This window comes from Pituophis catenifer, unplaced genomic scaffold (genome assembly GCF_029215685.1).
Source record: "Pituophis catenifer annectens isolate HBS135680 unplaced genomic scaffold, rPitCat1.0.hap2 SCAF_12, whole genome shotgun sequence".
Lineage (NCBI taxonomy): Eukaryota > Metazoa > Chordata > Lepidosauria > Squamata > Colubridae > Pituophis > Pituophis catenifer.
In genome coordinates, this window is record NW_027256892.1 from 4,881,808 (window position 1) to 5,458,523 (window position 576,716).

Genomic DNA, 576,716 nt, shown 5'->3' on the forward strand with positions numbered 1-576,716 from the left:
TCTACATTAGCAAATATTTGCAGTGCAGTTTCTTTTTTTTTTTCCCCGCAGCCCTCCCTTGCCAGATGCAATATGTCTCTGTAGTTTGCTAAGACATTAAATTATATAGGCATTCTTATAAAAATGCACCATAAATTGGCTTTCTTTGCATGACATATTCAGAAAGAAGCTTTAGGCAGCAGAGTTCATATAGTACCATTTATTCCTCTCAAATGAACCACAATTTATCCAAGATATCAGATCCACTGTTTATATTTTCACAAAATACATAAACAGTAGTTAAAGACCATTGGCTGCATTTATACAACATGAAAAAACTGGTTAGCTTTGATCTTGGATAGTTCATTTTTTGTAGCTTACCATGCTTTGCTAAGTTGCAAGGGTTGCCCAGGAGGTTAGTTTATGGTCCAAAGGATTCTGCAAGACCCGAAAATAGTTAATGCAGCTTCCAGAATTTGCTATTATGCAACTATGTGATTCAAGAGCTGTGGTGGCTCAGTGGTTAGAATGCAATATTGCAGGCTACAGCTTGAAGTTTGATCTTGACTGTCTCAAGGTTGACTTAGCCTTCCATAGCCAATAAAATGAGGACCCAGATTGTTGGGGGAAATATCCTGATTCTGTAAACCATTTACAGCAGTGGTTCTCAACCTGTGGTCTTCAGAGAACCCTCAACTGGGGTCCTGCAATTCATTCATTAAGTCTAATGCTTTAAATTTTGAATTGTCTTGGGGGTCCACAGCTGTAGTTCATGGCCATAAAAGCTATTTAAAAGGGGTCCGGGGTGAAAAAATGGTTGAATACCACTGGCTGTAAATATTATAATTACCACTATTCAAATATTTGATTCAAGGCAATTTCATCTAATATCTGAATCAGATAGTTTTATTGAAGTATTGATAATCACTTCTCATTGTTGAAGGAATGAGAATAATCTATTATAATGAACAGCAAAGAACATAACTTCGTGGGAATTATCTGTATGAAGGTTTCCTTCAAAGTATTAATATTCCAAGTGTGGAATGAATCCCCAATGAAAGCTTAATTTTAAACTTCATGTCATTAAGGAATATAACTATTTTTTACTCATAGAGAATGTAATAGACACTTTATGGTACATTAGCCTCTTGCATACAATGCCCTTCTATATGATACCATCATCCCTAATGCACATATTATCCCATTAAAGAGATAGAAGTTAACAAAGTGAATAGCTTCAAGATTTGCACTCTTAACAGGAAAGTGCCAATTATCTGTAAGGTAGTTAAAAGAGGTCTTCTGAGGACTTTGTTTCTAACTGAGAGCAGCTATATACAACTACATCCAATTATTTCCTAGAAATAGGTATTTCAGTGTTTTTCTGATTGATAGATATAAGAGGATCCACAAATGAGTCCATGTGGTGTTATCATTTATCCAGCCTTAGAATTAATCAAAATTTATGCATCTGTATAGAGAGAGACAACTGTTTACTTCTCACTATATCAAGTCAAACTTTTATTTCAGCCATAAAGTTGTAAACATAACATGTAAGAAGATAAAACTTATAAGCATACCAGCAGTAACAGTCTAGGCTGTTGTAAAGCATAAGAACTAGCCTGAGTTAGCATCCCTACCACAAAACTATAAAGCATTTGTAAGATTAAAATCTATATAAAAGATTTGTAATTAGTATTAATACTAAAACTATAAAAGCTATTCCATAGCAGAACACAATATAAAATATAAAACAGAGTGATATAAGAGCTCCTAAAAGTAAAACTAAAACACTAAATGGCTTGAGCTGCTCAGTAAATCAAAACAATCTAGGCTATAAGATATAGGGAAAAAACTAAGAATTAGCATAACTAACACAACACTATAAAATATTATAACTCTGAACCCATAATACATCATGTAGACCTATTCAGTGATCAAAACTACAGTTTCTTTATTTAAAGTATGTCTAAAAAACAAAAGAAACTGAAGGCAGGGCCATAAATATGAATGACAATATTGCTGTTATCACAGAGACTAAAATTTCTTCTCCAAGACCCAACCACAATTTCAATCTGCATCTCTCCAAATGGTAGGGATGACACAGTAAGCAACTTCTATACTGAACAGTTACCTGGCCCTTCCTTTATTGTTTTTAGTTCATTGAGTAGAAAAAAAAAAAGAAACCTATTTTTATTTATTTTTTTATATGAAAGGAGAAGAGAATTTGAGTGAAGTTCTCATAGCTGTGTACTTTTTTTTTTTTTAATTTGATTTATATGCCGCCCTTCTCTGGAGACTCAGGGCAGCTTACAATGCATTAAGCAATAGCCTTCATACTTTTGTATATTTATACAAAGTCAGCTTATTGCCCCCACAAACAGGGTCCTCATTTCACCTACTTTAGAAAGGATGGAAGGCTGAGTCAACCTTGAGCCTGGTGAGATTCGAACTTACAGTAATTGCAGACAGCTGGTGTTAAATTACAGTGCTTCTGTCTGTTGAGCTAAACCAGGCCCTTATATCCTTGTATATAGGACCAAGAAGTATCCATTACTGCTGTCTTTCATTGGAGCTTGCCAGTACTCTGTAGCTACAGATGTGAACGAGGAGAAAAAGTGATCAAATTAAGAAAAAAATGTTTCCAGTTTTTCCCATGAGGATTCTTTGCAAAGGGAGGAGCCTTAATAATTATACATTATTACACTTGTCTGAAATGTTATAGGGAGGACTAAAAGACCACCAAGGTCCCTTCTAACTCTGTTATTCTGTTATTATATTTTTTTCTACTATGATTAATGACTTACTTAAAACATGATGTTAACATACTGAATCTCTTATTCTTCCCAAAATGTTCTGTTTGTGTAGTAGAAGACTTCTCAAGTCCAGATAGAATTAATTTTGACACTGGGGCATAGCATTACTTGGAAAACCAAGATGCATTTTTTTTTTTTGCCTCAGATGTGAGATTTTCTTCTGCATGTATAGTTGTGTGGGTATGCATTCTCTTGGAAGTGCTCAATTTATTGGAACTTATATTTCTTTATCTACAACCTACAAGATTTTGATGCTTCAGGTAAAGGGAATAAATCATAAGGAGTGCTTTTCTTTTGGGTATGGGGTTTTGGCAGCTTTAGAAGAGGTGGAAGCATAGGGAATAGAATGTAATAGGGTTATCAAATAGGAAGGAGCATGATAATGAAAAAGAGTTAGTGTTGTGGCTCCGTTGCCTGAGCCTGGGCTATCAACAGATGCAGACTCTGAGAGTGAGGAAGAGGATTTGGCAAGGCCTCCCTCTCCAGGACCCTCCTCTCTGGCAATGCCTCCGGAGGACACTGAAGACCAAAAGATAGGCTCAGAGCCAAGCACGTCCCCGCAGCCACAGGTGGACAGCGACGAAGGAGATAAGTGCTGGCTGGACCCTCGCCAGAGGCGCAGGGAGAAGCGTGCGCAGCAGAGGGGAAGGCGTGCCAGAGATTAGCTGAGTCACTGGACCACACCCCACAGGGTATAAATGTGGGTGTGGTGGCCGGTTCAGTTTGTGACAAGCAAAAACTAGAAATAATCCATGATCTCTGTGTTACTGGACTTTGCCTGCTTTATTGGACTGCATTTGGATTAATCCTTGTATTGTTGAAAACTCTGCCTGTTTTATCGGAATGCTGGCAGTCTAATCTTTGTTTTGTATGAGTAAAGTCTGAATTGGCAGTTAGCCACTGGGTTGCTGCCAGCTTTATTTTCAAAGAATTTTGTCGTGTGGCTTATTAACTCCGGGCCGTCTGTGGGGGTGCGTGAGTGGAACGGGGACAGAACAGTTTGTTGCTATCTAGTGGTCATCTGGAATTTGCGCTTTTAGGAATTTAGCTTGAATGAGACAGGAAAACAACAATCTTCTCTACTGCTTTCAACAATAAATTTCAACATCATCTAAAGAAATTACACAGATAATATAGGAGCAACATTCAAACTGAAGGCACTTTTTCAAATGGCAATTGGACTTTGTTTTTCCTTGAAGGCACTTCTCAGAACTGAAGAAGTTTCTTGGATGAGAAGTGAAACGTCTTCAAGGAAAACAAAGACCAATTGCCTTTTGAAAAAAAGAACCTTTGGGACAACCATGACCTGGAGGATTGAGAATCTCCATAGACATTTAGGAGCAACAGAGTTTTTCATATAAGAATATAAAATATAAAAAATACTCTAGAAACTAATTTCTTACATATTATAATAGTCTTCTAAGTGTCTTTGATGTACATCTCTATTTCAGATGGTTAATTTTAGGGCTGTGCAGTCCTTGGAAATGATTGGAAAAAAAATATGTTGATTCTTATACAAGTGTGAGCACAATTAAAGCAACCTGCCTTTATTCTGGCTTCTGGGAAAACATTAAAAATAAGATGCCACTGCTTGCAGGAGTTCATTAATTAAATTAATATGATTTCTAAAGGGCCTGAACTTTTCCTTTATTTTCATAAGGGTTGTGAAAGCACTCCAAAGAAATGGGACTACATTGCTGAAGAGCAGATATGTGTGATATATTGACACTTCTGAATCATGCATGGAGCATTCAAGAACTTTGTTTTTCAGTTGTCATAACTACCTTATTGCCACAAGGATTAAAACTGCACTTCGTTTATTCTTTTGTTGTTGTTGTTGTTTGCTTGTTTGTTTCCTGAACCAGGAAGCTACTAAATGAGAACTCTTTTAACTGTCTATCAGTTTCAACAGTCATCTCTGATTGACATAACTGTGAGTAAAGAAAGAGTCATTCGGCTGAGATGAACTGTTACAGAAATTGAATAAATAAAACAAAACAGCTAAAGCCTTCTTATTTCATTGTCAGCCAGATACCAACCTACCAACCGATCTCTGCTTCGTCTGGTTTAATCCATTAGGGAAAGCCTCACAGGAAGTAAATGAAAATGGGAAAGTGTTCTCAAGATGCTTGTAGAAGAAAATTATTCCTCTGGAGTCACTCACAAACCTATCAGTTTGACATTTTTTAGCTGGATAGAAGCTAAGCGGAAACCAACCTGTTTAATACAAAATTGCATCTTCCCTGTTCCCCCCACTTTGGAAACTGAAACTTGTAAAAAAGTCTGCAAGCGCTGTGGTGAACAAAAACATACTAGAACACACTGAGAATCCCTTATGAAATTAGACGTTATTAAATACACTTAGTTGCTCAATTTGTCAACCCTCAGTGTAGCTCTGTTTTAAATCTACTTAAAATGGCAAGAGCTTCTCAAGCTACAGTATGCCCATAATTATAATAAATAATCCTAATAGGCAAGGGATTTTGTCTCTGCATGTATGTGTTTAAGATTCCAGTAAGGAAGGTGTAATCCAGACCTAACTCAAGAACAACATAGAACAATCCAGCTAAAGTCCAGTTCTTTATTTGCTAACACAGAATAGACAGAATCTTGCTAGACTAAGCCTGTACCTCCCCCCTCTATCCCCCCACCTCTCCCTCTCTCTCTCTCTCTCTCTCTCTCTCCCTCTCTCTCTCTCTCTCCTTCTTTTTTTATCTCCAATCCAGCTCTGAGTTGTGTTGTCTGTTGTCTCATCCCGCTTTGAAATCTGCTCCTGCTTTCTGGAAAATTTCTACTTCACTGTAGTCCATCACTTCCCCTCCACAAACACAATCCATCATAGGGTAGTACAACTGCACTAAAACAGTACAAAAATAACATAATAAAGAAAAACAATGCTGCACAGACAAAGACAACACAGCACCTAACTTATATATACTCATAAGAGATTTGTTACCCACCCTAACTTGAAACCAAACAGAATAGCCATGTTTAAAAAGGACAGGATAATGCCCATATGAGTCAGTTTTGTTTAGGTTAGGAACTCGGAGACTGTGAGTTCTTGTCCCATCTTAGGCAAGAAGCCAGTTAGGTCAGCCATTCTTTCTCATCCCTAAGAAGGACACAATGGCAAACCACTTTTGAAATCTTGTCAAATCCTGACTTGAGGGCACAAAAAAGAAGTGGCATACAAACCTCTGGGGAGGTTCCACAGCATAGGAACTATGACAACAGCAGCTTGCTTCTGAGCCCCTTCAAATGGCATTATTTGACCAATGACACTGAATGGATGACAACTGTATATGATTATGGAGAAAGGGCAGAAGCTACAAGAGGTAGACGGTACCTTGGAAAACCAGAGCCTATGCCATGAAGGTGTTTATAGATGGCAACTAACTTTTTTAATTCAATCCACAAGCAAACCAATAACCAGTGCAGCTAACAAAGCAGTTGCATTCTGGACCAATTACAACTTCCAAGTCATCTTCAAGGACAGCCTCATGTATTGCTCATTGCAACAGCTCACACACAGGGTGACTGAGGCTTTTCCAGAAACAGCACAACTGTATACAAGATGAGTCTGTGCAATGGGTTTCTTGATCATAATTTCATTGTTATTTTTAATTGCTTTACTAAGAATGCTCAACAATTACAATAATTCAGGATCATTTATTATGTTATAGTTTACTATTGATAAGATACATAATCAAATCTCAAAATCATCTTTCAGAATTATATACATATCAACAGATGACATGTAAAGTTAGAAGCCTGGATAGCTCTGCAGACAAGGCACTGTAATTTAACACCAGCTGTCTGCAATTAAAGTAAGTTCGAATCTTGCCAGGCTCAAGGTTGACTCAGCCTTCCATCCTTTCTAAGGTAGGTAAATTGAGGACCCAGTTGTGGGGGCAATAAGCTGACTTTGTATAAAATATACAAAACTATGAAGGCTATTGCTTAACGCACTGTAAGCCGCCCTGAGTCTCCGGAGAAGGGCAGCATATAAATCAAATTATATATATATATATATATAAAAAAAGAAAGAAAAGTATTTAATACCATGCTGGGGAAAAAAAACCCTTGCATTTCAGATCTCATTCAGTTTGATGGAAGAGAATTGGCTGTTAGGGTTCCAAGTAACACTCCCAACCAAGTAAGACTCTGAGGCAATCAATTCCTGAACGATCCATTTTATTGGAGATGTCATATTGGCACATCTGAGAAAACCCGAATCTGAAAGCTCCTGGATTTTCCCCACCCAAAGGAAAGCCAAAGTCCCTTTCCCTGCACCCACATGTCCATCACATGGTCCAATCAATCCACTGTCCCAACTGGAGATGCCTCCCAGTTGCACCACTCCAGGTGCAGGCTGAACGTCCTTGACTCTCAGAGAAAAGAATGTTGTTATGGCTAAATATCTCTACCAACTCCATACAACTCCCCCCTCCCACTTTCCCACAGCACTAAGTGTGTCAGCCCTGAAGATCCAAAAGAAAAGATGGCCTCCAGGGCTGACATTTGCTTTACCATTTTTTTTCTCCAAAAGAAGAATTTCAAAGCTCGAGTGTGGTATTATTTGCCTATTTAATTAATTCATTTATTTTTCAAGCATACAAGCCATGGAATTCTAAACAATGTGTGACAGTTCACAACAAAATAAAACAAACAAAACCACTATGGCATTAGAAGATCAGATCAAAAGAACAAACTGTAATAAATAAAACACAATACTGATAAACCAGAAATACATTATTCAAAAAAAATAAGGAATGTTCTAATAAATATTTAAATATACTTGAATAAATAAATAAATTGAATGAATGAATAAATAAATTGTAAAAGGAGACATTATTGCATTATTTTAATATGTACAGATATTCTATCCTTCACAGAAGAATTTCTACAAAAATATGCAGTCTCTCTGATTTTGCATTGATCATGTTTTGGGTATGAATCCATTAGACAGTCTGTTCACTCTTAGTTCTCCATCTGTATGGTGAGGAATAACAGCAATATAACTTCCAGGCTTAGTGTCAAGATTTTTAATAAGGAAATGCTTTTGAAGCACTCCAAACCCTTGGCAGCATGAAGAACTGATAGATACTGTTAAATTATAAAGTGGTTGGGAGCAGTTCACCACCTCCTATCCTATTTAATTACCTGGGTCAAGAGGCATTTGTAACATTTCATTCATTTCAAAGGAGCAGAAGTTACTATGATAAGTCATTAGACTGAACTGAAGCCTAGGCCGAAGTTTAATTAATTTAAATATTCATGACAGAAAAACCATGTGGAAAAGCGTTGCTCTTAATCAGTACAGATGTTGATGTTCTCTCATGCAAAACCACTCCTTCTGACATTACAACAGAACGAACGTAGGGTAGAATTGAGATAAAGTGAATACAAGAACTGGGAGAAATACTTGCTGAGACACCCACATAAAATCCATGAGTAGGAGGGCACTGTTATTTCTAATATTTGGAAAGATGTTGCCTCTGAGCCTGCAAATAGCAGAGGTAAAAATGATTGACTGACAATTAAATCTCAAAAGACAATGAGAAGTAGATTGCCTCTCCTAATGAAAAATTGGGATACTGTGAGATAAATAGAATTGGAAACATAGCTTGCCTTAACACAACACTAAGGCAAGTTTCTTGTAAGGAAACTATGATAGTCAGTCAATTTTAAGCTGGAGGAAGCAAAGTTACACAGGCCAAGGAGGATGTGCGGGTTTTTTTTTGGGGGGGGGGGGATAGTTGAGAGAGGGAAACATCAAATGTCAGTTACTGAAATGCTTGGAAAAGCTGAGTGAGACTTTAACACTTTAGCACTTATTGGAGGGAGGACTGGTTTTATTAAATTACTATTTAAAAGATTACAAATAGTAATTCCTAAATATTGCAAGCCTATTCTAAACTTTAAATTTAAATTTAAATCTTTGGGGATGCTTTCTCCCTAAATATATATATATCATAGAAATTGAATCATCAGTTAATCACGTTTTGTATTTTCTACTGACCAGAATCTCCTTGATAAGTTGAGCAACAATATCAATTGAATAAAAATTAAAATAATAAGATACGTCATTCCTAGGATAATAGAAATGATACAGAAAGATGTAAAATAACAGAAGTCTTTTCTAAATATCCATTTTCAGCCTCTACTACTGGTGCTTCACTGATCACAAATTAACTTTGGATGGATTTGGAGTTATATTACATAGTGTGGAAAATATCAGGGATCTCTAGATTTATTTTATCATTTTCGTTATAATTTTCTAAAGTTTTATTTTATTGTACTGTTTTCTATTTTATTGTTTTTATTTGGATATGTGACATGTACTAAAATATCTGGGTTCTAATGCTTTCTAATGCTTTCAGTTCTTCAGAAGCTTCTTGGATGACAAGCATTTTTTTTTTCTATTCAAGAAAAAAAAAAGAAAGAAAGTCCAGTTGCCTTTTGGAAAATCACCTTTGGGACTGCCATGACCTGGATGATTGAGAATCTCCATAGCCATGCTTTCTGTATGTTTTATTTGATCAAGCCCAACTCAGCCCAACTCAAATACCTTTGTGGCTCAGTATGATCTGGAAATGAAATCAGTGAACTGAAAAATTGATATATCAAGGCAAAAGTAGACATGGGGCAAAGAGGATGGAAAAAATAGGTAAGAGGGACTGGGAGATAAGAAAAGCAAAGAGTCAAATTGACAGTGTCTGTAGTCTACAAGGAAAATATGTATAAAATGTTTTATAGATGGCACCTTCCACCGGCGAGACTGGCAAAAATGTTCCCCAATACTCCATCAACCTGCTGGAAATTTAAACAACGTCAGGGAACATACTACCACATGTGGTGGACGTGCCCCAAGGTAAAACAATATTGGAGTAAAATTAGAATATATTTAGAAGAGATAACCAGACAACGAATAGAGATGAAGCCAGAAATATTTTTGTTAGGAATACTTCCAGGAATATATGACAAAAAATATAATATTTAATTATACATATTACAACAGCGGAAAGAATAATATATGCACAGAATTGGAAAAATAATAATACACCAATGGAAGAAAATTTGATTAGAAAAGTTTTGGAGTGCACAAAGATGGAAAAGCTCACAAAAGAAATACAAGAAAAGGAGGAAACAGAATACTATATGGTATGGGAGAAATGGTATGAATGGTTAGAGGAGAGGTATAAAGGGCAAGGAAAGGGTAAATGAGGAAGAATTGAAAAGTAGTAACAAACAAGTGGAAATGGAACGGACGTAGAATGTATGATTGAAATTGAGTACATTGTTATTTTTATGTATATAAATCAATATTAGAATCATATGTATAAATGGTAAATTGAAGTAAGGAGAAAAATGTGTAAGAAATGTTTAGTGATGTGAAAATGTTGAAAAGAAGAAAATTGTAAAAATTTCTTTTTTTGTTTTTTAAAAAACTGTTTAATAAAATTTTATTTATATATATATAAGAAAAGAAAAGCAAACAGCTGTCCTTTGGGAGGAGTGTGTGTGCTATGAAACCCCAAACTCTCCAATTGTTGGGGTAGCACACTTTGCTCTTGTTTTGTTCTAAAGGGATGCAATTAGTGTTGGAAGAAATAAAATTGCTGCTGTTGATGTATCACCCTGTTTACTGGTAATGAAATGTTTATGGACCAATTTGGTATGCTACTAAAAAGTGAATGAATTTAGTTCAGGATGAAAGAACAGGAAGTGTGAAGTCTTCCTAAATCACTTTCAAGCAGTTATGCATGGCAAGACACTGTTCACTGCACGTACACACTCAGGTTGATTTAAAATTAGAGAAAGCAGACACTTTCTTTATGCATTCGTCTTGGTAAAAATAACATGACCAATTCTTCATGTTTCAGCTTGAAGACAGAAAACAACTTGAAATGTTGTGCTGCTATGTACCCGCTGTGCTCTCCAACATTGCATCTTAGATGTTAAATGGCACTGGCTGCCTTTTAAATGTATTACGGCTGGCAATTTTGCCCTGTTCCTTTTTATCCCCTGAGAACTTAACTGAAATTTCAGTTCCCTTCAGAAGGGGGTTCATTTCCAATGTGATTTTCGCTGACATGAAAGTATCACCTTGAAAGTCCTACGTGGCTTGGATCTGAATTGCCTGAGAGAAGACCTTCTAGAGTTGTGCAGTACTTTGGATCTGAGTCCCCCCCCCACAAAAAGTGCTTTGCATTGCATCAGGATTCAAACGTAGCTCCTGTCTGAATTTTTATTTCAAACAACCATCTGAGATCCAACCGAAAATGCAGAAGGTAGCCATGAAGCTCTGAAGCTTCAAATCTTTTTGAAGCTGAAGCTGAACACTGCACAACCTCAACTTATTTTTCATTAGAAGTATAGAAAGACCTCAACCCTATAACCCTTCTTTTAATATCACTTTCTAAAAATATATTTTTTACCCCAACTTCTTTTATAATAGCTATTTTTCAAGGGAAAGAAAGCTATAAATGTGATCCCAATAAGAAAAAAAAAACTAAAGTTCATGTTTGTTTGTTTTTAATTTGGTTTATATGCCGCCCTTCTCCGGAGACTCAGGGCGGCTTACAATGCGCTAAGCAATAGCCTTCATTCTTTTGTATATTTATACAAAGTCAGCTTATTGCCCCACAATCTGGGTCCTCAATTTACCTACTTTAGAAAAGATGGAAGGCTGAGTCAACCTTGAGCCTTGGCGAGATTTGAACCTGCAGTAATTGCAGGCATCTGGTCTTAATAACCAGCTTAATAACAGGGTGCCTCTGTTTAACTCTGATCCAGAATTATTTAGATCAGATGTGGCTTGCAGGCTGCAGAGGCCCTGAACAGCTAGTGGCCTCTGCAGCCTGCAATTATTATCTTGGCCCCACAAAGGTAAATCTAATAAAACAAAACAAGATAATAAAAAAATATTTTTAAAAAAGTAAAGGAAGTTTGTTATTTATATACAGTACATTAATTTACGTTTTATATGAGGCCCAAGACAATTCCTCTTCACTCAGAGGCCCAGGAAGAATCCATTATAGAGTGAAGGGTCCTTGGTGATCTCTGAGCTTGCTTGTTTTCTTCCAGACATGTCATTATCCAAACTAGATTACATCATCAGGGGTAGTCACTAGCACTGACGAAGTTACCTAGTTTGGGTAATGAAATATCCCAATCTCAGAGAGCACTAAGGACCCCTCATTTCAACCCCGAGCTACAAATATTCTCCTTTATTGGTATTATAGAGTGATGAAGTTCTCTTATAAGAAAAGGAAGAGATAAGGCTGTTGAAGATGTTCACAGCTCTTTTAACAGGACAGCTTGCTATTTATCAGCTCTCCAGCTTGGCCCAGCAAGAGCCCCATCAAGAAGCAGTAGAGGATTAAAAGGGAAATTAAGCAGAGCAGCTTGATGCAAATCTTACATCTTCCCCCACCCCACACATGTCTCCCTCCCACCCCTTTAATTTCTTTCTCAAAACTGCTAACATTAAGAAATTACAAAAGGTGTTTTAGCCTCTTCAATTCTTACTGGACTCTTGTTCCTGATTTGGTTATCAGCAGGGAGGTAGATATAAGGATATATAATTTCCTGCTTCCAAACTCTTGAGTCCTTTAAAAGTCCCAATTATGAGGGAGGGAAAGTTTTTAGAGTGTTTTGAGAAAAATCAGGACACATTGTTCAGTCTCGCATAGAGAGGAGGGGCAAACCACAATCAGTTGATTCTACATGGACAGAGATTGTCTCCTGTAATCAGGAAAATGGATCTGTTGTGGTCTGCCAGCAGCCTGCAGAGCTGGCAGCAGAGTTAGACAGTGAGGAGGCTGGAGAGGAACATGGGCCAGTCCTGGAGTCTGGGGAAGGCTCGGACGAGGGCTCTGTGTCAAAGGCAGAGAAAAGGCCATCTGGGAGGTACGTGCTGCCTCCGGAGCCTCCAGAGTCGGACCTCAGTGAGGCAGAGGAACAGGGCGAGCCTGTTCCCAGTGCGCGCATGTGCAGAGCTGCCAGAAGGCAAGAACAGTTAAAACAAAAGGGATGACTCGGTAGTAAGGCTTGGAGATGATTGGCCCTTCCCATAAGACTTAAAAGATGAGCAAAGGCACGTTGGCCTTTGCAGGAAGCAACATTGTTAATTCTGTGCAGTTTAAAGTCTGAAGCTCTGTTTGATTCTGGACTCCGTGTGGCTTTGCCAATTAGGTCTTTGGCAGCGTGGCAAGGGAGATAAAGGTTGTTGATTATCAGCTTTATCCCGAAGGACTTTTTACAGCTATTTGGGACTCATCTGTGAATGAACAGAATTCACAGCTGTTAAAATGAAACAGGTTTCTGGGACTACTCGTGTGTTTTACTGACTCAGGAAGCCTAGGTCAGAACAGGACCCAAATAGATTTGGTTTTCTCTTTGTTCCCTGCTGTAAATTATCACTTTAAAACAAAAGCTGACTTAGAGCTTTGAGAACTAGATCTGTGTAGATCACTTCCAATTTAGCTTCTTTCGAATCCCTAGCACAGGTCTCCTGTGTGAGCAGGGGGTTGGATTAGATGACCTCCGAGGTCCCTTCCAACTCTGTTACTATTACTAAGTGACAAGCATCTCATCACAAACTAGATCAATTAAGATCGACTCCAGGACTGAAACTGACTCAAACCCAACCATCTGCTGCAAGCTTTAGAAGGAGAATCACCTATAAGTGGCATTTACTGCATTGTTTTAAAAGGCCAGTTAAAGCTTCAGCTTTGATTAAAGCAACCACTTCTAAAATATCCCAAACAATTTACAAGCAATTTAAAAAGAAAATTTCTTTCTTTCTTTCTTTTTTTTTTGTTTTTGTCCATGAGAAAGAGAAAATCTCCAAGAGTTTCTCAAGGATAAGATTTTTTTTTTTTTAGAGGCAACACTAGAACTGCTATTAGAAGAAGAAAAGAATCCAAAAGCAAATCTTTTTCAAAATGATACATTTTCCCTCCTCCTCCTTCGTTCATTTCATTTAATTAATGTTAATATAAATATTTTAAGGAGCAATTTGTTAACATTTACTTTAATTCATTTAATTAATTAATTTGGGGAGGCTTCCGGCTGCTGGTGACAGGAGAGAAAATATTTTTATATCCCTTGGCTACCTCATAATTAGTTAAGTGCAAGTGCATCGGAACTCACATGTGAAATGTTTACCAACATTCTCTTCTCCCTCGAAAAATATTTCAAAACCTCTATGATTTTTCTATAAATTAAATGGAAATATATAGGGGAATAAGTACAGAAGAATTACCCTGACTCTTACTTTCTCCTAGATTGATAACTTCCGTTTCTCAAAGGAAAGTTTCAAAACAAGGGCATATACTTATATACACACCCACCCACCAACACACACACATACAAACATAGATTTTACACACACACACACACACACACACACACACACACACACACATATATGTGTGTGTGTGTGTGTGTGTGTATAGTTAATATTTCGGGTTTCTTCCCGTGTAATTGTGGATATATCCCTAAAAGGGTAGAAGCAACGTTTCGAGAGAATCCCATCTGCCATCATCAGGCTTATGTCAGCAGTCTTTTGCAGTAACTGCCATTGCTATTTCAAATCTGGTGCTGGTATTCTGGGATGGCTCCACCTTTTCATTCTGATTGGTTGGGAGTCCCAGTATGTGTTTATTGGCTTGGCTTCGGGTGTATGGTCGGTTTTTCTCCACTAGGTGGCAGGGCTTCATCTTTGTGGCTGGTTTGAATATGATTTGGTTGGGATTTGTTTTTTTGATTAATGTTTGGTCTATGTTTTATATTTGATGTTAAGATTCGTCTATCTATGAGAGCAGGTTTCCAAATAGTAGGCAGACGTGAAGTGTCATCCCGTTTATTCATGCAATATGGTCTTTTTTCTATTTCTATTGCTTCTCTGATTATCCTGCCATTGAGATGTTCTATTTTTGCAACTGTTTTTGTTTTATTAAAATTAATATTGTGTCCTGTTGTATTTATGTGTTGAACTAATGATGATGTGTCGCTTCTACCCTTTTAGGGATATATCCACAATTACACGGGAAGAAACCCGAAATATTAACTATACACACATACATACCCGTGAAAACTTACATATATATATATATATATATATATATATATATATATATATATATATATATATATATATATATATTCTTATTTCTTCATAGGATTTCTGTGTGTTTTTCCTCTAGCCAGGTTTTTCCTACGTAACCAAGGTTTTTCTGCAGCCCTAGCTCAGTAGAATCACATCCTAGAGTGGAGAAACACACACACACACACACACACACACACACACACACATATACTTATACACATGTGTATACACATACACATACATATATGAATATACATCTATTTCTTTACTGGAAGGGACCTTGGAGGTCTTCTAGTCCAACTCCCTGCTCAAACAGGAGACCCTATACCATTTCAGACAAGGGGCTGTCCAGTTTATTCTTAAAAGCCTCCAGTGATGGAGCACCCATAACTTCTGAAGGCAAGCTGTTTCACTGGTTAATTGTTCTCACTGTCAGAAAATGTCTCCTTAGTTCTAGATTGCTTCTCTCCTTGATTAGTTTCCATCCATTGCTTTCTGAATAGAATAGAACAGAACAGAACAGAACAGAACAGAATAAATAGAATAGAATTTTTATTAGTGTGATTGGACACACAAGGAATTTGCCTTGGTGCATGTGCTCTCAGTGTACATAAAATAAAAGATTCTGGTACTTTGGAAAAAATAAGTTGACCCCCTCTTCTTTGTGGCAGCCCCTCAAATGCTGGAATACAGCTATCATGTCACCCCTATTCCTTCTTTTCTCTATGCTAGCCATACCCAGTTCCTGCAACCATTCTTCATAGTGCTTATCCTTAGTCTGGAAAGACCCTTGTCTAACAGAAACAACAGTGAGCAAAATTCTGTTTTCTCTATTCTGTTTGTGTAGCCTTTCTTGATTGTTTGTGATGTAGTGACCCAAGTGTGCAATTGCCTGGTCACTTTAATCTGCATGTGTTGTACAAATCAATGTCATCAAGTCTTGCTACCCAGGCTCCTGGTCTTTTGAGTTTCAGGAGAAAGGCCAGGTTGAGAAAGTAGAGGGGCCTCATGATTTCAACCTTCTGCCATCCTCCATGTTCTCCTGCTAACCTTAAAATTGTTTTTTTTTTTTGTTTGCAAGCCAAAATAATAATAAAAAAAAAAAACTAAAAATGATTATCAGGTGTAGAAGCAAATGTCTTTTCATCTTCACTTTCTTCTGTGGAGAAGCAGCTGAAAGGTTTCTAAAACCTGGAATGTTGCAAGTTCTTAATATTGCTCTGCTCAAAATACATATTTGGCAAAGACATGTACAAAAGGTCATGGTGGTATAAAATGCGCTTCCATGTAATTTTTATCTGTACATTTTTTTAAAAAAGATGAAGATGTGTGTGGAAATGAACTGATTTAGAAATGAACGCCTGCAAAATTGGCATGGCCTATAAATATCACGCATACTTGGAAGTTCGTGCATTCAGGGTGTCGATTTGGCTGTCCTTGCGTTGCTAATTCATTTAAAAGGCATGCAATATTGATAGGCTGCAGCCATAATCTAATCTGTATTTATCACAGTATGTGATATGATTCAGGTATTTTGATCAATATGATTCAGACCTCATTTCTAAGGCAATGGCTTTTAGTCCTTAAAAATGATAATCCAAAGGCTATGCAAAATTTACTGATGATGTGAGATCTGGGGGTAGGGTGGGGAAGCAATTGCAAAGCTCAGAAATGAATCAATGAACCAACGAACGAACGAACGAACCAACCAACCAACCAACCAACCAACCAACCAACCAACCAACCACCAACCAACCAATCAGAAAAGACCAGTAAAAGGAACTCATAAATAACAATCTGTGTAAAAATAGTCAACATGTCCACGTCTTCATTATTCCCTGTTCCAGCAATTCCAGTTATATAGAATCTCGTTCAATCTCTCTTTGGAATAGCAATTCTTTGTGCTAGCTATGTTAGGACTATAACATGACAATCTCCAGTAAAAATGAATTGAAAATGTAATCTAAAGGTCAGATTGGCCTTTCTGCGAGTGCATCAAGGACATCAAAACAAATAAAACATGGGAACCTTTGCAACTGCCTATTGAAGCAGATAAAACAGATTTCCTATTAATGCAGGGCAGTTAGGAAGAGGCTGAATTGGGCTGTGGAATAGGAGGGGAATCAGAGTACAAATCTTTGCTTCTAGATAACTATATACTCAGAAGCAATAATGCCATCACCACCACCACCAAGTTCTTTAAATATTCATTGTTATTTATGAAATGACCAAAGTTCTAATCTCCTACTGAGAGGAGGTCCCAATCAATCCCTCCAAGGGCAGAAGCTTCGGAGTTTAAGGCACAACAACATTGAGTAGATAAGTTGTCCTCTATTATTTTTCCAAAAGTTTACATTCAGAAAATGAACTATGGAAATTTCTTTCAAAAAAGAAGATAAATTCAAGGAAATTCTCATGGGTGGAATATGGTACAATTGTTTGGGTACAAGATAGCCAAAGCTGTGTAGTGGTTAGGACTAGGACCTGACACTGGGTTCAAGTCCACTTATAGTTATAAATTCACTGAGTTGGTTAGAACTTTCAATCGAACCTAGTTTACTATTCACAGCCTATTCACAGGCTGTTATTGTGAAGATATAAGTTGGGAATTGTTGTTACTATTTTGGAGAAAATATGCCAATTTGGTGAGCTATAATTCTAATAAGTAAAATCATAAACATAGAGTAGCTATGTGAACCTTTTCTTTTCATAAAATCCAGGAAAGTTTTATTTTTACTACACAATCATTTCTTGATTGTGATTGATTTCTCCCTGGCTTCCCATGCTCTGTTTAATACAGAAAATAGGTAATATGAGAATATTTTCTGCTTTTTCCATATTTGGAAGCATGGATGGACAGGGAGGCTTCAGAATGATGGGAATATGTGGAACAGAAAATAATCTGTACAATGATTTATGTGAGATGTCCGTTTTTGTTGTCATTGTTGTTCTCTTTAAGCTCTACTATACTGCCAGTTTTGTAAATTCTTTAATCTTGTTCTATTTTCTGTTCTTTTAAACTGATTTGTACAGAACCTTTGCAACTGATTGTAACCTTGTTGCTGGTTTCCTTATGATTTATATTGACTGTTTCCTAATATGATTTGATTGCTTATTTGTTCCCTATGACTATCATTAAGTGTTGTACCTTATGATTCTTGATGAACGTATCTTTTCTTTTATGTACACTGAGAGCATATGCACCAAGACAAACTCCTTGTGTGTCCAATCACACTTGGCCAATAAAGAATTCTATTCTATTCTATTCTAACTGATTGCTGGGCTGGTTTGAAAGGTAATAAATCAGTCAGTAAGGACTACCATGAATAATTTCCTGTTTCACAATCTACTACCTTCTGTCTATGCTTGGCTATAACTCCTATCATCCTTGAGCCTGCCGGTACAGGAAGACAGAAATTATAGCCAGTTGAAAGAAAGCGAACAAGAAAGAGACAATAAGATTTCAAAGTAATGCCAGCTTCATATTCAACAACAGCAATAAGCACTGCATGTCTGCTACAATTCCCAATACAGCAAACAAGATCATGCTCAGATGTCCAATTTTCTTCTTGTAGCTCATTACTAGAGCCACAAATGCTCTCTTTTCTGCAGCCCTCATAATGACTACTTCAATTCAGGAGCAAGGCAGAAAGATTCTAGATGATCATGTGTATTACTCAAACATTATTCTCCCGTAGAAACTGCGAGTGTCCTTTCTCCCTACTATGTGACCCATCATATTACACTAATGGAACTAATCTTGACTGGCATTGTGCTCTTAAGATCCACAGAGGTCCTAAAGGTTTCATTTTTCAAATCTAACTACTTGGTTTAGTAAGTGGTATAACTGTGAAAATTAAATAAGATATGGCACATTATGAAAAAGTGTGAGAATATTTGCTCAAACAGATTTCCATAATTGGATGCCTCATTCTTATCTTTGTTCATCAACTTTTTAATTCCATCCATATCAGGGGTGAAATCCAGCAGGTTCTGACAGGTTCTGGAGAACCAGTAGTGGAAATGTTGAGCAGGTCAGCGAACCAGAAGTAGAAATTTTGAGTAGTTTGGAGAACCGGCAAATACTACCTCTGGCTGACCTCAGACTGGGGTGGGAATGGAAATTTTGCAATATCCTCCCCCCAGGAGTGGGGAGGGAATGGGGATTTTGCAGTATCCTTTCCCTGGAGTGGGGTGGGAATGGAGATTTTGCAGTATCCTTCCCCTTCCACGCCCACCAAGCCACGCCCACCAAGCCACACCATGCCCACCAAGCCACACACACAGAACCAGTAGTAAAAAAAAATTGATTTCACCACTGATCCATATCTTATCCATATTTTATTGTTGTGAGCCGCCCTGAGTCCATTGGAGATAGGGCGGCATATAAGCCTAATAAAATAAAATAAATAAAATAAATAAATATCTTGAATTCTGTTTATCTATTGTGGTGGAGTTCATAGGTAGAGTTGGGGGACACAGTTTTGGTTGCTGAGAAGCATGCTTTGGGTTGAGTAAGAGGATTATCTTACCTGTGTTAAGGTATCTCACAATCAAAAGAAGAAAAAACACTAAATCCAATTTCATTTTAAGTATAGTCTAATTGAATTTAACTATATTTTAAGAAGACATTGGACAGTCATTTGTTTTGAGTGGTGTAGGGTCTCCTGCTCGAGCAGGGGATTGAACTAGGAAACCTCCAACCACACTGTCATATGGTTGTACAACATTCAAGGAAGAAATAACTATGTCATTGTGAACCACATTTCACCTCATTTAAAAAATGGGTAATGTGTTTCTGGGAGGGTCATACTGAATTGTAAAATCAAGTCTTCAACTTCCTGCCTGCTCCCTATCTTCCCTTGTTTCCATTAATTTAAAAAAGGAACATGTTGCTTCTAACAAGACATCTTTTAAGGTTGGGCATCAAACACAAGGCCTGGAGACAAAACATATTGATTGTGACGGGGTGCTCCCATGTGACATGTCTCCTGCACGAGCTGCACTGGCTTCCTGTGGTCTTCCGGGTGCGCTTCAAGGTGTTGGTGACCACCTTTAAAGTGCTCCATGGCTTAAAAATGGAGGGCTGGGGTATCTACGAGACCGCCTTCTGTCGCCAATAGCCTCCCACCGGCCAGTTTGCTCGCACAGAGAAGGCCTCCTCAGGGTGCCGTCAGCCAGACAATGTCGGCTGGAGACCTCCAGGGGGAGAGCCTTCTCTGTGGCGGCACCTGCCCTCTGGAATGACCTACCCCCAGAGATACGCACGATACCAGACCTCCGGACTTTTCGTCAGGCCCTGAAAACACATCTATTTCATCTAGCCGGACTGGCTTGATCCCATCCTTGCGGTTTTAATTTGTAATTGGTTTTAACTGGGTTGTTTTAAATTGATGGCCAAAATCATTTAATGTCTTTTAAACTGCTTTTAAATTTTCTATGTTGTGTTTTACCATGGCTGTTCACCGCCCTGAGTCCTGTTGGAGAAAGGCGGTATACAAATAAAATAAAATAAATAAATAAATATGAAGAACGGCTGCAGATTTTGGGTCTGGCTAGTCTAGAGAAAAGGAGAACTAGGGGTGACATGATAGCCATATTCCAGTATTTGAGGGGCTGCCACAAAGAAGAGGGAGTCAATTTATTTTCCAAAGCACCAGAAGGCAAGATAACAAACAATGGATGGAAACTAATCCAGGAGAGAAGCAACTCAGAACTAAGGTGAAACTTCTTAATAAGTGAGAACAATTAAGCAGTGGAACAGCTTGCCTTCAGAAGTTGTAGATGCTCCATTACTGGAAGTTTTAAAGAAAAGACTGGGCAACCACTTGTCTGAAATGATATAGGGCCTCCTGTTTGAGCCGAGGGATGGACTAGAAAACCTCCAAGGTTCCTTCCAGCTCTATTCTGATTCTAAAATAAGGTGCAAATCGCTTTCACACTTATGCTCTTATGGAAAGTATATTCAATTTAGCAGCCTTCCTCCTGAAGGCATCCTCAGGGGATTATGCCCACAGAGAGCAAAATATTCTCCAAAGAAACAAATAATCCAAATAAGATTTTAGGGAAAAAAACAGTATTTTTAAATAATCCAAAGGTACAACTGGGAAAGCAAAATGCACACCTTTAGTGGAGCCACAAGTAGAACAAGAAATGGAGCTAATACTATTTAGAGCATGAAAAGAATCTGCCATGGCAGCTATTCCGTATTATGCAAGAATAGCAATTAGATTCGCAAGGCTATTTTATACCAGCAGGAGTCCAGTATATGTTTTGGCAAAAAGGACTTGAAAAACGATTCCAAGTCTGGAAATTTCTGTATCGTCTTAGGAAAAGGTCAGCAGCCTCTCTGCTACCCATAAAGCGCTCAGCTTTTTCTACAACCTTTTCCATCACCAGGCTGTAAAGAAGGAATGGCACATTTAAAGCCATGGGGAACCATTTTTGTCAGCGGGGGTGGGGGGAGAGGAAAAAGGAGAGTTGCTCTTTATGGAAAGATGTGTGAAGGCCAGAAAGGCAAAAAATCAAAAATCTTATGGAAGAAACCTGGATCTGAATGAGCAAAGGGCACTGGGGGAAACTCTTAGAATCCCCACAAAATATATGGGGGAAAAGTGAGTATAATTCTAGCACAGTCTGCAGTTATGATGTAAAGCAAAGGAACCTCTCATGTCATGCCACCAATTACAGATACTTGCAACCCCTTTGAAATGTATCTTTTAAGAAACTGCCTCACCTTTAAAGTGAAATAGCGAGAAGGCAGAGCAATTCTGAACCCTAACCCTTTATTTTAAACAATTTGATATACAGGTAGTCCCCGACTTATGTCCACAAATCAGCCCAAAAGTTCTGTTGCCGAGTGAGACATTTGTTAGTGAATTTTGCCCCATTTTATGACCTTTTGTCAGGGTAATGATGATTTAAAGCTGACCAGCCACTGTGAGGCTATGGACCAGGATGAGTCAGCAGGGTTATTGCCACTTTAAGACTGTGGATGAGTCAGCAGGGTTATTGCCGTTTTAAGAAGCTGTCTATATAAGGGAGGCCATGAGAGGGTGAATCTCTCTCTCCTCGTGTATCACTCTCCTCGTTGTGTTCTATCTGCATTGTAGTTCTCCGTGTGGAGTTGAAGATTGATTGCTTGCCTGGTATGTGCCTACCATGTGTATGTATGTATATAGAAGTCTTTTATATAAACCACTGTTTGTAAGAGAAACCTGTGTCCTGTATTTTGCTCCTGGGTTGTCTCAAAATAGTAGTCACGCTGTAAACACTCTGACACCTTTCCTGCCACAGTTGTTAAGTGAATCAGTGCAGTTGTTAAGTTAATAACATGGTTGCTAAGTGAATCTTACTTCCCCATTGATTTTGCTCGTCAGAAGGTCACAAAAGGTGACCATCTGATCCTGGGACACTGCAATTGTCATATATATGAGACAGTTGCCAACTGAATTTTGATCATGTGACAGTAGAGATGCTGCAGTGGTTCAAAGTGTGAAAAATGGTCATAAGTCACTTTTTTCAGTGCCGTTAGAACTTTGAGCAGTCACTAAATGAACTCTTCATATTCTTGTATTCTTCATAGAGGACCCACTAGAAACAGAATTAAAATCAACAGAAGAAATAGAGAGATTTGGTAAAGTGGCAGGTTTAAAAATCAATAAAGATAAGACCAAATATTAATTAAAAACCTAACAGCAAAACAAATAGAAGAGTTAGAAAAACAATCAGGATTACAAGCAGTTAAGAAGATAAAATATTTAGGTATCAATTTGACAGCTAGGAATGTGGCCATAAAAGATAATAATTACGGAGAGTTGGTACAACAAATTTAAAAAGACTTAGAAAGATGGGGGAAACTAAAGCTATCATTGCTAGGAAGAATTGGGAAGATAAAGATGAATATACTCCCGAGACTTCTCTACTTATTTCAAACTATTCCGGTTAAATTAGAGAAAAACTTCTTTACAAATCTGAATAAAATAACATTAAAATTCGTATGGGAGGGAAAAAAACCAAGAATAAATTTAAACATATTACAGGATGATAGAACTAGAGGGGGTTTTGGCCTACCAGCGTGGGAAAAATACTATAAAGCAGCGAGTCTAACATGGATTAAAGAATGGGTCAATCTGGATAATTATAGACTATTAAAAATGGAAGGCCACGATTTATTAAAGGGGTGGCATGACTTCTTGTGGAACGCCGGGAACAAAACATATAAACACTTTAAAAATCATATAATAAGAAATTCACTAATTGGCACTTGGTTTGAAATTAAAAATAAACATTATATGAAGGCTGGATATCCACATTGGAGGCGGCAATGCACCCCAAAGCACTAGGTACCCATAAATTAATAAAATATAAAGAATTACTGGATCCCCATGGAAGATTAAAAACACGGCAGGAACTTAGGGAACAAGGTATAGAAATGGATTGGTGGCCCTACCTACAAATACAAGCTAGATACAATAAAGATAGTGAGGAAGGAGGAATCGAAATAAATCCCAATTGGCTAGACAAATTATTAGGAGCTAAAGATGGAAACTTGATTTCAAAGATTTACAAATACTTATTAGAATTTGACCTGGCAGAAAATCTAGTTAAAGGACAAATGATAGCCTGGGCAAGGAATATTGGTAAAAATATACAATTGGAAGAACGGGAAAGGGTATGGGAAACCAACTATAGAATAACAAAATCGGTAGCATATAAGGAGAACCACTACAAGATGTGGTACAGATGGTATCTAGCCCCTGCAAGATTGGCGAGGATATATGCAAATCTTAACCCAACGTGTTGGAAATGTAAGCAAGCACAGGGAACCTTCTTTCATGTCTGGTGACTTTGCCCAAAAATTAAGAAATATTGGATAAAAATAAAAATTTGGATATCAGAAATAATTGCGGAAGATATTGAGCTAAAACCAGAATTTTTTTTGTTAGGAATGCTTAAACAAAACATTAGAAAAGAAAAAAAGTACCTCACATTACATATAATCACGTCGGCTAGGTTAGCCCTAGCACAAGTCTGGAAAACACATCAATTGGCAACGGAGCAGCAAATAATTCAAAAAATTTATACATGTGCAGAAATGGATAGACTAATGTTGAAATTGAAAGACAAGGAAGACTCACAGTATTTTAAGGTATGGGATAGTTGGTATGAGTGGATAAACCAATGGAAAAGAAGGTAAAGTTAAAATTTAGTAAGAAATTAAAAGTAATAATTATACACCGTCATTAAGATAAAAATGGAAATAAGTCACTGTGTATATTTGTACTTATATATATTATATATATTTAGTTTGTTTGTTGTGATTAGTATTGTTGATTGTATTTTAAGGTTGTGAATGTTTTATATAATTTTATCTTTTTAAATTTAATAAAATTTGTTTTTTTTTTTTAAAAAAAAGAACTTTGAGCAGTCACTAAATGAACTCTTGTAAGTTGAGGATTCCCTGTACTTTGGAACTTGGATTTTTTTTTTTATTATTTTTAATTATGGGGCTGCATGCTTAATAGCCAGGAAAGGGAAAGATAAAATACTTAGGTCTCATTATGGTTCATTCATTCTGGTAGTTCCTCTTTTCTTCCCTAGTCCAAAATAGAACTCCTTGGGGATTGACAAGATGACTTTTAAAGCCAATCTCCAAGGGTACCATTTGAGAAAGAGAATTGCCATGACTCCAGTAAGGCATCAGTAAGAAGCAGCACAAGGGACCTTAATACCATTTAGAGAATGAGGTATCTCAACCCACCCACATCCTTGGCCAGATTTCAGAAGATCAAATCAGCTGCTTGGGGAAATCCAAGCAGTTTCTGTCAATTTAAGTAGTCAAATACTAGGCTAGTTGAATAAACAGCATGTTCTGATGTAAGGCAGGTGGAAGGGAGACAGGAGCTCTTTTTCTTACATTTACACTCATCCAGAATGAATTCAAAAAATACAGACAGGTGCCTCCCAAGAGTTAGAGCACATAGCTCAAATTCACTTAGTGATGCTGTTAAATTTAGAGGAAATAATGCTAACTCTTTTACAGGGCAGCATGGCGATGGGTTGAAGTACAGTAGTAGAAGTGGAGAGACAGGAATCATGCAGAGCAGCTAATCTTGCTTGGCTGAGTGCTATACAATCCTCATATTCTTCAGATAGCACAGCAGGAAGCTGGTAAAACTTCCGTAGCTGTGGGATAAACAAAGTTGCAGACAGAAGGGCTTAATCTAGATGAGTTCTCAGGCTGAATGGCCACAGACAAGTTTTCTGATATGCTGATGCTTTGCCAGCAGCTGAGCCTTAATATTTGAAGAAAAGGAACAGATGGAATCAATATTGAAAGGAAGCCTGGAGCAGTGAATAGGAAGCTCTCTTGATCAAGGATGAGCTTGACTGTTGAGAAAGAACCTCAAATAGATGTCTATATGATGCTGCTCTCTGGGAATTATCTCCAATTTTGGGGAGTTTCAGTAGACAGGTTTATCTCTCTTTCCAGCACTTTGTCCAGCCAGGATGGTACTCCCTGCAGCTAACAAGGGGATAGGGGCAGCTTGGAGCTAAAAAGGATGCAGGGCCATTGGTTGGGAACTAATGCATGGAGAGGGGGGGGAGGGAGAAAGACAGAGAGAGAAAGAAAGAGAGAAAGAGAGAGACAGAGACACAAACAGAAAAAGAGAGGTTGGCAAGTTTCATTTCTGAACAAATTGTCCATTTGGATGATATCTAGTGGTTGAAGAAGGGGAGGAGAAGCAACTGGAAATACAGAAATGTGAATCAAGGAGCTAGAAAGAGTACAAAAAATTAAAATCTTCTACAAAGAAATGGCTATTCAAGTAAGTATCCTAATATGAGATGGGAGTTAAAATATGTATTCTGCTTTTCAAATGTTCTGCACAGTATCTTCTGTATGAACTGGTGGTCCTGAGCAACTGGTGGTTTCTGCTACAGTGGGAAAGATTCAAAACTCTTAGTTTCATAATTTATTGGTGTTGTTGTGATTCAGTTGACTCTTCACGGAGTGGATCATAACACACCAAGCTCCCTTGCCCTCCACTCTCTCCCAGAGTTTGCTGAAATTCACATTTGCTGTGTCAATGATACTATCTGACTATCTCATTGTCTCACCCCCCCTTCTGCCTTCAATCTTTCCCAACATCAGGGCCTCTTCCAATGAGTCCTCTCTTCTCTTTATCTTCTCTTTATTTGATTTATATACCACCCTACTCCCGAAGGACTCAGGGCGGTGAACAGCCAAACGATAAAATACATAAATACAAAATTTAAAAACAGAATAAAACCAAATTAAACAATTTGGCCCAGACAGATTTAAAACACCCCAATCATTTAAAAACAGATTAAAATTTTCATATTAAAAAGAAAAAGGGAAAAGATTAGGCCAGGCCCGCCTGGTGGAATAAAAAGGTCTTGAGAGCGCGGCGGAAGGTGCGCAGATCTGGGATCCGGGATTCTCATTTGGTGGTCATAGTGTTTGAGCTTCAACTTCAGTATCTATCCTTTCAAAGAAGGATAAGAGACTCCATTTCCTTAGGGTATTGCGTAAAAACAGGGTGGAACAACAACTGATGACCTCCTTTTACCGGTCCACAATAGAAAGTGTCCTCACTTATTGCATCATGGTATGGCATGCTGATCTGACAACCACGGATAGAAAAACACTACAGATGGTGGTGAGTACAGCACAAAAGATTGTGGGCTGTCCTCTGATACCACTAGATGAGATCGCTAGGGCTCGCTGCCTTAGAAAAGTGAGGAAAATTCTCAGGGACGACTCTCACCCTGATCACCACTTCTTTACCCTCCTATCAGGGGTGAAATGCTCCCGGTTCGGACCAGATTGCCTGATCCGGTAGCGATGGCAGCGGATGGTTCGGAGAACTGATAGCAAAAATCCCTGTCACCCCCCACCCCGCCCAGCTGAGGGGCGCGATCATCAGAGGCTTTTTTTTTAACTTTTAAAAGCATTTTTTCTACAACCTCTTCAGCTGGAAAAAAATGCTTTAAAAAGTAAAAAAAAAAAAGCCTCTGATGATCGCGCCGCTCACCTGGGATCGTCAGAGGCTTTTAAAAGCATTTTTTTTACAACCTCTTCGGCCGAAGAGGTTGTAGAAAAAATGCTTTTAAAAATAATAATAATAAAAGTTGGCCACGCCCACCCAGTCACATTACCCCCCCACCAAGCCATGCCCACAGAACTGGTAGTAACAAATCTTAACATTTCACCACTGCCTCCTACCATCAGGAAGAAGATATAGAAGTATAGCCAGCCGCAGAAACAGGCTGTCAGACTCCTGAATGAGAAATAACATCATAACTACGTAGTATGATGGACTGCAGGGCTGGCACAATGTGTAACATGTTCACACTGGTGCAATAGGACTGGGTGTTTTGTTAATATGATTTATTGGGTTAGGGATTTTTTTTTTTTTTTTTTGTCTTCACTGTGAGTTGTATTGTGTTGGGAGGGTGCACTGAGAGAGCTCAACCACTCTCATTGTACATACGATTTGAATTTGAATTTGAAGAAGAGTCAGGGTTGATTTCCTTTAGGATTGATTTGATCTCCTTGCAGTCCAAGAGACTCTCACAAGTCTTCTCCAACACCACATTCAAAAGCATGTTTATTTTTCTCTAATATGATTTGAGCTTGTTAACTTCACTATTTGCATTTGAAAAACAAGTTGTTCTTCTCTGTTCAGAGCTAGAGTGTGAATATTTTTTCTTATAGCCTGCCCCACGATGGAGGGGAAATCTGTTGTGGTCTACCAGCATCCTGTGGAGCTGGCAGTGGAATCGAACAGTAAGGAGGCTGGGGAGGAACATGGGCCAGTCCTGGAGTCTTGGGAAGGCCCAGACAAGGGCTCTGTATCGGAGGCAGAGATGGGGCCAGGGCCATCTGGGAGTGATGCACGGACTCCGGAGCCCCCAGAGTCAGACAGCAGAGAGGCAGAGGAACAGGAGGAGCCTGTTCCTAGTGCACACATGTGCAGAGCTGCCAGAAGGCAAGAGCAGTTAAAGCAAAAGGGACAACTCAGGAGTAAGGCCAGGAGATGATTGGCCCCTCCCATAAGGCTTAAAAGAGAAACAAAAGCACTTGGGCCTTTTTGCAGGAAAGCAACATTGCTAACTCTGTTTCCAGTCAGCATCTCTTGTTTGTTTCGGAACTTTGTGCGGCTTTGCCAAGTAAGGCCTTTGGCAGGGTGTCAAAGAAGATAAAGGTTGGTGATTATCCTGAAGGACTTGTTTTGCAACTAATTGGGATTCAGCTGGGAATGAGTGTAATTCTCAGCTGTTACAATAAAATAGGTTTGTTTGGGACTAATTGTTTCTTATAATGACTCAGTAAGCCTAGGTCACAACAAAATCATTCCTTAGAGACCTCCCCCCATCAGTTGGAAACTTGGTAGAAGATACAGTATGTTTAAAGCAATCTTGATAGGAACTGGAAAGATCCTACTTGGGCGATTTCTAAAGAAGCCAGTTCCTCAATCTCAGAATCAAATTTAAAAGGAGCTGCTTTTTATTGTTTCAGAACATTAAGAAATGCACAATTGTTAAGTTGAATGCATTTAAGACCATTTGCTTTCCATGGGTAGTCACTGATAGATCTTTAGAAACGGACCCTGCCAACAACATGATAAAGCTGAAATGAACCTTTCTGCAGTGATGCTTAAAACTGATCATAAAGAGCTCTGCTGCAAACTTCCTGGGATGAACAGAATTGCCCAAAAGCCCAAGAGTGGACTCTGCAGGAACAAAATTGGGGGAAATTATAAGGTTTGATAAAGACCCCATACTATTTTTAATTACAGAGGAGGATGGGCTTGAGGCAGTGTAAGAAATGACTGTCCACATGGATGAATGATGAATGCTTTTTCAGAGTTTGTTTTTTAAAAAAGATATTTGTAAGCAGTTGGATTGAGGGCAGTTCCAGGCAAAAAGGACAGAATAACAGAAGGGTCAAGATTAACGTTGCCAAAGTGAATAAAGAGAGGAAATGGCCAGCTGTCTTTCCTGATTTGTTAAGAGTGGATCAATGGGGTAATGTGACAACAACCTCTTAAAGGTTTTGTTTCTTTTCTCTTCCAACATGGGAGTGAAGCTCAACACTTGGAGGAAGGAATCTGGCTTCAGAGTGTTGAGGGTAAAACTGCCCTCTGCAAAGTAGTGCAACGGATCAGACAGCGAATAGATACGATGCTTAGCAAAACACACAGATAGTCACAGACTCTGAACATTTAAAAAAAAAATAAACAGTCTTTACTTGTAGTATAAAAACAAACTTGGCTTCTCAAAACAATGTCTTCAAACAATCACGGTTTAACACAAAACAATCATGGTTTAACACAAAACATAGTTTGCTTACAATTCCAGTTCTCTTCAAACACAGACACAGTTCCTTCAAGCAGTTCAACCTTCAATAGCAGGAGCAGGAGCAGGAGCAGGAGCAGGAGTGAGAGCAGGAGTGAATGAACTTCCTGCCTTCCTTATATGTCTGCTTAGCACAGCCAATTAGTCATCTTTGTAGCAGTTACAGTTACAGAACATAGTTTTCTATATATTATCTACCCAACTGTAGGATAAGCATCCAACACAGGTCTTCTTCTTCAGCTTCTAAAACTGGCTTTTTTCCAAATACAGGAATTCATGAAGTAATTTAGATCTGGGATGTTCTAAATTAGAGGTCTTCAAACTTGGCAGCTTTAAGACTTGTGGACTTCAACTGCCAGAATTTTCCAGCCAGCATAGCTGGCTGGAGAATTCTGGGGGTTGAAGTCCATAAGTCTTAAAGCTGCCAAGTTTGAAGACCTCTGTTCTAAATACTGGTTCTCATATTGAAAATATTATTAGGACAAATAGTGAAACATCCATACTAAAATCTGAAGTAGGGCAAAGTAATTGCAAAAATCTTTCTGACTTTGTTTTCTACCTCCCAAGTGGGAACCAGGAAGGTATTTATTAGCTGACTTTTCTAAGAATGAATTATTTACATAAAGTATAATGTAAGTTTGCCTAGTTGTTTCCCAAACCTTTATCTTAAATCAACTTTTTCTTAATTTAAATCTATTTCTCCCCCTGTCCTCTGAGTGCTTTTGTCCCCACTGCCCTTCTTCTTGACAAAAAGAAAAAAAAAACAATCTATACAGGTCTTCAAACAAGTATTCTATTTAAGTGGAAAATCACAAGACTTGAAACTAATACTATTGATATCTTCTGGAAAAGCAATGACCTTCTTTTGTTAGTTCCTCTTGGAAAGAAAATTGGTTTGCACCTGGTGCTGTCTTGGAAAGTTGGCTTCAAGTAAATCCTGTCTTTTTCTATTAGTAAAGGTGGAGAAAGTGATAGCTTCAAAACTGATGAGTTGGGAAAGGTAAAATTAGGGTGAGGGGGATTTCACAAAGAAGATGAGATATACTAATCTGCTCTGGTTTATCTGCCATTGTCCTTGGACAGTTTGTTTGTGGACTGGAGCTCTATTCCTGTTGATAGCTGAAACTTCAACTGGATGAAATGCAGCCAAGCCCTATGCATGTCTCAGCCATGAGGCCAACTGGCTCTCTATCCAGTAAGCTATCATGTGAACATATGTGATTCAATTATGATTAACTTATGAATGAATAAGAAGACTTGTTAAAGTTGGGGAGAAAATCATGTATTTTAAAAAAAAAAATGATGGAGAAGTTGCAATCTTAATTTGCCTGCTAGCAACAGCAATAGCACTTAGACACTTATATACAGCTTCACAGTGCTTTTACAGCCCTCTCTAAGTAGTTTACAGAGTCAGCCTATTGCCCCCAACAGTCTGGGTCCTCATTTTATCCACTTCGGAAGGACAGAAGGCTGAGTCAACCTTGAGCCTGGTGAGATTCGAACTGCCAAACTGCAGGCAGCCGGCAGGCAGCAGAAGTAGCCTGCAGTACTGCATTCTAACCACTGCGCCACCACAGGATCCAACTTCCCACTTTTATATATATATATATATATTTATTTTATTTATTTAATTTGATTTATATGTCGCTCTTCTCCGGAGACTCAGGGCGGCTTGCAATGCGCTAAGCAACAGCCTTCATTCTTTTTGTATATTTATACAAAGTCAGCTTATTGCCCCCACAACTGGGTCCTCAATTTACCTACCTTAGAAAGGATGGAAGGCTGAGTCAACCTCGAGCCTTGGCGAGATTCGAACCTGCAGTAATTGCAGGCAGCTGGTCTTAATAACCAGCTTAATAACAGGGTGCCTTAGACCACTGTACTACCAAGGCTCTTCCCCATATTTTTCTTCCATCTCATTTTTCCTGGGTAGGTTTCTGAATCTTCCTAAGTCAAAATATAGGTTGCTTGTTTATGGCTAGTTGTACTTTCCAAACCTGGTCTCTGTGTTTCTAAAACATGTTTTGGGTCTTAGCAGTATGCATATACATTCACACACATCAACATTCCACCATTGTTTATCCACAGTAGGATGAAGGCCTCTTCTGCATGTTTCCAACCAACAACTGATCCTGAGCTTTCAGTTGGACCCACAATACTTGTTGACATCATCAATCCATCTTGTTTTAGGTCTGTTTCGTGGACACTTTTTATCAAATGGGATCCATTCTATGACTACCTTGGTCCACCTGCCATCAGTTCTTCTTGCTATGTGACCAGCCCATTTCCATTTTAATTCTATTACTTTCTTGATGATATTGTACACTTTCGTTTGTTCTCTTATCCATTTGCAGGTTTTTCTTGTCTTGTGATGCCGAGCATGTACAGTATCTTTCCATGGCTCTTTGTGCTACTTGTAGCTTTTACACACACATAGAAACAAAGTGACAGCTAACCTTTTCGGCACCAGAACCCGGAAGAGAGCAGCTGGCCAGTGTGCATGTGTGCCGGACCAACTGTCTGGCGCACATGAGCACGATGGAACCCGGAAGAGCAGCTGGCAATGGTGCACATGCCCACAGAGAGGGCTCTGTATGCTACCTCTGGCACATATGCCATTGATTCACCATCACGGCTCAAGGATGATATAGACCTGGGATCAGGATTTATATCTAGCAGTATAAAAATGGTAGATTTTTGTCCCTGTTTGTCATATTTTACCATTTTAAGATTTCCCTTTCCCATTTATCTACTTTATCTGTTGTCTATTGAATACATACCTATAATGTACCCATAAAATATATCCTGGTAGGCTGGTGCTCTCTAAATTTGGGATTTATATCTAACAGTATAAAAATGGTAGATTTTTGTCCCTTTTTGTCATATTTTACAATTTTAAGATTTCCCTTTCCCATTTATCTACTTTATCTGTTGTCTATTGAATACATACCTATAATGCACCCATAAAATATATCCTGGTAGGCTGGTGCTCTCTAAATTTGGGATTGTTTATTTTACTAGTGCTATTTAAAACCCATTTCCTTGGAAAATATTTTTACAAACGAGATCATTTTGAAACTCTTTCATTTATAAACTATTGAAATCGTTATTTTATTTCCCTGAAAATATATGCGTGTTTAATGGATAAATTAATCAGTAAAAAAAACCCAGTCTCTTTATTTTAGAAGTAGTTCTGTTATAATAGTTTTCTTCTACTGCCTCTTAGGAAAACTAAATAATAAATTTCTAGAAAAAGTTTCAAATGTTTCATCTTATTACACCTAACTAGAAGATATTTGTGCCTTCCAGTCACTTTTTGACTCCTAATGATAACCTGCCAAGTCCCTGCAATTTTCTTGGCAATATTTCACAAGTGGTTTGCCATTGTCTTCTTCCTGGGGCCGAAAGACAGTGACTAGCCCAAGATCACCCAGTCTAAGGCAGAACTAGAATTCACAGTCTCCTGGTTTTTAGCCTGATGCCTTAACCGCTAAACCAATCTGGCTCTCACTGGATGATTTAAACCACCCTTTTCCTCTGCTTGCAATATTTTCTTATTTTCTTTACAGTATGTTAGCCCTGTGGAGGATATTTAGCAAAAGCTAACCTCTTCTCCGTTTAATTCAGAGCTACTCCAGCTCATATTCTGTGGAGTGGATATGCATTTTGTGAAAATCCTGTTTGTTTCAGATTTATATTCTGGCTGAGTGTTAATTTGTCTGCACTAGAAGCTGAAGGACTATTTACAGTGGTATAACTTATCTCCTTCCAGTGCACAAATTAACCCACTCCAGAGAATCTCAGATGCAGTCTATAGGCAGTGAACACGCTTCATTTAAAATCCCCTCATTTTTTTCCCCCTCACCTGGGGAAAAAAAAAAGATAATCAGCAGGTTGCAAAATAAATGAAACTTCATGATGCTCAAAGTATTTTGAGACTCCAAGGCAAATACCCAGTGCTGTTGAATGTAAGTTCTTACAGATTGTTGAAAATAGTTGGGGGGAAAACTTGGGAGGCAGGCAAATGAATGAATCATTCCTATTTGAACAACACATCATTAAGAAACTCCAGAAATCAATTCTGAGTACAATTTTGTTCCTTTTGCATATTTCATTAATCACACCATGAATGTGGTGGGAATGTGATCAATGGTTCTGTTATGAGTACATTTGCTAATGGCTAAGAAGGGGGTCAGAGATGCACTATGTATATATTGGGGGCTTGACAATAAAAGTGTGGAACTAATAAATGAAGAGAGTTGCAGGCAGTGTAAGAAAACTGGAAGTAAAATAGGATATACGGTTCCTAAATTACTCGCATGAGACAGATCATGCTAAGCACTCTCTTAGAAGAAGATGCAAGAGCCTCGATCGAAGCTTGCATAAATTATTTCAGAAGAAGCTCTTGACTGGAATTGTAGCAAAAGGGAACAATGAAACAAAACATAGGTGCCACAACCACAGTGTAAGACAGAAGCATTTGCATTTATGCTCTAAAATCCACAGTAGAAGATCCAGTAAAATGAGACATATTAAGTACATGCAAACTGAACCTAATGCATTTTTCTCAAGAATTCCTTTTCAAATTGCTACCATCATACATCAAAATATGATTTCTTTTTCTTAAAAAAATATGGTGAAAATTTCCAGGGGTTTTATGGAGTTGCTATGAAATGAGTAGCTTATAAATGTAATACATAAATAAATGGTCTTCTTGTCTACCTTAGTTTCAGTATAGCCAAATATATATGAGAGTATCTAATTACACAATTGTATGTTCATTGGCCTACAGCTTCCTTGACTTGACACACTACTTCCGATCCAAGGGAAATGTTTTAATTTAGTTATCAATAAATAAAACTGCTCAGTGACTCTGGGCAGTTTACATATATCTCAAAAATCTTGTGAGAACTTCTCACAGGGGGCTTTTCTGAAGGAAAATGTGTATCATCAGCTTTTACACATCTGCAATAATAGCAGAAGTTTTGAAGAACTGTGAGAATTAGGTAAGAAGACATGGCTAATATACTGGAAGATGATTATTCATAGCAGCTGAGTATGATATGATGCCTGACTGCCAGACTAAATCATATGTTAACGTTGTGAAGCTTTTCATACCCATGCTTTTATGTATATAGCGACTGGAACTGCCATGGAATTATAAAGCATACTTCTGTCTTTTCCATAACGGTTAAGATGTTATTTGCATTTCAAGGGAATTTCACTATGGCACCAGTGGAAACATTCTCAAAATGCAAATACTTCTCTTCCCCTAAAGTATCCTACATCACATGAAGCAATTGGAAAATCTGACCCCTTCACACTGCTCATACTTGACTTCTAAATATTTATCAACATGATAAATCTATTATGTTTTCATTTGGTGACTACAGTGGATCTTTACATTGGCTGTTCAGCCAAACCACCCAAGTGATAGATTGGTTATTTTAGATTTTTTTTAAAAAAAAAAGCCTTTATTTTTATAAACAATTCAAGGTGATTTACACACCCAATAGTGGTGAATATCTGTAGCTCAGGGATACTCCTATTTCCCCCACAACAATAGTTCTGTGAGGTGAGTTGGTTGAGAGAGAGTGACTGGCCCAAAGTTACCCAGAAGGCTTTCATATCTAAGGCGGAATTAGAATTCACAATCTTCTGGTCTCTAGCCTGGTGCCTTAACCACTTAAATGATCTGTATTATATGTGTCATCTGACTATTAGATGTCTCTATGAATCCAAAACTGATTATTAATTCCATGTTGGAGGTGGCTGCCGGATTGATGGCTGATTCCACCTCCCCACTCACTCTATGTTCTCCTCCCATCCATCTATCATATAAATATACTCTCATTTTATTTGTCATTGTTTGTTTTATTGTGTTATAATTTTACTTCTGTTTTGTTTATACTTTTCATTTCTTTTCTTTTTGTCATTGTAAGGTACATAGTGAGATAGGCAGCAAATAAATTTAATAAATAAATAAGTAAATATTTGAAACTTCCTACACATAGTAGACAGGAGAATCTTGGAACTAGTATGGCCACTTAGTCTAGAACAGGGGTGTCAAACTCAATTTCATGGAGGGTTTTGGGGGGCTGGGTTGGGCATGGCTAGCTTGACGTCAATCGTGTTGGGGTGCCTGTAGAGGCCTGAGTGTTCTGCCAGCAAAAGAGGGCTCCCGAGCTCCATTTTTGGCTACGACGGCCTCCTGCAACCTGGGAATATTAACGAAAGCAGGGACATTTTCTATGACTCTTATTCGTAGATTCCTAATTTGATATACAGTATATGTGGTTGATATGTTCATATGACAAACTTAACAAGATTAGTTTAAACATGCATGTAGTAAAAGCTATAATAACATCAGAAAAATGTCACATACTTTGCTTAACAGTAAAATCCATATGACATTTCTTAGTCTATCCTGCAGGGGCCCATGTCAGTTAAAGACCTAGCAAATGCATTTGTACAATGCGCTAAAATATTTAGAGTTTTGACAATTAAGCATATCATATGAATTGAGCCCATGGAAATAGTTGATGGTTAAAGTTTAAATATTAAAGACTTAGCACTGTAGACACTAAAGTTGGAATCAGCTTTCCTTCAGATATAATTTAGAGTAGAAGCAGAAGAATATTTTATATTATGGTTGGTCACACAATCAGCCAGATGTTTATATTGAATTTTGCATTTTTATTTATTTATTTATTATTTATTATTCAAATTTCTATACCGCCCTTCTCCTTTCGGACTCAGGGCGGTGAACAGCCAAAATAAAACATTTATACATAAAGTACAATTAAAAATAGATTTAAAATAATTAAATTTGGCCCATAGTTTAAAATTTATCAATTTAAAATCCATATCAAAATTTAAAATCAACCATAAAATCATAAAATCAAGAGAGACTGGCTAACTGAAAGAGATGAGTTTTTAGGGCCCGACGAAAAGTCCGGAGGTCGGAGATCACTCGTATCTCTGGGGGTAGATTGTTCCAAAGGGTAGGTGCCACCACAGAGAAGGCTCTCCTCCTGGGGGTCGCCAGCCGGCATTGTCTAGCCGACGGCACCCTGAGGAGGCCCTCTCTGTGGGAGCAAACTGGCCGGTGGGAGGCTATTGGTGGCAGAAGGCGGTCCCGTAAGTACCCTGGCCCTAAGCCATGGAGCGCTTTAAAGGTGATCACCAACACCTTGAAGCGCACCCGGAAGTCCACCGGAAGCCAATGCAGCTCGCGCAGGAGAGGAGTCACATGGGAGCGCCCCGTCGCTCCCATAATCCCCTGCGCAGCCGCATTCTGCACCAGCTGGAGCCTCCGGGTGTACCCCAAGGGGAGCCCCATGTAGAGAGCGTTACAATAGTCCAGACGAGAGGTGACGAGTGCTTGAGTGACTGTGTGTAGGGATTTTTGCCCATCAAGTCAATTTCAACTGCCTGGGATAGATTGATAGTTTGTGTCAAAGATATCTTTGCAGGATGTAAGGTGTTCCATCTTGTTATTATTATTATGGTTTGTTGCACAATCACCCAGATCTTTTGACTGGATTTGGCATTTTTGTCCATCGATCAAGTTTCACACAGCAATGCAAAATCACAGCTGCCAGTTCTTTAACTGCTGTTAGCCTTCACATGCATCGAGTTCTTCTCAAGCACCTATGGTGTCATAATATATTGGGGTGGTATATTTGTGAATCCAAGCAGTGTAACCTTTTCTAATTGACAAATAGAAATTTCGTCAATACATAGATTTTCTAAGTGGTGTCCAGGTTTTTTTGGTATGGTACCCAGTGGGTCAATAAGCACTGAGACTATCACTGCTAGTTTATGCTATAATCTTTTCTTGTTTATTATTTAATTTGTGGGAAAGTAGATTGCATCCAGAAAGGGTGTTATGTTGACTCAATGCTATCATGGATATCAGATTTGGGAGAGTTAAATAGAGTTATTTGATGTATGGAGTCTTAACAGGATTTTAATGCATACAGTACATTCAACATTTTCATTGGAAAAATGTCACTGTTCTTCAATATTTTTTTTCTGAATTTGAGTGTGAGAGTTATCAAAGGCCGTGAAGGTCAGGTTCAGGATTCTTGTACAGCCATTGAACTGTGATTTGTCCAGTTCTGCTGTAGAGAAAGGTGGAAATAAGAGTTGCATCTTGAAAATGCCATGTAATTTGGGTGAACCTATGAAAGAATTATCAAATGTGCACAGTTCAAAAGGGGAATGATTTATTTATTCCTCTTACAGTTTTTGGATAAATTAATTTCAGGCCTAATTTTGTGACTGGTCTGTAGCAAATGTATTGCAACTAGAACCAAGTCAGTGACAGTGCAAATGTCCAGAGGAAAACAAAATGTATTTCTTACCTTAGAAAAAAAGTGGTGCTTATATTGATATGAAGGGGCGCGATGGCTTAGTGGTTAAAGATACTGAGCTTGTCAGCTGGAGCTGACAGCCCAGGTTCAAGACCCAAGCGCCATGCAATGGGGTGAGTGTCCTTTCCTGCCCCAGCTCCTGCCCATCTAGCAGTTTGAAAACATGCAGATGTACGTAGATAAATAGGTAGCACTTCAGTGGGAAGTTAACAGCATTCTGTGTGGCTTTGGAGTTTAGCCATGCTGGTTATATGACCATGGAAAATATTTTCGGACAACTCTGGCTCCCTTGGCCAAGAAATAGAGATGAGCACCATGCCCTAGAATCAGACACAACTGGACAGGGAAACCTTTTTCTTTTATATTGGCATATTATATATTAAATTCTTGGAAATGAAAGCTGAATAGCTAAATTCTCAGCATGCTAAGTAAGCTTACTTAGCAATAGTACCAATGCTTGGAAATGCAAACATAGGCATTGGATTCCTGGCAAGATAGACCTGCAGAATTCCTGGAACAAGAAAAACAAAACTCTATAGCATTTTATACATATGCAATCATATCCATCTCATTCTGGACGTCACTGACATATGGTCCAAAGTTTCTGGACAGTGAATGCATAATGATTTTCTTCCAAAGGGATGTTACATGATCCTATTAGCACCTTATATAGTATAGAAGGTTTAGCTTTCTGGTAGGATTAGCTTGATGTGACTCACAAAGGAACAGACCATGTTGATTTTCTGCCAAGACAAATTACGGATGGTCACACCAAGGCAAATACACCAGATGGAGTCCTATGTGTATGTAGGGAAAATTCAACCTATCCATTCACCTCCCATTGTTTTGTTTGTTGTGGCAATGTGTCCACATTGATGAGAAGCCAGAGAGAGACTGTGTAAAAGGCCTTACTCCTGCAAAGGGCATTTCCACATTGGAGCAGGAATGAATCCAGTTCTCTGACATCTCAACTCCTTTCTCTGAACCCATCTGTCCAGTACAGAATATAGCAGTTTCCATTTAAATCAGGGCTATCATACTCCTTATTTGCAAGTAGTGAAATTGTGGTGGTTAAGCCTCATTCTTACTTTATACAGCAATGACTGTCTTGTCCATGGAGATTTTCAGACATCCAGGTCATGGTTGTCCCAAAAGTGCTTTTTCAAAAACTGGACTTTGTTTTTCCTTGAAGACATTTCACTTCTCATCCAAGAAGCTTCTTCATCTCTGACAGAACTGAACTTGTTGGATGAGAAGTGAAATGTCTTCAAGGAAAAACAAAGTCCAGTTGTTTTTTGAAAAAGCATCTTTGTGACAATGGCTCTCTTCTGATTTTACCTATGTACAATAAATAGAACTGTGGCCTCAATTCCAAGACCCAACAAATAAGTCTTGCATTTTTTTTTCTGAATGAGGTGTTTTTGACATCATTATCAACAGCTGTTCAGCAGCTGTAATGTGTAGAATAGCAAGCTCTTTGCTGCATTTTTCAAGACTATCCATTGATATGCACATGTTCTATCAATAATAATTAGCTACCACCTTCACTGCTATCTTATTTAAATTTGAGGCTAGGAAAAGGATTGAAACTTGAGAATTGGCACTTAGGCACTCCTATGTACATCACATTACTCTTGATCCTACTAAGCAATTTAATGCAAACAGCAAAAAAAAGTAAGTATATATTAAAGGCAGGAATAGGATTGTGCAAAATGTTTAGATGCAAAATGTTTAAATGTCCTCCAAGTACAAAACAAAATGTGTTTTGAGTTTAAAATGATTGGCACAGCCAGTGCCAAAAGTGGGGTTTTCTGATTTGGAATTTAATTGAGTTCAATCCTATTCAGATTTGAAACGATTTGCCCACCAGCAATAAAGAAATAGAACTACAACTAGTTATGCCAACAATAATCATATTCTGTCTTAGAAAAACATCCTTGCTTCCACCACTTATTTGGTTGAAAACTCAAATGGATTTGCAGCAAACATTAGATAGATTGTAGGATACTGTGAGGTATACGGATCTGAAATTAATGTTTAAAAAAGTAACACAGTTATATATGGCAGGTAAAGTGGAAAAAGCAATGACAATTTTTTAACAAGAAAGAAAATAGGAAGTGGCTGCATTTGCATATTTTAGGAGAAAGAATTTTTTAAAATAGGAACTACCTGAAGAAATGTTGATCTTTACTTCAGGATGTAGTCTGTTGTCAGGGATAAATATTGAAAGAAGCAAAACAAGATTAAAAGAAACCAAAAGAACAATAACATCCAAATTGCTCTTACCCAATTTATTATATGGAAATGAGAGACAAGTATGCTAAAAAAAAAATTAATGAAAAAAACTTGACTGCTGTAGACATGATGGCCAAGAGTGAATGGGTGCTGTTTGAATATGGGGAAAAAAAATGCAAAAGTCAGTGATCAGAAGGAAATAAATATGTTGAGATGATTTGATACAGACAGAATGGATTAGGACTAAATTGCAAAACAAGTTTAAGAGCAAATGGATTTAGGTGAAAAGACCAACACCTAAGATTGGATACAGGAAATGGGATCCTCCAAAAGGGAAGAGAAAAGTTCAAAAGTATGAATTATTTCATACAGGATTGGGAAACAAATTCTAGGTTATGCTGTAAAATCCTGAGGAATCAGAATAACAGAGTTGGAAGGGAGGTTGGAGATCTTCTAATTTCCTTGCTCAGACAGGAAACCCTATACCATTTCAGATAAAATGGTTGTCCAATCTCTTCTTAAATACCTCCAGTGTTGGAGCACCCACAACCTCTGGAGGCATGTTCATATCCAGAGACCATCTCCAATGTTTTAAACATGGGAGCAAAACAGAAACAGTGACTCATCTGGGTTATAGATCAGGAAATAGAGGCACAGTTAAATTAATGAAATTTGAATCAATAGCCCTATTCAGCAACAGCCTCTCTATAGCACCTGAAGAAAGGACAAGAAGCTATCGGTAGAAGCTCATCAGAAGGAAGTCCAACCTGGAACTAAGGAGAAATTTCCTGACAGTGAAAATAATTAGTCAATGGAACACATTGTGAGTGCCCTGTTATCTGGAGGTTTTGAAGAAAAAATTGGACAACCATTTATCCAGAATGCTATAAGGACTCTTGTCTTGGACAGGAAGTTGGGCTAGAAGATCTCCAAATTGCTCTCAGTCCTATAATTTTATAATCCTCCACACTATATGTAACTTCATGTTCCATAATGAATCATAAGACCATTGGCCTTGCCACTACAGGAATTTCTCCTTCACCGCTTTCTTGATGGAGGCAGAGGTGAATCTACAAAGCTTCCCCAATGCCCAAATTCAAGGAGAAAACCAATTGTATCTAATTTGGCAGTTTAGCTTTACCCTACTTTTCCTGCAAACTTCTTACTTATATAGCAGTTTTCCTTAGAAGTGTTTCTTTTCTGCATTTCCCTTTCACTACAGCCATTCTCTTGAATACAATGTAATCCACTCACCTTGTGGAATGAGCTAATTGACAGCTTTAACAATCCCACTTATTACACAATTGGAAAACAGTCACACCATAAACTGCAGCTTCTTTGTCCCCTGCTAGGCATTCTTGGAGGCCCCATTAACTCAATTAGCCTAGTATTTCTGCAGCAGGTGTCATTTCATTTTGTACAAAGCTCTTTCCAAACATTTCCACTGAGATTGAATGTGGGGGTAGGGGTGTAGTAAACAGTAGAAAAAAATGTGTGTTTTACCGGGAAATCAGGACACAATTCAGTAAATTTTAGGTTTAACTATTTTGGTAGGATAGTGAAGTACATGTGGAGTTTGCTTCTACAAATATGCTAACATCACCATTAAGTCATAATCAATATGTCTGTCTATCTAGCTATCATCGCTATCTATGCCATCCCAAAGATATAACTCATATCAATTCATTAAAAAAAAGACCTTGCAAGAGGTCACTAGGCGTTTTAGGAATTTCAGAGGCCATGCAATGCTAGAGCTCACAATAGCATGTGCTGCAACTCGTTCCCAGCCTTCAGCACGTTGTGGTTGTAAACACAATCAAACATGGATTGCATTTAAAGTGAATTACATGTGACTATTTTGTAGCAGTTGAACACTATTTCAAGAGTTCCTCTTGGGTAAAAGGTTTGAGAAAGGCTGGTTTAGAGAATGTAAGATGCATAGGAAAAGATGTCTTTGCTATTCACAAAAGGGATCCCTGTTTTAAGGTAGACATCCTAATCTGAGCTGCAAACATCCAGACAACTTCTAGATGACAGCAAAGAGTCATCTGGAGTTTTACAGCCCAGATCTGATATGTCTATTGTAAAGAAAACTGGAAACTGTCGTGGAGGTTTTGTAGACCGCAGACTTATCCGCTTACAAATGCACCAAACAGGCGAGCCAGAAGAGTTTAAAACAAACTAGTTTAATAAAAGCAAACAAAACAAAATCTACAAAAAGTATCAGTAGTCATCTCCATTTCAGCAATGTTCATTCAGCTCTTTTGGAGTTGCTCCATATGGATGGAGCCCAGAATCTTCCTTCCTCAGAAGGAGGCTAAGTGACTTCAGCTCTTGTGTGTGTGTGTGTGTTCTGCGAGCACGCATGTTTCCGGCTGAAGAGCAGTTCCTTATATACAGAGTGAGTGTCAGTTAGAAAGCCCGTGAAACTCAAGAGTCAAAGGCTGTGCGCTGATTGGCTCATTCAAACATTTGAACCAAAAGCCAATCAATAGGCACAGCAAACGCTGAGAGAAGTTTTCTCTCACAGAAACGGTATTCTATTTGCCCTCAGTATATCCCACTTCAGCTTATTTTTATATTTCTTTTCAAGATGGGACCCACAGCATGCCTTCTCGGCCAGCACAAGTGGGACAGACCAACCCCAATGGGATGAGATGGTCTCACTGGGTGCTCATCAACACCTTGAATTACATCTGGAAGCAGACTGGCAACCAATGCAGTTTATCCACTAATAGTTACAAAAATCACAGATGGTTGGAATTAAACAGCAAACTCTACTATGACTTAGTTAATGTACGAACCCAGTTATTATAACAGCAGTTAAACTTGTTCAAACATTTACCATGTTCAGTTCATCATCATTCATGGGCCAGGCAGCTGAAAGTAAACTATTAGGGACAGGACTAATTCCACACAACCAGTTCCCTCACTATGCCCCATACATGTCCATTCACCTTAGTTGCATTGCATAAATAGATTCCTGAAACTTTATCCCACAGAATATTTAACCCTCTTCTTTCTTTGTAAAGACATAGATTACAAACTTGAAGAAAATGGGTCTTTTCATTTACCTAGGAAGTAGAAGTGAACATTCCAAATATAGGCTGGTTTTTTTGAACAATTTTCTCAGATGTGAAAGAAGTACAAGCATTAACATGAATTTTTCTTTTTACATGGAAATAGCAGACTTTATTTATTGTTATAACAGAGTCTGCGTTAATGGAATGAGATAAACACTTTTGTTTGGAAGCTTTGCATGTTATTATTCCGTGCCCTGTTAATAAATGTTTTGCATTTTTCATGCACTTTGGAGATCAAGCATGTTACATTAATAATATGTCCAAACAGTATGCTTAGAAAGGGGTGAATTGTTTACCCATGACAACATCGCAAATGTTTTCTTCATTACTCTAGAGCACTAATGGGTTTTTCAACTTTGTTGCTAGCTAGAGGGAAAGATAGCCTGATCTGCATCTACAATATATTATAGGAGTGAACAGTTGAATTTAGCTTCCACTCCCTATAATTCTGTTGTTGCTTAATTGGGATATTTTAAGTTCTAATACTATTGTTTTTTATGTCTTTATACTTTGTCTTTTGCCTTCATTTATAAAACATCTATATCGATGCACATCAAATAAATTATTGCTTTTCTTGTAAAGCTGCTAAGAATGTTCATTAGTGACTGATAAATAATTGTTCAATCCCCTATTCAGACCATTATATTTTCTCTTTTTTTCAGGGCCAGGCATGAGCTTTTTTTATTAGTTCCTTTATTACATTTTATTTGAACATATAACTTGAGATTGCAAGGTTTGATTGTATTTATATATTGCCAGCTACTATCAAAACGATGGTTCAGAAAGATAGTAATTCTGGGTTCAGGTGTTGAAATAAGTCATATTCATTTATTAATCAAATTTATATAGCCACTTATCTCACAAAACATGATTCTAAATAGACAAGAATATAAAGGGGAGAAGAAAGAGGATCAGGGAATATAGTCTATGGCATAAACTATATTAGACTATATAGACTCTATGCTATTGATTTTGATGTGTGTAGGTGTGTTTGTTTCAAGGCGTTTCAGTTATCTGTATCTTCACTATGCTTCTCTCCAATCGTAAATATAGTTTAAAAAAGAAGTATAAGCAAAAGCAACTTGGAGGCAGTATAAAAATTACTTATATCCTTTAGTTTAGTTTAGTTTAATGTGATTTATATGCCGCCCTATCTCCAATGGACTCAGGGCGGCTCACAACAATAAAATGCAAAATTGCACATTAAAACAATATAAAATTAAAAGTCCAAATTAAAACAATTTAAAATCAATTTAAAATCTATTAAGAAACCCCCCCCCCCATCAGTCCAGGTCTTCAAATCAGGTCTTCAAATCACGGCGGAACGAGCGAAGGTCAGGGGCCATCCGGAGTTCCAAAGGAAGTTGGTTCCAAAGGGTGGGTGTGCCCTCTTTAGAGAGGATGCACTTAGGAAATATGAATTAACAGTCAGAATTCAGAATGAAAACACTTAATTGCAAAAAACATGGATAGACTTAAATATAGTTTTAACTGGGAAACTGTGATCATCCTAGATCAGGAGTGGGCAACTGTGGCCCTTTTACAACCTGTGGACTTCAGCCAAGCTGTCTCAGGAATTCTGGGAGTTAAAGTCCACAGGTTGTAAAAGGGCCACAGTTTCCCACCCTTGTCCTAGATCAAGCTAATTCTGAAAAATGCTAGGGAATTCCTGGAAGCCTGGCACTCAGACAAATTAGCCATTAACAGGCACATAGAGATAAACATTTATATACACACCAATCAAAAAGTAAAAAGAAACAAAAGCCCAAAACGAATCCTTCCAGCAATCAATACCCAGATAAAAGTAGAGATTCACACCAGGCCAACACTCAAGGCAATAAACAATATCCCAATCAAGGAACTACCAACTCAGACAAACAATCATATAGTAAACAACAGCCTAATCAAGCAACTACCAAGAAGGAAACAACATTCTGATCAACTCTGACAAGGTAAGACACTTAAATATAAACAGGGAGCAAGCTACCCTTCCTTCTAGCACTGAAGGTATTACTTAGTTGAGTAATGAAACAACTGCAAAGAACGAACCAAGCTCAAAGGACGCCAAGGACTCCACAATATTAATTTACAATTCACCAAGCTAATAGAGCTATTGGTTGGGGAAACCAGGACATGCAGAAATACTCGTTGCATCAGGGGTGAAATGCTACCGGTTCGCACCGGTTCGGGTGAACCAGTAGTGATTAAAACTACCAGTTCGCCTGAACCGGTAGTAAATAAAACCTACCAGTTCATCCGAACCGGTAGTTAAAAAGCTACCGGTTCATCCAAACTGGTATTTTTGATGATCAGCTGTGATGCACGGTTTATATTCTCTCGAAAGCAGGAAATCCTGCTTTTTAGCAAAGCTAAATCACGCGGCACAGCTGTTCCCCCCCCTCGCTGTTCTACTTACCTTCCCAAGCCTCCTTTTTCCACATGAAGTGCATATTTGGCGTGCACTGCACATGCATGCACACACATGCTTTTGGCGCGCACTGTGCATGCGCGGGCAGAGAACAGGTGGCAATCCATGGAGGATTTCACCACTGCCTTGCTTATGATGCCATTTGAAATTAGATTAAACCCTTTTTTGCCTCAAAGACTGTATGCACAAAGACTTCACGCACCCTTAAGCTAAGACAGGACCAACCCAATCATTAGGTACCATGAAACAGCTGTCTAAGGTGGCAAGTTTCAAATGACATGCCAGGACAATAAATTGCAATTTAATAATTAAAAAAAAAACTTTGTGTATTATACAGGATTGGAGAAGGCACTTATAGGATCTCATATTTCATGTAGCTAATAATTTTGCTAGCTAGGCATATTAAGCATGCTGATTTGGGTGGATGAGTGGTTCATTTACTGCTGTGCTTCCTGGCAACATACATCCCAGCTGAAGTTCAGTGAAGGTAACTGGCAGTGGGATTCTAGTCTGACTTATCTTGAATTCAATGACACCTGTTACTGAATGCATCAGGTGCCATTGTTAATAGAATAAATGTGCACACAGACATTTATGTATTTAGCAAACCCATCTCACTCAATGACCCTGGGTGATGTAGAACTAAAAACCATACAGCCCTATAAAAGAGACCTAGGTAAAAACAAAGTCAAAAACAGAAGCAGGGACAAATTAAACAGTTGAAAAAGGTGGAGGAAGATGGAAGGATTGCTGTGGTTACCAGCTATGTAGCATAAACAAGCATATCAAAAATCTTTATCCACTTTCGCACGACCTTGAAATAGCTCAGCAGCCAAGATAATGTGAGAATAGCAGAACAATAATGCAATGGTAATAAAAGAAGGCACTCATTGTAATTATATAAAAAAAAAAGTTTGGTCAATGAACAAAGCTCCCTTCCATCTATGATTTACAGGGTAGTCTCTATCGCATATGGAAATGAATATATGCTCTCTCTACCTTGACTACCATATTATCTTCAATGACATGAGGCTTTCTTGAGTATTGTTAATATTGCTGACTATCTATCATGCACTACAACAAAGGAAAATCTCAAGTTTTAAATTCACATTAGCTGAGCTCTCAAGATAATTTCCACTTAAGTATTAATTCTTTCTCTCACAAAGGTCCAAACTGACAAAGCAGGAGTTTTTGCTCAATAATAAAATATAGAAATTGTAATGAGGGATTTCATAGAGGAATAACCTGCTGAACCAGGAAGATCCTACCCATCGAACTCCATTTTGTGGAACATGCATTTTAAGACTCATAAGGAGGAGAAAGAGAAATATTGGATTCTAACCACTGTCGTGGCATAGTGGTTACAATGCAGTCTTGCAGGCTGACTCTGCTCACTGCCAGGAGTTCAATCCTGACCAGATCAAGGTTGACTCAGCCTTCCATTCTTCAGAGATCAGTAAAATGTGGACCCAGAGGCTGTTGTTTCCTTGTGTTGCCAAATCAAACAAGAAAACAACACATCAACACAAGGAAACAACAGCCAATCACCGGCCATCAACACACCAATCAATAATAGGAAGACATCACATAAATACGATGCATGGAATAGCCCAGGGGTGGGATTCTACTGGTTCAGACCTGTTCAGGTAAACCAGTAGCTCCGAAAATCAGCTGGGAGTAAACTGGTTTGCTTCAACACTCAGATGGGCCTGCCCACCTGCACTATTTTCTGGCCTTCATCTTCTCAGCTGATTTGCACGGTAGAGCAGATAGCTGTGCAAATCAGCACTCCTCTGAAGAAACCAGGAAGTGAAGATTTATTGAAACTGTGCACACATGCACAGTGTGCATCAGGCGCACACATGCGCAAAGCAGATACATGTGTGCAAATTGCACAATCACCGAACCGGTTGTTAAACCAGGAGGATCTCACCACTGGAATAGCCCAAAGCACTACATATTCCAGTAGAGAGAAGTTCCCTGAAGATGGGCTCCAGCAGGAATCCAAAAGCTTTGAAGAGTAAACCTCTGGTCCCAGTGACTGACCAAGATTGGATCCTGTAACACTATCTGGGAACATGTATATTTGCCTTCATTCATGAATGCATTTTTGTGATTGCTGGTGTAACACTTTGGGTCTTGTGGACCAAAATGATCTCTATCGGTAGGCTAGATATTGATCCTGTTACCAACTCTCTGATATGCTCTTACCAGTCTTTATAGAAGGGTATTTCTGTTTATATGTACTCTAATAAATATGAACCCTGAAGACAGAATATTGACCCACACTAAAGATTTCATTGTGTCACTTTGGTGCAGAAGACTGAATGCACAGGAATGAAAATATTAAAACAGGTGATAACCTTAATTGCTGAGCACTTGAGTCTGAGCATGAATCTTTGAACTGGAATAAAACATCAAGTCTGTGATATTATCTGTGACGTCATATAGCAGACAGCTTGCAGTTCTGATTTATGATTCCTCCCCCACAACCCTATCATTATTTAATGCAACTAAGTATTCTGAAAACTCATTTTCAGGAGATTTTGAGTTGTGGATGTATTTTGAGGAAACAACATAGGAAGGAAGGCATTGATCTTATCAATGTTCTTCTGAGATGAGTTTTACATGTCCTTTCTCTATAGACTCTAAAGGTAGTTCTTCTAAAAAAAACCTTCATTTTAACAAGCAACTCCCTCAATTTTTGCTGAATTCTTAGCAGAACTAAAAAAAAATATCACTAAGTATTAAATAAAATTTCTACTTACCTTTGGTATAGCCCATTGAAGTTATGATACATTGAACCAGTGGTGGGTTGCTCCCGGTTCGGTCCGGTTCTTGCGAACCAGTAGTAAAACCAGTGGGAGGCTCCGCCCACCCGCCCAGACATCATTATAGACGATCTGCGCATGCACAAATGTGTGCACTCCCATTGCGAACTGGTAGTAAAGGTAAGTAGAACCCACCCCTGCATTGAATGTCCTGAATGTAATAGGCTGAGGGCCAAAGATAGAATAGATCATTCTATTAGTGCCCACCAGGTTATAAGCCAATGATGATAGCATGTGGCAAAACAATTTACAGTATCATCTGTCTTTCGCAGAATACTCAGGCTCCCCTTCACTTTTCTTACCAAATTTGAAAAAGGCATCCTTCAAACCAGGAAAAGGAAAAAGGAATACAGAGTGCTAGATGAAATGGCAGTAAATATTTCAGCAAATTTATAGCAATAGCACTTAGACTTATATACCACTTTACAGTGCTTTACAGCCCTCTCTAAGCGGTTTACAGAGTCAGCCTATTGCCCCCAACACTTTGGGTCCTCATTTTACCCACCTCAGAAGGATGTAAGGTTGAGTCAAACCTTGAGCCTGGTGAGATTTGAACTGCCAAATTGCAGGCAGCCAGCTGGCAGTCAGCAAAAGTAGCCTGCAGTACTGCACTCTAACCACTGTGCCACCGTGGCTCTTATGAAGCCATTTTGTGAAAGGGGACTCCGGTAGAAGAGATTTTGCTCTTAATAGCAGTTTTTCCAGCAATAAGCAGCATTTCCTGGATGCTATATTTCACGTTCTAAAAAAACAGCACGAGAGGAATTCCTTCATTTTAGTTTCATTCTGCATTTAGTTGAAGCATGATTGGCCTGAAAAACTGCAATTAGTGAACAAATCACTGTTCAATGACTGATCACTCACTCATCCATCCCTCAAGCTTCTCATAACCAAAGTAAATGCAACCCTATTATTCTCCTTTGATAATTCTCCCCCCTTTATCCTCTGAAAGGGAATATTTTCTTATCCATGAAACTGAACAATAATGGTTATGACATTCCTGAAGAAAATATTGGGGTAGCACTAAAAATGTATCTCCAAACCATAAAATATCTTTATCAAACATTCATTTTCTTGCTTTTCCTACTATCTTTGCCAGATTTTTTTTTTTAAAAAACAATATTTTCATGTGAGCTGCTGATTAACTGTAATATTCTGAAGTTTCACAATATAAGAAAATTGCCTGCTTGGGAACCATAAAAAAAACAGTCTTTAAACAACAAGAATGAGAAAATAAGCTTTTTGGGTATGTTCTAATACACAGAGATTGAATTGCTACATAGCTGCCAAAAGAAAATCACAATCTTTCCAGGGAAAAGAAAACCAACTCATTCTAGTGCGATCTTGTATATCATCTTGAAAGTTTTGTTGAAGAACACAAAATAATATAGCTGGCAACAATGGTGGGTTTCAAATTTTTTTACCACCGGTTCTGTGGGTGTGGCTTGGTGGGCGTGGCATGGCTTGGTGGGCGTGGCAAGGGAAAGATACTGTAAAATCTCCATTCCCTCTCCAATCCAGGGGAAGATTACTGCAAACTCCTCATTTCCTCCTGATCAGCTGGGACTTGGGAGGCAGAGAATAGATGGGGGTGGGGCCAGTCAGAATTTTTACTATTGGTTCTCTGAACTACTCAAAATTTCCGCTACCGGTTCTCCAGAACTAGTCAGAACCTTCTAAAACCCACCTCTGGCTGGCATGCAATATTTCCATACCCCAGGTTTACTGATAACCAAACATACAAAACTAGCCAATATTTAGTTAGCCATTAGCCTAACTCACCGAATACTCAGAATTAGTGTAGAGCTATAATTGTACTCAACAATGAACTAAAGGGCCACCATCAGTGAGCTGTTGGACACCATTACTTGGTCTGTTATGTGGATGTTTGGATGGTTTAGGGGTTGGGAATTGTGGTGGGTGGGAGTGTATTTGGGGATTGTTATGTGTGTTGGACCTGGTCTTTGGGTGTTAAGTGAATTTCGTTGTATGGGTATACTGTGCATACATGTACAATGACAATAAAGTTATTATTATTAGTTCTTCAGGTGTTTAGGCTCAAAGTCTTAAATACAGGCATTACATTAGTGCAATATGGAGTCCATAAAAAACTTTCTGTCAGGTCCCATAGATCTCTATCCGGAGGCTGCCATTCTGGTGGGAGCGGGGGAGGCTTAGGGATGCTTTCGCATTGGGTTTTCCTTTATTCCTTTTTCTGCTTTGATGTACCTTTTGGGAAAATGAGAGGGGGAAAGAATGTGCCTTGGTCATCTGTTTTGTCTCACTACTGGAGGAGCAAGATCATGGTGTCTGGGAACTGTCTGTTATCACCTTCTCAACTTGAAGTTCTCACATCTTCACACCTTAGGATTGGCTCAAAGATGAACTGGACCTTGGGAGGTGCCTCGAAATGAGCAGTTTAAACTAATGCTCCAGCGCACAAAATTCAGATTCTGCCTACAGTGTCTCTGCTATCACTGTCTTCCAATAAAAGTTCCTTTTGAAATGCTGCTTGTTTCAAGAGTTCTGCTTTCTTGAGAAGGCTGGTGAGGCAGGACCTTACACATTCATTTAAGCAACCATTTGCTGTTACAATGGCACCAGTGGTGGAATTCATATCTTTTTACTACCAGTTCTGTGGGTGTGGCTTGGTGGGCATGGCAGGGGAAGAATACTGCAAAATCCCCATTCCCTCCCCAATCCAGGGGGAAGGATATTGCAAAATCTCCATTCCCATCCCACTCTTGGGCCAGCCAGAGATGGTATTTGCTGGTTCTCTGAACTGCTCAAAATTTCTGCTACCGGTTCTCCAGAACCTGTCAGAGCCTGCTGAATAGCACCCTCAAATGGCACTGAAAAAAATCAATTTAGAACCAGACACTACACTTATGACCATTGCAGCATCCCTACATTCATGTGATCAGAATTCAAACACTTGGCAAATAGCATGCATTTATGATAGTTGCAGCCTTCTGGGCTCATATGAGACCATTTGCAAGTTTCTCATCCAATTTCCAACCAGCAAAGTCAATGGTGGAAGCCTGATCTGCTTTACAGCTATGCAATTGGCTGGCAGTGATCCGCTTAACCGCCAGGGCAAAAGAGGTCATAATATTGGGCATGACTCATTTAACAACCACCTTGCTTAGCAATGAAAAATTCTGATGCCGATTGTGGTTGTACACCAAGGACTACCTTGTAGTAGCTTCAGCCATTTAATTACCTTTACAACTGACACCTTGATGGCAGGATCATCCATGAACATCCAGCCAAGGGAATTAGGGAATAATATCCAGCATTCACTACTTCCTCTTGATGAAAGTCAGAGAAGTAAAGATGTCTTCTCTGTATGAAAAACAGCTAATCAAAGGCTGTACAGTGAGCCTATCAATAATGGCAATACTGGGCACATTTTTATGCATCATTAAAATGCACTGCTATTTTGACCTATCCATCAAAATGTTGGTGTCAGTCTCATTTCTCTTTTATTTGGGCAGCTAATAGGATGTTATAGATGAATAGAAAGCCAGTAGAAAATGCCAATGACCTGTTTAATATTTCCAACTTGCAGGATACTTTCTTAGGGTTGGAATACCTGATATGTTTGCAACGTATCATCCGAGGCTTCTAGAAGCCACATTATTAATGGATTTTGCCAGCAGGATCAAAGATCTCACTCATACTACCTGTCAGCGTTCTGATGCTGCCATAAAAAGGAGGAGACGAGGCTTGACTTTTCACCTACTTATTTTCTCTGTAGATAATATCCCCTAGGAGATGGGATGGGAGGGGGAAACATTCCTGTGGGGTGAGGTCAGAAGCTGGGGAGACTGACTTGGAAGATGGCCAATGAGAAGATGAGAATTGGGGAATGGAAAGGGAAGGGTTTGGGGGTCAGAGGGTTAGTATCGGCTACGATGAAGTCGGGACCAAATCTGTCGTACTCAATAAATGGAATATTTCAGCAAAGATTAATTGTTTGGGAGTGCAATTTATTTGAGATGACATCGAAACCTGACACTACCATGATCAATCTCAATTTTATACCATTGCCTCTTGAAAGAACCCAATAAGGATATCCAAGGATGAATTCTCTGTATGAAAAAAAATAATTTAACCAAACAAAGCTTATTCACCTCTGTAGCTCTCAGGATGTAGTTTCAGTGTTCTATCAGTTAGACCATTTGTTCCAATTAGACCATGTCACTTAGTATTTTATAAAGTTTATTGTCATTGTACGTATATACACAGTATACCCATACAACGAAATTCACATAACACCCAGAGACCAAGCCCAAAACACATGACAATCCCCAGACACACCCCCACCCACCAAAAATTCTCCACCCCTAAACCACCTAAGCAGACCAAGTAATGCTATCCACATAGCAGACCAAGTAATGCTGTCCAACAGCTCACTGATGGTGGCCCTTTAGTTCCTTGTTGAGTACAATTATAGCTCCGGGATAAAAACTATTCAGAAGACTTGTGGTCCGAGTTTTAATTGTTCTGTATCTTCTGCCAGAAGGCAACTGTCCAAAAAGATTGTAAGCAGGATGGGAAGAGTCTCTGAGAATGTTGTGCAACTTCCTCAAACAGCAAGATTAGAAAATGTCATCCAGGGCTGGTAGCTTGAGCCTGATGATATTCTGAGCAGTTTTAATAATTCTCTGTAGAGCTTTTATGTCCGCTGCAGAGCTGCTCCCATACCATGCAAGAATGCCGTATGTCAGGACACTCTCAATGGTGCTGTGATAGTAGGACAGAAGTAGATGCTGAGATAGATTTATCTTCCTGAGCATTCTCAAGAAGTACAGCTTCTTCTGTGCCTTCTTCACAAGCATGTCAGCATTCATAGTCCATGAGAGGTCCTCTGAGATATAAATGCCCAGAAATTTAAAACTACCCACCCTCTCCACCTCCTCACCATTTATGTACAATGGTAAATGTACATCTCTCTTCCTCCTGAAGTCAATTATAAGTTCTTTAGTTTTTTTGGTGTTAAGTATAAGATTGTTTTCTTTACACAACAATGTCAGCCCTTGTACTTCCTTTCTATAAGCAGACTCATTGTTCTTATTAATGAGCCCCACCACTGTCATGTCATCTGCAAATTTAATAATTGCATTGGTGTTATACAATGGGGTGCAGTCATGTGTATACAAGGAATAAAGGAAGGGGCTTAGCACACAACTCTGGGGGGCTCCTGTGTTTAGTATCAGATAGAAGAATGGTGATATCCCATCCTTACTGACTGTGGCCTATCTGTCAGAAAATCCTTTATCCACAAACAAATCCTCTGATTTATACTCAAATTGGTCATTTTAAGAAACGATCTGTTGGGTAGAATGGTGTTAAAGGCACTATTGTCACTTAGCATTTCTCTCTTAGCTATCTTGAGGAACATACCTTACAGCATATAATGCCCATCCCATCTTTTGAAACCTTTCAGAGAAGTTCTGCTCAGAAATTTATCTTTTAATCATACTCAACTGGGATATTTTGATGAATTATAAGCATCTACAAATTGAGTTAGGGGCCATGAGAAATCCACATTTATTTGGACCTTGAATTCTTGCCAGACAAAAAGCTAAGGCAATTTTTTAAGTCTGGGATTTTACTAGGAGATGGAGAATAAAAGACCAACTGACTGTTTTTTAAGGAAATAACAAAGAGGGAAAACTCTACCAGCTGCATTCCAGTCATACCTGCCAGTAAATGTACATAAACTAAATGAAGAAAAACACTTTAGATTTAGGCAAAACATTCCTTCCCTGTACAACTGGCCAAGACTGTTGACAAGGTGCTCTGAAGGTATCTGATCTACTTATCTTTCTCAACAACTCAACAACAATCAACTTGCTTCTTGAAGATAAGTAAGCTTGACTACACTGACCTTCTGAAGCAGAAAACCTTGTTGGTACATTCTCCTTCCTCTATAGACATCAAAGACTTTTGTCGTGTGGAAGCAACACAATTATGGAACTGTTCCTTTCCTGCTGTTGATCCCAGCTAAAGCTTGAGGGAAAATATTTAATTACTCTGCAAGTACTGAGCAATTTCACATTTTCTTGATTGATGACTTGATGTTGTATCATTCATAGCAAAGGGCAGTGAGTTGCACCAACTAATACCCCTTTTGCACATACATACATCTTTTGGCAGATGTTTGGAGTCAGGAGGCATTCTTGGAAATCAGAATTATGCTGTAGCCAAACTTTTCATTTTGGAGTGTATGTTTTGACTTATATTCAAATCCCTTCCCATTTTGAAGGCAAGCTTAGTATATCTCAGCTAAAGTATACTTCACTCTCCATTTCTTATGTGAGGTAAAAACAGATTAGACAAGGGGGTACATGTCTTAAACTCTTTGAAGAAAGTTGATTTATAGGTGTAACAAGCTATTAACTAAATGAATATGATGCAGAGCTGATAAGAGCATTGTGAATTAAGTGACGTCTTCAACAATTATGTCCAACTCTATCAATTCTGGAATTATTTTCAGATGGAATGGAACACAAGACCAAACAAGGGTATAAAATGGTGGGAAATAGTTAAATTCAAACTGAAAGAGTTACCAGATATCCAAAATTCTGCTCCCCGAGACAAGCAAGATGACACTTCCTCCCATTTCAGGAACAATTTTTGTGGCAAAGTAATCAGACTTCAGGACTTGTTTGTGGACATATTCGCTTAGGGGTAACAAGTACAAAATTCTCTCTTTAATATACACTGCCTTAGTCTGCCTAATGGCCATAAAGCTGGCCCTAAGAAGCAAGCCCTAAACTGATACTCAGCCATTATAGTTTGGGAGTCATAACTATAGCTTATGAATTGTGGTACCAGACAATATAGTGAACTGAAGATTGTCCAGAAAGTCTAAGATGATGGAAATATATTTATCTGAGATAGGGTCTGGCATAAACAGAACAGAATAACAGAGTTGGAAGGGACTTTGGAGGTCTTCTAATTCAATTCCCTGCTCAGGCAGGAAACTCTATACCATTTCAGAGAAATGACTGTTCAATCTCTTCTTAAGACCTTCTAGTGTTGGAGAATTTCTTCTGGAAAGAACTTCTGGAACAACTTCTGGAGGCAAGCCGATCCACTTGTTCTAAGTGTCAGGAAATGTCTCCTTAATTCTAGGTTGCTTCTCTCCTTGATTAGTTTTCATCCATTGCTTCTTGTTCTCCCTTCAGGTGCTTTGAAAATTAGGTGGACTCCCTCTTCTTTGTGGCAGTTCCTTAGATATTGGAACACTGCTATCATGTCAACCCTATTCTTTCTTTGCATTAAACTAGACATAACCAAGTCTTAAGGTAAAACTTGCATCCCTTTAGGTTCAGAGTTTGGCATGCCTTTATGCAGAAAGTCTAAATACAGTACAAAATAAATATTAGAAATACTAATAAGGAATATGCATTAATTTGCATCATATTTCAGATCCTTGGGCCTTATCAACCATCCAATGTGCACTTATAGATACAGTTTACATTAATTAATATCAGCAATATTAATGTACAGAAAATATTTACCCACAGATTTATATGAAGAGCTGCCATCATTTTACAACCAAGCAGGTCTACTTTCTAAATCATTTAACCAATGTTTGCATGACACATAAATGCTTAATAAAAATGTACTGGCAGTTTATGTCTCATATAATGCTATAAACATTGGATGAATATACGTAAATAATATCAACACACATAGATAGGAACACTTAAGTAGCATATCCCCCCCTAACACAGTAAATATTTATAAATTTTGTTCACATAACATACTATGGCAGGTCAAGTAAATGTTTACTAGATGGGTTCACTCAACACGATTGTTTAACATGTTAAACTTGGTTAAATTAATTAAACTTGATTTTCTACAGATGTATGTCTTAATGTGATATGTATACTGAGATTGATTTTTGAGTTTACGATACAATGTATTGTGTGAACCCAGAATATAGATTACCATTAGCTCAAATGGCTGTTTGTATATAGTTGGAGCTTGCTAAAGGCATTTTGCTTCATATTTTGAATTTTACAAGGGTCTACAGGAGATATCCATGATAGCCCCCATTCTTTGTTACTTAACAAATGGAACTGAGATGACTATTGTTCTGTCTCTTGTTTGTTTTGGTTCTTGAAATACTGAATAGAGATATAAGACAAGCAGAGAGAATTGTGGGAGTAAAGATTTAAAAAGAAACTTGAAAGTTAAGGGCTTTTGCAGATGACTTGGATAATATTTATTTTTTATTGGCAGGTTTATTGACATGGTTTATTTATTGCCTGAAACCTATTGGATTCTACATGACTTATAAAAAGTACAATATAAAACAGAACAAATCGGTATTAAAGTCAAGTAAATAAAATCCATAATTAATTTCCAAATATAATTAGAAAATCCATACCTTCCAGGGCCCTTCACAGCTGTAGCTCCACAACTTTTTCAATAGCCTTTCCTCAGAAAGAAAGAAAGACTTGAGACCAGTGGGAAGTTGTCCAATTTTGTTAGATCGGGGCCTGGCTTTTTGAAGGGTGACTATCCCTTTAAGAGCCTCTGGTTCCCCCAAATCAGAAAATATGTATTGCAAGGTAAACACAGATCTAATATATAGTCAGTCTCATAAATCAGGATGAGCTGGAATAACAACCATGATTGTTATGGTAGCCATGAACGACTGACTTTTATTCAATCCCAGGAAGGGGAGAAATAGCCCCAGCATTACCAGAATGGCTGATTCCACAGCCATCCCTGAAACCAAGCAGCTCAGTAAAGAATGCTGCTGCCATGTAGCAATGAAGGATGGTCTAATAGCAAAATCCCCAGCTCACCTTTGGCTCAGGAGTAAGTCTTTAGATCTGGGTACATGTGGAACAGAGGTCCTTGCAATAGCTAGGGTGCCCTAGTATATCACAACCACATCACCAAAGATGGGCTTCAGCAGGTTCTGACCAGTTCTGGAGAACTGGTAGTGGAAATTTTGAGTAGTTCGGAGAACCGGTAGTAAAAATTCTGACTGGCCCCGCCCCCATCTATTCTCTGCCTCCCAAGTCCCAGCTGATCAGGAGGAAATGGGGATTTTGCAGTAACCTTCCCCTGGATTGGGGAGGGAATGGAGATTTTACAGTATCCTTTCCCTGCCATGCCCACCAAGCCACGCCCACCAAACCATGCCACACCCACCAAGCCACGCGCACAGAACCGGTAGTAAAAAAATTTGAAACCCACCACTGCACATCACCTTCTCTCCCCATGGATTGGGCTTGTATAAAGGAAAGGGGGGATGGCTTTGGGAGCACAAAGAAAAGCTACCAAAGGTTAGATGAAAGATGAGTCTGGAGCAAAATGCAAGGTGACGAAAAGGTCTCAGATAAATTCTCACAAAGGTGTGTGTGTGGGGGGAGGCACATTCAGACTTGCAAGATTCAGTTACTGTAACTTTATTATTTATTTATTTGTTTCAATTTGTATACCGCCCTTCTCCAGCAGGACTCAGGGCGGTGAACAGCCAGAATAAAAACAGAACATGCAAAATTTAAAAACAGTTTAAAATAATTAAATATTTTTGGTCGCAATTTAAAACAAACCCAATTAAAATCAATTAAATTTAACCAAAAACTGTGGGATCAAGCCAGCCCGGCTAGGTGAAATAAATAAGTTTTCAGGGCCCGACGAAAAGTCCGGAGGTCTGGTATTGTACGTATCTCTGGGGGAAAGGTTGTTTCAGAGGGCAGGCGCCGCCACAGAGAAGGCTCTCCCCCTGGGGGTCGCCAGCCGACACTGTCTGGTGGACGGCACCCTGAGGAGGCCTTCTCTGTGCGAGCGTACTGGCCAGTGGGAGGCTATTGGTGGCAGAAGGCGGTCTCGTAAATAATAAACCTACATTCCTAGGTTTCCGAGACTGATCTGCTTTGAAGGGCTGACAGCCTGATGCAAAATATGAAACCTGATGGAACAGTTCTCCATGATCCCCGCCACTTCTCATCCATCCAGTTTTCAGTGATGCATACCAGATCTGTCCTCATTCTCAGTTAAATCATGGAGGAGGCTGGTTTTATTACAAACGGAATTGGCAATCTGGTTTCCTGCTCCTGTGACTTGGGGGCTATCAACTACCATCCGTGGTCCAAATTAGCCCAATCTTCTAACACGAATTGTAGGTTTTCCACTCACCTTTTATAACTGTTTCCAGCATAGTTATTATTATCGGGGTGGGGGTGGGGGTGGTAGAGAGGGGGCATATAATGGAATGAGAACTTTTGTGGAACACGGATGTTTCAGTTGCCAATTCCATTGTTGTTGTAGATTCCACAACTTGAAACCTTGAAATAAATAATTCAATGGTCTCATCTTTCCTCAGTCTTCTGAATAAATGTGGCATGTAAATTTTCCTATTCACTTATTCACTCTGCTTCACAGAGAAGCGGCACATCCAAGCGATTCTCCCTCAGGAAATTGACCTCTTTCACACTTGAAAGCTGGAAGTTTGATATTTTGAAAAGCAAGAGGATGTTAACATTTCAACACTTATAACATCTGATCTCACTTGTAAAGAGGATGGGATTTTTTTATAGGAGGAGAACAGAAATAATGTACCAAGTGTAGGAAAGGTCTCGTGAGAATTTTTTCGCCAAAGCATCTTGCTGGTTCTTCATGTATCCCTGTATCCATGTGACAATCAAATGAACAATCTACAGTAACTCCATGCTTAATTGTGCTAATAAAGAGCTGAGAGTTGAAGTTAGTTTAGGGTCTCATAGGACACGGTGTTCATGTGAGAAGGAGGATTGGCAAATATGAATTTATTTTATTGAATATGATTGCCTTTCTCATTATCATGACTCTTGGCAGTTAAAAATATAATATTACAACTGAACTTCCATGCCTGATGTTAAAAAGTAAAGGTAAAGGTTTCCCTTGCACATATATGCTAGTCGTTCCCAACTCTAGGGGATGGTGCTCATCTCTGTTTCAAAGCCGAAGAGCCAGCGCTGTTCGAAGATGTCTCTGTGGTCATGTGGCTGGCATGACTCAACGCCAAAGGCCAGTAGTGAAATCCATTTTTTTTACTACAGGTTCTGTGGGTGTGGCTTGGTGGGAGTGGCTTGGTGAGGGTGGCAGGGGAAGGATACTGCAAAATCCCCATTCCCTCCCCACTCCTGGGGGAAGGATATTGCAAAATCTCCATTCCCACTCCATTCTGGGGCCGGCCAGAGATGGTATTTGCCGGTTCTCTGAACTACTCAAAATTTCCGCTACTGGTTCTCCAGAACCTGTCAGAACCTGCTGGATTTCACCTCTGCCAAAGGCACACGGAACTCTGTTACCTTCCCACCAAAGGTGGTCCCTATTTTTCTACTTGCATTTTTTTATGTGCTTTCGAACTGCTAGGTTGGCAGAAGCTGGGACAAGTAACAGGAGCTCACTCTGTTACGCGGCCCTAGGGATTCGAACTGCTGAACTGCCGACTTTTCAATCGACAAGCTCAGCATCTTGGCCACTGAGCCACCATCTCCCTTATGCCTGATGTTAGAGGTGTTAAAAAAGGCCAATACTTGCTAATAAGATGATGTTCCAAAGACCAGTTCCACAGCAGAAAATGGCCTCTTCCTGAGTTCCACAAGATAGCATTCTTTAATAGATGGAACCCAAAGCTTTCTTCTTTTATCAGATATGATGGTATCCAGGGACAGTAGATGCAATTGTGGAGAGGTAGTCTTTGAGATGCTCCAATATGAGGTTGACATAGAGGAAAGTCTTAAAGGAATAAGGAGGTTGATGTGAAGAAAAAGCTTGAAAATGGAAGTAATTATTTGCAGCTAAAATGGCAACATGGATTTTGACTGTTGAGGGGAAAAAAACCCTGTGGAAAAATGGCTAGTGATTAAAATGGATGGTACAGTTTTGTGTTCTGCTGAAGGTTTGTTAATTCTTGAGTGTTTAGAAGTCCACACAGCATTTGCAAATGCTGGGCCTGGAGAAAACTCACCAAAGAAGAAAAGTACCATTGACCAAATGACTAAACAACTCATACAATGTCTAGGGATGTATCAGAAGTTAGATGAAGGATTACTTGTAAGTAGGTCACCAGTTCGATCCAGATCAACTTCCAGTTCATTCAAGTAAGAGAAATTGTAAAAAACCACCACCACCACCACAACAAGAAAAACTAGTGAATCCTGCAAGATCTTTTCCTAACTCCAGTTAGGAATAGTTTCATTATTTCCCAATATGGAGCGATGCATATATTCTGAGCACTCACATATGCTAAGGTGTTCACATTTAGAAGCTTTGAGATAAAAGTTACAAGGCAGGGTGAACATACTTCTCTTCTGTACCTTTATAATGACCTGCTCTGCTGGTAGAGAACTGTTTCCTGCAGAATGTGAAGCTATTAAGGGGTTGCAAATCCCTTACATAGCTGGAAGCTGGAGAAGAAAGTGCTTTTCACTGTCTTTTAAATAAAACAAGGGGGAAAAAAACCTGGAATACTATGTGTCACTCTTTCAATTGAATCCTTTAACATATCCTTTGACAAACTGAACTCTGTAAACATCCCATGTGCTAACTGAAGAGTGTTTTTGTGCATGTGTGGATGTCTTTGTTATTCTGCTTCATTAATACCCCCTTGAGTTGTTTCAGTCACATTGCTTTCTTAATTTATTTTTTTCTGTCCTTTCCATTATTTCCCCTCTGACCTTTTATGGAAGAAGTATGGGGGTGGTGGTTTATGTAGGACATATATGACATAATTTCAGTAGTAGAACTAAATTAAATGTCTATTTTATTTTTTAAGAATACTATCTTTCAGCTTATTTTGGTAGTGAGAAGAATATTGTCCACCATTCTGATGATCTCCATTTTCTCCTAATCAAGAATACCCAGGAACATTCAAGGAAAATAAAAATGCATACACAGAATAGCAATAGCAATTAGACTTAAATACCATCCCATAGTATTTTACAACACTCTCTGGGCAGTTCTTTTTGGAGCATTATTTGCATATAACCCCCAACAATCAGGATTCTCCTTTTACTCAGAAGGATGGAAGGCCTGAGTCAACCTTGATTCCCCATCGGGATCAAACTCCAGGCTATGGGCAGAGTTTGCCTGCAATATTGCACTTTAACCACTGTGCCACCAGGGCTCTTATAAATTCTTAACTGGCACCATCATAGAAAGGCATCTCTAGACAGGGAGTCAAATAAATAATCACCATGTCCAGAAGAAGGCAATGGCAATCCATTTCCATACTGCTGTCAAAAAAAATTACATAGATAAGACATGTTCATTAAATCACCAGGAGTAGAACTGAACTCAAGATGGTTTTTAGCATCTTCATTAGGATTATGTAGTTTTTTGAAGGGATGCTTTGTCTAAATCTTTGTAGAACTGCTGTAGATGAGCAGGCTGAGCCTGAGGGAGAGGTCAAATGCATCATCAATTATGAGACCCTTTGCACCCACAAGAGATCGAAGTCCAGACCACCTTGAATTCCTTTCTGTTCCTAACACCCACTAATTTCCCTTGACTGTTAATAGTTCAGATTCTTGTAGGGTGTTTAAGCTTTATACTCATTGAACTGCCTGAATCTCCTGATTTCCCTGGCGCTTGACAAGTGGCTGCCCAAAGCAAGGCTGAGAAGTGACGTATCCCTTTGTTGTAGTAGAGTAGAACATCCTCATTCCTTCACAATCATTATAACAAAGAACAAGTTTGTGTAAGTGTAGCACATGAGAAATAGCTCAGGATGTTAAAGCACTGGCCCTATCTAAATCTTCATTTAAAAGTGCTTTACTATAACAAGATGAAATCACACCACCACAAGGCAAATATTGAGGTGGCTTCAGACTGTTTCTGCAATAAAACTTTAGGTCCTTAGGAAAAAAGAACATAACATCAACATCAATAAAAGAAACCAACTCTCCAATTTTTAACGATCGGTGGATGGTGCAAGTTACAATTAAGTAGAATATCCTCTTCCTTTTCCACCCCCTTTCTAGTCTGTTAATTATCCATTGTAAAAAGATCTACTTGTTCTTTCTACAGGTCTTAACTGACTGCTTGAGGGGAGGTTTTTATTCTGATTATACTCTAAAGTTACTTTGGCCATTGCTCAATACTGTGATGGATTTCAGTTGTTGTCTTCTGAAGATTCATTCTGGCTTCAAGAGTATCAATCATAGTTCTGCTGTCATTTTGTGAGATTTTTCAGTTAGAGAACCCAAGACACATTATGTGAAATGACACTTTTCAGATACTGATTGTCAAATGTCAAGAATCTATTTTCCATATGGGATTCCAGTGAGGAAGACTTGCTGAGAGATCACTTCTCATAGGTTGTTCTGTCTTGAACTGAACACAAGTCATTATTTAAGAACTTGTGCTCATGTTCAAGACCTCCTCTTCCCATCTATCTTATTTTTTTTTCTATTTATTGTCTTTTAGATTATAAATTGCAAAAAGGAAACATGTTTCTTTTTTTTATTCATTGCATGTGAATCTTAGAAATCCTTATGCTAAAAAGGCAGTGAATGACTGCCTTGAAATGACTATAATCCATTTTATAAAATACCGAAGTGCACTCATAAATCACTTGACCTTTAAACTGGTCCAAAATAAGTCTTTTTCTTGTCCATCTGTAACTAGACTTTATTCAATATTACCAGTTTTTCTAGACCCTTTTTAGTGAAAGAAATTCTTAAGGCTATACTAGCTGGAGCAACAAATGAATCACTTATCTCACTCCCCCTCCCCCGTTATTTCAGGTTGCTATACATTGGCCTGTGTGTAAACATAATGTCTGCATATGGAAAGAGAGTTTTCCATTAGTATTTTAGTTAGGTGTCAAAAAGTTGATTAGGGACAAGTGTACCTGTGAATTGTGATTTCAACTAATTTCTCCTTTGCCTAATTACAAATTCATTTTAGCCAATTTTGGAATCAATTTAAAAAAATTGACCTTTTACCCTTTTTTGGGTATGCACACTTTTTCTTACAATAATGCATTTTGTAAAAACTTTCTGCTCTTATGAATATTTCTATATCTAATATAGTTGGGGTTAATAATAAAAATGCATTACAAAATTTTAAAATGTAAGAATTTTGGTGAGGAAGCTCATTTCCATTGTATAAGAATTATCTCATCATCTCAAAGTTACATTCCCCTCTCTGTGTAAACTTTATTTATTTATTTATTTTTAAAAAATGATACTTCACCCAATGCAATTAGTCCTATATCTAGCTTTGCACTTATTTCAGAGTTGTCATAGAGAGATATAGGAAGAGATTGCTTAGAAATATAGGTCCAAAGATAATTACGTCCCTTTAGAACATAAGTGCTATAGACAGAAATTATTTCACTTCAATGCCTTCCTAGAATGAAAAGAATTCTAAGTTGTGAATAGAACTCCTTCTTTAGGTCAACTACAGGGACAATTTTAAATTAGTTTCTGCTATTTTAGCATTCCAATCTTTTGTAAGCCACCTTTCCGATTCCACTTCAATAACCAATGTGCAATTAAATACACACAGGGTGAGGACTTTCTACTATTATGAAGTTTGTGCATAAATAATAATAATAATAATAATAATAATAATAATAATAATAATAATAATAATAATGCATTCCATAATTTTGAAAAGAAAAAAAAAGTTGGTGAGGAAATGCATCTCAGTTCATGTATATGTTCTGAAGGTGCAACTTGGATAAAATCATTAAAAATTGGAGAATAGGAATTCACATTCTAGGTTACATTTCCCTTGCTATCTACCATTCTTATTTGTGTGGGTGCATGAGATTGTATGAAATCAGGCTAGTGTAAAATGGAAATGTATTCTTAACCCAAACCCACCCAGTGCAATTTTAATCCTATGGATTAAATGAACTGATTAACTATGGGATTTAGAAACTTATTCTGGCTAAGTGAGTCATTCCAGTATAAGAAAATATATAAGGTACTTGATTAAGTTACTCAGTTATGTCATTGTTTGCGTGATGAAGTTTTTTTAAAAGAATGTATATAGTAATAGTAATAAATAGTAACACACATACAAGCCCACAAATGTGCACACATACATACATATTGCATATTTAATTTAAACAAAAATAGAAAGGTGGTAGGTGGTTGGCTATAAATCTAGGCAGTGATCAGTCATTCCAGTGGAGTCAATATATAGTTAAGTTTAATACAGTTTTTACCTTATCTCCAACTTTTCCTTCTTTTTTTTTTTAAGGGATGATTGTTGAGAAGGTAGATGGACTACAGCTACAGGGACTCCTGGATGAAACAGATTTTCTGGATCTTTTCCCATCAGGATTCAGGGTGTGAGATCAAAACTTCATTGACCATCTTGAAGCTTCTGTAGGACCTGGATAAAGAGTCCTGACCTTGTTTGATTTATTGGCAGTTTCAGTGCCATGAACCATGGAATCCTAGTGGGTTGGTTGCATGTGCTGGAGTGAAAAATTATTATTTTACCCTTTCTTAGCAATTGGATTCAATCAGTGATGGTGGCAAGTGAAAGGTTGGGCCCTTGGGAGCGTCATAACAGGGTGCAACAGTATTCTTGCCCTTGCTGTTTAACATGGGAAATTTGGAGACACATCATCTGTAGTGATATTCAGTATATTTCCAAATGCAGTGGAGGACCTGAGTCAAATCCTGAAGGCTATTAAGAATTGAATCGGGAGAAGGAAGCTTGAAATCCCAGAGTAGCAGTGGATTCATAAGAACTTTTCCAGAGATAGTCCATCTTTGACCCATGATGGGCTTGTGCTTTCTGAGATTGAGTAGCCTTGAAATCTATAGTTCTCTTGAACTCAGAGCTCCTACTCAAATAGCAAGTAGAGAAGGTCATCAAACAGTTAGATCTTGTGAATCAGTTGCAGCCATTTTTGGAAGAGGAACTTCTTGGTCACTCATGCTCTTGTCACCTTTCTATTAGATTGCTGCAATTTGCACTACATGGGATTGCCCTTGAAGACCATTTGGATACTTATCATTGAATAGCTTGAGGACCAATAGGAGTGCCTCATTCTCCCATGTATTATCATTACACAACTGCCAGTCAGCTTCTGGATCTTATGTAGCGTTGGCTCTTAATGTCTTAGTTTGCTTTCTCTGCTTGCTGAGTGATGTCTAGTCAAAGGGGCTTGCTGAGTGTCCCAAATATCTGGAAATGCCAACTTCAGGGACTCCATGATGAAGCCTTCTTAAAGATAGTCTCCTGCTTCTGGAATTGCCTTCCACCAAATATTCAAGCACTTCCTTTTCTATTATATTATATTCTATTATATTATTTGAAGGCTCTTCTGCCTGGGATGGAGATGATTGAGAATTTTGTTGTCCAAATGAAAACATTCAATCATTAGTTTAGGTGTGGCATCTCAACCACAAAATAATATGTTTATTTTCCCCCATCATTTTTGTTCTTTTATTGATAAAAACTACACAAAAGCTAACTGATCAGAATAATTAATTAAAAATAAATCAAACAATGTTACACATCCTTCCATGATTTCTTTACTTTTCCCTTTTAAATCACATCTTCCTTCAAATTTCACCAAAGCATCCTTTTTGTCAGCCCATCTTAATAATTTTCAACAGGTAGGGTATGTAATGCATATCTCTATAACCAAAGTCCACCCTTTCCCTTACATTGAGAAGTTCCATATTCAAGTGTGAGCTCATATTGCATCATTAATCACCCCCCCTTTTTTTTAAAGAGCCCCAAACATAACAAAAGTGTCAACAATGAATCACAATGAAGATAAGAAAAAAAAATCAAGGAAAAGTCACCCCCCTCATCGAAAATGTACAGCATGTGTTTTAAATGTACATGCACCCCAAGTTTTGTCAGTTATGCATCTTGGTTCTTTTACAGAATTGTCCGTTTGGTTCGATAAATGCCTTTGACACCATATTTGGAATTGGAATTTATAAGACAGATCTTGCATTCTTAGGAAATAAAGAAGTGAGAAAAAATTGATTTGGTATGTTCCAATTTGAAAAGAGGGGAAATGTTAAAGGAAACCTCTAAGACTAATAAACAATTATAAAGAAATAATACTTCATTCTGTATTTGGCAGACCCTCCCTCCCAACTCCCCCTGCACCCCAAAGTGGCATCTGTGGTTCTTTTCCATCAGAACCGTGCAATGTAGAAAAATCAAATATACAAACACAACTTTTAATCCATCCCTTTATCTTGCTAGAGTGAAATCTAACTTCTTTTTTTTTTTCATATAAGAACTCAACAATCTTTTTGTTTGTTTATTTACACCGAGAAGTTTGTTCAACAGTTTAAAACCAAAGGACATTTTGGAATTCACCAATCTGTACGGCCAGGTCACCAGATTGAATTTTCACAATGTTCTGTGAGACATCTGCCATTTTGTTCTCTTTCTGTGGTTTTGGGTTGAGAACATTTTTTTCCACTGGAACGGTTCAAAATGTCTTCTTGCGCCTTTCAACTCTTGAATCGAAGGGCCGTTTTTCCCTGCAGAGGGGAAAATAAGAACCTTCCCACACATTCTTCTTCATTTTCATTCAGAAGGTGATCCATCAGTTTGGTATTCTCTCAATGTAAATAGCTGGTGCAGCAGAGCGGGCAATGGTAGCAATGAAGCTGTGATCTCGACTCAGCTCCAAATTGGTGGTTTCAGCCTGGTCTCGGGAGATAGTATCATATCCCTTATTTACATGGAGAGGCTTATGAGCCTGGCAGTATCCGATCACTGGTTGGTCATAGCCGTAATAGGGCAAAGTCTTCATATGATGAGGGACCTGGGAAGACACAGATTAGCACAATTTTAGAAGAAAGTACATATTAAATCTTAGCATCAAAAAGACAGTGTAGGTTGCGACAAGTGCTTCAAAGAGGGCTTTGAATTAATAAAGGAAAGTCCTTTATTTACCTTGGTGATAGTTCACTAAGCAATTGTTTTTATAGCTGTTAAAGTCAAACATTGGTTGAATTAGATGTATAGCTTATGAATTGCTCATCTACTCCTGCATCTTGGAATTTGAATATTGGTTTTACTCTGGAGAATCATATGGGTACTACAAGCACATTGCTACTAATAAAAACCTCCTGAAGAACAGTTCTAGGAACGAAAACTACTTAATCCACACAAGATTAAAAATAAAAACAAAATACAATAAAGGAAAATAGTGTGTTTCTCAGAGATATTGGAATATAGGATTCAAATGAAATGAAATTTTCATGGGCCTAGAGATTAAATGCCAAGCTATGCTAGATTTCTATTTAGCTATCCATCTATCCATTCATTTTATCTCCCCAGCCATTCTATCTCCTGGATTGATTTAAAAAAATGATAAGGCTTCCTGTGCAGTTGGCATTTAGTTCATCATTTTTAAATTTAGTAGTTGAAGCACATGGCTATAAGCAGCCAATCGTTTTCAGAGAAGGATAGAGAATTATCATTAAGTTGAGTTAATTTTAAATTGATTTTAAATTGGGTTATTTTAATTTACGGCCAATAATATTTAATTATTTTAAATTGTTTTTAAATTTTGTATGTATTATTTTTTACTCCGGCTGTTCACCGCCCTGAGTCCTATTTTGGAGAAGGGCGGTATAGAAATTTAAATAAATAAATAAAATAAATAAATAAATAAGTAAACTCTTTTAAGTTCCATACTATCCCTTATCCCCTTAGTGATAATGCCTTTCATCAACATTCCATTTGGCGATTGCAAGAATTAGTAAACCAGGGGTGTCAAGAGAGGTTAAATTTCAAGATGGCAGCCAAAACAATATGACTGAAGCTTCATTCTTTTAAAGAAAGGGGCACAGCTTTGATCGAATAGCTGTGGCTGACATGTTGGCTTTTTTGGTGTCTCCTGTGGATGTCCCTGCTCTAATTAATAGTATAAAGCAGTGGGTGTTGTGTTTAGTTTAGTTTTTTTTTTTAATTTGTCAAGAACGTATTAGGGAATATATATATAAGCATGAATTGAATACATAAAATAGATACGAATAGAGGAAACATTAGGACAGGGACGGTAGGCATGCTGGTGCTCTTATGCACGCCCCTTACAGACCTCTTAGGAATGGGGTGACATTAACAGTAGACAGTCTTAAGTTAAAATTTGGGGGGTTTTGGGATGAAACCACAGAGTCAGGTAGTGCATTCCAGGCATTGACCATTCTGTTGCTTAAGTCATATTTTCTGCAATCGAGTTTGGAGTGGTTCACTTTAAGTTTGTATCTGTTGTGTGCTTGTGTATTGTTGTGGTTGAAGCTGAAGTAGTCATTGACAGGTAGGATATTGTAGCAGATAATTTTATGAGCTATGCTTAGGTCATACTGAAGGCTAAGTTTTCTAAGCCCAGAATTTCAAGTATGGTGGCATAAGTATTTTATTTATTTTATTTTATTTTTCAATTTATATACCGCCCTTCTCCCTGAGGACTCAGGGCGGTGCACAGCCAGAATTAAAAACATGAAATACAAATATTAAAAACAATTAAAATCTATATAAATTTGGCCCAAAATTTAAAAAACCACAAACCAATTAAACATTTAAAAATTTTAAAAAATTTCTTCCTAAGCCAGCCCGGCTTGCTGGAAAAAGTGGGTTTTAAGGGCACGGCGGAAGGCACTGAGGTCTTGGATTCTCCTTATCTCTGGGGGCAGCTGATTCCAGATGGTAGGTGCCCCCACAGAGAAGGCTCTCCCCCTGGGGGTCACCAGCCTACATTGTTTGGCTGATGGCACCCTGAGGAGGCCCTCTCTGTGGGAGCGCACGGGTCGCTGGGAGGTCGTCGGTAGCAGCAGGCGGTCTCGAAGATAGCTAGGCCCTATGCCATGGAGCGCTTTAAAGGTGATAACCAACACCTTGAAGCGCACCCGGAAGACTACCGAGAGCCAGTGCAGCTCGCGCAGGAGCGGTGTTACATGGGAGCGGAGGACTCTTCTTATGAAATATTTCTGGACACGTTCAATTGTATTAATGTCCAATATGTAGTGTGGGTTCCAGACAGATGAGCTGTATTCGAGAATTGGTCTAGCAAATGTTTTGTATGCTCTGGTTAGCAGTGTGATATTACCGAAGAAAAAGCTATGCAAGATTAGGTTTACAACTCTTAATGTCTTTTTGGTGATGTTGTTACAGTGGACTTTGGCACTTAGATCATTGGATATGAGTATCTAATCCAAGGTCCTTGGCAGAGTGAGGGTCATCTACAAGGTCATGTCCACTCAGCTTATATTTTGTGTTCTGATTCTTTTTGCCAATGTATAAGACAGAGCCTTTATTGGTTGAGATTTGGAGTTGCCAATTGTTTGATCATTCCGACACAAAGTCAAGGTCTTTTTGAAGGGTATCAGCATTGTTGGTGGTGTTAAATATGTTTACATCATTGGCAAAGAGAACACAGTTTCTTATAACATGATCGCAAAGGTCATTTATGTAGAGTGTTGGCTCTAGAACACTGCCTTGGGGGACACCGCTATTAACAGCTGCAGGATTCAGAAACTGAGCCACCACCACCCCTTTCCACAACCCTGAAACAAAACTCAGCTGTATTGCAGACATTAACCAGATAGGCAGAGTATATTGTGGCTTTGTTTTTTCTTCCAAATTGGAGATAAAAGCTTCTGAATCATAACATTAAATCTAAATGTATTTTGAATTGCTGTTGCTCCATTAAATTGCATTTCCAGTATTTTTTTTTTCAACTTCTCTTCCAAAGTTTTTTTAATCCCTTCAAACCCTATTTGTTTTTCAATGAAAACAAACTGAAGACTTTCAAAACAGGGGAAACTGGTTTTAAGAAAGAAAGAAGAATGCTTGTCAGGGGGACGAACCTCAGGCTCCAAACAGTATTGTGAATGATGTCCATGAAAATTAGCAAAACACGTGGTGCAATCTGAAGTAGCACCAAATTTATTTTGTTTTTAGCACTTATATAGCCTGCCAGCCAGCCTTCCCAGGTAGGCCAGACAAAAATACGACCAATGAGCTATTTCTACTTGGTTGTAAGGCCGTATTATCAGAATCGTAATAGTCTGAGAATTAGAGAGGGGTCCTTTCTGAGCCTCTTTTTCATTTGTCTGACTATTCCTTAGGCAGCATTCTCTCCTACCCCCATCACCCAAGATAATTCCAACCTACCATTATACTACCCATCTCACACAAGCGACACAAGCGTCAAGTTTACAGGATGTGCTGCCCTGTCCCCCCCCTACACACACACAAATGACAAGTGTTCTACAGGTGTTTATTCACCCACCCACCCAAACAGGTTCTCACCCCTGTTGCACAGGTCCAGATCCCAAGCTCAGTACAGCAACAGTCTGTCACTGACTGTCACTGGGTAATGGAGTCCAAAGGGCACACAAAAAGTCCAGGAAAGCAGTCCAGGAGTCAAATAGGCCAGGATACATGGTACAAGCACACAAGGCACAGAACTGGGCATGTTGCTCCAGCAACACTCAAGTCCTCAGGGCAGGAAAGAGCCTTGATGGTACAGTGGTTAATGCACCCTGTTATTAACACAGCTGCCTGCAATTTCTGCTGGTTCGAATCTCTCCAAGGCTCAAGGTTGACTCAGCCTTCCATCCTTTCTAAGGTAGGTGAAATGAGGACCCAGTTTGTGGGGGCAATAAGCTGACTTTGTATAAAAAAAATATACAAAAGAATGAAGGCTATTGCTTAACACATTGTAAGCCGCCCTGAGTCTCCAGAGAAGGGCGGCATATAAATCAAATTAAAAAAAAAAAAAGAGTTAAGTAGGCAATGCCAGTGCAGCCCTTCAAGAGAGGCCAGATTGCCTCCTTATGAGTAGTCAGCTGACTGGCGTTGTTTGCCTGTCTTCTCTCTGCTCTACATGTCCATGGATCAGGAGGAGGTGTGGACTTCACCTTCTCCTCATTGCTAACAGGCATCAACTGCTTCCTGTCCTCACATGGAGCCTCCTGGCCAACTTGCTGCAGCTGTGGCTCACCTCCATCAGCCTCAACTGGTAGCTCATCGGATTGATCCAGTTGAGGCTGCTCCATCAGGCTAGCATTCTCCCCATCAGGCCAGCATTCCCAGTCCTGACCAATACTCAGCACCACACTTCGCTCTGCAGATTCAAACTCACCCTCCTCCCCTGAACTCGCATCTGGAGAGAGGTGGGAGTGGGGCAAGCCCATGATTAAAAACAAACAACTCTCCCAACATAACCCCTTAGATAAACGATTAACTACCCTTAGTAACTGCACCCTGATCCAAATGCCATCTCCAAATGCCAGATCTATTTCATTATTGACTAATCATGAGTTGTTTATGATTTTAGCTAAAAGACTGAAAATAATTCTGCAATAATTTGTTCATGATGATCAATGTGGGTTTTCACCTAAAAGGTAAAGAATAATGTTAGAACTGTGTTGGATATTTTGGAATATTTGGAACTACATAATGAAAAACAAGCCACATTGATCTTTTTAGATGCAGAGAAGGCTTTTGACAATTTGAATTAGACTTTTTTATTTGAGATTTGGATGATATGAATTTTGAGGAGAACTCTAAAAAATGAATAGGATTGATTGAAACTTCACAGAAAGCAGAAATAATGGTTAATGGAGATCTAACAAACTTTGTGAGATACAGAAAAGAACAAGTCAGGGATGCTCACTCTTTGTTTCTTTTAGTTCTTGAAATATTGAATAGAGGCATAAGCCAAGATGAGAAGATTGTGAGCATGAATATTAAAAAGAGACATGTAACAAGATATGTTATAGATGTCTTGGTGTTAGTTTTGGAAGATTTAAAGAGAACTGAGTTATTAATGGTAAATTTTAAAAAATGGTGCATTGGCAGGTTTTAAGATTAATAAACAGAAGACAAAGATGTTACCAAAAATATAACAGTTCAAGAACAAAGAGAATTGATGAATAAAATGGTTCTATCATTGAGAAGGTGGTTAAATATTTGGGTATTACTAAGGCATACATGAACTGTATGTTATTTGAAAACAATTATGTTAATACATGCAACTGATTCACCATTTAAACAATGGCAGAAGGCTAGATCTAAATTTATGTGGTAGGGGAAAAACAGAAATGAAATATAAAATATTATAAGATATAAAGGAAAGTGTGGAGGTTTAGATCTACTTGATTTGTAAGAGCAAGATTTTCTAAGAAACAGATCTTGCAATTTGCTACAAAATACTTAGAGATGCTTCCCCAATTAAAGGAGCTAATACAATGATTATATAAATAAATATTAGTAGCTTATAACGTCCTTTTCTTCTAGAAGCATATATTGTTCTATCTCTTTAATTTACCCTTTGACTATTAAGAATTTGGGGTTTCTCCACAAAATAGAGTGTCAAGTTTCTTCATGAGAACAATTCTTCATAGGTAGTCATTGTGCTGTTTTCCCAGATAGATATTAAATCTAATTTCAGGTGAAGCTCTTAACCTTACAGACTATTACTTAGAGAAGTAACAATCAATAAATCCATTAGTGTGGAATGAAGAGATATAATTACTGCAGCCTTCAGGGAACTTGTTGAATGCAGTAGTTATATCAAGAATGATGTTCTTGAAGGATGCTCTTAATCATAAAGATATCATCATCACTACTCTCTAAATTTTTATTCTTAAACAAATCATGTTTGGTAGCAAATTGATCATTCACTGAACCATTAATTGGTGCACCTTTATGGCTTAACCCTTGGACAGGAGGACTTCAGTGTTCCTAAACTTAGTTCCATAAAAACTTCTTCAATGAAAATTTTAACTTCTTTATTGGGCCTAATCACCCTTTTCTGTCCAACATACTATAACTCAAGTAGAATCTTAGTTCACTAAGGAGCCAAAATAATATTGTGGACTTGTAGACTTTTGGGAATTCAAATGGAGATACTCTTAGGACAAATGGTTTTAGCTAATAGTAGGGCACTTATGCAATAGGCAATCTAGTGCACAATACTGGAAGTGTAGAACAAGTCTTGCTTTCCTGCTTTCAGTGTGTTTGTACAGAATAGGATTGTACTGCTTCTATAACAACAACAACAACAACAACAACACGCCAGATATCACAGTTGTCAAAAACCAAAACGTACAATTTATTGACATTGCGGTACCAGGAGATGCCAGAGTCAAAGAAAAAGAACTGGAAAAAATCATGAAATATCGCGACCTGGCTATCGAAATTACACGGCTATAGATGAAACACGTAACAGTGATACCCATTGTCATTGGGGCACTTGGTACCATGTCCAAGAATTTTATAAGGTACATCAATAAATTGTAGCTTCCTGCAATAACACCAGTGGAACTGCAAAAAACTGTCCTACTCAGAACAACATATATTTTAAGAAGGTACTTGGTTGATACCTAGGACACTGGCAGTAACCCGTATCAACCATTAGTACCAGTCAATGGTATTTGTGACACATTTTTAAATGTCCAGTTGACTGAGTTTCATTTTTAATGAATAAAAGATAATAATAATAATAATAATAATAATAATAATAATAATAATAATAACAAAAACAACAACAACTTTATTGTCATTGTACGTGTATACACAGTATAACCATACAATGAAATTCACTTAACACCCAAAGACCAGGTCCAACACACATAACAATCCCCAAACACACTCCCACCCACCACAAATTCCCCGCCCCTAAACCACCCAAACATCCACACAACAGACCAAGTAATGCTGTCCCACAGCTCACTGATGGTGGCTCTTTAGTTCATTGTTGAGTGCAATTATAGCTCTGGAATAAAAACTATTCATAAGACATGTGGTCCGAGTTTTAATTCTTCTGTATCTTCTGCCGGAAGGCAACAGTCCAAAAAGATTGTAAGCAGGATGGGAAGAGTCTCTGAGAATGTTATGCAACTTCCTCAAACAGCAAGATTCGAAGATGTCATCCAGGGCTGGTAGCTGGAACCCGATGATATTCTGAGCAATTTTAATAATTCTCTGTAGAGCTTTTTTGTTAAAAGGAAAAAGTCTTTTTTCATAGAGCAGTATATCAAGAACAGTCAGTGGCTAGCTGTGACCAATTTTCATCATTCTTTGCAAACAACTAATTGCATTTGCCTTGATTTGGACTGCAGTATAGGAGTAGGTCGTAGAAAAGTGACCTTCAAAATAACTTGCTCTGTTCTTACAGATTCTTTTCAGGTTCTGAATCTTGAAGATATGCATAACACACGTGGAAAGGCAATGGTCCCCATTTCTTTGTTATAGCCTTGATGGTTGGTTATGGGAGATGACAATTGCTTTTTTGAGTGAGGAATATGCTCCCCTTTACTTAAAGGAGGCAGTTATATGACTCTTATTGAAAACATTTTCTCTCTAACAGGATCCAGAAGATCATAAGAAGTTAATCTCTAGCCCTCCATTCTTCAATAAAGTGATTGAGAAGATGGTGGACTTCCGGCGTGTTGAATGACCTATACCAGAAGCTAAATGGAAGACCACAAATTGGCTCTTGAAGCACTCTTTTGCAGGGGTTCTGATCCTTCTGGTCAGGATGCACCCCAGAAGGTGCTTTGAGGGATTAGTGTTTATAACCTAGATGATGTCACTTAGGGTTCCATCAGCCTTAATGCAATTTAACATCTACATGAAACACCTATGATCATCTGGAGCTTGGAATGGGTGTCATCAGTATACCAACCCAGCTCTACTGCTTATCATCTAATCCCAAAAAGCCTTGAATATCACTTAAATGTGAAATATGAAGAAGAATAAGGAAGAACATTAAATTAAATCAAGACAAGATGGAGATGCTGTTAATAAGGAGAATACTGGAGTCAGAGACTGAAGTAAAACTTATTTGGATGGTATTAAAGCCTTCTAATTCTAGTCCAACCTTTTAACTAATAAAAGACTGGACTAGAAAAGGTCCTATAATTTTGGAACTGGTACCTGTTTATCACTATTTACATGCATGTTGTGAAAATATCAGTGTTTCTGCTGAGGTGGGATAGAGGGAGAAGACGTGGATTGCTTACAAAAGAAGTCAAATTATATATTTCAGGGAAGGATGCCAAAGCTGAGAATCCTATGCTATATTTAAGTTTTCCTTTCTTAGTGAAAGGTTTTTTGTCTTTGAGTGTGTATGCGTGTGTATGGGTTTTCATTTGATCTAGCATTATTTGCCTAATGCAAAAATAAATCTCTGTTGAATAAGAGAGATGACATGCTATTTATCACCAGACTGTATTCTTATTCATACTATCTGCATTTAGTTTCTTCTAAACAAATTATATGCCCACAACTTGTATCACATCTAATAATATCCAGTTAAATATATGGTTCATTTATTTAATGTGGTGGAACAAATGTAAGACAATTTGAAAATATTTTCTCATGTCAGTGGTAAAGAAAAGCAAAAAAAAAAAAAAAGAATACACACATTTATCCAAACATCCAGAGCTAGCATTTCAACAGACACTATTATGGCAACAGGCATTATGTTTTCTTTTTGAATTCCTGTTTAATGTCAATTCTGAGGATGAAACGTTGTAAATCATACAATACTGCACTCATATGCATATTTACATAAGAGGAGGTCCCATTGATCTGAGCAACTTACTTCTAGGGAGCTCTTGTTTAAGGACTTAAGTGCAATACTATCTAATCTTTTGTACCAAGGTTAACTTTATTAACTGAGGAACTGAGTGGTTAGTTTACCACTTCCGGTATTTGTTAAGAATGGTTTGGATTAATTAGCTCATGTTAAGATCTGAAGTGGAAACTTCTGTAGAGCTTGCTACAAAATGGTAGAAGCCTTACAGTTTTGATACTGTATGTTACAAGAGAGAATGATTCAAATGGGGGGAAAGGTAAATTTATTTGGTAGAGTCGGCAACTTATTCTGGGGCAACTTGTTGGCAACCTGTAATCTAACTAACCTGTAAACACCTGTCCTATTGGCAACAGTAAACTAAATGTTCATAGAAAATAAGTAAAAAAAAAATTTGTGTTAAAGATTACATTTTCCGTAAATTTTCGGAAAAGCTGTGGTAGAAACACATTTTTTTTGGTAGAAAAAAATGGATTATTTCAAAAGTTTGTTATGTTCTTTAAAAAGTTGAATGGGTGTTCCTATAGGTCAGGGGTATCAAACTGACGGCCCACGGGCCAGATGCATCATGCGCAGGCCATGCCAACCCCAGTTCCGCGAAAGGTCACGTGACAGCAACATGACACCGTGAAGTTTGACACCCATGCTATAGATGAAGAGCAAAAATAAAGCTACAAGACAAGATGATACATACAGTTCATTTTTTTTCCTTCTCTACCTATGCACTATTTTTCTAAAAGAGAGAGAGAGAAAAAAAGAAAAGAACCTCCTGCTTTTTTTAGACATTATACAAAGATGGGACTTTATCAAAGATAAAGTCTTCTTGTCTTTTCCAGGTAATGTTTCCCTCTTGGAGCGACCTTAACTTCTATCTCATGTTCCACAAATATCCTGATCACAATAGGTTACCTGTTTATCGGGTATATAGTTGGTTGAGAGCTGTGTCAAAGTCTATCTTGTACCTTTCTCAACTCCCTTTGCTTAAACAATAACCCTTCAGGTTTACACTGAATGTAACAGTAACAGAGTTGGAAGGGACCTTGGAGGTCATCTAGTCCAACCCCCTGCTCACGCAGGAGACCTGTACTAGGGATTCGAACCGCTGAACTGCCGACTTTTCTGATCGATAAGCTCAGTGTCTTAGCCACCGAGCCACCTAGTCGTGGCTCGGTGGCTGTGAATACTTGGATATTTCTTTTGAATTTCTCTTGAACATGTTTCTGAGATGACTTTATAACTGGAGATGGTCTGCTTTACTCTTCCATGTCTTTCCATCATAGTGAAGGCTGCCTAACTGCCCATATTTTCTGAAAAAGCACCATGGGGAGGAGTTCTCTTCTGATAACAGAACTGAAACATATTAATCTGGGGATGTTGTAGATGACTGAAGAGATGCCACAAATTGAAAGGGAGAATATTCAAATACAGCATTCCCAGGGGCTGTCACATAATTAAAGAATTGCAAGAACACCACATCTCACCCATGAAAATTTCATCAATATTCACTTCCCTTTGAAAAATATTTGGAAAGGCAGGTCTCTTCTTTCATCAAATTGAATGTGAACTGACCAAAAAAAAATGCACGTGAATTTTTCTGCATGGAATTAAACGAGAACAGCCCCCAGTGCTTCTGTACAAAAAAAGGTCATTTCTTAGTAAAACACCTCTTTTAAATGTTTGAATAGAAGAACTATCAAAATCTGACACTGACATGCTCTTCCTACCAGCAGCTGTAATGAAAGACCGGAACGGTTACAAGTGAATTCTTCCCTAACAGAAAACTTTTCACCCCAAAGAAGGACAAAAGTGGTAACTGATTATAATGATGACATCAAAAAGAACTGCCCAGGCAATATGTACAAAGAACAGCTAATCATCATCAGCAGATTTGTGTTTGTGTTTTATTTTTATGGTTATAATGTACACGGAAGACGGCATTTAATTTCGTTGTATGAGGTGCAATGACAAGAAAGTAAACTAACTAAATGTAAAAAAAGAAGAAGGAAAAGGAGGAGGCAGTTACATGTGGCTGGGGACAGCTTCTCAAATCCAGCTTCTGATTTCTGTTGCAGAATTCTTTTGATGTTTCTTTCCTATTTTGTCACAATGACAAAAATTCTTTACTCAAATGGATTGATTAAAAATGCAATAAAAATAAGGTGGACAAAACGTTGGTATTTATTTATTTATATCCTGCCTTTATTATTTTTACAAATAACTCAAGGCAGTGAACATATCAAACACACCTTCCTCCTTCTGTTTTCCCCACCACAACCCTGTGAGGTAAGGTGGGCTGAAAGAGAATGACTGGTCTGGGGTCATCCAGCTGGCTTTCATGGCCAAGGTGGGACTTGAACTCATGGTCTCTTGCTTTCTAGCCTGGTGTCTTAACCACTGGATCAAACTCTCATTGCCTATATCCTTAAATATGTTGTATATTCTGCATACCTTGCACCTCCACTACTTCTCAAACCCTGAAGAGAACAGATCTTGGAATCAGACTAGACTAACATCTATACCAGTGATGGCTAACCTTTTTGCCATTGTGTGCCAAAAGTGGGGAAAGCGTGGGGGGGTCGCACGTGCACATGCCCACACCCATAATTTGATGCCCCCATGCCCGCCCCCCCACGCATGCATGTGCAACCCCCCCCCCGTGCTCCCCTCACTTTTGGCACGCAACAGCAAAAAGGTTACCGGTGGGCCTGGTAGGCCTGTTTTTCACCATCCTCAGGCTCCAGAGGCTTTCTTGGAGCCTGGGGAGGGCAAAAACAGCCTTCCCCACCCTGCCAGAGGATGGAAATGGCCCATTTCTTGACTTCCGGTGGGCCTGGAAGGCCCAAAAATCAGCCGGCTGATGGTCTGATGGAAAATGGCTGGCACGCACATCTCACTGGAGCTGAGCTAGGGCAATGCTCGTGTGCCTGCAGACATGGCTCCATGTGCCACCTGTGGCACGCGTGCCATAGATTCGCCATCATGGATCTATACCATAGCATCATTTGAACAGCCTTTATGTTGAGTCTTTATGTGTACACACACACACACACACACACACACACACACACACACACACACACACACACATGTTTTCCCCAAAACAAGACATCCCCTGATAATAAGCCCAATTGGGCTTTTGAGCGCATGGCAATAAGGCCAAGCACTTACTTCAGGGTTCAAAAAAATATAAGACAAGGTCTTATTTTTGGGAAAACACAGATGTGTGTGTGTGTGTGTGTGTTTTTTTTTTTTCCTGAGGTTTTCGCAGGTGTTTCGGGTTTTCTCCTGCATAGAATTGCCAAGAATTAGAAGAATCGCGTAGAATTGGAAGTGCCACTACACTTCCAATTCTACGTCGGAGAAAACCCGAATAACCTCAAATCATCACTTTCAGGCTTGTCAGACATTTTGTGTTGTTTGTTCTAAGTCTCAGAACAAACAACACAAAATGTCTGACAAGCCTGAAAGTGATGATTTGAGATATCATCCCACTATGGCCATTTAACAACTTGATCTACATAGGAAAAAAATCCTGACTACAAAAGTATTATATATATATATATATATATATATATATATATATATATGTTTTCTCAGGTTTTCGCGGGTGTTTGTATGTAGGTCTTTGGTTATTCGGGTCTTCTCCCATGTAAAATTGGAAGTGTCTTGGCGACGTTTCAACGAAGTCTCATTCGTCATCTTCAGGCTGGTGTTCTCGGCTTCGTGCTTCCAGGAGCAATGTGAGATCGCAGCTGTCTCTTCCTTTTAACTGCTAGTGGGGGTGTGAGCTGATTGGGTGGGAACTTGGCTATTTTCTGATTGGGTGGGGGTGTGTTCTGATTGGTTAGAGGCTTGGCTGTGCTCTGATTGGATGGGGGGTTGGTTGTGCTCTGATTGGCTGGGTGTGTGTTCTGTTTGGGTGGGGGCTTGGTTGTGCTCAGCTTAGTCTGAGTTGTAGGGGGATTTGAGCTGGTGAGCTGCATTGTTGTTGTTTGGCTTCGTGTTTGTGGCCGTGCGAGCTCTTCATGGTGGGTGTCAGTCTGCTTCATGTATGGATTGGAGGGGTTTAAAGTGGCTAATGATGCAGCTGCGGTCTGGCTTCTGGTCCTTGGTCGTGGCTCATTATCAGTGTGGGTTTGAGTCTGCTTTCTGCGTGGATGTGTGGTGGTGACATCCTGTGTGGCTCTCGTGAGTGTGGGTCTGATGTCAATCGTCGTGTTAGGGACTCGTTTGTCAATAAGGGCAGGTTTCCAAATGGCTGGTAGGCGGGAGGTATCGTCTCGTTTGTTCATGCTGTGTGGGCGTTTTTCTATCTCGATGGCTTCTCTGATTATTCTGTTGTTAAAGTGTTCAGTTTTGGCGATAGTTCTGGTCTTTTTAAAGTCAATATCATGTATGTATATATACATACATACATACATACATACATACACACACACATATATAAAATTTTCCATCTTCCGTTTCTTTCAGCCTTTTCCTCTAATGTAGTATCCACTGTTGAATAGGAACCACTAGGCTGGTTGAACATAAAATGATAGTAAGCACAGAGAAGTGCTTCTCTTAACTGAAATACTTTGGTGTGTCACTGTTCAGAAAGACTTATAGAAATAACAATGTCCAGCTAGCTCCTTGTAGTTAAAAAAAAAAAAAAAGAAAAGAACAGAAATATGCATGACTGGGCAAATGCATTCAAAATTTCATCCTGCTGAGTAGGTTCCCTTTTTATCTTGGGTGGATATTGGTCTCATTAGCTCTTGAGAGAGTTAGATTCTCATGCTGAGACAGTAACTAAACTGTTTCAGGCAAGTCAAACAATGACTCACAGACAAGGAAGAGAAGTTACATTCCTTCAAAAGCAAAGTGTGTGTGTGTGTATCATCTAATTTCACAAGTAGGAGCATCTCCTCACTCCTCTCTTTAGATAGTGCCGATAAGGCAGCATTTCTTAACCTAAACTGTGTGGACTTCAACTCCCAGAATTCCTCAGCCAGCCTGTAGTAGCATATCGATGAATGAAGTATTAACGTGTCATATAAAGTATCATGAACAGTAAACCATTTTCACAAACATTTGTAAATTCTTAACATAAAAAATGATGCATTGGTTTATAAGAATAAGTTACAACATCTGAAAAATTGGTGACAATGTCTATAATCCCTTGTTTTGCTTTTATAATTCCTCTAAACAGCTTTTAAACAGTTCTATTAAAATAGGTTGTGTAAAAATTAAAAGGAAGGGCACAACCAATATTAGAAAACAAATCATACATTTTTCTCTTGCCTTAATCATATTCCATAGGTGTTTTGTCTATCAGAGGTCAGGCAAGCAGAAAATTAATGAAGTTCCCCCAGACTTTCAGGCAAAGCATACTTTTAAACTATTATATTTATTTATTTTTATTTTCCTTGTTAATAATCTCTATTAAACAAATGTTTTTTTTTTCATTCCATCGGGCATGTCTCTGCTGTCCTATTTATCAAGAAAGGCATGCACAAACTCCAGGAGGAAATTAAAGTAAAACATAGTAAAAGAGCTATTTGCAAATTAATTCAGCATTTCAACAAAATCTCCTTTGAATTAAGCTTGACTCCTGGTAACTTCCTATCAAGAATACAAAGGCATTTGTATGTGTGTGTGTGTCAAAAAAAGTCAAGATGTAGGTTTTGTGACTGTGCAATCAAAGCCTATTTCTTTTTTCTTTTTAAATAATTCTTATTAAACAACACAAAAACAATCACACATATATAAAAACAAAGCATGTCAAGAGATAATGTATTGAACTTTACATAACATTAATGGAAATTTTACAGCATTTCGTATCGACTTATGTATTTTGCTTTTGTAGTTCTTTATTCTATCATTTCTGTTTACTGCTCAATAATACTCAAAGCTCTATATCTTAGTATTTATTTATTATTTATTATTTATTTATTAATTTTATTTCTATACCGCCCTTCTCCTGAAGGACTCAGGCGGTGTACAGCCTAATTAAAAACACAAAGACAGACAAAATTTAAAAATAATTAAAATTATTAAATAATAGGCCCAATTTATAAAACCCCAAATTTAAAATCCCATTTAAAACCAATTAAAATCTTTACATTGATAGTCCAGCCTGGCGGAACAACATGGTTTTGAGGGCACAGCGAAATACACGGAGATCAGAGATTTTACGAATTTCTGGGGGCAGTTCATTCCAAAGGGCAGGGGCTCCCACAGAGAAGGCCCTGCCCCTGGGTGTCACCAGCCGACATAATTTGGCCAATGGCACCCTGAGGAGACCCTCTCTGTGGGAGCGAACTGGCCGGTGGGAGGCTACTGGTGGCAGAAATCGGTCTCGAAGGTATCCAGGTCCAATGCCATGGAGCGCTTTAAAGGTGGTAACCAACACCTTGAATCGCACCCGGAAGACCACTGGGAGCCAGTGCAACTCGCGCAGGAGGGGTGTCACGTGGGCACAATGAGTTGCGCCCATAACCACCCACGCAGCCGCCTTCTGGACCAGTTGGAGCCTCCGGGTGCTTTTCAAGGGGAGCCCCATGTAGAGAGCATTGCAGTAGTCCAGTCGGGAGGTGACAAGGGCATGAGTGACTGTGTACAATGCATCGCGGTCCAGAAAGGGCCGCAACTGGTGGATCAGGCAAACCTGATAAAAAGCTCCCCTGGCCACGGCCGTCATATGTTCTTCTAAAGACAGCCGTGCGTCCAGGAGGACGCCCAGATTGCGGGCCCTCTCTGTGGGGGGTAAAGACTCACCCCCAATAGTCAGCGATGGCACCAGCTGACTATATCACGGCGCCGGGAACCACAGCCACTCAGTCTTGGAGGGAGCATGCAACACACACAAAATAGGGGCAGGGCTTTATGTCATTGGAGCCATTTTTATTTTTATTTTTTTTTATTTTTTGTCACATCTAAGATTATAGAATGGTTTTTCATTGTCTTCTGGTCTGTTTGTTATATTAGGGAGGAAGGAAAATTATGACGTAATTTTCCGCTGATCAAAACCAACAGATTGAGAAGCCATGGTTCTTCTCTGCAGAAAAATTATTATATAATATAATATAAAATAATGTTTTAATTTACGTAACATTGTGCTCCGACTATGACATTTGATTTAATTATTAAGACATAAGCCAGTTTCCTTTGTATGTCCATGTTATTCTTATAGCCTGTCATTGTTAAATCAATCTTGATCCTGTTCCTCTTCCAGAACATATTTTAAACACAGTCTATCTATCTATAGAAGCAGATACTCCTAAAATTAATTTCAAGGTCCATTGTTAAAAAAATATCCTTTGATACGTTAAATCTCCAAATTGTAGCTTTCATGCAGTTCTATTTTCTATCAATCCAACTTATCTTTGCCCGTTCCTTCCTTCCTCCATTTGTTTATTATTTTCCAAGGCAGAAGGGGACACTTCAAAACAAAATTCTGGATTATAGCTTCTCATCTTTTTCACTTTCTAATATGGCCTTTCAGAACTACATGGGACCCAGAAACATTCTTGCAAATCAAATTCATGGCCAAAGTTGAGACTGGATTTGCAGCATGCCAACTTGTTCAAATATATGAAAATATATGGAAGATCATGGTGAACAGTGCTTTAGGACTAATAAATTAGGACAATATAAACCTGCCAGGATCATCACAGTGCCTTAACCTTGCTTAGAATTAATAGTCCTAAAGCAAAATAGTCCTAAAGGAGAAGAATAAAGCTGGACAGACTTTCTCTGAGGAACTACGGAAAGACCTGAGCACATATAGCAGGAGGAAAATTAAAATAAATAAATAAATGTAAGTGAAAACATGCAAAGTGATCTTCAAATATCTATTCTGGCAGCACAGAAATTGAAACACCATTGTAAGTCACCTGGAATTAACAGGCTGACATCCCAAGCAGCTCCCTAATAAATAGGAACTTTCTATTAATGGAATCCATTGATTTTTGATCTCACAATTCCATCAGGTTCTAGTTCTGCAGCTTTTCTTTTTAACTCTCTAAATGTATAGTTAATGCAGGTTTTTTTTTTTTTTAAAATGTATCTAAATGCATATTTCAAAGCTTGTTAAGGATCGCAAATAGCCTATTTTATCCATTCTTTCTGCCAATATTGTGCTACGCATATGTTAAGAAAGGAAATTGCCATTATTTTTAAGTAGGGTGATAGATGCACATGCATGAAATGGGCGAGGTATAGGCTGGATAAGAAAGAAGTAAGATGCTATGCAAAAATTCACTAAGAAAAATAGGATTCACTTCAGAGGAATTATAAATATGATCAGGCTTCAGTTATTGCAATGAAGGAAAGCTAGAGCAGTCTGTGCAAGGAAAATAAGATGCCGTGTAGCTTTTTCGTAGCTAAACTCACACTCTTCCCTTAATCCACGGCCTTATTCATTTATTTTGCATGTTCATTTTCTAGTCCCTTGTGAAAACCAATTTCCTCAAACAACAAAATTCCTCAAATATTTTCCGCAAGAGAAGGGAGAAGAAGACAGATTGAAAGGTATTAGAAGAACACGATATGCTGTCCCTCTCAAAGCTGCCTAGTGATGAAGCAGAATATGACTATGCTATATTTTGGAAAATGAGGTGTGTGTGTGTGAGGGAGAGAAAGAATTAACAAGAAAACAAATACACTTTAATCTCATCTTTGATCTAACTGGATTCAATGATTCTAAATGCAAAACAATTTCCCGGTACTGCTGTTACCTTTTGCTTGTGATGAATTCCAAGTATAAGTAAAAAAAAGAAAAGAAAAGAATTCTACAGGGAAAGCTAACCTGCTGTCTTGCATGTGAAAAGCACAAAGAAAACAGCATCCTTGACCGAAGCCTAAACCAGTCAGCCATGATCTGAGTAGTCACAGGCTAGTCTAATAGTCTACAAACGTGCTGAGAAGGAAAAAAAGAAACTTTGAGTACCAAAAATCCCTCCCTCCCTCCCTCTCTTTTCCCCTCCCTCTCTCCTTCTCATGAACCCATCCATCTCATTAAATGTGGGATCCATGCATGCCCAATAGGGCAATTCTTGCCTTTTTTTGGGTTCCATTTACATTTAAGAGACCTCTAGTTGTCTTTTCACCATCAAAGCTTGCATCAGCCAGAGCATATAACAACTTAAAGAAGTCGTGCAAAATTGGATGATGTAGAGAGACCTGGCCAGTGGTGGGTTGCTCCCGGTTCGATCCGGTTCTATAGAACCGGTAGTAAAACTGGCGGGAGGCTCCACCCACCTGCCACGATGTCATCATGGGTGATCTGTGCATGCGCAGAAGCTTTGTGGGTCCCATTGCGAACCGGTAGTAAAGGTAAGTAGAACCCACCCCTGCACCTGACCCATAGAATGGCTAGGAGTCAGACACAACTGAATGGATCATCATCATCATCACCAACATCATCCTCTTATTTATTTACTTACTTAAGAGATACTATTTAATTACATTTGGAGTTTTAGCACAGAAGAGATAAAACATTAAAATACTTCCACATTGGTTGCAGCAGATGAACAGATGAACAACAACAACTGAGGTTTATTTTACATTTTGCCCTACATCAATCCCAAGAGGAGAATATTGTCATTGGTCTCCTGCTGGACAATATTCATTTTGCCCAAATAAATTCTGATCCTGAAATAAGCATCTCATATACTTATCTTTCCATTCAAGCTTTCACACACATTACACATATAAGAATCATATACGGTAGAGGTATCAGGATCGGGCTGAGATAGGCAGAAGGGACATGTGGGATTGTTGCTGATGGTCAGCAGATATTTGACAAATTGATGTCTATAGCCAATCTGGGTTGTGGATTTTGCACCTAGATGTAAGTGCATTAACATGCCTATTGTCCCTGTCACGTTTTAGTTTTTCTCATTTTGTTCATTTTAATTTGTAATTTTTGTTAGATAAACAAACAAACAAACAAACAAATAAAATATATAATTGACTGAATGTGAATCTGCAACCCCAGCTAATTGTGGCTTATACATCAGATCATGCTTAATCAAACCATGATTTAGCATAATATGTGAGCCAGACACTACATCTCTTTTTAATTTTGAGGACTTTCCCTATAGGAATTCTTCATTCATTCATTCATTCATTCATTCATTCATTCATTCATTCATCCATATAGCTGTCCACTGTCCATCTCACAAACATAGTCCTGTCTTATCATCATGCATTCTGCTGCTTGCTTTCATCCAGAGGTCAAGACCTCCTTTGAATGAGCATCTTCAGCAACCTATTCTTATTTTCTGTGATATGCATGTCGGGGTTGGACTTGGTTACAGTGTGCCTCATCTCCATATAAATAAGAATTTTGTGCCTTGGCCACCTGTATGATGGGTGAGAAGCCTAAACCTGCTTTAAAGATAATTTTACTGAACATTCATTGCACTGGATGCCTATCATCTCCTTTTCCAATAATTTAGTTTAAGTGCCAAAGAGCAAGAATGAGAGAGAGATCTTGTGGTATACACAGTAAACTAGTGAACAGTGTCAGTCTGAATTATCTGTGCTTGTCAAAATTGGCAAAAATGTTCATAAAACCATCCTCATACAGAGTTTTGCTTGATTATTTCAATATTGAGATGTATGATAATCCTGTGAAACAATTTAACCACTAATTGGAATGACCTAGTCTACATAATGTAGAAGGATGTGCAGAAATAGCTTGTGGCCTCCTGCATTCAACTTTGTACAAAGCTCAAATCATTAAGATAATTTGATTCCCTCAGATTTACTATTAGTTTTCATGAAGTCATCACTAGACCTATTTACTCAGCCAGTGTTTAAATTCCTCCTTTTTAAGTACCTAACACATGGATATGAAGAAAAAAATGAACACATTTTGTAAAAGGCAAAGGATTTTCATGATGCGAAGAGTGTAAAATTGACTCGCAATAGTCAACAGCCTGATGAATCCTTAATATTCCTCTCAAATAAAATTGTCATTAATTTTAAATATGAATATAATCTAAAATTGTCCTAGCCTGGAAACAGATGAAGTGGTCAATCAATACATTTTGTCACCAATCTTCACAAATCTTAAGGTCTTTATAGAAGCTGTGAAGTTCCTGCAGATCATATCTGTCTTCTAGATTCCCCCCTTTTTTTTTCTGGCTCCGAGACCCCAGAAATTGAGCTCCTAACTTGGCAGTCTATAGGAGAAAAGCAGGCAGAGCGGGGGGGGGGGGGCAGAGTTAAATTATCATCAGCTTAGAGTCCTCAAGAGAACCAAGTCCAGCACTCCTTGAATTCTGTTGATCTTTATCTAGCTCCAATTTATTGTTGAACTTTAGTTGACTAGATTCTCGCGTATAGGCTTGAATAACTCTGTCAGAGTGCATACAGTGTGACTATTTTGAGACAACCCAGGAACAAAATACAGTAAACAGAGGTTTGTCTTTCAAATAGTGGTTTATCTACAAGGAATATATACATACATGTATTAGGCAAAGTAAGGCAATCAATCATCAGCTACATCACAGAAGCACACACACACACACATAGAGAGAGAGAGATACCCCAGCAAGGCCTCTCTTATAATGCTGTCTCTTAAAGTGAGTCAAATAACCCTGCTGACTCATTCTCATTGCATCATCATTTCAGTATTACAGCCTTACAGCAGCTGTTCAGCTATTAAATCATTACCTTAACAAACTCTTCTATGCTGCACTCTTACAATTGGTCCTGCTTCTTTACACCTGACATTGATATGGCTGACTAAAATTCAACACTAAATTGGGATTAGATAAGGGCCAATAGAATTCAAGGGAAGCTGGACTTGGATCTCTTGTGGCAATGCAAGGACAAATGATGTGTTTACTCTGCCCCCTTTCCCCCCCCCCAGGTTGCCTGATCTTCTCCTACACAGTCAGCCACAATGGAGGTGACATTTCCTTTTGATTTTCATACAATTTTTCACACCTCTTCGAAATCCAGCTTCACCAGCTCACTATATGTCATTCCATTCCTGCTTTTGCAAAGTGCAGGTTCTGACTATCAAGATGGCAGAGTTCTCTGCCTACCATTCTAAAAGTAATAGAGTCTTTTTCAAAACTCTGATGGATTCTTTTCAGTCCTGGCTGAAAGCTTAAAACCTGGGATTGAAGAACATAAAATCACATTCTTCATCTCTCTAAACGTATCAATAGTGCTTCAAATTACCAAGTATAGATAATGATGTCAAAAAAGCTCTTCCTTTAAAGGAAAGATGATAGTGTCTGATAATAGTTATTTTTGCTCACTCAAAAATATGGAAGAGAGATACCCCATATATTTAATGTGCTTTCAGAATAACATAATTATGTGATGTTATTCAAAATGAAGATAAAAATCCTCAAAAAAAACCCTGAATGATGGCTAAGTGGTGTTTTTACTTTCTCCAGATAAATAGTTTCATTTCATACTAAAGATGGAGAAATCTAGATGGGGCAATCTAATTTCCAACTTTGCTCTCTTGACTCAATCTTCTACCCAATTTCAGTATGAGTTTTCAACTTTTATGGGTTTTGAGTAAACCCACAAAACATGTAATTATAGACAATTTTCCTACTTATTTTCCAAGCTAAATGCCACTTTGGCAAGCATGTTTGCATTCCAGTCGCTGCATTGGAAAAATCTGAAAAGTGCAACTGTCAAAGGATTTGTTTCAATTAACACATCGATCCAGAAACTCTTGTCTTCAAATGAGAACTCCCTTTGGAAGATGTTCTACAGATCTCTGAGGTACAAAATTATGTACAGTTACTAAGGAGTGAGTATTTATTTTGCTAAATGGGTCTTCCTCATATGCATTCATAGATGCAGAGTTCTTTCTCCATGGCAGTTTCTCCATGGAAGATGACATGGGGCAGAACTTCAAGTGAGGGCTAAACAAGAAATATCACTTAAGAAACTAAACCCCTAATGAAGAGTTACAGGTCTCATACGTAAGATTTTATCTATTGGTAGGACATTTCAAATATTGGCAGCTGAGTCTTGCATGAGTATTTTGAGAACTCAAGCTTACAAGCTTTCTGTTTCCGTCAATTTACCTATATGATTTTCTTTTGATATTGTTCAGGATGTTGTTGATATTTATGAATCCAGTTCAGGAATTACATATTTACTAACTTCTTATCAAGGGGTCAATTGAACAAATTTCACCCCTACCCTATTTTTATCCCAGAAAGCAGCACAATGACAAAAGCAATACCCTCCCTTTGTAATGCAAGCTTCTCCCCTTTTATCTGAATGTATACAACCCATGTAGAGAAGGGGAAGATGTTGCAATGTAATGGTGCAAGTCTGCTTTTGTCATTTGTCCTGCCCAATTCCAAATCAAGAGACTTGCTATTACATTAGAGTTCTGTAGCTATTCCAGCAGAAGAGAATGTCTGTAGCTCAGGGATGAACTGTGGAGTGTTTGATGCTCTCTTGTTTGCTTGCAGATGTTTCATTAGACCTACTCTAATCGCCAAGTTAAGGATCTTGAAAGCTGGAAATTCCTGTGTATTTTTAATAGACTGAAGTGTTAAAATCACTATTGTAGCCCAACTGGGATCAGAACAAGTTTGCAGGAAATTTTAATTTTTGTGCTTTGCAACCATGTATGCTGAGACCACACAATTAAGGAAACCATATTATGGTTTAAGAAAATGTGTGATGATCCATGTCCACCTTACAACACTGATGATTCAATAGTGGCACAATTGTCATAAACGAGGTTGTTATTGCTGTTTCTTCTTCTTGGCTAGCTACTTGTGGTGATCATTCTGACAAATAAATACAATAATAAGTCTGAAAGCATTGAAACTCTCTGCTATGTTATTTACATAAGCATCTCGGAGGACAAAAGGCAATTTTGAGATTCTCCCTTCAGATCAAAACAGCATATTCTTAACTTCGTAAGTGTATGTATGCCGTGAAAACATTATTTCAGGTACCACTTGATGGCACTGTTGAACATACTATTCCTTTCCTATTTTCTGGCCTGAATAAGTGGGTTGAACTGTCTTAAAATGCCATTTTGTTGCTTCTTCTGTTCCTAGCTTTTATTCTGCAAGCAGTACCTCTTTATTGTATAAATGACCTTTTATTCCAATGCATCCATGAGTTGTTTAAATAGAAGTTAAACAACTTTTGAAATATTTTCTACAGCATTATTTCCCAAAGAAATAAAGTTTACTACAGTGGTTTAGATTAAACCGTTATAGGTTAACGGCAGTGGTGAATAGAGCTGTTCTGTGCTATGAACAGTGCTCTATGCATATAGACTCAGCAAAATTCCCTTGACAATCTAGGTACTCATTTTACTGGAAGGCTGGAAGGGTAAGTCAATCTCGAACCAGTCAGGATCGAACTCTTGGCAGTGGACAAAGTTAGCCTGCAATACTGCATTCTAACCACTGTGCCACCGGGGCTCAATTCATTATTCTGACTGGGGAATGATAGAGATTGTTGACCAATTCTTGAAAGTACCCCTGATGAAGAGGGCTCTGTAGTCTGTCTCTAAAACGTTCATTTAGTGACCATTCAAAGTTATAATGGTACTGAAAAATGTGACTTATGACCATTTTTCCAGACTTATGACTCTTGCAGCATCCCCATGGCCACGTGATCAAAATTCAGATGCTTGGCAACTGACTCATACTTATGACAGTTGCAGTGTCCCAGAGTGATGTTATCACCTTTTGCAACCTTCTGATAAGCAAAGTCAGTAGGGAAGCTAGATTCATTTAACAACAGTGTTATAATAAATAATAAATAACTTTATTGTCATTGTATACCCATTGTATACCCATACAATGAAATTCACTTAACACCCAAAGACCAGGTCCAACACACATAGCAATCCCCAAACACACTCCCACCCACCACAAATTCCCCGCCCCTAAACCACCCAAACATCCACACAACAGACCAAGTAATGCTGTCCAACAGCTCACTGATGATGGCCCTTTAGTTCATTGTTGAGTGCAATTATAGCTCTGGGATAAAAAAGATTCAGAAAACGTGTGGTCCGAGTTTTGATTGTTATGTATCTTCTGCCAGAAGGCAACAGTCCAAAAAGATTGTAAGCAGGATGGGAAGAGTCTCTGAGAATGTTGTGCAACTTCCTGAAACAGCAAGATTTGAAGATGTCATCCAGGGCTGGTAGCTTGAGCTTGATGATATTCTGGGCAGTTTTAATGATTCTCTGTAGAGCTTTTTGTCTGCTACAGAGCTGCTTCCATACCATGCAAGAATGCCGTATGTCAGGACACTCTCAATGGTGCTGCGATAGTAGGACAGAAGTAGATGCCAAGATAGATTTATCTTCCTGAGCATTCTCAGGAAGTACAGCCTCTTCTGTGCCTTCTTCACAAGCATGTTAGCATTCATAGTTACTAAACTTAACAACTGCATTGATTCACTTAACAGCTGTGGCAAGAAAGGTTGTAAAATGGGGCAAAACTCACTTAACAACCATCTCACTTAGCAACAGAAATGTTGGGCTCAATTGTCATCGTATGTTGAGGACTACCTGTATTGCATAGGTATCGGCAATCAACATTTTTTAAAACTGTTATAATCAGAAGGGACCATGATTTCTGAAGTAGGTGTACCCCCTTTCTCTTTCTCTTTCTCTTTCTCTTTCTCTTTCTCTTTCTCTTTCTCTTTCTCTTTCTCTTTGCTCTGTGTTTGCTTGATTCTGATAATGCTTCTATTTTTAGCATGTTATGTTTTATTATTTAAGAAACATTGCCCTCTGGCTTAGTCCCCTTTTGTTTTGTTAAAACTTTGATGAAAAGTTCATTGATTCTAACTTGGCTTTTACTATTCCACTGTACAGGCCTATGTATTTATAAGAGATTATTCTTAATTTATTATTGTTCTCCTTGCATGAAACTTGACAAATTCATAACCCTCAGAATAAAATAGGGGGTAAATGTTATGAATCAATACAGAAATGTTAAACACATTTAATAGGGGGTTGTCCATTTCAAATTGAAAGTAAGATTGTATGATGAGAACAGGTGACGAGCAAAACTCTAAATCCAAACGCCAATACTATCAAAGGATCTTTTTGCTTCAGCTTTTAAGCTTCTGATTGCTCAGCCAGCTTACCTAGGGATTATGAATGTGTCCACAGATCTCGCCCCAAATTTTCCACAAATTGTTGACTTCTAAAGTATCTTTTCCTTCTCTAGTTGATCTGACACATTGAGGTTTTTATTTTCCATTCATTTCTTTTCCACCCAAGTTTTATGAGAAGATTTGTACACATGGACGGAACATTACAAAAAGTGATTATGATGAGGCCATCCCATTTAAAAAAAATGCTTTTATGCAATTTCTTTTCTCAGAGAAAGGCTCAAATTCTTTGCATAGCTTCAGGGGAAGACAGAGTTGTCGATAAGCTGAAGGTCAAGCAGGACAGATGTGACAATATGCAGATGTATGGAGCAGCGAAAAGGGCAGAATTTGAAAAGCTATAAAAATTAGTTCCAGCTGCTGCCAAAGAAAAGCAATGAGACAATTTAATATTTCTACATTTTAAGCAACTTGAGCTGACAAGTTCTATCATTACAATCTTATTAGGGCAATTCCCTTTTTTTAAAAAAAATAATAATACAAAGTGTAAAGTAAACCTATTGTAAAATCATTGCAACCCAATCAGATTAAAATACTATACCTTGGAAATCAATCAGCAAATGTTTCCCAGATATTAAGGGGAATCGTGTCCCCATTCTTAGAGGCACATAAGATTTCCATAGACTTTCCTCAAGAAATTGTTTGTAAGTACTTGCAGCTGGATAGCCACTTTTTCATTTAAACCTCAAACTTGTGCTGTTTAAGGAGATTGCAGAACTTTTTTTGTCCTGAACGTTTTTGTTCATTGGATGGAGAGGAATTTAGTTTTGACCTTGAAATGTGAGAAGTAAAATAATTTCTCAGCCCTGGAAAAGCAGAAAATGATGATTAGGACAACCCTACCTTGATGTTGTCCTTGAAATGAAGGTTTGGGATGGCTTTTAAGATTCTGTTAAGATTTCTTCCAGCAATAAAATGCCACTGAATCCTTTTCTGTGCCTGATTCCTGACTGTGCTTGATTTTTTTTTTTTTTAATTAGAAGCACTATCTTAAAAATGTACCTTTCTACAAAATGTTTGGTTCTGGAAAGTTGGATGGTAACACTTTTTTTTCATACATTTATTTTCTTTTTTTATTTTCTACTTTATTTCTCTCTGTAAAACTTAACAACCAAAAAACACAAATTAATAATGAAAGCCCCCTTTCTGGAATGAACCAATCAAAGATTTTTTGGGGGCGAAAGGGTTCCTTTAGCTGCTCTGGGTTAATTCTATTGCTTGTTTTTCCACAGTCCACGACTTTTGTTTACAACTGATATGGAGAAGCTATGCTCTCAGGGTTTTTTCCAGAGGAAGGGCTGCTTGGGGTTTGCAGGGGTTCGGGAGAATCTCTAGCTAAGATTCTGTGCAGCTCAGAGAACCCCCAAATCCCACTCGTGGCTGCCCCCCCCAGCCCCACCCCTCCCAGGAGTCCCCACGCGGCACGTTTTGGATGCAGGTAAGTGCAGGGCACGCGCAGAGGCTCAGAGAGGGCAAAAAACAGGCCTACTGGAAGTTTGGGAAGGCCTCCGGAGCCTGTGGAGGCTGTTTTCGCCCTCCTGGAGGCTCAAATCAAGCCTCCGGAGCCCGGGGAGGGCAAAAAACGCCCCCCACCCCGCAGTGGTGCAGGAGGCTGACTAGGCCAAGCCCACCCAGCAACCAGGCAGAGAACCCTTTGCTAAAATTTTTGAAGTCCACCCCTGTTTTTTCCCCCCAATAATCTAATTCTATCAACATAACTGAAGACTAAGGTGAGGTTAAAAAATACAATTTAATGAAGTTCTTAATGTCTACTTATAATTCAGAATACGGAATAATAGAGTTGGAAGGGATCTTGGAGTTCTTCTAACTTAACCTCCTGCCCCTGCTCAAGAAGGAGATCCCCATTCCAGACAAACTGTTGTCCAATCTCTTCTTAAAAACCTCCAGTGATGGAGCACCCACAACTTCTGGTGGCAGCTTGTTCCACTGATCAAGTGTTCTCACTGACAGGAAATTTTTCCTTAATTCTAGGTTGGATTTCTCTTTGATAAGCTTCCATCCATTACTCCTTGTCCTGCCTCCAGATACTTTCGGGAATAGGTCAAATACTTATTTATTTCCAAATAAATCTCTTCAGTGATCTATAGTACATGAATTTTCTGACAGTGAGTCTGTTCTGGATTTAGAAGCACTGCGTTTTTCATCAGTCTTCCAGTTTATTTAGAAGAAATGGCTAAATAGTTTGAAACAACAAACTTATCAACCATCTGAAAGTGCCCACCTTCAGCTACATCTATGAAAGGGATATAAACTATTTTTAGTTTACAACACTCTGGGAAGTCATTTCTACATACCAGCTAACATAGAATTTATGGAAAAAGTGAGATGATTGACATTTCTGTCTCCAGGAAGACTAATTTGAATTACTGTATTACTAGGTCAAACAACTAGAGAATACTGTAATTAGGTCCATACACCAAGGAAATCTGCAATGTGATTTTGTTCACTTGCCTCCTTCAACTAAACCTATGAGGTGAACGTAGTCCTTGTGATTTATAAATTGTGGCTAATGAATACAGGTTAAATAAGCCACCTAGTTGTTTAAGTGCAAAATATGAACTCAAGCTATAAATTAATTCCCTGAATAATTGTTCAGTGTTACCTTCCAGGTTTATCCATTAAAATATGCATTAATCTAATTTATCCATGTATTCATATCTTGCCCTATATTTATAATCTGAAAACATTTTTTAGGAACATTTCCATCTGTGCAAAAAAAAAACAACAACAACAAGGGGAGAAGCATAGATGAAAGTTGCATTTACTCCCATTTTGGAATGATGTAGAAACAATTGTAATAAAATCAGATTTCAAAAATGCAAAACAACACAAACTAGAATAACAAAAAGAGAAAAACAAGGAAAAGCCTTTAAGTCATTAGAAAGACTTTATAACAAAATGAGTAGTCTCCTTCAGCATCTTCCATTATATTTGAAGAACCAACAGTAGATAATGCATCTTAAATCTAGATCTTACTGTACAGAGTATATATATATTTTTTAAAAAATCATACGATTGTTATTTTAATATATTATTGATACTGTATACTTTGTTGTTTCTTTGATATAATGTATGGTATATGACAGGGGTCTGCAACCTTAAACAGTCAAAGAGCCACTTGGGCCCGTTTCCCACAAAAAATAAAACACCGGGAGCCACAAAACCTGGCTGGGCGTGGCCAACTCAACATCACTCACTCCCATCCAGTCACATGACACCCCCCAGCCACTCCTACCCAGGTTTTGTGGCTCCAGGTATTTTCTTTTAAACAGGTCTCTCTCTCCCTCCCCCCTCTCTCTCATCTTTCTCCCTCTCCCTCTTTGTCATCTCTCTTTCTCCCTCTCTCTTTCTTTCTCCCTCCCTCTCTCATCTTTCTCCTCTCTCATCTCTTTCTCCCCCCATCTCTTTCCCCCATCTCTTTCTCCTTCCCTCTCTCTCATCTTTCTCCCTCTCTCTCTCTTTCTCATCTTTCTCCCTTATCTCTCCTCACCAACGAGGAGGCTGGTGTGGGGTCGCGCCAGCAGCCTGCGCAGTCGGCGCTCGCGTCGGACAGCGAGGAGGGTGAAGAGGATGTGGTGCCAGAGGCAGAGACTCAGCCTGGGCCTTCAGAACCTCCAGAGGCTCCTTCAAGTGGAGAGAGTGAAGTGGAGGAGCCTCTCCTCAATGCTTGAACACGCAGGGCTGCCAAAAGGCAGGACTGGCTACTCAGGAGGAGGAGGAGGTCTCCTCGAGAGTAAGGATTGAGGATAATTGGCCACTCCCTTAGCCTATTTAAGTTGCATGCAGTTATTAATTTCTTGCTGGAAACAACTTGTAATTATCATCAGAGCATTTTTGGAAAACTCTTATCGTATCTTGTTTTCTGGGCTGGTTGCCAACCTTTGCCGGACTTTGGTTTATTCTTGCTACTTAATAAATTTGATAAGGACCGTTGGTGTGTGTCAATATCCTCGGGAATCCAGAGCTGGGGCAGAACACAAGGTCTAGAAAAAGAGGCAAGTAGAGGGGCACTTCGCTCCCGCTCTGGAATATGGAGCCAGTCTCCATCTGCCGCAGTCGCCCTTCTCTTCTCAGGGCAGGTGAGGAGTGAGGGGGAGGGACAGGGGCCACCCAGTGGTGGGATCATCTGACAGGAGCCACAAGAGAGGGCCCAAAGAGCCACATGTGGCTCTAGAGATGCACGTTGCTGACCTATATGATATAATTGAATATGATTATATAATGGCAAACTAAGTAATGCTTAAATTAATTATTTGAGTCTAATTTACCATATTTTTCGGAGTATAAGATGCACCAGACTATAAGACGCACCTACCTTTTTTGGTGAGGAAAACAAGAAAAAGAAATCTGCCTCTGCCTCCCAGCAATTTTGCCTTGCTGCAGCAAACAGCAAAGAGCCTGCTTTACTTTCATTTTCCTTTTCAGCATAGTTTGATTAGCACAAGAAAAAAAAAATCTGCTCCAGCAATTTACCTCCTTGCAGCAAGCAGCAGAAGCCCCCGCAAAACAGCTGAGAGCAAAATAGCTGAGAGTTGAGAGGCCGATCCAATCAACTTGTGCTAATTAGGCTCTGCTGAAGCTGAAACAAGCTGTTTCTTCTTGCTGCTTGCTGCTTGCTGCTTGCTGCAAGGAGGTAACTGCTGGGAGGCGGAGGCCAGTGGGTGGGCAGGGCTACATTCGGTGTATAAGATGCACCTAAATTTTCACCCCCTTTTAGGGGGGGAAAGGTGCATCTTATACTCCGAAAAATAAAGTAACTCTAGAGAGTTCCAATATTTTGGATGAAGAACTCACATTTGGAATTTGTAGGTCTTTAAAAACCAGCTTCTGCTTGGGACCCTGAATGTGTGGAAAGTCCTGTCTCCCACCTATGCTAAGAACTGCCCACTGTGACATTTTCCTCAGCTGTTGTATATTTTAATTTTTGTATTGATGATGGAACTTTGCTTCTAATTTAAGATAGTTTGCTGCCCAGAATCACTTCCTGAAGGAGGCAGCCATACAATTGAATAGATTAAATAGATAAATAAATTCTAAAGTATTCGGTTGTTACCATTTAAAAAAATGACTGCTATGGGAAATGTGGCCTTCACAAAATATTAATTTATTATTTATCTCCTTGGCTTGTACTTTGTTTTCACTTTAATATTGATAACGGGCACACTTCCAAACAAGTCCCTAGATTGTACACCCATATTTAAGAGTACTTCTAGGTTTTACATGCACCCCAAGCATTTTTAAAAAGAAAGATAATGCTTCATATGAGCACTTGCTAGTATTATAAATTAAAATTAATAAAAGTAAAATCAGGAGGAGGGAAACTGTGAAAATCCCAAGAGACACATTTCTTGGTACATTGGCATTCAGGCATGATATTTGGGACACAGTATTTACTCTAAGCATAATAAATTTGGGAATCAACTTTGTAACATCATTTTTGAATATTAAATTGATGGAAACATTTTTCCAAAATAAAATGATGCCAAATTCTGTCCTTAGCTTAGTTTTTTCAAACCTATTACTTTGAGAGGCAATAATAATTTCAAAATATGTGAGTTGTTGGCTAATTCTCCAATACTATCTTGAATTTATCAACTGTCTATTAACGTTTATTTTTTTCTCCATTTGTAAGTGATTTCCTAAGTTCCTTTGTTGGAAAAATAACATTAAAAATTGTTTGCATCATAGCAAGTTTTCTTCTCAGCCATAATAAAAGCAATAATTTACAATCATTTGTGATAATTGTAGTTTTCTGAGCTTTATAAAGAACCAAATGGAAAGTTTACAAGACAACAAATTACAAACATTGAAGGTGGACTGAAGACATATTCTACAAGGAGGATTGAGGAATCAACTCACATAGAGGACAGATCAGCTATTGAAACCAATTTTCCATTCTAGTGAAAAAATACTCTTATTTGAGTAGCCTACATGCCACAGTAATCTCTTTGACATTCAATTATATAATACATATGTAGAAGTTACAGAAGGACAGACAGATGGAATATTTCCCTGGTTGCTTAACTGGCTTCAAGCCATTGTTTTGCTATGAAGACCTTGTGTGAAATATGCACACAAGATCATTTTTATATATGTATTTATTTAAATGTATAAACTGCTCAATTGCAAAATAGGGGGAAAAAAACATGTACAACAGATTAAAACATTCCTAAACTGGGAGATCCTGCTCAGGATCTATGCTCCTGCTCTATGCCCCATAATCCCACTTAGATTACTGTAAAGTACTCTACATGGGGCTTCCCTAGAAGAGCATTTGGAAACTTCAGCTGGTGCAAAATGTGGCTGCTTGGGTGTTGGTTACAAGGTGCATGTAATACCATTACTTTTTGATCTGCATTGGTTTGCAGTGTGTTTATGGATGCAATTTATAGTGCTGGTTGTCACCTTTAAAGCATTACATGGCTTGGGACTGGGTTACTTGAGGGATTGTCTTTTTCCAAGAGTTTCAACCTGTCCAACAGATTAATTGTGCTGCAGATCCTGTCAGACAGAATCTCAACTGGCAGGAATTAAAAGATGGGCTTTTTCTGCTGTAGCCTCCACTTTATGGAATATTTTGCCCTCAGAGATTAAAATGGTCCCAAGTCCCAACCCTGTTGCTTTTTCACAAAGCTTTAAAAACCTGACTCTGTATTGGGTCTGGGGCTCAGAATGTGTCAAAGGCCCCATTACTTGGCTTTACTATTAAATGATTAATCACCAGAGCTGTTGAATGTATGTATTTATCTTGTGGATATTTTAATTATTTCAATGTCTTTTAAATTGTTTCAGAATTTTAGAATTGTAAGCCACCCAAAGTCACTTGGTTGATTTAGGCAGCTACAGGAATTGAATACATGAAAATAAATTAAATCAAGTGGTCAGCCCAGACTGAAATAATCTCACATACAACAAAAATAAAATAAGACTCTAGACCAGGAGTCTGCAACCTTAAACACTCAAAGAGCCATTTGGACCTGTTTCCCACAGAAAAGAAAACACCGGGAGCCACAAAACCCTACCCGTGCCTGACTATTTTTTGAGCGGCCACAAAACTAGCATATGTAGTTGAATTAAATGTTCTGTTTTCTTCAGAAACTTTTCTTTTCTTGGATTTATCCATGGTTGGCCTACCGGGGGTTAAAAAGCTCAATAAATCATGTGCCGGTAGGTATTGGCAATTGTGATGCATATTTTGACTGACAGAGAGCCACAGCAGAGGGGTGAAAGAGCCACATGCGGCTCCAGAGCTGCAGGCTGCTGATCCCTGCTCTAGACAAACAATAATACATCAACCCACTAAGAGCCCCTCACAGAATTGTATTTAAGGTAGGTGGCCATACAAATCTTTTTTACATTTTTTACCATAAGTCAGGGACCAAGACCAGCCTTGGTAAGTTTTCAAAGCTTTCTGGAACCCTAGGAGATTGAATCCTGTTCTTATCACTGATGAGATGTTGTTTCAGAGGATGACAGAGAGGGAATACTTCCTTAACTCCATAAGATGCCATAGGTGTTACCTACCTTAATGTAAACTAAAGGCAGGACAGAAGTTGTCGCTGAGGTGGATTTAGATTTCAGTGATACTTAGAGTAGAGTAGTGTAAAGAAAGGTTATCACAATTAACTAAAACCTGATTGATCTCAGTGGGCCTGTTCAAAAAATGGCTGCTATCACACTAAGCAATAATAGAATTTGATTTTAGTTTAATATATTGTAAGAACTCAGCCGCTGTTGCTCATAAATTATAGTTTATGATTCAGTATGATATGCAGCTGGACTAATGACTATGTTTGGACCAAATCTATTTATTACTTTAAATGTATGTTTAAATGAATATACAAATTTTGTGAGGAATGGTTTCAGATTTGATAGACGTAGCCCCATTCCAATGTAAAACAGTGTTTATGAATTAGAATATTTACAAGTTCTTGCTCAAATTGCAATTTTAACTTTTGGATCGAGTTCTTTGGGATTTTAAAACCTGCAGTTTTCTGAGGTTGATGTTTGTTCCTCAGTTTTGCTGGTTACGAACCACGCCTGAATTTCAAAAGAATTGGGACTTGATTCACTTTGATTTCAAAGGATCTGAAAGGCTATAATAAACATTTTAAACTCTCACAATGGGAAATGTGTTGGCATCATTTGTTTAGCTTCTTATATATTCAGTATGGTAGATTTTGGAGGGTTGCAGCATTGCAGTTTTTCAGCCAAACGTATTAGAACTGGCTGCTTATTCCTTTTACATCTTTTCAATCTGAACCCCAGGTGTTCTGACTTCTGGTATGGAATAGTCCACCAGTCTCTGAACTGAAAGGTTTTCTCACTTGGGGAAGATGAAAAGCATTTTTTCCACAAAACTCATAAAGCTCATCAGAGGCTGGAACTCTTTTGGAAGACCTCACAGGAACAAATCAGGAGAAAAACAGAATGGAGCACAAAACACACACAAAAATGTGGAATTAACAGCATTGGAGGAAGAGGTATCCATTCTGTAATGAGACAGTTCAGTACAATTCTTTCTGCAAAATCATATGGAACACTACTGGAACAGCTGAAAAATAAAATCTTTTGTTGAAACACACTTTCTGTGTGCAGATTTAGAAAATTTCCAAAGTCTCCAATTCTGAATAGCTGATGGCTCTTACTTGTTAGCTTCCACCTGTCCTTTTTCATCTTTTTGTATTGTAAACAAAAATAACAATAAATATGAACCAAATAATTTTGTTGCTCTTAATTACATTTCAGGATTTTAATATCTCCAAGGTGCTTTATCTAATCTGAATCTGGCTGTTCAATGAGATCTCATAGGAAGGGTTCGCTCTAGGTGAACTTATGGCACGTGTGCCAGAGCTGGCATGCAAAGCCCTCTCTGTGGGCACGCATGCCATTGCCCCAGCTCTGTTTCGGGTCTCTGCTGTGCATGCCTGCGTGCCTCCCACTGGCCAGCTGGTCTTTGGGTCTTTGCCGTGCATGTGTGGGGCGCAGGTATGCCTGTGCAGGGCATGGGTACACATGTGGGGGTCCACATGCATGTGCCCATGCCTTGCAGTTTGGGCGGGGTGCAGGTACATGTGTGGGGTATGCGCGCATACACGGGGCACGCAAGCACATGCACCCACACCTTACAGTTTGGGCACGTCCATCTTTTAAATAGCAACAGCAATAGCACTTAGACTTATATAATGCTTCACAAGGCTTTACAGCCCTCTATAAGCAGTTTACAGAGTCAGCATATTGCCCCCCAACAATCTGGGTCCTCATTTTTACCAGCCTCGGAAGGATGGAAGGCTGAGTCAGCCTTGAGCCAGTGAGAATCGAACTGCTGAACTGCTGGCAGCTGGCAATCAGGAGAAGTAGCTGCAGTACTGCATTCTAACCACTGCACCACAAATAGCCATCCTTTCTGATATTTGGACAATTCCCAGCTCCATTTGAAAGCTCTATTTTCAACAGTGTTTTGAAAACAAGGCTCTTCAGAGAAACAACTGGAGATAAATGAAGATTCTCCTTCCCAAATGGGCCATACCAGGCTCTTGTTACCAATGTTAGAGATTTTTTTGTAATTTTATTTTATTCATCATTGGTAAACAGCTTAGAATCTTTCAAAATGGAGCAGCGTATAAAATTAATCAACTAATCCTAAACTCTACTTTTATTCCGAGAGCATAGTGATGCTAACATGGCAGTGTCCTTATTATTATGATTATAATTATAGAAAGTGACTAGCCCCAAATCATCAATGTGCTCTGAATAGACTGAAACTGGACTTTCTTGGTGCAGTTTTATACCACTACAATTACACTACTCTTCAGTCAATTGAAAAAGGATATGAATGTGCAACAGCTTATATATATATATATATATATATATATATATATATATATATATATATATATATATAGGTCTTTGGTTATTCGGGTCTTCTCCCACGTAAAATTGGAAGTGTCTTGGTGACGTTTCGACGAAGTCTCATTCGTCATCTTCAGGCTGGTGTTCTCGGCTTCGTGCTTCCAGGAGGAAGCACGAAGCCGAGAACACCAGCCTGAAGATGACGAATGAGACTTCGTCGAAACGTCGCCAAGACACTTCCAATTTTACGTGGGAGAAGACCCGAATAACCAAAGACCTACATACAAACACCCGCGAAAACCTGAGAAAACATATATATATATATATATATATATATATATATATATATATATATATATATATATATATATATATAAGCTGTTGCACGTGTGTGTGTGTGTGTGTGTGTGTGTGCGCGCACGTGTATATGTAGGTCTCTTTGGTTATTCGGGTTTTCTCCCGCGTAAAATTGGAGGTGTCTTGGCAAGTTAAAAGGAAGAAACAGCTGCGATCACACACATTGCTCCTAGAAGCACGAAGCCGAGAGCATCAGCCTGAAGATGACGACTGAGACTTCGTCGAAACGTTGCAAGACACCTCCAATTTTACGCGGGAGAAAACCCGAATAACCAAAGACCTACATACAAACACCCGCGAAAACCTCAGAATATATATATATATATATGTATATATGTATATATGTATATATGTATATATGTATATATATATATATATATATATATATATATATATATATATATATATATATATATATATATATATATATGATTTTGTGGAAATATAGTTTAGCTAATGCTGCATTTCTGCTTATGCTCATAGCAAAGGATTGAGATTTCCTTATTGACATATACAGAAGAGGATGTATTGTACCAGGTGTTAATGCTGATCTCCTTTAATTTGTCCATTTTAATGGATTAAATGCCAATTTCATGCTGAATAAACGATAATCATAATCACTTGAAGTCTCTGTAGCATATTGAAGTGCGCCAATCATTTCGTATCTTATCTGTCCGTAATCTTCAATGCAACCTTATAATATAGGTCATCTGTAATTCTGATATGTTCATCTGGATAAAATCAGAATGTGATGAATTCTAAATAATCTAACTTCGTTTAGTACAAGATGAGACCCGTAGATTCTTTCTCAGCCTCCTGCCATCTAAGCACATTTGTTAGCAAATACTGGTGATTTGTTTATTGTCCATATTGATTTAGACAGTCAGGTATGGTATCTAGTCTAATATTTACTTGATTGTATTTTAAAAGACAGATATTTAACTTTAATTAATAGGCTGCTTTAACAGCAAATGGAAATCCATGCCACTTAAGTGTAACCCATATTCTAACTTACTTGGGAACTGTTAAAAAACCAAATTGAAAATCTTGTCCAGGGAAGTGCCTTTTGGTGAAGAAATCACCAAAATCACCTTATGGACAGAGCATAATCTTGATGAAATCAAAATGAAGAAAGGGAGGGAAGCTACAGATAAGCCACCTCCCTGTTTGAATCTCAAATATTAACATTATATTTTGATAGGCTTCTGCTACATCTTTAACAAGCTACCCATTTCTCTAAACAACACTTAGCTCAATATTACATAATATTTATAACCTAATTTTAAGACGTGGATTTTGGGAGTTGAAGTCCACACAGAGATTCCTCTCCCCCACCCCAATAGCTTTTTCATTTAAATCCAATGGTAGGTTTTTTCTCATATCCCTGATTCTTTTATTTTCATTGTTAACCTTTTCAACATGATTTGCACTTATTTTCGATATCAGGTTAGACTAACAATAGTGTAATGAGGTATGTAAGATTTTTTTAAAAAAAAATAATGTAGCTTAATAGTAGAGTACTTTTGTATGCTGAAGATTGAGCTTCTCCAATCTTTAGATGGTATCGGCAAAGCCTCTTTTCAAGATCCTGGAAAAGTATTAGCATTGATAGTATTGAAATAGTGGGCCACTTGCCCGATATGATATACGCAGCTTTCTATTTTCCTAAGTCACTGAGGTTTATTTTCTGAACTAGGACATTATAAAGCTTAGCTGCCTTTCTATATAGTGGTAAGGAAAAGTTGGACATATTAGGTGGCTGCATAATCTCTCATGAGACCTCACAAAGCTGAAATTGTAAACAGAAGCCATTGCTTTATGTTTAATAAGTATAAGTCATGCAGCTGAAATCTCACTGAAGAATAAATATACAGTGGTACCTTCATAACTGCTTTGAAACTCATCAAATTTGGTATTCAATGCATTTTGACATGAAAATTTTGTCCCGGTCCCATCATTTGTTTGGTACTCAATGCATAAGCTAAAACTTGTTGGTGTCAACTGCCTTGTGACACACTGCATTATTCCTTACAAGAAAAAAAAATGTTTGGTACTCATCATTTTCAATTCTCATCTTGCCTCCCAGAACCAAATGATGAGTACAAAGGTACCACTGTAATTTAATGTCTCATTTTTCAGTGATATCTTAAAATTACTTAAGAGTATCAGCACAGGATTTGATCAAGCTCTACAATGGAGACCATGCTTTCATGCAGAAGATTCAATCACAGCTCTTTCTGGGTAGGATTGGAGAAACCTTCTGCATGAACACTTGTGAAATGCTTCCAGTCAGTGATGGCAATATTGGAATACATGTGTCAACAGTTTAATTCAATGGAAGACACAGAAGACATTTTTGTGTCAAAACGCTTTTGGAAAAATCCTTCACTAACAGTCCTGAGTACTTTAACTATTCTGAGATAAAGACAATGGCATTGTTTTCTGATAGATTGTTAATTCAAGACTTTCATGATCTTAGGGCCATTCATTGAGTAGAAAAGAAGATAAGGCATGGAATGGGAGTTATGGATAGATTTTTCAATTGAGAGATTTGAGAAATGAGAAAGGAACTGTACTGGGACCGATCTTTTTAATGTGTTTGTATAAATGGCTGAATCCACTGCACTGAAGCTTTGAAAATCTGAACTCCATCACAGATCATTACCAAAGGGATCACATTTTAAGGGGAAAAAATGCCCATATTCTACTGTCCTTATGCAAACATTTCTAGCCACCATATCTCTCTTGATTTTGGTAATCTCTTTAACATACTCAGCTGGAATCGGCATAAATCAAAATACAAACCAGACATTCAAATATACTTAAAAAAGAAATCTGTCATCTGTAGCTGTGAAAACTTCCTTCACACATGAAAACCCAGAGATAAGAGCTGGCAGCTAAAATCTGCAAAGCTTACACGGTGTTTAAAGAAAGGATTTTGTCAGATACAATTCAGGTTTGCCAAAGAAAGATACTGATCTCATCCAGTTCTGGGTTGAATATTTCTATAATCCACTCAGCCAACAGCCTGCCTTCCTGTATCTTTATCAGAGACCATCTGGTCAAATATCATGTTGAGGAAAGCATCACACCGCAAAGAAAGTAAATGAGTGAGAAAGAAAATAATGGACCAATTCCAGCAAGATCCAATAACAAAATATACATTTATATCATTTACACTGCACTAATTTATTACCATTATTTCTTTCCCACATATTTCAGTGATTTTTATTATTTTGAATACATATTTGAAGTTCAGGCTGCATTATATTTGCATTACTGCAGTTATTTGTTTTGGAAATAAATCAAATTCAGTTCAAGATTGTTAAGTAAATGTACCTAACATTTGACTATGTCTACCTTCTCTGAACTGGGTTCTCCAGAAAATATATATATCTATGGCTGAAGATCAGTTTCCCCTTTCAAATTGAAATGCTTTCAGCTTTTATTATTTCCACTATAATTTATCTAACCAGATATGTGATGGGAATTTATAAAATATTAGCAAATGTAAGTCCATGGCTAGTAATGCATTGTGATAATTGTACAATCCTAGCTTGCATTAACAGAGGGATAGAATTAAGATCATGTGAAATATTAGTACTACATTATAAAGTGCTAGCAAGACCACACTTAGAATGCTGCATCTAATTTTGGTCACCATATTATAAAACAAATGAAGAGACTCTGAAAAGAGTGCAGAAAAGAGCAACAAAGATGTTTAGGGGATGGATGCTAAAACATATGAAAAACGGTTGCTGGAATTGGGTTTGTCTAGTCTAGTGAAAAGAAGGACTAGGGATGACATGACAGCAGTGTTCCAATATTTCAGGAGCTGTCACAAAGAAGAGGTGGTCAATCTATTCTCCAGAGCACCTGAAGGCAGAAAAAGAAGCAAAAGATGGAAACTAATTAAGGAGAGAAGAACCTAGAACTAAGGAGAAATTTCCTAACAGTGAGAACAATTAACCAGTGGAATGGTTTGCCTTCAGAAATTGTGGGGGCTCCATCACTGGAGGTTTTTAAGAAGAGGTTGGACAGTCATTTGTCCAGAATGGTATAGACACAGGTGGCATGCGTAGCCATATCAGTGGGCATGCCAGCTCAGCTCTGGCGTGCATGCGCGCGCCGGCCAGCTGATTTTTGGGTCTTCTGGATCCACCAGAAGTAGGGAAACAGGCTGTTTCCTGCCTCCAGAGGGCCTGTGGGTGGGTGGGGAAGGCCCGTTTTTCTTTCTTACCTGGCTCCAGATCCTCTCTATGCACCTAGAGAGGCTCTGAAGGCTGGGCAGCAAAAAATGTCACTTCCTGTCCCACTGGAAGCTGGGAAATGGGCCATTTCAGACCTCCGGAGGGCCTCCAAAGGAGTGGGAAAGGCTGTTTTAACCCTTCCCAGATGCAAAGAGAGGATCTGGAGCCAGGTAAGAAAGAAAAATGGGCTTACCAGGCCATCGCGTGCCAGGAGCAGGGGGGAGGGGTGTTGCACACACATGCGCAGGGGGGGGTGCATAGAATTATGGGTGTGGGCATGCGCGAACCTCCCCCACCCCACCCTCCTGGTACGCGATGGCAAAAAGGTTAGCCATCACTGATATAGAGTCTTCTGCTAGGGTTTGGACTAGAAGATCTCCAAGGTCCCTTCCAACTGTTTTATTCTGGTTGCACATTCTATTCCTTGTCAGCAAAGCAAATTTAGAAGAGCTTAACCCTAGGAGATCATTTTTATTCTATCCTGGTGCAATGCAAGGATTTTAAGAAAAAGCAGAATCTCTTTCAAGTCATGTCAGTTTGGGTTATTTCATGGAGTCTTGTCTAAATATAAAAATGGTTTTCCATTGCTTTCTTCAGAAATATATTTTTTTTTAAAAAAAAATCTCAATAAACATATCTTCTTCTCGGATTTTCTAATAATCTCTTATTCAAGCATTAAGCGGCTTAACTTTTCATGATCCAAAGTTGGCTACATCTCAGGGCTGAGTTGAGTGCAAGATTATCTATGTCACATCTAATGACCTTAATCCGTGTCTTACTTTTTCTTTTATCAGTGTTCCCCATTGATTTTCCAAAAATTTCTGCTTCAAAACATCACTCTTGGGACAAAAACATCCATGCAATTAAATTTGAGACAACATATGACTATTTAATTTTTGCTGTAAAGTTCTGAAGAGGATACTCATCTCAAAATGAGATTCTTTCTTATTCATGATCAACATCCTAAGTATTTTTGTCTCTACCTCCAGGACTTACCTCCCTGCTTTCCAATGCTTTTGCCGTTCTCACCATCCAAACTTCTAAGTAATTCCAACTCCTGTAATTATTTTTTATTTATTTATTTTCCTTATTCTCCTAACTCCAACAAGAACTGTAAATTCATAGATAACTCTTCTCATTTCACACCCATGAAGAAATGGATTGGGATTGGATATATAAAGATGCATTTGCAGTTTACTAAGTATATCATATTCATTTATTCTTTCCACATATTTTTTAAAATAAATGCTACATTACAGTATTCAATAAAAATCTAAAAAATAAAACAGATACATTTATTAGCTGATTGGAAATAATAAGCCAGGTAACACCTTACTAATACTTGGATAAGAGGGCACCAGATTGTAGTAAAATAAGGCCTTTTCCGATTATTGCCAAAACAACAATAACACGAGGCACCAGAAATTAAGTTCCACTTATGAGATTCTTTGTCTTTAAGTCACTATACAACACTTGCCTACCCTTTGCAGCATCACACTAGCTAACTTTCTTCGCATCCTGTTCTGAGTCAATGATCAATTGAGTTCCCAAACTTGCCTTCTGTCTTCAAGTCATTAGTTTCTTACCCAACAAAACAAAAGCAAAATCCTGCCTCAAAGGAGTTAGTTTCCTTAACAATAGCTAACAATAGTATTTCTCTTTTCTTGGTTATACAACATTCCTCTGTACAAGTTGCCTCCATGTAACTCCTAATAAAATGAAAAAAGTAAATAAATAAAAAGAAGAATAAAATACATCAGAAAAACCCATTAACTGGAGTTCCAGGACAAATTGCAATGCAAAGTTGATTAATTCTCAAGGCTAATTCTCAAAGTTGACAAGAAATATCTGGCTATCAATGATGCAATAGAGAAGAGACATTAGGGAGAGAGAGAGAGAAAACCTTATATGTAAACGGGGAAATAAATTCTATATGTACAATCTATATAGGAAATGAAAGAGGAACAAATGTTGTACTGTTTTATTTATTTATGTATTTATTTATGTATGTATGTATTTATTTATTTATTTATTTATTTATTTATTTATTTATTTATTTATTATTTATTAATGGAACTTGTATGCCACCCTATCTCCAATGGACTCAGGGCGGCTCACAACAATTAAAACAAAGCAAACAAACCATTAAAACAAAAATCCAAGTTAAAATTAACAAAATTCAATAAAACCCAGTTAAAATTCTATTAAAACCCCCATCAGTCCAGGGCGGCCAGGTGAAATAGCCACGTTTTCAGGCCATGGTGGAAAGAGTGAAGGTCGGAGCTCCAGAGGGAGTTGATTCCAAAGGGTGGGTGTGCCCACAGAGAAAGCTCTCTCCCTGGGGGTAGACAGCCGACACTGTCTGGCCGACGGCACCCTGAAAAGGCCCTCCCTGTGGGAACGCACAGGGTGATGGGAAGCTGTTGCTAGCTGCAGATGGTCTGCCAAATATTCCAGGCCTAAGCCATGAAGGGCTTTATAGGTAATCACCAGCACCTTGAATCTCACCCAGAGGGCAACCAATGCAAGTCACGCAGGAGTCACTGCCCTCGACGACCACTCGGAGGCTTCAGCTGGTGCAGAATGTGGCTGCACGGGTAGTGACGGGAGTGTCCCAACACTCCCACATTGCACCCAAGCTACCACAACATTAAAAAATTGAGCTAGGAAAGAACATGGGAGACACAGAAGTGAGGTGGGGGACATACAGTTGTAGGTTCTATTGACAAGGAACATTGAAACTCACATGTCAAGCCAGGAACTTACTTGGCAGTACCAATTAAAGCTGATTCATTTAAGTAGAAAAGGACCATTTTGGGTAAGCTTGTAATGCATCAAAGGGCTTCTTACTGATTACACAAATGTGAGCCTCAATTCTTATGGTTTGATCATCATGAAGCTTACACAAGGCATACTTTAGTGATGGAAACTGCTGGAGGACATTTGTAACTGATCTCAAAGCAAAACACCAAGCTTGTCTTTGTAGATAAAGCTTTAAATTCTCCTTCCAGATTTATTTTATTTTTAAAATGGCACAAAAGAGGAAGCATTTTTAACGACTGCTCTTGAAGAAAAGAAAAGATTTATATATTTCAGATCCAGAGCTGGTTTTTGTCAAAGTGGGAAAACAAACAAACAAAAAATGATTAACCTTCACTCTGAAGCAGTTGGCTGTTTGGTGGTGTGAATTCTAATGTAGCTCCTCTAGACATTGGTTGGATCTACTCCTGGTATTTGTCACCATGTAACTTCCTTTTGCTTTCTTTTTCTCTTGTTGGACTAATGTTGGGTGCTTCTAGGTATGATTTGTTTCTGGTAATTGTTTTTAAATACTGCAGTGCCTTGCCAAGATTACAATTGTGAGGTACACATCAAGGGTGCCAATTCCTAAGCTGCTTTCTGCTAGTCCAAATGTCCTAGCAGAAATCCCACAGTAGGGAAGAGTAAATGCTGTGCAGAACTAATCAGAGCATTCTACACCCCCAAGGAAAACAAGGGGACTTCTCCAACATGAATTCTTTTCTTTGGTTGCTTCTGTGTCTGTAGTCACTACTCCTTTTGAAGACCAGGATACAATACTTTTTTTTCATAGTTGAATGATATAACAACAGGAATGACTAAGTAGTATTGCGCTCAAAGGGATTATGGAAATAACTACCCATGAGAATACTTGAAGACAACTTTGAAAATGCATTTTATTTGAGCAGAGCATTTTAGACTCTTGCATGCCTAGTTTATATTAGTCTCTTCTATGTCAACTTCACTAGACATGTCATAGTCAATCAAGGTTTTCATATGTTTTTAAAAACCTTATAATGCCTAGAACCCTGGGACCTCAGAAATTACCTTCCTGCATATTGATCTGATGAGAAAATTCAGTCATCCTCTAAAATGCAACTACATTCTGAGAATGGGTAAAAGTGAACTGATACAAACAAGAATTTTTTGGTGACATTCAAGGTTCTGGAACAGCTTCCTTGGTCAGATGTGTTTTGATTCATCACCATTCTTTTGGCAGTTCAGACAATTGTGTTCAACAAGATCTTTTTCTACTTAAAACTTCCCATCAGTGTTGCTTTAGAATTTGTTCCTATCAGTGTTGTTGTTAGTTTACTATTTTGTTATTGTTTGCACTTTTTTCAATGCACTTTATACAATTTCATTATTCTTGGAAGCTTCTTGAATTGGCTTTTCCAAGAAATTCAAGATGTAGGTTTTATACACAAGCACATGTCATGAGTATTATTATTATTATTATTATTATTATTATTATTATTATTATTATTATTATCATCATCATCATCATCATTATTATTAAAAATTTTATACCGCCCTTCTCCTGAAGGACTCAGGGCGGTGCACAGCCAACACTAAAACACATATATACAAAAAAATTAAAAGCAATTTAAGAATATATTAAATAATTTGGCCCCAGTCTTATTAAAAACTAAAACAACCATTAAAATTCATGTTTAGGCCAGCCCAGCTTGTTGAAACAATAAGGTCTTAGGGCACGGCGAAAGGCGCGTAGGTCAGGGATCAATCGTATCTCCGGGGGCAATTCACTCCAGAGGGCAGGTGCCCCCACAGAAAGGCTCTCCCCCTTGCGGGTCGCCAGTCAACATTGTTTGACCGATGGCACCCTGAGGAGTCCCTCTCTGTGGGAATGTATTGGCCAGTGGGAGGCTATCGGTAGCAGAAGGCGATCTCGTAAGTACTCAGGTCCTAAGCCATGGAGAGCTTTAAAGATGGTAACCAACACCTTGAATTGCACCCGGAAGACCACCGGGAGCCAGTGCAGTTCGCACAGGAGAGGTGTTACATGGGTGTGCTGTGTCACTCCCATAATCACCCGCGCGGCCGCATTCTGGACCAGTTGGAGCCTCCGAATATTCTTCAAGGGGAGCCCCATGTACAGAGCATTACAGTAGTCCATACGGGAGGTGACGAGGGCATGAGTGACCATGCTCAAGGAGTCCCAGTCCAGAAAGGGATGCAACTGGTAAATCAGGCGAACCTGATAAAAAGCCCCCCTGGCCACAGCCATCACATGATCTTCTAGAGACAGCCATGTATCCAGGAGGACACCTAAGTTGCGAGCCCTCTCTGAGGGGGCCAAAATCTCACCCCCAATAGTCAGCGATGGAACCAGCTGGCTATACCAGGATGCCAGAAACCACAGCCACTCGGTCTTGGAGGGGTTGAGTCTGAGCTTGTTTCTCCCCATCCAGATTCGCATGGCCTCCAGGCATCATGTCAAGGGCCTCATTGGGGTGGTCCGGGGTGGAGATGTACAGCTGAGTATCATCAGCATACTGATGGAGCTTCACCCCAAAACCATGGATGATCTCACCCAGCGGCTTCACATAAATGTTGAACAGGAAGGGCGAAAGGACCGACCCTTGCGGCACCCCACAAACAAGGCACCTCGAGGTCAACCTCTGTCCCCCTGCCAACACAAACTCGTACAGTCAGAGAGGAAGGAGGAGAACCACCGCAACACGGTGCCCCCCACTCCTAACCCCTCCAATCGACGCAGCATGATACCATGGTCAATAGTATCAAAAGCCGCTGAGAGGTCTAATAGGACCAGGACAGAGGAACAACCCCTGTCCCGAGCCCTGCAGAGATCATCAACCAATGCGACCAATGCTGTTTCGGTGCTGTACCCTGGCCTGAAGCCCGACTGGTATGGGTCTAGATAGACAGCTTAATGCAGGTACTGGGGAAGTTGTTGCGCCACCACACTCTCAACAACCTTCACCACAAAGCGAAGGTTGGAGACTGGACGATAATTCACTAATACATCCGGGTCCAGGGAAGGCTTCTTGAGGAGGGGCCTCACCACTGCCTCTTTCAAGGCAGAGGAGAAGCAGCCCTCACTCAAAGAAGCATTAATAACCAGTCTCATGTGACCGCCCAGGAGGCCAGCCTCGTGTGACAGCCAGTACCAACCAGGAGGGACATGGGTCCAATAAACATGTGGCAGTGCTAAGCCTACGCAGAATCCTGTCCACGTCCTTGAGAGCCACAAGATCAAACTCCTCCCAGATAACACTCTCAAGACTCACCTCCCTCACCCCCCCTGAACCTACCCAATCGGAGTCCAGGCCTTCCCGAATCTGAGCGATTTTGTCATGCAGATATTGCACAAAATCCTCAGCCCTACCCTGCAAGGGGTCTTCCCGTGCTCCTAAAGTAAGGAGTGGGTCACCCTAAACAGGGCGGCTGGGCAGTTATCTGCAGATGCAATAAGAGCAGAAAAATAATTAGATTTTGCCGTTCTTATCACCACTAGGTAGATCTTAATATAAGACCTCACCAGTGTTCGGTCAGATTCGGAATGGCTGGCCCTCCAATTGCTCTCCAGGCATCTTTTCCGGCACTTCATCTCCCTCAGCTCCTCAGAAAACCAGGGAGCCAATTGGGATTGGCACCGGGTCAGAGGCCGCAAAGGCACGACGCGGTCCAAAGCTCCAGCGGCCACCCTATAGTAATCAAAATTGATTACTGTAACAATAAATAAATAATATAATTCTATGTCAAAAGTTCTTTTTAAGGGATTGGGGCATCAAGAGGGCACCTTTGTGGCCTTCTCCTACTCAACCTCCCAAGCGCCAGCAAATTCAGTTGACATTGGAGCCTGTGTTTGTCTAGAATTGTTGATATAAAGATGTTTGATTAGAGCCTGCTTTGTGGACCTTTCCTCTTTTAACTCCAGTGGCCTCAAATAAGCCTGCAATCATCCTGTTTATTCTCTTCTCTTGTGTCTTTCCTTTGCTTCCTTTGGAATTGCTATTTTCTGTTCATTACATACTTCTTGCTCTCCCTGAAATTATTAGAACTACCCTGAAGAATATTTGTCCAGCAATTTCCTTCCTAATTTTAATTCAGGTTGGTGAAAAACAACCTTAAAGGAGAAGATGAGTCCAGGGAATTCCACTAGGGACAAAGTGGTTGACAGGTGGATAGCAGTGTCTAACATTTATTATTTATTTATTTATTTATTTATTTATTTATTTATTTATTTATTTATTTATTTATTTATTTATTTTGTTGCATTTCTATGCCACCCAACTCTCAAGGGACTCTGGGCGGCTTACAACAGAGAATAAAACAATGCAACAATATCCCATACAAAAGTTAAAAGAAGACATTAAAAAGTTAAAACACATACACTCCAATTTGTGGCTGGGTCTCGCAAGATCACTATAATGAGATCAACAGCCCCAGGCCTGCTGGAAGAGCCAGGTCTTCACCGCTTTCCGGAAGGCCAATAGGGTGGGGGTGGTCTGGACTTCAGGAGATAATTGGTTCCAGAGAGCCAGGGCAGCCAGAGAGAGGGCCCTCCCCCATGGGCCCACCAGCCAACATTGTTTAGCTGACGGGACCTGGAGGAGCCGACTCTGTGGGATCTTACCGGTCGCTGGGAGCTATGTGGTAGAAGGCGGTCTCGAACATAGCCTGGTCCCATGTAGGGCTTTAAAGGTAATAACCAACACCTTGAATTGCGCCCAGAGACCGATAGGGAGCCAGTGCAGCTCGCGGAGAATTGGTGTAATGTGGGTGTATCTAGGTGCACCCACTATAACTCGCACGGCTGCATTCTGGACCAGCACAATAATGTCCCTCACAAATTTGCAACATCTATGGCTTCCCAGCCTTCCATTAAATGCTGTGGGAATTTATTAGGAGGGAGATATCTGTCCTTCAGTGTTCCTAACCCTTATTTGGAAGAGCCCAAGATTATAATCCAATTCACCTTGAATAATAGATTAATGCTAATGTTTCCTGCAATGCAGTTCAACTTCTCTAAGGATAAATGGATCAGTTGTCCATTTCAGCTCTTGCTATTGTCACAGAGAAATAGCAATAACACTTATATACCACTTCACAGCCCTCTCTAAGTGGTTTACACTGTCAGCATATTGCTCCCAACAATCTGAGTCCTCACTTTACCTACCTCAGAAGGATGGACAGCTGAGTCAACCTTGAGCCAGTCAGAATCGAACTCCTAGCAGTGAGTTAGCCTGCAATACTGCATTCTAACCACTATGCCACCATGACTCTGTGTCCACCACATGGATGCAACCGGGGTGAAATGCTACTGGTTAGGATCGGTTTGCCTTAACCAGTAGTAAATAATGCTACCGGTTCAGGCGAACTGGTATTTCTGATGATCAGCTGTGACACACAATTTATATTAATTAGAATCTTCAGATTTCCTGCTTTCTAGCTAATCTAAATTGTGTGGCACAGCGGATTCCACCCCCCCTCGCTGTTCTACTTACCTTTGCAGACTCAGAAGGCTTCAAAATGTTCCTTTTTTAGCGTTGTGGGGGTGTGCCATAGGTGTGCATGCACACAAAGCACGCATGCACGCAAAGCACACGCTCGGTAACAGACTCACAGAACCAGTAACAGACTTCAGAGGATTTCACCGCTGGATGCAACACATATAAAACATGATCAGATGAACTAATTCTGCTTTATTGTATGTCTACATTGACATGCTCTTGAAAGTCTGAAAATAAAAATTTCGGGTAGCAGCTTTTTAAACTACTTGAGTCTTTCCTAAATTCCTCCCTCTGATTGTTAAGTAAGTGCAGGATCCCCTCCTCCCTTCCCTGTTCATTCCCTAAGCAGCATCTCTTCTCTGCTTCCTCAAAATCATCCTCACATATCATTACAAATGTTCTGGATCCATTTCACTGTGGTTTAACAGACACTGAGCAAATGGCATGATTTATGCCTCTCATTGAAAGGATTTGCAGAAGTGCAGCTGCCTGCTTCTTGCAGGGACTTTACTTTGATATGGTGGCTTTTGCTCATCCTCCTTATGCATAAATCCCAGCCAAATGAAGCAGCCTTTCACCATGGAGTATCGGGCATTCCCTTTGCTTTGCAATTTTGCTTCAAAAGGATGCTGTCCCTGAGCCTTTGATGAAAGTGAAAATCAGCACAGCCCCAACATTCTTGCATACTCATGAAGGCTACCAGCTTTCTCCACTGCTAGCTAAGGCAGCTGATAAATGAATATTGATTTTCTTTCTCTGAGAGCCACAGCAAATTTGAGTTTGGGAAATTGTTCTTTTATCACCGTTGGCTTAGTGAAGTGTCAAATGAAAATAAATAAATAAAATAACAACCTGAAATGTAACTTATATCAACAGAAGCTTGGGCTGAAACCAATTGTCCAGATTAGAAGCTGGAGAGCCAGGGGAAAGAGAAAATTATTAGGCAGGCAATCATGAAGCCCAGCTGTTCCTTAGAACATGTTCCAGTCTAGCCTTAACTAAAAGGCATCTTGGCAAAATATGAGGGAGGTTTGTTACTTAAAATATGATTTAAAAAAATAAACTGTGCAAAAACACAATAGGTCGATGCTTGGAATGAAAACAATAACAATTTATTTCCTGGTGGAAGTGGGAAGGAGGAAAGTAGCCCAATATGTATATAGGGGAATAGGTGAGGAAGTTTGTACTATTTTTGGCACATATTTATCACATAGAAACCTCAAAAATAATTAGACAAAAGAGAGCTGTAATGATTCTTGGCAATGCTGTCTCATTTTGAGTTGTAAATATTGGAATGTCATGCCCTTGAACTTAGTCTGATTTAGCTTTCAATTTGGGGTTATGTTGACAGCAGTGGCATATGTTTAGATTGGAAGAAGGGAAGATGCTTGAATGATGTGGACTATCCCAGTTTATTAAAAATAAATATATTACACATGCAGTATGAGCTACTCCCATGGCTTCATCTGATCTCTCTCCTTATCATTTTCTCTCTCTCTCTCTCTCTCTCATTGTCTCAGGTTAGAGAAGATTGTGGTAGAATGGGGGTGAGGATTGTCAATCAAGTTCATCCCATATAAGATCCCATCCTGGGAATTATGAAATGTGAATGTTTTATTCTTTCTACACAGAGTTGCAGAGATTCAGAACTGGCCTAGCCTACATCTAGTCAAATATAGTTTGATCTGATTTATAATATGATTCAGAGAAACCAGACTTCATTTTCCTTCTCACTTGAGCGGGAGAGAGGGAGGGAGGGAGGAATTCAAAATTGTTTCTTTTTAGCAGAATCCACAAACTTTGCCAGAATGCTATAGGATTACAACACAATAAGTGGCCGCATGACCTTTCAACCTATTTATTTATTTATTGAATTTATACTGCCACCTATTCACACATGGCGACTCAGGGCAGTTTACAGAATATAAAACCTAATTTAAAACAATAAAACTAATAAAAAGAATCAAATCAATTAATATAATAAAATCACTGCCTGTTCTGTCCCTGTCCCACTCACGTACCCCCACAGACCGCCCGGAGTTAATAAGCCACACGACAAAATTCTTTGAAAATAAAGCTGGCAGCAACCCAGTGGCTAGCTGCCAATTCAGACTTTACTCACACAAAACAAAGATTAGACTGCCAGCATTCTGATAAAACAGGCAGAGTGTCAACAATACAAGGATTAATCCAAATGCAGTCCGATAAAGCAGGCAAAGTCCAGTAACACAGAGATCATGGAGTATTTCTAGTTTTTGCTCGTCACAAACTGAACCGGCCACCACACCCACATTTATACCCTGTGGGGTGTGGTCCAGTGACTGAGCTAATCTCTGGCACGCCTTCCCCTCTGCTGCGCACGCTTCTCCCTGCGCCTCTGGCGAGGGTCCAGCCAGCACTTATCTCCTTCATCTTTTGGCCTTCAGTGTCCTCCGGAGGCATTGCCAGAGAGGAGGGTCCTGGAGAGGAAGGCCTTGCCAACTCCTCTTCCTCACTCTCAGAGTCTGCATCTGTCGATAGCCCAGGCTCAGGCAATGGAGCCACAACACCGCCCACCCCTGTCCTGGCAACAACAGATCATACAAGCCATTTAATGGGCTCCATCCCTCTCTGGGTTCCCCAAGCCCGCTGGCAGAACCAGATCTTCACCGCCTTCTGGAAGAGTGTTAGAATGGGGGCCATTCTAATCTCTGGGGGAATGATATTCCAGAGAGAGGGAGCCACCATGGAGAAGGCCCTTCTTCTGGGTCCCACCTGGTATATCTCCCTAGGGCATGGGATCCACAACATTCCCTGCCTCCCAGGTCTGATAGATTGGTAGATGTGACTGGCAGGTGTTTCCTTTAAATGCATTGATTTTTCTAAATGTCCCTACCTATTGCTTCTATTCCAGCAGTTTCAACACCCTGATTTCCCCTCTATAAACAAGTGAATACCCACCTCTATAGAAACTCATTTCTATCTTATCTTTGCTCATTTTAACACTGTGCTTGTTGGAACGTGGTACCACTTCATTGGTAGAGAGTATGAAGTTCTCCTCAACCCAAAAGCAGGTGAACTCATCCTGCCTGGGAGATGTTAGCTATCAAAGTTAGCAAAACACACATGGGGGAAAAAAAAGTACTCAGTCCGAAGACTCATTCAAGTGAACAAATGCTTCTGTTCCAGATAGGAATAAGAGAAACATCTTCCTAAATGGAAGAATCACAGCACAGGAAAGAGTGCATGTTTTCTCCCCCCCTTTTTTTTCTATCTAATTAACACAGCATGTACTGGATTATGTGATTGTAGGATTAGAAAGATGTTCAGCTGCTAGGCTGCTGTCTGTTCCTGTTGCATTCTGAAATTCTCAGTGCAAACATCTCTCCCCTTTATTTGCCCTTGATGCTAACCCAAACAGATTCTTTCTGAAATTTGCAGTGGAACACAGCTTGGCTCACCAAGCACTATTGGGAACCCAATACACACTCACCAATCATACTGAAACATTTTTTTTTTTTTGTTGTTAATGCAATTCTAACCATCTGTTAAAATAGAACTTCAAATTAATGTTGCTCCGGTGGCTGACATTGCCAGATTCCTTGGTGCTTCCCTGTGAGAGTTTCTATTTTTCCAATTTGCACATCATTGTTTTGGCATGTTTGGTTTGACTTTTAGGAAGACAATCAGTCTCACAGCAGGATCTATCTGTTTGTGTAAAATGATGAGAAATTTCTCCAGCTCCTCCAACGAATGGGAGCCATTGACTAACCGGAAAGAATTATCATTTTAGAACACTAATGCCAGAATATTTAAAGAGGAAAAGAAATTAAAGCCACTATCCCTCCCTATCCCTTAGTGAAATTAGTGAAAAAAACATTCTTCCTGCTTTTAGTGCTTCGGATTACAATCAGTTTAACAAATAGAAGCAGAGCTTTTTATTGTACAATCAAACAACTGTTCAGGTGGAAGATGCTTAAAAAGTACTAATTCTCATGATAGAAAATAGTGTCAAGTGTAAGAAATCAGGAACCAGGGTTGTGCAAATGAGTACAAATTTATTCCTCTACATGGGGTTGCCCTTGGGGTGTACCCGGAGGCTCCAACTGGTTCAGAATGCGGCCGCACGAGTAGTTATGGGTGCGTCCCGCTACTCCCATATAACACCACTATTGCGTGAGCTGCACTGGTTGCCGGTGGTCCTCTGGGTCCGCTTCAAGGTGCTGGTACTCACCTATAAAGCCCTTCATGGCACGGGCACGGGGTATTTGCAGGATCACCTCTTACCGGCCTCCCACCACCTAGTGCGCTCACATAGGGCTGCCCTCCTCCGGGTCCCCTCAGCTAGAGAGTGTCGGCTGGCGGTCCCCAGGATGAGGGCATTCTCTGTGGCCGCACCGACCCTCTGGAATGGGTTGCCCACCGAGCTCCGGATGGCCCCCGACCTCCGCACCTTCCGCGCCGACCTAAAGACATGGCTCTTCCACCAACTTCCCTGATCTGCCACGGATTTTAATTTGGGGATTTGGGATTTTTAAATTGGTTTTAATATTATTTAATTTTCACTTATTGTCGGGTTGTTCTATTGCTGTGAGCCGCCCCGAGTCCTACGGGAGAAGGGCGGCATATAAATCTGACTAAAATAAAAAATAAAATAAATAAATATTCCATGCTATTTCTCTACAACAATCTGAACTACTAACGGTCAAGGCAAATTGCCAGTAGATAAGAGTCAACAGAATTCAAGGTGGGTTGGATTTAGATCTCTTGGGGGTGTGAAGGGACTTGAGACTGATGATAGGTTTGACTTCTTCCTTGGGCTTAGCCTGATCAGTTCCTACAACAGGCATGGTAGGTAGCTTATCCTATTCACGTAAATGATTCTGCCAGTCCATCACTACTCATTTCATGAAAGGTATACTGTTAACTACTTAAATTGGATCACCTTCTATACATGCAAGGGGGAGAAAGGCACAATTTTGTCTTTTATTTCAGTTAAGGTAGGTAAATAGCTTATTAATTGATTAGTCTTACAATCATGTTAAAAGAAAACCCTAAAAGAGTCCCTTGGGAGTTGGGCGGCATAGAAATGTGATAAATTAAATTAAATTAAAAATCTAATTCCAGAGTAAAACAGAGAAACAAAATTACAGTAATACAATACATCTGTGGTAAATATGAAGAATCAATGTTCAGATTGACAAATTTCCCCAATCTGTTTCATATAAAGGATTTTTACCTGAACTGCCTTAATTGTAAATTTAGCAGTTCTGCTCACAAGACCCCAGGAGGAAATAGGACAATCTGTGATTCAGATCCCAGTGGGCTGTTCTTTCAAGCAGGAATGTTAAATATCTAAGCCTAAGGGGAACATATAGTTGACAAACAAAATATGAGCGATATATTCATTGGCTGGGGCACCACACATACCCTTCCAGAGTTTTCTTGTGTCAATTCAGGAAGTTCAAACTGTCCCAGGATTTGATGATACAGTTTTACAGAGGAATTGAATTATTGAGTCTGTCATCTCTACTTCTATAACTGTCTCGTTTAGCACAGAGACCAAACAGGACAGGTTAGACTTAGAATAATTTTATTGTCACTTTGAATGTACACTAATCGGCATACATTAAAATGAAATTTTGTTGCATACAGCCCTCAAAAGGGTTACTAGCTCCAATATACACTACATAAACATGACAAAATAAAATAAATACAAAATTATGCATGTACCCACATATATTATATGACATGGGGAGACAACCCAGTCTAATTCAGATATATATATGTACATGGTGAGAAAAACTAATCTTACAAGTTTACCAGATGGGTGGCATAGGGAACAAAGCTGTTACAGAGTCTTGTAGTTCTGCTAGAAATACTTTGAAACCTCCTCCCAGAGGGGAGCAACAAAAACAGACCATAAAGCAGTAGTGAAATCCAATTTTTTTTTACCAGCAGTTCTGTTGGCATGGCTTGGTGGACGTGGTGTAGCTTGGTGGGCATGGCAGGGGAAGGATACTGCAAAATCCCCATTCCCTCCCCACTCCTGGGGAATCCCCATTCCCACCCCACTCTGGGGCCAGCCAGAGGTGGTATCTGCTGGTTCTCTGAACTACTCCAAACTGCTCAAAATTTCTGCTACCAGTTCTCCAGAACCTGTCAGAACCTGCTGGATTCCACCCCTCTCAAGTCTGTTGAGAGTCCAATGGATAGCTAAGACTGCAGAAAACACAATTGCAACCAGCCAGCCTTGCACAGAAGACCTGTATATTGTGCAGGTCAGAAGGAGGGATGAGGAAATACCTGCAGACCCCTTATATCCTGGAGACAAAGTATTTCAACTCCTTCACTCAGGATAGCATTATGGGGTATTATATGCCAAGACAACTAGACACAGGAACAGTTTTTTCCTCATCATTCTGCTGCACACCTAATTCTCACAGTTGACAACATATAGTGACTACTAAGTTTTGTCTAATGTGTATGTATATTAACCCAGTGTGGCTGTAGTATTATTTATCCTTTTTATATCTCTTATTTTCTCCTACTGGTTGCATACTTTCATTATTACGATTACTACTACTATTATTGTATAGTGTATTTCGCTGTGCCCTCAAAACCTTGTTGTTCCACCAGGCCGGGCTATCAATGTAAAGATTTTAATTGGTTTTAAATATGGGATTTTAAATTTGGAGATTTTATAATTGAGCCAATTATTTAATAATTTTAATTATTTTTAAATTTTGTCTGTCTTTGTGTTTTTAATCAGGCTGTACACCGCCCTGAGTCCTTCGGGAGAAGGGCGGTATAGAAATAAAATTAATAAATAAAAAAAATAAATATTATTATTGGTTAATCTTTAGTGAGATTCACAGCCTTTGAGGCTGGTTAAAAGCCAGCAGCTTGAGTCCTAACCAAGGACTTAGGAACTGTTAAGGTATCGTCGGAGGATGAAAGCTGTTCCGAGTAAAGTGGTTTTTTGTAAAATCAAAATGTTCAAGTTCGGTAAATTTAGAATTTCTAAATAGCGGGGTAGCCCTTTGGGTATTGCTCCAAGGGCTCCAATTACAATTGGGACAACAGACGATTTCTTTTTCCACAGTCACTCAACTTCAATTTGCAAATCCCGGTACTTTGTGATTTTTTCTTGCTGCTTATCTTCAATCCGTGCATCACCAGGTATTGCAATGTCAATGAACCATACTTTTTTCTTTTCAACTATTGTTATGTCAGGTGTGTTGTGGACCAAGTGCCTGTCAGTCTGAATCCTAAAGTCCCACAAGATCTTGAGTTTCTCATTCTCTAAAACTTTCTCAACCTGATGTTCCCAGTGGTTTTTGCTGTACTCAAATCCAAACTTCTGGCACAATTTCCAGTGAATGATTTTAGCAACACGGTCATGGCGTTGTAGGTAGTCAGTTTGTGAAATTTTGCTGCACCCACTGATCAGGTGGTCGACTGTCTCATCTTTCTCATTGCAGAGGCGGCATTTGCTGTTGGTGGTAACATGTTGAATTTTTGCCTTCATACAGTTTGTGGCTAGGGCTTGTTCTTGAGCTGCCAAAATAAAGCTTTCAGTTTCTTTTTTCAGTACTCCTGATCTTAACCAGTTCCAAGTTAGTTTCTGGTGAGCTTTGCCTTCAATACTTTTCAAGTATTGGCCATGCAGAGCTTTGTGTTTCCAATTTTCAGCTCGCTGCTCAATTACTTCTTTCTTATATTCTGCTTTTGTTTTAGTTGTCTTTAAAAGGCCTCCTTTATTTACTTCCTTAATCATTGGTTCTTCACTTTTCTGGATGTAATCATTCAAGCTGCATTTTTCTTCTTCCACAGTCTGCTTTACTTGTAGGAGTCCTCGACCACCCTCTGCTCTTGGTAAATATAATCGGTCAACATCACTTTTAGGGTGCAAGGCATGATTCATTGTCATAAGCTTCCTTGTTTTTCTTAACATTACTATATTATTATTATTATTATTATTATTATTATTATTATTATTATTATTATTATTATTATTATATTTATTATATTTATTTATTTATTTCTCTTGTTTTGCAAGTGCATTGAGTGTTTCTGTACCAAAGACAAATTCCTTGTGTGTCTACTTTATTGGTCAAATAAATCTGTCCTCTCCTCTCCTCTCCTCTCCTCTCCTCTCCTCTCCTCTCCTCTCCTCTCCTCTCCTTATGGCAGCTGGTGGAAGCGGGCCATGGTAAGAGCCTTTCTTGAGATGCTGCTGTTTGTTTCAAAGGCAGAAAGAATAGAAGGAAGACATCTGGAGTATTCAATGAAAAACATTTAGCAAAAATGGTACTGTGGGGAGCTAGGAAATTGCTGCTTTCCGAGTAAGATTATATGATTTGCAGTGATACTCCACAAGTTTAGGCTGGAGCTATTGTCTAGCTTCATTGGGAGATGCAAAAAAAAAAAAAAAAAAAAAAAAGGCTGGAATTCCACAATATTCAGAAGATAGCTGTATATTAATTATACATAACTTTATGAAATAAATCCTCAGGGACACTTTTCCATACACATGATACCATCCTAACTTGAGGGTGAAAAAAATAGGTCCTATGCTTCTTTGCTTTTATGATAAAAATCAGTAATTCCTTCCCCACTGGCAACTTCTTCAGCTTGCGCCATCAAAATTGGCTGTCCTCCTCTCTTGCTCTCTTCTGCAGGCCACAATTTCCCCCCCTCTCCTCCTCCCCCCCCCCCCCGGTTATGCCTGACTTTTACACTGCTGGATAAATCCATGTTTTGATTTTCCTAGCTGTATGTGTCATACCTGCTTCTATTTATTGTACAGATGCCATGGTTTTAATTGAAATTGCCTCTTGAATGCTAAGATGCCGTGAATAATGTAGAGACATCAGAAATGTGGAAATGGAGCTTTTTTTTATACAGCATCTGGAGGCTACCGCATTGGAAAAGTCTGGGGTACACAGATGTTACTAAGCACAAAACGTAGCCCATTATTTTTTCTTTGAATTCAGTTGCAATATTTTAAGAGTTCATGCTTTGTATTATATGTTTAAAGCATATAAATGCATCTATGAACAGGCACACACTGTATATGCATGAATACATACATGTTCTCTTACATATAGAAATACAGAGATTTTAGCAGAAATAAATGACAATTTCTATCCAATTTGATGATGAGGGGAAAGTGAGGAAGAAAGGGGATAAGAAGAAAAATTATGTAGAAAAAAAAGGGAGTGAAATATTTACAATAATAAAAGATAGAACTTGTGAGCAACTATATGTATGTTCAGCTGTATAAAAATATGAGCAGAAGTATTCTCAGCGATCCAACATGTAATGAGCCTAAAATCTAAGGTGGGAGTTTAATTTAGCTGTAAATAATCAAATCAACATGTTTCATAATTATATCAACTATAAATGTTTCTCCTCTTTGAGAAAATATAATTTAAAAATGCAAACCATAAACATTAATAAAGCATGTCAATTAAAAAAACCAGACACTCTTCGTGTGCTGATTAAAATATATAATGTAAATTAGGAGGATTATGTTTTCATGGAACTAATATTTGAGTAAGTGTAAGTATCCATACACGAGTAAGTGTCCACATTTCCCCACACTCTGTCTTTGACCATTGAAGATGTCAAGACCTTAGAAGTAAGTTAATACTATTAAAAATGGTGAGAACCTCTTTTCATTCTGAGCATCCATTTTAATGTATGTATCTATTTACTTTGAAGTGAGCACTGAAGTACAGGGAATCCTCGATTTACGACCACAATGGAACCTAAAATGTCTGTTGCTAAGTGAGACAATTGTTAAGTGACTTTTGTCCTATTTTGCAAACATTGTTGCCACAGCTGTTAAGTGAATAACTGCAATTGTTAAGTCAATAACATGGTTGTTAAGTGAATCTGCCTTCCCCGTTGACTTTGCTTATCAGATGGTCACAAAAGGTGACCCAGGACACTCCAGCCATTATAAATATGAGTCTGTTCCAAGAATCTGAATTTTGATTACGTGACCATGGGGATGCTGTAATGGTTGTAAATGTGAAAATGGACACTTTTCCAGTGCTGTTGTAACTTCAAACAGTCACTAAACAAACTGTTGTAAGCTGAGGAGTATCTGTAGGTGGAGAAACAGTCGGAATGCCCAAGTCCATCACACCAATTAAAAATCAGTCGAACAGGAGCTGATAAAAATGTGATTTGCATCCCGTAAAATCAGGAATCTCGAAGGATTCAGGAAGCTCAGATATTTCCAAGTGGAGAAGGAACTTGGGCAAAGAATGCTGCATAGTACAGGCAAAAAAAAGTATTTGTGAAAGGTAGGATGTTCACACATATCTCTCAGATTGCATGTGCTCTGCCCACAGAAATGTGTCACATCTTTCAAAGAGCACCATTCTGCATAAGGTCTGTCCAGCTGTCTCCAGGAAATGTCCTCAAAGTTTACTGTGGCCACCAAGTCGAAAGACCAGACCTAGTTATTTATTTATTTTCCTAAAACTTATGAAAGACAGACAGGTATTTGATCAAGGTTTTCCATAACTTTTAAAAGAGCAGTTGAATAAAATAGATTTAAAAAGCTGGTAGTTTCAGATTTCCCCACCCCCATATAATCCTTTAAAAAATAGTCATAAAGCAATATTTGAGGAAAGTAACTAATTTAGCAGAAATTAATTGCAGAAGGCAGGTGATTGTAATTCCTGCTTATAAAACAGGAAAATTAATAAGACCCTGAAAACTGCAGGCAGCTTCATTTGCTGAGTATTGTCAGCAAATTATATGTTGGGTGGTTTTATGCAAATTGGTTGACACAACAAAACTGCAGAGTGGATGTTTTGGTGGGCTTTGAAGCTAAAAGGGCAATTTTTGATATCTGATCTTAAAGCTTCCTACTCAGAAATAACACAAGCATATCCAAAGGAAGCCCTAAAGTTGTCTCTTTCAATTGTTGACTAAATACCATGAAATTACAGGATCCTCCATGGATAGACATTTACTTCTAGGTTTAATTTAACTTATATCAAAATTGTAAGACAATGCATTTTATGAGTTTTACCCAGAAAAGACAGCTTGCAGTTATATTCCAGAACTGGAAGATTTTAGACATACATTGACTTCTGCGATATATAATGGATATATCATCTTCCTTATTGTAATTCTTACAGGCTTGTTATTGTCTATTCCCCATCATCTATTTTGGCCAGTAGATCACTTTTTTTAATACAGATGACAACACAGTAAATGGAAAGACTTACAACATCTCACAACACATGGAGAAACTCAACCGTTGTTTCAATTGGGAAACCGTAAGCATCCTGGACCAAGCTAAATTCAGACATATTAGGGAATTCATGGAAGGCTGGAATTCAAACAAATCAGCCATCAACAGACACATAGAAATAAACCATATTTACACATACAAGAGACAATAAAAAAGCTAAGAAGAAAACAAAAAGACCAGAACACGTCCTCTCCAGCAGCCAACATTGGGATATACAGGGTTTAACACCAGACAAACATCAGGCAGAAAACAATGACCTAATCAACTACCAAGAAGAAACCCAAATCCCTATCAAAACTGGCAGGGAAAGCTACTGTATATGAACAGGAAACAAACCCCATACACATTGGTACTGATTATGTTACCTAGTTGGGTAATAAAACATCTGCAAATAAACAAACAAACTCAGAGTCCACCAAAGACTCCACAGTTATATAAATGAGTTGGCAATTCTTTTTCTAACTTCAGATGATCTAAGACAATATTACAATTCCTTGCACAAAACAAACCTGTCACAATTCATTATCCCACCTCCCACAATAAGCCAAGTTTTTGCAAGGCATGATGAAGTAATAAGTGATAGCTATACAACTTCATCTGTTAAAGAAGATTACTATCTGGGATGGGATTGTTTTTGATCCACAGGGACATAGAAAGCACACATAAAATATTTGGCTGAAAGTACCTCAAGAAGTGTAGCCTTTACTATTTATGAATACATGGTGGCCCATATGCTAAAAGATTTCAAGGCCATGTTTGCAGCACAATTTGTATACGACACTCAAATTTGGATCTCTAAGGGTTATAGTTGACTCAAGGCCATGAAGTCAAAATGTCTTTTGTCAATCCTAATTGTGTGCAGGTGTTGAAAATGTAGGGTTTTTTTTTTTTTGTTACAAATAAATTAGTGTCAATAGAAACCTGGAATGGAGTCTTCTCTTTAATTTTTAGCTAAAAAAATTCTCAACACTCTTCTTTTATTATAATACTTTAAATCATATTTATTGAAAGCTGTGTTGGAAAAAAATATATGTCTTTGTGGCTGTTTCTTTGAATGCATTGTTTCTCTTGCTTAAAAGGGGCAAAAAAGGCCATCAGAAAGTGAACCTCAACAACTTTAAGACGTTCAACTCCCAACTAGATACTTGCTGGAGAATTCTGGGAGTTGAAGTCCACAGAACTTAAAGTTGCTGAGGTTGAGAATCAGGGCCTTAAAGGATGCCAGGGGCTTTGCACAAGTTTAGTACACATTTAATGACTGTAATATAAACAGTACAGTCATTTATATGCTAGCTAGCTAATATCTGAAAATTCAGATCTTTGCCCTTGTGGTGGTAGAAACTGCAGTAGAGTAGCAGAACCTTATTGCATATCTTCTTTATAATTAATTTTTATTGTACTCATTAAGAAAGATTTATGAAGGTCTCAATCTATTGCTTGATATGTCCAGATTAATCTACTTCTAGATATCCCCATCAGGCAATCAATTTTTTCTTTACAGATTAGTGACTAATATTTTAACAAAAGATTGATAAAACAGCCTGCTTTATTTATGGTATTTATCAGCCACCAACTATGAGACTTTTAAGTTAGTGACGAAATAAATCGGACTATGAGTATATTAATAGTAGTAACAATTCTATAGAAGTAAGAGATAGCAGAACATACATACTGAGTATCTTCCTTCTCACTGAATGGAAATAGATTTATGGCTCAGAAAATGGAGAAATCGAAAGATATCACCAATAATAAGGGCAACAATATCCCCAATTTGACAACCTACAGAAAATCAAACTTCAAGATGAAAATTTTTCAGCCAGCGTTGTAAGGTTTGAAAAGCCATCTTGAAATGCATCCTCCCTCCCTCCCTCCCTCCCTCCCTCCCTTTCTTCCTTCTTTCCTTCTGTGCAATTGTGTTTGATTCTGGAAAACTGCCTAGACAAGTCACTATAGTTTTCATGCCATGGCTTTTCAGAAGTGGTTTGCCATTTTCTCCTTTCTAGGGCTGAGAGAGATGGCCCAAGGTCATGCAGCTGCCTCAGGTGGGACCAAACGGGCTCTCCAAGCCCAATAAATGGGAATAAAATAACAAATGTAGTTAATATGTGTGTGTGTGTGTGTGTGCATTTGTATTATTTATTTTATTTTATTTTATTTTATTTTATTTTATTTTATTATTTTATTTTATTTTATTTTATTTTATTTTATTATTTTATTTTATTTTATTTTATTTTATTATTTTATTATTTTCTCATATTCTGATTATATAAATAACAAAGAAATCTTGAATTGCTGTTCTTGTTTTTGTTCTGCCTGATGATCTTCATCACCAAATTTCAAGAAGTACAAATGGTAAGTTTCGGTTTGTGTATTGCAAAATGCAAAATTAGATACGTTCACATTCAAGCACAAACTAAATAATTATAATATAAATAAATTACAATATTTTATAATATTTCTTCCCAGGGGTGAAATCCAGCAGGTTCTGACAGGTTCTGGAGAACCGGTAGTGGAAATTTTGAGTAGTTCGGAGAACCGGCAAATACCACCTCTCTGGCTGGCCCCAGATTGGGGTGGGAATGGAGATTTTGCAATATCCTTCCCCCAGGAGTAGGGAGGGAATGGAGATTTTACAGTATCCTTCCCCTGCCACGCCCACCAAGCCACATCCATAGAACCGGTAGTAAAAAAAATTGGATTTCACCACTGTTTCTTCCCCATTCTTATATGTCACGTATATATCCCAGTGAGCTGCATAACAGTGTAATCTTTACTAGATTGCTCTTTTAAGTAATGGAAAAGAAATTATTGGAAAACTTTGTTAAGTGAGATGTAAACAATGAGATGTAAACATTGGGGCTATCTTTGTGTTTTTCATTATGGGTATATGTAATAGAAGGAGCACATTGTACAAAAATGAAACTTACTATGGATTTTCTCTTATGAACCTTAACTGAGGAATCATTCACATGAAAATTAAAAGAGAATGTAATCTAGGCTTAGATGAACATTCACTGAACCATGTCCCACTGTCCTTCAGGAAAGATCACAGGCTTCCTAAAAGTTTACTAATGGATTTTAAGATTCCAAACTGGCTTTGTCATGTCAAGTTTCTATATTATCTAAAAACAATTGTGCATTCAAAAGTCAGAAATCGGCATTTCTTTTCTGGAGAGCTGTTAAACATAACTACTTAAAAACAGGGCTGGCCAGATAATGCTCATCTGCATTATCTGCATCACCTGGCAATGCAGGTGATGCAGATAATGCATCATCTGCATCCGCCAGCAAAGCACTGGAATCCAGATTTTTATTTATAAGTGTGGCTCTGACCAATACAGAGGCTACAAAATAGACATAAACATGTTGTGAAGTGCAACTTACTTCTTTATTCGAAGGTGGCCTCGCCTTGTGGGGAAAAAAAGGCAAAGGTAAGTTAAGTGTTTTGTAACGGAGATGAGCACCAACCCTTAGAGTCGGGAATGACTAGCACATATGTGCGAGGAGAACCTTTACCTTTACTTAAGTGTAGAAAGCAAACCAAAATGCTAGACAGCGTAGAAGGCAACAACCTTACCCAATATATGCCATGCTTCAAATCCTACCCTTCCTGAATAGGAGTGCCCCCAAACCCATGACATAATGATCCACAGAGAATTGCCTAGCCCTGATTTAAAACATTTGAATTGCTCCTCTTAATAGGCACTGGGTTTAAGAGGATGTAGTCTAAGATGTTGAATAGTTCTGATAGTCAATTATTCTTGTGCATTCATAGATGTGTAGGAAGTTAGCACCTACCCTTCTCCTAGAAGAATGAAATATTCTAGGAAATATTAAAAAGGCAGAATATTATACTGCCCTGGATGAGAAAATGAGAAACAAGCTCTTGGAAAGCAGTCCCTCCCCCCTTTGCTAATAGCCCCAGAAAGACTGGTGCCAACCTATCTACAAGACAAAAGGCTGGGCCAGCTTATCTACAACACAAAAGACATGGCCCTCAGGACATGATAGGATTAGCCCTCACTCCAGATCCAAACCAGGACAAAGCCATTAAGCCATAATAGGAATTGCCCATCATTACATCATCATCCAGCAAGATTCAACCAGGCTTGGGACTCAAGACAAAGTTACCCTGCATAGCCCCATGGGAGTCTGACAACCAATCAGAGTACATTTCTTACAAGGAACAGGAAGCTCCAAGGTGGAGTCCAAGAGAGGATATAAATCTCTCTCCCTCTATCACCCATGTGCTCATTTTGCCCAGGACCTCAAACCATGTGGTCCTATCCACCATTAAACCATCTTTCCAAATAGCTTCCAAGTTTCCAGTGTCTTTCTCCCCAATTGGAACTTAACCCAGATGGACATTTCTTCCAACAGATGCAAACAATGTTCTTAAATGATTATATAAGTAATTTGGGAGACTGTGGGCAAACATATTTACCTAACTCAGATGATGTAACAAACATCAGTTAGGTGCCTCTGACTTTGAATTAAAACAAAGGAAAAATGAAGGAGGAGAAGGAAAAGGAGAGTCCTGTCTACATAAAGAAAGATAGTTATGGAGGAGGAAATTCTGCTATAATTTTCCTCCCACACAAACACATTTTAATTTGCTTTGGTGAGAGCTGTTTTCTATGCCAGCGATGCATTTTATCATTTTCTCTGTGGTTTGTGTGACCAAGCCTAAGTTGCCCTTGTTGGAGACAAGCTGGTTTTTCCTCAGTTCAGCCTGAAGAGAACCCAAACCTGCCAGACTGAGATGTTCTGACTTTTCAGAAGGACAGTGCTGAGCTACTCCTAAGAAGGAAAGCAACAGCCTGAGGGGAAATCGGGCACCTCAGAAATCTGGACAAGCTGTTCACTGGTGATCTGATTTTATTCCATTCTTGAGAAATTATACCGATGGAACAATGCTTCTTCTCTGCAAGACGTGTCTGGATGTCTCTGGAGACCCATAACTTTTTCCTACTCTGAGATATTGCAGGAATCAAAGATGCAGAAGGGAGATTGCAAAGAGAAGATCACCTTCTGGTATGACAGAGTGCTCTGTCTCTGCAACATCAGTTCAGCTAGCACGGTAATTAGTCACCTGCACGTTTTTTGGAAATGTTAAGAGTCAAACATCGTCTTGTTGTGGATTCTGGTGCAGCTGAACTTGAAAGCTTCAATACCAGAAGCCCTCTGGCAGGATAATTGCTACCCAGGACAAAGCACTGCGGAGTAGCGTCTGTCTCTTTTTGGGGGAGAAGAAACAAAATTGGACTTTTTTTTCCTAAAGATAGGCCCAAATGTTCCCCATTTCAACTTCCTCAGGTAGTCCTCAACTTACAACCACAATTGAACCCAAAATTTATGTTGCTAAGTGAGAGATTTGTTAAGCGAGTTTTGCCCCATTTTACGACTTTTCTTGCCACAGCTGTTAAGTGAATCACTGCAGTTGCTAAATTAGTTACATGGTTGTTAATTGAATCTTGCTTCCCCATTGACTTTGCTTGTCAGATAGTTGCAAAAAGTGGACACTGGACACTGGACACTGCAACCATCATAAATATGAATCAGTTGACCATCATCCAAATGTAAATCATGTGTCTATGGGGATGCTGCAAAGGTCATAAGTGTGAAAAATGGTCATAAGTCCCTTTTTCAGTGCTGTTGTATAACTTTGAATGGTCACTAAATGTACTGTTGTAAGTTGAGGACTACCTGTAGTTCTTTTGGCTACATTATAGAAGTTGTTTATTATCACCTTCTTTGAATTTTTTTTTTAAATTCCAGGTATTGCCAACAGTACCGAAACTCTTAAAAGTCAGATATAATTAAATATAATTGATAAACAGAATTTCATTTTCTCTGTACCTAAGGCATTTCTTTTTTTAAAAAACCAGATATTATTATTTTAAAACCATAAAAAAAATAACAAAGGAAAGAGCCAGTGTGGTCTAGTGGTTAAGGCACAAGTCTAGAAACCAGGAGATTGTGAGTTCTAGACCGACCTTAGGTATGAAACCAGTTGGGTGACTTTGGGCCAGTCACTTCCTCTCAGCCAAACCCACTCATCTCTTTAGCTCCCCAAATTATTTTCTATTAGTGGTATGTGGTGCTTTGGATTCAATTCAGAATGGGAATTTCAGAATATACAGGTCTCTGAACATAGTTCCTGTTGCTCATGATTTATCAAAACATCCACATCTGTTTCTAGGTTATCTCATCCTGGATAAAGATGTGGCTGTTTTAAAAAGTAGCATTGGCATACAGATACGTTCATAAACCCAATTTATGAATGGAATCCAAAGCATTGCACAATGTTTCCTTCCTTTTTATCCGAAAAGATTGAATGCATAAAAGATCAATCACTTCACAAAATATCCATGGAAGACCTTGGCTTAAAAATCCTGCCAGGTACCCAAGCAGCTCAGCTGTTATGAGCAACCACAAAAATCAATCAATCAATCTCAGATGTGTGTTGCTAATTAGGTGCCTTAGCTGGTTATAATCATATTTATAAATTACAGTTCAAATGCTATTTCTGCTCTCAAAGTTGCTATTCTAACAAACCAGTTTGAGAGGCACATTGATACTCATAGTTCATCCTCTAAAACCTGCCCTGACTCCTTCCGACACCCTGGAAGCTGTTAATTAAGTTGAATAAGAACAAAAATAAACACTTAAAATAGACCAAAGCTGAAATAGAAGCCACCGGGTCTCAATATTTTTTTTTTTCAAAGGGTCATCTTAATATCCAGCTTCATTTGCACTTATCCTGCAGTCTCCATATCTTGGATGACTGCAAATTACTATACAAATTAAGAAAGTAACACAGTCTTAGAAGTTGACTTTTCTTACACTGATTTATCTAGTCCCATCCTTGGATGTGGTCAGTAAGTTTTGCTTGGCTCTTACTAAAAAGTTGACGACAGCTTAGGACTCAGATATTAAGACTTACTCAAATTCTCTGCACAGCCAGCCAGGATGAAATCCTTATTAATAACCGATGCCAGCACCATTCTAATTAGAGCAAAGAAGGCAATGTGTCTGAAGTCATCTCTTTTGGGGCCTGTCAAGCTTTGTGGCCTACACGAATTTATTTCTTAAAATTATTTTAATTGAAATAAACTTAATCGGAACCTGGTGTGTTGAAAAGCAAAGCAACCCTATCCTTCCTTCCTTCCTTCCTTCCTTCCTTCCTTCCTTCCTTCCTTCCTTCCTTCCTTCCTTCCTTCCTCTTTCTTTCTTTCTTTCTTTCAAAGAAGATTTCCTGTATAAAGCAATGGTAGTTGAAACAAAATTTGCAATTCTTTTAGTAATATGAAGACTCTAGTTTGACACTAAAACAGAATGCAATAATTCCTAGAACAGCTGAAACATCTTTGAGGAAGCACATCAAGGAAAATAGGGCACAAATTGTTACTGAATGCACAAAGAGGGGAACATCTGGGTTAAAATATGAGGTTACCCCATGTCATAAGTTCAAGTCTGTTTTGCAAATGAGATAGCAAGTGAGGGAAGTGTTATACCTTCTCTTCAATATTGTGGAGGGCAAAACATTGAAGCAGGCCAAAGAAAGAGCTATATACTGTGTTGGGCAGCTAATATGGAATAGTCAATTAACAGATGTGAAAGGTTTCCTGCTTATATTCTATCGATATTGGTTACCTAGATCATCTTGATCAACTCAGAGAGCTACTTCTGAATTGCATCCTTAGTATTTGATAGCCCCACGTGTCCCGTTTAAATAAATATTTGAGTTATGCAATATTTTAAGCTTTGTATCAGATCCCTAAAAGTGATACTGCCATTCAATCGGAGAAGGGGGAGACTTGGATTCGATTTACTAGCATTGCCTGTGTCAACAGATATTTTACAACCTATATCCTGGTGCCAAAGAGCCCTGAGATTCTCTTAATGTGGAGGAATGTTTATGATAGCCATGTGGGTTGTTTCACTTTAAAGGATAATGGTGTGAATGCATGGTTGCTCGGGTTCTCAGGGAAACTAGTAAAGAAAGCATCTTCATACTTGTGCATTGGCTAAAATCTGCATTCTGACTTAAAGGGAGGGGTCTCTACTGCTTTAATCCTACTTGTCTTGCCTAAGGGTATTCAGATCTTGCTTTAACTTGGGTTGCTATCATTTCTGCTTAATAAAAGGTCTCTTTTGAACAGCCACGTTTCAAGAGTTTTTACTTTCTTAAGTTGGAAGGAGAGGCAATCCTTACATAAGGTCTCTTTCAACACTGTTAAATGGTGTAATCTTAGGTGCTAGAAGTAGGCTCATCAGATCACCTTCTGGTTGAGATGGAATTTTTGAAACAAGCCATACCCAATAAATTAGTCTTCCAGTGACAACCAATTTTGTCAAAGCAGCTATTATATGTAAAAGTATACATGAGGGTTACAGCACAGGTTATGAAAGGAAAGGATTCTGAATCTATGGGAATTGGGAGGGGTAGGCTTTATTAATTCATTTGTTTAGTCTATAAACTGTCTCCATGATCCAGGAGAATCTAAATTCTGAATCCTGTGGTCATTCTTTTTCTCCTTTTTATACCTCCTCCCTAATATATGATAAGAACCAAAGTGACAACACACTGAGAGAAGCCTAAAAGGTGACTGAGAATAACCTCTGGAAAAGAGACATATGTGCATAAGAGGAATCAAACCAATGACCACACCAACTGACAGCAAACAATGAATGATAAAATGAAAGTGACCGCCAAGCCACTAGCCTTCCTTAAATCAGCCACAGCAACAGCCAATAAACATGAAGAAAATAACAGCTGTGGTGATGTCTGATGGAGGGCTGCTGGCACAAGATAAGATGAAGGATTTATGAGAGAATTCCACTGTACAGGCAACCATCTATTGAGCATTATGCAATACCCCTAGCTTTATCTGACCAATATTGTAGGATTGTAGTTCATCCTCAATATTGGTGAGTATGAAGATGTAAGTATCTGCAGCTTTAAAAAATATAATCGATGTAGCTGAAATTAACGTCTCTATTACTGCAGAGATGACCCTACAGGCCAAATCTTTAATGCTTCTTCCCAGAGCAGTCATCGGGACACCGTCCCTCTGTTTGTGCATGGAAGAACCTATCAGTTCAGCTAACTCACCGGACTCCACTAACTTTTGTGGGAACTACCTTTTTTTCTTGAAGTGACCTGCTCAGCTAGTGATGGAGGGATCAGCCTCAATCATAGTGTGTAGCTCATTCTACGCTATGTGATATTTTGCAATCTTAGAGGAGGATCCTCTCAACCCTGCCACGGGCTTGTTTCTTCTGCCTGTATTAAGCACAGAGCACAAACAGAATTACACCCTCAATTACCAACCATTTGAGCTGCTCCAAAGAAGAGGAACAGCTGGGGTGAAGAGGTACCTGTTTATTAACTTATAGGGGTGCACCGTGGCGGTGAAGAGTTATTAAATTTGCTTAGCCTTGTGATGAAGATTGGAAGTCACAGCTTTATATATTTCTGTTCTTTTTCTTCTTTCTTTTTCTTTTTTTCTGCAAAAAATATTCTATTTTTCTGACCTTTTCTCTTTAACTTTAATTTGTATTGATTTTCACTATTGTAATTAAAATTCTTTTAAAAAGTATATTGAAAAGAGGGAAAAAAACACGCAACTTGGCCAAACAGTCAATGGCATTGCACCTGCAAGACAAGTCAAAACAGACGAGTTCTAGAAGCAGTGTAATGTTTTGTACATGTGTGTATATGCTGGTCTATGATTCAAGTAAAGATTTTATTGGCTGATTGCTTTTGATCCATGTGTGAACATCAACATACATATGTCAATGGCAGAGTTTTTATGATGGTGTGAGCCTTATGCTTCCCAGTCATTTCATTGCCTCCTTTTTGCTTCCTTTTTGGTTTTCAATTTTCAGAAATTCATGCACTTACTCTGCTGGTTAATTAAATCTTGAGGCGCTTGGGATGGAATTTAGATTTTAAATACCTCTCACAGGACAATGTGCTTAGGAAGTTAAAAGAAAGTGAGAAAAACTAGTAGGTAAAATAATATGTAAAGCTGGTCTTAGATGAGAATTCATAAGGAGCTTGGCTGAAAAGTTGCTTTTCCTTCACCATCTTTTCTCCATCCCCTGAGAATTACATTGCATGAATGCAGATTTGGCCAAGGCTTACATCAAAACAGTGCATTAACCATCTTCCCTGTGTTGAAACACATATACATGCACAAACCGGATTAAATGGACATGGCTATTCTCAAGAAAATTACTTAGGCAAATTGGATTTAAAATCCAATGTGCCAGATTTTCTATATTCTGAGGTTTTCCATATGCGAAGAATAATAAGATAGAAAATGCATGACATCCAAAAGTAGTTTTGAAGATTCCCAATCTGACATGAGAAATCACATGACTGACACATGAATCACTTATGGCATTCACTGATAATAAATTGACTGTTTTATTTTGAGAATGAGCTGGGCATTCTTTTAATAAAACAAAACAAAAAATATGTTTGGATTTTTTTCTTGTTATTATTTTGTTCTGTTTCTCAGACAAATACCATTGGAAAAACTACAGGTTCCACAAATCTGCAGCAAGGGTGAGCTAGACAACTGTCAGGTCAAATTCAAATCTTTATTGTCAGTGCACAACATATGTATAATGAGATTGGCTGAGCTCCCTCAGTGCACCCCCACCCAACAAAATACAACTCACAATGAAGACAGAAAATCCCTAACCCAATAAATCATATTAACAAAACACCCAGTCCTATTGCACCAGTGTGAACATGTTACACATTGCGCCGGCCCTGAAGTCCATCATACTACGTAGTTATGATGTTATTTCTCATTCAGGTGTCTGACAGACCATGGATAAAAACTGTTCTTCAGCCTGTTTGTGCAGCTGGCTATACTTCTATATCTAGGTGTCAGGTGGCAAGAGAACAGGTGAAGTTCTGTAATTAAAGTGATTTATTACTACTCATGCCTATGCACAGGAATCTCAACTGTTAGACTTTTTGGCACCAAATAAAGGTCAACAGAATTCAAGAGGAGTTCGATATAGTCCTTTTCAGTGGTGGGATTCAAATCTTTTTACTACCGGTTCTGTGGGCATGGCTTGGTAGGCATGGCATGGCTTGGTGGGCGTGGCTTGGTGGGCATGGCAGGGGAAGGTTACTGCAAAATTCCCATTTCCTCCCGATCAGCTGGGACTCGAAAGATGGGGAGAATAGATGGGGGTGGTTAGAGGTGGTATTTACCAGTTCTCCGAACTACTCAAAATTTCCTCTACCGGTTCTCCAGAACTGGTCAGAACCTGCTGAATACCACCTCTGGTCCATTTGTGGCTATGTAGAGATTCTAGGATGATTCCTCTTTTGACTCCAGTCCCAAGTCTGCCACTTTTTCTCCTCCAAAAGCCTAAACAACACTGTTCTGGCTGTTAATTAAAGAAACTGTGATCTCAACACATCTGAGGAACACCAGGGTGGGGAAGAACCATAAGATGATGGTTGAAAGTTTTACATTTATGTCATTGGTTATTGATTCCTGATATGAACTATTTGGGGAATATTTACTGACTCTCTGAAAATATTCCAATGATCTCAGTGATCAGCTTTTATCAAAATTTGAGGATGAACACTGGGAAAATAAGTCCCTTTGACTGAAAAAGATCAACCTAGATAGAGGGATAATCTATCTACTTAACAAAGCAGTAGCTGTCTGCAACTAGTATTCATATGGTGGCTATTTGATAAAGTAGAGACAATGGCTTTTCAATGAATAATTTACCAACAGTTACCACTTCCAGTATAATTAGGTAATTAATTATATTTTCTAATCTATTAAGCTTTGATTGCTTATCAGAGCATTCAAATGCAACATTTTCCTCTTGTCACTTCCAATTAATTTTGCACTTAAAAAGAGACAATGTGAGAGAAGAGGAAAAAAAGAAACAAGAAGCTTAATAATCATGCATTCTTCTCTCCCGTTGGGATGGTACATATATTTAAGGGTCTGTGTGATAATTGGAAAGCTGCTCAGAAAGGTGAATGGCTCCTTATGGTAGACTCAACAGAGGATGGACCCTGTGCGCTGGCGGAAGAACATTTGCTTTCTGCAATCCTCAGCCTCTCCAGTTAAAACTAGGATGGGTTACTCAAAGTCATTGCATTCCATATAGGCCTGCCATTTGCTTCATCCTATCGATGTTCAAGAAGTCCAAAATCATTAAGGCAGCATCAAACTTAGGCAGCATCCAAATATTATTTGTGATTTAGTTTTCTAAGGCTGCGGAATAGTGTTTCTGGGAGTCAGGTACTGAAAATTAAAAAAAGGAAACAAAACCACTATTTATCAAATGAAGCATAATGAAATGAGGGGACAGAAACAAACTCTATTGGCATAACCCAACGGAAGCAAAACCCAGGTCTTCAAAGCTCACTTAAAGGATAGCAGGCTATTAAATGTCCAGGGGGATACCAAGCTAGAGACAGGGGTCACAACAAGGAAGATCCACTCCCTAGGTCCTGCAAGATGGCATTGATTAAAAGTGAACTCACTTTACTGAATGGGCAGAAACAGTGGGAGAAAGGCAGTTCTGAAATAACCAGGGATATTCAATTTCCAGAATACTCCCATCAAAATGGGGAATGTTTAGATTTCTAGGATATGGACCACATATTTAGGGGGCACTAAAATGGAGAAGGTAGGATTAAGGATGTATAGTTCAGGTAAATTCATAATGGAGTTTTGAAGAATCCCTGTTTGGGGTTAATGTAATATAGAAAAGAAATAACCTTGAGGGGCAGAGGAAGAGCTGCAACCAAGACAACAGTGAGATAAAAGGAAATTATACTCAGAGCAGAAATGTAATTTAAGAAAGTGTTTCAAATTTGCCCTCCCTAGTTGTTGCAAGAATCTGTTATTTTTAACTCTAAAAGTAGTTTTAGCAGTTGTAACTTCAGTTTCTCGTCTGGTCTGCCTCAAAGAGCTGACATTTATTTTGTTAAGGCAGCAATTTTGACAGATCCTGAAATCCTTGCATGGGTTGAAAATTTGGATCATGTGAGTCCTATGACAATAAGAACTGAAGTAATTTCTTCCCATTTGGTAGCAGTAGTTGGGATCAGTTAGTGCTGATTTGGTGTGTTGAATGCATACATGGGTACATATATCTTCTAAATGCACCTTTCTGAATATTCCTTGGATTAATTTTAGAATGTATTCTCTGGAAGTCAGCACATGTATTGACAGTATTATTTCAACAGCAGAGAAATTAGAGTAGTAATTAAAGTGGTGTGAGCTTAGCAAGGTGGAGTTACATCAGTTTAATGGCAAACCTTGTCAAGATTTTACTTGCACTTTTCGGAGGGGAAAATTCCCCAACATGGGTAGCTAAAATAAAATTAATTCCATTAATAGCTAAAATATGGATTATGCATGAGACATTTGCAAAAAGATAGGGTCAGAGGGAGGTGGGGAAGTCTATTTACCTGATGTAAAATCAGGCATAATTACATTACAGGGATTTAAAAATAATTCCAAAAGATAGGTAATGGGGGTTTAGTTATTCATCTCTATATTTTATCTATTCTTTCAGATGATAAATTAATCAGAAGAAAAAGAAAAGGATTTCCCCCCATTATCTCAATGCCTATTTGAATGACCAAATAATATATAAAGGGATGATTTGCATCCAACCTTCCCCTACCTTAATTCTTATTTTAAAGACGAATGACAATCAATTCTGTTTCTTTCAATTCTTTTCCTACTCTGAAATGTAGAATGTGTTGACATCCTTCAGTGCTATGGTAACAGCAGCCAGAAGAATATCTTGGGAAGACATCTCTTCTAGCAGTTGCTAAGGGATATTTTAAAAAAATAAAATAAATCTAGCCAGCACTGACAAGGATCTCAACTTTTTGTATGGTTTCCTCCCAAAGACTATAATCAGTAAATTGCAAGAAACTCAACTTAGTTTATCTAACCCCTAGAGACTATACAGTTGTACTGCATCACTAAGTTCCTAGAATCCTTGCCTTGTGCCTTTGATGCAAAAGGTTATTCTGCCATTTCCTCTGGCCACACCAGTTATTCCATTGATTGACAGCCATCTTTTCTCCAGCTAACAATGTCTATCCTGGTAGAATTACCGAGGAGATAGAGTGAGATTAGTTTTCCGTCAAGTCTGCTTTTCCTTGCCGCAATTCATTTTCTTATGTTTGCTCTATCTAACGGCATTCTTTTATAAAATAAGATGTTAAAAAGAGAAAGGGAGCCAAAGATGGGCCTTGCTTAAGACCAAGTTTAATTCTAAACTCAACCAGCATTAATGGACAATATAATTTTTTTATGTCCTTAAAAACAAGAAAAATAAGGTATTTTGGTTCTTTCTTGGTTCCTTATTTTCATGCGTTCATTCAACTTTATTTCTTGAACTTGAGGATTTGAGTTGTGGCTGCTTTTAAGTTTGTAATAAAAGTTCCACATATTTTGCTGGAAACGTTTCCAAGAATTATCCTGGGTGGCTGCAATTTTAATGTTTATTTGGGATCTTTTTGCAAACAATTAATTTTAATATGAATTATTTTATGGGATTGTTCAGGGCTCTAAAATCAAAGAGGAAACTACTTTGGCATGCATTCCTATCAACCCATTGAGACCTCCCCAAGGATCTGGAATAGGCAGATGCTGTTGTTTGATAGTGTTAAAGGTATTGTTGCCAGATGTATTATGGTTAAATGTTATTAAAGATGCTGTACAAATGCCTGTGCATTAATTTAGAGCTATACTGAATATTACTCAATGAACAATGCCAAATAGTTGGTTTTCAGATTACTAAAGTCCAATTCATTCATACAATCTGTTCCAGATCTGAAGCTTTCTGAATGTTTCTGTTACATTTCCAAATATCTGGGATGCATACTCATGGAACATGCAACCATATGTCTCTTTTTCTGCCTGTTGTACATTTCTGCAGTTGGGTCCACATATCACACAAATCCATTCCTTGTTTCACTACAGTTTGGCAAATAAGACACAATTAGCTAGTTTGCTTATTAAACTAATTCATAGTTTATGAATGGTGCAGAATGCAGCCGCGCGGGTACTTATGGGGGCGACATGGCGCTCCCATGTAACACCTCTCCTGCGTGAGCTGCATTGGCTTCCGGTGGTCTTCCGGGTGTGCTTCAAGATACTGGTTCTCATCTTCAAAGCGCTCCATGGCTTAGGGCCCGGTTATTTACAAGACCACCTTCTGCCACCGATAATCTTCCACCAGCCAATATGCTCCCACAGAGAGGGTCTCCTCAGGGTGCCGTCGGTCAGGCAATGTCGACTGGCAACCTCCCAGGGAAGAGCCTTCTCCGTGGGGGCACCCGCCCTCTGGAATGAGCTACCCCCAAGGATACGGCTGATCCCAGACCTCCGAACCTTTCGCCGGTTTTCAGGACCCTTTAAAACATCAGTAGGATTTCCCCTTAGTAGGAACATTAGCAAATTGGAGGAGTTCCCTAATGATATCTTCCAAAATATTTTAACGAAAGCATGGGAAAATCAGGATAGGGTAGAGAACAATGAAACTGTTGGATATCAAAACAGACTCTTTGATCACCTGGCAAATAATAAGTGCAAGAATGCTATACTTTGCTCCTGAGAAAATGGTTTTCCTTTGGGCAGAAGAAAGCTGAAATTTGTCTTTCACTAGATTAAATGGGAATTTGTAGGGGAAAAAATGAAGAGAGGTGGTTTCTTTGATCCCCTGTTCATCTCACTAGAAAAAAAAAGTTATGAATGAACATACAGTATATGGAACTGAGATGTCAGATCAATATGTCCATCTTTCCCCCCAGTAAGCAAGGCTCATATACAATGTAGTTGTCAGTGGTACAGAGGGATTTCTGAATTCAATCTTTCTTCCACAAACTAATTTCCCAGGAGAGAGATATCCTGGATATTAAACTTGATTGCATTTGATTTCCACAACAGTTCCTTCAAATTTTCTCTCTCTGCACTCAGATATTTTCAAGCCAATTTGAATTCCTCTGGGGAATTGAACTTGCTTGCAAATGTTTCTTGGAAATATAATATATAACAATGCTCAGAGCAATATATCAATGCAAGAATGAAAAAAAAAAAAAGGGACAATGATGGATTATGACTGGATTCTTGCTCAGACTCTTGAAAGCAGGAGTACATAATATGATGCACCAGAGCTGTTGAGATGCCCCAGAAAATTTCTAAAATGATACAAAATCTTAATTTTTAATATGACAGATGGGAAAAATAATTAAATACATGACTGCAGAATAGCCATATGTAATAGTTTTGCTTTTAAATAATGTAAATGATCACTCCCAGAGTGAGCCCATTTTTCAGAAACCAGCATACCAATATGCTAATGCACTGAAACATACAGTACCTTTGTTTATAACTGGAGTTGTTCAAACTGGATTAGAAGGTAGAATGTTTAATGCAAATTAGATTCTTTGATAAACAACAGTTTTCATTATACTTGTCTCTGCTCTTAAATCTGCACATTTGTACATTTCCTTTAGGAAATGTAAACACCTTTCTACTTGGGAAGAGCTCGTGCATCTGAACTCTAATCCCCATCAAATCGGATTATTTGACTTCTCTGACAGTAAACATAGTCAAGGTATTCTAAAGAGCTGAGGATATAATGCTAATTTGAATCTCCTGTTACACCACCTTTCACCATGTCTTCTATCAATGTATTTTTCATTCAATTGTCCTTTGTCAGTTGAAGTCAGAAAGTGGGGGGCAAGGGGAGCAAACAAAATAATGAAAGCCTTGGGAGCGTATGATGTACCCTCAAAGTTTGGGACCTGAAACAATAGCTCCTGTTGCCCTCTTACAAAAAAAACAACAAAACAACAAAACAACAAGAATCCAGGTGGATGTGTGTACAACATACATTATAGTCCAGCTAAGTTTATAAAAACATAATCTATCTGCAATATATGAAAAATATATGTATCGAGTAAGGAATAATCCAGCAGCCTTGTAAATTATCTAAAATGAATTAAATATAACAACCTCTTTCTCTGTATCATCTACCTACCAACTGGCATTGGACCTATAGAATAATAAAGCTGATTTTAGAAGATGTGTGATAAGAGAGGGCTCAGTTGTCATAACAGCAGTGACAAAAAGAACATCTCATGTGAATTAAATATTCACATGATTGCAATGGAAAATTATAACTTGATAGGTAAAGTGACTAAATTCCATCTAGAACATTGTTTTAGCAGTGGGAAGATGCAGAAATCTATGGTTTGCAAATGAATGACTTCCAGTTAGGACAATGATGAGGTGTTGGCAAAGAACTTATTTTTTATTGTGAAAAGCAAAGTCTTTCCCCTTGCTATACGTTTGATTGTGATTTTGTGTGTGTGTGTGTGTGTGTGTGGAAGGTTTTAGCTGTGACTGTTAAGGACTCTGGGGTTCATCTCTGAAGAAACAATTTGAAGGAATTATATGTTGCATATTCCATTCTTCAGCATTAGCATGGCATGGTGCCAATCTCTGTATCTCTCCAAGAGGCCCAAGTATTGCTGCCACTTAAAGGGAAAAATATTGTGCCTATGTGAAAGATTTGAGGTTCCTAAGGGGAAAGCTATTTTATTAGAAAGACTGGGGGCCCAAATGGGATAATCTTTCTTGCAAGGTGGGAGTAGTCAACAGCAGTTTGCATTGTTTGTGACAACAAGCCATTTTCTTTGTCCTCATAGTTTCTTGACAATATGGAAAATCTCTCCATTGTTTTCTCAGAAACATGGACTTGCAAATACTTTTAAGGATTATAGATTTCTGTGAAAAACCCAGCATGGTCTTCCTGTGGGGTGGGAACACAGTGGAGAATTAGATTCAATTCCTTCCTAAGCCACGAAGCTCAAAAGATTATTATGATTCACTCGTTATCTCAAAATTTCACCTACTTTAAAGGGATAAAAATGGTCAGGACCAATCATTTATGTCATTCTAAGTCCTTTCCAAGGTACAAATTGGATAGAAATAATAATCAACAAACAAGCTAGCATTGTATGAAAACTGTAATAGGAACCTGACATATATCACAGATAGTTTTCTAACTTCCTTGCAGCTATATTCCTTGGACCCAGGACATCTTCTGAAGTTTCATTGGGAATAGTCCACGTATGGTAGATTATGACTCTTGATACCAATTAATTAGTTAATAGGGATGAGAAAAGGAGTGGAATTGCATTTTAATGAAATATTTCAATGAGGTACAGTGCTGAAACAGATTGACCCATCTCAGTTGGAAAGACAACCTCAATAGACAAGGTAACAGCAGCAGCATGTCAAATCAGGAGTCAAGATGGTTCAAATGAATACAGGCTAGCATTGAATGCTAACACTATGAGAATCTGAATTACTAACAATTAAGGCAAATTTGTGGTAGATAAGGGTCAACTGAATTCAAGGTGAACTGAAGTTAGATCTCTTGTGGGCACAAAGTGACTCAAGACCAACGACACACTTGACCTCTCCCTTGGGCTCAGCCTAGTCATCTCCTACATAGCATGAGTTATGTCCATATATATCCTACTTGAGTTGGTCACAATGAGGCAGAACAAGTGCCCATTTTCAGTGTAAGGAAAGAGATGTGTAACTTTTCTATTTTGGGGGGAAGCAATTTTAATTCTGAAAAAAAAAATGACTCAACCTGTTTCTTTTTTTCCTCTGTATCATAAATTTTATCATATTTTGTAGTGTTAGACAATATATTATTCCCCCCCCCCAGATAATGGGTCTTGCAGCGAGATAGGCAGCAAACAAATGTAGTACATAAATATGTAAGTAAGTAAGTAAATAAGTCAGTAAGAAAGTAAATAAATAAATAAATAAACAAATAAAGTAGACTTAGAAATTTGTTTGACATTTGATTAATAGGGGATATGTAATCAATAGAAAGGTAACACTACTTAGACCAAGGAACCTCAGCCTCAGGCAATGAATCATACATATCACAATAGCCTGAACTTCATAAGTTTTTAACCTGTAATTTTACAGGTTAAATAAAATCTCATACAGACACAGTCATTCTAGTATAATACCTTCCAGACTACTCTGCCCATCAAGTAATTTGAAAAGAACTCATCTTTGATGATATTACAAATGGCAGGGATTCAACAGAACCAAATAGAATGTTCTATTCTTGGGTAGATCCCAATGTAGATAGTGACAGAGGCTGTTTCCAATTCAAATTCAGGCCTTAAGTCAGTCTGAAATATATCTGCGCCATAGTGGCACAGTGGTTAGACTGCAGTATTGCAGGCTGACTCTGCTCATAGCCAGAAGTTCAATCCTGACTGGCTCAAGGTTGACTCAGCCTTCCATCTTTCCGAGGCCAGTAAAATGAGTAGCCACATTGTTGGGGGCAATATGCTGATTCTGTAAACCACCTAGAGAGGATTGTATAGCACTAAGAAGTGGTATATATAAATCTAAGTACTATTGATATTGCTAAGTGGTATAACAATTCTTTTCAAACCCTTTTCCCTTTAAAACAGCAATGAATTGATAAATCTAGGGTCCAGCATTGTAAGACCCATTATCCAGCAGAACCAGAATCATCAGGTAGAGTGAAGATGTAAAGGCCTTACTACAGCTATTCCTAAAAAAGATTCATTTATCATTTACCTCTCACCAGGACTCTAAGCACTGAAATTGGTCATTTTAATGACACAAGAAGAAAGATTTTCATCTCCTCTATCATAGTTAGTTGGAAGTTTTCCAATCCAGCTGAATAAGCAGATTCCAAATTTCTAATCCATCATTTATAATTATTATAGCATGCTGTCTAAATTTAAAAAGATAGGAAAGGCTTTATCCAGAATTTGTATATCAAAATTGTAGGCAACAAAGCCTTGGATATTTTTTTTTCTGTCCCTAATTATTTTTCTACTCAACATCCAAAATTTCGGGACAGCTATATAGTGGAAAACTGGGGTCAAATTCTCTGGGTTTGTGTGTTCATTCTAAACATTCAGAAAACCAAAAAGAGGACTGTTTATAACAGTTACGTCAATCACAGGTCAGTTGTCTATTCTGGAGGTCAACTAAGTTTTCAGCAGAATAATAGCTGAAGCCAAAGAAAATAATTTGAATCTGTCTTGCTTTGTGGGTGTCATATAGATCTTGTTAACTTTCATAGCTATAAAAATCAGATGCACATGTACTTTTAAAGCAAATAATTTCTCTTACAGCCAAGCAATTCTCTTGTCCCTATAAATCGTTAAACAAGTGATGCCTCTAATATTTAATAAAGTGTTACAGTTGATGTGGAATGAATGTCTGTCTGTCTGTCTGTCTGTCTGTCTGTCTGTCTGTCTATCTATCTATCTATCTATCTATCTATCTATCTATCTATCTATCTATCTATGTGCGTGAATGTGTGTGTGAGAGAGAAAGAGCATTCTTACTGCCATAATTTCGACATTAGAATAATAACAATTATGAAAGGAGTGTAGTTAGCATAATCATTTTAATCTCCAATCTTGTAGACCAAAAGTTCACCTTCAGCCAAAATTTCCATGGAAACTAGGAATGAACATTTATGAATAGATTTTTATTAGAAGTATCTCATGCTCATCCTTGAGTAATACATTTGCAAACCCAAGTAGACAATAATTAATGTTTGCTGACTTAAAAGAAAGCTACCATATTCTCAGGAAGTAAGCTCATTTGGAAAAGAAAGCTCAGTTAAGATTAAAACAAGGTTTTGATGATACCAGTTTCAATTTATCTTTGGATTCGAAGATGCTTGTGGAAAATTGTACCTTGAATTGAATTCCTAACCAATCAACAGATGGCAAGCAGATGGCCAAAAGATCCAGAGATGTGTATAAACCCAACTTAATTGAAATGAAATTCATAATTTATTGCAATGAATTCATTTTGTGTAGATCAAAGAACACTCGTCAATTAATGGGCAAAATGGCTTTAAATAAGTAAGGCTCTGATTCTATATTCATAAATGGGTTTTTAAGGAAAAAGTAACAAGTGTATTGCTTTCCTTTGAAAAATATGTATTTCCTCCTCTCTTTCTTTCTCTTTCTCTTTCTCATCCATCTACCATCTATCTATCTATCTATCTATCTATCTATCTATCTATCTATCTATCTATCTATCTATCATCTATCTATCTATCTCACTACATAGACAAATCCAGTTAATGAATGGCTAACAGTGGAAATGTACACATCCTTATCTTTTTCCACACCTGCATCCCTACCCCATGAAAATAAGCAAAATGGATATACAGTCACAAGTTAATTTACAATAAAAAAGACAGAAAGCAAGTCTTGATATATTGTTCAGTTTAGAAGAATGAGGGGGAATTACAAATACTTGTAACCTATTCTATGGACAACACATACTAAGGAAATAATATTCAGGGAATACATGTTTTTAATTTACTATGCATTTTCTCTTGACGCAAGAAACAATTGTGATTATTCTGAGCCAGGCATGTTACCAATGAGGGATTTTGTTCAGGAATTCCAGATAGCCATTTTTAAGAAGGAGAGGGGGAAAAAGAGAGAGGGAGGAGGGAGGGAGGGAGAGAGGAGGAGAGGGGGAGAGGCAGAGGCAGAGAACATAGGCAGAGAGAAGTGGCTTGCCACTGCTTCATCCCTGGGACTGAGAGAGGAAGATTGGCCCAAGGTCATTCAATTGAATAATGCCTAAGGTAGGACCAGAACTCAGGTCTAGCCTGGTGCCTTAATCAGTATAATATAATCCTATATTGTGTTTTGTAAAACAAGTGGTGACCAGTGCAGGTCCTTTAGCCCAGGAATGATATAAACTCTACACTTCATCACGGGGAAGTAGCTTTGCCAAGATGGGATATAAACCAACCAATTCAAAACTAGGCAAGGTTTGCACTAGTTCTAATTGTATAAAATGTGTTTTTCTCCATAGCTACCACTTGTAAAAGTAGTGACAGCTAAGGATGAAGGAGCCTTCCCAGCCCTTTGCAAAAGTGTGACTCCATCTTAAATAACCAGTCTTTCCATCTAGTTTTCCACTGGCAAATAGCATCTTGATCTTGTGTGCATTTAATTTTGTTCTCTTTTCCAGCAAAGTTGCTGCTGAGTTTCAGCAACAAGATTGGAGACCACTTCAAAAACCGAAAGGAGGTGAGGTTGAAAGTTTTCTTTTTCTTTTTTCTGGATCTTCTGGGTCACTAGAAGCCCAAAGTCACAAATATTAAGGCACAGATTTGCAAATAACAATGCAAATAGCTTGAGGATAGTACCCTATAAATAATATATGACAAGCAAAGATTTGCTAGAATACATTTTTATTTTAACAAAGTTTTTTTAAAAAAAAAAAATGAAAGAACTAAGACAGACAAAACTAATGTAATTACCTGAGCTGGAAGAGAGCCAATCCAATGTTCTTCAAGAAAGAAAATAAAGCTTTCTTCCCTCCGTCCCTCAAATCGTACAGCAGAAAAAGGTGGGTGGGTGGGTGGGTGGATGGAGGGAGGGAGAAATAGGGATAACATGATGTTCAGTTCTTGTTTCTTTGACATAGCACAAAGAATGCTAGTTGGCAGAATGCAACAAAAGTGAATTTTTCTTTGCCCCTTTTTCATTGCAGAAGTTTTAGAAACACCCGTAACATCGTAGAACATAGAATACTTTAATTGAGTTCGAAGGGACCTTGGAGGGCTTCTTGTCCGACCGCTTGCTCAAGCAGGAGACCCTATACTACTTCAGACAAATGGTTGTCCAGCCTCTTTTTGAAATCCTCCAGTGATGGAGCACCACAATTTCTGAAGGCAAGCTATTCCATTGGTTGATTGCTCTGACTGTTAGGAACTTTTTCCATAGTTTTAGGTTGCTTCTTTCCTTGGTTAGTTTCCATACATTGATTCTTGTCTTGCGATTTAGTGCTTTGGAAAATAGTTTGATCCATTCTTCTTTGTAGGAGCCCCTCCAATATTGGAATACTGCTGTCATGTCTCCCTTAGTCCTTCTTTTCATTAGACTAGACATGCTCAGTTCCTGTAATTATTCTTCATATGCTTTAGCCTCTAGCCCCCTAATCATTCTTGTTGCTCTTCTCTGCACTCTTTCCAGAATCTTAACATCTTTTTAAAAATTGTGGTGACTAGAACTGGAGGCAGTATTCCAAGTGTGGTCTTACTAAGGCTTTGTAAAATGGTACTAGAACTTCACATGAACTTTCCACCGAAGGAGAATTCTTCTTCCATTTTTTCATCTGTGATTCTGATCAGGTATACCAAACTGTCTAATTTTAATGATGAGCTGTGTAGATATTACAGTTTAACAGGATGAATTTTGTTGCTAAGGTAATAACCAAGCTACCTTAACAGGATGAATTTTGTTGCTAAGGTAATAACCAAGCTACCTTGGTGAGAAGTGAGAAGTCAAATCACTAAGAGATGGATGTAGTTGTAAGGGGATAATTCTACAAGAATATTAATTTGTGACCTTTTTTGTAGGTGAAAATCACTACTTGCTTCCACTACTAACATTCAAAATTTAGCCCAGACAGGTGAGGGATTATTCAAAACAGGTTTAAGAGACTGCAGAGGCCATTAGAGGAAGATGTGGAGGAAGCTAAAGTCTCTGTAGTAGAAACAAGGTTTAATTTGCCACCACTGAATTTCTTTCTTAAAGTTTACTGAACATTTACATATCTCTAATTCATAAATTCATATGCTAGAGAAGTTGTTGGAATACAGCAGATGTTAGTGCATATAATAAGCCTGCAAAGTTAGAAAATATTGTTGAATAAATGTAATTATGATTACAGAAGAGAAAATAACAGGTTATGGAGTACCTCTAAACCTGCTGGACTTATTGTCAGATAGGTCATATAAAATGGCAGTCAGAAAGAATGAAAGGATGGTTGCAAGCTGTCAATATAGTTTAGATATTAATATGGAAAAATGGGAGGAGGACTCTCCCTAGATGGAAAGAAATATAGCACCTTGAATAAATATTAATGCACAAGATTTGTATTTGCTTAGAAGAAATGCAGATGATAATTCATTGGAAGTGAATGGAAGAATGAATCAATAGAAGAACCAGACAAATTTTTATAATATTTTCCAAGGACATGAGAAACCTGTTAACCTGTTTCTAAATCAGGTTAAGTCTGTAGCACTGTTTCATATTTCAAATGGCAGAAAATTGTACATCTGATTTTCAATCCTCAGAGTCAAAGACAACTTCTAAGGACACTGCAAGAACTCTGTTTTTTTTTGTTATATGCCGCCCTTCTCCGGAGACTCAGGGCGGCTTACAGTGCGTTTTAATTTTTAATTCAGGCCTTTGACTGTAATAAAAGATTGACTGAACATCATATGTAGGAGAAGGAGTGACAGATGGGATAGAGTCAAAAGAGGAATCAGCCTAGAGTCTTCACATAGCCACAAATGAAGTCCAGCCCCTCTTGAATTCCATTGACCCTTATCTAATGCCAAGATAAGCCTTGGTTGAGAAGAATCCTGCACATAGGCATGAGCAATAAATTAGTTTAATTGGAATTTCACGTGATCTTTCGTGTTCGTGAAGCTATATGGTGTCTTGGGGGTCTTCTGTTCTTGAGGAGTCAAATTCCCCATCCATTCTCCATTCTCCATTCTCCATTGCAACAGATACCAAATGATGCAGATGGGCTTAAATCCTCCTACCTCCTACCAGCCTCCCACCGCCCAGTGCGTTCACATAGAGCTGCCCTCCTCCGGGTGCCGTCGGCCAGACAATGTTGGCTGGCGGTCCCCAGGTCAAGGCCGTTCTCTGTGGCCGCACCGACCCTCTGGAATGGGTTACCTACTGGGCTCTGGACAGCTCCCGACCTCTGCACTTTCTGCGTTGACCTGAAGACATGGCTCTTTCGGCAAATCCCCTGATTGGCTGTCTGATTTTAAATTGTAGGGATTTTAACTTGGATTTTGGTTTTAGTATTTTATTATGTTCTTTTATTGTGTAAGCCGCCCCGAGTCCTACGGGAGAAGGGCGGCATATAAATTTTGATAAATAAATAAAATAAATAAAATAAATTGGACTATCAGATCTGAGCTTCACATATCTGCATGACCACTAGACAGAAACAAAGAGATATAGAGAACTCTTTTTTTGGCCAACCATCCTCATGCAGATTTTTGCAGTTCAGATCTGATAGTCCTAGGAATAACTGAAAGCTACCTTGACTTGATTTAGGTTGGTAGGGAACATTATTGATGTATGATTCAAAGTTAGATTGTCAAAAGAGTTCATGAAAAATATCCAGAAGCCATGGGAAAGGGGGGATGTCCCATATTTATTCATTTGCCAATCTAAGTACATGTCTTGTTATAATCAATTGAACTGTATTCCTTTTACATCATGATTGCAATGGGGAAGGAAAGCAAACACACCCTTTTCCCCCTCAGCCTGCAAATAAATGGTTTTGAACAACTCGCTGCCGTGTCAGCTAATCTTACATGAAGCTTTGACAATCATTATCAGAGAAAAAAAATGTATGTCGCTCTATGTGTGTTTTGCAACGGGGAAAAGGAAGATACTTTACCAAAGAGTAATTACAACTTGTGTCAAATCAGCACAAGTATTTCAATTTCTGGGCAATATAATTAGATGTGGGTTGTTTCAATCACAACATGTCATGGAAAACAAATTCACGAGATAGTTTTCATGCACACAAGTCAACATGACATGCTATAATTAGAAAAGCACAACGTACCAAACTACCTCTGAACATGCAAGACACCAACAGGAATATTTTGTGCATCGATTTAACATGCATGTTCAAAGTTTTGATTTACTATCACCTGGGGCATAGATCAGCAATTTTCTTAGGACCGGGACATTCTTCCCATTGATTTTCCTCTATTCTTTGGATATGATCATGCTACAAAGGCAGAATTCCAAAAGGTAAGGACATTGATAGTATAGGGCACATAAATGCCTACAATGCGCCTACAATATCTATCAGAATGGTATATAGAGCTCATTTTCTCATAAAGTTTTACAGCAATAGCATTTAGACTTATATACCACTTCATAGTGCTTAACAGCTCTCTTTAAACAGTTTACAGAGTTAACCTATCCCCCCCACCCCCCGCAATCTGGATCCTCATTTTACTGATTTCAGAAGGATGGAAGGCAGGGTCAACCTTGAGCCAGTCAGGATCAAACTTCTGGCAGTGAGCAGAGTCAACCTGCAATACTTTATTCTAATAATGGCACCACCACAGTTCATAGCAGAGAGGTATGGATGTGCCATTAAGCCATGTCCCTTTAGAGGATTTTATATTATTTCAACCACCCATTGGGCAGATTTCTTTATTTTTAGAGAATGTATCATATTTTTTGCACTATAAGACTCTCCAGACCATAAGACACACCTATCTTTTGGGGAGGAAAACAAGAAAAAAAAGGTACCTCTACCTCCCAGCATCCATTGGTATTCATCTGGCTAGCATCCTTGCAGCCAACAGCCTTGTCAACTTCAGCATGTTATCGCAGCCTGATTTAGCATGAGCAGCTGATTGGCAGTTGGATCAGCTTCCAGGAATATTGCCAGTCAGCTGTTTCAGGCTTCGGGGACCACCATCACCTATTGCCGCCTCTGCATATCCCATTTTTGGTCTCCGCATATCCTGTTTTCAGCCTGTTCTGATCACTGCCAATCGCCGCCAATCGCTGCCTCTTGAATGTGGCAATTGGTGGCGATAGGCGGCAGCGATCAGCGGCGATCAGCGGCAATTGGTGGTGATTGGTGGCAGCAATAGGCGGTGGTGGCAATTGGTGGCAGTGATTCCTGCCACCTGGAACAGGCCAAAAACAGGTGCCCAGAAACCAAAAATGGGGTGCACAGAGGCCAAATATGGGGGGCACACGGAGTTCAAAACTGGGGAGCGCGGGAGAAAATGGCTCAAGGGTGGAGGCTGGCTGGTGGACAGGGCTTTGGCAACATTCACTCTATATTTCCACCCACTTTTTTTGGGGGGGGGAAGTGTGTCTTATAGACCGAAAAATACAGTATATTATATGTATTTTTGGTTACAATGAACACTAGGAGCCAGAATAACAGAGATGTCCATTACTGTCTCATTTAGAACATATCAGAAATTGGTAGCCAGTTGATATTCTATAGGGTTCACACACTGTAATAAGAAGTGAGCTAGCAGACCTTTGCACTCTAGATGATCAATAAAGTGTATTAGTTTTATGAGAGATTCAAGTCCGGAGCTCAGAAGTTGTAGAAGTTGATAGAATCAGGATGGTAGAAACTTATTAAGTAGTTATTAAGGTGCTGGCCTAGAAACCAGGAGACTATGAGTTCTAGTCCTGCCTTAGTCATGAAATTCAACTGGGTGGTTTTGGTCCAGTCTCTCTCAGCCCAACTCATCTCACAGGATTATTGTTGTGGAGAAAATAGGAGAGGAAGGAGTATTGGCTATGTTTACTGCCTTGAGTTATTTATAAAATAAATGGCATATCCACCTTCCCTTAAGTTCCCAAAGCAGAGAGATATGTCTGTTGGATCCCATATAGTATGCAACCAGTCACAGAATAACTGCCTCCTAAAAAGATCACAAAGGAATTATTTGGGTCCAGGTCTAATGTCCCAAACTGTTCAAAAAGTTTGGGTCTAATGTGGTACTTTTGAGATTACTTACAGGGCAGAAAGGGCAAAATTCCTTTAATACTTGGCTTAGGCCCGGGGTACTTGCAGGACCATCTTCTGCCTTCCTCCCACCATCCCGTACGTTCCCACAGAGCAGGCCTCCTCAGGGTGCCATCGGCCAAACAATGTCGACTGGCGGCCCCCAGGGGGAGAGCATTCTCTGTCGGAGCACCGACCCTCTGGAATGATTTGCCCACCGAGTTCAGGATAGCCCCGGACCTCCTCTCCTTTCGCCGCGAACTGAAGATGTGGCTCTTCTGTCAAATAACTTGATCTGCTAAGGATTGCACAAACTGTAATAATTTTAAATATGGTTTTTAAGGGGTTTTTTAACTTATTTTGTTATTTTGTGATTTGTATTATTGATTGTTGTTGTAAGCCGCCCTGAGTCCTTCAGGAGAATGGTGGCATATAAATCACAATAAATAAATAAAATAAAATAAAATAAAATAAAATAAAATAAAATAAAATAAAATAAATAAATAAATAAATAAATAAATAAATAAATAAATAAATAAATAATACGTTGCACCTTCTCATATCATTCAGAACCCTCTGACATGTGTTGTTTTACTATAATTTTTGGAATAATTTCTTATTACCCTTGTTATGCTATTTCCCTGGAAGGGCAGAAATATTGTTATGCCAATTTGTTCCTTTCCGATTCCAACCATTTTATCATTAGTACTGCAGACTGTTATTGTGCAATGCTGGTGAAAATATGGCAACAACTCATACCAAAGTGATCTATCTTTACTTTGCATGTGTTTTATTATTTGGGGTAGAGCCAATCTTTTATTGTAACAAAGACTTGCTGTAACATTCACTTGTTCATTTATTTGTTCATTCGTTCATTCATCCATCTGTCTGTCTGTCTATCCGTCCACCTATCCATTCATGTTATTTATGGGGGTGCAAATTGGGGGGTTGTTTTGAGGAAGGGATTAAAATCAGCACATTGGGGAAATTGTTTTGAGGTAGCTATGAAGGTATAAAAAATCATTTTCCTAAGTTTAAAGCATCAACTTTGCTTCAAAACATCTCCTCCCAGACTCTGGACTTAACATGCTATTAGTCATCCATGTCACTTCTGCCATTCAAAATCAAACAAACCACTATGTGCTTGAAAAAATCTAGATCCCGGCAGGAAGCTTAAGAGAAAGGCAGCTGCATTCAGTTCCACCAGTTATTCCCTCGTCTCTACAAAGCCAGGACTATTTATTTTTCAAGTGACGGGTTGGCAGTCACAGGTCCATAGGGAATCCATCCAGGTATTTCCTTAAAAATGCATCAAAATCCCTTAGATATTTTATTTTTCTCCAATAACTCACAAGATTGTGTGCAAAACCCAGAGTTATTTCCAATTGAATTTGGAGAGGAGGCCAAGCGTGTTCATTGCCATGGTTGACACTGCTGATATCTTTTACTGAGTTAATTAGTTATTATAATATAAATTACAGCCAGTTGGATCTTCCAAGAGATTAATACATCAACCAGATGAGATAACCCCTCAGGATAATCTTTTTAAGCTATATTACTTGTGCTAACAAAAACAAAGCATAAAAATAAGTGGGTTTCTTATGTATTTCAGTTTCAGACCCAAACCCAAATTACAACTGAAAAAAAGAATGCCAAGCTTGCATAGAGAACACACCCACATAGACACACACATGGGTTTAATTCCCTAGCTTACTGACCTCTCTGCTAGATCTGGTGAGATGGACAGATATAATCCTGGAAATCCTGGAAAAGAGGTTTTTCGGATAATTTGGATCCATGCCATGAAAAACTTTAAATATTAAAACCAACACCTTGAATTGGACCCAGAAGCAAACTGACAACCAGTGCAGTTTATGGAGCAGAGATGTAACATCTACTGCACTAGAGACACACATAACTCCCTGTACCACTGCTTCCTGTGCCAGCTAAAGCTTCCAGATTCTCTTCAAGGGCAGCTCCGTGTAGGGCATATTATAGTAGTCCAACTGATCCCATCCTCTCAGTTTTTTAATCGAATTTTGGTTTTAATTGGGTTCTTTTAAATTCGGGCCAAAATTATTTAATTGTTTTTTAAAATGTTTTTAAATTTTATATGCTATGTTTTATCCTGGCTGTACACCACCCTGAGTCCCGCAGGAGAAGGGTGGTATAGAAATATAATAAAATAAATAAATAAATAAATAAATTGAGAGGTGATCAGAGCATGAGTAAGTGTGAATAGAGCTCCCCAATCTAGGAATGGGCACACAACTAACACACAACATGAAGCTATATAAAGGACTCTTAGTCACAAGTGCCATTTACTCTTTGGGTTTGAAGCATGAGTCCAGGAGGACCCCCAGATTGTATCCCAGGTCTGTCTGGGGCAGTGCAACCCCATCTAGCACCAAAATGGCATAATCCTAGAATCGACAGGCCCCCAAACCCAGAACCACTGAGTCTTGCCAAAGTTCAGTTGAAGTCTATTGTTCCTTATCCAGACCCTCATGTCCTCCAGGGACCAAACAAGACATTCATGGCATGACAACATCACTTAAAGCTAGGTGACTTTTAATGTATTTTTATGATATATTGCAAAGTTTAGAAAAGGATAAAAACCAAAGAATAAATGCTTTCCTATCTGGGTAGCAGTCCAGAGAAAAAATGTGAATTAGGCTGAATTCCTTGAAAATGCATACGACACAAAAATTACCTATGCTGCTAAAAGAAATCCCACTAATGGCTACTTTCCTTGTTTATGTTACATGATTGCCGCATGTTCTTTTTCAATGTATTCAGCCTTCCTTTGACCCAATAAATATTTAACAGTGTCTGGTTCACAGTATTAAGAGGTTATCTCCAAGCTGTGTGCTTGATTATCAGTACTGAAATAACACTATCAGAAACCTTATTATAGCCCTGGGGATCACGGATGGAAGGGTAACCTTTCTGATTACCTGGTCCAGTCAATAAGATTTACCAGCTAGATTCACCAGCTTGATTTGAAAGGAAGGTTGCAATTTCCTTTGTCCTATAAATCATGTTAAGGATAATAATTTACATAAGAGGCATGATTATTTACAATGGAAATCTTCAATGTCAACATAGACATGGAACACATTTTATGTTAGCAGAAACTTGATAGCGAGGGAAACCTTCACATGTACTTCTGTACACATGCAAACTCCCCATGGAACACAATCTGCTATTCTCATGGAAATCAGATTCTCGATATGATATTTTGGAGAAGAAAGATTTTACTTATGGAAAATTGGTCATGTCTTTGTTGGCTTGAACAAGAGCAATGATGTGTGTTATCTTTACAAACCAGCACACAAGGAGTTAACTGTCAGTTAAATCTAACAAGAGCCCGTTCTTCCCAGCTGCCTCCAGTCTTGAACTTAAATGCCATAAATATTAAGCATGGAATTTATGATTTTCAGGTGTCTTGAGAGAAATGCTATCAACAACCAAGCGGCCTTAGATTTATATCATGCTATGATTTAATTATTTGGCAAGAAACGTTGTGTGTCATGTCAATGCATTTGTCCTTTTCTGTCAATGAAGCAAGCACCAATTTTGCTTGTTGGAAGAAGCCCCATAATGGACTGAGAAGAAATAAGACTGAAAAGCCTGTAACTGTGATTATTGTAATTTTCAGTGTCACGATGAAATGATTATCCTTTTAAGCCTGCACGGACTCTGCAGAATGCGCTTGAATAATCACATACATTTGGTTTTTCATATGTACTTATAAAGCTGTTTTGCTAGTTTTGCCCCTGCAGCAGTTTTCTGTATCATGGACTGTGTCCTTCTAAATGTCACCAAGTGAGTCAGAAAACAAAAAGACAAAATAGGCAGAAATAATATGTTTTGTTTCACGATAAGGCTTTGGGCATGGTGTAAATTTGCTTTCAGGGAATGTGGCATGAGCTGCCCAGACATAATTCATTTTCAGCATGAACAGGAACTCTCCACTTCTAAATATCTTGGCTGAAAAATTACATGTATGTATATGTACATACCTACATTTAGAAAAATTGAAAACAAAGATGTATTTAGGAGAAGTTAACTGTAACATTCTCTATGCTGGGGAAAGTTGATATTATGGTTAATATATTGCATTGAGAGAAGTCAGATCCTAGCCCAGCTCTACTTTCAAGTCATGTAACTCTTGGTTTGAATTTGAACCAGTTGTTCTATAAATTGCCTTGAGACCCCAGATAAATAATATATTTTTTAAAAAAAATAGGAATAAAAATAAAAAATACAGTGGTACCTTGGTACTCAATGTTAATTCATTCTAGGAAGTCCAACGAGTACTTAAAAGGACCAGTCCCAAACAAACCATGTGACTTACCACATGACCCTTTGTTTCAGCCAAGAAAAACTTACTTTCTGTCTGTCCCCTTTCCTATGCCAGTGACCCTACCAGCATGGCCAACTTCCTGTCTGCCCTCTGTGGCTGTTGCCCTCCTTTTGCAGAAACCTTCCTTAGCATGGCTGACTTCCTGTCTTTCTCCACACAACCATCCCCCTCTTCCTATAGGACTGTGTCTATACTAAACACAGTACTAAACAAAAGCTGAGTACTGGGACATTTTCACATAAAAATGTATTGAGAACCAAACTCCATGTGTTTTGAAGCATTTACAGATGACAGTCCAGTTGAATTCAGTGGACACCAGGGCTTGTTCTTAGGTACGTGGATGCAAAAGTTTGACATCTCCCAAGAATCTGAGTCTTCAGCATCATGGCTGAAAAACTTTTAAAACTTCATTGCATCCACAAGAGCTAAAGAGGTCATCTTTTGCCTATAGAGAAGCAGACACTTCAATCTTTCAAAGGTTGTGGTCTTCAGCAGTTGCAACCATCTGCTCCTTTGTACTTCAAAATAAAGACATAAAACCGACAAAACTCATCCCAGTTGTTTAGGGTACCTGGGCTCGGAGATTTCTTTGAGCCGATTTCCAGCCTTCTTAATATTTCCTGGTGAGTTTTGCAAAGACCAAATTGTGTCTGAGAGCGTCAGAATGAAGAGTTCAACTATGAAAACAGAAAGAATTGTTTTCTTTCTCTGACAAGAGTATCTAACAAAGATACTACTTTATTAACCTCTCTCACACTGGGTTTTCCTTAGTCTCTGCATGAAGCTTCACGCTTCCTTTAAAACATTTCCTTTGTCCTACCTGTAGATTTAAAAGATTTTACAGATGTATGATTTTATCTTACGAAACTACGGGGAAACATCGACTTCCTAGTATTTTAATCCCAAACCATTACAACTGGATGACAATGTAATATACCTTTTCTTTTTGCTCACTGTGGTCACAATCATATTGGATAATGGAAGTTTCACTTTCTGGGTGTTTAATGACGAATCAAGGAATGGGCTTGTGTAATAAATAACCTTAACTGGATACAAATGTAGCAATTTTCATAATGCAGTTGTAGAAATAACATCCCATTCAATAAAACCATCTTTTTTGAGGGAATCCCAGATGCAGACTTTTTTTTTTCTACTTATGCTGAATTTTGCCATGACAGCGATGGAATAATGTTCTCAGAGGAAACAAGGATGACTCCATCAATCAATGTAGAAGATACCCAGGCTGAACCCAAGGGAGGGGTCAAATGCATCACCAGTCTTAAGTCCTTTCACGGATCTAGGTCCATCCCACCTTAAATTCCATTGACTCTTATCTACTGCCAATTTGCTTTGACCATTAGTAGTTCAGACTCTTGTAGAAAGCTTTAGCATACAATAAACTATATGTTCATTTGAACTGCCTGGACTCCTGATTTCCTGCACTTGACAATCAATCTATCCATCTCCTTTTGTTTCTGTTTTTCTAGAAGACCTTTTCCATCAATAGAAGAGAATATTTGTAGCTCAGGGTTGAACTGTCTGGTTCTTGGTGCTCTCTGAACTACTGGTAGATTGTTTTCTTGCAGATGTTTCATTACCCATCTAGGTGACATTATCAGTGCTGGAAGAAAGTGGGCTTTGTTCATTTCCCATCTTCTAACCACTTTTATAATATGGAACTTTGGACTTGCAGATCTTTCCCAAGGATCTAGAACAATTAACTCTACTGCCATAATATATATTCTGTTCCAAATAATACAACTTTTGATATTGAATAATATTCTGTCCATTCATTCTGTGTCCAAGTGCTTTTCTAGAACTCTTGGTATGGCATCAAGGCAGGGGTGAAATCCAGCAGGTTCTGACAGGTTTTGGAGAACCGGTAGCGGAAATTTTGAGTAGTTTGGAGAACCGGCAAATACCACCTCTGGCTGGCCCCAGAATGGGGTGGGAATGGAGATTTTGCAATATCCTTCCCCCAGGAGTGGGGAGGGAATGGGGATTTTGCAGTATCCTTCCCCTGCCACGCCCACCAAACCACGCCCACAGAATCAGTAGTAAAAAAAAATAGATTTCACCACTGCATCAAGGCCACAGGGCACTTTTGGTACCATTTGTCTTTCTTTTTCCACATTTCCTCAGTCTTCTCTATTTCTTTCTTATTAACCATCCTGTCTCCAGCTACTGCAATGTCAATTATTCATATTTATTTCTTTGTAAAAATAGTCATATCTGGCTTATTAGTCATATTGAGATAAATGTTTATTGGCTTATGTTTGGAAGTCTCCAAGCCTTTTGATCTTTCTATTTTCAATGACTTTTTTTTAAAAAAATGTTGCTGGTAATTTATAATGACACGAGTAGTTACTAATATGATCATTATTATCATTACAATTAATTGAAGGTTGAAACTAAAGCCCTTTTATGTATTCTTTGAACACACCGTGATCCATAGAGCTGTCTCTGTGAAGGAAATATGCATAAATTCAGAAATATAACTACAGGATTTAAGCAATTCTTATGAATGAACAAGAGTTGGAGCTTTGGTTTTCTAATTAATTGGTACCAAGAGTTATAGGAAATGCTATGGAATAGTTTGAGTAATGGCCACCAAACAGTTGGCAAAGGTAGAAGGAACTTAGCATCATAAAAGCATTATTGTATTCAAGTTCAAAGACAACACACCTCTGATTTCTATTTCCTTGGAAACAAGAGGGAAAAAAAAGAGGGGGGGATTGCTGTCAAGCTTCTGTAGACTTTTCAAAGATACTGTGAAAAACCTAACTATATAAGCCCGGGATGGCGAATCACAGGTGGCACACAGAGCCCTTTCTGCAGGCATGCCAGCCGTCGCCCAGCTCAGCTCCACCCCACATGGATGCGCACCTCCCACCGGCCAGCTGATTTTTGGGGCTCTGCTGCACAAATCAGTGTGAGGGTTGGGGGGTTGCATGTGCATGCATGGCGGTGGGGGGGACCATTGTGGGTGCTGTGCGCCCCCCCACCCCGTGGCCCGTTTTGGACCTAGCAGGCTTCCCTGCAACCTCCTGGGACCAAAAATGAGCTGCAGGGGGTCGCTGCACACCCCCATGGCCCTTTTTGGGTTTAGCAGCCTCCTTGCAGCCTCCTGGGACAAAAAACGGCCTTTGGCCCATGGGGGAGTTGCTGCCCCCACAGCCCATTTTTTGTCCCAGGAGGCTGCAGGGAGGCCTGCTAGGCCAAAAATGGGGTGGGGTGGGTCATGCGTGCATGCACGGGGGAGCAGGGGTTGTGGGGGGGGGGTTGCACACACATTGCATTATGGGTGTAGACATGCACACACGTTGTTGCACATGCACACTTTTGGCACATGACAACAAAAAGGTTAGCCATCACTGATATATGCCTTTGTTTTATTCCAGTATCGGCCATTTTATGTTCTAGTTCAGAGACTCAAAAAATATTTTAGGTCAACAGAGACCACACTGGAACACAGATCCCTTACTATGTATGGAAAGTCCCTCTAGAGCAGGGGTGGGGAACCATGGTCCTTTTATGACTTGTGGACTTCAATTCCTAGAATTAGCCAGACATGCTGGCTCAGGAATTCTGGGAGTTAAAATCCACAAGTCATAAAAGGGCCATAGTTCCCTACCCCTGCTCTAGAGAATTGGGGCATCATTCACACATCTTACTCTAGAGCAGTTCAGAGTCTCTTTCCTAAAAAAGATGACCAATATCCTACCTGCAAATTCAGCCTTTTGAAAGCTTGCATATGGGGGTGGGAAGATGTGGACTCAACCTGTACATTTTTGTACAAGTTTACCAATTTGTCATGCAGAGCTAAGTCCCAAAATCTAATGGACTGCCTCTCTTTCAGACAGAGGCAATTGTGAGCATTATTTTTGAGTTTCTCCTAACAACACTGATTGTATTTCACTGTACATATGTGTGCCTACCCATTCTCTAAGATGATAGTAGGTTCTCCTGGTTTGCCTGGTGCGCCAGTTGCGCCCTTTCCTAGACAGAGATGCCCTCCGCACAGTCCCTCATGCCCTGGTTACTTCTCATTTGGATTACTGCAACTCCCTCTACATGGGGTTGCCCTTGAGGTGCACCCGGAGGCTCCAACTGGTTCAGAATGCGGCTGCGCAGGTGGTTAGGAGCTCCCCGTTACTCCCATGTAACCCCTCTTCTACGTGAGCTGCACTGGCTACCAGTGGTCCTCCGGATCCGCTTCAAGGTGCTGGTACTCACCTTTAAAGCCCTACATGGCTTAGGTCCGGGGTATTTGCAGGATCATCTCCTACCCGCCTCCCACTGTCCTGTTCGATCTCACAGGGCTGCCCTCCTCAGGGTACCATCGGCCAGACAATACTGGCTGGTGATGTCCAGGGGTAGAGAGTTCTCCGTGGGCGCTCCTGTCCTCTGGAACGAGTTACCCACTGAGCTTCGGACAGCGCCTGATCTCCGCTCCTTCCGTCGGGACTTAAAGACCTGGCTGTTTCAACAAATGGGTTGACCTTGGGTTTTTCTTATTTTGATTGTCGTTGTTTTAACTGGGTTTTAATCTTTTTGATCTTTTATTATTGTATGTTTTTAACTTGTGTTCACCGCCCTGAGTCCTTAGGGAGAAGGGTGGCATATAATTTTTGGTAAAATAAATAAATAAATAAATAGTAATAACTCGTAGAGGATGTTTGGTAATTGGTAAAATAGTTTACTGAATTACAGATTTGGGCTCCCTTTGCTACTGGCCATACCAGCTGGGAATACCTGGCCCAAGTCCAAAGACTGTAGGAGAAAAATAGGCAGAACTGGAAGGCAAGGTTAAATGTGTCATCAGTTTGGAGTCATTGAATTGCTGCAGAAGTTCACACACACACCCATGAATGCCATTGCCCCTTATCTAGCATCAACTTAGCACTGACCATTAGTTGACTAGATTCTAGTGTAGAGGTAGCACTAATAAACTCTTCTGTGCTTTGAACTCAAAGAATGCTCCTGGCTATTTGTAGCTGACAGAGACAAGACAGTGAAATCCAATCAAGTCCAATCCTTTATTTGCTCACACCTAATAGACAGAATCTTGCCAAATTAAAGCTAAAACTTTCTAAGCCATTGGATATATCCTGAGAAATTCTAGGGTGTAATTACCCTGAACCTCTTCCTTTCTTCTCCATCCTGCTCGAAACTGTGTAGACTTTGATTTGGGTCTCTTCCTGAGAAAGCTCTGAGTTGGAAAAATCCTCTCCCCCGCTGTTGCAGGTGCATATTCCATTATAATTCTTCAATAATATCTGCCAGGTGACTAGTTCCTCACCTTTATTTCACAGTGATTGAATTATATCTGCCTTGAATACGAAATTGCCTTGAACTGAAATGGAATCTCTCTTGGGCTTGTCTTTAGAAAACACACATACACACACTCACACACACACACACACACACACACACAGAGAGAGAGAGAGAGAGAGAGAGAGAGAGAGAGAGAGAGAGAGAAAGAGAGAGAGAGAGAGAGACTCTAAAGTAGAAAAGCTAAAAGCAGCATTACTGCTAGAATGATTAAAATGAGGTTCACCCTCTTCATATTAGAAAAAAAGTGACCTAAGGGTGATTGACATGGAAGCATGAAAATGGGATTGAAATATAAAGATAACCAAGGTTCACTGTGTTCTACAGATAAAGAATGTCATTCCAAATTCAACAGAGCATCATCCAATTTACAGGAGACAAGAAGGCAAATTCATTGTTGACCCCTCTACCATTTTACATTGCATCAATCAGAACCTTAACCCTTTGACTTAATTTGTAGCACTTCTCCTTCCTCAATAACTGAAATTTCTAGGAATGTGCATTCTTCTTGCGGTGTCTCATTAGCATTGTGGAAGTAATCCTTCTAGACAAAGACATGGGAAGCTCACTGCCGGTAGCAGTAATAGAAAGCAACACTGGATCCACCAAGATATTGAGGACATGCTTGAGGAGGAGAAGTTTATTCTTCTCAGTCCCTTCAGTGTTCAGGTTGAGAACAAAAATAATACCACTGGAGCCTTAACAGTCCAAATCAAATAGTACTCAAAATAAAATATCTAACCAAGGTTATGCAGGCCTGATAAGGCTAATCTTGTAGATGCTTTCTCTGCAGGCTTCTCTTTGTCACTGCTGGGTCCTCAACTTTGTTCTCCAACCTCCCCAGCCATCCTTTCTTCAGAGCAGCCTGTGTGCTTAACAGTCATTGAATATTCAGTCTCCTGTCAGCCTTCCTAAGTAGTCCAGATAGGAAGAATGCCCATGAACTAATACTACTATATTGTAAGGCTATATTACTATATTTTAAGTATTGTGAGTCTGAAAGTACCATATTGTTCAGAGTGTAAAATACACCTTAATTTTGGGGAGGAAAATAGGGGGAAAAATTCTGCCTACCAGGTATTCATCTGGTTTAGTTTGGTCAGCTTCAGTTCAGGAGTAGGGGATAAAAACCAGCTTCTATAGCACAGCTGATCATTGGAGAGAGAAGCAATGAGAAAAGCAGGCAAAGCGTGGAAGATTGCTAGTGCCTCGTTAAGGCTGAAAAAAAGCTTCGAAAAAGCTACATTTGGAGTATTTTCAGCCTCTTTTAGGGAGAGAAGTGCGTCTTATACTCCGAAAAATACGGTATATTTCTCCTTCATTGCCTTACAGCCTAAGAAACTAGGGATGGTCCCTTCTGAGATGTTTACCAAGCTGACATTTCTTCTGTGAGCTAAGATGACTGTCATCCAACTGTCCCCCTTTTTCACCTGTTTTCCAAGAACATTCCCACATTACATCACCTGATTTGTGATCCTTCCTTCCTTCCTTCCCTCCCTCCCTCCCTCCCTCCCATGTAGTTTCTAAGTTCACAAAGCTTACCAATTGTTTCTGGACAGAGAAATTGTGTATATTTGAAAGGGAATCATTCTATAAAATATTACTGGCACAGTGTAGGTAAAATGCATTTTTCATTTGTTTGTTTACTTCCTTGTAGCCTGCTATTTATCAGCCTCTACAATGCTATAATATAAGTACCAATTTACAATTTTGTGGAGGAACAATGGTGGCCATCCCAAAATGTAAGATAAAATAATATCTTAATAATCCTGGAAAATATTTAGAGAAAATCCTCTAAAGCGTCCATGTTTTTCTGGAGGAGAAATTAATTAGGTTTTAGAGAGGGCAGAGGTGAAATAAATTCTTTCTGGGAAGAAAGGTAGGAATAAGAAGTGAATAATACCGTGTTTTCAGGGAAAAATAATCTTAAACCCCTTTTTCTCTCTCTCCCTCCCCCTTATATAAAGTTTGCAATACAGTCAGAATTTCTGTTTCTGTTTTCTTTCTCTTCAATTTTAATACTTTCCTGCTTTTGTTGATAATGTTAAAAAAAAACACAGGGCAAAATTTAAGAAGAAGATAGAATCATCAAGCAGATATCATTTATTGTCCAAGTTTTAAATCAATCGTTAATGCCGTTCCATTTTCTGAACATCTATGCTCCCCTGCCATTTTAAAAATATTCCACTGGGATTGATTTTGCTGCTTGGACTTTTTGTGGTTTGTTGAGCAGCATTAAATGAAGCAAGAGTGTCATCTACTGAAAGAAAAAGAAATGACCAGATAATATTCACAAACAAACAATGCCATATATTCTGTTTGTGCTCCCTAAGCACGGTTGGTTGGTTGCTTGCAGATGTTTTATTACCCAACTAAGTAACATCATCAGTGCTAGTGAGTGTGTGTTATTTATATGCAGTAGGTTGGTGGGGGTATGGTATTTTCCTTGGTACTTCCTTGGTAGTCTTCCTGTAGTTAGGAGGTAACTAAGGATTTTGTGAGAGATTGTGCGAGAGATGAGCAAGCATTCACACCAAGAATCACATTAGACCAACAATCAAGAAGCAAACAATATCTCAAGCAAATTCACAATAAACAGTGCAATCAAGACCACCGCCTCCCATGCAAGCCACTAGCATATAAAATAAGACCAAACCCTACTCCTTTACTACTACTGATGATGTTACCTAGTTTGGTAATGAAATGTCTGCAAGAAAACAACTAAGCTCAGAGTGTACCAAGGACCCCACAGAGTGAATTGTCTCTTCAAAGCCAAGCAGACACCTGGATTTTCTGTGCTGCCATTCAATCCATGAGAAGTAACAAGGGAAAAATTCCATCCAGGAGGTTTCCCGCTAGCAATTCTACAACCATTGCTAAGAGGGACTTTTGCCTTTGAGAAATATTTGGAGAATCTATTTTCCTGGGAGCAATTCACAAAAAATTACCTGTACAATGAGCCCACAAATCTGAGGACATTAACAAACAGACAGAGTATCAGAACCTTGGTACAAGCAGATGAAACTATTGATCTGCTCAAATGCTGCCTTGTAGCACAGAGCCTTAAGTATTAAGAATTGCAATAGCATTTAGGCTTATATACCACTTCACAGTGCTTTACAGCCCTCTCCAAGCAATTTACAGGGTCAGCATATTGCCCCCGACAATCCTCATTTTATTCACCTTAGAAGGATGGAAGGCTGAGTCAACCTTGAGCCTGGTGAGAATCGAACTTCTGGCAGTGAGCAGTAAGTTAGTCTGCAATACTGCATTCTAATTACTGCACCACCACGATTCTTATACCATACCTCTTTTTTAATTATTATTATTAAAAATTTATAATTTTTATTAAAACACAAATTAGACCTTTACACAACATACAACATATAAATAAATAGCTTATTGTTTTTAAGCATTGTTTCATAGTGGTTTTCCATCCGATATTTTATATTTCTTCCCTTTTTTCTTAATCTAATACTCCTTTTTTCCCCTCCTCCTTTTCTTCTCTTTACTTTTTTCCCCTCCTTGTCTTTCCTCCTATAAAGATCTATATATTTTGATTATATCTTTACTTTTTTACATTTCTCCATTCATATTATGTACCTATAAAGAATTATTTATATACATATTTGCATTTTTGTTCTTTTCTTCTTGTATTTATTTTTCTTTATTAATGGTGTTAAGCCAATTACACCATTTGTTCCATATTTTGTAGTAGTCTGTCTCTTCTTTTTCTTTAATTTCTTTTGCTAATCTGTCCATTTCAGCGCATTCTAAGATTTTATCTATTAGTTCTTCTTCAGTTGGGATTTTTTCCTGTTTCCAATTTTTTGCATATGTTATTCGTGCTGCAGTTAAAATATGTATCATCAAATATTTTATTTCTTTTGGGTATGCTTATACCCTACCTCTTATTCTTGGCTGTTGCTAAGCACCATCAGTTCTATGTCCCTTTCTTCCCCTTGGCAGCTCCTCGGGAATTGTGGGTGACAAATGCAGTGTGCATTCACTCAAGGACAGTTACTGCATGAAGCACATGTGTAATTAAAGCCAAGAATGAATTGTTATGAGCTTGAACTTCAGCTGCACATTAATTAATTGGAAACTATCCCCCCCCCAACTGCATGTAATGAAATCACAGCATGTTCTAATGTATGACTGCCAGCTTTACGTTCATTAAAGGATGCAAATTTTTGACATATATTCATGATGACAGATTCGCTAGATTTATTTCAACCTAAACAGCTACACTGGTCATTAAGGAAACAATTATTTGGGAGTGACATGCAAGAAAACTGTATTCAAGCATGACATTTTTGCTCCTGCTGCTGTTTAAAGTAGAAAACACTCAACCAGGTACCCTTCAGATGCTTCTGAGTTCAAGTCCTCAATATTCTAATTCTGTTAATGTCAGTTAGTGGCACTTCTAGTCCAAAGCGTCTCAGAGAGCATTAGGTTTCTCATGAGAATGCAGTTAGCAGCAAGATTCAGAAGTTCTATTTTAGGAATAATTGTTCAATTGTAAAAATGCACTATTTAGGAACAGTGAAACTACTGTAGCAATAGCAACAGGATTTAGACCTATATACCGCTTCATAGTGCTTAACAACACTCTCTAAGGTTAAGCAGTTTACAGAATTAGCAAATTGCTTTCAACAATCTGGGTCCTCATTTTACCTGCCTCGGAAGGATAGAAGGCTGAGTTGACCTTGAGCCGGTCAGGATCGAACTCCTGACAGTGAGCAGAGTTAGCCTGCAATACTGCATTCTAACCACTATGCCCATGTGGCTCATTGAGGTGTTGGAGAGAGTAACCCAATATTATTTGCTTTGGCTGGTAGCAGTTCTTCAAGCTAAAAGACTAAAATTGGCCCATCACCTTGTCTACCTCCAGCTATAGATGTTACAATGTTTTCTGCAGGATTTCCTGCAACATTTCAGGATCACTGAAATGATAGCACATTTGGATGCTACAGACCATGTCTTATTTAGACATTCAAACATCCTATACTTGAAGGGAAAAGGAGAAATCATATTCTAGACCAGTCTTCTCCTTCCTATATTCTCACCAGAAAGGTTCCACATGAAAATTGAAGACACATTTGTCCGCTCACAATCACAGTGCACTCTACAAGAGGGTTTTTTTTTTTAAGATTTAAATTCATAAATGCACTGTGTGAATTTTTTTAAAATTACAAAATGGCACAAAGATCACCTGTTTTGTCTTCTGTTGGTTTTACAGATTTTGGCCACATAGAGGGACAATGCCCCCAGTACAATTGTTGTGTGGCAGAGCTGAGCTGGGGCGATGACTCACATACCCACAGAGAGAGCACTGCGTGCCACCTCTGTTCGCCATCATGGACCTAAAGTATGGACTGGCTATAGGTAATCCTTAATTTACAAACATTTGTTTAGTGACCGTTCAAAGTTAAACACCACTGAAAAAAGTAATTTATGACTGATTTTTACGCTTACAACTGATATAGCATCCCCCCGTGATCAAAACTTGGATGCTTGGAAACTAGCTCGTATTTATGGTGGTTGCAGTCACCCAGGGTTATGTAATCCCCTTTTGCGAGCTTCCGGCAAGTAAAATCAATGTGGAAGCCAGAATCACTTTATGTTGTGGCCCGTACGCGGCCTGTGCAGCTAGTAGCTGATTCAGACAGCGAGGAGGCTGGTGTGGTGCTGCGCCAGCAGCATGTGCAGCTGGCACTTGAGTCGGACAATGAGGAGGCTGGAGAAGATGTGGTGCCAGAGGCGGGGATTCAGCCAGGGCCTTCAGAACCTCCAGAAGCTCCCTTAAGTGAAGAGGAAGAAGAGGAGGAGCCTCTTCTCGATGCACGGGTGCGCAGGGCTGCCAAAAGGCAGGAGTGGCTCCTCAGGAAGAAGTCTTCTCGAGAGTAAGGCTTGTTGGCCACTCCCTTAGCCTATTTAAGGAGAAACGCCAACTGAAGCAATTTGCAGGGAACAACTTAGTTCACATACTTTCGTGTCTTGTCTTGCTTATCTTATCAGCTCTGCAAATTGCTTCTGGGCATTCTGCCAACCATAGTAAGTTTTCAGTTATTATTCTTTGAATTCTTGGAGGCTGTTAATGCAATTAATTAACAGCCGTTGTTCTAAAAGACTGGTTTATTCAGTAAACTAGGGTTTGAACAGACTTTGTGTGTGCTGCGTTCCTTGGGGTCTGTAGCTGGGGCAGAACACTTTACATGTTGCTAACTTAACAACTGCAGTGATTCACTTAACAACTGTGGCAAGAAAGGTCGTAAAATGGGGCAAAACCCACTTAACAAATGCTTCTCGTAACAATAGAAAATTTGGGTCAACTGTGGTCATAAATCTAGGACTACCTGTATTTATATAGCATGAATTTGTGAACTATTCTTTAAAGAGAGCGAAGCTGAAAGCTGTCTCCCCGACTCCCATTAAAAAAAAAAAAATACTATGGAAGTGACAATAAATGATGAGTAGAACATCTCTGAGGATTATTGCACAGGAGGAAATAACTCAAAGCAACCAGGTTCTTCCCCTGGATACATGACAAAACCATATTTCTTCCTCCACAATGGGAAATGTCATTTTCTTTCTCAATGGGAAATGTTACAGGCAGCTATGTATAATGTAGGGGTGATGGATTGCTGCCTGTGTGTGGCTCATATGTATACCTTTTGCAGGTACTGTATTTCAACGTTTCAGCCCTTTGAGGAGATTTGAATTTATTAGCCACCCAGTTCCAATGGACTCTTATTTATTTATTTATGTGTCACATTTGTATAGCCACCCACATGAGTGTGACAAATTCAACTCTGGAAAGCATATTCAAATTAGCATGAATGTTATTAATATTAAAAATGTAAGTCACAAACATAAAACAGAATTAAAAAAGAGATTAGGTAAAGAACCATCTCAGTATTTCACTAGTTTCCTGGTGTCCCCTGATTACACAACCAGGTCTTGAGGGACATCTGGAAAATTAAAAGGGATGAAACCAGCCTCACTTTGAGGAGAAGGAATTTTTTGGGGGGATGTTTCCTAGAGTGGGGGCCACAGGAGAAAAGGTCCCTCCGAATGAAGCACCCAGCAGATGGGACTTGCAGTATACCCTCTCTGCTGAATCTGGTAGGAGAGTGGTCCCTCAAATAACTGGTCCCACTCTATGTAGAGTTTTAAAAGTCAAAAACAGCACCCTGAATTGGACCTGGAAATAGACTGGTAGCCAGTGCTTATGATAGGAGCTATGGTGGCAGTGTGGTTAGAATGCAGTATTGCAGGCTAATTCTACTGGCTGCCAGTTGTTCGATTCTCACTGGCTCAAGGTTGACTCAGCCTTCCATCCTTCTGAGATCGGTAAAATGAGGATCCTGATTGCTAGGGGTAATATTCTGACTCTGCAAACCGCTTAGTGAGGACTGCAAAGCACTATGAAGTGGTATATAAGCATACTCTTCAAGGGAAGCCCCATATAGTTGGCATTGCGGTAGTCCAACTGGGAGCTGAATAAGTCATGAGTGACCAATCTGAAAATGGGTACAATTAATACACAATACAGGGTAGAACAAAGACCCTATTAGCCATAGATGCCACCTGCTCCTCAAGCAGGAGTCATACGTCTAGGAGACTCCCTGACTGCACACAAGGTCTGTTTGGGGCAGTTCAACCTCATCCAGAACCAAAGATGGTATAGTCTTATAGTCTTAGAAACCAACTGGTCCCAAACTCCTACAGCGACTCAGTCTCACCAGGATTCAACTGGCACCTGCTGTTTACCATCCTGACTCTCAAAGCCTGAATAGACATTTCTCCTCCATTGTCCATTAACTACAGAGGGTCTCTTCTGAGACATTTGCCACTCTCCCGTTCCTTCTGAGGATTAAACTGCTTCTTTTCTGACCATTGCCTACTCAGCTCCTGTTGCTGTTGCTGTTACTCTTGTCTCTCAAGATCATTTTCACAGGACATTACATTATTTTCCAGGACAGTCTCACCCAGAGTAACTTAAAGACATTTCCTCAGGCGTGGAAATCTGGGAGCTATGATGGATAGCTAGATGGAAACTACAGGTAGGCAACAGGTGAGTGTGCAAATCTCTATGTTGTTCTTGCTCTGCATTCCCTTGGAAAATTGCTTGTGATGCTCCCTGATACAACACTGCTACTTCAATGTCAAAGGAGCCACAATGTTGGCTCAGGCTACAGGCATGCCAATTCCAACTACACTGTAGAACTCATATATTTTTTTTCTTCCTTTCAACTTTGAATTATGTAACTATTTTAGAAAAGCCTTGCATTTGCACAATTTTGTTTTATAATTTGCTGTCAATGTTTGGCTCACTCCAGAAAAAAAAAAAAGAAAGAAAGAAAGCTCAAACTACCACTTTTCTTTTTCCTGTAACAAAAGAAATAGCACATTGGCACAATCTACAGATCTGTACGGCAACTGAAAGCATTTCCTGCTTTGTGAAGAGATCAAGTGTATTTTAACATTAAAGGTAAGCTAAAGGCCTCAGTTAAAGAAATCATCCATCTGGAGCATAATCCTAGGATTAAGATTTTCTGACGCTATGCTATGATACCAAAAACCAGAGTTCACTCACCCCTAATAGATTAGTTAATCACCCAAAGCACTTGAAGAGATGCCTGATATCAACAATAAAAGAAGGGAGGGCAGAATAAAGATACAATATGCCATGGGAGTTAATCTAATGGATTGTGGTCTGACAGATGGGGGGGGGAGGTTAAGATTTAGAAGCATTATGCACGGTGTTTGGAAACAATAAATGACTAAAAGAGTGTGCAATAGAAGTCTGTTTGTATGGTTTAAAGATTACAGATTAACAGAGTTGGAAGGGACTTTTTTTTTGAACAAGTTTTATTAATTTTTTCTTTTACATATTACATATTTTATGAACAGAGTATTGACCGGGTCACATCTTATACAATTTATAGCATAATTATATATTGATTTTTATAATCTATTCCAATCTTCCTTTTTGTTTTTTTCCAAATACAATTTACCATATTTTTCGGAGTATAAGATGCACCTACCATTTTGGGTTGTTTTTTTTTTTAAAGTTTTTTTTTAATTTTTTTAGACAAACACACATACAAACATACAATGTATTTTCTTTGAACAGAGTATTTGGCTGGTTCACAAATTTAAACAGTGTTTAGTCATTTCAATTAAATTTACAATTTCTACATTTCCTTTTTGCCATATTTATTCCTCATCTATTTTTTAAAAAAAACCAATATTACCCTTCATCCTCATCTCTAATCTTAATCAAATTCAATTTTTCCCTTCTATTCTATATTATACCCCTTCCCATTGTCATCTATTTTTATATCCATCCTCACATTGGTTAATTATGTAATATTACAGTTGTTTAATACAAATTCAACATTTTTATATAAATCAATTAGTTATATAACTATCGTTTTGTATATTAATCAATATGAACATGAATATTCCAATTATTTTCATGCAATCCAATTTCTTACAAATCAATTAATTATATTTACCAATAATAATAAACCAAATAATTTTCTCCATATATTCCTCCAAACCACAACTTAACCATTTCTGCTTTCAACACAATATACAATTAATAGTATCTCAATTATACTTTTTACATTCACAGTTACTAATGTTAATACAGTTCCTTTAGAGCTACTAATAGATCCCTTATTTCCCTTCCCCCTTTCCACTATTCTTCTCCTTTTAACCATTTTCCAGAATTCCACTTCTTAACAATTTTCTCCCTTCATCCCATTCTCTTGTCTTCTAGAAGGGACCTTGTAGGTCAGTGGTTCTCAACCTGTGGGTCGCGACCTTTTTGGGGGTTGAATGACCCTTTCACAGGGGTCGCCTAAGACCATAGGAAAACATATTTTCAATGGTTTTAGGAATAATTTTATGGTTGGGGGTCACCACAACATGAGGAACTGTATTAAAGGGTCGCAGCATTAGGAAGGTTGAGAACCACTGTTGTAGGTCATCTAGTCCAACCCCCCGCTCAAGCAGGAGACCGTATGACATTTCTGACAAATGGCAGTCCAATCTCTTCTTGAAAGTTTCCAGTGATGAAGCTCCCACAATTTCTGAAGGCAACTTCTGTTCCATTGGTTGAGTGTTCTCACTGTCATTTCTCCTTATTTCTAGGTTGAATCTCTTCTTGGTCAGTTTTCATCCATTATTCCTAGTCTGGACTTCAGGTGCCTTGGAAAATACTTTGACCTCCCCCTCCTCTCTGTGTCAGCTCCTCAAATATTAGAAGACTGCTATCATGTCTCCCCTGGTCCTTCTCTTCACTAGACTAGCCATGCCCAGTTTCTGTAACCGTTCTTCATATGTTTTAGTCTCCAGTTCCCTAATCATCCTGGTTGTTCTTTTTATAGAGCAACATCTTTTTATAGAGTCTCAACATCTTTTTTATAGTGTGGTGACCAAAACTGGATGCAGTATTCTCAGGTGTGGTCTTACTGTACTGTATTTGGCTGTACTAGATCTGTGCAAAATGTTTGCAATAGGTGCTCATCCCTGTAATGGTATCTGGGAAACACTGAGTGAAGAAACACTGCCAAGTGAATGGTCAGATAAGAGATACATTAGAATAAGGGAGAAAAAATGTATGAGTAAGAAATTCTTTACTGACGCGAAACTGTTGAAAAGGAAAAGTTTAAAAAATGTTTAATAAAAAAATTGGGGAAAAAAAGAGACAGCATATCCCACAGCTTGATAATAGGTGGGGCAAAAGGCTCAGAAGGGATCCTCCCTAGTTTCATGGGTTGTAGAGGAGATGGGGTGGGGAATTGTGTTTTCATATTTGCAAAATTCGGTCAATGTAGCTTTACAGTAAAGTGGAATTAGCTCATCTGGTCATGATGCCTATCCTCACAAAATGGGCAGGCTTCCATACAAGACATCCTTTTGAAACATTAAAGCAATTCTGCTGTTTTCAAACAGCTGCTTTGGAAGGGACTGTCCAGCCAAATATGCATAAGGAGACAGCTGAAAGCAGTTTCCAAAGCAGTTGCATGAGCTTTGCAATGCTGCAGATGCATTATCAAATTCATTATCATATACTTCATATATATATTTCAGCATCATGCAAGTAATCTCTTTTTAAAGTATTATACAGTCTTAGAATATGCCAAATATGTAGCTTACAAACCTATAGACCTTGTCAACTCTCCCAGGTAAACCAGGTAGGAAACATGACTCAATGAACTAATTCTACTTTATTGTAAAGCTACATTAACAGAACCTTTCAAGTCTGAAAGTATAGACTTTCTGTCACCACTTTTAACTGCTTGATCCATTAGGGTGGATCCTTCTAAGTTTCTTCCTCTGACTTCTAAGCCACTGGGGACTCCTGCCTCTCTTCTCTGATTGTTACCTAGGCAGCATCTCTTCCTCTTCTTCCCCAAGATCATCCACAAATTCCATTATAACCCAGACTGGTCAATTTGGTTGAGCCAGGGGTCACACTTAGCATTCTATGAGCTTCTTGTTGGCATGTTCACAAAATGGTCCCCATATTGGAAAGATGATGAGCTTAATTCTCATTATCAAATAATTCAGCAAGATCTAGAACAGAATCCTTGCAGCTTGAAAAATTCAATCCAATGGTAGGCAAGACTTTTTTTTACCATACATGGTTCATTAGGGTTAATCCTTGGTGGGCAGGACTAAAGTAAGCAGTACTTGGAACAGAGCCAAAAGTAAAGGAGACACTCATTCTCTTCCTGCAATATTTTTTCTCTGATTCAAGCAGAAAATAGCAGGGAAGGGACAAATAGCTCATGCTAGAATTGTAAACTGATTTCTTGAACGGAAGTTTGGAAATGAAGTCAAAGCCCATATAAAAATAGACAGAAGACTGCAGGTTACTCACCTGTAATCTTTGCCATGTAATCTTTGCCATCTAAAAAAGAGAAGGTTGGGGAAGATTGGCAGCCAAGAAAACAAACAAATGGGCCACATCAATCTTGGTGAAGGCACAAATGGTCCTGGCTCTAACTTCTGGGTCACCTAGATGGCTGCTGTCAGGACTTCCTATTCTGCTTACCTTTGGTTATCTATAGAAGATGACCAGGCTGAGCCCAAGGGTCAAAAAAGTCATTAGTCTGGAGTCCCTGCATGTCCACAAGAAATCTAAATCCAGCCCTCCTTGAATTCCATTCACTCTTATACACCACCAGTTTGATTAACTATTAATAGGAGCCTGGATAGCTCAACAGACTAAAAGCCTGTTATTAACATTCAGCTGTCTGCAATTATTGCATGTTCGAATCTCCCCAGGCTCAAGGTTGACTCAGCCTTCCATCCTTTCTAAGGTAGGTAAATTGAGGACCCAGATTGTGGGGGCAATAAGCTGACTTTGTATAAAATATACAAAAGTATGAAGGCTATTGCTTAACGCATTGTAAGCCGCCCTGAGTCTCTGGAGAAGGGCGGCGTATAAATCTAATTAAAAAAAAAAATAGTTCAGAGTCTTGTATAGAGGTAGCATGGAATAAACTTGTACTCACTTGAACAACCCTGGCTGCACCCGGAGCCGACACCGTCCCAACTGGACACCTTGTCGCCTCCCGGGCCACCACACAGTATACAGCCACCTGGCTGCTCCTGCTGCTGCGCTCTCCAATCCCCTCTCTCCCCCCAGGTATGGCAAACCGATCAGGTATGACACCTGATTTATTGCACCTGATAGTTGCCTTTACATTGGCTTCTGATTCCAAATAAGGCTGAAAATCTTTCAAAGCACCATTAGGCCTTCAAATCCACAGGAAATTATTATACATCAAATAATCTTAACTTAATTTTACTGTTACTTGCTTGCTTTGACTACATTTATTGCAACTATATTTATACACAATCTACAATATAGTTCCGTCATCCTTGGTTTTTTTTTTTTTTTTTTTTTTTGGCAGCAATAATTCCCTTGTATGTATATTTCTCATCTGTAATTTGTTTTGCTTCATGATTCCACTAAGCAACCTATCTCACACTTTCCATTAAAGTAATTCTGCACATTTCTGTAGCACTCTGCAAAATAATTCTTATTGTTCTGCTTCCACATCCTATTTCCTTGTGCCCATTTTCCAGGCATGCTGCTGTGATAATAAACTATCATCTCATATTTGTTCATTCAGGATTCATACTTTATGTTTCATTTTTCTACTTTCATTTTGGTTTCTTTCATTTCATTTTTAAAAAATTTCCATGGACATTTCCCCCATATTCATTCATTACATTATTGAATAATTGCCTGTCCCAAAATGAGAAGTACTCATTATCCCATCCTTCGCTAATTTCCTCAGTCTTTCATCACAAGCAATCAAAGCAAAGCTTTTAGATTTATTTTCATTATTTTGCCATGTGTATGTATATTTATTTATTCATACATTCAGGCTTAAAACCACACATTTGAAATGAATAGATCTTTTCCTTTGGAGAGATTTTCAAGCAATCACAGTTCTCATTCATTCCTTGGTCTCCAAATGGACCAATCATTTTTTCATCTCATTTCAGCTTAGAATGTCACTTTAAGGATTACTGTTAGTCTCTATGCTGTATTAACTCAGAACATTACACAGATTTTCTAAAGACTCATTTCTTGATTGTCCATCATTTATTGGAACAGAACATGCAACCATCACCAGTTTCTGGAGGGCTATTTTTATACACCTCCTTAAATTATTTCTAAAAATAATAGAAGTGGGACAAAAACAAGTAAAACAAACAAATAAATACACACAACAAGTAGATGACATCAATTCCAAAAAATTAACCTTTTTTTGTTAATACTAAAACTAAAGTAAACTAAAAATAAAGTAATAAATTTTATTTCATGCAATAATAATAATAAAACTATAAAAATAGAATTATTTAAAACTAGCTGTACTCAGCCACGTGTTGCCATGGCTCAACGGCATACTCTGTTAGTCGGGAGGACGCTTTGTGGCAGTTGACATTTCCCGCCATTTTGCTTGTGGGTTTGGTGGCGGCGGCACTGAGGGGAAAAGATCCAGCTCACACCTGCCATTGTGGTGCTGCAACGTTAAAGTCCAAAAAGAAACGTAGAGAAAGGCAACTGAGGTCTTAATCCAATCGACCGAATGAAAAGACTGGTGGGATGGAGGCAAAGTAGGCATGACCTGAGCTACAGAGGGAATCGTAAACTATTTAGTATAGCGTGTGTTGCTTTTACGTCCAATAGATGGTGCTGTTTTTCAAAAAGCATGTTTTTATCACACCAGTCACAGGTGTGACATCTATATAATACAGGTATATAAAAACGCGCGTATTCGAATGCAACCTTGTGTCAAAATTTCAAAGCAATCGGTGAAGAACTTTCGGAGATTTAAGATTTTGAAGAAACGAACATTTACATTTTTATTTATATAGATGATTAAACCTACATCACTTTCTGTACATTCAGATATATTACCTCTTTTCTATGCCTCTTATTTTTATTCCTTCTTTCCTTCCTTCCTTCTGTTTTATTGCATGCACTATCATGCTTATGGACTAGATGATTTACAAGGTCCCTTCCAACTCTGTTAATCTGTTAATCTTATGACATACTGTAGTTGTCACCACATAAACTCATACATTGACCTGCGGTGTCGATCATGTCTTTGGTCAATCAAATGTTCCATATAATTCTTTTAGGAAGTCAGAAATACTAAAATGTAGATTATTGCCTTATCTGAAGATATTTTACATGCAAAATTCCATACCTATGGCATGGATAATATCAGGCAGGCAGGCACATTTGGACCAATATACCACAGACACAGCCCAAAGCCAGTTTTACACCAATGTCACTCAACTAACTACCATATTGTTTCCCCCATGTAACTTTCTGAAAGGTAATAATTATACTAACCCATAATCAGGAGCATTATTTTCCAATATTAAACAATGGCTCAGGAAATATTTAAAGAAAAGAATGTTTCTAGTTTCATTTCTGCTTGGAAACCACTTTATGCTCAAAACAGAAAGGAACCCTTCAATTTTAGGTTTTGATGATTAGATTAATTTTGTTGTTATAGAAATGGACTACTAGAAATGTAAAGCAAAAAGTTGAAGTTGAAAACCTTTTTTTTACTCTGCTACACTTAAAAAAAAAATCCAAAGTCGCTGCTTGCCCCCTTCTCTGCACTCTTTCCCTTTTCCCTTTTGATTTTTGTTTCTAGTTATATTCTAGTTTATTATATTATAATAAAATTTAATAAAGAATTTTTAAAAAATGATTATCAGGGAAACCATCTTTTTGAAACCTTAGGATTTACCTATATCTGACGGGTTAGGTTTAAGCACAGACAAACTAAATGCCAAACACATGTTCCATATTAGTTTGAATAATGCCCACCATATTTTGGTTTTAAACTTGGTTTAATCCAAAAATATTCCTGACTGTCTGCTCATCTTCAGAAACAACACTGATTGCAGAATATCTATTGCTATGAATGGAGATGGAGGAAATCCCTATGATTACAATTTGTATAGTACTTTCTGATCTTGGAAATAATGTGGCAGATTAAACCTCAAGTTTATTTATTGATGTTGGAGTATCCCATATGTTTATTTTGGAGTTGATGCTTTTGGTGATAATATTATACCACTAAATATTCATCATGATCAGGAGCTGTGGTGGCACAGTGGTTAGAATGCAGTATTGCAGGCTGACTCTGCTCACTGCCAGGAGTTTGATCCTGATGGGGATCCAGGTTGACTCAGCCTTCCAGTCTTCTGAGGTCAGTAAAATGAGGATCATGATTGTTGGGGACAGCACTTAGAGAGTGCTGTAAAGTGTCAGTGTATGAGAGGTCATGATTTGGAACAGACATAGTAACAAGTCAGCCAATGGGGACTGTTTGGTGACCCAGACAGTTCGGAACCTGGGCGTGGCTTAGCTTGACTGACTTGTATATAAGAGTTGCTTTGTCCTTGCAATATAGCCTCTGTATTATATAGCTTCTGTGTTTCTGTCTTCTAAGTTCTGGTTCTGGCTTCTGCTGCATGGGCATTGTATACATGCATCATGCTTTATATTATTGTATACAGTATAAAGAAGTTTCTTATATAAATGAATCCTGCTGAATTATTTACTTGTGTGCTGGTTGGATTGCTGCAATCTCTAACATAAAGTACTATGAAGCGGTATAGAAATCTAAGTGCTTTTGCTAAGTGCTATTGCTATAAATCTGAGCAGATTAGAAATGGTCCTGTACAACATTATAAAAGGGGATATGGAGCGGGTGGGGACAGAGATATGAGAAATAACTTGCTTTATTGGGATTCGTGATGTGATTGTGAAGAAGGGGAGGGGATGACAGTGATTTATAACATGGTATTAAAGTGTCATAGTGTAACTGTCATTCTCAGCATTTCCGCAGCAAGAACAAGTTAGTTGCAGTCAAAGCGTCAACAGCTAGAAGCTGCCTTCTGGAAGCATAATGTGATCTGACATATTTTGTTCTTCTCCATATTAGTGCAATTCAGAAATGAAATTTCCCCTGACATTGGAGCTGTAATTCAAAAAGAAAATTTGTCAGTTGCATATCCAATGGCAAGGAGGTGGCCAAATGCAAAAGAAAGGAGATAAAACTTGGCAAGGGTGCAAAGGATGTTGCAACCACGTAAGAACTTTTCTTCTTTGTTCTTGGACAGTGGACATTTTTTCTCACAGGCCAGGCTTTCTTCAGTCTGGTGTCTTCAAGAAGTCTTGGGATGAAGCTTCGTAATTTTCATTTGGTGAGGGCATTAAGAAGCTATATTATGGTGATTTTATTATGGCTTTATTTTAATTAATTGTATTGTCCATATTCTCTCTCTCTCTCTCTCTCTCTCTCTCTCTCTCTCTCTCTCTCTCTCCATATATATATATATATATATATATATATATATATATATATATATCTTGATTTATTTAAACTAAATTTGTAAATCAATGATTGTATGAACTCTGTAGATACTATGAGCTAAATAAATAAATAATGAATGAATGAAGAAGCTATGCAAAAGTAATTAGAAATGCATATTTTGAGAGAAAGCGGCTTTAAACACATGTATTCCCTGTAAAACAATATTGCCAGAGCAATTCTATTGTTTCCAAATGGTTAATCGTGCAGCCTCTAAAACAATGGGGCCAGCAGGCCAGTGACAAATTTTTACCAATCTGCTCTTTTTAGTTTCTTATGGTTTAACAGCTTTTTCCCAATAAACACAGTGACTATGAACATAATTAGATCCCATTCTTTAGGGTCTTAAACTTTCTGTAGCTTCTTTAGAGCGCTAAAGGTAAAGGTAAAGGTTCCCCTCTCACATATGTGCTAGTCGTTCCTGTTATGTCCTTATAAGGACATCCGCCGGGGGATTGGTTACTTCCACCGGCGGGAAGTTTGAACAACTGTCATTGGCCGGCTGGCTGGCCCGAGCAGAATATAAGGAGGCTCGGGAGCCACTGCCGGCAGTCTGTTTTTACCATTCTAATAAAGTGCTGAACGGACCAGAGCTGAGTCGCGTTTCTTTCCGGCGCCGATCTAACACTGGCGACGAAGGACTAGGGAAGAACCGACGAAGAGCTGCAAGCCAACTGCCACCTCAAGCAAAAGAGCTGAAGCACGAGCTACCCAACTCTAGGGGGCGGTGATCATCTCCGTTTCTAAGCCGAAGAGCCAGCGCTGTCCGAAGACGTCTCCATGGTCATGTGGCTGGCATGACTCAATGCCAAAGGTGCACGGAATGCTGTTACCTTCCCACCAAAGGTGGTCCCTATTTTTCTACTTGCATTTTTTACATGCTTTTGAACTGCTAGGTTGGCAGAAGCTGGGACAAGTAACGGGAGCTCACTCTGTTATGCGGCACTAGGAATTCGAACTGCTGAACTGCCAACCTTTCGCTCAACAAATTGAGTGCCTACTTCCTGTCCAATTTGACCAATGCATTTATGATTAATTTCTCAAATGTTCTGGAAAAATTGAAATTAGGTTTAAGATTTCAATGGTGGCGTTTTGGGCTTAAAATTGGAAAAAGTAGAAGGGGATACTGCTACTATTGTTCTTGTCTGATTTGCATATTAATCTTACTCCTTGGTGCTCTCCAAGCTGTTTTCTTGTAGACATTTCATTACCAAACTAGGTAACATCTTCAGTGCTGATTTTACTATAAAACCTTCCCAATCTGAAAAAAAGCCTCCTGAGACTTTTTTTGCTCCTGAGAACTTTCTGTGAGATTTAATTGAAACAAAGGAAACCAAGGAAAGTATAACTCACTGGTTAGAAGATGGCTCAATGAAAGATAGACATTCATACCTATGCCTTGGCAATTTTGAGAATAAATACAAGACCATTTATCTACCACAAATGAGTATTTTACCTTCCCCCCCTCTTCTTTTTGAAACAATTTCAAAAGCAAATGATCTTTCATGAAATCAAATGAGAAATGATAAAAGAAAATGCTGGAAACTTTTCTGCCTATTACTGGATTGGATCCTTTATTTCTTGGTGTGATAAAAACATTTATGAAGTTTTTCTCAAGTTTTCTGTAGGGATGATAGGGAGAGGTGGTGTTTCAGGCCTTTATCTTTGATCTAATCAGTGAAAAATCAAGGGCAACATCATTCATGATGACATTTTCTTTTAGTTCTGAAGAATAATAACAGTTGCCTGCTATTTTTACTTAGGACTATGCTAGTATTTTTCCCAAGAGGTCTAAGTTATTATGCAATTCAGACCCAATCTTTCTCTGTGATTATAAAAAAAAGTTACTTTTTGCAAAGCTGACTAAAATAGCATATCCTACAAATTGTCTTGTTCAGTAATAATCATAAGACTGTGAAAGTATACATCTTTATAAATCAGTACCTTGTCTGATGGTATACTCAGAACTGAAATAGAAAGAATTGGTCATTTAATCTCAGCAGGGAAGAAATGATAGCAATTTAAAATTGGTGTTAAAAACCCCAATACTGTTTCTTATATAGCAAAGTGGGGAGTGCTCATTAGACATAGAAATTGGGGAAAATATATATAGTGTGGAGAGAATTATGGATTCAGTTATAACTACTTAAGGTTGACAATTTTTGCCTTCTCTTCCTTTCAAAATTTCCTTTTCTTGTGCACCATTTTACATTTTACACATACTGTACTTCATAGATAGATAGATAGATAGATAGATAGATAGATAGATAGATAGATAGATAGATAGATAGATATAGATATAGATATAGATATAGAGATAGAGATAGAGATAGAGATAGAGATAGAGATAGAGATAGAGATAGAGATAGAGATAGAGATAGAGATATATAGATATATATTTGCATTTCCTATCTACATTATTTTTTCTAATATAGGAATTTTGCAAGAAACTTCTGATCAGAGGACTGAATCGCCCTTTTCTTAGATAGGTGTTGATGGTGAATAATAATATGCACATTGATTTAGAGAGTTAAGACAAACAAGCTCATATAATGTGGTCCAATTTTTCCTTTGCCTAAATGTAACCAATGAATTGCATACTAGGGCTCTGCTTTTTTTTTCAATGCTTGCTTTAATGAAGCCCAAGTGTAGCAACCTGCAGTTCAGGTTATTACTGCCCATTTTGTACTGTATGTCACTTGGTGTTTGCAGTAGAAATCTGATCTGTTCAAGCTGGAGCAGCCATAAATAGTCTGGAACCTTCCTACCTTGAGGAATGAAATGGCATTAAGGCAAATCTTGGTTTGCTGGATCTGATGTTTCCAATCGCTTTAGACCTGTTCCTTACAAAGTTCTGAAGTATTGTTTCCCTCTTTCCCAATGGAAGAATCTATCTCTTCGCATACTCCTTGACTAAGTGCCACATAATCTCTTTGGAGACTGAGCATTCTGCTGCTTGATTTTATAAGGCATTTGCATATAGCAGAAGAAGCTAAAGAGAGACTGAGCTTCCGAAGGTCATATAATTTGATCTTCCAAAGGGTTTGGCCAACTAGAGACCTAGCCTTGTTGCTTTAAAGCTAGATGAATAGAGATAGATTTGTACCAAGCAGAAAAAGGAGAAGGAGAAAATGACTGAAAACATTAACACTTTTTTTTCCCAGCTTGTGATATTTGTGATTGGCTGGCATTCCTAAAACAATTCCATAGATCTGTTTTCAATTTCAATCTCTCTCTCTCTCTCTCTTTTTCTCTCTCTCTCTCTCCCCCTTCCCCCTCCCCCCTTTCTCTTTCTGTGTAAGGAGCTAATAGGAAGCACTGAACTCTTCCATTGTCCTCATCTCTATTTGTTTAACCCTTAAACTTTCCATGATAGTAGAAATGTTTGCAAAGGACGTTTTTCACATTCCATGAACCATAAGAACCAGTAGAATTTCTCTTCAAATCCTAAAGAGTTTCAGAGTCTGAAAGAAAGAAGAAAGGAAATGGAAAGATTGGGGACAAGATTCGTGTGTGTGCTCTCTTTAATTTTCCTTTAGGAATGTGCACTTCATGCATGAAACAGGAATTGCCTTGCCTATTTACAACTCTCATAACCATAGTAGGATTCTGCATGTCAGGGTTCTAAGTAACACCCCCAACGAAAGAAAACTCCGAGGCTTGAGTTTCCTCAAAGTTCCGATGTCAGCACGTCAAGATGCATTTATCCTAGTGCTGGCATAAGAAGGAGAACGCAAGTGTCTGCAACGGGACGGTTGCCTTTCACCTACTTATTTTAGCTGGAGATAATGTCCCCTAGGAGATGGATGGGAGGGGGGAAATTCTTTGAATTGGAGCAGTAGATTAGGGGTGAATGATTGGGAAGATGGCCAATGAATGCAGAGGAGTGGGGGAAGGAAGAGGAGGGATTTTGGGTCAGCACATCAGTGCTGGCTGCATGGAGTCAGTGTAAAAGTTGCCGTGCTAAATAAAATGGAAGTTTGTTTCAAAAAAGACTTTGTTTGAGACGCAATTTATTTGAAGACGGACTGAAAACCTGATATCCATTTTATTAGAGATATCATATTGGCACATCTGGGAAAACCCGAATCTGAAAGTTTCCAGGTTTTTCCCACCCAAAGAAAAGTTCAAGTCCCTGCCCAGCACCCACATGTCCATCACATGGTCCAATCCAAGCACTGTCCCAACTGGAGATGCCTCCCAGTTCCAGCCTTCCAGGTGCAGGGCAAGTTGTCCTTGACTTCTTGGGAAAGGAATGTTATTATGACTATATATCACCCATGCTCCATTCAATCCCCCTTTTCAATTTCCCATAGTAGTAAACATGGCAGGCTTCCAGCCAAAGGGGCCCCCCTGGGGGAGGGGGAGGTGGTTAACCACTATGCTACTCTCATTTCAAGACACACTTTTCTAACTGGGGGGGGTGGAGTGGGGCAGCCTGTCAGGCCTAGAAGCCCTCCTTTGTATTAGGCCTTCAGACCTGCCACTGCAAACGTTAATTTTGTGTTTGAAAACATTCTTCTATCTTACATATGATGATAGTCTCAAAAATGTAATACTACTATTAGCACAAGAACACAGTACTAATATTGAATGAAAAGTCCATTTAACAAAACCGTCTGTGAGTTAATAAAGTGTTTCCACCACAGAAAAGTTATTATTGCACAAATGAAATAAAGGCCAAGTACATATTACCTTAATTAATGTGTTTGTTTTACTTAATTAAGTAGACTTTAATAATCTCATTAAGGTTATTAATGAGAATAATAATCCATTCAAGTCATCCATTTCAATTATCGATGGTATTCAGCAAATTTAAGGAGAAATCTTAGGTTACTTTGTGACTTTCAAAAAAATTAAAACAAAAGATTCGGCTGAGTACAATCCACAAAATTAGAACTTGACTGAATGGCAGGTAGAGATGATACAGCATTTATTACAACTATTTTGACAGAGTCAAAATGATTTTTCATTAAACCTTGCAATATATCAACAATATAAGTGCCACATAAGAGTATCAAAATGCCATGCAAGGTTTCATGAGATATTGACATTTTTGCAAAGATCTGGTAATGTCGTCAGAAATTGTGGGGTACCTAAGTTATTGTGCAGGTGTGTATGATAGCAACCAAAATGGGGAAAGGTTGCCAAGCATGCATTAGATTGTCCAGGTGTTTAGCTGTCCAGCTCTGTAATTGCAATTATATTGGAATTCTTTAGCACAAGCAGCATTCCTTTCTACCCAGAAAAATTCATTCGGAAGCTTTAGTAACAGTAGCATTGCATATCACAATTGTACCATTTCTAATAGAGATAGAAAAGATATGATAGCTAAGGGAAGTTTCCATAAACTCAAAAAAGATTAATTTGATGGAGAGGACCAAGATCATGGATTAAACTCTATACAAATGACAGAATTGAAAGGACATACAGTACGGCTGTCTTTAGAAGAACATATGACGGCCGTGGCCAGGGGGGCTTTTTATCAGGTTCGCCTGATACGCCAGTTGCGTCCCTTTCTGGATTGGGACTCCCTATGCACGGTCACTCATGCCCTCGTCACCTCTCGCCTGGACTACTGCAATACTCTCTACATGGGGCTCCCCTTGAGGAGCACTCGGAAGCTCCAGCTGGTCCAGAATGCGGCCGCGCGGGTAATTATGGGAGCGACTTGGCGCTCCCATGTGACACCTTGCCTGCGCGAGCTGCACTGGCTCCCGGTGGTCTTCCGGGTGCGCTTCAAGGTATTGGTTCTCACCTTTAAAGCGCTCCATGGCTTAGGGCCCGGCTATTTGCGAGACCACCTTCTGCCACCGATAACCTCCCACTGGCCAATTCGGTCCCACAGAGAGGGCCTCCTCAGGGTGCCGTCGGTCAAGCAATGCCGACTGATGACCCCCAGGGGGAGGGCCTTCTCTGTGGGGGCACCCGCCCTCTGGAACGAGCTACCCCCAGGAATACGACTAATCCCGGACCTCCGGACCTTCCGTCGAGCTTTGAAGACCTTCCTATTCCAGCAAGCTGGGCTGGCTTAAAATTTTTAAAGGGTTTTTAAGGGTAATGGGTTTTTAAATATTTCGGGAAGCCAATTGGATTTAATTCTGTTTTAAATTATTTTAAATTTTGTATTGTATGTATTTTAATTTGGCTGTGCACCGCCCTGAGTCCTTCGGGAGAAGGGCGGTATACAAATTTAAATAATAAATAAATAAATAAAATGTTAGGTTAGCAATTAATAAGTAGTTTGATCCCCACATTTCTGTTGCTAAGTGAGACATTTGTTAAATGAGTTTTGCCCTATTTTCTTGCCACAGCTGTTAAGTGAATCACTGCAGTTGTCAGGTGAATAACAGAGGTGTTCATGGAGTCGGGTTTTCCCATTGACTTTGCTTGTCAGAATGTTGCAAAAGGCAACCACGTGACTCTGAGACACTGAAACCGTCATAAATATGAGTCAGTTGCAAGTATCTGAATTTTGATCATGTGACCATGGGGATGCTGCAATAGTCGTAAGTATGAAAAATGGTCGTAAGTCATTTTTCAGTGCTGTTGTAACTTTGAGTGGTCACTAAATGAACTGTGATAAGTCGAGGACTACCTGTACACCCTAATTTCACACATGGGGAGTGCAAAGATAACAGGGTTCTCCAAAAGTACAAGAATTACAATTACTGTCATTGGAAGAAGCCAAAAAAACCTAAATATGCCAAGAAATATGGGCATATGCCCAGAAGTGCAGGCAGTTATGAGTTAGAACTACATGCACACAACTGCTTCAGAAACTTGCATTGATTGCTAGTTTGCTTTTGGGTTCAATTCAAAATGCTGGTTATGACTAGGAAATCACTGCATGACATGGGACCAGGTTATCTGAAGGACCATCTCCAGTGGTGAAATGTAAAATTTGTTACTACCAGTTCTGTGGGTGTGGCTTGGTGGGGAGGGGGGTGATGTGACTGGGTGGGCGTGGCCAAGTTTTTTTTTTTTTTTACTTTTAAAAGCATTTTTTCTACAACTTTAAGAGCCAAAGAGGTTGCAGAAAAAAATGCTTTTAAAAGCCTCTGACGATCAGGCAACTCAGCTGGGATCGTCAGAGGCTTTTAAAGGCATTCTTTTTTTCCTACAACCTCTTCGGCTGAAGAGGTTGCAGAAAAAAATGCTTTTAAAAGCCTCTGACGATCCCAGCTGAGCCGCGCGATCATCAGAGGATTTTTTTAAACTTTTAAAAGCATTTTTTCAGCCAAAGCGGTTATAGAAAAAATGCTTTTAAAAGTAAAAAAAAAAAAAAGCCTCTGGTGATCGTGCGGCTCAGCTGGGCATGGGTGGGGGGGTGGCAGGGATTTTTGCTACTGGTTCTCCAAACCACCCACCACCATCACTACCTGATTGGGCGATCCGGTCCTAACCAGGAGAACTTCACCCCTGACCATCTCTTCCCAATCTACCCATCCCATCAAGTCTTGCAAAAGAGATATGTTGTGGGTCCAGTTTGCTAAAGTGCTCTATCTGATGGGACCCAAGCAACAAACCCTTTCTGCTGTGGCTCCAGCCCTCATTCTCTCCAAAGTGAGGTTAGCTCCTCCTTACGAGTCATCCAAAGAGTCTTTAATGCATGTCTTTTCTGCAGAAATCTTGAGTATCCCATGAGAACAGGGAGTCTTCAAGATGGTTGTATTGTGTTTAGGATGTTGTCCAGTCTTCTACAGTCCTAGTTCTATTTATGTTTATTTTTTAAAAACAGTATTTGTTTTTACATGTCCATTTTTCCAGTATCTTGCCCAGAACCATGTTAAAAATAAATAAAAGAAGGGCTGTATGCATATCTATATATCTTTTTGTGCATGCAAGTGTGTGTGTTTGTGTGTGTGACATCCTGCAAATAACCTTGTAAGTGGAATAGTGTAATTTAATAGCATTTATGCAATTACATTTTAATTGCTTAATTATGAAATTATCTGATTTTTTGTAAGTTAGTTGGAGGTAAACATTTTTACAGTCCTTATTGTCATATATATATATATATATATATATATATATATATATACAACTTCATAAATGCTAGACAACAATGGTATGATATATATTAGATTGTTAAGAACCTTAGAGCAAAACTGTATTAGACTTTACCTGAAATAATATATTTCCACACAGACTGAATTCTATTGTATTAACCATGATTAATGTTCCTAAAGCTGAAAAACCAAGGGATGTAAGATTTGCTGCATATTACAGAATATTGCAGAATAGCTTTAATAACATTATTAAACAAATAATGAACAAATTCAAATAAAATAAAGTTGGCAACATGCTTTCATTATTTGACTGGAATGTTATTCATCTTGACCAATGACAACCAAAGAATGTGCCAATGAGTCAGTGAGATCATGATATTTCTCTTTCATATTATCTGAATATTTCAAATTACAGCAGCTTGCAGTGACAAAATATTGATGTTGGATTTTTCCAGGATTTGTAAACTGAACCCCAGATTTTTCAAGGAACAATGATCTTCTGCATATGGTAGAGATTGAGAAACATGTCCAACTAAACCAATAGACTTTAAACCAATCACCATGTTAGAACTTCAATGGCTAACAGAGTATTGTCTAAACAACTCTTAGGATGATATTGTAAGACTAGCCTTACAATAGGACAACTGTACATTTATAACTTCAAGTCCATTCAGAAAGACTCCATAGTTATTGAAAGGAATGTTCCAGAAGACTCAAAAGGATATTTATTTCTCCAAGTTCCCAATACAAACCATCCACTAACAGAAAGGTTCAAAACCCAAGCCTAAAGACCAAAGGAAATTATTTTTATAATTGCTTTTTCCATAAAAAAAAAAAAGTCTGGAGCTGAGATTTCACCACTATCACAAATACAATTACCTAATCCAACTCTTTTAGAATTTTGTGGGGCAAAGTTTAAAGCATGTCTGATCTTACAAGCAAATGTATTTGAACGAATGCATGCATTTACACCAAACTGGAGAGCCATGAGTTCAAGTCCCATCTTAGCCAAGAAAGCCAGCTGGATGACATTGGGCCATTCACTCTCTCAGCCGAATCCATCTCACAGGGTTGTTGTGGGGAAAATAGGAGGAAGAAGGTGTGTTGGATAAATGATTTCTAATACTAATAAAGGTGGGATACGAATGAATGAATGAATGAATGAATGAATGAATGAATGAATGAATGAATGAATATTTAACAATACATCCCACTCCTGTCAGGGGAAACCATGAAGGAAATACAACATTAACAGAAAAAAGTCAAATAAATACAAGTTAAAAACTTACAGTGAAAGAACTGAAAGCAATTAAGGGCCAAAAGTATAGCTGAGAGGAATAGATCAACTTGCTTGTGTAAACCGGAATGGCACTTTGTAATGGTGTGTGTGAATGACCTTGGGTCACAGGAGAAAGGGGAAAAAACTAGACAACTGGTTTTTCAGCCCACAGAAGGAGGGAGGGTGGGATTCATCTCAAAAAGGACCCTCCATAGTTCTCCAGGGAGTAAAAGGAGAGGAAGGGAGGGAGAAATTCAGCCTCACAAGATTTTGTTGTTAGGCCAGTGAAGGCAGAAGGAAAAAGACTGGATATCACTTGCATACTATCCAATTATTTTGTGCAGAAGTAGTCAGTTGATGCCCTCCAAATATTCTGGAGTTCAGTTTCAATAATCCATTATCACTGGTTATGATGGCTGTATCTGATAGAAATTACAGGCCACAACTTTTGGAGGCACCAAGCTGCCTATCCTGGTTTAATGAAATGTCTAAACACAGGCAAAGTTTTTTCCCCCCATTTATTTTCTCTACTTGATTCTGTCCAAGCATAACTATGGGAATCAATCACTAGGATGACCGGATGAGACAAGACAGATTCCCTCTCCCCCTTCTCTCTGTGATTTAAATATGGGAAAGATTTATACGGAGATGAGCATAAAATGCTCTAATTTAAATAAAACAATATTTAAATAGCCAGCGACACTCATTCACAAATATTATGAAATGGGACTGAGAATGCAAACACTTTCTTCACCCAGCCTAAATTTAAAAAGCAATCTAGCAACTGCCAGGGAATGCTAAAACTTGAAAGTGATTAAATAAATAGAGGTATAAATTATACTGCAAGGTTAATCAACACAGATGCCGTTTGAAAGTTCTCTCTCTCTGTCTTACAACACACAAACATTTACTACTGAGAGAAAAAAGGGCTTGTTAGCCAGAGATTGTTTCTCCACACGCTCCACTGATAGTTCTGCTTAACTGATGACATTCACAGCCCACTAAAACATACAAATCAGAGCGAATGGCTTTTTGAGATGATATTTCTGCCTTTTACTCCAGGAGGGTTTAAAACTGCACTGCATTGATCCATTATCTGGAAAAAAAATGCATTTAGCAGTTCAGCTGTAGGGAATGCTTGGGTCACGGTTTCCTCACATTTTTTTTCTTGCTTTTTCCTCTTTGAAAGATTATGTTTAATCTAGGCATTACCCCTATGGAAATGTTGGATTTATTTCCCATACCGCTTAAAAGCAATAGCTTAGATTCAGACAACATTCATCACTGTTTTCTAGCACTACCAGGAAACAATTCTAATAGCTTTAGCAGTTGCAAAAAAATGACCTTAGTTCCTTTCTTATCCTGCTTTCTCTCCAAATTCAAGGGTGAAAAGAATGCAATTCATTTCCTTCTATTGGAACCTAAAGGAGTCACTTTCAAGATTTCTGTCAAGTACTCCCATCCTTTAATTGTTTATTCATCAGATTTATACAGCCATCCATCTCACAAAAGTAGATCTTAATGGCATAGAAGCAACCAAGCAAAACAATTAAACCTGTTTTACACACACACACACACACACACACACACACACACACACACACACTGCAGGAGAATGGACCAACATCCTACATCTAGTGCAATCATCTCATGGGCTCCCCATTTCTCTGGGACCCAGGTCTGCTGAAACACTTAAATTCTTAGGGGTTTCCTAAATGCCAGTAGCTTTGGTGCAGATCCAGGAGTGGGTTCTATTTACCTTTACTATTGGTTCACAACGGGGCTGTGCACGCGCTCTTCTGCACATGAGCAGAAGCGTTCTGATGATGCCGGGGTCAGTGGGCGGAGCCTCCCTCCAGTTTTACTACTGGTTCTATAGAACCGGTCTGAAACAGAGGCAACCCACCACTGGGCAGATCATACCTTAAGGGATGATGTTCCAAAGAGTGACTGCCATGGAACTGGATCACATCGGATGGAACTCTTTAGCACAGGGGACTCATAACAGGTCCCTCCTGCCAGAGAGTAGCGGCATTTTAAATAGACTGATTCCATGTCAGATAGGGCTTTTAAAGGTCAAAACCAGCACTTTGAATTGAATCTGGAAACAAACCAGCAACCTCTTGATAAATATTAATTGAACCAAAAATAGCGTTGACCCAGAATTCAGATATTTCTTTTGGGGACTCATCCTTTCTTGAAAAATGTAAGACCGTTTTTGCAGAATACTCTCTGAATATGCTCTTTGTAGGTGTGCAGGAGTAAATAAAGTCTTGCTCTATAATGCTACAGATCAATCCTAGATGTAGAGCATTGGGAAACATTTAAAACCATGGCCAGGTGCCAACTTAGTAGCATCTGCTGCCACTAGAAGGCAGAGGAGAAAGGAAGTAAGTTGTGTTACTATGATTGTTAATAGCGAGCCCAGCCTCAACAAACTAAATAAAGACTTCCTTGACTTGAGCTTGGCTCCCATCACTATATGACACATCCATGCAGTTTTCTTGGCAACAATATAGAAGCAAACAATATAGTCTGCTATTTCCTTCTTCCGAGATGTTCTTTAAAATTCTCCTTTTAATCTACAGTCCTGTTTTTGTCTGGTGGTTTTGTATCAAAGAACTGACAAGGTCAAACTTTTCTTATTTTTTTCTGAGATCAGCCAAAGGTAGCTAAGTACAGCATCGGATTGCAACTGAAAGCAGCAAACTTCTGTGTGTATATGACTGTGTATATATACTTGCTTTCACTGTGTCTCATTTTTCTTTGACTTATTGTATATCTTGCTGAGAAATAGCAGTAAGGCATAAATAATATGAACTGTACATCAGGGAAAAGAAGAAGAATTTTATTCCAGTTATGCTTAAGGTATGCCAGAGTTGCTTTTCATGAATATCCCACTGGCAATGGTAAGTGGAATTGCTAAGCAGTTTTCCTGCTCAATATATAGATACCATGAACTTGACAGTAATCAAACCAGAGCAATCTGTGTGCTATTCATATTAATGGAATTCTGCATAAAGCTTTTGAATTTGTAGAATGGAAGGAACAGAGGATGAAAGAAGGAGAAGAAAAGTAACTTGTAGCAGCTTTTACTACTCTGAATTAATTTGTCACCAATTCCAAAACATGAAAACCTGGCTGTATGATCTATGCTGTAATTTTCAAAGTAGATTATAGCAATGGAAATAAACATGATTTAGAATAATGTCACACCATGTTTTCATTCTGCATTTTTAAAACCATTCTGCTTCAGTTGATGGGAAAGAAATCAAAGGAACCTTTAGAGATATTTTTCATAGCTGGGTTATAGTTTCCTGTATGTTCTTTCAATACAGCCTTAGACCTAAACATGTTGTCCATGCATGTCCTGCAGTGATGTTATTTGTATATCACAAAGGAAAAACTGCAAAAATTCCAGTGGTGCCAGTCAGCTCTTTAAAATACATTAAGTTGTTGTTAAAGAACTGAGACTCTATCTAGGAAGATAATCAAAGTCACGCTTGTAGCTTGCTTTATGACCCTTAATCATAATTGATCAAAACTTCTATTCACTGTAGCCCATTTGTTGGATATGACCTTCATGGGATTCCTTGTCAAAGCATATCCTACCAAAAGTTTAAATAAAGATATAACAACTTCCTCTACTCCATTGATCAATCACGCAAAAGAGAAATGTTTAAAAGTTTCATTTCTGAATAGTTTTTATCCCAGAGCTATAATTGCACTCAACAATGAACTAAAGGGCCACCATCAGTGAGCTGTTGGACAGCATTACTTGGTCTGTTGTGTGGATGTTTGGGTGGTTTAGGGGTGGGGAATTTGTGGTGGGTGGGAGTGTGTTTGGGGATTGTTATGTGTGTTGGACCTGGTCTTTGGGTGCTAAGTGAATTTCGTTGTATGAGTATACTGCGTATACACGTATAATGACAATAAAGTTGTTGTTGTTGTTGTTGTTGTTATTATTATTATTATTGTTATTATTATTATTATTGTTATTATTAAATGCACCTGCTAAATATGCAACTGTGAAAAATGCGATCACAATGGATGATCCTTTTCTCCAGGATCTTGCTCATTTAAAAAAAAACAAAAAAAAAACCGACACTCCCCCACCTCATCTAGTTAGATTAAAGAAAGAGATGATTCGGACTACTATGAAGTGTGGAATAGATTCTATACGTGGCTAGAAAATAGAAATCAAAAGAAGAAATAAGAATGTAAATCAAAATTTGACCAATTGGAATCTAAGAGTATTGAATACTGGTAAGGATGAAATATTGATTATGTTAATAAATAGGATGTAAGCATATATAACAATTTTGTTTATAAGAATGTTCAATATGGTTACACAAGAATAAGAGAATGATTAGGAAGATTGAATTTAAAAATAAAGATAATTGTCAATGCAGAAAGTTGTAAAATATTATATAATGTTGTTATTTATGTTTTGTATTTTACTGCTTGGTGTATGTGCATGTTTTTTTTTTCTTCCTTTCTTCCTTTTTTGTCTTTTTCTATTATGTTTTTGGTTTTAAAAATGTAAAATATTCAATAAAAACTATTTCAAAAAAGAAAGAAAGAAAGAAAGAGCATGGTAAGGATAGAAGAAAGTCTATGTCAGTTCAATGGTTCATTCTGAGAATGAATTGGACATTGGCCTCGTGGTCATCATCTGAGCTTGTTTTCCTGCAGACATTTCTCTACCCAACTAGGTAACATCATCAGTGCTACCTAGTTTGGGTAATGAAATGTCTGCAAGAAAAGAACCAAGCTCAGAAAGCACCAAGGACCCCTCATTTCAAATATTATTCTTTATTGGTAGTCATCCTCATCAAGAAGAAGAAAAAGATTTTTTAACAGAGAACTTATAAGCAAACAAACACTAAATATTAGCCTCAGTACCTTTTTCTTATTGTGAATTATTATTTCTGTTTGTCTTCCTTTTTTCCCAAGAGAGCACTTTCCATTCTCTCTTGCACTTACTGATTCTATTTCAGCCCACCTGATAACTCCTAAAGTTTTTTTTTTCCTAATCCCCTCTCTCCGTTCAATTACTACTGTACATAACTTTTGCAGACAGCTTCCACACTCTTTGTTTAGCCATCTTCCTAATCATGGATCTGAAGCAAAAATCCAATTACAGACAGACCATGGTATCATTAGATTCCTATTAGCAAAGATAAAAGCCATTCCTAGCCTTTCACTTTCGTTGTCTTGCAGCCTACTGCATGAAGGACGTAGCAAATCCCCAACAAGATTTTAATTCTGCTGATAAAAGGTCAACAATGGGGATAACAGAATTTGGTAGTCTCAGAAATTACAGTATCCTCATTTCTTTTTAGGCAGGCTAGACAATTAAATGCTAGGGATTTTTTCCCCCTTCTTTTTAAAAAGCAGGATAATCATTTGCACCCAGACTTCTTTCCATGTCAGTGGCTGCTGTTTGCTTATTAGATAGAAAGTATACCTCTAAAAAACCAGCTAACGATCCAATTAAATGTTTAAATGAGAGATACAAATGTCTGAACCTGTTGGGGGCTCTTTCTAATATGCTAGGCTTGGATAAAAGATAGGTATGATCTAAGCACAAGAGAGACTTAATCCTAAATTATCTAAAAGGTTAAATCAATTTGGTCCAATTGCCATGATTTAACCTTTTGGATACAGGTATTCCTCAACTTACAACAGTTCATTTAGTGACCACTCAAAATTACAATGGCACTAAAAAAAATGACAATTTTTCATACTTATAACTGTTGCAGCATCCCCATGGTCATAGGATTTACATTTGGATGCTTGGCAACTGCTTCATATGTATGATGGGCGCAGTGTCCGGGGATCGTGTGATCATCTTCTGCTACCTTCTGACAAGCAACGTCAATGGGGAAGTTAGATTCACTTAACAACCGTGCTACTAATTGAAAAACTGCAGTGATTCACTTAACAAATGTGGCAAGGAAAGTCGTAAAATGGGGCAAAATTCACTTAACAAATGTCTAATTTAGCAACAGAAATTCTGGGAGCAATTGTGGTCATAAATCGAGGACTACCTGTACTTTCAGCCTGGATGATTGTGTCTTCATTGACATATTAATCCTGAATTGTCAACAGTTAACCCTCAATTTATAACCACAATTGGAACCAGAATTCCCATCACTAAGCAAGGCAGTTGTTAAGTGAGTTGCACCCAATTTTTGTGTGGTTGTTAAACTAATCACTGCAGTTAAATGAATCACATGATCAGTAAGTAAATCTAGCTTTCCCCACTGACTTTTTTCCTGAGATCCTGCAACCATCGTAGATGTCAGCACTTAAAGTTGCATTTACTCTAGTGCTGACATAAGAAGGAGAAGTGGAGGCGTCTGGAAAGGGATGTTTGACTTTTCACCTACTTATTTTCCCTGGAGATAATATCCCCTAGGAGATGGGATGGGAGGGGGGAAATTCCTTTGAGCTGGAGCAGTAGATTAGGGGTAGAGTGACTTGGAAGATGGCTAATGAGTGCAGGGGAGTGGAAAGGGAGGGTTTTGGGTCTGGAAGTCAGTGTTGGCTATGATGGAGTTAGACTTAGAATGTCGCGCTTAATAAATGGGAGGTTTTCTTCATCAAAGACTTCGTTTGAAATGCAATTTATTTGAGATGACCTCGAAACCTGACAGTAAGTACATGACAGATGCCAAGCGCCCAACCTAGATCATGTGGCCATGAAAACGCTGTGATGATCAGAAGTTCGAGGACCAATGTAAACTACTTTTTTCAGTGCTGCTATAATTTCAAATAACCTGTTGTGGCCCCTCCAGCAGCCAAATCAGATGAGGAGGCGGTGTGGGAGTCAGCGGCAGCATCAAGGCAGCTTGAGAGCTCTGAGTGAGAAGAGGGAATGGAGCTGGCAGAGAGAGAGAGAGAGGCAGAGCCTGGGCCGTCCATCAGCCCTCAGGTAGAGAGGCAATAACCCCCAGGTCTGGAGGTGCCTGATGAGGAAGAGGAACAACAGCTGGGTCCAGTTCCTGACGCAGAGGAGAGGAGAGCAGCAGAAATCCGTGGGCTGATCCTTGGGATGGAAGAGCCACTTCTGTTAGTGAAGCCCCACCCTAGTTCTGGGGATAAAAGGCAGGGGGTGGAGATGAATAGATGTGGCAGACAACTATTCATCTCTCTCTGCCCGGCAGATTTGTTAGCCTGCATTGGGAGAGAAACTTTTTGATGGGGCTGCTAGCACTCCTAATAAAGGAATCTTTGAGTTAACTTCAGAGGGTTTGTCGTGTTTGGAGAGTTGGCCCAGAACACAACCACTAAATGAATGGTTGTAAGCTGAGGACTAGCTGTATTATTATTATTATTATTTTTAAAAAGTTGTGGAACTTTGGATCAGTGGAGTCTTTGTTATCCTTGCAGATTTCAAGGTTGGCCAGTACATAAAACTAGGTTAAAGCCTTGTGAAAAATATACTCAAGAAGGGACAGAAACTCTTCATTGCAGAAGGTGGATTGGGAGAGCAAGGGAATCTGACAAAAGGAACATTGTGGCATTGGGGAGAAAAGGTCACCCTTGCTGCACATCTGTCATATCATGCACATATAGATGAAGGAGGAGTTTGTGACACAGAGCTTTGACTCTGCTTTTGCCACTATGAAAAAGCAGCAAGAACTCGTACAAATTGCTGCCTTGTCGGTTTCAATATTTACTGATTATCACTATAGCGTGTAAAGAAATATAAAGGGCTATAAAAAGGAATTGTAAGGGCTTTGACAGAATCCAGCAATGTTATAAAACAACAGTCTAGACATTGTTAAGGCTTACTTATACATTGCCAATAAAAATTTATTCTGAAACTGAACAAGTCAAAGGTTGTACGATTAAAGAGGATATATAATATGGATTCCACCAACAATAAGTAACAAGGGGAATTTCCGGTGAAGACGAATAACAACTTTACTGCAAATTTCATAATGAAAGAAAATTGTTATAAAATGACTTCAGTTCTCTGGCAATCAGACAGATTTGCAAACATAATACATGCTTTAAAGTGATGGTGATCCCAATTCTCTCTCTCTCTCTCCAGCCACCCACTGATCCATCCATCCATCCATTAATCAATCCACCCACCTCTGTCTGTCCATCCATCCATCCATCCATCCATCCATCCGTCCGTCCATCCGTCCGTCTGTCTGTCTGTCTGTCTATGTCTGTCTGTCTGTCTGTCTGTCTCTTTCTAATCTCATATCTCTCATTTATCCATCCATCCATCCATTCATTTTGCCTCTCTTCCATGAAATCAAGGTTTTTACAGAGGAATCTCCATTTTTCTCCACTTGACTGCAATCCTGGCTTGATAATAATAATGCAGACACTGAAAACAGGAGTGCTAAGATACAATTCTTCTGTGGAGAGCTCTACTCCATGTATGTGTATTGGAAAACTTCCAAGTGGATTATATCTGATTCTCAAGGTGTGGTTATATAGTTTGTTAACAAGCAACAACAGCCTTTTGTCAAGGATTATAGCCTTCAGATTTTTTTCAGGGTTTACCTCTGGAGATGGAATCAAATACATTTTTGAAATCTACAAAAGTTGTGTATAAGGAAAATTTTGATTTCTTAGAAAACTTTTCAGGGAAGTACTGCAGAAAAACTCTATCATCCATTCTGGAACATTATATTATATTATATTTTCACATTCCATCAGATAATTTTCAGTAGAAATGCCTAGTGTTATTTTGGATTATGAAGCTTAAATGTATTGTTCTATGATCAATTCAACTATATTGTACCCTCGACACCATTTTGCATCTTTCAGTATGCTAACACCCAACCTTATTTTTGTATTAATTTATTAGTTTTTTTAATCCCATCTTTTTAAATATTTGGTCAACTCAGGGTGATACCGTTTTCCCCAAAACAAGACATCCTCTGATAATAAGCCCAATCGGGCTTTTGAGCACATGGTAATAAGGCCAAGTGCTTATTTCAGGGTTCAAAAATATAAGACAGGGTCTTATTTTCAGGGAAAACACCATAGACATAGCCAATATAGCATATAAATCAAATTAAAAAAAAAAAATATTCCTGCTTTCCATTTTCTCCACTACCTATGAGATGGGTTGGGCTTTCATGTGCAAGGCAAACCTAGAACCACATTTTCCTGATTTCTAGGCCGGCACCTGAAACACTATACCAAACTGGTTCTCTAAGATAGATGCAGCTAGCAATCTTAATATAGCTCCATCCACTGGGGGGGGGGGAATGAAGAATTTATACTTGTTCTTTGTGTGCAAGTATGTGCATCCTTGAGTCAGTATTGATTCCTGTTGACTGCCTGGACAACTGTCCTTGCAGTTTTCTTTTCAAGACTTTCAGAAGTGTCTAAAAGGTTAAATCATGGCAATTGGAAGTTTGTTAATCTGAAGTAACATCTCGTAACTCATCCAAGTAACTTCATCAGTCAAAATAAAAATTAGTCAGAGAGTCACTGGAATGTACTAACTCTTGACACACCAACTTCAGAGGTTTCTCCCAAAAAGGTATTGCAATATGTCTTTCAGAAGTGGTTTACCCTGGCCTTTTTTCCCTAGGGCTGGCAGAAAATGACTGACCGAAGGTCACTCAAGAAACTTTGGGACTAAATGGAAGTTGAACTCTTTGTCCATTTCCACTACACTATCTAGCTCTCAGTTGCTCATATACTGAGCTGATTATAGCCTCTATTGAACTAAGTGTGATACTAAAATGTCCAGGTGTTACAAAACCTGAATGTCAACCATTGATTTTAGTTCTGAATTTGGAAAATCCCTTAGTGAGGATACAATATTTCCAAAAGTACTTAAGAAGAATGATCCCTGGTGGATTCTTATTCTGACTAGAGTTTTCTCAAAAATAGATAAAATATGTTGTATCTTCCCATTGGAAACCATATACCTTCAAAAGTCTTCAAAAAGGGCATTCGGTAGGAACCTTCCAATTACATTGCTAAATATTCCTTCTAAGGTTTATGCCTGACATATTTTGAATAATTTAGAAAATTAGGATGAAGAAACAAAACTTTTCCATCTGGAACAGGCAAGATTTTGAAAAGGACAAAATGCAGTAGATCAGGGCATATTCTGAAGGCTCTTATTCAGAAATATACCAATGGACAGACAAAAAAAAAATTCTATGTCACATTCATTGATCTCACCTCTGTTTTTGATTCATTTGACAGGTCCCAATTATCCGGGAAACTTTCAAGGACAGACATAGATATGTGTCTTCTCAAATTAAGAATTAAATTACCCACTGATATTACAGCCAGAGTAAGAATGTACTCTCAAGGGTCTCTGTCAGATCCTATTTCATTGGAAACAGGAGTCAGATTGGGCTGTTTACTTGTCCCCTTTTTTTATTTAACTTTCATAATAATGATACTACAATGTCATGAAGTCACAAACTTTCTTCTCTCTCTTATTCAATATATTTAAAAAAAAATTAGTGTAAGTTGGGACATATCCCTTATTTCCTGTAGCAAGGTTGGCCTTAGGAGACTATTGACCGAATTATTGCTTACTGTGAATGAGAAAAACAAGATAAATTATATGACCAAGATAGCAGTCTTTGGTAGAAACAATAATAAACATAGATAGACAATTAGTGCCAACAGATACACTGTGTGGTAGCACAGTGGTTAGAATGCAGTATTGCAGGCTAACTCACTACTCACTGCCAGGAGTTCAATCATGACCGGCTCAAGGTTGACTCAGCCTTCCATCCTTCAGAGGTCAGTAAAATGAGTAGCCGGATTGTTGAGGACAATATGCTGACTCTGTAAACCTGTCAGGGTTCCGACAGATACCCTAATTAAATCATGAGCCTCGAGCCAAGCTTCAAAAGAAATCCAGTTATTTATTAGGAGCTTCATGTTGGCACGTTCCAAGTGAAGTCATCTCTGACTTCACTTGGAAGGCCCAGACTTGACCCTGTTTCCCCCCTACCCCCAGGGTGTGTCATCAGTCACATTCGCCAATGGAGCAATTTCGCGGGTTGTAGAGATCACTCCCCTCTGGCCGCTGTGGGTAACCCTGGGAGACAGCCTTGAGAGATATATGTCTGGAATGTGCTTTTGCTTTTGGCTGTCATTCTGCTTTGCCGCTTTCCCATCCCCCTTGCCTATGGTAACTTGAGAGCAGGCCAGGGATGCTTTGCGAGTTGACATTACCACTTAGAGAGGACTGTAAAGCACCATGAAATGGTATATAAGTCAAAGTGCTATTACTATCACTAGTTGTTGAGGGTAAAACTGCCCTCTGCAAAGTGGTGCAACGGACCAGACAGCGAATAGATACATTGCTTAGCAAAACACACAGATACTCACAGACTCTGGATGTTTAAAGAAAAATAAACAGTCTTTACTTGTAGTAAAAAAAAACAAACCTGGCTTCTCAAAACAAAGATAACACTTCTTCAAATAATCACGGTTCAACAAAAACATAGTTTGCTTACAATTCCAGTTCTCTTCAGTAACACAGACACAGTTCCTTTCAGCAGTTCAACCTTCTAATAGCAGGAGCAGAAGTGAATGAACTTCCTGCCTTCTTTTATGTCTGCTTAGCACAGCCAATTAGTCATCTTGTAGCAGTTAAAGTTACAGAACATAGTTTTCTATATATTACCTACCCGACCGTAGGATAAGCATCCAACACTAGTGCTACTAAAATATCTAAGTGCCATCTTTTCCCAGGATGGAAAAGATATTTAACCATTGTTTAAGGAGCTTCCCAATACACTCTTGGTCCTAATGGTGAAATTTTTCTATTCCAAAGGAGGGCGGCTGATTCATGTAAAATATCCCAGAGAATGGTGATGGCCCAGATGTTATATGAAGCTGAGATATGTGGATGGGATGAGAAGGTTGTTACTCATAAGGAAGAGTTTGGTACTTCCCAAGGACACTTTTTTGAGGATGGAAGTAGTGTTATCTTCCATCACTCTGTATCTTCCATCATTGGGCCACTATGAGAAACTAGAAAGCCTGCAAGAATTCTGCCCTGGGTTTTTTTCCCCATTAAACAATTGAGAATCATTGGCTGAACTTTTGCCTCCTATCTTACCCACTTTGGGGGAAGTCAGTTATTGGAAGGAAAAAATGTTAGAGATACACTTTCTAAAAGGTATACTAAAAACAATACTACTGCATAACAAACATCCAAATCTTCATCTTGGTTTCATCACTACAGAAAATATAGAAGCATATGTTAAGCAATGTCTAGTTAACAATACAATGTCTGAAGTCTCCCACTAAACAAAGTTATTACATGCCTTTGCTTGCAGACTATGCCTTTGGCTAAACTTTAAGGAAGATTTTGTAAGTTTCTTGTTGAACAGTGCCTTTGCCCTTGTTGTGTTGTTTAAGTGGAAGACATTATTCACTATGTCTTCCCCGACCCATCTCTCAGGTGAGATCAGGGAAAAATTATTGATGGTAGGTGAATTCAAGGACTTGTGTCTGAAATAATAGAATTAACTTCATGCAGAATTGTTTCCCCCTGTTAATAGTCAGGTTACATGTTGTCATTAAAAGTTAAAAAGAAACATTTGAGGGTTTTTTTTTTTCATACTCTAGCTTTAATTTGTTTAGCACTCTTTGCATCTAAAACACTATGCTATGCTGTACATTTTGACTTGTGCTTAGAACAACAAATTTATTTATTTACCTACAGCTACACTCTCCACCAAATTGGGACAATTGGGGATTATTACAAGTTCTGGGTCTAGGGCAGGGGTCTTCAACCTTGGCAACTTTAAGACTTGAAGACCCCTGGTCTAGGGCAACTCACTGAAGCCAACTTGGCATGGGCAACTCACCACGGTCTACTCGCTGCAGCCAATTTGCCAAGGGAGAATGTGCTGTGGCCAATTCACCATGGGACAACTCACCGCAGGACAATTCAAGGTGGGATCAGGGGTGGGTTCTAAATTTTTTTTACTACCGGTTCTGTGGGCGTGGCTTATTTTGTGGGTGTGGCTTGGAGGTCATGTGACTAGGTGGGCGTGGCTAGCTGGTCAGAGTCACTTTTGGAAGGTCCTCGCACTTACGACCAGTCCTTGCACTTACGATCCGACTCATTTGTCTGCTTTTAACACTGATCAGCTGTAGGACGGCCCTTTGAAGCCCCGTGGCAAGAGTTTAAACAGTTTTTTTTTCCCTCTAGTCATCAGCTGGGACTCAGGAGGCAGCAATAGATTGGGGGTGGGACCAAATAAAAGGTAAGAATAATGTGGGGGGGGTGGGGGGTGGGAGGGCGGGTGGGGAGAACTGGTTCGGTGATGTCATATTGTCACCGCTACCGGCTCGGCCGAACCGGACCGAACCGGGAGGAACCCACCACTGTGTGGAATTATTTCTTTTTATTATTCATCAAAGGATTATAAAAGCTGGTAGACATAGGCATGATTTTCTTTGATACAAGAGATAAAATAATTTTGATGAAAATGTGGTCAACAAAAATAAAAGGAACTAAGTGAATTCTGCAGCGAGTTGTCCCATGGTGAGTTGACTGCAGTGAGTTGGCTGTAATGAGTTAGTTGCAGTGAATTGGCCATGGTGAGTTGGCCATGGCAAGTTGGTTGTAGTGAGTTGGCCATAGTGAGTTGATGAATTGTCCCATTCTGACCACTCCCTCCCATTAGTTGGGGGAGGGAGCAAATATCTGCATCCCAACCAATGCCAGCACCTCAGTGTTATCCATCAGGTCTAGTGGTGGGATTTATTATTTATTTATTTATTAATTCAATTTGTATGCCGCCCCTCTCCGAAGATTCAGGGTGGCATACAAAGGATTCTTCTGGTTCGAACCAGTTTTGGTGAAGTGTATGTCAGGTTGTTAAACCAGTAGGATCCCACCACTGATCAGGTCTTCCCTGATTGAAGTTCATAAGTCTTATTCATTTCTTCAACTATTACCTATGGGCTTTTTCCAGAACATGATTTATTGCCTACCCTTCTGCAGTTATGGATGGCAGCTATAAAAGAACCCCTGTAGTTCTTAGACAATGCCTTTGTAATTCTAGTGAACCTACAACGTGTTTTTTCTTAATGTGTAAATTCTATGCAAAAGCAATTAATTCATCCTCTAACAGAAAGACAATCAATGTTATTGAGATTTTTTTTTCTTACATGACAGGTGTTCTAAAATCTCTTTTTAAATTGCTAAGTTTTATACCTTGGCTATAAAATTACATCACGTCCATTAAAAAAAATAGAAATACACTATGTATTAAACTGTTATGATAGTATTATGTTTTTGAATTGTACTTAGGTACTTAAGTCGTACTGGTCTTGGACCATAATAACAAGAGGATATTATTCCTTTCCTCAACCAGTTTCTCAGGGGAAAAAATGATGGAAGTCTCTGGAGCAGATGACAGGTGTAAGCAGCACACATTTCAACCCTTTTGAGACCAGTTGTAGTGTATGACAGGCAAGAGGGTTGCTTATGATGTGGCAGGACTTGTAAACGTTACAAGATGCAAGCTCACCTCACCATCCACTGGTCCACTTCTGCTCTTGCTGTCACTCACTAGTTATCTCTACTCCCCAGAACACTGTTATGTTGAGAATTTAGGTTCAATTCTATACCCAACTCCACCCCTGCCTGGACAAAGATCACAGCAGCACTGCTGCCAGTAGCACACCACCACATCTTCAGCTGAGAGGCAGCACCTCCTGCCCAATGGCAGTTGCCACAGAACAACTGTCACTGTTCTGCTGCCAATTCACTGCATAATCCAGACAGCCATGCAGTTCAAACCATTCTTATAACAAATGCTGGCCAGTGAGCAGATCATCTTCCTGTCTGTCAAAGAGCAGACTCTGTTCTCCACCAAGTCTCATAGTCAACACCAAACTCCGCTGCCCTGATTCATTACCCAAAGGAAATCAGGCAGTTACCAGTCGAACACACGTTAGGCTTGGCACCATTACAAGGGCAATTACAAAGAGGAACATTATCAAATTTTCTCAGTGCTACATTTTCAGGTTAGTCTTGCTTGAGGAGAAAAATAGCATTAGGACTTGGCCCAAGTTCTGCGATGACAAGATGTTGAACTTATCATTTCTTGCCTGCCAAAATTAAAAGAAAAAGCCACTTTTATCTATCTCAAAAATATAGTTTCTTGGGAAGAACAAGGACCCTGCAATTCTGAAAAGCTAAAATTTGAAGGTTTGCCTTCTGTCACATCAAATGCGTCCATGCTTTTTGCTCTGGGACAGGACCAGCTGTCAGCGTTCCAGAAAACCCTAACTCCAATTAAAACCTCCGAGGCAAGCATTTTCTCAAAGTTCCGTTTATTAGAGTAGGTATACTGGCACATCTGGGAGAACCTCAAGCTGAGAGTTCCGGGTTTTCCCTCAGTAAATCAAAATCCCCAAACCCAGCCCCAGAACCCATCAGTCCATCACATGATCCAATCACCATCTGTCCCATCTCAAGATATCACTCCAACCACTCTTTCTCCAGATGCAGGATTGTCATGACCTTGACTGAAAAGAAGAATGCTATTTTGTCTAACTACATTCCCTCTACTAAATCCCCCCTCCTACTTTCTCACACACAAGAAGCTAATATGGATTCCAAAGCTGACACCAGCATGTATCTGGGAGGTCTATTGGCCTTGGTAGTACAGTGGTCTAAAGCACCCTGTTATTAAGAACAGCTGCCTGCAATTACTGCAGGTTCGAATCTCGCCAAGGCTCAAGGTTGACTCAGCCTTCCATCCTTTCTAAGGTAGGTAAATTGAGGACCCAGTTTGTGAGGGCAATAAGCTGACTTTGTATAAATATACAAAAGAATGAAGGCTATTGCTTAGCGCATTGTAAGCCGCCCTGAGTCTCCGGAGAAGGGCGGCATATAAATCAAATTAAATATATATATATATATGACATTTCAAAAAAGATATTTCAAATTTGGTGCGTTTGTGTGTGTGTGTGTGAGAGAGAGAGAGAGAGTAAACAGATGTGTTCAGTTCCATTTAGTTCCATTTCTTATTCCTCTTAACCTCAAGCTTCTTCTGTTTCATTTCCATATCTTGCAACTTGATTTAAAAAGGCATATATAGAAAATATTTATGTATTAATTCCTCTATTTAAAGCAGAGAATTCAGGTATTCGGTTTTTAAAATGTACAGCTTTGCAAATGAATCCCCCTCACATAATGCATTTATATATAGTTGCCTTCAGTGCAAAGTTTCTGGGCTTTATTAAAAAAAAGGAAAATCACATTACCAAATTTGGCAAAGCTGATCAGCCAAGAATCATTTGCATTTGCATTGCTTCGGGAAATATGAATTAGGAATGTTTGCATTTAATGCAGTCCAAACTAATTTCTCTCCCATTTCTATTTTAGAGTAAAAAAAAAAAAAAACCAGACAGAAATTCCATAGTGTTCTTAAACAATGAAAATTAGATTTGCTGAAGAAGAAAAAAATAGTCTAAATGCATTTTCAACAGTAGGATGGCTTTTATGCTAACTATAACTTAGAGGGAATGGAAATGCTTGCTGAGAGAGGAGCAGAAAACTGACTTTGATGAACAGACAATGAAAAGCTGTGTTTATATTCTTGCAATATGAATGGGCGATTCCATATGGCTTTGACCACAGATTACTTCTCAGCAGGGGAGACGTGAAGGGGGTAACTGAGCTGTCCCTGAACAAATTACATTCTTTGAGAATACAACACAACTCTCACCTTTCATGCTTTTAAGCACTCCGCCTCCCCACTGAAACCTATGGTGATCTCCATCAAAATTATTTCTCAGCTGCCCTGGCATCCATCAATAACAGTGTAGTAAGCTATCTCTGTGCTATTGTGTTATTCTGGAAAGTCATTGAGATGAGTGTGTGTCTAGTCAGATGTGGAAAAGGTGGGGAGGGGTAGAAGATGAATAAGTCAATAAGGATGACAAGTGGGACCTGGTCTGCAACAAAATTGTTGTTTTATTGATTATTTTCCACCCCTATGCTATGCAGTGAATAAGACAGATTTTAATATATATAGTAGAAATGGTGAAATGATGTTGCTTGCAGGGGTGGGTTCCTCCCGGTTCGGTCCGGTTCGGCCGAGACGGCAGCGGTGACGATATGATGTCACCGAACTGATTCTCCCCCCTGCCCTCCCCCCCACGTTATTCTTACCTTTTATTTGGTCCCACCCGCAATCTATTGCTGCCTCCTGAGTCCCAGCTGATGACTAGAGGGAAAAAAACTGTTTAAACTCTTGCCAGGGGGCTTCAAAGGGCCGTCCTACAGCTGATCAGTGTTAAAAGCAAACAAATGAGTCGGGTCGTAAGTGCGAGGACCTTCCAGAAATGACTCTGACCAGCTAGCCACGCCCACCTAGTCACATGACCTCCAAGCCACACCCACAAAATAAGCCACGCCCATAGAACCGGTAGTAAAAAAATTTAGAACCCACCCCTGGTTGCTTGCTGTTCAAGACTGTAGCAGCAGCTGTTCTCCATCTAACCAGTTCTCCATCCCTCTCCACCCACCAAATGGTATACTGATCCCTGGATATGCTTAAACCATGGTCACCAAACATCTTCATTTAGTATAGATTGGAGATTGGAGGTTAATTAACACAACTGTTTCACAAGCCTTGAAAGGCAGGTTCTGAGGTTTCAGCTACACCGAGTGAGCAACAGACAAAGAAGAGATTTCATCATGCATGAGATGCTTAGAATCAAAGTCAATTCTGTAGAGGAATTGACACTATTCCTCTGGAGTCCCCATAAGAAGTTTTTCTGTAGCTTCTTGCTGGAAAAGTGAAATGAAAATAAAGCACAGTAATAACTGTAGAGCATGCCAGTCCTTAGAACACAATACTAGCAGCAATTTACATATGGTTCAAATTAAATGGATAAGATGCTATCAAATTAAAACCTCATTTTAATTTCATATATGATCTTTTGAATTCACTAATCTCATCGTCAGTATTGAGTTAACCTTTTCTCATGCTGCTCTTCACATTTACAAACAAAATACTTTGCTTTGAATTGCTGCTTATTTGAACCACTCAGCTGATCAGACATGAATTGAAGATAATTATTAAAGCATCGCTACAAGATTTTGCTTCTGTAGCATTGCTAAAAAAAATAAATAAATAACAATGATGAGACAAATTACACTTTTTTTCTTTCTTTGGAAAACCAATTAACTTGTGATCTCTCTCCCCCCAAAATAAAATCAAGCAAGATGAATGCTACCACTCCAGTAACTGTCATGTTAAACATAACTTGTTTGATACTATTTATCTGCACAGTGCCAGAAAAAAATGCAGTTGGAAAAAAAGCTAAGTGAAAGCAAAATTGTCAGAATTAAGCATCTCTAATTCCTAAATTAATCTAGCCAAGTGGAAACTAGTTTCTAAAAGCTTTTCTTGAATTACTTGAATAATATTTAAATTAACCTCAGACTGAATGTTTAAAAATTGTTTTGTTCCCTGAAAAATGCACCAATATTGGACTAGGGTCTTTTACTGGGAGTAAACTAATTCCCAAAAGAATTTTGAGAAAGAGGAGAGAAAAAATTGTTGTAAGCTGCCTAGAATTGCTTGATAGTAAGATGGGCCGCATGAAAATTTAATTTAAAAAAAAAAACTGTCAGCCATCAAGAATCAAGAACAACACATGGGGTTACTTCTAGGTAGTTTTTTTTATTGTTCTTAACCTATAGACAGAATCTTACCAGACTAAAGTAACTATTTGCATAACTATAGATATACTCTGGGAAATATTACAGTGGAACTAAAGTATGGTCTTCCTGCAGACCAAATTTTCCAAGCTCTGCATTCTCTTTGCCTTCCGGAATTCAGTCCCTCCTCCTGGGAATCCAGACTACATTCCACCACAAAATTAACTTACCTTGTGGCAGTCAGGAGGTCTGTGTATTCCTATTACATTCACAGAGGTGTAAAGATTCTTGCTTCTTCTTATGGTGATCCACTCAAATATACTACGCTGTTCAGAATGAACCAACTGCCACTTTAGTCAGCAGAATCAGCACACTCCTATTTATAATAAATCTAATGGGTTTTCATGAGAGCTGCTGTCTCCTTTTTCATGAAAAGATAATGACTATTAATGGTGGGACAATGCTCAAAATATGCTCTAGTTCCTTATTCATTTTACACATGGTTAAAATAAATATTTAGAAGGAACAACAAATTAAATGCATTAAAAAGGAATAAGTCTGGCAAAAAGCATATTAGGTTTGATTCTTTCTCATGAGATTTATTACAATGAATGCTCTTCAAAGAATGAAGTTCCTGGGCATCTCAATGAGCTTTGCTTTAAAGACCTTGGTAAAGGATTGAGATTCTTTTTTTAAAAAAGTGAAAGATATTGTTGCCAATTAATGATACAAGATAAGGAAGGTCTGCTCTCAACAAGAGCAAAAATAGCTTGGGTCAGGACCAGAAAATAGAAAGCTTTACTAAGATGAAGATCAGAATGAGACCTCTCTGGGCAAGTGAAAGCTATCTTGTTGAGTATAAGTGATTGAAAATTTCTTAAAACTCAAGCAGCATTGAATTTCCAAGCATTGTAGATGAATAGACTCTGTTAGATATAACACTATACCCTGAGCAAAACAAGTTATCAATGTTTAAATCAATGACTCTGAATGACAGATGGGCTACCTTTAAGACTGAAAAACTCCACAGGGTGTGTAATGGATTTCTGGAAGTAGGTAGGTCTTTCTGCTAAAAAATATCAAATTCTTTCATTACTATTTTTTAGCCTAATATTTTTCCTACACATCTTAAAGTTTGCGCATATCAACAGAGCATCTATTTCATCGGTCAGTAATGTGGATGTTATAAATGTTATTGTTGATGACCTGCAAATAGATTGAGTCAGAAAGATGAGTCAGAGTTCTAAATCAAATAGCCGTAATAATAACAAGTCTCTTACTTTCTTTTTCATGTCAACAAAGGACAACTAAGTTCAAACATCAGAATCTTCATTATCATTTAAATATCCCTCCTCCACAAATATATTAACTGATTATAGAGATGCAAATTAAATTCCTAGGAAAGTAGGGTAGTTACTATTACATCTCAAATGTTAACTAAATACAAAATTGATTCTATGTTTCCCCTTTCTTTATTCATCTTTAGAAGACATTCAGAAGGTCAAGCTCATAACTGGTGACTAGTCATAAGGGTGGCTGCTTATTGGTGCCAACCTAGGCTATTTAACCAGAAAAAAATATTATGATCTCAAGCAAAGTTGGAGATGCCCTCAGTCACCCTAGTTATGGAACTCTAATGCTGATTGGAGGTCCCAAATTAATAACAATAGCATCAAAACCTAAGGGACTGGCTTGGACAAAACTCAGCAGCACTTTTTCATGCATTTCAAAAATAGGATTGCCAACATCATCGCCAACATCCGATGACGGATATGGCCCAAGAAGAAGAAGAAGAATTATTAATGAAACTTGTCTGTTTGGAATATTGATATCAGTCTTTCCCCTAATTCTCAGAAGAAAGTACACACACCAACAAATTGTCACAAGATGATACAAACTCAATAATTGTTGTAATGAATGAATACCCTAGGGATATAGGAACATAGTAAAGTTTTTCGTTTGAGTAGAAACTCTGCAAGGACCTCTGAATACTCAGTGGCTGGAATAATGTATGCTTCTAGGTTGACATATTGAAATCATTTCTGTTAAGTTCTGTTAACATTGTGCTAAAGGTGGTACCACATAGCTGAAGGTAGTTGACCATGAAAGCATCAGCAGTTTAGAAGAAACTATTTTCTTTTACCTACCCTGGAATCTCTGTAACTTTCTTTTGATTCAATTCACTCTTTCCAGGACCAGGACTGGAGAAGATTTACCCAGTTCTAAGTTTTAACTTGTCCATCAAAATATATCAATAAAGCTTTTATTATACAACTCTCTCTCTCTCTCTCTCTCTCTCTCTCTCTCTCTCTCTCTCTCTCTCTCTCTCTCTCTCTCTCTCTCTCTCTCTCTCCCTCCCTCCCTCCCTCCCTCCCTCCCTCTCTCTCTCTCTCTCTCTCTTTTCATTATGGTTTCTTGATATAACTTTGGATCCCAACCTCATTGAGATTCTACTACCAATTAGTTGGAATGAGAATTGTAAGGAAGTTGAACAGAACTACCATTTCACATAAAGTATAATTAATTTATGAAACGTGCTGCCAGATAACAGCTTGATTGCCATTAGTTGTATTGACTTTGTGGAGCCTTTAGTAAAGATCATCCCTTTCAGATGCAACTAAGAGACTTCTTAAAAAACTGCCTTGTAGAGAGATGGGTGGCAAAATTTTTAACAAACAAATAGACAGGCAGGCAGACAGACAGACACTTATGTAGTTGATGAGGATTATGTTATGTACTGTACATATTTTTTTGGAGAGAAGTAAAAGAGAACCCCCTTTTTTATGATGAAATGTCTATTTTTAGGAGGAGGAAGAAGAAGATGTGATGAAGTAAGAAGGCCATGCAGTATTTCAGATTTGAAAGCAAAAATGATTTTAGGAAACCTAGTTTTCAAGACTGTGCAGCTGCATTGTAATTCCAGGAAAACATGCATTTGGCTTAAGAGCTATAGACAGATGCTATGTGAGCACTGCCTTTTCAATTTTTTTTTTTTTACCTTCAAATCCAAAGTACTGCATCCTCCTAGCAAATAAACTAATTTATTCCATCTAGGCAGAGAGGTTTAAAATCTTATCTCTAAAATGCCGGGATTGAGCTTCTGAAAATTCAGCCATGCTCTGGTTCTGAATTAAAGCTTTTTTTCCCCCTTCTTCTCCTTCTTCTTAGGTTCCTCATCTTTAACCACTACATGACCAGCAGATAAAACATGATTCCCTCAGGGGCTGTACATTTTGAATCTGTATGGTACAAATGGATGAAAATCAGATCTAGCCCTGCATGCAATAAAATCACTCCGAAACACACATTTCTCCCAAATGCAGCAGAAGTTGAGACATAAAAATAAAATTTACACATTTCTCAAAGGGTTTTTGGTTTGATTTAGAATTCAGAATATGGTCCTGAATGCTTTCCATTTCTTCACTGAATATAAGCATAGCACCTGAACTGCCTCTGAACCTGAGTTTTCTATCAGTGAAATAGTAATAGTAATGGTGTAGTCATAACTCTAGAGCAGGAATAGTAATGATATTGATTCATTGCAAACTGAATAGAACGTACTCATTTCTTGCCCCAAAAAGAAAAGGAGAAATTCAAAATGTAACTCTAATTCTTACTTCCTGGTCCTTATCTCCTTATATGCTATACATCACAAATACTGGTGATCTTTTTTTTTCTGAATTACTTCAGAATTCAGAAAAAAATTCTGAAGGGGGGGGAGGTGTTTGTTTGGATTTGATAAGTTGAGAAAAAAATAGGAAAAGAATAGAAGACCAGAGAAAATAATAATTCCAATAAAGGAAGCAGGATTCCAATGAGATAGAAGGGTTTTAAGTAGTCAAACCCAGGTGACTTGCAGATTTACTTAGTCCATGTACTGTATGTAAGAACATTGTTGTCTTTCAGGTAAACGATGTAAAGTTACACCAAAGACTACAATGAAAGAGAACAGCTGTCATTTCTAAAGGTTTTGCTGAGTTTTCCACCAAAAAAAGAAACAAAAACTATCAGGGGTTTCCAAGTTGGAAGTATACCTCCCTTGGTGAGGTGCAGACAGTGTCCAGGAGAAGTATGAAGAACTTTTTCATTACCTTGATGCAAGTTCACTTTTCCCAAAGTTTCATTGTATTGTTTTCCTTGTTCATTTGGGTTCATTTTGGCATTTGGATTTTTAGGGGAAGTGTATAAATTAAAAAGGGGATGTGGTCATTCAGTGGCTAAGATGCTGAGCTTGTCGATCGAAAGGTTGGCAGTTCAGCGGTTCGAATCCCTAGCGCCGTGTAACAGGGTGAGCTCCCATTACTTGTCCCAGCTTCTGCCAACCTAGCAGTTTGAAAGCACGTAAAAAAAAAATGCAAGTAGAAAAATAGGGACCGCCTTTGGCGGGAAGGTAACAGTTCTGTGCGCCTTTGGCATTTAGTCATGCCGGCCACATGACTACAAAGATGTCTTTGGACAGCGCTGGCTCTTCGGCTTTGAAATGGAGATGAGCACCGCCCCCTAGAGTCAGGAACGACTAGCACATATGTGCGAGGAGCACCTTTACCCTTACCTTATAAATTGAAGTTAAACTAAAGGGAGGTCCATTGGCAGAAAAGGTTAGGAGCCCCTGATCTATAAAGTGAACAGGGAAACCCACCCAAAGCCTAAAGGGTCATCATAGGATGAATATAGGAATCCAATAACTACATAATCCAATAATCAAAACTGAATGTGAGCTAGGCAAGATCTGCATATTCCATTTTTATTAGAAATAGGAAAAAGAAATAGTGACATGTCAGCCAGCTGCCCTAAAAAGAGCTTGCTAAGAGCCGTGGTGGCACAGTGGTTAGAATGCAGTATCGCAGGCTAACTCTGCCCAATGTTGGCAGTTCGATTCTTACTGGCTCAAGGTTGACTCAATCACCCATCCTTCCAAGCTTGGTAAAATGAGGACCCATATTGTTGGGGCAATATGATGACTCTGTAAACTGCTTAGAAAGTGCTGTAAAGCACTATGAAGTGGTATATAAGTTTAAGTGCTATTGCTATTTAGTCAGGATAAATTGATCCAAACAGTTTTCCCTCCTAACGTGATGTGAATGGTATTCATTTCTTAATAGCTCCATATATAATGGCAGGAGGATTCCCTTCAACTGACTTCTTGCATATGTCAATCAACCAATCAATCAATCAACCAATCAATCAATCAATCAGAATAGAGCTAGAAGAGACCTTGGAGGTCTTCTAATCCAACCCTCTGCTCAAGCAGGAGACCCTATACTAGTGATGGCTAATCTTTTTGGCTAATCTTTTTGCCATCGATGCCAGGAGGGGTGGGGGTGGGGTTGCGTGCATGCCCACACCCATAATTCTATGCACCCTGCCCCCGTGCATGCGCACACAACTCACCCCCAGCTCACCCCGCTCCTGGCATGTGATGGCCCGGTAGGCCCATTTTTCTCTCTTACCTGGCTCCAGAGCCTTTCTAGCAGTCAGGGGAGGGCAAAAATGGCCTTTCCTCCCACCCAGGCCCTCCAGAAACAGCCCATTTGCCAACTTCCGGTGGGACCGGAAGACCCATTTTTTGCTATCCACAGCCTCCCGAGCCTCTCTAGGAGTTTGGGGAGGGCAAAAACGGCCTCCCCCCCCCCACCGGAGGTCCTCCAGAGGTTGAAAACGGCCTGTTTGCAACTTCCGGTCCTACCATTTTCGCCCTCCCCAGACTCCTAGAGAGGGTATGGAGGCTGGGACAGCAAAAAATGGGCCTTCCCCCCACCCCTGAGGCCCTTCGGAGGCAGGAAACAGCCAGTTTCCTTACTTCTAGTGGGCCCAGAAGGACCGAAAATCAGTTGGCTTGTGTGCCCACTGATATGGCTATGCGTGCCACCTGTGGCATGTGTGCCATTTATTTATTTTATTTATTTTGTCGCGTTTCTATGCCACCCAGCTCCCAAGGACGTCTGGCCACAGGTTCACCATCACGGCCCTATATCATTCCAGATAAGTGGCTGTCCGATCTCTTCTTAAAAACCTCCAGTGATGAAGCATCCACAATTCCTAAAGGCAAAGCCATTCCACTGATTAATTCTTCTCACTGTTAGGAAGTTTCTCCTTAATTCCAAGTTGCTTCTCTCCTTGATTAGTTTCCTTCCATTGTTTCTTGTCTTGCCTTCTGGTGCTTTGGAAAATAAGTTGACCCCCTCTTCTTTGTGGCAGCCCCTCAAATACTGTCAACAGTCACTCTTGCTGGAGACAGAAGTGTTTCTTCCATATCCTAAGGCAAGGACAGTCCTTAAACACAGCGCTGTCTGAGAAATCTACAGGCTTTCCAATGATTATACATGAGGGTTACATTACAGATTCCTTTTAATATTTTCTTACTAAGAGCAAAGAGGCTAATCATTCTCTTTACATTTTTTGCTTTCCAGCTTTTCATTTTCCCTTCTCAAGCGGTGTCCTATGGAATGAATGCTGCAAAACTAATATGATTTCTGGTCAGTTGTGGATATGGTTATACAGTTTTCTTTACAGTGATGCAAAAGTGGTTGGTCATTGTCTTCTTCTGAGTTTTGTTTTGTTTTTGTTAACTTTCCATTGTAATTGACAGGTCTGCTATACCTTGGAGTACCAATTAGACTTGACCCTGCTGGTTGGCTTCTGAATCCTGTCAGCCTTTCCAGGTAGACTAGACAGAAAACACAACTGGATGAGCTAATTCTACTTTATTGCAAACCTACATTAACAGAATCTTTGCAAGTTTGAAAGTACAATTCTTCTCCCAGGAATTCTTTTCTAATCTTCTTTTAATCAAAGCACAACAGGCCATCTTCCCAGATACAAGCTCAGTGAGTTCTGATAGCATTTTTCATACTCAGCTATGAGAAACTGAAGGATAGATCAGTACTATCAGCAATGGACATGGCATTTGTATCTGGCACATATTATCTCTTCCTACCTGTTTATGTAAGCAGCATTCTTTCTGGCTAAGATTGTGCTGATGCTGGAAGCCACAAACCTTGCAATCCATTGTTGTAATTAATGACCTGCTAGAGACCTGTGACAGAGTTGATAAAATCTCTTGGATTCTTTAGCTTAGCTTTTCAAGAAATGAACTGGAATATAAAGAACAATGTCTTTGCTCTTCTCCTCTCCTCTGTATGCAGGGGTGAAATCCAGCAGGTTCTAACAGGTGATGGAGAACCTGTAGTGGAAAATTTGAGTAGTTCGGAGAACTGGCAAATACCACCTCTGGCTGGCCCCAGAGTGGGGTGTGAATGGAGATTTTGCAATATCCTTCCCTCAGGAGTGGGGAGGGAACGGAGATTTTGCAGTATCCTTCCCCTGCCACTGCCATGCCCACCAAGCCACGCCCACAGAACTGGTAGGGAAAAAAATGGATTTCACCCCTGTCTGTATGCTTATTAAATCTAAGGGCTTTACAGATGATCTTACTCTCAAAACTGTTTGCATAATTCAACATCAAGTTTTGCATAACTTGTTTTGCATGCATGTGCAACTATGGTCCGCTTAAGAACTGTACTATATGTTGGGTGGCCTGTTGAGAATTGATAACTTCATTGCCAATTCTAAAGCTGGTTGTTCTACTTGTCATTAGTTTGATCTTCTTTACACTTCATTTTATTTCTTTATATTTAAATTTGAATCTGATTTTGTTTACTTTGCTCCTTAACTTTTATAACTAGGCTTTGCAGATCCTTTATGTTTTTGTCTATCAGGGTAGTGTCATCAACATAGTACAGGTTATTAATCTTTCTTCCTTGGTACTATAAAACATGGAATAATATGGCTTTTGGTAACTGAGAGGGTTTGCATAATGAAGGCCCCATGAAAAAAATCGCTCCCAGTGTCTTAAATTGTTTAGTTGTAGTAATGATTAGGGGGTAAAATTCCAAAACTGAAATTCCTTCTTGTCGTCTCTTTTTCCTTTTCTTCACTTCTCTCTTTTAAGACTCTTTGCATAATTTTGAATGCTGCAAAACTGTGTGCAATAAAATTATGCAGATGAAGAAAAGAAATGACTGAGCTTTTGAGACTTAATAGTAAAAGTGGATTTGGACCAGTAATTCTCCAATAATCTTTTGATGGGGATAGCATAAAGAGAAGAAGACAAGAGATTTTGTTAGGATTCTGTTTTGCCTACGAGTAACTTCTCAATTGTCATTTCCCTTTTCAAACACTTATAATTTTAATTTGAGGGAAAAACCACACACACACACACATACATATACATATACACATACATACATACATATATGTATGTATGTATGTACCCGCGAAAACCTCAGAATATATATATTCTGAGGTTTTTGCGGGTGTTAGTATGTAGGCCTTTGGTTATTCAGGTTTTTTCCTGCGTAAAATTGGAAGTGTCTTGGCGACGTTTCGACGAAGTCTCATTCGTCATCTTCAGGCTGGTGTTTTCGGCTTCGTGCTCCTAGGACAACACATGAAGGCCACATTAAAGGACCTTGCAGAGTGCTCTGTAAGGATTTTTGGAAGATTTTAAGCTAGGATTTTAACCAGAATTTTAAACATTTTAGCTAACTTATTTAACATGACGCGGGAAAACACCGGAGATTTTAATTTTTTGTATATATATATATATAGATCTTTGGTTATTCGGGTCTTCTCCCACGTAAAATTGGAAGTCTCTTGGCGACGTTTCGACGAAGTCTCATTCGTCATCTTCAGGCTGGTGTTCTCGGCTTCGTGCTCCTGGAAGCACGAAGCCGAGAACACCAGCCTGAAGATGACGAATGAGACTTCGTCGAAACGTCGCCAAGACACTTCCAATTTTACGTGGGAGAAGACCCGAATAATCAAAGACATACTCGGGTGTTTTCCATGCAGGAAAACATCCGAGGTTTTAACTTTTTACATACACTCACCCACAAAAACTTGAGAAGACATATATATGTATGTATGTATGTATGTATGTATGTATGTATGTATGTATGTATGTATTGCCAAGATACTCTCAATCTTACACAGGAAAAGATCCGAATACACCAAGACTTGCATACCTGTACCTGTGAAAATCTACGAAAACAAATAAATATATAAACCCAATGGGCAGCAGGGTGCTTGCTGGCTGCCTGAAAAAAGCCTAAAAATTAATGGATTGTGATTTTACTGAACTAGGGCTGCATAAAAATCTTGGTTTACATAGGAAGAACCTGGCTAAAGAGAAATACACATAAAGGCCTACGAAAAGAAAAGAAAACAAATACTGTACCTTTATAGGGAGGATACATGGGATGAGGGTGTGGCTAGCTGATGAGGGTTTATAAATCCGAAATAGATCTATCTTAGTCTCCTTAGTCTACCAATGGACAGCAGGGTGCTTGCTGCCTGCCTGAAAAAAGCCTAGAAATAGTGGATTGTGATTTTACTGAACTAGGGCTGCATAAAAATCTTGGTTTACATAGGAAGAACCTGGCTAAAGAGAAATACACATAAAGGCCTATGAAAAGAAAACAAATATATATATATACATATATATATATATCAAGCTTTTCAATTTCCTCTTCTTACTAATATTTCTCAGAGATTTTATGTCTCTGAAAGTCAACAGAAACATAGTTTTCAAATATTCTCCCTTAGCAAACATTTTCTGATTCTCTCGGCTGTCATTCAATTGTTTTAGACTGCCAGACACATATGACGGAGTCAGAGACAAAATTTCCATATGCTATAAAGAGTTCTAGTATACATTCTAGGAATATGATTGTCAGCATCTACCAGAGGTAGAATCACAGATCTTGAATTCTTGTTGTGGCTGCATGGGGCAAAATATGGCATCTGTAGTTTGAAGCTACCTGCTGATACTAAAATGTTTACGACTTCTAAACAGTGCCTGTCCTGGAAGTTGATACTGAATTATGCAACCAACCCACTGGGAATGGCTATAAAAGGCTTCCTGTTTGAGATTTTAAAATCTCTGATTTACAGAGAATGCTATACCCTTATTCCTGCATAGATCACTGAGTTTTCCATATGCCATATGATTTACTGGCTGGTCCTGTTCAGTCTAGAGACACCAAATATAAGGTGATAGTGTGTCTTAGAATTTACATTGTTTGCTTACTACTATCATTTTCTGTTGTAGTATACTGATAATGTTTAAAAACTGGCACCCAACAAGAACTTTATATAAACATTTGAATTTCTCCATAGATCAATAATTCCTTAGAACATAGTTGGTAGAAGAAAATTTTCTCTGAATAAGACTCATTATATATTATATCAAGGATTACCTTCTTCTCATTTTGCTTGACAAATCCTAAAAGGAGAAAGCATTTTGAGAAAAGGAGCTAGTGGGGCATGATTACATGCAGAAGAAATGTAAAGCTTTAAGAAAGGGGAGATGAGAATGAAATATTCACTGATCCACCCCTGCTAATCTCCCAGCTTCATCATCACCAGAGATTTTTCTTTGTCATGAATTTAGTTATTGCCTTAGGCCATATATATTTCTCAACCTGCTCACTGCTGGAATGTCTCCGGGTTTGTTTCAAGGGTAACAAAAGGTATCTGAAGTGAACTCTGTACAAAAAGTTATCTTTCAACTCTGCTCTTCCTGCAGCCCACAGCAATTTGCACATGATTTTCAGATGGCCTTTTAACAAGGACCTAATGTGCTAACAAAAGGGACACGGTGGCTCGGTGGCTAAGATGCTGAGCTTGTCGATCGAAAGGTCGGCAGTTCAGCGGTTCGAATCCCTAGTGCTGCATAACGGGGTGAGCTCCCGTTACTTGTCCCAGCTTATGCCAACCTAGCAGTTCGAAAGCACGTAAAAATGCAAGTAGAAAAATAGGGACCATCTTTGGTGGGAAGGTAACAGCGTTCCGTGAGCCTTTGGCATTTAGTCATGTGGGCAACATGACCACTGAGACATCTTCAGAAAGCGCTGGCTGTTCGCTTTGAAACAGAGATGAGCACCGCCCCCTAGAGTCAGGAATGACTAGCACATATGTGCAAGGGGAACCTTTACCTTTACCTTAAATGTGCTAATCTTTAGGAGTAAAAATTTGACATGCATGCATTAGCTATTCACTGGATATTTTAAACTATTTAAATTTTCCATTACTGCCTTTATACAGGTTCCCCAGATTTAGAAGTCAATTTGCATATGAACTTTTTCTTAACATTATTGCATTGTCATATGGTATCCAATAATGATCCTCAATATGTTGGCTGTGTTGGCTTGAGAAATCTTTCATTATTGCTTCTGTTTTTCTTCCCTTCTTTTATTATATCTCTTCCATAGATGCCGCAATGTTTGGATCTTTAGAGATTCTGCCCTTACAGTGATTAATGAGCAGACCAAAGAGGGTTTCTCTGCTCATCTCACTTATTTCTCTCCCCCCTCCCCCGCTTTCTAGTAGTCTAGTAGTGGGAATCAGAATATCACCTGCCAGTTGTGCAGCTTCAGAAGTCAAAACTTCTCCATGACCAACAGCCTGGGGACATAGGATTTTGCTTCCAAATATGGAACCCATATTTGGGAAGAACACTTGAGCTTTAAAAAGGTAAAAGTAAAGGTTCCCCTCACACATATGGGCTAGTTTTCCCCGACTCTAAGGGGCGGTGCTCATCTCTGTTTCAAAGCCGAAGAGCCAGCGCTGTCCGAAGAAGTCTCTGTGGTTGTGTGGCCGGCATGACTAAATGCCAAAGGCACACAGAACACTGTTTCCTTCCTACCAAAGGTGGTCCCTATTTTTCTACTTGCATTTTTTACGTGCTTTCGAACTGCTATGTTGGCAGAAGCTAGGACAAGTAACGGGAGCTCACCCCGTTATGCGACAGTAGGGATTCGAACTGCTGAACTGCCGACCTTTCGATCGACAAACTTTATAGAACACTGTTATTGGATCATTAATCCCTTTGGAAAATCAATGGATATACTATATATGAGCAGAAAAGTTAGGATGATGTACTAAAGTATACTAGTCACTCTACTATCACATTGTTGTGGCTTCCCTAGCAAAATGAACCAGCCCAACTTTTCTCCTATTTTCCTGTATTTCCTCTCAGTTGAATCCCTTTTGTTTCTGTGTTATTTCTTATACCAGTTTGCAGACTCGTTGATGTAATTATTCTCCCAGCGGGGGCCAACTAAGGTTATGCACCAACCACCTATTTCTCCCTTTAACAGAAATGAGAAAGGCTGGTTGGTAGCAATAAAATGACAGAGCATAAGGTTGTGAGTTCTGAAATAACATTAACTTATTATATTTGAGTAATCAGAAGCATATTTCTATCAACAAGCATGTGTTTGTGTTTTCCAACTCCTTTAACTGGACATAAATGCCTCCTTGCGGGTCTAAATAGAAGGATCTTTATCATCTTGAATGTTATGAAGATATGAATCATCTATTCACATTTTTTTTTCCTTTTCTGCACCACACAGTATTTATTTACTTAATTTTCCCTTACTCGTTCTTCTAAACATCCCAACACAAAATGGGTTCATTTTTTCAAAATCTTCATAAATAAAACTTTTAAAAAGATCCAATAAAATTGTATAGTGTTGTATTGTGATTTGTATTGAAGTTGTCATTTTGTAAGCCGCCTTGAGTCCCTAGGGAGAAAGGCGGCATATAAATCGCAATAAATAAATAAATAAATAAATAAATAAATAAATAAATAAATAAATAAATAAATATTGTGTACATTTCCCAGATCCAATGTCTTTAAACATGCTTATCCCGGTTGTAAAACATTTTGATGGTTTTTTTATTGCAAACATGACTAATTTAGGGTGTTGTACAAGTAAATTTCAATATTTTATATATACTTTTAGATGTTGCTGTAGATTGTTGAGTGATAGAATATGAATACTTGGGATTCTATTCAATGCTTCCATGGCAGATTCTATTTTGGTGACCTCATAAACTATGCAAATCTCTGCTGGATTTATTTAGCATCTCCATTTTCAACTACTGGTAGTTAAAAAAAGGTAGAAAGCATTTTCTCTTAGGATTTGAGAGGAACAGGTGAAGGCTCACCCTACCCATATTATTGGTTCCTAGACTTGCTGAGGATTGGTATAAACATTTTTAAATTGTAGCACTTACTACACTAAAAAAACATATCTCTATTTGTGTGTGGCACTCTTCTTTTGCAGTCAATGCTGTTCTCCGTTTCTTTTCATTTCCGGTGCAGTGATGGTCATTATGATGATGATAGTAATTACTTTAGAGTGGGGACAGCCAACAATATTACATGATAAATGAAAGAGCCTACAGAAAAAAAAAAATATTCTCCCAACTCCATTGTGCACTGGGCTGCATGAGTGATCTCTCTACAGTGTGAAATCAGACAAGTGGCAATCATTTCCAATAAGAAAGCTATTTCTTGTTGCCCATATGTATCACTATTTTCTGATGAAAAGAAATGGGTAGGAACACAAAACAAAAATGTATAGGAAAAAAAAATACCAAAAAGATTTTTGAAAAAGGTTTGTGTGTGTGTTAGGATGCCTAGATACCAAGAATATTCCTTTGCTTTGCTTTTTGTTTGAAGGATTCCCTCACAGTGGACAATTCAATGAAGCTCTGTTTAGAAGTTCTAAACTCCATCATTAATCTTTCTCCTCTCCCTTGGGTTGCATTTCTGGAATTCTGCAAAACTAAACTTGGCAACCACTTTTATTTAAAGAGGTGGCATCCCTTCTGCCATTAGAAGAATTTTCTGAAATCACGAAAATAACTCTAGAGCTGCAGCAAAGTGGGAAGAAGAAATGACTAAGAATTAGTGAGCCTATCAATTTTGCAAACTGTTCCGACGTCTAGTCAGAGTTCCGACGGATACCCTAATTAAATCATGAGCCTCGAGCCAAGCTTCAAAAGAAATCCTGTTATTTATTAGGAGCTTCATGTCGGCATGTTCCACGTGAAGCCAACTCTGACCCCACGTAATTTACGCCCCTATCATGATCCTGTTTACTCCCTCCCCCCGGGGTGTGTCATCAATCACATTCGCCAATGGAGCAATTTCGCAGGTTGTAGAGATCACTCCCCTCTGGCCACTGTGGTTAACCCTGGGAGACTGCCTTGAGAGATATATGTCTGGAATATGCTTCTGTTTTTGGCTGCAGTGCTGCTTCATCAGTTTCCCACCCTCCCTTGCCTATGGTAACTTGAGAGCAGGCCAGGGATGCTTTGCAAGTTGACATTTTGCTGATCTCTGAGCTTGGTTGATGTGACTATAATGAAGCAGCAATTTCCTTGGAAGGAGGCAGCACATTCCAAAGAGATGGACAGCCTGGAGCTGGATCAGAGGAAGAGGAAAAAATTTGGATAGTTCCTCCCTAGAATATCTCAGAGTATAACTGATAGGGTTAGAATGATATAGGTTTAGTCTGGCAAGATTCTGTCTATATGGTATGAGCAAATAAAGAAGTGAACTTTGACTGGATTGTTCTATGCCTTTCTTGAGGAGGCCCAGACAGTTGATCTAGTCAGAATATCGTTTTCTCCTTCTTAGATTTTTTTCTGCTTGATTGTTTGCCTGGTTTAAATCCCTGCTTATCTGGGTGCTGGTAGAGATGTGTTCTGGTCTTTTTCACTTAATGTATCAAACATTATTAAATTTCACAGGGAAGTAATTTGTATTTGATGGGGGCAGGAGGGAGGATTGAATGCTTGCAAAATATTCCTAAATAATAGTTAAACTAAAAAACTAAAACTTCTTAAAAGCTTAAAAAAAGTTTTAATTAGTCTCTATTGTAATGTTGATTTTTAAATCCCTATATTTTATATGTTTTATTGCTTATTATACACCACCCAGAGTCATTTCTTGTGATATTGGCAGCCATATAAATTTGATTAATTAGTAAATAAATGGCACTTCCTTGTAAAATGAAAATCTAGAAGGAGTAGATGGATTTGTGTACCTTTGCAGATTGCTTAATAAAGCTTAAATTTAATTTTTTTAAAAAAAATGACAGAGTGGTGAAATGTTTGGAAAGATAGCAGCTTGTTATTAGGAATATATATTTGTTGAAATGGCTGTTTATATATAAATAAAATGTTCCTTCTTATTTGGTAGTAAGAGTTGGATACTTTTTATATCATCCAGAGTCAAAGATCCTATTATGTATAAGTACATGGATGCAATAATTTAAAATAAGAGATCAGCAGAAATAGCAATAGCAGAATTGCAAAAGCCCAGGATTCCCTAGGATTCAGAGTTTTAGGATCTCATAGTTAGTGAAGGAAGCTCCTCGAGGACTTACAGTAACTACACCATGTAGTGAGAATGGCAGAAGATACAGGGATTCAGCAAACATCAGTCAACAATGAAAGGATGTGAATGTATCATGTAATGTATCAGTTCCAGTTTCTGGATCAACTCAACATCTTCACTAACAGCACAAGAAGAACACAAGCTGACAATAGCCTTGACAGCCCTTCTACTACATTACAACTGCAAATCTAAATGCAACTGTAGTTAATCAGTATATGACTGTTGCTGCCTTCTCCACATGTATGTGCAAAGCACACAGTTGAAGCTGACTAATTGGACCAAGTTAACTCTGAAAACCTCCTTGCTTTCTTCTGTCACAACTCCAACTGCTATTGTTCAGTGCATTGTTACAAAGAACCCCAATAAGTTGTCTCAAGTTGTGAACTTGGAATCTCATTTCTCACAGCAAATTGTCCCTATCTGAACTACACATGGTGGTGTGAACATATTGTTTGAGGAGTTAGATTTTTTTTTTTTAATGAGCTGATAAAATCAGAGGCCATTTCTGGCAAGAGGTTTGTTTATTAAAGAAAACAAAATACCATGAACTCCCTCTGCTATTTTTTAAAATTTGTGTAAAGCAGAATCAGATATGTATTTTTGTTGGTTTTTTTTTTTTTTTTAAAAAGTTGGATGGGTGGTTTTTATGCACTTCCTGGGAAATGTGTGTTCTTTGGTCAATTGCCTTGACTGCTGTAGTTATTCAAAAAGAAAGAGGGAGAGATTAGCCTTAATTATGAAAAGAAAAGTTGAGATGATAAAACAAACCAACAGAATGCATGATCCATCCAATGATCTCTGCCTGCTACCTGTGACTTCCAGATATTTGGACTCATCTTTTTGAAATCCCAGGCAAGCAGCAAAAAAACCCCCCTAAATTAACTGTCAGATCTATGAACACATATTCACCCTCAATGTTTCTGGTGAGGAGGATAATAAATTGTGAGAAGATTTCACCCAGTCCCTGTAAGTATGTCAGTTTGCTATTTGAAACTGCAATCTGAAGGGCTTATAATTAGACTGAGTTACATTTAAGTGTGTCAGCTTGTCATTTAAAGCAGCAGGCTGGCACACCTGTCTGGAAGTTGATCTTTTCATAAGTCTGTGCCCAACTCTGCCATTTCTACTCCACATTAGCATCTCCTTAAGGTATCAAATACCACAAAAAATATTGCAAGAAAATTAGCATCTCGTCACTGAGGCACTAATTTTCCTGGGCAAAACCTGAAGTTACAGCAGGCAGCAATGCATTTAAAGTATTTGTTGTATATGTGATGCACGCCCTAGAATTTTATTTTATTTTTTGGGGGAAAATTAGCAAAGAGATAGTGGATGGAGAGTAAATCAACTTCCCAGCACTGAAATATAATTCTAGAAAATAAAATGAACATAGGTGTTTGTAGGATGCAATGGAACATCAAATAGAAGTTTTGAATTTCAGATTCTAAGTACTCAGCAATGTTTTCTTTTTCCTTCTAAGCAACACATATTTTACTCATCTTTATTGTTCTCTTCTGCACTCTTTCCAGAGTCTCAACATTTATTTTTTTTGGTATCATGTTGACCAAAACTGGATGCAATATTCCAACTGTGGTTTTACCAGTGCACTATAAAGTGGTACTAACACTTCACATGATCTTGATACTATCCCTCTGTTGATCAGGACTTCTGCTATATTCCTCTTAGATACTGACTTTCAAGTGTCATTTATTTGTTTGGTATTTCTTTCCTCCTCTTAAACTCTCAGACTATATCTTCTGTTGATTTTCTCCCCCATCTTCCTTTTTTCCCTTGCTGCTGTTTTAAGGGATTTCTTTTTTCTCAAGCTTCCATCCATCCTGCTCTGTATAATTTAAACACCAATTAAAATAGCTATCTCTTTATTTTCAAACTGAACTTCTGTTTCTGCCTTGACCTTCCACCTGCCTTCCCTTAACAGTCTGAAAATAAACAGACTTCTCATTTTTAGGTTGGGTTTACCTTGATTAATTGCCATTGATTTGTACAGGGCAGTGGTGAAATCCAAATTTTTTTACTACCAGTTCTGTGGGCGTGGCTTGGTGGCGTGGCTTGGTGGGCATGGCAGGGGAAGGATACTGCAAAATCCCCATTCCCTCCCCACTCTGGGGCCTGCCAGAGGTAGTATTTGCCCATTCTCCGAACTGCTCAAAATTTCCGCTACCGGTTCTCCAGAACCTGTCAGAACCTGATGGATTTCATCCCTGATACAGGGGCAATGCTTTCTTGGAAAAAAATAAAGGACAAACTGAAAAAGGGACAAATCTGAAAGCAGTCCATAAAGATGAAGACAAATTAATTGTTCATGTTTATAACTTTGCTTAAGAGTGAAAAAATCAAGAGCAAAATCAGGGAAAAAATATTTAAATGAAATAAACACAAAGGACAGCTTTCTGGAATGAAAGACTATAATAAAGGATGTACATGGTGAGAATTATGTGGGTTTATGTCCAACTTTAAAATTTACTACTTCTAGACCTTTTTTGTTCTCGTCATCTTTATATTGCATTCATTTTTATTAAATAGAATTCATATGTTCATCATTCAGGGAAACGTTCAACAGTAATAGAATCCTAAAATCAGAAGGGGGTTAATAGCTCCTTTTCCACTTAACAGATTTTTATCTTAAAAATTCAAGCTTTGGTGAACAACTCACCAACCACAGCTCACATTATCAGATATATAGAGTGCATAAACTGTTGTGGGATTTAAATTGTGATGGAGCAGACTGGTTAATTTTACAGATGAAAGTTATATGTGAGATAGATTACAAGTACTTTATCACTTAAAAACAATAGAGTTAAAAACATTATATTTGTTAAGAGTTTTGGAAAGAACCTGAAACTTTTTGATGTATGTGAGTTCAGGTACCTAAAATAGACATTTTATTTATTATTTATTTATTTATTTATTAATTAAATTTCTATACCGCCCTTCTCCAAATAGGACTCAGGGCGGTGCACAGCCAAGATAAAAACAAAGCATACAAAATTTAAGAACAGTATTAAAATAATTAAATATTTTGGCCGAAATTAAGATAACCCAATTTAAAATCAATTTAAAATTTAACTCAGGCCAGCCCAGCTTGTTGAAATAAATAGGTTTTCAGGGCCCGACGAAAAATCCGGAGGTCTGTTATTGTACGTAACTCTGGGGGAAGGTTGTTCCAGAGGGTGGGCGCCGTCACAGAGAAGGCTCTCCCCCTGGGGGTCGCCAGCCGACATTGTCTGGCGGACGGCACCCTGAGGAGGCCCACTCTGTGCGAGCGTACTGGCCGGTGGGAGGCTATTGGTGGCAGAAGGTGGTCTCGAAAATACCCCGGCCCTAAGCCATGGAGCGCTTTAAAGGTGGTCACCAACACCTTGAAGCGCACCCGGAAGACCACTGGGAGCCAGTGCAGCTCGCGCAGGAGAGGTGTCACATGGGAGCGCCTCGTCGCCCCCATAATCCCCCGCGCGGCCGCGTTCTGGACCAGCTGGAGCCTCCGGGTGCACCCCAGGGGGAGCCCCATGTAGAGAGCGTTGCAGTAGTCCAGGCGGGAAATGACTAGTGCCTGAGTGACTGTGCGTAGAGAGTCCCGATCTAGAAAGGGGCGCAGCTGGCGTATCAGGCGAACCTGATAAAAAGCCCCCCTGGCCACGGCCGTCAAATGATCTTCTAGAGACAGCCGTGCGTCCAGGAGGACGCCCAAGTTGCGAGCCCTCTCCGTGGGGGCGAGTGATTCGCCCCCAATAGCCAGCGATGGCGTCAGCTGGCTATATCGGGACACTGGAAGCCACAGCCACTCGGTCTTGGAGGGGTTGAGTCGGAGCCTGTTTCTCCCCATCCAGGCCCGCACGGCCTCCAGGCACTGGGACATCACTTCAAGGGCATCGTTGGGGTGGCCTGGGGTGGAGATGTACAGCTGGGTGTCATCAGCGTACTGATGGAACTCCACCCCAAAGCCACGGATGATCTCACCCAGCGGCTTTACATAAATGTTGAACAGAAGGGGCGAGAGGACCGACCCTTGTGGCACCCCACAAGCAAGGTGCCTCGGGGTCGACCGCTGCCCCCCCGTCAACACAGATTGCGACCGGTCAGAGAGATAGGAGGAGAACCACCGCAGAACGGTGCCCCCCACCCCCAACCCCGCCAACCGGTGCAACATGATACCATGGTCGATGGTATCAAAAGCCGCTGAGAGGTCTAACAGGACCAGGATAGAGGAGCAACCCCTATCCCGAGCCCTCCAGAGATCATCCACCAACGCGACCAATGCCGTTTCCGTGCTGTACCCAGGCCGGAAGCCGGACTGGAGCGGGTCTAGATAGACAGCTTCATCCAGGTACCGGGGGAGCTGTTGCGCCACCACACTCTCAACAACCTTCGCAACAAAGCGAAGGTTGGAGACTGGACGATAGTTAGCCAAAACAGCCGGATCCAGAGAGGGCTTCTTGAGGAGGGGCCTCACAACCGCTTCTTTCAAAGCGGCCGGCAGGACCCCCTCACTCAAAGAAGCGTTAACAATCTTCTGGAGCCAGCCTCGTGTCACCTCCCGGGAAGCCAGTACCAACCAGGAGGGACACGGGTCCAATAAACATGTGGTCGCGTTCAGCCGTCCCAGGACCCTGTCCATGTCCTCGGGAGCCACAGGATCGAACTCCCCCCAGATAACACTCTCAAGACCTGCCTCAGTCATCCCGTCCGGACATACCCAGTCAGAGGCCAGTCCTTCCCGAATCTGAGCGATTTTGTCATACAGATACTGCACAAAGTCCTCGGCTCGGCCCTGCAAGGGGTCATCCCGCGCTTCCAGATGGAGGAGGGAGCGGGTCACCCTAAACAGGGCGGCCGGGCGATTATCTGATGACGCGATAAGAGCGGCAAAATAACTAGATTTCGCCGCTTTTATCGCCACTAGGTAGGTCTTAATATGAGACCTCACCAGTGTTCGGTCGGATTCGGAGCGACTGGTCCTCCAACTACTCTCCAGGCGTCTTTTCCGGCGCTTCATCTCCCTGAGCTCCTCGGAGAACCAAGGAGCTAGGTGAGTTCGGTGCCGGGTCAGAGGCCGCAAAGGCACGACAGGGTCCAAGGCCCCGGCAGCCGCACTATCCCAGGCGGCCACCAGGTCCTCAGTCGAGTCATGAGCCAGAGTCTCAGGAAATGGCCCAAGCTCCATCTGGAACCTATCAGGGTCCATCAGGCGCCTGGGGCGGAACCACCTGGTCGGTCCCGCCTCCCTGCGGCGGGGTGCAGCGGTTAGAAAGTCCAGTCGAAGGAGCGAGTGGTCAGACCATGACAAGGGTTCGATGACTATATCCCCTGTATCAAGGCCACTCAACCACTGACCAGAGACAAAAACTAAGTCCAGAGTGTGTCCACCCGTGTGAGTGGGGTCATGAATTAACTGAGTAAGGTCCATGGCCGTCATGGAAGCCATGAACTCTCGAGCCACCTCAGACGTTTCGCCGACAGATGGCAGGTTGAAATCCCCCATGACTAGAAGTCTGGGGGTACCAACCGCCACCTCAGCTATGACGTTGAGCAGCTCGAGCAGGGCCGTTGCCACGCGGCAGGGAGCCAGGTACGTGATCAACAAGCCCATCTGTACTCCACGACCCCACCTCACAAAAAGGGACTCACATCCGGCTATCTGTGGAACAGTGGTCTCCCTCGGATCAAGACTTTCCTTTATAATAACCGCCACCCCCCCCCGCCCCTGCCCTGAGCTCTCGGCTGATGGAATGCTCGGAAACCTGGTGGGCACATATCCACGAGGGGAACCCCCCCCTCATGGCCCAACCATGAGATCTGCAGTAGAGTATCATGGGAAGCTGAAATGTTCTGATTTGACATTGTCTTTGTTCTGAATCCTGGTTCAATAGAAGAACAAATTCTTCTCTTACATTGTTACAAGGAATTCAAGAAGATAATTTTTATTAACTGTTAACTTTTCCATATTAGACTATGATAACTCAAAGTGCCATTTTTCACTGCATTGAACTAAAAGATCTGGAATTCACTAAAAATTTCAATTTCAGCAGCTGTGTAATACTACACAATTAGAAGATTAGAAGAAACCAATCAAACATTTGGTTACCATTTAAGCGATACAGGACATTTTTAAAAACCCTTTGTAAAGAATGTTCTAAATATCAGGAAGAATAGCAGAGGCAAATGTTCTGCCATGTTATTCTCTCTTTCAGTGAATGTTAGCTCCCTGTTTATATAAAGTTTGTTGATATATAACAAGGAACAACCCCCCACACTAGCACTGATGATGCTACCTAACTGAGTAATGAAACATCTACAAGCAAACAACCAAGCTCAGCAAGTGTCAAGGAATCTAAAGTACTGTTTGTTTGTGAATATTGTTGGGTCATTTCTTCCTACATTCAGTCCATTACACTCTTGCTTCATTTAACTGTGCTCCACAGAAGACCTGTGGAAGATTTTAATGTTGGGAAAGGTGGAAGGGAAGAGAAGCATCATAAAATAAGCTGCAGTGGTGTATGACTCTAAGTTGGATCTTCAAGTTTTCTATCACTACTAGGTAGCTAGATTCATTCATAATGATTAATGAATGTACTGATACTATATATACTGACAATGGTAAAAATCTCATAGATGGAAGGACACATTAATTCCCACAATGGAAGAATGGATGGTGAAGGTGGGGGAGTTGGCAGAGACGGCAAAATTGACTGTTCTAATTAAGAGACAAAAATATTCAGTTTGGTTTCCATTTGGAAACCAATTCTGGACTTTGTACTTGAAACTGAAAAAAACCCTCTAATTTTAGTTTTTGATAATTAAAATAACTCTCTTGTTCTATAAATGGCATGAAACATTTAGAAATGTAAAGCAAACAGTTGAGGTTGTAACTTTTTTTTGTACTCTACTACACTGAAAAAGTTTTATCTTCCATTTTATTTTGTTCTGAACTTCTCTTTTTACCTTTCTCAATTTTTGTTTCTATCTGTATTTTATCTTATAACAAACTTTTAATAAAAAGTTTAAAAAATAATGGTTTTAGGTACAGAATAAAAGTAACTTTTAAGGGTGTTTCCATTAAGTGTTTCTGAAGAATGCAAGTGTCTCCTTGATCAGTTTATGATCTACTTAAATTGCATCAACTGAATGAAACTCAACACAAACACTGGCTTGGAAGAAGGTCTTGTAAAATTTCTGCAAGAAAACTTCTGCAAATTTTGCCAGGCAGAAGCATCTCTAACTGAAGCATCCTGTTGGTTATACTGCTGAGTTATCCATTTTCTTCCCAGCTAGACTGCAGCTGCTTCATTCGCTAGAGAAAAACTAATAATAAGAAAATAAGTAGACAAAGAAATTGTCTTCCAGCCTGTGACTAGGTGTAACACAGTAAGCCATAGGAGATTTTGATGGTGTATGTTGTTGTTGTTGTTTTTTCTTTGCCTCATGAAAGAAGACAACAACAAAGAATAAGAAGATGATGAGTTAGGAATAGCTGCCTCCATTGTTCTGAGCAAAGACCCAGAACAAATCTTTGCTGGATGACTGATTTTGAGGGGAAGATTTTGCATGCTTTGTTAGTTTGTGGTTTACTGTGTAAAACAATCACCAGCAGCTCTCATTATGATGTTCCAACCTCACAATCTCAATGAAAATTATCTGATGAAAAGTTGGCTGAGGTATGTTCTCATAATTTTCTTGTAGCTCAAGATACCTTCAGTTCATTTTGTTTAATGCTGTTTCCTAATTCCATCTAGAAATCAATCAAGGAGAACCAAGGACTATCTTCCATAATAGGAGAGAAGAAAAGGGACAGAGACAGGCAGACAGATATTTTTAAAGGACTCAGGATTCCAATTTTGGAATTTTTTTGGGTTCTGTGGTAGTTTTAAAAGTTTATTTTATTATGTTTTATTACATTATGCCAATTGAGGGTTTACACTACAACATTTCCAGTCTCAAAATGATGGAAAACGGGAACGTGACGTTCTATCAATCACTGTCAAAAAAAAAAAAAGATAGTCCAGGCCCCAGTGAGGAAGTGGTAGAGGAATTACATGCTTTCAGTTCTATTTTAGAATCTTTTTTAGTTTCATTCTCAATTATTCATTGTGCATGTATATTAGATTAGAAAACCAAACAAAAGCAGACAGCAAACAAAATAATTGGTATCAGAAAAGAATGGGGCAAACTGATATCACCTCAAGGTTTGCACGCCTACACAATCACACATAATTTTTAACTTTTAAGGGAAACTTCCTAGGTTAGGAGCAACCCATCTTCCAAACGACCAAAACTAAGCTGCTAAAAAAAAAAAAGTAAATTAATCCATATATTGAATCATTAACCATGGGCATAGATCCCTCCTAGAATTAATATCTCTGATGCCACATTTTGAGACAACTCTCTCTCTCTCTTTCAATCTCTCTCTCACACACACATTTTTTTTTTACTGTCTGATGGGAGAAAAAGAACTTACTTGACTTCTTGTTCCTTCTCCATCCAATGCTAAGATTAATATTTCCTACCAAGAGAAGCTTCATATTATGAACATATTTACACACATTCATCATTTCTTACTTAACTATTCAGCAAGCTGTGGCTTGCCTGAATAAAATATACATTACTTTAAAAGCCTTTTTTAGTGCCACTTGTTATCTTCCTCCAAGTAATTCCTGATTCTTAACAAAGTGAGCTGATATTTAAACACTTGGAGGAATTTATTTCCATCTCTTTTGTAGAGACAATTGTGACTTTGTCAAGTATTTTTTTCATGAAGACAATGAAATCAGTTAACTACATAAGCCCAGTATATCTTTTTCAGTGTAGAACCGTTTACCTATTGTAGGGACCATTTAAGATGAAAAGTTTGTTTGGAACAAGAGGGGGAAAAAAGTGGGGAAAACAATTCTTATTCACATCACATAGATGGTTACATAATCAGGAATTCAAGGCCAGATTATTATAAATTACGCATTCTTGTTGGATGGAAAACGTTGAGTTTTTTGGAAAACTGAGTTTTGGACATCCATTTTTCAAAATGTCCCCCACCCAGCAAACTAAATAAAGTATTTCAGGGAATAAAGAGAAATTCTGATTTAAAAGATAATTAAGAAAGGAGGGAAACAGAACAATACATATACAGTGTGTATTTGTGTGTGGGGGTATGCATGTATATATGCACCCACACACACACATTCCCAATTTCTTTCGGTCTTCCCCCCTCATAATTTGTTAAATTATTACCAAAGGATGAATCAAATTAAACTCGGTTATCCTTAAATATTTTCTTTTCCAAATCACCTACAATTTAGTTTCTTTTCACCTACTTCATTCCCTGCAAATCCCTCAATTCTTCCCTCTGTTTCCCATCCCAGGGCCCATAATGCCAAACTCACAGTATGAAAATTAAACATCCCACAACTGTTTCAGCCTGGGGTTCTGTTGAACATATTGAAGACAGCAGGAATAAGCCATAGAACAGTTCAGCATTTTGAGTGAAAGGGAAAAGATATTTTGGAGCATAATGGGCACAAATGTTCCAATGCAATCCAAGGAAAAGATACAGTTGCTGAAAATCACTGAATAAGACATAATTTTGTAATTTTATTGGTATATTTGCTGGAAAGGAAAATGGAATTCCCTTCCCTCCTTCTGCTCCCTTCCTTTCTCTTCCCTTCTAGCATGCTTTGGAGGAAGGAATTTGGGCCTCTGGTATTATTTTGAACTTTTTCTCTTTCCTTCCATCCACTAAACATAGTTTCTCTGCTTATCTTGAAACCTCTTTTTGAAACCGTTTAGCTTTGGAATCCTAGTAGCTTCCAAGATGACAATTTCAGTAATTACCACTATTCAACAGGTGTATTGATTAGTAACGCCCAACAAGTTAGAGTTTTCCACCTTTTGTTCTGCTACAAGGAACAGAATGAATGGCTTTCTCACTCAAATCAAGAAAAATAAGACAGCCTAATTAAGCTACAATCTAAAATCTAAGAACATTAAACTAAAGGTGCAACTAGCACCAATCTCTGAGTTTAATTAATTAAAAAGGTAAGAAGTTACACTATTGATTTTTAAGAAAATCACTGCTATTATGATGAAGAATAAATATATTTTATATTATTTCCTCTACCTACATGCTTTAGAGTGTTCAAAAAAACCCAGAACCTATAAAAATAAGTCAGTTTATGTGCAAGATAAATGCACATAAAGTAAGGAAAAAAAAAAAAAGGCAGACTAAGAGAAAACAAAATTGTAGCATTCATATAAAAAGAGCCTGGATGGAACAGGAGTTATTTAAAAAGTCAGAAAAAGATGTAAAGGAGTCTAAGGCATTTCAGGGGAGAGTGCATTCTATGGCATACGCACCATCAGAGCTAGTGGTGGGTTTCAAATTTCTTTACTACCAGTTCTGTAGGTGTGGCTTGGTGGGCATGGCATGGCTTGGTGAGCATGGCTTGGTAGGCGTGGCAGGGGAAGGATACAGTAAAATCTCCATTCCCTCCCCAATCCAGGAGAAGGTTACTCCAAAATCTCCATTTCCTCCTGATCAGCTGGGACTCGGGAGGCAGAGAATAGATGGGGGCGGGGCCAGTCAGAGGTGGTATTTACCGGTTCTCTGAACTACTCAAAATTTCCACTACCGGTTCTCCAGAACTGGTCAGAACCTGCTGAAACCCCCCTCTGATCAGAGCAGTACTTGCAAATCAATGCAGCATAGCAATGGCAGCTTCTAGGGAACACAGAAGGACCTTCCCGTACAATCTCAGGAATTAAACAGGCCTGTGACAATGGAGGCAGTTTATTGAACACCTTGATTCCACATTATTTGTGTAGCATTAAAAGCTGTTGGGGGAAGTAATTTATCAGTGTGGTGGAATGACAGAATGGCCTTGAGGGACAGGAGAAAGAATCACTATGAAGATAAACCTGATTCTGGGACAAAATTGTAACCTAAGAGAACATCTCAGACAAGATGCTCCACAGTTATCATGAAGATAAAGGGAGGGAGGAGGAAGTGCATTCTGACTTGCAAGATACTGTATCTTTTTAAATAAAATTAGTATTATTGCCTTGTGTGACTTTGGTTGCTGAATCCGATCTAGCGGGGAATGGGGTTTGCTCTTGGGTTGTAGCTCGCCCTGCTAATGTTGGTGAGGGTGTTTATATTCCAATACAGGTAGTTCTTGACTTATAAGAATTCATTTAGTGACTATCTGAAGTTAAAAGGGCACTGAAAAAAGTGACTTATTGCCATTTTTCACACAACAGTTGCAGTATCCCCATTGTGATCAAACTTCAGATGCGATTCGCTTAACAACTGTGGCAAGAAAGGCTCAAAAAAGGGCAAAGCTCACTTAACAACTGTCTTGCTTAGCAACACAACTTTGGGGCCAGTGGTGAAATCTGAACCAGTTTACTACTGGTTTGCTGGCCGTGTGGCACAGCTGTGAATGTCGGAGCCTTTTTTCTTACTTTTTTAAAGCATTTTTTTACTACCTATTCGCCTGAGCCAGTAGTAAAACATGCTTTCAAAAGGTTAAAAAAAAAAAGGCTCTGATGATCACAGCTGTGCCGCACGATCATCAAAACCTTTTTTTTTTACCTTTTAAAAGCATTATTTTACTACCGGCTCAGGCAAATAGGTAGTAAAATAATGATTTAAAAAAAGTAAAAAAAGAGGCTCCGGCGATCACGTGGCACAACTGTGATCATCGGAGCCTTTTAAAAACTTTTTTAAAGCATTTTTTACTACCTATTCACCCGAACCGGTAGTTAAAAAATGCCAAAGTAAAAAAAAAGTTCTGACGATCAGCTGAGTGATGTACAATCGTCGGAACTTTTTTTTTACTTTTTAAAGCATTTTTAAATGCTAAAAATGCTAAAAAAGTTTTTTTAAAAAGTACCGACGATTGTGCGTCTCTCAGCTGATTGTCAGAACTTTTTTTTTACATTTTTTACTACCGATTCGGCGAACCAGTAGCATTTTTTACTACCGGTTTAGCCAAACCGGCCCGAACCGGTAGCATTTCACCCCTGATTTGGACTCAACTGTGGTCATAACTCAAAGACTACCTGTATTGTAGTTCCTGTTGTTTCTTTGGAAAAGAAAAGCTAAACCTTTTCTCTACCGTAAACATTTTCAGAGTGAGCTGTAATGAACTGTGCATTTGATTAAATAAAGACTCAGTTTTACTCCATCATGTGCAGGATTATCATAGAAGAGAAAGGCCTGTAAAAGTCTCAACTGTAAATGAATACAGTTAATGAAAAAAGAGTCATAAGAGGCTTGTAAAACATCACTGTGCTTCAAAACCTGCTACAGTCTATAGCTCCTAGGCCACTCTTGCTTTACAAAAATGAATCTCTTCCTCATTTAAACAGATATCTCAATTTTAAGAGGCAATAAAAGTAATTGGGAACAACTGGGACAGAGAAGCTGACAACTTTGTGGAAATTATACTTACCAGCAAGAAAAGGGAGGAGGAAGGAAATGAGTGCTAGTCAACTCTTTTGTGAGTCTGTGAAGAACTTTCAATCACTTAGAGGCCACTAGTTTGCCCATTAGGCCATGTTTAACTAACATTAATAGGGACATGGCGGCTCAGTGGCTAAGAGTCTGAGCTTGTCGATCGAAAGGTCGGCAGTTCAGCAGTTCGAATCCCTAGTGCCGTGTAACGGGGTGAGCTCCCATTACTTGTCCCAGCTTCTGCCAACCTAGCAGTTCGAAAGCATGTAAAAAATGCAAGTAGAAAAATAGGGACCACCTTTGGTGGGAAGGTAACAGCGTTCCATGAGCCTTTGGCATTGAGTCATGGCGGCCACATGACTACGGAGACGTCTTCGGACAGCGCTGGCTCTCCAGCTTTGAAACGGAGATGAGCACCATCTCCTAGAATTGGGAACGACTAGCACATATGTGCGATGGGAACCTTTACCTTTTAACTAACATTAACATTGGTTTATTTAAGATGTTAATGTGTTTTGTGAGTCCAGCTCAGTTTAATCAAAGTAGTACAGGTAGTTCTCGACTTACAACAGTTCATTTAGTGACCGTTCAAAGTCACAACAGCTCTGAAAAAAGACTTATGACCATTTTTCACATTTATGACCATTGCAGCATACCCATGGTCACATAATCAAACTTTGGATGTTTGGCAACTGAGTCACAATTGTGACGGTTACAGTGTCCCAGGGTCGTGTGATCATCTTTTGTGACCTGCTGACAAGGAGAAACCAAATTCACTTAACAAATGTGGCAAGAAAAGTCGTAAAATGGGACAAAACTCACTTAACAAATGTCTCACTTAGCAGCATAAATTTTGGGTTTAATTGTGATCGAGGACTACCTGCATGTGGATTCTGACAATTCAGTAACCAAGAGAAGCAAAAACAGTGATCCCAGCCATATTGTCAGCCATAAATACACATAGGTGGGGACTTATCTCTCCCCAACCCTGAAGATGAATAATCAAGATTTCTGAGTGTTTTTAACTGACACATAAACTAACGTCTAGGCTGATTGGGCCGCTGGCATTCAAAACATTCTTTCGTCACTAACAAGAAGGTAAGGATGATTGATAACTAAAACTGTAGGTTGGGTTTGATTGAAGTGGAGCTGGTATACAGAAAAGCAGAAATTATCCTATCTTGGCAGTAGCTTTTTGTCATCGTTGTCCAGAAAATGCTCCTTTGCTATTTATTTTTTTTTTACAAATGATCAAATGATTATGAACCATCAGTTGCCTGTGAAAAACTGTGTTGTCATCTTATCATTTCAGAAGAAGACAGTCAAAAGTGACAGGGAGCATGTAGAAACTATAAAAGAAGAAGAAGAAGAAGGAAGGACAAGATGCTAAGATAAACTTCCCACTCCAACGACTTGAATTCAAGTTGTAATTACTCCCCAAGACTTGAAGATTGCTCAAATTCACTTTGACACCATTATGTGGCACTTGGATGCAAAATTCAATCAGGACAATTTTTCACCATAACACAAAGAGATTAATAGGTAGCAACAACATTGTTTTCCTATGTTAGAACAATGAACATGAATATTCTGATGCCATCCAATGGATTCATTCCATACAATAAATTTTGCAAAGAAAAGGGATGTCAGGTTCCCAAAAAGCCCAAGAAAGATACACTGAGCAATTTCCTTTATTGTCTCTCACCTATAGACAGAAATCTGGCTAAGCTAAAGCAGACATAAGCATAATGTATATACTCTCATAATTATTAGAGAAGAGCCATCTTCACCCTCTTTGCCACATACAAACTATCTTAATTGAATTGTCTCTTGCTCTTCTGGAGTTCATTTCTTCCCTCTTGGGCATCTGGACAACATTCCATCACAGGGCATAGAGTGGGATGAATGGAACCCAGGAAAATATTATGCATCACAGCCTCATCCACTTTGCATCATAACCCAACTGACCTGTTCAAGCACATTGCAGTATCCTTCCATTGAATAACTGCCTACAATCAACCTTTACATTTGTGAAGCCATTGTGACCATCTCTTCCTGTTGTCTAAAACAGTGGTTCTCAACTTGTGGTCCATGGACCCCTGGGGGGCTGTGATGTCACAGGGGATCCATGAAAACTTTAAGAAATGTTATGATTTAAATCTTGAGTTCAGTCTTGGGGACACGTGGCCATGGTCTGTGGCCACAAAAGGTATTTAAATGGGGTCCATGGTGAAGAAAAGGTTGAGAACCACTGTTCTAAACATCAACTATTGGACCTTTTTGTCATGGACATTTAAGAGAAAAGCATTGGGGAAAATTGCAAATGTATCCAAGAGGACATAGTACATTTCCCTTTGGATGGTTGAGAGGAAGCAGGTAGCTTCATTCATCAGTGTGAACGTAAAATTTAGCAGCAGTACACATTCATTATACTGCATTTCCAATTCATGGTCCCCAGCTGATGAATATATTGAATAGCAGCCTCTAGCCCATTATCCATCAATATTGATTCTAGGGGTGCTTATGAGGAAGTTACATGCAGACTACAAGATGATATGCAAACAATCACAACACATACCTGAATAAGCCACAAATAGCTGAGCGAGCTAATATGTTCCATTTTCAGTTTCTGACTGCAAATCTCTGTATAGGGGAAAGCAAATTTTCAGTGCAAAGCTTTCCTTCCCAAAGAGATATAAATGGATATTTCAAAATAATTCCCAACAAAACGGATGGCTTGGCCACTTGGAGTGATATTTGTAACCATTGTGTTTTTCTTCCCTGTGCATTTTTCCACAAACACTTCTTATTTTTTTTAATGACAACTATGCAGTAGCTGTGTCCTAATGAAAAATATCCCTCGGAGTTAATTTGAGGGCTTGGCACATTAATGCGACACATCAGCAATCCCTGATTTATGGGTGCATTTCTGCACCATAACAACTGAAAACTAACACTGTGTTGCCAGAAGCAATTACTTTACTGTAAAGGGTGTGACCATGGAATGCATTAACTTAATTTCATGACCAGGTAAGACTGAAGGAAAATATGCATTTCAAACAAGAAATATAAAATAAAAGAACTTATTTTGGAACCTCACTTTTGTGCAAAAAAAAAAAAAACTTTTAAAATTTTGTCAGCATGAAGCTAGAACTTGAATTACTTATCTGGTTTTATTTGTGAAAAGCTGCTTTTGCAAAATATGATATTCTTGGCTATAAAATAATCTGAAAACTGTTTAAAAATAGTTTTATGTGTGTGTCTGGGTTCATGAAAAGAGAAGGAATCAGAATAAAACAATTCAACAAAATGCAAATACTTGAATGCATGATGATTTAAAGTCAGATGGTTTACAAAGACCTCATCAACTTTCATAAATGATAAGTCTGGAAGGTACCTGAGCTATGATTTTTGAATTGGTCCTCTTCTTATCTTTAGTTACCAGATTCATCTGGATTCTGACATACAATGAACCCAGTTAAATCAATTCTAAAATGAAAGTTGTGAAATTTGTGATAGTTTAAATACACAATCAAACATTTGTTTGTGTTTCTACCAATGGATCCACCATGATGAAATGTTTCAGCTACAGAGGTGCATTGTTTTTCTTTGTAAGATAAATGTTAACCAGAGACAAGTTGACTACCTCCTAAAGCACTGAGACAATATTAAGCTTATATAAAATCCTTTTGTGGACCTGGCTGATCTCAGGTGGTCAATTTACCACCATTAACAGCAATCACTTACGATGAGTGAAGCAAAGCACTTCAGCTATTCATTCCATTAGGAAGAAACAGGATCCATAGAACTTCATATAGTTATCACATTTTTCCTCCCTGTGGTCAAGGCAACATATTTCTTTCTCCAAATTATTCCCACAACGCTAAATAGTAAACTATCTTGAGCTGAGAAATTAGTTCATACTCCCTTTTGAGCTTTCATGGCTGAAGATAGACGAGAACACCTTAATCACTCTGTTACATTGGTTCTCATTCCTTACTGAGCTATACCCCCTTGCTGGGAATATTATACATCCTTCGAGATTCTTGCACAAAATTTACAGATAAGAGATGCAAGGGAAAAAAAAACAGTGTGAGATTCTCTTCCTTTCTGCAGAGAGGGAGGCAAACAAGCTGTCAAGATGTCGTTCTGAAGAAGAGCTGTTTAAAAATAGCAGCAGTCCATGCCCAAAATCAGACCTCAGTGCAACATTCTATGGTTGTGACTGACCCTTCATCTGAAGAAGTGAAAGCAAGATGTGTGTGTGTACTATACGGAGAGGCCTCAGAGACAGTTCAACACACAGTGACAGGGTGTAAAATGCAGGCAGGAATAGAATACACTGAATGGTACAATCTAGTTGTTGGCATTGTGTACAGGAACATCTGCACAATATCTGGACTAGACCCTCCCAGGTTCTGTTAGAGTTTGCAGCAATCCAACCAGCATACAAGTAAATAATTCAGCAGGATTCATGTATAAAAGCAACTTCTTTATATACAGTAATATAAAGCATGATGCGTGTATACAATACCCATACAGCAGAAGCCAGAACCAGAATCCAGAATTACTGAATCAATATAATCACAGATGCAGTAATGCAAGAACAAACCAACTCTTTTATACATAACAGTCAAGCTAAGCCACGCCCAAGGTCCAAACTGTCATCAAACAGTCCCCATTGGCTAACCTGTTACCATGTCTATTCCAATTCATGAACTCTTATACACTGACAAGTTCAGATGAGAATTCCCACAGAAGGTCATGCAGAATAAAAAAGCTAAAGTCCTGTGGGACTTCTGGATCCAAACAAGACAGGCAGATACTAGCCAGTCAACTAGATATTCCATTAGTGGACAAAGACCAGAAGATAGCAGTTGTGGTGTAAATCAGCATTCCCCAACCTTTCCAACTTGGTGGAGTGGCAAAGATGGCAGTAGCAGCAGTGACCGGGAGAGAGGATACACATCCCATGCACATGCACAGGTGTCGCGTTCACAAATGCAGCTGTGCACAAGCACACATTCTCCCAACACTTCTGAATGGCTCTGAATGGACTGCAGCCCAGCACCAGGCCACAGACTGGAGTTGGGGATCCAAGATGTAAATGACAGCAAAATCAGGAATAAAGAATTTGAGAAGCTGGAGAAGTACCAGGGCCTGAAGAAGGAACTAGAATGGATGTGGAAATAAAGGCAAACATGGTCCCAATGGTGGGAGAAGCATTCAGGGCTATGACTCCTAAACTGGCAGAAGGGCTCCAGCAGATCCCAGGAATGACATCAGAGCTCTCTGTCCAGAAGATGAAGTGCTAAGGACAGCTAAGACATTGCACAGAACCATCAAACCCCTGGGCCTTGGATAGAGGACCCAAGATTGAGGAAGATATAGACTACCCATAGGATGAGAAGAAAAAAAATTATGCTTAGTAATGCACCTCTTTGTCAATACATCTCACTCATTTAAACAATCTAGTTGCTCCAATAAGTGAATTATATGGCTCTTCAATCCATAAGAAGTGCATTAAGAATGAACAATGAGACAAATCAGATGAAACACTGGCCTTCCGGTTGGATTTCCAAAGACAAATGTCAATTATTTGCCAGTCCCTATTGTTCGTTGTCTGAGCAGCAAGTAATCCTAAAGCTGTTGCATGGCGATTAATCTCCCTTCCTCTCTACGCTTCATTGTTGGAGTACTTATGACAAACAATGTTCTGCAAAATACCTTCACAGAGAATGCTGATCCAGTTGTAGCTTCTTTTAACAGATGTTACTTCTCTGTCATACTTCTGCAAAAGGTGTCATGTAAAAGCTCTTCAAGTTTTATCTTTGATTTGTATACTTGTGATGGGACCACAATACAGAACAAGCACTGAATGCAGTTTTAGGTTTTGTTGCATTTTGGGTACAGTCTCTTCTCTTCCTCTCCCCCTCTTCTTTTTCCCCTCCCCCTCCCCCTTCTCCTCTCCTTTGATTAGTAAAGATTAAATCTGAAGTTTGTATACAAGCATATTAAGAAAAAAAACATGTAAACCATATTTCAAACATTGGCAAGGAACGATAAGAAAAGTTGGATAGTTTAAAAAATACAATTTACCACCATGAAGAAAGTATACTTTCTGTATACTTTCTGTGCCATTGTATACAGGGCACAGACTTTATCAGGTATTTTTGCTATATATTTTGAAACTGCATCATAACTGATGCAGTTATGAAACTGCAGTTATGAAACTGCATCATAACTGATGCATAATGGGGAGGAACAGGCTCAAGCTCAACCCTTCCAAGACTGAGTGGCTGTGGTTCCCGGCATCCCGATATAGTCAGTTGACTCCATCACTGACTATCAGGGGCGAGTCTTTGGCCCCCGCGGAGAGGGCGCGCAATCTGGGAGTCCTCCTGGATATGCAGCTGTCCTTGGAGGAACATCTGACGGCTGTAGCCAGGGGGACCTTCTATCAGGTTGGCCTGATTCGCCAGTTGCGGCCCTTTCTTGATCGGGATTCCCTGTGCACAGTCACTCATGCCCTCGTCACCTCTCGCCTGGACTACTGCAACGCTCTCTACATGGGGCTCCCCTTGAAGAGCACCCGGAGGCTCCAACTGGTCCAGAATGCGGCCGCACGGGTAGTCACGGGAGCCGCATGGCGCTCCCATACAACACCTCTCCTGCGTGAGCTGCTCTGGCTCCCAGTGGTCTTCCGGGTGTGCTTCAAGGTGTTGGTTATCACTTTTAAAGCGCTCCATGGCATAGGACCTAGTTATCTTCGAGACCGCCTGCTGCTACCGACGGCTTCCCATCGACCTGTGCGCTCCCACAGAGAGGGCCTCCTCGGAGTGCCATCAGCCAAACAATGTAGGCTGGTGACCACCAGGGGGAGGGCCTTCTCTGTGGGGGCACCTACCCTCTGGAATCAGCAGCCCCCAGAGATAAGGAGAATCCAAGACCTCGGTGCCTTCTGCCATGCCCTTAAAACCTTCTTTTTCCAGCAAGCCAGGCTGGCCTAACACTTTTTAAAATGTTTTTAATTGTCTGTTATTGTTTTTAATCATGGGGCCAAATTTATATATATCTTTTTAATTGTATTTTAATGTTTGTAGTTTATGTTTTTACTTGGCTGTTCACCACCCTGAGTCCTCAGGGGAAGGGCGGTATACAAATTTAAAAATAAATAAATAAATAAATAAATAAATAAATAAATAAATAAATAAATAAATAACTTGAAATCTGCTTTTTCTTTTTAGTGAACTGTTTAATTTCTTTTTAATTGAGAATTTTAGGGTATCAAATTCTGTAGAGCAAGCTAAACTAAGCTTTATATAAAAATGCTTTCCTCTTTCCTCCAATCTCTGGTGGTGTGGCTAATTGCAAACAATGGTTTGATATAAATTAGGATCATCATGTACTCGGTGTTGTGGCCTGCCAGTGGCCAGTGGAGCTGGCAGCAGATTTGGATAGTGAGGAGGTTGGGGAGGAACGTGGGCCAGTCCTGGAGTCTGGGGAAGGCTCAGATGAGGGCTCTGAGTCGAAGGCAGAGAGGGGGCCAAGGCCATCTGGTAGTTCTTTTCTGCCTCTGGAGTCTCAGGAGTCTGACATCAGCGAGGCAGAAGAACAGCGGGAGCCTGTTCCCAGTGTGTCCATGTGCAGAGCTGCCAGAAGACAGGAACAATTAAGAAAACAGGATTGACTTGGGAGTAAGGCTTGGAGATGATTGGCCCCTCCCATAAGACATAAAAGAGAAGCGAACAGGACATGAACTTTTGCAGGAAGCAATTCATTCATCTGGTCGGTAAAAGCTCTGGAAAAGTTCTGTTTGACTCTGTGCTAAGTTTGGCCTCGCCTTGTGTGTGGCAATTAGTTCTCTGGCAGCATTCCAAGGGAGATAAGCTGAATGTTTATAAACATTCCATTGAAAGACTGTTTGAAAAGCCTTTCAGACTGGGAATGACAATAATTCACAGCCGTTTGAATAAAAGAGGTCTGCTGGGACTAAGATTGTGATGTATACTTTCTAAGGAAGCCTAGGTCAGAACACTAGGAGGGAGAAGCTAATTCTTTTCTTCAGCTTGTTATTTCTTTGTACAAATGCATTTTTTTAAAATTGCCACTGATGGAGTTCTATATATGTATATATTTATTTATTTACAATCCAGTTTATATACCCATTCCTACATATGATATTCTTTATATTATATATAATATTAATTTATAGAGCAAGCTTTGGTGGCACAGTGGTCAAAGTGCAGTATTGCAGGCAAACTCTGCCCACAGCCTGGATCCTGACCAGCTCAAGGTTGACTCAGGCTTCCATCCTTCTGATGTTTGGCTCTGAAGTCTGAGGACGAGGACCCAGATTGTTGGGGGCAAGAGGCTGACTCTGTAAACTGCTTAGAGAGGGCTGTAAAGCAATATAAAGTGGTACATAAGTCTAAATGCTATTGCTATATTATATTATATATTATGTTATAATTATATTAATTTATATTATTATACTATATGAGCCACGGTGGCACAGTGGTTAGAGTGCAGTACTGCAGGCTACTTCTGCTGACTGCTGGCTGGCTCAAGGTTGACTCAGCCTTCCATCATTCCGAGGTCAGTAAAATGAGGACCCAGATTGTTGGGGACAATATATTGACTCTATAAACCGCTTAGAGAGGGTTGTAGCGCACTGTAAAGTGGTATATAAGTCTAAGTATAATTGCTAATGTCATATTATTATATTTTATTATGTTATCATCATAGCATATCATGGAAGAAGCCATATTCATCAACAGCAATCAATACAGACACTGCATGGGTCCTATCATGCTACCAGAGCCACACCCATTAATAAAAGCTAATTTTCAGGATCTTGTGAAACTCCAGCCCTGTTGGGGCCAATTTAATCTCCAGGGATTGGGCAGGGGGGATAAAGTTTCATGCAAGGAGAATATTTCATTAGCAAAACCAGACCACAAAGAAGCATCATAGAAAATAAACGTGCCGTAACTTTTTTAAAAGAAGAAAACAATATGCAGGTTGAAGTCTTTAGAAAGAGAGGCCATGTAAAAGCTTGATAGGGGAAATGGAAGAGAATGAAAGGAAGGAGAGAAGGAGAGCAACCCAGGTTAATGTGGTGGGAAATTAGGGTTTTTAAATTCTTTGAATGAACCAAATCTGATGCTCCGAAATAGTACGCCAATGACTTTAACATATTAATAGATGAATCTAATTGCTGGAGGTGAGGTGAATACTTCGTCTGAACCCTTTATGCTTTAATTTGTAATTTGATTGTTGCTAGCCATCTTCAATATTTAATTGGATGTATAAATTAAGCAGTTAATTCAGATTAAAGTATGCAGGTCCATTTCTACAGTTTAGGGCATTCCTGCAGTTTAAGGACACGTTATTTCCTACTATCTTACTAGTTAGTATACTACTACTATGTTACTTGCATTTATTAGAATGAGATTCCAATTAGAGAACAAAATGTTAAAAATTTGCTAAAATTTGTATTCCCTCTCTACACCTCACTCTCCAAAACCATTCCTATGTTAATATCTGGAACTGTGATTATACTTTGTTTAATGTGACAGCCTATATACTTTATGTACATATATATAGAGCCTTGGTAGTACAGTGGTCTAAGGCACCCTGTTATTAAGCTGGTTATTAAGACCAGCTGCCTGCAATTACTGCAGGTTCGAATCTCGCCAAGGCTCAAGGTTGACTCAGCCTTCCATCCTTTCTAAGGTAGGTAAATTGAGGACCCAGTTGTGGGGGCAATAAGCTGACTTTGTATAAATATACAAAAGGATGAAGGCTATTGCTGAGCACATTGTAAGCCGCCCTGAGTCTCCGGAGAAGGGCGGCATATAAATCAAAATTAATATATATATATATATATATATATATATATATATATATATATATATATATATATATATATATATATATATATATATATATATATATATATATATATATATATATATATATATATATATATATATAGTATATTGAAAAAGGGAAGGGAAGCCAACACGATTAAACATTGAAACACTGAAAGACTGAAATGAGAGCTATTCCACCTACGGGTTCCCTCTGGCTTTATTAGTGAACATCATTAAAACTTCAAATTTGAAGTACCAGCCCAAGCAAACAGTGGATGGAAAATTAATGATGTTACTCAACAACACGTTACTAAGACTTCTTTATTTTTCTCTGGAGGGTTAGGTTTTTTCCTTTGGCTCATCCTTGAGCAAAGTCATACAAGCAGCAAGGTTACCATAGATATAGCAGCAATCTGAAATGAATGTGGCCATTCTTTGCATTATAATTGGGACATTGTCATTCAGGCAACTGAAACATACCTTTTATTTGGCTCGCACAAATGTGGGTGAAAATTACAAGAATATGGCTGAACTTTTAAAAGGTTTTCTCTGGTATGATAGCTATTCTATAGGCTTCAAAGCAAACATTTAACAGAAATACTTTGACATTGGATTGCATATTTGATTAGATGTCTTAGGGTAGGTACCGTACCTATTTCTATGGAAACAGTAGCATTGAACTCAGTGAAATTCAAATCTGAACAAATAACATGTTTACATTGTTCACTACTGTTTCTCGACACAGACATGTCCCAAAGGGACATTTGGATTCCCAGAACTGGGCAGTAGAGTCCTTCAAATTTTGGGGGTTCTATAATTTCCCAGAATTTGAAATGGACACTTGACATTTGAACCATCATCAAAAAAGCACAATGTTCTTCCTGTGCCAGCTCAGAAAGCTCAGACACCCAAGGAGCTGCTGATACAGTTCTACAGACAAATTTTTGAGTCTGTACTTCTATAACTGTCTGGCTTGGTACAGCAACTAAACAGGACACATACTGACTCCAACAGAGAGTTACATATGAAAAAAAGCAATTGCAACCATAGAAGACCTGTATATTGTGTATACAAGAAGGAAGGCTGTGAAAATATCTACAGACTTCTCACATCTGGGACACAAACTGTTTCAACTCCTCCCCATCAGGATGCTGCTACAGGGCAATGCATGGCAAAGCAACTAGACATGGGGGCACATTTTTCCTTTTTGCCATCACTCTGCTGAACACCAAATCCTCACAGTATTGTCTTATGTCTAACTATATTTATGCTGTATAGCTGTAGTATTATATTATTATCCATCTCATCTTCTCTACTATCCCCTCTTATTGGTATCATTATTGTGATTATTATTACTCTGTTGTTTTGCATGTGCACAGAAAGCTTCTGCACTGGAGACAAATTCTTGGTGTGTCTAGTTACACTTGGGAAAATAAAGTATGCTATGCTATGCTATGCTATGCTATGCTATGCTATGCTATGCTATGCTATGCTAGCCATGCCATGCCATGCCATGCCAGGCCATTCTTTGAATGTCTTTTAAATTGTTTTGATTGTTTTAAACTTTTAGGATTGTTAACTGCCTAGAGTCACTTGGTTGAATTGGGCAGCTCTAGAAACGGAATGGATGGATGGATGGCTGGATGCATAAATGCATGCATGAATGCATTTTCAGTCACCTGAGCACTGCTAAGAATTCTAGGACTTCAGGTGTACACATGTTGAAGTTACCAAGATGTGTTCCCCATGCAGAAGATTATTAACCCTGGAAGTTGGAACTATAGAATACATAGGAATTGTGTGAAGGAGAATATTTAGTTCTGGATTCTTCCTTCTACTACATGGCTTTTTGCAATGTCAGAATCTCCCTAAACATTTTCTGAATATGTAAGACAGAAGATTTGTCTTGACAAGGCTGTGAGATGTTGGCTCATACATCACTGACCTTCATCCTACGTACCTAAACACCAGCTCAAATGATTTCCCCCCCCACCCCTTAAATGCAATGCAGTGGGATTTCTTAAACAAATAAGAAGAATAGCAGATGTTGTTTTTTCCTTATTTCCATCCTATTGATTTGCTGTTGTCAAATTACTGGAATATTAAGAGGAGCAGCCAATTCTCACATGACTCAAAGGTATGCACAGGATTGCCATATGCATATCTGTGCATAAAAAAAAGGAAAGCATATTTTATTTTGATCTTGAATCAAAAGGATCCCAAGCAAAACATTCCCTTACAGTGTTCTGAATTGGTTGTATACCAAGGGAACAAACTCAAAGCAATTTGAGTGTTCAATGGTTCATTGAAATGGAGTTCAAAGTGTTTTTAAAAATCTACAATAGAAATTCAGAGCAATATAGGTAGTCCTTGATTTAGAGCAATACATTTAATGACTGTCTGTAGAGATTCTCAGTCATCCAGATCATAGTCTGGATGACTGAGAATCTCTACAGACTTTCAGCTATACAATTTGGGATGAACACCCTTGGAATGGTGTGGGAGTAGGAATGGATTTCCAGAGGAAAAATTGCAGAGTACAGGAACCAGAAGCACCACTCAGGTGACTCTGAGGACACAGATAAACCTCCAAGTACCTCTGAAAGGATGCAATTGACCAGCTGTCTGCAAGGAATATAAACCCTTCCTTTCCCCGCCATCCAGTCAGAGCTGAAGAAGCTTCTTGGGTGAGAAGCGAAACGTCTTCAAAAGAAAAAAACAAGGATTTTTTTGGGACCAAACCTTTGGGACATTTAGTGACTGTCTGAAGTTACAATGGCAATAAAAAAAGTGACTTGACCATTTTCTGCAGCATCCCCATGGTCACGTGATCAAAATTCAGACTCTTGGTAACTGACTCATATTTATGACGGTTGCAGTGTTCCGTGATCCCCTTTTGCAACCTTCTGACAAGCAAAGTTAATGGGGAAGCCAGATTCACTTAACAGCCGTGTGACTAACTTAACAACTGTAGTGATTCACTTAACAATTGTGGCAAGAAAAATCATAAAATGGATCAAAATTCACTTAACAAATGTCTCGCTTAGCAACAGAAATTTTGGGCTCAATTGAGGTTGTAAGTTGTGGGCTAACTGCACTCTTTCTTTCTTTCTTTCTTTCTTTCTTTCTTTCTTTCTTTCCTTCCTTCCTTCCTTCCTTCCTCCCTCCCTCCCTCTCCTTCCTTCCTTTCTTCCTTCCTTCCTTCCTTCCTCCCTCCCTCCCTCCCTCCCTCCCTTTCTTTCTTTCCTTCCTTCCTTCCTTTAAATGACAGGGTTGCAACAATAGGGAATCTCCTGACTTGCATCAATACAACTTATTTTTGATACATATAAAATTGGAATTAGAAAGTATTTAAAAAAAGGGGGGTGAAGCAGCTGCATTAAAAAAAGAGGTTTAATAGGTAACAAAGGAGTATGCCATGCTGTGTATTTTTTTGTAATATTTTACAAAAATCAGCCCCATCACTGATGGTTTCAAGTAAAGATTGGATCCTTTGTCCTTGGGGCAGGGGGCTGGACTAGAAGCCCTCTAAGGCCCCTTCCAGCCCTATGATTCTATGAAGCAGCTAACGTCAGGGAGAAAAGTGTGATGGCAAACTAAATCTTTTATTATTATTTATTTAAATTGAGTCCAAGAGTCTCTGGAGTTAAAACATTTTAGTTGAAAAATATTTTCAAAGAGTCCTATTATAAAACTAGAGAATACAATGTTTTCCATGTAGATATTATTTTTGCCCAGAAGAAATATAATTGAAAGAAGTTTGGGGAGACACAGGAATATTATCTTTTAAAATAAGCAGAGTCTTTATTCTTTTAGAATATTTCTAGGCCAAGCTGTCAGGCAGTGAAACTAAGCCTTGTTAGATCACGTAAATAGAGTTCCTTTCACAAATATTTTAAACCCTATTTCCCCTGTTTTAATATAGATCCGTAAGCTATGCAGATTGACAAAAATGGGAACTTTCTCCCCCATCCCTCCTCTGCTGAGTATTTATTTTGCAAGTTCAACCAGAAGATTTAGGGGAAATTATAGGTGCATGTTTGGCAGCCTGGCATAGGCTGGCTGCCAGTAACCCAATAAATTTAAGAGGTTGCCATTTCTGCTTCCTAGAAAGAGAATACAATCAAAAGAAAGAAAGAAAAATACAGTAAGTGCTATGTCTGATAAATCAACAGAGAAAGTTGGAGGAGATTCAGACATCTGAGTCTAGTAAGAATTTCACTGCCCAACATAACGATACTAAAAGTAGGTACAGATTCTTCAGAAGTATACTTTCTGTGAACTTCAGCTTATTCAGCTCTGTACTATACAGAGTACTGTCAGCGTCCCAGCACTGACATATATATAAGGAGAGGAGAAGCTTGAACTTTTGCCTACTTAATTCCTTTGAAGATTCTGTCTCCTCGGAGATGGGAGGAGGGGGACATTCCTGTGATCTGATGGAGAAGGGATGAGGAAAGTGGCTTGGAAGATAGCCAATGAGACGCAGAGAATTGGGGATCAGAAAGGGAGGGATTGGGGGGCAAAGGTCAGTACTGACCGCGAAAGAGCCAGGGACAGATTACTATGCTCAATAAAGAGAAAATTTCCTTAAAGATCGGCAGTTTGGAAATTCCTTTATTTTGAGATAGCATCGAAACCTGACACATACATGACACATGTAAAGGTACAATGTATGTATGTATATATGTATGTATGTTATCATGCCATTCTTAGGTGCATTCTGGTCAGAGAGTATGCATTTTGTAAATTTATTTATTGTCAAGACAAATAGTTTTGCATTTTTCATTAATGTAGCTAAATTTTATGCATTTGCTTATTTCTTCCATCACCTCCAAGTCAATATATTCAGATTTAGCAAAGAGATGAATCTTTTTACAATTGTAAAAGATAAACACAGAATATACTTGGGTTTGCAAAGATGAAAAATTTGGCAATATTTTCCACTTTTTTTTCCACTATGTTCTCAGTCAATTGAATTAAAGATGTTTGTATACAGAAGCATCATGAATAACCTGCATGGTTTTGAAAATGACAACTGCTATAGCAGTTCTGGTGGGTGCGGAGTTGGACCTAAGTATAAAAAATGTTTGTGTGTGCTGTGTTTCTTCTTGGTCCAGTATTAGCGGCATTGCTCTAATCAATATTTTATTAACTTGGCAAGTCGCAAAGTTCTCTATATGGGTGAGCTGCCATGATTCATTGAAGAACAATAGACTTATTTTTATGGCGCTGCTTATTAGAAGGAGTGTTGGTAAAATCCCTAATCCATTGTAGAAATGGCACCCATTCACAGTACTTTTCTGACAAGTAAAAGAATACAGATAAATATCCCATGATAAACTTTCACTCATTATGCAAAATCCCTCCCTCCCCTCCCTCCCTCTCTCCCCTCCCTCCCTCCCTCCCTCCCACAAACACACACACACACACAAACACACTGTGCAGTGGCCTAGCAGTTAACATGCTGGGCTTGTTGTCTGGAAAGGTTGGCAGTTTGAGACACAGCACAGTGTGATGGGGGTGAGCTCCCATTCCTTGTCCTGGTTCCTGCCCACCTTGCAGTTCAAAAGCATGCAAATGCAAGTAGATAAATAGGTACCACTTCAGTGGGAAAGTAAATGTGTTCTGCACACCTCGGTGTATAGTCATGTCAGCCACATGACCACGGAAGCATCCTTGGATAACACTGACTCCCTCAGATAAGAAACAAAGGTGAGCATTGCCACGTAGAATCAGACACAACTGGGCAAGGGAAACCTTTACAATATATATCCATATCCATATTCCTAGATATAGGAACCGTGATTCCTAGATATAGGGGCACCGTGTTACGGTGGTTCTCCTCCTTTCTCTCCGACCGGTCGCAGTTTGTGTTGGCAGGGGGGCAGAGGTTGACCTCGAGGCCTCTTATATGTGGAGTGCCTCAGGGGTCGGTCCTCTCGCCCCTCCTGTTCAACATTTATGTGAAGCCGCTGGGCGAGATCATCCGTGGCTTTGGGGTGAGATACCATCAGTACGCTGATGATACTCAGCTGTACATCTTCACCCCAGGCCACCCCAACGATGCCCTTGAAGTGATGTCCCAGTGCCTGGAGGCTGTACGGATCTGGATGGGGAGGAACAGGCTCAAGCTCAACCCTTCCAAGACTGAGTGGCTGTGGTTCCCGGCATCCCGATATGGTCAGTTGACTCCATCACTGACTATTGGGGGCGAGTCTTTGGCCCCCACAGAGAGGGCTCGCAATCTAGGAGTCCTCCTGGATACACAGCTGTCCTTGGAGGAACATCTGACGGCTGTAACCAGGGGGACCTTTTATCAGGTTCGCCTGATCCGCCAGTTGCGGCCCTTTCTTGATCGGGATTCCTTGTGCACAGCCACTCATGCCCTCGTAACCTCTCGCCTTGATTACTGCAATGCTCTCTACATGGGGCTCCCCTTGAAGAGCACCCGGAGGCTCCAACTGGTCCAGAACGCAGCAGCGCGGGTAGTGACGGGAGCAGCGTGGCGCTCCCATGTAATACCGCTCCTGCGTGAACTGCACTGGCTCCCGGTGGTCTTCCGGGTGCGCTTCAAGGTGTTGGTTATCACCTTTAAAGTGCTCCATGGCATAGGGCCTAGCTATCTTCGAGATCGCCTACTGCCACCGACGACCTCCCACCGACCCGTGCGCTCCCACAGAGAGGGCCTCCTCGGGGTGCCATCAACCAAACAATGCAGGCTGGTGACCCCCAGGGGGAGGGCCTTCTCTGTGGGGGCACCCACCCTCTGGAATCAGTTGCCCCCTGAGATAAGGAGAATCCATGACCTCAGTGCCTTACGCCGTGCCCTTAAAACTTTCTTTTTTCAACAAGCCGGGCTGGCTTAATTTCTTTTTAAGGGTTTTAATTGTTTTGTTTTGTTTATCGTTTTAATTAATGGGGCCAAATCTATATATATTTTTTAACTGTGTTTTAATATTTGTATTTGATGTTTTTATTTGGCTGTTCACCGCCCTGAGTCCTCAGGGAGAAGGGCGGTATACAAATTCAAAAATAAATAAATAAATAAATAAATATAGAGTCAGCCTTAAAAAATAATTTTTGGGGTGTTTAAGTAGACTTGTCAGGAAATAACTCACAAAGTTCCATGAACAAAATGTCTGATTAACAATTTTAAACATGCTTGTGAATGCTGTAGGCAAAGGTGTTGCTTTGGAATCTCTACCCTTAACAGAGATAAATGCAGTGGTGGGCTGCTGCCAGTTCAGATCAGTTTGGGCGAACCGTTAGTTCCGACGATCAGTTGGCCTCGCCCACCCACCTTGCCCTATCCTGTCCTGTATTTCCTTCTTTCTGGCTCAGCTGATTCATGCGGCACAGCTAATTTCCATGCCTCCATGTTCTACTTACCAGGGCTGCCTTAGAAGGTAAGCAGCTGAGCTTCAAATTGCTGTATATTGAACGCAGCGGGCAGTGCTTTAGGCTCACACACAAAGTGTGTGTGCATGTGCAAAGCACACACTCACAGAACTAGTTGTTAAACTGGTTGCAGCCCACCACTGGATAAGTGTATTAGAACATACAGGTTTATGATGTTCAAAATATTCTTGATAATGATATCTGATGATGTCAAGCTAGATAGGATGATAGATTATAGGTCAATAGCTTTATTGAACAACCAATATCCAGCTAAGCTTACAAATTTATAAGATTCACTAAGTTCCTGCCAACTGTAAACCTAGATTTGTTACTAATATAATGCATCCCTTAAAGACTAAAATGAGATGGGATGTTTTTTTTGGTTAGGAAAGTGAATAGTTGTTACTTCCAGTCTTGGCTATGTGTCTATGGATTTTAAATAGCTTGCCTTCTTTTATCTCTTCCCCCTACCCCACTATCCACTTATACATTATGAGTTGGGTTACTTTATCAATTGTATAAATACTTTTATACAATTTTATTTGTTTTTTATTATTATACTATTTATTATTTGCATAATAAATATACATTTATTATACAGATAAATAAATACACTGTTTAGTCTTGATTGACATGTGTGCATGTTTCTCTCTGTGTTGCTATATCCTAGCCTTACAGCTAAACCATGATACTACTACTGAACCGTGACTATTGATGCTATATGTCTTATAATATAGTTAGGCTGAACAGCAGAACATTGGATCCTATAATGTTACATGGTTCACAGTTACTACAAGAGATCTCCTACAAGTAATGGTGGAGATTTGCGATATTTGTAATATGAAAGATTTACTTTTGAGGGGACAATTGGTAATAAACAAATAATACATTCCAGTTCATTTTCTGAAGTACATTCTTTAAATAGTCAAACTATTTTGAGGTAAAATGCATTTTATTTTTAATCCTGTAATTTCCTCAATTATTCTTCTAATCTGATTCCAGAAAGATTTTAATAGACGAACAAGAGCACATTACAATAGCAGTGATTTTAAATTCAAACAATAGCCCACTAAGTTATTGGCAGCTTGTTCTGTTAGCGACCATTCACTGGGTAGATGGATGTTTTTCTAATCCTAGTGAACAGATATAGTGATTATTCTCACTTTCCATTTGCTCCTTTCCTCCCCGGAGAGATAGAACTTAAATTCTGGAAGAAAACAACAGATTACACATCTGTCTAGAACGACTTCTTTGATTTCATAATGAGATAAGGTTCCAGCTTGTTGTCCTTTACGCAGCAGTAACACTGATGTTTAAAAACAGTATAATGACTGTCATCCTATTTCAATAGACTCTCTAAAGCAGATGTGGTTATTCTGGATGAGCAACTGGACTAAAAGTTTTAAATCAGACAATTAAAAAAATGAACTGACCTTTGTAAAGTTTCTTTTCTGCCATCTGCCTGACTTATCCTCTCATTTCTTTGCTGCAAATCAAGTAGCATTATTTTAAAAACATTCTTCCTCCTTTAGCAACTTTTTGAAGGACGGTTAATATAAATTTAACACAAAAAATAGTTTGTCATGAAAGTGACTGCCTGCTAAGGCACTTGGATTGGGGCTGAAAGGCGAAAGGAGAAAGCGGAAGCAGTATGCTCCATTCCATATTTGGGTAGACCAGGTTGCCCAGATAAAAAACACTTTTTGAAGGACTATCATACATCCCAAGAGGATATAGTCAGGCTCAAGAATAGCCATATAACTTGCTTCCAGAGATCAAAAATCAGTCTTTATACAGGTCATAATATATGTAAATATAAACTTATATGTAAGTTTCCTAAATCCCAGGATACTTACAATATATGTAAATATCCTAAAATCTCAAAGCTTCTCATAGTTCCATTTTATTTATTGAGAAAATTTATATTGCCACCTACTTGCACATGGCGACTCAAGGAGGCTTACAAGGCAGTGGTGAGTTGCCCCCAGTTCAGACCAGTTCGCAAGAACTGGTAGTAAAACCGGTGGGAGGCTCCACCCACCACCCCGGATGTCATCATGGGCGATCTGTGCATGTGCAGAAGCTTGGCGCGCACAGGAGCAAAGCAAGCGCATGCATGCAATCCCGTTGCGAACCAGTAGTAAAGGTAAGTAGAACCCACCCCTGTTACAAGGATATAAAAACACCATATAAAAGAAATGAAAATAATAAAATGAAAAATGATAAAATAATAACACACACACACACCCCGTGACAATACATATTCATACTAGCCATTTAATGGGCTCCATCCTGCTCTGGGTTCCCCAAGCCCACTGATACAAACACGTCTTCAGGGCCTTCCAAAGGAGTGTTAGAGTGGGAGCCAATCTAATCTCTGGGGAGAATGGTGTTCCAGAGAGAGGGATTTGTTCTACAAGTGAATATAATAAATAATAGTATATGAAAACTTATGTAATAACAAATGTGTATCCATGTTTAAATTGCCTGTCATTTCAATCAAATCAAAGACCTTTTGTTTCATCAAATGGAATGAAGTTGATAAAAATAGCAAGTCTAACTGTCAGGCTTTGGAATAATTTGTCCATATTTCGATGGAGATTCTCAGTCATTCAGGTCATGGCTGTCCCAAAGATGCTTTTTCAAAAGGCAACTAGACTTCCTTTGTTTTTCCTTGAAGTCATTTCACTTCTCATCCAAGAATCTTCTTCAGTTTTTCTGAAGAAGCTTCTTGGATGAGAAGTGAAATGACTTCAAGGAAAAACAAAGGAAGTCTAGTTGCCTTTTGAAAAAGCACCTCTGCAACATTTCTCCATGCATTCCTAACAATACAATTCTAAAGCATGTAGGCCTACAAGGGCTTTGAATTATTTGGAAACAACATCCCTTGGAATTAGTATATAACACAAAGCCCTTTTTGTTGTTTCTTCTTAAAAACTCAGTCTTCAGATATGTCTCCTTTTTTCCCGCAAAACATACAAACATCTTAAGGTCTGTGCTGTTATGTCCAAGTTGAACATCTAGTCTGTTACAGCTTCCTTTTATTTTTTTAAATGGTCATTCATTTCAGTATCAAATTGTTTCCTAATCCTTGGCCAAAGGCTCAAATAAATGCTTAAAAAATGATTAAAACACAATTCTGCAATGCAGATGAAGCTCAAGCATTCATCAGATCAAGTCCTAAATGTCCCTTTGAAAGGCATAGAAGCAGACCTGCTATTTTTACCCTGCTGACAGTAGAAGAAAATCACCAAGTTCTCTAGTCAAGTAATTTTGTAAGCCATAATACATATCTTTGAGGGAAAGAAAAAGGGAAGCAAAATATATAAATCCTATATCCTACAGCTAAGCAAAATTCATAGTGGTTCATAATATATTACAGCTATGCATCTAGAAACAGATCTCCATTATGAAATAGCCTCCCAGCTTTCATGAATATAAATATTTTTCAAGGAGAAAATTGAGGTTCACACATTACTTTCCAGTAGATGCAAACTTATTAGAATAACTAGCTCACAGCTTGTCTTTCCACTGTTAGCCAATTCCCCGACACTGTGAGAAGCAATTATCTATGTGGCAATTGGTCCAAATAACATTCTGACACATCAAAATAGCAACAAGGCAGACTTATATATAAATGAAGAAAATCAAATTTTCTCTAAAATTAGATAAGAAGACATGATCCTAGAAAATTACATGGGCATCAAACTTTCATAAAATAGGCTAGACCAACAGCACTCTTATGGATTGTCTCCTTTGAATTAAGAAGGAAAACCTGCATGCCCAAGTTTCTATAATGGCACATGGGAAACACCTTGGGAGATTCAGTGAAGAGATGCTACCAAGGGATCAGTGACAGTCAGATACCTACATACCTGCATCTGGATAGTAGGTGGGGCAAGAGGCTTAGATCAGGGGCCCTCAAACTCTGGGCTGGGCACATTACTGGGCCATGGCCTATTAGCAACCAGGCTGTGCAAGCAACAGGCAAGTCTACACATACGCACATAGCTCAACTTCGGCGAGTGGTGGGCCAGCATGCCTGCATGCCTGCATACATACACACACAGAGCTCAACTTGCGCAAATTGAGCTGTGCACACATGAGCATGTGCATTGGCCTGCTGCTCACACAAACTGAGCTTTGCACACTCATGCACACCGCCCCCCACTCGTGGCCCACCTCTCTCCCCACCTCCACTAGGCTGCCAAGCCACAAAGATTGGGGACCACTGTCTTAGATGATACCCTCTCTAATTTTCTGTAAAGAAAATGTGGGGAGGGGAGAATTGTTCAGATTTGCAAAATTCTGTCACTATCTGTAAGACAATAAAACAGAATTAGCACATCTGGTTAACCCAAAGATGCTTTTTTCAAGAGGCAACTGGACTTTCAGGTTTTTCTTTTAAGATGTTTCACTTCTCATCCAAGAAGCTTCTTCAGAGCTGAAGAAGCTTCTTGGATGAGAAGCGAAATGTCTTCAAAGAAAAACCTGAAAGTCTAGTTGCCTCTTGAAAAAAGCATCTTTGGGACAATCATGACTTGGGTGACTGAGAATCTCCCTAGACACGTCGGGTTAAGTTTCCTGTCTGTGCTACCTAGTAAAGCTGACATCAATCTTGCAAGTCTGAAAGTACAAATTTGTCCCATCTCCTTTCCAGGCTGAGAAACTAGGGAAGGTGTCTTCTGAACCCTCAAGCATTCAGCGATCTTTCAATGAAACTTGAGTTACAGCCATACATTGTTGGATTGTTTTTGGTTTAATATATAGGTAAATAAGCAGAAGAAATTTCAGTGATTATGGGAAGGGTTGTGATTATGGTTAGGGAGCGATATTGGAGACAAAGTGGAAGGGAAGGCAATCTGAAGTTCGAGAGCAATTGATTTTTCCCTTCAGTGGACTTGGAGAGAAGTATCCAATTCATCAACAGATTTGATGCCCCCACATGTCAGTGCTGATAATTATAAAAATTTCTGATAGTACAGGTAGCCTTAATTTCATGCAATTTATACTTGGAATTAGAATGGGCATAAACTACATAAACATCAATCAATCAATATTATTGATTTATTTCCCGCTTTTATTAATTTTACAAATAAGTTAAGATGGTGAACACACCTAATAGTGCTTCCTCCTTTTATTTTCTCCATAACAACCCTGTGAGGTGGATTAGGTTGAGAGAGAGTGATTGGCCCAAGATTACCCAGCTGATGTTCATGCCTAAGGCAAAACTAGAACTCATAGTCTTCTGGTTTCTAGCCTGGTGCCTTAAGCATAAACCAAACTAGTTTGTTACTATCTCTCCTCTCCCCTCCCCCACCTCTCTCTTCCCTCTCTCTCACTCGACTAGGGAAGTAGATTTTTCAATGTCTCTTTCTTTCTTTCTTTCTTTCTTTCTTTCTTTCTTTCTTTCTTTCTTTCTTTCCTTCCTTCCTTCCTTCCTTCCTTCCTTCCTTCCTTCCTTCCTTCCTTCCTCCCTCCCTCCCTCCTTCCTTCCTTCCTTCCTTCCTGCTTGCTTGCTTGCTTGCTTTCCTTTTTGTCATATAAAATTCATATTGAAACACATATTTTGATATATGTCATCAGCACAAATCTACATGCCGTACCACATGTTTATCAAAATATAAATTTGCAAATCTGTCCTAACTTAAAAAAAAAAATCTCAAACAAATTCTGGCTTGATTAAATGTAGAATTTACTGTATGTGGTTCATAACAATAGCAGAAATAACATTTATGAGTTTAGGGGGTCAAGCTACCTTATAAAATAAACAGACAAATAAAAAGTGACTTTATTCTATGTTATGCACATTGTATACAGACCCGGTTAGTCCAGGAAGTTAATATATTGGACTGTTTTGGAATACATTGAATTTAATTGCCTTAAGGGATGGCAATCATAAAAATACGTTTTCAAGATCAAAATAGAATAGTGTGCCATGGCTGTGGGATTATTATTGTGAAAACCTTATTCTCCTTGCCTGGGAGATACATATCATTCATTCACTCATTCACTCGCTCATTCATTAATTCATTAATTCATTAATCAAATTTATATAACCACCCATCTTCCCCAAAGGGATTCTAGGTAGCATGCAACAATAAATAAAAAAGAGAATTTAAAACAGATAAAATTCTAATAGCCATTGTAATAAATAACATAAAAACAAACAAAAAAATGACATCAGTCATAGCAAGTATGGAAGATATATCTGGAGAAGAAGGTCACTTTAAATATTTAAGATGCAAGTCAGACACACAATCAAATTGTTGTTCCCCCTTCAGTCTGATCTTTCTTTGCCTTTGAAGTATATAGAGAAATAGTAGTCATGATTAATCTTTCAAAGTGATACTAAAGGTTTTTTCTTTCCTGTACAAGATTATCTTTGTTATGGGAAAATGAAAAGAAACAACTTTCTAGAGGCTTGTATGTCTGAAAATAATTCTATAAGACAAAGATATAAGCTTTCTCAAATTAAGCTATCAACAATGTGTAGGTTTATGGAATTTTTTTTATTAGCTTTAAAAAAATAAAAGAGAGAGAGAATGTATTCTTTTTGCAATAGAAAAAGAATCCAATTGACAGTGTGCCCATTTATTCATTTTCAGCAAATATTAACATGGAAGACAATTTTCTTGCTACAATTACTTTAATTTTTACCAAAATGAATGTTTTGAGCAATAGATAATAATTAAATCACATTCTCTTTCAGGAAAAGAAAAAGAAGAAGCCTCATTTTTTTTTCCAGCATGTGTTTTCAGCATTTTGTAAATCATCTAATGATTTTCTGCTCGTTTAAATATTGCTTCCCCATACCAAACTGATTAGCTTATGTTTAAAGCACAGGACAGTCTTTAATTTCAGGAGGGGGAAAAAAGCCCCAAGTTCCTAAATCAGCTAAAGATTTCCTGCTACTATGTATGTTATGACTCTTATAAAATTGATCAGGATAATGCATAAATATAGGGACAGTGCTGTTTCCTCCCTCAGGGTTAACCTCCAATATATTAAAAATGAATTATTAAAAAAAAACTGTGAAAAAAAAAGAAAAAGAGATGGGAGGCATCATTTGAATTATGGACAGTATACCGTAAACAAGGCTAAAACAGCTGATCAATCTTTCTGGGAAACTGGGATAATCCTTACTCTAGGTCTGTGATGGTGAATTTATGGCACGCATGCCAGAAGTTGCACACAGAGCCATCTCTCTGGGCACGCGAGCTGTCGCCCACTGCTCTTCCAGGTTCTGGTGCTTCCGGGTTCTGGCACTGGTCTTCACATGAGCGGGAGCACCAGAAACCAAAAGAGCAGTTGCCCGGAGTGCATGCGCATGCTGGGAAAAATATCTGCTGTTCCTGTCACCGTGGGGGGCGCCGCCAGGAGGAGCAGCCAGGAGGAAAAGGGGGAGCCACTGTCAGGGAGACGAGCTGCCCCAGGAGGGCCGGAGGAGAGTGCAGCTCCTCACGCATTGAGAAGCCGCTGTGGGGTAAGAGGTGCACCAGCTGGGAAGGGGTCAGCTGTGTTGGCTTGTTCTTGGTGGCAGGCTGGGTGGGGCACTTCATCCCAACCAGAAGTGGGGCAAAGCTCTCCCACCTGCTGACCCCCAAACCCAAGCCCCGGGAACGCTGACGCCCCTTACCTCTGAGGCTGGGAAGGGGCTCCAGATTTCCAGTGGAGGGAGGTGACATTCCTTGCCCCATTCTCTCTCCCTGTCCAGGGCTATGGAACCAGGTCATTGTTGGGGATGTCCCGCCACGTTGACGGGGACCAGGGGGGTAGACAGGGGGACAGGCAGGGAAGTGCGAGGACCCCCAAAAGGCCAGGCAGACCCAGTGCATACCCTCCAGACAGCTGGTTTTTATGTGTGCCTGTGCATGAGAAACCGGAAGACCAGGTGGCTGGTGCACATGCGCACCACAGAAACCAGAAAATCTTCTGCTCTTCCTGTTTCCGGCATACACATGCCGGAAAGGTTCACCAGCATTGCTCTAGGCAATAGCAATAGCACTGAGACTTATATACCACTTCACAGTGCTATAAAGCCCCCTCTAAGCGGTTTACAGAGTCAGCATATTGCCCCCAACAATCTGATCTCAGAAGGATGGAAGGTTGAGTCAAACTTGAGTGTGGTGAGATTCAAACTGCAAATTGCAGGCAGCTGGCAAGCAGCAGAAGTAGCCTGCACTACTGCACTCTAACCAGTGCACCACCCCAGCTCATTAGTGTGTGTGTGTGTGTGTGTGTGTATGTGTGTGTGTGTGTGTGTGTGTATCAGCCTCCCATCCTTCCGAGGTGGGTAAAATGAGGACACAGATTGTTGGGGGCAATATGCAAACTCTGTAAACTGCTTAGAGAGGGCTGTAATGCACTGTGAAGCGGTATATAAATTTAAGTGCTACTGTGTGTGTGTGTGTATGTATATATAGTATATATAGTATTTTCTTGTAAAACAAAACCTTATCACACTAAACACTCTTCCAGGAGGAGGATATGTTGATACTAATAACCTCAGCAGGTTAAGTGGTTGGGCTAACATATTCTTTCCTCTCAGATTCAGGTAGGAAATATAATTAGATGTTATCCATTGCTAAAACCATAGAATAAATATCAATATTTCCATGATGTTCAGGAAGCCTGTATCTTGCTTATTGTCCCTACTAGTAAGAGGAGGTGGGGGACACAAATAGATTTAACTTCTGGCAGAGAATTGCATTATCAGTACCTTGGAGAGCTCCCTGCAGGTGATTTTCTGATTCAGTTAACTCTCAACTGCTCTCAAATTGTTCTTCTAACAACTATCAAGGGTTAAATTCAATTTCAAGAAGATTGGAAGTCAATGGTTCACACAGTCTGTTGTCTAGGGACCTGTTAATCTATAAAGGTACTGTGGATTACACTTGGGGCTGGACCAGAGAGAGAAGAGAGAAGAGAGAAGAGAGAAGAGAAGAGAGAAGAGAGAAGAGAGAAGAGAGAAGAGAGAAGAGAGAAGAGAGAAGAGAGTGGGAGATGTAGAACATAGACACCCATTTAAATCTAGTGTTTAAAGTGCTACCCTAGAAACTAGGATTGTGAGTTCTAGTCCCACTTTAGGCAAGATGGAACTTTTTCCATGCATGAATCTTTACACCAACATCCACATCTGCCTATCCCAGGTATGCAAAAATGCCAAATCCAGTCAGAACCTCTGGCTGACTCTGCAAGGAACTATAATCAGGAAAGAAGACTGGGTCTTGTTACCATATTTTATTATACAAGGATAGAAGAAAAAGGACTTAGTGGCACCATGTTCAAAACCTTCTTCTTCTACTGGCAGCACAAAACAGAAGATGATTAAGTGCAACATGCATACTTTTGCAATAGCCTGGCTGTGTGTGTGTGTGTGTGTGTGTGTGTGTGTGTGTGTGTGTTGTGAAACACAATATAATCACATTTGCTCACTGTCAACGAAATTATAAACATGTGTACAGAATCAACCCACATCATTTAAGCCTTGTTTGGTTTTAATTGAGTTTCCATCTTATTAATTGAGCTGTACTTGAGTTTTCTCTGCTGCTGTCATTGTCATTTGTCATGTGGGGGTAAATATATATTTTTTCCCCATGTTTAGTCTAGTAAATGTATGCATCTTCAGAACAGTTTGCAATCAAGCATGTTAGGAAAAGTTGACTTTGCTACAGAATTAATGGTGTACAGATATAAAGGACTGTAGGGGTACTTTATGTTAAATAGTGCTGCAAATTTGAAGAATTAAAACCAGACTAAACTCAGGTCCCTTCAAGGGCTGATCAACTCAAGAAGTAAGAGTTTGAAAAGTCAGATATTTGGTTAGTTAGTTATACTCTGCCTTTATTATTTTTTAATAAATAACTCAAGGCCATGAACATATCCAATACACTTCCCTTCTCCTATTTTTCTCCCAACAGCAGCCCTGTGAGATGGGTTGGGCTGAGAAAGAGTGATTGGCCTAAACTCACCCAGCTGGATTTCATGGCTAAGGTGCCACTAGAACTCACAGACTCCCACTTTCCAGCCTGGTATTTTAACCACTAGACCAAACTGGCTCTCTTCTCATTTGAGCCATGCATTTCCCTCTTCAAGAGGGAGAAGAGAAAGAGTGAAGCACCAGACCAAATAAATTACTCTTGGAGGCTGAATTAAATCCTCATCAATGCCCTAAGGAGATTGAATTGAAAATCTGTTCCTGCTTCCCTTCTCAAAGAATTGGATACTTGTCTTCTTCCCTTCTTGGGAACTGATTGTTCTTTTCCATGATCCCAAAATGCCTTCCCTATTCCAAGTCATGCTTGAATATTACAATTCCTGAGTTAGGTGCCCACCTATAACAAAGCAAACAACTTTTATTCACTCTTCCTTTTTTTCCCCTCTCTTTTTTAGCTGTGTGATATCTTCCTGCTATTCTGATACATGGATGAAGAGAATGTGTGAAGTATTTTAATATTCATAGACTTTAGCAAGTTTTGAGGGGAGAGGAGGGTTTGCCACATGTCAGCATTCTTATATATAAACTGTTTTGTATGCTTATTTGCATCAAAGCACAGAAAAACTGCAAAAAGCTCCGTTCATTTTTTATTGTTGACCTATGGGAACAAACAATTTTCTTTTTCCTTCCAATCCTGGCTTTCCTTTCCCCTTGCATGTTTCATTACTCATAATATAAAACCTGCAATTTTTTGTAAGTCAACTTAATAATGGGGTGATACTTGCAGTTTTGTTTGCACAAAGTAAAGTTTTCCTTTTTTTCAATATGGGCCAAGAAACAGATCAAAAGAAAAAATAGGTGAGAAGAAAAAGAGAAAAATAGGTGAGAAGAGAGAGAATGTGTACAGGTGGTCAGTCCTCAGTTTACAACCATTCAGGGACTGTTCAAAAACAGGGCAAAAAAAGTGACTTATGTCCAGTCTTCACACTTACATTTGTTGTAGCATCCCCACAGTTACTGGAACAAAATTTGGGTACTTGGCAATTGGCTTGTATTTAAAATAGTTGCAGCATTCCAGGGTCAGGTGATTGCCATTTGTGATTTTCCCAGCTGGTTCCCGGCAAGCAAACTTAACGGGAGAAGTGGGATTCACTTAATGACTTAATGATTCTCTATAACTGCAATGATTTGCTTAACAACCAGGCCAAAAAGTTGCAAAATTGGTCAATGCTCACTTAACAGCCATTTTGCTTAGCAATAGAAATTCTGATCTCAAAGAAAAGGGAGGGGAAAGAGGAGTAGGAGAGAAGGTTAGAAGGGGGGAAGAAGAGAGGAGTGGGGGAAGGGAAGCAGAAGGAAAGAGAAGGAAAGAAAGAATGAAGGAAGTAGGAAGAGATAGAGGAAGGAAGAGAAGGGGAGGAGAAGAAGAAAGTGGCAAAATAAAGAAGGGTAAATGATAAACGATCAGCCCTGAATAAGTAAAAATTAAAAATGAAAGTTAAAAAATAAGATGAATGAAAAATGGTGGATAAATGACTGTACATGTAAATATGTTTATGAGAAATAAAAATAAAAAACTTTTTTGGAAAAAAAAAGAAATTCTGATCTCAATTCTGGTTGTAAAATGAGGATCACCTGTACTTCCAAAATATATCAAAGGTCTTCATCCAACATATGGTTAATATTATTAATATACCTGAGACTATCTAAATAATATTTTCCCAGGCCACACCCAAATCTATGCCGAGGTCATGAGAAATATGGTGGTATACTATCTAATACTCCATGGTTCTGAACTTATATGTATTATATTTCAGATAAACTACTGATAGATGACCCTATTTCATTGTGATCTACCTTTTTTTCCCCCAATTATATTAAAATGTGTACTTGCAACTTAGAGTGACAAGAGAGACATTATGTATCTATATCATGGACACTTCATATATGATTGAAGATGTAATTCAGCAGAAATTGCTTCATGCATTCTATGAAAAATAAAAATATATTTAAGGAGATACACCATCACTGTCTGTTACAGACAACTACTTTACTGGAAACACTAATGTGACCAGAATATCCCCCCACTCCCATAGTGGCAATCCTAAATATTTTCATCTGACTCAGAATGGATTTAATTGGCTTTTTCACTTGGTGAACAAGATTTTTTAGTTAAATTGTGCTGTTACCCTTGCAGTCTTTTATCTCAAACACATTAACCAGGTGTTCATGAACTCTTCCCTTGGCATCTACAAGGCTCCTTGCCCCACCTGATCCTTGCCCCACCTGATCAACGAGTAGTCCTTAATGGGTCTAAGTCTACATGGAGAGAAGTAAGCAGTGGGGTGCCACAAGGTTCCATCTTAGGCCCACTACTCTTCCAAATCTTCATAAACGACTTAGATGAGGGAATAGAAGGGGAACTCACCAAATTTGCAGATGATACTAAGCTGGCAGGAATAGCTAGATGATAGGCTCAAGATCCAGATGGATCTTGACAGACTTGAACACTGGGCGCTATCTAACAAAATGAAAATCAATGTAGAGAAAAGCAAAGTCCTCTCTTAGGTAAGAAAAACCAAAAATACACTTATAAACTGGATGAAATCAGGCTTAATAGCAGTGACTGTGAGAGGGATCTTGGAGTCTTAGTGGACAATCAGCTAAATATGAGTCAGCAATGTGCAGTGGGAACCAAAAAAGTCAATGTAATCCTAAATTGCATTAACAGAGGAATACAATCAAGATCAAGTGAGGTACTAATACCATCTATAAAGTCCTAGTAAGACCACACCTAGAGTACTGCATCCAGATTTGGTCACCACACTATAAAAAAGATGTTGAGACTCTAGAATGATGATGATTAGGAGACTAAAACATATGAAGAACGGTTACAGGAACTGGGCATGGCTAGCCTAGTGGAGAGAAAGACCAGGGGAAACATGATAGCAGTGTTCCAATATTTGAGAGGCTGCCACAGAGAGGAGGGGGTCAAGCTGTTTTCCAAGGCACTTAAAGGCCAGACAAGGAATAATGGATGGAAACTGACCAAGGAGAGATTCAACCTAGAAATGAGGAGGAACTTCCTGACAGTGAGAACAATCAACCAATGGAATAGAAGTTGCCTTTGGAAGTGGTGGGAGTTTTATCACTTGAGACTTTCAAGAAAAGATTGGATTGCCATTTGTCAGAAATGGTGTAGGGTCTCCTGCTTGAGCAGGGGGTTAGACTAGATGACCTATAAGGTCCCTTCCAACTCTGTTAATCTGTTAATCCTGTTAATCCTTTAGATTACAAGGGACGGTAGCATGCTTCAAAACAAGTGCCAGCCAACACAATCATCTTGATATCCAAGAATTCCTGTAAGATCCATATGGTTCCTTGGATTGATCAATTGATCGATTGATCTTAGTTCTATGCTTTGTTTAGAAACGTGTCCACCTGATCAAAATAAAAGCAAAAGTTATCAGGGATAGGAGAAAATAGCCTGTTGGAAAAAGAGCAGCAGGCAGATTTGTGGAATATCCATGTTTCATAATTGATTATGCCTCCCCCTCAACAATAATTTTGCAAGAAAACTTAGACCACACTCCTTATTATAAAAATCCCTGCCATGCACATCCATCTATGGGTAAGTTCCGCTGAACTTTCTGAGTGAGACTTTACTTCCATTTAGTTGTGTCTATGGCAACAGTATTTCTCTTTCCTAAGAAATGAATGCTAATTACAGTTCGGCTAAGTAAACACACCTTATTTGAAAGACTTAACAGAAAAGCACAAGAACTCTACAGAGCCTTTGAAGAGAAGAAAGTAGTTTCTGTAGTTAGATACTTTCTGATAATGCTCGTGGTTGCCTTTCCAACTTTGACAGTGGAAGAGGACGTCATCCCAACTCTTCTAGTAAGTATACGGAAATGTGCTTCAGTCCAAAAGCGCAATCTAAGCACATATCAAATGCTGTGCTGAGATGCCCCACCTTCAAGTCTGTCAATTAAAACAAAAATCTTTTTATAATTATAAAATGTTAATGTGAACGTGAATATGAAAGATGTGATAAATGAGGAATGATGTAGCACAGAGATGTATGTACCCAGATGACACACTGCATAAGAAAAGATGGAATGTTTTATCTTTATTTTTTGTTTTTTTAAAAATAAATAAATTTATTTATTTTATTTTATTTATTCGATTTGTATACCGCCCTACTCCCGAAGGACTCAGGGCGGTGAACAGCCAAACAATAAAATAACATAGACATAAAAAATTTAAAAACCAGATAAAATCAAATTAAATTATTTTGGCCCAGACAGATTAAAACACCCCAATAATTTAAAAACAGATTAAAATTTACATATTTAAAAGGGAAGAGATTAGGCCAAGCCCGCCTGCTGGAATAAAAAGGTCTTCACAGCGCGGCGGAAGGTGCGCAGATCCGGGATCCTCCGTATCTCCGGGGGGAGCTCATTCCAGACGGTAGGTGCCCCCACAGAGAAGGCTCTCCCCCTAGGGGTCGCCAGCCGACATTGTTTGGCTGACGGCACCCGGAGGAGTCCCTCTCTATGAGAGCGAACTGGCCGGTGGGAGGCTGTTGGTGGTAGTAGGCGGTCCCGTAGATAACCAGGTCCTAAGCCATGGAGCGCTTTAAAGGTGGTAACCAAAACCTTGAAGCGCACCCGGAAGACCACCGGGAGCCACCCGGAAGACCACCGGGAGCCAGTGCAGCTCGCGCAGGAGAGGTGTCACATGGGAGCGCCACGTCGCTCCCATTACCACCCGCGCGGCCGCACTCTGCGCCAGTTGGAGCCTCCGGGTGCTCCTCAAGGGGAGCCCCATGTAGAGAGCATTGCAATAGTCCAGGCGGGAGGTGACGAGGGCATGAGTGACCGTGCGTAACGAGTCCCGATCCAGAAAGGGACGCAACTGAGTCCTTATAAATAATATATATTAAAAAATCTTCTGAATGTAGTATAGAAGTCCCTTTCGGGGAAAAGTAAGGCAGCTGGCTGAATTAAGTTAGCCATCTTTGATTCAAGTCAGAAAAGTGAAGGAATTCTATTTCCCAACTAAAGCATTACTTTAAAATTGGTCATTCCAACTATTAGCAACAGTGGCCAACTCCCTGAGGTACAGCTGAGGTGCTTCCAATAATCCAACAGGCTGATTCCATTATTACACATGTATTTAAATAACACACAGAAACACACTAATTTCCCTTTCTTCTTAATTTATTTTGTCTCCAGGATGAACTTTGTTGAACTTTTGCATCTGCTTCTTCTTCTGAATCTCCCCAGTTCATTAGCCTTTAGCTCAGCAGGCACTGAGACTGAACTCATATTCAGATGCTTTGGCTTAGTCCTAAGGAGATTGGCATTTTCCCTTCACCATATTCTTCTTTCTGACTTACCACCTGGCTATTCAGATAGTGAAGATAGCAATATTAAACACATATTTACTAATGTATTGTGATTAAACTGACATCTCACAGGCAAAGTGTCAACAATACAGATTGCAGAATAAATCATATAAACATCGTTTTGGGAGGAGAAAAGGCTATCATCTAGGATTCATTTGTGATGCAAAGGAGTTCCTAATATATTTTGAAAAATAGAAATTATATGTATTCAATAGTAAATGCACTTCTGAGATATTTAAAAGCCACTTTTAAAAAAAAATGAAGAGTAGAAAATGGGGAATGGTAAGAGATTATTTGAAAAGGTTGTTTTATTGAGAAGCAATGATGTTTCCATGATTCACCTATTCTTACAATATTGCACAAAGAAAGATTGCTTGTATTTTCTATGCAAAGCATAGATCATGAGTACAGTACATAAAAGATGAACCGAAAACAGTGATACCAAGCAGGGAAGGTCAAATGGGACAAAATGGTGAATGCATCATCATGATGTAATGTCCTATCCTTTGTTTTAATTTCAATGACGCATGCGTGTACAAATAGGATAACACTTATATTATAACTCATAACTCATAATAGTATCCTATTATAATTTATGTTGATTGCTTATTTAGTATCCTATGACTATCACTGAGTGTTGTATCTTATGATTTTTGATTATTGTATTTTATAGTTATAATCATGATTTATCACTTGTTGCTTGTATGTACACTGAGAACTGAACTGGAGACAAATTCCTTGTGTGTCCAATCCCAATCACACTTGGCCAATAAAGAATTCTATTCTATTCTATTCTATTCTATTCTATTCTATTCTATTCTATTCTATTCTATTCTATTCTATTCTATTCTATTCTATTCTATTCCATTCCATTCCATTCCATTCCATTCCATTCCATTCCATTCCATTCCATTCCACTCCACTCCACTCCACTCCACTCCACTCCACTCTACTCTACTCTACTCTATTCTCCAAAATTGTGCTGATTTTGATACCATTGTTCACACCACTGCCTGAGATCACAGGAATCAACTAGCACACCCCATTCATGCCAACCGAAGACTCCTACTACGGATCTGACTTTTCCTCTGATTTTTGTTGGTTTCTTTTTGATTGTAAATTATTAGTTATTCTTAAGGCAACTGAAAAAACACATTTATCACCCAAATGAACATGCTGACCAATGCTGGTTTTATGTTGAAAATGGACTTTTAAAAAATCTACAGTGACCTGGTAGAAAACGGATTTTTTTAAAAAACTAACTAACTCATAACTTGCTTAAAAATAAAATATACATTACATTATACATGGTATATATTCTGGGTTCTGAACAAAAAAAAAATGCTCAGATGAAGTGAGAGGTCAACATAATTTTTAATTTAAATTTTTAAAATTAAAGTATTTTAATTTTTTAAAATACTTTTTTTGATATTTTTAATGCATATTTGTTGGTTTTAACAGTCGCTTGGTCAATTGTCGTTGTGAGCCGCCCTGAGTCCTCGGAGATAGGGCGGCATACAAATTTTATAAAATAAATAAAAATAAATAAATAGTATCACAATCCTATCTTAACACCTTCCTTAACTTTAACTTATTCAAAAAGTAAAATGTTGCATAGTGAGCATGGACAATTATGAACAAGCAAGACAGAAGTTGGTAAACTGTGAGGAAGAGTTTCTGTTTGTGAACTTTGTAATGGAAGTGTTAATGCATCTGATTAAACTTTTAAAACCTAAAGGGGCCACCTTTTCATGTTTTTGTCTGGATACAAAGTTAAACAAGGAGTGAGTTAAAATGGGTTTAACTAATTCCTTGTAATGTGTGGATAAGGGAACCAGATTAATTTGAAGGATTACCAGATACGACACCTAAATGCTTGCTGTTCCATCAAAAAAATAATAAAAAACTCTATTAATTTAAAACACTGTGCAATTTTTTTTAAATTTAAGATGTATTTGGGAATTTTTTCTGTTTTCTCTACTGCAATGGAACCTTCCCTACTGCACACAGTCCTTATTACGATTAAATAAAGACACACAGTCTTTATTATGATTGATCAAAGGGCTTGACAAGTGATCATAGATTAAGAACCAGAGTCCAACTTCCTGAATCCTCACTTTCAGTTTATGAATAAAAGGAAGGACACCTATTTAATATTCAAACATTTAAACAGTATTATCAATAAAGCAATTCTCAAAGTCAAGGCTCGTGAAATAACTGTGGTACAAGAATTGTCAAAACAACATGCTACATTCACAAATCTCAATTTTGAACACGTCAACCCTTTTTGACCCAGTCAAGATTAATGAGACACAATGAAGTGAGAAATATAACATTTTGAATAAATGAAACTTTTAACTTTGAATAAATGAATCTTTTTATATATATATATATATATATATATATATATATATATATATATATGTGTGTGTGTGTGTGTGTGTGTGTGTGTGTGTGTGTGTGTGTGTGTGTATGTATGTATGTATGTATGTATGTATGTATGTATGTATGTCTTTGGTTATTCGGGTTTTCTCCCGCGTAAAATTGGAAGTATCTTGGTAATGTTTCGACAAAGTCTCATTCGTCATCTTCAGGCTGGTGCTTTCGGCTTGGTGCTTCTAGGCCTACATACAAACACCCACGAAAACCTCAGAAAACAAATATATATATATATATATATATATATATATATATATATATATATATATATATATATATATATATTCTCAGGTTTTCGCGGGTATTTGTATGTAGGTCTTTGGTTATTCGGATCTTCTCCCACGTAAAATTGGAAGCCAAGACACTTCCAATTTTACGTGGGAGAAGACCCGAATAACCAAAGACCTACATATATATATATATATATTCAATTTTTGAATATTGTCAGTTATAATCCCAACTTAAATGAAGGAATCATTTTACAATCAGAAAGCTACAACTCAACAAAAGCACATTAAGCATTCACCTTTGATCTACATTTTAACTGAAGACATTTTTTTCCACTGATAACGCAACATGCTATGAATTAATATAAAGATATCTTAGTTACATATGCTTATAAGCATTTTTATCGGATATAACAGATTTTCTCGACCTATAAATCCACTATTTCTGCACAATTATCCAGTTAATTAAAACACAAAGCATACTATCCAGCACTGGGTTATAAGGGCAAGGCTGCAGAATAGGCTTCTCTGAAATTCACGCATCAAGGCAAATTATATATTCTATAGTATGAGAAGGGAGATCACTACTCTTTACTTCATTTATCAATAAGCAAACCAACTCTATATACAATAACTTCTATTCATTTCCCAAGGATCTTTAGTTTGGTACATTTCATTGGGATTCAGGGCTGTGTTTTTGATGAATGAGATTTTTCCAGGCAACAAGTCATTTTTTAACATTTAACCATCTGAGTAAAATAATAAAACTGTAATACTGTCTACAGTCACAGCACTTCAGAAACAAAATAAGTACCAGCTTCAAAACCAGACTGTAAAAGGTAGACCAGACATGATCAGAAGCAAAGGACTGCTCTATTAAAAAGCCAGTGCATAGGTACCAGCTACTCCTGCCTATAACATACTAATCCAAGACCATTACAGTGCATAGATGGAAGGGTGGGGGGCAAAACTATTGAATTTGCTTCCCACTAACAGCTTTTTAAACATAATCCATAAAAAATAATTTATCAAGAACTGAGACTCATAAGTATCCATAAGCTCTCTCATTCCACTATTGGATGATGTCTGATACAGAGACTGGCTATTCCAGTTTGCAGCTAAGAGGAAAATTCTCCAAGGAGAAAATTTGGGGTTGAAGTTAGGAATACGAATCAAGATTTTTACGTGTTGTTTTTACCGCAGCCATCCATGCCTGAATATTTTCAGAAAGAAGCTGCAGCATAGCAATGAAGAGAAGCAGTACTTTTCATTTTACCTTGAAAAGTTGTTAAAAAGAGAAAGCTATATTTTAAATATTACAAGTCATCCTGAAAGAGAGCTTTGCGGCTACTCATTGTTATTATAATTTTTGCAGAAATGGAAGGGTAGCCTTCCTTACTGAAAAGAAACATTTCTCAATTGACAAATGGTTCATTCGACATCCCTTAAAATCTTGCCTCCTTAATAAAATAGTGGCCACAGCAATTCTAGCCCTGAGGAATATGTAAGTATTAGACTGTAAGTGCTTATTTAATTATAGTCCAAGACCAGTCATAAAATAGAAACACTGCAGGTACTGTAAATAAATAATAATAAAAAAATAAAACTATATGAAAATTCTGAAAAAAAAATAGTAAGGAGGAACCAAATGACTTCTAAGGACTGTAATTATTGTCAGAAATTTTGCAAATTTCTCAGAGGTTCCTGATGATGAGCAATAACCTCATCATCACAAGAACAATTAAAAATTACTAACAATTCAAACTATACATTTCAATTGCCATATAACAATACCATACAGGATACAGATGTCATCTGTATATCTGAGGCCACGGAAGGATGGTTTTCATATAGGAGATCAATCTATCAATTGTCATTACTGTAGATAATGTCTTACTTCATGCCAAAGTAAATCGTCTCTTTGAGAAGCATCTAAGATATTAAAGAAATATTTAGGGATCTTTTGATGCTTTTCATGCAACTATGTAAATTTGTTGGAATTCCCCATTAGAAATTCAGAACGGTTCCTGAGGAACATTATAAACTGCCTTAGACAGTTACTTATAACGCCTTTTATCCATTATCCCTTATATTACATATTTTGCCGTTTTTATTTTATTATAGCTAGAGCATCTAGTAAGTAAACTTTATATTCCATAGAGTAGTGAAAATTTATTTTGCCTAATCAAGTGGAAAATCTGAGTTGATAAATCTATGCAGAAAGGAGCAAGAGATAAGTAAATGGTTACATTATCGTTATCATGCGAAAAGCCAACACCAGAGCTCAGTCTTATTTGGAATTATTTGGATTTATTTCCTTGTAATTATCGTGCTACCATTCAGCAATTCTCACAATTAACAAATGGATACATTTTTGAAAATGGACAATTAAGTACATAAATAATATTTAGGACATTTAGGTAGTGGAGTAAATCAAGAGATTGTATGACTTTCTCAAATCTCTCAATTTAATATTTATCATGGTTAGGATCTATGTAGCTGATCTTTTTCACAGCATGCAATATTGATTGATTGATTGATTGATTGATTGATTGATTTGATTGATTTGATTGATTTGATTGATTTGATTGATTTGATTGATTTGATTGATTTGATTGATTTGATTGATTTATTAATTTATTTGCTGGCCATCTTGCTTGAAGATCTTCATGACAACTTGCTTCAAAAAGGCTCTATCTGTTCCCTGGGGTTAAATGAACAAAGTCCTTCAAAAACATGAACCTTGTGAAGCCTTCATTGCTATGAAAATAGAAGAAGAAGCAACAAGAAAATGTCTGAGCTTAGTGAATTCCTACCATACTGCACAATTATCCATGACATTTCCTTTTTGAAACAGATTTTTCTAGAGAGAATGGCAAGGAAACAATGTATTGGTATTTTATTATTGGTTCAAACACCATTGTCCATCAAAATGACATCTGATTTCTTCAGCTGTGCTGTTTGGCTTCTGATCCATACAAGTTTAAAAACTGAGTCGAACTGCCAGGTTTTCTGCACTGGATTTTTAAACATGAAAAAGGGGACAAAGGAAAGATTGAGTTTAAGCTGTTCATGGACTTCTGGTGGCATGTTCATAAGGTAGTGTATATGGTGATCTCAGTGACAATCATATATATTAGACTTCAGTGTAGTATTAGTATTAATACTACAAGGAAGATTAAGAGAGACAGTTTGGTGTAGTAGTTAAGGTATCAGGCTAGAGACCAGGAGACTGTGAGATCTAGTCCTATTTTAGGCATAAAAGTTGGCTGATTGACTTTGGGCCAGTTACTCTATGTTAGCCCAATTCACCTCCCAGGGTTGTTGTGGGGAAAATGGAAGAGGAAAAAGTATTCGTTATGTGGAATATAAATAAATAAAATTAGTACATTCTCTCTTTACTAGAAGATGGCCTCTGTTCAATTACAGTTTGTTTGGTTCCTTAAGTAGAAGGACTGTGAAACCAAAAGACAGGACATTGAGGAATTTAATGAGAATCTGAAGTTTTGATGGCCATTCTGGTATTTTTGAAAAGTGTGATGGATTTCTTTTATATTCCCGTTGATAGATCATAGTGTCTCTGTGGCCACACTCACCAGCAACTACTTAAAGAAAATTGGTTAATAAAGGTACATGTTACAAATATAATGATCTTCAGTTGAACAGCTTAACCACACTGGTGCTTAATTTAGACTGACAAAGTTTCAAAGAACAGAATCTATGTCTACCTTTATCAGAATTAGATTGTTAAATTAATGAAAATCCAAGTTTTTTTTCCCCTAATAAATCTATTTGGAAAGAATTTGAAAACTTTTCTCAATGCACATATTTGTGTCAGACAAAACTGTCTGTAGCTCTGAGCTTTTTTTTTCATCATGAATTTTCCCTCCCATCTGAGGTACAAAATTGTTGTAATCTGCTTAATGAATAATAGAGAACATTAAAAAAAGAGAGAAAGGCATGAATTCCTTTAAAAAAGTAAATTATATAGCCTAATTACTCCCTGCTCTAATTAAGCAAGTCATTTTTATTAGGCCATTCATGCAGCATGGGAAGTAGCAACTTGGTTCCATAATATAACTGTCACAAATTAATTCTCTGTATGTACATTAAAGCATTAAAGTGGTACTTTGATATGTCCTCATCTGAATGAATTGCTTAAAAGTGTTCGAAAATGCAAATAGTTTTAAAAGAAGATCAGCACTATTAAGGCTAGGCAATGCTACAAAGAGGTCTTGGCTTTGAGGAAAGATTGTGTAAAGCATACCTAAAAAGCTGCTTCATAAAGTCATAAAACTTCATAAAGCTTTCCACTTCTAGAAGTATCTGAGTTGTTTTGCTTCAGAACTGTCAGACTTCTCCCAGGCAACCTGGCTGGAAACAGATCCAGTGGGATAAAAAAAAAACTTCAGAGAAGTAGATATGTTGTAGAAAAGCTAAAACCATTACTGAAGACTCCAGCAACTGCTGTGCTTGAAACAAGAGCCCAATTTATAGTTAAATGAAAAGATGCTACCCACCCCCTCACCTTTATGGTATAACCAGAAGTCACTCTCTTGTAGGCAGAAATAATGGCTTCCTTTGACCTCTATTTTTAGTAGTGGATTGATCTGTTGACTGTTTACTGATGACCCCATAGGAACTTGCTCTTTACCTGCCTTGTCTGGTAAAGGTCTTGAGCAGGCAAGACATATTCATCTTGCACTCCACAAATGTTTAATAATGCATGCTTGTTTAAGCAAACACTACTTCATTCCAGTCAAATATAGAATTCAGTTAGAATAGGCATATGTGGGGTTTTAGACTATATCATCTCTCATAAATCTTTAGTTTTCATATCCATTGGCAAAGATTTGTGGGAATCATAGCCTCAAATATCTTGTCTGTTCCTGGAAAAGGGAGAGATACGTCCCAATGATCTTTCAAAATTCTCCATTGTATTTCAGGCAAAGAAATATTAGAAGAAAGGTTCAAAACAGAGAGTGCCAAATTACTAAGTTTTTTCTCTCTCTCAAAATTAATCCATAGTTCTAGAAAAGGCGATTTGGGATCTTGAGAAAGCTTTGTGTAACTCCCATTAAAGGTAATTGCAGGATGAAGATTCTTATCAAAATGACAAATGTCATACATGTATACAATGTCATGTATAAATGGAACAGGTCTTGAATCATGACGACAAGATGTTGCTTTCATCATTTACCCTTGCATGTTCCCCTGTGGATACTTCAGAATCTCATAATTCTCCAAACTTCAGCTTATATTTGTCTTCCCTTGATCCTTGTTATTGTCAGGTCATGATTTTGATTTACATTATTATTATGGTTCGTTGCACATTCAGTCAGATACTGAGACTGGATTTGGCATTTTGGTCTACCTAGATATGGATATTTTATGATGTTACAGATATTGTTGCATCATGTAAGCTGATCCAAGTAAAGCTGCCTTTTGCAATTGACTGGTAGCGAATTTGTCAATACCAATGGTATTCAAGTCATGTTCCAGTTATTTTGGGATTGCAGCCAAGGTGCCTATTATGATTGTATTACCTTTGCTTGATGATTATGATGATGGATGATTGCATAATCATCCAAATGTTTAAACTGGATTTGGTATTTTTACCCACCCATTGGTTCCTTCCCAAGGACCTGGCAGGAAAATGTTGGATAGTCTTAAATGTTTTGTGTCTGTTGAATGCTCACAACAAATTTATATTCCAGATGAATTACATTGGATCTACTTTAAATCTGGATCCTAATCATCCCAATTATCATCACCACCACCACCATGTAGAGTAACAGAATTGCTGAAGTTGGTCAAAGATAAAGAAGAAAGGTCACAAAAGTGAGAAGAAAGGTTAATGATTTATTTCACCCATGATTGTTGGGTTTCATTTCATGGGGAAAAGTAAAAAAATTGTTATAGAGCAAAAAAAATAATTATAGATGGAAAAATAGTTTCCTGATATAAAATTCCCCGATTGCATGATTTGTGAGTGTTGTGTTGATTGGTTGCTTTTAGAAAGATTTTATTTTGCCTGGAAAACTTTTTGTATAGAGTGAGAAAGGTTTATCCAATGAAACACTAACCTCAAAAGGGCTTTAGTGGAGACTTTTAATTGTCAGCTTTACACAGGAAATTTGTGAATGGGCTTGTGTATTCATTGGCTTAACACAGTACAAAATGTAACTAGGCTTTGCATTTATGCAATCTGGAATGGAAATCTATGTTAATGGTGAATTATTTTTTTGCAGGTTGCTTATATTTCTCAGTCCGGTGGCTGTCAATAAATGAGTTTTTTCCAGGTCTGCAAAGGCAATTAATAAAGGAGTGAGTGGGGAATGGCTTATGGTTATGTGACTTTTGGATATTTGTGGGGAAACTTTATTATCTTTGCAGCTGAAAAAAAGAAGAATTATTTGACCTCACATTTAGTTTACAAATACGCACACACACAAAGAACTTTGCTTGAAACTACATTACCATATTGATATTTGGACAATTCTTGGGCTTTAATTGAATTTGCTAAGCATTTTTCAGATTTTCTTAACAATCTGTTATAGACAGTATATTTATGTGTTTGTGTGAGTGACAGAGAAAGAAGGAGGGAGACACACACACACACACAGGGAGAGAGAAAGAGAGAGTATCAATCAATCATCAATCCCTTAATTTGATTATTTTTGAAGCTTGGCTGTTAGGGTGTATTTGTTTTCTATTATTTATTTTCTTGTAAGCCGCCTATGTGAGATGGTGGATTACATAAGTAAATATGGAAACATAATTAACAACTATACTGTATATACACATACCCATTGAAAAGTCACAAACAGGTACTCATGAAACATAGCATATCTTTTTTAAACAAATACACTCTGTGTATGTGTGTGTATGTGTGTGTGTGTGTGTGTGTGATGAATATATGTGTGTGTGTGTGTGTGTGTGCGTGCATGTGTGTGTAGCTAAATATACTCATTCATCCAATCACTCATGGCAATTTATACATATCAATCAGGTCATTTAGGATTTTTTTCAGTTTTTCTGTTCTTTTGCAGTTCTAAGAAAGAAAAGAAAAGAAAAACATCTTCACCTCCAGGAAAGATAAGTCAGAGGTAGATTGGGGAGTAACCAAATCAAATGCAAATTGTCAAGTCCTATATATGATACCTAATAAAATCTCAATTAAGTACTTTGAAAGCTTGCCAAGAAAATTAATTACCTTTTTGATTCAGAGTGCATTTTTGTCCCCACTGATAAAAGTAACATTTAACTACTGAAAATGTATATTGGTTGCCATCGGATAGTTCAATGAATATGGAGGCTTTCAGTGGAATTAACATGAGAAATGGAACGAGATGCTTGATGGATCCAAAAGAAGCTCTTTCTTAAACATACAACTCGTTTAGTTTTTATTCCTGGTCGCTGACAGTAATTCAATAATTTTGAAATATTGTTTTATTGTTAAAGAAGGGAACTTGCACATGCCAAATTCTCACCAAGTGAGTTGGCTCAGGCTGGCTGGGAATTCATGAAGCTGTCATCCCAGCACATCTGGAGGGCCCAAGAATAGAAGGAATAATTTATGGGAAGAACACTTACATGAAAATGTTGTACTAGTCTAATAAACGTAACTTCAAACCATTCTTAAATGAATGGTGATATGTCAAGGACTACCTCTATAATAGAATCAGACGTACCCAAAGAAAATTAATGATTGCAGAAGAGGGAAATGGCTACAGAGTGAAGCTATCTCAACCTATCAGTCTTTAATTCTTTTTCTCTCCTGTGATTCATTTAACTGAACTATGGAAGGTGAGCTGCAGACATCTTTCTATGATCTCGCTGACATGTATTACAGTTGATAAGTAATTACTTGTCATTCAGAAACATTTCACAATGCCCATATGGGTTAAAGCCTGAGCACGTTATTCAGCATTAAGCCTCCTTTTTAATACTGATTTTTTTTTAAATATTCCTGCATGTTATGTCAGTTTATGCTATAAAAAATTAGGTCATAAAACTGAAATAACATGAGGTTCAGCTATCAAAAATGAGGGTAGGGATCAAGCTAATTTTATTACAGAAATGAGATTGATTTCTTCTTAGTACATAACTTTAGACATGAATATTAACTCAACTTTATTTAACCTGTGATTTTGAACCTGACCATTTTAAAATTGGTTGATTCTATGAAGTCAGATCATATACTATCTTATTGTTTAATGAAAGAAGTGAAAATTTAACTTAGGAATGCAGGTTTGTCCTTCATCTGGAGCCCAAGTTTACAGCACACAGGATTGTGTGTGTGTGTGAGTCTGTGTGTATGTATATGTGTGTTAATACATATACATATACATATACATATACATATACATATACATATACATATACATATACATATACATATATTTCTGTTGAAGCACCTGGTCTATCCCAATATGGGAGGGAGCATCCTGATTCCCTTTCACCTTTCAGCTCCAATCCAGGAGCCCTCAAGCAGTCGCATTCACGACAAACCATTTTATACCAACTTGTAGCTCAGAGGTTAATACAACTACCTAATATGGGGTTGCCAGGTGTCCACTATTTGAGTGGACAGTCCACTTTTTTCACATTATGTTCACTATTTTTTTTTCACAAAATAGTGGACATTTTTTTATTCAAAAGCTTGATGATGAAATGGTACGTAATCTAAAGCTGTACAGTCTAAGAGAATAAGGATAGGAGAATCGCGTTTTGTCTTTTTTTCATAAGTTAGAATGAGACAAAGATTGAATGCTCATTGCAATAATCACATTTTACACAACAGCGCAAAAAATGCGTTAAAGCAGTTATCTTTTGATATTGAAAATGTAGTGCTGAAGGTTTTTGCCGAATTTTCAAATTCTGTGAAGAAACGAAAAGAGTTGCAATCATTTTTTGAGTTTTGCGAGTCAGAATTCCATGAAGTTTTGCACCATGTTCCAACACGTTGGTTAAGTTTGTTTAAAGTGGACGAAAGACTTCTTTTAAACTGGATACCTCTAAAATCGTATTTTATTTCTCTTGGATCTGATGAGTGCCATAAGGTTATCTGGAACCTTATTTCTGATCAGGAAAATGAACTCGCAAAGGACGATGAACCAACAATTTCAGAATTGTATTTATATTTCACACACTTCTTCATGTCAATAATACAAGACACCCTACTGAAGCTGGAAAGCAAGAAAATTCTTGCATGTGATCTTCACATTATCATGTGTAAGCTGTGTGATTCTTTGCAAAAAAAATATGATGAGCAGTTTTTTGGAATGAAAGTTTTATTTGCCTTACGTAAAAAACATTTGCCTGAGAATGCCGTGCAAAAGTTCAAGAAAGAAGCCATCAACGTGTATCAAAGAGCCATTGCGTACCTAGAAAAGTGGTATAATTTCACTGATTCAGTATATGAGACGCTAATTTGTTTCAATCTAATTGATCGCAATAATCCTCCAACTTTAGAAGAAATGACAAACATCTGGTTATTATCAACACTCTCTTTGATGAAATTTCTGCCTTAGAAGAAGTTTATGTTTATCTGCAGGGCGATTCATCCCTTGATAAGTGGATGTACTTTTTCAAGAAAGAGCCAGCTCCAAGTTTACTGAAACTGTTCCAGTATTGTGCATCAATTCCGGTATCAAATGCAAACATTGAACGAATTTTCAGCGTCATGGGAAATTTGGGGACTGACGAACGTAACCGACTGCTTGTATCAGTTCGAAGTGAACTTTGTATATTTTTTAATATTTCTCAACATTGTAATGAAATTAAAGAATTATTCCTTAAACACAAAGAATTGATCAAAGCTGCGCAGTCAAATAAAAAATACACATGACAGCAAAGTAAAATGTAATTTAATATTTTACATATTATTATAATATATTTGATGTTTTGAATTTTAAGTAAAGTTTTGAAGTTATTATTTTAATATGTGTTAAAATGTTTGTAAGAAAATATATAATTTAATTGTAATTTTTTTTTTTTACTACTTAACCCCCCCCCCCCGGCTTGTCCACTATTTTTTGGAAGCAGACCTGGCAACCCTAACCTAATATGCAGGCAGTCCAAGTTCGAATCCAAGTAAGGGTATGGCTAGCTGATGAGAGCTAAATAGGTTGAAATAGATCTATACTAGTCTCCCTTTATTTCTTTATCAGCAAAATATGAATTTGGTATAAAATGGTTTATCATGAATGCGACTGCTTGAGGGCTCCTGGATTGGAGCTGAAAGGCAAAAGGGATGCAGTATGCTCCCTCCACATGCTGGGGTAGACCAGGTGTCGCGATAGAAACACACACACACACACACACACACACACATACAGTGTGTGTGTGTGTGTGTGTGTTGTGTGTGTGCTTGTGTGTGTGTGTGTGTGTGTATATATATATATATATGTGTATAGTTAATATTTCGGGTTTCTTCCCGTGTAATTGTGGATATATCCCTAAAAGGGTAGAAGCGACGTTTCGACAGAATCCCATCTGCCATCATCAGGCTTATGTCAGCAGTCTTTTGCAATAACTTGCAAATATATATAATGAATATATATTTATACATATATGTATGTGTGTGTATATATATATTATGTATGAATATGATATACTGAAATTCATAGCATTGGGGATTATCTCTATTTTCAGGAATCCTATATGGCCGTGATGGCGAACCTATGGTACGCATGCCACAGGTGGCACATGGAGCCATATTTGTGGGCACATGAGTGTTGCCTTAGCTCAACTCCAGCGTGCATGTGCGTGCCGGTCAACTGATTTTCAGGCCTTCTGGTCCCACCAGAAGTTGGGAAATGGGTCATTTCCAGCCTCCGGAGGGCCTCTGGAGGGTGGGGAAGGCCGTTTTCGCCCTCCCCAGGCTCCAAGAAAGCCTCTGGAGCCTGGGGAGGGCGAAAAAATGGGACTACCTGGCCCACTGTGCCATTGCATGCCAAAAGCAGGGAAAGCATAGGGGGGTCGTGCACACATGCATGGGGGGGCACATTGAATTGTGGGTATGGGGACGCACATGTGCAACCTCCTGCACTCTGCCCGTTTTTGGCATGCAAAAGCAAAAAGGTTAGCCATCACTGCTCTATGGGTTCTGACACTGGCAAGGAGGAAAAGGAGAGGCAGAGCCTGAGGATGAAGTCAAGAGAGGAATCAGCCTGGAATCATTATGTTTCCCCAAGCAGTCTAAGTCCAACCCATCCTGAATTCCTGATGTCATTTGTGCTAATGGTTATTTGACTATATTCTTGTGTACAGACATGATCAATAATAAGCTTAACTGGAACTTAATGTGTGTTCAGGATTCTTCACATCTGACAGTCAACAAATAAAAGCATTCTCGGAAAATGTATGTCATCTGTGTAAAAAAAAAAGGGGGGGGAGGACTGTCACTGAAGGTACATAATGACAGTTTGTCTTTTGATACATGGATGCCTGTAACAGAGTCATCTTCAATACATTGGTAATTTTGTGAGGAAGCTGATGTAATATTCTCCAAAAAACCAAAGCAACTCCTTTGGGGAAATTAAAGCTTCAATAGCTATGGGGGCTTGTAGCAGGGGTGGGTTCTACTCACCTCCACTACTGGTTCCCAATGGGAGTGCATGTGCAGAAGCTTCTACGCATGCACAGATTATCCATGATGACGTCCGGGCAGGTGGGCGGAGCCTTCCACCACCATTACTACCGGTTCGCAAGAACCAGACTGAACCAGAAGCAACCCACCACTGGCTTGTAGGTACTGCAACTTCTATCACTGAAACCTCACACAAGAAGCAGCAACTTTCTATCCTAACAAATTATTTCCTGGTTTACATGTGGGACAAGGCTGAAGAACACCATTACATTCTATTTTGAAGGACCATGATGTTAAACCCTGGTTTTAATTCGAGCTTCTTGCATTTTGTGATTTCACTTGAGAACATAAAAACTATTGGTGCTGCTATCATTAAACTTCCTCACCATACAAGTCACAAAGACAATCCTTTGAAGTCACTGTGTCTGACACAATTAGACAACCCCTGTCCTGGGTAAATTAGTGTGGGGATACAGTACGATATTTTGAAAAGTTAATGAAAGATAGGTAGTGCATTCCATAAATAGTTTTCTAATAGTTGCCTTTCTGTATTTATTTTATTTTCATTTATTAATTAATTCTTTTTATGCTGCCAATTCCCCCTATAAAGTGACTCTGGGTGGCTCTGTATTCCATACAGCTCACTTGCTGAAAGTGTATGAATATGTAATTTAATCAGAGTGGTGAACCTCATCCTAAAACTGATTAAATTACTCTTGTCCAAGCAAATATGATTCAGTTGTACAGTACAAGTTGTACTATACTATAATTACTAGGTAAGGTAGTATAATTTCCATCATCTTACATCAGCACAGGAGAGTTGAAACCAATTTTACTCACTGTTAAGTTTTTCTGTTCAGTTCTTCAACAAGTACATAAAATTATCTGCTACCTGTCAATGACTACTTCAGCTTCAACTGCAATAATACACGAGCACACAATAGATACAAATTTAAAGTAAACTGCTCCAAACTCGATTGCAGAAAATACGACTTCAGCAACAGAGTGATCAATGCCTGGAATGCACTGCCTGACTCTGTGGTTTTATTATTTTTAATTTTATTATTCATATTTCTATGCCACTCACTCTCCGAGGACTCTGGGCGGCTTACACCAAAGACAGTATACTAAATAGCGTATTGTCCCCTAACAATCTTGGTCCTCGTTTTACCCACCTTGGAAGGATGGAAGGCTGAGTCAACCTTGAGCCGGTGAGATTTGATTCTTCCCCAAACCCCCAAAACTTTAACCTTAGACAGTCTACTATTGACCTCACCCCATTCCTAAGAGGTCTGTAAGGGGCGTGTATAAGTGCACCAACATGCCTACTGTCCCTGTTCTACTGTCCCCATATATTTGTATCCATTTCCTGTATTCATAATCATGTCTATACTTATATCTGTAACATTATACATGTTTGACAAATAAATAAATAATAATAATAATAATAAAGATAAATGAACAAAGCAAAATAGCTGTGTCAGAATCTGTGTCCTTAATACCATGATGAGCTATAATATCTATTTGGTTGAGACAATGACATTATTAAAAAGTTTAGATCCTAGTATTGTAAACATTAAGCAATCTATCATTACAGTTACAAAGAGTAAGAGTTAAAAAAAAGAGAGAAAATATTCTAGGCTCATTATCCAATTCTGTTCATCTTGATTTCTTTAGAATTGGACCTTGAGTTTACCTGCTATTTATTCAATAGCAGCATAAGAAATCAATATGCTTAATATCCAAATTTGCTTGAATACGTGCAATTTTCAATTCACATTACAATGCCGATTACCGACACATTGCTTCAAGCACATTTGCAAATTGAATTACAGTGCAAACAGGAATCTAAATGCAATCACAATGCAATTGCATCAAAATGTCTTTTTCATTTTCTGACTCTGCCGGTGTGCATATGGGTTGCAGCATATCATTATGCCTGGAGGGAAGGCATATACTTAAAACTGCGCCATGCCATTGGAAGTTCCAAAGATTTATTTTTAAAAAAAACGTATTATGTAAGTAGAAAAGAAGTTACCAGGTGAATAGCTTGCAGAACAATATAAGAGGAAATCCATTTTTATGGATCCATCTTCATTTTTAATATATCCGTCATTATTTGCTCAATGCTTCTAAGATATGCTTCAATATTACATGAAAATAACAAGCTGTTTCAACATCAGGAGCCAAGGCTATATTCTAGATGATGTTATTGTATCCATGCAAGCAGAAAGAGGCCAGTTAATTGGGAGGTTATTACAAAATGAATTGGGAAAGGCTATATGGCAAATCAAGGTCAAATAATGATAATAAATCAGCATGATGAAGTTTTTTAGTAATTCATGTTGAATTTCTGGCTCAATTTTTAAGGTCAGAATTTCTGTCTACGTGTTTGCATATGGGTGTGTTTTGTGTGTGTGTGTGTGTGTGTGGGTGGGTGTTCTTGATTTGTCTGCTTCTCCAATTATCCAGAATCAAGCAATGCTACTGTAAATCAGGATATCATTTTTTTTCTTTATATGACTTCTTCTCCTGCTTCTAATTCATGATACTTACTAGCTGTTTTTGAAGCTGATTGACTTTAAAAAGGTGGCTTTTTTGTTCCTGTAGGGTTTTTTTTTTGGGGGGGGGATGTCTGTGTGGAGAGGGGAGGCTATTCAAAGACTAGCAAAAGGAGATAGAGTGCCAATTTGACAATTATATGCTGCAAATGTTCCTTCTATTGAACTAATAGTTCTCAGCTAGGAATGGATCTCTATCCATCTCTGTAATTCTAGAAAATAGAGACCTATTCGGAAACACAGTCTTCCAAACTGGGTGAAATCTAGTAATTCTGCTCCAAGTCCACTGTTTTGGGAGGATGTGCTTCTGAATAGATCTCTTATTTTTTAGCATTACAGAAATGGTCTGTAATTTTAATGAGCTGCATCATCAACCATAACTGAAGTATCAAGGTCACGATCAAACTGTAGTAGAGCCTAGCAAAACTCATGGTTTTCAACTCTTCACATTTCATTTAGAATCCAATTAACATACTTGAAATCGTTTCTGTTCATAGATTTTGCCATCACAAAGAAATGTATCTTGTCTATGTATATTAAAATTTAAATATTACTGTAACTTCAAATAATATTTTTTTATAGTTTTATTTCGACGAAGTTTTACTTGAGAAAAAAGAGCTAAAACTCTCTTTAATTAGACCCCCTTTTAATTGTTAAATCAAATCTCTTGTTTTACTTCATCTCTCCTAGAGAACTCAGATGATTATAAATTTATGGCAGATGTATATATATAAAAAATTCCTCTATATTTTTAGTCTACATCCTTATAGCTGTAATTCCCTTAATTCATAGCAGTTTTTTTTTTCTTTTCCAACCTATTCTGAATAGAACTGAGGCTCCTCTAATTGCAGCGTATTCTAATTAATATTTACTGTCTTTCTCCTTCCAGATTTTTATTATCCATTATTTTATTAAATATATAACCAACACTCAAATAATACTATTGATGAAAAAAGGTAAAAGTTGTCTCTCTGTGATAGCTTTTTTTCATGCATATCTGCGCAGTTGGTAAGAGATGAATTAAATTTGAATGAAACTTTAAATTAAAAATTACATTTAGTAACAAACTTTGTAGGGGTTCTGAAGACTGCATCTAATTTTTTTGTGGCTTCCACAAACTCATGTTGTAAATCTCTGCCATACAGTAATATACAAAAGAAATGAATCCCCATGGATAAATATCATTAGCATACTTTATATAAGTATGCTAGCCCCATTAAACTCAGTCAAAAAGTTTGTTATTCCCTGTAGTCTTGAACTATCTACTATAGACACAGAGAATGTTTCATAATACCTAATAAAATAATTGCCTTATCTGTCTCAATACTATCTGTGTTATGGGTAGGAATTATTATTTTTTTCTCACCTCTACCCATACATGCCAAGGGCAATACCAGGAGATAGATAGATAGATAGATGACAGATCTCTCTCTCTCTCTCTCTCTCTTTCTCTCTCTCTCTCTCTCTTTCTCTCTCTCTCTCTCACACACACATCTATCTATCTATCTATCTATCTATCTATCTATCTATCTATCTATCATCTATCTATCTATCTATCTATCTATCTATCTCTCTCATCTCTCATCTCTCATCTATCTATCTATCTATCTATCTATCTATCTATCTATCTATCATCTCTCTCTCTCTCTCTCTCTCTCATCTATCTATCTATCTATCTATCTATCTATCTATCTATCTATCTATCATCTATCTATCTATCTATCTCATCTATCATCTATCTATCTATCTATCTATTTATCTATCTATCTAACTATCTATCTATCTATCTATCTATCTATCTATCTATCTATCTATCTATCTATCTATCTATCTATCTATCTATCTATCTACAGGTTGCCCACAAATTGCTGATGCTAAGAAAATGTTCTACCTGTTTCTTGAGCAAAGGAACTGCTACTCCAGTGAGCGATGTGATATCTCACAGTTTTCTTAAACCTGCTACCTGGAATTTTATGAACTGGAAGGGGATGATTTCAGGTTCAAAGTGACCCTTTTTCTTGATATTCTATAGAAAGACTGGATGTACCATTGGCTCAAGTAGAGTTCTTCTAAATCCAAAGATTTAGCATTGATTTAGCACTAAGCAATAATCTTTCCTAGAATTGTGCCAATGAAGAGGCAGGTGTTTGCTTCGGTAGCATCAGTGATTCATCACATTAGCAGTCCTGCCTTCGAGTAGCATGCTGTAAGTCTTTAGGTGACTCATGACTCTTAGTCCACTGAGAGCAAACCTTACCGCTGCATTACTTGATTGATAGCAAGAGGAGAGGTATATATTGCCTTGTTTATTTCAACAGGCCTTCAAATTGCTTTTCAAGCATTAAATTATCGAGCAGTATTCATTCTACTGCTCACTTCCTAGAGTAAGATATTTATTCCCTGCTTCCCATTTGCAGGCAATGTCAGAGAATGAGAATGTACACAGATTGATAATTTTACCAAAGGTCACAGAGGAAGTTGTCCTAAGGTCCCAAAGGAAGCTGATAGCTAGACCAAGAATTATGGAAAACAAAGTGGGTATTGGAATTTAATTTTGATCTTTGCCAGTAAAAAGGCAGCAAGAATAAAAGTTGGACAAAACTCGCTTACATTTCACACTTTTAACATTTATAAAAGGTAATTGACTTAGCGGGTTGTTTAGTTAAAATAAATTTATTTTGAAGGGTGAATGGTAAGCACAAAAGTGTGGAGTAGAATTCAAGATATAACAGGCCAAACAGGGGAAAGAAAGAGTTCGATTGTTTCCTTAACAAAAGAACTTGCATTTGGTTAACAGGAGAAAGTTGGATGAACAAAAATCACACAATATGGACATGTAGAAATATCTTAGCAGCCCCATTTTTTATAACTGTTGCCTTGTTCATACATAATGAGTTAATTAGCACTCATTAATAAGCCAAAAACAAATAAACCTTTGAGAAGTTCCCAGGTCATAAAATTCCAGGTAGCAGGGCTAACGAAAGACTTTGAGAATCAAAGTCTTTTACTTCTAGGGGTCACCTAAGTTGAGGAAGTAAGGTTTAGAACCACCTTTAGTTAGAACTGAAGAAATTATTAGATGAGAAACATTTTCAAAGGGAAAAAAAAACCCAAGACAATCTAGTTGCCTTTTGGAAAAAGCACCTTTGGGACAACCATGATCTGCATAATTGGGAATCTCCATAGACACTTCCATTCAGTGGTGGGTCGCCCCCGGTTCGCACCGGTTCTATATAACCGGTAGTAAAACTGGTGGGAGGCCTCACCCACTGACCCCAACATCACCAAAATACTTCTGCACTTGCGCAGAAGAGCGCATGCACCTACGAAGCAAGTGCGCGGTCCCGTTGCGAACCAATAGTAAAGTAGAACCTACCCCTGCTTCCATTGATCTTGGCAACATTAACAAGGAGCCAACTGTGTGTTTTATAAAGTAATCCAGAATCATGCATGATGTTAACAATTTTGCTTTTGGAAGCTTTTTCAGCTGCATGCATACATAAAATACATAAAAATAGAACTGAATTGAGTCGTCTTCTCTGGATAACATTCCCCTGAAGATCTGACCAGCAGATTACAAACCAGCCCAAAGAGACTATTCAGGAGATGACCCCATCTGCAAAAAATGGGATACACTAAAGCATGTTTTCTTCTGTATTTTCAAATTGGAGTGCACTTCCTTTGAAATTGAAGTTGATCCCAACTGCCTTTGCTTTAAGGTAGGATATTCAGATATTTGGAATTTTTTTAATTGTCACAGTATGGCATAGTAGTTAAGATGCTGGCCTGGGATCAGGGAACCAAGAAATTACTAAGAGTTAAGATTGATCCAGCAGAATCATCATCATCATGAATCATCATCATCATCATTATTTCTACAGTATTTTCCACACTACTGTTATTTGTTTTTTGTGTAGTTCTATCAATACAAAAACAGATTATTGTGCACAAATCATTTTGTTATACATTCCTCTACAGCACTATTCAAATGCTGGCCATCTATAAAATTAAGACTGTGCAAAAATAAAGAGAAGCTGCACCTAGCAACCATAATTCAGATTGTATTATCTGCTGGAGCTATTCCCATGCTTTTTTGGGGGATGGAAGTAAGACTCCCCAAAAAGAAAGCTGAAATCTATCTACTGTATAAGCTCAAAACTACGAATAGCTGTCTCTAAGTTTTCTTATTTACGCATCTTTTTTTTTTTTTTTTTTTGCAAATACTTTTGGATATCCATGTATTCTCTTCTAATTCACACTGACCTCCCAAAATATTAACACACCTTGAATGCATCCTTGAACATTTATTTCATTGTCATGCCAACCATGTGGAGTCCTCACTGCATTCATGGAGCAGATCCACAGCTGAACTATTTCACTGTAACTTCAAAACCCATCAGTTTGCTGAGACATTTTTTCATTGCTTGTGTTTGCAAACGATCTCTAATAATTGTCTTGGTTTTGTTGTTTTTATATGTTTGTGTCTTGTTATATTGACTGCAAAGTTGGGCAGCCATTTTTTTTAAAATAAACAACTTTTTTTTTTATTTTCTAAGAATTAAAAGATGGTGTTATCACACTGCACTGGAGGAAATGACAATGGAAGTTACTACTACCCCCCCTTATTTATTTCTTATTTTTAAAGTAAAATGTGCAGTAAATCTGTGGATCAAAAATGGTCTACTTTTGGTTTATTGCATAATGTGATTATTTTTAACATGAGCATTTTTGAGCTGTTTTATTTTTAAAATATGAGAAGTACATTAATTTTAGTAACAAATAAATTTGTAGCACATTTGTTTTTCTTGTCTACAGTGTGCATATATATTTTGCATGCATTTTATAAGGAAAAATGAAATTAGTAGAGAGTCTATAAAATAAATGAGACGGTAAAATGAAATAAAAAAATAATGCTTTAAAAAATCATAATAATTAACTGCTTCTTTTGCAGTGTGATTATATTAAGTGATAAAGTCACAATTAGACTTGGTTACAAAAGGTTGAGTTTTGAGGTTACAAAACTGGGTCTTGACCTGATACTAAAAGACAGATATTTGCAGTAACCTTCTGCCCTTCAGATGAAAGACAAATAATATCTAGCTGTTAATGCATACATCAATTTGGGTAGTACACATTTAGTTGGTTTTTGAGCTGAAGGTGATTATTTTCTGACTCCACTTAGAACATGTATGAATATACATTTTAGAATTCAATGTATTGATGCCAATGATTAGGATTGTAACTGTTCATCTGTAGCCTCAACATTTTTTTCAGTTCTTAGTTCAACCTTCCATCTCTTTTCACACTTTTCTAGCAAGAAGGAGAATTCTTTAAATTTGTAAACCAGTACAACACAACATAATAAGTGGTGCTCATCACATGAGGAGAAAGAAAACAGAAAGTGATCTACAATAACTCTACTGTTGTATCTGCAGAACATATAATGATACTTGCTCATTTTCTATTGTTCTCTGTTTACCTTAAAGGTCTTGACATTTAAGAATTTTCTTAGCATTGTCTTGCATTGGCCATTAACATTTTGCATACTAAATTCTCACCTCTAAGAATAGTCAATGAAGAATATTAACTTTGGAAATGGGCATAATCGAGCCGAGGTGGCACAGTGGTTAGGGTGCAGTACTGCAGCTACTTCATCTGACTGCTAGTTCAGCAGATCAGTGGATCAAATCTCACCAGGCTCAAGGCTGACTCAGCCTTCCATCCTTCTGAGGTGGGTAAAATGAGGACCCAGATTATTGGGGGCAATATGCTGTTTAGTATACTGTCTTTGATGTAAGCCACCCAGCGTCCTCGGAGAGTGGGCGGCATAGAAATATGAATAATAAAAATAAAAATAAATAAAATAATTCCAGGGTACCCGAAGTAGGGAAGGGAAGAAAGTATTTTCTTCTTTTCTGCCTGAGAACTAATGGACCTGATATATTAACCATCTCCCTTTTTTACCTGGCCAAACTCTATTGTGTTATAAATGGAAGAACCAAGCTTTTTTTTATTATTTGAAAATTGCTGAACAAATTTTCAAAGATGATTTTTCATTATGTTTTCTTTTCTTATCCCCGTGGTTTCCTTCTCTCCTACTGATATGATTGTCAGGGAATGTCATCAACACCACTTCAGATCTGTCAGATATAATATTTTAATCTGCCAACTCTTTACAAGGCAAAGATGAGATAATGCAGAGACTGACAAGAGATTCAGAGAAGTCTGGGATGTCGCAAAGCCGGTTAAAAGTTTTAAGTTTCCCCATTGTGTGGATCCTGTCAAATGTGGCCCCTGAAATTTTTATAATGACAGCTGCTGTCAGTTTAAAAGGATAAATTATTCAGTTCAGCCAAGAATGTTGACAGTAACTATAAAATGGTCTTGGCAATTAAGAGAGAAAAAGAAAGAGAAATGAAGGGGGAAATTCAGGTATTTGGGGGGAGGGGATGCTATTGGATCCAAATTAAGCATCTTTAACTACTAACAACTTCATTTGATCTATTCTATTCCTGAAATTAATACTATTATCTATTAATAGTCTTAATTCTCATTAACAGTTATTTGGAAAGATTGGCAGAGGCAGGGGGAGGAGTCAAGCAGGGAATTTGTTTAGGATCTTTACATAGTCACAAGAGAAACAAATCCAACCCCTCCTTGAATGCCATTAAAACCTCGTTAGTCTATGTAAAGGGTTGAGCAATGAAACAATAAACTGAACCCTTTATGTGTGAACCTAGTTGTTCATGCTTGACAGAACTGCCACTCTTCTTTTTCTAAAAGAGTCATCTGAAAGGAAATAACTGGGATTCTGATGATCATGCTGCAGCATTGATTTCTACTCTTCAGTATTTTAGAAGAGAATGTTTGTCACCCACCCAATTTTATTAAGCAGGGCAGATATTGGCAACATCCAAATTAGTAGAGACATATTGCCTACACTCCACACACATTAAGCTTACCTCAAGGTATTTCAAGCTGTGGGTTTGGCAAGATTTAGGTTTTTGGGGGTTTTTTTGCTTTAATTTATATGCTGCCCTTCTCCAGAGACTCAGGGCGGCTTACAATGCGCTAAGCAATAGCCTTCATACTTTTGTATATTTATACAAAGTCATCTTATTGCCCCCACAATCTGGGTCCTCATTTCACCTACCTTTGAAAGGATGGAAGGCTGAGTCAACCTTGAGCCTTGCAGTAATTGCAAGCAGCAGTTGTTAATAACAGTGCTTAGTCCGCTGTACTACAGGCTCTCTAAGACACAAATTGTTGTGCACCTAGCAAAACATACAAAAGTAACTTTTTTACACCACAGCCATGTACCAGGCTTAGTATGAATCAACATTATATTAAATCCCAATTACTGTGAAGTACTCAGATTTAATACAGTGTAGTTAATGCATGTCAAGTATACTGACATCAACTAACTAACCTATGTTAAATCTGAGTAATATACTCAACATCAAAGTTAATTGAATATGTACTTTTTATATATATTTGTGAAATATAGCAAATTCAAGAAAAATTAATACAAAAGTAATAGTAGAATAAAAAGTAATACAGGGGATTTAGAAAGAAAATGGTAAAGTAAAGAAATAATATTAATATAAAATAGTTCAATCTTTGCCATGCCAGCAATCATCTACTTCCATATTGAGACCCAAATTTCATATGACAGGGTGAGTTCCGATCCTGGCCCCTGCTCCTGCCAACCTAGCAGCTCAAAAGTATACAAATGCAGGTAGATAAATAAATACTGAGCCACAGTGTGGCGGTGGTTACTGCAGGCTACGTCTGCTGACTGCTGGCTGCCTGCAGTTTGGCAGTTCAAATCTCACCAGGCTCAAGGTTGACTCAGCCTTCCATCCTTCTGAGGTGGGTAAAATGAGGACCCAGATTGTTAGGGGCAATAGTCTGGTTCCGTAAACTGCTTAGAAAGAGCTGTAAAGCACTATAAAGCGATATATAAGTCTAAGCACTATTATTATTGTTACCACTTCAGTGGGAAAGTAACAGCGCTCCGTGACTTCATACTGGGCACTTGACCATGGAAATGTCTCCGGACAGCACTGGCTCAATGGCCTTGAAATGGAGATGAGCACCACTCCCTATACTCAGCAATGACTAGCGGAGTAAAATCTGCAGGAACTCCTTTTTTTTTCTTTTTTTCTTTTTTTTTTCTTTTTTTTTGGTATCACAGATTTGAATTATATTCACTTATTTTTTTACTTACCAAACACAGGCCAGCATGTGGGATATTTTTTTTTTTTATTAATCAGAAGAAGGACAAATGAGCAGTGATCAATACAAAACAGTTTTGTATTGCTACCAAGAAGGAGATATGGTCATATTCATGCCCTCACCAAATCTGAGCTCAACTTGAGGAAGAGTTTTGCCTTTTTTTAAGTGGATAGTTTAAAATAACCACCAATAGGAACAGAATTATGAATGAAATGCTTTGCTCTGCAGACTCTTTCTTATATTTTTTAGGAGAATAAATTATTTGAATCTATGTTCAAATTAGTTCAGAGAACTGATATGTATGTATGTATGTATGTATGTATGTATGTATGTATGTATTTTATTATTTTTTCTTTAATTTTGATTTATATGCCGCCCTTCTCCGGAGACTCAGGGTGGCTTACAATGCGCTAAGCAATACCCTTCATTTTTTTGTATATTTATACAAAGTCAGCTTATTGGCCCCACAATCTGGGTCCTCATTTCACCTACCTTAGAAAGGATGGAAGGCTGAGTCAACCTTGAGCCTTGGCGAGATTCGAACCTGCAGTAATTGCAGGCAGCTGGTGTTAATAACAGGGTGCCTTAGACCACTGTACTACCAAGGCTGATGATCAAGTATGATTGATTTATTTGTTTATTTCATCAAGCATGTATTTTATGAGAGATACAAGTGTAAACATAATTATAAATACATGAAAAGGATACGAATAAAAGAAAATATTAGGACGGGGACAGTAGGCACTCTGGTGCACAGTATGTAGATATCGGGGTATTTCAGTGCCTGTATGATGTATTAATTTGGTGGAGAAAAGAGAATCTGGAGAATGACCTTCTCCATTGCCCACTCCCCATATATCTCCAAGCCTTTTCCATAATATCTATGTTCTACTGGTTGATTGTCAAAACACTGGTAGGCTTTTTAAAGGGCAAAAAAAAAAAAAAAGTTTGTTAAGGAATTGAAGATTATTTTGGCACACAAATGCATGAAGCATCACAGCCATTTGCAGCCTACTAGACAAATTGCCACTCTCTAAATGACTCACGTTTTCTCCTTCCCCTCTAATAAATTAATAATAATTGAAAAGAAGATTTGCTGCAGAGATTTGGGCCTAGTGATCCATTCCTATGAGTGTCATATCCAGGTTATTATATGGGTTCTCTCCCCTTGAAGACGGTCCAGAGGTTTCAACTCAGAATGGCTGGTATGGCATGGTAGAGTGACATCACACACTTTTTGTTCATGTGCAACACTGGTTACTATTCACTTTTAAACCAACTTGTGAATCACTGCAATTGTTAAGTTAAGAACATGGTTGTTAGGTGAATCTGGCTTCCCCATTGAGTTTGCTTGTCAGAAGGTCGCAAAAGGTGATCACATAACCCCAAGACACTGTAAGCGTCATAAATATGAGCCAGTTGCCAAACGTCTGGATTTTGATCACATGACCACGGGGATGCTGCAATGGACATAAGTGTGAAAAACAGTCATAAATCACTCTTTTTTCAGTGCCATTGTAACTTTGAATGAACTGTTTTAAGTTAAGGACTACCTGTATACCCAAATACATAGCACTCATTTGAACTAAATTCCAGCAAGCTACTTAAAGTAGGATTCCTGTGTAGAACTTATTTCCCCAGCTTTTAAAGTATTATACGTTAAAGTATTACTGTATACTTTATTACACTTAAAGTATTATACTTTAAAAGGGCAAAATACAGCAAGCATTCCAAGATGACTTTTGTTGATGTGTTTTATTTATTTATTTATTTATTTATTTATTTATTTATTTATTTATTTGATTTGATTTGATTTGATTTGATTTGATTTGATTTGATTTGATTTGTATACTGCCCTTCTCCTTTCGGACTCAGGGCGGTGAACAGCCAAAATAAAAACATTTGTACACAAAAGTTAAAATATTTTTTAAAAATAATTAAATGAAATTTGGCCCATAATTTAAAACATTCCAATTAAAATCAGTATCAAACGTTAAAACCAATATGGAATCAGGCCAGCCCAGCTAAGTGAAAAAAGTAAGTTTTTAGGGCCCGACGAAAAGTTCGGAGGTCTGGGATCACTCATATCTCTGGGGGTAGATCATTCCAGAGAGTAGGTGCCACCACAGAGAAGGCTCTCCCCCTGGGGGTCGCCAGCCGACATTGTCTGGTTGACGGCACCCTAAGGAGGCCCTCTCTGTGGGAGCGAACTGGCCGGTGGGAGGCAATTGGTGGCAGAAGGCAGTCCCGTAAGTACCCCGGTCCTAAGCCATGGAGTGCTTTAAAGGTGGTCACCAACACCTTGAAGCACACCCGGAAGCCAATGCAGCTTGCGCAGGAGAGGTGTCACGTGGGAGCGCCCCGTCGCTCCCATAATCCCCCGCGCAGCCGCATTTTGCACCAGTTGGAGCCTCCGGGTGCACCCCAAAGGGAGCCCCATATAGAGAGCATTACAATAGTCCAAACGAGAAGTGACGAGTGCTTGAGTGACCGTGCGTAAGGGCTATTTTAAGAGTTATTTATTTATTTATTTATTTATTTATTTATTTATTTATTTATTTATTTATTTATTTATTTATTTATTTATTGGTTTGATTTATATGTCACCCTTCTCCGGAGACTCAGGGCGGCTTATAATGCGTTAACCAATAGCCTTCATACTTTTGTATATATCTGCTTAGTAGGGCTTCCCCCCCCCCAAGCGGTGTTCTTTTTTATACAAAGTCAGCTTATTGCCCCCACAAACCGGGTGGCAATACCCGGTAACAAGTAACTATAATTTAAAAGAATTAAATCAGCTTTCTAATCCTTTTAACTTTCCTCCCTCCCCTCCCTTACCCAAGTACAGAAATCTGTATTAGATTTGATGCCGACTTTTGAGATTGGTTTTGATTACAGTATTATCTAATAGAGTTTACTGTTTTTCCAGTGCTTAATCATTACAGAGGAGTGAGAAAGAAAAGGACTTAATCACCAAACACTATTATATCAACATGAATCCTATAATTTTATGGCAGTAATCCCCAAATAATCTGCCACTTGATCATTCTTAATTTTTTAAAAAGAAGTTTCTGCATTGTTGCACTGACTTGAAAACATACATAGCACTGGAATATTTTTAAATATGATAGGTAGGCTTATTCATATATTCATAGGGGCATATGCTCATATATGTCTATGTGTAGTTCAGTATATATTAAAAAAGAGAAGCTTTATTTTATGGATATAGGAATAAATGAATCAGGCTAAATCCAGCCCAATCTAGCATTGCAAATTCTAATTCACAATTTAATAATCCATCCATCCATCCATCCATCCATCCATCCATCCATCCATCCATTCATTCATTCATATTAGTGTTCATTAAATACTAATTTAATTATTTATTAATTCAACTTTGCTTTATGTTAAAGAGTTAGAATTTGCATTTATTATATGCAGCTTTCCCTAATAGAGATAGTTTTGGATGCAACATTTCCTAATAGAATTGAGGATGCAATTTATAACCAGGCATCCATCCATGCAACTTTCATTCCTGTCTTTTATGCAACATCTGCATAACTTCTGCATTTTGAAAAAAAAAATACTGTATGCAATTCTTGCACAACACATTTTTCCAAAACACACTTTTCTTTATGTGCAATTTTGAACAGAGAATGATAAATACTAGCAGCCTCTGTTCAAGGATGCCTATCAGAGCCATTGCCAGAATTAATTTTGGAAGATCATGCCATTTCATCCTTACAGAAATTTGTTGCAAATTACTTCCAAATTGCTATTCAGATGAACTAATTCTTGGATATGAAAACAACTTTTTCATTTTTCTTTATTTATCATCTGAATAATAAAAAAAAACTTTAACCCTATATTTATAAGCTGATAAGTCATTAAGATTGGGTGAAATTTCTCAAATCGCTTCTGTTGGAGCTTTGAATTTCCTTTCCAATTTTTCTTAAATTCCTCTCTCTCTTACACCCTCACCCAGCCCTTATTTTCACTGGAATGAGGGAAAAAAATCACCAACTTTCAAGAGCTGGGAAAGTAATGTTATCATTTGTCATTTATGAGGATCTCTTAACTTTCTTTCTCTATTTCTTCTCTTCAAAAGCCCCATTTCATCTTCTTGGCACAGCTACTGTACAACCTGGAAATGGAGCTATAATGTTCCATATTTCATTGTTACCAAGATTGCATACAAGGAACTGTATACAATTTGATGGAAATTATTCCAGAGACAGTCAAGAGATTCAATAGGATGTTGAAGTGGAAATATTTGCTTGTGCCTGACAGTTTGTTTGCTTCTACCTGCACCCTGGTTGTATATTTGGAAAAAAAAAATATCTTGAAAGACAGATAAAAATCAACCAGAGAATTATCTTGGGATATTTTTTAGTTCAGTGACATTTAAATAGATGGAGATGCAGGGGATATTTATTTTTGTTTTGTCCAATTCCAATATTTGTCCAATAATAGACCATAGGATACCTTGGCTTAGAACCAGGTTAATGCATCAAATTTATCCAGAAATAGGTGTAACTATTATAAGCATGTGGTAAATAAGAGTTTGCATTCTTCTAAATTTAGCCTCTTTGACTTGTTTTACCCTCTGAAAACTGCTTCCATAAAGCTGAAATTTAGAACACCAGCTGTATTATCATCTGCATTGAAATTGACAATGAGAAATCTCCTTGGTTCAAGTGGCAGTTGGTCTGATATCTCTAAGATCTTTTTCCTAATATCCCCTGTGTCCAACTGACAATGCTGTTTTCTTTTCTTTCAATTTTCTAAATGCTAAAATGTCCATCAGATCTCAAGAATATCAGAGGGAAAGTGAATCTAAACCATAACTTCAGCAAAAGAAATTACAATAATTCCTACTTTAACTAAGAACTAAATTGGGAGCAGAGAGACAGAATCAGGGTCCTGGGCATATACATACATTGAAATTTATTAATTTAATTGATTAAATATTTGACTGAACTTTAAAAAGCAGAAAAACACACTGAAGAGCCCCTTCAAGAATCATAAAAAGGCAGGGAGCAGGTGTGTATATAGAAAAGGCCAGTAAAGAAAGAAAATTATCTTAATTATGGAAATAAATGTGTTCTTCAATAAAGACATTTTTAAACTCTCTAGGCTTAAAAATCTTTATTGAAAACATTTATAACCTGACTACAAACGCTTCATATTCACTACACTGCCTTTTATCCACAGTTTGTTCGTGGTTTTTTTTAGCAGCTATGTTTTATATTGACATATTCACTGCCGTGAATAACAGGTGAAAAAATTCTTCTCTTGCTTGTGATTCATTTTTATTAAAAAAAAAAAAAAAGCCAAATGAGTTTTGCTTTAAAGAGCTAAAAAAAGGTGGCATAAGCAAGAAGTAAAAGCCAGCTTCTGATTATTGTTTTAATTAAATATGGGACAAGGAGGGGGTAGTCAATTCTAGAGGCAGGCAAGAAAAGAAATCACTAATGCTGCACTTGTAAACCTGAAGTGGAAATGTACTGCAGATGCATACTTTTCTCTACTTTATCCTGCAGTTCACTAATAAAACACACCCACGCACACATATACAAACATGGCAAATTACCATGTATTGGTTGGATCCAATTGGTAAGTGTTTGAGTTTAATCCAGTGGTGGGATTCAGCCACTTCGGGAGAACCGGTTGTTAACTTTCTGAGCAGTTTGGTGAACTGATTGTTGGAAGAAATCATGAGGGCAGAGAACCGGTTGTTAAATTATTTGAATCCCATCACTGGTTTAATCTAATTTATTTTCAGCCCAAATTGTTGGGGCACATCTGTATATTCTGGGAAAAATCAGTTCTTAAATGAAAATGAGCGGAATTTATTAAATCAAGTTGCTATATCGAGATATAAGGCCACATTTTTGTATCTTGTTAGAACATCCCATATATTTGAGGGTTGTTTTTTTTTTTCCTTTTGGTGGTATGGCATTCCCAAACTGCCACTTCCTTTTGATTTATAAGAATTTTTTTTCTCCCTGTTTTATTCTTTTATTCCTTCCTTTTGATTTCTGAAGCCAAACAGACACAAGAGCTCCATTACTTATAGTAGGTTGAGATCATTTGTCTAGGATCATGTATGCTCTTCTCTCTTGATTTTTTCCCCCTTTTATCAGGATGGAATCAGGGCAGCTGAATGGAGCTGAGTGTTTACCGGCTGGATGCCCTTCGTTATGCCTATGTGAAGTTCACAGCAGATATTTACTCTTTGTGCCCCGATAAACATCTGTTGCTGCCTAGGATTGAACTCTCAACTTTCTGGATGGGAGGCAAGCGTCTTCATCTCTAGGCTACCATGCCGCTCATATGCTATTCTCTCTTGATGTCCCTATAAATCTACTTGATTTACATCAATTCCAACCATTTAAGAACTGATTTTTTCGCACAATAGCCATCAGTTCATGTGTACTTAAGTGATTCCACCCCCACCATTCAATTGTGTCTGATTCTCAGAGACTGCCTGGACAAGTCTCCACAGTTGGCTTGGCAAGATCTCAGAAGTTGTTTGGCATTGCCTCCTTCCCAAAGTTAAGAGAAACGGGCCCTAGGTCATCCAGCTGGCTTTATGCCTAAAGCCAGACTAGAAATCATGGTCTCCCAGTATCTAGCCTGATGCCTTAACTGCTACACATCATTAGATAGCTATTTAGACATAAATCCAACTAAGTTTAACCACATTTCCAGCTCAAATATTTCAAATGTACAATAATTAATCCCCATGAGAAACATTGTCATTTATTAGTTTTTATCTTGTTGCATTGTCCTAGATAGGCCTGCATTTTTTTATTCCAATTTCTTCCTTTCTATATTACAAGAATGTGTACTTTATTTGGAATCATGCAACTTTAGAGTTTTGTTTTTATATTTTAAGCTGCCTAAAAAAAACTTGAATACTACTAATTGGGTGTCAAAAACTCCTCAGAATAAGTCATAAATCTAGCTGTGAAAGTTTCAAAACTGAGGGCATCGTGTGAAATTAGCTCTCCACATCACCTATAATGCCTAGCTGAGTCAAACATGATAAAGTGGTAATTCTGAAACACCTTGAAATTCCGTATTTATACTTGTTATATTTTGCTTAAAAATAACAACACTGTGTTAACTGATTTGGAAATGTGATCGCATAAAAGAGCATTAAACTTAAGACAGAGAAACTTTATGTGCATAAGACTATGAGTGAATCAAATGTAGACTATCTGTATGAAAAAGCAGTTGACAATGAAACTTAGATTTTAAAAGACTAAAAATAATTTGATGGAAAACGATTCTGACTTGATGTCACTCTGAACCAGAAAGTGTAATAATATAATAGATATTGAAATCATAAATTAGTTTTGGTCTTCAAAATAATACAAAAAAGAACACTAGCATTTTAAGCAGAAAATATGCTCAAATATTCAAAATATTAAGTTTTGTTACCTTAGTACCTAAATCTACTTTAGAAATTGGTACTTTGAAGATGTTTAACATGAGAATGCTTTATCTGATCATAAATCTAATAATAAATTTTCTGATAATAAATATTTATCAAATATTACTTTAGGTAGCATACAAAAGGGGAATCTGTAGAAGCCTCTTCATTTATTCAAAATGGATAATTCACTAAGTTCTTAATTATTGGGAGTTCAGGAAAACAACTTCAGTTAAGCAACTTTCATGCTGTTCCATGCGGAATTATCCTTTTCTTCTTCTGATCCTATTTTCCTTGTTTATCACCTACTCTTCAGCAACAAAATAAGAAAGTTGAAGTTTTAGAATTAGAACATTACATATTTAAATCTTGGTATGCTTTTTCAAAAATGAAGGTCATGTGGGATGTAACCCTTGTAACTAGATGGATTCAAAGGCATTTGAATCTAGATCTTCAACGATGCCTGGACGCTGTGCGGATCTGGATGGGGAGAAACAGGCTCAAGCTCAACCCTTCCAAGACTGAGTGGCTGTGGTTCCCGGCATCCCGATATAGTCAGTTGACTCCATCACTGACTATTGGGGGTGAGTCTTTGGCCCCTTCGGAGAGGGCTCGCAATCTGGGAGTTCTCCTGGATACGCAGCTGTCCTTGGACGGCTGTTGCCAGGGGGACTTTTTGTCAGGTTCGCCTGATCCGCCACTTGCGGCCCTTTCTTGATCGGGATTTCCTGTGCACAGTCACTCATGCCCTCGTCACCTCTCGCCTGGACTACTGCAACACTCTCTACATGGGGCTCCCCTTGAAGGGCACCCGGAAGCTCCAACTGGTCCAGAATGCGGCCGCGCGGGTAGTCACAGGAGCTCCCTGGCGCTCCCATATAACACCTCTCCTGCGTGAGCTGCACTGGCTCCCAGTGGTCTTCCGGGTGCACTTCAAGGTGTTTTTAATTATGGGGCCAAATTTATATATATCTTTTAATGGTATTTTAATATTTGTAGTCTATGTTTTTATGTGACTGTACACCGCCCTGAGTCCTTAGGGAGAAGGGCGGTATACAAATTCAAAAATAAAATAAAAATAAAAATAAACCAGCTAAGTTTCCATTACATATTGTCTTAGAACATAGAATAACAGAGTTGGAAAAGACCTCGGAGGTCTTCAAATACAATCCCCTGCTCCAGCAGGAGTTCTTATACCATTCCAGACAAGTGGCTATCCAGTCTCTTAAAAGCCTCCAGTGATAGGTTGCTCCTCTCTTTGATTATTTTCCATCCACTGTTTCTTGTCTTGCCTTCTGGAAAATAGGTTGACTCCTCTTCTTTGTGGCAGCCCCCCAAATATTGAAACAGCTGTCATGTCTCCCTATGTCCTTCTTTTCACTACACTACAGTAGTGGCTAAAATTGTGGAAACCTTTAGGAAAAAGTGTATTTTCTAAAACTAGGTAATAACACCATTTTTTTTGGAGTAGTACCATAAAATTATATATCAATGGAAAAATAATTTAATCAAGAATGCAATGCAATAATTTTTATGAAGGATTTGCTATTAGAATAGCAGTTACAGTATAAAGAAGAAAAGTGAAACATGTAGAAAAAATGAGATATACAAAAATTATCACCACGTCAGTTAATACTTATTTGGGTAACCTTTAGCATGAATTACGGTCTTACGACATCTTCCCATGGAGTGAACCAAGTCTTTTAGTTCTGCAGCTGTTATCATGTGAAACCAAGATTGAAGGATTGCTTCTATTAACTGGGTTTTATTGCTGGGTCGCTTCTGACTAACAAGTTTCTTTATTGGGTGCCATTGATTTTCAATTGGGTTAAGGTCTGGGCTATTCCCAGGCCATTCCAGCAGTGGAATATGATTATCTTGAAACTCCAAAAAGAAAGTGGTGTTATTAGTTATCAAACTTCAAAAATACACTTTTCCCAAAGGTTTCCACAATTTTGGCCACTACTGTAGACCAACCTAATTCTGAAAATGTTTTATTCTCCTGTTCCGTAATAATTTTTGTCACCCTTCTAGGCTAATAGGTTAATGGCAGAGGTGGATCCAGTTCATAACTCATGCTCTTTACCATTATATGTCAAACCAGCTCTCACTGATAGCAATATGATGATTCTTACATCCAGAAGAAGTGACTACCGGTAAGATCAAATTCTAGTGGTCATATCTTGATACAATCGAATGAGATTTTCTATTCATTACTTCAACATGTCCAATGACTGGTGAGACATTTAGAGGATCAAACTAAATCAAAGCTCTCAGAGCTTTGTTTTAAATGTTTCCTCTTTGCAAATAATCACAGAATAAAGAGCCTTGATAGTACAGTGGTCTAAAGCACCTTGTTATTAAGACCAGCTGCCTGCAATTACTGCAGGTTCGAATCTCGCCAAGGCTCAAGGTTGACTCAGCCTTCCATCCTTTCTAAGGTAGGTAAATTGAGGACCCAGTTGTGGGGGCAATAAGCTGACTTTGTATAAATATACAAAAGGATGAAGGCTATTGCTGAGCACATTGTAAGCCGCCCTGAGTCTCCGGAGAAGGGCGGCATATAAATCAAATTAAAAAAAAAATCCTAAAACTTGTGAGAAGGTAAATGAAATCTTACTGCAATATTAACTCAACTTCTCTATAAGCTTAGTATCGACTAGTTTACTTTGTGTAGATCCCATGTTCTTACAGATGAAAGAAAATAAAATGAAAATAAATGTTTGCTAACCTCAGTGACATTTTCTACAACTCCCTAAAGAGACAGGAGTAAAAAAAGTAACATTTCAAATTATTCACCATAAAAACAAAATTATGGCTTCAATCAAGGAAGCTTGAGTAATACCACTCTGTTTGATGCATTATAAGCATTACTTATGGGGGGGAGGGAGGGAGGAGAATGAGTTCTTCATGAGATGGCCCATTAAGTTGTATTGCTCACTAGTGTAATTAAGAAGTATATAATTGCATTCATGTAAGTGTGAATGATTAAGATCAGGGAATGAGAGTATGACATGATTCTGATTGCCAAAATGAAAAAAAATAAATAAATAAAAATGCACACATTTGCAATAATTTATTTATTTATTATTTATTAATTAAATTTCTATACCGCCCTTCTCCAAAAAGGACTCAGGGCGGTGCACAGCCAAAGTAAAAACAGAGCATACAAAATTTAAAAACAGTTTATTATTTTTTATAATTATTATAATTATAATATAAGTTTATAATTATTATTATAATTAAATATTTTGGCCGTAAATTAAAACAACCCAATTTAAAATCAATTTAAAATTAAACTCAAGCCAGCCCAGCTAGTTGAAATAAATAGGTTTTCAGGGCCTGACGAAAAATCCGGAGGTCTGTTATTGTACGTAACTCTGGGGGAAGGTTGTTTCAGAGGGTGGGCGCCGTCACAGACAAGGCTCTCCCCCTGGGGGTCGCCAGCCAACATTGTCTGGCGGACGGCACCCTGAGGAGGCCCACTCTGTGCGAGCGTACTGGCCGGTGGGAGGCTATTGGTGGCAGAAGGCGGTCTCGTAGATACCCTGGCCCTAAGCCATGGAGCGCTTTAAAGGTGGTCACCAACACCTTGAAGCGCACCCGGAAGACCACCGGGAGCCAGTGCAGCTCGCGCAGGAGAGGTGTCACATGGGAGCGCCTCGTCGCCCCCATAATCCCCTGCGCGGCCGCGTTCTGGACCAGCTGAATGAATTTAACATTCATTATGAAAGTTATTTTTTTAAAAAAAACTGGAACAGGGAAAATACCCCACCAGTCACACAAAAATGACCTTTAGCAAACATTTAAAACAGGTAGTGGTATGCAAATAAATAAATCCTCCAAATACATTCTGGGAATGAAAGAATGCTGAACACCAATCAGAATGCATTATGTTTCTGAAAGCTCAGAATCCAACCAATCGGGCTTGGTTATTAAGCTACAACGAGCTGAGTTTTTAACACATTAAGAGGATTAAAGTAGAAAATGTCAACAAGAAGAAGTGACGATTTATCATGCTTGGTGGATATATATATATATATATCCATATCCATATCCATATCCATATCCATATCCATATCCATATCCATATCCATATCCATATCCAGATAGATATAGATGATATAGATATGGATAGATATAGATATAGATATAGATATAGATATATAGATATAGATATAGATATAGATATAGATAGATAGATATAGATAGATATAGATAAATATAGATATAGATATAGATATAGATATAGATATAGATATAGAGATAGATAGATAGATATAGATATAGATATAGATATAGATAGATATAGAGATAGAGATAGAGATAGAGATAGAGATAGAGATAGAGATAGAGATAGATATATAAAGTCCAGAAAGTTTTGGAATCAAATACATACACTATTTCAGAAGATTTTAAAAATTAATATATAACTGAAACCATAGGCTTTTCTTTTGGGACTGATTGATAAACTGTTGGAAAATAATAATGAGACTTTCTATTTTTGTACATGATAATTGCCGACAGTAAATGCACACAGGTGGAATGATTTGACATTACCCACAATGGGAAAAAAAAAAGGACAATGAAGAGGATAGAACTTGCTGAGAGGGCCGCCTTGACCTCTTTGATCAGTGAAAGGACATTATTGCTGCTAATGGCTGACTGGATACCCCTTATAGACTTTGGGTGAAATGGAAATAAATGAACTTCTGAGTTATGGTTTGGTGATTAGGGAAAAAAAGCAGATTATAGAAAAAAGAGATATGTTCTAACTATAGAGTAAGAGGTAAATTTACATTTAAAAATGCTGTAAAGAAGATAAAATCAGTTTCAACTTCTTTTTCTCTATTCTCTATTAGTTTTTCTTAATTTTTAATCTTTCTTTTTAAAATTTGAATAAAACTTAATGAAAATGGAAGCTTAGAGTTCAACAAAATATTGATGATGAGCTCCAAAACTGAATTAAATAAATAGTCTTCAGTGTTCATATTTTTCCTTATCCTGCTTGAATAGAAGTCAAAACGGAATGGTGTATTGGCAGTGAATCAGACAGACTTAGCTTAGTGCAACAGACTGTATCTGTATCTAACATTATAATATGTAAGGGTTGGAAGGGATCTTGGAGATCATCTAGTTCAGCCCTGGCCTGGTGCAGGAATCCTCTACATAGCTATTGAAACTCTGTTTAAATATTTTCAGTAAAGGACACAATCCGTTTCTTTGGGAATGCATTCCATTGCTAAACAGAAGTTACGTTTAAAATTCCTTTTCCTGATATCCAGCCAAAATCTACCTTCTATTTTAAACCTTTTCTTGTCTTCTGGAACAACTCCAAACATTTCTGTCCCGTCTACTATATAACAAGCCCTTTGGATAGCTGGACAGTTATTATGTTTCCCCAAGGTCATCTTTTTCCAGGCTAAAATATCTAGTGCCTTCAATTTTTCCCCATAGCTTTGTGAATGTCTGTTAAGGTTGCAATGAGTGTAAGAGAATACTAGTTTACAGCTTGTGATAAAAACCATAAGCCATGGAATTCACCAGCCATGTGCAGCAGATCATTTGGAGAAATGAGAGTTATGTGATAGATTTCCTGGTTTGTCTGCCTACTAAGACTATAAAAAAATGAGACAGATAGTCAAGCAGTGCCAGACAACAGTTCATAGCTGGTGAATTATACTCACCTAGACATAGTATATCATAAAAACAGGTGTGCAGAAGACTATGTTAACGGTAGTTTAATGGTTGGCAACTTCATCCATTCCAACCTTTAATCAAATGTATACTGTTACGTTGGTGAACTTATGGATATTGCAGGCAAGTAATACTACTGTGGGATCAATGCAAATTGTACCCAGTGCCACATGAAATTGTCTTCCATCATTTTCTCAGCAAAGAGAAAATGGTTATAAAGCCAAGAAACTATTGCACCTTTCTGAAATGGATATTTACTGACAAAGAAATAAAGTGAGACTAGTATTCATCAGCTAGCCATACCCATCTGAGATTGGAACCCGGGCTTGCTTGTATATTAGGCAGATGTACTAACCTCTAAGCCACAGGTTCTCCTTTTGTCAGCTTGTACCAGGGAAGATTAAATGGGTTTTCTATCGAAGCAACCTGGTCTACCCAAATATGGGAAGGAGCATACTGCTTCCTTTTCGCCTTTCAGCCCCAATCCCCAATCCGCTTTCACAACAAACTATTTTGTGTTAAATTTATATTTACTGACAAATTTGAGAGCTAAATAACTTGAAATAGATTCTATACTACTCTCCCTTTATTTCTTTGTCAGTAAATATAAATTTAACTATATAATGCAACTTTCCTTAAGGTATATTGTTTTTGTTCAACTTTTCTAAGTACATGCTAATCTTTTATAAAGTCTCCCCACCCTCACCTGGTGAACACCACTTTTTATGTCCTCTAAGTTCTTTGGACATCTGCCATCTCTGCTGGGGCAAAGTGCATTTTGGCAAATGATCATATTTAGCATTAGAAAATTCAATGCAGATTTCTTTTACTTTCCTTAGTAAGCCTTCCTACCATGCAACTGTGAAAGACCTACGGGACCGCCTACTACCACCAATAGCCTCCTACCGGCTGGTACGCTCTCATAGAGAGGGGCTCCTCCGGGTGCCGTCAGCCAAACAATGTCGACTGGCGGCCCCTAGGGGGAGAGCCTTCTCTGTGGGGGCACCTACTATCTGGAATGAGCTCCCCCCGGAGATATGGAGGATCCCGGATCTGTGCACCTTCTGCTGCGCCTTGAAGACCTTTTTATTCCACCAGGCAGGCCTGGCCTAATCTTTTCCCTCTTTTCTTTTTAATATGCAAATTTTAATTTGTTTTTTAAATGATTGGGGTGTTTTAATTTGTCTGGGCCAAATTGTTTAATTCAATTTTATCCTGTTTTTAAATTTTGTATTTATGTGTTTTACTGTTTGGCTGTTCACCGCCCTGAGTCCTTCGGGAGTAGGGAGGTATACAAATCAAATAAAGTAAAGTAAAGTAAAGTAAAGTAAAGTAAAGTAAAGTAAAGTAAAGTAAAGTAAAGTAAAGTAAAGTAAAGTAAAGTAAAGTAAAGTAAAGTAAAGTAAAGTAAAGTAAAGTAAAGTAAAGTAAAGTAAAGTAAAGTAAAGTAAAGATTTTTTTTTTTAATTTGATTTATATACCGCCCTTCTCCGGAGACTCAGGGCGGCTTACAATGCATTAAGCAATAGCCTTCATTCTATTGTATATTTTATACAAAGTCAGCTTATTGCCTCCACAAACTGGGTCCTCATTTCACCTACCTTAGAAAGGATGGAAGGCTGAGTCAACCTTGAGCCTTGGAGAGATTCGAACCAGCAGAAATTGCAGGCAGCTGTGTTAATAACAGGGTGCACTAAACCCCTGTACTATCAAGTCCTCTTAGAGGACAGAAGGATGACCTCCTTCTGTCCTTTAGAGCAAAAAAATAATTATGATGTCACCCTGAGGACCTCTGATGTAAGAAGTGGGAAACACCTGATATACTGGTACAGAAACCATTTCCTAATAAGGATTCAATTATAACGATCACAAAACACACTACTGACCTACCTTGGTTGCTCCCTGGCCATTAAATGTTGTATGATGCCGCTACGGGTCTTCATTTTCCAGTTCCTTTTTACTTATTGAGATTCTTCAGGAAACATTTTGCTTCAAAAATTTTCTGTGATGTTGTTATGGGAGAGTGTTATTTTGTAAGCTTTCATGGCTGGTATCAGTTGGGTAGTTTCACCAGCAACTGTGACTAGCATCTTCAGAGGTAAGGTGATCTGCAACTGAATTGGCCATGGTCTGTATAGGACATCATGTTGAACATGTAGATGTCAGCCACGGTTGCCAACAAAACCTGAGGAAATGTGCTCTCTAGAGCACTGTCAATACATCCTGAAGCCCCACACTGCCCAGTAGTGTTACATTCAAAGTATTTAAAGTTTGAAACCTGAAGGGAAACCAAACACCACAGTTTATTTCACTTTTAAAAAAACTAAGGCTAAGAATCAGCAATCTTCCAAGCCACTGTCCAGCAAGGAAAGGTCCATTGTTATCCTGAAAGCAGTTACACTGAAACAGCTGACCAGCACAAATATTGAAGACAACCAATAATGATCTGTTAAACACTTTTCAAGGATAATAATTGAGTGCCCTGCTGATAAAATCTAAATATGCTAACAGAGGAAATCAGATCTACTGCATCTCTCTCTCTTTCTCTCTCCCTCCCTCCCTCCCTCCCTCCCTCCCTCCCTCCCTCTCTCTCTCTCTCTCCCCATCATCTATCCATCATCTATCTATCATATTTATATGCAGCCCATCTGCTTAGGGCTAACCATTTGTGGATGGGCTTTAGCAGCAGAAGAGAAGTAGGAACACTTAACTGTTGTAGTGATTGAGATGCTGCCCTAGAAATCCTCATAAAGTGTACAGAGCATGGTGCTGGAATTTTCTCCTCTGCAGCAAAGTAACAGGGTTGTGTCTACTTTCTTTTTGTGCTATATCTGTGGGTGTTTTATATGTATGTGTGTATTGGGAAACATGGGGTGGGTTATATGGATTTTGCTCTAGAGGGGGCTTTAGAAGGATCAATCAACAACATTCAAAGTCTCTGCTTAGTTGTCTATTCCATAAGGATATATTGGGGGTATTTTTCTCTGCAGATCCCATTCCAATCTAGACACAAATTTGATCTCCCCCCCACCCCATGCTAAATTTTCTCCTTTTTTGTTTGGTTTTCAGGGTTTCATGGACAGAGAGCTGACCTCTTTTACATAATATATTTCCCCCTTTGGGCTGGAAAGGATAAACATGGAAATACATGAATTAAACCTGGTACATTTTACCATCTTTGATTTTACATCTGTAGGGCAACATTTCAGTCTTTGAGTGCGGTTATGGATTCTTTAAAATGAATTAAATATCAATGCCCTCTCTCAGAGGTAACTTTCTCTAATATATGGAGATTTGCATGCAAATTTTCCTACACTTTGTAGTTTAATCTACTTCACTTGCTGAATATCATTTTAAATGCAATTTTCTTTATGTACTTTTTAATATAAATTTTGCTAATATAAATTTGCTTTACACAATTCTCCCCTTTTTATGAAACCTTCAGAACATATAAACCCAGAATTTTTGGGATCACAACAGGTTAGATGGGTGGATGGATGGATGGATGGATGGATGGATGGATGGATGGATAGATAGATAGATAGATAGATAGATAGATAGATAGATAGATACCAGTAGGTAGGTAGGTAGGTAGGTAGGTAGGTAGGTAGGTAGGTAGATAGATAGTTAGATAGAAAGATAGATAGATAGATAGATAGATAGATAGATAGATAGATAGATAGATAGATACCAGTAGGTAGGTAGGTAGGTAGGTAGGTAGGTAGGTAGGTAGATAGATATCATGCAAGCATATATTTCACATGCAATTAATGTGTGAATTTTTAACTGGCAAAAGATGGGTCCTGTATCCATTAATCTTAACTGGGTTCACAGTATGGCCATTTTAGCAGCATTCACAAATCTATTTCCAATTAAATCTATTGTAGGTTTATTTTATTTTGCTGTTCACTGTCAGACTCTTACAAGTATTCTTACTGAGAATTTTATTATTGGGCTTGAATTGCAGTGAACTCTGGATTTCTTTGGAAGAAAAAAAGGAATTAACAAAAACTGCATGAAAATGCAATCGATTATATGGAATGAGCTGAAAAATAATCATTGCATCTGAATTCCCTTCTGATTGTCTAAAATTTCAACTCACTGTGGTGTGAAATTGGCCTCAGTGGTTACTCTTACCCACTAAAATAAAGTTAACTAGACTTTTAAAGAGGCAATGAACACTTTCAGTAAAGATGGAGGTAATGGCCTATTGAAGATATGAACACATCTACATTATTTACTTGCAAACAATATGACAGAAATTTGTCACTGATATTGTCCAAATAACTGTTTGATTTTTCAGTTTTACTTACAGCCCTGGGATTTCATATGGTCAGCTTTCTAGACACTAACTAATTTTGATCCTGCTGAAGTTCTTTGGAGATCAAGTAAACTTAACTGGATGCTATGACATTAAATATTTGTGAGTATTTCATGCAAGAAATGTGTATTTGTATATCCTCTCTTCTCTTCTATATTTCTGGGTTTTAGAAGGAAAAAAAATCTACTGTAAATAACTTCAAAATACCCTTTCCTCATTCTGCAGCTTTCCAAATGGTAAAACATTTCAAGAGTTATGCTCCTCGAATTACATGTTCTTCAGATGAGTGAAAGCTGGAGAATTAATACTTCATCATTGAACTTGTTTTTTGTTGGATATTTTCCCTTAAGTTATCAAGAGTTTCTGATGGGAGGAACCCACTGAAGTTGATTTGAGAGCACCTTGCTTATAAATCCTACATTTCTGTGTGAGCAATTATCTTTTTTTCAAGCCTTGAGGAGCAAGTCATGAGGCTTACTCATTATGTTCCAGTGAGTATTGTGCTGGTGATATAGAGTTCAAATGGGATATGTTTTGCCAAGCAGTTGTTCTGAATCCTATGTCTGTTCTGTATTGATTTGATGAAAATTATTTGATTGCTTGGTGGATGATGGGACCTATCGATATTTTATTCTGCCATGCAGTTATTATTTGGAATGCACAATCTCAGAATTTTATTTTACTTCAGTGCAGGGAAAGATACAGTTCTCTGAAAATCATATATAAATAACCTACAGGTTATGGAAAACAGTGTACAAAAATCTGCCTATAACACTGATGGCTAACCTTTTTGCCATCGCGTGCCAAAAGCAGGGGGAGTGTGGAGGGGTCGCGCACACATGTGCCCACACCCATAATTCAAGAGGCTTTCTTGGAGCCTGGGGAGGGTGAAAAGCGTCTTCCCCACCCGCCGGAGGCCCTCCAGAGGCCGGAAACGGCCAGTTTCCCAACTTCCGGTGGGCCCGGAAGGCCCAAAAATCAGCTGGCTGGTGCACGCATGCATGCTGGAGCTGAGCTAGGGCAACACTCGCGTGCCCACAGATATGGGTCTATGTGCCACCTGTGGCACGCGTGCCATAGGTTCGGCATCACGGGCCTATAAGAACATGATAGGAAAGGAACTGTGCTTTTCTAACAATAAAAATCAGCATCCAACTTGGTAATAACACAGAATGGAAATGAAAATGAATATATGTAAAACTGGCATAAATTGATCAGAACCAAATTGGTGTCTATCTTTATAACAAATTAGAGAGGTGTCTTTTTTAATGCCTTTCAAAATGCCTCCAGTGGGATACTATTGGAAGAGAAACAATTGGTAGGATAAATCTTCTCTCCTTGAAGACCAGAATGACCATTGATTGGGTCTAGATATTGTATATATCACAATCCATATAGACATTCCAGATTACTCTGGAAGCACCACCAAAGTTAGTTTTGCATGACTGGGTTGATTTCACAAAACAATAGCAATAACACTAGCAATAGCAATAGCAATAGCACTTAAACTTATATACCACTTCATAGTGCTTTTACAGCCCTCGCTAAGTGGTTTACAGAGTCAGCATATTGCCCCCAACAATCTGGGTCCTCATTTTACTAATCTCAGAAGGATGGAAGGCTGAGTCAACATTGAGCCGGCCAGAATCAAACTGCTGGTAGTCGGCAGAATTAGCCTGCAATACTGCATTCCAACCACTGTGTCATCACAACTCTTTCTTAACACAAGGTGTAAACCCAGCGGTGAAATCCAGCAGGTTCTGACAGGTTCTGGAGAACCGGTAGCGGAAATTTTGAGTAGTTTGGAGAACCGGCAAATACCACCTCTGGCTGTCCCCAGAGTGGGGTGGGAATGGAGATTTTGCAGTATCCTTCCCCTGCCACGCCCACCAAGCCACGCCCACAGTAAAAAAATTTGAATTTCACCACTGCTTAAACTTCATATTTCATCCCTTGAGTCTTCCTTAAATAGGATGATTTTGCTGATAGGATTTCAAGGGGGAAATGGATGGACTGTCATCTTTTCCACTCCTTATAGTTTTAATCACTCAAACTCAACCAAGATCTAAAAAATTGGGCCCATCCACTCATGTCCACTCATGGAGAAACCAAACCAATTTTGTAATTATGGCAGCTGGATCCACAAAAAGGTCTCCATCCCATGTTTGTATGGGCAAATGACAGGTTTACCCTGCATCAATATGCTCTTAAGATTTAACTCCATTATTTGGTAAAAGAAGAGCTAGTTTGACTCAGAGAAGAGAGGGAAGGGCCATGCTTGAAGAAACAAAGAAAATCCTTGAGTGATGATTCTCTATGTTCCTCAATCCAATACTTCCTCAGGATGTTTTGCAGGAGAAAAGGCATCCCTGTTCCTTCTTCCTTGCAGCTGCCATGTGCCAACTCCCCCCGCTCCCCGCCATTGCCTTCTGTTCCTAAGACTATAGGATCACTCTCCTTTCATAGCTTTGTTTTCTCTATTCAAATGGCTTAAACAGCAAGACACCACTCTGCACACAATTTCCTCTTTTGCTTTCCTTCCTACAGAGGTCTATTTTTAGACAGCAGGGCACAGCTTGCTGGAGAAAGCAATGTTTGCATAAAAGACAACATCTGTATCCCCCTCTCCCCAAAAAGTTGCCAAGAGCTAAAACATAAAAAAAGACAATCACAGTCATTAAGCCATGCTTTTATGTTGAACAAATATCCAACGTCTTACTTTTTTAAAGGAAAATGGTCTTTAGTGCAATTCAATACAATGTTCCTGGGTTTTAGAAATTCTAGTCAGTATGAACAATGGCCAAACATACAACAAAGCCTTCAGAGGTATTATCCAAATGATTGAAGTAAAAGACTACTTTTCTTGCATGTGTTCTCTCTCTCTCTCTCCCTCTCTCCCTCTCTCTCTTTCTTGCTGGTACATAGAAATTTACAATTAGACAACTAAAGGCTTCTGATTCACCCAAGACAGTCTGTTTTATGTAGCCACATCTTCCCTCAAATCACTTCTTTCTTTTTGACAGTTTGAACACAATGGCAGTCCATGATACTGGGATAAGTCTGTAGGCATCCAGGTACTTGTTAGCATTGATGCCTGCATCTGGAAGGAATGAAGCAGGGGTGAAATGCTCCCAGTTCAGACTGGATCACCTGATCCAGTAGCAATGGAGGCAGGTGGTTCGGAGAACCGGTAGCAAAAATCCCTGCCCCCCCCTCCATGTCCAGCTGAGCCGCACAATCATCAGAGGCTTTTTTTTTTTTTACTTTTAAAAGCATTTTTTCTACAACCTCTTTGGCTGAAAAAATGCTTTGAAAAGTAAAAAAAAAAAAAAGCCTCTGATGATCACGTGGCTCACCTGGGATCGTCAAAGGCTTTTAAAAGCATTTTTTTCTACAATCTCTTCAGAGTTTTAAAAGAAAAAAAAGCCTCTGCCGATCAGGCAACTCAGCTGGGATCGTCAGAGCCTTTTGAAAGCATTTTTTTACAATCTCTTTGCCGAAGAGGTTGTAGAAAAAATGGTTTTAAAAGTAAAAAAAAAAAAAAAAAAATTTGGCCATGCCCACCCTACCCCCAACAAGCCATGCCCACAGAACTGGCAGTAACAAATTTTAGATTTCACCACTGGAATGAAGCAATTTCAAATTAAGCTATAATATTCCCTGATTGTCAAGGAATGGATGGACCGATAAGAAGTATGATTTTGGACCTGGAGTGTCCTAAAATAAATCCAAACCAGTGGTGAAATCCTACCACTGAACCGGTGAACTGATAGTGAAAAACAGCTACCAGTTCGTCCGAACCGGTATTTCCGACGATCAGTTGTGCTGCATGATTTAAAATTGCTGAAATTTAAAATTGTGAATCTAAATCACGCAGCACAGCTGTTCCCCCCTCGCTGTTCTACTTACCTTCCCAAGCCTTCTTCCGCATGCAGCGTGCATTCGGCGCATACTGCACATGCACACGTGCGCAGTGTGAACTTGGTACATGCTGCGTGTGTGCATGCAGCATGCACTTGGCATGCCCTGTGCATGTGCATGCGCACTGCATGCATTTGGCGCACAACACGCATGCACAGGCAGTGAACCAGTGGCAAACACAGGAAGATTTCACCACTGACCCAAACCCAAAACAAAACATGGTGATCCACCTGCTTAAGAATTTACAAATATACAGTAGTGGCCAAAATTGTGGAAACCTTTTGGGAAAAGTGTATTTTTGAGATTTGATGACTAATAACACCACTTTTTTTTTTGTTTTGAGTTACAAAATAATCCTATTCCAGTGCTGGAATGGCCTGGGAATAGCCCAGACCTTAACCCAATTGAAAATCAATGGAGCCGACTAAAGAAGCCCTGGTGGCACAGCAGACTAAAGCACTGTTATTAACATCAGCTGCCTGCAATTACTGAAAGTTCAAATCTCGCCAAGGCTCAAGGTTGACTCAGCCTTCCATCCTTTCTAAGGTAGGTAAAATGAGGACCCAGATTGTGGGGGCAATAAGATGACTTTGTATAAATATACAAAAAGATGAAGGCTATTGCTTAACACATTGTAAGCCGCCCTGAGTCTCCGGAGAAGGGCGGCATATAAATCAAATAAAAAAAAGAAAGAAACTTGTTAGTCAGAAGCGACCCAGCAATAAAACCCAGTTAATCCTTCAATCTTGGTTTCACATAACAGCTGCAGAACTCAAAGACTTGGTTCACTCCATGGGAAGACGTTGTAAGGCCATAATTCACGCTAAAGGTTACCCAACTTAGTATTAACTGACGTGATAATTTTTGTATATCCCATTTTTTCTACGTGTTTCACTTTTCTTCTTTATACTGTAACTGCTATAATATTTCCATTGATATATAATTTTATGGTACTACTCCAAAATGTGGTGTTATTAGCTAGTTTTAGAAAACACACTTTTCCCAAAAAGTTTCCACAATTTTGGTCACTACTGTACAGGAACACCATTCATTTTTCTTGCTTAGAAAAGTTCATACAATACGTTTCCTGACATTTTGGAAAGCTGTGTTTCAAAAACGAACTTGCATTTTGAGTTGATGCATGTGTCAAGCTTCGGTGCTATCTTAAATAAGCTTCATTCTCAAACGCAAAGTCTCTAATGAATCTCTTTTATTTAAGAATAGAAAAAAACACGACATGCTTGAATTCTGGTTGCAGCCAAACTGGCCCCTCCTTCCAACAACCTCCCCTTCCGCTCTCCAACCCCAATATCCCATTGGCCATCATGCAGATCCATCTCTTCGTCTCGGCACGTACTTTTCACAGGAATTTGCCCCCACCCTCTGTCACCCAGGTAACACTATCTGTTGCATGCAGAAAACTAGGTAAAAGTTCATCTCAGCAATAAATCACCACTTCTGCTCTCTGTTTCATTTCATTCATGTCAGCGCTGGAAGAGAGCCTAACTTGGAATGCTGACAGCATGTTATCAAGTTGGTGTTGACTCTTAACAACCATAGAGACAGAACTTCTCCAGGAGCTTGTCGGTCAGAAAGTTTGGCAGTTTGGCGGTTCAAATCCCTAGTATAGGTCTTCTGCATGAGCAGAGGGTTGGACTAGATGACCTCCAAGGTCCCTTCCAACTCTGTTACTCAGTATTACTGTTACTAGGAGGTGCATCCTGTTGCTGTAAATTGAATCTCTCCACTTTCTGGCTGGTCATCTCTTTCTTCTCTTTCCTGACACCATTTAGATTGGATAGAGGAAATTTATGGTTTCCCAGATAACACAAAACTTTACCACCATCTGAAGTAGTAGGGACAGTGATGAGAATGCTGGGAAATGTAGCTAAATCACATTTCCAGCTCTGATTTATAATATATTAGGGGAAATTACATAAGAAAGGGGAAGGAAAGAGGGCTAGTTGGTAGAAAAAAATGCATTGGAGTAAAGTTACTTACATAAAATATGACTAAAATATGTTAATTTCAGATAAGTAAACACATGGAACTTTACTTATGACAGCACCTTTAAGGAAACCGATTGAGACATTGGTTCAGTGGCCATTGGCATATGTGATGAAGAGCACATTTTTATTGCCATCCATTTTGATGCGCGAGTGGGTAACGAAAAAAAATCTGTTGTTGCTTTTAAAATAACAGTTTAAAACAAAGTTAAAAATAAGCAGAAACATCCATCAGGAGGAAAAGAAAAATGGCTTCTTTCTTTAAAACGCATTGTAACTAAAGAGGTAGATATTTAATACACTTAAGAACCATCTTGCACCAGCAAAAGTAAAAATGGTCCTGTCCTTTTATAGTTCATGGACTTTAAACTATTCTACTAATCGTTCCTATCACCCATCTCCTCCTACTTATGACTGTATGACTGTAACCTTGTTGCTGGTATCCTTAAGATTTATATTGATTGTTTCCCTATGACTATCATTAAGTGTTGTACCTTATGATTCTTGACGAATGTATCTTTTCTTTTATGTACACTGAGAGCGTATGCACCCAGACAAATACCTTGTGTGTCCAATCACACTTGGCCAATAAAGAATTCTATTCTATTCTATTCTATTCTATTCTATTCTATTCTATTCTATTCTATTCTATTCTATTCTATTCTATTCTATTCTATTCTGTTATTCTATTCTATTCTATTCTATTCTATTCTATTCTATTCCATTCCATATTCTATTCTATTCTTAACAATTGGATTGTTCCTCATTAATTGGATGCATATTCTATGCTACTTAGTCAAGAACATTATCACCGTCCTCTCGTCATTCTGGAGCCATTGGTGACCTATGACATTGGTTATTTGTTGTGTGGTGATTTGCTTTACTCCACTAATGGTGTTGTCTAGTTGGCCAATGAAATATCTGCAAATGAACAACCAAGGTTAGAAAGCCACAGGAATGCCATCGTTCAGCCCTGAGCTATTGATATTATGCTGACAATCCTCTATTATTTTGTGTGTACACAGCCATACTTGCATGCATTTTTAAAACTGGAAATGTTAACACAGTTGAGTAATGAAACATCTTCAAGTAAATGCACGGGGTCAAGAAGAGGGGGTCAACTTATTTTCTAAAGCATCAGAAGGCAAGACGAGAAGCAATAGATGGGAACTAACCAAGGAGAGAAACAATCTGGAACTAAAGAGAAATTTCCTGACAGTGGAACAGTTCAAAAGTTGTGGATTCTCCATCACAGGAGACTTTTAAGAAGAGACTGGACAGTCATTTGTCTGTAATGGCATACAGGTTCCTGCCTGAGCAGGGGATTCGACTAAAAGACCTCTAAGGTTCCTTACAACTCTGATGATCTCCTGTTCTGTTCAAATGATGAAGCTCAGATAGCAACAAGAATGCCCCAGTTCAGCCCTGAGCTACTGACATTGTCTTCTTTTGTCATTCTATTACCAGTACTTATTTTCCTACTTGAAGAGGGGGAAAAATAACATAATACTTCTCCATGAACTCAAAATGCTTGGTTCTTTGTTTGCCGTTTGGAGCTTTTTCCTACTTTGTTCACAATATTGGAAAAGAAAATCACATTTGCATTTAGCAACTGAATTAAAAATTAGTGGTCTGATTGACGATGCAGCTCCATAAGGAAAAAGCCAGAAGTTTAATTTATGACTGATCCTCTGGGAGGATACCCCTTAGGGAACAGAGCACCATTAGCTTCAAAGGATTCGCTTAGAAAATTATTCACTGAAATGCAGATTCATTCTTCATCTGCCTACTGGATACATTTATCTCTCTCTCTCTCCCTCTCTCTCTCTCTCTCTCTCTCTCTCTCTCTCTCTCTCTCTCTCTCTCTCTCTCTCTCTCTCAGGATGAACCCTGAATTTTGAACCATTAAAGATGGCTGACATATTATATACTTGGTTCTCTGGCAAAGCTTTCATTTTGCCATACATTCAATATAAATTTATGTATTTTCCACCCTTGTTCAGTTAAAATTATACAGTCCTCAATAAATGATGGTAATTGTCACTAAGCAACATGGTCATTAAGAGTGATGTCACATGACTGGCATTTACAACCACTTGCAGGCTTCCACATTGATTTTGCTTGGCTGAAAACTTACATGGGCTGTAAATGTAATAGTACATTAATAATAATAATAATGTTCTTTTGGTGGTTTATATTCTCAGACTCCTTTGTCCCTCCCAATTTAAAAAGGGAAACAATCAATAGACAGTATAGCTATAAAACAATAGATGTACTTCCTTTCTTATACAATTATAAAAAAATATGGATTTACAAAACATATTCATATTTCAAGAAAATCCATGTAGTTAAAGGCACTTGGATCACAGATATTTTGTGTCTGTTAAAAAAAAAAGTGGAATCTGGATGAACCTCAAAATTTAATGATCAATAAGGTGAGACACATTTTTTCCCTCCACTGTTCTACTCTACCATATGTGAAAAGACTAAGTGGAGAAAGGTCACGGCTTCATTTAAGAGTGGAAATGAATAGTTCTCCAAATGATATATGACATGAAATATGAAATAGAGGCAGCTGAATAACTCCATTACAGAGAATATGAATGTTGTCTGCAAAGACTGAAACTTAATTAACATTTTAAACCATGCTTTGACATCTTTGCCTCCCCTTATCAGACTATTTGTGTAGCCTGAGGTGTTAAAATGACAACATTCATACCTCTCATAATTCAAGACTTCTTGATAGGAAATGGTTTACCACTACCACTGCCAGCAAGAAAAACAAAATGCTATGAAGACAAATGGAACTCATGTGAATTGAAAAGTGATTATGTCACCTCGTGGAAAAACTTGAAAAATTAATCCAGATGATGTATGGGAGCTAATATTCAATAATCCAAACAATAACCAGAAAACCTGAATCTGTTAATAAAATTTAAAAAAGGAGTTCCCTGCAGATTTTACTCTGCTAGATGTTGCCAACTATAGGGGAAAATGATCAAGGCCATTTCAAGGCCATTGAGCTAGTGCTGTTTGAAGACATTTCCGTGGTGACGTGACCAGTATGACATCACAGAGCACTGTTACTTTTCCACTGAAGTGGTACCTATTTATCTACTCACATTTGCATGCTTTCAAACTGCTAGGTTGGAAGGAGCTGGGGTGAGGACAGGAGCTGACCCCATCACAAGGGTGCTCAGGTTTTGAACCTAGACTGCTGGCTTTCCATCCAACAAGCCTAGCATCTTAGCTATTGAGTCCTCATGCCACCACTAACAGAATAAGGGTTAACAGGATGAAAACTGTCCATCCTGCGTGAAAGTGAGTAGCTTGAAGCCAGCTATACTATGTGCAGAGGAGTGTTAGCCTTGATTTAATTCTAAATATGATTTGCATTTGAGATACAATCATCGGTGGGATTCTTTCACAAAAGCTACACCAGCTTTTCTACAATTAATCTGCTTATCAGAAGCTCCCTTATCCATTGTTTCTTTTATACTTGTTTCTGAGAGGAGCCTGACAGGTTTCTTCCAGTGCAATGACATAACATCAATCAACTACAAAACATTAGTCCTATATTAAAACTTATTTTGTGAATCCTCACAAAATAAGACTCAGTTATCATAATTAAATAGTAGAGAGTCAGAGAATAGACATGACCAGTATAAAAACTCTGGAATCTTCTTGTACAAGGAACTCAATCAAAGGAGGAAAGGAAGACCTTTACTGTGGAGATTTAATAAGAATCATCAGCAGCTGGAGTAGACAATTCCAAGTTCAACCAACATTCCATCCTATCAGAAGGATGGTTCAAAAACCAAAACTCTAACCCAACCCTTTATTATGACATCTTCCTCAGAAAAACAAGATGAATCTTGTCTTTCAGTGCAAGTTGAGGTGTCAAATCTTGATTACATATAAATCTGTTCAAACCAACCCTAAAATTGAGCCACTTACATGAATATACAATGCAATTAGAAGGAAATGGTCATCTCAATATTGCTGCACTAATGAGAACTGCCTCTATGAAATGACTATATTCATTTAATTAAAAAACCCATTATGGAACCCATTCAAAAGGCTGTTCATTGAACTCTTCAAAATAAATCTAATTTGTTTTAGTGCAGAGTTTAGGAGTGTCATTTTAGTTGTACAAACAGATTCAGAACAACTAGAGCTTTGGGTAATATAATAAGCTGCTCACAAAAGAATGGAGGGGCATAGAATTCTATGCAAACAGCTGTGAAAATCTGGGGGAAGTTTCCAAGATGATTGTTAAGATTTTTTTCCTCACTTTTTTTGTACCTATTGCAATATGAAGTTCTTGTGGGCAGGTGTGTGTGCGCCTACGGAAGAGTGTGCATGAGTAAAAATTGGGGTTTAATGGACAAAAAATAGAACCATCTTATGGAAATTGTTGATATATTGGATGACAGGAGTGAGACTTTTATATGAATAAAGGTGGGAAGGACTTACAAATATCTATGGATGGTGAAGGTAATAGAATTGTTACAGATGGTGAACTGACAGTTTTGATTAAAGGAAAGATTTAAAATTTATTTCAACTTGGAAACATCTTTATTAATTTTTTACAAAAAACCTACAAGAAATGAAATGTTGATTTTGGGAATGGTTGATTAGAATTATGTGGGATTTCTATAACCTTGGAATAATAGCCTGGTGCACTTTTTAAATTCATATCAGTACCAAAGAAAGTTGGAAGTCATTCTTTTTCTATTCTTTTTCTTTTTTTTCTTTTTGCACATCTGCCTTTTCTCTCTTTTGACTGGTTTTTTCTTTTTCATTTTTTTTTCTTTTCTGCTTAACTTTTAAGGTTATGTTTTCAAAATAAATAAAATTATATTTAAAAAAAATATGCAGGAGTAAAAATGGCATATTAAGAAGACATTATTATCCAAAGCTGCAGTTTTCCATACTGAATGTTTTTTTTTTTAACCCATCATAGCCCATTTGGGCCACTTTTAGAGGTAGGTAAGTCCCAGAATTCCCCAGCTAGATTAAGCTAAACTAATTGCTTGGAATCCTGGGAGCCTACTTCTCTGGAATGCACTGAAATTTGAATAAATTAAATTATGGTGAGATAAGCACAGGAAATTCATACAGGAGTAAAGCACATTTCTGTTCAGTCCTGCACATCAAATTATTAAGAGAAATAATGGTTAAAATGCAGTACTGCAGGCTAACTTTGCCTGCAATATGCTTAGGACCTGGGTATGTACAAGATCGCCTTCTGCCACCGGTACCTCCCACCGGCCAATACGCTCCCACAGAGAGGGACTCCTCAGGGTGCCGTCGGCCAAACAATGCTGACTGGTGACACCCAGAGGGAGAGCCTTCTCTGTGGGGGCACCTGCCCTCTGGAATGACCTGCCCCTGGAGGTTCGTATGATCCCCAACCTTCGTACCTTTCGCTGTGCCCTTAAGACCCTGTTGTTCCAACAGGCCGGGCTGGCTTAGAATATAAATTTTAAATTGGGCTCTTTGTCAATTTTTAACTTTGTGGGCCAAATTTAATATAGTCGTTTTAAATTGTTTTTAAATTTTGTGAGTTTATGTGTGTTTTAACATGGCTGTACACCGCCCTGAGTCCTTCGGGAGAAGGGCGGTATAGAAATTTAATCAACTAAACTAAACTAAACTAAACTTTGAACCTGACCAACTCAAGGTTGATTCAGCCTTCCATCCTTCCGAAGTCAGTAAAATGAGGACCTAGATTGTTGGGGGCAATAGGCTGACTCTGTAAACTGCTTAGAGAAGGCATCTTAGAGAGGGCAATAAAGAACTGTGAAGTAGTATATAAGTCTAAGTGCTATTCCTATTAATAAAAGTAGCATTAGAACTATTAGTTCCATCATCATTGTAAGTTGCACAAGCTGGGTTCTTACCATTATTATTTAAAATATCAGGCAATAAGGAAGAAAATAAATAGCCCAGGCATGACATATGGTATATGCAAATATATCCATGTGAAGACCTGTTTTTTTTCCAAAGCACTAAGCTCAGAGGATTAATTAAACCAGGTATGTACAGTATGCATGACAATATGCTATGGGAGAGTTTTGATTTGATTGTTTTTATATATTCTGCTTTGTATGTCAATGTATTGATAGCCCCCTATAGTCATTAGGTTGAAATACACAGCCTTGGGGGGGGGGCGAGGAATCACTATCTGGTGTGTCTATTCCAATGTTATAGTAGAACAATTAAAAGGGAAGAACTATGCACATTTCCTTAAACTCTTGGAGGAAAGGTGAAGTGAAGTTCAACAAACAAGCAATTAGGATACATCACAAAACAATGGGTTAATAAGGTAGGAGCTAGGCAGCATAATGAGCAGATATAAAAATAATATTCTAACTTAGGTAGCTCAATATTTTTAATTCAAATTCTGTGAATGAACAGCCAGAGAAATAATAGATTTCACACTGAGTGGATGTATAGCTAAGGTGAGATTTATATCTATGGATAAGTCAAAGCATTGGCAGTATCAACCAGCTCCTCCCCCAGAGCTGCTTAAGAAGAAGCGGGCTGGAAAGGTACTAGCTGGTTACATTTTGAGTAATGAGCAAGTAAAAGGAAGTAACAGGCCTCTGCAAAATGTCAAGAGGGGAGGATGTCTGTTTCCCAGCTGCTTTGCTTTGAGGCCAGGGGCATCTGCTGATGAGCAGTAGGTTGCTGAAAGGGCAAAGAAACAGGCAAAGTGAAGTAGCACAGCTCCTCTGAGCTTTCCACACTAGGTTTTTTGAAGTTCTGCTTCAATTTGATAAGTCAGTTCAACACCCCTTTAAAATGATACTGATTACCAAGACGGGAGCATCCCATCTCCAGATGTATTCAACATGTAATTTTACAACCATCCATAGCACTTATTTCACTTCCAAGTCAAAGCCCCAAGATTTAACCATATGATTTAAATGGATGTAGTGACAAAGAGAAACCTGGCCCCATGAGAGGCTGTCAGTCACTAATAAACTTTCATTCTCCTGTATTTTCTTCAAAAAGAGCCAAATGGGACAGGAAAGCCATCCAGAGATTTTGCTGCAGGGAAAATGAATCAGATTAGAAGGTGTGAGGGTGTGTGCTTGCACAATCAGGTAGGGTGAAGAAAGTGGGAGGGGGGGAGGATAAATTCCAGCACTGAACTTTCCATCCAAACATTAATTTGCAACCAGGCACTGGGAAGATTTGAATTCTTTATGTGCTTGTTAATTCTAAGACACAGCACTGAAAATAAAAACCATTCTGTTCAGCTCAGGGAAGAGGTCCTTTGGCAGGGCACATTTGCTGCTAATGAAGGAATGTGATGCACGGTCTAAGCAGCGTTTAAAAATTTAGTGTGTTGGATGCAGAGAGTCAAGTGTTGTCCACATGCCACAAATCCCCACAGAAACTCACAGGGCTGTATGGCAGAGCAGAAGAGCAGATGATGTGATTAGGCCATCAATATAACCCAGCAGAAATTTCGTCCTGTCTTTATGGCAGTGTATGCATCATTCCATTATGCTGCCAGGCATGTCAGAGAGACAGCAGGAAAAGGCTACAAAGAATGACACAACTTCACCAAAGCCTTGCAATTTGCTTTAGTGCTGTCAGTGTCTGGCCCATGCTGCAAGGAAATCACTTTCCACGGGCTCCAATGAAAGGCTTGGTAGAACAGTGGTCTGTCTCCCTTGTAAAAACAAACTTATCACAGGATAAGTAGCTTTAAAGGTAAAGCTTTCCCCGGGCCAGTTGTGTCCAACTCTAGGGTCAGAGCTCATCTCCTTTCTTAGCTGAAGGAGTCAGCATTTTCCATGGTCATGCAGCCAGCTTGAGTATAGGCCGAAGCACACGGAACACTGTTACCTTCCCACCAAAATGGTACCTATTCATCTACTTGCATTTTCATTCTTTCAAACTGCTAGACGGGCAGGAGCTAGGGCAAGGATGAGAACTCACAACATGCTGCGCTTGGGTCTTGAACCCAAACTAAAACATTTGTTACAAACCACGGTTTACATACCTGATGACTAAATTTATAAAACATGCTACTTCATATCCAAAGAAATGTTATTGTTGTGATCTGCCAGCAGCCTGCGGAGCTGGCAGCAGAGTCGGACAGTGAGGAGGCTGGGGAGGACAATGGGCCAGTCCTGGAGTCAGGGGAAGGCCCGGACGAGGGCTCTGCGTCGGAGGCAGAGATGGGGCCAGGGCCATCTGGGAGCAATGTGCGGACTCCGGAGCCTCCAGAGGCGGATAGCAGAGAGGCAGAGGAACAGGAGGAGCCTGTTCCTAGTGCACACATGCGAAGAGCTGCCAGAAAGCAAGAGCAGCTAAAGCAAAAAGGACAACTCAGGAGTAAGGCCAGGAGATGATTAGCCCTTCCCAGAAGGCTTAAAAGAGCAGCAACGGCTCTTGGGATCTTTGTAGGAAAGCAATATTGCTACGTTTGTTTCTTGTCAGCATCTCTTGCTTCTGAACTTTTGCCAAGAAAAGCCTTTGGCAGGGCACCAAAGAAGACAAAGGTTGCTGATAAGGCCAAAGGACTGTTTATGAAGAATTTGTTTTGGATTTAATTTGAGCTAAGCTGAGAATGAAGTAATTCTTAGCGGTTCTAATAAAATATGTTTGTTTAGGACTGATTGTGTCTGGTAATAACTACTTGGACCTAGGTCACAACAGTTATGGCATCACATATGCATGTAATACGACCCAGGTTAACATTAAATCCATCCTTCACCCCCTTCCAATTTTGTTTCATGAGAGCCTACTTAATATCATATCTTACATTTGGGGTATTTAGGGTGTGGGTTGGGTTGGGTTGGGTTGAGTTTGGTTTATTGATTAGCCCGTGGGCCATATCAAAGTGCAGAGTTTCAGACACAAATTATTAGTAAAATCTGATAAAAACAATTTAAAATGGATTAGGATAAAATACAATTTAAAATGAAGTTGGAGTAAAATACAGTTTAAAATGAAATTGTAATAAAATACAATAATTTAATATATAAATAAAATATGATAAAATTGTATTTCGCTGTCACCCCTACAATCTACCCCAATCAGTCCCACATATTCCAATCTCAACCAAACCATTTTGCTTAAGTACTGTGCTGTGTTAAATGTTAGTTGCAGATTCTGGTCGCACACAAGGTAAGTTGTTTTGATATGGGATCCAAATGGGCCATTCATTTAGTATCTAGATGAAGGTGCCTGTCTCTCACCCTCTTATACAGGCAACAATCAAATAGGATGTGAGCCAGGTATTTAGTATAAAAGCCCATGGTGTACTTTGCCATAAATTTACAGTTCTAACATACTATTTTGTGCCATATGAAGTAAAAAAAATTGAACATAACTTGTGTTTGGGGCACAGGATAGAACACACCAAAGCATCAAAACCTGATTTAAATCTGTTCCAACAAGATCTCACTTCCAGTTTTTACCAGCAATATAGTATTTCTTCATGGATGTCCATAAAATGCTTCCCATCCTTTTGGATGTGCTGAATTTGGTGTCAAGATAAAGTAGGGCAAGATTGGATAAGTCCTTCAGAAGCTTTTCAGTTATTCTACACAGTAAGAAATAGTACCTTTGAATAGAATTTGAAAAGACTCTATCTTTATTATATAAATATGCATAACTTTGGTAAGCTTATTTCTAAGCATATTGTTACAATACAATTTCACCCAATCACTTTTACTGTTGCTTTGAGTAGTCATAGATCTGAATAGTAGTTTCCCAAAAGATTTAAGTGGCAAAGAGAGAAAAGCAACCCCAGTGCTTTGAATGACAGGATGATTTTTCCCCTCTCTCAAATGATATACAGATGATATACAGAGGAGGCAGAAAGAGTAGAAGAGGACAAGGGATGTGTCACAAGCAGTCAAGACAAATGCACAGCATGAGCCAAATTGAGTGAGAAACATCTCCAGGGAGTATCATAAGTACTTAGCAATGTGGTCGGTGCTTGTACACCATACTCTTAAAAAAAAGCACTTTATTATGCAAGCACAATCACTGTATACAACAGAGGGCAGATCTAAGTATTCTCACTGGATAATACATTTTGAGTTTTTGACCATATTGGAGCTATGTTAGTGCAGAATGGAAGAAAGGAAAATCCTGTGATTGATAGCTTGTGGATAATGCCTAACAGAATGTCTTACACAGAACCCAAAGGAGGATAAGTGAGAGCATTTAGATCTTCTGTTTCTGAGATGTTCCCAAAAAATCAGCCGATCCAGTTCTTAAGCAATATCGGGGAGATAGGGATTCAAAGCATTTCTCTGGTTAGAGAAAGTAACCCTGGCAGATCACTCAGGTTCTGCCTGCAATAAATCTAGTCTCATAATGAATTAATTGTGGGTGAAAGAGCAGAACAAAGAAGAGAAGCCTTCCTCATGGAACATGGTACTTTGGGTCCTATTCAGTAATTTTGATGGTGGTTTTGTTGAATATCCTTCATCACCTGCCTAGGCGAGGAAGAGGTTGGATCTGGGTTGTAGTTGAGAAAAAAGAGGTTCTAACACCTCTGAAATAGGAGTAAACCAGACACTTCTCAAGACACCAAGCTTGTATTTTATGGAAATGAAGAATTTCCACGTTATGTTTAACTGTCTCAGGGAAGGTTGTAAAAGAACTACACAAGGCTCTTGACAAATTGTCTAGACCTTTTGCTGTTGGGATTCAGACATGGGCACAGGAAAGATCACACTTTAGTCATTCTTGTGAATGACCTGTGTAGCGATGTGGATGGAGTACTGTAAAACCATCTTTGTATTATCAATTATTTATTTATTTATTTATTTATTAATCAAATTTCTATACCGCCCTACTCCCGAAGGACTCAGGGCGGTGAACAGCCAAGATAAAATACAGATAATACAAATATTAAAAGTCCCTTAAAATTATTAAATATTTTGGCCGAAACACAGATTAAAACACCCAATTTATAAGATCAAATGAATTAAAAATTTAAAAGAGGAGAGTTAGGCCAGGCCAGCCTGCTGAAATAAAAAAGTTTTGAGAGCACGACGAAACGTGCGCAGGTCCGGGATCCTCCGTATCTCCGGGGAGAGCTCGTTCCAGATGGTGATCCAAATGATTAGATGTATCCTTTTATGATGGTTGTGCTCCTCCTTAAAAAGGCAGGTTCAGCCAGTGGCAGTGGGGCATGGGGGTGGAGGAGAAGAGGTTGAACACTTCGATCCTTTGTTGTAGATGGAGACTTTTCCCTGTTCTGTTAAATTAATGGAAGAAATCCATTAATTTGTTGATGATGCTCAATTGGATATTTCCATAAGAACTTTAACGTGCTATGCTGATTTCCTGTGTCTGGAGTTTATAGGATCTTGTTGGGCATAAATAGGTTCAGATTTGACCTGATTCAACCCATATTCTGAGAGGGAGTTATTTTTGTAAACTATACTATTTTATCAACAGGACAGGACTCATTTCTCAAAGGAATGAAAAGTAACTGAAATTAGCTCTTTGCATCCCGTTTTGAATACCATTGCAAATTGACCTATTTCAAAAGCATATTTCTGTTTCGCCCCCAACAGATGAATTTCTGGGGAGAACCAATCACGATTATTAAGCTTCTATGGTACGGTTGTCCTGTGTACATTTATAATAGATGACTTTGTTATTTAAAAGCATTCCATCTTAAATAAGTTTATTATGATGGTGTTAACATAATTAAGTAATTAAAAAGTCATTCAAAGAATTATAGTAATGAAACATATCCAATTGCAATCTTATATCAAATAAAAATTGATCATTTCCTGCATTTATTATCAATATTGATTCTTACTATATATTATAAACAAAGGTTTCCCTTGTCCAGTCATGTCTGACTCATGAAGTGCTCATCTCTTTTTCTTAGCCGATGGAGCCAGCATTGTCTGAAGACTCTTTCCATGGTCATGTGGCCAGCATAACTATACACCTAGCCCCATAGAGAGGGGCTCCTCTGGGTGCCGTCGGCCAAACAATGTCGACTGGCAGCCCCCAGGGGGAGAGCCTTCTATGTGGGGGCACCTACTATCTGGAACGAGCTCCCCCCGGAGATACGGAGGATTCCAGATCTGCGTACCTTCTGTCGCGCACTTAAGACATTCCTATTTCATCAAGCTGGCCTGACCTAAACTTTTCCTCTTTTTAAATGGGAATTTTAATTTGGTTTTAAATTATTGGGGTTTTAAAATGGTTCAGCCAAATTTATTTAATTTGTTTTATCTCTATTTTAAATTTTGTATCTACATGTTTTATTTTATGGCTGTTCACCGCCCTGAGTCCTTCGGGAGTAGGGCGGTGTACAAATTTAATAAAATGAAAAATGAAATGAAATACACCAAGGCACACGGAATGCTGTTATTTTCCAACTGAAGTAGTATCTATTTATCTACTTGGATACTTTCAAACTGCTAAATGGGCCAAGAGCTGGAGCAAGGACGACAACTCACCCCACTGCAAGGTGCTTGGGTCTCAGACTCAGGCATCAGCTTTCCACCTAGCAAGCTCAGAGCCTTTAACCACTAAGCCATCATGTCTCCCATACTATATTAACAAAGAATAATAGAATTTATTCTTTGAGTCTTATATTTACAAGGAAACCTGGATCGGAGTTGTTTACTTCTTATTTCTACTTAATTTAGGCTGAGGGAGTGACCGTATGACACACATTCACTTTTTTCCTTTTTATTTTCTTTCTTTCTCTTCCCCCTTTCCCATGGAAAGCTCAATGGTACTAACTTAATATTGATCCCACTGAGTTTCCAAATATTGTTTCTGAATAAACAAATAATATTATGAAGTTGTGTCATAGAAGGAGAGTTTTATTTCCTTTGCCTTTCTTGCTTGTTTCCTGTATGAGGGAGATGCTATTATCCCTGTCTCTACCACTAGTGAAAATAAGACTTAACTGTCAATATATGGCAGAGGCCAACTGACTCTAGAGTACTCCCCATGTGACCAAGAAGTGATGGCTGGTGAATCATCATTATAATATATGTTTCTGAAAATCTGCAAATTACCCTTCTGGGAATCTGCTTCCTAGCAGTTCTATGTGAATCTTTGACTAGCTTAGAAAAGCAAAGCTCACTGATGCTTATAGCCGTTTTCCACTCGCTTGCCTTCCTGTTTAAAGACAAATCATAAAAGATTTTTTAAAAAAAGGCCTACACTATCAATTTGAAACCGGGATCCTTGAAGATGACTTGTCAGACTCATAAAGCATAGCTGTAATGATGGCTGTATTTGTAGCAATGCAATCTTACGGGGCCGTATCGTACGGCTGCTGCAAAGATTTGATGTCATATCAGCATATCTTCCACTTCACATGAGACAGGAAGGGATCAGCTTCTTATTCAGTTGTACACTGGATATTGCAGTTCATAATATATTTCAGAATTGCTCAGGTGGAAAATGTGAAGGGGCAACAACAGGACAACTAAATCTGGGATATAAAAATCCGGGCAATGCAGAGAGAAGCAAAATAATGCTTCCTTTGCTGACATCTAAAGGTTGCCTGGATTTTCACATTCTGTGACTTATAGCCCTCTCTCTGATGATCTGATTATTGAGCAATAATGTATGTGCGTGTTTCTGTCTGAATGAATTTGTTTATGTTTAAACAGCAAATGGCAACCAATAATTCACAAATTCTACCTATGAGTGATAATACAGTATTCCTGGCATCAAACAGATTTGTTAAAACCACAGCTTCTAAAGCTCCTAGGAAGTGGCCATGTGGAAATATTGGGAGATATTATCTCAATATATCTGGAGAGTATCATCAAGTTACAATATCAAATAATCCCTCACAAATGAGGGCAGATATCTCTTTTATCCAGCATTCTATTTTCTAACCTGATGAATCAGTGACTCTTGAATTCCAGTTCAACTTGAATTTATTACAAAGATCTACTTAAAAAAACCTCTAAAACATAATACTAAAGAGAACTATCCTTTAAAAGAAATGCTAAATGAATTAATAGATCGTAAAAGATTGGATTTTTCATAATTTCTCAACAGAATAGGTCTCATGTAGAAACAGCAGTTGAGCAAAATTTTGTGACCACCTTTGATTGATATGGAAACCAATTCCCTAATAATACATTCATATATTCTCTCTGATCTACCTGGGTGTATGGTAAGAGTAGCTATATTAATTCATTTTGAAGCCATGTATAAAATAGGCAACAAAGTGGCACATGATCTATTATTTCCTTTCATTTTTAATCTACACTGTCAATCTACTTTTCGAAGGTTGTCATATTTTACATTGAGTAACATACATTATAGCAGAGTGGTTCCCAACCTGTGGTTGGTGAGTCCCTGGGGGGACACGGTGTCGTCACAAAGTGTCCGGTAATATTTGTTGCAATGTAGTGCTTTAAATCTTTAGTTAAGTCTTGGTAGTCCATGGCCATGGCCACAAAAAGCAGTTAAAGGGGGTCCATTTTATATAGGACAAAGGAAGTAAATCGAGTTATCATTTAAGTAGGGTGGGAAAAAGAGCCAGTGGCCTTTTTAATAGCTATCTGACTTTCACTCTTTGCTGTCACTGGACCAATGCAACCAATAGAAATTGAAATGAAAACCCAACAATGCCACCTGGCAAAAAACGAAAAAATTCAATTTTTTTCCACAGGGTGAGTCAAATGTATTCCAGACAACAAAATGACTAGAAGTTGATTGTTAAGGACTAATTTAAAAGAGAAAGTCAAATGACTAATGGTAGCCCTTGTCTAGGATGATGACATTCTAGGTTTCAACTGCAGCAACAACTCTGTTAGACAATGAAGAACACATACAGTAAAGCTGTTAAATGGAATATTAAGTCATTTGTCAGCTTTATGAGGTATATCAGACAGAAAACACAATCAGGTGAGCTAATTTTACTTTATTAAAAGGCTACAGTAACAGAATCTTGCAAATCTGACAGTACATCTCTTCAATTGTCTCCTTTACAGCCCAAGAAACTAGGAACAATCTCTTGTGAGACATTAGCTATGCTCCCATTCCTTCTGTGGACGTGACTGCCTCTTATCTGACCAATGATCGGAATTAAAATCTAAGAATGGATTTCCTTGGCTACAACATTTCTCATTGCAAAACAAAAGGCAAGACATGAGTAATTGCAGCTAGTGGATGTAGAGAGATTTAGTTAGCTCCTGTGCTTGGCAGTCCTTGTTAAAGAGAACCATTTGTCTATTTAGTGCTTGAATTGTTTGTGACTCTTGACCTTTGGACTACTTGGTTTGGCATCCTGTGACTTTTAGAATATTTCTGGACTACATTATTGCTTGTTGGCTTCTATTTGGCTCCCTTGGGGAAAGCATTCTTTACCAGACATTTGAATCATATTCTTGTCTGCTGTTATCTGCCTAAATTCCTGTGAATATTCCTGCTTCTCAAGTATTGTGTTTATGAATATGGGTTAGCAACCTTGAAACACAACACCATGCAGAAACATCACAATTATAAGCCAATTCCTAAAGTAGCACTTCTCTGATTTGGACAACCAGCCAGCAATATATGGAAAAAAGCAGCCATCTCTCTTGCTGCCTCCTTAGTCAATTTATTCTGTAGTGAAGGAGGAACACCATAAGGCAGGGGTGTCAAACTCACGTCATCACGGCGGTGTCACATGATAAATTGGGACTTTTTCCCCCTTCACTAAACCAGACATGAACGTGGCCAGCATGTGACGTATCTGGCCCATGGGCCGGGAGTTGACAAGGGTAGTTTGCCATAAAGCATTCTTCTGGATGAGTTTGTATATGGTATACCCAGGGGTGGGTTCTAAATTTTTTTACTACCAGTTCTGTGGGCATGGCTTATTTTGTGGGTGTGGCTTAGAGGTCATGTGACTAGGTGGGCGTGGCTAGCTGGTCAGAGTCATTTCTGGAAGGTCCTCACACTTACGACCAATCCTCGCACTTATGACCCGACTCATTTGTTTGCTTTTAACACTGATCAACTGTAGGACGGCCCTTTGAAGCCCCGCGGCAAGAGTTTAAACAGTTTTTTTCCCTCTAGACGTCAGCTGGGACTCAGGAGGCAGCAACAGATTGGGGGTGGGACCAAATAAAAGGTAAGAATAACATGGGTGGGTGGGTGGGAGGGCGGGGAGGGAGAACCGGTTCGGTGACGTCATATCGTCACCACTACCGGCTCGGTTGAACCGGACCGAACCAGGAGGAACCCACCACTGGGTATACCTGAAGTAATAATGTTCTTACAAAACATCAACCTCTCTTTAATCAAAGTTTGAGTCTGATACTACAGGTGAATATCTTATATTTTAATTTATCTGCAATCCAAAGTGACATCCTCTTACTTACCTGTAAATTACAGGTTTATGTATGTACATAAACCCACATTTAGATGCATTCTACTTCTGAATATGAAGCTAAATCAATTAGAATTGTGAGATAGAGATAAAACCTATAACAAATTCCTTTAACATTAGGTAATAAAGCTAGTTTTATCAATTTTGTGAAGTTTCCATCTGCTTGTCTTCCATGTAATGTGTTCATTACTTGTTTGTTTCCACAAGGTATTTTTGTCACCACACTCACATGGATTCAAAACATATCAATATTCTTCCAGTCAACTAGCAGATGTGTATGGAATGAAAACTTATGGACAGCTTCCATCCAAAATATTATTTATAGATGATGGAAGGAGATTTGAAAACTCTGTTAGTATCATTGATCAAGATGCTCCACTCATGCAATGAATTCCATGCATTTGTAATTCTGTCAATGAACCCTAGATAGATATCTTGTTCTTGAAAGTTCAATTTTAAGAATGTATATTCAGAGACTTCCTGCTTGCTTTAACACTGGGAGAGAATCTCCTATTAGTTTTCACACATGAGATAAGTTGTTTTTAGAAACAGTCAAAACTGTCTAGGATTTGCTTGGGTTTAATTTAATTAATTAAGTTCACAGAAGTTGTGCTGCTACTGTCACTAAAAATGACATATTTACTTATGTAACCAATGTATATGCTTTCTATTCCCAAAGGCTCCGGATGGCTTATTAAACTTAAAGAACTGCTACATCTGAAATGGAAAAGATTTGGGGTGGGGGGAATCCTTCTTTTGGAGAAATTCAGGAGGACAACTGTAAATTTTTTCTGGTAACCTAAGGATGTGTGATTTCACAAAGTCGTTTGCTTACTGTTGTAAACACAATCTAAGTTCACATGGTGAGCTACTGGTTTACATATGTATCAATCAAGGGACAAGACATCCTTAGACCAAGTATTTACATTAAAGTATTTTATTATTTGCAATGCCTAATTTACAAGCAGGTAATAACAACAGGCAAATGAATTAAGAAGAGCAGCAGCTTCAACCTACCTGTGGAATGATCTGTTACCTAGATGGTTAAAACTTGGTCATTCCTTCCACATCTGCCTGTGCAAGCAAAACCATTTTAATTCTTGTTATTATCACACTTAAATGAATTATTATAATTCATACTGTGTCATCTCTATGTGTCTTTAAAAATTTGATGCACAAATTAAGCAGAGTTTAATAATGAGAAAAAATTCTTAAGCCTAACTCGGGATAAAGTTGTACAGGTATGTTAAAGCATTAGGAGACAGCTTGTGGAACTGCATTATTAGTGTCCTCTCTACTAAGAATCCTCTACATTCCATCCTTGCACAGCAGGTAGATGAAGAGTGACAACAAGGACTGGGTATATATTCCTATATCATGGTTGGCCGGGCCACTATTATTCTGCCTGAATGTCCCTTAGGAACTGTTTTATAGCCTTCCAGATACACTCAAACCTTGTCAGTCATAGTACAGAACACAAACTTCCCTGAAAACTCATACAGGTATCTGTCAACTTGTCCTCAGCAATGGACAAGATGTTTCTCTGAAAGACACTGATGCACCCTTGCTATTTATCTTTCCCACTGTAAAGAGATAAAGAATTTTGGAGACATTCTCAATGCATTTATGGTCATCTAAAAGTCAGCAGGTCCAGAATAATGTTACTTGTCGATTTTCTTCCACCTCCCAAATTAAAAGTCCAAATTGGACCATAGTTACCTTTCAGATTACCTCCAGATTTTGCAGTGCAGTTCCTGACTTAAAATAAAGTACTCAATCAGTGTTTAAAAATGTATTTGAAGACAAGATATAATATAATCCACTATTTAATAGGAAATTTTTATTTTGTATAAAATAAAATCCCACTTAAGTCTGTTTTAAGAATGTGCCATTTTAAAAAAAATGCATACGATGCCTAGAAGAGGATGGCCATTGAAAACTGACATAGACAGAAATAGACAGACTGTTCTGTCACCCTTAACCCAACATTATTTTGGACATGACATAAAGCATAATTGATTATGACATAATCAGCCTCTGCCATCCTGGTTTTAATGTTTCAGAATAAATATTGTGCTAATTTATTTGAAATCAATTCATTAGAGTTAAGCCAGTTTAAATGTGTATATTCTCACACTTAAAGAGATATTGTGCCAGATCAGCAAACTATTGACCTTAAAACCATGGAATCCTAATTAAAGCGGCACCATAGCAGATAGAAAGTGCATAATTAGGAGTGAAAGAAATCAATACCAACTTGTAAGAGACAGGGCATGTAATTATCAGCATATATAAATGCTAACTTTTTCCTTCTTTCCCAACTAAGAAAATAATTCTACACACACACACACACACACACACACACACACACACACACTTTTTGTGTGTATTCATGCACACCCATATATGACTTGTTATTTCAGAATTTTATTTTTTTTTCTTTTTGTTCAGTGTCTAAATAAAATTATATAGCTAGCTAGATGAGACACACCATAGAAAAATGTTATACAAAATATCTATCGCCTATCTATCTATCTATCTATCTATCTATCTATCTATCTATCTATCTATCATCTATCTGCATCTATATCTATCTGTCTGTCTGTCTATCTATCTATCTATCTATCTATCTATCTATCTATCTATCTATCTATCTATCATCTATATCTATCTATCTATCTATCTATCTGTCTATCTATCTGTCTGTCTGTCTGTCTATCTATCTATCTATCTATCTATCTATCTATCTATCTGTCATCTATATCTGTCTGTCTGTCTCTGTCTATCTATCTATCTATCTATCTATCTATCTATCTATCTATCTATCTATCATCTATCTGCATCTATATCTATCTGTCTGTCTGTCTATCATCTATATCTATCTATCTATCTGTCTATCTGTCTGTCTGTCTGTCTGTCTGTCTGTCTATCTATCTATCTATCTATCTATCTATCTATCTATCTATCTATCTGTCATCTATATCTGTCTGTCTGTCTGTCTATCTGTCTATCTATCTATCTATCTATCTATCTATCTATCTATCTATCTATCTATCTATCTATCTATCACATTTCTGAACTACCAATCTCTCTCAAAGGGAAAGACATATATTATACCATGCATATTTAGAAAGAAACATAAATATACATAGATAATAGCAATAGCAAAATCACTTAGACTTATATACTGCTTCACAGTGCTTTACAGCCCTCTCTAAGTGATTTACAGAGTCTGCATATTTTCCCCAACAATCTGGGTCCTTATTTTACTGAGCTCGGAAGGATGGAAGGCTGACTGAACCTGGATCCTAAGCTAGTCAGGATATGAACTCCTTTCATATCTCTAGAAATAAATGTATTTTTCATTATCATTCCTTTTTATTTAAGAACCTAGCCTAAAGAAGACCAAAGATGTATCTATTTCAGCAGTCTGTCTGCAAATGGGAAGTCCACAAGCCTCCATAGTGGAAACAAGCTGTGGGCTTCCACAACAATAGAGCTGATAAATACATTGAGATAACACATATCCAGAATGAAAGAGAACAAAGAAGCCTTACTATGTGACAATTTGATGTGAACATCATGTCTTAGATCCACACGAGGTCTGTAATGTTTTATGCAATAAGCAAAGTAAATGCTATTTTCCATTGAGAAGACTTGGTTGATCACAGATTTTTCTTCAAGATTTATTCATTCTCTCTCTCTCTCTCTCTCTCTCTCTCTCTCTCTCTCTCTCTCTCTCTCTCTCTCATTTTAGTGGCATTTTTTAAACATAGAAAATCTCTGGTTCACTTTCTACAGTTTCTTAGCTAAGAATGAAAAATATATTTTTATAAAATATAAAATATATTTTAAAATATAAAAAATATGAATGTCATCATTCCTTGTAATAACACTGAATAGATAAATCAACTCTAATCAGCCTTCATCAGCCTGGGCTCTTCCAGTTTTAATTCCAGAATTTTCTAGCCAGCATTGATAACAATTTTTTTTTAAATTTGATTTATATGCCGCCCTTCTCCGGAGACTCAGGGCGGCTTACAATGCGTTAAGCAATAGCCTTCATTCTTTTGTATATTTTATACAAAGTCAGCTTATTGCCCCCACAAACTGGGTCCTCATTTCACCTACCTTAGAAAGGATGGAAGGCTGAGTCAACCTTGAGCCTTGGAGAGATTCGAACCAGCAGAAATTGCAGGCAGCTGTGTTAATAACAGGGTGCACTAAACCACTGTACTATCAAGGCTCCTGGAAGAGGTAAACTATTCACTTTTTGAGGGTATCTAGACTAAGAAAAAAGTTATTTTAATACAGCACTCATTCTCAGTTAGATGCTTATGGATCTTTGAGAACTGCTATCAATCAAAGGCGAGAAGCCTAAATTATGTGGAACAAAGATTTATAGGAAACAATTTTAGCTATTGCTATGATAAACTAAGTCACTGAGCTGCAAAGATGCAAGCAAGACTATTACTTTTTCTTAAGAAAAAAACATGTTTTTTTTTTCATCTATCTTTGCTCCCTTTACCATCTTAGTTTCATAGAAAGGAAGCAACTAACAATGTTGCGAAAATCTTCTCATTCAGAAAACCACATAAATCAAACCATTTCTAATATGACTTACAAGAGGGGACAAGGTACAGCCCATTAGTAACTGCATCCCAGGAGATAACAAAGATGGCCTTTGAAAAGAGATTTTATGACACCGCAGGATATAAAGAGAGACTCTCTCTCATTTGACATTACTGTACTACGCCTTCGTCTTTCAAATCAATACCCCAGATGGTAAACACCTCATTCTAATGCAGAATTCCTTATGGTTCATTAAACCTGAGGGAGGGAAAAGAAAGGAAAGCTGAGGAAATTAAGTGACATGGATATAAATATTCTTTGAGCAAACAATGAATTCTCTTGTTTAAATATTGCCTTCTTGCAGCTGCCAGGAAATGTGCAACTAATTCAAGGACAGGAATGTAATAACAAAAGTAGAGACTTCATGAGCCCAATCTCCTGAACATTAACTTCTTAGGTTGTGATCTACTTAGGGAATCCCATTATGTCCCGCCAAAATCCCATTCCCATGTATTCATTCCATCACTCTCTTTTCTTTGCTATCACGTCACATTATCATGGCTTGAGGCAACTATGGAAACAGTCACAAAAGAAAATGACGTGTTTGCCATTCTTCTGTCTAATTGCATCAACATTATGGTACCTCAATATCCATTGTTAATTTTTACAGGAGGCATGATGAGTACCAAAAATGATGAGTACCAAACACATTTTTCCCATAAGAAATAATGTAGTGAGTCACAAAGTAACCAACCCCGACAAGTTCTACCTTATGCATTGAATACCAAACAAAGTATGAGTTCTGGGATAAAATTTTCATGTCAAAATGCATTGAGTACCAAATTCAGTGAGTTTCAAAGCAGTTGAATACCAAAGTACCACTGTATAGAGTTTGAAATACAACATTTTTGAAAATGTACTTCCTTCCTCAGGAGGTAATCAAAGTGTTCTTATTTCTCTTTCTATGAATTTCATTTGTTAGTCCCTGACATTCTTATGTTTGTTTCCCTTAAGATTTAACTGAAGTTGTTAAAGAAGTAGTTAAGGAAGGAACAAAAGGAAGTGAATACATTCCATAACTGTTGTCTTAGAGGGAACTGTGGATGCATTACAAAATATGCATACACTTGTAGAAATGAAAGTGGCCACTGAGTAATAGTACTTCATCTTGTGATTTGTTTCCATTGTGTTCCAATAATGTTTGTTTTGCATCTTGGGATAATCTCCAGATAAGGTAAGAATATTGGTTTATCCTTGATATTCTCAAGGTGCAAGAAATGATTTCAAGAAATTTCATACTGGAAATTTCTTGCTTGATAGCCTTGTTTCGCATATATCTCTGCTAGTGCGTGGTAATATTGTGCATATTCGTAGTTGAATATTTTTTCCCCTCTATGGAGACGTAGCCTCGAGACCAAAATTAGATTGAATGAGTGGAAAATGCAAAGAACATTTTCAGGAAAACATCAGGAGAAATCTTCAAACATAGAAAATTGCTATAGAAAAATGTAGGCTATCCTTTTACTGCAGTGTTTAAATCAGGGTTCCCCGCAGTGATCAATATCAACCCCTGAGAGTCAATGGGACTATCCAAGGGGTCTTTGTTACTACCATTATACACAATAATATTACAGTAGTATTTATTCAATTATTTTCATATAAGAAATGTTGGGCGGGGGAGGGGGATCCATGAAGGAGTTGATGAGCTGAAGAGTTTGGGGATCCCAGATTTAAATAGAGGATAGGCAACATTAAGTGAGAATATAATCCCTGCATCAATGTGCAGATTCTATACCAATCAAGGTTTAGCCTAAGTCAGGTGCAAGGACTTGTATCCCATCAGTTTTACATGGCCTGATAACACCCTTTGTATGCTTCTTCAGTTTGTTTTATTAGAGAACATTTGACCTATTTTTCTATTTGGATTTGAGATTAAAAGGCAAACTACAGACCTTAAGCTTTTTTTTTTTCTTGGAGAGGGTTATTGAAACACTTCATCCTTTAAAAAAAAAGTTGAAATCCTTCCTCCCACTCCTCATATTCTAGGCCTCCTTAGTTTCATAATATTGTGCTTGGATTGTTGTGCATGGTTTTGATATTTATGCCAAACTTCAATTTAACTGGGATAACTTCTAAAACTGATTCCAAAAGTAGAGTATATATGAAGTTTCCTGTGTTTTATTCTCTTTTGCACATTACCAATTCCCCTTCCCCTTCCCATATTACTGATGTCCTCTAGTTAACTGATAAAAATAGAGAAAAGAACATCTTGATATGATTATATTTATCACTGTATTTTCATGTTTGTCACATAGTCAACCAGAAGTTTAGACTGGATTTGGCATTTTTGTCCATCTATCAAGAACTTCCCAAGGATCTGGGATAGGCAGATGTGGATGCTTGATGGCATTAAAGGTATTATCACAGGATGTAAGCTGTTCCAAGTAACACTGCCTTTTGCAATTGACCAAAAATTGACCAAAAATCAATGGTGATTTTTGTCAATTATTTTGTTTATAAATGCACAACAATGTGAAATCACAGCTGCCAATTCTTTAGCTGGTCTTAGCCTTCATGCACATCAAGCTCTTTCCAAGAAGCTAGGATATCATAATATGTTGGTGTAATATATATGCGGATCAGTGGTGGGATTCAATTTTTTTTACTATCGGTTCTGTGGGTATGGCTTGGTGGGAATGGCATGGCATGGCTTGGCTTGGTGGACGTGGCTTGGTGGGTGTGGCAGAGGAATGATAATGTAAAATCTTCATTCCCTCCCCACTCCAGGGGAAGGTTATTGCAAAATCCCCATTTCCTCCCAATCATCTGGGACTCAGGAGGCAGAGAATAGATGGGGGCGGGGCCAATCAGAGGTGGTATTTACTGGTTCTCTGAACTATTCAAAATTTCCGCTACCAGTTCTCCAGAACTGGTCAGAACCTGCTGAATACCACCTCTGATGCAGATCCAAGCTTTTTGTAATTGACAAATGGAAATTTTGTCAATTATTATTTGCTGTAGTACATTTACTGATGTATGTATTGACTCATGTCCATAGATAAGCCAACACAAAATTAAATTTGAAATAATAAATTATGTGATTGCAATATAATTACGTTTGGTTGCAATCAGTCAGATGTATACTTTACTATTATAGCATTATGTATAACAGCAGCTGCAAAACAAAAATATTGTCACTGTTAATAATGTTCAAAATTTCAGTCTGAAAAGGATGCTACTAAAACACTTCTTTCCATCAAACGACTAAATCAATTTGACATGCTGAATCAATACGCCTGAATCAATTTGACAATTCAAGTTTTGTGTATTCCCACATAATTTTTTATCAGATGTGATGATCTGAATCAAATTATATCTTGACTGATTGATGCACCACTAATTGCCATGAAAAGGATCTGAACTGAAATTGTCTGGCTCCCCCCCACACCCAGTTTTATCAGTAGATTGATTAACAATATGCTTGGAGTTTTGCATAGTGGCCATTTTATATAGCCAGCCTGTGTCATGCTTGTTGAATGTGTTTGTATGTAGAGAAAACCAGAAAAAAAAAAAAACAGAACTGAATTACAAGTAAATTGTAGAATCTGAAATTTGGGGGGGGGGGGAATCAGGAAAAAAACCCACAAGTGAATAACTTCCTGAAGTTTTTCTGTCTTGAAAAGTTAAAATGAATTTATTCTAAAGCATAGTCTTTTGTCCCATCAGTTATTTTCTCATGAAGGATAAATGGGAGAACAGGAATAATCTTTGAGATTATTGCTAAGGATATGAGAAAACTTGTCTTCTCTATTATTATTACAGTTATTTGCACTTCACCAAAAAGCGGTATTGCATCTTTAGTGCATTTATCTACAGTATGTTCAGATATAAATGATAGAAAGGTAGAATTTTCTGAATTGCCTGGCTTATCCAAATATAAGTGTGCATTGTTCCATGCTGAAAATGCTAACCACATGTTGTCTTGCAAGATGCCAGATTGTTCCTTTAATTTTTTTTAAAAGATGAGCCTTGCCCATTCAGTTTGATAAATGTGTTTCTAAGCTATTCACAGAAATAAAAAGATAGACAGCAGCTGTTGAATGAACTATATCCACAAATTAATTAGACTACAAATAGGGAAATCAGCAGTGAAATAAATTGGAGTTAAGCTTAGTTATCTTGGAGAAAATCTAGGAGTCCAAAACAATGTAATAAAAAATCTAGGTAACCATGACAATCTCCCAATGACCAATATTGGTCAAAGGAAGCCATACAAATATTGGGGCCATACAAATATTACACACCTTGGCAATAAGACCCCAAAGGGGTTCCTTCATTCCAACTGTAACAAGCTCCAATAATATCAATATGACATAAGATCATGATCTCAATGCTCCAATGATGCAATATGTAATTTGTGTCACTTGCATCATGTCATCTGAGACCATGATCATGTCACCTGCATGACAACATCACGATGCACACATTAATGTTTGTCCTGCTTGTTGCTGGACAAAGGTGTCTGCCATTCCATTTCATTCTCTTTTAAGAGAAAAGCAACCGTTCTTTCTGCTCCTCCGTAAGAAAAGCATTAAGTGAAGTTGCTTTTCTCTAATGCATCTCTCAATCACCGAGAAGTCTGTCTAGCTGTTTCGGCCTCCTTTCACTCTGTGCTAGTTCTCTTATTGCTCTTGCTTCTAATGGAAAGTCAGGAAGCCAGCGTAATGGTATGTAAAAATGGGAGACCTTGGCAGACTGGAGGATGGGATGCAGGCTGGAGAACTGTTGTATGAAAGGTATCTCAGGGTGGGCATGGGAAACGACTCAGAAGCGACCCTCCCTGGTTTTCTGGAGAGTAAAAGGAGAAGAAAAGAAAAATACTTTCAGCCTTGCAAGATTCTGTTAATGTAGCCTTAAAATAAAGTTAATGCTGTTATTCTTGATTGTTCTTCTTGTGCGGGTTACCTTGCAGGGCTGACATTCAGGGAGACTAAATTGCTGGGAAGGTGGATTAACATTGAAAAGTAGGATCACCCGAAAGTCTTTCAGCCATTTCTATTACATTTAATTAGAATAGTCTAAACCTTCTGGGGTTGGGAGATAGAGTGGGAGAGAGAGAAAGACTTTCTCTTTAGCTCCAAATATCACTCATGCTTCAGGAACCCCAAAATGTAGATATTCACTGCTTTCCTCATTGGCCCCTATTCTGCAATACAGCTACTGTTGGAAAAGCAATGCTGGGTTTTGCCTTAGGATTGCAATCCCAAACTGCTTAAATTACAAAATTCTGGAAATTAATGAGGCCAAGCTCCAAGGACAAGCTCACCATTTTAGCTTGCATTATAAAGTGACTTGTAAAGTGGGAGAAAAATAAAACATACTTTCTGTAGCACCCTACAGCACCAACTGTGCGATGAACAAAATTAAATAAAAACAAGAGAGGAAAAATAATTAGGTTTTGCCCTGTGGTGCATTTCCCCTGCGAATCTCAAAGCATTTGGAGATGATAATGAATAAAAACTCCATCCCCTATTGATAGTTGCTCCTGGATGTAATAGACATGGCAAGCAAAGCTTAAAGAAAGGGGAGGGAATGGGTTCTTGAATGCAACTCTGTGTGTGTGTGTGTGTGTGTGTGTGTGTGTGTGTGTGTGTGTGTGGTCTAGAGATGGTGGTCTAGAGATGGAGCTCTCGCCTCATAACCAGGAGTCTGTGAGTTCAATCCTAGGTATATATGTTATTGTACACTAGCCAAAGATGGGCAGTTCAAAAAGAAAGAAAGAAAGAAAGAAAGAAAGAAAGAAAGAAAGAAAGAAAGAAAGAAAGAAAGAAAGAAGTGTATTTTGTGGATGATTACTTAAGCCAGTTTCCCTGTGCTTTCACTACTTACATGAAAATCATCTTGAAATCAGGCAAATTATGCTAAATTGGAATACTCAATTTTCCTACATACAGTCAGCCTCAATGTACTCAGAATTGTTCTCTAGTGTTTGAATTCATATTCTGCTTGGTGTACCAGATATTTGCCATCTTGTTGAAAAAAGACGAAAAGCCTTGCCTCATTGTTTATTGATCTTCCAGGGGGGGAAATGAACTTAGCTAGTTCTACTAACAGAAAAATGAACTTAGCTAGTTCTACTAACAGAAAAGCCAGTGCCATGCTTTGGTATACTGCATAAAGAATAATTAACCTTCCAACCCATTAAGCTGTTATAATAGGTATTTAGCACAGGTTTCACGTACAAAGAAAGTCTGCATAGAGTGGAATCTGGGGACTTATTTGCAGGGTGCTGTTCTAAGAGTTGCATGAAAGAGAATAAAAAAGAATTGTAAGACTGAAATTAGCACCTTTCCTATTCTGTAATTCAAAACTGTATGTGGGTGACACTGTTCTTCCTGCCATTGATGTGCTGTGGTATACTAACTATGGAAAGCATGCCTTGTTCACTCACCATGTGGATTCTGTTCTATATGTATGTTTGTGTGTGTTGGAGGAGGGAGGGAGGGAGGGAGGGAGGGAGGGAGGGAGGGAGGGAGGAAGGAAGGAAGGAAGGAAGGAAGGAAGGAAGGAAGGAAGGAAGGAAGGAAGGTTGGTTCTCTCTTCCTCTGGAGTACTGTTTCCAAATCTTGGCAACTTGAAAATCTGTAGACGTCAACTCCCAGAGTTGTCCAGCCACATTTTAACATATCTTATTGCTTTGTAGTAGATCGCCTACTTGAAAACAAACATAACATGCAGATGATACTTCACTATCAATAGTGTTAGCAAGGAAACTTTAGTTTCCTGATTAGTAATAGCTATGTGTTATCTAGAATCCTCAAAGACATAAAAAAATAAAATCATGGAAAGCAGCATTAAGACCAATTCTTTGTTTAGTGTAAGAATCTAATGGAAGCAGGCAAGATGGATTTATTACTGAGGACTGAAAACTAAGCAAAATATCATACACGGGTTTGTGCATTCTCGCAGAAATTCAATAGATGCAACCATCCCCGTGTGAAAACGTCAATATCTATATAGTGATATAGCAGTTAAAAGCAGAGAAATTGTTGGGGAGTAGAATAAGGAGAGGAGTGTATCAACCTTAATTTGGAAGACTAGCATGGAAATATACAGGCTTTTTAAAAGAAGTAATATAAAGTTTCAGTTAGTAGATAACTAATATAGGAAACATTGATTTATGACTTAAAATGTGCCTTATGGCATTTGATAGAATACATGCACCTAGGTTTTCTTACACATTGATTTTTATTATTTTACTTTCTTGGAGGGGCTTCAGCTAAAAAGAAAGCAATTTGAAATCCCAGTCAGGGCTTGTTGGTTGAATTAAAGAACTGTTAGCATGATTCCTCCCAAAACAGAACCTTGTGTTTCCTTTATTAAATTTCCAACATGGTACAAAATGAGAAGCGACTGCTTTACAAGAATTGATCACTAGTATTAAAATATAATTTTGCTCTAAAGGTACTGTTTGCAGCTGCCAGGTTCACCAATTCAATGGTACAATGAGATTAAATTACAAGGAAAACAGAATAAGTGGCTTCTGCAGAACTACAGCCTTGAAATCAATTAAACCTACGGTGATCGTATATCTTTTATCATAAAGGTCAGCCCTATATTTCAGAAAGCTGCTCTTTAGACTCATTTATTTTTCAAAAACTCACTTCGGTTCTTTCTTTTGGTTATTAAACTTTTATCAACCAATGGTAGTGCCAAATGCCCCACTTTTCACATTGCTCAAGAAAAACTCTTTCAAGGGTGACAGAGCCTAGACTTAGAAAGAGAAATGGTCCTCTTGAAATGTCTCAGATTAACAAAGTTTGGTCCAGTTGCCATGATTCAACCTTTAGACACCTTTGGATTGGACGATTGGAGTCTTCATCAACATATTACAATCCATTTTGGGGAGAAACCTCTGAAGTTGGTGTGGCAAGAATTGGTACATTGCGATGACTCTCTGACTCTCTGCCTAAATAATTTTGCTCTGACTGATGAAGTTGCTTGGTTGAGCAACAAAAGTCTCAAGTTAATAAAAATTGGTCTAATTGCCCTGATTCAACACTTTTGACCTGGATGATTGAATCTTCATTGACAAACGATCCTCTCATTTATCTCAGACTTTTACCCAAACTGGCAGGTTCTAAGCTTCCTTTTGCTTCTTTAATCCCCCCCCCCTCATCTGGTATATATATTTAACATGCATCCATCAACATAAGTAGACCCTCATTAGTCTAGCTGTTTCTACATTAAGTGAGCAATTTGTTTTATGAATTATAAGAAATTAGCTTCATACATAGGGTGGGAGGGATATAAGCTTGGAAAAGGAAATGTGGGGGAAACCAAGACAGACATATCAGGCTAGAAAAAAGATATCTCAGAGGGTCAAAAAAATCAAGATGGAGGCAGACACAACGTGTTCAAAGCCCAATCTCCTTTTGTGAGTGATCCACTATGTGACAGGCATAAAGAGGAGCATGTCTTCAATCTCACAATCACATGTGCTGTTTTGACACTTTTTGCACACCTATATATTTGGACTTAAACCTGGATTTAAATCTGTGAACCTTCCACTATATAGTTTGCTGCTGTTCCTTTTTTTTTATTATTATTTTTTATTTCTCCCTTACTGGTTCACCATGTTAAATATATAATCTGACAAGTATCCATGTTCTAATGTATGTAGAGAAAAGTGGTATACATTAAATTTTGGGATGTACATATCTGCCTAATCTTAATATACTGTAAGAGTTTGTGATTTCATCTAGTTATATTTGCAATAAATTGGATTTGATACCGCTAGCTCAGAATACCAATTTAGAAAACTATAAAGATTGGGAATTTCCAAAAATCTTTCTCAATTAGTAAATGTGAAGCAATTCCTGTTATGATATAGATGAAAGAAGATTTAGATAGATGATTCAGAATTGTCCTGAGTATTTAGGTAAAGACAAACACAATTAAGAGGAATATAACTCCAAGTCTGGTTTATATTTTGAGAGGCCTTCCCATATTTATTTCATAACATTTCTTAAACAAATCTGAACGAATTCCTTTGACAATGTTAGGATTTTTTTTCTGTGCACATTGCAACCATCTGATAAGAAAAGTGGCTCAAACTTTCTACTCATGTGATCTTATTCTAGCAATTATACCAGTTTTTATTACATACTGGAATAACAATAATGAGTTCATTTTTGACCTCAACTAAAGAGTTATTACGTGAACCCATTGAAATCTTAAAAGGGCAGATAGATGTTAAATTTGTATTGCTTTAGTTCAGAATGCTCCGATTCTCTAATTAACAAATATCTGTTAATGGATTTGTATTCATCAGTACCAGTCAGAGGAAATGAAATATTTGGCAAAGTTGCATAAAAATCAGATTATGTCAGCAAAAGTCACAATCAGGAAAAAAAAAGCATATGTTACAAATATGGTACATAAATTAGGATACTGACAGACATAGTATAGAAACATAGAAAAATACGTTTATGTTACAATGATTGTGGATTTTCAGAGCAGTTTTAAAAATAATTTGCTGAGGACTTAGAAGGAACTGTCAGTCTTCCCAGGTAGACCATACAAGAAACACAACCAAATGAGCTAATTCAACTTTATTGTAAGGCTACATAAACAAAATCTTGCAAATTTGAAAGTATAAACCTCCCACATCCTAAGAACTTAAAGGCTCTTTCCCTACCCATTATGCAGCTGCTGGTTATGCCCCCTCTTATCTGACTGTTCCCAAGGCAGCATCTCATGTTCCTGTCATACCATTACAGGAACTGAACTATCTTAGGCATTAAGGACATGGAAAAGCTGTACAGGAATCTGCACATTGCTAATGACAGGAGATTTCCCTTTGCTATCAAATAAAACCTTTGTGAATTTAATGGGGAGCCTGTAGAAAAATTGGCTCAGTAGTTGAGTCTCTATGGATGTACATGCATAAAATAACTGAAAGGTTGAGAGGAAAACTTGCTACTCATCCTTTCTACATTTTGTTTTCTTTTTTACAACTGAGCATCAATTGTATTCATAGGGACATGACAATGGGGATAAAAACTTTACAGTGAACCAAATCATTAACATACTAAAGCAGCAGCTGCTATAATATTCACTACTGCAGATTTTATAAACCAAAACCCCAGGAAACTTGAAAGTTCCATATAATTTTTACCATAAGTGCATCGGAATGGCTGACTACCTAAGCTTCCCTTCTCTGCTGGTGTTCTCTAGAACTGCTTCATTCCTTCTATGCACCCATTCACAGAATAGTTAGGCTCCTACTGGCATTACATCTTCATCCATGACTCCAGCTGAATCTTTGTAGCAGCTGTGATCATGGAAATGGTTGCCATCATATACTCCAATTCTCACATGGGGCATTGTCAAAACATTTGCAAGAGCTGGAACATCTGTCCATTGGCTCAGTTGGATTCCTATTTGTCATGCCTTCCTGAATGCTTAGGATGGATTACTAGAATTAAACTATAATGAAGAACATAACATAGAGATGACCTGCTGAATTAAATTCAAGCAACTGATTAACTCTGGCTGCAGAATCTCAATCCACTCTTCTACAGCAGCTTTGGAAAACATATAGGTTCAGACAGTGGTGAATATGGATTAAATAGCAGAACAAAACATAAAAAAAAACCCATAAGGAATTAGCAATTGTTTTGTTTTGTTTTTGCTTCACCATTTGATGTTGGTAACAATAAATAAAAACAGTGACCAGAACTTGTAAACTCATAAATATATTTATAGATCTGAAGACAGGAAACAGTTCATGAATACGAATTTTCCTACATATGTTTCCCTCTATATGTTTTTTTTTCCATAATAGATTTCATTAGTAAAATGTTTGGACAATTATTGAAAGCACACACACGCACAAAAAAAATAGAGACGCTTGTGGACATATGTAGACTTAAATTGAAGGTGATTTATCGCCATTTAACAACAACACAGAGCCATATCCTGGTGTTATGATTTGTCTTCAGCCACTCAATAATACCAATGAAAGGGAGGGACTTGAAGAGAAATCAAGGGAAGGTTAAACATCATTTCTTAATTCGGTTTCTTGATTAGACCTCCAACTATTAATGTTTTTGCCAGATCCCTTTGACTTCCCCTTCCTGTTTTTCTCCCATACCAATTGAGCTGTTTCCTGTTCCTTGTGTATTTTTCCCATGCGTATCTCCTTTTTTTTTCTCCTTCTAACTGCACCACCCAAGAAGAATTTGGATTTCTAGATAAATCTCAACACCTGAATTTACATGGGATGTCTTGCATGAACCTTATCACATTGTGAGAACTCCAAGATTAGTATTGTCATTAGTGATGGGATTCTTCACCATTTTAGGCAGAAATGGATGAATGCATGCATGAAACAAGTAAGTATACTGAAAACCTGAATATAAAAGCACTTTCAGAAATGATCGTGTTTCATAATCATGTCCCATTCTTTATGTTAGAAAAGGTGATATGGAGATATGGAGAACAACAACTGATATGGGAGTTGCCACTCTTGACTACCAGTGAAACAACAAAGTAGAAACAACAATACAGTTGTGTGAAACACTTATTACCTTATCTGTCCCTTGCAATGTCCTTGATAGAGTGGGAGGTCCATTATTTTGCCAGCAGCTATTGAATCAAATGTGATAGAAATCCATTATTTTGCCACCTGAACATGTAGGAATCGTATTTTTAAAAATGCTATTTCTGAACCTCCTTTCCTCTAAATCAATTCTTGGGGGGGGGATATTTTTTGGTGCAAGGATTATATATGTCATCTCTTAAAATAACAGTTTTTTTAGAAAATTAACAGAACTGTTTCTATTCTGATCAGAATTGTGGCACAGTCACATCAGCTGCTCATATGCAAAAAAAGCTGCATGAGTAACGGAAGAAATCTGATTTAAAGGGAGAAAAAAAAACCAATGAATTATATTTCTCTAGTGGAATATATACAGAGCCCTTACTGTTCCTGATGTTGTAGAACAACATAACAATAGCAATAGCACTTAAACTTATATACCGCTTTACAGTGCTTTACAGCCCTCTCTAAGTGGCTTACAGAGTCAGTCTCTTGCCTCCAACAATTTTGGGTCTTCATTTTACCCACCTTGGAATGATGGAAGGCTGAGACAACCTTGAGCCTGATGAGATTTGAACTGCTGAATTGCAGTCAGCCAGCAGTCAGCAGAAGTAGCCTATAGTACTGCATTCTAACTACTGCGCCACCGAGGTTCATAACATTCCTCTAACATCCCTCACTATTGATTATGTTGGCTGGAACTGTCAGGAATTAGATTTCAACAACATCTGGAGGGTCACAGTTTATAAATGAAGATAACACAGGTAATCTTCATCTTATGACTGGTTGCTTAGTAACCATTTGAAGTTATCCCTGGAACTACTTATGACCTGGAATCAAAGTTAAGATGGCCAGCCCCTATCCCCTGAAGTCACATGATTGAATCTTGGGTGCACAGCAATTGGTCCACATTTCCAACATTTTACAGCATCTTGTGGTCATAGTTTTTGCCAGAAAACTATGTTTCCTGCAAAAGCACTCATTGTAAACAATGGATCTGCCTAATGACTGCTGTGTTTGCTATACAAAAGACTATTAAAAGAATATAAAATTGAGCACGGTCACATGGTAACCTGCTTAATGACCAGGATGTCTTACGACCACAGGCTCAATTATGGTTGTACATCAAGGAAATCCTATAAGTCTCACTGTAGCTATCTGTTTGCATGAAATTCAGACTTTTAGTAAGCATGAATACATGCAGCAAAGGAGACCACTTCCGTTGCTTCTCATTTTCATTCCCCTGTCTTTGAGTTAATAACTAATTCTTTCCATCATGCATAAAACTAGCAATATTTATTTCAACCAGTTCCTCTAAAGGAAGATATCTTATGTCTTCATGCTCCATCCATGAAGAGCTGAATGCAATAGCAACAGCACTTATATACCACTTCACAGTGCTTTACAGCCCTCTGTAAGCAATTTACAGAGTCAGCCTATTGGCCCCAACAATCTGGGTCCTCATTTTACCCACCTCAAAAGGATGGAAGGCTGAGTCAACCTTGAGCCTGGTGAGATTCGATGTAGCCTGCAGTACTGCACTCTAACCACTGCACCACCACTGCCTCAGTGAATGAGGTTCTATGGAAGGAAGCACATTTTGGACAGCCCCATGGAAAGGTGGGGAGGGGACAACCCTTAAACAATATTCTTCCATTTTAGTCTTTTTTTTTTTTTTTGTCTGGGTGTCTTCCGTTTTTGGTGTCTTAACTCATTAAACCCCTTGGAGCTTGTTTTCAAGAAAGTCCTAAAGACCAAATTATTTACTTAAGTATTTCCCTGAATATAACATGATTGGAGCTAGAATCTAGGAGCAATTGAGGACTTAGTGCATTGGCTTATTATTGGATTTATTGTTTTGTGACTTTTTATATAAACCACACAGAGAATAGCTGCTTATAGCTGACTTAGAAGCATTTTAAATAGCAATGAAAATTTATAAATGACATGAATAGCAACTCTTCCATGCCTTTCATTTTTTTTTTTTTTTAAAAAATGATGTTTTTACTTGCCTGGTGTTTGTGTGTATTTCTTCCAGGAAATATATATATGATTAATCCTGATCTAACACTTCCTGACAGATGGCAGGTAGGAAGCAAATCTGGTAGCACTGATTGCTATTAGATGCAAAAATTAGCTGCAATACCTTCAAACCATCTCATGCCGGCTATACTGACAATCTGAAAAGATCTATAGGTAATGCTTGGCTAAGCAAGTTAAAGGATATCAGACAAAAGCAGATGATTCGTTCTAAATTTTTAATGGATCCAGTCCACTGTCATCTGATAGAATGAGCAGTTCCGTACCTCAGGGAAATCAATCCCTGTTTTATATCTCATTTGCAGGAATGAATACCCAAATGGAACTTTCTTTCATGAAAATACAGATTTTTTCTTTTTCTGAATGCATTACTTCAACAATCTGTGCTGCTACATATAACTAGAGCCAATAGTATTTTTTTAAAAAAAAAAAATGAAATGAAATAAAATAAAATAAAATCCTGGACTGAACTGATTATGCACCCTGGGTAAAAGTAATGTGAAGAATGGAAGAAGGAAGACAATAGGCAACGTTCGATATTGCTGTGTGTATAATGCATTAGGTAAATATTGGGAAAGCTAGTGGTAAGAGGTATCTAATAACAGGCTGGTTTAAAAGATAGAATTGGGGTGGGGGAACTATCAGAAAACTCTGACAGAAAGAAAACTCCAAGGCTCGAGTTTCCTCAAAGTTACATTTTATTAGAGATGTCATATTGGCATATCTGGGAAAACCCGAATCTGAAAGTTTCCAGTGTTTCCCCACCCAAAGAAAAGTTCAAGTCCCTGCCCAACACCCACAAGTCCATCACATGGTCCAATCGCAACTGGAGATGCCTCCCAGGTCCAGCCTCCCAGGTGCAGGGCAAGATGGCCTTGACTTTCTGAGAAAGGAATGTTATTATGACTATATATCACCCATGCTCCATACAATCCCCCCTCCCAACTTCCACAGCAGTAAATGTGGCAGGCCTGAAGGCCTAACAGCAAAGATGGCTTCCAGGCCTGACAAAAACATTTTGGGAACAGTAATTAAGGAAAGTAAAATGTAGTCATAAATGTAGCCTAAAAAAACCAATGTGTTGGATGCTGGGAACAACAGGCAGTGATACAGAGAAATTGGGTACCATGAATTCAGTGGGCTTAATTCAGTGAATTAAGGTTTTCACTGATTTCAAAACTGCATTTCCCATTTACAATTAGTTCTTTATACTTATGAGATAAGAACTAAGGGGGAAGAATTTTTATATTAAATTTATATTTATATTAAAACTTCTTCCCCATTAGTTCTTCACTGATCTTTCCATACATATCACATTGTCTTGATTCTGATGTTACCAGCACTTGCTGACCAGCTTATTACCAGACCTCAACTTACAACAGTTCATTTAGTGACTGTTACAATGGCACTGAAAAAAGTGACCTATGTGCGTTTTTCACACCTACAACTGTTGCAGCATCCCCACAATCACATGATCAAAATTCAGATGCTTGGCGACTTACTTATATTTATGGTGATTGCACTTTTTTTTTAGAATTCTTTCTTGGCCAAGTGTGATTGGACACACAAGGAATTTGTCTTTGGTGCATATGCTCTCAGTGTACATAAAAAGACAAGATACGTTCATCAAGAATCATAAGGTACAACACTTAATGATTGTCATAGGATACAAATAAGCAATCAAATCATACTAGGAAACAATCAATATAAATCGTAAGAATACAAGCAACAAAGGTACAGTCATAAGTGGGAGGAGATGGGTGATAGAAACGATGGGAGATCTTTCTCTCATATGGTAGTGGAAGAGAATTATTTCATAACTTTTGCAATGTCACCAGATTCAGATTTGGATGTGATAAAGTTGGCTATGGGGAATACTGCTCAAATACAAAAAAAAAAAAAAAAAAACACCTGGATTTGCCTAACATCAAATATAATTTAATTTGTGGGCTATGCTTTCATAAATTTGTGAACTACATTCACATACATCAAACAGCTTGATCTTCTAATCATAACAATATATGAGCATGTATAAATATCTGGAGAACTGTATTAAAATCCATTTGTTTATTTGCTGTCATGTTTCATCTCCCAAAAATCGTAATTGTTAGCTGGCTCCTACTGAATGAAGATATGGTGGTAAACCTATGCAAGATGATTAGATTATATTTCAGCAGCTGATGTGGTACTTGTCTCACTTAGTCTATTTAGTTGAGTGAAAGGATACTATATTACTTCTTCATGTTTCATGCCCAGAAAGTCAGCTGTTTACTAAATAATTAATCCAACATGTAGTTTGACCTTAAGTATGAAATCCAGTAAAAAAAATCATGGCTGAAGAGTCACATAGCTCATCAAGAGACAGTAATCTGGATGATAAGATATTCAAAATCAGATATATGAATCTCAAAAAGTAGTTCTTAAGAATCCATCAATAAGAATGACAATTATATTGTGTGGGTGGAATTTTAGAGACACTTAGAGATGCTTGATTGCCTCTATATAAACAAAATGCTGCGCTGAATAGGCTGTTGTTCTGATCCAGTATAACTTTTCTAGTAATAATTAATAGAATAAGAGACCTGAAAGGGATCTTGAAGATCTTCTAGTCCAACCTCCTGCTCAAATAGGAAACCCTATACCATTCAGACAAATGGCTATCCAATATCTTCTTAAAAACTTCCAGTATTGGAGCACCCACAACTTCTGGAGGCAAGTCGTTCCATTTATTAATTGTTCTAATTGTTCTACTGTCAGGAAATTTCTCCTTAGTTCTAGGTTGGTTCTCTCCTTGATTAGTTTCCATCTATTGCTTCTTGTTCTGTCTTCAGGTGCTTTGGACTTATATGTCCCCTTTCCTGTTGATGCTACCAGTAATGTTAATTTGTGTGATGGGAATCAGAAATAAAATTGCTACTCCTTCCCATGTTACTTCTCAACAAAAAGGCAGATTGGGGTCTGCCTAAAAAGATTGGGTCATACATGCTAAATCCAGGTAAACTATGTACATATAATACAGTATATTTGTGTCCAATGAATGAACCATATGTACTGACACATAACAGGATGACCAAGTTTATACAACATGCAAAGACATTGGCTGGGGTATAATAATTTGTTGAACCACAAAGTATGCAACTCTGTTTTAGCCTAGTCTACTGGGTTGTGGGAACCCAACAAAGACAAAGAACTGTTAAGGCGATTCTGACATTACTCCATTTTACGTATCAGGGTATGTGAAATACTTGTACAATCAGGGAGTGCTTTTGGACAATGTTCAGGCACATCCTACATCATAAATAAAATCCTTTTACAAAGAAGCTCATATATTGTGTTAGAGATGATTTCAAAAGACTTCATTTCAGTCTCAGTTTATTCAATGTTCTTGGCTGAATTCTTTATGAAATTAGGCTAGACACTTGGAAGGGTTATTGAACTGATGAATGAGCTAAGTACATGCAATTAACCATCCAGATGTTCATGGATAAGCTGGGATGAGAATCAACATAATTAATATTGGAGGACAGAGCATTCATCTCCAGATATACGCTCTTAAAATGTAATATTCTTTTAGCAAAGCAATATTTCCAGAATATTGCACATGAAAGTTTTAGCAAACAAAATTACACTTGGTTATGAGTTTTCATAGCCCAAAGGCATATTTTTCACTTACGGGTTTATCCCTACTCCCCTCCCCAAAAGGTGGGGAGACTTTCATTAGTTCACAAAGTGAACACCAAGTTATAATTATTCTAAGAAAAATCTAATTTTGCACAAAATTACCGGAATTGTACTTTTTTTTGTATTAACTCGACTTGATAAAATGTAAGGTGGATCACATTAAAAACCTGTTTCATTAATATTCTCCAGAGAATCATGTTGTAATTTCAGCTTCCATTCTCTTTTTCTCTTTTGCCCCGTGAGTCAATATGGGAGAATGTCTGGCAATCAGCTCCTGCAATTATCTTTCTTTCCTAGATTTGAATTGGTAACTAATCAAGTGTAAATGAACAGAACCCCCTTCTGTCTCTCCAGACACGCTCACTTTCCTTCTTTGGTTTGCACAGCTAGTGGTGGCTATTAAGACAAATGTTCTTGTTTTCAAGGCAGAACACTACATGAAATATAGTATATTAAGAATTCATTCAAAGATATGATACAAAGGACAGGCAAAAAGACATACCCAAGCTTATAAAAACTGGAATTATAGCTACTGCTAGAATATAGTACTAGCAAGTTCTGAAACTAAAGAATTACTGACATTTCTTTACATAGACTTGATTATCTTTAGATGCTGACAGGATTTAATTTGTCTTTATTAGTTAAGTATCTGAGGACATTTTTTTCAGAATGAAGGACACACAACATTGTTTATGATATTCAGTCCTGAAGACTATTTCAGGAAGGAAGGAACACCCCCAGCCAAGATTCTCTATAGCAATTATTTTTGGACCTGTGAAGTGTCTGTGTGTAGACTTCTGAAGAAGATCAAACCAGCTGCACCCTTACAGAGCAGAACAGACCATAACTCATCTCCACAACTACCTGGATATCCATAAATAATGTCAGTGGAAGGTCAGTGATATCACAAGGAGGTTTGGAGAAAATTCTAACCCATTTTTTCCAAATTTTTAAGAATGTTAATTGAAGTAGGAATATTTTGGAAAGGTCATCTCATTTTTATTTTTAAAACCCCTTCAATCACTTGTCCCTAAAAGTCCTTCAAAAGAGAATATATGAAAATGGTTTATCTATCAAAGGCAATCTGTTTTCATTTCACTCTTACTTTAAAAAGAGAAAAACAAAGCAAAAACCCTAACCTGCCAATTTGCTACCAAATTTTGAGAGCACAATCTCAGAGTTGGTGGGCTACAAACACGGTGCTGGGGATTACATGCAGTTGATACTTCCAGTAGAAACTGCACAACTATATTAATTTCTATATCAGAATCCTGGTTGATGAACAATATTGACTGTGATATTTTAGTGGTGTAGACAAAGGTCTATGTTAAATTCTCCTTTTATCCTATATGAGCTATAAGCATGGAAGTAGAGTGTGATTTTCTAAATCAGCTAGAAAAAAATGTTCATTCAGTATGTAGGTTTAGACTTGACTAATGTGTATAAACTGAAAAGTATCAGCCCTTCATGCTTTAGATAACTGTATTTGTGGTCACTTTGTTTTCCCAAATCAGGGCAAAAACATCAATATTGTATCTATCAGTCCACATAATTCTAAGTAAGTAATCATTGAAAAAGGTCTGACAATCAGTCCTGGATTAAGAATGTCTGATTTAAGAACAAGAACAAGATAGGAATGAGCTGCCTATTAATTAAAATGGTGGATGGCATTTACCTCCCATGAACCAACAAAGCACCGAAGCCCTGTAATGCTTTCAAACAAGGGCTGAAGGCACCTGCTTTTAATATACATTGCATAAATTTAAAAAAAGAAGAATATACAGCTTGTTTTTAGCAGTTTTTGGTATTTCCTGAAAGCATCATAGAGTTTCAGCACTTGTTGGCTCAAGGAAGGACAATGCCCTCCATCATTATTCATTTGTAAGTACAAGATCTGACTTAAAGTACAAGTTTGGGTTAAAGACAAAGTTAAAAAACATAACTCGTTCTTAGCATTGCATTTATATTGCTCCGATCAGAAAATCTTACTATTTCTGTTACTGTTTCTTTTCCCAGCATCCCTTTGGTGTTGTTGCAACCTCTTCCCTTACATATTTTGTGACTTTTTTCCTTAGCCAAGTATTGTCACAAAATTCAGAAAACTGAAATATTTGAAAAGAAGATAATTCCAAGCCATGAGGTGCAGATAGGATCAATCTCCTCTTAAAATGAGAAAACAAACATTCAGCAACTCCACCTCCAACTCTGTAGCAGGTTTTGCATTTTTTAATATATTTGATTTATTTGGTATATATAGACAAAAAAAAGGGGGGGAGGGAAGAGCAGGAAATAGCCAACATACAGAAGATGGCATGAAAGCTATGGACAATGGACTAAAAGGCTAAACAAGAACAAATGAGAAATGGAGGTATAAACATGTACTTGTGATGGAACAAGTTTTTGGATATTTGAAAAGCCACAAAACAGATTACGCATCTCTTTGAGATAATAATCCAGAAATCCAATATCTCATACTTTGGGTTTGTGCTAGGAACAGATGATGATCTAGCAAACAACTATACTTGGCAAGACTGAGGAAAAGAGAAGGGGAAGACAATGGAGAAAAAGATAGGATCACTGGCATTTGACCTTGACTCAATGGACTTTAACTGCATAATGAAGAAACTTTCAATCCATGGTGAATATTTAAATCAGAAATCCACTGCTATTGTTCACGGGGCTGATAAGTTGGATCAAATATAAAACTTACTTCCTTTACTTAGAATTTGATTTCCTTTATTGTCCAACAGTGCTGCACTATGAAAGGTGAAATATTTTGGCTGTAGACTATAAATCAGCAAGGAGATTTGTGTATATCTTGTGAGTGATAGACACTGACATCAGCCAAGTATATACAGTTAAGAATAGTGGATCAACAGAAATACTTTGTGAAGGGTAGCCAATTCTTCTATAAAGTCGCTTTTCTTCATTATTTTTAAAAACAAGAGGACAAATCCCAGGACATTTGAACAAAAGGAATTTACACCAAAACAAAATGACTCTGAAAAAAAAGGATGCCATCAACAGTCCACTATAGCCTATTTTCTGTAGCTTCCATAGTATCCTCAATATCCATGTTAGTATGCATGTGAGTAGCACCCACATTTCAACTAGTTGAAATGCCTGGATATCAGAAGTAATGCTGTTTGCCTCCAAGTACAGGGATGGTGATTTCTCTTTCTGAGGTGCTTCAAAAGCACCTTGGGTCTGTTGAAGGATGTTCCAGATGGAATACTAAACAGTACGTCAGTCTTTGCTCTTTAGAAACTGGCAGCTGCATTAGTTCATGAAGCATCTACCAAAGGATACTTTGCTGAAAACACTTGCCAACTCAAACACTATTTTGATGCTTTACACAGCCATATAAATAACTTAAAGTCTGGATTTTTTAAAAAAAAAATATTAAAAAGAAACTATAATTTAGGACCTGCAGGTGGTATTTGTACTGTTTTTATGAAATGTGCTGATGGCTGCTTTGCCATCCATTAAAATTCTTCTGACTAGGATATTAATTCTCTAATCAGCTTAAACTAAGCTTAGCAGGCAAAATTACTATGCTTGAAGGGTAGGAAACATAAGGTACTCAGTTGGGAGTGCACAGCTAATAAAGGAAGAATACCTAGCAACCCCTGCTCATTTGTCTCTTTTCTGTTCAAACGTTTTGGGTGTGTATGTGTGTCTCTCTGCATGGAATAATTGCAACATAAAGCCCAACTATTGCTATTTCTCAAGTTTAATATATATATATATATATATATATATATATATATATATATATATATAAATTAAAGAAAAATACCTTACCTCTCTGTGCCTTTTGAGAATACCTTACTAAAAGGACATTGGTGGTGAGAGTTGAGAAGTTTAGAATAGACACATAAATGGTTGAAAATTGTATTCATTTTCCATGCACAAATGTTGATCCGATTACATCGTTCAGAACTATCTGAAAATGTTGTATTTCCCTAAATTTTGAGATGAAATTAAAAAAAAGAGCCCATATTGGAATACACTTGCAAGTACACATTGTTATATTTGTTTCCATAAAAATGCAGATGGATGCAAAAACAGAAGTGAACAGAATTCTAAAAGAACAACACGAAACTGACAAGAACCAAAAATAGCCCAAGCTTTTTCTAGCATAATAATTGTTCACACAACCTTTTCCAGTAGAAGTTAATCTGAAGCACAGACAAGTACACAGATTCATATACTGAACACTTAAGCCACCATTCAGTATACAACATCTGAATTCACACACACTGGCACTCAGCAATATATGGAACTAGTGATAGCATTCTTTGCAATATTCATATTTCTGTTCAGTAGATAGAGGTTAGACAGACAGACATTTTCTTGATTCATTTTCAGTTAAGAAAACGAATACCCTTTTTGTTACACATTAGAACAGTACAAGCCATGGCAGAGTAAACCAACATTCTAATACAAGAAGTACTAAACACATTTCCATTTTCATCTCTGGAGAATTCTTGACAATGCTGGTCACACCGAGCAGTATTCAGAGTTGGAAACCTCTAAGACTCTAGACCTGAAAGGATCAGCACCCAAGGATGATAACATGCCTCTAAATATTTCTGTTGGTGTTTTTTTTTTAATTTGACTAATTAGTGTTGACTAATTCTCTTTTCCAGCTACTTTACATTAAGCACAGAAACACAACTGCATTCTTTTAAAAATTGGGGATGTGAATGAAATGCTACAAGCAAAGAAAGAGCCTCCAGCCATTCTTCACTTCCATGAATAACACCATGCTGTAAATCACCATTACTCAACCACAACAATTTAAAACATGCAGACTTCAACTCCCAGAATTCCCCAACATTTTTTTTAACCCACTCTCTCTCTCTCTCCTAAGATGTTCATACAAATAGGGATTGCTGTTTTCAGTATGACCTGCTTCAAAGTTAAGAGAATTTTCAAGGTCAATTCCTTATTAAGGTACCTGTCTTCAAATATTACATGCTACAGCATAGAAATATTGTCCTTTTTGTACTTGTTCCACATTCACAAGGGCATGAATCTTGTTTTATCTGCCTTAAAGGGATAACACTAAAATATTGTCTGTCAATATTATCATCTAACAGAAGTGAAGGAAATTACAGAGGTCCTACCAATCCTTTCCACTGCATTCTGTCTGCATTCTCGGTCTCCAGACACCTCAGCTTAACCTCTGGAAGTTGGATTCATTATTTTTGCCTTTACAGGAACAAAATTACATCTTGGTTGTGCCACATCTTTAATATAATCAGCATCCCATTATTATTTCATTGGAATGTTTCAAGATCAAAAGAAATCAGTAGAGGCCACCAAATCACCTTGAAAAATGATACATATTTTAAGTAGAAACAAGGAACAGAATATTTTACACAAAAGGCAGCCACCAAAGACTGCATAGCAATAGAAACAGATTTCAAGATCATTTTTTTTTTTAAAAAAAATCATTTTCAGGATACCCAAATCTTGATTAGATGAAATGAAGACACAGATCTATCATGGCCATATCTCTGCTCACTACCACTTTCAGATATTGGAAGATACACCCATAAATTCAAGCAGTGAAAATAATGATTTATTATGCTTTAAGATAGCAGCTGGAAACTAAATGCCCTTCAATATGGCCAAGATCAAGAAGACTGCAGGTTTCATGGTCTAAAACACCTGAAGGGAACCAAAATGCTGAATAATGACTTCATCCAAAACACTTTAGACCCATCTTAAAGAAGAAAAGAATTAAGTCTGTGGAAAGAAGGAAGGAAAGAAGGAGGGAGGGAGGGAGGGAAAGAAGGAAGGAAGAGGGGGAGGAAGGAAGGAAGGGTCAACCAGATATACTGCAGTTAATGTTATACTAATATTTAGTTCAATCCCCACCCTCCAAATTAAAGCTTTAAAGTTGCATTTAACGAAAATAATAATAATAAAAAAAAAGTCATGGAAAACCCTTTTTTTGTCTGATATCAGTTAAAAAGTTCTTTCTGAGTTTTTCATTATCTCTACTGTACCTTTTTTTTTAACTCAAATACATGACGTACCAAGTAACTTTCAGAGGAAGTTGAAGATAAATGAAGGTTTACATTAAAATGGCTAATATGGGTCACAAATAAATCATATATTTTAGCATTGGCCTTTATCACTAATCATCACTAATCAAGGCAGATTATCAGAAATCAAGGTATGCTGTGCAGTTTTTGAGAAAATATTTTCTGACTTTAACATTTATTTGTCGCCTTTTTGGTGGAGAAGACACCTTTCATCTTTTCTCTCCTATCTTCTGTATCTGAATAACTGAGCTTTTCTGAAGGAATCCATATTATTGGCTCACTTTACAACACACCAGATGGACAGGGGTTACTTGAGTGAGACTCAACATTTTGACTGTAATAAACAGTAAATTTAAGATTTCCCTCTGTGACCTGACTCGGGTAAACAAAATTGCTTTGCTTAATTCTAGATGATTGGCACTACCCTAGAAGTCGTTGCAAAGCTCTAGCACTGCAATTAGTTTTCTGGGCAATGCACTGTTTACACTGTTATTTTTGCAAAATTGCTTGGCACCCAAGGTCATGGACAGCTGTGATCTGGGAAGATATCATTTTAGTCCAACACCAAGGAATAAGTGAAAAACATTACAAGAATAAACCTGGGCTCATTCTACAAAGCAGAACACACTCTGATAATATCACAACCTGAACTGGATTGTGTTTTATGGTAGCAGTGCAGTTAACCTAGAGTCGTGAACCTAGGATTTCTACAGCCTTTTAAATATATCACAGGCAAATCCACATTTTGTACTATCATTCTGTTTCAACACATCCAATCAATACTTACAGCAATAGCACTTAGACTTATATACCACTTCACAGTGTTTTACGGCCCTCTCCAAGTGGTTTACAGAGTCAGGATATTGTCCCCAACAATCTGGGCCCTTATTTTACTGACTTTGGAAGGATGGAAGGCTGAGTCAACCTTGAGCTGGTGAGACTCGAACTGCCAAACTGCTGGCAGCCAGCAGTCAGCAGAAGTAGACTGCATTACTGTATTCTAACCATTGTGCCACCATGGCTCTTAAAGCACTGCTTTATTCATTGAAGCCTTGCTAAACACAGTGAAGCCAAATACAACTTATATGGTCATATTTTCCAATATTACCTATTTTGATTGGCAGTGCTTTTCCAAGCACTTTATGGAACCTCCTCCATAATTCTTTTCATTTAAAAAAAAATCAAACATAATGAATAATGAAAACCCAAGACAATCCTTTATGTGTTAAAATGCATTTTAGGAACCACCTTATATCCATCATCCCATTAATTCTCATCCCATTAAGTAGAACAGGAAGGGCATGTTCTGGGTTCTGTTGATTAGAGATTATTATCTAGCAGGACTCAGGAAGTAACTTCTTTCTACAGCTGCACATGCCCTCTGATGTTTCCTGGTCATTGGACTTGGGAAAATAATTGAATCCACATTGTTGATGTACATTGTTTATGGCAGTCATTGTTTTAGTTGGCCGGGATATGACTTTTTATATTGTATTTTTATTCTATTTTTTTTTTATCTTTGTTAGTTGTGCAGAGTTGCCTTAGTGAGATAGGTGACTACATAAATTGATTAAATAAATTATTCATTTATTAAATTCATATGCCATCCATCACACTGAAAAATAAGCATCAATTCTGCTACTTCACTGTGACTTCTCCCTGAATGTTTTGGAACTATCCCTGATTTTTATAGCTAGAGAACAAAAGGACACAGCTCAAAGAAATATCTCTCAATAGAAAGATTTAATTATTGGAGATGCATTTCTGTGCAACCTAGAACAACCGTATACCATCTTTTAAAAGTGAAACATGACAGAACAAGGAAGTGGTTTATTATAGAATGAGTAACTCCTTCATTCAATGTCTATGGAGTTTCTCAGTCATTCAGGTCTTGGTTGCCCCAAAGATGCTTTCAAAAAGGCAACTGGACTTTCTTGATTTTTCTTACTGTTTTCTTGCATAACATATAAATCCTTTCCATTCCCCACCAGTTAGTTAGAACTGAAGAAGCTTCTTGTATGAGAAGTGAAAGGTCTTCAAGAAAAAGCAAGAAGTCCAGTTGTGTTTTGATAGCACCTTTGGGATGCCTTCATTACTGTTCAGTACCAAGGACAGTGCCCATGGCTGAACTGAAGTTAATGTGTCCTTTACAAATGATTACTAAGAAGGTCCTAAGTGTTTTTCTTATTGTAATTTAATGAACCTATGATTATTTAATGTCCTCCCTGGTACAAGACAGCATTCTTAATTTCAGGCCTCAAAATGTACTTCATCCTATATGCCCAGCCCAATGACAGCAAAATATCCCAAAGGAATAAAAACATAGAACCTTTTAATTAAACATTTAAATGCCATCTATTTATTAAGGAGACATGTTTCTGGGAAGCTTTCCATTTACTTAGCTAGGGCTGCTGCGCTGGCACTTCTCTGACTGCATTTTAGTGACCTCTTGGCTAAGTAACCAAAGTGTCAAGAATGATCTCAATTCTTAAATGGCATTCTTAACGCTTACTTGTGCTCATCCAAAGCTGTGAGGCTCACGGGAGTGGCGTTTTTGTAAAGATTTAGCCCTCTTTCTTTCTTATCCAGCTCTTTTTAAAAATATATTCAAAAATAGTTGATTTTACTCTTTGCTCTAGAAATGCACGCTCCCTGGAAAAATTATAACTGTTGCAAAAAAAATAAATAATAATAATTAGACCAGTTTCACTCTTGTTGGAACTCAACCACAGTGTAAGACATATAAATTTTTAGATCTGTATTAAAGTCTGGTTTTCAATTTCCTAGATATATTTTCCCCATGAAATAGTTTCAGGGTTCTTTCTTTCTTTCTTTCTTTCTTTCTTTCTTTCTTTCTTTCTTTCTTTCTTTCTTATTTATTTTCTATAGCTGTCCATCTCAATAAATGATGGTGGGATACTTACAATTCCCCAAACATAAAAACAATTAAAACAATAAAAACCATTTTACATATAAAATCAATCTTCTTTACCACTTCACTCTCAGAATATGTTATGACTTCTTCCAGTTCTGCTTTTGCAACTGCTTTATTATTGTGAGGGGACCAAGATAGATTGCAGTGTTTCCTCTTTCACCATGCCTCACTTCCGTAATCTCATTCTCCACCATTCAGCCTGATGAGCCATGATTGTTAATTTGGACAAGACCCTAATAGAGTACTTTGCTTAAGCTATTTTACCTGGGACTTCTTTGTATTCAGGAGGTTGAAGGTTAAAAGTTGTACAAGAACAAACTGTTGGAAGAAACATCCTTCTAGGTTCTGCTCCAAGTGGGGAAGAAGACACTGGAAACATGGAGACTACTTGGAAAGATGGTTTAATGGTGGACAGGATCACATGACTTGAGTTCCTGAACAGAAAAGGGGCAGATACAGTAAATCCTCAGGTTTTTATGCTCTCTCTGGCTTTGCATTTCTTGGGGCCCCGAAAGAGTATCCTGATTGGTTGTCAGACTCGCAGGAGGTGGGGGTCTTAGCTAGCCTTGCTGGCTGATGGTCACATGTGCTTCTCAGGTCACATGTGGTGAGTTTTGGTTGCTATATGGGGCCCATTGTGTTAGTTTCTGTTGCTATTGTGTTGCAAATGTCCTTTGACAAAGGATTGGGTTTCTGCCTCTGGCCCATTGACAAAGGGTGGGGGGCAGGAAGGTGGAAGGAAGGAAGGAAGGAAGGAAGGAAGGAAGGAAGGAAGGAAGGAAGGAAGGAAGGAAGGAAGGAAGGAAGGAATTTGACTTTGTAATTAAGATTAGTACAAACATCCTATTTTCTGTGTACAGTATTTCAGTGAAATTTAGAGCTAGGGAGCAGAGAAAAAAGGAAAGCCTTTTTTTAAAAAAAACCTGTATTTTTAAAAAAATGCAGAACACAATATTGGCCCAATATTAACAAAATAGCAGAGACAGGAAAGAAGGGAGAAATAGCTTCACTACAGTGAACAAAGCTTCAACATCAAAAATGTTCTAACAATGAAATAAGTTAAACATGTGAAATGATGCCGAAGAGATCCTAACAGCCACCTCTGCCTCTGACAGTATAGCTTCCCTGTTTCTTCAATACCTGTAATTGCTTTTTCCCCCTCCAGAAGACATGAGAAGTTCCCATCTCCATATTAGCAGCTGATTGGATGCTAGTAGGAATTGTAGACAATTCCAGTTCAATTGTGCTAGAACATTTGCACAATTATTGCTAATCAACCAATTAGAGGTTATATAACCAGTAATAACTAGACTGAGATAATGGAAACACTTGTCAAAATGAACCTGGCATAATTAACTTCCTGTTGATTGTTTACATACATTCCTGAGTTGAAAGCCTGAAGACAAGGATTAATCATGGTTTTTTTGTCGGTATTTATTTAATGTTAACAACACACACCATATAGTTGTGAATATGGAAGTGAAGTGGCTTTTGGAAAGCAGGCTGTCAATCAAAGTGAAAAAAAAAAACAGCGAAGGAACAGGAGAGGTCAGAGTTTGATTAATGAGTATTGATCCACATGGTTATTGTGTCTGGGAATGAATTCTATGTGAAGCTGTGATGCCCCAGGAAAGAAATGAGATTCCAGATGAGTTTAAAGAAGGAAAGTGTTGAGTTGATGGACACACCGATGAAAATGATGTAATATAATTTACGGTGATGGAAACTGTGTTGCAGTAAATCAACCCAGTATAATCCTCTCCTAATCTCTAACCCTGGCTGATAGAAATTCTTCTAAATTGATGTTGCAAGTATCTTCCAAGTTTGAGATTATCTGTGTGCAACTGTAGAGTGTTAAAAAAACAAACAAACAAAAAACTTACCAAATTTCTAGATAAGACAGATGATTTCTCTGCATTTTTCCAAGGGAAAAGAGAAATTGTATACAAGTTCAAAGGCAAAATGATGCTGAAGTCAGTTTTAACAGCTATTGATAAAGCTGTATATGAAGACCTCTTTTTTGAAGTATTCCCTTGAAATTTGAATGTAGATCAGGGAGAATAGGAGAGTGCAGACTCCTGGAGAAAAGATCATATAATGAGCAGATCATTAACACTTATCTCTTTTCTCTCCCCCTTCCATTCAATCGCATCTAGTTCTCCATGACTTTCTGGATCAGTCCCTGCAGGTTGTTTGGCAGAAATTGTCATATTGTCATTCACAGAACTGCAAAAACAGCAGTGGTTAACTGGGAATCACTATCCGGTAATGAAAACAATAAACAGACATAGTTTGCATTTTGCACCCATTGTTTCTGTAACTGGGTCCGTCTACGTTGCTAATCATCCTCTTCTCTTTCCTTCTACTTCCCCAATATTATAGGTTTATGAGAGAGGTGGGTTCTTGTATAATATATTCAAATATCATCATTTGAGCCTGGCCATTTTTGCCTTGAATGAGAGCGCTGAGTTGATTTGTTCAAATATGCATTTCTTGGTTTTTGTTTTTGGTTTTTTTGGCTGACTGTGGTATTCTCAAGAACCTTCTCCACACTGAAGTGTGTTGGTGGAGACATAGAAATCCTCAGTAATGCACATTAAATAGCAATCTCAATGAAGAGATCAACGAAACAGAAGACATGCAGCACCTACAGCTGATGAGTTTGCAAATGTTCAATGAACTCATTTACAGCTGGTGATTAAGCATTGTTTGCTTTTATTCTCATCTCAACACTAAAATATAGATACACTTACAAAGACAATCCAGATGTGCAAAGAACAGAAAACAAGCTTACTCTGAGAGCCATTTCATGATTTTAAAAGAGTGGGAGGCTGTTCCAAAAATTCCTGATTATGTATCTCTGTAATACTGTTTAAACACTATCTAAACTAGCATCTGTACTTGAAAAGAAGCAATTAACATGGGTCTAGGATAGGGACATGAAGAGAATGTTAATAACAAAATAAGCAGCACAGAATGAGTCTAAAAATGCAGAGACCCCTGAAAGTTCACCTTAAACAAAAACACCCCTCAAAAGGAAGCAATTTCTTATATTTTATATTCTTATATTTTACTAGGCTTCTAGAAAAGAAAGAGGCATGCTCTAAATAACAGTTTTCAGAGCAAACAGTATTTTCTGTTCTCTTAAACTATTTTGGAAAAAAATTGGAATTAACTTCCTCCAGGCTGATAGAAAAACTTGACATCTGCAAAGCCTGATAAACTTGTTTCATGAAATTAAACATATTTTTGACCTTTGCCTGGAATTATCTCATCTGACTAGGTGGCTCAGTGGCTAAGACACTGAGCTTGTCGATCAGAAAGGTCAGCAGTTTGGCGGTTCGAATCCCTAGTACAGGTCTCCTGTGTGAGCATGAGGTTGAGCTAGACGACCTCCAAGGTCCCTTCCAATTCCGTTATTGTTCCTCTTTTATATTTTATATTTTTCTTTTCTGTTTTGTTTGAAAAGGCCTTCGGGCTATTCAATAAACTATACTATACTATATTATGTAAAAGATTGTTTTGTAATGCTGAGAACTGAAAACACTCTAAAAAGCATTATTTAATTTATATCAATCAAACAATTGGCTTATAGTTTCTCAACAATTTGTTCAATTGTTGGTCAAATATTCTTGAAGAAACAGTCAGGGGGATGTATAAATATTTGCATCACTTTTGACATTGTTGCATAAAACATGTGTGGCAAAGTTTGGATCATAACCATCTTATCATAAACATAGAATGTGGCAAAAGAATTTCAAGCTTCTGTGAAGCACTAGCAGTGAATGGTATCAAGATCAGTGTTTATTCCATTGCCAAAAAAGTGTTAAGGGTTGCTAAGGATTGCTCCAATTATATTCAATTGCCCTCATCCTTCAAGCTAGCAAAGATTCCCCTTAAGACCAGACAACAATGTGTGGCACTGCCTCTTTCCATTGAAATGGAAAGGCAGCCAGTTTGATCCAGTGGATGACTTTGGGCCAGTCACTTTCTCGCTCAGCCCAACTCACGTCCCAGAGTTGTTATTGTTGTGGGGAAAATAAAAGGGGGAAGGAGTGTTATGTTCTTTACCTTTAATTATTTGTAAAAATAATAAATTGTGGGATACAAATAAAATAAAAGAAACAAATAAATTGTCTGGTGTCCAAGCTGGCTAAAGGTTTCAAGGTGGTAACCAAAACTTCAAGGTTTTGGTTACCACCTTTAAAGCGCTCCATGGCTCAGGACCTGGGTACTTGCGGGACCACCTGCTACCACCAATAGCCTCCCACCAGCCGGTACGCTCCCATAGAGAGGGGCTCCTCCGGGTGCCGTCGGCCAAACAATGTCAACTGGTGGCCCCCAGGGGGAGAGCCTTCTCTGTGGGGGCACCTACTATCTGGAACGAGCTCCCCCCGGAGATACGGAGGATCCTGGATCTGCGCACCTTCCGCCGCGCTCTAAAGACCTTTTTATTTCACCAGGCGGGCCTGGCCTAACTTTCTCCCTCTTTTTAAACAATTTTAATAATTTTAATATTTTTTTAATATTTTTAATACTCAAAGTTTAAATTTGTTTTAAATTGATTGGGGTTTTAATCTGTCTGGGCCAAACTATTTAATTCAATTTTAATTCTGCTTTTAAATTTTGTAGATATGTATTTTATTGTTGGCTATTCACTGCCCTGAGTCCTTCGGGAGTAGGGTGGTATATAAGTCAAATAAAAGTAAAAGTAAAGTAAAGTAAAGGATCGTGGTACTCATGATCACATTGTAAATCCACACTGGCTCATGGAAAAATCTCACGAACATCTACAAGAAAACCTTTGATTGCATCAATCATGACAAGGTGTGGAGAGTCCTGGAAGACCTGGGGGTGCCAACACATGTGGCCAAGTTAATGGAGTCACTATATCAGGAAACCACCGTAAGGACCCCAAATAGAGACAGTGGTTGGTTCATGATAGAGGCAGGAATGTGGCAAAGTAGCATTATTTAACTTGTATGCAGAAGTGATCATGAGGAAACTGGAATTTGAGGGATCAAAAATTGGAGTACCTCAGCCAGGCATCTCTCAGACCCAGTAATAGCCAGCAAGGGAATTAAACAAGGTTGTATTCCATTTCTAATTATTATACCAACACAACAGCTAGTAACCTTAACAATGGAGATTTTCACACACACACCCAAATTAGATAGCAGACCTTTATGCTGATAATGCAATTCCATTATCACAAATGCCAATAGAAATTAGAAGGGTTATGGAAGCCTTGACCCAGGAACATTAATTATAGATCAATTATGGGGGGGAAAAAAGGTATTTTGCAAGTGGTTTAAAAAAAATTGTCTTGGACTTTTGAAGGACATAAATAAAAATAGAACAGATCCCCAGTTACAAATTCTTGAGATCTGTGCCGCACCACTCTGGAAAATGTGACACACACACTGGTTAGGTTGCTTCAAATGCCCAGAGGAGTTCAGCAGCAGTTCTTTCTTTCTTCTTCTCCAGAGGTGCCCAATATATGCCATCTGTCCTCAACCTCCCTAAAGCCAAGACATTATCCCAGCTGTTATATGGAGCCCAATTAAACCCAGAAATCAATTAGCAGAATTTGGAAAGGATATAATCAGAATCCTTAAGAAAGCCATTCCAGCATCCAAAATGTGTGCCTAATGCTGCCTTGTGGCTGGAAGCAAGACTTAGAAAAATCAAAACAGGAGAAATGTCTATGCACATTTAAACTCTGGCCAAAGGTTCACTTTCAAGCTCAAGATCTGACATTAGGCTATAACTATGATGGAAGTTTCAAACTGAGAATGTCTCTCTCTCTCTCTCTCTCTCTCTGCTGTCAGCTATTGCGATTTGCTATTGCGATATATATACTGTATATATAATGTGTGTGTGTGTGTAATTTGGGTTTTTCATGCCCATGGGACAAGATCAAGTAATGGCAGTGCTTAAGAAAAGGAACCTTGATATAAAATGACAATCAAAATACAGTAAATGCTCGCCTAGGTTACAATTGGGAGACAGTTTAAGGCAACATTGTCTATTGTACCTAGATCAACACAAACAATAAATTCTAAGAAGCATTTACATTAGTACAATTCAATTTTATACCATCGGCAGAGCTGAAGGGAAAGTTTTGCAAAATTCCATATGCAGAAAGGCTATGCCCTACTAATAATGGTAAAATTGAAACAAGAACTCACATCCTGTTATATTGCAATTTCTATAGAGACTTATGCAAAGAGCTCCTAGCACATTTTTAATTCCATTTCTGGGATGGACTGAAGAATTTAAAATGCAATTCTTACTATTAAAGATCCCCAGGTAACTTTAGACATTGCATAGTTGTTGTTTTATTCAGATTATAAAATATATATCGCTGACACCGAAATAGTGCAAGTGTAATTTGCACTATTTCAGTGCAAATTTCAGAAACAGACTCAGGCTCAACCCATCCAAGACCGAGTGGCTGTGGTTTCCGACATCCCGATATAGTCAGTTGGTACCATCACTGACTATTGGGGGCGAGTCGTTGGCCCCCACGGAGAGGGTCCGCAATTTGGGTGTCCTCCTGGACTCACAGCTGTCTTTAGAAGGGCATCTGATGGCTGTGGCCGGGAGGGCATTTTATCAGGTTCGCCTGATTTGCCAGTTGCGTCCCTTTCTGGATCAGGACTTGTTAAATACGGTCACTCATGCCCTCGTCACTTCCCGCCTGGACTACTGCAATGGTCTCTACATGGGGCTCCCCTTGAGGAGCACCCGGAGGCTCCAGCTGGTCCAGAATGCAGCTGCATGGGTGGTTATGGGAGCGACATGGCGCTCCCATGTGACCCCCCTCCTGCGCGAGCTGCACTGGCTCCCGGTGGTCTTCCAGGTGCGCTTCAAGGTTTTGGTTACCACCTTTAGAGTGCTCCATGGCCTAGGACTGGGGTATCTACGAGACCGCCTTCTGCCACCAGTAGACTCTCACCGACCAGCACGCTCCCACAGAGAGGGGCTTCTTAGGGTGCCGTCAGTCAAACAGTGTCAACTGGCGGCCTCCAGGGGGAGAGCCTTCTTTGTGGGAGCACCTGCCATCTGGAACGAGCTCCCCCTGGAGATACGGAGGATCACTGATCTGCACGCTTTCCGCCGTGCCCTCAAAACATATCTATTCCAGCAGGCCGGCCTGGCCTAACCTCTTTTTTAAACTGTTTTTAAATTTTAAATTTGTCTTATAAAATTGGGGTTTTTAAATTTTGTTTTCTGGACCAAATTATTTAATTGTATTTTAATGGTTTTTTAACATTTGTATTATATGTATTTTATCTTTTGGCTGTTCACCGCCCTGAGTCCTTCGGGAGTAGGGCGGTATATAAATTCAATATATAATAATAAAATAATAAAATAATATATTAAATAAAATAAATAAATATATATTAATATAAAATAAAATAATATATAAATAATAATAAAAATAAAATAATAATAATAATTACAGATCTTTTATCTTATGCATTTTATTTTCTTCTGTATTTTCTTCTAGCCCTAATTCGTAGTTTTTGTTTAGACTGGGTCATTAATCTGTAATAAATAATTTGATTTAATTAAATTTGAATAGATGGATGAAGATGTCTATTTTTAAACCAGGGTATCATATAATGCCCACAAACATTAAGGCAGTACTATCTTGGCAAGAGTTTTGATAGACAACAGCCCTAATCTCTTAATTGATCACCCTATTGGCTTTTAAATAAATGAAGGACAAACTGCAGTAAATTAATTAGGCCTGGACACTAATGACTTCAAAATTCTCCATCAAATTGGTGGACAGAGCAATCAAGTGGACAATTTATTCAGAGACAGGTGATGATTTTGAATGATCTTTTTCAAGAATTCCTCCTTGGTGGTGATAGTAATATTATACCTGGGAGTAGGAGGCAACTGCCAGGGGAAATCCCCTTGTGATGCAACTGAAAGACAGGACATTTGGGGATAATGGGAGATACAATGATTCAATGAGTATCTTCACTTTCTGGCCATGGTGAACTCACCCAAAGCTCTTGGCTAGCATTTATTATAATCTTCCTCCCCTCAAACAATGCAATAACTTCAATCCACATTTTGTCACATGCAAAACTGAGACATAAAGAATAAGAGAGCTGAAGGGACCTTGGACGACTTCTAGTCCAGGGTCCCCAATCCCCAGGCCATGGCCCATTTATTATTTATTTATTTATTAGTCCAATTTATATGCCGCCCTTCTCCGTAGACTCAGGGCGGCTTACAATGCATTATAGCAATAGCCTGCATACTTTTTTTTTTTGTATATATCTGCTTATTAGGGCTTTCAGCCCCCTCCCCCCAAGCGGTGTTGTTCTATACAAATTTGGCTTATTGCCCCCACCATCCAGGTCCTCAATTTACCTACCTCGAAAGGATGGAAGGCTGAGTCAACCTTGAGCCTGGTGAGATTTGAACTTGCACTAATCGCAGGCAGCTGGCAGCTGAGCTATCCCCAGGGATACGACTGGTCCCGGACCTCCGTATTTTCCACCGGGCCCTGAAGACTTTTCTATTTCAGCAAGCCGGGCTGGCTTAAAAGTTTTAACTGGTTAATTTTATGGGTAAGGGGTTTTAAATTGGGGAAGCCAAATTAATTTAATCATGTTTTAAATTTCAGCAAGCCGGGCTGGCTTAAAAGTTTTAACTGGTTAATTTTGTGGGTAAGGGGTTTTAAATTGGGGAAGCCAAGTTAATTTAATCATGTTTTAAATTATTTTAATTTTCATATTGTATGTATTTTAATTTTGGCTGTTCACCGCCCTGAGTCCTTCGGGAGAAGGGCGAGATAAAAATTTAACAAACAAACAAACAAACAAACAAACAAACAAATAAATAAATAAATAAGTAAGTAAGTCCTAGCATTTAACAGCACTTTAGTCCGCTGCACCACCGAGGCTCTTTTTAAATTTGGAACTGGGCCTTGCGAGAGGCTTGTTGGTCCACATACATGTAGCTTGACTTGCACAAGTGGTGGGTAGGTGCACAGCTTGACTTGCATGAGTGGCAGACAGTTCCCCTGCCCCCCCCCTTGGTGCCAGGCCACCAAGCTGAAAAAGGTTGGGAACCACTGTTCTAGTCCAAACGCCTGCTCAGGAAAGAAAACCTATACCATTCTGGATAAATGGTTCTTACAACCTCTTCTTACAACCTCTTCTTACAACCTCCAGTGATGGAGCACCCACAACTGCAGGTAAGACATTCCAGTGATTAATTGTTCTCACTGACAGGAAAGTTCTCCTGAATTCTAGGTTGGATCTCACTTCAACAAGCTTCCATGGAAGGTAATCAGACATCAGCCTGATTATTTCAGCTTCACTCTAAGCTCTGAGGAGAATAGCAAGTGACTAATGAAGTTCTCCTCCCAAACACTGCCTCATTAGCAGCATGTCTTCATTTGAGAGGGCAGATTTACCATAAACAATTGCATCCCTTCTGTGCTGTCCTTAGCAGCAATTGGGCAATGGCACTATAGGAATTTACCCCCTGCTACTCAGCAAAGCATTAGGACTGGATGGTTGAAATTGTTAACTAAACATACAATGGGAGCTGTCCTTCTTAAGGTAAATCACAGCCTTTAAAAGACAACATGGAGGGGGAGCCCAAAAGAGACGTAATATTCCTGAAATATTTACCAACAGTTTAAAAATGAATGCCAGTATTACTACAGCAGTGTTCCTAGGTAGATTCTATGCATGGCATCGTAGCAGAATTGCAAATACAAGGAAGGTAATGAATAACCTTATCATGTGTAAGGCAAGTGAACATTTGTCTGGCTCGCCGTTGATGGAGAGATAATTAGCATGTATGTAGCCCAAGAGCCTTCCTGTTTTCAAAAGCAAATAAAATTGAATTCTGTCAATCCTGCTGTAGGTTTAAATGTCTCCCATTCTACTACCTGGAGATTTTAAATCCATTGCTTTTACACCTAGGCAACACATTGCTCAGAAGTGTCCCCAAGAATGATCTAATCATGAATGAAATCTGGGATCATTGGGAATCTGGCAGGCAATGTTAAAAGATTGAAGAGCTGGTGCTAACCCTACAAGCAAGTAGTTCAAGTTAGAATAGTACATCTCAAGTGGCACCTCACCAAGTATTAGAATGGATTAAAGCAGGGGCAAAAATTCATCAGGAGCTTAGAAGAGTTGGTGATTTGTTTGTTTGTTTCTTTGTTTTGGCTTTTGTGTATCATTGGTCAAGGGCTGTGACAAGTGGATATTATCAAGTGTTCCAGATTTTTTGGGTGGGTGGATGGGAGGCATTTCCCTCAAGATCTGATCTGATAATGCGACTAAATTCCAATTTGTAAAAATTCTTCAATTAAAAGGGGGCTTCATGTGCACTGAAGAATTGAATTGATTGAAAGACATTAAACTTGATCCATCAAATTGATTCAACAGGATTGATTCAGTTGAAACACAGTTAAATCCCAGCTTCATATAGACCTGTTCTTTGCATTATAATAGTGTGGGTGGAGGTTCATTCTTCGAGCTTGTGGGTTGGCTTCCAAATCAGTGGTGGGTTCTTCCCGGTTTGGCCGAGCCAGTAGTGGTGATGATATGACGTCACCAAACCGGTTCTCCCCCCCTGCTCCGCCCAGTGTTATTCTTACCTTTTATTTGGCCCCACCCCCAATCTATTGCTGCCTCCCAAGTCCCAGCTGATCGGCTAGAAGGAAAAAAACTGTTTAAACTCTTGCCACGGGGCTTCAAAGGGCCGCCCTACAGCTGATCAGTGTTAAAAGGCAGTGTGGTGGTAGACCGGTGCCTCCAAAAACAAATGAGTAGACCGGTGCCTCCAAAAACAAATGGGTAGACAGGTGCCTCCAAAAACAAATGAGTAGACCGGTGCCTCCAAAAACGAATGGGTAGACCGGTGCCTCCAAAAACGAATGAGTAGACCGGTGCCTCCAAAAACAAATGGGTAGACCGGTGCCTCCAAAAACAAATGGGTAGACCGGTGCCTCCAAAAACAAATGAGTAGACTGGTACAGCTCTGCAAGCAGTTAAAAGCCTGGTAGACCAGTACCTCTGCTAAATCCTAAAGAATTGTCACATGACCATCAAGCCATGCCCATAAAATAAGCCATGCCCACAGAACCGTTAGTAAAAAAATTTAGAACCCACCCCTGTTCCAAATGTCTTGTTACCAGGCTATAATAGTGCATTAAGACTAAACAAAGATTCATACCTGGGTTTTTTTTTATTTTCTTTCTGAAAAAATGAAGGAAACCCATCCCATTTTTTCTTAACATGCTATTAATGCCACCATTTTTAAGAAATGAAAGAATGGCATTTAAGAACCTTATGGAGTGTCCATTCCTGACTTAGACAACATAAAATATCTGTGGAGATTCTCACTCATCCAGGTCATGGTTGTCCCAAAGGAGCTTTTTTAAAAGTCAACTGGAGTTTGTTTTTTCTTTGGACATTTTGCTTCTCATCCAAGAAGCTTCTTCAGTTCTGAAAAACCTTTTGGACAGCATAAGATAGTCTTCAACCACCCTAGTTCAATACACCTTTGTTCCCTCTTCATATCCCACCATTGCAAAAGTCCTTTGTTCAGTGATAGCCTACATATTTTACAGGAAAATTGTCTTAGGTTCAATCTGAAATAGTTAAGTAGGTTACACCAGTCTTTCATTGTCATGATTTAAACAACATTAAATAAGTGACTTTTGGGGGGACATAATGAGCTTTAAGCAAGTCACCCACTTTGAGCTCATTGTAAAACAAAAATGGTCCATTTGGCTATTTTATGGTTCAGGACACTGAAAGTTTGGTTAATTGAATAAATCACAATAGCCATGGATAAACATGTTGTGCAAACACAGCAAATACAGTTGTTTGGGCATAGTTTAGCCTGCCAAATGAACCTAGTCATTATCATTTATAATCTATGATAAATGAGTTAGCCTGGAAACTTGGTTAGTGACCAGAATAAATAACCAAAATTCTTTCCAAAGGGCACAACGGGAAATTTATCTGGAAACAAAATTACAAATGACAATCTTAAATCAGCCACAGGTTCACTTAGATTAATGTATCTGGCAAACATTTCTATTTCAGACCAGCAAAAATTGCATAGCTTATGGCTAAACAATGCCTTTCAAAGGTAAATAGGAAAAGTATTTTCCCCCCATGAAGCACAATAACAACCCCACTGTTTGCCTTCTCAATGAAATAATAAAATAGAATTCTATAAACGTATTCTGTGTTATATTTAAAGCACTAACATAAAGAAACAGAGAGAACCAAACTGAGATTGGATTTCAAACGTTTCATTTGTTTTCCCAAACCAGACAACAATATTTCTGGACAGTAATTAACACAAGAAAATGTTCCTTTCATATTGCTGAAGATTTTAAGCAGTAATGGTTTTTCTAAGGAAAATAAGACCTAGATGCTCTTATCAGTTATGGTTTTCAAGACTTGCAACACCTACTGTGTTTCAACAGAAGCTCCCAATATTATTTAGTTAATTGCCTACCATTTCCTCCCTCATTCCATCCCTTTTTACGTCAGAGTCCTCTTTTACCTTCCTCCACGAGAGTGCCCCCCCCCACTTTGCTAATCCAATGCATTCACTGTTAATTGCCCACCTGCACCTGGTTTAATACTGATCAGCAACTTACTCTGCGCTTCCTATCATTCTGCAGTCATCAGCAAACCGGAACCACAGACTGCAATCTGCCCACAGATTTCTATATTGCATGAAATGGCTTTGCGTACTATGAACATATTAGAGCTCACTTAGGGAATGACGCTATATAGTCATTACGTGGATGCATTTTGCATTTAATATATAGTTTTGTGTTACTTTAATTTGAATACACATACATACACCCTACCTGGGAATTCACAGTATAAGATGGTTTCAAACAGTTGATGCTAGTCCAAAAAACTCAAAGCTACATATCAAATTAGCATACAACTTGACCAATTGTTTGTTAGCCAGTAAATAGCAACAAAAATAATGCTAATAAACAGACATGCAAAATTCAAACTGTGTTGGAAGAACCAAGTCTTTATTTCACACTGAAAGAGAAGCAAAAAAGAACATAACTAAATCTCTGGAGATTTTAGCTTAGCTGCCCCAGACATGAAGTTGCATTGTTTTCTATTCTCTGCCAAAACAAAAAGCACAACCAAATCTGCATATAATCCCACATGTACCACTAAAAGGCTTTGGAAAATGAGAAAACATTCCTTGGTCCTCTAAAATTAGAGTTCTGATGAACATGCTTGGGAAGGTTATTTCACAACTGGATACCACTGAGGGTGTTCACTGGAGGACAGAAATGCTTTGTAAACCTTTCATTGAATCTCACCATGGCGTAAATAACAGAAGTTAGATCATGCTGGGAGCAAACTATTGATGAGATTCTATCTAAATATTTCCAGCTTTACTGTACAGTTTGAACATAGACAACAGAATATTAAGCAGAAGACTCGACATGCATTTAAAATGTCTTCTTAGAACTGTTAAAGTTTAACTGTGTACATACTATGGAGCTTGGATTTTTGCTGTCTATTCATAGTGGATGCAAAATAATATCCACATATTCTCCCCATGACTAACATGGAGAGGATATGTGGATATTAAAGTACAATGGATGCTCATCAACTGGAACTATGTTTCTTCAAGAGGTTCTCTAGTTTCAATCTGAAAATTATTAAACATCACATCCATTTTCCAGACTTACATCATTACAGTTCTAGCACCAGTAAAAGTGAGTAGGAAACAAAGACAGAGACCCCGTTGTTCAAGAGCATATTTTGCAGAATAAAAATCTTAGATTCTGAGGTTTCTTCTTTGTTGATTCCTCCACTGCTCTTTAGTCTCATGGAAAATCTCAAAATAGTTTAAAATTAGATGATATGAAATAAAATGATGAACAAACATAATAAGAAAATATCATTTGGTATCCCCCAGGACAACTAGTAATACAAGTAATTTGAAAAATGTCCAGGCAAATGGAGGGTTTGATAGCTGTTGACAAAAGCACTCTCTGAATTTAATGGGAATATCATTTCATTTTGCATTAGGATCAGATAACACCTGAAAAGAAAAATACTCCCCTCAATTCCTAGGAAGAAGCTGACATTCAAAGCATTTAATAGGAAACTAAGTGACAACCACTAGTCTGAAACCATATAAAACAGTTTTAAATTAAAAGAGTTCCCATTAACTTCCTTACCAGAAAGATAGACTTGTTGAACTACTATCTTTTCACCAGAAAATAATATTGAGATCCTGGATGTGAGAGTCAAGCATGGCTTGTACTTCTGAGAACACCAGTACACAGTCCTTAAAGAAAAAAAATACTTTTCTATAGTTCTGTTTCAGAGCCTCAATTTATTTTCTGTTGGTGTCACCAAAGTCATACCAAATATGACATACAGATTGATTTAATGTAGGTAAGAAGTTGTAGTGATCATGGAGAGTGTAGCTGAAAAATTGCATTTATGGAACAGTCAAGTACTTGAGACATGGATGGATTGGAACATGGATGAAGTAAGTTCTTCTTTAAAGTAGATACATGCAGGAGAATTTTCAAAAGTTCATCAAGACAATAGGCCAGTGATGGCTAACCTTTTTGCCATCATGTGCCAAAAGTGGGGGGAGCAGGAGGGGTTGTGCACATGTGTGCCCACACCCATAATTCAATGCTGCATCCTGCCCCCCCACATGCACACGCAATCCCCCGCCGACCCCCACTTTTGGCATGTGATGGCACAGTGGGCCTGGTAGGCCTATTTTTCACCCTCCACAGGCTCCAGAAGCTTTCTAGGAGCCTGGGGAGGGCAAAAACAGCCTTCCCCACCCGGCGGAGGCCCTCTGGAGGCTGGAAACAGCCTGTTTCCTGGCTTCCGGTAGGCCCAGAAGGCCTTAAAATCAGATGACCGGCACGCGCATGAATGCTGGAGCTGAGCTAGGGCAACAGTTGCGTGCCCACAGATATGGCTCCGCGTGCCACCTGTGGCACGCATGCCATAGGTTCACCATCATGGCAATAGGCTGAAGGCTAAACTTAGGAAAATAAGCTAATGGATCTAAATTTAAGCAAGCAACCTCTAGCAAGGATCATCTTCCTTATTTCAACACTGTGCAACACTTGGTAGCAATGGGACATTGGCCTTTTAAAATTCAGGAGGAGTTTTTCCTCCTACAATGGATCATGATCAACATTCAGGGAAGATGCCATTCAACACAGAATCCAAAAAGAATTCACAAGTGAGAAATAGAAAGGTTGGTACATTGTATTCTTTAACCCTACAGATATTGAAGACCTATTTCAGATATACTGTTTATTTACAGAGAGAGAGAGGGAGGGAGAGAGAGATGATGATGATGAATAGACAGAGAGAAATATTGTAAATAAAGACAGATATAGAGACAGAGAAAGACAGATACACAGTTTAACATGACATGCTTTTTTGTTGCTATCAGGTGAAATCTGAAGCACCATTACTAGTAAATTTAGTGAGACTCCTCACTAAAGATATCCAGCTTTTTCAGTGCTCAGTACCTTCCTTTTTCAATTAATGTTCTGCCCTATGACTTCTCAGAATGCTTGATAATTTATTTAGTTTGGTTTATTCTTGTAATTGATGTATTGCCAGCATGCTTTCATGTTTTTTTCACTTTAAAAGTTTCACTGGCTGTTCATGCTAAAATAGTTCAATAAGAGGAATTTCCCACTGGGATTTTACAGAAGCCCGAGAAAAGGCTGCAGATTAATGGAGGTAGTAGGATGATGCAAGACTGATCATAGGCATATGCATTTTTTGCAACTCTATAATTAAATATAAATTGATATTGGGAATTTGTACCATATAGTATCAATCTAGATTATTTTTACACAATGTATGCAAAATGGAATATATATATATATACCATTTTGAATACATTCTCACATATATACATACATACACACACACACACACTAACACACATAATCAGGACCTCAATTCTTTTCAGACAGACTATTAATCTGTCTGGTTCAAATGTAATGAACTGACTTCAAATGGTAAAAGCACAAGATTTTCAGAAATCAATTATTAGATATATTTGTCTTCAAAGTTTATATTTTCCAATACCAGCATAACTGGGCTCATAATAGGACTAGCACTTAGACTTATATACTGCTCCATAATGATTTACAGCATTCTCTCAATGGTTTACAAATGTCAACATATTGCCCCCCCAACAATCTGGGTCTTCATTTTACTGACTTCAGAAGGATGGAAGGTTGAGTCAACCTGGAGCCCCATCAGGATCAAATTCCTGGCTGTGGGCAGTTAGCCTGCAATACTACATTCTAACTACTGTGCCACCAACACAGTGGTCCTAATGTCCAGATAGCATAGCATTTTTCATAGTATTTTATTATGAACTGTATTCAATTGTACATGAAGCCATGGTTGGCTGACTGACACAACTAACTGAATATCATGAAGAATCAAAAATTATATTATATCTAGATATTGCTGCTATTGCAATTCAGACTCAAAAATGTTGAAACTCTTAATAACTCTCTTTAATGTAGAAATGTAAGATTATCTATTATAAACCCTTCTAATCCATACTTCTTTTAAGCACATTATCCCACCTTTCATCCACCCTTAAAACATCAAGAAAACATATATAAGAAAAGCCAATCAACAGAATGAAACAAGTAGAGATAAGCTAGCCATAAGAATGAGATGAATTATATATTACAGCACTCAAATGATAATAAAATCTTAGGCATACAAAAAGCATCCCTGAAATAGAAACAGGACAAATCTATTAGGAATTTATTAGGAAGAGAGCCTACCTGCCATATATGGCTTGGAAATATACCCTGTTTCTCTTCTGGATTGTTAAGAGAATTTGTTAGCTGTTCCAAAGATCAGGATGAAAGTCATTAGATGCTTGATGTGAAGGATCTTCTCAAAGTTAAGATTTACAAATAATGAAATCAATTTAGTCAAGGCATAAAACTCAAGAGAACAGAACAGTGTAAAAAAAAATGATAACAAAAAAGTATCCTTAATACAGTCTAAACTAAATTGATTAATTCTTGATAACTTGATCTTTCAGAGTCCTGCCTCAGAACCAGCTACACTTAATCTACAATGACCTGAGAGGTTTACTCACAAACACACTCCTTACTTCTCAGTGGGCTTTTTACTTCCAAGAAGACCATGGCTGTTGCTAACCTTTTGATCAAGCAGGGTGGATAAAAATCAATGATTTTTTTAAAAAAATTAAAAAAAATCAGATTTTTTTGATTTAAATAGGATTTTTTTTATTTTTATCGAATTTATTTTAATAAAAAACTTTTGGGGTAAAAATCTATCGTAAGATAGTTTTCTATTTAAGATACATAAATCATTTAGTTTATTCAGCATGAAATGGAGCTTAGTTATGTAGCAGGAGGCTGTATATTCTGCAACACTGGGACTATCGGTGAGTCAACAGTGGGTCAAAGGAGTAGCAGAGATGACAGTTGCTCTTTAAAAATTATGATTTAAATCGAGTTGATTTACATCAAGCCTTTTTACTAGTGATTTAAATCATGATTTAAATCATGATTTAAATCAACTCGATTTAAATCAAATCCACCCTGTGACCAAGTAGTGGGGCAGATCTTTACTTTGTAGTGAGCAAAAACTATTCACATTCTGAGGGCTTATTATTACATTTATGTATTAAATTTGCACTTATTCTTTGTAGACAAATAGTTAATTCACCAAGTACATATTTGGAAGATTGTCCACAGAGAACTCTATACTGAAAGATTCCAACTCTTTCTACTCTCCAAATTGCACCTGAAAGTAACTGGTCAATAAAATAAAAATCTTGAAGCACTAATAAAACATTCCAATGTAAACTTTGTATATGACCACAGTGCCTTGAAAACCATGATGCCATCTAACAAAGGCTACTGTATTGTATTAAAGGTTGGTTTTTAAATTATACCTGTTTGGAACAATTGCAATGATGTTAGAACTCTATTGTTAGTATTTCAGCTAACACTAGTTGTAATCATGCTTTGGAGCATTAAAACATAACTTGGAGGAATTAAACACAGTCTTAAACATATGACTGTGACACAAAAACCTAACCTGTATCTACATGTTGTATATGCAGCATTTCAGAGTTAAGCTTTTTTAAAAAAATCTTGGAACAGATATAAACAGGGAGGTATTCACTGGGAGATGTTTGGTCATCGTGGGCACACAGTTCACTGCTATTCATAAAGTGGTACTTTTTCAGGTTCTTATTCCTTAATATAGTCTTAAAGAAGCACTACGTTTGCTTCCAAACTCATGAAGAAGCATGCACAACCCTAATAATTAACACAAGGAAAGCAATTTTTGTTGACTTGCCAATAAAGATGAAGATATGGATCATAACATTCATATATTTCCAATATATTTGCATTGAACACAAAGTTTCCATTTTCCTTTTGGAGATGAGTGAAGGCACTCCAATTAGGGAGTGGGGATTAATGCCATATCCCTTCTTACCCTAACCCCAAGCTCCATAGTTGATTGTCATGAATTCAGAACTGTTTCCAACAGGGGCATTCCAAGAGGACTGGATGAAAGATACTCTTCCCTTATTCTTCCATATGCCTTGATACATTGAGACCAGATCAGGAGAAATTCTAAATGCATTTCCACATATAGCCATCTGTGCTTTCTTTCTCCTGACATCTGTTCAGCAGGACATTGGAAGGTGTCAGAGTGCCCTATCACTAGTTCCTGACTATAACTGAACATATGTTTCTTCCCAAAACATTAACTAAAAGCTTTTTTTTTTTGCAATGTTATTTTTATATATTAGTTACTGTACAGCTTTATCTGTATTTGCTTACTGATAGCCATCTTGAGTGACTTTGGGAAAAACATAGGAGATAACTGTAAATCTAAGAAAGAAAAAAAAATAAGAATCTAACTTGACTAGACACTGTCCAATGGAAGTCATTTCCTAATCCAGATGCTGTCAATCATCAGTAGGAGGAAACCCAATAAAAAGATTTGACCTTCATATGAACTCCAGCTCTTTAAATGGTTGCCTTATTCACCAGGGTTGCTTATACCATCATTTTATGAGTTTTCAACAAGAGTATGCCCCTGCTATCCCACCTGTGTGTTATTTTACAACACATAATATTATCGGACATCACAAAAATGACTTGATGGAAAATCAAGTTCTGCATATTACTTCCTCTTTAAAATGTGGCCATAATGAATACTGACCAATTGACATGGAACAAACGGCATCTCCACCCAATCCTAATCTGCTACGTCAGAGGTGTCAAACTCACATCATCATGACAGTGTCATGTGCTGTATCAGGAGTTTTCCCCACCTTCGCTAAACTGGGCATCGGTATGGCCAGTACATGACACATCTGGTCCATATGCCGGGAGTTTGACAGCACTATGATACATGTTCATTTTCTGACATAGAGCCCTCTGTAGTTAACTCTAGCAAGGCATACAAGGATGGGTGTCAGGTGTCAGGCCCAAGCCCAAAAAACACAGTGAAATCCAATCCAATTCAATCCAATCCAATCCAATCCAATCCAATCCAATCCAATCATTTATTTGCTTAGACTAGTGGACAGAACCTTGCCAAATTAAAGCTATAAACTTTTAAGATACTAGATATATCCTGAGAGATTCTAGGGTATAAGATTTTAGTCTGACTGTGCAGTCTCTTCACCTGGGCCTTTCTCTAGGAAAACTCTGTTGCCAAAACTCTCCCTCATGCTTCTCTAGGTGCACATTCCATCACATGGTTTAAGAATGAAATAAATAACGAAAGCCAGAATGAGCCAATTTTCAAAGGTTCTGATTCATATAGAGCAGATAATCACTGCTTAGAAAAAAATATAGATTAAGGTTTATCTATTCTTCAGAAAGCTTGATAATTTGATGTTTAGCCACAATTCCAGTTCATCTACTCTATCAAAAAAACCCAAAGTATTTAACTCTATTGACAAGAAAGAGGTATAAGTAGCCCCTGTAATTCAAAATTATAATTAGGACTAGTAAATATGAGGTTCAAAAATTCAGATAACCACTAGATGATAGCAAAAAGCCAACATCTTACGTGTCTCCTTATCTAGTGGACATCCAGATTTTTGCAGTCTAGATATGAACAATCTAAGAAATGCAAAAAAAAAAAAAAAAGGCAGAGATGGAACACTTGTTTTATCCAATTCTGACATCCACATAGGGTAATTCATTTTAGATTTCATGGTGAATTGAATTGAACTAAAACAGCATGTGGGGCTAGAGCCAAAGAGAATACTTATTAACTTTCTGGCATCTTTGTCTGTTACCATCTTACAAGAGATCTATTTTAAGCTCTTGCATTTTAGTTCAGTTGCATGCAATGAGACTGAGGGCTGCATGAAATATATCATTGGCAAAAAAGGCTGCACACTGTAATTTATGACAAAACATTATAAGAATGCCCATAGCAAGATGCTTCATAATAATGCATACCGTTTCAATGTTTAATTCAATCTTGGCTGCACAAAATAGCCATGCTTCTCCAACATCACAACAGCTTGGAGAGATGCATGAAACTAAAGCGTGGTGCCTTAAATAAGGATGGCCAATATATAATAGTAGAAAGTTGCTGATTTTGGTGGTCAGAATTCAGACTATGTTTTTATTTGAGAGAAGTCAAACAGAACTAGATATCAAGCTATACAACCAGACACAAAACCTATGGATCTCCTTTATCCCCAAGCTGAACCTTGAATATGCCGTGTCTATATTTATACATATCAACATCTCAGGTATTAAAAATCAAAACAAGTTAGAAATTAAGATACCGAGGGAGCAGTATAATCTAATAACATAATTACAGTATAACATAATAACAGAGGGAACACATAGTTCTTGTTATTGTCAAACCACTTGGGGATTATGAACACTTGCTTATGTGCTGCATATTCAGTATTACCTTCTGCCTATCCCAGTTTCAAAAAAAGAGAGAAGGAGTTGCCTTGGAGACAGAACTGAGATGAAACATCTTCATCTCTGTAGGGACATTGTACCATATATATATATATAAAGAGAGACACACAGTCATTGGTCAGATAGCTCTTATTTGAAGTTTATAAAAATGTTGCTTGGTTAGTCTGTCTGCCCTTTGGTCTCATTTTTGTTTAAGTACTTAAAGCTAAGGTACAGGGAGAAAGTGATCTCTTCTTTTTTTAACTCCATGGCTAGGTGACAAAGAAGGAAAACATAAAAAGTTAATGTATTTAGCTGAAATCTATGCAGCTCACTTGCCCGACTCTCAGTGGAAAGACCCACTTAACACTTCATGTTACCAGATATTGGAAGAAAACTTATTATAGTTTAAACAAACTTTTTTTTCCCCCTGTCAAGCCTAAACATTTTAAAGTTAGGTTGAGATAGCATACGGACAAATATAGCAATAGCACTTAGACTTATATACCACTTTGCAGTGCTTTTACAGCCCTCTCTAAGCAGTTTTCAGAGTCAGCCTATTTCCCTCAACAATTTGGGTCCTCATTTTACCCACCTCAGAAGGATGGAAGGCTGAATTAACCTTAAGCTGATATGGATGGATGGATGGGGAAGGGAAGGAGGAAGGAAGGAAGGAAAATAGCTATAGCACTCAGACTTATATACCGCTTCACAGGGCTAAGTGGTTTACAGAGTCATCCTCTTGCCCCCAACAATTTGGATCCTCATTTTACCCACCTTGGAAGGATAGAAGGCTGAGTCAATTTTGAGCCTGGTGAGATTCGAACTGCCAAATTGCAGGCAGCTAGCAGTCAGCAGAAGTAGCCTGCAGTATTGCATTCTAACCACTTCGCCACCGCAGACTCATATGATAAAGGAGCTCCAGTAGAGTCCAGTCTTTAATGCATCATAGGAAGAAGATACAGTAAACTAGATAAAGGAATGCATCTGGAGAACATGTCCAAAGTTGAGAGTAGATGAAATCCACCACATTTCTGGGCACTTTGAAGGCAACTAAAAGCATGTTGCTGTGCTGTGGGTCAGTATAAATTTGTTCCACTATTAATAGAGGTCTTAATAATGAATAACAGTTTTGAAAGTAAATGCAAACCTCTTGTGTTTTCAATTCCTTTTTAGCATGCAGTGCTTTTGTGCATTCTCTCCCTTCATCTTTGTAGCTTTCTCCATAAATTTCCCTGGGGGGATACAGGGAATTAACATGCAATTTTCCTTGGTAGCTGTAAAACATGTATATATAAATACTTTTGAAGGAATCCATATGCCACTCATTTTCCCCTAAGGAATATTTAGAAATCTGTATGTGTGTGTGTGTGTGTGTGTGTGTGTGTGTGTGTGTGTGTGTGTGTATGTATGTATGTATGTATGTACGTATATCTCTCCCTCTCTCTCTCTCTCTCTCTCCCTCCCTCCATCCCCACCTCTCTAGTTTTTTGCCAAATGTGAAGCAAGAAGCAAGTTTAGAGGCAACAGGATGCTTTGCTGCACCCATGAGAATGTACTTTGCACTTCTGTGCAACTTCTTAAACCCAACCTATTTTTCCTGGAACCACTTTGCGAGTATGGAGTGCATCTCTGCAATTTGAAGAAAAAGGATAGCTACTTTAAGAAACTGCAGACAGTTTTAATTTCATCAATTGGCATTAATTAATTATTAATTTCATTACTTAGTGAAGAGATACTGAGCTTGGTCTTGCTCAAGCTTCCAAATGTTTTCAAAATGAACAGGGCCGTGCTGATCCCAGGATTGAAGACTTGGTAGTGACTGATAACAGAAGTAATAATAAGGGTTCCTTGGTGCTCTCTGAGCTTGGTTGCCTTCTTGCAGATGTTTCATTATGCAAACTAGTTTGAGTAATGAAACACCTGCAAGAAAACAACCAAGCTCAGGGAGCACCAAGGAGCCCTCATTTTACAAATATTCTCCTTGATTTTTCCAAAACCCTTCATGCTTCTGAAAGTGTGGCCCCTGCTACGGTTAAAAATGGAAATCTTTGCCCAACTGATCATAAGTTTACCCAGGCTGTTGGCAGAAAATAAAATTGTCCCTGCTGGAAACTAGCAAAAGCATACTTCAATTTTATTCACTAGTACATGCACGCTTGGATGACAGAAAGTGTTAATATGATTTGTTTGTCAATTACTAAGCATCACCTTTTAAATCAGTATTTCCAATTGAGCATATCTTGTGAACTTAGCCGATTCAATAATTCAATAAACTATGATTTAGCAACCATATTTGTGTCCGTAGCTTATAAATTCTTGTCTGAAAGGTATGGAAATCCACTTTTGTTGGAATTTAAAAGAGGTAGTACTTTGTTTTAGTCATCTTTTTATTGTGATATACTGACAGAAGTGTTTTAGGGCTATTTTTTCATTTGAATGATTTACATGACTGCCCATCTCTTCTTCGCACCTTTTACTTTTATTTTCATGCCATACGTTGAAAAAGTCTATTGTAGTAGACTCTGAATTGGTCAGAAATTAGTGCCTTAACATAAAGTCACTGATGCATGTAGGATCTCTGTGTGCTAAACAGTAATAATTAGTAATAATAATAAAAGTAATAATTTTAATTAGCAATTTTATGATGTTTGTGTGTCTATATTTTTCTTGACTGTACACCGCCTTGAGTCCTACAGGAGAAAGGCGGTATAGAAATATAATAAATAAATAAATAAATAAATAAATAAATAAACAAACAAACAAACAAACAAACAAACAAACAAACAAACAAACAAACATTAATCTATCTTTGATGTACAGTAAGTCTAATGGTAATCAACCCACCACAAATAAAGAGATATTCGCCCATCTGATGAAAATGCAGCTTCTAAACAGAGTTCATTCTGAACGTCCTACTTAAATAATCTGAGTTGCAATCCTACACTATTCTCGGGTGAGAATAATCTCACTGATCACACTGCTTGCTTCAGAATAACTCAGATCAATCACCATGTAGACTTGACTTAAAATTAGGATGCAATCATACTACAAAAAAGTCCACATTTCAGAAATATCAATCGCTTATGTTAAAATTCATTCAGAAGGTGACTTTTCCAGGAAATCTTATTATTATTAAACATTTCACATCGGCTGTTAATGTTCATCTATCAGTCACAGTGGGTAGTCCAGGTCAGAAAAAATAAACTCCACAGGAAGAGCACAACCACTTCCATTGAAATGGGCTGTAATAACAGAATCATGAATATGTGGTTATGCTTTATCACTGCTCTTTCTTATATCCCAGTGCCTTTCTTATATCCTAAGAGCCTTGATAGTACAGTGGTATACGCATCCTGTTATTAAGAACAGCTGCCTGCAATTTCTGCTGGTTCGAATCTCTCCAAGGCTCAAGGTTGACTCAGCCTTCCATCCTTTCTAAGGTAGGTGAAATGAGGACCCAGTTTGTGGGGGCAATAAGCTGACTTTGTATAAAATGTACAAAAGAATGAAGGCTATTGCTTAACGCATTGTAAGCCGCCCTGAGTCTCCGGAGAAGGGAGGCATATAAATCAAATTAAAAAAAAAAAGTGAATTAAGGAGGCATTTTCCTGAGCTGCTTCTGAACATTATTTTTGTTTTGTGGGCCTTAAAGAAGGCTTCAGCTCTCTTTGCCTAGGACTGTGATGGTGAACGTATGGCACACGTGCCGGAAGTGGCTTGCAGAGCCATTTTTTCTGGGCACGCGAGCTGTCGCCCAACTCACCTGCAGCTGTGCATGCATGCGTGCCCCAGCTGGTATTCGGGCCTCTGGTGCGCATGTGCACAATTCAGGGGACCAGGCTGGTCTTCGAAGCTCTCCTGTGCATGTGTGTACATTTGTGCAGACAGCGTTCATGTGCATGCATTGTGCACGTGAAAACCATGTGCATGTGCGGATTGTGCGATTGCACACGCAGCATACAATGGGGGTGTGCACAAAAGCTGTGTGCATGCACAGATGGTGCAGTTGCACGCACAGCTCATGGGGAGGAGCCACATGTGTGCATGTGTGCGGATGGCACACATGCACACGAAGTGCACGAAGCACGTACCTGTTCGGCACCCAGTAAGTAAAAGGTTCGCCACCACTGGCACAGGACAAATTTTTTTTGCATACATCTATCAAGTTCACTTCCCTGCTCTGCATCCCCATTCCAGTGAAGAAACTTTCAGTTAGACAAGAATGTTATGACCATCAAAATGTTTTGCTTTTAGGAAGACAAAACCCACATTCATACATACATTCATCTAGAAACTAAATGGAATATACGAGCTGGATGCTTTCTTTGGAGACATTAACTCACTGTGCTTTGTATTTTCTGTGTATGGAACTAATCTGGAATTATCTCCAATCTGCAGCTGGAGATAACCCTACAGCTCATCATATTTGAATTGCTACAGTCCACAAGATACCAACAGAGGTATCACAAGATACGACGGAGGAAGTTTCTTCTCCAACTATAAATGGGAGCTGCCTTTCACTCTTGCCTTAGGTTCAGAAAGTATAGCCGTGCTGCCTATGATGACTTCAGGTTACGTAAATTATGTTCAATACTACCACAAGAAATTTAAACGACTGTGTAAAAAGACCAAGTGCATGAAAGGATGCCCCTGTTCCAGAGTTAATGAAAGCAAGCAAGCAAGAGGAAGAACTAGCTAGACAAATAGATAAACTTTAAGTGATCTGAAGTGAAAGATTTCAGGTCCATCTATAGTTCATATTTTATTTATTCCTGAATTGTGCATTGCACTGCAAATGATCAAATTGGGTGATATCAAACAAACCTCTGAACTAAACTTACATAGGTTAGCTCTGTTATTTAAGGAGAAATCCATGATCTGCTCACATAGGGGTAGATGAATGCATTTTTGAATTTCTCATTTTTTGTTCTTTGTACACAAAATGAGACCCAACAGCTTTGCAGATATGATTTTATACACATAAAACATCTGTATCTATGTCATCTATCTATATCTATTTGCAGATATGGAAATGCAATTTATTCAATATATTTTCATTCTCTGTTTCTCTCTGTCTTTCCCTGATTCTCTCTGTCTCTGTCTCTCTCTCGTGTGTGCATGTGGGTATTGAAAAGAAATGGAGTAGTAGAAGATGACCACAAGTGAAATTGTAACTTTCAGGGAACCTAAGACATGAAAACCAAAATATTTGAATGTTTTGATACCAATAACCCTTGAAGTCATTTGAGATCTGGTTGTAAATGTCAAATGTGAATACAACAGGAATATAAAATTTGGTTATTTGTAGCATAATTTTTTAAAAACCATAAATGTTTTAAAAAACAAAAATCAAAATGCTATATATACTGTTTGTGTACACACACACACACACACACACACACACGTACATATACACACATATACATATACTTAGTATTTCATTTTTTCTTTAATAAACATTTATGGTTTAAAAAAAAAAAACTAAAGAAGTTGCATAGAATAGTTGCCAGCCTGCCCATTTAAATTGTGCCAAGCTTTAATGAAGGGTACTTTGATGTTGTGCAGTAGCCTACTTGGTCTACTTCTACCATGGTGAAAATTGGCAGGAGAGAATGTTATACATGTTGCCTAAAGGTCCTTCAGGACTACACATTCCATTCTGAAAACATGATTGTATTTCCAGGTGATTTAAGTGAAGCTGTACGAAGTAATGAAGTTCTGTTTTCTTTTACCATTTTAGTACAGCTTCTTTGCTTTACTTTTGCCATTTTGTGGCACTTCAGTGGCCTTATTGTTCACGTATGGCTCTTTATAACAAGTCATTTGCTTTAAACAAAGTCGCCAGTCTAGTCAGTTTGTCTCTTTCTCGGTATTTCATGAGTGGAATACATCTACTTTGAAATGGCAAACTGGCATGCCACATTGTGCTATTTTGATGCTTGAAGCAAGACAGGATGACGTTGTACCCTTTCAAGTGATAACAATCCCGATTCAATCACTAGTCTTCCTTTAGAGGGATATTTATCACTGTGTCACTAAAATCAACTGAGCTGCTAGAGAAAACATTGTTCTGCGCTAAAATAATAAGTGTTGGTCTGTATACAGTCAACCATTGTCTAGTATAATGCCAGCCCTTTTTATGTCTCCTGCTATTTTTTTTCTTCATTTTTAAAAAAATAATTTCCAAGCAATATATTTTTAAAGACAGCTGAAATAAAAAAAATAATAATAATGATTTGACAGTGGGTGAAATGGCTAAAAAAAATACCCTTGCCTTTTTTGTTACAATAGTAATAGCAATAGCACTTATATACAGCTTCACAGTGTTTTACAGCTCTCTTTAAGTGGTTTACAGAGTCAGCATATTGCCTCCAACAATCTGGCTCCCCATTTTACCAACCTTGGAAGGATGGAAGGCTGAGTCAACCTTGAGCCAGTCCAGTTCGAACTCCTGGCAGTGGGCAGAGTTAGCCCGTAATATTGCATTCTAACCATTGCATCATTATGGCTCTTATTACAACTGTACCCAAAGGAATCTGTGGATAAAGATCCATCACAAAATCATGACATAAATGCCATCCCTTTGATACTGGCATTGCAACACAGCGTTTTGTCATGCTGATGAAATCTCAGTTTAAGAAAATGTCCTTGCTGTTCTGTCCCCGTCTCACACACGCACACAAACCGGGGGTTAAATAAACTGGCAGACAACCAATTCTTTCGATAAGAGGATTGGCAGAAACCCAGTAGCTGCTTGCCAAGAACTTTACGCATAAACAAGATACATACAGTTCAAGAATTGTCAAGTCCAGTCCGTAATTAAATCCAAGGCAGATAATATTGTTTCCAAAGATGCAATGTGACTCGATAGTAGTTAGTTTTGTCCATCACAGAGTCTGAATGGTCACCTCACCCCCTTATATCCCCTGTGGGGTATGGTCCAGTGACTCAGCTTAATCTCTGGCATGCCTCCTTTTCTGTTGCGTGCGCTTGTCTCTCTGACGCTGGCGTGGATCCAGCCAAGACTTATCTCCTTCACTGTCCGACTGTGAGGAGATATCTGGCTCCTGGCCAATCTCTTCTCCTACGGGAGGCACCTGAGGCATTGCCAGAGAGGAGGGTCCTGGAGAGGAGGCCTGGCCAACTCCTCTCCTTCATGTTCGGAGCCTTCTCCCTCCGATAAGTCGGCCTTGGGGGTCGGAGCCACAACACTTGCTCTAATCTGACATTCCAACGGATGGTCTAAATTACCAGCAATGGATTTGTTCAATGCCTCATTTTCCAAACATACTTTTATTTTTCTCTTCTCCATGATGATATATGAATTTATAGAAATAATATATTTTTCCACATGCAAATACAGATGCATGTTCATCTGATTCTTTTCTAGTATAACCTCTGCAAAAACTTTTTGCAAGGTAACCATCCCTAATATAAAGTAGATTTTGCATATTTTCATTGATAATCATATTTTTATGATCATATTTCTATGATATATGGAAATTGGGAGTATTGACATCCAAGTGTATGTTGTAGGCACAGTTGAATTAAAAAAATAAGAATTTTATCCTCCATCCCACCAAAAATGTCATTGCCACCTAGAAAATCATTGAATGAGGAGATACAATTTTAATATGATATGCTATACATGTAATCAAATCAAGTTTATTACAGTCAAAGACCAGAGACCAGAACAAATCAAAACACTCAATGAATATCCAGTTAAAAATTATAGAGTAAAATAATAAATAACAGATAGAATCTATATTAAAATCACAATTTGGCATCCAGTCTGTCAGTTATACATGGCCTAACTACACTATAATATCAATCCATAAACCATGAGGCTAAATGCTCATTAAATACTAAAACGCTGATATATTCAGGTCATCCACGACTTGCAACCAACATTGGGATTGGAACTTCCATTGCTAAGTGATGTGGTCATTAAATGAATTGTGTCTGATATTATGACCTGTTTTACCATGGTCATTAAATGAATCCAGTCTCTCTCCCCCCCCCCACTTAACTTTGCTTGTCAGAAGTGATCTGGTAAATTCACAAAAAGTAATTATGCTACCACAGGACTCTTATAAATACCAGTTGCCAAGTCCAATCACATGACTGCAGGGACACTGCAGCAGATCATAAGTCTGAGGAATGGTTGTAAGCACCTCTTCTCTGTGCAACTTCAGATGGTCACTAAACAAACGGTTGTAAGTTGAGGACTAACCCGAACAAGGAAAATTTACCGTCACAGAATGTTATCCATGGGAAAACAAAAATAATTTATAAAAATTGAGCTCAGGCTCAAGGTTGACTCAGCCTTCCATCCTTTCGAGGTAGGTAAAATGAGGACCCGGTTTGTGGGGGCAATAAACTGACTTTGTATAAAAAAGAACACCACTTGGGGCAGGTATATACAAAAGTATGAAGGCTATTGCTTAACGCATTGTAAGCCGCCCTGAGTCTCCGGAGAAGGGCGGCATATAAATCAAACCAATAAATAAATAAATAAAAATATGCAGTTTTGCAAGTTGCTCTTCATAACTGCAAAAAAACAAAAAATAAAAACGCACAAAAAAGGGAAGGGTAATTGATTCAGTTCTAATATTAAGAGAAAAAGAGGTAATTTTATGCTGTCTTCCTAACACAGCATTTTAGGATTCATTAGCAAAATAATGCAAATCTACACCTATCTTAATTGTATGAACTGAGCTCCAATATGACTTAATCAGTCTTATTCAAAAATTTCTGTGACTTTATCACCTGCAATGTAAATTGCAGGCATTTTGCTAAGTCTTCATATTGGTGCATTTATTCCATAATAGAAATCTTAGTGTCCGATCTGTTGTGAATGCTTCTCCACTCACAAAAACGGAGAACATTTTTAACATCCTTTCTAGTGAGAGTTACCAAACTGGAGGGCATGAGCCTGATTATTCACAAATAAAGCTTATTCATGTGCAATGCTCCTTAAGTAGACAGGAAAATTAGAATTGCAATGCTTAATAGGAAAGTTTAAAGGTCGTTGATCAAAAGAGCCCTCGGTTAATGGCTCAGCAGATGGCAAGGAAAAGGTTGTGAGAGGGACTTCCTTCTGTGTGAAGGGATTGGGACTATGCCATGGAAGATTATAAATGTACTTCATTTCAGTAGGAGTAGTCTACAACTTATAAGTGGACTTGGAAAAAGACAAGACAGTTTCGTATTCTCCAATATACTTCCAAGTATGATGAATACCAAAGAATCATGGAAAGATAATCCAGAATAGTTGAGGGATACCAAGCGTCTAATTTTTGCTATAGAGTTATATTAAATCATATGCTGATTTAAATTAAGTTACTATCCTGGTAAATAGATATTTGGTAAATATCACCAAACCACATTCGTTAATTTTTTTAAAAAAAGGAATATATAATGTTTCACGTTTCGCCAATTAAATAACTACTGGAATAAAATTTCAAGATCCAATCTGGGTCAGTCACTGGGACCAGAAGTTTAGGCTTCTGAACTTTCGGACTCATGCTGGAGCCCATCCTCAGGGAACTCAAGAGAGAAATTCCCTGAGAATGGTTTCCAGCATGAGTCTGAAAATTCGGAAGTCTAAACCTCTTGTCTCAGTGACTGACCAAGCTTGGATCTTGCAACATTATCCTGGGACACATATATTTGCTTCATTCATGAAATAAAATTAAGTAATTAATGAATATATCAATAAATTAATGATAACTCTGGTCAATTATATACAAAACTTTAAGTGATATGAATATCCAGCTGGTACTATGATGTCCTAGCTGAATAGTGAAGATAAAATAAGAAGCTACCATATTCACTTGGTCAAGACACTGGAAAATACCAAACAGCATTACTGATTAAATAATCATTACACAGATCTATATTTATATCACAGTACTGTCCCCATTACTAGGATAGTCCCATCATGAGCAAATTTTGTTACAGGACCAACAAAAAATTGAATCCCATATGTTCTTTCAATATGTCCAACTTGGGTATCTTCTAATAGTAATGGGGCACACAAGCCTATATCAATTGTTCAGGGAACCATACTCAATATTTTTACTTTGAGTTATAACCCTATAGAAATGTTGACTTCCTAGCAACACATTGCTCTATATTTATGTACATGCAGAATGATAAGCTCCAGCATCAATAAAGAAGAAATTTACATACTGAGTGTAAATTGTGGCTTCAGTGATACTCAGTTGTGATTTCAGCAAGCTGGCCAATATAACAGCTGCCGTATGTTTCCAGAACTGGGTACCATCCTGCAATTTTTACCATTATTAAAAGTGATGAACTCATATACTGCTTTTGATTCAAAGAACATATGGCACTTATGAGTCATGTCTGCAAATGTTTATACACGTCGGTTGCTTCAAATGAGAGTGATGGGCTTAGCCCACTGATTTTGAAGAACAATTGCAAAAATCAAAGGGTTGATGTAATACATATATATGCCAAAGAGAAAAGCTTGATTTCCAGTTCACATTCTTTACCATATGTCAGGAGCAATAGACACATATATTCTACATTAAATTATCACTTCTTGGGTTGTAAATATTATTAAGAACACTTCCACCAAGGAAGAACCCATCATACTTCCAAGCTATTGTTTCTATTGCAGAATAGCTCTTAATAGTACCAAGCAAAAAATTTTCTTCTCTTATTTTCTACTGCTTCTAAGAGATGTCGTGGTGCAGTGGTTAGAATACAGTATTGCACATTAACTCTGTCCACAGCCAGGAGTTCGATCCTGACTGGTTCAAGGTTTTCATCCTTCTGAGGTCAGTAAAATGAGCATTCAGATTGTTGGGGCCAATATACTGACTCTGATGCTTAGAGAGGGCTGTAAAGCACTTTGAAACAATGCGGCCACGCGGGGTATTATGGGAGCGACTGGGTGCTCCCATGTGACTCCTCTCCTGCACGAGCTGCATTGGCTTCCGGTGGACTTCCAGGTGCGCTTCAAGGTGTTGGTGATCACCTTTAAAGCGCTCCATGGCTTAGGGCCGGGGTACTTACGGGACTGTCTTCTGCCACCAATTGCCTCCCACCAGCCAGTTCGCTCCCACAGAAAGGGCCTCCTCAGGGTGCCGTCGGTCAGACAATGTCGGCTGGCGACCCCCAGGGGGAGAGCCTTCTCTGTGGTGGCACCTACCCTCTGGAACAATCTACCCCCAGAGATATGAGTGATCCCAGACCTCCGGACTTTTCGCCGGGCCCTTAAAACCTATTTTTTTCAGTTAGCCGGGCTGTCCTGATTTTATGGTGGGTTTTTAAAATTTGAAATTGGTTTTGAATTGAAATGTTTTAAATTATGGGCCAAACTTTATTTAATTATTTTCAATCTATTTTAACTTTTGTGTACAAATGTTTTACTTTGGCTGTTCACCGCCCTGAGTCCGAAAGGAGAAGGGCGGTATAGAAATCTGAAAAATAAATAAATAAATAAATAAATAAATAAATAAATAAATAAATAAACGCTATTTCTATTTTAACTTTTAGAAAGTCATTTCCATGAAAACATTGGAGAAATTCCCATCAGGGGAGTGCAGCAATCCTGCATTTATTTAGTTAAGATGTTCCACTGAATCCCAAAGGAGAGCATCTGAACAAAATTTCCAGAAAGAGGCATCGGACATGCCACTGGGCCTTTTCAATAATTATGCTACTGTGTCTATTAAGTGAATAGATATTTGTATTAAAATAGCCATTTGATAACTATACTTGTAGATGCAGGATTGCAAATGCTACAGATCTATAGCACAAATCCATAAATTCCCACAAGATAAGAGTAATGAATGTACATCATGTACAATCATTACATTTACATTTGTAAATCAAATCCTTTATGTATTTGAATCTGATATTAGGATCCCAGTTTTGGTTATAGACAAATGATTAAACCTTTGAACCCTATTTGACTTTTTTTAGTTTTCTATATATAAACAGAGAGCAAATCCCATTTCTTCCAGCATTGAAGATTTTACCTACTTGGGTAATGAAACATTTGCAAGAAAAAAACCAAGCTCAGAAAGCATCAAGGACCTCACAGTTCAACCCTGAGCTACAAATATTCTCTAGAGGTACCCTTTTTAAACTTTTGCAACGTGTCCTGAAAGCTCTTGTATACTCTGAAGTTACATTACTATTTACTCATTATAACCACATCATGTAACCATTGCATTCAAGCTAAGAAACAATATGCATGTTTCCTTTTTAGACCTGTTTTTTCATGTCTCTTTGCAGACCTCTGGGAAGTTATAAATAGCTTGTTTGATTTAAGTGACAAAGACATCATTTTTCAATCACATTCCAGGATTGCACACATCTCTCATCTACATCGCTCACTTTTCTCCACTCTTACACTCATGCCATGGAAATCTGTGATTTAGACACGAAAGTCATTTTCTTTCTTGCTGCCATGACTATCAATATTTCATTTTTCTTCACTCAGGAAAATGACAATAGAACAAATACCCAAGACTGTGACAAATAAGAAATGTAAACTGAATTGAATAAGCCAAACAGAGTTATGCCTACACCCTGTAATTCAACCATAGCATATACAGCATTTTAATTAAATGGTCTTTCTAAAGTCTTGTGCTACAAACGTTCTACAGTAGAACTGTATTTATTATGCCTCCAGTGAATTAACATCTTGATTTTCAGTGAATGCCTGTGCAAAGCTTGAAACACTTATAAAATACTAGCACGGTTCTAAAATTTATCTTCCAGTTTCTCAAAAAGGTCTCCTCCCTTGTACAAGAGCTAACGATACTTCAGGATTTATTGACAGTACTGCTTGTGACATTATTGAGAGGATTTTATTGATCTGAGGTGGTAGAACATACTTGATCACTTGGCAGCTTCCCAGAGTTTGCAATCTGATGGGGACTGTGAGAAGCAATAAAGATTGTAGACCACAATGAAAAGCAGGATGTTGCATATATCTTTCAGCCAATCTGTACCTAGGAAAATTGGGGAAATACTGTAGTTGCATGTACTTCAAGACAATTTACTGAAATTGCAGTTTCCTCTGATTAAAAGAGATGACAGTTTGGGGTAGTAGTTAAGGCATCGGTAGTACAATTGCACACCTCCCTGCCGCTTTCTGATATCAATCTATAACAGAATATAACATTGACAGGTTCTGCAAAGCAGTGCTTAAAATCTGGTATATCGCTCCCGTTGCAAACCAGTAGTAAAGGTAAGTAGAACCCACTTACCTTTACTATCGTTGGGGTAGTTGGGGACCCTTGACCTACTTCATCATTCTCGACTGCATTGTACTGTGACTGATTTAGTCTGCTGTATTCTAACATTAGGCTTCCCTATAGCCATCTAATAGCAATAGCACTTACTTAAATACTGCTTCATAGTACTTTACAGCCCTCTCTAAGCAGTATGCAAAGTCAGCAAATTGCCTTAAACAATCTGGGTCCCCACTTTACCAACCTCAGAATGATGGAAGGTTGAGTCAACCTTGAGCCAGTCAGGATTGAACTTCTGGCAGTGAGCAGAGTCAATCTGCAATACTGCATTCTAACCACTGTGTCGCCATGGCTAATGCTCCTCCCCCCCCCTTTTAGATTATTTATTTATTTATTTATTTATTTATTTATTTATTTATTTATTTATTTATTTAGTTAGTTAGTTAGTTAGTTAGTTAGTTAGTTATTTGGACTTATATGCTGCCCTATCTCCGAAAGGACTCAGGGCGGCTCACAACAATAAAACACACAAAGTTCATTTTTTTAAAAAAATAAATTCCCAATAAAACTATAAAAAACATTAAACCCCTTCAGTCCAAGCTGGCCAGGCGAAATAGCCATGTTTTAAGGCCACGGCGGAAAGAGCAAAGGTCAGGGGCCACCCGGAGCCCCAGGGGGAGCTGATTCCACAGGGTACGTGCGCCCACAGAGAAGGCCCGCTCCCTAGCGATTCCTTTTAGACTTTTGCTTTTTATCTATAATTTGATTTTATAGTTTTTAGCCTTTTATTAATTTTTAGCCTTTGATGTGCTTTCTATGCTTTTAAATGACTCTATTCTACCTTTCTTACATTGGTCTTTGACTATAATAAAAACTTGATTGATGTGATGAACTGGTGGTATTTTCTGTATCTATAATAATGGTCAAATGCTAAATACATGGCATCAAATAAAAAGAAAACAAAACTAAACATAATGAAAGAAATGGTGGCTTGTTAGATCAATATATCACCATGATCAGATCTCTATTTATATAATATTTGTCCTTTCATCTATTGCTTCTAGCTGGCTTGATCTTCAAAAAAGATACATACATAACTCCTGATAAAGTCCACATAGAAACCTTCTATGCAGTGGTGGGATTCAAATAATTTAACAATCGGTTCTCTGCCCTAATGACCAGCTGGGTGGGTGTGGCCAGCCATCAATTTAGCTACGATCAATTTCGCCCGAACTGGCTGAATCCCACCACTGCTTTTATGGTTCCTCAAATAAGTGGCACCTTAGGCTCCCCACACCTCGGATTCATTTGGAAAGAATAATATTTTTTTTTGTTTCTTTGCTAAATCATGCATCTTTCAAATCTTGACACTATAATTAATCACAAACTAGGCAGCACCTAATAAATATTCCCATCCCAGAGGGAATCACAAATTAGCAAGTTGATGTCATTAAATATTTAGGCCCTTTTTAACTGCTGTATTCTGTGGTCATACTCAGATAATTTTGAGGCTAACAAATATATCTTCATGCATTTTAGAGTGTTTCCATATATTGCATGCTGCTGGGCCATAAATACACTTTCCTGATTTTATAGTGCCCTTTGAAGAAGGGCCAGTTATAAAGGAAGTTATGAGCTGGTTATGAAGGAAGATAAAAGAAGCTAAACAATTTTCAAAGGTGACTGGAGCAGTTAAGTTTCTCCAGGACAATCTCTCCCTAACCTGATCTTTCAGGTCTTCCAAAGGATACTCACTGCCACTGTAATTGATTCCATTCAATTAGCTGCTGGTTGTCTTTTTTTTTCTTTCCACCTTTCTAGTGTTAGGGATAGCTACAGAGCTGGATCTTTGAATAATGTGTCCAAAGTATGATAACGTGAATTAGTCCTTAGGGCCTTGATGGAAAACTCTTGGTTGTTTTCTTCCATGATCCATTTATTTGTTTTCTTGTCTATCCGTAGTGTTCTCAATACAAAGTTTCAGAACTTTAATATTTTTCTATCCTGCTTTTTTCAAAGTCCAACTTTCACTTCCGCAGGGTTTCTGCAGGAAAAACTGAGAGGGAATTCCTCACATTTAGTAGTCAGGAAGGCTATAGAAAAGACTAACCAAAAATTGTAGCCAAGGTTTAACCCTGGCCAGATCATGCCTTTTTGACTCCCGATAGATAGATAGATAGATAGATAGATAGATAGATAGATAGATAGATAGACAGACAGACAGACAGACAGACAGACAGACACACAGAGAGAGAGAGTAGATTAGATAGACAGATAGACAGATAGAGATATATAGATGTTGTGGTCCACCAGCAGCCTGCGGAGCTGGCAGTGGAGTCAGACAGTGAGGAGGCTGAGGAAGAACATGGGCCAGTCCTGGAGGCAGGGGAAGGCCTGGATGAGGGCTCTGCGTCAGAGGTAGAGATTGGGCCAGGGCCATCTGGAATGATGTGCAGACTCCGGAGCCTCCAGAGGCAGACAGCAGAGAGTCAGTGGAACAGGAGGAATCTGTTCCTAGTGCACACATGAGAAGAGCTGCCAGAAGGCAAGAGCAGCTAAAGCAAAAAGGACGACTCGGGAGTAAGGCCAAGAGATGATTGGCCCCTCCCATAAGGCATAAAAGACCAGGAACGGCTCTTGGACTCTTTGGTGGAAAACAATGTTGATAGATTTGTTTCTTGTCTTGCTGCATTTATTTCTTGTCGGCGTCTTCTGCTTCTGAACTTTTGCCAAGAAAAGCCTTTGGCAGTTTGCCACAGTAAACCAAGGTTGGTGATAAGGCTAAAGAATTGTGTTATGAAGAATTCGTTTTGAATTAGTTTGGACTATGCTGAGAATGAGTTAATTCTCAGCTGTTCTAATAAAGTTTGTTGTTTAGAACTGATTGTGTTGGATAATACCTACTTGGGCCTGGGTCACAACAATAGATATAGATGATATAGATACAGATATAGGTAAAGGTTCCCCTAGCACATATGTGCTAGTCATTCCTGACTTTCTTTCTTTCAAAGCCAAAGAGCCAGCGCTGTCCGAAGATGTCTCCGTGCTCATGTGGCCGGCATGACTAAATGCCAAAGGCGCACGGAACGCTGTTACCTTCCCACCAAAGGTGATCCCTATTTTTCTACTTGCATTTTTTACATGTTTTCGAACTGCTAGGTTGGAAGAAGCTGGGACAAGTAACGGGAGCTCACTCCATTATGCAGCATTAGGGATTCGAACCGCTGAACTGAGGACCTTTCGATCGACAAGCTCAGCGTCTTAGACACTGAGCCACCACACCCCTCTTCATATATAGATATAGATACAGATATAGAGTGGCAAAAGTCTTAAGTGATAAGATAGATGTCTTCTGCAGATACTGAAGACATTGATTTTATTCCTTAAAACTCCTCCTAAAATGAACATAGTTAAGTTTTGGACTATGGCCTTCAAAATGCTTGAGTAAAAGTATTTAAAAATACTTTTAAAAATCTATATGTTTATGTCTGATAATTCGTTTTTCTAAATGAAAAATAAGATGTACTGTAAGTCTGAGATACATTAAAACATAAGATTTTATTAAGCCTTCTTAACCATCCTATGCTTTGGAGAAGGCTTGTAAGACACAAGAGGGTTTTTTTAAAAACAAAACAAAACAAAACAAAAACAAGATATTGGTTAACTAGAAATGATTTTTTTTTGGCAAATATTAAAACTTTTAATGAGGAGGCAAGCAATTTATAATGTACTGTATTGTATACATGGAACTGTGCATATGTATATACTTGAATTACATTCCATTAGCACTGACCTTCAGAGAAATGAGTATTGACTTGTATGGGAGAATTAAACAAGACACACCAAGTACAGTCTACTTAGAAATAAAATGCAAATATGACCTATTGAAGATTAACAAAGCTAATATAATTTGTAGAATAAATGAATAAATAGCCTCTATATGATAGATAGTTTCATTTAACAAAATGGATACTTTATAGAGATGGAATAGATTAATATATTAATATCTACATGAATTATTTGCCATGTTAATACCTAAGAAAGCTTAGCTGCTTGAAGAAATTATGTAGGATTTATCATGAAATTTATACTACAATATAACTCTTGTTATATGTTTCATACCATACATTTTTCTTACTATAAATTAATCAACTTCAATAATTTCCCAACTCATATAACATCTCATAACTGAGACTCAAGAATCCTTGAGAAATAATGGCAGAAGCTCTGAAAAGGAGATTGAATCTCACCCTCCACCTGTGATCTTGTGGCTTGTCCAATGATCCTCAAGTTGATATTACATCATTTGATTCCAAGGTGTGGAGCTCAGTGTCCCCCAGGGATCAATTCTCACAATGATTGCCATTATGCATTGGCCTCAGTGCCACAAAGGAATAAGAAAGTAGAAAATAGAAGTCTGGCTTCATTTGCTTATTAATGGAACTAGTAGAAGTTGGCCAGAATTTTAATACTGTTCTTGTTGTAAATCTGTGATGAGATCTATGATGAATTAATAGACTACACTTTGCCTACAAAGCTACTCTACATTGTACCGAATGCCTATAGCTGCTATTCAGGCTCCTGAGTCTGTGTGTTCCAAACTTGATTTAATTCAGGGATCTTCTGTTGTCTAACAACAGAATAACAGAGTTGGAAGGGACCTTGGAGGTCTTCTAGCCCAACTCCCTGCTAAAGCAGGAGACCCTCTATGATTTCAGACAAATGGTTGTCCACTCTCTTCTTAAAAACCTCCAGTGATGGAGCACCCACAACTTCTGAAGGCAAGCTCCCAAATCTATATGTCCCAATCTTGATTTAATCAGGAATCCTCTTTTGTCTAATGTTGCCCGAGATATCACTCAACTATTCAGCAGACTTAATGAGAATCACCTGGAGTCATAGATAGAAAGTATTTGTCTGGCTTATATTATCAAATAAAATATATGATTATTTATTATAATTAGTAACATTTCATTTTGATTGTATTTATGCATAAAGGAGAAAGGTTTAAAAAGTAGTCTATTTCTCAAAATCAGAAACCTGCTAATTAAGAGCTCTGGCTTTTTCTAAAATATACTGGATATTTTCTTTATTCAGGAGGAATAAAGGAAAAAAAATGAGTTGATTTTCTTCTGTTAATTAAGCAGAGAAGGATATAATTAGCCAATGTCTCCCATTCAATAACTTAGGGACAAATCACAGCTTGACCTATGCCACTGTGAAGTATTTTCTAGGAATCTGGCGGATAAAATAGCTTGGAGTGCTCAGACTTTGACTTGCCAAGTCTTGCTGAGGTGATAGAAGTAGCATTTTCCATGATTAGTTGAGATAAGCTGAACCCCTAAGGAAGAGGACAAGAACTTTGTGACTGCTTACTCAATCTTTTGTTTACTAGACACATGCCTCTGCAAGTGACATGCAGTAGGGTACATGTAGTAGTCCCAGGTTCGGTGAGTGGTAATTCCATCTTCCTTTAAGGAGGCAATGGTATAATTCCATAATTAATTTAATAAATCAGACATGTCTTTCTTTCTTTAGTATTAAAAGCACTGAGCTATTAATTAAATGCTTATTTGTCCATGGTTTAAGGAACTTTTTAACAGAAAGGTAAAATAGAGAAAATTTGCTTTTCTCTGGCTCTATTCCCATGTTCTCTTTTTTTTGTATACTCCTCCTATTTTCCCCACAACAAGATCCCTGTGAAGGGAGTGGGGCTGAGAGGCAGGGAGTGGCCCAAAAGTTCTCCATGTATATTAGATGATTTTCCAGACTCTGTTCACCGAAATCAAGAAATCACTGGAAGTCTGTGTCTCGATAGGCAACCTCCATATGTAGAGAACATATGGAGAAAATACAACTTCAGCAATAGAGTAGTAAATGTCTGGAACACTCTACCTGATCCTGTTGTTAGTCTCGCTAACCCCCTTACCCTTTACCTCAAACTGTCTACTGTGGACCTTTCATGTTTCTTAAGAGGTCCCTAAGGGGTCGTGCATAAGCGCACCAGCGTGCCTTCCATCCCTGTCCTACTGTCCCCATTTATATGTAATCATTCTATGTGTTTATGGCTATGTTTTGCTTATTTATATCTATTTATTTATGCCAATTTTCATGTATCCATGTCTATGTCTATACTGATACTTGTTTCCTTGTACTTGTTGACAAATAACAAAATAAAATAAAATAAATAAAATAAAATATGAAGGATTATTTATTTACTTTTTATTTATTTATTTTTCATGTTTCTAAACCACCCGTCTCTCTCAAGGAGGGGCTCTGGGCAGTGTACAGTATATCAATAACAACAAGGAAAAATAGTACCAATAGTAATAGGCACCTTGGGTGCAATCCCAAAACATCTGAAGCACCATTTGAACATCATCAGCATTAACAAAATCAACATCAGTTGCAAAAGGCAGCTTTATTTGGAAAAGTTTACATCCTGTGACAATATCTCTAATGTCATCAAACATCCACATCTGCCTATCCCAGGCCCTTGGGAAGGACTCGATAAGTGGAGAAAATGCCAAATCCAATCTGAACTTTTGACTGGCTGCGTGACAAACAACAACACAACAATAATCACCTGCTATATAATATCCCAGACTTAACCGAGGCATGCCCATGAATGCCTTCATCACTGCATTCTCGACCACCTGAAGCTTCCTAGTAGTTAATTAATTAAATTAAGTATTGATTGATATTGGCACTGATTTTCTAAGAAGAGACAAGTGGATGAGATAGGCCTATGTTAAAGGCAAAAGATTTATACGATCTGAAGAGAAACCAGAGTATATGGCCCCAGCTAGGATTGCGAAGATCTACCCCAATTCGAGCCCTAAATGTTGGAAATGTGATCACCAGCAGGGTACTTTCTATCACTGCTGGTGGACTTGTAATCAGGCACAAAAATTTTGGAGGATGATATGGACGTGGATTAGAGAAATAATAAAAGAAAATTTTGATTTTCTCAAAAGGCCTTTCTCCTGGGAATCCTGAAAATTGAATATGCAAAAAAGAAAAAGTATTTACTTATACATATTCTGACAGCCGCTAGAATTTCCTTTGCCCAGTATTGGAAAGAAAAGCAAATACCACCTCAAGAACATGTTATTGGGAAAATACTGGAGTGCGCCAAAATGAACAAACTGACTTCGGAAATTAATGACAGAGAAGATTCGGAATTTTATAGCGTGTGGGACATGTGGTATGAATGGATGGGGAAAAGAAATAAAGAAGGAAATAGAGTATAGATATTAAGTAATAACTAATCAACAAAGTACTTAGAGAAATGGACAGTATTATATCTATCTGTAGAGATAGGAGTACTATTATACCTGTCTTAAAACGAAATTTAGCTTTAAGAAACAATATCAAACAAAAGACAAGTAAAAATGCATGTAGATATTTATATGTATGTATGTATGTATGTATGTATGTATGTATGTATTTGCACCATTGAACCGAAAATGTATTGAGTGTATCACTATTTGTAATAATAATAAATAATTTGTAATAAATAATAAATTGTAATAATAAAATAATTATTTGTAATAATAAAAATCTATAAAAAAGAAGATATATATATATATGTGTGTGAAAATATATATTTTCACACATATATACTGTATTGTGCCTAGATCAACCCCCGCTATTTATTATTCCTAGTTAAGTCTTCAGGAACAAAGAAAGAAGAAAACATGGCACAAATAATTCGGTTTCTTTTCTTCTCAGGAGGTGTTCTCAAGTTTTAGCAAAACATTATGTTTAAAAAAATGTCAAAGATCCAGCAAAATTCAGGAACTTCGCCATCCCCACTTGCATTAAACTACATTATAAAAATTACTCTCATTATGGCAATGCTGCTTGAGTGTGCTTGGCTGCACAGGGGAGGCAATATGCTAAATATTAATATTAAACCTGAAGGCATTCAGCATGCTGTGACCTAAATTCATTTCACTTTCTGAGAGTGCTTGCAGACAATAATCTAAAGCTGCTAAATGAGGAAATATCAGAGTCTTGAGTTCCTACATTGCTTATTGATGAAATCTATTCAAAGCTACTTCAAGCAATTCTTTATTTCATCTGAATCCACTTTTGTAGGGCAAGGGTTGGTATTACTTGTCAGAAAGCAACTGATGGGAAATTAGTATGGGCCTTTTTATGGGAAAATCCCACTGTGTTCAACTGCAATGTTCACTGTGCAAATGTGTCACCAATGTGCAAAAATAAAGCTGCATTCATGTGTAAATAATAATGTAAAATCTAAAGATACTTGTTCCAATCTAGTAGTACAAACAAACCAAAATCAGTTTGGACCTACTTAGCAGGAAGAGAACAAAATAGTGACCAAGAAGGAGACAGATGCAACTTGGTGGAGAAAAAAAATAGAATTCTCATCCTAGCTGAGAATTAGCCAGCACGGAGTACATCTCTTGTAATACCTGTTAATTAAATGGCAACTGCAGCTGATAGCATTTAGTGAATGGCTACTTCCCAATGTATCCAGAGAGGTAAAACTACTGGGCATTTTGTAAAAAATATTCATTCTTCTTGGTGATATTATTATAGTTAATCTTCAATTCAATTCACAGTCTGAGACTGGTAAAAACTTAACAGTTCAAAGCCTAACCAAGGACCTGTTAAGATATATTATTATTATTATTATTATTATTATTATTATTATTATTATTATTATTATTATCATCATCATCATCATCATCATCATCATCATCATCATCATCATCATTATTTTGTCACTATTTAATCCATACTTATTGAATGGGGAAAATGTCCCAAAGACTTTAATAATATGGGGTTTTTTTTTTTCATTCAATTATGTCTAAATATTAGAGACTTCCTGAAGAAGTCCCTGTAGTTTTCTTGGCAAAGTTTTTCAGAAGTGGTTTGTCATTGCTTTCTTCCTAGGATTAAGAGAAAGTGACTGGCTCAATCCAGCTGGCTTGGGTCTAAACCCAGATTAGAACTCATGCTCTCCCAGTTTTTAGCCTGATGCCTTAACCACTACGCCAGACTGGCTCTCTGTAATGGGGTGTAGTTGAATTTGTATATTGCCTGCCTGATCTGGATTCAATCAATTTTTCATTCCCTAGATTTAACCACTTCCATTTATTTATTTTTTAAACGTAACATCTTGCTTTTCCACTTGGGGAAAAAATACAATGTATAATGCAATATAGGTTTGAAGACATGCTGCTAAGCCTTTCTCCTCCAGGACTAGGATCCCAATTCAAATAGTACTTTTCTGAATTACATCAAAAAGTTGAGTTCAAACCGTCAAGCTGAATTAACTTTTACATTATTCTATCAGCATTTTTCCAGGCTATCTAAGGACCATCTTCTCTAGGTGGAATCCTTTGGCCTGTGCATTCTGGTTGTGTAAGGGTCTGTGGGAGTGATCTCCGAAAATAGAAGAATGAGTCACAGCTTAGATAATTGCCTGACAAGAGGCAACTTAGTCCACTGAAGGAAAAGGGGCATGGGAAGAATATCAGAAGAAATCTTCCCCTAGCTTTCTGGAAAGTAAAAGTAAAGAAAGTGAGAGATAATTTCAGTCATGGAAGATTCTGCTACTTTAACCTTACAATAAAGGTAGACTTGGTATTCCTATGGCTTGTGGTCTGGGCTATCTTGAAGGACTGAAAAGTTGAGATGGATTGCTCTGAGTTCCACCCCAACAAGAGACTGGGGTGAGAAGAGTTATGAACTCAGAGAAAATCCATCTCTGTAATAGCCCTCTTGCTTTTGAATTCCTTACCTCCAGGGCAGTGCCAGAGTCAGACCCACATCCTCATTAAGTTTCTGCAGGGTCATCAAAATTAACTCTGTTTCAGCAGAAACAGATTGATTACTGATGATTAATGCTTGATTTTGGTTAGCCATTTTTAAATGTGAGTTTTACTTTGCTTTTAAATCTTCACACTCTCTGAAACCTCAGAAGTGGAGCAGTAGCAAATAAATAAGAATAATATTTCAGTACATCTTGTGAGCCACGTTAAAAGACAAGAGTTTTGAAGGGTGACATGTATCATCATTATTTCTTTGTAAGAACTACAATTATATGTTCCAAAATTTGACATATTAGGTTCATGGAGGATTATACACAGTATGTTACAGACAATAGGCACAAGGGTAAAACAAAGAGAATTTATTTTGTATCTAGCTGGCAGGGCAATTTCCCACTATTTATTTTCCATACTGTGGAATGTATAATGGCCTTGGAGCTAGCTATCATACCCATCCAGAAAATTCAAAGTGAAGCAGGAACTTTCTTGAAGAAAGACCCAGTTGTCATAATCTGCTTGCTTGACAGCCACTTCTTTCCAAATCGTTTTTTCTTCTTCTTCTTCTTTTTTTAATCTGAACAGCACTAGCTTTCTAATAAATTCTCCTCTAACAGTTGCTCCAAGGTACTTGTTTAAGATTAAACATATGGAAGGCCTTTCTGTGCAGATTCGGAGGTGTTTAATACATGACCGCAAAAATCTATTTCAAGAAATTATCCAATGTTTCACTTTCCTCCCAAAAAAAGTCTAACTTATGCACGTCTGATCCCAGGCCTGCAAGTCAGCCCTATCCACCAGTGGCAGTTTGAAGCACCTATGCAAAAGAAAGCAGAGCTCCTTCATCAGAATAACTATAGGTAGTCCTCGTTTAACAACTGGTCACTTAGTAGCCTCTAAGTGTTGCTCTAACACTCTGCTAGAGAGAAGTTTATTTATTTATTTGTCAACAAGTACAAGGAAACAAGTATCAGTATAGACATAGACATGGACACATGAAAATTGGCACAAATAAATGGATATAGATAAGCAAAACATAGTCATAAACACATAAAATGAGTACATATAAATGGGGACAGTATGACAGGGACGGTAGGCACGCTGGTGTGCTTATGCATGTCCCCTCAGGGATCTCTTAAAAAACATGCAAAGTCCACAGTAGACAGTTTGAGGTAAAAGGTATGGGGATTAGAGAGACTAACAACAGGATCAGGTAGAGTGTAGAGTGTTACTACTCTATTGCAGAAGTCATATTTCCTACAATCAAGATTAGAGCAAATTACATTGAGTTTGAATCTATGATAGCCCTTGTGTTATTACAGTTGAAATTAAAGTATTTACAGGTAGGACTTTTTGGTAAATAATCTTATGAACTAAGTATAGGTCGGAACGTAGACGGCGTAGTTTGAGACTATCCAGGCCTAAAATTTCAAGCCTGGTGGGATAGGGAATTTTATTTCAAGCAGAGGATTTGAGTACTCTTCTAGTAAAATATCTCTGGACCCTCTCTAACGTATTGATGTCTGAAATACAGTGAGGGTTCCAGGCAGGTGAGCAGTATTCAAGGATAGGTCTGGCAAAGGTTTTCTATGCTCTAGTTTGAAGTATAGCATTACCAGAAAGAAAACTTCATAAAATAAGATTGACAACTCTTAATGCCTTTTTTGTAATGATGATACAGTGAGCTCTGGCGCTTAGATCTTTTGAAAGTTCCCTGAAGATGGACTCCAGCATGAGTCTGAAGGCTTGGAAGGCTAAACCTCTGCTCCCAATGACCCACCCAGATTGGATCCTGTAGTTTAACAACCATTTGAAGTTACAATGCATTCTCCCCTGAAAAGGTACTTATGATTTTGAAGTTCCATTGGCCATAGACCCATGATCACGTGATCACATTTTGGATGCTCGGCAAATGTCACACCTTTATGGTTGTGTGAGTATCCCAAGATCACATGACCTCAACTTCTGTTATTTTTGGCCAGTTTCTAGCACTTACTTCAGGATTCCAATGAAAATAAAATGTATGTAGATTCATTTAAACCAGGGGTCTCCAAACTTGGGAACTTTAAGACTTGTGGACTTCAACTCCCAGAATTCCCCAGCCAGACCCCTGATTTAAACATATTCTTTCATGACCACCTTGTTCGCTCAGTGACTGTGGCATGTACTTAACCATCACTGCAAAAAGGGATGTAAAGCTAGCCTTTTTTTGTCTCTTTACCTTCTTCTTTTATTTACATATATTTACATTTTTTAAAAAAATTGAACCTGTACACAGCATTATTCATTTCGCCATTTTGCTTATTTCCATTTGATGCTGGAGTTTCTTTTCACAGCTTCAGAATTGGCAGGGCTTATTTTTATTTTTTTTTAAAGTTAAATATCAAACAAATAAAATGCATAGCCCTTTAGAGAGATTTAATATATTAAATATTAAATATATAGTATATAATATATAGTAAATTAAATATATAGTATATATTACTTTAGGAGTCCAACTACGTAGAAGGTCTTTTTAAAAAAATAAAAATAAAATGGTTTGAACTTTTGTCTCTGCCCTATCTAATAATGTCAGCATGCCACATCCAAAACTGCTCTGTCTGTTAAGGGCAAAATGATACAAAAATCAAGAACAAGGTTGTGTGCTCTTAGATTTCAACGCTTAACCTTAGAATGAAAAGGAGCAGAGATAAACACCACTGACATAGTTCTTGATCCTCACCGGTCCACATTAAAAATAGAGGTGTAGTTTGCAGCAGACATTAGGTCAATATACAATGTATCCTGGTAAATAAATTCTCTGGGAGGTCAGTTAAATTTTACACAAAGCTTCTCATTCAGGATTTAAAACCATTGATCGGGGTTTTCATAGTAGCTAAATGTGTTGCTGTAATGAAAGCAAAATATATTTGTTCAAAGACATTTTAACTTTGCTTTAAAATATTACTTGAAACATCTTAACTAACAATTGTAGGGAACATGCAGCTTTTATGTTTACTTTAGACTTATTAATGTTTTATATTTATCACCTGGTAACAACAGTATTAACATAACAATAGAAGAGTGAAAGTTATATTCTGTAATTTATGAGCCGTGGTGGCGCAGTGGTTAGAGTGCAGTACTCTAGAGTGAATTTGGCAGTTCAAATCTCACCAGGCTCAAGGTTGACTCAGTCTTCCATCCTTCTGAGGTCGGTAAAACGAGAACCCAGATTGTTGGGGGCAATAGGCTGACTAAGTAAACCACTTAGAGAGGGCTGTAAAGTGATATATAAGTCTAAGTGCTATTGCTATTTCACTAGCTGTATATTATTGTATTTATTTGCTTTACTCTGATTTATTTGTTTTGTTCTTTTAAATTGTGCTGGTCATTGATCAAATAAAGACTGATTGATTGAACATTCAATATAATTTGATATGGAGGTTTGAATTAAATTGGAAAATCAGAGTAATTTGAATTGGAGTTTCAAATCAGGAAATCAATCCAGTGTCAGTGTTCCAAGTAACACTCCTAATGAAAGAAAACTCCGAGGCTTGAGTTTCCTCAAAGTTACAGTTTATTAGAGACGTCATATTGGCACATCTGAGAAAACCCAAATCTGAAAGCTTCCAGGTTTTCCCCACCCAAAAGAAAGTCCAAGTTCCTGCCCAGCACCCACATGTCCATCACATGTCCAATCCAAGCACCATCCCAACTGGAGATGCCTTCCAGTTCCAGACATCCAGGTGCAGGACAAGATGACCTTGACTTTCTGAGAAAGGAATGTTGTTATGACTATATATCACCCTGGCTCCATACAATTCCCCCTCCCATTTTCCCACAGTAGTAAATATGGCAGACCTGAAGGCCTGACATCCAGATGGCTTCCAGGCCTGACATCCAGCCTGATTCAGATTTTTAAAATAATTTGGAAAATCGATTTATTTGATTTGGATTTGCAAATTAATTAAGATTCAGTCTCAAGTCTCTAAATCAGTTCTTATTTGGAAGCACAATTCATTGCTTTGAATTATCTGATAAATTCAAATGCTGAACTTATTGGATTGATATTACATAGAATTCAATAGATGTTCATCATGCACAGTCAGAATCACTGAAGCCTGAAAAAAATCAATAAGTATATGGCATGATATGATATGATATGATATGATATGATATGATATGATATGATATGACATGACGCATTGGCATGTTCCCAAGTGAAGCCAGCTCTGACCCTACATAATTTACGCTCCAATTATGACCCTGTTTCCTCCCTCCCCCCCAGGGTGTGTCATCAATCACATTCGCCAACGGAGCAATTTTGTGGGTTGTAGAGGTCATTCCCCTTGCTGCTGTAAGTAACCCTGGGATACAACCTTGAGGGAGATAAGCGTGGAATGTGCATCTGTTTTTGGCTGCTGTGCAATTTCACCGGTTTCCCATCCCACCTGGCCTATAGCAACTCAAGAGCAGGCCAAGGATGCTTTGCAAGTTGACAGACACTCTGTTTTAGTCCACATGAGGACTAGATCAGGCAAGATCAGAAGCAGAGGACTTGAGAGTAAACTACTCCATTATAATAACAGTATGTCAATGCTAAATGTTCCTCTTGCCACAGAAGGAATGGAACAGAGTCCATTATGGAGCACAGACAAGAGAAAATATATTGAAGACTTGAGCTTAGCTCTGATGCCTCTCTGTGTGAGTGTCTGCCTGTGTACTTGTGTGCTAGCCTTTTGGTTCCTGTGTCAGTATGGATGAAACCCAACGCTATAGCAGGTGTGATGCTGGCATATGATCAAGAGGTTGGGGAGGAGATTGAAATGAGTTTATTTTAGATCTTTCACTAGTAATTAAGTGCAAGTTTGGGTGATTTTTTTTTTAGCTCCTAATAAGTTCAGTGCCATTTTTATTGCTGTTGCCAGCTTTCAGTTGATTAATTGGCCTGATTAATGGGCTGAAGCATTAATCACATAATATATTTCTCTTTAATCACTTGACTTCCAGAGCAGCAAATGTTGAGAACCATTGCAAACATTGCATTTCTAAGCCGTACCTGAATATACATTACAGTCATACCATAAAATTGTCTTTAATCAATGCACTATCTAGCTGTTCCAAATGACGGCCTAGCTGTGACCATATCTCTGGGATATTTACAAAATGTAGGGTTCCGCTAACATATAGATCATGTTGCCTTGCTTTGCTTGTGCTTACAAGACTATAAAATGTGTTGACTGGCATTAACACATTTGGTGTGTTGACTGTTAACACACTAACCAGTTTGTTAAGAGTTTGCAACTGCATTGAACTATTTTAAGATTAATTGGTACTAATGTTTGTCTCTGTATATGTCCAGTTTGTTCAATTAGCTTATGATTTAATGTATTATTCAAACCCACAAAATTAGTTAATTCAATAACAAGTAACATATGTTGCATCAATCCCACAATTTTCAATTTACATTTCCTAAAACTACTGTAAGTTTTATTTCATGTTCTTCTAGCTGTTTATGGGGTCTCTAAATTATGTTTAATAAGTCATTGTTATGTACATATCATTTATGTCTTCTACTATAATTAACATTTATGAACATGTTTTCATATTTTCTCTCACTGTAGGTTTGAACAAGCTGTAAATAATTAAATACATGTTTGAGAGCCAGATAGCCACAAAAGGAAATTAAAGCAGCAAATTTTTTTCTGCTGCATGTTTCACTAACAATCAAAATAATAAAATTATACTGCAAATATTTAGTTATTGCTAATTGTTTTAATGCAATTGCAGTGGTACCTGTTTTATTTTAAATTCCAAGTAAGTTCCAATATTGTATTTAAATATATGTCTGAGATACAAAAACAAAATAAAACAAAAACCCTGTTTAGATAAAGTTATTCAGCTTGTATTTATTTAAACATCTAACTTGTTTTGCGATACTGGCTGTCCAAGTTGGTTAAAAGTAGATTTTTGCAGTTATTATTAAAGCACACACTAAAAATATACTGATTGATAAGTAAGTCTAGAAAATTAAAATGAAAGCTATCAGCCAAAAGTAAGTAAAGAACTAGTACATTTAACAAAAAATCTCTGTCTATAGCTGGGAACTCAAATTAGATGTTATTTTATTCATGGAAGCCATGTTCCCTGCCCTGTTAACCTTTTATTTTTTAATAAAGAGAGATATTTGTATAATGAAATAGAAGATATTCTCAGATATCCTTGGGCTAACATCTAACAAAATATCTGCAAAAAAAAAAAAATCATACGAGATATTTCACCAAAATTATCTTCTTATTTGAAAATAATTTATTTTATTAAATCTGACTGGATGAGATATTCACAAGAAATATGCTGATTGTTACTGTTATTATTTCAATTTGCACAGCTATTCATACAAATGCAATTCTGGGTGGTAGATGGTCATTCTTTGATCTCTCTGGTATTATTCTAAAATCATATAAATAAAAATACGTGCAAAGTAGAGGCACCTCCTCCCCCATTTCTGTAACAAGAACTCAAAGCTAGACAAGGATAAAAATCTTTGCTTCCTGTATCTCATGTAGGCAATGTACTTTCCTTAAATAACAACCAGTGTCTGACAGCAGCACCATGACTTTATGTGCTCTAACACATAAAGCACGAATGCATGAAACATGGAAAAAAATACCTCTGCTAAATTTTTTCTCTTAATTAATGTGACCTTTGAATTGTGCTGTTAAATTCCATTTCTACTTGCCTATCAACCAGTCAGATGTCTATGAATTTTTGAACATGGAAAACTTTTAGTATACTTAAGGAAATTATTTAAAACTCAGTTGGAAACTTCAGAAGTAGAAGGTTAACTTTCATTAAACATACCCTTTGAACTCCCAAAAAGCAAACAGGTTTTTCTGACAGCTCCATGCGATCTCCTGCTTTTGTGCCATACGATACATGTTGTTCCAACACTGCTCATCCCAATGAAATTTATTTGTTGACTTCTACAGGAAAACTCCTTAATGGCATGATTTCAACAGTGCAGAAAATTAAGATTGTGGAATGACATATTTTGACCCAAGTCTAGAGGTGGAACAATATTGCAAGTAACCCAACATTTTATGGGAAAAAATTGTGTGTGTGTTTGTGTGTGTTAGCATAAGAGAAAGTTGCCAACCAATAAATTTCAAGCAGAAGGCATGTAAAAGGTTAGAAGAATGCTTTTCAGTTATCAATGAATAAGGATTATAAAAAGACTGTTCGGGACAAACAAAAGTCTCAGAATGTCTCTGGCCTAAAATACAAAAAGGTTATAAACTGAAAATTGCTCTTTAAAGGAATTCTTGTAATCTCGTCTCTTTATCTCAATAACACTTCCTAAAGGGACCTCTGAGAACCTTACTTAGAAAATAATCACTTTCAGTTTTTTGCAGCTGCCATAGATTCCGAGAGCTACACATCTCAATTTTTCATCTTGCTTAACCCAGCATACCTTCCTGTTCCACTTTTACTTTTTACAGGTAGTTCTCAATTTATTACCACAGTTGGGACCAGAACTTCCATCTCTAAGCCATTAAGTGAGTTTGGGCCCAATTCTACAATCTATTTTTGGCACAGTCATTAATCAAATGGCTGCAGTCATTAAGTAAATCCGACTACCCCCGTTGACTGTGAGGCCACTTAGGAAGGCTGCAGATGGTGTTCACAAGACTTCATGACCATCATACAATGCGTTCTGGTTGCCAAGCAGCTGAAATGGGACCTAGTTTCTACCCCCTTTACATGGACATCCAGGGAGTACCTGCTGAGAATTCCCGCTTTCTACAATTTACAGCATAAGGCAGTGATGGCAAACCTTTCAGAGACCGAGTGCCCAGACCGCAACACAAAACCCACTTATTTATCGCAAAGGGCCAACACGGCAATTTAACCTGAATAATGAGGTTTTACTACCTACAATAATGATAAACAAGGCAGAGTTCAGCTAATCGTTCTAAGAAAAACATGATAAATGCCCTTTTATGCCCCTTCTGTTTTTTTTCCTGCTTTTGATGTCAGCGTCTCACCGCTGGTATAGAGAGGAGAGAGATAAGCCCTGAACTTTTGCCTGCTAAATCCCTTTGAAGCCCAGTCGTCATGGAAATGAGGAGGGGGGAGACATTCCTGTGAAATGACGAGACAAGAAGTCAGTGGAGTGACTTGGAAGATAGCCAATGAGAAGCAGATAATTGGGGATCGGAAAGGGAGGGATTGGGGGGCAAAAGGTCAGTCTTGTCCACATCAAGTCATGATCCGGTTGCTGTGCTCAATTAAAGAGAAGATTTCCTTAAAGATTGGCAGTTTGGAAATTCATTTATTATGAGATAGCATCGAAGTCTGACATTTGAAATATTACGTTTAGCAACAATAAAAAAGAAAAACTTTTGGAATATCATTTCTCTCTTTCCCTTCCTCTCTCTTTCCCTCAGGGGTGAAATTCACTTATCTTCCCTGCCGGTTCGCAAATGTGCGTGTACCGTCGTCCGTGCATGCACAAAGCCTTCTGCACACTTGCAGAGGCTTAAAATATCAAAAAAAAAAGCAATGTCATGACATCTGCGCAGGTGGGCGGAGCCTCCCACAGGCTCCACTATTGGTTCACCCAAGCCGGATAGAACTGGATGAATTTCCCCCCTGCTTTCCCCCCCTCTCTCTTTCCTCCCTCTCTCTTTCCCTCTTTCCCTCTCACTTTCCCTCCCTTTCTTTCTCCCTCTCTTTCCCTCCCCTCTTCTCTCTCTAACCCCAACAAAGCCAGTGAACTCTTCTTAGAAGGATCTACTCAGGCAATTGGAGGACAAACTGAACTTTTGAGAGTGACTGCAAACTTAGGAGAAGGGAAGCAAGCTGAGTCTAGGTATTACATAGAGGTATACTAGCATTATATCACCTTAACTTACTTCATCATAATTTAAATAAATAAATAACATGGATTTAAAAAATAGATTTTTGAGAGTAACAGCCATTTCATGTGATGCGACACCCAGAAAAATATGGCATATTTCACTTAATCCTTCAAGGTAGGATTGAATGTAAACGAGGTCCAACCAGAAGAAGAACATCATGGCTTCAAAATCTAAGGGACTCGCACAATCTCTCTCATACACACACACCATCCCCGTGATGGCTCCATCATCCTCGTCCCTGCACCAGGTCAGCCAAGACCTTCTGGCAAGGGAAGGTCTCATCATCTGTGAGGTTCCCACCACCGGCCTCCCCTTCCCAGGCCAGATCTTTTCTGGACACCCTGCCAAATTCCCAGGGCAGCCCACCTCCCTTTACCTGCTGCCTCCACTGGCGTGGAGAGCACAGGGAGGGTAAGAGGAGGCAACAGAACCCAGCTAGCCTTAGAAGGGAGATCAGGTGGGCTCCCGAATGGAGATGGGGCAGCGGTCCTCGTGGGCATGTGGTAGGGAAGCGGGATGAGTGTGAAGGATCGCCGCTACACAGGAGGGAGGGAGGGAGTCAGACCAAAGAAGGGTGAAGTTAAAGAGTCCTCCTCTCCTCCTCTCCTTTCTATTGCTCTGGTGAGGGCTGAAAATTTGCAGGGGTTGATTTGAAAGGCACTCTGCACATGAAGGCACTCTGAACATGATTTGAGACAATCCTGGCACAGGAAAAGAACACACCAAGGAGACTAAGCACAGGGTGAGGAGGTGGGCAACAAGGAATCCATTAATGCTGCAGAGATAGAGAGCGGTGTGCAAGATCCCTCTAGTCTAGTCTTACACACACACGTACACACCATTCGTTGCAATTAGGTCTCATCAACACACAGGTTATTTGCTTGTGTATCAGTGTAATTTTTGAAAGAAGGCAAGCAAATGACAACTACCGGAGGGAATCGGGGGTGGAAAAAGTGAAAGGCCAGGGAGGGTTTTTCAAAACAGAAGGAAAGGAGCGGGGACCATTCGCAAACAGGCCCCTGGCTGTCTATCAATTTAAATGGGAGGCGCGAAATGAAACCACATCCACCAATCAGAGCCCTGTTCTGCCCATTGCTTGTTTCAGTGTGTGTCCGGCAGTGTTTTGTCTGTGCTGGGGTGACAGCACGCATGCCCACACATAGGGCTCTGTGTGCCACCTGTGGCACACATGCCATAGGTTTGCCACCACGGGCATAAGGGGTGAGGCATTATCTGTAGCTGCAGGAGATGACCAGATAAAGCATGAGGGAGCAGTCAAGCACATCATCAGTCTTGAGTTCCTTCACACCCATAAGAGATCTAAGTCCAGCCCAATTTGAATTCTCTTCAAAGACATATAAATTGTGTCCTACTGCAAATTCTTTCTTTCTTTCTTTCTTTCTTTCTTTCTTTCTTTCTTTCTTTCTTTCTTTCTTTCTTTCTTTCTTTCTTTCTTTCTTTCTTGGTTCAATTTATATGCCGCCCTTCTCCACAGGCTTACAATATGTTAAGCAATAGCCTTCATACTTTTGTATATACCTGCTTAGTAGGGCTTTTGCCTCCCCACCCCAAGCGGTGTTCTTTTTATACAAAGACAGCTTATTGCCCCCACAATCTGGGTCCTCATTTTACCTACCTCGGAAGGATGGAAGGCTGAGTCGACCTTGAGCCTGGTGAGATTTGAACTCGCAGTAATTGCAGGCAGCTGGCAGCTACTTAACAGCACTTTAGTCCGCTGCACCACCAAGGCTCTTGCTAGATTTTAGTGACATGACTTGGGAGCTAGGAGATCATCCACAAAGACTGTTTGCAAATTGACACTATTCACTGATGGTGTTGCCTAGTTTGGGTAATGAAATATCTGCAAGAAACAGCCAAGCTCAGAGAGCACCAAGGACCCCTCACTGTTTGCAAAGGTTCAGCATTTACTCATATGCTGCTACTCCTTGGAAATATTTTCTTTTTGGGGTGGGGTGTCCTAAACTTAATTATTTTCTGTTATTCAATATGAGTAACAAGGCTTTGCGTTTCATGGAAAATGCAAGAATTGCAATGCATATTACTGGACTGAAGTAATGGCCATAAGTGAATTTAAGGAAAGAGCAATTACAACAATTGCTGCCCATGGAATGTAAAGCAGATATTAGAATCAAATATAAGTTGTAAGATGTGAGTTTGAACCGTGTGCTTTGATGCAAATCTTTGAAGTAACATAAGAAGATAAAATGTGGGGAGGGAATAATGTTTATAAGTTAACTCTTCATCTGGAATCCTTTGATCCATGTTGTCATTAACATAATTGTCTTCATTTCAGCATGAATTTATTGGTCAATTGGTCAGCTGAGTGATTCCCATATAATGGAATTCTATTTGATCAGCTAGCGAAAGAGCAAATATTACAGCTATATTGATGATTCCATCCAGATGGAATGTGACAGATATTCAATTCCTTTCCCTTCAAGTCTAGAATACAAATTGCCCAAGAAAGATTTCTACTTTTTCATTACTAAGCTAGAAGTCTCAATATTTTTGAACAAATATTTTTTTATTTTTTTTTTATTTTTGTTGGTCAATATTACACTTAGAAAATGAATGCAACATGGAATGGAAGAAGTGCTTCTTGCATATGTTAGCATATCATCTACTGGTGACATGCCATTATGAAGTTTTCCATTGATTTCTTCTCTAACACCTAGAACAGTTAAAATCTCTCTCTCTCCAAATCAACTCCTGATCATAACCATAGTATAGATACGGCTCTCCTAATATTCACATTTAGGACTTGCAACTCCATTGCTAAGTGTCAGGGACACCTCTCCTGCATGAGCTGCACTGGCTCCCGGTGGTCTTCCAGGTGCGCTTCAAGGTTTTGGTTACCATCTTTAGAGTGCTCCATTGCTTAGGACCTGATTACCTACGGGACCGCCTACTACCACCAATAGCCTCCCACCGGCCGGTATGCTCTCATAGAGAGGGGCTCCTCTGGGTGCCGTCGGACAAACAATGTTGACTGGCAGCCCCTAGGGGGAGAGCCTTCTCTGTGGGGGCACCTACTATCTGGAATCAGCTACCCCAGGAGATACGGAGGATCCCGGATCTGTGCACCTTCCGCCGTGCTCTCAAGACCTTTTTATTTCATCAGGCGGGCCTGGCCTAACTTTCTCCCTCTTTTTTAATTATGTAAATTTTAATCAGTTTTTAAATGATTGGGGTGTTTTAATCTGCCTGGGCCAAATTGTCTAATTTGATTTTATTCTGTCTTTAAATTTTGTATTCATGTATTTTTACTGTTTTGGCTGTTCACCGCCCTGAGTCCTTTGGGAGTCGGGCGGTATATAAATCAAATAAAGATAAAGATAAGGGTCATTAAGTGAGGCAGCATGAGACCACAACAGATTTATGACCGCTCCAGACTTATGACTCCTTCACATACAGTTATTATGTGAGACATCACATGACCATGGCTTGCTGGCTTGTGCATTCAATCTGCTTGCCAGAAGCCAGGGGTGAAGTGTTCAAATGGCAATCATGTGACTGCATAAATGCCTGATGGTTGCGAAGCATCTAAATGTCCCAGAGGTGCTTTTTCAAGAGGCAATTGGACTTTCTGGTTTTTCTTTTCTTTTCTTCTTCTTCACTTCTCATCCAAGAAGTTTCTTTAGCTCTGACTGGGTGGTGGGGAATGGAAGGATTCATAAAGGCATGGCACAACATAAGGTAGGGGTCTGCAACCTTAAACACTCAAAGAGCCACTTGGACCTGTTTCCCACAGAAAAGAAAACACAAAGCCACAAAGCCTGGCGAGGGGTGACTGGGAGGGGAGGGCAAGGGGCGGGGCCAGGCAGTGGTCGGATCACCTGACAGGAACTACAGCAAAGGGCCCAAAGAGCCACACGCGGCAGATTGCTGACATCCGACATAAGGGAACAAACCCATCAGGACAAGTTTGAGCAGTCCATCTGCATTTAAAAGACAAAAGGCCATTCTTTTGAAGACAGCAAAGGCTACAATTTGGGCCTTTGACCGCTAGTTTGAAAGAGGGATCAAAGAGGTAATCTATGTCAAAACTGAATGGCCCTTTCTCAACAGAGGGGGCGGGATATGACATCATCTATCTCCAGTCTACAACACAGTCCTTTCAACAGTTCCAAGAAAGGTCCACACCTATGTGCATTACTCAAGTGGCCCTGATGACACAGGTAAATCTCCAGATGGCCTCAATGACTCTCTAAAAGAATGCAAATGACCAGCTGCCTGTAAGGAGTATATTTCTTCTATTACCTATCATCCAGTCAGAGCTGAAGAAGCTTCTTGAATGAGGAGTGAAATGTCTTCAAAGAAAAACCAGAAAGTCCAGTTTCCTCTTGAAAAAGCACCTTTGGGACAACCATGACCTGGATGACTGAGAATCTCCATAGAAATGAAACATCTGAATCTCGATTGCACGCCTGTGGGGTTGCTGGGATGGTTGTAAGTTCAATGACCGGTCATGAAGTTATTTTGTCATAACTTTGAATGGTCACTAAACAGGGAAATCACTAAGCTAGGGCTACTGCCAGGGAGGATGTAACAAGTGATAACAAAGACATAGCATTCAAAATATCAGTACTGGAAAGCACCAGACATGTCACTGGAAGGCAAAATCACAAAACTGTAACTATGGTCATAGTTACTTTGACCATGTCATGTGAAGGAATTCACTGGAGAAACCAATTATTTTTGGAAGAGTCAGCAGTAAAAAGTAACCAGGCTGCCAAACAACATAGTGGATGGACACCATCAAAGCTGACACCAGTCAGAACATAGAAAACTCAAAAAAAGTAGTGCCAGATTGGAAGATGTGAAGAGATCTGGCCCATAGAAGTGCCAAGAGTTGGACATGATTGGATGGATAACATCATCATTATCATCACCACCATCCTTGAGGATGCCATCCTCAGTTTTTAAACCTCAGAAGGACAAGAACTATTCAGTAATGAAATGATTTCTTCTTCTTCTTGCACCATATGCATCATCAGACGTTGGCAATCATGTTGGCGACCCTATTTTTATCAACAGAGGTACAAAAAAGTGCTGTTGAGTTTTGTCTAAACCAGTCCCTTAGATTTTGAAGCCATGATGTTCTTCTGGCTGGACCTCGTTTACATTCAATTCTTCCTTGGAGGATTAAGTGAAATATGCCATATTTTCACATGAAATGGCTGTTACTCTCAAAAATCTCTTTTTTAAAAAATCCATGTTATTTATTTATTTAAGTTATGATGAAGTAAATTAAGGTGATATAGTGCTAGTACACCTCTAAGTAATACCTATATATTTACTGTATTTAGGGCTTATATTCTATCGTAAATCCAATAGGAAAAAATGTAAATGTTTTCCCTTTTCCCTGAGATCTGGAAAATTTGTGGAGGAGGAAAGAAACTGATTGAAGATAAATAAATGCCAAAAGGTTAAGAATGTTTCACTTTACATATCAGTTTGGGGAGTGTGAATTCAGTAGATTTCCATTCAAGAGGAGAAAAAAATTGCTTCTTATCTCTAATTCCAAAGTTGCTTCTAAAAAGATTTCCAAAAGAAGCTTGTATGGGGATTAAGGCTAGAAGACACCAGGAGTTCTTAGCCAGAAATGGGGATTATAGATGCTTACACAAATTACTTAGTTTTAAGGCCACCAACAGCCAACCATGATTTGCAAACTATCCATGAATTGAAAGAAGAAAGCTAGAAGTCTTGAGTTTGAACATTGGAGGTATACAGTATATGTATGTATTAGTGGGCAACGAAGTGGCTTAATTCTTGTCTTCAATAAAGATTCTAATCTATCTGATCTGTTTCTGTGAACCTTCTACCAATCTAAGATGAAAAATCAAATCAGTCATCAAATATCAGGAAATCTGAATTTACTGCCAAAACCTGATGAGGGGAGTCAGAGAGCTATGTGGAGCAGGATACAGAGACCATTCCAACAATTGTGAAGTGAAGTGAGACATATTTATTTATTTACTTTGTATTTTTTAAAAAATTTTTATACCGCCCTTCTCCCGAAGGACTCAGGGCGGTGCACAGCCAAAATTAAATACATACAATACAAAATTTAAAATAATTTAAAAGCAGAATTAAATCAAATTGGCTTCCCAAAATATTAAAACCCATTACCCTTAAAATAACCCATTAAAATTTTAAGCCAGCCCAGCTTGCTGAAATAGGAAGGTCTTCAAAGCTCGACGGAAGGTCCGGAGGTCCGGGATTAGTCGTATTCCTGGGGGTAGCTCGTTCCAGAGGGCGGGTGCCCCACAGAGAAGGTTCTCCCCCTGGGGGTCGTCAGTCGGCATTGCTTGACCGATGGCACCCTAAGGAGGCCCTCTCTGTGGGACCGAGTTGGCCGGTGGGAGGTTATCAGTGGCAGAAGGTGGTCTCGCAAATAACCAGACCCTAAGCCATGGAGCGCTTTAAAGGTGAGAATCAATACCTTGAAGCGCACCCGGAAGACCACCGGAAGCCAGTGCAGCTCACGCAGGCAAGATGTCACATGGGAGCGCCATGTCACCCCCATAATTACCCGCGCGGCCGCATTCTGGACCAGCTGGAGCTTCCAAGTGCTCCTCAAGGGGAGCCCCATGTAGAGAGCATTCACCTTTATTCAAGGTTGACTCAGCCTTCCATTCTTCCAAGGTTGGTAAAATGAGGACCCAGATTGTTGGGGGCAATAGACTGACTCTGTAAATTGCTTAAAGAGGGCTGTAAAGCACTGTGAAGCTGGTATAGAAATCTAAGTGCTATTGCTATTATTTTTACAAATAACTCAAGGCAGTAAACATATCCAACACACCTTCCTCCTCCTATTTTCTCCACAACAATTCTGTAAGGTGGGTTGGGCTGAAGGAGAGCGTCTGGCCTAGCTTGCTTTCATAACTAAGGCAGGATTAGAACTCACAGTCTCCTGCTATCTAGTCTTAACCACTAGACCAACCTGACTCTCTATTTAGCTATCTCATGTGTCAGCTTTGGAAGACATATTAACACCAGAAGCTTCCATGCTGCCAACTTCTTGCGCTTGGGAATTCAGGGGGGATTCAGGAGAGTGATTGCAGTTAGACATAATAGCATTCTTCCCTTCAGTCAAGGTTTTTCTGAATCTGGAGGAGGAGTGGTTGCAGTGATGACTCAAGTTGGGATGGATGATGATTGGGCCATGTGACAGACTGATGGGTGCAGGGGCTGGATTTGGGGATTTTGATTTACTGAGGGAAAACCCGGAAATCACAGATTCAGGTTTTCTCAGATGTGCCAGTATACCTACTCTAATAAATGGAACTTTGAGAAATGCTTGCCTTGGAGTTTTTAATTGAAGTTGGGGCTTTCTGGAACACTGACATCATGATTCCCACTATCCATCATTTACCAACAATTGAGAGCAATCATTGCAGAGATATATAGGAATAAACTTTTCATTAAATATGTGCAATATCCCACTCACAATCTTGAACATATCCACAGTTAAGAGATTGTTAAGCCACTATATCAACTTGGCCAAGGTATCTAGGCTGCTTTACTCCTGGGGGAAAAAAAAATCATTTCATTTCTTTTCCATTGTCTGCATTCCTGAACAACCCTTAAATTCCTTTTGTGTTCTTTTGAAAGAACATCATTAAAATCAATCTTTGTCAACCTCACCAAAACTAATAATGAGAAGCATGTTGCAAGGCAAGATTTCTATATTCATGGCATTTGGCAAGAAAGGCAACAAAACTAAAAGAATTGCACCACAAAGTGTATAAAAAAAGGATTTGGGTTGCTATGGTTACCTAATGATCCCAATGTAGCCTGCTATAATAATCTCTCTAGGCCCTCCCATATGCACAATGCTGAATTATACAGCACAATTTTCCCACTTTCTTTTCATTCAGAATTGGAGTGGGTGCAAGGCAAGGCAGGTTAAAATTAAAATAAACTCACCCCACCCCACCCCCTGAATGAGGAAACAGTCTGATTCCCTCCTTGCTATACAGTAGTTTTGCCTTTTTTTAAAAGGTTAAACTGAAGTTGAACTTCATGAGTTTCATGAGGGAGTATACCACATATTGAGGTGATATGAACACAAGAAAAGTAGCAATAGAATTCTATCAAGGAGGGCCTAATAGAAATACAAATAAAACAAAAGAACTGGAGGATGTTCTTTTTCAGTCTTGAGAAATTTTTGTGCATGAGAAGGGAGAGTCCTCGCTTGAACTTTCATGTCACGTTTTCTAGCATAAAATACAGGACATCTTTACTCCTTTCCTACCATAAAAGATTTCCAACTCAGTCTTCTTCCTTACTTCCCACTCTGTTTAGGAAATTCAGCTAAGTTCATCAAGATAAGTCTTAGACATAAATTTTGGGGCTTTTAAATCTCTCCTTAAACAAGAGGTGAATTTCATGTTTTTTGGTTTTTTTAAAAAAAAATCTGGCCTAATTCGACGGTAGAAAAGAAGCAGAGTTTCATTCTGACATTCCTAACCTAACAAAAGTCTTCACTTGTGTTTACCTAACTCCCTTAAGTACTCAGCATCTGCTACTTCAAGATGTAGAAGAAGGCATTGTCTATGGCTGAGGCAAAATTAAAATGGAAGATGAAAGTAAGATAGTGGTGTAATATTGCTCATTTCTTCCTGACAGAGAAGTCTTGAAATGAAAAGGAGAATAAAAGCACTTCAAGAAAGTAGAGACAATGTGTGATCTGTACCCATTCCTGTGTATGGAATGGTATATTTCAAGGTGATTCAGAAAGCTGGTTTCTACAAATCATACTTCATAGTGATAAACAATTATAAACAGATACAATTGATCATTTTTTATCATAACTAGGTTCACAACACCTCCTCCAAATGTTCCATGAATGTGCAAGCAATTGTGGGACCACACAGGCTAAACTATGACATGTATAAGTGCTGTTTCTCTCAATGAAAAAGTAATTCATGTTGTGTTTTCCATATGTTCCATAAAACAAAGTCCCATAAAAACATTATGTAGTTACTCACATTATTTTTGCAAGGTGACAAAAAGATGCTGTTATTGTTTTTCGGTTATGTATTTGTTACATTTCACAGAAATTATATAAAAATCCAGAGAGACAGCAAACAGCTGGAGAAATTGTGATAGGAGAAACAAACACAATGTTCAAAAAGTCACTTGGTAATCACTTAAAACAAATGCAAAAGCATACACTCTTCCCATAAGAAATTCATTAATTTTTTCTTTAGTTTTTTGTTACGTATTTACCGTCAAGTTAAAAAAAAAATGTTAAAAAGTAGAGAAGAAATTTGGCACTGCACTTGCTACCATACTGAAGAGATGCAAATGATATTAGGTCTGAGAGTCATACAAATTTTTCAATAGGGAAAAAAGCCAATTCTGCTGACTAATTTATTCCTAAGGAATAATTCTACCAGCTCTAATAATACACATAATTACACACCTCGGTGGAGTGTTGGGGGTACTAATTAGTTAATGTTTGTACAGCACGTTGAAGATGTTATGCATTTAAGTATTACTATTAACTAAACAGAATATTCACTTTCAATTAATGTATGCCATAACTTGGGCTGGTAGTATATCAGCTACAGTTATTATATATAGAGATTTAATTGGCCCAAAGTGATACATAGAGGACTGGGAAATAAATAAAATTCCTGATTAATGGAGAATAAGAGCTAGGAGCTCTAACTAACTTCAGAAATCCAACCATGTACCAACAGTTCAGTATAATGAATATATTCTGCAGCTGATAGTCTAGAAAATACCTTTATATTAAATTAGGACATTGATTCATCTAGTTTGCTTTAATGACTATGATTAGTCAACAGTCCTTCTGCACTTTTAAAAATGGTTTCTATTGTTTACTTCCCCCTCTGCAATATATATATATATATATATATATATATATATATATATATATATATATATATATATATATATATATATATATATATATATATATATATATATATAGCAGACCCTTTGCTGCCCATTGGGAGACTAAGATAGATCTATTTCGGCCTTATAAGGCCTTATAAGGCCAAAATAGATCTATAAAAGTCCAGAATTGTGATTTCACTGAACTAGGGCTGCATAATATCTTGGTTTACGTAGGTAGAACCTGGCTAAAGAGACATATATATATATATATATATATATATATATATATATATATATATATATATATATATATATATATATATATATAAATATAAAGAGGCGATAGACATCACGATCTCTGGAACGTTTAAAAGTTTAAAATTTTTTATTTTAAAACTTATGCTAAGCTTTCGTCGGCCCCTACCAACTTCGTCAGAGTATAAAATCCCCATTGAGGAGCTGCTTGCTTTTATGTAATGCTGATCAATTTAGTCATTGCGCATGTAACAGGCCCCCACCCTTGCGTTCCCCCCCCCGGGTGGGGGCCTGTTATGTAGATATATACATGAATTGTTTGAGTTGTGTGAAGAAAACAAGATAATGATCATAGAAACTTGCTATAAGTAGGTGCTTATAGGAAGAGAGACAGAAGATTCTTTGTGGTTTATTTATTTATTTACTTATCAAGTTTATTTGCTGCCCATCTCACAGTTCTTGGTTCCTTTGAATCAAATAATCTGGTATGATGAGTCAGAAATTCCGGCCATAAGGTGCTATACTTTAGTGTGCAATTTTGTTTTGATGCTAGAATATGTTTAAGCTTTTTGTGCATGATACACACACTTGTGCATTGACATATTTGCAGTTTTTAATCTCCCAAATTAAACAGACATTGTAGACTACAGATGTCTTTAATGTTTGGAGTGAGAGTTTTGTATCTAGCAAGTTAGATCCTCTACATTGCCATCCATCAAGTAAACATTTGGCCAACTCTTGATGGTGTCAATATTCAGAAAAAAATTATGGAACCGTGTCACCTTGAGGAATAAAATCAAAACAAGGGGATGATTAAGTTTGGCCTAAAGTATATCTGGAAGTCTTCCTCTTGAATAATGTCCTTTGATCAGCCTCAGTCTGATTCCTCAGTCTTCTAAGAGGTTACATAAATTCATCAATTTAATTTGCTCTTGAATGCTCATTTGATCTAGCCTGACCACTGAGGAGAAAATGCCTTGCAAATGTCAGTCAAAAGACAGATGTACTGTATATGGAATGTTGTTGCTTTTTTTTTTTTTTTGTTCAGCAAAACTGATTAAAATGTCAGTGTTATGAGAGACAGGCAGCAGATGTCCTCCACAGATTGTTGTAGCTAAGTCCAGAACAGCGCAGACTGATGTTATCATTCTTACCTCTTCCATCCCTATTCAGGATTATTGTCGCATCATTCATAGAAGCTTCAATACTGTTGAAATGAAGTTGTTAATTTCAAATTCTCCAGACAATGAATCATGGCTAGAGAGTTCTCATTTGAGGAAACAAATGAGCTGGAGCAGTTTCAAGTCTAAATTAAGAATTTAGAAAATGGCACTTGCATTTGTTTGCAGTTAATACATTCATTTCATTTCCTTTCTTTTTTCCCATTAATATGTTATAACCATTGGTGCAACTCCTATTAATGTAATGCTCTCATCACCATTATAGGCTTAACATGGCATCAAAATACCTTTTCTGATTTAACTATATTAGAAAACAAGTAGAGTGATTAAAAATTTTAAGATCAGATATGTTCTTACTCAGTTATTCTTTAAAGCGAACACAAACATATGGTTATTGTAGACAAAGCTGCCACTATACATCTTACAACAGAATAGCCCAACCATACAGAGCAATAGATAGTTTTGAAAGTATCACAAATTTTGCACAACCTCTTCCAAATTTTTTAATGAAAAATGCAAATAAAGGAGTGCAATTAATAATAAGTATTACTTAAATAAATGAAAAAGAAAATGTCAGTTTATGGAACTGACATTTGAACTGACAAGAGAAAACTCAGATTATGGAAGAAGTAAAAATATCTTTTAGAAAAAGTAGTGTTAAGTTTATAGGGGGACATGGATGGTTTTGCTTGACTTGGCTACCAAAACATTATTGGCAGGGTTTTTTCCAAATATCACAAAAAAGACACCCACAAAAGATTCATCTTTGTATGACTCTATGTAAGTTGTGGGATCTTATAATATTCTGTCAATGTTTGTTTTGTGCTTATGTACCTTCTGGTTTAAAGAAGAAGAAAAGAGATGAATAAACTGGAGGAAATTAAAACTGTGATAAACTGTACAAAATGCTTACAGTATGTATAAACATGTGGAGGGGGAAACACAGTACAGAACTGTGAATGCAGCCACTGCCCTCATAAACAAGATCAATCAATTCAAGAGAAATCTAGATGAAATTAATTTTAACAATGTTCCTGAAAAAAAAAATGAGGGATAAATCAAGTCTGTTGTGACCCAGATGTGCCACTTTAACTAACACAAGGAGTGGCAATTGTGGCTCTTTTACAACCTGCAGATAGCCAAGCTGTCTGTGGACTTCAACTCTCAGAACAGCCAAGCTGTTTCAGGAATTCTGGGAGTTGAAGTCCACAGGTTGTAAAAGAGCCACAATTGCCCACCCCTGAACTAACAAGAAGGAATGTTTGTGTGTGTGTGTGTGTGTGTGTGTGTGTGTTTGTATTGTCTGTCTGTCTGTCTATTTGCCCTTTGAAAGTTCCATTTTATGTTTCCTGGATAAATATGTGAAGGCTCAAGTTTAAACCATAAGATTAAACCCAAATTCTATATGTTATATTTAGCAAATATTACTCAAGGACAGTAAGTTGTGGAGCAAATAATCTTGCTGTATCCTTTAAGAGCTACTGGCTTTGAATTTTAAATTAAAAAGAAAAAAAGTGTAATGCTTATTTTTGCATCTCTCTCTCCATCCACCTCTATCCCCATTTTATTTACATACAATAAACAGAGACACCCCTCTCTCACTTTCTCAAAATTCTCTCTCTCTCTCTCTCTCTCTCTCTCTCTCTCTCTCTCTCTCTCTCTCTCTCTCTCTCTCTCTCTCACACACACACACACACACACACACACACACACACAAATACACACAGACACACAATGAAACTTGAGCTGCAATCTCAAGTACTTAACTCGGAAGCAGTAGCAGTCACTGCCAATGCTTTTAGAGACTAGGAAAATCTACAATAAGTCATAGGAGAAGGAAAAGCACATTACCCAAGTCTGTGCTTTCTTAATTTTTTTAAAAAAAGGTGCACTAGACAAAGAAAATGCAAGTAGTTCCTTTTATTATTTTTCATTTAAACAAGACATCATCTTTTCAATTTTAAAAAAAAGGCATATGTGTGATTGTTGAAATTCTAAAATGTCTTCTGATATTTTTGAAGGTTACCTCATACATTTTCAGAGGTACAAACAAGGTATAAAAATTGCCAGGGGAAAAGGTGTTGGGAGGAACCAGGTATGGGATGCCTTGTTTAAATGGAAAACAGCAGACAGTACAGGTCGGAATTGCTGATAACTGCTCGTATAGATGATAGCCTTGCCGATGAAACAAGTAATGTAACCTCCATTATGATATACTTGGTCCCATCTTACTTGCGTAGGCGTAACAAGCCATGTCAAAGTAATGGTACAGAGCTCAGTACTTGTATCTTAACAGCTCTCAGAAGTAGATAAGATGTATCAAATGATACAGAGGAAGAAGGGGCAAAAGTAAAGGGGGTGAGTAGCTGAGAAGATTAAATTGCATGCTGAGGCCAAATAAGATGGTTCTATGAGGGAGATTGGTTGGTTGGTTGATTGATTGATTGATTGATTGATTGATTGATAAATACATACATACATACATACATACATACATACATACATACATACATACATTCTAAGCATTCTTACTTTAGACCATACATGAAAGATTTAATCTATAGTTCTTTTATTTTTAATCACCCAGCTTTGGTTTAGCCATAATGTAAGCAATTTGCCATAGGCCTGTTTGCAATCCAGAGGAAAAAGAATTAGAATAGAATAACAGAGTTGGAAGGACCTTGGAGGTCTTCTAGTCCATCCCCCTGCTTAGAGGCAGGAAACCCTATAGCATTTCAGACAAATGGCTATCCAATCTCTTCTTAAAAACTTCCAGTGTTGGAGCATTTACAACTTCTGGAGGCAAGTCGTTCCACGGATTAATTGTTCTCCCTGTCAGAAAATGTCTTCTTAGTTTTAGGTTGCTTCTCTCCTTGTTTAGTTTCCACCCATTGCTTCTTGTCCTGCCCTCAGGTGCTTTGGAGAATAGCTTGGCTCCCTCTTCTTTGTGGCAACCCCTGAGATATTGGAACACTGCTATCATGTCTCCCCTGATCCTTCTTTTCATTAAACTAGACATACCCAATTCCAGCAACTGTTCTTTATAATAGAATGTATTGCATACATTCATGGAATAAATAGAGCACTAACAGAAGGACCATCCTAGTGGAATGGTATGATCTTGTTGGCCCTGTTCAGATATTAGGCATACACAGCAGATACTAAGCCTGCAAGTAGGATTCATCTTAATGTTATTTAATATTATTCAAACTATCAGTCCTTTTGCATTTATATTGTATATGTATGAGGCTAATGAATCTCTGACCTATACTTGATATGATTTAATTTGGATTGATCTGGACCTTTAAAATGTGTGTGAACTTAACTTAGAATGCATATGATATCTGTCTGAACTGATTCAGGCACATTTGAATTGATTCATTTAATTGATTAAATGCTCAGAATTGGTCTCAGTGTTTTGAAATGTCATATATTCAATGCGATTAAGGTCTTATCGGTAATATAAACCAGGAAAAGATGGAAATGAACTTGAACCAGAATTGTGAAGAGAATTGGACAAAGTAGGCTGCAGTAAATATCACAATGGAAAAAGAAGGAAAATCCACTCAAAATAAGGAAAGTATTATACAACTATATTTGTTGCTCTCGTATAAATGGAAAGTTCCTTTAATTCTTGAGAAGGTTGGACACAGAACATGAAGTTGTGATTTTGATGTGGAAAAATATGTTTCATATCTAACACAACATTTATTCTTCAAGGCATGTTGCATGCCTCGATTTAATGGATCCTCTTCCTGTGTTCATCCCTTCTGTGGATGAAAAGTTTTCCTTACTAGAACCTTTTCTCTGTATTTCATTAGTATTGAATTTGGAAGGCCAAATATGGTATAATATCTAGTCCTATAGGTTGTCCCCAAGAGCAATACATACACTAAATATTAACAAGGTATCCATAAGAATTTATGCTGGTCTGAATAATTTTCGACCACCCAAGCAAAAGCAGTTAATCCATTAAAGATTATGGTATTGGCTTTTCTTTTCTTTTCTTTTTTTTGCCCTGAAATCTCATTTCTGAATGTTCCATTTCTTTCAAATAAAATAACTTCATTTACTGAAGTTTTTGCTTTATTAAGTTATCTGTTTTCAATCCAATATATCATTAGCATTCTGAAACAAACATACACAAATGTTTCTAAATGCTACTGTGTCATTGCAAGAGGTTTTTCATTAGATGTTTCTATAAAACACATTTTTTTCTTTTGCTTTCTTTTTTTTAAAGACTCTGGTTAAACTTGCTGCTCTGTAGTCAAAATACTAGTAAAGTGTTTTGCTTTTGATGTTATCTATTAGCATTACCAATATGTTTGTGGTTTTCTAGTTGCAGTTTGTTCACTCAACAAAATCAATAAACAATTTCCTTCATAGGTGTCACATAGTAGCTATGGCAGGGTCCAGATGGCTTATTCTGTTTTGCAATTGAGTTTTAGCAGTTTATGAAAATCTAATACATCAAGAGTAAGACAATGTCCTTAACATTACACCCAATGTATCCTTTAAACAAAATGTGAAAGTCTATAAGGACTTCATAAAGCCAAAATATCCCATTTGAAATGTCATAAAGAGCATCACAGCTTTGTTGATGGGTAGACATTGCAATAACACTTCAAAATTCATCTTGAAAAGGAACAATTTTGAGAAAGGAAAGGACAAAGTTGATGGTACGCTAGAGAAAATATTTGGTCATGGAAGTGACCTATGAAACATTAGTATGAGTTGGGTATATTGAACATAATGAGATCACAATAATAGCAATTAAGGAAAAGAAATATCTCACAATTTCTCTGAGAAAACATGCTGAGAGATCAATTTGAGAAAAAGCCATAGAAGAACACAAATGCACAAATGCATAGTATGGCCATCCTATGAGTCAACTGAGAAACAAAACAAATCAAAGCTTCCAAAATGTCAACCAGGGTTTGGTTGATCTAAAAGGTATGCCTAGAAGGGCCTTTGCACACTTTCAAATGGTGCACCGGTTGCACTCATACCTGGACTGGGAGCGCCCGCTCATAGTACCTCACCCCCTTGTAACCTCTACTTTAGAATATTGTAACATGCTCAACATGGTGCTGCCCCTCAAGATCATTTGAAAATTTCAAGTTGGTGCAGAATGCGGCTGCATGGGAAGTAAATGGTGCCAGATACATGTAATATCACTTCTGCGTGAGCTGCATTGGTTACTGGTGTGTTTCCGAATGCATTTCAAGATGCTGGGTGGTTATTTTTAAGACCTTCATGGCTTGGGACCGAGGTACCTGAGGGATCACCTTTTCAAAGAGTCTCTTATCCATCTAACCAGATCTAGCAGAATGGACATGCTGCAGATCCTGTCAGCCAAAGAGTGTCAGTTGATGGGGACTAAAAGATAAGCTTTTTCCACTGTGGATCCTGCTTTATGGAACATCCTTCCTTCAGAGATCAGAATGGTCCCAACCCTGTTAGCCTTTCATAGGGGCCTAAAAACCTGGCTATATTTCCAAGCCTGGAGTGCTGAATGTTAAGGGCCCTGTTTCCTAGCTGTATTGCTAACTGGCCAGGTATGTCGGTTGCTATGTATATTTAATTTGGATACTTCTATGATTTTAAACTGTTTTAGTATTTTGGTTGTAATACATTTTTTTAAATTGTAAACTGGATGTCAGTATTTGAATGCTGCCATAAAAGAGGAGAAGACGAAGCTTGACTTTTCACCTACTTATTTTCTCTGTAGATAATATCCCCTAGGAGATGGGATGGGAGGGGGGACATTCCTGTGGGTTGAAGTCAGGAGCTGGGGAGACTGACTTGGAAGATGGCCAATGAGACGCTGAGAATTGGGGAACGGAAGGGGAGGGTTTGGGGTCAGAGGGTTAGTATCGGCTATGACGAAGTCGGGGCCAGATTTGTCGTACTCAATAAATGGAAGATTTCAGCAAAGATTAATTGTTTGGGAATGCAATTTATTTGAGATGACATCGGAACCTGACACTGCCCAGAATCATTGGCTGAGATGGGCAGCTATAGAAACTGAATTAATAAAAAAAAAAAAAAAAAAGGATGTTCCACAGAAAAGCAGTGCCTCCTTGCTTCAGGCCCCGACATCCCAAAATGTGGAATCAGTTATCATTTCTCTCTGTTTGATCTAAATAGTCTATCGAGTACTAGTTGGAACAGGAGGCACTATGGATAGTCAGCTGTCAAGGTTCAACCAGCAACTGAAACTGTACCCAGAAACTAATGTTGGTATGAGTATACCAGTATACCAAAAATGTACTTTGAGCTAATTTGCTTAAAAAAAAATAAAAATAACATCTTTGAAAAGAAATAAATGCAACCTGTATGCTATTTGGCACATTAACTATATATACAGCACCTATATATAGGTATACACACACACACACCTATATATACCTTTACCTATACCTTTACCTGTAATATTACATATTACATTATATTACATTATATTACATTACATTATGTTATACTATACTATACTGTACTGTACTGTACTGTATTGTACTATACTATACTATACTATACTATACTATACTATACTATACTATACTATACTATACTATACTATACTATACTAGTGGTGAAATCCAAATTTCTTTACTACCAGTTCAGTGGGCATGGCTTGGTGGGTGTGGTGTGGCTTCGTGGGCGTGGTTTTGTGGGCATGGCAGGGGAAGGATATTGCAAAATCTCCATTTCCTTCCCAGTACTGGGGGAAGGATATTGCAAAATCTCCATTCCTATCTCACTGTGAGGCCAGCGATGGTATTTGCCGGTTTTTTATTTATTTTATTTATTTATTAGATTTTTATACCGCCCCCTCTCCCGAAGGACTCGGGTTCTCTGAACTACTCAAAATTTCTGCTACCGGTTCTCCAGAACCTGTCAGAACCTGCTGGATTTCACCCCATATGTGTTTGTGTGTGTATTGTGTGTGTGTGTGTGTGTGTGTGTGTGTGTGTGTGTGTGTGTGTGTGTGTGTGTAATATATATATATATTATATATATAATTTTGTTCTTTTTTCATAGGTCTATATGTGTATTATTGTTTTAGCCAGGGTTTTTCCTATGTAAATCAAGATGTTTATATAGCCATAGTTCAGTGAAATCCCAACTCACTATTTTCTAGGCTTTATCAGACATTAAACAGCATTTTGCTGTCTGTTGTAAGACTTAAGGGAGACTAAAATACATCTATTTCTGACTTATTTGTCTTCATCAGTTATCCACACCCTCATCTTATGACTCCCCCCCTGTAACAGTCAAATATTTATTTTGTTCTTTTTTCGTAGGTCTATATGTGTATTATTGTTTTAGCCAGGGTTTTTCCTACATAAATCAAGATGTTTATACAGGGAGGAGTCATAAGATGAGGGTGTGGCTAACTGATTGGGTGGAGGTGTGTTCTGATTGGTTGGGGGTTAACATCATCATTACTGATGATGGCTAACGAGCCAGAAATAGATCTATATAAGTCTCTCACCTGGCTTGCTGGCTGCCAGAAAGAAAAAAGCCCAGAATTGAGTGGATGTGATTCCACTGAGCTAGGGCTGCAGAAAAACCTTGGTTACATAGGAAAAAAACTGGCTAGAGGAAAAACACACATAAATCCTACGAAGAAGTAAGAAAATAGATATTGTACCTTTACAGGGAGGATACATGAGATGTGGGTATGGCTTACTGATGATGGCTAACGAGCCAGAAATAGATCTATATAAGTCTCTCACCTGGCAGCAAGAGCTTGCTGGCTGCCAGAAAGTAAAAAAGCCCAGAATCGAGTGATTCTGTGATTCCACTGGTTACGTAGGAAAAACCTGGCTAGAGGAAAAACACACATAAATCCTACGAAGAAGTAAGAATATATACATACACACACACACACACACACACACACACACACACTGTATATGTTGGATATCTCTATCTCTGCCCCCACCCCATACGATAAAATGCTAAACCAGAAAACTATCCTTAAAATGCAAGAAGCAGGGAGGTGGAAGATGGGAGAGAAATTCCATAGGGTGGTGACATATAAAGCAGATGATTCTTCTAATAGAAAAATTAATACATGTAACTGAAATTTCTATTCAGGTCATGAATCTCACATCTGTCAGCAAACAGGTCACACTATTTCAAAGGAGAAGGAGATTCACTTGTTTGTATAAATATGGAAACATACACAAAATTCATTCCCTGGGAGAGGAAAGAAACTCGGTGTAACTCTGATGAGGCAGATGAGTCTGCAGTAAACAGAGAGCAGCTGAAAATTGTGGAGTTTTTGGAAAATACCCATTTAAGGTAGTGATAGCAACAATGAAACGTTCTAATGCTTTGTTTCCCTGAAGAAAGGATCTGAATGTTAATAACATTCTAATCCAACTACTTGTTTTGAAAGGCTAGTTTATAAAAATACCTTGGAACATGTGCTATTAAAAAAGCAGAAAAGATATTTCAGAGCTATGATTTCAGTCCAGAGCTAAAGGATTTTTCAACCGTTCATAAAATTGGTATTCATCATCCATCACTCTTTTGCTATGCTTGGATTCAGTCCAGTATACAGGGACATCTAGTGGTTGAGGCACATACTAAATACTAGCGTGCCATTACCAGATTATCAGTCACAAGTGCTTTCTAGACTGACAAAACCTACTACATTCATTCCTTCTGATTCCAAAGCTCATAGGTATTCAGGTCATGGGGAAGAAAAGCTTGAGTAATTCCTCCAATAACAATACTTATTATTTTCTCCTTGAGAAGGATCATGGACTCTTATGTGACTGTCATATAACCTATCAGTGCTTCAAAAATGCACCATATTTTAGTTGGTTGGCAACAAGAGGAGCTGTCAAAAAACTTATGTTTAAAGACTTACCTATTCAATATATTTTGAATAGATTTTCAAAATAGGATTAGCAAGTTATGTGCAAAGGACAACATAGATGAGATGATAGCAAGTATCTTAGAAACCCAATCAAGATTCAGGCGGAACTTGATAAGCTGGAACAAAATGCAGAAATCAGCAAGAGAATTTTCAGCTTGGAGAAATGCAAAATTCTAGTTTTAAATAAGTAACCACCATTGGAATGAACATAATATTGAGGTGGGAGCTATACTAAGCAGAATTACATGTAAAAAAAAGGATATGTCAGATGGATCACAAACTTAAGATAAGTCAGTGAGAAGCAAATGCAAAAAAAGATAAAAATCCTAGATGTACAGTGTAATAGTTTAGTTAATATAAAATAGTTTAATAGTAATAATGACAGTTTCTCTTTATGTTGGTCAATCCATACTTAAATTTGCTTCTGGGTGCCTCATTTTAGAAAAGGTGATACACTTGAAATTATTCAGACAATAAAATTGGAAAGAAACAATTATGAGAAATGGGATACATTTAGCCTGGAAAAGAGTTGAAAGAGATCTGACAAGTCTCTTCAGTTCCTGAATAGACGCCTTGCAGAAGATGATATAAACTTGTTCAAAGTTGTGTAAGAGGAAAGGTGTTTAAATTCACAGCCCTTACTTAAGAACCACAATTGGGAATGGCAACTCCATTGCTAAGCCACACAGCCATTCAGGGAAACATCATGTGACCACGACTGGTAATTTAACTGCTAAAAACCCATTGACTCAACTCGTCTGAAATCAGTTGGGAAGTAAACAAAAGGAGATCACGTGACTGCAAGACACTACAAAGGTTGTAAATCTAGATTATATGATCATGGGGATACTCTGATGGTTGAAACTGCAAGGACTGGTCATTTAATTTCTTTTCCAGCTCTGTTGTAACTTCAAATGATCACTGAACATTGCAGTTGTTAAATGAGACCACCTGCACAAGAGCACAGATTTTAGCTGGACATCGGGAAAATAATTCTTAATTAGAAACTGATGGACTCTCCTTTGCTGGAGGAGCTTTAGCAGAAGATGAATGACTATCAGTCAAGGATGCTCTAATAATGGATTTTTTGCACTGGACAGGGGATTAAAGTGGATGTTCTCTAAAGTCTCTTCTAATCCTTCCATGTCAATATTTTTCATATGTTTTCTTTTCTTGTAAGGATTTTCTTCAAAAGGCCTTCCAAAAATGGTCTATTGTTCCATCCTTTCCTCAGAAAACTCAGACTGACTTATTTTCACAAAATACTTGCTTTGCTATGTCCCCTTACAATGACTAGAGAAGTCAAAATAAAGATCAAAGATCAAAACAGTGAAGAGTACAGACAGAAAGGTGCAACTGAAGTTTGGGGGGGGTTATGGAAGGTTTTGCTGCACTTCGTATAAAAAAATATTGTGAACATAACCTTGATGAAGGGATGAATAAGCCAGTAAAACAGGAAAATATATGCTCAGTCCTAGGTAAGTGGAAAATGTAAGAAACTCAAAGTACCTCACTTTGTTTCTGTTTGTATAAAACAGACAGCCTTTTTGTTATTATGCCTACTATACCTATAATGCTATTATACCTATATTGCTACAACAGTGAAATAGCATTCTTGTTATCCTTGTGGCATCTATTTCTTCAGCTGAGAGGAGGCAAAAAATAGACTACATTAATAATGTATTTTATAAAACTAAGAAGAGTCTACCTTTAAATCTACGCAACAACTCCCTTGAGATCCTAATTCCCAGAAATTATAATTTAGAACCTCTGGTGGATATACATTTGAAACTAGTGGTCCATGAAGACTTTATATCAGATCAAAAAAGTTTCTTTCTTTTTCTTTGTTCTTAAAAAAAATCATTAGTGCCAAAGACTGGTGCTTCCAATGTAGATTCTTCCATTAAAGTCTGAGATTTCTTCTATCACATATATATAACAGATTTCCCCAACCTGATGCCCTCCAAATATGTATATTGGATTAGTAATTAGCTATTGTGATTTTAATGTTACTCAATTAAAAATCTCAAAGCATCCTTCCTACATGGTTATTGACCATGTTGTCTGGAAACACAGAATTTGAAGTCTCATACATATAAAAGGCATTAAATTGAGAGAAGTTGTTTTTATTTTCTTCCACTTTTAACTAATTTGTTTGCTACTGTTTTATGGTTATTTTGTTTCAATCTTCACACTGTGCGCAGTTATCAGCCAGCTTACAAATGTAATAAATGTTTAAAACATCTCACTAACAATACAATCTTTTTAAAATTAATAAAACATTCTTATCCCTAAAGTAGCCCACACATTATTTTAGTACACTATAGAAGGTTGGGTAAGAACTACGGTAGTCTAGTTCATTTTTGTTCATTATTTTATGCCACTGTTTTACACCAAAATCATCAATGCAGCTTTCAGTATTTTCCTCAATGTTTTTTTTTTTTAAATTTGATTTATATGCCGCCCTTCTCCGGAGACTCAGGGTGGCTTACAGTGCGTTAAGCAATAGCCTTCATACTTTTGTATATTTTATACAAAGTCAGCTTATTGCCCCCACAAACTGGGTCCTCAATTTACCTACCTTAGAAAAGATGGAAGGCTGAGTCAACCTTGAGCCTGGCAAGATTCCAACTTACTTTAATTGCAGACAGCTGGTGTTAAATTACAGTGCCTTGTCTGCAGAGCTATCCAGGCTCTCCATGTTTACCTTTTATTCTTTTGTGGTAAATATTAAAGTTTGTTTGAAGGGCAGCAGAGGCATTTCTGTAATAGATATGAACCTGCATTTACAATCTAGCATTTTAAAAAGCAGGACACTGCTATCATTTTGGCTTTTGTGGGACTTATTGCAATCGTTTTGCTAAAATATTTTTTTGGTGTCTAACAAAGGTCTCTGACAAACTGCAAATAATGGAAACTAAAACAAAATCAAGAAATCTGTTTTTCAAGCAAAACCACAATTTTCATTTTAGAGTTGACTGATCTAATGGAGCTGTGAAAACTGTTGCTAACTATAGCACATGGTATGAAAAGAGATCAGAGATGATTCTTAAGCATTCTCGAGCTAATGATCTGTAGCCCAAGTAGCGACAAAATCAAAAATAGATAGACCCTCGTAATAATGATTCAGCTATCAAATGGACCAAGGAAGCATTAAGAGAATGTCCAATCTGATGAAAAGATGACAGACCCCAGATAAGTCTAGCAGTTCTCTTTGAGACTCATGTGGTTGCCTGATCAAATAACCCAAGCAAGTCCCTTTGAAAAAAGAAAAGAGGGAAAAAAGCTTTCCAACTACTCCACTTATCAAAGGCAAGGCAAAATGAGAGAGGATTTTAAGTTGTCTATCTAAAAAAGATACAGTTTAGTATCAACAGAAGACAATACACATCAGTGTTAGCTTCCAGAAAGACTACTGTACTATAAATGTTGACTCTGTAAATGAAATTCAGAGAGAAAATGCTGTGTTTGCTCTTATTTTGGTCTACATATACTGATAAAAATAGGAGGAAGGGGAAAAAGGAAGAGAAAGAAAAAGAAAGGGAACAATATTGTTAGTAGTGTTGAAAAACACCTCCCTTTCAATGTTTTTATTTAGTTCTTGCTAAAATGTTCATCTGTTTGCAGTTAAGTTTTAGTAATATTATTCCTTCATTATTTCTTCTATTTGTCTTCAATACCATATTATTACTTTTTCTTGTCTTCAGCACCACATTATTTCTTTTATTTGCCTTTGGTACCTCTGTTTCTTTTCCCTGGAGTTTAAAGTGACATACACAGCCCTCTTACTTTATTTTAGAACCAATTCTGAAGAGAAAGGTGAAAAAAAATTCAGCTATAATATGATTGTATGTAATAGCAAATAGGTAAACCTTTTGTGACTGGGACCAGATTGATCATTATGATAATAACAGTGATCATTATTTTTGGTAGAGCTGAATTCTCCCTTGGGCAAAATAACAGTCAGGAAGGGCATAGTGAAGAAAAACGGATAGGGCCACATCACAAGCATAGGAACTGTGAAGTTTATTCTATGACATATAAAGCAGGTTTGTTTAATTGCAAGAAATGCAGTTCATTTTTTTCCACAGTTCCACAGAACAGTAAACAGTTCTTTATTATTGGTTCTAAAGATCCTTCAAAGTAGAAATTATCTACCAGTTCAAACCATTATTAATTCTCATACTAGTTGTTGTTCTTCTATCATTTGTTTGGTCTTTATGTTTACTTTTAACCTATTTTTAAAATTTTGTTCTTGACTTTTATTACTAGCCCTTGCAATTCATCTGAGCATTCAGTTAACACAGTTTTATCATCAGCATAGCACAGATTATTGTTTCTTCCTCCAATTTTACAACCATGTTCATTTTCTTTCCATCAGCTTCCCCTAATATATGTTTAGCATATTGGTTGATTATTATGTGCCATCAAGTCAGTTGTTACTCTTAGAGGCCACATATCATAGATGGTTGCATAAACAGAGAGTATACAGCCTTGTCTCTTTCCTTTGCCAGTGTTACCATATTCTGTCCATAACTGTGGATTTCATTTTAGATTTCAATCTGCATTGGGTGATCCTAAACATTATTTTGCCAGTATGTGAAATTAAGAATATTGTATAATAGTGTATACATCCTTTTAAGTTTCCTTTTTTGTTGTTTTAGTTTTGCTTTTAATTGGAATAGTTGTTGTTTTCCAGATTTGCTTTGTAGGAACATTTATTGGATTTTCTGCTGTAGCCTCTTGACTTTATAATGACATCTAACTGCTTCATCTTCTATTATTAGAGATACTTCATGATTGGAATTACTTTCTAAACTATCTTGGATGTCTTAGAGGTTATTCACATCTCTACTGTATTTCAATAAGCTGTTTCTATCTTTCTTTGGTTTTCTTTGAATCAGTTGCTATCTGTCCATTAATGTCCTTTAGCATACCAGTTTGAGGTGGGATCCTCCTCAGTTCAGAGATCTCCTTTCCTTGTTTCTCCATGTCTATTTCCACCTTCAGCATCTTTACAGATGATGTTGTAATAGTGCTTCTTGTCTCTTCTAACAGCTCTCTAAAACTCTACTTTCAAAGTTACTTTCTGAGATTTTTGTCTTTCTTCGCTTTGGCTTCTCTTCACTGCTTGGCAATTTCAATGCTTTGCTCTGAAATCTAGTTTGCATTTTTGGCACTCTCTTCTCACAGTCATCCTTATTGACCTCTTTAAGTTTATTTTTATCAGGTTCGCCTGATATGCCAGTTGCACCCCTTTCTGGATCGGGACTCCTTGTGTACGGTCACTCATGCCCTGGTCACGTCACACCTGGACTACTGTAACGCTCTCTACATGGGGCTCCCCTTGAGGAGCACCCGGAGGCTCCAGCTGGTGCAGAATGTGGCCGTGCGGGTGATTATGGGAGCGACGTGGCGCTCCCACATAACACCTCTCCTGCGCGATTTGTATTGGCTCCCAGTGGTCTTCCGGGTGCACTTTAAGGTATTGGTTCTCATCTTTAAAGCGCTCCATGGCTTAGGGCCAGGATATTTGCGAGACCGCCTGCTGCTACCAATAACCTCCCACCGGCCAATACGCTCTCACAGAGAGGGCCTCCTCAGGGTGCCGTCGGTCAGGCAATGTCGGCTGGTGGCCCCCAGGGGGAGAGCCTTCTCTGTGGGGGCTCCCGCCCTGTGGAACGAGCTGCCTCCTGGAATACGATTGATCCTGGACCTCCGTACCTTCCGTAAAGCCCTGAAGACGTTTTTATTCCACCAAGCCAGCTAGCCTAAATGGTTTTTAATTGGGATTTTAAATTTTATGGATTCGGGGTTTTTAAATTGGGAAGCTAATGATTTAATTCTTTTTTAATTATCTTAACTTTTCTATTTGTATGTTTTTTAATTGTGGCTGTTCACCACCCTGAGTCCCCTCTGGGAGAAGGGCGGTATACAAATTTAATAAATAAATAAATAAATAAATAAATAAATAAATAAATAAATAAATAAATAAATAAATAAATAAATAAATAAATAAATAAATAAATAAATGCCATGAATTCCTGTGATTCTCCTGAACCTATCAATGAGGTTCAGGACTTCAAAGTTATTCCTGATGTTCTCCTTGGAAGTGGTGGGTATATGCTAAAGATCACATCTTGGAAACTGTTGCTACTACTCTTCTTCCTCCTCCTCCTCTTCCTCCTCCTTCTTTCATCTTCCTCCATCCCTTTCCCTCCTCCCCTCTTCTTCCTCCCCCTTTTCTCCCTCCTCTTCCTGTTCCTCCAACTTGCACATCAGCAGTTCATGATGTATTTTACAGTCAGCCTCTGGCCAGGTCTTTGATGCTATAAATGAGCTCTTCCATTCCTTTTAGCAATAATATTTTGATTTATGGCTTAAAATGTTTTATTGGTGAATTTTATGGGTAAGGGGTTTTAAATTGGGGAAAGCCATTAGGGATTTAATTTTGTTTTAAATGTATTTTAATGTTTATATTGTATGTTTTTTAATCTTGGCTGTTCACCGTCCCGAGTCCTTCGGGAGAGGGGGCGGTATAAAAATTTAATAAATAAATAAATAAATATTGAAATTATTAATTAATTCAAATTATATCCATACTGTCTGATGTTACCCATCTATAGATACATGGTTGTTTGAAGATACAGTTAGCTATAAAAACAAATTATTGGAGTGACAGAAATTGATAAGCCATTCTCCTGCTTCATTTTGATTATCTAAGTCATACAAATCAACTATATTTTCTTCCTGAATGTTACCAGCTTTGGCATTCCTGCTTCAATTACATTTCAACACAATAAATATATGTCCAGAGTTTATGCAGAAAACAGCCATTGCTATAGCCCTAAACTCAGAGACAGTATATCTTTAACATGATCCACACAGCTCTCACCATTGCTAGCCTATTTTCCCCCCCAGCACTTCAGGTTATTGCTTTAAATATCCTCTTTCTTGTTTTGGTAAATTATTACAATTAGGGGTAAGTTTGCAAAAACCAATTACATACATCGGGGGAGAACTTCCTGAAGCTGTTCCTGAAGCTTGTACTTGGCTACTGCATCTATTTGGCATTATATCCTCCCCAGTGGAAAAAAAAAATTGAGAGAAGATTGGCTGAAGAAATGGCAAGCAGTGGATGGCAATATTCTTTATTAATAAAGGAGAATATTTGTAGCTCAGGGTTGAAATGAGGGGTCCTTGGTGCTTTCTGAGCTTGATTGTTTTCTTGCAGATGCTTCATTACCCTAACCAGGTAACATCATTAGTACTAGTGAATGATAGCTAGCACTAATGATATTACCTAGTTTAGGTAATGAAACATCTGCAAGAAAATAATCAAGCTCAGAGAGGAAGCCTAATATTCTTTATTATTTGTACATGCAATATGGCTTAGATATATTCTAGGAATAGCAAATGGAAATTATCTCCCACATGTAAGGTAATTGTAGCCTGAGGGTGGGGCAATTATGTCCTCTATTAATTATGTGGAACATGATCAGCTCTTTCTATACTAATAAGAAATATCTACCTAAGAGAATTCTCCATGTACACAAGCAAGGCATGATTGATAAACATCACACATGGGAACTGTGGTCTTAAACTTCTCTGAACTCAAGAGTTTTGTTTAGACAGGACGACATGAGATTAACAATGGATACATTATATATAAGTAAAAAAATCCAGCATTATTTTCAACCAGACTACAGTCCTAAAGAAAGCTTATCTGACACTAACATGTGACAAAATCAAAAGGATTGTGTGCTTAATTACATGGAAAGTGAAAGTAAACAAGCTTCTTTAGACCTCTAATTAAGGCCATTCGCATCACCTTTAATTACTTTGGGGAGACAGGGTTAAATTTGCCTCTCCTATTATCATGCTTCCAATTATTGTAAGGATTTGGCTCAGAGCCGTGTGCATCAAACACAGGTATCCTATATGCCAATAACAAGCAAGGATTTGGTCATTCTTACCCCCAGCATGTTGTTAGGAGCGGGCAAGTACTCATCGATTCACATGGCATTTATAGGCTTAAAATAATTTTATTCATTAGAACATTGAACAGTTGATATTTAATGAAACCTTAAAAAGTATGTGTATATTTGTGTATGATACATAAACAGACACACAAATAAATAACACGTTAAAAAAAACAAGTGACAAAGACCAATTTATATTGGAACATCAGGAAATAGAGTTTTCTATGCTGTTCCCAGACTTCCATTTTTCTCTCTCATTACTATGACACGACTGCATATTAACTCAGTCTGAACAAAAATATAAAGCTCAAGAGGAGGAAGTTTTATGTCTCACCATCCCAAACTTCCTTGATTAGACAAAAAAAAAAATCTTTCACCACCTGCACAATTTTAAATCCTTCATTTACATTTGTTTTAGAAAACATTCTTTTACATATAATATAGTACTTGTTATATTACTTACAACAGAAAGAAGGGAGTGTATGTTTCTTAAAATGCAGGATATAATTTTAGGTTTTCTAGTCTAAGATCTCTTACTCTCTGCAACGTAAGGACCTGCCTCAGCTATATTCTCAAGAAAGCATGACTTGTGGTAGTTCAAAAGGAAACCTTTACCAAGAGTGTGATTGCACAGAAGTCAGGTGCAATCTGAAGTTCCTGCACAAAGTGTTAAGATATTTTCTCCTCTTCAAACCCTCCCCCCATCCCCCAGTCCACCAGTAGCCAATACAATGCCACAAAGGTGTTTTGAGAACTCTGAGGCAAAAGCAGTTCACTCTCAGGGCACTGCAATCTTGGGAACAGGCTGGAATCAGCTGGGAGGAAGCCCATCCATTGCACAGACCTGCCCCCCACCCCTTTGCAAGCAAAAGAATACAAAGAATTCACCTCCAACAACCAGTCCCCTCCAGAATGGCAGTGTCCCTATGGGGACCTGACATGCTGCCCCCCTGAAAGAAGGATACACCAAAGTAGTACACCTCCTGCAATCCTTTCCAGGGTCTTCAGATTCCATCTAATGTAAGGACCTGCCTTAGCTATATTTTCAGGAAAGCATGACTCTTGAAACAGTGGTAGTTCAAAAGGAACAAAAGACACACAGCTTCTTTTTCCCCAAGCAAAATATTTATGTATTGAAGAGGAACCCAAAGACAAGGTCACTTACATGAAGGGAAAGACACTGTTCTTTTACAAAGAAAAGGAAGTGAACTCCTGTGATTGTTTTGAAGACTAACCATGACCCAAAGTTTTAAAGCGCTCTCTAATTCTCTGTTTAAAGTGTCTTTATATTGCATGTTTTGTAAGCCACCAAGAGCTGTTATTCCAAAAGACTCAGGTCAGCCTATACTTTCAAAAGTAATGAACCTGTTATGTTTTATGTTTAAAAAAAAGATGATATATGTCTATTAAAAAAAATCATACACAACACATCAAAGGAAACCCAACAGCTACTTTACCCAGGGCCTAAGAAAACAGACAATCTTTGATTTTCAAAAATGGAAAATATATGCTGATTTTCCTTTTGTCTAGTGAGTCTTCATTCATGTTTCTCAAGTTCTTATTCAAAATGCCAAAATCTCCTTGAGATCTTTGGAGCATTCAACAATTCTTGAAAAACTCCAAAGATTTACATTTTAATCCATTTGAATTTTTCAAGTGTTTCTGCTGAACACTTTAGACAAAAACTTTAGAAAGAAACCTACGTGAAACAGTGTTTTGGAGCTGGGTTGTTCTTGTTGTTGTTGTTGTTGTTGTTGTTGTTGTTGTTGTTGTTTTGCACATTTCTATCAGTTTGCTATGCTTTTGACAGGTACCAATCACCACGGATAGAAAAGCATTGTGAGATTATGAGTAACCCTAGATACTCAGTAATATTCTTTTTGTAGAAGCTGAGAGATACCTACAGAAATAATGGAGGAAAAGAGAATGCCTCATTTCTGATGTAATAAGCAGATACTAATTTACCAACTGGACAATTCAAATTATTACTGAGGTTATAACTAAATCTACAAATGCAGCAATGTCATATGCATTAAAAATAAACTTCATTTTGCCAACAAAGCGTCAGAACAAAACATGCAACTTTTAGTTTATAAAGAGATTCAGGTGCAATAATGTTTCTACATGTACAAAGATGCAAGCAATGGCAATATTCCATGTGAAGTCTACGAAAGCAACAAATGGAATTTGTAGAATCTGGATGGAAGGACTACTGATACTTTTAAACTTTGGTGATGGAGAAAACTCCTGAGAATACCAGGGACAGCCAAGAAAAAAACAAAACAATTCAAAAGAATGAATTATGCCACAAATCAATTAAGAGTTTTCACTCAAAATATAGAATACAGGATCATCATACTTCGCTCGTATTAGGTAATGATGCAGTTCTCTGGAGGGATCTACAATGCTAGGTAAGATGGAAAGAAAGAGGTAAGAAAGTGACCAGCAAGTAGATAGATGGATTAATTTACAACAGTGATTGATACACCATTGAAAAGCCTGAAGCACCAACTGGAGATCATCTATTGTTCAGTAAGAGTTAACACTGATTCAATAACATACAATCCATCCATCAGTTCTGAATGAACATCCTGAATGAACATTATATATATATATAACGATGAAGGACTTTTGTGCATACCCGAAGTACATTTTTCAAGATCTCATTATCTGTGGCTTTATTATCAGTAGCTGGTAGAGTGGAACAGATTCCTCATCATAACAAGATTCACTTATATATTATAAAGGTCTAGCAAGAGGATTAATTATGTCATTGTTAATAAGGAAGGTCCCAAAACCTATACAGAAATCTAAAGGAGGTAATATTTTCATGCCTCTAACGGAACAATATGATTTAACTTGCAAATAACAAACAACCCTATCTGCAATGGGGAAGATTGCTCTTTCTTTCCTTCTGACCCTGGAAACTGCAAGGACAAAAGAAAAGGAAACTTACTGCTGTCTAGTCTTAGTATTACTTTAAATCCCGTTTTGGATTTAAAAGACAATAAGACATAATAAAGTAATCAGGTGTAGACATGCTGCAATCCCCAATCCAACAATAATTTCTACTAAATGTCCACTGATCAGAACTTTGTGTTAAGAATACACAGATCAAGAACCATTAGAGTCTTAATTACAATAAGGTAAAAGTAAAAGTTTCCCCAGTCCAGTCGTACCTGACTCTAGGGTGCAGTGCTTTGAACCCTTGTCCAAAGACATTTTTCATGGTCATGTGGCCAGCATGGCTATATACACCAAAGGCGCACTGAATGCGGTTACCTTCCCACCAAAGTGGTACCTATTTATCTATCACATTTGCATGAGCTTTCAAACTGCTAGGTCAGCAGGAGCTTTGGCTTTAAGGGTTGTGTGTTTTTTCTTTTCTTTTGCTTTTATGGGTTTTAGTGTTTTGTGCTTTTATTACTGAGAGGCACCCATTGATTGTGCTCTCTCAGATGGGCAGCCATTGAAACTTTTAAATAAATGGAATAAACAAACCCATTTGGCCATAATGTTTCAGGTGAAAATTTAATAAAACAAACCAAAACAGTTACTTGGAAACCTGTTTTTACCCCACCCTCTTTAATTCTCTGCATGGTGGAGATCAAAAGTAAAACACATCGCTTTGTGAAGCAAAGAATTGAGATGGAGTCATCTCCTAATTCAGTTTTTTAGTTAATTCCTCAATACACACTACTTTGCAAATTAATGCTAAATTGAAAATCCACTAAGTGTTTCTTGTTATTGTTCTTTCGTATACAGTTTTTGTAGGGGTGAAATTTACCTACCTTCACTACTAGTTCGCAAATGTGAACGCAGCGCCTTCTCCATGCACATGCAGGTCCTTCTGCGCATGTGCAGAGGGTCAAAAATGGGACATGATGATGTCCGGGGTTGTGGGCGGAGCCTCCTGCTCCCGGCGCTACCGGTTCACCCCAGTCAGATAGAACCAGCTCACCACTGAGTTTTTGTCTAGTATGCACTTTTACACTTACAAGTTATATGTATGTAATCATATAATCTATGTATAATCTATGTTTGGAATAGAAATATTTTGAGTAAAAATACAATAGACAGTGAAGATTATGCAACCATTTTTTCTGCAAAAGAAGATATTTTGGCAGGTCATCCTATTTTACATGGAAGGAGAAAAAACTGTGATGAGTTTTTTTACAACGTCTCTAAAAGCAAGACTTTGTTTTCGTCTTCAAAGATTACAACAGACAGCAGAGGCGGGAGGAAAAAAAAACAATCTATATCAAATTCTGGTTGAAATTCAATAATAGAAAACTAATGTAGCTGAAACAATATGCTTCTTGCTAACCATCAAGGCACTGCCATTAAATGGATGGTAGAAAGTGCAGTGGTGTTTTATAAATCAGAACACTGCTATTACACGCACCCTTCCCCCTCCAAAAATGGTTCAAGAGATTTGTACAGGTGAAACTCGAAAAATTAGAATATCGTGCAAAAGTTTATTTATTTCAGTAATGCAACTTAAAAGGTGAAACTAATATATGAGATAGACTCATTACATGCAAAGCGAGATAGTTCAAGCCTTGATTTGTCATAATTTTGATGATTATGGCTTACAGCTCATGAAAACCCCAAATTCACAATCTCAGAAAATTAGAATATTACATGAAATCAATAAAACAAGGATTGTACATAGAACAATATCAGACCTCTGAAAAGTATAAGCATGCATATGTACTCAGTACTTGGTTTGGGCCTCTTTTGCATCAATTACTGCCTCAATGCGGTGTGGCATGGATGCTATCAGTCTGTGGCACTGCTGAGGTGTTATGGAAGACCAGGATGCTTCAATAGCGGCCTTCAGCTCTTCTGCATTGTTCGGTCTCATGTCTCTCATCTTTCTCTTGGCAATGCCCCATAGATTCTCTATGGGGTTCAGGTCAGGCGAGTTTGCTGGCCAATCAAGCACAGTAATCCCATGGTCATTGAACCAGGTTTTGGTACTTTTGGCAGTGTGGGCAGGTGCCAAGTCCTGCTGGAAAATGAAGTCAGCATCCCCATAAAGCTCGTCTGCGGAAGGAAGCATGATGTGCTCCAAAATCTCCTGGTAGATGGCTGCGTTGACCCTGGACTTAATGAAGCACAGTGGACCAACACCAGCAGATGACATGGCTCCCCAAATCAACACAGACTGTGGAAACTTCATACTGGACTTCAAGCATCTTGCTGTGTGTGCCTCTCCATTCTTCCTCCAGACTCTGGTTCCTTGGTTTCCAAATGAGATGCAAAAGTTGCTCTCATCAGAAAAGATGACTTTTTTTCTTTAGCCCAGGTAAGACGCTTCTGACATTGTTTGTTGTTCAGGAGCGGCTTGACAAGAGGAATACGACATTTGAAGCCCATGTCCAGGATCTGTCTGTGTGTGGTGGCTCTTGATACACTGACTCCAGCCTCAGTCCACTCCTTGTGAAAGTCCCCAACACTTTTGAATGGCCTTTTCCTGACAATCCTCTCCAGGTTGCGGTCATCCCTGCTGCTTGTGCACCTTTTTCTCCCACACTTTTCCCTTCCACATAACTTTCTATTAATGTGCTTTGATACAGCACTTTGGGAACATCCAACTTCTTTTGCAATTACCTTTTGAGGCTTTCCCTCCTTATGGAGGGTGTCAATGATGGTTTTCTGCACAACTGTCAGGTCAGCAGTCTTTCCCATTATTATGATTCCTACTGAACCAGACTGAGAGACCATTTAAAGGCTCAGGAACCCTTTGCAGGTGTTATGGCTTAATTAGCTGATTAGAGTGGGACACTTTGAGCCTAGAATATGGAACCTTTTCACAATATTCTAATTTTTTGAGATTGTGAATTTGGGGTTTTCATGAGCTGTAAGCCATAATCATCAAAAGTATGACAAATCAAGGCTTGAACTATCTCGCTTTGCATGTAATGAGTCTATCTCATATATTAGTTTCACCTTTTAAGTTGCATTACTGAAATAAATGAACTTTTGCACGATATTCTTATTTTTCGAGTTTCACCTGTATGTTATTTTTCCCAAGTCAAATTTAAATGCAGATTTGAATTTTAGAAATAGAGTTTGAAGTGCTCATATGTCTCTCCTAGTGATATTCTTAGTTTTTGCAAATAAATGCCTTAGATATCAGAATTACCTGCAGAAGCAGTTTGATAATGCAAGCTTATCAAGCAACACTAATCAACAAACTAAGGTCATCCTTAGCACAAGTGTTGGTTGTTTCATATTAATGAAGCATTTTAATTTTCAGCATCACATGCCTCTTTTTAAATTGTATATACTGTTTTTAAGTTTTTAATATTTTATTTGCATATTGCCCAGAGTCCCTCTGTGAAGGAGATCAGCAGTTTTAAAATTTGATCAATCAATCAATCAATAAATATCCATATGCAAACGTTCTTTCTAGTGTCACTAGAAAGTATAGGAGGAAACAAAAGAAACACCAGTGTATCCGCTTGCATTTTCTTTTCATCTTGCTGCCTGGCCTGGTTTGAACCAGATGCCAAGAGCACAATGAAGTCAATAGCAAAGCACATGGGAATTGGATAGCTTCAGGAAACTCCAAGTTAGTAGCTCACTATTTCAAGCTCTGTTGCTCAACAGAATTCTTCTTGTCCTGAAAACTCATTATCTTCTTTTGCTCCATCCCTTCCCTGAGTCAATGACTTAGATACCTTTTGGCCTGGAAGTAATATTACATTACTAGATTCAATAAGGCAAAGTCAAATGTATAATTAAATATAGGTAAAGAACTCAGGAAGCAATCTTCTACTGACATGGCAAGTCCCAGACAGATGCACGCACCTTCCTGTGCATCCATCAGCTGGCATTTTTTGATGCATTTCTATTTCAATATAAAACACAATGACCAACATGAGATTGGAGCCATCAAACATAAGAATCATTCTACTTCTACATCTCTATCTACATGCACGTTCTCCCCAGAGGTTCATAAACCTCCTTCCTTTATCGTATTTAGAAGCACATTGAAGATGGTTTTATTTCACTGAACTTTTTAGCTTTTAGTTAAATGTTATCAGCAGCCATTCTCTTGTCTTTGGGGTTTTTAATGCTGTAACAGACTCTTTTTGATTGGGGCAGACTTTAAAACCCATAAAAGAAGCAAGTAAATGCCAGCAAGTAAAATGAAATGAAAGCACTAGGAATGCTAGCGCACAATAGTTCCTTCTCATTTTATTTTCCCAGGAGAAAATAAATTAAGCTTTAACATAGAGTCTGAGTTCCAATAACACTATATGTCAAAAATAGTGGGGTTCAATTTTGGGTGTCTATGAAGAGGCTAGCAGAAGCTTTTTTACTATCAATGATATCTACTACTTGGTGTTAAATTAAGCTACTTTCCCTGAATTATCTATTCAGGGCCCGAACATTTTTCTGATCTGAAATCAAGTACTGGCTGAGCAGACTCTATTTAACAACCAAGTCTATAACTTGGTCTCAAGAAGACTCACCATTAATATGGACAACAGATTTATACCTTGATAAAATATCTTCTTTACTGCTGCCTTTTATTTACAATTAGAAATGGTCTCTCCTGTATACAGGATGATTACACTGTCTATTTTAAGAGGCCACTTACAGAGAGGTTGCAAAATAAGCAATAAGCTTTTTTTGTTTGTTTGTTTGATCTCTGGAGGGAAAAAATCCAGTGTGTATGCTCCTGCACATTCTCTTTCTTAACTGCTCAGGATAACAAAGAGCAGATGAAAATATCAGTCAAGCTAAAAATTGTGATTTGACTTTTCCAGTACTTAACTGGGGAAAAAAGATTCTTGTGGTAAATAATCAAGAGCAAAAGGTTAATAATTCCCTGAGACTGCCTGGATTTATTTATTTTTTTCTACTTTGCTCATAGGGTCTCTGGATACATCTGACAACTAAGACATGTGCATACAAAATCTGTTTCCATGGGCAAATGGTGGCTAATTTGAAGTTGCCAGCTCCTTGCTTCCTGATTTGATTTGTCCAACATGCAACCTAACTGTGAAAAGACAAGAATTGCCCCTGCTTCTGCATTTTATTTAATGTGTGACACTGGTGAAGCTTTTTAAATCAAAGGCTCCTAAGACATGATTTAGAAGCTCTGGGAATGAAGGTTGGGTAGCACGGGTAACATTGGAAGAAATGGGAAAAGGTAAGAAAACAGCATTAACATAGGGCAGTTTTGCTCTATTGCATAAAATTGCTTGGCTGAAGCAACAGCAACTATGGAGCTGCAGAAAATGCTTTAGATTAAAAACATGGTTTAGAGATTAAGAGTATAAGAAGAAGAAAGAATGGAAGGAGAGGGATACTCCTCGACTTAGGACCTCAACCAAATTACACCCATAAATCCTTATGGTTATAAATTGAGGCACCCATATAACCAGAAATAATTTTCTGACCTTTTATATAATATGGTGGTCACAAACACTATGGTTAAGTTAACGCACTCATGTGAATACCTTTTTTGCCTGGATACCAGCCAAAAAAGTCAGAAACTGGCAAAAAAAAAAAAACATTTCAAATTGCAGCCACAGGATTGCAGAATGCCAGAATGAGTTGTAAAGTTGTCCCACCCAATATGTGGTAACATGATCATGCGGGGCAGCACGGCCATTGCAACTTCAAACTTCAGCCTGTATCCTTCTCCTGCCCTTCCCCTTCCCCTTCCCCTTCCCCCCCTCCTCCTCCTCCAGAACTGAACTTAAAGCAGAGTTCTCAGGAAGTAATTGTAGATAAAGTTCATGTTTGCATGTATAAACTAGTGTCTTTAAGATTCATAATTAAGTGGTAGGAAAACATTCATCCACAAGCATTGGCATTATAAATATCCATGCATAAAATATTGAAATATGCAATGCTACTGCATTGTAAATATCCATCCATCCAGGGGCATAAAAAAGCCCAAAATACAAACAAAACAAAACAAAAACCCTTGACATTTTATTTAATCAATGAACTTGATTGATGTCTCCTTCAAAAGACATTATAGTCAGTTCAATCATTTCCAATTCTGACAGATTACGCCGAACAAGCCACCCTTCATAGAGGATGTAACTTCCTAGAGAAACTTCTTTAATTTTATTGAAAGTTTGCATTCCATTGATTTAACGACTGATGCAAACTTCACGAGTAGGATCCACCAATGTTGACTCAGAAAAAGAATAATTAAAACATTTAAACTACAAAGTTGTAATTACAAAAGCAAGTCAAATATTAAACACTATAAAAAAGACAGATAGGATTGAAAACGTGTTATGATACAATGTTAAAAGCCTGTTTAAAAATTAAAAACTTGAAACATTGCTTTAAATTGCTTTTAAATAACACATATGATAAAGCAGTTGCATAAGAAAAAAGTATGACAGAGATATGCTACCACAAGCTATAATGAATTTCAGGAAAATAGAAAGTTCAAATATCTCTCAATCCATCGAAAGAATCTAAGCAATTACAATACATGAATTTAGGAATATCAGGTTCCTTTAAAATTAAAACAGGTTTAGACTCTTAAGGTATCAAGTATAGTTTTTAAAATATGAACAACACAAATAATTGGAAGCTGTAAAGAACAAGTCAAATTAACTAAAATATCAATTTCAGAGTAAAAGATACTTTTAATGAAAATTCAAATCTGGACTCTGCAAATCTGAAATTCAAGCTTATTTAAATGCCTCTTTTCTTATACCAAAACACTTTCATTTCTGTTTTTGCTATATATTTATTTTTCTCCTGATGAAAGTGGCTAAATTCAATTTATCTCTAAATGTTAAATTGAAGCAGGCATCCTTTAAATATATATGCAGATCCTTCCCTTGTCCCAACTCCAGAAGGGTGGCGATGAGAGAAGATATGAAAAATATGCTTTCTGGAAGAGAAAGCAATTGTTCATAGACTTCATTGAATATTAGATTATCAGAATAAATTCATGGGTCTGCTTCGAGGGTCAGAGCATTTATACAATTTGCCATAGCAATGTGGATAAAAACAACCCCTCTGAAGCTTTTAAATATGCCAGTTAATTATAAATAAATTCATTGAGACAATTGGTCTTGAAAAACTACATTTCCTGTGTTCCCTAGCAGCAAAAGGTTGTCCACTATCTGTTGCCATGAAGCTCCCAATTACTCAGCTATGCTTAGCTACTAGTTATATCCCTTGACCTTTGTTTGCTGATGACTAAATGACAGCAAGCATAAAAATCTGGGAGAAGAGGGGGGTAGGCAGTGAGACTAACTGAAATTTTAAGTATGTGCTGTGGCTGTTCTCATAAAATAGTTTCCTTTATGTTGCATGGTCATCCACTGAATGACAAACAGAAAAGATTGCTTCTTACAGCATATGAAATCTAGTTTATTTTTGTAACTTTTTTGGGGGGGAGAGGTGAAGTGAAATAGGAACATGGGCATATTCCAAAGTGATTAAAAATGCTTACAGAAGCTCTATGAAGCTGAAGATCTTTGGGAAAAAAGGATAACTTTTAAAAATGTGTGCTTTGCAGAATCCCTCCTTCCTCCTTCCTTCCTTCCTTCCTTCCTCCCTCCCTCCCTCCCTCCCTCCCTCTCTATCTCAGCCTCTACCTCTATTTCTAAACTTCAATTAGATAAGCTTGGAAGTGGGCCCTGCCGTAGCCCAAGAATAACACTAGGAAGAAGAAGAAGAATTAGATAAAATTGGGAAGTAGGTCAGGCAGGTGCTGAAGGAATCTGCAAACTGCTCAGTGGGCTCATTTCATGTTAAAAGACAGGGATGCCAGAATTCCCATTGGGTTGGGAGAACTTCCAAGAACAAATGCTGTCATCAAATTGAATGAGAACTGGTAGGGTAAAAAAAAAAAATTGCAAGGGGAAATTGTCATGCTAAAACTAAATCCTGAAAGTACATTTTGTAGTTTGTAGGGTAGATATCTTGCTGCTGCTGCTCTTTTACAAGAGTGACGGGTGGCAGCGATAGAAATCATGAAGCTCTTCACCGAGATCTCTGAATTTAGAAGCAGAGGAGTGAAATTATGCATACCTGTTATTTTTGTTCTTTCAACCCATCTTAAAACTAGTAATTACCTCTTTCCAGCACATGCAAGTTGAAAGTAGAAGCGAGGCAAAGAGTTTCAAACAGGAAGCTGTTTCACTGCGCATCCTTTCCTCTCAAGAGAAGCAATGAGACATTTACTGGAAAGGTCAACCTTATGGAGGGTTCTGGATTCATTTCCCCAGCAAAGTCATTCATTTTTAAAACAAGGGCAGGGCATTTAGAGCTATACATAGCCTAAGCATTTTTTGCTTCTTTTGCTGCATCTGGTTAGGATGTCTATTACTGAGAAAAGTTACCTGGCAAATGCTAAGGTGCAAGGGGTCTTCCTGGAGGACAATTAATTAGATACTTTTTCCCAGCTTCACCGGAGGCCAGCCACAATGTTGGCATTCAGGGCTGTGGCATAGATGTGGAACATAAGAGCAGAGAATACTCCCATGTCAATATAGACCTTCAAAATTAATAATCATCTAATGATAGCAATAGCACTCAGACTTATATACTGCTTCACAGCGCTTTCAAGCCCTCTCTAAGTGGTTTACAGAGTCAGCCTATTGCCCCCAACAATCTGAGTCCTCATTTTGCTGACCTCAGAAGGATGATATTCTCATAATCTTAATTTTACTCTGATACAGTAACAGCCATTAAGCACAAAACTTCTCTCCCTCAAAGGAAGTTTAAGAGAAGAGTGGGAGAAAGAATAGATCAAACATCCTAGTATTAGTTGTCATTTTTCTTTTAAACCTATAGTTGCATTTGCAAGTCTAGGTACGGGTTTTATCTATCCCAGATATTACATTCATTAGTTGTTAAGTGGAGAGCCAGTTTGGCTTAGTGGTTAAGGCATCAAACTATAAACTAGGAATTCATGAATTCTAGTCTTGCATTAGGCATGAAGTCCTAGAGGGCAATACTTTTTCTCGCAGCCCTAGGAAGGAGAAAATTGCAACTATTTCCAAAATAGTTTATTAAAGGTTACAATTTACAATAATAAAATTCAAATTTAAAACAGTATAAAAGAAAAAAAAATAAGAATATAGTAAAGAAATATATAAAGAAGTGTCTTCCCCTTCCCCCAACCAAGTATAAATATTTTTAATAACTTACCACCTTCTCTTAAAATACAAATGATCTCTTCTTCCCATATCCCTTCTCATCCATAAACAAATCTATAAAGCCTCATTATTTCAGTCCTGATATCAGCAAAAGTCCGTTAAGGGTTACTAAAGATAGCAACATATCTACTTTAGCCTTGAAACAAATAAACAGATGTTATATTCCTTCCTTTATTGCTAACAATCTTGATTTTTACTCCCTTCAAAAAATGTTCTAGAACTTGATTTCTTTACATTTTTTCATTGTTTTTCGTTAACAAGCCTTTTTTTTAATAAATTCACTATAGGAAAGTTTTTCAGATCATTTTTTGGTTTGTTAATTTTATATCCATTTTAATTATTTATATGTCCCTTTTAATTTATTTTAATTCCAGTGGCTGGAAAGGGCTGGACTAAAAGACAGCATTCTGACATTGATCATAGCAGCAGAAGAACAGGCACTAAGCATCAGATCCATAGAAGCAGGGATCTACTCCACTGAAAGAATTCAAGGTGCACAGTATGCAGAGAGGCCTCAGAGAAGTCCATCAATAGTGGCATAGTGGCAGGTTGTAAGATGCAGGCAGGAATAGCAGGTATTGTATACAGGAATATCTGCACAATGAAAGGGCTAGAACCTCTTAAACCCAGATGGGAGATTCCCTAGAAGGTTGCAGAGAATAAGAGGGTTAAGATCATGTGTTACTTCTAGACCCAGATGGACAAATTGATACTGGTTAATCAACTAGACATTGTCTATGGACAAGGATAGAAGACATCAAAGCCGATAGATGTAACGGTGTCAAATCACAGCAACTACAGGAGAAGGGAGGATGAAAAACTGGAGAAGTACTAGGGCTTGAAGAAGGAATTGTAGAGAATGTGGAAAGTAGAGGCCAAAATGGCCCCAGTAGTGGTAGGAACACTTGGGATTGTGACTCCTAAATTGGGAGATTCCAGGAGCAACATCATAGCTCTTTGTCCAGAAGACTGCAGTATTAGGAGTAGCTAAGATACTTCACAGAACTCTCAAACTCCCAGGCCTCTGGTGGAGGACCTGAGATTGAGAAAGGTATAGAACACACATAGAGGTGGGAAAGGATTTTTTAAAAATAAAGAGACTGACTTGAGGGCACAAAACTATAGCTATGAACAGAATTACTTGTGGAGATGAATAGTTATAAAAATCAAATTAGTAAATACAATAAATTAACCCTCACTGTAATTATGCAACATTCTAAACATTAAAAAGAACAGTTGTAACTTTCCCTGAAGTTGACAAGAGAAACTTCTAAAATCATGATAGGTATGGCTTTCAAGAGCAAAATGAGTAATGCCTTCAACAAGCAAAAGATACCTTGTTTCTAGAGACATCTCTTACCTCCTCCTTCAACACCTAATCTGCCTAAGGCAGGCCAACTTTCAAGATAAATATCATTAAAACTTGGCTGCCATATATATTTCACTTGTATTATATTATAATTGTTTTTAATTGTTTTAGATTCAGTGCCTAGAGCTACTTGCTTGAGATGGTTGGCTATAGAAAAGGAATAAACTAACAAACAAGTAAACCAATGAATCAACTTGGAAGCACATATAAATGTCACATAACATCACATTTTAAAAATCCCATTTTAAAATTAATTATTAGTTTAAAAATAGATATAATCAAAATCTAATACTAATGAAAATCACAGTATTATTTCCAATTGCATTTCACAGCCTTATCGCTTTGGATTTTTCTGATCAAAATGGAAAGATGGTTCAATGAGAGTCATTTATAAATAGAAGGGTATTTGTTTGTTTGTTTGTTTGTTTGTTTGTTTGTTTGTCCAATTTATATGCCGCCCTTCTCCGTAGACTCAGGGAGGCTTACAATGCATTATAGCAATAGCTTACATACTTTTTTGTATATACCTGCTTATTAGGGCTTTTGAGCCCCCCTAAGCGGTGTTGTTCTATACAAAGTTGGCTTATTGCCCCCACAATCTGGGTCCTCAATTTACCTACCTCGAAAGGATGGAAGGCTGAGTCAACCAACCAATCAATTGTATGTCAATCAATCAATCGGAATAGAGCTGGAAGCAACCTTGGAGGTCTTCTAGTCCAATCTCCTGCCCAAGCAGAATATACTGTCCAGAAGTGACTGTCCAGTCTCTTCTTAAAAATCTCCAGTGATGAAGCAGCCACAACGTGTGATGGCAAGCTATTCCACTGGTCAATTGTTCTCATTATTAGGAAGTTTCTCCTAATTAATTCCAGGTTGCTTCTCTCCTTGATTACTTTCCATCCATTTATTTCCATCCTCTGGTGTTTTGGAAAATAAGTTGACCCCCTCCTCTTTGTGGTAGCCTCTCAAATACTGGAATATTGCTATTATACTTATATTCAAATACATTTCATACTGCTATTATGTCCCTCCTAGTCCTTATTTGAGCCAAACTCAAATCCTGCAACTGTTCTTCATATGTTTTAGTCTCCAGGCCTTTAATTATCTTAGATGCTTTTCTTTGCAGACTTTTCTAAAGTCCCAACATCTTTTTGTAATGAGATGACCCAAAGTGGCTGCAATATTCCAGGTGTGGCCTTACTAAGAAGCTGTACTAATACTTCACATGATTGATTCTCAGTTTATACAACCAAGGATTGTATTATCTTTTTTGACTGCTACCGCATTGCTGGTTCATGTTTAAGTGATCGTCCATTAGAACTCCAAAGTCCCTCTCACAGTTACTGTTTTTGAGACAGGTTTCACCCAATCTGTATTTGTACCTTTGGTTTTTCCTGCCTAAGTGTAAAACCTTGCTTTTTTCCATATTAAATTTCATTTTGTTGGATAGGGCCCATTGTTAAAGTCTGTCAAAATATTTCTAGATCCTGAGCTTGTCTTCTGGGGTGTTGGCCATTCCTACTACCGTGTTTTCCCAAAAATAAGACCATGTCTTATATTTTTTTGAACCCTGAAATAAGTGCTTGGCCTTATTGCCATGTGCTCAAAAGCCGGATTGGGTTTATTATCAGGGGATGTCTTATTTTGGGGGAAACAGGGTAGCTTAGTGTCATGTGATTTTACATGAGAAATTAGGCAATAATTAGAAATTAGATAATTAGGCAATAATTAGAAATTAGGCAAAAAAAACAAAGCCTTGGTAGTACAGTGGTCTAAGGCACCCTGTTATTAAGCTGGTTATTAAGACCAGCTGCCTGCAATTACTGCAGGTTCGAATCTCGCCAAGGCTCAAGGTTGACTCAGCCTTCCATCCTTTCTAAGGTAGGTAAATTGAGGACCCAGTTGTGGGGGCAATAAGCTGACTTTGTATAAATATACAAAAGAATGAAGGCTATTGCTTAGCGCATTGTAAGCTGCCCTGAGTCTCCGGAGAAGGGCGGCATATAAATCAAATTAAAAAAAAATCATATAGGACATTACATATCTGCATGTATGCATATGCATTGACATTCTGTATCAATAGTAGGATGCTAAGATTATATATGATCCATCTCAAAGCAACAGTTTAATTGAAAAAAGTCAATTTAGAATTGTCAGTCTGTATTTCTAAATCAATAGGAAGAAACTGAATTGATCCAATTCAGAAATTAAATTTGATCAGGGAAAAAGGATGTTTTATGCATGCCCCAAAAGACCCTCAAACTGTCAGATTAATTTGAAAGAACCTGATTCAATTTGATGACCCAATCCAAATCAATAATTCAATTCAGAAAGTCAATTTGATTTGGGGATTCAATTATATACCTGCCAAACTGAATCTCCAAACTGAATATTGGTACAGTCCTAACCCTAGTATGTATTTTGCATTACAAAGTTACATATTACATAAAGGCCCAAAAGAAGAAGAAAAAAAGGGGTGGGGAGATGTAAATTTTCCTAACATGGTTATGATCTCTGAGAACAAAGTGGTCGGTTTGTTTTTTGCAATTAGAAGACCTTTTTTTTTTCAAGAGAAAAAGACTGGATTAGAATAAGAAAATGGCTTGAAGAGATAACCAAACAGCAAATAGATTTGAAACCAGAATTATTTCTATTATTATTTAATACTCACAGGAAATCATGATAAAAAAAAACACAATACTTAATATTATTATAACCGCAGCAAGAATAATGTATGCACAAAATTGGAAGAATAACACTATACCATCAGAGGAAGACTAACACTATACCATCAGAGGAAAATGTGATAAGAAAAGTTTTAGAGTGCGCAGAGATGGATAGACTTACAAAAGAAATAAAAGATAAAGGAGAAGCAGAGTACTATACAGTATGGAATGAATGGTATGAATGGTTAGAGGCAGTGATGGGATTCAGCCAGTTCGCACCACTTCGGGAGAACTGGTTGTTAACTTTCTGAGCAGTTTGGCAAACTGGTTGTTGGAAGAAATCATTAGGGCAGAGAACCAGTTGTTAAATTACTTGAATCCCACCACTGGTTAGAGGATAGGTATAAAAGTTAAGAAAAGATTAAAGGAAGAAGAATTAGGAGTTAGAAATTAGTAACAAACTTGTACATATATATATACGACACAAAATGAATGAGTTTAATTTAGTATATCAATATGTTAATATGTATAAAAGACAATGAAACCAAATGTATAGATAAAGGTAAATTGATGTAAAGGGGGAGGGGGGGAATGAATATATAAAGGATATATACCGATGTAGAAATGTTGTAAAAAAGCAAATTGTTAAAACAAAAATTAAAACTGTTCAATAATTTTTTTTTTTTTTTTAAAGAAATCATTCTCAAGTTAATGCAGAAAATAACACTCATTCTCACACAATGTCTCTGTTGGTCTCTTGGAAAATGTGTGTGCGTGTGTGCGTGTGTCCTGAAGGCATAACACATGTCATGCTTCCACAGCTGGAAACAATGATTTCTTGCAGAACCTGTGTCATATTTTTGAGAGACTTGAGTTTTTAGGAAACACCTTCTCCTTAGGTGAAATCAGGCTTTGCAACAAATAAAGGCAGCAGATGCTCCAGTTATGTGCTCAACGGCACCATTTCAAAAATAAGCTGAAAGCCTTCTCTTTCTCAGCAGCACCCACTCTTTCATCCAAACCAAACAGCAAATTGCAAAAAAAAAAAAAAAAAGCTTTTTTTTCCCAAGTTCATATCTAATAAACCCACTCCTCCTCTTGTAACACCTTAGATTTAATTTGGGATTTTCTCCCCTGCCATACAAATTTAGACATGTCCTTCTGCCACTGTTTACATGCTGTATCAGTTGTCAAAAGAGGAATTATCTGAATCAAAAGTATTGTTCTAGGCAAGACATTCGATTTTATCACAGAAATTCTCCCTGGCACATGACTGTTACAGTTTTCTCCAGCTTAACATATCTTTTTTATATATATATTTCAGTCCATTTCTTAATGTAGCTATTTGGAAATAACCTACAATTAGGACATTACCTGAGGCTTTGGTAGCAGGCGTATTTGTGGTACAATAAAATCAAGGCTAATGTGGATTTTAAAAAGCATTATGTTAGATGTCCATATTGAGAATGTGGAATAGATATGAACCCAGGATGTGCCTGAAACATGCTTTTGTAGTTCATAGCACCAGAAGATTTTATAGATAAGAAACAATAGGCAAAATAAGGAGATTTGGCTCTGATGCGGAGCCTTTCAAATTAGAACACAAAAAAATCCACTATAATCTTACTAGAATTTTACATGCACATAGTAAACTTCATAAAATATATCTTTTGACAGAATATACCACTGGTACATTAAAGCATTTCTATCGATCTGTGCCTTTTTCCTCTTATTTCTTTATATTTTTCTCATAGAAGATAGAATAATAGGGCAGGAACGGAGCTTAGAGTTTTCTAGTCCAATCCCTTCCTCTATACCAAGGGTGTCAAACTCACATCGTCACAGCCACATCACGTGATATATCAGGACTTTTTCCCCCTTCGCTAAACCGGGCATGGGCGTGGCCAGCATGTGACACATCTGGATGCAGGCCGGGAGTTTGACAGCCCTGCACTATACTATTTTGAACAAATGAATGTCCAGTCTCTTCTTGAACACCTCCAGTGATGGTTCACCCACCACTTCTGGAGATAAGGTGTTCCACTGATTAATTGTTCTAACTGTCAGGAAATTTCTCTTAATTCTACCTTATATCTCTCCTTGATAAGCTTCCATCTGTTACTTCTTGTCCTGCCCTCAGGTTCTTTGAAAATAGGCTGACCCCTAAAGTTACTTCCCCTAAAGTTACTCTTGCATCCCACCATGTTCATCACCTTTCATGGGTCATGTTTATTTCGTCCATCCTATTGGAGGTCCTTCAGTCAACCACATACTTCTCCAAATTACAGCAGCTAAATTTCCTGATAAGCTTTAGTCAATGTCATTTCTCTGTGACTTGAGGTAATTTTAAGGAATTACTGTTGCTATGTGATATAAATCCTCACATAACCCTGAAATATACAAATCCTCCCATTCAAAGAGTGATCTTTAGAGAACAGCTGATATCTTATCAGATGACTGATAATGCAAAAGATTTATTCTTAAAAACTAAGTTACTTTCTCTGGTCTTTACACAGCAGTCAATTTTCATCCAATCTTTTCTTTTTAAAGGTTACAGAATCTTACACCATATAAAACGAAATTTACTTTTTTTATCCTACTTTTTTTATTATTATTGTTCCCTTTCTTCCAATACGAGCATGAGCAAAATAATTGCTGATATCTCAATGCCATAAAAGGAGTTCCAAATAGCTTCCTTTGGCCATTGACTTATTACATCAACAAACCATATGACAGCAACTGCTTTCTTGGAATCAAGACATTTACATTCTAGTTATGATTATTCATGGTTATTTTTCTTGGATTCTTGAAATGAATTAAGTTCAGGATCATGTCAAAAACTGTAGAGGTAAGTTCTACCTCAACTGCACACCTACAGAATCCAATGAATACTGAAATAGACATCATCTTAGGTGAGAGTTCACAGGATATCAGTCAGCTGGGAATAGATGAACAGATTAACCTACTCTCTCCATATCTCTCCATATCCTCCTCAAGTTGAGTTGAAAGTCTTCCTCTCTTCATTCCAAAGTAACAATGTTAATGTAAGCTTATTCCTATATTCCCAATTCATTTTTTTTAAAAAAGATCAAGCCTGTTTGACTTTTTCCTGCTAGAAGAAAGTTATATATCAACCCTGCAGATTTCAAGGATTCATGATTGCATGTAGCTCTCACAAAAAGTTTGGATGTCACCATCTTCCAAAAATTGCCATTAATTGTAATTTTCAAATGTGATAATTGGGAAAATAAGTTACAGACTAGATTCCTGATTTCCTGATTTATTATTAAAATGAAGTTACATCTGGTTCCACTCATTCCTTTGTGGTAACCTATCATATTTTGTGGGGTGTATGACTCTACCACCACCATGCATCATTCAAAGTCCTTATCTCTCAGAAAAGGTTTATATACACATTGTACCCATTCAACAGAATCAAATTCCAAGAGTCAAACACAACTTTTCTATAATCCTTGGAGTTCAAAATCAGTGACATTTCATTTCATTATTACAATCATGGGACTAGAACTACCAAATGAAAATTAAACTTGAATTAAAAGTAGAGGAATATGAATCATGTGAACCCACCAATTGATTCAGCGTTGAACTTTTGAAGAATACAAACTGGAGCTTGGAATCTAGCAAATTTGTAAACATGGTAGACATTTCTGTTTGCTAACAGATAAATAAATTAAATTTGCCAGTGCACCCTGGGATTTCAGCTCGTGAGAAAAAGTAAAAACAGACCTACTTGCATTGTAATAAAAGTGTTACAGAAATATGTGGGCTAAAGATTCTACTTGATCCATAAAGACAAATGTGTTTTTTTTTTCCCCATTGGTATTTTCTGGAAATGATTTTTCATCACTGCTGTTGGCAACATATCAAAACATTTCAATAATAATGGTTTTTCTTAATTTATGGACTCCTGAGAGTAAAGATAAAGCTACTGTTTTAAAAACTTGTAAGTCAATGGTATTGTTTTACATGATTCATTAAAATTTCAATGTAACCTCTAAAATAGACATAACATAGTTAAAGTGAAACATATTTTTTTTTAAAAAAAACAACCCATCAGTTCTAAAATGCCCAAGCAAGAAATATTTTGACCCATCTATGAAGATGGATGAAAGATGGAAATTATTCAATTGGAATAACTGCCCCATCCAGCGGGGTCCCAAATGTTAAATGGAGTCTGACTATCAAAAGGTGGCTTATACAGGTATTCCTCAACTAACGACCACAATTGACCACAACATTTGTGTTGTTAAGTGAGACATTTGTTAAGTGAGTTTTGCCCCTTTTTATGAACTTTCTTGCCACTGTTGTTAAGTGAATCCGTGCAGTGGTTAAATTGGCAACATAGTTGTTAAGTGGATCTGGCTACCCCATTGACTTTGCTTGTCAGAAGGTTGAAAAAGGTGACCACATGATCTCGGAACACTGCAACTGTCATAAGTATGAACCAGTTGCCAAGCATCTGAATTTTGATCACATGATCATGAGAATGCTGCAAAGGTTGTAACTGTGAAAACGGTCAAAGTCACTTTTTTCAGTGCTGTTGTAAGTTTGAATGGTCACTAACTCAACTGTTGTAAGTTGAGGACTACCTGTACCTAATATACATTTTTAGAACATGGAGGAAGAATTTGGGGAAGTCCAGAAGCTGGAAACTACCATCCAGCTTAAAGGAGGACGTCTGGAAGCCCATTCCTGCTAACAAGAAGCAAGCAAGCAAATATAACCTAACTTCTGCCTGTTTGGGATAGCAACAATCCTGTCCTTTAAAACAATGCTGTTTTAAATAACTGATTCAGTGAGAAGTTAGTGTCACTAGTCTTCTCCAATGACTTTTGCATGGTTATTAAGCAGAATCTCTTACACATTTCTTTTGCCATTCCTTTGCAACACAATGCTAATGAGTGGACAAGATTTAAGGCTTTAGAAGGCCAATGTTCATGAGCAAATTATTGACCGAGTCTCTGAACTGAAACAATAGAAACATTTCATTATTGGTTGTGATAGAGATTTTTCAGTTGTAAATTAGTTTTGCTTTAATCAAGTGGATTGTATCTGCACTCCTTTTTCTCTACAGAGCTCCAAAGTTCTCTGGAATTGTGAGAAATCATTTGCTTCTTTCTCACATTTTATTTTCTCTTTGTTATGATGATACCACAAAAACCAATCCCTATTGTTATTACTTCCACTTCCTTCTTCCTTTAACTGGGAATATTTGAATTACAGACTTTTTAAAGATATTAGATGTTTTTAGATGTTTATATTGACTGGGTCAGTTAATTTCACCTTGGATGTTCCCACAAGTTATTTGGTATGTTATCAGAGTACAGCAATTTATTGGTCCTATTCATACAATCTACTTATCCAAGTCTTCAAATCCATATATTTGTGGTTCTAAGAGAGTCACACTAACTAAAATACATCATTTTGGATGTACAGAGTCCTCACCCAGGTTTTTTTTTGGAAACTCCTAGTCCAGTTAGGACTGTATTAACAAGACTTTAATAAAACTAGCTCTTTTTCATTGGCCAGTTTAGGAAATAGTAGGTGGGAATATGGCCACTTTTAAGAGAAAAATAAAGAGTTTATTGTTTTAATTTATTTAAAAATATGTCTTTACTGGTCCTCAATTCAAAGCTATATATTTGCATGGAAAATACTTTCCATGGGTTCAAATATAATCTGCATCTTTGTAAAATGCAAAGACCATTTGCTTCCATACATACACACATATATACAAATAAATAAATAAGATGGCTCTTATTCTTATGGCCATCAAGGAACTTGTAAATAACTTCCCCCATCCTGAAGATTTTTTGATAATGACTCACTAAGGTGAGAGTTAATTTTATTTACAGATATATTAGTTTCTATATTGTATTATTAATATTGTGATTTACTGAATATACTGAAAATTATCTCTAGAGTTCAGTTGGATAGAAGTAGCTTCCACAATTCATAAATAAATACATTTAGCTGGAAATGGGTTTACAGATTGTTTTTGAAGGTAGTGGGATCTTTGGATTATATTACTATTTCTTTAAGTGTGACATTAACGGAAATAACTGCACCCTTGTAACTTCATCCTTTAGGGGTTGAACGTAGAATGTGGGGATGACTTCGTACTGCTCCAGATGTTCATCATAAAATATCAGAATTCTTTTCTCATATAACAGCTATTGATTTTCTATTAGAACATGGAAATTATCCCTACATTATGCTTTCTAGTTCTTGCTTGGGTGTATGACAAATGAAAACAACACACTAGCAATACTTATGCCATTGTTAGTTTATCAAAAATGATAAACCAGGATTTACAAACCCTAAGAAATTAAAACCAAGCAAACCCTATCAAATTCAGAGAAACCTACTTTGGAGAAGGCATAGCCTATCGTTTTATACATTTATCTATAAAACAATACATGTATATTTGATTTTTAAATTATATATCTCATTGCCATAGAAAAGAAACATCTGTCCGACTGTCTATATTTCCCCTAGGATGGTGTATGTTTCTTCTTTAGTCAACAGGAAACACTTTAAACTTCTTCTCAAGCAGAGCAACTGATGTGATTTGAGCATAATCAAAGCCCAGCAAAGTCATATCCAATGATCTATTGAATTCACTAGACTCTAATAGGGATTTATCAGCTTGTTTTAGACTCTTCACGAGTTATAAATATGTTTCTGAAGAAACTAAATTAGACTGATGGGAATAGCCTTTCTCAACAGGTAGAAAAATAATTAAAGTGTCTGCTTCTTCATTATTTTTTTTAAAAAAACAACAACGAATATATTAATTAAAGTCAAAATGGGAAAAAAATACAGTGAAGCAAGTTAATACTTTCAGTGCAATTCCAATTGTCCTTCTATTGAAATATCCCTAGAAACTAAATCTGGTAGCATGGGAAAGCAAAGGAATTGCCATTGTAATATGGTCAAAGCAGATTTTCTCCTAGGTATCTGTAATTCTTATTTAAATTATTCATTCTGATTCAAACAATCAATCTGATCTGATCTGACACTTCTAATTGATTTGGAATATAAAGTTGATTGGGTTTTCTAATCAATTCAGAAAGGCATCAGAAAGTATACATTCAAACGGCTGGATTGATGAAAGACATTGGATTTGATTCAGCAGTTCAGTGGAGAGTGTCCATCTTATTTGGAAGGTGCATTCATTTGCACTGTCTTTAAATTGAAGTGCCTTTTAATGTAACAAGATATCAAAGCGTAAGAGCAATCTATCTTGGCAAATTTTGGGCACAGGCTTCATAGCATAATCCATATTCTGGTCAGAAGCAGGTTGGATTTTCAGGAAAGACAATTAGGAGGATTGTAAATCCTGCAGCCGCTCAAGTCGAATAACACCTCCCACCCTGTCCCCATGCTGCCAAGAACCATAACTAGAGTACACATTATTCGCCTTTTCTCCTCCCATCCTGTTTGCAGTAGCCTTCTGTGAAGCAGTGGGTCCTCAGATGCTCTTTCTCCCATCCCTGGGAGATCAGCAACACATCCTCCCATTCTCTCTAACTATCATATTCACAGTTGAACACAAGCTTCCAACTGATATAAAATAATTGTTCTCAAATGAAATGTGAGTGGAGAACCTGCCTTTCCCCAGCAGACACATTTTAAAGAAATTCTTTGATTTCAGCACCGCCAACCACAAAAGGCCACATTTAACCCATCCTTTATTCATCGAGACACTTCTGAAAGAACTGCCTTGTATACAGGTGTTGAATATCCACCTTCCTTACATGTCAAGGAAGTGACATGTAATGAGATATTCTTAACATGCATGAAGGATCAGGACCAAAATCCAGGGAAGGGGAGTGTTTGTATAGTAAGCTATTTAGAATTTCATTTGAAATAAAACAAGGGAAAAAAAGTTTATGTTTCTGCTACAAAGACACATTTTTATGGTATAACAGAGTCTCCCCTTTGTTGCTGTTATCTCACAATATAAAATCATGATAGAAGTAACCCTGATTTTTAACCAGAATAAAATAGCTAAAGCTAGACCCAAGGGGCTTTCCTGATGCTATTCATCCCAAACTCATTTTTACTCTTAAACTAATAGCTTTTAAGTCCGAATTCTTGAAAGTTAGACACCATCACTTCCCTGACTGTTGCAATTTAATTCATAACCTTTCACCCCAAAGAAACAAGACTCATTAATCTTTCTAGTGATTAGAGTCACCTCAAGAGTGTCAAACATTTACCTCTCCTTCCCAGCAGCAGAAATGGATTTAGGAGGATCATGGTTCATACCTCACATTCCCTGGAGCCAGAAATGGTATACGTGCAGGGTCCAGATCCATTAACCGATACATCCATGGTCTCAGAGTTTGTTGGCTTGTAGTCCACATAATACTCCTGTAAAGGGGAGTTCATTTGCCTTTCAGATTCTCGGGCTTTTTTCCTACGCCTTTTCATGAGGGAGTGTTGTTGGAGCTGTTTCATGCTGGCTGGGTAGCGTTTCCACGAAACATAAATGACCAACAAAATCATAGCCACTGAAAGAAATAGGGCAACACTTCCAGCAATTATTTTGTGAAAGGAAACATGCTCATATTCTGGTTCTTGTCCAGATGTTGGGAAATCTGGAGAAGGGCTTGGTGTAAAAGATATTGGTTCATAGTCTTCCACTTTGGGAATGGTGGGTTTTGGAATAAAGATGGGTCTCTGCTGGGTTTTAGGGACCTGGTAAGGTTTTTCAGTGACCACCACTGGGATTTCTGCACAAACGTTGTAGGTTTCTACCGCATCGCTCACCTTTTCACCCTGAATATGCTTAGGGCCTGCACAAATCATGGTACTTTCTTTGTTTCCCTTGAAGTTTTTAAGCCAGTTAAACAGAGGGCAAATGCTCCGGGTACATTCCCACATATTTCCAGAAAGTGTAATAGATATCAAAGAAATCCAGGCATTGACAGTCTCCTGAGAGATGTTAGTAAGTTTGTTGGAATCCAAGTTGAGTTTCTGCAAGTTTGGCAGGCACTGAAATGTCCCAGGTTCAATCCCTGCAATGTCATTTCCCGATAAATCCAAATTGTGCAAAGAACTCCAAGTCCAGGTCAACCCTTGGCTTAAGGATCGGATCCTATTCCACTGCAAGTAAATGGAGCGGAGATTAAAGAGACGAGGAAAGTGAGCGAAGTTGATCTTAGAAAATTGGTTGTGTTCCAAGTGGAGCTCTGTGAGCTTCAAAAGGCCAGCAAAGGCATTGCGAGATAAACTCCGCAGACGATTGTAGCCTAAATCCAAGAAATCAAGGTTGCGACAATCTTGGAAAACCCGAATAGGAACTGTTTTCAGTGAGTTGGATCGTAAGTGCAAGATCAGGAGCTTGCGAAGACCTTTAAACTGCTCTGACTGAAGCGCCTGTAGCTTGTTGTAAGACAGGTCTAGATTGCGTAGGTTGGGGACTGGGTGAAATGTTTTATTGTGAAGGTGCGTAATTTTATTGGAGCTTAGAATTAATTCCTTCAGCCTTCGAATGCCTTGAAAGGCATCCTCATCCACTGAAGCGATGTAGTTATGATCAAGGTAAAGCCATATGAGTTGGTGTAGGCCTGCAAACTGATTTGGCTTGAGCTTCTGGATGCTGTTGTACCGTAACGATAAGCCTTGAGATCCTCCAGAAATGTTATGAGGAATGTCTCTGAATGCATGGGATTCACAGTACACAATTTTGCCATCACATCTGCAGTTCTTGGGGCAAGCTCGCTGAGCCCCACTCAACGTCACAAACAGCACAGTAGGAAGGAGAACAAGCACTGCACTCATGCCTCTCAGATGCTTAATTACATGGAAACCTACAATATGAAGATAACAAACATACATCGTGAGGCCACTCAAATCAGAATCATAGTATTCACCATCAGGATTTCAAATAACAAATAAAAGAGTTGAATTCAAAACATGATGCCTTGCTTCCATGCAATTCGCCCTCTCTCTCATCCTCTCTCTCTTTTTCTCTTTTTGTGTGTGTATGTGTGTAAGCTTGGTGTTTTACATAGAGATCTTTGCTATACTGACTCTTTTTTTCCAATGTTTCCTTCTCCCTAATCAGCCAACATATACAATCAGACTACATTTATTCATTTACCTCTGGGTGATTTATGACCTTTGTTGACAAATTAAGTTCCCCTTCCGATTTTTAACTCATAGCAACATGCATTAGCAAGATGCACATAGCCCAAATGCCCTTATCATTAGGATGTTGTAGATTTAATACTAAACATATTTGTCAAGTCACTGTGAAGTAGATTTTGGGAAGAGAATGCACCCAAGCTTGAATTGTTAAATATTCTTAAATCAGTAAAAGGTTTCTTAATAAACCAACTCACAAGTACATATCTCTTGGGCTCTTAAAGAGATGCACAGATGACCTTAAAAATATGTGTTAATGTAGCGTGACAAATAGAAGTTAGAAAAATTGGAGAGAGAGAGGGGGGGAAGCACACGATAAGATATTTTATTTCATGTGAGCTAAGCATAATCCAAACAGACAGGTATGAATGTCTTATGTGTCAAATCTTATGTATGAAAAAAATCTAAGGATGCTAAATAGCAATGACAAGGAACTTCGGGATATCATAATAAAATGCATGTGTTTATCAGACATACTTTCATATCTTCACACTTTAAATAAATAAATAAATAAATAAATAAATAAATAAATAAATAAATAAATAAATAAATAAATACATTTATTTCTATACCGCCCTTCTCCCAAAGGACTCAGGGCAGTGTACAGCCTATTAAAAGCACAAAGACAGACATCAGTTAAAAATAATTAAAATTATTAAATAATTTCGGCTCAGATTTAAAACCCCAAAAATTTAAAACACCCAATTTAAAAATCATTACATTGATAGCCCAGCCTGGTGGAACAACAGGGTCTTGATGTAACAGCTAACATAATTATATTACTTATTGATATATTTTAATATACAGAAGCATTGTTTTATTATTTTAGCATCCACATTTCTTCTATAATTACAGCCATGCACACCCAATAATTATTTTGGGTAAAAGGTGGGAGAATGTTATTACTATAAATTAATAATAAACATGAATGGAAACTCAATCCCAGTCGAAGCAAAAAAAAAAAAGTGAATTTTCCTTCTCTTTTTCCAATTCCAGTTTTGTTAGTCTACATTTAACATATATAGCAGAAAACTTATTTTATAGTCATCCTTCTGAGCTGCTCACGGTTCCCATGTCCTCTGAATAACTACGTGAGTCTTGGGAGAACTAAGCTACATACAGGCTAAAGGTTCTCCAAAATAAGGGGAGAAATTGGACCTTTCTAGTCTTGGGATAAGCTTCAAAGTATAGCTTTGCAGAGTTGTAACCTTTCTGGTCTTTTGTTTTGCACCCTTCAATTAGGAATTCTGGAAAAGTATTATTTTCTTAATAGTAAATAATATTATTAGGTTGGGGGAAAGAAGGAAAGAAGGAACAAAAAAAAATCGCCAAATAAGCCATTATTTTATTCAGTGTTTTATTTGAGTGGAGGCTAACTGCTAATCCAAAGAGCTTTTGACTGTTTGTCTCCGAGACATTCATTTCAATGGCAAGATTCTTCCTTTCCTTCCTTCATTTAAATTCTGATCTTTTCTCATTGCCTGATGCCAGGAGGAGCAACAGCAGAAACATATTCCAGCCTACACATGGAGGGGAAAATATAACTCTTGTCACATTTGGAGGAGGTTTCTGGAAGGAGGGGAAGAGAATCTCTAAAATAGTGTTGGAGATTTAACAGTGTCTTTTGGAGGATGGTGCCTGCATGTGTATGAAGGTTATCAACTTAGTTCTCCGGAGCAGGTTCATCAGCAAATGCCCCCCCCCTTTTCTTCTTCTTCTTCTTCTTCTTCTTCTTCTTCAATAGAGGGTTGAGGATCTGGATTTATCATTAGCACCACCTTTAAAAAAATTCTTAAGACATGAATCTGAGCAAATGCTAAATGGGGGGGTGAGGCATAGATTGAATAGCAAGGCACCAGGGGAGTAGAAGAAATGACAGAACTGGGTGAGGGTGGGGTAAATAGAGAGAGGGGAAGAAGAACCAAACTGTTCTGGTCTGTATATATGCCACTAATAATGGAGTAAGGGTGTTCATCTGAGGATTAAAGATCTCCCAAAGCAACAGAGGAGAGAGTAAAGGATGGGATGAGGCAGAAGAAGGCAGAATCTATATAAAAGTAGCTTGTGTGAGTCACCTAGCAAAAGGAGCACAGTAGTGTTATTTTGATGGGTTTTTCTTCTCCAGCAAATGGGCAGGCAAGAGATGTGCACACACACACACACACACACACACACACACACACACATGCCACCCTCAGCCCTGGGCACAGCTGCAGCCTTACCAAAAAAAAAAAAAGTTCACTTACCCATCTTTCCCTCATCTGCAATTGTATCCCGTTTCTTCTTCCAGATGTTGTTTGTGGCTTGGAATGACCGGGGAGGTTGATAGTTGTTGTGGTGGTGGTCTCTTCCCCACCCACCCCCCTTTCAAGCCGGTTCTTTTCCTTTAAAGCATGGTGTCACACAGACTAGCCCAGCTGCTACCTACTTCCATGCCATCCAAGTGGAAGGAACCAAGGAACCTACACAAAGTTCCTGAGAGGGAGAGGAAGGAAGGAAGGAAGGAAGGAAGGAAGGAAGGAAGGAAGGAAGGAAGGAAGGAAGGAAGGAAGGAAGGGTTAGGGAATAGGGGTAGTGGAATATAGGGGAGACAGGGTTAGGGGGAAGGAAGGAAGGAAGGAAGGAAGGAAGGAAGGAAGGAAGGAAGGAAGGAAGGAAGGAAGGAAGGGTTAGGGAATGGGGTAGTGGAATATAGGGGAGACAGTGTTAGGGGGAAGGAAGGAAGGAAGGAAGGAAGGAAGGAAGGAAGGAAGGAAGGAAGGAAGGAAGGAAGGAAGGAAGGAAGGAAGGAAGGAAGGAAGGAAGGAAGGAAGGAAGGAAGCGATAACCTAATCTCGGAAAGCCATGGAGCGCCTCGCCTGGACCGTTGGCATCAATCGCCCAGCCTTTCGTTGGAGCTCGAGAGGACCATGGAGGCGAAGCAACTTCTCAGCCAGGGGGAGGAGGGGGAGGACGAAAAGGCCGCGAAGTGTCCTCCTGCTGCAAGGCAACCTCCTCAGTCGGCTGCCTCTCTCCATCCCCAAGCACAGCGACCCATTCCTTCAACCCAGCTGTCAAAAAATAAAAATAATAATAATAATAATAATAATGGGTGACTCCTCAGGGTCTCGTCTCCAAGATTTTGCCCTCCTTTCTTCGTCGTTTCAAAAGCTAGTTTTTATCCATGGAGGCGCTCGGGTTCCAAAGAGTGTCAGTGTGTGTGTGTGTGTGCGCGAATGTGCCCGTGCGCGCGCGCGCGCGTGTATATTTTCTGGAGCCCTGTGCTGCGCGCGCGAGGTTGTTCTCCCCAATCACTTTTTTTCCCCTCTCTCTCTCTCTTTCTCTCTCCCTCTCTCTCCCTCTCCCTCTCTCTTCCTCCCCCCTCCCCCTCCTCCTCCTCCTCCTCCTCCTTTTTCTTCCCTCTTTCCCAGACCCAGATGAAATGCTTAGGAGCTTGTTGGTGCTAATGTTCTGCTTTGCGATACATTGAGTGCCCTCCGCTGGAGAAAACGGATCACACATTAAAAGCACGAACTAGCGAGCGGGTTGGCATTGCTATGCAGGCTCTCTCTTGAGCGGAGAAAATTAAAGATGCAGGAGTGCAATTTCTCACAGCTGCCCCCTCTCTGCTGAATAAGCTTCTCCACACCATGGTTGCGGTGTTTATCGTTTTTTAAAATAATTTTGCTGGAGCTTCCGAGAGAATTCTTCACACAACACCAAAACAACTTTGAACATATACTTGAGGAACTATTGTCATTGCCCTTAGTATTTTGATTACAGTGTAATCCCAAAATGCTTTTTCAGGAGGCAACTGGGCTTGTTTTTCTATGGAGACCTTTTGCTTCTCATCCATTCAGAGTTGAAGAAGCTTCTTGGAAGAGAAGTGAAATGTCTTCAGAGAAAAACAAAGAAAGTCCAGTTGCCTTTTGAAAAAACACCTTTGGGACAACCATGACCTGGATGACTGAGAATCTTCATAGACATTTGACAGTGTAAGACCCAACTAGAATTTGGCCAGGAGACCATGAAAAAAGCCAAGGTTAGATAGGGAAATTGAAAAGAAGACAATGGAAATCAATTTCTTAAGCTCAATTTAAAGGTTCCTTGAACCCAATACTAATATATCTATAGCTATCTATAGCTATATCTAGTCTATATGTCTATATCTACTTACCAAACCCTAAGAAACTTCCTCTTAGACATCACTGTTGATTTTTTTATTTAAAAAGTAAAACTATATTCTAATAATTAGACACACTTTCTTAGATACTTAACTTTCTTCGTATGACAAGATCAGATTTTGCAGAATACACTTTTATTCTTCTTCAACAAAATATATTATTCTATATGCCCACTATTTTTATCTTCAATAATGCATTCTAGTAATTTACAATATCTGGTATAGAGGTTGCACTAACTGCTCTGCAGTTTTCTAGCATCTTCCAATATATATATTTAAAATGTTACATTGGCAACTTTTCAGTCATCCAAACATCCTTCCTCTGGATGAAGTCTAAACTATCTTCATTGCTGATCTTTAAGAATTCTCCACTGAATGCAATTCTGGATTTGGCAATTTGTTAATTTTTAATTTGTAACAAGTCCTAGAACTTCATCACTTATCCCACTTTTCTTTATAAATTGACTTCCACACTAACTAGATCTGCACTGCAGGCAATGTCAAGTTATAGATTAGTCTCTCTTCAATTTCTACTTGAAAAAGCTGGCAGGATGTTTGTTTAGCCAACTCTCTATCTCTTTTAAGCAGAACAGCTATTCTAATTTGCCTCATAACTATTTTTTACAGGTGAGATTTTCATATAATTCAGATATTATTCAGTCAAAACCCTAGCTCTTCACTTTTTCCTCATATTCCTGAGTCATGACAAAAAATTCTTAAATAGAGAAAGCAAAGTTTGAAGTCTTGCAAATCAATATTATTAGACTGGGGTGTAGTATTTTTTTTTTTACAAGTATACAGAATCAAGAACACTATAACTGGGCCGAGACAATAATGAAGAGAGATGAGGAAAAGTTTGGGTGACTTCAAGCTTTCATTGCAGACTCCAGCATTATCACATATCAACATTGGATTACCTGGGTCTTTTCTTTTGTGTAGAAAAGTACACCCACACCCACATCCACACAAAAATACAATATTAAGATGATTAGGCTACAGAATGCCTCCTCTCTCTTTATCGCCGTCTCTTTTTGCAGCCTGACTTTTTAATCTGATTCCCAATTCATGCACTAAAAAAGCCAGACATAAATAACAGTTTGCAAGATTCTTGGTTGTAGGACGCATTTAAGGTCCCGAGCTCTGTGTAGTTGACATCTTAGACCAGGGGTCTCCAACCTTGGCAACTTTATGACTTGTGGACTTCAATTCCAGCGCATGCTGGCTGAGGAATTCTGGGAGCTGAAGTCCACAAGCTGTAAAGTTGCCAAGGTTGGAGACCCCTGTCTTAGAGTGATATGTTTAAACCTATGTTTACATATGCAGATTGTTCGCATCAACCTTAAACTTTTTCACATTTTTGTGAACAGAAATATAAGCACATTTGATAAAGTAGAAAATAACCTTATCCTTAATAAAGGTGAATAGATGGTCCCCCTACCAGATATATTTGTGATTGGTTGAATGACTGCATCCAACACGTAGTACTTACATGGAGAAAGGTATTCATGGAGTGGGGTACCACATAGTTCCATCTTGAGTCCAGTGCTCTTCAATATTTTCATAATTATATAAGTCAATAGAAAACATGTTCATCAAATCTGCAGACATAAATCTGGGTGAATGAGAGGATAGCTAACATAGAAGACACACTGAAAGTTCAAAAGAATCTTTACAGGCTTAAATAATGGGCTTTATCCAACAATATACAGTTCAATAATAAGAAAAGGCTTTTCACTTAAGTATGAAAAACTAGACACACAGGTATAAGAGAGGTAGAACCAGGCCCAACAGTAGTATATGTGAGTGGACTGAAGATTAGGCATGAACCAGCAGTGTTCTACTTCTTCTGAAAGAAGTATATCTACTTATGGGCTGCATAAGTAGATATAAAGTGTTAAGATAATAGGAAATTACAGTTCTATTCTATACTGCACTGGTTAGATGACACCTGAAAAAAGTGTCAATTTCTGGTCTCCATCATATAAGAATAGAATAGAATTCTTTATTCGCCAAGTGTGATTGGACATACAAGGAATTTGTCTTCAGTGCATATGCTCTCAGTGTACATAAAAAGACAAGATACACTCGTCAAGAATCACAAGGCACAACACCATACGGTACAGTCTTACGGTACAATAAGCAATTAAATCATACTAGGAAACAACCAATATCAATATAAATGAGCCGCCCAGAGTCCCTTGGGAGTTGGGCGGCATAGAAATGCGACAAAATAAATAAATAAATAAATAAATTGCAAGGATATAAGCAACAAAGTTACAGTCATGGAGTCACAAGTGGGAGGAGATGGGCGACAGGAAGGATGAGAAGACCAATAGCAATTGTAATGCAGCCTAATGTGAATAGTTTGACAGTGTTGAGGGAATTATTTGTTTAGCAGAGTGATGGCATTTGGGAAAAAAACTGTTCTTGTATCTAGTTGTCATGGTGTGCAGTGCTCTATAGCATCGTTTTGAGGGTAGGAGTTGAAACAAATTATGTCCAGGATGTGAGGGTTCTGTAAATATTTTCACAGCCCTCTTTTTGACTCGTGCAGTATACAGGTCCTCAATGAAGATTGCAGGTTGGTAGCAATTGTTTTTTCTGCAGTTCTAATTATCCTCTGAAGTCTGTGTCTGTCTTTTTGGGTTGCAGAACCAAACCAGACAGTTAAAGAGGTGCAGATGACAGACTCCATAATTCTTCTATAGAACTGTACCAGCAGGTCCTTGGACGATTTGAGCTTCCTGAGTTGGCGCAGAAAGAACATTCTCTGTTGTGCTTTTCTGATGACATTTTTGATGTTAGGTGTCCATTTTAGGTCTTGAGATATGATAGAACCTAGAAATTTGAAGGTCTCTACTGTTGATACTATGTTGTCTAGTATCATAAGAGGTGGTAGTATGGGAGGGTTTCTCTTAAAGTCTGCCACCATTTCTACGGTTTTGCGTATGTTCAATTCCAGAGGCTAGTTGTTCAACCTCCCGTCTTTAAGAGAGACATTAAAGAATTAAAAACTTGGCAGAGAAAAGATTGGTGGGATGACAGACTTGAAAGCAAAATTTTCTGTGGAGAAGTTAAAGATGGTTGAGATGACAGGCTTGGAGGCAAAATCCTCTGGAGAATATGTTTAGCTAAAGAAGACTATGCTAGGAGGAGGCATGATAACAATCCTTCTATACCTGAAAGGCTGTCACCGGGAAGAGGATGTGAATTTATTCTCCTTAGTATCTGACACTAAGACAAGAATCAATGGGCAAAAGGTTTACAGAGAAAGAACTGAATGCAAAAAAGAGGAATGTCCTAAATGTGAGAATTGTTGAGCAGAGGAACAGCTTGTCTCCTTTAGATGTGGGTGTTCTTGCACTCAAGGTTTCAAGTAAATGTTAAAAAAGCCATTTTCTATTCTGGGCAGAAGTTGGAATAGAAGGAATTCAGGGTTTCTTCAAGACCTCTGATTCTATAAGCTGCTTTTTACTGACTGAATATAAAGTATGCCTATCTCTACCACTATTGCAACCAACTGGCAGTCACTTTCCAGAGATTCATACACATTTTCCCCTTACCTGACCTGGAGTAGTTGGGTATCCTCTGTTTACAAAAATTATGTTTTACCTCTGAGCTATAAATTATGTTGTCTTATTGTCTACAAACTCTAGTGTCCAGCCTGATGATGCTATCCATTCAAAAGAAACCAAGACAACACTGAATTTTAGTGTTTCATTCCCCAGTAGTGGATATTCTACCATAGGTTGTCCAAGAGAAGCAGAATTTGCTTGCTGCCCAAGAAGCAGAAGGAATGAGCTGCTAACCGAACCTTATTTCCCCTGGGAGGAAATTTGCTTTGAGACTTATAGAAGTGTTTATGTCCCATGTCAGATCCAGAACTAGGCTTCCGCAAGAACACTCTCACAAAATCCTCACTTGGGAGCTAAAATATCTGGAGCATTCACTACCTAAGTGCTTTGCTTATGCACTACCATAACATTCTAGTAATATTGGTGTCCTTTTTTTTAAAAAAAAAATAGTTTTTATTAATCAGTTTTCTTCATTTTATATCACAATTTTGATCTTTACAGCATTCTGGTATCAGTATATCTCCTAAGTACATATAAATTATTTTTATTATTTTTCTTTTCCTTTTGTGTACGTATCTATTCTATACAATGCATCAATATTGCAATTACATATCTATATCTATATCTATATCTATCTATCTATCTATCTATCTATCTATCTATCTATCTATCTATCTATCTATCTATCTATCTTACCCTTTGTTGTCACATCTTAATTTACTTTTACATTCTTATTCTTTGCTTCTATTCTCTAACTAGTTATACCATGTGTCCCAAATCAAATAGTATTCCGTTTCATCTCTTTCTTTTATTTCCATTGTTATTCTGTCCATCTCTGCACGTTCTAACACTTTTTTTATCACCATTTCATCAGAGGGAGTATTATCATTTTTCCAGTATTGTGTGTAGATGATTCTATCTGCTGTTATTATGTGTAATATGATATACTGAGTTTTTTATTATTATAATTTCCCCTTAATATACCTAATAAGAATAGTTCTGGTATTAGTTAAAATATCTGGAGCATTCACTACCTAAGTGCTTTGCTTAAGCACCACCATAACATTCTAGTAATATTGCTGTCCTACGTGAATTTGCTAAGTATGAATATCTTTAAGAAAGACCCTTTGTTTGTAAGTATAAAACATTGCCTGAGTTAGGACCCTGTTTTTAATTCATATGGAAGCTAGTGCACATGCAGTTATATTTACAGAAGTGTTTCTCCTGCAGACATTTATGTGCTGAATGTGTGTATGGAACCTCAGTAGAAAGACATATTTTCAGTAATGTTGGTGAGAGAGAGTGCTGTTTGAAATATAAATAAGTAATCATATAGGTAATATGATAATAACATATAAATAAGTTATGATATAAATAAGTAGATAACTAATATTTTCACAGATGAAAATTGGTGAAGTTTCATATAATAAGCATAGCTCAGAGTGTCTGTCCTACATTGAGAAGACATGGGCTCAATTCTTGGAATCTCTAGTAGAAATAAACTTTCTGAGTGATTTTTGGACAGCTAGGAGCCAAAATCAGTTGCCACGATACACAAATAGCTTTAGACCATAAAAGTGGATTGATTAACATGTTGTCTGAACCTTGTCACATGAGGTTTGCTGAACAAACTATGGTTACTTGGGTTCTGTTATTTGTCAGACAGATCAGTATAAGACAGCTTCTTCTATTAAGAGTGTCAGAAGTTCCCTCATATCACTAAAATAATTCTTTCTGTGGAATTTGACCCTCTCATGGATAGACTACATTGACTTGAGTAAATAAAATAACCTGAGTTACGATATAGAGCAGTTTCTGAAAAGGAACATTGTTTATATACTTACAGTGCATGTTCTAATCTTTAAATCCTGTCCTTCTGACATTGCTCTAGTTACATCTGGCCCACATTTACAAAATAGATATATTATTATTATTATTATTATTATTATTATTATTATTATTATTATTATTATTATTATTATTTCTATGCCGCTCACTCTCCAAGGACTCTGGGCGGCTTACAACAATCGACAGTATACTAAACAGCATATTGCCCCCAACAATCTGGGTCCTCATTTTACCCACCTCGGAAGGATGGAAGGCTGAGTCAACCTTGAGCCAGTGAGATTTGATCTGCTGATCTGCTGAACTAGCAGTCAGCTGAAGTAGCTGCAGTACAGTACTCTAACCACTGCGATATCAGGTCCTACATTCTTTGTCCCCAGCTTGCCTTCTCTACATTTCACAATACTTATAGGAAGGGTGAAAACATTTACTCTGTAGTTGTGGTGAGGCAGAACTTCATTGTTTCCTATAACGGTTACCTTCAGAACTATTATCAGAATTGTCTGATAATCAGAAGAAATGATCCATAATGATATCCAGGAATCTTATTTATGCAAACAACTTGAGCTTGATGGTTTAGGCTGATGAATTTATATTGAGGGCAAGGAAAAGTATCCTTCAAATGAAGCTGGACTCCTGATTACTCTTTCTTGGTTAAAAGGTAAAGGTTCCCCTCGCACATATATGCTAGTCGTTCCCGACTCTAGGAGGCAGTGCTCATCTCTGTTTCAAAGCGAAGAGCCAGCGCTGTCCAAAGACATCTCGGTGGTCATGTGGCCAGCATGACTAAATGCCAAAAGCACACAGAACGCTGTTACTTTCCCACCAAAGGTAGTCCCTATTTTTCTTGCATTTTTTGCATTTTTTACGAGCTCTCGGACTGCTAGGTTGGCAGAAGTTACAGTACAGTAACTTTCTTGGTTACAGTACGGCAAACAGCAAACTTCCCATTGCCTTATTCCAGAATGCTGACTTCCCCAAGTCGTTCTTTTGTTATGGTTTTTAATTCATAAAGAAATTGCAAAACATAGGCTGGGTCATTTGTGTCTATTAGTACTTCTGTTATTGGCCTTAAACATGATTTAAGCCATTCAGGTTGTGTCTTCTAATTTCTATAAGTACTCTTAATGAATGAGGAACAAGCCACAATGAGACAGCAGCTTGCTTGCATGTAGAGGATAAATAGGTTCTCTCTTCCCTGACATCAGTAAATTATTAGCCTTAGCTCCTTAAGTGGGACCAGGAATTGAAGGGAAAAAAAACTTGTCACAGTTTGCTTATATAAATAGAAGAATGATCACCAAAGTAGGATCTGTAATAACATGGATGGACTTGATTCATTAAATCCATCTCAAAAACATACTTTGGCAGTGCCAAAATGTATATATATTTAAGTATCTGTGCATGCATGCATGTGTATGTATATCTGTATCTACACCTGTACCTGTACCAATTCTCTCTCTCTCTCTCTCCCCCTCCCTCCCTCCCTCCCTCCCTCTCTCTCTCTCCCCCCTACCTACCTGTGTTTCGTGGAAATAAAGCATAGCTTTTGGAGAACATATCCCCATGCATACACAAACCAATCTGGTGATTAAGGCACCAGGTTAGAAACCAAGACACTGTCCTGTCTTGTGCAAAAGACATCTGGTTGTCGATGGGCCACTCCCTCTCTCTCAACCCTAGGAAGTAGGTCTTGTCAAACCGCTTCTGAAATCTTGCCAACAAATCTGTAGAAACTAGTCTCAGCCATGAGTCTGTTAGTCTATCTGTCTCTGTCTCTGTCTCTGTCTCTGTCTCTGTCTCTGTCTCTGTCTCTGTCTGTCTGTCTGTCTGTCTGTCTGTCTGTCTGTCTGTCTGTCTGTCTATCTATCTATCTATCTATCTATCTATCTATCTATCTATCTATCTGTTTCTGAGTCAGATTTATGCATGTACGATATATACAGATGCAGAGCAAATCATTCAGACCTCATTTACATTTAGAATTAAACCATCAGCAAGTAAACAAGGACTAAGAACGCCCAATAATATATACTATATGCGTGCATCAGGGAGGACTCATAATAGTACATTTCACATACTAAAATTCATAAACTCTCCTTTGGTCTTCAGTCATCTGGCAGCTACTATTTCATTCATTCATTCATTGTTCCCAGCAGTTCTGAAACCGCTTTGCCAGGTATCTGAAGATTTCTATTCTCTATAGCTATTTTGGAAGAACACTTCTTTTAATGCTAGTAACCCAGCCAGATTTGCATGGTGCTCTCCAAGGCATTCTTTGTTTTGTCAAAATCCAGGCCTTTTGCCAACTAAGCAGTTCTTAAGAACCTGCCTTCTTCTGTTTTGCTCACTAGGTGTGGTGGATTTGCATCTTAGCAGCCATGCATGCTTTCACAGCCATCAATAATTTCTTCTTTTATTGTTTAATTTAATTTTAATTTAATTTAATTTCCAATTTATATACCGCCCTTCTCCCTGAGGACTCAGGGCGGTGTACAGCCAAGATAAAAAACATAGAATACAAATATTAAAACATTTAAAAATATATATAAATCTTGGCCCGAAAGTTAAGAATCACAGACTAATTAAAAGAATTTAAAAATTTTAAAAATTTCTTCTTAAGCCAACCCGGCTTGCTGAAAAAGATGGGTTTTCAGGGAACGACGGAAGGCATTGAGGTCCTGGATTCTTCTTATCTCCGGGGGCAACTGATTCCAGAGGGTGGGAGCCCCCACAGAGAAGGCCCTCCCCCTGGGGGCCACCAGCCTACATTGTTTGGCTGATGGCACCCTGAGGAGGCCCTCTCTGTGGGAGCGCACGGGTCGATGGGAGGTCATCGGTAGCAGCAGGCAGTCTCGGAGATAGCTAGGCCCTATGCCATGGAGTGCTTTAAAGGTGATAACCAACACCTTGAAGCGCACCTGGAAGACCACCGGGAGCCAGTGCAGCTCGCGCAGGAGCGGTGTTACATGGGAGCGCCATGTTGCTCCCATCACTACCCGCGCTGCTGCATTCTGGACCAGCTGGAGCCTCCGGGTGCTCTTCAAGGGGAGCCCCATGTAGAGAGCGTTGCAGTAGTCAAGGCGAGAGGTGACGAGGGCGTGAGTGACTGTGCACAAGGAATCCCGATCAAGAAAGGGCCGCAACTGGCGAATCAGGCGAACCTGATAAAAGGTCCCCCTGGTAACAGCCGTCAGATGTTCCTCCAAAGACAGCTGCCTATCCAGGAGGACTCCCAGATTGCGAGCCCTTTCAGTGGGGGCCAAAGACTCGCCCCCAATAGTCAGTGATGGAGTCAACTGACTATATCGGAATGCCGGGAGCCACAGCCACTCAGTCTTGGAAGGGTTGAGCCTGAGCCTGTTCCTCCCCATCCAGATCCGCACAGCCTCCAGGCACTGGAGTTGGTGACCTTAAATACCACATGGGGGGGGGGAAGAAGGAGATGCAATCAAATAAATAAATTGTTAAAATCTTGCAGCTCTTCAATAAGCCATTAATGCAGCCCTGTTAATGCCAAATTACACATTTCTTCCATCATCTGGATTCCTAACAATGTTGATGTGGACTTGAATTATTAATTCCTTAATCAATTTTGGCTTGATTTTTCCCCAATAAAACTCTGTAAGGGGTCATTACTATTTTGCAGAATTCTGTAGGAACTCAAGGTGTGAAAGATATACATGTTCCCTAGATCTCTGTCCACATTCTCTTTCCCTTCATGTCTTCTATAGGCTTAATTCTCTTAAGTCACATTTATATGCAGAGTTTCCTTTTCTTTTCATTAAAAAAAAATTAAATCCACCTTAGATTTCCCTTGCCTCTTTGTGTATTTGATATTGCTTGGCACAAAATCTATGTTATGGAAACCTACCCAAAGTATTTTATGTGTATTTTAGTATATTTCTGCCCATCTCAAAAGCAGTGAAAAGATATTGCCTAGATAGATGTACAACATATGGCTTGGACGGGAAATGGTGATGAATGAATTTATGAGGTTTTCATGGGCTGTGCAGCACACAAAGCTAATGCTGCTTTCTCTAACTCACACACTTATAAATGTGTATAAAGAGGATGTTTCTGAATGCCAAGTGCATTTACAAAAGAGCACTATAAGTAATTGCTTTGCCATCTCTGTCCATGCCATCTCCGGTGCTGGTTAACATCGACTATATATCACAGTCAAGTTCATCGGTCATTTCTGTGCCACATTTTGGGTGTAAAATATTTCTCTTACTCTCACTTTGATGTTTGCTATAAACTAAACACTATGAAGGTTGTTTATCAGAGAAAATATTTTCCCAATTAGGCATTCTGTGTACATCTAATGTTCTCCTTTCATTCCTACAAGGGTCCCTTATCCAGTGGAATAATAGAAGAAAGCTACATTTTTGCCATTCTCCTCCTGCAATTCCACCCATATAGTATTTTCCACACTATTCCAGAGAGCTGGGTAATTCTTGAGTGTAAGGGGAGCTCAAGATTCATAGTGACAAGAGAGTAAATTGGTTGGGATGGGGTGGAAATCACTCTTTCATTCTTTATGCAGAAGCTTGTGCTGAATCAAAAAAAGGATTCCACTGAATTAGAGCTGTACCCAATGCTGCAGCTGCCTAAAAAGCCAACAGACTCCTAGGCTACATTAACAGAGGGATAGAGCCAAGAACACATGAAATGTTAGTAGCACTTTATAATTCTTGATAAGACCATACTTGGAATATTTTGGTCTCCATGATACTCTTTCTAGTATAGAGAAGAGCAACAAAGATGATTAGGGGACTGGAGGCTAAAATATATGAAGAATGATTGCTGGAACTGGGTATGTCTGGTTTAATGAAAAGAAGGACTAGAGGTGACATGATAGCAGTGTTCCAATATCTAAGGGGCTGCCACAAAGAATAGTGGGTCAACCTAGCCTCCAAAGCACCTGAATGCATGACAAGAAGCAATGGATGGAAACTAATCAAGCAGAGAACCAACCTAGAACTAAGGAGAAATTTCCTGACAGTGAAATTAATTAACAATTAATTAACAAAAAGAACAATCAGTGGGATGACTTGCCTCCAGAATTTGTGGGTGCTCCAACACTGGAGATTTTAAAGAAGAGATTGGACAACCATTTGTCTGAATTGTTATAGGGTTTCCTGCTTGAGCAGGGAAGATCTCTAAGGTTCCTTCCAACTCTGTTTTTCTGTTAAATCTATGGGTGGAGAAACTAAGTAGATTATTTCTTTAAATTGCTCCTGAGTGGCAGGGGATGAATCTCCAAGCATTTATCTAGAGCAGGAATCCCCCTTTTTTTCAGAACCATTGCTACTGAAAAAGCCCAATGGGAGCATTTCTTCTTAATGTCTTCCATTTGGAATCCACTGGAGGTAGGGAAAAAGGGAGGCTGTGGACCAACAGAGATTTTACTCTAGGCTGAAATACAGGAAATAGAAAAGTTATGGATCTTTGTACTTTCTAGTGGCAACGTAAGTTAAGATGCCAAGAAGGTCCTTGGTTCAATCCCTGCCATTCTGAACAGCAGCAACAGCAACAGGGACCTATAGTAGACCATGACTTGTAGGAAATAGTCATCATTAGGATGGGGCAGAAAATTCATTCGGCATTGTTTCTCAACACATTAAGTTTAGTGAAAGACAAATTGATTTCAAAATTTCTTTGCAAGGAGAAGCAGATATTGTGCATGGCATTCTTGGGCATGAAGTATGGTGGTCTTGTACTTACACAGGACAGTTTTCCCCCCTCATGCCATCACTCTGCTGAACACCTAATTCCCACAGTACTGTCTTACGTCCAAGTATATTTATCCATGTAGTATGGCTGCATTATTATTCCTTGTCGTCTTTTCTACTATCTTCTTTTGTTATTATTATGATTATAATTATTCTGTTGTTTTGAATGTACGCTGAAAGTTTCTGCACCAGAGACAAATTCCTTGTGTGCCTAATCACACGTGGACGAATAAACCTATTCCATTCCATTCTATTATTCCTCAGTTTAAGATAGCGAAAGCATATGTGTGAATGACCTGCATTTCAATATAGAAATAATTTCCCACACTTTAATTAAATCCTAAGGGAAAATCAGGAGGGAATGCTTCCCTTACCCCAATCAAGCTTTCTGACCAAAGAAAGGTTCAAAAAGATAGAACACAAACAGAAACACCAATTGTTCTGAAGCATCCTGACCCAAAGATTCAAAAGTGGGTGACTTTTAAAGAAAATAAAAGTTTTGAACAACTGCAAAGCAGATTTTGGCATAGATAAAGAGAAGAGAATGATGGAATTATGAGAGGGGGATGGAGGGAGGGAGGGAGGGAGGGAGGGAGAGAGGGATGGAGGGAGGGAGGAAGGGAGAGAGAGAGGGGGGGGGAGAGAGAATGAATAATAATAGATCCAGTTTGGTGAATGGTTAAAGGATCAGGCTGGAAATGGGAGATTGTGAGCACTAGTCCCAGTGACCTTGGGCCAGTCACTGTCTCTCCACCCTAAGAAGGAGGTAATGGCATACTATGCTGACATCTTGGCAAGAAAATTGTAGAGACTTGTCCAGGATACCACCAAGAGATAATAAAATAAAATAAAATAAAATAAAATAAAATAAAATAAAATAAAATAAAATAAAATAAAATAAAATAAAATAAAATAAAAGACAGAATATTAGCAATAAAATAGAGGAATTTTGAACTCCTCATTTATGCTACAATTATATTTCATGTAATCATTTACACGGAAGAACATTTCCAAGTTAGTTAATTGAGCGCTATAAAAATAATTCAGACCTGGCAATTGTTAATACATTTAAAGCCTTTCCATTTGTTTCATTCTTGGAACAATCCATCAAGCTTAAAAACTCGCCTGTCTTTACTTTTACTTCCTAATCTTATTAAAAAGAGAAGCAAACAGACAGACTGAGAATGAGCAAGAGGAGATCTGCAATGCTGTGCTTTAATACACGCTCATTTATGTTTCAGAGCATAAGAGGAAAGTTGGCATTAAAGAAGCATGGCCTTAACCATGTCGATTTGAAAATCAGAACAAGATTCACTAAACATGCCTCTAACATTGTAACGCAGCCCTATTACAAACCGCAGTGGGGAGACCTTTTCACAATGTCCTTACTCCCACTGATTTCTCTGAGGATATCAGCACCAGCCATTTTATTTGTGCTTGCTGGGAAAGAAGAGAATAATAATCAAAACGGCAACAGTCAGGTGGCCAGAACATCTGCAAATGTACCAGCCCTAAGGGAAACATGATACCCAGGAAATAGTTAGTTGAAGAACAAGTTAGCTTCTAGGCAAGGGAAAGAAATAATTCAAGTATAAGGTTTTTCTTACTTTCAGGCCAGCTGAATTTACCATTTTGCTGCGTCTATTATTCCCTTTAAACTGATATATCTCCTAATTCTGTAGCTTTCTGTAGTATCTTCTTCTGTAGTAGATACTTCTGTAGTATCTAAGCACCTAAAGGCTGACCTTGTGAAGCATAGATATCACCTTCCCTCCCCCCCCTTCCCTGTGTCTATACAACAAAATCTTTTCAGGCGATGGACATCTTTGCATGATTTTACACAGTGTCACAAATGATAGATGGAGATGTAGAGGCAGAGATATGATTTCTCCAGGGAAAGGGGGGACATCTCCAATAATTTATCAGCATCTGTTTTGGCAGTGACATTGGCACCTCTGCTAAAAAGCAAAATGTTTTCCCTGTGGGAGACTTCACACTGTGTGAAAGATGATGGTACCGTAAAAGACAGTTCATTCCTACATACCCTGTAGCCAAATCGTAATTTAATAAGCAAGACTTCCACAAATTCTCTTTATTGAAAAGGAAGGAATACTGGAGGAAAATGTCCAGCACTAGTACACTGATTTGTACCTACCCAATATATATAGGTAGTCCTTGACTTCCGACCACAACTGAGCCCAAAATTCCTGTTGCTTATGACCACAATTGAGCCCAAAATTCCTGTTGCTTATGACCACAATTGAGCCCAAATGTTTTGTGGTTTAATGATCCACTTGGTGGTGGGCAGGGATTTAGAATTCCAATTTTCAAGTTGTCAAGTGAGTTTTGCCCCCATTTTATGACTTTTTTTTTTTTTTGCCACAGTTAAGCAATTCACTTTTTGTTGTTTTTGAATGAATCATGTGGTCCTTGTGTGAATCTGGTTTCCCCCATTGACTTTGCTTGCCAGCTGGGTAGGTTGCAAATGGTGATTATATGTGCCCAGGTCAGTGTAATTGTCTCAAATATGTGCCAGCTGCCAAGCGCCCAAATCTTGATCACGTGACTGTGGGGATGCTGCAATAGTTGAAAGTGTAAAACCAGTCATAAGTCACTTTTTTCAGTGCTGTTGTGACTTCAAATGGTCACTAAATGAATGACTGTAGGTGGAGGACAACCTGTATAGAGATGGAATGAGATAGGATGCCCACTTGTGAATAGGGAAGGAAGAGAAAGAGAGAGGCTATCATAATATTCAAATACATTTCAGAGGCTATCATGTCAGGCTAATTTAATTAGTTACCCAAATTAGCTAAAGTAGAGCCAAATAGCTGAACCACTAATTACACAGAAAGTTGTCTTAAGTAGTGCAAGTGAATTGCACAGAAGTTGGTCCTAAGGACTGACCCAATTAATTTATTTTTGGAACTCATGTCAACCTTCTTTAACAATATACATATTATTAGTTATACACTGAACCTTGGTGACACTGTGGTTAGAATGTAGTGCTACAGGCAAACTCGGCCCACAGCCTGGAGTTCGATCCTGATAAAGTACGATCATGGTTGACTTCCATCCTTCTGAAGTTGGTAAAATGAGGACCCAGATTGTTGGGGGCAATATGCAAATAATGCTGATATTGCAAACCACTCAGAGATGCTGTAAATCACTAGGGGCAGTATATATGTCTATGTGCTATTGCTATTATGTTCACATAATATCTTAGGTTAAAACAAATAAGCCATATTATTTCTGGGCTAGCTGGCAGTACCATAGAGTATCATATTTCCTTAGTTCAGCTTATAAACTCAACCTATTTGTTCAAGAGTCACATCAAAAGCTGCTTCTGAATACATTTTGATATCCAGATTAGTGGTGATGTATATTCTAGCACGTTGAATGCTACGTTTCTTCTTCTTGTTGTTGTTTCATATTCACTGAAGAGCACCAGGATTGGCATTTGAGATAAACTTCACAAAAGTTACATTTATAAGATCAAAGCCTTGCCAAGGCTTCAACTCCAGTACGAATTAATTAAAACGAGCAAAATTACCTCTGGAAACCTCAAGGTAAGGATCTTGACATATCTGCGGTAAGCTTCAGCCTAAAGAGGATTTCACATTTTTATTTAAAATCCAATTGAAATAATTTATCCTGACATCCATGCATTAATGACCTAAGCTTTTGCAAAGCCCAAACTACTTGAATAACCACAGAATTCCCACAGAGATCCTGCTGTTAGGGAAACACTTTGCAAGCTTACTTTCTCCCACCCAAGTGGGAGAAAAAAGGGGCCATGCACAGATTGTCCCTTTTTGCACGGCAGAACAATATAAGACTCTTAGTATTTTCATTCTTAGAAAGGCATAAATATGGACATTCTTTGATTTATTTTTTTCTATGAGTTGACGTATATGCAAGCATTTATTTTAGTGTGCAAGGATTTTATATTATTACAAGCCCTGGCAATTTTCCATGTAAGTCTCAGAAGGTGTGTAACTCTTAGTGTCAGGGTTCCAAGTAACACTCCCAACACAATCAAAACTCCAAGGCAGGTATTTTCCTCAAAGTCTGAATTTATTAGAGATGAATAATAAATTCAATATTGGCACATCTGGGAAAACTCGAATCTGAAAGCTGCAGGTTCCCCACCCAAAGTAAAGTCAAAGTTCCTTCCCCTGCATCCACATGGGCATCACATGGTCCAATCAGGTTACTGTCCCAACTGTAGTTGACTCCCAGTCACGCCTCCCCAGGTGCAGGATGAACGTCCTTGACTCCCAAGGGGGAAAAATGTTGGTATGGCTATACACCCTACACTGTCTTCAACCCCCCTCTTCCCGTTCCCACAGCTTGCTCATCCACCGCTGTGGCAGCCCTGAAGGTTCCCATTAAAAGATTGCTCCAGGGCTGAAACTTAGATCTGTCCTTACCATTCAGTGACAGAATGGTGGTTTGCTCAAATGCAGGAGTGGGCTATTTATTCTCTATGGCCCACGGCCCTTTTTGTGGCACAAGACAACTTTTCTTAGATCACACTAGAATGTATTAATTATAACACTAGATCAAGTTTGTTTTTACTGAGGTTTCAAGCAAAAACAACTGAAGCTTTAACATGCCTGCCCATTGTAGAGCCATATAACCCAGGAAGCAATGTTCTTTAATTGTCCACATGAGATAGGACAAATCAGACTGCCAGTCATGGAAGATGACAAGGTCATTTTGATGGTTGAGACCATCCATCTCTACCAGAACAAAGAAAGTAAAAGTGACTTTCTTAAACCACAAACTGAGTTGAAACAGACCTTTCCAGAACTCCTTGTAGGATTTAAACTTAGAATTTTGCTTCATGAAAATTGAGATAATGTGTTCTTAATTATCTAGTTGGTGATTCTCCAAGTGTAGGATCCTGGGGGCAGATGTCCAGGACCCCCACTCAGGAGAACAAGAACTGGGACTTAAATGCACAGGATACCATTGTAGAAAGTTAGCACCCACCCTTCTCCTAGAAGAATGAAATATTCTAGGAAATATTAAAAAGACTGAATATTATGCCTCCCTGGATGAGAAAAGGAGAAACATGCTCTTGGAAAGCAACCCCCACCTTTGTTAATAGCCCCAGAAAGACTGGGCCATCCTATCTTCAAGACAAAAGGCCTTCAGCTCCAGGGTGATAGGATTAGCCCTCACTCAAGATCCAAACCAGGACAAAGCAATTAAGTCGTAATAGGAATTGCCCAACATCCTTTCAGAACACATGACTCTTCATTACATCATCACACAGCAAGATTCAACCAAGCCTGGCACACAGACAACCTACAAGGTTAGCTGGAATCCCTCATAGCCAATAGGATACATTTCTTGCAAGGCCCAAGAGAGGGTATAAATATATCTCACTCTCCATTCCATGTGTTTAGCTGCAGCAGGGCCATGTGCTGGTTCTTCTCCATTAAACCATCCTTCCAAGCAGTCTCCATGTTTCCAATGTTTTTCTCCCCACTTGGAATTGAACCCAGATGGACATTTCTTCCAACACCATATCACATAGGGAAGGATTTTTTTTTTAAAAAAAAAGAATTCTTCTTCAATGAGGCACCTCTATCCACAAAAGACCATCATACACAGAGTCCTAAATTACTCAACCTGCCTGAGGAACAGATGCATCTCTCTCTTGTATTATGGACTTGCTTCATATGTGGCAACAGAAAAGGACAAGCCTGGCCTTGTTGCCTAGGCAACACATGGACTTGGCCTCTTGCTGTACCAAGCTGTAGCCTGACAGACCAGGTTGGGTGTTATGGAAATTTCTTTTACAGTGTGAAAAAACAGAGTGAAAAATCAGTGGGATTGAGAATGATCACACGAGAAATGTTTATACAAGTAAACTTGGAAACTTGAAGAGAAATTAGGGCTTTACAGCAAGCATTGATGTAGGTGGAACACTGAGTCTTTCCTCAGAAGAATTCTTCTCCCATATTCAGAGATGTATGGAGATTTACAGACTTGTTGTAAATGTAGTTTAGGGCTACAGTTTTTATCTGGATTAGGAATCCCACCTTGACTTTAAATGGCATGCTGAAGAATTCACACTATCAGTGGACAACAGAGCTAAAGGAAATATGATTTCATTTCCTTTGAGTTTATGAAAAATATGATTTCATTTTCCTCGAGTTTGAGTAAAATCATATTTGGGTCACCGTGTTGTGTGGTGCTTCAGATTTGATGCTAAAAGGGTGTTTCGTCCACAGTGACATGAGTGTAACACTTGTCTGCAACCATTTAAAGTAGGTAATCCCAGAAAATGATGTATTTGCTTTAATGTATTATAGACAAGTGCTACACTTGCCCTCCTGCGCATCCCAAAGCACTTTTTATAAATTATTTCTGAAATATTACATTACCCTAATAGTTCATATGACAATTCTTCAGTCATGGATTTCTCCTTTCTAGCACTTTAAAAATTAGAGTGCTGAATTTTCAAGATTGCATCCAAGTAACCTGTTGTAGATTCAAGTCACTTATGGCTTTATTAGTTCATATCAGCACTTTGAATTAAATTAGTCTATCATTTAAGGGTGAGAAAGCTAGACATTTGCAACTAGAAACCTAGGTGAGTGCATGAATTCAGGTAGAACTTAGAAGAAAGCCTCATGAAACAATAGAGCATTGCATGATGTTTGTGAGTCATATTAAAACAGCTGGCTGGCAATGTTTTTAATTTTCTGTAATTGCAATTACAATTCTGCAGGAAGACCAAAATAACAATATCAGATGAAGTATGAATGATAAGCAGCTGTCTTATATTCTAAACTGACATTAACGGAATATGAGACCAGTTAAGACTTTCTGAGGTCAATATCACAGTTGGAAAGTTTGGCTTGTTTGGGTAGATGCTGGTTAGTACTTTGATCCCCCAAAGATGGTTTAATTTGCCCAACTACAATAGCAGTCTACTTTTAGTTTATGTTGTGTGATTAAAGTCTACAAGCAAAACCAAGAAAGCATTTGTTTATGGTTACGGTATATTTATTGATTCAGGATAGACAGTGTGAATGCCTCTCTGGGTATGCATATACAGGAATACATAAGCTTTTTTTTAAGATTCACAATTTAACATACTTTTTAAAAAAATAATAATTGATGTTTATCTTTGTTATGCCATTTATTTTATATTGGAGGCACTCAAGTATCCATAATTAATACATTTATTTTAAAACACTCAATTTTCCCCCTAACTTTAATATGTTTAATGTTGTTACTCTGTTCTTTCTGTAGATGTCATGTTTACATCCATTGTGCTTTTTATTGTTGTGTGGCATAAGCGTGGGAATTAGTCTCAAATTTGAAGTGTGGGTTATGAAAAGATTTGTCTTATTTGAATCTTTTCAGAAGAATTTATTTAATTCTATTAAACATGTGTACTAATTTCCCAAGAAGCCTATTCATAGCTGCATTCTCAGTGTCATAAAAGGAAGGAATGCAGAGCTTACCTATATCTTGATTTCAAATGTTAAGTGCTTGCAAAAAAAAAATATGTATGTGCAAAAACCTTAAGAATTAATCAGATCCATTCAGCCATTAGGATTTTTAATTTTTAATCACTGTAAACTCAACAGCATTTGATTCAGTGGGTCATCTCTAAGCAAGACTAGACTAGTTCCAGATAAAGGAAATGTGAATGAAACTGGTTAAAAATCAGGAAGGCAAATACAAATTAAAAACCATGAACTTACTTAATTTCACCCAATGAAGAAATTCATATACCCATTTTTCTCCAAAAATGCAAATACACACATTATTTGAAACAAAAAAAATTGGGTTGCTCAGTGGTGGAATTCAAATTTTTTTTACTACCAGTTCTGTGGGCGTGGCTTGGTGGGTATGGTGTGGCTTGGTGGGCATAGCTTGTTGGGTGTGGCAGGGGAAGGGTAATGCAAAATCTCCATTCCCTCCCTACTCCAGGGGAAGGATACTGCAAAATCCCCATTCCCTCCCCACTCCTGGGACCAGCCAGAGGTGTTATTTGCTGATTCTCTGAGCTACTCAAAATTTCTGCTACTGGTTCTCCAGAACCTGTTAGAACCTGCTGAATAGCACTCCTGGTGTTGCTACAATGTCTGTAGCCCAGGGAAAGAGTTTTGAAAGTTCTTTGTAGACTTACCATCAAGTAGGAATGTATAAGACCATGGATGACTCAATTCTGGTTAAGCACCAACTAATATTTTATTTTATTTTATTTTATTTTATTTTATTTTATTTTGAATTTGTATACCTCCCTTCTCCCTGAGGACTCAGGGCGGTGAACAGCCAAGTAAAAACATCAAGTACAAATATTAAAATACAGTTAAAATATACATATATAAATTTGGCCCCATTAATTAAAAACAATAAACAAAACACTTAAAAACACTTAAAAAATTAGGCCAGCCCGGCTTGCTGGAAAAGGAAGGTTTTAAGGGCACGGCGGAAGGCACTGAGGTCTTGGATTCTCCTTATCTCTGGAGGCAATTGATTCCAGAGGGTAGGTGCCCCCACAGAGAAGGCCCTCCCCCTGGGGGTCACCAGCCTGCACTGTTTGGCTGATGGCACCCCGAGGAGGCCCTCTCTGTGGGAGCGCACGGGTCGATGGGATATCGTCGGTGGCAGCAGTATTGACAATATTGACAAAATGTTCAATTCTGGCACCCTTAAATAAGGTTGGAGAACCTCCTATCTGAGGTGCCCACTTAGGGAGCATTGAGCCAGTGGTGGGTTGCTCCCGGTTCGCACCGGTTCCCGCGAGTCAATAGTGGTGACGATATGACCAGTCCTCGAACTTATGACTGTCCTCACATTTTACGTTTTTCACCCTATCTTGTCACCATGATGAAGAGAAGCAGTTGTGAAATGAGTGACACAGTTGTTAAGAATGCTACAATGGGCATAAATGATGACCAGTCATAAGTGTGAGGACCGGTCAAAAGTGCGAAGACCTGTCAGAAATCACTTTTTTCATCCCTCTGGGTAGTCCTTTTGTGCATATGGACTACTCAGAGGGCTGAAAAAATTATTTTTGACTGGTCCTCGCACTTTTGACCAGTCCTCAAACTTACAACTGTACTCACATTTTACGTTTTTTGCCCTATCTTGTCACCATGGTGAAGAGAAGCAGTTGTGAAATGAGTGACACAGTTGTTAAGAATGCTGCACGGGCATAAATGTGTGGATGGTCATAAGTGTGAGGACCAGTCAAAAGTGCAAGGACCTGTCAGAAATGATTTTTTTCAGCCCTCTGAGTAGTCCTTATACACATAGCCATGGCCACCCGGTCACATGACCAGCTAGCCACGCCCACCCAGTCACATGACCTCCAAGCCACACCCACAAAATAAGCCACGCCCACAGAACCGGTAATAAAAAAAATTAGAACCTACCCCGGCATTGAGCACACTAAACCATACTAATTTGTTCTGACCCATTTTAATTTATAAACTGTGATTTATAGTTTAATCGGACATGCGACTCCAGAGAATTGTAGCCTATGCTGCAAACCATTCTTAAACCTTGGCTTTGTATGATGCATGAGCACGCATTATAAAGTAGCTTCTTCTCATCTATCCTTTGCCTTTGGTAATTCATCTCGTTTTCATCCCTTTCCAGTTCAGCATAAAATAGAAATGAGAATTTGGTTTGTGCATTTCCAATTCAAAACTAAGATTTCCTTAAGAACCTCTCACTGAGCAGTTAAGGAAAACAGAGAGAGAGAGAGAGAAATGAAAGAACGAGAAAGAATGAGTTTTCATGTTGCTATTCTCCAGCACAAACAACTCCCTTTGTGTCTAAATGACATCAAGACAACATTTCCATTGGAGGCTGCTGACCCTCAAAAATCTTGCTTGCACTTTTGCATTTTTTGCTATGTAACCTGTCATAAGTCCATATGTGACACATGGTTGGCAGCCGTGGAGAAAGTAAATGAGGATTTGAGGAGCTGTAAATATCCAAAGCTAATGTTTTCAATAGAAGAGTATATATTAGTTCAGGGTTGAACTGTGGAGTCCTTGGTACTTTCTGAGTTTGGCTGTTTGCTTGCAGATGTTTCATTACCTGACTAATATCATCAGTGCTAATATTTTCTCCCCTGCAATAAGGGAGGACAAATATGTCTAGAAAGAGTCTGTGTGGAAAGAGAGAAATATGAGTATCTCATATTCTTCTATGAGGTCCCTTCTATGGGCAAACCAGACACCAAAAGACAAGTCTACTTATTAAAAGGTTTAAAGAGCAGTTGACAAAATTTTACCTTCATGCATTGCTGAAGAGTACAGATCCTAATATTTCAGTACAGTGGCAAGACTTTGCTCGGAAGCTATACAAATCTCTAAGTGCCTTATGAATAAAAACTATTAGCAGGGAAAAATTGTACATTTCAGCCCACATTAATAGTGCATGCCACAAAATCATCTGCTTCTTCTATTTCAGTTTTTTTTTATTTATTCACATGTACACCAACTAAGAATTAACTTTCTATAGCAACAAATAAAGTAGAAAGGTTTTATAAATAATATGCTTGGTTTATTAGACTACATTTCTTCAATAGATTTTATGTATATAATTTTATGCTATTTTGATTTACTTACTTATTTGTTATAGATAGGTAGGTGATGGCAAATAGATAGATAGATAGATAGATAGATAGATAGATAGATAGATAGATAGATAGATAGATGGACAGATGATAGATAGACAGATGGACAGATGGATAATCATCTATCTTCTATCAGACTAGACCAGTGATGACTAACCTTTTTGTCATCACGGGCCAGGAAGGGGGTGGCGGGGGAGGTTCACGTGTGCATGTGCCAACACCCATAATTTTATGTGTCCCGCCCCACGCATAAGTGCACCACCCCCCTCTCCCCCCGTTCCTGGCATGTGATGGCCCAGTAGGCCCGTTTTTCTCTCTCACCTGGCTCCAGATCCTCTCTATGTGTCTGGGGAGGGTGAAAACAGCCTTCCCACCCCCTCAGAGGCCCTTTGGAGCCTCTCTAGGAGTCTCTGGAGGCTGGGGACAGCAAAAAAGTCACTTCCTGTCCAACTGGAAGTTGGAAAATGGGCCATTTGGGGCTTCCGGAGGGCCTTGGGTGGTGGTCGTGGGAAAGGCTGTTTTTGCCCTCTCCAGACGCATAGAGAGGATCTGGAGCCAAGTGAGAAAGAAAAACGGGTCTTCCCCACCCTCCCCGGCCTTCTGGAGGCAGGAACTAGCCTGTTTCCCTACTTCTGGAGCTGAATTGGCATGCCTACTGATATGGCTACGCATGTCACCTGTGACACGCGTGCCATAGGTTCACCATCACGGGGCTAGACCATCCTAAATTATGAAAATTCAGTGGGCAACTTAGGAAGTGGATATTGATCAATTGGTAACACAATACATTGTGAGTTGGATTCAAAGTGAAGCTTGTGAAGAATAGTATGGCAAATTAATCCAGACTAAATCAAGTCATATTAGTTTTTCTCAGTTTACTCAATGCTTGACAAAAAGGGATCTAATAGGGAACTTTATATTTCAGCATAAGTTGCTATCTTGAACAGAAATTCAATTTTACTTATTTGTTAAACTTATATGCCATCTGTCTCACTGTTACAGTGACTCTGGGCAGCTTTCAATATGGTAAAAATAGATAATACAAAATGATTAAAATTAAGAAGATTAAATAAAAAACTAAAAACCAAGAGGGTTTTCATGGGTAGCTCCAGGGGTGGGTTCTAATTTTTTTTAACTACCAGTTCTGTGGGTGTGACTTATTTTGTGGGCGTGGCTTGATGGCCATGTGACAATTCTTTAGGATTTAGCAGAGGTACTGGTCTACCAGGCTTTTAACTGTTTGCAGAGCTGTACCAGTCTACCCATTTGTTCTTGGAGCATCCTGGTCTACCCATTTGTTATTGGAGGCACCAGTCTACTCATTTGTTTTTGGAGGCACTGGTCTACCACCACACTGCCTTTTAACACTGATCAGCTGTAGGGCAGCCCTTTGAAGCCCTGCGGCAAGAGTTTAAACAGGTTTTTTCCTTCTAGCCGATGAGCTGGGACTCGGGAGGCAGTGAATAGATTGGGGGTGTGGCCAAATAAAAGGTAAGAATAACAGCGGGCGGGGCCAGCTTCCGAACAAAGAAAACCGGTTCGGTGACGTCATATTGTCACCGCTACCATCTTGGCGGTACCAGGAGGAACCCACCACTGGGTAGCTCCATGTAAAGGACTTTGTAATCCAACTGAGAGATGACCAGATTGTGAGTGACTGCACATTTTTGCCTTAGATATTAAAAGCAGCCGGTTGACTTTGCACCAATCACAGACTCTCAGCCATGAACTGGGAACCGAAAAACATTTATTTATCAACTTGCACTGGACTACTATGATAGATTATGGTCCATAACCTTCAGTGAAGAAGCCTTCATTCTAGAGTGATAAATGATACCATCATTTTCCTTTTAAAAAATCTGGGTTTTGTCTGTTTGTTCAGTTTGGTTTCATTTACAGAGGGTTTATTATATGATTGATCAATCATATAACAATCATATATCATATAACATATGAACAATCTGATTGATTGTTGTTAGGGTTCCAGGGTTCATATTAAAGTGGATGGCCATATACATTCTCTAAATAAATACACAACAGAATAACAGAATTGGAAGGGACCTTGTAGACAGATGGTTGTCCAATCTCTTCTTAAACACCTCCAGTGATGGGGCACCCACAACTTCGGGAGGCAAATCATTCCACTGATTAATTGTTCTAAGGAATTTTCTCCTTAGTTCTAGGCTGCTTCTCTCCTTGATTAGTTTCCATCCATTGCTTCTTGTCCTGCCTTCAGGGGCTCTGGAGAATAGGTTGTCCACTCTGCTTTAGATTATTACTAATCACATGATTTGTTAGCCCTATATATTGAATAAAGCTCAGATTGTGTTTGCCCGGTACCCTAAACTATAAGCTGTAGTTAATAAACTACAGAGTTTATTTTCCTAAAACACCAGTACCAAGCCAACTATATTCTCAAATTGCACAATATGAATCCAAACATTATTTCTCTATCAAATTCTAAATTCTACCCATCAGGATAACAGGCCTTCAACTATTTATATAAAATTTATCCATGAATTAGAGAGGTTAATAAAGACTCATTTCTCACCCAAGGGACTGCTAATTTTCCTGGCTGACTTAATTTAAATTCTAATATATCCCTTGGCCATGTAAACCTCAAGAAACTAAAGCAACTTCAGTTACTGTTATCCATGGATAATTAGTCATACACATCTGGCTGTACTGATGGGTTCATTTCTACTACAATTTTGGGCTAAACTTTAAATTCCGATGAAGAAATATATATGTTGACATAAGGACTGGAATCTATTTATTGAGAGTGAGAAAATAATACCATTCTTTTGAACTAACCCAACTATAAGCTACAAGCAGTATTTCAGCATAAATATCATTTAAACACTGGAATGTGGCTGTTTTAGATGCTTACTTGTCACTTTCATATATTTGCTATGTAATATGGGAGACAAAATTTGAAGAGATCAAAGAATGAGTCAGTCGATGTACTGTTTCCATTTCATAGCAAATTTGTTTGGTGTTGCTTTTCAACACGTTGACTCAGGGAAACCTTTGATTAAATAAGTATTTGCCTTGTATTCCGAAATGAATATGCTTTAACATCTATTGTCCCAAAGCAGAGATCCCTAAATTTAGCACTGGGAAACAGTAATCATTATCATATGGCCTACTTCTACAAATTAATATGATAAGAATATGGAAAGAGAATTGGAAAAGACTTCAGCCTTTGGTAAAGTGGGTGTTGGATTGTTTTCCAATATGTCCAGAATCTCCAGATCATAATTCAACAACCTATTGTATCAATGTTGCAATAAGTAGCTGAATAGCATTCCAGCATAAGAAGATCAATTTAATCCAGGTTTTTCCCCCCTCACAGTGTCTAATCAGATATCTCTGGGGAGTTCATTAGTAGAAGATGAAGACATAGGTCTTTCCTGCCATTATTCCTCTGTAACTGTTTTTAGTAGCATGCTGGCCACAACCCAGAGGCAACATTGATTCTCAAGATGACTAGTCTTTGATCGACCTGTCCTCCAGGAATCTATTACCATGTCTTGGTGTAATGAATTCCACAGGTTAATTATGTGCTCAGTCAAGAAGTACTTCCTTTTGACTGTTCTAAACCTCCTTCCAATCAATGTCACTTTGTATTTGTCTTTTCCAAGCTAGGTATGATTTGTGCACCTTGATCCTATCCTTATTGTGTAGAATCCCAAGCATTCTAGTCTTTCTCACACAGAAAGTAGGACATCTCCTGTTGTTTCCTTCATCATTTTTTTCCAGCTTTCTTAGATGAATTCATTCTACGAGTTAAAATGAAAACTAAAGACTCATATAGGAATTACTGACAGCATGCTTTGGCTAACATTTTCACCTCTTTACTGTAAATAAGTTCTATGCCAAACTGCCTCAAGATTCAAGAGAAAAAATAGCTCCAATATTGAACAAATGACATGTGAGGTAGATGAAAAAGTGTGCTCTTGTCTGTTGTGATTTAAGAGCTGCCACAAGAGCTTCCTTAAGAAGAATGACAAGTATTTGTGAGTCCATCTGACGTGCGATTGTTTCATGTGTATGTGTTGGGTAGCATAATGTCCCCGGAAAAAAAAGTGTTGTGGTGATGACCCTTTTATCGATAGAGAGGTGGGGAACTCTGGAACTTAAAAAAAAAAAAAAAAAGCTGAAAACACTGGAGAGAAAAGTTGGATTAAGCCTGAGAGACATTGTTTAAAACAAACGCAGGCTCTTTTGAAGCTTCAGTCATTCAGGTTATTAAGTCAGATTATAATGTCTAACTAAGAAGATAAACCGATTTAGCAGCTGCAGCTAATAACATTGCCTCTGCTCTTCCCTCAACAGACAGCTCTCTTTCCTCCCTGTTGGCTTTCCAGCTGCAGGGAATATCTCAGTCTTTGCCTGGGACATGCAGCAGCAGCTTTGTCTGCCTTTACGTACACTCTGCATTAACTTGGGCCTGGTTATTGCTGTCATCCTTTAATCCATCCATCCCAAGCTTTTCCTAGAATAATGTTATAAGGCAATTTGGGACTTTTTCCTCTTCTTGCCCCCAATTCCACTTGGGGATCTTGGATATAGCAGAGGGCCAGGATTCTCCATTAACACATAAAACATGTCCCTTCTCTATTGGGAAATGCATTTGGGGAGACACATGAGGTCATCATATTGAACTAAGGAATATCTTGTGTTGACATGTGCTTCTAGTAGTCATTGACTGACCACTGCAGTTGCTGGTCAAGTAGATCACGGGTGTCAAACTCGATCGCGTCACATGATGTCACGTGATGTATTGCAATGGTTTTTTGCCATGGCGGAGCTGGGGTGGGTGTGGCCTGCGCATGATGCATCTGGCCCACAGGCTGCCAGTTTGACACCTCTGAACTAGCTCAAGGGTGTCCAAGCTTGCCAGCTTTAAGACTTGTGGACTTCAATTCCCATGGGAATTTCTAGGAAATTCTGGGAATTGAAGTCCACAAGTCTTAAAGTTGCCAAGGTTGGAAACCTCTGAACTAGATGGTATTTATCACTTGAGTTGGTGCTCTCTTGGTTGACAGGACAATACAAATATATATGACAATTAGATTTCAACTTGCTTAAAGTTGAATTCCATATTTTTCTTTCCCAAAGTCATGATGCTAAGTTTCATTGTATCCAGAACTGTGGATGAGAGGTCTTAGCATATTCACACTGCTATGTAAAATGAAATATGATTTAATATCAAACCCACTTATTTCAATCAATTTTCAAGTAAAGTCTTTTTACCTATTCTCTAGCTATTTCTTTTTGGATCTCTCTCCACAGTTAAGAGAATATGATCTATAACCCAAAGTTTCAATCTAGGTAGTGAAGTAAAAGGCTATTTTGTGAAGCATTTGGATTTTCTTCTTCTGAGGCTGGGTTATGACTAGACTAGCAACTGGAATGAAATAACTTGAATGACCTCATTAACACACCATCAATCTCAGCTGGATGAAAATATAGATTTAAAGTACTGAGAATTTTTGAATATATTCTTGCTCATCCATACAAGCAAGTACAAGTACACCTACAGTACGTATAAAGCAACCATAAATTGTGGGAATAAGCATTCCCTCTCTTCAGTTTTTTATTACATTCATAAGAGCCAAGAATGTTAAATCAACAAAATTTATGCTCTCTTTCCTCCCAGCAGAATGATGATGGAGAAACTTTGAAAATTAGAAAAGTGTGTGTTGTTGTTTTGACAGCAGTTGGAGCAAGTTCCATTCATCACATATGTTACGTCTTCAGCCTTACAAGTCCTTATGAGGAAATTATACTAGTAATTAATAAGGCTGCACAAAACACTTAAAAGAGGTCATCTCCAAAGCAGGCTAGCCGAAACCAATTATTTTTAAGGGTTTTAATCCTTGGCAATATTCATATGACTGCTTTAAAGTAGCTCTAAACTGCCTTCATATGCAAGTGCACTTATTTTTAATTTTATTTATTGATTATTTTTTTCCTCCCATCTTACCACATGGTGTTTCTGAGCAGTTTATAACATTAAAATGAAACAATAAACATACATATAAAAGCATAAAGAACCCTGGTGGTGCAGTGGTTAGAATGCAGTATTGCAGGATGATTCTGCCCGCTGCCAGCAGTTCAATCCTGATCGCCTCAAGGTTGACTCAGATTTCTATCCTTCCAAGGTCAGTAAAATATGGACCTAGATTGTTGTGGGCAATATGCTGACTCTCTAAACCACTTAGAGTGTGCTGTAGAGCACTATGAAGTGGTATATAAGTCTAAGTGCTATTGCTGTTGCTATAAAATCACATTAAAATTGCAATAAAATACAAGTTATAATTAAAGATGCGGAGGAAGAGAGCAGAATATACGGAGGGGGAAGGAACTGCTATTAGCCAATCAACCATCTCCAGTGTGATATTTCACTTCCCTTCCCTTCACTTCCTAATTAGCAATCAGGAATGGTACAATCAAAAAGGGGATGCAGTGGCTCAGTGGCTAAGATGCTGAACTTGCCAATTGAAAGGTCAGCAGTTTAGCAGTTCGAATCCCTAGTGCTGCGTAACAGGGTGAACTCCCGTTACTTGTCCCAGCTTCTGCCAACCTAGCAGTTTGAAAGCATGTAAAATGCAAGTAGAAAAGTAGGGACCACCTTTGGTGGGAAGGTAACAGCGTTCCGTGCGCCTTTGGCATTTAGTCATGGTGGCCACATGACCACAGAGATGTCTTCAGACAGTGCTGGCTTTTTGGCTTTGAAATGGAGATGAGCACCGCCCCCTAGAGTTGGGAATGACTAGCACATATGAGTGAGGGGAACCTTTACCTTTACCTTTTACAATCAAAAAAGGATGTATTTTAGACATTGTACATTTAACAACTTTTCCAATTTGGAAATAGAAATAAATGTTTCAATAGAAATCCTTTCTAGTGCATTTCTAAATGCATTTTCAAACTTTCAACACCTGCCATGAGAAACTAGCATTAGTAGTAATAAAAAAGGGAAAATGTATTAGTATCTAATAGTTCAAATGTCATGAATCCAATATGTGTGGCACTAAAGAGCCTTGATAGTACAGGGGTTTAGTGCACCCTGTTATTAACACAGCTGCCTGCAATTTCTGCTGGTTCGAATCTCTCCAAGGCTCAAGGTTGACTCAGCCTTCCATCCTTTCTAAGGTAGGTGAAATGAGGGCCCAGTTTGTGGGGGCAATAAGCTGACTTTGTATAAAATATACAAAAGAATGAAGGCTATTGCTTAACGCATTGTAAGCTGCCCTGAGTCTCCGGAGAAGGGCGGCATATAAATCAAATTAAAAAAAAAAAAAAAGAGACCAAGGAATTTACAATTTCTAGGTTTTAGAAGACTATTCTGATTTTGATCTCGGAGGCCATAATCATGCAACAATCTTTAACTCCCCATTTCTGGTCTTTTAGGATAATGCCTGCAAGCAATTTACACTGACTCTACTACAAGGCAGGCTTGGCGTGACCCAAGGAGGGAGGCAGATGGCCAACAATTCCTGCTCCCCTCCTGAAGACATTAGTGGAAATTGCCAGTTTTGTAGCAAAATTCAGCATCTGTTCCAGGCCCTTGCTTTGCTTTGTTAACTCCTTTTTCCTAGTAACACAATCATCTGGAACAATGTTAGAAAATTCCACATCATTAACAATAAAATAAATAAATAAAAAAGCTATCTTGTGATTCAGAATAGCACATTGGTGGTAAGTCAGGTGTCTGCACAGACCCTAATGAAACAGTACAAAGTTTTGGTGATGCTCAATCTTTTACATGCTGAGAAAAATCACACTGGTAAATATTTCACTTTCCCCAATAATTTTGTCTGCAACTATATATTTGTGCCCTCATTGTAACGGCAACTAGAAACAAAAATAGTGCTTATTTATGTTTTTTTAAAAAAACATGTTTATGCGTTTCGCAAAAAAACAGAACCCATCCTCTAAAAGAATCCTAGCCCCCTCTTCTAGGTTTCTTTTGACGTTTGACCATTTTTAAAATGTAACGTTGGTTTGATGGCAAGAGAATAACCATCTCAAAATCATCCATTGTACTTCACAAATTGTGTTACTATCAGCAAGTAATAGGAAAGGGGATACTACAGGTTAGCAGCAGCATTTCCAGCCATTCCTCCAGACCCTACATCACATCTATTATGATTATTATCCATTGCAAAATTCGCTATATTTTCTTTTCATTTTCTCCTGAAAATATTTAATTTCCCATCAAACATCTTGCTCAGGATGACAGGTGGGAAAATACTTCTCACTAAAACGTGTTGTTCAAAAACTTTTCCATAGGCAGCTCTTTATCAGCATATATCCTCAACATTTACTAGTAATAGAACAGACAGTAATTTGCTAGGCTAAGGCCATCATAATTTTGTAGCAAACCTGCAACTTATGGATAATTGCTAGATTCACAATTTGGCTAAGTTTTCCTCCTTTTCCTTATCTTCTTTCTTTTGACATTTGACAGTGTTTAAAATGAATCTTGTGCGAGATACGCTTCAGTATTGCTTTGGAATGTTAATTTTATGAGACTGCTGCGTTCCTGTCCAATATAATTTTGCATCTTTTTACTTCAACAACCAACCCGCAATCATGTTGGTCCCTAGAAAGACCTTCACATTTTCTTCCATAAGTACTATGCAGATTCTCTCTAAACCTATGTTAGCACTTTTTTCAAGATTATTTTCCCCTTGGTATTTCTTTTCTTTTCTATTCCAATTTAATTCAATGGAAATCATTTTTTTTTTCTCCTGAAGGAGAACAGTGGTGTGTATGTTGTTGTGAATTAAGGGGTAGAAGTTAATATTCACCTTTGTTTCCAATTGGCAGAGAAATAAATGCAAATGATTCCTTTTCTTCCCACAGGTGTCTTTTCAAGAGGCAACTGACTTTCTTGTTTTTCTTTGAAGATGTTTCACTTCTCCAACTCTCTTGGATGAGAAACAAAACATCTTCAAAGCAAAACAAGAAAGTCCAGTTGCCTCTTGAAAAAAGCACTTTTGGGACAACCATGATCTGGATGACTCAGAATCTACATAGACGTTTTCTTCCCACACTTCAGGAGCTGGAAGAATAAATACCTTAAAGTCATCTAACTGGCCTTCAGACCTAAGGCAGGACTGCAATACAACTTTCCAAGGTGCTAGTCCAGCAACTAAACCACTAGACCAATTGGATTCCAGAAATTGTTTGTGTATGTGTGTGTGTGTGGGGGGGAATGGATAAGAAGGAAATCAATTCTACACAATGACACCACCTATTGTTAAGCCCACATCTACCATCAAAAGAAATTCTAAACCACCTTAAAAACAGGATTCTCTTTTGCAGTGACAATTCAGCAAAATTGTTGACAGAATAAAATTGAATAGAATAGAATAGAATAGAAACTTTATTGTCACTTTAAATCTACACCAATCAGTATTAAAATGAAACTTCATTGCATTCAGTTCTCAAAAGATAACCATTATGCACATACCCACATACACATACATCTGTGACACAGAGAAACATCACAGTCTAGTTCAAATGTATACATATACAAAACAAAAAAAGAATCCTGCGAGTTTACAAGACGGATGGCATAAGGAACAAAGCTGTTACAGAATCTAGTAGTCCTACCAAAGATACTTTGAAACTTCCTTCGAGTTCTAAGCACAAAGCACTTATAAGCAGTACCCTTAATAACGGGAACCGAACTTCCTATGTATACTCTTCTCAGATGTCCTTACTATTCTCTGTATGGACTTTCTATCTGAGGCGCTGCTGCCATCAAACCAAACAGTGATGCAGTTTGTTAAAATGCTTTCAATCATGCCTCTGTAAAAAGTGGCCAGGACAGAAGGAGAAAGATGTGTTCTCCTCATCCGACTCAGGAAATGCAAACGCTGGTTTGCACTAAAAATAAAGTATGAAGAGGCCAAGTCAGATTGTTAGTTATCTGCACCCCCAGATACTTAATACTACTGACCACCTCCACAGCTGTAACGTTACTCTTTTATATATGGAAAGTTTGATGAAGCAAGTAGCTAGAAGAAGCCTGAGAAAGTAAAGTTGTTAGTTCTTCACTCTTTGCAATGCTGATGACATCCACACTGATGAGACTATACCTAGTTACATAATATAGACTCTCTGACAACCCCAGAAAAGTACAGAAAAGATAAGATGGAAAAATGGTCTTTTAACTACAAGTGCCACATATCACATAATGTGTTAAAAGACCTAAGAGAGCCATTATTCCTATTGCTTCTTTTCCCTTTTCACACTATCATCATTGCAGATGTAAAAATGAAGTCTCCAATGTCCTTTCATTGGTAGTGATTATTTCCACCTGCAGCCATAACTCTTTCTGTGACATCATAATCATGGCCAGTTGTTATGATATAGGGGATAGGGGATTATCCTGTTCCACTAAGCCCTTGTGTTACGTTTCCCTTTTAACAAATTACAGAATAAAACCTTTTTAAACAGTGGAAACTGTAGGCTACAAATAACAGCATCTGTATCATATGCATTCATCAGGAGCATATGGTGAGCCCCCCCCATTGGGTTGATCCTATTAAGTCCCACCAACAAAACAATTTTGATCTAGGTTCAGAATGTGGGTCACAAGTAATAACTAATACAAAACCCTAGGCTAGAATTATTCTGGGGAAGATAGAATGTGGAAAGAATTAAATATATATGTGGGGAAAATAAAATAGGGAGAATTGGCCAGAGTGTGAGATGATAACCACATTGGCTGATTGTCCCTGCCGTGTGCCCGAATTCTTTCCTTAAGGTTAAAAAGAAGGATAGAGAACTCTTTTTTTCTTTTCTTTTTTTTTCTGTCTTTTTTGGTGCTTCCTAGGAAGAGGGCAGAGATGGAAGAGAAAATGCAAATCCTGCAGGTAATGAGAAATAATAAAGCCTATGACATTTCTATCCGAGTGTATTGTAGTAGCTAACAGCTTTTCTGCTCCATGGTTCAGCAACAACAGCATGAAGCTTAATTCAGGTATGAAAAATAGAGGAAAATAGAAGATTTTTATTCTGGATTCTCTGGAATTTCTATGCTGGGTAATAGTAGACTAGAGTGTAGCTTGATATAGTGGTTCTAGCTTGGCACCAGGCTAGAAAATATGAGATTGTAGGTTCTAGTTCTGTTTTAGTCAAAAACCCAGCTGACCGGTTGACTTTGGGTTGCTCTCTGTCTATGATCCTTAGGAGGAAGGCAAAGGTAAACCATTTCTGCAAATATTAATAAGAACACTGCATGGACTTGTCCAGGCAATCACCAGAAGTCAAGAATGAACTCAAATGCATCCATGCACTTGCACAAGCACATCACACAACACAATTATATATTATAAAATATAATTTATCAATAAAATTCATATGGGCACCCATCTCATAGAAAGTGACCCTGGGTAGTATAGGCATTTTACTATTTACATCCTGAAACTGTGGTTCAATATAGATATAATGGTGATCAACCATATCTTAGGAGAAGAACATAAGTTTACATAGCAATTATGCAGTTGTTAGCAACTTCAATTACAAAGGATTGTATAGTGTAGACTGAGAAAGCCCTGGAGAGACATAAACACTTAGAAAATCTATCCATTTTTATTTTGGGGGAAGGTAGATCAGTGAGTACAATATAGAATAAATCAGGAATTGGAAACCTTTCTTGGATCTAGGTGCCTCTGCACAGTTTCCTCCTAAATCTCTTGTCTCAGGGACATCTTGTGCAAGTTCATTTAAATCAACAGTTTTGAACAATTTTTCAAGCAATCATTGTGTCCTCATGCAATATCCTGCAAGTCTTAGTAACCTCCTACTGAAAGTTGGTAGTGTGAAATTTCAATGTTCCACACTGCCAAGCTTGTTAGAAGAACAGTTATTATATATGAAAATAGTTCAGTTTGGTACTTGTTGAATACATAAGACGATGGTTATATCTGAGCTGGAAAAAAGCATTACAAACCAATCAATGGAGCAATTAAATTAATGCAATACTTGTCTTTTCAGCGAATAAGGACAATAGGAGAAGCTCTTCATAGCTGTGGGATCACATCAAGAATACATTTTTTAAAAGGGAGTGGAAGATGAAGGCATTCATAATGAAAGCTACAACTGCTGAGGCAGAATGTGTAGGAACACAAAACAAATACCAAGCTCCGGGATTGTCGGTCCAGTAATTTCTGTAGTTGCTAGAGGATATTCTTTGCTATTCAAAAACTGGTGGGTAATTGTCCATGCAATTTTCATCCTCCAGAACTGAGACTGATGCTGAACAACTAAAGTGCCAGTTTTGGCAAACTACACATTTAGGAAATAGGGTCTGTTTAGTGTCCTGCTGTGTGCCATTTTTCTGGCATACAAACAAACAATCATTCTGTCCAGTAGAAGATGTGAAGAGAACCCAGAAGCACAGTTTAGCAGAATACTATTTCCCCCATGTGTTTAATGGAGATATCTTTCATCTCCCAGACAGCTGGGATAAAGAATAATACATATTCCATTCTATGGAAAGTAATCTCCTTGATATTTAAATGTCTATGGAAACTCTTCGTCATCCAGGTTATGGTTGTCCCAAAGGTGCTTTTTCAAAAGGCAACTGGACTTTGTTTTTCCTTGAAGATGTTTCGCTTCTCATCCAGGAAGCTTCTTCAGTTCTCAGAGAAGAAGCAAAACATCTTCAAGGAAAAACAAAGTCCAGTTGCCTTTTGAAAAATCACCTTTGAAACAATTTCCTTAATAGCATTCACCCAGAGAGTGAAGAACAAGATAGCACCTTAAAAGTCAGTTTCATGAGCTTGTTTTCAATCTGCATGATAGCATTCCCCCCCCCTTCCAGTTTACCCTAGGTAAGAAGTAAAATGGACTTCCCCAACTTGATGTATTCTAGATATATTAGAAGCACAACTCCCAGATTTTTTTATTTTTTTATTTATTTTTTTATTTGATTTATATGCCGCCCTTCTCCAGAGACTCAGGGAGGCTTACAATGCGTTAAGCAATAGCCTTCATACTTTTGTATATTTTATACAAAGTCAGCTTATTGCCCCCACAATCTGGGTCCTCATTTCACCTACCTTTGAAAGGATGGAAGGCTGAGTCAACCTTGAGCCTGGTGAGATTTGAACTTGCAGTAATTGCAGGCAGCTGATGTTAATAACAGTGCTTCAGTCTGCTGTGCTACCAGGGCTCTTATTGAAGATTATTGAAGATTGAAGATACAGTCTAAATTCCCAGGGCTTCTGATTTCTGGAATTTGTTGTTTAACAGATCTGGAAAGGAATACGGGGTGTGTTTGGGGTGGGGGGAAGAAGAATTTGTGAAATATTAGTCAATCCCTTTGGGGAGATGATTGGGAAACATTTAATACCTTTTCCCCCCACCACTGGTAGGTTCTGTTAATTGATTTAATTGGCTCCAGGGAAGATTACAGGTAGCAGTTAGAAGCATAGGTTCCAAGTTAAACAAGTTAAACAAGTAATGACCTGATTGTATACTTTGTAAATCTTGGTCCTGGAGGGGGGAAACTTGGTCCTGAAACTGCACATAACATTATATAAACATATATAAACCTTTTCCACAGATACAGTAATATGCATTGTCCCATGAAACTAATCCTGAAAACAGAAGCAGAGCCTCTCATTAAGTGACCCATTTCAAAATCTCTTCTCTTCTATTGCTTCTCTCCATGGGGCTACTCTTGGAGACCACTCAGAAGCTTGCAGAATGCAGTGATGATGCAGGCTATTGTGGACTTACCTTGGTGTGCCCATATAACATCTGTTTTGTGAGCTGCACCTGTTACCAGACAGTTTCTGGGTTTCAATTCAAAGTGCTGATTGTCACTTACAAAGCCTAACATGATATAGGATTTAACTAGTTGACTGTCTTTCTCCCAGTGTTCCAATATCTAAGGGGCTTCCACAAAGAAGATGGGCTCAGTCTTCTCCAAAGCAATCTGAAGGCAGAGCAAAAAGCAATGGATGGAAATTAATCAAGGAGAGAACCAACTTAGAAATAAGGAGAAATTTCCTGACAATGAGAACAATTAATCAGTGGAACAGCTTGCCTTCAGGTGCCCACTGTTTGTGCAAATGGAGCTGCACACATGCATGGAACCATCCCTTCTCCCTCTCTGGCTGGTCCACAAAGCCAGAAAGTTTGGGAACTCTGGACTAGAAGACCTCCAAGGTCCCTTCCAACTCTGATATTCTGTTATTATGATTCCTAATCATCATCATCATCCATCATTATTTCTCTGAGAATTATTTTGTCTCAAAGGATTCTCCCATCTCTCAGCACATCACTCTTTCTGCTCTATTATCAAGAGACTCATGGTGCACCCAGTACCAATATTAAAAATAAAATAAAATAAATTATCTGATGACGAAGAAACCATCTGTTTTGATTGCGTCAAAGTATGCCGCCTTTTTACCATCTCCTTTCCTTCACTCTCTTGAAACATAAACAAGTCAAATATAATCCTGGCTGGCAGGTTAAGATGATTGTGGGATAATTCTGTGCTTTGATGGGGAAAAAATCAATCAGTATTATTTGGGGACAAACGGAATTAAGTGACTGTGAAAAGACATTTGTTTGGAAAATGTATGAATAGGTTTCTCAGCATGCTAAAAGAGATGTTTCACTAATCCCTTGAGCTGTAATTTTCAAATTTCCACATTTTGAGCAATCAGGAAAACAAGACTTCTTGTAGCGACTGCTGAACATATATTTATTTTAAAGTCTGTCTGTCTGTCTGTCTGTCTGTTCTCTCTCTCTCTCTCTCTCTCTCTCTCTCTCTCTCTCTCTCTCTCTCTCTCTCTCTCTCTCTCTCTCTCTCTCTCTCCTTGTGGGTATATCTATACACACACAATAAACCTGCAGAGGAACAGACTGTTGTTTTTGTGCTACACTTCAAGTTGTATATTCTATTGCTGTTAAAAATAGTTGTTAAACCTTCTGCGATTTCTAAAACTCATTTTAATTAAACTATTCCTAGATCTCTTGCATTAGATTAGTTATATGCAATGCATTGATTAAAGGATTGATTGCAATTCATGCTAGATGATTTTTTGTGTTCAATACCCTTTCATGGTTAATTCCCACCTGACCTATTTGTTTTGTTTGATAATTCTCTGTAGGTTTTGCACATTCTATTCATCCCTTTGATATTACAGAATTCAGTTTTAACTTTCTGTTCCCATAAAGAATTTAACAAGGTATATATAGTTTTTCACCACCCATTTCATCCTTACAACAGCCCAATGTAGTAAGCCAGGTTAAGTGATAGCTGTGGTCTTCATATGAATTAGTAAGTTTAGCAATAGCTAAAGGTAAGATGTTCCTTTGTTGTTCTGGTTCATATTTAAGGATCAACTATTATGTATGCTTATTCTCCAATGAAGAGAGGTTCACTGTATCAAGGCACATCATATTTGGGTTGCAGGAAGTTTGAACAACCCTGCAAAGGCAGCAAATTTAGTTTTCTGTATCTCTTTTTGCCATCTTGTGGTCCTCTGATTTTTTACAGCCCAAGTGTGATTAACTTAGGTTTTTTTCTGAAGTCCCTGAAAGAAATGTAGGAAGTGGCTTTGTGAAATTGATGTGTATGCTTTTGATAGAGCAGCACAATAACCATTTTGTCCTGCTGATAGCTAAGAAAGCAATGTTCTGTATTATCTAAGGAGCTGCATATTTTTTTCCTCCTCTTCCTCGATTATATGCAATTATACAGCCAACTTATCTATAGAAAAAGATAACTTTGCTCTCTACTGAAACATTTAAACTTTTTTTTTAAATGTAAAGACAGCCTGGCAATATATATTTTTGGTCTTGACTGGAAGCAGAAGACAGAAAACATGGGACTTAATCCACGTTCAGTCATGCCTCTGCAAATTTTACCACTGACTTCAAAAGAAGATGGATTATACTTAGTATTTCTGAAAAAAAACCTACTTCTAAAATGGAAATGTTCTCTCTTTTGAGTTTTTATTTCTGAACTACTTTAGACATCATTAACCTCATTAACACACACACACATACAGTGTGTGTGTGTGTGAGAGAGAGAGAATGCATTTATTTTCTTGATCAAGATCTTTCAGTTAAAAATAAAATGAGATGCCTAATTTGGAATGGCTACAAAATTAAGGCTGAAGCCTCATACAATACATTTAATTAATTATATATTTGATGTCCTTATTTAATGAGTCATGCATGACCTCTGGGGCAGCAACATTAGGCTTCTAGAGCAATAATCTGTTGCTGTGCATACAACTTTAGCAATTACTTTATGTTCAGTACTAAGGAAATGGTTTTCTCCTTCTTTGTCTCTCTCTCTCTCTCCCTCCCTCCTAAAGTTATATAAATGCCTCTAGGGAGAATCATCCCTATGCTCAAGAGTCCAATTACTGTTTTGGTATTTTTAAAAAATGGTTCCTCCATTATGGAATAGAAGGAACATTAAACAAGTGGAATGGTATTGTGCATTAACCAACAATGACTTTATTACAGTTGTAGAACAGATTATTCATTAACCAACTAATCTGAGAAAGATGTGTGCTTTAAATTACATCCATCCACCCATATCTATCACACTGTTCATTTTGAGCTAAGCTGTGTTACGCAAAGCACAGAAAAAAAAAATAATGGTAAGCAATGACTGGGTAAAAGCTGAGCTAATATCTACTTCCCCGGTTTAACCTGAAACTTGAAAAGTTCTCTCTTGTTCTCTCTTTCTCTCCATTATATCTCTCTCCCTCCCTCTCCCCCCTCTCTCTCATCCATCCATCCATCCATCCACCTACCCACCTACCTACCTACCTACCTACGTACCAGTAGTCCTCAACTTACAATAGTTCATTTAGTGACTACTCAAAGTTACACTGAATGGCACTGAAAAAAGGAACATGACCATTTTTCACACTTACGACTGTTGCAGCGCCCCCATGATAACATGAACAAATTTTGGATGCTTGGCAACTGGTTCATATTTATGATGGTTTCAAAGTCACGGGGTCATTTGATCACCTTTTGTTGTCCTCTGACAAGCAAAGTCAATGGGGAAGTCATTCTCACTTAACAAACGAGTTACTAACTGAACACTTGCGATCATTCACTTAACAACTGTGGCAAGCAAGGTTGTAAAATGGGACAAACTCACTTAACAAATGTCTGACTTAGCAACATTTGGGTTCACTTGTGGTCATAAATCAAAGGTTACCTGTATCTATCTCTAGCTAGCTAGTTATCTTCAGATAATAAATAATTTTAGAACATCTATATGGCAAAAAATGCTTAGTTCAATTTGGACAGGCAGTCAGATTAGCAGTTGTCAGAATATACATGCAAGATTCTTTTCCATTGGCCCATATATATCTATCTCCTTCCAGGAAAGTGAAAATACAATACAGCACCCAGCATTTCAGACATAAAGTAATTTCCTCACTTCTCTGAGCTTTGTCAGCTAACTAGGCCTCCGCAGATTTTTTGCAGTGTTGTACCAAAATGTTCTAGTGCTTGAAATAAGTCCTACATGACTTCCTCTAAACTAGGGACAATAGCTTGAAATTTATCTCCACTTATAAATCAGAGTAAATATGTGAAATGATGTTTATTTTAAAGAAGCTAAAAATATGACTTCCTTTCCTCACCGATTCTCAATGTATAAATTATTCCCACCACCCCTAACCCTTACCCTAACCCTAACCCTAAAGAAAAGTTTTCACATAAGCCACCTCTTTATATTAACATTCATGAATACAAACCATGTCCTTTCCATTTAGGAAGCTTATGATGGACTTTGTCTCCAAAGGTAAAAGACTTTATACAATCCAAAGAGGTTCTGCATATGTACCATAAAAGCAATATCCAAGAGCTGAAGAAGCTTCTTGATGAGAAGAGAAACATCTTCAAAGAAAATCCAGAAAGTCCAGTTGCCTCTTGAAAAAGCACCTTTTTTTTTTTTTTTTGAATTTGCTTTATATGCCACCCTTCTCCGGAGACTCAGAGCGGCTTACAATGTGCTCAGCAATAGCCTTCATCCTTTTGTATATTTATACAAAGTCAGCTTATTGCCCCCACAACTGGGTCCTCAATTTACCTACCTTAGAAAGGATGGAAGGCTGAGTCAACCTTGAGCCTTGGCGAGATTCGAACCTGCAGTAATTGCAGGCAGTTGGTCTTAATAACCAGCTTAATAACAGGGTGCCTTAGACCACTGTACTACCAAGGCCACTGTACTACCTGTACTACCACTGTACTACCAAGACCTTTGGGACAACCATGAGCTGGATGACTGAGAATCTCCATAGACATAAAACCAATAGTTAATACTATGCAATTTTGCTTAATTGACTTATAGTCCTAATGGACTAAATAAAATTATTATCTGGTCTTGCTGATGTAGAGACTGTGATTGTTTTTGTATGTCTATGTGTATGCAAGCTTTTCTCTCTCTTTTCCTCCCTCCCTCTCTATGACAGGGGGAGGGAGGGAGGGAGGGAGGGAGAAAGAGAGGGAGAGACTATATCTGTTCAAGGCACTGGCCTGTGTTTTAAGGAATAGCCTGGAAATGACAGTCTTGTTATTTTTTACCATTGTGTGACATAATCATTTCCATTCCCCCCCCTCCCCCAAAAGTGGATGATATCTGAAAACAACATTTAACATTTGGCCCATGAACTCCCCCATGGGAATGACTGTACTGCCATAGACATCACGGCTTACAAATTTCCTTAAGTTTGGGGTATTTTTCTCTAACAGAACTTTTCTGAATGTTATACAGCTTCTTTTTTTTAACAACTTTCCCCAAAGTATACACTATTGCATAAGATAATAGATATTAGTCAAGTACATTTATTACTAATTTTCATTCAGAGCTCTCTTTGGAATGTCACAACTTTTCAAGATAAAGTAATTGAAGGATCGGTTGCTTTTATATCCTTATCCAAGGATGAAACTTGTATATATATATATATATACATACATACATACATACATACATACATACATACATACATACATACATATATATATATATATATATATATATATATATATATATATATATATATAAATGGTATGAAACATGACTGTTTTTATGTAGATTTTGAAATATATTGTCATTGCTATTTATCTGTCATATTATTCTGATTTCCTAAATATGAAACCACGTCTGCTTATTTATTTGTTGAATGATTGTATTTTAATCCACATTTAATGAATGTTTGTGCTGCAAAATCAAATCAAATCTTTATTGTCAGTGCACAACGTATGTGCAATGAGATTGGTTGAGCTCCCTCAGTGCACCCCCCCCCCAACACAATACAATTCACAGTGAAGACAGAAAATCCCTAACCCAATAAATTGTATTAACAAAACATCCAGTCCTATTGCACCAGTGTGAACATGTTACACATTGCGCCAGCCCTGCAGTCCATCATACTACGTAGTTATGATGTTATTTCTCATTCAGGAGTCTGACAGCCCACGGATAAAAACTGTTCTTCAGCCTGTTTGTGCAGCTGGCTATGCTTCTGTATCTCCTTCCCGATGGTAGGAGGGTAAAGAAGTGATGATCAGGGTGAGAGTTATCTCTGAGAATTTTCCTCACTCTTCTAAGGCAGTGAGCCCTAGCGATCTCATCTAGTGATATCAGGGGACAGTCCACAATGTTTTGTGCTGTGCTCACCACCCTCTGTAATGTTTTTCTATCTGTGGCTGTCAGACCGGTATGCAATACCGTGATGCAATAAGTGAGGACACTTTCTATTGTGGACTGGTAAAAGGAGGTCATCAGTTGTTGTTCCACCCTGTTTTTACACAAGACCCTAAGGAAATGGAGTCTCTGTTGGGTCTTCCTGACCACCTGGATCGTGTTGTTTTTCCAGGTGAGGTCTTCACTGAGATGAACTCCCAGGAATTTAAATGAGGAAACTCCCTCCACACAATCTCCCTCAATGTAAAGTGGGGCAGGTTCCTCTCTCTTCCTCCAAAGTCCAACATCATCTCCTTGGTCTTGCTGATGTTCAGGTGCAGATTGTTTTTTAAGCACCATGTGGAAAGTTTTTGAACCTCTTGGAATGTGATATCTTTGGGACATAGATAATAATTAGACTTTATCAAATGTCTAGGGGTAGCAGTGAACACATTAATGTTTAAAGAACATTCTTCCCATTCTCACTTTTATTAGCGATAACTATCTTCTAAACGTTTTGAGGAACTATCTGAGAAGGTGACAAGAATCCTAACATCTCCTGTAATTCTTGAGTTTCCTAGTGCCTTTTTCATGGAAACATTAAATAGAAAGCTCTTTGAATTCTATAACAGAGTTTGTTAAACTGGTACTAATCTATCATTTTGTTGCAGTAAAAAACATCTTATTAAATAATATGATAAACTATCGCTGCTCTTTGTGCCTTCAGGAGTTGGAGCTACTCTGCCAAAGTTGTTCCCTAGCAACCCTGATTCTTTTGCTGTCCTGCTATATGACTAAGGGAGGCCAGGAGATTATGAATAGCACCAATAGCATTTTGATTTCTTGGAGAAAGGCGAAGAGAAAGGTTAATCTTGGCAGAATAGGTTTGTAGACATATATTTCATAATAAACCACCTATTTTGCTCATATTCATAACTTAGAGTGTAGATATAAAACACTGAAAGACATCTCTCATCATTCTATGTCAAAATGTTCCATCTTCCAAAAGAATCCCATCTGAGGAGAATTCTCTTAATTCACTTTCATAGACAGGCTTTGACAAAATTGATGTTTTACATTGGACATTCTAGGGCACAACACCAAACTGAAATTGGATAAGATGACATAAAAGATGAGAAATAAGAGAAGACATAAGATGTTATAAGAGATAAGAGTTGATAAGGTAAGGGATAAGGCACAAAAGTTAAGAGTCAAAACTCAAAGTGGCCATCTACATTAAAATTGAACAGCCCTCTCTCAACAGGGGAAGAGGGATACGACCCCACCTATCTCCACAGTCCTTTCAGCAGTTCCAAGAATGTTCCACACCCATTTGCACTCTGATTTAGGTGATCCTGAGGGTACAGATAAACCCCAAGGGCTCTCAATGACTCGTTGAGAGAATGCTAATGACCAAATGACTCCAATGAATATAAATCCTTCAATTTCTCACCATTCAGTCAGAACTGAAGAAGTTTCTTGAATGAGAAGCAAAATGTCTTCAAGGAAAACGCAAAATGTCTTTTGAAAACACACGTTTGGGACAACTATGACCTGGATGACTAAGAATCTCCATAGACATTAAGAGTCAAGAGTTGTTAAGAGTTAAGAGAAGAAGTGTGATCTTCTGTACTTCTAATTGCAAATAAGTGCAAAAAATGTTAATATAGATAAAATAGATCCTATGCATCTAGCACTGTGAGGATTAGGCAAGGTCAAACACAAACTCCCAGAAGCTTGACTTGTTTGTTATAACAATCCATACAATTCATATCCACAACATCAGGTCATCAGTCAATTGATGTGCATTTCAAGCAAAAAAAGAGGTAAAGTAGGCGATATATGTAATCTGAATTTTCCCTCTGATGCAAAGCTCCTACAACTTCTTCCCTCCAAACCATAATTCTAATTAATCAGAGATGCTACCGAGTGTTGGTATAGAACTTAGTAGAATATTGAAGATATTAGGTGGCTTTTCAAACTAAAATCAAACCACCAAATTGAAGGAAAAGATAGTTTGGAGGGTCAAAATAGCTGCGATTGGGTTCAGTGATTCTTGAGAATGCTGGATGATGAAATCAATTTTGATAAAAATTAATTTCATCAGATCTAGGCCTGGCCAGGGATTGGTGCTCTCCAAAGACCATATGTCAGCATAGCCAATGGTTAGGGTCTAAAACATCATGATGATACCAAGATGACCATACTAGGCTTAGTTTTATTCATTTTTGAATACTGCACTTGAAACACAGTGTTTTCCCAGCAGCTTGGTGTTTAAAGTTTAATGAAGAGAACACAGATGAATATAGTTTTTAAATTCCATATAGCATACCTCCTTCACGCTGTTCACAATTGCCTGCTCTGATGATTTTATTTATTTTATATCCTGCTGTTATTATTTTTATAAACAACTCAAGGTGGGAAACATACTTAATAATCCTTCCTCCTATTTTCCCACAAAAACAAGTGTGTGAGAGGATGATGGGCAGAAGGCTACCCAGCTGGCTTTCATGCCTAAAGTGGGACTACAACACAATTGTCTTCTGGTGATTGGTCCAAAGTCACCCACTCAGTTTTCTTTCTTTTTTTTTTTTAATTTGATTTATATGCCGCCCTTCTCCGGAGAATCAGGGCGGCTTACAATGCGCTAAGCAATAGCCTTCATACTTTTGTATATTCATACGAAGTCAGTTTATTGCCCCCACAAACTGGGTCCTCAATTTACCTACCTTAGAAAGGATGGAAGGCTGAGTCAACCTTGAGCCTTGGCAAGATTCGAACCCTGCAGTAATTGCAGGCAGCTGGTCTTAATAACCAGCTTAATAACAGGGTGCCTTAAACCCCTGTACTACCAAGGCTCTTGCTTAAGGCAGGACTAGAATTCATATTCTCTGGCTTTCTAGCCTGATGCCTTAACCATTAGACCAAAGTGTTTTTTTTCCTGAAGCATTTTCAATGTACTGACCTATCACCCAATTTTTAACAGAACAATTTTATTATGACCGTCAACTTCCCAACAGGTCAGATTTGAATATATATATATATATATATATCAGATTATATGTACCTCCTGAAGGCAAGCAGCAAAGTATCTATCCTTTAAACTCTTTTTGGACTTTGCCATCTGGGCAGATTAGTTCAAATAAAGTGTAATGCACAGAAGACTAAATCCTATAATGTTATTTATCTCCAAGTATGATACCCTTCTGTGATCAAAATATGGCTAAGTTGCTATTTTCATTCCAGTTGCACTGAACAAAGACGACATTAGAAAGTTGTGATTGCAAGCCAATGCAGTCCTAGGCTGAATTAACAGAGGGATAGAATCAAGATCAGGTGAAGTGTTAATACCACTCCATAATGCCTTGGTAAAACCATACTTGGAATACTGCATCCAGTTTTGGTTGCCATACTGTAAAAAAAGATATTGAGGCTCTAGAAAGAGTGCAGAGAAGAACAACAAAGATGATTAGGGGACTGGAATTGAGTATGTCTAGTTTAATGAAAAGAAGGACTAGGGCTGACATGATAGCAGTGTTCCAATAACTAATGGGTTGCCATAAAAAAGGGTGTGTGTGTGTGTGTGTCAGCTATTCTCCAAAGCCCCTGAAGGCAGAACCAGAAGCAATGGATGGAAATTAATCAAGGAGAGAAGCAACCTAGAACTAAGGAGAAATTTCCTGAGAGTTAGAACAATTAATCAGTGGAATGATTTGCCTCCAGAAGTAGTTGGTGCTCCAACACTGGAGGTTTTTAAGAAGAGATTGGACAACTATTTGTCTGAAATGTTACAGGGTTTCCTGCTTGAGCAATATGGTTGGACTAGAAAACTTCCAAGGTTCCTCCCAACTCTGTTATTCTGTTGTTCTATTACCCAAACTGGTAATATCATCAGGAGGGCTACTTTCAGATTTGCAAGATTCTATCAATGTCACTTTTCAATAAAAATTCCTAACTAATTTTCACGCCGGATAGTGTCAAAATGGAAATATCCAGATGAACTGGATGGAATTTTCCAGATGTGTTCCTTTCACATTTGGAAAGAAAAAGGAAAATTATGCAATGATATCTGAAAATTAGGGAGGTCCAGTTTAGTTTAAATCTTGTCAGGATAATACAAAAGTAGATTAAAGTAGATTGACTAAGAAAATTAGTCAAAAATTTCTGCAGGTTCGAATCTTACCAGGCTCAAGGTTGACTCAGCCTTCCATCCTTTCTAAGGTATGTAAATTGAGGACCCAGTTTGTGGGGGCAATAAGCTGACTTTGTATAAATATACAAAAGAATGAAAGCTATTGCTTAACGCATTGTAAGCTGCCCTGAGTCTCCAGAGAAGGGCAGCATATAAATCAAATTAAAAAAAAAAAATTACTAGGTTTTCTTATATGTCACTTCATTTCTCCAATACATGTATTTATATCTTCTTTCTACCTGCAGCATCATTCCTTCATGTGCACTTTTTTTTTTTTTGATATACACATTTTGGATTCATTCTCCAAATATGCACATTTTTCTACATACATACGGTACATACATTTTACATTTTAATTGGAAAATATAACCAATTATGCGTCCAAATGAATCAGTTTCTTTTTAAGAGATTATACCAAATGACATTGAAATAACACTTTTGGTAGCGTATTAAACAAATTTTGTTACTTTCATCTTTTAATTTCATTTTGTCCAGGGATACATATGTTGTCCCTTGCAGCACATTTGAGAATAAAGATGGAAATCAAAAGATTTAGAGTTAGCATGTCATTGTTAGGATCAAATTTCATTGCAGTTATTATCTTTTTAGAGTAGGATGCTTTTAATGTGGAGATTGTTTTTTTTTTAATATAGTTTCAGGTAAAATGAAAGCACTTCCATTTTCAAAATATAATTCATAACATACACACACACACACACACACACATATACAAAAATAAAACTTAGAAATGTTGGTGAAGAATGACACCCATATTCACCTAAATATAGTTGGTTGATCTCTTTCTGTTTATGTGATTAGCCAGCATGTCCTAAATTTCTGGGGGAGAAGCTAGTCTGATGGGTGTAAAAGCACCTGGTTTCTTTTCCCATCAAGAAAGCAAAAAATACTGACTTCAGGACTTCAGTTATTTTGCTAAATTCTCTATACTTTTCCTTTTTCCAAGCAAGACTCAAAGCAATATAAAGTTTAAACCAAGATGGAAGAGAAAGCAAGAGGATGATGCTAAAGTAAATTCATACAAAGAGAAGTCTACTCTTGTTTTATAAATACCAGGTGCAGTTGTCTTTTCAGAATAACAGTACAGGATAACAGAGTTGGAAGGGACTTTGGAGGTCTTTTAGTCCTTTTGCTCAAGCAGGAGACCCTATAACATTTCAGACAAGTGTAATAATGTATAATTATTAAGGCTCCTCCCTTTGCAAAGAATCCTCATGGGAAAAACTGGAAACATTTTTTTTTTCTTAATTTGATCACTTTTTCTCCTCTTTTACATCTATCTGTAGCTACCGAGTACTGGCAAGCTCCAATGAAAGACAGGAATAGGATAGGATAGGATAGGATAGGATAGGATAGGATAGGATAGGATAGGATAGGATAGGATAGGAATAGGAATAGGAATAGGAATAGGAATAGGAATAGGAATAGGAATAGGAATAGGAATTATTAGAATAACAGAGTTGGAAGGAACTTTGTAGGTCTTCTACTCCAACCTCCTGCTCAGGCAGGAAATATTTCAGATGAATGTTGTCCAATCTTTTCTTAAAAACTTCCAATGTTGGAGCACTCACAAGTTCTAGAGGTAAGCCATCCCATTGATTAATTGTTCTAGCTGTCAGGAAATTTCTCCTTAGTTCTATGCTCAATTCTGGAAAGATAAAAATATCCCATCAGAGGAAGCAATCATAAAGAAGATTTTGGATTGTGCGGAAGCAGATAAATTGACTAAAAAACTGAAAGATAGAGACCAAACACAAACATGTTTATCTTGGGAAAAACTATATATTTGGCTATCAAAGAGAAAACTATAATCCCAAACTAGATTAGGAGTCATATTTATTGAAGAATTTATATTATACAAATAAAGTGAGGTCGGATAGACCTAACTGATTTATAAATGTAAATTAAGTTGTTCTGCCTCCCCTGGAATGTAACATAGATATATTGTACCGAATATTAAGTTATTAAGGTACTACTTATAGGCATGTATGTTATTTGTTTTGTTGTTTTGTTTGTCATTTATCTGGTGTGTTGTCTTCGTTTTTAATGACAAATGTAAATAAAGATTTTTTTTTTTAAAAAAAGGAAATTTCTCCTTAGTTCTAAGTTGCTTCTTTCCTTGATTAGTTTCCATTCATTGCTTCCTGTTCTGCCTTCAACTGCTTTGGAGAATAGCTTGACTCCCTCTTCTTTATGGCAACCCTGAGATATTGGAATACTGCTATCAAGTCACCCCTAGTCCTTCTTTTCATTAAACTAGACATACCAAATTTCAGCAATTGTTCTTTTTATGTTTTAGCTTCCAATCCCCTAATCATCTTTGTTGCTCTTCTCTGCACTCTTTCTAGAGTCTCAACATCTTTTTTACATCATGGAAACCAAAACTCGATGCAGAATTCCAAGTGTGGCCTTACCAAGGCATTATGGAGTGGTATTAACACTTCATGTAATCTGATTCTAAGCCTCTGATATTGCAGCCCAGGTCTGTGTTGACTTTTTTGGCAACTGCAGCACACTGATGGCTCATAGTTAAATGATTGCCTACTAGGACTCCAAGATCCCCCTCACAGTTACTACTATTGAGCTAGGTACCACGTATTCTATACATGTGTATTTGGTTTCTCAGGGTACAGTTTTCATATACGAGGTGATAGTCAGTCGTTAGACCAGATACACCAATACAGTATTGTTCCCTTAGCTTTTCCTCTTGATGATTTGATTTGATATAGTGCCTGGTTTGCTTCTCTAAAATTATCCTGAGCCAAATTCAACAGTTATCTATTTTGGAACTTATGATAATGGGCTTACTAAGCCTATAAATATAAGTTAAGGTAAAGGTTCCCCTCGCACATATGTGCTAGTCGTTCCCGACTCTAGGGGGTGGTGCTTCTAAGCTGAGGAGCCAGTGCTGTCTGAAGACATCTCCATCGTCATGTGACTGGCATGACTCAACGCCAAAGGCGCACAGAACGCTGTTACCTTCCCACCAAAGGTGGTCCCTATTTTTCTACTTGCATTTTTTATGTGCTTTCGGACTGCTAGGTTGGCAGAAGCTGGGACAAGTAACGGGAGCTCACCCCGTTACGTGGCACTAGGGATTTGAACCACTGAACTGCCGAACTTTCGATCGACAAGCTCAGCATCTTAGCCACTGAGCCACCGCATCCCCTTTAATAATATAAGTTACATATCTTATATTATATGAGGCTCTTATTAAGCCTCATATAAGTTACATCTCAGTCGCAGAAAATATATATATATATGTATTCTAGCCATTATCTATCCACTATATATATATATATATCCTGCGGTCCATAATATTCCAATAAAAGCTTCTAAGCACCATCTGCCACTTAACTCGTTTCTAAAATCCATCTGTTCTGTAGGTTCTTCTATTTTTGCTTCCCTCCTTCCCCTAAATTTCAAATCTGCTTTCCAGATTAGTTACACCGGGAATAAAAAATGTAAAAGGAAGGTCAAGTAGCTTTTGTTTAAGCATCTTTAAGCAAATATGTATTTGTTTCCCTAATCCTTCTTCAAAAGTAAAACTGCTCATACATATAACATCAGTTCTGAAGTATGGAATCCCTTTAATTGCAGAGATATATTGGGTTGCAGATTTTTAATGTATATAATTAAGCTTTCTCTATCCTCTCATTCCCAGATATTTTATGAGATAATAAAAATATGTTCCTTCTTTCCTTCCTTTCTTCCTTCTTTTAATACTTATATCCTTAATTCATGTCATAAAAAAGCAGCAGCATACTTTATTACGGTCATAGACCAAAAAAAAACCAAAACATCCAAGACACATAGCTGGCACACGACCAGACTGAAGTGCAGACGGCAACAAAATCAGTGGTGGAAACCACTCTGTCAGACTCACAGTTCATGTATTTTAAATTTTTAGCTCCAATCTATATGGACTATAGTCGATTAAAATTGTACATAGGTAGAAAATACTATATTGCAATTTGCATAAAATCCACACATCCGCACTTTATACAACCACCAACTAACTCAACTGCTGGCAATCAATAAGGCTAACCTCAGTCAATGGGTCCAGCCCATCCCTTCCCCCGGCTCTTACATCCCAAGACTGCAGCAAAAAATTTTGCTACCTTTAGTGTAATCTTAGAATCAGTATCTTGGAGTAAGAAGCGAAGACTAAGATTTTCAGATAATCCAGGAAATCTTTGGCAAATGGGAGAGATAAGTTCTGACCTTACCTCCCGATAATGGGGGCATGTAAATACGATGTGAGCCAACGATTCCGGTGATCGGCCGTCACATGAACAGTGGGTGGATTTCACACACCCCGAGCACCTGCTATCTAGGATATTCGAGGGGATCACATTAAAATGGGCCTTTAGAAAGGCCAACCTGTATTTAACAAAGGATAGCGTAGAGAGATATTTGGGGGGGGGGGGTGCATTTGGGGACTAATACCGAGAGAAAACGGAGAACATACTCCTGCACCAAGTGCCAGATTCTGTTGTCTTTCAATATCATCCAATCGCTGAAATATCAGCGATTTGGCTGCATCTGGGCCAAGCATAAGGGCTTCAATAGGGGGAAATACCTATCTTCATAAATTTGGTGTGAATATTGCGGGCCCAAGGACTGTGGAAGTCATCCCACCATAAGCACTGGCCTAAATAGTAGTCTGGAAGTCTGACCCACAGGGTCAGCCAGTAGCCAATAGCACACTTCCACAGAACAGTAGCGAGAGATGGTGTGCCCAGTTCCAAATGGATTGCAGCATTACTCACACAGGGGGGAACTTCCATTAGGTGGCGTAAGAACTGGGTTTGAACTGATGTCATAAAAAAGAATATTTCCCAGTTTTAAACTAGAACTATACTGCCCCTTAAATTTCTTTTCCAGTATAGTCTAAATAACTTCTGAGAAGTTGAGCCACACAACTGTTAGCATCAGATTGGTGAAGAGGAAAGCATCAAGCAATTCCAGATGACCAACAGTCAGATTGTACAAATCTTCTGATTTCAGGATTGAAGCTAACCATGGCTTGGGAGGACAGTTGTTGCCTTTTTTTACTTACAACAAAATTGCACAACTTCTGAGTTCTAGGTCCACGGGCCTTAACAAGGACTGACTGCCAATTCTACCAAATGAGGAGAGGAGGACACAGGCTTCTAAAAGTCAACATGGTAGCCATGATACATGCAAAACAAGGACCAGATAAAATATGGCATCAAATTTGGCAAGTAAATTTATCCTTCCCCATATACAGTAGACTTTCCCAGCAAAACTAAAGTACCTCTGATATAAATATATATCTATATAAAATTATCTAGAAGACACAGAATGCTGACAGGCTGGGAAAAGTGAAAATTATATAAGGAAGTAATACCTTACAAAGAAACTTTATTAAGTATTGTTTTAGTTTAGTTTTATTAAATTTTTATACCGCCCTTCTCCCAAAGGGACTCAGGGTGGTGTACAGCCAAGAGAAAACCAACAATACAAAAGTTGAAAACAATTTAAATTTATTAAATAGTTTGGCCGATCGTCTAAAATACAGTAACCCATTAAAATAATATTTTAGGCCAGCCCTGCTTTTTTTTTTTTTTAAATTGATTTATATGCCGCCCTTCTCCGGAGACTCAGGGCGGCTTACAATGCATTAAGCGTTAAGCTTGATGGAATAACAGCATTTTAAGGGTGCGGCGGAAGGTACGGAGGTTGGAAATCTGCTGAATCTCCGGGGGCAGCTCGTTCCAGAGGGCAGGTGCCCCCACAGAGAAGGCTCTCCCCCTGGGGGTCACCAGTCGACACTGTCTAACTGACGGCACCCTGAGGAGACCCTCTCTGTGGGAGCGTACTGGTCGGTGGGAGGCTATCGGACACAGAAGGCGGTCTCGTAAATATCCAGGTCCCATGCCATGGGGTGCTTTAAAGGTAGCAACCAACACCTTGAATCGCACCTGGAAGACCACTGGGAGCCAGTGCAGCTCGCGCAAGAATTGTCTTTCAGAACCTTCAATGTCTTTGTATACCATGACTTGCTACTTCATATTTATGCCCCAATTATCTCACTGGCTTTACTAAATACATATTATTCTATCCAATCAAACACCTTGCTGCTATACTCAATCATAGCTTAATCTAATTTTCATAATTCTGTAAAGAGGGACTCTTATTTAGGCTTGACTTTGCCTCCAGCAAAAACCAATTATACTTCAATGATAGGACTCTAGTCTCCAATTTAATTTAACTCAAAACATATTCTACAATATCAACAATATTAACTCATTGATATAGTTCATTGACATAGTGAGAAAATACGCTATATCTTTGATGAGTCAAAACGCCCAGGTTTGATACTATGTTTAACAAAGTTAAACTTTGAGGCTCAATCTATAATATACTTTTCTGCCCCCTGCCTACAAGAAAGACAACAATCTACCCACCTATACTTGCTTCTCCTTCTCCCCCTCCCCTCCTCCTCCTATAGCTAAGAATTTGTTTATTGCTTTATCTCAGCCTAATTCCTAAAATCTAATCAGAATTCTCTTTTTTCCTTCAAACCAGTACTGGTAATACAATATATTTCCTGTATGCGGATAATACAATAATAATTGGGCTCAGCTATGAATTGTAAAAGAATAATACCTCAACATTATTATCATTCTCTGCTTAGTTTTAACATTCAGGTGAAACAATTTTCTTTATGCTAATGAAGCTACAATAGATTTGGGATGACAAAGAAATTATTCCAAAGAACAATAAAAATGGCAATTAATGTGTTCTCAGAATGAAAAAAAAAACATACAAGATTTTGGAGATTTTTTAGGGGAAATATGCAAGCTTCATCTCATATAAAAGCTAAATTTGCAAAGCTAAGAATAGCTTTGCTGATATATAGGTAGAGCATCTAAATTATATTACTCATGTGAATATACAGTAAGATTGGTAAAACTTTATTTTCTAAAAAAATGTTGTTGTACTGATAAGAAATTTGTTTTGCTATTCTTAACATCAGCCAAAGCATAGTATTAGGAAACTGAAGCCAGGGACTATTGAAAGGAATATTGTACCCAAAGTTATCTTCTGAGTTCTTCCATTTACATTTTCTATTATGTGTTGTTCCATCATTCTGGAATCACCCTGGATGCTCATGTTTTCCTGAAAAAATGGCAGGAGAAAAGTATCCTTTGACATTTAATTGCAGCATGGAAATCACAGGTGGTATTCAGCAGGTTCTGACCAGTTCTGGAGAACTGGTAGCGGAAATTTTGAGTAGTTTGGAGAACCGGTAAATACCACCTCTGACTGGCCTTGCCCCATCTATTCTCTGCCTCCCGAGTCCCAGCTGATCGGCAGGAAATGGGGATTTTGTAATAAACTTCCCCTGGATTGGGGAGGGAATGGGGATTTTACAGTATCCTTCGCCTGCCATGCCCATCAAGCCATGTCCACCAAGCCATGCCATGCCCACCAAGCCACAGAACCAGTAGTAAAAAAAAATTGAATCCCACCACTGATGGAAACCCAAAGGACTGATGAAATGGAGAGGAAGGGAGAGAGAGAGAGGGGGGGAGAGGGAGAGGGAGAGATGATACAAACATACATAAATACATACATTCACAAATCTCTTAGCCTCTCAATTAAAGAGCAAGTGTTCTCTATTTGTTCTATGAAATTTTCATGAATGCCTTCTCTTTTGAAAAAAGCATCAGAAGCAGATACCCATTTATCAAATGGATGAAAAAGGTTTTTTCTCTGTATGGCACAAACATTAGAGGCATTGTATGAAAGTTAAATTTAAGAAACAGCAGATAAAAAGGCCCCCGAATTGAGTTTGATTCCTGATGACTGCACCATGCATTTTTCTTGACATTGTTACCAAAATGATTTTCCTGGTGTTTACTGAAATAAAGCTGTTAAGCTAGCACAGTTATAGTTTGATGTGAAAATTGGTAATATTAACATAGAAATCAAGTGCCCATCCACGCAGAAAAGCTAGGAGAAATTTGTTTTGAGATCTACCCTGCTTCAATTTAGATCTTGGATTAAGCTTGTATTTTCACATTGGAAATTCTAATATCTAGACTGGGAATTCTAACAATTATAGAATAGGTAGAGTCAGCAAATTTCTGAGGATTGTTTAGGATGCTATGCTCTGGGTTAAATAATTTTCAAAGCTTTCCCCAATTTTGAAATATAATTTGCTTTCTTTCTTTTGATTCTCATATCAGTGAATGCACATTAGTTAATTTTCTCAACAAATAACCAAATTGGTTGAAAGTCATCTTCCTTAACACTTTGTTGGGAAGGGGGAAAGAGGAAAACTCTTGTAAGTAGTAAGTTAAGTTGTAATTCTCCCTAATTGATGGGAATGTGTACCAGCAACATGTTGCAATGAATCAATCATATTTTCTCAATCCATCTTCAATGGAGTAAGGATTTGATTTAACTTGCTACTTACAAGCAGATTGCATATAGACATAAACTTTATATGGATAAATATTGTAAGGTCCCAAAATACACTTGAGTCACCAGAATGCCAAAGAGAGACACTCAAGACAAGGCTTGCAAAAAAAACAGATTTTATTTATGGCCAAAAACAAAATACTGGGTGGAACTATATCCAGAACATACAGATACAATGCATGCGAGGAGATAGCCACACCTTGGGGAAGGTATGGCGTCCTTTTATACCCTCAGAGACGTCAGCTTAGTACCCAACTCTGGCCTCCCAATCCAGGCCCCTGCATTCCTTGTTGCCCTGCAAGGGGGAATAGAAACTTCCCAATTAGTCATCTTGAGCATTTCTTTGTTTACTCAATTGGCCACTTAGGCCCCCTGGCCCTGGAAAGTAGGAGTCTATCCAGATCAACATAAATTAAGACTGAGATACGTACCATGCTCTTAGATGGCACAAGAAAAAAACAGGGAGAAGATTGATATGGGTTCAGGTCAAATGGCAGGGACATATGTTTGACAAATACCAGATACATTACAGGCCTAATAACAGAATATGTTTGTTACAGGAGATACAAATATAAAGGCATATGTGTATTACAAGAACCTAATGGTTACAGAATCTAGTATACCAGTATATCATATCCTAGTATTATTTATTATATCCTTATTATTGTTTCCCTTCAATATAATGGAATAGGGGATTCATTTACACAAAGTACAATAGGTTAAAACATGATAGCTATATAAATGTATTATTACCTACAAAGCCCTTCATGGCCTAGGCCTGGGATATTTGTCGGACCACCTGCAGCCAGCGACAATTCCCAATCGCCTGGTGCGTTCCCACAGACAGGGGGAATAAATAAATAAATTAGAAATGAATCAGAAATTAGAAATGTATAATGTTTATGATAGATAAGATATATAGAATTGTAACTGTTTATTGCAATAACAGCCTTATATCAAATCTATCCAACTTGTGGCCTTGGACAGCATGCAGTCATGGACAGTTTTTAACACCCCCAAAATGAAGGAAGTTTGTTATTTATATACATTAGCTATTTATATATTTTATATGTGGCCCAAAACAATTCCTCTTCTCTCAATGAGGTCCAGGCAAGCCAAAAAGATAGACACTCCTGCCTTATATTTCGTTTTTGTTTCTTATCTGTTGTATTTTTTCCACCTATTTTTAAAGCATTTTTATTATGAATCCATTTTTGTGTCTTGTTTCTTTTGTTTTCTTCTTTTTCTGTCCCTATTGTAAATGCAATAAAAATAATTTTAAAATATTTGTATGTTTATGCCATATGATTCTAAAGAAAGAGAATCAGTTCAGCCTGTGATATTTTATTGTGACTGCTATAATAAAAATACCAAAATACCATTGAGCACCAGTCTTCCCTGGCAAAATAGATCATTTTGACACCAAATTGCTACTATCAGATGCTAATCAAGAAATAACAAAGAGACGTGCCATCTATTGTTGTCACTGAAGAAACGACAACAGCTGATTTCGCCAACTCATTTTAATTTAATTTTATTATTCATTTTTTAAATGTTCCTCCTAGTAAATTAGCTCTCATTAGCTGAAATCTATCACATCTATATATTGCAGTATCTGTGTTTGGAATAATTTTGTGATTGTAATAAAGATTTGCTTCGATTTGAAAGGCAAAGCTTACTTACAAAGCATTGTATTTTATCTCAGCATGGGTACATATCTGCTTTTATGGCAGAATGACTTTGTATCACTGTGACAATGTGTGCATGCTAATGAAGCTAAGGGTGAAGGGTGCAGAAGGCAACTTAAGAAGTATTATTTCTGCTTTAAATTTTTCTCCCTTGCAAAATGCCGTTCCCATTTTAACTGGTATACTGTACAGCAGGAATCAATGGGATTGCTTCTTTAATTTAATCTCCTATTTCTCACCACAGTGCCTTTGGAAACTAAAAGGAGGTAGAATCACAGTCAATAAATGGAAATTGAGGTCACATATATTTCTTGGGGAATTCCAATATATGCATATAGCTGCTATGTTTTGGATCCATACTTTTCTAAAACAGTGGTCCAAGTAGTCCTCGATTTACAACATGTGACCATTTGAAATTACAACAGCACTGAAAAAAGTGATTTATGATAATTTTTCACACTTACAACCATGGTGACATGATCAAAATTCAGACACTTGGCAACTGACTCATATTTATGACGTTTGCAGTGTCCCAGGGTCATGGGAGCCCCACTTGCAACCTTCTGACAAGAAAAGTCAATGGGGTAGACAGATTCCCTTAACAACCATGTTACAAACTTAACAACTGCAGTGATTCACTTAACATGTTGTTGCACGAAAGGTCATACGTAAAATGGGGCAAAATACACTTAACAAATGTCTCGCTCAGCAACATAAATTTTGGGTTCAATTGTGGTCATAAATCAACGACTACCTGCATATGTCATTAATTGGTTCCAGGAAGTGCAACGGGTCCCTAACAAACCATGTGATTTACCATGTGACCCTTTGTTTCCGCTGGGAATAACTTCCCCTTTCCCTGTGTCATAATGGCCATTCCCAGCATGGCCAAGTTCCTGTCCATTCTCCACATCCATCCCCCTCTTCCTATTGCAGCATATTGAGTGCTAAACAAATGCACTGGGTACAAAGTACTGGAAAAACATTTTCACTTCAAAATGTGTCAAGTACCAAGTGCAGCAAGTTTTGAAGCAGTCAAATACTACCAAGTACATACTGCAAGAATAAAATTTTGCTTTTTTTTTTTTTTTTAATTTGATTTATATGCCTCCCTTCTCCGGAGACTCGGGGCGGCTTACAATGCGTTAAGCAATAGCCTTCATACTTTTGTATATTTATACAAAGTCAGCTTATTGCCCCCACAAACTGGGTCCTCATTTAACCTACCTTAGAAAGGATGGAAGGCTGAGTCAACCTTGAGCCTGGTAAGAGTCGAACCTGCAGTAACTGCAGACAACTGTGTTAATAACAGGGTGCCTTAGACCACTGTACTACCAAGGCTCTTTTTGTGACATATTTTGTTCTAAAATCTAAAACGGAAGTGGATTTTTTTCATGAACCGAAATCCTTATGAAAAAATCCACTTCCATTTCATTAAACATGTTACATCTGCAAAGAAATGGACAATTGTCCACATATTACGCATAGTCACAGCTGAGATGGAAAATGTGTTGCGCTTATATTTATTTCATCATACTGTGGTCCAAGAAAGTAGCTTCTTTGGGTCAAGCTGAAGTTTATACAAAAAAAAAAAAAGAGGTTAAAATCAAGAGCACAGCGATATCTTCTGCATCACAGAGTACCCACAGATTCCATCGCTATTTAAAAAAAAGTTTCCTTAGAGGCAAATATACCATCTGAAGAGAGGTCAAAACAGGCAAGATGGCACTTATAGCAATATGAGCATGTGAGAGTGTGACACACATATACAAATGACCTTAATCATTATATATAATTAATCATTAATATAATTAATATAATTATATATAATTAATCATTGTATATAATATTTGTAAAGTAAATCACTTTACTGTCTGGACATGTAATTTTGTTTTCTTGACAATAATACTTGTCAAGTATTCTTGCTTTTTCTGAAATATTTTTCCAACTTCCCAGTATGGTTAACAACCCTGAAGTTTCTTGATAGTCTTCTATCCAATTGTTAATCAGATCTCAGTAAGCTTTTTATGATCAGCTAAGTTGTAATATTTGAACCAATAAAAAAAGCTTGAATGCAATTCCTACTTGGGATTTTCTTTTAATGGGTTTGAAAGGTGCCTTTTTATGATGTGCATATAAAATATTTTGCAGAGAATAAACAGGGACAGTCAAGCATAATGTGCAGTAGTAAAGAAGCAAATTATTGAAGTGGAGGCACTGATAACTAACAGTGTGGTTTAACAGTGACAGCTTGCACAACAGTGTGATGAAATTTGCTATGTAATAAACTGACATTAATAAATATAGCAAAATGGACTGATGGTTGCACTGAACCAAACTATGTCAAATGCAAAATGCATATTTTGAAAATCTCTATTTCCACAGTTCTGCTTGGGCAGAAAAATATTAAAATACAATTTAAAATACAATGTTTGCAAAAAAAAAAAAACAAAAGAAAAAGAATGATTATGCAAAGAAGAAAGAAAACCTAAATCTATTATAGTGATTAAACAAAATATGACTGCTACTACCCATTAATATTGCAGATTAAGAACTGATTGTATATTTCTAGCTATTGTTAATATGCAAAGTGATTTGTTTTAGGCATGATGAAAAGTATGGATGGAATAATAATCTATACATAAAGGTTGCCCATATTCAGCAGAAAAGGAACAAACAAATTTCTGTGTTAAAACAGCCCAAACACACAAATAGGCACACAGTTTGAAATAGGTTTTTGCATTTTAAAGTAGTGTCAAGTTTCATTTTGATGCAATTTGATCAAAGATTAAATAAAGGATCTTATTTTCAAAGAAGATTAATTACTTAATTAAAACAAACTTTTTTTAACTCCTCTAAGTACAGAAAACAAATCATTGCCTTTTTGTAACCATTAAAGTAGTCCTTTACTTACAAAAGTTCATTTAGTGATCATTCAAAGTTACAACAGCATTGAAAAAGGTGACTTATGATTGTTTTTCACACTTAGAGTCGCTGCAGCATTACCTTGGTGATCAAAATTCAGATGCTTGGCAACTGAATCATATTTATGATGGTTGCAGCATTCTGAGATCATGTGATCACCTTTTGAGATCTTCTGACAAGCAAAATCAATTGAGAAGCCAAATTCACTTACCGTAACACCCATGTTACTAATTTAACCACTGCAATGATCCACTTAAGAACTGTGGCATGAAAGGTCGTAAAATGGGGCAAAACTCCTGTAACAAATGTCTCACTTAGCAACAAAAGTTTTGGGCTCAATTGGGGTCATAAGTCAAGGGCTACCTGTATTCTATGCCGTGCATTCTTCATCAGCGTTCTGCCCCAGCTCCGGATTCCCAAGGATATTGACACACACCAATGGTCCTTATCAAATTTATTAAGTAGCAAGAATAAACCAAAGTCCAGCAAAGGTTGGCAACCAGCCCAGAAAACAAGATACGATAAGACTTTTCCAAAAATGCTCTGATGATAATTACAAGTTGTTTCCAGCAAGAAACTTACTAACGGCGTGTGACTTAAATAGGCTAAGGGAGTGGCCAATTATCCTCAAGCCTTACTCTCGAGGAGACCTCCTCCTCCTGAGTAGCCACTCCTGCCATTTGGCCCTGCGTGCTCGAGCATTGAGGAGAGGCTCCTCCACTTCGCTCTCTCCACTTGAAGGAGGTTCTGAAGGCCCTGGCTGAGTCTCTGCCTCTGGCACCATATCCTCTTCTGGCTCCTCACTGTCCGACACGGGCGCCGGCTGCGCAGGCTGCTGGCGCAACACCACACCAGCCTCCTCGTCGTTGGGATCAGCCACGATCTGTGCAGGCTGCTGGCGGGCCACAACAATCAGTAGAAAATCAGTCTGAAAAAATAAACATAAAATGCATGTGGAAAATGCCCGGTGGGTCTTTGAAAATTATATTCATTTCAGTCTTCCCTTTCCAGGTCAAACTTCCTGAGACCCCACCTCAGTGTTGGGCTGCTACCGGTTCGGTCCGGATCTTGCGAACCAGTAGTAACGGTGGCGGGAGGTTCCACCCATCCACCCGGACATCATCACGGACACTGTGCACATGGGTAGAAATCCCACATGTGCACTCCCGTTGCGAACCAGTAGCAAAGGTAAGTGGAACTCACCCCTGCCCCACCTACTCCTTCATCTCTTCTTCTAGGATTTAATTTCTAGTCCCGTGATGACAAACCTATGGCACACGTGCCACAGCTGGCACCCAGAGCCCTCTCTGCGGGCACGTGAGCCATTGCCCAGCTCATGTCCACTGTACATACACGTGTGCCTCCTGCCGGCCAGCTGATTTTCAGAATGCACAGGGGGTAGGGCGCATGCAGGAGACATGCCACAGGCCCACGGGGTTGCACACACATGCATGGGGAGAGTGGCATGCATGTTCCAGAAGTGCAGAAACGGGCTCGTTTCCAGCCTCCAGAGTCCAGGGGAGGCCATTTTTCTCCTCCCAGAGGATCGAGGAAAGCCTCCGGAGCCTGGGGAGGGCAAAAACGCCCCCCCCCATGGTGCAGGTTGCTAAAAAAGTTTAATCTCACCCTTTGCGCGCCTGCACGGGTGGTGGGGGTCACGTGGGGGTTGTGTGAGCACACGTGGGAGGGATGGGGGTCGTGCATGCATGCGCAGTGGGGCACACATTGCATAATGGGTGCTGGCACACGTGCGCGCTGTCGCATGTATACACACATACTTTTGGCACCTGAAGAGAAAAAGGTTAGCCATCACTATTCTAGTCCATTGATCAACTCCATTGTCCTTTTCTAAATGTGTTTCAGTCTGAAGCAAGCTTAAAGAATCACACTCCTTCGTGATGAATAAGAGAAGGCAGATAAATCCATCCTCTCATTCTGCACGCAAAGAAGGCTCATTGTGGATTAGGCCCTTTGGTTCTAACAACATTTCGGTAAAGTATATTTCCAAAGCTACCTATTTCATTCAAGCAGACTGTCAGACACACATGTGCATGCATGCCCGCACACACAAACATTTGTTTTTCAGAAAGTGACCTTTTAGAAAATTGAGTGTGTATTCATCTCCCTGCACTGAGCTCCTTCGATTCAAAGATACATTTTAATCCCTAGAGGGATGCAGACTGTGTTTGCTTTCAGTTATTAAATTTTGCTAACCGTTCATTTTCAGAGCAGAGTCCGCCTTTCCCTTTGAATCAGATAGATCTATTCCTTATTTAATTTCTTACCTGAAATCACAGTCACCCTTTTATTTCATCACACCATTTATTCCGTCAACAGGGAGACATTCAGTATTAAAAATAAAACAAAACCTTAATGCAAAAAGAGGTGTATCATGCTTGAATACCTCAACAATGCCAGTAAACACGCGAGAGCTGAGAAATAGTAAGGGCACAGTGCCCTTAGAATATTGGCACCAACCTTCCTAGCAGCCAACCTTCAAAATACTATTATGACCAAAAAAAAACCCCAGATCTCCTTCAATTTGATTGTAAAAGCTATTCAGTTTCAATACTTTTCCATGGGAAAATTAAAATAGCAGTAAAATGATACGTTTCTCCATCCTCATAAGCTGCAAACTTCAGAGAATTCTGAGGAAATTCTATTCCTTCAGCTTTTGAAAGAAATATGTTTTAATAATATTCATCCATATCATTACATTGATTTATTGGCTATAAATTTTAATGGAGAACATTGCCTTGCATGTGATTATAGACGTCATCAATGGCTGGAGTGAGTTAGTGCTCCTAAAGTTAGTGCAACATTCAGCCTATTTTAATGTTGTAATCAAGGTTATAATAAGTGATGAAAAGCCATTTTCTGAAAGATACGTTGGAAGGAAGAAGTAAGATGGTGGTAAACGAATACCTATTAATAATAATTATTATTGCCAGTAGAGTAGGTGCAATATGAACTTTGGCAGAGATGGAACCTGTGCATGTGGAGGGTTAAGATCTGAAGATGAGGAACTTCCATCTGTTCAGGTATTCTCTTTCCTCCAATTAATATCTTGAAGGGTATTTGGAAGCTCCAAGTGGTGCAGAATGAGGCAGTGTGGACAATTTGTGGGGCCTCTAGGTTGGCCCATGTTACACCACTGTTCTGTTCTGCAAGCTGCATTGGCTGCCAGTTTGCTTCTAGGTAAATTCAAGGTGTGGCATGCATCCAGGCTATTTGAGGAAGTGCCTCACCCCAATGAGATTGGCCCACCTTACTCATGCTGGCAAAAATGGCACATTGTGGACCCCGTCATTCGAAGAATTTCAGCTGGCAGGATCCAGGAGAAGAGCCTTTTCAGCTGTGGCTCCTGTCCTTTGGAGAATTGTATCCCTAAGGTGAGATCTGCACCCTCCCTCCTGACCTTCTATAAGAGCCTGAAGATCAGACTCTGCCAGTTGGCCTGCAGCTCAATTGGGAGGATATCATGCTGCAGACTAAGAGAAAATCTCATCTCTCCCCATGTTCTTTGTGTTCCTTTCTCCCCCTATTTTCTAATGATAAATTATATCATTGTTAATGTTATTGGTTTCTTCTTTTAATATTTACTGGTTTTAATGCATTTGTATTATGTGCATTTGTATTATGTGTATTTTATTTTGGCTGTTCACCATCCTGAGTCCTTCGGGAGTAGAGCAGTATATAAATTTAATAAATAAATAATAAATAAATAAATAAATAAATAAATAAATAAAGTTTGTAAGTCACCCATAGTCACCTCAAGACGAGTGGCACATAAATCAAGTAAATAAATAAGTAAGTAAGTAAGTAAGTAAGTAAGTAAATAAATAAATAAATAAATAAATGTTCCATTCTCCACATCACAACTAGATGTGACTTTCTCTTGCCTGGTAGTTATGAGCCTAAAGATTCTTCGTGATCTATTTTTCCTTGGTTATCAATACAGTTCCCAGTAAATATAGTTGCCTGTCATCAGTTTGGCTTAAGTGCAGTTTTTTTTCTCATCTATTCTGCATATATTTTAGACTGTTCTTTATTTAGATTAATATGGATACATCAGTCATATTGGACAGATAAGTGCTTTAAATGCAAATAGGATGCAGGAATAGTAGGCACTTCCTATAGTAATAGAAGGTTTCCAAATTTTGACTCCTAAAAATATGACATTAATTGCTTTGGAGATTAACTCTAGGTAGGGACAGAACTGTGGGATGATAGTGGAGGAAAGCTAATTATATATGGAAAACCAAACTATAAACAGTGATAGAATTCAGTGATGGGACTATTACTTTTCAAAACAAAAGTAAACATACAAAGCATAGTTTTTATTGATAGATATTGTCTAGATTTTAAATCTTGAATGACTCAAAATATTATAGAAAATAATCTGGGAGCGTTTAATCAGTTTCTAAAAGAAATAATATCCAATCAATTCATTTCAATCCTGTGTTGATTGGATTCTATCCAGACATGGCTAGTATTATTCAGCATTATGCACAATAATGATAGAATCTATTCATATTTCACTCCTAGTTTGGCTAATTCTTAGACTTCAAAGTACAACTCAATGCCATATTTAATCTTTAAAAAAAAATCAGCACAACTAAATTTTTGGCATCAGTAAGAAAGCAATTTAATTGATTATCCCAGTGCAACATTGTACCTCCGGAAAGAGCATATGTAGACTTTCCAAAAATAATCTGACAGTTTATCAAAAGTGACAAGTGTTGCCCTGGGTCGTCAGCATAATGTCTAAGAAGATATAAGCGGCTGATCCCACTAGAAAGGAAAGAGAAAATGAGATGGAGAAAATGAAACAAGTACATGCAACCACACCAATTAGTATGCAGCACTGGTGGTACATGGATCAATTAGGTTGTAGAATACTAATGTGGCTGGCACATGAGAAGATGCCACTTAAAGTGGAATTCTCTTTAAAGCTTTGCCAGTTATCCAACAAACAAAAATGTTGCCAATGCTGCTATAACAAAATGCTTCTATCTATGGGAATAGAAAAATATCAATAGGCATTTTGCTGAAAATATCTATATGAAGTTTTTAACCCAAGCAACGCAAAAACCCATTTTTTTTCCTGTCTGCTTCCTGTTTTGCTATTGTGGTAGGGAAGTGTTTGCCCATAACCTACTTAAAATTATTTTCCTGTCACTGCATTTACAGTTTTTATTATTTGAGAGAAATGGATATCAATGTTTTCAATAAATACTGAGTATAGGTTTTATTCTTAGGTCATTATTTCTACACAGTATTTCTTAATTAGGAGACTTGAAAAAGTATAATAGATTTGATTTAATTCTGTTTTAATTCATCTTAATTTTTATATTGTATGTATTTTAACCTTGGCTGTTCACCGCCCTGAGTCCTTCAGGAGAAGGGCGGTATACAAATTTAATAAACCATAAACCATATCGAACTCCAAAGTGGTGTGAAATTATATGTGTTATGAACAATATCCTTAATAGATGTGTTAGTTATGAAATACAGTATGATACAGTTTGATTAAACCATCATGTTTTCCATTTAATGGTAGGCTGTGGAACAAACAAAATGTTAAAAAAAAGTTATGATATGTATGTAGTTACTTACCAAGCATATCTAAATTATATTGTAAATATCTTTACAATTCCCAAGGCATGTCACAACTTTTAAGCATTCCTAATGTTTGGAAACTGAAAGTTGAAAAAATTGACATACCCTAAGAAATAACCTTGATTGCTTCCAATAGCATCCCAAGGTCTGCACTTTGAAAAGCTATGGGGAAGTGTAAACTGAAATAATTTAATTTCCATAATTCGATTAAACCCTCATTGCAGTACAATACATGTCTATTTTGTAAATTCCTCCTTCATCATGTTAAGGCTTAAAATTTAATGGCATAAGTCATTCATCTCTGGTTTACACTTTAAAATATAACTGAAAAAAAGAAGAAAAAAAGGGGAAATTGTTTATAATTTTTCCAGTCTTTTTTTTCTTTTCATTTCTATTGTACAAGTGGCATTCTGTAATTTATATGAAGAGGTAACAGCTGCTGCATAGAAGAAAGAGGAGGGGAGGAGGGGAGGAGGAGGAGGAGGAGGAGGAGGAGGAGGAGGAGGAGGAGGAGGAGGTCTTAATAAAACTTGCTATAAAAAACTATTTTCTTGGAAAAAAGTACTCACTCTGACGCATCTCCCCAAACCCTGACATTATATAAATAGTCCAGTAGTTATGTCAGTGTTTATTATGCTTATACACTGTGGCTGGAGAATTCTGGAAGTTAATGTCTGTACATCTTAAAGTTGTCAAGGTTGGGAAATATTTATTTATGCAACTACTCTTACCAGTTGGCCAGACCTGATGACTTTCGTCAAAAACTCCATTTACCAATTCGTACTTCTCACATGAAGTGTGGTTGTATGTCTCTCTCTCTCTGTGTGTGTGTGTACAATAATAATGTTTTAAAACCTTTTCCTGATTACAACTTTCCATAATTATCCAGAAAACAAGAAAAGAAAGCAAGATGCGTGGGACAAGAAGACAGTCACTACAAATTCAGAACTTCAATCAGTTCAAACCTTCCCAATTCTTCAGCCTTTAATCCATCCTTGGAATTAGGTGGGATGAGTCCAAATTTTAGTTGATGTCAGCATGCTTCAGGGAGAATATACTGACAAAACTCCTGAGCCATCACACTGAAGCCCCTCAACCATCATGCTGAAGCCCCTAAACTCATAGTAGGACTATTGGCCAACCTCCCAATAAGGATTTATAAGGACTAGAATGGGTACACTACTACTTTTGAACAGTTTGTTGAAAATGATGACTTCATTCAATGCCAGTCTTCTATTGTGGTTAGCAGTATCAGCATCTAAAAAACAGTGTGTGTGTGGGGGGGGGGTGGGCGGGAGAAATACAAGGTGTAGAACCAAAACAAACCAGTCTTAATTCCAACAAGGGCATTCTAACCAAGGGCTACAATATGAATCCATGGAGTTGTAAACACTGATCTCAACCAACAGGCAAAAAAACTGCAAAACTGTAAAAAAAAAAAAAAAGCACAGCTCTAAAAACAAACAAATCATACAAAGAAAAGTGTAATGTACGAGGAGCAACCTAGAGCGAGCCAAATTAAGCCAAGGCACAGAGAACTACATAACTAATTAAAAATCATAATGAATTATAAATCAGTGATTTCATTACCCAGGTTATCACCAATTTTTCATCACAGGGTTGCTTGGGGAAAGAGTAAGTTGAAATACGGAAGCTGTTGTGGCCATATTATTTTAAGCAAAGTTTCTGCTAGGCCCAGAAGTCTCATTCATCCAAAACGCCTCTTTAGCCTCAGGTTTGCAGCCTAGATATTGGCATAGGACAATTGTTGAATCAATCACTTTTAGGTCTGGACTTTGTTCTACCAAGAAGCACTGCACAGATATGATACAGGGGTGGGTTCTAAAATTTTTTACTACCGGTTCTGTGGGAGTGGCTTATTTTGTGGGCATGGCTTGATGATCATGTGACAATTCTTTAGGATTTAGCAGAAGTACTGGTCTACCAGGCTTTTAACTGCTTGCAGAGCTGTACCGATCTACCCATTTATTTTTGCAGACACTGGTCTACTCATGTATTTTTGAAGGCACTGGTCTACCCATTTATTTTTGCAGGCATCGGTTTACTCATTTGTTTTCTTTAACACTGATCAGCTGTAGGGCGGCTCTTTGAAGCCCCGCAGCAAGAGTTTAAACAGTATTTTTCCCTCTAGCCATCAGCTGGGACTCAGGAGGCAATAATAGATTGGGGGTGGGGCCAAATAAAAGGTAAGAATAATGTGGATGGGTGGGGAGAACCAGTTCGGTGATGTCATATCGTCACCGCTACCGGTTCAGCGGAACCGGGCAGAACCGAGAGGAACCCACCACTGATGTGATATACCAACATTGGTTTATTGAAAGAAAATATCCATGTTTATATTGTCAGCTTTGAAGAAACTGCCTTCTAACTTCAGGCCAAGTTATTGACCGTTCTGTATTGTCTGATATGTTTCAGCAGAAGAGAAGAGTGTTTGATTAAACTCACTCGAGTAACTTTTTTGACAGTGATAGGAACTACACAGAAATGGGATTTTGGATGAAGATGGGATGGAGACGCATACTGACAGGGAAGAAAAGGCACAGGAGTGAAAAGGGCATTTTTATCACTCCCTGAAAGCTGCAATAAAAGCAAACTTGTCATGTTATTATAACAGCAATCAATATAGCAGGTTTACTTGCTTTCATGTCATAATCTGCGCTCTGGAAGAAATTAAACCGATTGCTTTGCCAATGTTTGAAAAGTCTTTCCACCCAGCCAGGATAAGCCTCCAAAGTGAAGGGACACATTCTTCGAAACTCTTAAAAGCATGAATTGAACATCAGCCCTAGACTGAATATATAGATAGTTTTTTACTTACAACAGTTCATTTAGTGCAGTGTTTCCCAACCTTGGTAGCTTGAAGATGGGTGGACTTCAACTCCCAGAATCCCCCAGCCAGTGCTGCTGGCTGGGGGATTCTGGGAGTTGAAGTCCACCCATCTTCAAGCTTCCAAGGTTGAGAAACACTGATTTACTGACTGTTCGAAGTTACAATGGCACTGAAAAATAGTCATGTGATTAAAATTCAGACATTTGGCAACTGATTCATATTTATGACGGTTGCAGTGTCCCGAGGTCATGTGATCCCCTTTTGCAACCTTCTGACAAGCAAAGTCAATGGGAAAACCAGATTCACTTAACAACTGCAGTGATTTACTTAACAAATGTGGCAAGAAAGGATGTAAAATAGATCGAAATTCATCTAACCAATGTCTTGCTTACCAACAGAAATTTTGGTCTCAGTTTAAGTTGCACGTCAAGGGATACCTGTATTTAAATGAAGAGAAAAACCAGTGTTAACATTTTCTGAATCCTTCCAATTCAAATCTTCATTATGCTCATGAACCAGTATAAGAAGGGTGAAGCATAATCCATTAAAAAGCATAGAAGATATACCAGAGTCTAAAACAATGTGAAAAATAGAAGATATAAAAATATACGTACTGTATTGAAACAGAAAGTATATACCCGTGATGGCGAACCTAAGGCACGGGTGCCACAGATGGCACATGGAGCCATATTGGTGGGCACACAAGTGTTGCCCTAGCTCAGCTCTTGCACGCATGCGCGCACCGGCCAACTGATTTTCAGGCCTTCCGGTACCACCGGAAGTCGGGAAACTGGCTGTTTCCAGCCTCCGGAAGGCCTCCGGGGGGATGGGGAAGGCTGTTTTTGCCCTCCCCAGGCTCCTAGAAAGCCTCTAGAGTCTGGGGAGGGGGGAAAAACAGGCCTACTGGGCCCACCATGCCATTGCAGGCCAAAATCAGGGGGAAGTGTGGGGGGGGGTCACGTGTGCATGCGTGGGAGGGCAGGGCGAGGCACATTGAATTATGGATGTGGGCACACATACACACACTCTGCTCCCTCCGCTTTTGGCATGCGATGGCAAAAAGGTTAGCCATCACTGGGATATACAGTATAAAACTCAAGAGTTTAAGGAGGGGTAAAACATTAGATGCATAGAGGTGTGCAAAACCGTATGTGGAAGAGGATATCTGCTGAATTACAGAGCACTCTGGTGTGGCAAACTAGATGCACATTAAGTCTGGTTTATGAAACAGGTCACCATCCAGCAAATTTTAAGCACTGCTGCACAGAACCTGGCAATACCTGTTGTAGGAAGATTGGTATCTGAAAGCAGCAGGAAGGTTTAGAATTGTCCAATTGCTCCCTGGATATTTGTATATTAATGATGAGATAAGGGTAATATGAATGACCCTGTAATACATGAACTGGAGAAGGACATGGTCTGTCGTTGCTGTGTCTCCAGAGTTGCAGATGCATTGTCTCTCCAGATGAGGAATCTTCTTGCAAGGGCAGCTTAGGGGAAGGAATGACATTGTGTCAAATTAAATGTCCTCCCTTGTTTAGGTACTCCAAGTTTAATTAGGCATGTAAGAGAAGAGCAGGGAGAGCCTGGGGGGAAAAGTCAAGCAAGTAATCAGCCTAGAATTGTGTCATTCCCACAAATGATCTATTTTCAACCCCTCTTGAATTCCATTGACTTCTATCTGGTGCCAATTTAGTATAGGCCATTAGTTGACTAGATTCTTGTGGGTAGGTCTAATCAATAAATCTTCTTAACAGGAATTCAATGTGTGTTCTTGATTCTTCTAGTCTGAGAAGTACGGCATAGGGAAGGCAGAGTAACTGATGGATTCACTGACAATAAAGTTTGGGGCCCTAGCTAGATCCAATTGTGCTCTGTGTCTGCTGCATGCAATTTAATGAGTGCTGTGGCCTCATTATATCCAATGCTGAGTAGAAGACCTGATGAGAAGCCGAAGAATGAGATTTTAATTGCCACTGCTTGTTTGTAAGTGGACTGATAATTGAGTTTTAGGTGGTGTCTCTTGAAGTACTGTGCTACTGCTCCCAGTGCTCTTAAGGCCAAAATGTGTTTTTGAAAATACTGTTGTATTGTCTTCATAGAGAAGAATAGAGATGATCTATTTGTCTTCCAGCATATTGTAGGGATTTATTGTTTGTGTTGTGGTGATGGCCTACATGAAGTTGCTATAAGAATAAGAATAATTTTATTTCTATACCGCCCTTCTCCCGAAGGACTCAGGGTGGTGTACAGCCTATTAAAAGCACAAACAAACGTCAATTAAAATAATTTAAAATTATTAAATAATTCGGCTCAATTTAAAACCCCAGAAATTTAAAACACCCAATTTAAAATTATTATGTTGATAGCCCGGCCTGGCGGAAAAACAGGGTCTTGAGTGCACAGCGAAATATCCGGAGGTCGGAGATCTTACGCACTTCCGGGGGCAGTTCATTCCACAGGGCTGGGGCTCCCACAGAGAAGGCCCTCCCCCTGGGTGTCGCCAGCCAACATAACCTGGCCGATGGCACCCTGAGGAGACCCTCTCTGTGGGAGCAAACTGGCCGGTGGGAGGCTATTGGTGGCAGAAGTCAGTCTCGAAGGTACCTGGGTCCTATGCCATGGAGCGCTTTAAAGGTGGTGACCAACACCTTGAATCGCACCCAGAAGACCACTGGGAGCCAGTGAAGCTTGCGCAGGAGGGGTGTCACGTGGGCACAATGAGTTGCGCCCATAACCACCCATGCAGCCGCATTCTGGACCAGTTGGAGCCTCCGAGTGCTCTTCAAGAGGAGCCCCATGTAGAGAGCATTACAATAGTCCAGCTGGGAGGTGACAAGGGCATGAGTGACCGTGCGCAGATATGCAGCTTGATACCTTTTTCAGCTTCAGTGGCACTGCTGAGATGGTTTTGGGGCTTACATCTTACTTGAGTGAGGTCCCTTCTTGTAATATGGGTGTCAAATGAAGTAGATGTTGGTTGGTCAATTGAGGAGGCCTCCAGTTCTCCCAAAAACCTATCTTGGGATTCTTATGATCCAGAGATGTTTCACTTAAGCCCATCTTTAGTTGTTTGTTCTTCACTTCTTGGTGCATAGCAGGTTGGCTACCAAGACAGCTACAGTAGTGCCCTAAGAAAAATACTAAATGGTGTGGCTTATGTTTTTTTTTTACATACTTTAGGAATTCAAAACAGCCAATTGTATTAACAGCAAAGCAAGCAAAGTAGGAAAGAGGCTAAGGGCTAAGAGAAAGATTTAAATTTATACCCTCATGGCTGGCTTGAATTTTCTAAAATTAAGTTGACATTTTATTTCTAAACATTATTTTTATTAACAAAATGCCAAGCAACCCCATGAAATAGTTACACAATATTTATTATAATCCAGGCAAACTGTGAAAAACAATTGGCTCTGCTCACCAAGACAAACTTCATTAAATTATATCATTATATCATTTGCTATCTTGTAATTCTCTCACACCTATCCACTTACAGAAACCCAATTGCTTAATCTAAAAGAAATGCATTCTTACTGCAGTACAGGAGAAAATTAAAATTCACTTCAGTTTTATATGCGCACATGGACGTATAAATAGTGTATATCTTTCTTGTGCCACTGTACACACATTTAATTCAAAAATGGTAGAGATCATGGTCCTCCATTCAGAAAAATGTATATAGTAATTAGATCCCATCTTGCTTTTTTATGGTAATATATTGAGAGTTGTCCAGAGTCAGCTGAACTTGAGTGCTGTGGATATTGAATTAAAATAATATATCAGGGGTGTCAAACTCAATTTCATTGAGGGTGGCATCAGGGTTGTGTTTGACCTTGGGGGGCCAGGGTGTGTGTGGCCAGGGTGGGCATGGCCATCTTGACATCACTCATGTCGGGGGTACCTGTGGAGGCCCGTGGGCTCTGCCAGTGAAAACAGGTTCCTGAGCTCCATTTTTGGCTGGGATGGCCTCCTGCAACCCTCCACCAGAGAAAACGGAGCTCGAGAGGGCCACATGCAGCCCCCCCTCCCAAGCTCTGTTTTTGCTGGCAGAGATACTGCAGGCCAGTCCTTCGCTGTTTTCAGGGCAGCCCCAAGGGCCAGATCTAAGCACCTCTGTAATATATCCATAGAATGAACTAAGTGTTTGAGCTGAAAAAAGTCTACTTGAACTCATCTTTGCCATTCAGTCTAACTCAGCATGAGATAGCTTCTTATATATGACTATTGTCTAAATGAGTTCTTTTTTAACATAATCAGTGGTGGGTTCCTCCCGGTTCGGTCCGGTTCGGCTGAGCCGGTAGCGGTGATGATATGACATCACTGAACCGGTTCTCCCCCCCCGCCCTCCCACCCCCCCACCCCCCCATGTTATTCTTACCTTTTATTTGGTCCCACCCCCAATCTATTGCTGCCTCCTGAGTCCCAGCTGATGACTAGAGGGAAAAAAACTGTTTAAACTCTTGCCACGGGGCTTCAAAGGGCCGTCCTACAGCTGATCAGTGTTAAAAGCAAACAAATGAGTCGGGTCGTAAGTGCGAGGACTGGTCGTAAGTGCAAAGACCTTCCAGAAATGACTCTGACCAGCTAGCCATGCCCACCTAGTCACATGACCTCCAAGCCACACCCACAAAATAAGCCACACCCACAGAACCGGTAGTAAAAAAAATTAGAACCCACCCCTGAACATAATCTATGTACATTTCACTCAATGAGACCTTCTTGAAATAGGCATGCATAGAACTTGTAGGAAAGATGTCATATCATTTCCTAAAAGATACATAAAATTATCATTTCAAACATTACTATTGTTTTTGACCCAAAGAAGGATAAATATTATCCTTGGAGAAAAGTGAAATAATTTGGGCAATGGAGACAACAAAGTTTGTTTCATCAAAGCAAAGAGACTACTCTACTCAATCTAGCTGCTCTTAAATCTTTTATACTGTTTGTCCTCAGAATTGACTATTGTACTCAGCTTTTTGGGATGAAACGAATACCATCACTCATCAACTTGGCTCAATTAATTGAACCACAACTTTCAGTTTTGAGCACTGATACATGTGCATCACATCTTTAAATTAATTTGCCGTTACCTAACTTGATTGCACTTATTGAATTCATTAGGCAAATAGTTGCTCCTTAAGAAGGTTGATTCAATTGCATTTCCATGAAACTGGATTTTCAAATCAAAAATTCAGATTGTTCTGTACAATCTTATTCATACTGGAAATCATATCTATATTTGCATTGGGTCATAGAAAAAACAGATAAACTGCAGAAAATATATATAGAAATCCATGCAATAATAAATGCTGATATGTAGGGCTTGTAAAATAATAACAATTTGATGAAAATTTGATGAAACAGAATAGCACATGAGTTTACATGGCATATGTATATGCCATGGTTTTCATATATTTACTCATCATTTTACGATAATGATCTATCACTATTATTGTATGTACACTGAAAGTTTATGCACTGGAGACAAATTCCTTGTGTGTCTAATCACACTTGGCCAATAAAGAATTCTAATTCTAATTTTAGTCTTTACTTAGAATTCAACTTGTGATCCTTAATAAAATAACTTTCATTAAAAGTTTATTAAATTAAAAAGATCCTACCTCAGCCTAGTCAATTTATGCATCTGATGAAGTGAGCTGCAGCTCATAAAATCTGATGCCTTTTAATACAATTGGTTAGGTTTTTTTTTGGGGGGGGGGGTTGCGCAATTTAGTGAGTATCAAGATACGATCTCAAGAATCAGCATATCAAACAATTGGAAATTTGAATGCAATTCAAAGACTTTTAAAAACATTTTCCCTGGAAAGTCCCAGATAAGTAAGATTGCCTCTCTGATACCCATCATAATGCATAGAAGGACCTGTGATTCACTTATTCAGAAAACTATCCTCATTTAATGATCCAGAGCAAATGTTTCATCTTTTATGAATTGCTCTGTGGCCATCACCCTTCATATATCTTAATCAATGAGAATGTGACTGTCAGATGTAAATGCCTTATTCTCTATTGTGTAAATAATGTATATATGGGACATCAGGGGTTAACTTATTCTTTGGATTTTAATGTATTCATAATTTACCACTCCCATTCCTGGCTCCACCCCTTGTATATATAAGGAGCCACCCTCACCATTTTCTTCGCTTCTATCTTGAATATTCAGCGAATATAGAATGCCTATTATTATTAAAGAGAAATATATTTAAATCTCTAATTCTTATTATCTTTATTGAGTCTGATCCTGAAAATATTGCAACAAGCTGGTAGCAGAGGATGGTTAATTGACTCAATAAATAATTAAAAATGTCTAAGAAAGATAGGCCCAACACCAGGGCCTACAGCAAGGAAATAGAAACTGAACAAGAGATGATCAACGAATCCACTAACGCGATTTCGAGAGAATCCGAAGAATACACCACTGAAGAAGAAGAACTGATAAATGAAAATAATGACCAGGAAGAAATCGAAATAGAAAATAACGAACTCAGGTCAGAGATATTGAAGATACTAAAAAGCCAGAAGAACGATGAAAGCCTCATCGCGAACCTCCAAGAAATGCTGAAGAACAACGGAGCAGCGAGAGAGAAAAACGTCGTTAAAGAAAAACCCAAAGATCAAAAAACTGTGAGTGAAATGAATACTGAGAAAGTCGTTGTGAAAAAGAAAAGATGTGATCCCGCGCGAAATTTTGAATGGCAGCCATCTTGGTTTCAACGAACTTCAAAAGAGAGTGAAGCAGAGCCAATCAAAACGCTCAGTTCAAAATTTCTGGCGCGAAAAACGCTATCAGACGACGAAAGTGAAAAAGAAGACTCAAACTCTTCAGAAGAACCAGAATCAGAAAGTGAAGACGATTTAACAAAGTCTCAAGTAAAGTCAGCAATAAAAACGCTTTTTGCTGCTTTTGGGCCAAGATTGAAAATTTCCAAGGCACCAACGAAGAAGCAAGAGATCAAACCGACAACTCGAGACCTGCACGCTCCCATCCTGACTTCGAAGGCGACGACACCTGAGCCCAGAGAGCCATGCCGATTCCGTCCTACACCGCAGACCGGATCAAGTGCCAACGCACACGAAAGAAAGAGAAGAGCTGTCGCCACCACCAGAACCCCTAAAACCGAACCAGAGACCGACTCATCTGAAGAGGAGCGGAACGAGAGAACTGAAATGGAGAGAACCTTCCACGACGACGCCAAGGAAGAAATGAGCAACGCGCATGTGCAAAGCTACGTAGACGGCCCCGAAAGACTTGAACTGGCCAGAGAACCGCGCAGACTCGTTGCGAGCATCCCCATGCCGTTCTGTAATTTCCTGCACTTGCGAGACCACGGACTGCCTCAGGTTGTAAGTAATGGACAAAATAATGTGGGGAACTTACCCAGTGACTTCCCAAAACTTAGAATTGATGGCATTAATTTACAAGAGTGGTATCAACAACTTCAGGTTGTCTTTATGAAAGAAAATTTACTATTCTTTATAACTAGTCCTCCAAGAAGACCTTGGACTTTAAAAATAGATTGTTTACATCATAGAGCATTTTTCATAATAATATCTAGCGTGTCTCCTGCAATGTATCATAGCATCAAATCAAACCTAACTGTGTCAGAAATAATTCAATGCATGTTTAATCTATTTCACAGCGATAGCGTAGCTACAACTACAAGAATGTCTAAGGATTTCTTTTCTTCTAGAGTGAAACCAGGGGTTTCTATAAGTGAGCATTTGATATCTCTAAACAAAATAAGAGCTGAGCTGCAATTGAGGGGGGAAGTGATTTCAGATCAAACAATGAAAAGTGTTATTATCAATTCACTTGATTCATCATGGGATAACTTTATGTCACACTTAGATACTATTAATTTAGGATATTTAACCATAGAAAGTCTATCTAACAAATTGATAGCAGAAGACAATTCAAGAAAAAATCGTTCCAGTAATCAAACAGAACACAAATCTTTTAGGAAAGTAGCTTTCCAAGAAAAATATAATGAAGCCTTTAGATGCCACAATTGTGGATCCAGGGAACACAGTAGAAGAGACTGTCCCAAAGTCTCAAGGGAGAGACATAGGCCAGAATATAGGAGCAAATACCATTATAGACAGTCTTCCACAGATAGACACAAATATAGAAGCCCACCAAATTACAGAGAAAGTAGAGGGGGTAGAGAAAATTCAAAAGAGAGAAAATCTGGGTCACTAAATGGACTAAACAAACAAGAAAGCACCAAAACACAACAAAATGAGAACAATAATTGGCTTATTGATTCTGGTGCAACCAATCACACCACTAACAACAAAAGTATATTATCTTCATTTACAGAAGATAAGTTTGTGATAAAGGTAGCTAATCAAGAAAAGGTTCAAGTATTAGGCAGAGGAAATGTGACCTTGCCTGGTTTAGGTAAAATAGAGGGGGTATTATTAATCCCAGAAATACCTCATAACATACTAAGTGCTATAAAACTAAGCAGAGATTCTGACATCAATATAGTTTTCTCAAAGGGGAAAGCAACTTTAGAGAAGGACAAAACAAATATAGGCACTGTGATGATAAAAGGAGGTCTACCCTATCTGATAACAAAAGAAAGATGGTTACATAACATTGATTCAAATATGGAAGATTGTATTGAAGCAGATGATGAAAATGTTAGTAACAGTGACAATGATGAATGTAAAATACCTCATGATCACAAAAATACACACAATGAGAAGAAACCAAAAATAGGTAAACCAATTCATGATGAGTGTGCTCACATCTTACATAGGAAGTTAGGACATGCAAGCTTTCCTGTAGTTCAAAAAATGACTGAACACGCAGAAGGTGTCAAAATAAAAAATTGTGATAATTATTTGGAATGCTCAGTATGTAAATCCACCAAACTAAAAACCAGTCCCAGACCAAAAAAATCTAACAGATCAACTAACAATATTTTTGACTTAGTACATATGGATTTAGTTGGTCCATTAACTCCATCAATTACCTATAGGAAACGTTACTTTCTAACAATAGTGGATGATTATAGTCGCTATGGTTTTGTTTACACATTAAAGCACAAGGATAAAACCTTTCAGAAATTTAAGGAATTCTACAAACGCATAGAAACACAACATAATATCAAAATAAAACAAATTATGACAGATAGGGGATGTGAATTCATGTCTAAAGAATTCTCTCAATGGTTAAAGGATAGGGGAATGCTACATTTCACGTCCAATCCATTTTCTGCGTTTCAAAACGGGATTGCAGAGAGAAAGAATTCCACACTACAAACCATGATTAGATGCACATTAGAGGATGCTGGTTTAGGCAAACAATTCTGGTCAGAAGCCCTACATTATTCAAATTACACTCAAAATAGAACCTGGTCCAGTATTGTGAATAAGACACCGTATGAGGTGATGTACAATAGGAAACCTAAATTAGCACACATGCACATATTTGGAGTCACTGCAGATGTGCACATACCTAAGCAGTTGAGGAGAAAGGGAGAAAACGTATCCAGAAGATTAAGATTTATGGGATATGAAACTGGAACCAAAGGGTACAGATTCATTGATAATAATAACAAATTTATAGTCTCCAGAACAGCTGTGTTCCATGAGCAGGCCAATTGGTCTAAACTGCACCTTAATGAAATATTTCCAAATAAATGCAAAGATGCGATATCTTGCGAGGAAGGGACAATAAAAAATCAAAACATTAACAAAAATAAGAACAAAACCAAAACTTGGACAAATAGTCAACATAAAATAAAGACAGACACATTAACAAAAAAGGAAGCTAGATATTTGCACGACAACCATAGCAAACCTGAAAGAGCTATTAGAAACAATAGAAATCAAATACCAAGTAAATACAAAGATTACATAATGCATATGAATGAAGAACAAATAACACCTAATACATATGAGGAAGTATTAAAACTCCCTCGTGAAGAAAGAGAAAAATGGGAACTAGCTATGAAAAAAGAGATGGAAAGTTTGCAAGGATTAAATGTATTCACTCCTGCGATCGCACCTAAGGATAAAACAATTATAGGTACCAGGTGGATTTATAAAATTAAGAACCTAGAAGGAGGCAATACTTTATACAAGGCTAGACTAGTTGCACAAGGTTATGCACAAAAATATCCAGAAGACTATACTGATACATACTCCCCCACGGTGAGGACAGAGAGTGTTAAAACAGCTCTAGTAGTAGCATCTGCACTCAATCTGGACGTATTTCAATATGACATACAGACTGCGTATTTACACGCAAAACTAGATAAGGAAATATATGTAAGAGCACCACATAGTCAATACACTAATAAGAATGAAATTTGGTTATTAAATAAGAGTCTATACGGATTAAAGCAATCTGGCAAGAGATGGTACGATTGCTTGGTAAAAGTACTAAAGACCATGGATTTCAACGCTACCACTGCTGATAACTGTTTCTTTGTAAAAAAGAGTGATGATCACATTGAATTTGTATTAATTTATGTGGATGATATTTTATATATAGGAAAACACAAAGAGAGCAGAGAAATCTTTGTAAATAAGTTAAACGAACATTTCTCGTTGAAATCTCTAGGTAAAGTGAATAAATACCTTGGTGTACAAATTAACAAAACTAGAAGGGGATTCAAACTTACTCAGAAAGATAAGATCATTGAACTTCTAAACAAATGTAATTTAAACAATGCCAAAACCTGTGACACTCCTATGCAAACTGATTTCCTTAGAAACACTGATGAGTCTTCCCCTGAATTTAAAGATAATACATTTTACAGATCAGTTATAGGCTCACTACTTTATATATCTAATTGGACCAGACCAGATATTGCATTACCTCTCAATTTATTGTCAAGATATGTTAGCAAACCAACCATGTATCATTGGGAAGCTGTCAAAAGAATTCTAAGATATTTGAAAAGTACATTAGATTTTTGTTTAGTATTAGAACCTAATAATGACAAAGAACCAAAAATTACCTGTTATGCGGATGCAGATTGGGCTGGTGATACATCATGCAGAAAGAGTACTTCTGGTTATATTTTTCTATTGAATGATTGTCCAGTTTACTGGTACACTGGTAAACAAGAACTGGTAGCCACTTCAACCACAGAAGCGGAATATGTTTGTTTATCCAAAGCTGCAAATAACCTTGTATGGTTCAATGACTTGATCTCAGATGTTTGGAAAAAACCTGCATTACCTTTTGTTGTGCATGAAGATAATAAAGCAGCCATTGAAATATCCAGATCCGATGCCATTGGACAAAGGTCCAGGCATATTGATATAAAATTTAAGCACGTGAGACAATTATCTCAAGATGGGTTCATCAAAGCAATACATTGTGATACTTCTGAACAATTAGCTGACATATTAACGAAGCCTTTACCTTCTAAACAGCACAAATATTTAACTTCTAAATTGTATGTATTATATTGTCCTGAATCTGAATGTAATTGGTGTTGTATAGCGAACCGGCATTTAGAGGGGGATTTGTCAGATGTAAATGCCTTATTCTCTATTGTGTAAATAATGTATATATGGGACATCAGGGGTTAACTTATTCTTTGGATTTTAATGTATTCATAATTTACCACTCCCATTCCTGGCTCCACCCCTTGTATATATAAGGAGCCACCCTCACCATTTTCTTCGCTTCTATCTTGAATATTCAGCGAATATAGAATGCCTATTATTATTAAAGAGAAATATATTTAAATCTCTAATTCTTATTATCTTTATTGAGTCTGATCCTGAAAATATTGCAACAGTGACTTAACTACTCAAGAGGGAAAGTAAACAGCTTGACAATGCTACAAGAGCTGTACTGTTCAATTAAAACTGCCAAGGCAGCACTTAAAACTTGCTTGTGACAGTAGCCTTCTTCTCTGGAATCCATAAGGAGAGATAAATAGTGGATGCAGTACTCAGAAGATGATGATCCAACACTTTTAAAAGGAAAGTCTTACTTTCTTTACTTTTTGATGGAAGAAAATATTTTGGCTTTTCCCCAGAGGAAAATGTTGTTTTGGCTTTGAGGACCATACCATCTAGCAGAAATCTGCCAAGGAATGAAAGAGAAGGACAAGGAAAGGGGGTTTGAAGAAAATATATGTATATATGTATGTACCAGTCCATTCCCACAAAGAGGGTCTCCTCAGGGTGCCGTCAGCCAAGTTATGTCGGCTGGCGACACCCAGGGGGAGGGCCTTCTCTGTGGGAGCCCCAACCCTGTGGAATGAACTGCCCCCGGAAATACGTAAGATCTCCGACCTCCGGGTGCGCACTGAAGACCCTGTTGTTCCGCCAGGCAGGGCTGTCAATATAATAATTTTAAATTGGGGTATTTTAATTTTTGGGGTTTTAAATCGGCCAAATCTATTTAATTATTTTAATTTTTAATTATTGTTGTGTCTTGTGTTTTTAAATTGGCTGTACACCGCCCTGAGTCCTTCGGGAGAAGGGCGGTATAGAAATAAAATTATTATTATTATTATTATTATTATTATTATTATTATTATTATTATTATTATTATTATTTTTAACCTTTCATAGAACAATTTCCTCTGGGTTGCAGAAACAAGTGCTAAATGTTTAACAATAAAAAGCACTTCTTTATTATAGACTGAGTCAAACAGCAATGCTTATTGGTATTTTATGACAGCATTACACCAGTGAAATATCACTTTTGCTGGAACACGAAATCAAATGCATTGCACATAAATAATATAGTAAAGAATATCTGTTATGGTGATCTTTCAAAGCATCCCTATTCATTTTGGCAGAGTGTAGCTTTATCCACTTTTTCTAAACAATTTAAACCAATGGGATCCCTTCGAGGCCTCATCCCTTCCAGAAGCATCAATAATTAAGAGTCTGTAGTTTTGCTCTGTAACCGGAACCAGACTAAATTATGTAGTGTACTTAAAATATGGGCTTTTAACTCAGTAAAGGGCAAATGGAAAGATTTGTATTTGGATGGTGACTTTACTGAGTAAAAAAAACCCAAATTAGAACTACACTATATAATTTACTTTCTCAAACATTAATATTTTTCCAAGTTTCCACATCAGCCTGCAAAAGTGTGTTTTCTTCGTTCTGCATAAAAATAGATCTAGTACAATTTTTCAAGTCCTGTTTGGCTACAGAAAAGTCTATATTTATATTAGAATAGAATATTATATTGGCCAAGTGTGGTTGAACGCAAAATTTGTTTCCAGCGCATAAGCTCTGTACATACAAACTGCAAAGTAATATAATAATAAGATATCAGAATCAGAATACACCTGGAAGGGACCTTGGAGGTCTCCTAGTCCAGGCCCTACTCAAGCAGGAGACCCTATAGCATTTCAGACAAGTGACTGTCCAGTCTCTTAAAAACCTCCAGTGATGAAGCACCTACAACTTCAGAAGGCCAGCTGTTCCACTGGTTAATTGTCCTCACTGTTAGGAAATTTCTCTTTAATTCCAGGTTGTGTCTCTCTTTGATTAGCTTCAATCCATTATTTCTTGCTCTTCCCTCTGGTGCTTTGGAAAATAAATTAATCCCCACTTCTTTGTGTCAGCATCTCAAATTCTGGAAGACTGATATCATGTCCCCTCTAGTCCTTCTTTTCTCTAGACTAGCCAAACTCAAATCCTGCAACTGTTCCTCATATGTTTTAGTCTCCAGGCCTTTAATTATCTTAGTTGCTCTTCTTTGCACTTTTTCCAAAGTCTCAACATCTTTTTTGTAATATGGTGACCAAAACTGGATGCAGGATTCTAATTCTTGTTTTCTAATGCTTCAATGTTATACATCACTTTGCCATTTTGGGTGTTGTTGTTGTTGTGGAGAGGAAGACAAGGAGGAGGAGGGGGGGAAGAGGAGGAGGAGGGGGGAAGAAGAAGAAGGAAGAAGGAGAAGGAGAAGGAGAAGGAGAAGGAAAAGGAGAAGGAGAAGGAGAAGGAGAAGGAAAAGAAAAATCTAATACAATGATGCTTCATTTCACATATTCATTTAAGAAATGCAATTTATACCAGTTTAAGTAAAAAAAGTAATGAAACAACATTATTATTTCATTCTTAATCACACTGATTATAATAAGAGACATATGGGTAATCATAATTTAGAGATGTCTTTAATACACTTTTCACACCAAATCTCTTTCCCTATTTTTGTTTAATCTCTCCCAATTTTGGAGGACCCTTTAGAAGAAAAAGAGGAAATTCTGAATTAGAAAGATTATGATTAGCAAATTATACCAGAGACCTGATGGAAGATCAGGAAGCCTCTATTCTATTTGGGAAAACATCTTACATCCTTTCCTTTAGTATTCAAAGAACTCCTTCTTTGATGTTAAGCTGAAATTTGACCTACTATCTACCAAGTGAGTCCGGGGTACAGGTTTAATTGATGCTTAGGGGAAGAAATACTTAGAGCAAAAAGACATATCTCATGAGGAGGAACACTTCAAAGCAATTTTTAATGGCTTGTGACTGAACTTTTATTACCAGCTTTAAGCAGTCAACTCCTAGAAGTATACCTCTGATATTTATTTATTTATTTATTTATTTATTTACTTATTTAATTAATTAATTAATTAATTTTGATTAATTTTGATTTATTGTAATTTAAATTAATTTAATTTATTGGCCACCCATCTTACCACAAGGTAACTCTGGGTGGCTTACAATATTAAAAAGATAAAACTATTTAAATAAAATACTACAAAAATACAAAATATAATACACTGCCCCAGCTAAAAGATGGGGAGGGAGGGAGTAGGGTGAGAGGGGCGTGGAGGTAATATCTGTTATTAATCTATCAACCACTCCCAATATGAACCCCCCCCTTTTTTTTTTTGGAGCTGTTGGCCATGTCTCAAAAGCTCAAAAAGATGCTCATTTTGAATAACCCGGGCTTGAATTGTGAAATTTATTTGAATACAGTAGACCAAGAATGCCTTCAGATGGAAGTAAGTAAGTTTCATCTATGTCCTGTCCTTCTTATTTTATTCCGTTTCTATTTAGCAAAAAATAAAGTTCCTTTAGCCGTCTGCTTCTTTATTTGTTATTATTCTACTGTGCTTTGTCAGCTTGCATTAAGTTAGTTTTTTACTAGCATGGGAGATGGTGATGGAGAGGAGGGAGAAAGAGACAGAAAGAGAAAGAGAGGAGAGAAAGAGAGAGGGGGGGAAGGGAGGAGAAGAGAAGAGAAGAGAAGAGAAGAGAAGAGAAGAGAAGAGAAGAGAAGAGAAGAGAAGAGAAGAGAAGAGAGAGGGAAGGGAGAAGAGGAGAGGAGAGGAGAGGAGAGGAGAGGAGAGAAGAGAAGAGAAGAGAAGAGAAGAGAAGAGAAGAGAAGAGAAGAGAAGAGAAGAGAAGAGAAGAGAAGAGAAGAGAAGGTCATTTATAGGCTAAATTCGAGGGTTTTAGCCTAATTCTTGCTGGAGAAAACTAATAGCAAATAAATTACCCAAAGTAATTGGTCCCTCTGCTATTATTCTGGCCATTTGAGCAAACACTTGAGCTGACATTTTGTAATAGTAAACTATTCCAGGCAGCCAAAAATTCAGTTTTTCTGAAAGTTTTTTCTAAAAAAAAAAAAAAAAAAAAAAAGGATAATGTGTGCCTAGAAAGCAAGCTAAGACAATATTAGAAGGGTTTCTTTTTCCTGTGTCTGAAGTCATTTTCAGATGCAAAAATACACAGCAAATGAGCAGCACAAGATCCTCACCTTCTCAAAAAGGATGCTTTCAAACCCTCCCTGAAAGAAAGACCTAAAATTGATTTTTGAGCTCATCATTGCATTTAGCCATTGAGTGGTATTCTCACTCATGTTAGCCTATTTAAGGTACCTTAGTTCAAAAATTATTGCCCTACGATGCACCGTTTCGCCCACTTAAAGGTCATGACAATGACAGTTTTAGTACTACATAGAGAGTATTAATAATTATTACTGTGATTTTTTTCTGGTACAATTCCATTGATTTTTGCAGCAAGGGTTTTTTTTTAGTCCTGAAGGAGTATTATCTTGTGATAAAATTATGTCACTGAAGACAGAGTTTATAGAAAAGAAAAATCCAACAAAGTACCTCATACACTTATCCGAATCTCAATTGTGGTGAAAAAGAATTCTGTTACTAACTGGAAAGGAACATGAGCCTTAGACATCTGGCTCAAACAAGATTGATTGCATGCTGAATTGAGTTTTGGAGAGAAAGATTAAGCCTAAAATGCTGCTGAATTTCAAAGATATACAGCTGGACTAAGGTATCTTTGTGAATAAGAACACCTGCCTTATTTTCTTGTTTGTTGATCCTGGCATTAGACCTATCTCCTATTTATTAATCTCTGTCTCTCTCTGTCTTTTCTTTTTAGATTTAGTTAGGATTTACAGTACAACTGACAGAGGAATGTGTGGGGGAGAAAATAATCTTTAAATTGTCATATCCTGCAACTTAAGTGTAAAGTTGATGGTCATACCAGGTCAGTCTTTGTTGGAACTATGCCAAGGAAGTATCAAACAGTTGGTAAATCAAATTCTGTGGCTTTTCTTCCTTTGAGGTGGGTGTTGTGGCCCCGCCCTCTGAGCCTGTCCCATCGGAGGAAGAAAGCTCCGAGCATGAGGAAGAGGAGTCAGCCAGGCCTCCCTCTCCAGGCCCCTCCCCTCTGGCATTGTCTCAGGTGCCGGCCGAGGGAGAGGAGATCAGTAAGGAGACAGCTGGCTCGGATCAGAGTGACGGAGAAACATCATTCCTGGACGCACGCCTCCGAAGGCGTGATAAACGATTGCAGCAGCTTAGGAGGCGTGCTAGGGATTAGAACTGAGTCACTGGACCACACCCCAGAGACTATATAATAGAGGGTAGTGGTCAGTGATCCTTGTGACGAACAAAACTAACCTTGGATAGTCACTAGAGCCTCGTTCAGAACTGCGGAGAGAAAGATTTATTGTTGTCGGACATTTGGAAGCTGAGTATTTGTCTTTCTGTTTTTCTGTGAAAATAAAGGCACTTGGCAGACGGTGTGTCTATCGCTGCCAAGTGGGAGATAAAGGAACTGGGTGCGTTCCAAAGTTTTTCCTTAACCCTCGGCTGGCTGTGTTTGTGTGTGTGTGTGGACGGGGACAGATCAGTGGGATAACTTCCAGATCATTAGAGGTTCTAAACTGGGAATTAGAAGATGGGGATGTCAGGGTGCTAATTAATCCTATTCTGCTTTTGGGTAATCGCACCTTGATTTAGAGACGTGGATCGAGACTTTTCCCTTGAAGCATACTTAAGAAAATAAACCCGAAGATATATTTTTCTAAGAAAAACTCATTTATTTGTTATAAAGAAAATAAAACATCTCACTATCTAAATAATTACATTTTGGCAACGTTCCTGCCGGCCACCTCTCTGCGGCCGGACTTCTTGGCAGGAGAACAAAGAAAGAAAAGAAGAAAGTGAAATAATGTGGACATGCGCAGTGTCAGTTACTGATAAGAAACTTGGCAAGCTACAGAAAGTCTGAAAGTCCAAAAATATGAGCTCATCTGGTAAACGCAAAAATGCAGTGACAGAGGAGTCAGTGAGGGGAACCCCATTTAAATCTTTCCTACCTGTCACTTTGTCCCAAAGGTGCTTTTTCAAGAGGCAACGGGACTTTCAGAGCTGAAGAAGCTTCTTGAATGAGAAGCCAAACGTCTTCAAAGAAAAACCAAAAAATCCAGTTGCCTCCTGAAAAAACACCTTTGGGACAACCATAACCTGGATGACTGAGCATCTTCATTACCTGTTGCTTTGTTGAAGAAACAGATGCCGTGTTTTTCCCTACAGTGCCTGGATCAGTATTATGCCCTTTCTGAAATGATAAATAAGTTGTACTTTTCACAGTTAATAATTTTATTGAAAGACATGAGCTTCTGTGATCTGCAGCTCACTGTATTAGATGCGTGGATTTAAACATGCTATCAGACTCCCTTTAATTGTGGATGAACACCGCTCTCCTACAATATCTGTAATTGTAGAATGAAGGCACATTCATGAACTTTTAGTGGTATTTTATAAACATGAAATATGGTCCATAATAGACCAAAGCATCTGGGGAAAATAGATTTGACCTCCAAGGTGTAGTCAAGTGCTTAGTAACTTGAATGAGATAATGGATCTCATAGAGTCATAGGGCTGGAAGGGACCTTGGAGATCTTCTAATCTAACCCCCCTGCTCAAAGCAGGAGACCGTATACCATCTCCGTCAAATGGGTGTCCAATCTCTTCTTAAAAACCTCCAGTGATAGAGCACTACAACTGTGAGAGGCAAGCTTTGATTAATTGTTCTCGCTGTCAGAAAAATTTCTCCTTCTAGGTTGAATGTCTTCTTAACAAGCTTCCCCCATTACTTCTTGTCTTGCCCTCTAGGGTTTTGTAAAACAAATCAACCCCTCTTCTCTGTCAAAGCCCCTCAAGTACTGGAAGACAGTTATCATATCACCTCTAAACCTTCTCTTCGTTAGGCTACAGTGTTCATTGTATGATTCGCCCCTTAACTTCTTTGTTGCACTTGTCTATGCTCTTTCTAAAGTCTTAGCATTTCTTGATTATTTAAAATTTTGTTTTGATTTTTTGCTGGTCTAGATTCTGCCATCTCTGCCAGATGTTGTGATGCAGATGTGCAACAAAGGGGAAATGCTGCTTTCTGGGTTCAAAACCCAGGGCTATGATATGACTAGAGATTTAAAACAAATCAAAATTTTGGTTTGCATCTTACTCATTCCCAGCAACAGGCTAGATCAGGGGTGTCAAACTCACGTCATCATGGCAGTGTCACGTGATGTATCAGGACTTTTTCCCCTTTTGCTAAACTGGGCGTGACACATCCGGCCTGGGGCCTGGGAGTTTAACAGCCTTGGGCTAGATAGAATTAAGCTGTAGTGGACAATTTTTGGCAGCTGAGGAGATGATACTTGAAGAGTCGATAGGCAATTTTCCAAACAATAAGATAAGTATCAGGCCTGGAAGCCAACTTTTGCATTGGGACTTCAGGCCTGCCACATTTACTGTTGTGGGAAACTGGAAGGGGTGATTGTATAGAGCGTGGGCAATGACATCTTGCCCTTCACCTGGAGGGATGTGACTGGGAGTCATCTCCAGTTGGGAGGGTGCTTGATTGGACCATGTGATGGACATGCGGTGCTGGGCAGGGACTTTTGGGTGGGGAAAACTGGGAAGCTTTCAGATTCGGGTTTTCCCAGATGTGCCAATATGACTTCTCTAATAAAATAGAACTTTGAGGAACTTCAAGCCTTGGAGTCTTCTTTCGTTGGGGAAGTTACTTGGAACCTTGACAATAAGTTGATTAAGCTTCTTAAAAATGGAAACCAGTGTCTTTTTCCACATTGCCGGCTTTTTTTCTTTGAGTCTTGGCTGGGTTAGAACTGAAAGGCTGCATATGGTTACAGACTGCATATTTTTACCCAAAGACAAAGGATAACACATCAACATCAGATGGAATTTCAATCATATTGTCGGGGCTACCATCTTGCCTTTTCTGTCCATATCCTGCAGTTCCAGTCTCCCAATGACAACCTGATAAGTTCCTGTCTATATGTCTGCACCAATGCAGGTAAAGACAGCTAAGCTTATAATTTGGCTAGTGTGGAGTCAGAATTACAAAAAGGGAACAAACGGCTATTCTGTGTAATACACTAAAAGTAATCCTTAATTCCTTTTCTGGAGACTCTTGTTCACAATAAGCCATTTTGTTATGTAATTAAATATGACACAAAAATAATGTATAATGACAGGCAACTTTGTAGAAGCTGGTGGTTAATTTAGATTCAGCTTTCCTTAATACAGGAACGCTCTTTACCTATCCATTCTAGTTACTCACAAGAGGTTTTATTTCAGCTGTAGCGAGGAGGTTACTCTCTTCTAGAGGAGCAGTTTCATTCTTTTTGGAAAGCAATTAATGGGAAGGGGGGGTGAGGGGGGAAATTGCCACTTTGCATTTTAATTCTAGACATAGATGAATCCCTTGTTTTGTTTTGTTTTTTAAGCAATTCTCAGGCGATTCCTTGATTTTGTTTTGGGTTTTTTTTTTCTTGTTTGTTAAAGGAATACAAATGGAAAGTGAATTGAATGTGCATTTCCGTTTAATGGAATAATTGCAAACAGCCTTCTTTAAAAAAAATCTGCGTGCCATATGTGTGTGCATCTCTTTCTCTTTTACACACACAAACACATGCCCATCATTTGTGTCTCTTCAAAAAGATTTATAGCAGGGAAAAAAATAACAACATGACGCCATGAGTTTGACACCCCTGGTATAGGGTCTCCAGCTTAAGCAAGAGGAGGACCTCCAAGATCCCTTGCAGCTTTATTCTGATTGATTGAAGTTGATATTGTTATTGCTATGAAAAATGCACAACATGATTGGGAGAGAGAACAGCCCCAACCTGTCATTTTAATAACTGGATATCTTGCTCTTATGGCAATATTTTTTTTTTCGTTTTAAAAAAGAATCTGATTTAAAATTCTCTTCTTCACTTGCTATTATGTTATTTAGTAATTGCTTTGCCTTCATTAAGTCGAAAGAAGGCTAAGCAGTTTTGTGGAAAGTTGAAGGTGAAAGTAACATGGAGACAAAATGCAACTCACATCACATTTTCAATTCTCAGTGTAACAAAACTTTGCATGTTTCACATTTGATCTAGCTGATTAATTTTATGTCTCCTGGGCTTCAGAACATTTTTCCAGATTAGGAAAAAGTTAAAATAAAAAAAAAAGAACTACTAATTGAAGAACATAGTTATTACCAAGCCCTGATATGCTTACAAAAAAGGAGATGTGTTTTAAATCCTTGTTCCTGATAGGCCAAAGCGTCTTAGCTAATGCTGACAAAACCAAAAGAAATCCTACCAGGGTCTATTGAAAGATTTACAAGAATCAATCCAAAAGGACTTCACAGTGGCAGAGAAAACCATGAAAATGAGCCCACCTTTTACAGGAACATCAGAAGGTATGAAGTTTCTAAAAAGTTTACAATAAATGGGAGCTGGGTTTTTGTTTTTTTGTTTTTTTAAAAGCTTTCTTTGGGGAAACTTGTATTTCAAAAATCAGTGGTGTAAAAATTAACATAACAAAAGACCAGCATAATCAAAAACTTCTCAGGCAATTGATTTTAAGGGAAAATAAAAACAAAAATAAAACAAAACTTGCATCTGTTCTGGACAGGTTGCAAACAAAAATATAGATTACATGTATGCATTGGACGGACTTGAAATGCCACCCACTAATCCAGAAGAGTCATTATAGGTATAGTAAAGCATACAGAAACTGGAGAAAGGCCAGTACAGGATAACTACTCTGATCTTCTAAAATCATGGAGTTGAAAATAAAAAGGTGAAACAAACAGATGCTGCATTGGCTTTGACAAGACCAACTGCTGTTTGCCTTCTTCCTTCTCTGCATGAAGTAAAGCAGCCATTTCAGATAGCAAAGAGAATATGACAAAAATGAGTTCCTGTCATTGATTCTCCCCATTGGTCCATCCAGAGAAAATTGGGAAAAATAAGGCTATCTAATTACCTAGTACCATTTGGCTTCTCTCTGCCCCTAATTACCCCACTTGGGCCTGGTATATATATATCCTTCCTTCTTCCCTCCCTCCCTCTGCATCCTTTCCTCTTATATTAACAGGAGAATCGATTGCAAAGCATTCTATGAATAGGTCAAACTTTATGTAACTATTGCTATACCAGTTGTGAAATTCTAGATAAATTTGAAAAGTTCTTCTTAAGAAAAGTAGTGGTAAGTGAAAGTCTAAACGTTAGTGAAAGTCTAAAAAAGTGATGGATGAACACTCTGAGAATAATTTACACAAGTTCAGTTTTATTTTTGCGTGTGAGCCTTAACATTGCCAAAACAACAGTGTTGTGGATAGGTTGCATTGGTTACCAATAAACAGTTAGAAATATATAGGAAATATAATACGTTCCTTGGAGGTAAATGTGAATCTCCTTTCTATATTTCCATTACATGTCATATTTTGCATCCAAAGATCCTTAATATCACAAAAAACGCTGGGGAGAAAGATCATGCCTGTAGGAATGGGGAATAAATGTATTTGCTTTATGTATTAATATAAGACAACTTAATTTGTAGTTTCTAAACCAACATATAACCTGGAATGGATTTCTTTGCTACTTCTTAATATTGAGGCACTATGTTTTTACAAACATAACATTCCTTAGAAATGTTCACCTGGTTGAAAATATGTATAAAATATATGCAGCAAGATGAACGTATGGTTTTCTTCTCAAGTCAATCTTATTTATTTATTTATTTATTTATTTATTTATTTATTTATTTATTTATTTATTTATTTAATTTATATGCCGCCCCCTCTCCGGAGACTCAGGGCGGCTCACAATACATTAAAAAAAAAACCATTCTAAAAACATTTAAAAGATTAAAAAACATTAAAAACCTTAGAACGCATTCATACCATTTGTGGCCAGATCTCGCCAGATCACAAAGCGAGATCAATGGCCCCAGGCCTGCCGGAAAAGCCAGGTCTTCACAGCTTTTCGGAAGTCCAGTAGGATGGGAATGGTCCGGACCTCAGGAGGTAATTGGTTCGAGAGGGCTGGGGCAGCCACAGAGAAGGCCCTCCTCCACGGGCCCGCCAGCCGGCATTGTTTAGCTGACGGGACCCAGAGGAGACCAACTCTGTGGGATCTTACCGGTCACTGGGAGCTATGCAGTAGAAGGCGGTCTCAAAGATATCTTGACTCCTAGTGGTTTTCTGGATAAGTCTTTCTCATTTTGTTTGCAAGGTTTTCAGAAGTGGTTTGCCCTCGTTGTCGTCTTCTTCCTAGGACTGTTCCCACAGTTAATTGGCTCTTCCAATCCAGTGCCTGACTAGAACTCACAATCTCTCTGTTTCTAGCTTGATGCCTTTACCACTGCCCTGAACTACCTTACTATATAGATTTTTATACATGCAAACTTACAGATGAAGATTCTTGCACACCAAGCTACATGCAAGATTTGCTCCAATTATTTTTATGAGCAGAGGGATGCAGAACTTAAAAAATGAGAAGATTGTAGAAAGCCAAATCATTTTTTCTGGGAAAGGAGAAGTTTTCATCCTATCAAGAAATGGAGAAGATACAACTCTCTCTTTGCTCATTCAGTCTCATATTTGGAGACATTGTCAAAGGGCCTTGTAAGGAATTTGATAAGCTTTAGCCTTGAAATACTAATTATTTTCCCCCGCCCTTTTTAAAGCTATTGCATACCAAGGATCCTCAGTGTTGGAAAGATTTAAGTTTCATTACAAGACAAGATGAATGAAATGGAATGGAATCAAACATTAGAACTGTTGTGTTGGCTGCAGCGATCATTGCTTTCTCTCTCTCTCTCTCTCTCTCTCTCTCTCTCTCTCTCTCTCTCTCTCTCTCTCTCTCTCTCTCTCCCTCCCTCCCTCCCTCCCTCCCTCCCTCCCTCTCTCTCTCCCTCTTTCTCTCTCCCTCTCCTCTCACTTTGCCTAAAAGAGAAAGCCTGGAGAGTTTGTCCCTCAGGTGGAACACTTAAGGAGTTTCCAAGAGGATTCTTGTAAGAACAATATTTTTTAGGTGTGGTCTATATAACCTTAGGTTTGGGAAAGAATTTAGCCTCAGGCAACCCACACAATTAAACTGGTGATTCTTCCTCAGGCAAAACATCTGAAGGATTTGCAGAATTTCTAAAAGTGTTTCCACAGCCTCTGAGCAGCAACATATAGAAGTAGCTTTGAGACACTGCTTATTGTTTTGATGTACCTTCTGCATGGAACTTCTGTGAGTTGGCTGGTTTCTTAAGATATGCAAAGCCAGAAATCATGGTTTACAGACTACAGTATCTATAACAACAAGATGATAGTGTTAGAGCATACAATGTGCACTGTTACACAAAGTTGTTGAGATGATAGGGATATGACTTGGTTCCTTATCATCACCTGAGATGTGTACTGTAGTAATTTGATGGAAAACCTGCTACATTTTCAGTATCCTTTAAAAACAACACTAAAAAATTAAAATTGGAAATGGAAATAGATCTCCAGAAGACAACCAATTCTTTTTCAGTTTTAACTTTCCCCAAATTGTTCAATGTCTGTGACAAGACTTTGGGCCACTCTGACCTCCTAGAAACTTTCTTATACCATTTCAACCCATTGCTATCCCCCCCCAAAAAACACTGACAACTATGACTAAATGCAGAAATTGTCAGTAAGTAGCAAATATTATTTGTAACTAGCAATTATGCAAACTATACTTTTTTTTCTAAGGCAAAAGCAAGCTATGGTGTGATCTGCAAGGACCAGAGACTTCAAGCATAACTGTTGTGCATAGTTATTCAGAAGCTTTGAGAAGTTGACCTTGGTTTAATTGGTACTGTTTCTTCTTCTATGACATTCCAGCTGAGTTGATTCATATCCATACACAGAACCATGACATAAAGCATATCGAAATTGCTTTGTCAACATATAGTTTATTTTTTGCCTAAGAGTAGACCTGAGATTATTAAAGATATTTCAATATCATGAACCAACAAAAAGATCATGAGGACTGCATTTATGAAGGAAACAACCTTGTTCACTTTGTTTTTATTCTGCTGATAATCAACTTTAACTGCTTAGCTCAGGCACGGTTTTATAGGCTAATATTGTCTACTTCTTTCAACTTTGTAAGTTAATATTGTCTTATTCTTTCCAACTTGCAAGTTTTATCCTTCTTGAAAAAAGGATCGAGAAGTTTTCAAAAAGTCCTTCAGCAACCACTTGCCTAAACTTAATCTGGCCTAGTGGGAGAATTGCTCAACAGTCATGTCATTCCAGCCAAAAGCCTGTTTCAGTAAAAAAAACAAAAAACCTTAAAGCTGTCCATATGTTGGAACATATGCAATGTGAAAGTGTACTTCAAAATGGTAATGCATACTTTCTCCTGAGTGTGAAGAGCTTAAAGCATCCTTTTGAAAGGACTTTTCAAAATCCTTATTACTGATTTTTATTGAAATAGTTGATTGCATTTCTTCATATGCATTCCTTGCTTATTTCAATAGTTAGATAATGTATAGATCAGGGGTATCAAACTCCTGGCCCATGGGCCGGATGCGTCACATGCTGGCTATGCCCACGCCCAGTTTAGGGAAGGGGAAAAAAGTTGTGATACATCACGTGATGCCACTGTGAAGACACAAGTTTGACACCCCTGGTATAGATCATAGCCAAAAGTCAAATATTTGTAAAAAGGTGACTGGACTTGCAGAATTTTTCCTGCCTTAAATCCCAGAATTCACTAATCAGTGGAAGTAAAGTACAGATAGACCTTACTTAGTGCCTGCCTCATTTAGTGGCTGTTAAAAGTTATGACAGTGCTAAAAAAACAATTTTATGACCAATGTCTGCATTTAGGGAGCCATGGTGGTGCAGTGGTTAGAATGAAGTGTTGCAGACTAATTCTGCTGACTGCCAAGAGTTCGATCCTGACCAGCTCAAGGTTGACTCAGCCTTCCATCATTTTAAAATCAGTAAAATGAGATTGTTAGGGACTGTATATGCTAACTCTGTAAACGGCTTAGAGAGGGCTATAAAGCAGTATGAAGTGGTATGTAAGTCTAAGTGCTATTCCTATTATGACCTTCACAGCATGTAATCCTCATTACAATCAGTTCATGTTGTCTTATGATTGACCTGTTAGTTTTCTTGCCCTCCACTTGTAAAATGGGGAGATTGGAGAGGAAAGGATTATGTGAGACTAAGCAGGCCTACAATGGGGAATGCACATTGAAAGGAATAAAGTAGTACACAGCATAATTTTATTTTATTTTATTTTATTGAATTTCTATACCGCCCTACTCCCGAAGGACTCAGGGCGGTGCACAGCCATAAAATAAAACACATAGATATACAAAATTTAAAATCGAATAAAATGAATTAAATAAATTTGGCTGAATTAATACCCATAATTTAAAATACCCATATTTTAAAATACATTAAAAATTTAAAATTTACACTTAGAAGGGAGAAGATTTAGGCGAGGCCAGCTTGATGAAATAAAAGCGTCTTCAGCTCGCGGCGGAAGGTGCGCAGATCCGGAATCCTCCGTATCTCTGGGGGGAGCTCATTCCAGATCATCGGTGCCCCCACAGAGAAGGCTCTCCCCCTAGGGGCCGACAGCCAACATTGTTTGGCCGACGGTACCTGGAGGAGCCCCTCTCTGTCGGAGCGTACTGGTCGGTGGGAGGCTGTTAATGGTAGTAGGCAGTCCCGTAAGTAACCAGGTCCTAAGCCATGGAGCGCTTTAAAGGTGGTAACCAGAACCTTAAAGCGCACCCGGAAGACCACCGGGAGCCAGTGCAGCTCGTGCAGGAGAGGTGTTACATGGGAGCTCCATGTTGCTCCCATAACCACCCGCGCGGCCACACTCTGCGCCAGTTGGAGCCTCCAGGTGCACCTCAAGGGGAGCCCCATGTAGAGAGCATTACAATAGTCCAAACAAGAGGTGACGAGGGCATGAGTGACTGTGCGTAACGAGTCCCGATCTAGAAAGTGGGGGAAGAAGAGAAAGAAAAACAAAACCTAAGAACTTTACCCTTAATCATCATTTATGTCAGGGTTCCCACGGATGCCCTAATGAGCCAAGCTTCAAAAAAAAATAAAAATAAAAAAAAAATCCAGTTATTTATTAGGATGTCAGCATGGTCCAAGTGAAACCCACTCTGACTCCACGTGATTTACATTCCAGCTCTGACCCTGCTTTCCCCCTCTCCCCAAGGTGTGTCATCAGTCACATTCTCCAATGAAGCAATTTTGCGGGTTGTAGAGATCACTCCCCTCTGGCCACTGTGGGTTACTATGGAGACAGCTTTGACCAAGATATGGCTGGAATGTGCTTTTGTTTTGACTGACATGCTGCCTCGCTGCAGTTGCAGAGTTCATTTTCCCATCCCGCTTGCCTATAGCAACTCGAGAGCTTTGCAAGTTGACATTTTTTTTAAAAAAATTTATATGCCGCCCTTCTCCGGAGACTCAGGGCAGTTTACAAGGCGTTAAACAATAGCCTTCATATTTTTGTATATTTTATACAAAGTCAGCTTATTGCCCCCACAAACCGGGTCCTCATTTTACCTACCTTAGAAAGGATGGAAGGCTGAGTCAACCTTGAGCCTGGTGAGAATTGAACTGGCAGTAATTTCAGGCATCTGGAAGCTAAATACTATCTTTAACAGTAGCATTAGTCTGCTGCACCACTCAGGCTCCTTTTTTACCCTCTAGACCCTATTTCCCCACAACCATTTTCTCTTAGGCTTTCCTTTTAAATATTCCAACCTGCTGCCAGACCAAATCCTGGCATGAGGCTCATGCTTGTTTTCCTCTCCTTCTAAAGACCTGGCTTCAGTAGTAGGTTTTTTTTCCCCCTCCCATCTCTTTCCCCATTTCTCTTTTTCACTACAATTGCAATGCAGGTTGTCTGGCAGGGCAGCATTTGATTTACCTGGCACAGAGGAATGGAGAAGGAGTCAGCTGTTTACCTGTTTGTATAGTAGTTCTGTGAATCATTCTGCAAAACAGACTCTAAGGGTGCCAGAAATAAAAGAAAATTAATATTATGTCATTAAAGCAAGCAGGAGACAGAGAATACCGGCAAAACAAAAGCAATTTTGAAAGGGCATTAGTGACATTCATCCCAAGAGCTGAGGTTGTTTATATTGCTTCAATAATTTTGTAATTTGTATGTTTTCCAATGCAGGATAGAAAGATTCTGTATTTCTTGATATCAATTCTCATTCTTTCAGATGAAAGAATATTTTCTTCCAAAAACTCTTTCCAAAAAAGAAGAAGAAGAAGAAGAAGAAGAAGAAGAAGAAGAAGAAGAAGAAGAAGAAGAAGAAGAAGAAGAAGAAGAAGAAGAAGAAGAGGAAGAAGAGGAAGAAGAAGAAGAGGAAGAAGAAGAAGAAGAAGAGGAAGAAGAAGAAGAAGAAGAAGAAGAATTTCTGAGAAATCCTCATTTATAAATTGAGGTATTCTTTCTATCAGCTTGTCTTTTTATATTTGACTAAATCTCAAGAGAACACATTATGATGGAACTTCTGCCATTGAACTGGGATCTGTAGGCAGCCAAGGAGAGCTTTGGAGTTGGAATCAGGATGTTGTGATTACTTTGGAATTATTTTAAATTTGAAACAAAATGTTTCCGGCTTAAAACGGAGCTGTTTAGAGCCTGAACACTTCTAAAATGATTGAGAGAGACTTTTTTTTTTTTTTAAAGGAAGGGCAGGAACTATTTCAAACACGAAGCAGGATTTTGAATTTAAAAAGACTTAGCATGCATACTATTGTTTATCAGCATGGAGAGATGGGTAACAAAAATACAATACCAGAAGTGACATCTTCTGCTAGTTCAAAAATATCACCAAGATAAATTTAAAACAAAGTTCCAAAGTTTTGGCAAAATAAGCTGAAAAGCATAAGCTTCTTATGGGAAAGAACATCCTTGAGAAACTGCAAGATGGCATTTATGCTTTCTTCCTGTTATTGTCTACATTTTTATTTTAAAAATGCTGCCGGTAAAGGTGGTGGCAGAAAGATGGTTCTTCTTTGTGACAGCAAATTAAAGTTACCATTTGCCCTAGCAAATATGAAAATTAGAATGAAGAAATAGATCTGTAGAAGTAAGGAAACAAAGGGGATGTGTGTGTGTGTGTGTGTGTGTGTGTGTGTGTGTGTGTACACACAGAGTGGTAGGATTCAAATAATTTAACAACCGGTTCTCTGCCCTAATGACCAGCTGGGTAGGCATGGCTGGGTGGTCATGTGACTGGGTGGGTGTGGCCAACACAATGTCACTCATGTCGAGGGGCTTTTTGCCTTGCCTGGCCTCTCGTGACCATGGGGATGCTGCAATGGTCATAAGTGTGAAAAACTGTCACAAGTCACTGTTTTAGTGTCATTGTAACTTTGAATGGTCACTAAATGAACAGTTGTAAGTCAAAGATGACCTGTACAAAAATACAAAAAGCTTCTTTCCTTGCAAAAAGCTGCTCTAAATACCAATCATTAGATTAGAAATACCTGCAAACTGGAGTTACAAATCAGGGAGGGTGCCAGAGCACCTTGAGGAATTAAAATAGTTAAAATGCAATGATAACTATCAGCAGCCAACTCCTGCTCATAAAGGGAAACCGTTTAGCAGAGAGGTCATTTAAGCTCTCCAGAAAGTGGGTGGGCGTATTTGGGCTACAAAATGCTGAGCTAAAGAGACAAATTAACAAATTATATAGGGAACCCAGGTTCAAGCCTCTCAAGCTTGTCAGGATCACATTAAAATTAGTACATGCCACAGATATCTAAATAAACTTCAAGCCTGGTGCCATACTAGACTTATCATGAGAGAAAGACTTATCATGAGAGAAAACTAAAACAAATTGTAGGATCCACACAAAAATCAGTCAAGCAAGAAGGAACTTTTTCCAATTGACTTGGTTTCCAGGTCTGAACTGTTAATGGTACTTTAGTCCCTAAACGTTTTCTTCTTTCAGCTGATGGAGAAACGAGATGCCTCTTTTCATGAGTTTTTTTAGGGAAGAAACAAGGGCTTTATAATAATGTCAGGATATACAAGTTAGTCTGCTTCAGATACTAAAATTAAAACCCAAGATCCAGTCACTAGAATTCTGAAACAGCAGAATCAAAGCAGTATCAATCAATTTAACAGGTATTTATTTCGGGCATAAACCAGCGAAAATAGAATCGGGAAAAAAGTACACCTATTTCAATAATCTGACACTTCCAAGAGATAAAAAACAGCTAAAAGATCAGATTCAGAGGTGGTATTCAGCTGGTTCAGACCGATTCACCTGAACCAGTAGCGGAAATCGTGGGGGTGGGGGTCTGCCCCCCCCCCAGCTCTATGCCATGCAAGTTTTTGAGGCTGGGCACATGCGCAGAAGGCTGGGGGCATGCGAGAACGCGCTCACATTTGCGAACTGGTAGGGAAAGTAAGTGAATACTGTTGTGTAGAAGAAATTTTTAAATGTTTTAATTGGTAGTGAGTTTTAATTGGGCCAAATTTATATATCTTTTAATTGTTTTTTAATATTTGTATTGCATGTTTTTTTAATTCTGGCTGTACACCGCCCTGAGTCCTCAGGGAGAAGGGCGGTATAGAAATTCGATATTAAATTAAATTAAATTAAATTAGATGAATCACGCTGAGGCGGCATCAATTAACAAATGCTTATTAACACAACTCTTGAAGCTGGAACAAGTAACACTAACAAGATCAGAACAGCGAGCAAACTTCCCCATCTGACAGACTATTATATACCGAGCTGTCAGAACTTGTAACCAATCTGGGGGCTGGCAGCTCCCGCTACTTTTGTTGCTACCAGCTTTACCAATCAACGCCTGGTAGCAATTTCAACCCGAGGACTCAACATGCACATGGGCTCACATTTGTGAACCGGTAGGGAAAGTAAGTGAATACCATCTCTGATCAGATTGCTAACATTATAATATTGTGTACCTTAATTATGGGTCAACAGGAGAAAACACAAGGCAATTGCTTTATTTTTTAAATTTGTATCTATAAACATTGAATGAAAAGAGTGCTTATGATATCAACAAATGTAAGTACCATATACAAATGATATCAACATATGTTATTAACATATATACTATATATACAAACATATATGTTTTGGGGCAATTCTTTACTACTATTGCATTTTTTAATAATGCACAGGATGGGAAATGCAAAGACAAACTCAATGAAACAAAAACTTAGCAAAAATGCATGCTATAATTCTGGAATGAATATTTTAAAAATCTCTTCAAAGTTTGGTGAAGTAGGGCAGGGTGCAGAGAGAAATAGTTGAATAGTGATAGAAATGTGAGGAGAAATTCAATCATCTATTCTCTAACTATAAAAGAAATCTATTTTACAAGGTCTTTTCAAAGTATACTTACAAAGAATCCAAATTGCTGGAATTATAAAACAGAACTGCCACCATTCTATGAACGTATTTTGTCATTTTGATCCTAGCTTAGTACAAATATGTTACTTGCAAGATCAAACATTTTTACTTAAATAGGCTGAGGCCAATCTAAGCATCTAGGAGAAAGCTATTCATTGCACATTTCTGCAAAAACATGTTTTTTTGAATCTATGCTTGGATCAGAATATATGCAGCTTTTTAGATTTAATTCATACACAGTTCAAGAAATGCATATAGAAATACGTGTGTTGAAAAAAAATGGAACAAAATAGCTTATACTGAAGAAAATCTTGCAAAAAGTGAGAATTCAAACATAAATGTATACTAGGGTGCCTGCAGATTTTTTTTGGTCTCATTCAATATGAAATTGATCCAGTTCTTGAAAAGCCATGAAAAACCTTTATATGTCTTCCTCAATTGTTCATGCATTTGCATTGTTGGTTCCCTTAAAAGTTCCACTGTCTGCTTTTAGATTAAGGGGAACAATGAATTTGATTTTGAGAAATACTTTGTTGCTGGCGTATTAAAATTTTAAGCATCAGCTCAAAAAAAAAAAAACATCTGGAAAAATTTATTTCACATTTCAAATGGGTAGAAGATTTTCATGATTAAACAGAGACTTATAATGTTATAGAACTCTGAGACAAATGGGTTTCCTTTCAAGTGTTTTAACAAAAGACACATTATTCAAAATGAACTGACATTTTAAGAGGAAGTTCTCTGAAATTCTACCATCTAATGCTAAGAGAATGGTGAACACAAGAGGGAGGTAGAACTATCAATGGTTTTTCTCACGATGACAAAAATGCCATATCAGGTGCAGTACATGAAGATCTTGTGCTGAAAGTAGTTGTGTCATATCCTACTTGTGGACATCTAATTGACTGCCACAGAAGAAGGCGTCTAGATTAGATGGCCCTTTGGTCAGATCTAGCAGGACTTGTGTTTTTATAACCATTTATTTCTAACATATTCTAGCAGTGTTTAACGTTGCATAAACAAACATAATCAGCTAGATGTTCTTTCTTCTCCTGGTGATAATCCTTGCTTTGAAAATGTGAATGCATGAGAGATGGGGATAAAATCCAAATAGCAAACATCTGTAAACAATCTGCTCTTGGATAAATGGGTTCTATATGGCTCATACATTTGTAAAGGTTTTGAAGGGAACTGATTTATTGATAGGGACATCTTTCCTTTGAGATACATTAACTTACAATGAGTGAAACGTTCCCAAAAACGATGACGCTCAGGCAGACTCACACATACTCAGAGTGATCCTTCTGTGGAGAACATTCATTGCACAGAATACAATTGTGCTAAAACATGATTTTCTGCTTTTCTTTTGAAAAGAGAGAGAAGCAAGAGAAGAAAAAGAAAAGAAATATGGGTGGATGGCTGAGTCCGTTCCAGTGGATCACTTGTTTGGAGATTCATTTTATCCTAATTCACAAATTTTTAGTGGTGATATTGCTCTCAACCAAAAGTGATCTAGAATGATTTCACATCTAGGACATTCTTGAGAATGCAAAGCAGTGGCCATTGCCAGCACAGTTTGCCTTTTAGATCTAACTGACGCACACTGCTGATGGAAATTCCCCAGGAAGCAATTGAAAAATATATCTATTCAAGAAATCTAAGAAAAGTTTGGATTTTTTTCCTGCTCGGAAATAGGAGAACTATGTATCATAGATCTGCAGGCCATTCACATTTTTCAGGGGGAGGATTACAGGGGAAAATATACAGTAGTCATTGAAAGAATTAATGGGAAGGCACTTGTAGCCATGCTCCTTGCTAGTGCAAGTGGATGTTTATGAGAAAATCTCCATGTGTGCATTTAGAGTTAGCTTTACCATTAGACAAAATAATGTGCAGAGAAAACTTCTGTGCCATATGGATCACCCTCTCCTCTCTTGCTGGTATATTACTATGCCTATAATTGCTTGACGTTATCCATGCTTCTGGGAGCTGCTGGAAGCTGAAGATCAGACCACCTGCAGGTAGACCTCCTGGACTACCTATCTCTGTGAGCAATATCCATTCAGAGATGGTGGAAACCCAGCAGTGTTGAAGGACATTTCAACTGCCAATCCATTTAGCTTCCATGAAATAAGAAAGAAGTTCATATGATGTTTCTGGGATTTGGAATGCCTTGCCTTTATGTAGATGACTCTTGGAGATTCTATGGGCGAAATAATCTTTCTCTCCAAATCTTTCAATCTTGCATCACTCCTATGACAGGTCATCACAAGTCTTCAAACACAGGCAATGACTTTCTCCTAATGGAAAATAGGGGTATGTGAGTTTTTAAGTATTCTGGAATCATCTTCCAGTGAAAAAAAAGGGAATACCTTTGGATTATAACAGTGAAATTGTAATTGTTACAGCAAATACATCATAATCATAAATATCCA

The 576,716-nt window shown here is 38.2% G+C and overlaps 1 protein-coding gene across 1 annotated transcript; it reads right to left on the minus strand.

The window, feature by feature from the left end:
- Window positions 1–66,821: 66,821 nt before the first annotated feature.
- Window positions 66,822–471,563, minus strand: LRRTM4 (leucine rich repeat transmembrane neuronal 4). The gene is made up of 2 exons (XM_070952589.1): window positions 469,989–471,563; window positions 66,822–67,043 (listed from the first exon to the last, which is right to left on the minus strand). Exons 1-2 carry the CDS (start codon window positions 471,561–471,563, stop codon window positions 66,822–66,824), a joined length of 1,797 nt encoding a protein of 598 aa, XP_070808690.1.
- Window positions 471,564–576,716: the final 105,153 nt, after the last annotated feature.

Coding starts and splice junctions, on each gene's coding strand:
- LRRTM4 (XM_070952589.1), bottom strand. CDS start 471,563: ATGTATGTTTGTTATCTTCATATTGTAGGTTTCCATGTAATTAAGCAT. Junction 67,044..469,988: donor CTGGCTCCAGGGAATGTGAG/GTATGAACCATG, acceptor GTGTCTTCCCAG/GTCCCTCATCATATGAAGAC.